Consider the following 527,874-nt stretch of genomic DNA (forward strand, 5'->3'; position numbering starts at 1 on the left):
GCAGTGCTTTTCTGAGCAGCTCTAATTATAAATCCCTGTCCTGCTAAGATGGGTAAACTTGGCAGCATTCGAGATCTGCCTTGTGTCTTAACTATTTCTCAGTTGGTTTGGGCTTGGCAAAACCCCAGATGCATTTTGCCAGGCACTCTTTCCCTTAATTTCTAATCCCTTGAGTGGCTTAAAGGAAATTTCATCCATATGCTTCTGAGTCACTTACTGTGAACTCATTTTTTGGTAAAAGAAATATGTTCTTAAGCCAGCACAGTCCAGAGAAAAGCACACTTTTAGGCTGAAATGGGTCATGCTTTCTTGAGGAAGAATTTCCTGGATTTTCTGAGTACAAGGAGAGAAGGGGAGCAATAGTTCCTGTCCCCACATTCTTTCCCCTTTCTGAATGTACTTTCTGGGGCTTGCCTGAAAGCCTCCTCTATTGTTTACAAAGCTGGTAAATGACATATCTGTGTTTGGATCTAAACAAACTCTGTGGGTTTGTGGTTTCTTGAAAATTCCCATTTTTAACCTGAGCTGGAAAAGAAACAAACAATTATTGAACACATACTACATGTCAGGTGCATCTTGGCAGCCTGGTAAGATAGACATTATCCTCGTATACAAGGAATCTGAGAAGTGGAGATATGAATTCACTAGACAAGCTATGTACTTCATAAAAGGTGAAGTCAATTCACATCTAGAGCTGTCTGACTCCCAAGTTCATGTTCTTTCCACCTGGCCGTGCCCATTCCCTTGCACAGACAGAAAGGAGGCCCAGCACATTCTAGTTGACAGTCATGGGTCTAGTAGTGGGCACAGATTTTTTGCAAAGTGAACAGAAACTGAACTTGGCATTGCTGCAAGAGTTATCCTTTTCTTATTGACTCAGAAGAGTTTGGGATGCTGCCTTATTCACTGTGGTAAGATGTCAGACATAGAAATTGCCAGTCTCAGAAGTGAAGTTTTTGATATTGCTATTAATAATGACAAGTGGCTAGGTATAACTATCAGCTGATAGGAATTACAGGTAATTACAGGAATTCTAGGTAATTACAGGAATTACAAGAACATGTTAAATGATACCATGAGGATGCAATCAGCAAAATGCAGAATGGTAAAAATTCTGCAAAACAAATAGCTCAGTTTCTTCAATAAATAAACGGCAAGAAAACAAGAGGGCAGGGAAGTCTACAGACTATGAGCGACAAGAGCTCTTTCAGCAGAATGCAATGCGTGGGTCTTATCTGGGTCTGCATTTGAACAAAACAAGAAGAAAAAGGAGATAATGAGGGAAATTTGAGAACTGACTGAATATTTTCTAATATTAATGAATTATTGTTATTTTTTAGATGCAATGGTATTGTGATTATGTTTAAAGTAAGAGATTATCTCTTATAAATACTGCTGAATTATTTACAGATGAAACAATATGATGCCTTGGATTTGTTTTGAAGTAATCTCAGGTGGGGTGAGGAGGAGGGTGGGCATGATTGGGGAAAAAGATGAAAGGATGAAATAGAGACTAGCCAACTCTACTAAAGGTGAGTGATTAGTACAAGGGGTTCATTGGATTAGTCAGACATTTATATGTTTGGAAGTGTCCACAATAAAGGCAAATTGTTTTAATTATGATGATCAAAATTATTCTAATGAATTTATATTTCTTTCGTCCACATTTGTATCTTAATCTTTACAACAACTCTTTAGAAGTTCTGACATGAACATGCTACAGGTTTCTGTAGTGTTGGTGGTGGTGGTGACTTAAAAGGAGGAAGGAAGAAAGGAAGGAGGAAGAGAGGAAGGGAAAGAGGAAGAAGAGAGGAAGGGGAAAGAAGAGGAAGAGAGGAGGGAGGAAAGGGAAGGCGAGAGAAGAAAAGCTGAGCCAATGGAGGAGGGAAGTAATGTCTCATCAAAGAAAGCCAAGTTCCCGAAGATTCAAGTCCCAAAATGTATAGTTCACATGGGTTCAGACTTCATCCCTCACTTCCCTGATATCTGGATTTCTGAGCTGAAGTGTAGGTGCGGCCTGGGTGCCAGAAGTCTTCAAAGGTAAAGAAACACTTCACCTTGACCTCTGTCCCTGACTCCATGGAGTTGCACTTATGTTGATGCCTTAATGCTGCTCTGAATAATGTGCACTGTAACGTATATTGAACAGTGACAGGCAGTCATACTTGTGAGATTTTTTTCAAATGATAACTTCCAGATGTTTTGAGCAATCTTAGGCTAACGGTAAAGTGAAGGTACACTCTCTGTCCAGAAACCCATGAAGATATGAGAACTTCATTAGGCATTATGACATCTTATATCTTCTTTGTAACTTTTTTAAAAATTAAAAATTTAAAAAATTTTTAATTTTTATTGTTTTAAAGATAGAGTCTCACTCTGTCACCCAGGCTGGAGTGCAGTAGCACAACATGGCTCCCTGCAGCCTCGACCTCCTGGGCTCAAGCAATCCTTCTTTCTCAGTCTCCCAAGTAGCTGGGACTACAGGTGTCCACCACCACGCTCAGCTAATTTTTTAAAAAATTTTTGTAGAGATGGGATCTCATTATGTTGCTCAGTTTGGTCAAGAACTCCTGGCCTCAAATGATCCTCCCCCCTTGGCTTCCCAGAGTAATAGAATGACAGGTGTAAGCCACTGTAGCCAACCTCCTTTTTAAATGGACATGTTTAAAAATACACACAAAGAGAGGCAGCGTGCCCCATGAAACCATCACCCAACCCCAACAATTGTCAATAGCCATCTTGTTTTGCCTACACCTTTCCTATCCCCACTCCTGCTGGATTGTTTTTAAAAAATTCCAAGTGTCATTAACATTTCATCTGTAGAACTTCTTTATGAATTGCTACTTTTTATTTCGGATTCATGGGATCAAGAGATGAGCCTCTGATGGATTTGAAGAATGAAGAGTCCACCCAGAGATAACCAGAGTCTGTTGGATTTGGAGGTCCAAGGAGGAGATGGGGTGGCAGGTGGCAGAGGCTTCAAGGAAGAAAGGTAGCAGGTGCTTTGTGAATAAGGAGTGGCGGACTGGAGCTGAGACCCATGCAGCAATGGCTGCAGTTACAGGAGGGCACTCCCCCATCCAGAAAGGGGGAATGGGCTGCTTATGGAAGATAGTAGAGAGGGTCTGGTTCTGCCTCCATGACTGTCATTACCCCAGAACTGTCCTCAAGGTCACTATGCCAGGACAGTGAAAGTTTGAGATCCTGCACCTTACTCACTTAAACAGTCAAAACTTTTATTTCCGTCCAATTTGATACAGACCTTTCTAAACCACATTACACACTTCCCTGCCTTTTTCAAAGAGTATTGCATGGAACATTCGGCCTTCTCTTGATGGCTTAAAGGCACTACCATCAATGACTGTTTCGCATTGACCTCAAATGTGTCATGCCTCTAGAGCTTCTTGAGAATGATTTTACATGGGTGCTCCTGAAACAAATAGCTAGCTGCTAGATCTTTCTATTTATTTTTTTTTTTTTTCTTCTTAGAGACAGGGTGTCACTCTGTTGCCCAGGCTGGGGGTGCAGTGGCACCATGATAGCTCACTGTAGCCTTGAACTCCTGGGCTCAAGTGATCCTCCCTCCTCAGCCTCCCTCGTAGCTGGGACTATAGACATGTGCTACCACACCAGGCAAATTTTTGTATTTTCTGTAGAGATGGGGTTTCACCATGTTGTCTAGGCGGTCTCAAACTCCTAGGCTCAAGCAGTCGTCCTTCCTTGGCTTCCCAAATCACTGGCATTACAGGCATGACCCACCGTGCCCAGGTTCATTTTGATTTTAATAGGATAAAGTGAAGATGAAAAGGATTATCTCTTCTCTCCTGTCAGTTGTCCCTTTTTATAGCTATCAATACACCTGACTGTAAGGGCCATCTTTGTTCTGTCTTCTAACTTGGTGCTTCTAACAAAGCTGTGAAGATGTTACACCTGTGTCCCAGGTGAGAGGAAATTGACTGTGAGTGAGACTCCAATGGGCTGGCCTCTGAGGAAAGTGTGTGGATTTTATGACATCCATTTTGTGTCTTCAGGGTCTCTTTGTGGCTTACTTTTCGTTATTAGCTGAGTCCTACACAGTTAAAGCTGCTGAGTAGGTGATCTATTTCTTCTGTATTGCTCACAGGTATTTGACACTGGCTTTTCAGAAAATAAGCTAAATTAGGTCTCAGCATCTCCACAGATAAGAAAATATGGCGAAGATGGGTAATAAGTAGTCTGAACATATAAACACATCATGGTAAAAAAAAAAAAAAAAGAAAAGAAAAGAAAAGAAAGAAAATTCTCCCAGATATCCTTGGGTCTTGGCAAGAGAGAAGTTAGAATGGAAATAGTAATTTTTAAAAGCATGTTTTACTCAAAAGAAGTACATCTAACAAAAAGAAACACAGAATTTCACGTTAAATAAGAACGTATTCAACTACATCAAAATCAGTAAGCCTGGGAGCAAAAAGATGCTCGTCTGATGAAGTGGATCAAAAATGCATTCCCAAAACATAATATGAACACATCCATTTCTGCATACAGATAAGAGGGCAGGACCAAAGGACATCACCTCCTTGGCAGCTACTACACATTTCGTTCTCCTACAAGAAGTCATTCTTCCAGTTATCCACCTGGAATGGCAGTCATTTTTCCCTTTATCCAACTGATAACTCCCTTGCTCAGAGAGGAGACCTGGTGTTTTAGATTTCATTTTGTCCAACAGGGAAGTAAGGTTGGTGTACTGAAAAAAGACACCGTTGATGAGTGTTCATGGTGTTATTGGGTTCCTAATTACGAGAGACTGAAATATGGTGCTGGCAGACAAAGGGCCTGGATGTTAGGAATGAAGGTTTCAAACTGAAGGGAAAAGACAGAGACATTTTATGAACTGAGCCAGTGAAGCATTGAATCAACACGTACTGTGTAGCAAAATCATCTAGGGAACATTTTTAAAAATTCATTCTCCTTATTGATATTAATTTGTAAATTTCATGTATAGATATTAAATATACAACACTTAAGACACCATTTGAAAATGGGTTTTGATAAATGCCCATGCCTTGTAACACCCACCATTATCAAGACATCAGACACATCATTCCGGAAAGTTCTCTCTGGCAGTTTCCAGACACTCATAGATGCCCTGTCTTAGAGGCAACCTCCGCTCTGGTTCTCTGTATTTTAGTTTACTTGTTCTAGAATTTTATATAAGTGGAATTATGTAGTAGGTGCCCTTTTGTGTGTCATCTCTTCCACGCAGCATCATGTTTTCCAGGTTCATCTGTGTTGTCATGGGAAGCAGTCATTTGCTCCTTCTCTATTACTGAGCAGTATTTTATGGTAGAGATATACCACAATTTGTTTATTAATTTTCTAGTTGAGGAACATTTGGATGGTTTCCAGTTTGTGCTATTATTAATAAAGCTTTTAAGTCTACTAGTTTGTGTCTATTTTCATTTATCTTGGGTAGACACCCAGAAGTAGTGTTTTTGGTCACTGGGTAGGTGTATGTTTCACTTTATGAGAAAGTGCCAGACCGGTATCCAAAGTGGTTGTACCACTTTATACTCCTACCAGAAACAAATGAGAGTTCCAGTGGGTCTGCATCCTTGCCAACATTTGATGTTGTCATTTTTAAATTTTAGCCATGTTAGTAGGTTTTAATTCACATTTCCCTCATGACTAATGATGTTAAGTGCCTTTTTGTGTGTTTACTGATCATTTACAAATTTTCCTTTGTGAAGTGCCTGTTCAAGCTGTTTGATCAATTTCTTCTTTTTATTACTGAATTGTAGCAATTGATAATCTATACTGGTTATAAGTACTTTGTCAGATATATCTGTAGCAAATATTTTCTGCCAGTCTGTGATTTGTTTCTTTTTCTTAACAGTAGCTTTTGGTGAACAGGAATGTTTAATTTTGATGCAGCTCATTTTAATACTTTTTTCTTGTGTCATTATGTGGAGAACCTAAACATGAGAGATTTTTTATGATTAACTGGAAAACCATACCCTAGAGGTTTGATTTCTCCAATCATTTTAATGTGCAGCCAGGGTTGAGAACCCCATCCCTAAAACAAAATATGACTTAAGAAGCAGAGAGCTCTAAAAAAATGAAATTCTGAAAATACAATAAGGCATAATCCAGATGAACACAAGGGGGGGGTACTTAAACTCCTGAGCTGTGTGTCAGCGCAGGGAGCATTTCACTATGCAGGTAGAGAGGAGCACAGACAAAGGACAGCACAGGAAAGGCTGGGTCATGGTCACAGCTCTGACCTCAGGCCTGTGCAATGCTCAGATGGCAAAACATGGACTTTGTAAAATTGTGTTTCAGGTAAGAAGATGAACAAAGGAAGGCGATGGCCTGGGGTAGATGGTGGAACAGATGACGGCACTGCCCAGCTGCAATTTTACTCTAGCCTTGCCATCTGGAAGCAAAATCTTCAATATTAGTGGAGCAGAACACAGATGGTTAAGAGAGAACAGAAGCTAAAGATGGATGGACAGAAATTTAGGCAGCCCCGAGCAGCCCAAATGAGCTCAGGTCTCCAGGCCCCATGAACTACAGCCCAGGGAACAGGAAGACCTTTCAGAGGTAATTGAGGAATCACACCGTAATCTCTGGAAATCACTGAGCAAGCGAACAGTGCCAGAAAACTCAAGATAAGAAAATGTTCCAAGTTTTAAAAATGGGGCTGTCAGAAACTGTCAGGCCACAGTAGTGTCCAGCATCTGCCTCAGGAATGTGGCCCTTGAAGCCTGGGCAGCCCCAGGCAGCTGTCAGGAAGTTCAAACCCTCTCTAGCTGCAAATAAACTGCATTGACTACAAATCCCGTTGACATGCCTCTCCTCTCTGGGAGAAAGCTTGTGAACACAGGCCCCACCCAGCCCTGCTTCACAACACTTTTAGCTTCTTTTACAATAGTTGCAATTCTGTCACTAATTATTATACTTATTGAGCACATACTATATGCTTGGCTAGTTATCTCTCAAATTCTAAAACTCTTGAGTCCTCAAGAATACACATTCAGCCCAGATCTCCAAAGGCCCCAGTTTGAAAATCACTGGATTAAAAGTTAAGAGTTGGTAAATGAATTTTAAAAACTGCGATACATCCAGACAATAAAATATCATTCAGTACTAGAAAGAAATGAGTTGCCAAGCCATGAAAAGACATGAAAGAAGCTTAAATGCATACTGCTAAGTGAAAGAAGCCAGTCGGAAAGGCTACATACTGTCTTTATATCCCAACTGTATGACATTCTGGAAAAGGCAAAACTATGGAGACAGTAAAAAGATCAGTGGTTGCCAGGGATTGGGAGGGGGAAAGGATGAATAGACAGAGCACAGATAATTTTTGCAGCAGCACAACTACAGATACACCTTGTTTTATTGCACTTCACTTTATTTCCCTTTGCAGACATTGCATTGTTTTTTTTTTTTTTTTTTTTTTTTTTTTTTTGAGACGGAGTCTCACTCTGTCGCCCGGGCTGGAGTGCAGTGGCCGGATCTCAGCTCACTGCAAGCTCCACCTCCCGGGTTCCCGCCATTCTCCTGCCTCAGCCTCCCGAGTAGCTGGGACTACAGGCGCCCGCCACCTCGCCCGGCTAGTTTTTTGTATTTTTTAGTAGAGACGGGGTTTCACAGTGTTAGCCAGGATGGTCTCGATCTCCTGACCTCGTGATCCGCCCGTCTCGGCCTCCCAAAGTGCTGGGATTACAGGCTTGAGCCACCGCACCCGGCCTGCACTGTTTTTTTTAAAGAAGGTTTGTGGCAAGCTTGTGTTGAGCAAGATCTATCAGTGCGATTTTTCCAACAGCAAGTGCTTACTTCATGGCTCTGGCTCACATTTTTGTAATTCTTGCAATATTTCAATATTATATCTGTTATGGTGATCTGTGATCAGTGGTCTTTGATGTCACTATTGTAATTGTTTGGGGGTGACACAAACTGCACCCATATAAGGTGGTAAACCTAATCAATAAATGTGTATCTGTGCTTCCTGCTCCAGAAACCAGCCATTTTCCCATCTCTTTCCCTCTCCTCAGGCCTCCCCATGCCCTGAGACACAAAAATATTGAAATTAGGCCAATTAATCACCCTATAAAGGCCTCTAGCTTTTCAAGTGGAAGGAAGAATTACACATCTCTCACTTTCAATCAAAAGCTGGAAATGACTAAGCTTAGTGAGGAAGGCATGCCCAAAGCTGAAATAGGCCAAAAGCAGGGCCTCTTGCTCCTGTTAACCAAGTTGTAAATGCAAAAGAAAAGTTATTAAAGGAAATTAAAAGTGCTACTCCAGTAACCACACAAATCATAAGAAAGTGAAACAGCCTTGTTTTTGACATGAAGAAAGTTTTAGTGGTCTAAATAGAAGATCAAACAAGCCACGACATTCTCTTAAGCCCAAAGCCTAATTCAGAGCATGTCTCTTCAGTACGATGAAGACTGGGAGAGGTGAGGAAGCTGCAGAAGAAAAGTTTAAAGCCACCAGAGGTGGGTTCATGAGGTTTAAGGAAAGAAGTCATCTCCTTAACATAAAAGACATCTTCGTGCACCTAAAAGTGCAAGATCCAGAAGATCTAGCTAAGATCATTGATGAAGGTAGTTACATTAAACAACAGATTTTCAACATAGACAAAACAGCTTTCTACTGGGAGAAGATGTCTTCTAGATGCCACCTAGAACTTCTATAGCTAGAAAGGAGAAGTCAATACCTGGCTTCAGACTTCAAAGGACAAACTGACTCTCTTGTTAGGGGTGAAGGCAGCTGGTGACTTTAAGTTGACGCCAATGTTCATTTACTATTTAAGAAATCCTAGGGATCTTCAGAATTAGGCTAAATCTGCTTTGTGCTCTATAAATGGAATAACAAAGCCTAGATGGCAGCACATCTTTTTACAGCATGGTTTTACTGAATATTTTAAGTCCACTGTTGAGACCTGTTCAGAAAAAAAAGATTCCTTTCAAAATATTACTGTTCATTGACAATGCACTGGTTATGTAAGAGCTCTGATAGAGATGTATAAGGAGTTTAATGATGTTTTCATACTTGCTAACACAACATTCATTCTGCAGCCCATGGATCAAAATATAATTTCAACTTTCAAGTTTTACTATTTAAGAAATATAATACATTTCATAAAGCTATAGCTGTCATAGACAGTGATTCCTCTGGTGGATCTAGGCAAGGTAAATTGAACACCTTCTGGAGATGATTCTTCTAGACATATTGAAGAACATTCATGATTCATGGAGGAGGTCAAAATATCAACACAAACAGGAGTTTGGAAGAAGTTGATTCTAACCCTTATGGATGATTTTGAGGGATTCAAGACTTCAGTGGAGGAAGTAACTGCAAATGTGGTAGAAATAGGTAGGGAACTAGAATTAGAAGTGGAGCCTGAAGATGGGACTGAACTGCTGCCATCTCATGATAAAAATTGACAGATGAGGAGTTGCTCCTTACGAATGAACAAAGAAGGCGGTTTCTTGAGATGTTATCTACTCCTGGTAAAGATACTGTGAACATTGTTGAAATGACAACAAAAGATTTAGAACATTATGTAAACTTAGTTGATGAAACAGTGGCAGGGTTTGGGAGGTTTGACTCCAATTTTGAAAGAAGTTCTACTGTGGGTAAGATGCTATTAAATAGCACTGCCTACTCTAGAAAACTCTTTCATGAAAGAAGAGTCAATCAATGTGGTAGACTTCATTGTTGTTGTATTTTAAGAAATTTCCACAGCCACCTACCACCTTCAGCAACAACCACCCTGATCAGTCAGCAGCCATCAACATCGACCAGCAAAAAGATGACAACTGGCTGAGGGCTTAGGCGATCATTAGCATTTTAAACAATAAAGTATTTGTTCATTAAGGTGTGTATGCTGTTTTTTAGACATAATGCCATTGCGCACCTAATATACCATAGTATAGTTTTAATGTAACTTTTATATGCACTGGGGAATAAAAAATTCATATGACTCACCTTATTGCAATATTTGATTTATTGTGGTGGTCTGGAATCAAGCCATGATATCTCTGCGATATGCCTGTATTCTGTGTGATACAATAATGATAGATACATGTCATGCTACATTTGTTAAAAACCCATGGGATATTATAACTACAACATCAAGAGCAAATTTAATGTAAACTATGAACTTTGGGTAACAATGATGTGTCAATTCTGCCTCAATTGTAACAAATGTACCACTTTGGTGCAGGATGTCAATGGTGGGGAATGATAATCCAGATGAAGCAATGGGGATAGATTATAAACTACCAGTAGAGAGAGTTCTCTGTATTGTCTTCTCAAATATGATATTAACCTAAAACTGCTCTTTAAAATACATATAAAAAAGGTTAAGAACTTAAGATAAAATTTTTGTGGAGAACTTTTGGACTCCCAAGAGTACATTTGTGAATCCAGTTAAGAGAAGCAATGTGTGAGGCATGTTGTATGCCTTATTTCCAATTCTTACAATCACCTGCAGGATACATATTATTATCCTAATTTTAGAGATGAATTAACTGCGGCAGGTTGAAGTAAATTGCCCCAAATCACACTGCTAGTAACTGGGAGGACAGGATTTAAATTCAAATCTATGTAAGTGAATGAAAACCCCATGCTCTTGACCATGATATCCCACTGCCTCCCATTTGGACCTCAGCTTACCTGGCATGTACTTACCTGGCTTCATGTCCATCTCGGCCATGGGTGTCCAATCTTTTGGCTTCCCTGGTCCACACTGGAAGAAGAATTATCTTGGGCCACACATACAATATACTAACACTGCCGGGCCTAGCAGCTCATGCCTGTAATCCCAGCGCTCTGGGAGGCCAAGGCGGGCAGATCACTTAAGGTCAGGAGTTTGAGACCAGCCTGGCCAACATGGTGAAATCTTCTCTCTACTAAAAATACAAAAATTAGCTGGGCATGGTGGCGAGCACCTGTAATCCCAGTTACTCTGGGGGCGGGGGCAGAAGAATCACTTGAACCTGGGAGGTGGAGGTCGTGGTGAGCCAAGATTGCACCACTGCACTCCAGCTTGGGTGACAGAGCGAGACTCCATCTCAAAAAAACAAAAAACAAACAAACAAAAAAACCATACTAATACTAACAATAGTTATGAGCTAAAAAAAAATCACCAAAAAATCTCATAGTGTTTTAAGAAAGTTTACAAATTTGTGCCGGGCCACATTCAAAGCCATCCTGGGCCACATGGAGCCTGCAGGCCATGGGTTGGCCAAGCTTGATGTAGGCTCTTCTCAGCCTGTTTTTTTTATGTGTGTGTGTGTGCTTCTCCATTCATTCCAGCTGTGTTGCTTCCAGAACCCCTGATCTACCCTCAGCCCAGTCCTCAGTCTTAATTCCTATCCCTGCTCACTCAGTTCTTGCCAACCTTATTCTAGCTAGTTATCCTCCTAACCAGCGTTATGGGTACCTCCAGTGTTTGATTCCACCCCTACCTGTGTAACCAGGTGCATTCAGCCAGGCCTCACTCAGCCCAGCCCAGAAGAATAAGTCAGGGCCCTGTCCTAGTATAATTCTGAGTCACAACAGTTTGAGCCATGAAACAGAAAAACCCATGACTCCTTCCGCTGCTGCTGGAGGAAACCATGTCTTCTCAGGGAAAACCGGTCAGCTACCCAGCTGGGAGTGAGAATCGCTGGGTAGAACTCCAGGGATCTTCGTGGCAGCTGTTACATCTTCTGTCTATGAAAGTGAAGCAATGTCTTCCAGAAGTCAGGTGGGTGCTATGGCATAGTAAAAATAAGAGGCCATTAACTGAGCTCCATGTCCCCAAGTCCTAGTGACAGTCTACTCAGGGGCCTCGGAGAACTTGGGAAGGGTTGAGGCATTCTCATCTGAGTCAAGGCTAACACCATGAATGCCAAGGCCAATAATGATTCTATATTTGAGAGTTGAGAGCATGTTCAGTCCTCAGAAGCCGTGGTCCTGATTTCCTTCTCCCTGATGAGCATTTCCACCAGCCTCACAATTATACCTCTGAGCTGGTGCAGGGCTATTGATCCCATGGTACCCACCCATCACCATTCCCCCATAGCCCCACATCAAAGAGTTCATCAAGACCAAGTTTTTAGCAATAGTTTATTATCCATTCATCTCCTTCAGTCCTCTCTGAAAAAATAAAACCAGGGAAGTGAAGCTATGAAATGCTAGAAGGCTTTCAGTGATAGAGTCGTGCATGACTGCTGCTCATTCTTAGCATGTTCTCTACCAGATTCACCTGCAAAGGCCTTACACTTGCCCAGACACATAACAGGTAGAAGCAGAGAGAATAATCTTCTGGACTCAGCCTAGTCACAAAGCAAGGTTTCTATGTTTGGCAAATAACAGTTTTATTACAATTTGGCTTCATACATAATTATCCACAGTTAAGAATGTACTAATTTGTGATCATGAATATTTCATCCTTGTGACAGTTGTATTTTTCAAAATAAATTATTTAGTCATCCTCCACTGTATAAAAGGTGTATTAATTTCCTATTGCTATTGTTACAACTCCCACAAACTTAGCAGATTCAACAACATATAGTTATTATCTTAGAGTTCTGTAGGTTAGAAGCCCAATACAGGCCTCACCAGGTTAAAATCAAGGTGTAGACAGGGATATATTCATTTTGGTAGCTCTGCAGAGAAGACGTTTCCTTCTCTTTCCCAGCTTCTAGAGCCTGTCTGCATTCTTCGGCTTGTGGTCACTTCCTCTACCTTCAAAGCCAACAATGTTGAATCTCTCTGACCCTTCTTACATTGGTTGCATTTTTTCTGTGACCACAGCAGGGAAAAGTTCTCCACTTTTAAGGACTTGTGTGATTACATGGGTCCCACTGGGATTATCCAGGATAGTCTCCCCGTCTCAAAATCCTTCACTTACTCACATCTGTAAAATCCCCTTTGTCATGTAAGGTAACGTATTCCCAAATTCTGGGGATTAGGAAGTGAATATCTTTGGGAGGTCATTTGCCTACTGCAAAATTAAAGGATAAGCTTAATGCCATTCATACTTTAAGTGCCTCTCATAATGCCAGAGCTTGTGAATTAAGAGTTTATGAGACTGGTATCATATATCTCAATTTTTTAAGAGAAAGACCATCTTTCACTTATTAGGCTTATCAGCAGTACAGAACCAATTATTTGTCAAAGAGTATCTACTGAAGCCTACACTACGAGATAGGTCTACCATGTAGAGCATGGTAGCGCATGATCTTTTAGGGAACAGGGTTTGAAGTATACGCTAATTTCACAGTGCTCCATCCAGAAGGCCCTGTCATGCTTCTGGATTTACAGGTTAAATACAAAACTGTCGAAGTGTATTTTAAACTGGTGGAAGTCAAATTCTGGGCCATGTCAACTTCAAACATGGTATCCAGATGGGTCAACACCATGCTCTGCAATCTGCTCCTTGAAGATCAGGCGGCCCCAGGTGCCAATTCTTCTCCTACAAAGAGATCTGGATTAGTGCTGTCCAAGAGAACCTTTTGCAGTGATGGAAATGTTCCATAATCAGCACTGTTCAATACAGCAGCCACTGGCTTTATGTGGCTACTGAGCATATAAAATGTAGCTAGTGTGACTAAGTAACTGATTTTTAAATTTTGATTAATTTAAATTTAATATAAATAGTCACATATGGCTACTGGCTACCATATTAAATAGGGCAGATTAAAACCCTTTGGGAAAAAGAGAACTTGGCTTGGGCATCAAGGTCATGTTTTGATCCTGTTGACCCTGTCTAGAGGGATGCAGAATCAGGCATTCCATTCTACTGTGCATGAGTCACTGCAAACTCAAAGCATTTCCAGGGTTCTGAAAGCTCAACTAAGCACCAAGCCTACTCATTCAGCATCAACACACAGCACCCTGAGTGTCCAAAGCCACAGGGTTTATGTTCTAGACCACAGGACTGGCTACCTGGCCGTGCTCAAGGTGGTAGGATCAATGGACAAGAATGTGCAAGAATTTACAACTCAGCCTTGCCATCCTTTGCATCTCTCAGCAGAAAGCAGCAGGAAAAGGCACAGACTATAGCATGGCTTGGCCTCTGTGGTTACAGAGGCCAAGTACCCCTAACACCCAGATATGGTAATCATGCCTTACTTCTTAGTTTATTCCCACCATTACATTTTGCAAACTGGAACTCCTAGGAGATTAGAAGGATATGCTGATCAAAAAAAGGGGACATATTCAAGGAGTGTCCCTAGGTCAACTCTTCATTCAGTCTGTCATATGCCTAGTAACTCTAAGTGATAGGTACACTGGTATAATCCTGAGCCTCCCAAGGTACAGCCTTTCACTACTATTCATCATATTGGCTAAGGTGTTCACCAACAGAGCTCATTTTCTATCAGACCTACAAGAAACCTACAGTGGCTATAGCTGCCCAGATGTGCATATGAAATGCATTTCATTTTTATGGATCCTCCTAATCGGATTGCTTCAGTAATATAGCCCCAGTTTATGCCCCAATTTTTACAAAGCCAAAGTTAAAAACAATTTGTCTTTTATGCTCTACTGCCACCATCACTAAGCTCTCACTGCTCCTTACAGCTATATTTTCCCAATACATCCATCTGTTCGGCTACATTTACTCTACTTCTTGCCAGCCCCCAAAATTTCTTAAAGCCATCAAGGTAGTAATAACTACCAGTACGAATGTCCTGTTGACAGGCCAATTTATACCTTATCTTTCACCAGATCAGATCTACCTATAAGATTCAGTTGAATCCCTGGAGAACCTGTCCCTGTCAGGAACCTAGTAGAGATACTCACCAAAATCCTCATTTCACTCAATTCATCCATATATCCCAAACTCCAAGTAGATGAAAAACACTTCCCAGTCTTACTTCTGTTGCCTAGGTCATCCATTCTGGTGGACTGGAGCCACAGGAACTCTTCATCCCCCAAGTCTAACCCCTCCTTCATAGCCCCTTCCTCTTAGGCACCAAGATTGATGTCACGTCACAGCAATAGTCCCAGGCTGCTTCCTATCCTCATCAAAGAAGCCAGTGAATTTCAGGCAAAAAAGCTTCAGTTCACTGTCTGAACTACTATTGTGCCTCTGACATACCCAACCTTCCAATAATAATACCCTTTTATCACCATTAAGTATCAGGACCTAATAAACCGGGCCTTGAATAGAGGAAAATAATGCCTCAAGATAGAGGTCTTTTAAGAAAAGGCCATCCCTCTTAAAAAAAGGGCTGTTCTCTCATTCATTCCATCTCAGTGGATGGACAACTGGATTCAATAAATCTTTTTGCTCACCTCCATATGCCAAGCTCTGTGCTACGCACTAGGGATCCTAAAATATTTTCTGGGCTCTCATGGATCTCACAATCTAGAGAGGAGAAAAGCAGATAAATCTATCATTCCAATACAGAGCAATTATGTTCTATGAAAGAAATAAGACAAGGGCATTCAAAGGGCATGTTTCTCATAATGGGGAGCAGGTTGTGGTAGACAGAGAAGACATACTGAGTAGAGCAGCAAGTAGGTGAATGGGAGTTAGGGGAATGGGAGTTAGGTGGGAGGCAGATATTCTGGCAGCAGGAGTAACATGTCCAATAGCACAAAAGAGCTTTACGATCAACCAGTAGACGGACCACCAGAGTCTGAGGCATGCAAGATGAAGCAGGGGGGCATCCCTAGAAAGGGGCAGGTATCCCATGCTGAAGGGCTTTATTTTATTCTGAAGGTGCCAGGAAAACCACGGAAGACTTTTTAAGCCCGAGAGAGATATGATCAAGTCTATTTCAAAATAAGGGCTGTAACCACAATACACAGACTGAGTGGGAAGCCACGTCTGGAGGCTAGAGGACTTGTGATTCAAGAGTGAGATGACAAGAGTCAAATTATTTTTGACAAGAATGCAAGACCATTCAATAGGGGAAAAGACAGTCTTTTAAACAAGTAGTGCTAGAAAATCTGAATATCCACATGCAAAATAATGAAGTTGGATCCTTAACTAACAACATATGCAAAAATTAACTGAAAATGCATCAAAGACTTAAACACAAGAACTAAAAATGATAAAACTCTTCAAAGAAAACATGCAGCAAAGCTTTACAACATCAGATTTGGCAATGACTTTTTTGGATATGACACCAAAGACATAGGCAACAAAAATTTTTAAATAGACATGTTAGACATCATGAAAATTTAAAAATTCTGTGCATCGAAAGACACTATTAAGAGTAAAATGGCAACTCACAGAACGTGAGAAAATATTTGCAAATCCTGTATCTCAAGAGGGATTCATATGCAGAGTATCTAGAGCCCTAGAACTCAACAACAAAACCACCCAATTAAAAAATGGGCAAAGGACTGGAATAGACATTTCTCCTAAAATATAGGCAAATAACCAATAATCACATGAAAAGATGCTCAACATCACTTATCATTAGGGAAATGTAAATCAAAACTACAATGAGATACCACTTCACACCCACTAGGACGGCTAGTATCAAAAAATTAGAAAATAACAAGTGTTAGGACGATATGGAGAATTGAAACACTTATGCACTGCTGGTGGGAATGTCACATGGTGCAGCTACTGTGGAAATAGTATTATGGATCCTCAAAAAATTAAAGATAGAATTGCTATATGATCCATTAATCCCACTTTTCAAAGAGATATTTGTATGTCCACATTTATAGCAGCATTATTCACAATAGCTAAAAAATGGAAGTAACCCAAGCATCCATCAATGAATAATTAGATAAACAAAATGTGATATATACATAAAATAGACTATTATTTAGCCTTTAAAAGGAAGGAAATTCTGACATATGCTACAACATGGATGAACATGTTAAGTGAAATGTTAAGTAACATGTTACAAGATATGTTAAGTGACATGTTAAGTGAAATAAGCCAGTCGCAAAAAGAAAAGTACTGTATGAATGCACTTATATGAAGTACTTAGAATTAGTCAAATAATAGAGATAGTGGAGTGTTGGTTGCCAGAGGCTGAGGAAGAAGAAACTGGCCAATAATTGTTTAACGGGCACAGAGTTCCAGTTTTATGAAATGGAAAGTGTTCCAGAGACAGATGATGGTGATAGCTGCACAAATGGTAAATGTATTTAATTCCACTGAACTGTACACTTAAAAATTCTTTGGGAAGGTGAGTCGGGCAGATCACCTGAGGTCAGGAGTTCAAGACCAGCCTGGCCACCATGGTGAAACCCCATCTCTACTAAAAATACAAAAATTAGCTGAGCGTTGTGGCACGTGCCTGTAATCCCAGCTACTCAGGAAGCTGAGGCAGGAGAATTGCTTAAATCCGGGAGGCAAAGGTTGCAATGAGCCGAGATAGCACCATGCACTCCAGCCTGGGTGACAGAGTGAGACCCTGTCTAAAAAAAAACAAACAACAACAAAAAATTCTTAAGATGGTAAAATATATTTATATTTTACCACAATAAAAAAAATTGGGGTGGCAGGGAGAGAGATGACAGTGGCAAAGGTGATAGAGAAATGGGCATTGAGAACTATTTGAGGTATAAATATTAGAGGTAGGAATGATAGGGCTTGATAATTCAAGTGGCTATGGGGAGACTGAAGGAGCAGCAGGACTCCAGGAGGACACCAGGTTTCTGGTTTGGACAACTGGGTAGTTGGCATCATTTGCTGAGACAGGGAATATAGTTGTCTCATCAGAAGACCCGATGAGGCCTCCGTTCCCCGAGACCATTTCTCACCCTTGACTTACATCAGCTTCACTTCCTGGATCCTTGGGCTTTCATGGTTTCTACCATAGTGTATATTAATCAAGCTTCAGCCTCCAGCCTTTCTCTGCCCAGTTGGCTGCTCTCTGAAGAGACATCTACCCTGATTCCATTCTTGTTCTTTCCCTGCCCCTTGACACCTTCATAGGGTGGATTCTTCAGTTCACCTCACTGACAGCTAGTCAATTCCCTACCCTAATTAGCCAGCCCAATCACCTGTGCACTTAACCAACCCACCCACCTCATCACTGAGGCCTCTATTCACTATCCCCGCTGGCCTTTGCCTTGCCACCACTCCAGGCTCCATACATCCCAGCCTGAACCCAGCCCCTTTCTGAGTCACTCAAAGCTCAGCCAAAATGTAAGTTTGATATCAATCCACAGCAAAGTTCTTGCACAGACCATAAAAGAGATATTTTCTGAACCCTAAGAAGAAAAGGTGATGGTATGTAGGAACTCACATAGGTTTGCCAAGAATAAAATTGAATACTTCCCTTTTTGAATAAGTTTAGTGGATTAATCAGGAAAATGCTGTGAACAGAAAGGAATTTGACCAAATTTTTCAGGCCATTATAGACAAGACTGAATGATAATACAATCAGGTGTGTTCATATTTGGTTGAATAACTATAGCCCAGGAGTATTAATTGATTAATTCCCCTACAAGTGCTCAAAGACTCTCCTTGGTCCTACCTTTAACAAAGCTCTTATCAAGTATTTGGACAAAGAGAGGCATCACATGTATTAAGATCTGAGAATGACGTTGAGCTAGATAATTTAATTGGTAATCAAACTGAAAGAACTGAAAGATCTACGTAAGTTGAAATAATGGGTCACAACCAACAAGAAAAATAATGGAGATAAAGTCCTTTTAAGACCAAGAACACATGTGCAAGGATACAAAATGAGTGATATCTGAACAAGTTTATTTAAAACAAACAAAAAACTCAGGGTCTAGGTGCTTCAAGGTCAAAAGAAACCTACTCACTGCTCCAAGCCCACAGTGCAGTTGGAGGCAGCAGTCACTGCAGATGGTGTCCAGAACAAAGGAGGCGAAGACTCCCCACTGCTGTGACTATAACCTCCAGCTTGTGGTGGTGGGCTTCAGAGGGCCTTCACAAATTTGGCAGTGGCAGCCTCTAGAGTAGAATTTTAAAAGGGAGGGTTTAACTTTTATATACCTTGACTTAATGCATATTTAGCATTTATTATTTTGCATTTAAAAACAAAGAAAGAAAAAATCTGAAGTATAACATGTTAGTTGAGGATGTAGAATTTGGAGTCAGATGGAGTGTTCAAATTTCTATTTAGCTACTTAGCTGTGGGAGCTGGGGCAGGTCATATCATTTCTTCGGCCCTTGGTCTTCTCATCCCAAACAATGGGAAGATAGTGGCACCATAAATTTCCCTTAAGAGTTTATCTAAAAGACATGTCTAAAGCACCTGGCACATAATCAACACTCTCACTCCAACCATAATCAGAGAAGGACCCGGACTAAGGGTCTGGAAAAGGGAAGAGAGATCCTGAGAAGGAAACAATAACTGCTTGAGAGGTTGAAGTATTTGAAAGGTTATTATGGGGAAGGAGAATAACTCTTTTTTTGGTATTGCTCCAACAGGCATAATTGAAATCAACAGGTAGAAATTCTTGTGGTGGAAATGCCTTTCCACTCATCACAAGGAAGAATGTCTCAACTCAGGCCACTCATAAAAAGTGGTGAGTGCCCCATGGCTGGAGGTTTTACAGTGGAGGTTGTACAACCACCTGCCAGAGATGATATTCAAGGAGGTCTTACCCTGGGAGTCTGGTTAGCTTGGTGTTCTGAAACTGGATTGATCATTAGAAACATAAGGAGAGCTTTTCCAAATGCCAGTTCCATGGCCACACGCAGTCCTAATGAATCAGAATGGCTGTGGGGGCAAAAAGAATATGGATTTTCTAAAAGTTCACCAAGAGACTGATGAAAAACCAGGCTTGGAAACCACCAGGTTATAACCTTTCTGTTTCCTTGAGTTTAAGAATGTACAACTTGACATATGTTGCGCTGAATTTTGAACAATAAGGTAAAGTCAACTAGGACCAGGGTGTCTTTGAAGGAAACAGGAAAGGAGAAAGAGTGTGAATAAGTGAGTTACCCCATCCCTGCAACAACCCAGGCATGACCAGGGTACAAAGACTCCTTGTCCAGGCAATGATATGAACCCATGGGGACCCTGCTGCCCTCTGACAAGGGAACACTTGGATATATGTCAACTTTCTGCAAACCACCAGCATAAATTTTCTTTAAAACCAAAGTCACAAATAATCCCCCCCAATAGAAGCATATGACTTATTTTGTTTTCACACAAGCTCAGTCTTAGATAAAACAGGAGACAGAGAGAGCGATATCAAGATGTTACAGCCAAAGAAGGAAGCAGAGGAGAGGGGCAGCCTTTGTTACTTTTTAATTGGAAAAAGATCTTATTTCAGACAGCAAGACATTTAAGAAATGCCATTAATTGTTTGCTGCTGTCACCAATGAGAAAAAGGTGAACAGGTAGGAAGCAGACTTCTAAAATTAGCTATCTTTAAAAGTTGAGGAGTCCTTACTTCTAGCAGAGGCAGGTTACTGTATTAAATACTAACAAAGTATGAGTTAACAGTGACTTCTCCAGTCCTCTTAACTGGTTAACCTCTTAGTTCTAATAAGATACTGGTTTATTGTCAGGGCACAATTTCCTAACCTTTGTGCAGAGGACATTTAAGGAATCTAAGAATGCAAATATGCACCAAATAGGTGTAGCCGGATAAATTGGTCTCAAGCATATTTTTATTGCTGTTTTTGAAATTTATATAGACATTGAAATTAAAATACATATTTAAAAAGCATTACTGAATTCACAGCAGCTTTTCATTGGCACAAACTGTCCCAATCAATGGGTACCAAAGTACAAGTAGTATCATCTGGGCATGCACGAACCTTTTCCTGCTGGAAAGAGTGAAAGCTAAGCTCAATAGCTTAGGAAGAGCCTATTTGGGTTCTTTTTCCTCCCGTGCACACTACAAATAGCTTTTCCTTAGTTCATACTGAGCTGGCTCTTCAGGAGCAGACAGGAAATGAGATGGGAGTGCAGGGAGAGACTGGGAGAAAACAGCAATGATTTAGCTGCTCTTCTCGTTGTGTGGGAGAGGTCTACTTCCCACCTATGGAAATCTTCATACATTTTTTTCCTGCAAACAGAGTCCTCTGGGGCTGCCAACATCAGTGAAATAAAGGGTAATTTAGTTTATCTTGAAAACAAAACAACCCAAAACCCACTGCTATTATCAAAACTGAAGAATTACTGGGAGGAGGGATTCCCTGAATTATTCACTGCCCTCAAGCAGTTTACAAAATAGTAGGGATGCCACCAAAAAAGAAATGGGAAAAAAATTTTATGCATGCTCAAAAGTTGGACAGTAATTTATTAGTTTATATTAAATTAAATTATGTACAATTCGTAAACCTTTTTTAAATGATGAAATTCGGTGCTGTCAAGTTGTTGAAAATGTACACCCACATCCTGCTGGTAGCAGGGTAAATTGGTACAATCCTTTACCAAAGCAATTTGATACTACATTCAAGAACCTTAAAATGTTCACCCACCTTGATCCAGTAACTTAAAGGAAATTTATTTTAAGAAAATAAGTCAAGGCCAGTGCAGGGGCTCATGTCTGTAATCCCAGTACTTTGGGAGGCTGAGGTGGGAGGCACGAGGTCAGGAATTTGAGACCAGCCTGACCAACACGGTGAAACCCATCTTTACTAAAAATACAAAAATTAGCTGGGCGTGGTGGCAGGTGCCTGTAATCCCAGCTACTCAGGAGGCTGAGGCAAGAGAATCATTTGAACCCGGGAGGCAGAGGTCGCAGTGAGACAAGATCGTGGCACTGCACTCCAGCCTGGGCAATAGGGCAAGACTCTGTCTCAAAAAAAAAAAAAAAAAGAAAAGAAAAGAAGTCAAAGGAAATTAAAAGTTATATGCAGAAACATTTTTATTATGTACAATTTCTAATATTGAAAACTTAGAAGCAGTCAAAAGGCTTAATAGAGGAATATCAAAATAAATTATAGTAAGGCTATTCAATGAATGAAATGAAATACTCTGTAGCCATTAAAATGTCAATAATGAACTACAGAAACATGACAAATGCTGAAGATAGTGAGTGAAAAGAAAATGCAGAGTATAAAATTATATCTATGCCTTAATTGTAGTTGAATAAAAATATATCCTTATATTACCGAAGAATAAGGACTCACCAGAAACATAGAAAAATCCAAATTATTTTATGAATGATTCAAAATTGTAGGTGAGTTTTATCTGTTTTTGTCTTAGAGTATATCTACAACATTATAAAGCTTGGTGCATAAAAAACATCTGAACATGAGTGCAAAAGGATTATTATTGGGCTCACCTGTTATCACTAACGCCTGATCCAAACGTATCTCTCCCTGGCTTATGAAGTTATTCTTCAACTTACCCTCAGGCGAAGGGAGAAACTGAACTTACAGTACGAGATACAGCTGTACTAGGACTTTCATGCAAATAAGACTATTTCTCCTTTCCGGTCTCGAATGAGATGGAAAGAATGGAATGATGACTAAACAGGGACTGACACTGGTAAAGCTGGGAAATTGGCTGCCTCTATGGGCCTTCCAAAAACCCTCTGAAATGTGTTCTTCACTTAGGAGAAAACATACCCAGAAGGGTATGTGGTTTGCCCAAGGACACACAGCTAGTTGGTAATGGAGCCAGTTTTCAAATCCTGGGCAGATCTGATTCTGAAAGCCTCCTCATTCTACTCTACATCCCCTCCCAAGCAAGTATGGAGAAGAGAAGACCATTGTTTATGATATGGGTCAAGTCCAGTTTGCACAAAGAGTCTAAACTCATTTGGCCCTTGAAGTTTCAGGCCACTGTTTGAAATCCTGATGGTATGTTAGACTATCCGGGGATGATTGAAAATTTTTTTGATGCCTGGGCCTTACCTGCAGAGATTTTGATTTAATTGGTCAAGGTAGGATATAAAACTCTCCAAGGATAGGATGGCTCAATCAGGGCTGAAAACCACTGGTTTAGGCCCTTTGCATTTCCAACCTCTATCCTATAAACCTTTCAATTGGTCCCATAATGGGAGTTAAAAAACACTCCATTCACTCTTCTAAAATGTTTTGATTGTGATAAAATAGGCATTACATAAAACTAACTTCTCTCTTTTTTTTTTTTTTGAGACAGAGTCTCACTCTGTCGCCAGGCTGGAGTAGAGTGGCACAATCTCAGCTCACTGCAATCTCCGCCTTCCAGATTCAAGTGATTCTCCTGCCTGCCTCGGCTCCTGAGTAGCTGGGACTGCAGGCATGTGCCACCATGCCCAGCTATTTTTGTATTTTTAGTAGGGACGGGGTTTCACCATGTTGGTCAGGCTGGCCTTGGACTCCTGACCTCAGGTGATTCACCTGCCTCAGCCCCCCAAAGTGCTGGGATTACAGGCGTGAGCCACCGTGCCCAGCCAAAACTGACCATTTTAAAGTGTACAATTCATGGTACTAAGTACATTACAATGTTGTGCAACTATCACCACTAACTGGTTCCAGAACTTTTTTTTAATCACATGGGAAAACCCCAATGAGTAGTCACTCCCCATTCTTCCCCTTCCTTCAGTTCCTGGCAACCACTAACTGCTTTCTGTCTCTATGAATTTACGTATTCTGGTCATATGATATAATCATACAAATATGTGGCCTTTTGTTGATGGCTTCTTTAGGTGAGGATATTTTCTTTTTCCAACCTGAAGGAGAATGGATAGCATAATGTTTTCAATGTCATCTAGTTGTAGGTGTATTAAAACTTCATTCCTTTTATGGGTGAATAATATTCCATTGTATGGATATAACACAATTTGTTTTTCATTCATCAGTTGATGGAACATTTAAGTGGTTTCCACATTTGACTTCCGTTCACTCTTCCCTCAGATCTGAGGTTCCTCAGGACACACCTTTACAGAAAGAAGAACTAGAGAAGAAGAGTTTTAAAGCTAACAATGGGACTGTAGGGTGAATCTGTGATTCTGAAAGTGTGATCTCCAACCAGCAGCCCACCTTACTTGGGGACTTGTTACAAACGCAAATCCTTAGGCCCCACCACAGACCTACTGAAGGCACAAACTCTGGGATGGGGCCCAGCACTCTGTGTTTTCTTTTTTTTTTTTTTTTTTTTTTTTTGAGACGGGGCTGGAGTGCAGTGGCCAGATCTCAGCTCACTGCAAGCTCCGCCTCAGCCTCCGGAGCAGCTGGGACTACAGGCGCCCGCCATCTCGCCCGGCTAGTTTTTGTATTTTTAGTAGAGACGGGGTTTCACCATGTTAGCCAGGATGGTCTCGATCTCCTGACCTCGTGATGCCCATCTCGGCCTCCCAAAGTGCTGGGATTACAGGCTTGAGCCACCGCGCCCGGCCGCCATCTGTGGTTTTCATAGCCCTCCAGGTGACTCAGACACATGCTGAAGTTTGAGAACTACTGGGTTGGCCGGGCACAGTAGCTCACACCTGTAATCTCAGTACTTAGGAGGTGGAGGCGGGAGGATCACCTGAGGTCAGGAGTTTGAGACCAGCCTGCCAACATGGTAAAACCTCGTCTCTACTAAAAATACAAAATTAGCAGGCGTGGTGGCACATGCCTGTAATCCCAGCTACTCGGGAGGCTGAGGCAGGAGAATCGCTTGAACCCAGAGGCAGAGGTCGTGGTGAGCTGAGATCACGCCATTGCACTCCAGCCTGGGCAACAAGAGTGAAACTCCATCTCAAAAAAAAAAAAGAACCACTGGCATAGCAACACTAGCCTGGGGCTCCAGCTCAAGGCGTTTCTGTGGCTTCTCTCAGGTTGACTCCGCCCACACTGCAAACCAAGCACCTCCGGAGCAGAGCAGTGTCCAGCCCCGGGCAGCCTCCCTGGTAGTGCAGTCATAATACTCTCATCTGCAGGATCCAGGATGTTAGTGTCACGAATTCAGCTGGTGCATGAGACGAGGTTGACACGACACCCTCAAGTGATCACAGTTCTCTGTAAAACAAACACATGTTGTAAGAAAATGTCTTAATTAGAGAGCTGCATCCTAGCAGTTTACATTGTTGACTGTCTTACACTCAGAGAACCGCAATCAACTTGTTCACTCTAGAACTGCTACTGGAAGACAATTGGCAGGGTCTCCATCATCGGTTCTGCTTCTCCTCTGGCCTGGTGAAGATCCTGCTCTTCCCACCAGCCTGGATTAACTCCTACTCACTCCTCCAAGCCAGGGTCACGTGTCAGGCCACCTCCCTGCCTTTGCTCAAGTGGTTTCTCCTCCCTGTGATACCCTCCTATCTCTCCCGGCTCATCACATCCTCCATCCCTCATACTCAATCCCCTTCACCTCTCTCGTGAAGCCCCATGGGGCCATCCTGCCATCAGCCACCTCCTCTTCCTTCCCCTTATTTTTGGTACCACCATTCTTTGCTTGATCATACGTTTGGGCATCTCTTGTTGGGGTATTTTTTGTTATATTGTTATTTGGTCCTTACTTTTTTAGACTTAATTCTTGACTATCAACTATTCTATAAGCTTCAATACACATATTGTAGCAGTGGGAGAATGCTATTTAAAGCCATGACTATGGCCACTTTCACATAATAGGACATACATCTCTTATAGGAATAAATAATACCATGAGCCTTGATGGGACTTGTAGGTGAGAAATGCAAGCTCTGGGTATAGCCTAGGAAGTAACAAAGAAAAATGAAGAACAAGCTGTATTGTGCTCTGGTGGGAAGTAACCACGATTTGGGGATTGCAGGAAGCCGTTAGTTGAGTAGACAGCTGCCCCTGGAGAAGAGCAAAGCCCAAGAAGGTAATGGCAAGGTAAGGCCTTAAGGGGACATGGTGAGTGGTTTGGCTAAAGGGCAGGACATTAGGCCTTCTGCGATTGCCCCATGATGCTGTGCTCCAATTCCTTGGCATTCGCCAAATGCAGCCTAAGGCAGAAACGATAGAGAAACTGGGGCCCTGTACAGACAGGTGACGTGGCAGGGAAAGGGCAGTCACTGCCAGGATGCTGACGATCCTGGACCAGGAGACTGAGTTCTCAGAAACAGTCTCAGAAATATGAGGAGGACTCGGCTCTCACGAAGAGGGTGGGACTCTGCTCGTTAATATGGGTACACAGGAAGAGGAGCCCAGAAGACTGGATGGCTTAAAGTCCTGCTGTGTCAGAATTATAAGTATGCATGTCTACCATGCAGAAAAGCACAATACTGTATCTGCCTTTCTGGAAAATTCTGCTGGAATGGTGGTTGGGGTGAAGACTTTGCAAGTGTTTTTTTGTCTGAAGTTTGAGGGTCCACTGTATTAGGCAAAATCACAATAAAAGTGATGTGCATTAAGTATCCTATGGGTATCATATATATAATATATATTATATTATATTTATATATTATATATAATATATATTATATTTATATTATATATAATATATATTATATTATATTATATATTATATATAATATATATTATATTATATTTATATATTATATATAATATATATTATATTATATTTATATATTATATATAATATATATATTATGTCATATATATAATATGTATTTTATATATATATATGTATTTTGAGACAGAGTCTTGCTCTGTCACCCAGGCTGGAGTGTGGTGGTGCAATCTTAGCTCACTGCAACCTCCGCCTCCCGGGTTCAAGCGATTCTCCTGCCTCAGCCTCCCGAGTAGCTGGGACTATAGGCACCCCCTGCCACACGCAGCTAATTTTTGTATTTTTAGTAGAGACATGGTTTTGCCATGCTGACCAGGCTGGTCTTGAACTCCTGGCCTCAAGTGATCTGCCCACCTCGGCCTCCCAAAGTGTTGGGATTACAGGTGTGAACCACTGCGGCTGGCCCTGTTCATTATTTTTTAAAAAATAGCCAGAACAGAAACTTAAGTGCCTTAAAGACTGTTTCCAATTAAAATTATGGCAGCCCTGATACATGAACTGTGGATTCTCAATCATCCATTTATCTGTGCACTGGAGTGGACTGGGGCTTACTTTCTAGGTGCACTTTGGCCTTGCTTCCCTATTTGCCCACCGCCTTTTCTGAACCTAGGTCATGGATCACCTTCAGTTCAAGTGAGAGCCCATACTGGGATCCTGAGCGGGAGTGTGTCAGTCCTATCCCATTTGAGCCCACAGGTAAAGCACAGGGCTCCACAGTAACTAGCCTTCCAGAATGGTGGCCCCTCAGGAACTCATCAGGATTCACACATTTCCTTAAACTCACTGCTGCCCAAGATTTGTCAAAGACTCAGCTGTCAAGGACAGCCTTTATGAAGGACTGTCACAGGGATATTCGCTCCTAACCAGTTTTCCACAGAGGGCAAAGGCAGAGGGCTCCAGAGCCAGCCTGCCTGCTTGCCTGCCTGCCTGGGTTTGAAGGCTGCCTAGAGATCATGAGCTCAGTAACCTTGGGAAGCTTTCTTAGCTTTTCTAGGCCTCAGTTTACTCATCTGTAAATGGGAATGACCATATTACAATCTCATACAGGTGCTGTAAGACTTCAGCAAGGAGATCCATGCAGAGGGCTCAGAGCTGTCACTGGCCCTCCTGACGCTCAGCAAGCATTTGCTGTTGTTGCCCCTGGTTAAGTCACAGACCCTGCGAGCACTGTGCCTGGACTCCATGATGCTGGCTCTCGGGAATGGTTTCTATTGCCTGATGCTGTGGCTTGTTGCCATTAGCCTCTATTAAAGGGAAGCCGGTGGTACTTATCACTGGGTTTATTCTGAAGAAGTTGTTGAGAACAGTTTATAATGTTGCACAGTGCCCTTCTCAGAAGGCCTCTAAAGAGCTCTTTCTGAGCGGTTGCCTCTCCTGAGCCCGGGAACGTTGTGAGTGATTTAATAATCAGGTTTCTCTCATCACACTGGCCCTGACAAAGTGCGTATGACTTCATGGTAGGTATTTTTGTATGAACCTCATTCTTGGCTCTATTTTATGACCCCACTCCTTGATTTATTTCTGTTAAATCATTCTATGCCTTGTAATAATAATAATTATCCACTGAGCACCTCTGTGGTCCAGGCTAGTGCTAGGAACTTTACGTGAACTGGTATTAATGTCTACCCTAATTCTACTGGGAAGACATCATTCCCATATTAGAGGCAGAAAAATCTGGTGCCAGAAAGATGCTGGCACTTGTCCATGGTTCCTGGGAAAGAGAGAAGGAGAGCTGGGATTGCAGCCACACTGTCACACACACACCTAACTGATGCACTCTTCCCGTATGTGAAGCATTTCTGTATCCTGTCATAAATGCTTTGGGGAACAAGGGAAGATACAAATACATAAATTACACTTTAAATGATGTCTTCCCTTGCTAGTTCTCTTATTTAACAGGAAGGACTATGGTTGTGGTATCGATGCTCCAAGTCCCCAGAGGGTCCCAGGACACCATGACCATCGGCCCTGGGGTAAAATGAGGAAGAGCTCAGGAAGCAGTAAAAGCACACATGAATTCTGCTCCTGGTGTCAGAAACATGATTTTGTTGATCACAGGGCTGCCTTCTTCTGTCCCCCAAACACCGGCCTCCCTTACTCCCCTCCAGGCCCCAGAAGCAATATCAGGACTGCTGGGGTTTAGAGAGCACCTCAAGCACAGCTATGCACCCTGAACCATGCCACTAGTTACTCCAGATGAATTATGTCATCCCATGTGGTCCTCAGGGTACTTCCTGCATGAAGTGCTGGATGTGCAGATGTCTCCACATGTCCCTGGAGGAGGTAGCAAAGAAGACCCAGGCTCTGGAGTCTCCTGCTTACACTGGAATTAAGGATGCCTTCCTCTCTCCCTGCCTCAGTCTCCTTTTTATAAGAATATTAATACTAAAACCCCCTCCTAGGAAGATGGTTGAAGGTACCAGTTAAGAGCACAGAGCTACATGATCATAGTTTGAATCCAGGCTCTGACACTAGCTGAATATAACCTGAAGCAAGTGATTTAACCTTTCTGAGCCCACATCTAACCTTTCTGTAAAATGTAGGTAATGGTAATTACTACTTCAGAAGAGTATGAAAGAATAAAATTGGTTGAGGTATACAAAATAATTTAAACTATGCCTGGCACATAGTAGGCACTGTTTTATGTGTTGGCTGTTACTGTTATTATACATGCAAAATGCTTCTAGTGACCATCAATTGATGTTAGCTATTACCTGCACCCCTGTCCTCCCCAACCCTCCCCCACCAGTTATGAACACAACTGCAAGTAGCGCCCTGGGAAACGTTGGTCTTGTCCAGCATATGCAAAGGGCAGGAATTCCGTGAGTAGCTCTTTGCATGAGAAACTGAATCCTCCCAGCCTTTCCATCCTTGCCGAAGCAAGAAGGGAGGAAGAGAGTGAGTACAAACCATCTTAGACGCAGCTGAGCTGTGTTTCTCAGCTCCTTAAGACAAAGAGAGCCTCATCCTTTAAATTTCAAATAAAATAAATTCCCAAGCTTAACTCTAAGCTGCATGTAGACAAATTAGCTCTGAGGCCTGATCACTGAGGATATGTTTCTTAAGTGAATTCACATGAACAAATAGGAAACATTCTTCTTCCTTTTCTAAGTAACAGCCTGGGAACAAGAAGTTGACAGAAGCAGGGATGAGCCTGTGTGTGCACATGGAGCCTGGAGCTCCCAAGGAGAGGCCAACACTCCCCTTCCCCTCTGCCCACTCTTTATAGCTGTTTTTCTGCTCTTTGCTCTCCTGAATCATTTTCTCTTACTGTCATGTTTTCAGACACTGAAAAAAACTACCTTGGCAAATTCGAGATGAAGTCAGAAATAGACTCAGAGGCGTTTATTAAGAAGCATTTCTAAAGGGAGAAAAACAAATTACAGAAGCAGAAGCTGGGGTTGAGCAAGAAGAGATCTGGAGGTTTCAGGTAAAGAAACAAGCATGATAGATTAAAAACACAAATAGGAGACAGGACCTGAGAATCATGAAGTATTACATTTATAACTTAACCTTCATTAAATGTTCACTGCATCAAGCATACATGCATCCCATTTAATCTCTGGAGGAAAAGGGGTAGCTACAATGATCTTTATCTTTTTATAGATGAGGAAACTAAAGTATATAGAGGTTTAGGGATTTGCTGGCTTACGACTGTGCCCCTTGTGAATCAGGAAAGATTGGAGAAGATTCAGAAAAGATCCAGAAAAATAAAGTAGGGATCTAAAACCCAAGATGTTTGGCCAGGCATGGTAGCTCACACTGGTAACTCCAGCACTTTGGGATGCCTAGACAGGCAGATTACTGAGGTCAGGAGTTCAAGACCAGCCATGGCCAACATGATGAAACCTGTCTTTATGAAAAAAACAGAAAAATTAGCTGGGCGTGGTGGTGCGCGCATGTAGTCCCAGCTACTCAGGAGGCTGAAGTGGGACAGTCACTTGAACCTGGGAGGCGGAGGTTGCAATAGGCCAAGATAGCACCATTGCACTCCAGCCTGGGTGACAGAGTAAGACTCCATCTCAAAAATAAATAAATACAATACAATAAGATTCAAGACTTTTATGAAGAGTTCTGTTAAAAGTCCTAGAATTGTTTAGCACAGTGCAAAAAGAACTGAGGATGGGAGGGGTAATAAAAGACTTTATTCCCTAGTCTCCCTGGCGACTACCCTGTGTGCCAGCCAATAAGCTGTAAGCAAAGGATTATGTGGTACTTCCAATGAGTCTCTTTAAAAGAGAAGAGGCAAACCTTTCTTCTGCCCCTTCCTCCTGCCTAGAATGCAGATGTAATGGCTGGAACTCTAGCAGTCATTTCGGACCTTGAGGTGACCTTGAGAAAAGGAGCCATACCTTAGGATGTGGAGCATCAAGTTAAATGTTTGGGTCCATGACATATTGGAGCCACATACCATCCCTGGACTGCCTATCTCTGGATTTCTTTTATATGGAGGAGAAATACACTTCTATCTTGTCATAGCCACTACTACAACACACAGAGTAAACTTAATCCTAACAGATGGACCCAGACTTCTGCTGACAACCATCTTGCAACAACAAAGGAAGCTAGACTTGGAATAAAGCTGATACCACAGTAGCAGAGCAGAAACAAAAAACGCAGGTATTTCCATATGTCATGAAATTGCTGGGTCAAGCTTCTCCTGAAGCTAACATTTTCATGAGACTTTCCAGTTACACGAACCAATAAATTCACTTTACTTTTTAAGCTAGTTTGAGTTGGCAGTTTTGCTACTTGCAACTGAAAGCATCATAGTTGACATGGCATTTCATTTCTAATGAAAGCAGTATAAACAGAAGTATATTTAAGTGCATATGGGCTTTCCTTAGAGTGGAGTCATCAAATGCACCTACATAAGGTCTGAATGATTTTTTAAAATTACAATTATGCACCACGTAACGTTTCAATCAGTGATAGGCCACGTAGACAACAGTGGTCCCATAAGATTATAATACCATATTTTTACTGTACCATTTCTATGTTTATATGTTTAGATACATAAATATTTCACATTACGTTACAGTTGCTATAGTATTCAGTACAGTAATATGCTATACAGATTTGTATCCTAGGTGGGTAGTAGGCATCTAGGTTCGTGTAGGTACACTCTATGATGTTTGCTCAATGATGGAATCACCTAATGATACATTTCTCAGAACGTATCTCCATTGTTAAGTGACATTACTATACTTAAGATTCATTAAGTCCCTAGTATGTGCCAGGTATTTGACACAAATTATCACTCATCTAGGCAACAGTACTGAATGGCCGAAATTGTTATTCCCATTTTACAAATGAAGAAACTGAGGCTCTAGGGGTTACATAAGTTGCCCAAGGTGATATAACTAGTAAGGACACAGCTAGGAGTAAAACCCAGGCCTCCAGAGGTCCTACAGACATAATCTTTGCATTACACAGAGCCCTGGCCACAGCTATCTCCTAGTCCTAATGTTCTGCAAGTCCTGCTTTTTAAGCTCTGCTTTTGTTTTGGTTTTTGTTTTTTGGGTTGTTTTTTAGACAGAGTCTTGCTCTGTCATCCAGGCTGGAGTGCAGTGGCATGATCTCAGCTCACTGCAACCTCCACCACCCAGGTTCAAGTGACTCTCATGCCTCAGCCTCCCAAGTAGCTGAGATTACAGGTGCACACCACCATGCCTGGCTAATTTTTGTATTTTTAGTAGAGACAGGTTTCACCATGTTGGTTAGGCTGGTCTTAAACTCCTTACCTCAAGTGATCCACCTGCCTCAGCCTCCCAAAGTGCTGGCATTACAGGTGTGATCCACTGTGCCTAGCTTGTTTTGGGTTTTTGTTTTGTTTTGTTTTTTGCATTTTTTGTAGAGATGGGGTCTCGCTACAATGCCCAGGCTGGTGTCAAACCCCTCCCACTTTAGCCTCTCAAAGTGCTGGGATTACAGGTGGGAGCCACTGCGTCCAGCCTTAAGTTTTGCTTTTGGAAACCTTGCAGCTTGGCCAGTTTGGAAGAACATTTGTATCAGTCTTACCAAACAAATGGACCTGCAGTTGGGTGACACAGCATATGTTCATGGTCAGAGACACAAATGTCCCCTCTTTCTTGCCCACACCTGCTCTCTCTCAGAGCTCTTTGGCTCTCTCTGAGGAATGGCTCATTTGGGTACCTTGACTGTTTCTTCCTCTTTGAGATGGTACACACTGTCGAGGACACATATATTAGATATCGGATCCGGCCCACGTTCGTCTTAACAAATTATACTGTCTCGCTAGTGTTTGTTCTTCTACTGCTGGGCTAAGTGGTTGAACTCCACTTTCATTTAAGATTTAAGGCTGGACGTTATACTCAAAAATCATTCCTGGCCTTTATTGATTAGCACTGATACAGTGCATCAAAACTGAAGATATTTGACACACAAGTCACACTGGGTTTTCAGGGCCTATTTTTCATCTATGAATAAGCACACTGAAAGAGTTTTGTTTAATATTATTGAAGTTGAAGCATGTCATGTTCATTTACTGATATGTAATTCATTATAAGCAAATGTTGACTCTAAATGTGAAGTCACATGAAGTGTACTCCCTGTGATTCTATGCTATTTAGAAATGATCCCTTCTGTGGCCTGGAGTGGTGGCTCACGCCTGTAATCCCAGCACTTGGGGAGGCTGAGGCGGGCGGATCACAAGGGCAGGAGATCAAGACTATCCTGGCTAACACAGTGAAATCCCATCTCTACTAAAAAATACAAAAAATTAGCTGGGCGTCATGGTGGGCGCCTGTAGTCTCAGCTACTCAGGAGGCTGAGGCAGGAGAATGGTGTGAACCTGGGAGGCGGAGCTTGCAGTGAGCCAAGATCACACTGCTGCACTCCAGTCTGGGCCACAGAGTGAGACTCCATCTCAAAAAAGAAATGATCCCTTCTGCTAAGTATTTTTGAATATTTCAAAGTACAAAAAAATTAACCCCAGATAAATAAAATAAAAATGTTTGCTCTTTACCAAATTGCCATATTCCATCTTATTTGGATAAGTCATCAATACTTCACAATCATCAATGCCAGATGCCAGTGAAAGTGGTGTGGATGGGGTATATAAATAGCAGTCATTAATATTTCTTAGAATGCTAATGACATTTTGTCTTCCCAGATAAGTGAGAGTCTGAATACATAAGTCACCAAAGCACAGTTTGTTATAGAATTCTGACATAAAACACTATCTCCAAGCAAGTTTCCCAAATAAACAAATTATCTGGAGTGTTTACTACTCCCACGATCCACTTAAGAGCTTCACAAGTAGCCAATAGGAAACAGCAATGGGGATCTTTCTGCACCCAGGAAATAGGTATTTGCCAATAAGAATGAGAGCAACTTGAAAGGGAGAAATTCTGTGCTAAATATAATTTCTATGCCCATACAACATCTAACAGAGCACTGTCAGAGGAGTGTATATTTGAGAGAATGAGAAGACAGCTACAGACTGGGAGAAAGTATTTACAAAAGGCATCTAATGAAGAACTGTGACCTAACATACACAGAGAACTCTTAAAAATTCAACAGTAAGAATATGAACAACCCAAGTGAAAAACTGGCAAAAGATCTGAATAGACACCTCATAAAAAAAAGATAGCTTATTGTTGCCTAATTCGGCTCCTGGTGCTTTCAGGGGTGAAGACTCTGCGTGAGTTCCTTGGTTATAGAGAGTCTTTGTATGGTGGCTTTCTTTCTCAGCTGCTGGTTGTAGCAGCAGTGTGCCCACTGTTTCCTACGGGGTTAGAATGGCAGAGGTCTCTCAAAGCTTATCTTGTTCTCCAGTGGTATGCACTTTTAAATTTTTTCCCTGGTACTTTATTTACTGGGTTGAACAGGTTGAGCTTTTAGCCCGAAGGGGAGGTGTCCACAGGTAAAAACCGATTGTGGTGGCTGGGCACAATGGCTCATGCCTGTAATCCCAGCACTTTGGGAGGCTGAGGCAGGCAGATTGCTTGAGCTCAGAAGTTCGAGACCAGCCTAGGCAACATGGTGAAACCCTGCCTCTATCAAAAGTACAAAAATTAGCCAGGCGTGGTGGTGCAGACCTGTAATCCCAGCTACTTGGGAGGCAGAGGTTGCAGTGAGCTAAGACTGCACCACTGCACTCCAGCCTGGGTGACAAAGTGAGGCCCTGTCACAAAAAAAAAAAAAAAAAAAAAAAAAAAAAATTGTGGCTAAAGCAAGTGGGTAAATGCAATACCCAGTTGTGGGTAGAGGTCCCAGCCCTAACAGAGGCAGCTGAGTGAGCTCTCAGTGAAATGCACTGAGGTCTTCTCAGAAGGAAGGCAGGGACACCTCAGCTCCTCTGAAAGTGATCCACCTCCTAGTCACACTCCTGACCCAGTGTCCCAGCTATTCAGATCAGACAGACAGCTCTTTTCATCTGCAGGAAGGCTGATGTTCCATGTTGAGATGGATTGTGACTCTACCCCTCGTGCAAGCCTGAGCCTGGAGGGCATGCCGCCTGTGGAGAGGCAGCCCCGCTGAAGTGTTCAGGAAAAGCTATCTACAGGTGCACCCCATGGAGCACTACTCAGCCATAAAAAAGAATAATATAATGTCTTTTGCAGCAACTTGGATGGAGCTGGAGGCCATTTATTCTAAGTGAAGTAACTCAGAAATGGAAAGCCAAATACCATATGATCTCACTTATAATTAGGGGCTAAGCTATGGCTATGCAAAGGTATACACAGTGGTGTAATGAACTCTGGAGACTCAGAAGGAGGTAAGGGGGAGGCGGGAGAGCAATGAAAAACTACATACTGGGTACACTACTTGGGTGACAGGTACACTAAAATCTCAGATTTCACCACTATACAATTCATCCATTTAACCAAAAACCAATTGAACCCCAAAAACTATTGAAATAAAAAAAATATATAAAAATATATAGCTAGCAAAAAAGCATATAAAAATGCTCCATAGCACATGACATTAGGGAAATGCAAATTAAAACAATGAGATACCCCTACTCACCTATTAGAATGGCCAAAATCCAAAACACCAACAATGGCAAATGCTGGCAAGGATGTGGAGCAACAGGAACTCTCAATGATTGCTGTACAGATGCAAAATGGCACAGTCACTTTGGAAGACAGATTGGTGATTTGTCACAAAAATAAATAGATTCTTACCATATGATCCAGCAAGCATGCTCCTTGGTTTACCCAAAAGAGTTGAAAACTTATGTCCATACAAAAACCTGCACGTGGATGTTTATAGCAGCTTTAATCATAACTGCCAAAACTTGGAAGCAACCAAGACGTCCTTCAGTAGGTGAACAGATAAGTAAACTGCTGTACATCCAGACAATGGAATATTATTCAGCTCTAAAAAGAAATGAGCTGTCAAGCTACAGAAAGACACGGAGGAAACTTGTGTGTATTGCTAAGTGAAAAAGCCAATTGGAAAAGACTACATACTGTTAATTTCAACTTTGCAACATTTTGGAAAAGAAAAAACCGCACAGAAGGTAAAACAAAACACAACAAAAGGTTGCCAGGGATTAGAAGGGTGGGAGGAATGCCTAGGTGGAACACAGACTATTTGCAGGGCAGTAAACTACTCTGTATGATACTATAATGGTGGATACATGTCATTATAAATGTGTCCACACCCACTGGATGTACACCACCAAGAGTGAACCCTAATATAAATGGTGGACTTTGGGGGATAATGAGGTATCAGTGTTGCTTCATCGACTCTAACAAATGTACCACCTCTGGTGGGGAATGTTGTTAGCTGGGACGCTAAGCAAGTGGGTGGGTATAAGAGAAATCTCTGTACTATCTGCTCAATTTTGCTGTGAACCTAAATCTGCTCTAAAATATAAAGTCTATTTTTAAAAGCATATGTTCAATAAACTCAATTAATATATTTAATGAACTACTTGTATGTGAAATGATAACTTAAGTCACACATATGGCGATTTCAAAGCCTCTACACATTTGGTTAAAATGGTTATTATCCAAAGACCTTAAAAACAACTATATGCAACTCAGCTCTAATATTCTGCCCATGGAAAAGTGCCACCCCAGGGTCAAATAATCAACCACAACCAAATTAATTTTGCCAAGTAATGGCAAAGGCTCAGTTAGCGCCAACTTCAACTAGAAATGCCACCTTATGCCTCCCTTGTCCTGGAAGGTGGTCTGAGAGGCTCTGAAAAGCAGAAAGTAATGTGTCTCCACTGAATGCAGTCATGGAAATAGACCAAAGAAGTTTCTGTAATCCTGGAAACAAAGCTAGATACATCATTTCAGTATAAAGGGCAGATTCTAAACAGCCCAAACACTATCAAACACCATTATCAATGCCACACCTATAGAGTTCACAAGACATACACCATTTGTGGGAGGTGTGGCAGGAAAGTCCTTATGAAAAGATCAGTGCCTCTCATCTGAAATTAAAGACATAAATGTGGGAGAACACCTTATGCAAACAATTTCTCTTCTAGAGATTAGAAAGGCATTTCCTTGCTGGTCAGAAAGATGCTACACAACTACTGTCAGCTAAAAGACTTGAAAAAAAAAACCACATAGGGAAAATAATTTTACCATGCCTCAAGAGTTGTGAGAAGTTCGTGAGCATCAAAATAAAAAGTGTATATAAATAGTTTGTGTATCAGGGAATGCATTGGAGTTTGGAAGTTCAAATTAAAAAAAAAAAAAATGCATACAGTCCAGCTCCCAATCTGAAGCTCTACCAAGTTCTAAACTTTTAATCTTGGGTTCTTTGAAGGACCTTGAAAGGTATTTAGTCCAACCTGCTACCCAATGCAAAAATCTCTTCTAAAACATATCTGATAGTCATGTTGCTTAGAGAGAATTTGCTATTTTCTAAAACTCCCCATTCCAATGTTGGATTGGCCTGTTGGGATGTTTTTGCTTACTGTTAGCAAACAGTCCTTTCATCTAACTCCTAAACCCTGGGCCACACCCTTGCTTCTAGAACTAGAGACTAAGAATGATCCTTCTTCCTTGTTCTAGCATTTACCAGCTGTGTGACCTTCAAGTTACTGAAGTCTCCTGTGCCTCAGCTGTATCTACTGAAAGGGAGATAATAGTACCTACCTCCTAGGGTTGAGGTGAGAATGAAATATTAGCACAGTGCCTGGCTTCTGTTGAACACCCAATAATTATTAGCTAGTATTATCATTAGCTATTGAATACAACACCCCTTCGGATAACTATGAAATGGCAACTTCTTTATTAGGCTTGCAAGGAATAAACATTTTCAGATTACCTTAAATCAGTGATTGTCACCCTTTCTGTGGAATGCTAGAATTTGGGGTTACACACTTGAAGGCTTGAAATCGTATCCACAATTATCCTGGGATTCCCCTGGTCCCCATCCACATGACTGCTATTTGAGTGGATCTTTACTTCCCTAATAGCCTCTGTCTTTGAAACCCAGAAGGCCTTTTTTCTTTGGCACTAGAATGCCATCAGGTTCCACCTCTGCTCCCTGAACTCTGACCTGAAGCAGGCTAGACTCTGACTCTATTCCACGTCATGCGGTGCTCAATTAGCAATCTAGCTTTCTAGAACTGCATAACAACAGAAATGCTCCCCAAAAAAAGTCTTACCCATTGCAGCTCACTTGGGAAGCATTTAAGGCAATAAAATAAACCATCACATATCCATTGAAAAGCACTGCCTTAAGTAATAGGGTTTATTTGGGGCCACCTGGAGAAACAGAGGGATCTGGAATTTCAGCCTCAAAGCTAGACCACTTGGAGACTAGAGCTGGTTCAGGAGCTGGAAGGTTGCTTAGGATACAATGCGGCTCTAACAACTGGGTTATACCAGTAAATAAAATTGCCATCTGTTGAGCTCTTAATATGGGCCAGGCACCATGCCAAGCATTTTACAAGTGTTAGCTATCTTTTTTTTTTTTTTTTAAACCTGTTTAAATTGTGGAATAAAATACTCTTAGAGTGTTCGAAACAAATGTACAGTATAATGAACAATCACAAAGCAAACACTTGTGTAACTACCTGCTCTGTCAAGAAGCAGAAAATGCTCAAGCAGTGCAGAGTCGTCTCGCTGTGAGCACTCCCTTCAGGCCCCAGGGCCCCTCCCTTCCTAGATGTAACCACTACTCTGATGTTTGTGATCATTGTTTCCTTACTTTTTTAAAATAGTTTCCTCAACAGTCTGTGCTATATAATATCAATATATAACTACATTATATGGTTTTGCTTATTTTTGAATTCTAAAGTAAAATCATACATATTATTTCTTTTGTTCAACATTGTGTTTGTAAGATTCATTCATATTCTTCTCTATAGCATAGTTCATTCCCTCTCAGTGCTGTATAGTACTCCATTATGTGAATATATCACAATCTATTTACTCATTCTACAGTTGATGGATATTTGCATTGTTTCTGAGGCCATCATAGCAATAAAATTATGAACATGCTTGTATGTGTGTATATGTCTATACACATACATATATCATATATGTATATGTATACATGGTATATGTGAAAAGTTCCTCTTATATACACACACCCAAGAACAAAATTACTGGGTTGTTTTAGTTTTATTCGATAATGCCTGTGTGTTTTCCAAAATGGTTATACTAACCTACATTCCATCAGCAGCAGATAGATTTCCTGTTGTACCGTATCCTCACAGACAGTTGGTATCATCCAGTTTTTCATATATGCCCCTCTGATGAGAGTATGAAATATTTAATTGGAGTTTTAATGCCTGGTCTTTTAAACTTTAAATACATTGAATCATACTTCATGCATTCATCTCTATCTTGCTTCTTTTGCTCAACGTGGTGTTCAAGGATTCGTCCACAATGTTGCATAAGGAATCTCACTGTGTTTCTCTTTATTAATGATGTCTATCATCTTTTCATTGTTTTGACCAGTTTACTATCCTCTTTTGTTAAGTGTCTGTTCAAGTATTTTGCCTGTTTATCTACTGGGCTGCCTGCCTTTTTCTTACTGATTCGTAAAAGACTTTTGTGTTTTTTAAAAAGTCTGGAGACCAATTCTCTGGTGGTTTTGTGTTGTAAATATCGTCTTTAGCATTCATGCATATCTCTTTAAAGCTCACAACAACTCCAAGAAATACATACTTTAATGTCTATGAACAGAACAGTCTTAGAGAAGTCGGGTGGCTTGTTCAAGGTCACTGAGCTAGTTAGCATAAGAGGTGGGAAATCAAACTCAGATCCGCTCAGCTTGAAAGCCTGGCTCTTAAGCACTCAGCCATACTGGGGACAGAGGTCATCCATCCCTCTCTAGCGCTCTATGGGTCTTCAGCCCCTTCTCCCGCACCTGCTCCTCTCTTCTGTCCTTCTTTCCTTGTGACTTTAACTTATGACTTCCATTTCCTGCCCTCTCCTTGTGTGGACTTTCTTTTGACTCCCCACCTCCAAACATTGTCACTCACTTGGGTTCTCCTTCAAATTCCATGAAGGACATCTCCTCAGCTGCATTTGGCACTGTCGCCTTCGTGGGCAGGCTTTTACCCCAGACCACGTTATGGCCATGGCTCAGGTACTTTCCCACTCCAATCGACTGTGGCCATGGTGGCAGAATCCCATAGTCAGCCTGCCTTTGATGGAGCTGTGGGCATGAGAGACAAGGGTGCAAAGGCTGCTCTCTAAAACAGGTATCTCCTCTGGATCTTCACGTTTTTGGCCAATCATCACCTGCTCCTTTGACATCTCATCATCCCAATGATAACTCCCATTCCATCTTTCTTCCAGGACACTGCCTTCTTCCTCAGTCCCCACCTAAGCCCACTCAGGCATCAGCTTCCATCAGTTCTGTGGCCTAAAAAACTGTTAAATGTAACCACTCCTCTCCATGGCCACCTCCACCCGAGTCCAGGCTACCATCATCTCTCACCTGGATTCCCAAAACAGCCACCCCAGGTGCTCTTCACATCTACTTTTCCATCTTCCCAGTCCATTCCCCATAACGGCAGCCAGAGGCACCTGTTCAAAATGCCTATCTCATCATGTCAGATTGCATGAAATTCCCTTTGGCTTCTCCTTTCTCTTGGGATAAGGACCAAAACCCTCAAGATGAATCACAAGGCCCTGCAAGGTCTGGCCCATGCCTCCCTCTTCACTCCCCACCTGGCTCTCTGCTCTCTGCCCCCAGGGGATCTTCAGTCCTGCTGATACACCAGGTTCCCTCTACCACAGGACCTTTTGCACTGTCTACACTGCCTAGAATGTGGAGACTGCAAGAAAACATGTGGTCTCATTTGCACTCTCATTGAGGTACATCCTGACTGGTAAGAAACATGGTATCTATCATTTAAATTTTCCGTATCTTTTGACACAGTATTTCCACTTTTTTTTTTCTTTTTTTGCAAGAAAGAGTCTCGCTCTGTGGCCCAGGCTGGAGTGCAGTGGCTTGATCTCGGCTCACGGCAACCTCCACCTCCTGGGTCCAAGCAATTCTCCTGCCTCTGCCTCCTGAGTAGCTGGGATTACAGGTACACGCAACCATACCCAGCTAATTTTTATACTTTTAGTAGGGACAAGGTTTTGCCATGTTGGCTAGGCTGGTCTCAAACTCCTGATCTCAGGTGATCCGCCCATCTCGCCCTCCCAAAGTGCTGGGATTACAGATGTCACAGTGAGCCAGCGTGAGCCACCATGCCCAGCCAGTATTCCCACTTCTATGAATTTGTCCTTTAGAAATATGACCATAGGCTATATAAAAAGGTATGTAGAACAATTGTTTGCAAATCCTTATAATAGTGAAAATGGAAACAGCACACATATCTATCAACAAGATACTAGTCAAATAAACTATAATACATCCATAGCATGAAATATTATTCAGACATTAAAAAGAATGAGGTAGATTTCCTAGTGTTCATGTGAGAGGATATCCCAGATATATGAAGCTAAAAAACAAAATTCAGAAGTGTATGATTCCCCCTTGTATGCTTTAAAAATACACTGCATGTATATTTTTAAAAGTTGCAAAAATATGCACAAACTGGTTGACAGTGGCTATGTCTAGGGAGGGAGGATGAGTTGACAGGGCATATTTTTTCCTATGTTATATAGTTCAGTAATATTTGATATTGCTATTTTATTACTATAATTTTATAATCTGAAAACATCAATACAGTGAAAAAGATAGGTGCATAATTAAGTCTGCCATGTCTATCTTCTCCCTAGAATTAATAAGTTCTATGAAGTCATCAAATGTTTCTATCCTATTCACTGTTATTTACCCCAAAGCCTAGTCAGTGCCAGGCACATAATATGTGCTTATTAAACATTAATTGAATAAACAAATAATGAGCTGTTTCTATGACCCCATAAAAAGTGATACCCACTCAGTCCTCCACAAACAGACTCCTGGCTACTTCCTCCCTGGAGTTGTACTCCATAGTTTTAAAAAGTTGTAAAAGTGCTTGACTTTTTTATGGCAGTCACATCATGCTATGTGCTGACACTCAGCTTCAGGGACTTCACACCAGTACTGCACTCAAGTCGGGTTCCCATTCTTGACTTAGGCAAATACTTTTTCTTAGACCCAAGTCAGGATTTCACAATTTGTCCCTGTTGAAGTTCATCGTTTTGTTCGTGCCTGTCAAGGTGTTTTGAAACTCAACCCCTGACTCTAACCCAATACACATCCTACCAGCTTTATATTGTCTGCACATTTATGATGCGTTTTCTTCCAATGTAATTATAAAAAATGAAAACTGTACAGGGCAGAGCCTAGGACAGAATCCTGCAGCCCTCCCTGAGCAATGACCTCCCTGTTGACTTAGAGGGGTCTGGGCCTTCTGTTTGCTTCTCACACACAGGAAGCTTATTCCCACCTCAGAGCCTCTGCACTTGCCGCTCACTCTACTTGGAATGCTCTCCCTCCAGATGGTAGCTGCTCCACGATCTTTAGGACTCAGCTCCGAGGTTTTCTCACCAGAAAGGGTTTCCTACTACCTAGTCTAAAAGGATCCCCATCCCCCACTCCACATTACTCTGTTTTGTTTTCTTTAAGGCAGTTGTCAATCACTAAAGTTATCTTGTTCACATTTTTCATTTACCTTTTTATTACCTGCTCCTTCCGCCTACCCCAGTGCCAGCGGGGATATTATCTGCCTTATCCACTGCTCTAATGCCTGGAGCACCGTAGTCACTCAGTAAGTATTTCCCACGTTATTGAATAATAGAGAGTTGGTCAAATACCTTGACACCTACTTGCACTGTCTTCTAGATCCATGTCTCCATTTTACCTGCAAGGATGGTCCTGGGACTACTGTATAACAAATTACTTCAAGTTTGGAGGAGTCAACAAACACAAATTTATTCTCTCATTGTTCTGGAGGCCAGAAGTCCCATACTTGTTTCAGTGGGCCAAAATCAACGGGCCAAAATCCCTCACTCCTCCAGCAGCTCTGTGGGGAGAATCTGTTCTCCACCTCTTCCAGTTCCCCCTGGCTGCAGTGTTCCTCGGTGTGTAGCTGTCTCACTCCAATCTCCATCGCCAGCATCTTTAAATCTTTCCTGCTCCATCTTTACATCGCTTTCTCCTCTGTGCATGTCATTATTTCTCTGCCTCCTTCTCATATAAGGATACATTAAATGGCATTTAGGGCCTAACTGGCTAATCCAGGATAATCTCTCCAACTCAAGATCCTTAACTTAATCACCTCTACAAAGCCTTTACCATATAAGGTAACATTCATAGGTTTCAAGTATGAGGACCTGATATCTTCAGGGGCCACCATTCAGCCCAACAGAGTTTATTACTGATTTCGTGAAATGCCTTTGGAAAACCGAGACATACGATGTGTCCAGATTTCTCTTTTCCACCTCTTGGGTAGGGCCTGCCACAGAGGAGAGCTCTGTAAATGCTTCTTGAAGGAGTAGATGAATAGAAGATGTTGTTCTACTCTACCATTCCCCACCCCAGCCCTCCAAAAGAGAAAAGAATGGGTCTATGACTCCTTTAGCATAACTGGTTTCTCCAGTTCGCAGACCCTTGAGAAGCTGGGGGATTTCGGAAATGGGGAAGCTCTTCATAACTGGTGGCCAACTGACACGCTGCCAATACCTATTGGGAGGGATACAGAATTACTGAATGAGCAACAAGACTAAAATTATTTACAAACAAGCTTTGCCCACTACAGAGGGTGTGGGCTTTGTTCATATTTGATTTCTCTTCCTCCCCAACACTCTGAAGAGGGTTGTACTGTAGCCAAATTAGTTCTTTGGCTACTGAATAGGAGGATGGGAGAGGGAGACCAAATAACACTGAATAGGCAGGAGGAAATGAGTTTATCTTCCCCAAACAGAAGGGACCCCTGATGCATTTCATATAAAAGTACAGCATCTTGGGAGGAGGCCAATCAAACCCCTAACAGGGTCATTTCATAATAAAAACTATTCTCAAGCCCCTGGTCTGCACCCCAGACTTCTGGTTCCCTGCTGTTGGAGCAGGTTATTCTACAGTTAGCACATTTATTGCTCTTTCATAATTCCTTATCAAAACCAAACATTTACTCCTTGGTCCTCATACCCAAGACACCCCACCATGATGGAGTTCTCTTGAGATATCAGATAATGGGGTTTGGCACCCTGAGATTGCACCTGGGGTAGATCCCAGGGTCCCCACTGTGAGCGCAGGGGGAAAGGCTCTGAAAGCTGAGGGCTGAGGTGAATCCCTGTCTCAGCATCACGGTGGTGCTGTAATGGTGCTCAAGACCTCCCTCCCTCAGTCCACAAGAAAAGGGACTCTGATGGAAGCAGGGGTGAGGCTGAGGACAACTAAGTGGACTATTATAAGGTAGCCCACCTTATAGTAGACTATAAGGTGAAGAGGAAGGAGGGATTCTCTTCTCTCCCTACCCCTGGTGTAAGCATTCAGAAGGTCAAACAGGCACAGTAAAGGGCCAAGGGCAAAGCGGGATGCTCAAGTCTACCTTCAAAGACAAAGAAGGGGTTTTGAGATTCACATGTGGTTCAAGCCAGCACATCAGCATAGGATGCAGCACAGATGCAAACTCAGGCACAATGGTCCTAGCTAGAGCAGGATGTGCACTTGTGAGGCACGCCCTCCTGACCATGGTGTAAGAACTCTGCCGTGAAGCCTGGGGACGCCATTCCAAGGAGAGCTGCTTGCTCTGGGGGAGCTACAACAAGCTGTAGCATTTTCTTGACTAAGTATTAGAATCTTGGGTTGGTGCCACAGTTTTCTGGAAAACACATCAGTGCAATTATAAAGCACATCAATGGGACAATATGATATATTCAGCAAGATTCTCAACAAACTAGTCCCTTTTGACTCCCATTATGGCCTTCTATTATACAAATAGAGGCACATGTGGTTCTATTTTGTGGTTGAGGAAAAGAATGCTCATCACTAGTTCTTACTTGCAGTAACTTCTCTGTGAATTAATTTCCAAAGTGGCTAAACCCCTTCTGAAGGATATAATGAACCACGGAAATGGAAACAAAAATTATCTCACCTATCTACAATGCCCATACTATAAAGCTGGAAACAAGGAGATCAAGGGGTTTACAGCATCAGATAAGACTGTAAAAGTTTCACAGGTTAATTTTGTTGGAAACCTGGTCCTTCTAAAAAGTACAAAACTCTATAAAGGAAGAGACTGACAGATATAACTGTATAAAAAGTAAAGACTTCTGAACCCACATAAATCTACCATATCTGTATACACATAAATCTACCATAAATAAAGTTAAAGGACAAATAGCAAGTCAGGAAAAAATCTCGCAACTTATAACGTAAAGGGGTATTTTATTTAAATTATAAAGAGCTTTCACAATTCATTAAGAGAAAGGTGAACACTCTAAAAGAAAGGTAGGCAATTTACGAAAAAATGAAATACAAATCATCAATAAGCAGAGATACAACTGAAATAAGCTGGAGGTGAAATTCTCTCCTCAGACTGAAAGACGAAAAAGAATCATCCGTATAGCACCTATGAGGCCATGAGGAAATGGGAATCCTCACACACCCTGGCAAGGTTTGGCAATTTCAAAACTGTAAATGTGCATCCACTTTGACCTGGCAATTTCATTTACAGAAAACCATCCTAAAGAAATAATCATAGGCTGGCCGCAGTGGCTCAAACCTGTAATCTCGGCACTTTGGGAGGCTGAGGCAAGTGGATCACTTGAGGTCAGGAGTTCGAAACTAGCCTGGCCAACATGGTGAAACTCTGTCTCTACTAAAATCACAAAAAATTAAAAAAAAAAAATTAGCCAGACATGGTGGCGGGCACTTGTAGTCCCAGCTACTTGGGAGGCTGAGGCAGGGGAACAGCTTGAACTCAGGAGGCGGAGGTTGCAGTAAGCCTGGGCAACAGAACAAGACTCCATCTCAAAAAGAAAAAAGAAAAATAAACAATCGTAGATGTGCAAAAAGATTTAGCTACACACAACATTTATTGCAGCACTGTCAATAATATATAGAAATATTTGAAAAACCTAAATGCCAAAACTGGGGATTAAAAATATTATAGTTTAAGAACCAATCACTAGAATATTATAGTCTTTAAAAGTGATTATTTAAAAAGTGATTATATTGATCTATATTGGCTATGTTATCATATAGTTCTAGATATTTAATATATATAAAGTGGCTTGGTTTGGAGATCGGGGATCTAAAGGTATATAAATATATTATTGATAATGTGTGGCATTACATATATATCAAAATATTAACACTTATTTATAGGCTTCTAACTCTTATTTATGCCTTTCATTTCCTTCTAAATTTTTTGCAATGATTGCTTTCTATGCAAGGGAAAAAATACAACTATTTAATAAAGACAGGATGCACATGTGGGCAAATACTCTTAAGCTGGAAACATCCTTTTTGGCCACTGACAACACACAGAGTAAACAAAAAAGACTAAAGTGCATCATTTAAAATTAGGGTAGCCATACAATTTATCATCTAAACCAGGACACTTTTGATTCTGAAAGGGGAAGCTATTAATACTTTTACTGGGACAAGTAACATAATCCAGGACTCCCTAGGCAGACTCAGCTGTTTGGTCAGCTCACTTAGAATGAAAATTTTAAATACTCTGTCTCCAAAAACGACCCTGTGTTGGAGTGTTCAAGGGTAAGCCACAAATGTAGAGACTATCCTTTTATCAGTACGATTGGGTGTAGTTTTTAAACATGCCAACCAGATGGCTAAAGGATCTTGAAGAGTTCATCTTTCTCACCTAATTAGCTCTTTTGGATCGACAGAGCCCTAATTTAGAGATTTGTTCTTGATAAAAAGTATTTCTCAAAGAAATACACCACTTGAGACCGGGCATGGTGGCTCATGCCTGTAATTCCAGCACTTTGGGAGGCCAAGGTGGACGGATCATCTGAGGTTGGGAGTTCAAGACCAGCCTGACCAACATGGAGAAACCCCGTCTTTACTAAAAATACAAAATTAGCCGGGCATGGTGGCACATGCCTGTAATCCCAGCTACTAGGGAGGCTGAGGCAGGAGAATCACTTGAACCAGAGAGGCGGAGGTTGCGGTGAACCGAGATTGCACCATTACACTCCAGCCTGGGCAACAAGAGTGAAACTCCGTCTCCAAAATAAATAAATAAATAAATATACCACTTGACTAAGAACACACTGTATTATTAGCTATACTATGTCACATTGCAGATTTTAATCTTGGAAACATTGTGCAACTCTTTTAAAGTCTTCATGATTCCAAACTTCCTGAGACTCACCTGGTTTCCACTAAGGACTTTATACAGGGAACTATTATCTCTGTGACCCGAGGCTCTTATTTAAGATGGCCACTATTTGCATCCTTCAGCCCTGGGTCACTCTGCCCACCAGCTATTTATATCCTCCTTGCCTTTCGCAGCCGGGCTCAAGTTTCTCCTCTCTCCTGAGCCTTTGCTGCCCACCACAGTCATCCGTGCTGCTCAGCCTCCTGTGACATTACCTGCACATCAGATCAGCATCTTCTCACAGGCTATCCTGTTTCCTAATTATTGATTGTACACAACCTCCCTCAAACTAAATAAGCTCCTCGTAAGAAGCAACTATTCTTAGTCTATACCACATGGCACTTGGCACTCGGCCAGGCAAGGTAAGTCTGTCAACCCCTCTTATCCCGCTTATAAAGTGGGGGTTGTAATTCTTTTGTATACTCCACCTCCAACGCAAACTGGGGTAGTAACAAGGCATTATAAGAGATAATTTTTTTAATTAGCCAAATACCCTAAATGCCAGGGTATTTGCGTACGTGGAAAAATAAAAGCCTTCTCAACTGAAGCAAGGCCTTTTCGCCTTTAAAACATCATGAAATGACACACACTACAGATTCAGAACAAACTTAGAAGAGAACAAATCTGTTGAAGAATCGTGTCTCATGTGTTAAAAAATGGCTGCATAGGTACAAAGGATAAAAGCTTGGACAGGCTGTGTTAACATCTGCAATGCTGTCACTCCCATCTTACAATATTTTACTTGTATTTTGATTCTCCCTGTAGAAGGCCAATATGGAGCTCATCCATTGATCAATTCCCCAACATTTGTGCCCACCCTCCTAAGAGTCCAGCACCTGCCATTACTTGGCATCGATCACAACCTAAGCAACGCATGTTGCTAAATCAATCATGGGTCAATCTATAATTGAAATAACATGCTTTGCACCTCCCCGCTGCCAAATTTATTAAACTAATATAAATGTCGATGTCTCTTTCTTCCAAGCTGAGCTTAGGATGACTTAAGCCCTAACTGAAGTGTGAACAACCAAAATTAGATACCGAGGCTCTTTTATTTATTCCATGACCCAAGGCACTATGTTTCTCATACACAAAAGAAACCTTGGGAAATCTGCCAACTCAAATGTATTACTTGCAAATGGCATCACTCTGCAATACCAACGTATAACCACACACGTGGCTGGCAAGACAGGGTCACTCCTTTTCAAGCAAAAACTAAAATTCCCAGATGAACTGGTTAAACATACAAAGAGACATCAATGACACCATTCCTTCTTCTAGTCCATCTAGCACCTGAGTGAGCTTTAGGAAAAGGCTCACCTGCTTCAAAAACTCTACTTCCATCTGTTAGAAAATAGTCTTTATATTCCCGATTTTGTTAGAATAAGCTACTTTACTGCCATCTGCCAGAAAAATTATCATAATAAATCTCTGATGTCTGTGATTTGAACAGTGACTCCTTAGAAGGGACACAATTGTACAGTGTACAACCTACACAGCAGTACTGGCCAGGTGTTTAATAACTTTGGAATATAATAAACCAGTAGGGGGAAACCATGCTTTATTTTACTTCCTCTCTGAGCCTCAGTTTCATCATCCATACATTGGCAATAATAAGAGCTATCTAGTATCGGTGTCTTAGCACTGATCAGGCTTCCCATTGGAGTAGGAAAGCAATGGTTTGTGAAAGATTAAGACAATAAAAGAAGACCACATTACTTGATTATCACATAATAACTATAACCATAAGATGGAGAGCTCACATTCTCTGACTCTACAATATCATTCATCCAATTACATAATTTAGGTCTTCATATATTGAAAGTGAAAAGATTTCGGGTTTTTTGGTCGTGATGATGGGTCTCGCAGCCCCCACCACACTCTCTTACTAGATTTCTGATCGAAGAAGCCCACGATGCAAGGTAATTGATGAGAGTTAGGCATTTACTATCTAGAAATGAAAAAGAAAAAAAAAACAACTAAAATTAATTGGCCTACATCAGGGTTTCTCTCAATCTCATCACTATCATTGTGGATGTGATCAACCTTTGAGGTAGGGGCTGTCCTGTGCGTTCCATTGTAGGAAGCTTACCAGCATCCTTGGCTTCTACCCGCTAGATGTCAGTAGCACCTTCACCCCCCAAGTCATGACAACCAAAAACGTCTCCAGACATTGTCAAATGTCCTCTGGGAGGAGGGGGTGGCAAAACTGCCCACAGTTGAGAAACACTGGCCTACACAGAAATTCAAATTTATGGCCGTAGCATCATTCTTGGGAAACAGCAAGCTGGCCTCCCACCAAAGGAGACCTGGACTTTAAGTTCTACTATGGTGTTCTATGTCCTTAAAGGTTCTAGCTTCTACTTCCTATCATATAAATAAAACCCAGACTCTGGCCTCTCACTTCCAGGATTTCCTCCTTTGCAGGGTATTAAAAGGTAGGGCTGGGGGCAAGTGTTAGGGACGACATCACGACCCAGGCAAACCCCTCTGCTCACTTGGTACTTGGCTGCCTGCCGGGGTCCCAGCACTGCCATCTTTTCTTCAATAATGGTGCTGTTACAACACAGGGCTAGCATGAGCTGGATACTTGCAGCCTTCCTGTTGTGGCTCCTACAGAAGTATAAACTCATAATTTAGTTTCCCATAGCACAGCTATCGAAGGCTCAGTCATTTAACAAAACCTTGGGTAAAGTAAAAGAAATGACAACACAGAAAACCTTACAATGGGGTACTGGATTTGAAGGATTCCAGAGTCACACCTTGATCACTCCAGACAGGTCCCCTTTCCAGATGCTGCCTGGCCCAGCTCCCAGCCCACAGGGTTCATCTGCTTTTCTCCCACCACCCAGAGAGACCTTCAGTCCCTTCCCCTCTGAGAAGCCCAGGGGTTCCATGCCCTGTCTCAGGTCTGCTCTCTCCCTCTCCTCCAGGCTTCACTTTCCATGGCTCTACTTTCTCCCTTCTGGCCTGACGGACAGCTGGGAGTGTCCACATCATTCAAGAAAATTCCCAACTACCACTCACAGAGGTTGGCCTTTTTAGATACTTAGAAGACAATATCTCTCAATAATTCATTTCCCTAAGTCTGAGATATTTGTCTTGGAAAATCATCTCATGGGAAGCTTCACCAAGATCCGAGCTGGCTGTCGTCATCGGGTCCATCTTTACAGCATCCTGTGGGCATGAGGTGAGGTTCTGTTTCCTATGATCTTCTGGACATGGCAAATGTTGAACAACGTCGTGTATAACACACTTCCCAGGAAATATTAAAAAAAAAAAAAAAAAAAAAAAAAAAAAACTCTTTTAGAGATAGAATTTACTAAATCTATAATGAAAAAGTTTTTTTTTTAGACTACAAAGCATATTATTTAAAGAAGAGTAATTAATTGGTGCAGGAAAAAAAAAACAGTTCAAACAATGAACAGAAAAAGAGCTCAGAAACAGACCCAGGTGTTTGTAAAATAAGTATAAGAAAGATCTCTAGAGAAAGGATAAACTATTCAATATATGGTTCTGAGGATACATGGAAACTGGAAAAAGATTGAAAATTAATTTTTTACCTCACATCATTAACCAAAAGATTCCAAGATCTGAATATAAAAACAAAAACCTAGAAAGCATAAAAACAAAATATAAGAAACTATTTTATGACCTTGAGGAAGTGAAAGTCTTCTTAAGCAAGACACAAAAAACAAAATGCCTCAAGGAAAAGCCTGAAATGTCGACTATTTCCAAAGGGGAGAAAAAGCGTGTGTGGAAAAGATGCCATAAACAAGGTCAAAAGAAGAAAAGCAACAAGCTTGAAAATTACATTATTTCCAAATAGAGAAAAGATCCAAATTGAGAATACATAGAGAATTCCTACAAATCAATAAGCAGATCTAAAAAATACCAATGACAAATCATCAAAGGATACTAACAGCAATTTACAGAGTACAAATACAATGAACATGAGAGGAAAATGCTCAAAAAACACACCACAAATGAGGGAAATACAAACCAAATTTTTTTTTTTTTTACTCACAACATTGGCAAAATTTAAAAGATTTGAAAATGTTGAGCATTAATTAAGGAAATGGGCACATCTCTGTACTGCTAGTGGAAGTATAAATTACTCAGCTACTTCAGAAGACAATCTGGCAGAACCATTAAAATTAAAAATGCACATACCCAGCAATTCTATATGTGCCCAGGAAGCATATATAAAAATAAAGATGTTGACTATCTATTTTTCATAAAAACTAGAAACCCAAATGTCTATCAATAAGATAACAGATAAATATTTGGGAGGCCGAGGTGGGTGGATCATTTGAGGTCAGGAGTTCAAGGCCAGCCTGGCCAACATAGTGAAACCCCACTTCTGGTAAAAATACAAAAATTAGCCGGGCGTGGTGGTGGGTGCCTGTAATCCCAACTACTTGGGAGGCTGAGGCAGGAGAATCACTTGAACTCAGGAGGTGGAGGATGCAGTGAGTCGAGACTGTGCCACTGCACTCCAGCCTCAGCGACAGAGCAAGATTCTGTCTCAAAATAAATAAATAAATAAAAAATAACAGATAAATAGACCCTGGAACATTTTATGGAATACCATGAAGCAGTTTAAAAGAATGAGGTATTTCGATATATAATGACATTTAACAGCACATGTGAAAAAAGAAAATTATAGAAAAATGTCCGTAAAGTGACACTATTCACATTAAAAAGGAAAAAAAAAGACAACACACACAGCAATATCATCTATACCTGTAAAGACAGACATATACAGTAGGTAAATGTCTAGAAAATGGTATGAAAAATGCCTTCAGACCTGGGGGTACAGGAGTGACCACATTTGAAGGGGTTATTTCTCCCTTATCTCTATCGTTTCACTATTCTGTCTCACAAGGAGAACATGCTTATTCATAATGTATTCATTTGTTTTCACACTGCTGATAAAGATATGCCCAAAACTGGGAACAAAAAGAGGCTTAGGCTGGGCACGGTGGCTCATGCCTGTAACACCAGCACTTTGGGAGGCTGAGGCGGATAGATCACCTGAGGTCACCAGCCTGGCCAACATGGTGAAACCCCATCTCTACTAAATATAGAAAAATTACCCAGGTGTGGAGGCAGATGCCTGTAATCCCAGCTACTTGGGAGGCTGAGGCAGGAGAATTGCTTGAACCTGGGAGGCGGAGAGTGCAGTGAGCCAAGATCATGCCATTGCACTCCAGCCTGGGTAACAGAGCAAGACTCCGTCTCCAAAAAAAAAGAGGTTTAATTGGACTTACAGTTCTACATGGTTGGGGAGGTCTTAGAATCATAGCGGGAGGCAAAAGGCACTTCTTACATGGCAGTGGCAAGAGAAAAATGAGGAAGAAGCAAAAGTGGAAACCTCTGATAAACCCATCAGATCTCGTAAGACTGACTTACTATCACAAGAACAGCATGGGAAAGACCAGCCCCCATGGTTCAATTACCTCCTCCTGGGTCCCTCCCACAACACGTGGAAATTCTGGGAGATACAATTCAAGTTAAGATTTGGGTGGGGACACAGCCAAACCATATCACATGATTTTCAAAATTCACTGTCAAGTTTCTTTTACGTAAGAAACACATTTTTCAAAGAAAACAATAACAAGCAGAAATCATACTCTGCTTAGTTTTAAGACAACTGTCTACCTCATCATGCAAAGGCAGTTTTGTCTGCAACCAAACTGGATTTTGCAGTTCCTCTGCATAGCAAATGGTCTTTTAGGACCTTTCCTGAAGAAAGGTATATTTATGTATTACCATGATGTATATGTCAAGAGGAGGTTTTGGGCAGAGGTTTCAGACAGAGGCCTCCACATAACTGATGCAGGCCAGCAGCTCATGTAAAGGAGAGAAGCGCTTTAGTTTCCTTTCTAAGCAGAAGGATGTCTCAGAAGCAAACAGAGGAGCTACTCCTAGGTGACTGTCAGCCTGTCTCTGACTGGCAGCTATCTAAATGATGCACTGAAACTGAAGTAATAATCACAGTGAACATTGAACCACTGTCCACTGTGTGCCAAGCCCTATGCCTGGGGCTCAGTACTCAGAATCTCAATCCTCACAACAATCCCAAGAGAAGAGCTTTACTACCCATTTCAGAGATGAGGAGCCTGAAGTTCAGATGGATCAAGGCAGGTTCTCAAGCAAATGACTAAAGGGCAATTCTAATTCACACCTGCCCATCTCAAGCCTATGCTCTGGCCTCCACCCTGTACTGTCTCCCACACCATAGCAAATGGTAGGTTTGGAGATATGGATGGGCTTTGCTCAAAATAATATGTGTGCATTAATGTTAACTTTCTTTATATGTAGGTTAAGGGCCAAAAGTGATTTCTACAAGAATCCTAAAGAGAAGTTATCATCTCTCCTGTCTCACCCTTGCAAAAGGATAGTCGTCAGGAGTGGGGCTGGATCTGCCACATTCTGGGGAACAGAGATGACCTCAACCTTCAGCACCAGAGCAGTTCCAGGGAGCACTGACTGACCAAAGTCACAGGTGAATCAGTTAAGAGTTTTAAGACCAGCTTTCCCTCAAGATAACACACTCCCGTGCTGGCTGTTCTGCCCCAGTCAGAATGCAAATATTTGTGTAGTTATATTTATTAATAGAGTCCATGGTTAGCCAGGCCTGGCACATGGCTAGGGATCTATATTGAAACCAATAAGTAAAAGCCTGGAATTTCTATTTTCGTTCCCACTCCTGTTGCTACTGGGGGCCTTTTATCCAGTCCTGTTTTTAATCCAGCAGCCTGTAAGGGGCAGGAAAGAGGCAGGTAAAGTTGTCTAGCAAGGCAGAGTAGAAGGCACACCTGCCCTCCAGATGCTGAGAGCTTTTATAAAAGGTAACAACGTAGGTAACAAATTTCCCCCAAACTATAATTCTCAGGGAGAGTGGGTTAGGGAAATAAATTTAGAGAGAAGAGTGGCAGATGCGATAGATGGATTCAATTAAGGCAAAGAACATCAAACAATTCTGGGGATGCCTCATTCTAATGGAACATGTCATTTTCTCCTCATTGCCTCCAGGTAACTCCCAACACACTAGGTAGGAAGTAGGGTGCTCACACGGTGCCTCAACCCCAGCAGGAGTTTAATATCCTCAAACGAGAGAGCTAATATTCCCTCTTCTCTTCTTTTCAATAATGTGGTGAAACAGCACATGAATCAGACTAAGTGAATGCAGGATACATATTAGATGCACATTTCTACAGAACCAGGTGTTATTCAAATTAAATAGGTATTTTCCATTGTCATCTCCACAGAACAGATTTCTTTATTTCGTCTATGGGAGACTCTCCTTTTTAATTAAACCAACCACACTGTCATTTTCCTAAGAAAGATAATAAAACAATAAAAATATTTACATCCCTTTTATCTCCCTAAACATTAATCATGAGGGGAAGAGGGTGTTTTGCCTTTGCTAGATAGTTTTATCACATAGACATTATACTAATATGCTTTAAATTACTGTTTTACAGGTCACTTTATCCTTATTAAGGATGTATCAGATTCTTGTTGCCTCTAACAGTATTTGTAATTATTTACTACCAAAAGGAATTCAATTCTGTAATAAATTGACCACCATATATAGTTGATATATGAGTACTGATATGTATATAATACATATACAGCATGTAAACCTGAACATTACTTCCAATTGACCTCAATTTTCATCCAAAGTCAAGTGTAAATGTCTAGTAGTTTGATAAGCAATGCTATCTTTATTCTCTGCCTCTCAGTTATGCAATTTGATTGACAGTCATGTTATCCAACACAGTCATAGGTGGGTTATAGTTTCAACAAGTCAATGGAGAGACTGGGGAAGGCTTAGAGTAAAGCAACTCCACAATTATACTCCATAACTAACTAGAACAATGTAGATGTATTCTGTTACCAATTAAACGTGGCAATGCATAGAAAGTCTTCTTTTGTAGAGATGCTAAATCACTTTTAGATCCTAGCCCACAATTTACTATGCTGTAGAGTAAAATCATCCCAAATAGAAGGAAATAATATTTGGGCTGTCAGACCCTCTTCAAGGTCCTGTGTAGTAATCTCCATTTGAGAGACTCCACTGGGAAAGTAAGCTCATGTTAAAATATGGAACTATTGATTTGCTTCACTATAACTGAGGTGCCCTGACTTCTGATGACAAGCCACCTTTGATTTTTTTGAGTGGTTTATAGTGGCTCCCAGAAGAGGAGACAGCATTCCGGAAACTCAAGTCACTGACTCTCAGCAAGTGGTCCACTCACATGGCTAATAGCAGGATTAAGCTCCTCACTGGCTGTTGTACTGAGGGCCTCAGTTCCCCACTGGCTAATGACCAGAGGCCTCCTTCAGTTACCTGCCACACAGGCCTCTCCATAGGGGAGCTTACAACATGGAAGTAGACTTCCCTTAGAGCAAGCCAGGGCATGCAAGAGAGAGTGAGAGTAACAGAAGTGACAGCCATTTTGTACCCTAACCTCAGAAATGACATCCCACCACTTTTGCTATATTCTATTTGTTATAAGCAAGTGACTAAGTCTAGCCCACACTAAAGAAAAGAGGATTACATAAGGGCATGAACACCAGGAGGTACAGACTTTTGAGGCCACATTAGCAGCTGCCCACACCTTCCTTGCATGCACAACAACATGGGAATAAACACCAAAATAGATAATAAATAGAGGGAAAATAGGGAAGCAGAAGGGAAAGGGAAAATGTTCCAGCATCTAATTATTCATGCCTCAGAGCGCTCGCATTCTCTCTCCCCACCCCTAAATCTAGTCCAACCCACCAATCAGGTGCTCTCTTCACAGTCTCACATCTGTCTCCTCTACCTGCATAGCACCACCATAGTTCAGGCTTTCATCTCTTCACACCATGAATATTGCAGCACTACTTTTCTAACCAGGCTCTGTACTCCAATCTTTCTAAGTCACACTTTTAACTTATCTTTATGGTACAGAAAGCCCTTCAGTAGCTCCCCATTGTCAAACAAAATCCAGATTCTTTAGACTGCCGTTTGGTGCCTTCCATAATTTGATCCAGGCCTGGGTATCCAAATGCATCACCCCCAAACCCCAGTAACAATTCTCCATCCCAGGCAAACCATGCTCAACACCCAAACACACCATGTTTATACTCAACTTGAAGCCTCTGCTAATGTCATCATTCCCCCTCCCTCTGCAAGACCAGTCTTCACTTTACCATTACTAATCTTCGGCAATTTCCAAGATGCAGAGCAGATCCCATCTTCTCTGTCACACAGAGAAGTTGGGAGTTTCTGTTCACTCCCAACTAGATTTCAGTTCCTCCTATAAACTGGCACAGCTCTGAGAGACCACCCCACCCACTGCACAGGCCAGTCCCTGTGTACCTGTCCTGTTTTCCCAAGGAGTCGGTAAGTTTCACAATTTCCTTCTTCCAGAGACCACCAGACTGCTTCTCTGTGAGGGTGAGGATAGGTCTCACTCATCTTTCCCTCCTGAAGGCAGCTGTTCCATAACAGGCAATATCGGTTGACTTAACGATGGATGGATGGATGGAAGGAAGGAAGGAAGGAAGGAAGGAAGGAAGGAAGGAAGGAAGGAAGGAAGGAAGGAAGGAAGGAAGGAAGGAAATGTCAAGCCCAGGGTCTAGCATATAACAATAGGTCAATAAGTAATAAATATTTGTTAACATCACCAATTCTTAAAATGGGAATTCTTCACCAAGCGACACCTTAGCTATGTAGGAGCCCTTCCAAAGAAAGCAAAGGCAGGTGCAGTTATCTGAGTCTGAAACAAACGAGCCGACTCACACAAACATCACAACTAAAGGCAAATCGGCATCTCCTCCTTCCTCGCCCATCTTAACACTGGCTTAGAAATACAGGATGCCAAGCTCAGGGACATTATTAGATGGCTCATCCAGGGCAGAACTCAGTCCGTACAAAGCAACTTCAAATCAGTGCGCTTCAGCTGTGACAACTTGGGAAACAGCAGTGGTGAGAGCTAAAAGGGTGCTGGGAAAAGAGAGAGAGAAAAAAATATGTCGATTGTGGGGTGAGGGCGGTGTCCATATAGTTTAGATAATTCTAGTAAACAAAGGCTTTGTTAAAAAGAAGTAACAGAGGACTTTTTAAAGCCTTCTTTAAAGGGTGAAAATCTCAACTAAAGCACCCAACGTCCAAAATCAAGAGGAAATCTAGCGCTCCCTTTCTAGTTGGCTAGAGCAGTTAAGCCTGAAGTGGATTCTCCCAGGAATCAGATTGCTGGCCAAAGGTTGCCTGCGCAAACCCGGGCCACCCTCGTCTCACGGCAGGGAGCTGTGGAAATGGCTCAGGAACTAGGCCCGTTAGCATCGTCTTCCAAGAGCCGTGAATTCGCCCTCCCGCTCTGCTGACCCTGGAGCAAAGTCCATGCAGTGGTTCTCTGAGAGCGGGAGATACGAACCGCGCGGGGAACCCGGGGGTCCGGGGTCCTGAGTTTTGAGTTTTGCACGCCCCGCAGCCTGAGATGGGAAAGTCCTCCTCGCGCCACAAACTCACCTGCGTTTCAGAACCACATCTACCCACTGGTTTCTGCTCCCAGAGCAACAACTGCAGAATCTCCACGGTCCAAAGTCCTCCAGGAAAGAGAAAAAAGGGGTGACGGGGGTGAAGGCTGGGAGGAGAGGTCACCAGGGTCCCTTCCCTGGCTCGGGTGGTGGTGGGGGTCGCAACCCCTCACGCCTCCTCCCCACCAAGCCGTCGGGACTACCGCGGGGGCGCCTCGCGGTGGGCGACAGGGACCCGGAGAGAGAGGGACAAGCTGGAAGCAAGGGTTGCCTGCAAAAACTTTCGGTCCTCCAGCGGCAACTCTGCGGAAAAGACCACCCTTCCTTCGACCCCGCGTCGGGCCTCTCCCGGTGTGCCCCGACCCCTGGCGCCCCGGGCTCGGGCGGCGCCGCTGCATCCCGGCTGCCGGGCCCTGAGCAGCCTCCGCTCCCCGGCACGCGGCGCTCGCCTGTCCGCGCGGCCCCTCCCTGGCAGGCGGGCGGCCCCCGGCGGGCGGGCGGGAGCGGACTGCAGGCGCCTCTCTGCTGCCCCTGGCGGCCGCGGGCGCGCAAGCCCCACCGAGCTGGCTCCGGGAGCCAGAGCGCCCGCCCCTCCTCCGCTCCCTCTCCCCTCCTCCTCCGCCCCTCCTCCCATCCCGCCCTTCCTCCCTCCCTCCCCCTTTCAGAACACTCAATGTCGGAACGTTCCGAAGATGACGTCGGAGCGTTCTCGAATCCCGTGTCTCTCGGCTGCTGCTGCCGAAGGAACAGGGAAAAAGCAACAAGAAGGAAGAGCAATGGCGACACTGGATCGCAAAGTGCCCAGTCCGGAGGCGTTTCTGGGCAAACCCTGGTCCTCCTGGATCGACGCCGCCAAATTACACTGCTCCGACAGTAAGAACCCCACCGCCTCCTCCTCCTTTTATTATCCTGTAACCTTTCCATTCACCTAGAGCCACTGGGAAAAAGTGTGTGTGTGAGAGAGAGAGTGGCCCCCGGTGTCCTCCATGCTTCTCCCTCTCTCTCTAAATAAATACACACAGAGACAGATCATCAATGCACAGGGAGAGGCCCGGCTGCCAGGGCTGTCTGTCTGTCCGTGCCCGGCTCCCCGTGGCAGCCCGCGGGGTGGGCTCGCAGCCCCACGGTGTTGTCCGTTTAAAAGGCTACTCTGTTGCTGCTTGCATAGTTTTTTGGGTACCTATCTGGGCCAGGTAGATGGAAACCCGGACTTGGGAGAAAATGTTGCATTGTCAATTTTTGAAAGAATTTCATATACAGTATTTATATCGATCTGTTTGCAAATAAACACTCTCCCTCCCCCCTTGACTTTGGCTTTTTCCCCCCCTTTTTTCCTTATTTTCTGTTTTCCTTTTCTTTTTCATCTGCAGATGTAGATTTAGAAGAGGCTGGAAAAGAGGGTGGAAAAAGCAGGGAGGTTATGAGGCTTAATAAAGAAGGTAAGTGGAGCTACTGGCATTTTAGTGTTAGCATGTGTGGCAGAATCTTCACAGGATTTCGAATATAATGTGAATTGTTCTGCTGGGTACAGAGTGACTAAGGCTTGTCAAAAATTGAGCACGCCCAGGTGACTACTGCTTCATGTTAACTTCTTTCAAAGTATAAATACAACTGGGGGGTAAAAGGGGGTGAGACTGTTGAAGGCAGAAGTTTACTGCACTTCAGTTGGACTCCACGTTTGAACCTTCTGATGCATATCTGCCATTCTCCCCGGGAGCATCATTGCCAAATGGTGGGGCGTTAAAATTTCTGAAATGAAGAGTGGAGCTCCCTTCACAAGCATCCCGGCCTTTCTCATGGGTGAATGCACAACAGCTTAATGAACCCCACATGGTCAGTCATTCCAGCAGCTACTTCTCCACTCACCACTGAAAACCACTGTACATGGCAAACCTGTGCAGCAAGTTACATTTGGCCCACTTTGCATTTGGTCACAGATTGTTACGTGGCAAGCAGGGTTAGGAGCATCTGTATGTGCAGCCCCCCAGCCAGTCGTCAGCTCTCTTTTCCCAGCGTGGAAATACGGTACCTGAAATGGGACACGCTGAGTAGATAGGTCATCCCAGACCAAGATATGCGAGAGCAGCCACAACCTGCTGGAATTGGGCATCAAACACATATGGTCGTCATAAATAAATCATACCCTGTTCGCATTTGCAAGCCTGCCATATGTAACTCTGGCCTATGGGCTTCAAATGGAGCAACTCCAGGGGCCACTTGATGCTAAGCAAATGGATGGGTTCATTTGAATTGTGATTCACTAACTGATGTCTTATAAAACATAATTGGTTGAAATTGGGGGTAGGAAGATGGCACAAGGGGACAGAAGAGGTTGGTGGTATTGAAAGAGTTCAGATATAAGTAGGCCATAGGTGCATTGCTCATCCCAAATGAATAGAGAAAAGGTCATTAGATGCCAAAGAATGGTCCCCCTCATAAAAGGAGATGTCACCCTGGAAGGCAGCTGAATCCTGCGTGGAAAGATGGAACTCATTTTACGAATCAACACTTCAGATGGTTGGTTTTCTGTGCCCAATCATTTCCTGACCATCCACTGAGAGGAAACTTTGTGCTTCAGAAAAAATAACATGAAGGTTAAAATGTGTGCATATTCAAGGACAGTTCCCTAGCATAGTGTTTCTGCTAATTAAGCACTTTGGGAACAAAACATTATTCTAAAAATGTTTGCTTCTAAAATCTTGTGTGATCTTGACATGTGTCTTCAGGATGCACAAGGGATTGATGTCAAGTGGACTTTTTACAAGTGGCAGCTTATTTGTGTTAAATGTTCATGTGTGTTGGCAGTGGGAAGCATCACTAGAGATTATTTTTCTTCACACACAAACTCTTGAGATCTCTAAATGCTTGCAAGACCCAGTTATCAGGCTACTGGCAACATGTCCACAAAAGATGGTGAGGCTGTAAAAATCTTTAAATTAAAGTTGAGTAAAGGTCATGGTATGGCACAGGATTGGCACCTCTCAGGTCTAGGTGATGGGTTATGACTATCACCTACAAAACTCACATCCTTTCCCCCTAGTCCCTGTTTCTATTTCAGAAGACTCTTGTTCTCAGATTATCTTTGCCTCATGAGAAACAGATTCTTTTTTTTTTTTTTTTTTTTGAGATGGATTCTCGCTCTGTCACCAGGCTAGGGTGCAGTGGTGTGATCTTGGCTCGCTGTAACCTCCGCCTCCCAGGTTCAAGCGATTCTCCTGCCTCAGCCTCCTGTGTAGCGGAGACTACAGGCATGTGCCACCACACCCAGCTAATTTTTGTATTTTCAGTAGAGACAGGGTTTTACCATGTTGGCCAGGATGGTCTCGATCTTTTGACCTCGTGATCTGCCCACCTCAGCTTCCCAAAGTGCTGGGATTACAGGCGTGAGTTACCTGCGCCTGGCTGAGAAACGGATTCTTTTAAGAAAAAATGAAAAGCTCTCCTTTCCTCAGAAGTCACAGGTGGTACATCCAGCTTATTAGGTCCTTTGTCCTATAAAGGTACAAAGATTTAGCTCCTAATTATATGCATTTGCATTAAGGACAGCCACTGTTCAGTGTAACTTGAAATCGCTAACTTCACCAAAATAGCCATATATGGGCTGAAATCTCTTTGTTCATGGGTCTGGTGGAACAAAGACTTGGGTGAGCAATTCCCGATGGTCTTTCTGGTATATATGTACGAAGTTTTCTTTATAGATAAAGTATCTATATACTGAATACATATTCCCCCATGATGAGAAATTGAAGGGGTGTTCATTTGGTTACCTGGATCTCCAGTATTGCTTGCCATGGGCCCTCTTGTTGGAGTGATCAACAAAGTCTTGGGGCGGATACTGTTTGTGGATGGGTCACTGCAGGACACAAAGTAGCCTGTGTGTGGCTGTGTACTTGTGCGTATGAATGTATGTAGATTGTCCATGACACTGTTAGCTTTAAGCAGGTCTTGAGAAGAAATTCAGCTTTAGTGGGAATGAATGAACAAAATACAGTTTAGAGATTCCAACTGAGAAATGAAGGGAGGCGGTTCCGATTTTTTTTCTTTTTTTTTTTTGAGATGGAGTCTTGCTTTGCCGCCCAGGCTGGAGTGCAGTGGCGTGCTCTTGGCTCACTGCAAGCTCTGCCTCCCGGATTCACGCTGTTCTCCTGCCTCAGCCTCCCAAGTAGCTGGGACTACAGGTGCCCGCCACCAAGCTTGGCTAATTTTTTGTATTTTTAGTAGAAATGGGGTTTCACCATGTTAGCCATGATGGTCTCGATCTCCTGACCTCGTGATCCACCCGCCTCGGCCTCCCAAAGTGCTAGGATTACAGGTGTGAGCCACCGCGCCTGGCCGGTAGTTCTGATTTTGATGTCTTTTTTTTTTTTTTTTTTGGTAAAATAAACATAACATAAAATTTATCATTTTAACCATTTTGAGTATACAATTCAGTGGCACTAAGTACATTCATAATATTATACAACTATCATCACTTTCCATTTCCCAAATTTTCCATCATTGCAGTTACACACTCTGTACCCATTGTGCAGTCACTCCCCATTCTCCGTTCCTCTCAGCCCTGGTAACCATGGTTCTACTTTCTGTCTCTATGAAGTTGCCTATTCTAGTACCTCATATAAGTGGAGTCATACAATCTGTATCCTTTTGTATCTGGTTTATTTCGCTTCGCACCTCTGCATAGCTCATCCATGTTGTAGTATGGATCAGTACTTCATTCCTTTTTAAGGCTGAATAATGTTTCATTGTGTATATATACTACATTTTGTTATCCACTCATCTGTTGGTGGACATTGGAGTTGTTTCCACCTTTTGGCCATTTTGAGTAATGCCACTATGAACGTTGGTGTCATATGATATTTTTAATAGACTAAACTCAGGAAGAGAAGTTAGGCTGGAAATGTGAAATAAGAATTATTTTGGTTTCTGCCTCTATCTGGCCACAACTTCAGAAGACACAGCAAGGACTTGCAGACTTTTTGAATAACTTGATTACTGTAATACAGTACCCCATTCCTCACCCCTTTAAACTTTCTTTCAATTCTTTCCATTTCTTTCAGTTCTCTGCCTATAATGTATGAAATGTTAACTGGATGCTTTGAAATGTCTGTAATAAAGTTTTCACGTCATTGTTATTATTTCATCTAAAATTAGCTAAATTATAACTAAGAGGAATTTGCCAGTTTTCTTTTATTTTTGAAACAGAATCTCACTCTTGTTGCCCAGACTGGAGTGCAATGGCACGATCTCGGCTCACTGCAACCTCCACCTCACAGGTTCAAGCGATTCTCCTTTCTCAGCCTCCCAGGTAGCTGGGATTACAGGCATGCACCACCACGGTCGGCTAATTTTGTATATTTAGTAGAGATGGGGTTTCACTCTGTTGGCCAGGCTGGTCTCGAACTCCAGACCTCAGGTGATCTGCACGCCTCAGCCTCCCAAAGTGCTGGGATTACAGGCATGAGCCACTGCACCTGGCCCCAAATACTTTTGAATGTTGTCATCACCTGAGTTCAGAAGGCGTTGCTAGTTCCATGGGTGGATGTGCTTAGATGGGCTTATATCCAGGACAACCTGGGCACTGGAAGGAGCAGGCGAGCACTTTGAGTCGGCTTCCTACATTTTGATCTATGCCCTTTGGAAGTCGTTTCCCTTCTCTGGGCCTATTTGCCCATATTTAAAGTAAGGGGAGTGGGACTCAATGTCCTCTAAGGTCCCTTTGAGACCTCTGAACCCAAGCTTCTCTATTGAATGTACCTTCCTTTGAGATGCAGTTATAGCAGGCAAACTGTTTCTAAAGAAACTTAAAAAAAAAAAAAAAAAAAAAAAAAAAAAAAAAAAAACCCAAGCCCTCACATTAAAAATATCTTAAACTACTTTAAAAATAACTGGGTTTATTTTCTCAATTTATAACTTCTTGGTGGCAAAAATCACTGAATCTCATACACAAGCAATATTCTGCTGCAAATCATTTGTGAATGGTATCTGGCCTTCAGCATTCCAAGAAAAGTGGGGTTCTGAGTCCAAAACCCAATGTGTTCCCCCAGTGAAGAATGATTTGACCTCAGTCAGCTTGGATCAGTCAGGCATGTAGATTTCCTGTGAGGAGGACTCCCAGAAACCTTATTAGCCTAATCTATGAAAGGTGTTTATGAGAGAAAATTCCAAGGACGGCCATTCTTCTGTGCTAACCTTTTCAAATAATTTCCTCCTCAGCTTGGTAGATTTATCTGAAGACTTTTTTCAAGCTAATTAGGGAAAAGCTCTCATTGATTTGGAAAGATGTTCCCCTTGCCTCATCTGAAGTTTTTTTTAAAGAATACCAATTCATAGATAAGGAATAGGGTTCCTATGCCTCATAAGTGTCCCTAACTATAAGACAGAGATAAGAATAGGGTTGTTGTGATGATTAAATGAGATAATACAAAAGGGCTTAGCACATAGTAAGTCCTTAATGAATGTTGGCTTTTATTATTATTATCATTACTAATGAAGCTAGCTCTAGAAAACTTTATTCTAATTAACTAGGATTTTAAACTAATCTGTGATGAAAAGAAAAGATACCTAGCAGAAACTTTATTTTTAGAGTAAACCATTTTATTATAATTTTATGAAGCTAATGATTTTTTAAAGAAACAATTTCTATGGATATCAATTTTTTTTTTTTTTTTTTTTTTGAGATGGAGTCTCACTCTGTCGCCCAGGCTGGAGTGCAGTGGCATGATCTCAGCTCACTGCAACCTCCACCTCCTGGGTTCAAGTGATTCTCCTGCCTCAGCCGCCTGAGTTACTGGGACTACAGGTGCGTGCCACCACACCCAGCTAATTTTTTGTACTTTTAGTAGAGACTGGGTTTCAACGTGTTAACCAGTATGGTCTCGATCTCCTGGATCTTGTGATCTGCCCACCTTAGCCTCCCAAAGTGCTGGGATTACAGATGTGAGCCACCACACCCGGCCAGATATCAGTGTTTTTAATGGAGTGCAGTTAAGTGATCATCGATAAGTTTTATCAAGAGCTATCAAATAATACTTAGCCTGTATATGGCCTATGGCTAAGAAGAGTTTATACAAAGTTCTTTTTAGGGACTGGGAGATCTAAATAACTTCTTTAAATAATCAATAAGTTGTTTTATTTTATCGCTGAGAAAAAAAAGAGTCCTCAATAGATTCCTGTTTGGGTCTCTTGGAAGCCTACACTTGTCACTTTGAAAACTTGCCTGTGTTTTAATGTTCCCACATGTTTCGATGTGATGTAGATAAACTGATGGAAAGCTTCCAATTTGAAAATTGTGCTGGGGCCAGTAAAACATTGCTGTGACTATAAGAGTTTGCTGTTCTTCTGAGATGCTGGTGGAATTGGGCTGCAATATAGAAGGGTGCAGAGAACATAGGAGCATGCTCAGCACAGGCTTAGGAGTCTTGCAGTTGTGGCTGGATGGGAGAAAATTGGAGAAAAAGATGGCAATTGACCTGGTTAAGAATGAAGTATTCTTAGAATCCAAGCCAGGGAAGTGAGCAGCAGGCCATGGAGATTTATGGGAAACTGCGAACAGCTTCCCTTTATCATTATACAGACAACTCTGTTATCTATGTTAATAGGAGATGGGAAGATACAAAGTCCACAGATTACACAGATAAACCTCATTTTTACCATTAATTTCAACTTCATTCCCCATTAAGCCTACCTTCCTCCCCTTTTGCTAACAAGCAGTAACATTTGTTCACTTTGGCATTTCATTATCATCTCTCTTCTCTGGCCCAGCTTTTGGGATGGAAGGATGGGAGAAATGGAGTGGCTTAAAGGTGGTAGGGAGGAAAGATGAGAAGGAGGAGAAGGGAAGGGCTTGGAGAGCTATAAGCTCTACAGGTGCAGCCCACTGATGGAGCAAGGGCATGCCACAACCAACACAACATAGATGAGAAAGGACAACCTGATCATCTAGTTTGGGAAATACAAAGCTTCTAAAATGAGGATTTCGTTGTACATACAATTATTTCCTTGTGCCTGGGTTCCCATGTGGAGGAAATGTGGCTCTGGCTCCTTCCACAACAGGAAGCGAGGATGGACGCACTGAAACACTGTATATGATATTGCCTTCTTCTAAGTTGCCCTGTACCAGGGTATCATCCTATGTCATTCTATGAGAATAATGTTTTTACTGCTAGAAGATGTAGACCATTACATACGTATAACATATTCATTTTAAAACTACTTATTATTTTTTAATAACGTTCATGTTACAAAATTCAAAAGGCTATCCAAGTGGAAAGTAAGTCTCTCTCCCACCCCATCCCCAGTTGCTTGTGTATTCTTCCAAAGATATTCTGTGTGCATTCCAGTAGATACATATATAATTTTGTCTTCTTGTTCTCACGTGAATGATAGAAAGCTATAGTATTAGCTGATATCTTGCCATTTCCATTTATCTTAGAGAACTGTCCATATCAGTTCATGAGAAGTTGCCATGTTCTCTTTTGGTGCCTGCATAGTAGGGTAACAATTTAAGCCTCTGGGTGTCTTGCCAAGTTTTTAATACCCTCAACTGTTTCTCAGCCTCCCTCATGCGTTTGACCTGAAGGGAGCTCTCCTGATGTACCAGCACTGGGCTAGACACCAGGGACACAGCAGTGAAAAAGCACAACCCCTGCCTGCCCTCAGGGTGCTTCCAGCCTACTGGCAAAAGTACAGGTGGACCGTGATGAGTGCTCTGATAGGGAAACTCAGGTGCTGCTGGAGGGCATGGTGGGGGGCCTCACTGAGGTAGGGGCTCAGTGCAGGCCTCCCAGAGGAAATTTTATGTAAGCTAAAACCTGGAGGATACAGGAAGTTACCCATGTGTAGAGCTGGGCAGGACAGAGTTAGAGGAAAGGACAGGGATAAAGGCCCAAATGCCAGAGAATATAGACTGTTCTGAAACTAAAAAGTCCTCTTGCCGGAGTAAAGATAGCAAAGCAGAGAGTAGTATAATGTTTCTCACCAGTGGCACCACTGATGCTTCTTTTTGGGGGCACTGTTGTGTGCATGGCAGGATGTCCTGCAGCCTCCACTTGCTAGATGCCAGCAGTGCCTCCCTCCCCTCCCCCAAGTTTAGACAGCCAAAAATGTCTCGGTACATTGCCAAATGTCCCTGGGGGACAAATCACTCTGATAGAGAATCACTGACTGGTGAGGCTGGAGAGGTAAGAACACAAGAAAAATAGATGAAGGCCGGGTGCGGTGGCTCAAGCCTGTAATCCCAGCACTTTGGGAGGCTGAGGCGGGTGGATCACGAGGTCAGGAGATCGAGACCCTCCTGGCTAACACGGTGAAACCCCGTCTCTACTAAAAATACAAAAAACTAGCCGGGCGCGGTGGCGGGCGCCTGTAGTCCCAGCTACTCGGAGGCTGAGGCGGGAGAATGGCAGGAACCCGGGAGGCGGAGCTTGCAGTGAGCCAAGATCGTGCCACTGCACTCCAGCCTGGGCGACACAGCGAGACTCCGTCTCAAAAAAAAAAAAAAAAGAAAAGAAAACTAGATGAAGATACTCACAGAAATATTCTGCCAATATCTGTCCATGTGTTAGCCTTCAGCCCGTGTAAGTCAGCCTTGTTGATTACTCAGCAGATATACCTGGACTGTGACTATCCCCTGGCACTGGGCTACATTTGGGAGGATCGAAAGATAGAGAAGACGCGGTCCCCCAGGGAACCCGCCTCCCAAAGTTCCCAAGATGACTCTTCCAAACCTTGGAGTCCAGTCTGTAGTCACTGGTGACAATAGTGAGTTGCAGGTTCTAATTCTTTGTGGCCCAACCCTCCTTCACTGTGGGTGGAGGAGACCCAAAGCATCAATTCTGATAATGATGGCATTTATCATACAGTGGTCCCCGATGTCAAAAGCACCACATCGCACTGGTGAAGCATTAAGGATTTCAGTGTATATTTAAAGTCAGGCTGAAAATACAACTGGCGTTCTCTGCAGCTTGATTACCCAGGGGATATGTCTGAAATGGGGATGCACATGACGGAAAGCAAAGTGGCTGCTTTCACGATTTCCATGTTAAGCCCGGGAAGATACAAAGGGTAGGGGAGGGCCTGATTCCTGAGGCCTTCTGACCTGTGTGCCAGGTGGTCTGCAGCATCAGTTAAGACTGTGAGGCCATGTTGATACTTTCAGCTGGCGGTTCCCAGGGGCCTGCCATCTCTGCTGCAGAATTGATTTAGAGAAGTTAGGCAGATTTGTTTCTGTATGGTTTTCTGGGTTGGATGCATTTATATCCTTCAGGCTAACGTTTTGTTTATGACATTTTGTTTCATGCATGACATACTTCAGAAGTAGACATAAGATGGTAGTAGCCAGTGCAGTGAGACCTTGTCCTGGTCAAATCCCTCTTCTCTAAGGAGCCCACACCCTGAGGTGGCCCACTATTCACATCTGGAGACAGTGGTCACTGAGTGATTGCAATAATCAAACATAGCCATAATGGAGAGGGAGAGCTTTAGCCAGTGGGTTCTACTTTTTCAGAATATTGTAGAAACTGAACGGCAAGGACTGACTTCTGTGCGTGTCTCTCTCCTAAATCTCCCTGTCTGGTGTTCTGCTGATTGCGTGCTCCCAGCTAATGCCGTTTGGCTGGCATTCTCTTACTGTCTTCTGTGCTAGAGCTCAGACTGCCAAATGGACCTGGATTTGGACCCTGAGGTGCTTGAACTAATGATGAAACCTCAGGAAATCCCTTCTTGCAAGTGGGCTGAGGCTACAGTGGAGCATCTTTAATATTCAGGGGCCAGACCTGGCTGCCCTAGTCGTCTATAAGTGAAGCTGGAATTCTGCTGTGGGGAAAGCATTGTTTTTATGGAGACGCTTTATCCTTGTACCTGTGGTTTCTCAACACAATTCCGCTTGCCAATTTTAAGGGATCAGGTGCTTACAGAAGAAATGGAAACCAAATAAATACTCTCTAGGGCAGGACAAAGTGGCACCAGGTCACCACAGTGGGGAAGATAAAAGTGAGTCGATGATGGGCTCTTTGAACACAGAAGCACTTACTGGTGTACCTGATTTGTGATGCTAATTGTAAATCTGTGAACATTAATGGTGTAAGGATACCCTTACCTGTAGGGGGAGTGGGAGTTATGTGACCTTACCTCAAGGCATTGACAGGCCACAGAGTCCTGGGGTGGGGTGGGGACACAGGACAGACACCCAGTCTGATGATACTAACCACAGGTGAGTTCAGCATTCCAGGGGTATGGAAGATGGTGGAGACATGGTCCCAGTTTGGTTATATCAGACCAAGGTGATGGTCCAGTTCTTAAAAAGTATATGAGCCACAAAAGGACAAATACTGTGTGATTCCATTATAATGAGGTTCCTAGAGTGGTCAAATTCATAGAGACAGACAGTAGAATGGTGGACATTCAGGAGCTGGGGGAGGGGAAATGGAGAGTTCGTGTTTCCATGATACAGAGTTTCAGTTGGGGAAGATGCAGAAGTTCTGGAGATGGACTGTGGTGATGGTTATACAACATTGTGAATATACTTAATGTCACAGAACTAACCGTACACGTAAAAAATGGTGAAAATGGGTCAGGTGTGGTGGCTCATGCCTGTAACCCAGCACTTTGGGAGGCCGAGGGGGGCGGATCACGAGGTCAGGAGATCGAGACCATCCTGGCTAACACGGTGAAACCCCGTCTCTACTAAAAATACAAAAAATTAGCTGGGTGTGGTGGTGGGCGCCTGTAGTCCCAGCTGCTCAGGAGGCTAAGGCAGGAGAATTGCTTGAACCCGGGAGGCGGAGGTTGCGGTGAGCTGAGATCATGCCACTGTACCCCAGCCTGGGCAACAGAGCAAGACTCCGTCTCAAAAAAAAAAAAAAAAAGAAAAAGAAAAAGAAGGTTTAAATGGTAAATTTTATGTTATGTGTATTTTACCACACACAAAAAGGTTCATTGGCATTGCAGGCTTAGGAGTTTAGTGGAGCATTATTTAAATCTTGACCATTTATTGGCTGGGTATTAAATTAAGCCTCAATTTCTACTTTTCTTTTCCAGGGTAGGAATAGTAGTACCTCTCAGAATTGTTGTGGAAATAAATGAGATGCTGTCTGGTATAAAGTAGGTACTCAGTAATGTAAGCCTTTGTTGTGATGATTGTTGTTTTTACCAGACACTTGGGTCTTTGCCTTTGTCTTAGAGCTGCCACTTACAGGGGAAAGACCGTGTTCTTACTGCTCCAGGGGTATGCCCGGGACTCACCAAGCATCTTTTGTCAACTTGTGTGTCTCCATTTCTTTAAGGATGCCCAAAATAAAGACAAAGGGATTGGACTGGTGTCCCTGTACGGTTAGTCTCAAGAGTGAATCTGGGGCCGGGCAGGTGGCTCATGCCTGTAATCCCAGCATTTTGGGAGCCCGAGGTGGGCAGATCATGAGGTCAGGAGTTCGAGACCAGCCTGGCCAATATGGTGAAACCCCATCTCTACTAAAAAAATACAAAAATTAGCCAGGCATGGTGGCATGTGCTTGTAGTCCTAGCTGCTTGGGAGGCTGAGGCAGAAGAATTGCTTGAATCCAGGAGGCAGAAGTTGCAGTGAGCTGAGATTGCACCACCGCACTCCAGCCTGGGGGACAGAGTGATACTCCGTCTCAAAAAAAAAAATAAGTGAATCTGTTTCAGTGTTTTACAAAGTGTGTTCATTCTGGAGACCCTGCTGTGATGTCCTGTAGGGTCCTTTCGCCCCCAGCCCCAGGCTGCAGTCATACTGAAATGAAACAACTGGTAGTGAAACACAGGAACCAGGAATGTGCTTTTTTTTTTTTTTTTATTTTTTTGAGACAGGGTCTCTCTCTGTCACCCAGGCTGGAGTGCAGTGGCATGATCATACTCACTGCAGCCTCGATCTCCAGGGCTCAAGTGATCCTTCTACCTCAGACTCCTAGGTAGTTGGGACTACAAGCGTGTGCTGCCATGCCTGCCTAATTTTTTTGACTGTTAGTAGAGATGAGTCTTGCTATGTTCCCCAGGCTGGTCTCAAACTCCTGAGCCCAAGTGATCCTCCCTCCTCGGCCTCTCAAAGTTCTGGGATTACAGGCGTGAGCCACTGCACCTGACCAGGAACGTGCATTTTTAAACAGGCTCCTCAGGTGGCTCTGATGTTTCCTGAACTTTGAGAACTACTGTTTATTGGTTGAGAGAAGTGGCTCTCAACCCTGCCTACCCTGAAAATTGCTTGGGAAGCTTTTTAAAAGGAAATATGCCAGGACCACCCACAGAGATCTGATTCTATAGATCCAGGTTCAGGGGTTCTAAGGGAGCTGCTTATGTGTTTCCTTTTGGAGTTTTTTTTTGTTTTTTTTTTTTTTTTTTTTTTTTGAGACAGAGTCTCGCTCTGTTGCCCAGGCTGGAGTGCAGTGGCCGGATCTCAGCTCACTGCAAGCTCCGCCTCCCGGGTTTACGCCATTCTCCTGCCTCAGCCTCCCGAGTAGCTGGGACGACAGGCGCCCGCCACCTCGCCCGGCTAGTTTTTTTTGTATTTTTTAGTAGAGACGGGGTTTCACTGTGTTAGCCAGGATGGTCTCGATCTCCTGACCTCGTGACCCGCCCGTCTCGGCCTCCCAAAGTGCTGGGATTACAGGCTTGAGCCACCGCGCCCGACCCCTTTTGGAGTTTTTTGTCTGTTTTTTAAATTTACTTTTCTGGTAACTTTTGGGCTAAAGACAGCCCAACTTATGTGTTTTTTTGTTTGTTTTGTTTTGTTTTGTTTTTAAGTAACAATCCTAGCTGTCTTTTATTGGGCATTAACCAGGTGCCAGGCACAGGGCTAAATGTGCATGTTCGCATTTAATCCTCATGACCACCCTGTGAGGCAAATCCTGTTATCAACCCTATTTCAGAGATTGGGAAGCTGAGGCTTAGAGAGATTAAGTAACTTACCCAAGGTGACATAGCTGGGAAATAGTAGAGCTGTCCTGAACTCCAAGGCAGCCTGATTCCAGAGGCTGTACTCTAAGCACTGTGTCCTGATGTCTATCGTCCTAGGAGCAGGGTTAGGACTAAGGGGAAGCAAGCAGGCGCCCAGGACACCTGTTTAAGTAGGGGGGCTCACGTGGGCTTCTGCAGGTGCAGAGTGAGTGCTCCTTAAGTGTTGCACCTGGGCACCTGGCTTTACTCATTCTCTCACCGTCCTTGCCCAAGAGAGCATGTTCTTTAAGCAAAATGGTGAGGCCGGACTACCTTTCATTCCCTCTTGCCTGTGTAAGCTAGTGGCCTCCTGATAGGGCCCTGGGTCTCCCCATCAGGGAAATGCTCTCTCATTCCAAGGCCCCAGTTTTGTGGCCTCTGTGGTCAGAGTCCTGGCCTCAGGGAAATCACAGGAGCTAATGCAAACTGTGTTCCTTTTTGGGAGAAGGTGTTAGCAAAGATGGTTGCCAAGCAACTCCAGGGGCATCTATCTATAGTGATGATTTCTCTCTTTTTTCCTCCTTTTGAACATCTTCTAGGCCGCTGTTCAGTTTCCCTCATGGCGTTGGGATTGTTAGTAATTTCATGAAGGGTGCGCTTCCTAGGATGATGGAACGGAGATCTCTCTTCAATACTGCCACGTTAGAGGTGTCGTTTTGATGGTGACATGACTGCTAAGTGGGTGTGAAAGTCCTTTACCTTCTTCAGCCACAGAGATGCCCTGGTTGTCACTGGCTCTGAGAAGGCAGTGACAAAGAGGATCCTTTGGATTGGAGTGGCTGTGAAAGGCACAGAATGCATCTCCCACATGAGGACAGGATGATATGGCAACATTTACTTCCTGTGACTTTGAATTTCACCCATTCTCCATTAATTGGGGCATTTAAGCATTTTATAGTGATTGCCCTACTGGTCCCAGAGGAGCTGGTGTCACCCCCCTGTCTCTCTCTCGGTGGTTTCAGAGACCAGGAGTCCTTGACAATCCTTTCCTCCTCAGTGCTGTCCCCTCTCCTAATTAGTCACCTCCTCTATGTGGGGTTTCAAATGACCTTCGATGGGCCCCAGACCCCATGGTCTACCAGCTTGGTGGTTTGATTCTTCTGATAAGGACCAGGAGCTTGTGGGTTCAAGCACCTTTTACACTTAATGGAACAGAATCCCACCCAGACTGGCAAGAAGAGGGTGATCCACTGGAAAAGAGGGACTGGTCACATTTTTGGGTGGGAGGGGGCAGTAGCTCTGTCGCCCAGGCTGGAGTGCAGTGGTGCAATCATAAGTCACTGCAGCCTTGACCTCCCAAGCTCAAGTGATCCTCCCACCTCAGCCTCCCTCCCAAGGAGCTGGAACAGAGGTGCACACCACCCTTCCTGGCTAATTTTTTCTATTATTTTTAGAGACAGGGTCGTCCTATGTTGCCTAGGCTGGTCTCGAACTCCTGGGCTCAAGCGATTCTCCCACTACAGCCTCCCACAGTTCTGGGATTACAGGAGTCAGCCACCACGCCCACCAGAACTGGTCACATTTGCTTAAGGTTGACTTCATTTGGCCAACCCATGTACAACAGCCCTGTTAACTAAGTCCCCAGACTCCAGGCTTGCGTTCCCTTGAGTTACTCCTTCATCATTGTGCCCTTCCTCATCATCTTTTGCAGAAGCAGGGCAGAATCCAGAGAGAATTAGGGACTCAGATGAGTCCTGCCACTTTCAGTGGCTGAGACAAAAGACTTAATGGCAAAATATAAACCCTGTACACAAGCCAGGTTTAAGCAGAGTAGGGGTGTATTTGCTTTCCAAATGGAGTTACTGGGGATTTCTTTAAATAGTAGATAACCCTAGAGCTTTTTGAAAATCATATTTGCTTCACAGAAGTTTTCATGGCACCTGCTTTTGTGCCCTTTCTGCCAGCTCCTCCCTCGGAGCGTGAGGCTTTGCCCTCGGTTTGCTCTGCATTTGCTCCGGACTCTGGCTCCTGTTCATGCCCCAGGCAGTCCCTGAGTGTGGCGATTCTGACATGCCTGCAGCTTTCCTGACCTCTCCTCCACAGAGTGCTCATCCAACCCTTGGGTGCCGTGCCAGACAGCCCCTCACGGATGTCATTGTGCGTCTCAGACTCCCCTAGACCCAAGTGCAAGCCAAGCCTGTGCATTTTCCCCATCACTATCTTTAGAAAGACCCCCTCCTCCTCTCCTCCCTCCCTCCCATCTTAGCGATTCCCTACACCTCTCCATCTCTCTCCACTCCCCCACCCCCACCCCAGCTAGCCTGCCTCATAGCCTACCTAGATTTTTATAATAGCTGTTTAATTGGTCTTCCTGTCTGTATCTTCCCCACACACCACTTCAAAAATTAATCTTCTGAAAATTCACGTGTCAGTTTGTTCCTCAAGTGAAAACCTCTCAGCACTTCCTCATCGACCACAGTTAATGCAGCATTCAAAGTCCTCAGTCCCTTCGTATCCGGACAGGTGGCCTGCCCTTTGCAGCAGCACTTTGGACAAATGGAGTCCTTTCCCTGTCCCCCTCTCTGCCTCTGCCTGCCATCTGCATCTAGTGTCTTCCCCTTCTCCCCCTCCCCTTGCCCCTCACCCCCCTTCCCCAGGGCCAGCCATACTTTCTAAGGAAGCCTCCCCGCCGCTCGGGCCACCCCACCTGGAACTTATCTGCACCTTGTGCATACTACCCATGCCCAATGTACATGCCCCCAAACCTCGCACCTTGCACTGCTGCAGACTCTTCCCATGGTCCACATGTGTCTTGTCATCATAGCTGCATTCGAATCGTCTGGAGGCAGGGTGGAGGAAGAGCGATCATATTGTCCCCTTTTGTTTCCTAAGTTATCTTTCGACCAGCAGAGTGTTATAGTTCGACTAAGCATCTTATTTGTTTTTGAAATACCTGTATTGTCTTTTTCTTTCTTTTTTTGAGAAGACTGTGGTAAAATACTATACCATCTTAACCATTTTTAAGTGTAAAGTTCAGTAGTGTCAAGGACATTCACATGGTCATGTAGCCAATCTTCATAACTCTTTCCATCTTACAAAACTGAAATGTCATACCCATGAAACAGTTCCCATTTGTATTTTCATTTTAAAAAAATCAGTCTGGAGATGGCCTATGAGGTTTTTTGATTCACCATCTGATATTTTGAAGTTGTCAAGATTCTAAGAACTGGCAGGACTCCTGAAGTTTCTGTTCAAGTGGATCGCTGGAGCTACAATGCAAAACACAGCTCACCTTAGGACATTAGCTCCAGCATCCTAGGTCAGCAGAGAAAATTCCATGAAAAAATGCTACCGCTGGGGTGCTGAGTCCCAGACATCTTTGAGCACCTAAAGTTTTTCATTTAATATTTGCTAGTAACCCCCACCCTGCACCATTCTTTTTTTTGCCCTTGCAGTTCAGTGTTAAAATTTTTCACATGTATAAAAAGCTTGAAATAATGGTACCGTGATCACCTATAGAATTAAACATTAGTTCACATTTTGTCTTGTTTTCATATATATATATATATGTAAAGTTCTATCTGTATATATGTCTTATAAAGAAATATACAGGCCAGGTACCGTGGCTGACACCTGTAATTCCAGCACTTTGGGAGGCAGAGGCGGGTGGATTACCCGAGGTCAGGAGTTCGAGACCAGCCTAGCCAACATGCTGAAACCCCATCTCTACTAAAAATACAAAAATTAGCCAGGCATGGTCGCACACACCTGTAATCCCAGCTACTTGGGACGCTGAGGTGGGAGAATTGCTTGAGCCCAGGAGGCAGAGGTTGCAGTGAGCCGAGATCATGCCACTGCACTCCAGCTTGGCCAACAGAGCAAGACTCTGTCTCAAAAAAAAAAAAAAAAAAAAAGAAAAAGAAATATACAGTCATGCATTCTTAATGATGGGGCTATGTTCCGAGAGATGTGTCATTTCCTAGGTGTGCAATAGGCTATGCCATCTAGGTTTGTGTAAGTTCACTCTGTGATATTCCTATTGGTATAACCTATTGCTTCTAGGCTACAAACCTGTACAGCATGTTGCTGTACTGAATACTGTAGGTAATTGTTGTAACACAATGGCAAGCATTTGTGTCTCTCAACAGATTGAAAGATAGAAAAGATACAGTAAAAATATGGTATTGTATACTCTTATGGGACCACTGAGTATGTGGCCTGTTGTTGACCAAAGTGTCATTATGCGACTGTATGTGTGTATATGTATATGCATGTGTGTGTGTAGCATTTGATTTTATTTTCTGTAGCATTTGAAATAAGTTGTAGACATCACGACACTTCATCTTTAAATATTTATCATTTTTCCACATCTTGATTGTGCTACCTTGAGCTGTTCACTTAAATTCTCAGAGCCTTATCATACATAAATATGTGTGTATGTTTTTGCTGAAATATTTGGTAAGTCACAGACAGCATGACACCTCTAAATACTTCAGCATGCATCTCCTAAAATTAGAGGCATTCTCTGACCTAATCATAATATCAGTATCACACTTAGAAAACTAATGGTAATTCCAAACTCATATCTCATACCCAGTTCTCATTCAAAATTCACCTGTCACGCCCCCACCCCCAAAAGCTTATGGCTGCATTTTTCAAACTAGATCCTGTTATAGTTCATGTATTGCATTTGGCTGTTATATCTCTTCAGTAGTTTTTAATCTAGAACAGTGTCCCTCCCCCATATGTGTGTGTGAATATATGTATACATACATATTTCTATATATATGTATACATATTTTTATATATAAATATATAAAACATTGCCATTTAAAATGCTTCATGTTCTGGTCTTGTCACTTCCTTGTGGTGTCTTACCTTGTTTTTGCTATTCCCTGTTTTTCCCCTGTTCTGGAAGTTTGAGCTTAAGTATCATTTGATTCAGACTCAACATTTTGGCGTGAATGTGTCCCAGGTGATTCTGAGTGCTTCATTAAGCATCTCATCCAGGGGTTACAAGATGTCAGGGTGTCCTATTATTAGATATGGATCACTTCATAAGGTGGTGACCACTTCTGCCCATTGCAAACGTTGTATTCTCCTTCTGCAATTAGCATGTCATTCTGTGGGTAATGCTTTGGCACCCAGTGAATATCCTGTTCCCCAACAGGAAATTTTGTGAAATCCTCTGGGCATCCATTGATGACCCTTGCCTGGATCAGTTATTTCTTTGGGGATTGTAGGATGGTCATTTTCAAATTCTGTCATTCTGACTTGCTTTTATTGGTTGACATTCTTCAATACAGAAGACATCTTTCCCATCAACAGGGGATGAACTATTAAATTCCTCCTAAAAGGGCAGAGTTAAGTTTTTCTCTTTAATTATCAGTGCTCATAGTAAGTAGTTGAACACTGATGATTCTTTTATTTTATTTCATTTTCATTTTTTGAGAGATAGAGTCTCATTCTGTTGCCCAGGCTGAAGTGCAGTGGCATGATCGTAGCTCACTGTAGCCTCCACCTTCTTGATTCAAGTGACGCTCCCACCTCAGCCTTCCAAGTAACTGGGACTACAGGCACATACAACCACACCACACTAATTTTTTATTTTTTGTAGAGACAGGGTCTTGCTATGTTGCCCAGGCTGGTCTCCAACTCCTGGGCCTAAGCGATCCTCCTGCCTCAGCCTCCCAAAGTGCTGGGATTATAGGCATGAACACTGCACGAGCCTATGATTCTTTTTTTTTTTTTTCCTGTTGCCTAATCTTGGAGGTGAAGGTGATGGCCTATGATTATTAAGCTAAGGAGGGACAAGGTTGAGGACTGGGTGCACTAGAATTTCAAAAAGATGCTTGTATAGTATGAAAACCACACTCAATGGGATGTCTTAGAGAGAAAGTGAGTTTTGTAGTGCAAACCTCAGGAAGTAAAGTGTAATCCAATCTTGGTAGAGCATGAGTTTAAAAACATTGAGAAATATTATCCCACACAGTCAGGTGACCCTCTACTTTAACCTTGGGAAGGAAGAAGATAATTATACTTAAAATAATAATTCTCCCACCTTTCAGGGGGAGCACAGTATTTAGCCTGGATCTGGTGAACCACTGAAGTTAAATTGGAAATCATGATGAGTGATGCTCTGCAAGTCAGAAGCCAGAGCTGTGCTTCCTGCATTGCTGACTGTGTAGAAAGTGACCAGCTGTCCAGGAGGTGCAAGGCCCTGGGCTGGGCTCTGTGTGGAATGTGAAGGTGGAACAATGGCCCTGCCCTCTAGGAACTCACTTGTAGCACCTGGGAACTCTGATGCTGCTTAGAAAATGAAATGTGATTCAAATGCCTTGGAGCCCAGGGAAGGAAGATATCTCAGTCTATGGTCAGCCAGACCTTTAACCTGGGTCTCAGACCTTTGACTTAAAGGTAGAGGCTGTTTGGTTTGTGGTTTTACGTGGGCCACGGTAAAGGGTATTTAGTAAGAGTCAAGTTAATGTTTGAAAAATGAATGAAAGAATGAATGAATGGATGCCTCATGCAGAGGCAACACAGCAGCTAGGATTTGGACATTCAGGGCATTGTACAGGGAAGGAAGAGCTTAATGGCTTTGATGGCTATGAGTTCCGCAAGAAGTTGCTTTTAGAAAAAGAAGTTATGGTGAAACTCCATTAATACCAAAGAGAAACAGTTCATAATTTATTCCAGTTGTAGACACACTCAGTGCCCAACTCCATGCAATCTTTTTTGAAGTAGAGTTTTCAGAAAACAACCTTCTTTTTTCTTTGGTAATGTTAGTGTTTGTTTTGCTTTCTGCATTCAGGGTGCTGGAGGGAGAGTTATTTTCTCTCTCTCTCTCTCTCTCTCTCTCTCTCTCTCTCTCTCTGTCTCTCTCTCTCTCTCTCTCACACACACACACACACACACTTTTTGGGTGCTGCCGACAAATTAATTTGTAAGTTCTTTTCTATTAGAATCAGTGTTGTGCTAGTAAATGTTTAACAATCTGCTATCTAAAAATTAGTGCATATGGATATATATGTTTATTATACATTTTACTGATTTAAAAAAGCTGTTTGGCATATACTTTATAAAGAATAAAATATTTAAATTCTTTTTTCTTTTTTTTTTTTTTTTTGAGACTGAGTCTCGCTCTTGTTGCCCAGGCTGGAGTGCAATGGCACTATCTCAGCTCACTGCAGTCTCCACCTCCCGAGTTCCAGCGATTCTCCTGCCTCAGCCTCCCGAGTATCTGGGATTACAGGCTCCTGCCACCATGCCCAGCTAATTTTTGTATTTTTAGTAGAAACAGGATTTCACCATGTTGGCCAGGCTGGTCTTGAACTCCTAACCTCAGGTGATTGACCCGCCTCAGTCTCCCAAAGTGCTAGGATTATAAGCATGAGCCACTACGCCCAGCCTACATTCATTATTGTAAATTTCATATAGTCTACAGATTCTCACCAAATGCTTTGGTTGACTTCTGCCAAATTCTTATATCCCCTGACCTTCCTAAGGTTTAATTGACAAACAAATGTAAACCCCACATAAGTGTTGGTTGATATTTTCATTTACGTCAGTGAGTAAGTTGAAAGGGAAAGAACAAAGATATATGTTAAAACTTCACTTGATTGTTAGCGATGTGACTTCCTTGCTGAACTGAATAATGGTTTTCAAGTACTAAAAGAATAAGTCCTCATTGTTTTGTAGTATTCACAATAAAGCTATAGACTTGATACACAGCTGTCCCTTGATATCCAAGGGGGATTGGTTCCGAGACCCCAAATCCTTGGATTCTTAGCCCTTATATGAAATGGTGTAGTATTTACATATAACCTATACAGTCCTCTCATAGACTTTAAATAATCTCTAGATTACTTATAATACCTAATACAATGTAAATGCTATGTAAATAGTTGTTATTCTGAATTGTTTAGGGGATAATGACAAGAGGAAAAGGTCTGTACATGTTCAGTATAGACTCAGGCATCTTTTCTTTTTCTTCCACATATTTTTGATCTGCAATTAAGTTGAAACTACAGATGTAGAATTCACAGATTCAGAGGGTTGACTATTCTTTTAATTTAACTTACATCATTAAAATTTTCTCCATCACTTTCTTAAATTTTGATAATCAAAAAAATAATAAATCATGCCCTGATTTGTAGTATGTGATGATTTCCATGGTATAAACTCTCCTCCCACTGCATTTCAAGCTGTCAATGTGATATCACAGAACTCAGAGTTGGGAAGAGATGTGCATCAGCACACTGTTATGCAGGATATCCACCATACAGATACATTAGATGTAAATTACTTTAAGAGCAGCATTAGCAACCTGTGGCCTATGGGTTGCCTGTTTTTAATAAAGTTTTATTGGAACACAGCCACACTCTTTTTTTTTACGTATTGTCTAGCTTTTGCACTACAATGGCTGCATGGAGTAGCTGAGACAAAGCCTAAAATTTTTACTACCCGCAGTGGCTCATGCCTGTGATCCCAGCACTTTGGGAGGCCAAGGCGGGCAGATCATGAGGCTAAGAGATCAAGACCATCCTGGCCAAAATGGTGAAACCCCATCTGTACTAAAAATACAAAAATTAGCTGGGCATGGTGGCATGCACCTGTAGTTCCAGCTACTGGGGAGGCTAAGGCAGGAGAATCACCTGAATCCAGGAGGCAGAGGTTGCAGTGAACCAAGATCATGCCACTGCACTCCAGCCTGGTGACAGTGTGAGACTCCTTCTCAAAAAAAAAGGAAAGAGAAAGTTGCCAACCCATACTCAAAGCGTAGATAATAAGTGAAGTGTAGCTAGATAAATTGGAAGTGATGAGTTTTATATTCCATTGTAAGCTTATGTCATATAACTTTTAATAATTTAATAATTGGCTCACCACATTCCTGAACATTTAACGATCAGCTCTTGTGGGCCTTTACAAGCTGGCCCCAGCTTACCACTGCAAAGCTTTGAGGGCTTTAGCTTTTAGTGCCAAAAATGAAGCTGTCACTATTAAGCAGCAGCAGCTGACAATACCAGATTGGAGGGGAGTCTCACTAAGAAGGATTTGAACTACTTGAAATTATGGTCTAATTGTCCATAGAAATCAAAAGAAAGCAATTTTGAGGTTGGTTTTCATATGATGGGGTTTTTGTGTTTGGGGATTTTTTTTCCTCTCTAGGGGTCTGGGGTTTGTTTTGGTTTTTCAAACGCTTTTTTTTTTTTTTTTTTTTTTTTTTTTTTTTCAGAGCTAATTTTCAAACCCAATACAGCATGCTTTTCTTACCAAATTTTGTGAGCGTCTGTCTAGAGCCGTTCAGCCCCTGACAGACGCCCAGCAGCTTCCAGAACTCCCGCAGATGTTGTGTGTCCCAAGAAAGGCCAACTTCTTGTTACTGGCCGCTAGCGGGAGGAGAGGTGGTCCCACCAGTTGCATTTTGCAGGGGTTTTCCTTGCCGCCATTTCCTGCCGGTTGCCTTTGAATGGATTACAGATGGTCAGAAAAAGACTTCTTGGCACAGTGAGAGGACCAGTCTCCAGTGCTTTGTGGGAAAGGATTTATAGCAGGATGGCAGTTTACGCCTACCAAGAATGGGCCTGGCTGCCTCGGCCTTGTAGGGAAAACTGAATGCCTGCGGAGATGGGCTCTGGGGGTGGAGGGAACAGCCAGGATGAAGGGGATGTTTAAATGGATGTGGCACCTTTCAGCCAGTCGGTGCTGAGACCGCCGCGTGTCCGAAGATGTTAGGCCCCTGTGGAGGTGTCGGCCCCCGGGAAATGAGGTGCTGCTCTTGGCGCATCAAGCGCTTGTGGGAAATATTATGAATCCTGATATTTTCAGAGAGAGGTACAGCCAGGTGCTGTTGTTCCCTACCACCCGCCCTTTTTGTTAAAGCCGCAATATAGAGCACATTTAATTTGTTTTTGGTTTTTTTTTTTTTTTTTTTTTTTTTTTTGAGACAGTCTCGCTCTGTTGCGCATCTCGGCTCACTGCAGTCTCCGCCTCCCGGATTCAAGCGATTCTCCTGCCTCAGCCTCCCGCATAACTGGGATTACAGGCGCCCGCCACCACGCCCAGCTGATTTTCGTGGATTTTTGTTGTTGTTGTTTTTTTGTTTATTTGTTTTTTGGTTTTTTGTTTGTTTATTGAGACCGAGTCTCGCTCTGTCGCCCAGGCTGGAGTGTAATGGCACGATCTCCACTCACTGCAACCTCCACCTCCCTGGTTCAAGTGATTCTCCTGCCTCAGCATCCCAAGTAGCTGGGATTACAGGCACCCGCCACCACGCCTGGCTAATTTTTGTATTTTTGGTAGAGACAGGGTTTCACCACATTGGCCAGGCTGGTCTTAAACTCCCGACCTCAGGTAATCTGCCCACCTCGGCCTCCCACTCACAGATGGAAACAGGTGTACGTTTGACGCACTCACAGATGGAAAGGCGTGAGCCACCACACCCAGCCTAATTTTTGTATTTTTAGTAGAGATGGGGTTTCACCATGTTGGCCAGGCTGGTCTCCAGCTCCTGACCTCAGTCAGGTGATCTGCACACCTCGGCCTCCCAGAGTGCTGGGATTATAGGCGTGAGTCACTGCATGTAGCCTACATTTAATTTTTAAACTTTTAAAAATATATGTAACTCAAAATTTTACTACTTTAGCCAAGTTAGAGTGTATAATTCAGCGTTACTAAGGGCATTCAGTGTTGTGTGACCATTGCCACTATGCATTTCCAGAACTTTTCTATCATCCCAAACAGAAACTCTAAACCCATTAAGCAATAATTCCCCATTCCTGCCTCCCCTCAGCCTTGGTACCTGTTTTACTTTCTCTATTCTACTTTCTGTTTCTGTGAAGTCACCTATTCTAGTCATCTATTCCCCTCATGTCAGGGGAATCATGCAGTGTATATCCTTTTGTGACTGGTTTATTTCACTGAGCATAATGTTTCCAAGGTTAATCCATGTTGTAGCATATACCAGAATTTCCTTCCTTTTAAAAGTTAAATAATATCTCATCGTAGGTATACTTGACATTTTGTTGACCCACTCATTTGGGCATTGTGAATAATGCTGCTGTGAATGCAGGTATACCTGTTTCCATCTGTGAGTGGGTCAAACAGAGACCTGGAGAGAACTGATTTGACTGGGATGATGCTTCGGTCCTTCCAAGATAAGCCAGCCAAGGCGCACCTCTCCATCAGAGCTGACAGAAATGTGTGTGCAGAAGGGCCTTGTGCAGGATTGCCGGCCGAGGGGTCAGATCAAGCTGGCATTCTGCTTGCCAAACTGCGCCCCCCGGGCTGCAACTGACCAGACAGGGTGCCTTTTTCTAACTTGCACAAAGGTGCTTGCTTCATGGTCTGGAGGAGTCCTGCTAGGGCTGAAAATCTGAGAGGCCAGGATCACACAAGGCAACTGATGCTTTTGCTTTCCAAGGAGGAGGCAGCAGTTTGCTGGGCAGAGGTCGTATAGGGAGGGTTAGGAAGGCTGAACTAACTGGGTCAAGATTCCTGGAATTGGGTCTCCCTCTGTCAGAAAACAGGACAACCTTGTGCAGTTACAGAGCAAGTCCTGGTGATCTGTATCTGTAAGATGAGGGGAGGACTGTAAGGTCCCTGCCAGTATTATAGGGCTGCCTGTTGATAAAGAGCTGGCAAAATTCACGGGGGACTAGAGAGAGGCAGGGGCAAGCCTCTGGGGACAGGGTATGGATGACATAGTACAGGAAGGTGATGGAACTTCACAGAGGGAGGATAGTACAGAGAACCTAGAAAGGAGAGCCAGGGAAGCGCCTGATCAGTAGTGTAATAAAGTAAACAGCTACATTCTTTTTGACCAAAGATGGTGGTGGAAGGAGGAGGAGAGAGAAGTAATGGCATTGATCCTTCATAAAATTATTCAGCACTTACTGTGTGCAGACACAGAATAGAGGGTGCACGAGGGAAACAGAATTGTGATTCTTGACTTGTGCCCTGTGAAGCTCTCCTATTGCATGAAGAATTGCAGAGGCGTGAGGGCGTGTTTTGTGTGTGCACATTTCTCCTGGGGACAGTTCTGTGGTTTTTCCCTTTTCCTTTCCTGTGGACTTCGCCCTTTCAGCAACAACAACAAAATGTTTAAAGAAATTTACAGCTTGTGAGGGAGACGCACCTGTGCCCAGAAATAACAAGGGGGCGAGCCACATGGGAGGGGGATGGAAACACTCGAGGAATGAGCTTGCTGCTTTAAAAGTTGCATTTTGGTGTTAGGGTTTGTGATACATGCAAATCTCCTGAGGAAGAGTCCTCCCTTTGGGGTGGAGAGCTGGGGAGAGCCACTTGCAAATCTAGCCCTATTGACATGATTGGTGTTTAGATTTTTACTGGGAGACAGACAGACTGACAGAGATACAGAGAAAGACTGGTAATATGTATGCTAGCTGGAGAAGCCACCTTTCAGTCCCACCTCTGCGTATAGTTGATCATCGAGGAACTCGATGGTGCAGAGGGAAAAGCACAGCTTTGCAGTCAGACCTTAGCTGATTTCTTGGCTCTGCTGCCTGCTTGCTGTGTGACTTTAGGCTAGCTACCTTGCCTCTCTGTTCCTCTGCTTGCTCATTTGGACAACAGGAACAGATCTAAGAAGATTAGGGATAAGTCACCAGCTGCCATGCTGTAGATAGTAGGAAAAATGGTAGCTGGTATTATTGCCTGGAGGAGATGACAAGTCTGAGAAATCCAGTGGGTTCCCTGTGTTAATTTCAGGGTTGTAAATCAGTTGTGGGATACACACAAAAAAAGAGCCCGAATTTGAGAGCAAGGGGAGGGAGGTGTTGTGGGAAGTTGAGTTTGGAAGTGTCGAGGTGAAGAGGTAGGTTATAAGGAAGTGGGGCAGCAGGAAGGAATAAGAACCGAAGTGACGTATCCTGGGGGCAGAGATGGCTTTCTGCCCCTTTTGATATTGGCTTTCATTCTCTCTGAGCTCTGTCTTTATCTTGTCCTCCAGCTCGGCCTACACACCAGGGTCCCCACTGAGGGCATTTGCAGAGTCTGGGGAGACGGGAGGTCAGGAGCTCCTGAGAGGCACTCTCTTGCAGACAAGTGAGGATCACTTTCCAAACAGGCAGGCCATATGGGTCGTGGGTACCCCTTCTGTGCAGAGGGAGACACCACAGTGTCTGGCAGCAGAAGCGCATGCTTGCTCTGTGCTCGTTCTTCAGGAGGCACAGGGATCAGTGCTAGGCCTCTTAAGTCAGAGAGATCTGGGTTCAGCACAGAGGAAAGTCCCATAACCTCTCACAGCCTCATTTTTCCCATCTGTATAATGGGATGATCACAGGTAGTTCATAGGGTTGTTGGCAAAGTTGAAGGAAGTAAACACACAGCATTTAGCTCAATGCATGGCCCATGGGAAATACGCAGTGAACGTTTCCTTTGGTTGCCATTGAGTAGCCCCTGGAACAGAGGACTACGGGGTGTCCCTCAGGATGAGCTTCCTCATGGTCCTCTCCTGTGGGAACAGTGTGCTGGTGAAGGCTGTATTCCCGATGCCATGGGGCATGACAGGCACTGAGAAAATGCCGTCTAGAAATGGTCCTTAAACCAGGGCTTTAGACAGGGAGCCAGGAGTGTGCAAACCTGGCACATCTTTCAGAACGTCAGTTCAACTCTAATTCTACAGGAAAGTATTTTTTTATCATTATATTTCATCAACTCTAAGGTGCCGTTTATCAGAAAATACGTTGTTATTTTATGTAACAATGAGAAAAAGCACTGCCAATTAAACTACAGCCACTGTGGATTCTAAGATATCCTGATTTTAAAGATGTTACAATGGAAGTAGGGGTGAGTGCAGCTTAGAATTAATAAAATACAGTAGGGCAAAAATAGCGTATCAGGAAAAATTTGCATTAATTTTTAAGATAAAGCATGAAATTTGAAGAATCACAGAAAGCTCTCATGGTCGTCTCAGAAGGTGCAGGTGTGTATGAACTTGCCAGCCCATCAGGGCAACTCTGTTTAAAGAGCTGAGAGCAGCTGCAGCTTGATCTGCCTCTAAGTTCAGATGGGAAGCAGGAGGGAAGGAAGTGGCCCAGACTTCAGAGCACCCATTGTCATTCAGGGGCCTGAACATCCTCAGGGAGCCCCAGTGACCTCAAGGCCCCTGGTGAATCATTTGTGTTCACTTCACTTAGAAGGAAAATCTACATACAGCACTTTCAGGAGGAGAAGAGGTGTCATGAAACCAAGCAAACAATGGCTACACCTCCAACAGGGTGGGAAACCACAGGACGGCACCACCCTGTACAAGAGGCAGCTTCCTGTGACTTGTCTTTCGGTACAGCCTGCAGACCCGTGAGCAGCACATCTTCCTGTGGGGGCCCAGCCTGGTGTTTTGGTGTTTGGGTGGAGATTCAGGGAGAAAACCAGGCTTGACCCTCTTGCCCTTAAGAATTCCTGGCACATCGCAGGTCTGTCAGAAGGGATCTGGTCACACTAACTTCTTGCCAGAGCCCTCCCCACCTACATATCACTATGTAGGGATGGCCTCTGGGCAGTTGTGGTGTTGTCAAGGAGTGGCGCCCTGGCGTGCTGACCAGCCTTCTGCCACCTCCTTGGCAGGGAAGTGAAATCACACCTCCAAGACCTGTTGAGATTGTCCATCTCCTCTCAGGCCAGTGGTGATGGCCTGCCCCTCTGATGGACTAGAAGGGAAACTAACAATAGGGTGGTAATAATGGTGCCAACCAAATTCAGTGTAGCAGTTTTATTTTCAGAGTGCTATGTTATGGGGATAGGAGCAGAGGATAAGCCTTAGATCATGGGACTTGCAGGTGGAGGAATGGAGGTGAGGAGATCAAGTGATCCACTGGGGTGATAGCTAGGGGCGGACCTGGGTGTAGAGCCATGCAGTGCAGGGAGAGGGCCCAGAGAGGGGCAGAAAGCAGTGACCTGGCCCTGAGAACACACTCTGGGCTGGGAGGCCGAGGGGACTGGAGGCTGGAAGAATAGTCACTGGGCCGAGGAGCAGCGTTCTCTAGGCTAAGTGCACTGAGCTGCATTCATGGAGGGTCTGGGCCTCCATGAGTAGATTTATTTAATGATGCTTTTTCTTCATGCAAAAGTGATATGTGATCACTGTGGAAGATGCACATCAACAAAAGAAGAAAAAAGCTAGCCTATACTCCTGTTAATCAATGCTGACCTTTTTGTTTGTTTCCTGTAACTTACAAAAATGGGATAATTTTGTATTATGTTGATTATGGTGAGGACCTTTCCTAGTTATTAAGTATTCCATTATAAATGTTTCATAATTTATTTAACCAATTCCCTGTCATTGGATATATTGGTTGTTTTCAGGTTTTCATTATTAAAAATAATATTGCAATCAAATGAATATCCTTGTAGCTAAATTTTTGCACACATTCATGATTATTTCTAAAGCATAAATTCTTAGAAGTAGAATGCTGAGTCTAAGAGTGTGCTATTTTTGAGGCTTTTGATACTCATTGCTAAATTGCCCTCTAGTAATATTGTTTTAATTAATACTCCCGTCAGGAGTGTATGAGAGTGGCTGTTTTCCCAACTCTGGCCAATATCTCACCAAAGATTGTCAGATATTTGATGATTTAGTAAGTTCAAATGTTACCTTGTTTTAGTTTTCATTCTTATGATTACTAATAAGGTTGAACATTTCGTTAGCCTTGTGTATGTTCTTATATTGAGTTGCTTTTTCATGGTTTTTGCTTAATTTTCCATTGGACTATTAATCTTTTTTCCCATTGTTTTCTAAGAGCCCTCTATAGATTAAGGCTAAGTTACCCATGTCTGTAATATTTGGATCACATGATTATTAGGAAATCTTAATGCCCAAACATTTTCTATCCAATCTTGCCTATAGGACCAAAGTAGCTAGAAAAATAGAAATTTCCAGATAATTCTCAAACCATATGGTAGGTGTTACTGAATGCTGGCAGGGGCCATTTCGTATTAATAATTATGCTGACAAGACAGTACTAATAATAAAAACTACCATTTACTGAACAACTATTATATGCCAGGCACTTTGCATATATTAGCATTTCAGTCTTATCACCCTGCAAAGAGCTGAGTAAACTGGGGCAGAGAAAAATTAAGTAGCTCTTTTAAGATCACACAGCTAATAAGTGGCAGAGCCAGGATTTGAACCTGGATCTGTCCATCTCTACCACCCACGTGCTTTCTACTATCCTGAGCTCTTGTTCTTGGGGTAAACAATAATTTTACAAGTCAGGTCTTCCTTAGCACCTTCCACATCTGGACCTGTTGGTTGGCTCTAGAAGAGTCAACCCTGCCCTGATTTTACCTGCCCTTGCTGCTGTATACTGTTTCTCAGTTGGACCTGTTCTCTAGGCTTCCAGCCTGCATGCTTTCTCCTTGGTGCTAGAGGTCCTGTCTGACTGTTTTGCTACTGATAAAGAAGCCCAAAAGATACCAGGATATGATTTCTCTCTCAAATTTCAGGATCAAAAGTTAAAACTAGATCCATCCAGTCCTTAATCTAGGGGCCAACTCCCAATGATCCACCCATTAAGACAAAGAAGTGAGTTGGAGCGCACACGGTAACTGGTCTTCAGAGGTGCCCTTGCAGGAAGCGCACCTCCCATGTAGTCTCCTCTGTGACGCTTGGCTCACCCTGTGACACACTTTATGTGTGTGTTTTAATAATTTCCATTGAGATATAATTCATACGCCATAAAATTCACTCCTTTAAAGTTGTTTTTGGTATTAATATATTCACAAGTTGTGCAACCAATACCACTATCTCAATCCAGAACATATTTGTTAGCCCCAAAAGAAACCTTGTACCCATTAGCAATTGCTCACCATTCCCTCCTCCCCTCAGTCCCTGGCAACTACAAATCAACTTTCTGTCTCTATGGATTGTCCAGTTTTGAACATTTCATATGAATGGAATTATATAATATGTGGCCTTTCATGTGTGGCTTCTTTCACTTAGCATAATGTTTCAGGGTTCATTCTTGTGGTAGCAGGTATCAGTACTTTATTCCTTTTTGCGGCTGAACAGTATTCCACTATAGGATATACTACATTCTGTCTATTCATTCATCAGTTGATAGACATTTGGATCATTTCTACCTTCTGGCTATTTTGAATTGCGCTGCTGTGAGCATGTGTGTAAGTTTTTGTGGACATATGTTTTCTCTTGGGTATATACCTAGGAGTGAAATTGCTGAATCACATGGTAACTCCATGCTTAATTTTTTGAAGAATTGTGAAACTATTTTCTAAAGCAGCCGCACCATTTTAAATTCCCACCAGCAATGTATGAGGGTTCTAATTTCTCTGTATCCTCGCCAACATTTGTTATTTTCAGTCTTTTTTATCGTGGTTTTTTATCTTTTTTATCCTTTTTTATCATCTTAGTGGGTGTTAAGTGGTATTTCACTGTGGTTTTGATTTGCATTTTCCTGACGACTACATGATGTTGACCATCTTTTAATGTGCTTGATGGCACCTATTGGCCATTTTTACAAATTTTATTTCTTTTTAGAGACAGGGTCTCGCTATGTTGCCGAGGGTGGCCTCAATCTCCTAGGCTCAAGCAATCCTCTCACCTCAGCATCCCTAATAGCTATTAGATTATTTCTCTTTCAGTTAAGTTTTAAGAGCTCTTTATTTATTCTGGATATATATAAGAAATTATATATTTCTTATCAGATATAATTTACAAATATTTTTCCCTTCTGTGGGTTGTCTTTTTTGCTTTCTTGATGATGTCCTTTGGAGCACAAAAGCTTTTAATTTTGATGATGGCCTATTTATCAAATATTTCTTTTATTGCTTATGCTTTTGGTGTCATATCTAAGAACGATCGTCTAATTTCATGTCACAAGATTTGCTCCTATGTTTTCTTCTAGGAATTTTGTAGTTTTAGCTCCTACATTAGATCTATGGTCTCTTTTGAGGTATGTTGTTGTACATGGTATGAAGTAGGGGCCCAAATTCTTTTTCATGTGGCTATCTAGTTGTTTCAGCATCATTTTTTGAAAGACTATTCTTTCTTCCATTGAATTGTCTTGGAACTCTTGATGAAGATCAGTTGACCATAAATATGAGTTTATTTCTAGACTCTCAGTTCTGTTCCATTGATCTATATATCCTAATGCGAGTAACACACTATCTTGGATACTGTGGCTTCTGGAAAGTATGAGTCCTCCAACTTTGTTCTTTTTCAGAATTGTTTTGGCTTGAAACAACAGGAACTTCTTGAATTTCCATATGAATTTTAGGATTACTTTGTCAATTTCTTCCAAAACAAAAAAAAGACAGGGTTCTTACAAAGATTACGTTGAATCTGTAGATCAGTTTAGAGAATGCAGACCATCTTAGCAACATTAGGTCTTCCAATGCATGAACATGGAGCTTTGTATTTACTTAGATCTTAATTTCTGTCAACTGTATTTCTAGTTTCCATGTACAAGTCTTTCATCTCTCTGGTTAAATTTATTGGTAAGTATTTTATTTTTGATATTATTGTAAATGAAGTTGTCTTCCTAATTTCACTTTCTGATTGTCCGTTGCTAGTGTGTAGAAATACAACCGGTTTTTTTTTTTTCCTTTTTTTTTTTTTTTTTTTTTTTTGAGACAGAGTTTTGTTCTGTCACCCAGGCTGGAGTGCAGTGGCACAATCTTGGCTCACTGCAACCTCCACCTCCCAGGTTCAAGCAATTCTCCTGCCTCAGCCTCCCAAGTAGCTGGGATCACAGGCACCCAGCCACAACGCCTGACTAATTTTTGTATTTTTAGTAGAGACAGGGTTTCACCACGTTGGCCAGGCTGGTCTCAAAAACTCCTGACCTCAGGTGATCCACCCACCTCAGCCTCCCATAGTGCTGGGATTACAGGCATAAGTCACCATGCCCGGCCCACAACTGATTCTTATATATGTCCTTTTATTCTGCAATCACATTAAACTTGTTTGTTAACTCATAGTTTTCTTTGTGTGTATTTATTCCTTAGGGCTTTCTATGTATAAGTCATGTCATCTGCAAATAGAGATGGTTTTACCTTTTCCTTTCCAATCTGAATGCATTTTATTTCTTTTTCTTGCCTAATTGCTCTGGTTAGAACCTTCAGCATAATATTGAGTACTAGTGGTAAGAGTGGACATTCTTGTCTTATTCCTGATCTTGGGGAGAAAGCATTAAATCTTTCATTATTAAGTATGATATTAACTGTGGGCTTTTCATAAATACCCTTTATCAAGTTGAAAAAGTTCCCTTCCATTCTTGTTGGTTGAGTGTTTTATTAAGAAGGGGATTGGGTTTTGTCAGATGCATTTTCTGCATCCATTGAGATGATAGTGTGGTTTTGCCCTTTATTATGTTAATATGGTATATTACATGGATTGATTTTCATATGTTGAACCACTCTTGCATTGCTGGGGTAAATTCCACTTGTTCATGGTATATGATCCTTTTTATATATTGCTGAATTTGGTTTGCCTAGTATCTTGTTGGAGATTTTTATGTCTATATTCAGAAGGGATTTGATCTTTAGTTTTCTTATGATGTCTTTGTCTGGTAAGGTAATACTAACCTCAAAGAGTTGGAGAATGTTCCTTGTGACTCAGTCTTGACCAATAGAATATGGCAGAAGTGACACAGAAGCTGGGTCACAGGGGTCTTGCAACTTCTGCCTGCGTTTCTTTGAAAACTCACTGTCAGGATGCTCCTTCTTAGATCCAGCTACCAAGCTATAAGAAGTGCAGGCCATTTGGGGTGGAGGTCCTTCAGTCAACATCCCTAGCTGACACCAAGCGTCAGATGCCAGCCATGTGAATGGGCCATCTTGGACATCCAGCTCAGTAGATCTACAGATACTACTGTAACTTCAACTGACATCTGATTGTAAGGGAAAACTGCCCAGCTGAGTTTAGTCAATCCATTGAACTGTGAGAGACAATAACAAATTGTGGTTTTAAACCACAGAGTTTTGGGGTAGCTTATTACACAGTAATAGAGCAGGAATCCATTGGCTCCAGCCATCCCTGCACCATAGCTTTCTGTAAGAATTGTGGAAGCATGCAATGGTGTTTTCTTATCTCCTGTCTCTTGAAAAGGCCCTGAAAAATGAAATGGCCGGAAGGCAGCATTGAAAAGAAGAGGCAACCTGGGTCCTGGAACACCCATGCCTAGAGGGTAACCATCCCTCACAGTGGTGGCCAGTGGCCTGTTTTCCAAAAGGTGCTTGCCTAGCTGTACTCTGCCTCTGCTCTTGGCAGAGTGAGTCAAAGGCTGACAGGGCTCCCACATCAGTCAGCCTTCAGCCACTCTGCTGCCCCTGTACTGCAGGAGGGTTTTGCTTCTGTGAGTGTCCACACCTACCATTGGCTGGCATTTAGGGCCATCTCCTTGCTTAGCTTCCTAGATGGATCTGTCATGTGGCATTTATCCTTAATGCCCTGGCTTTTCTCAGGCCCACAGTTGGTCTGCAGGCTGAGCATCTCAGACCATCTTGCTAATCCCACCTTCAAGCCTGTGGACAAAGTTGGACTGCCATTCTAAAGACAGATAGGACCTGATAACCAGAGAAACAGAACCAGGGTGGGCCCCAGGTAGACGTGGAAGCTTTTGTGAGCCAGTGCAGCCTTCCCAAATCCCACCCTAACCTTGGGGCCACCATTTGCTTGCTGCACAGAGGAACTGACCAAAGGACCATGTGTGTTGGGTATTCGGTTTCCCTGCTGCAGTCTCTAGGTGGATCAGCTTGCTGTGCCTGCACCAAGCTCACTCCTTCATTTTAAGAAAAAAAGCTGAAGATTTCATATATTTTATTTCAGTTTCCATAATATCATGACCCTAAAGAGGTACTGTACATGAAAAGATGCTCAACATCGTTAGTCATTAGGGAAATGCAAATCAAAACCCCAAGAGACACCACTCTGCATCCACTAGGATGACTGTAATACTATATATATTTTAAAATAGAAAGGAAAATTACAAGTGTTGGCGAGGATTGTGGAGAAATTGAAACCCTTACACATTGCTGTTGGGAATGTAAAATGGCACAGCCACTGTGGAAAGCAGTTCAGCAGTTCCTCAAAAGGTTAGGCATACAGTTATGGTATGATCCAGCAATTCCACTTCTAGTTACGTACCTAAGGTCACACAAAAACTTGTACACCAGTGTTCACAGCAGCGCTATTCACAATAGCCCAAAGGTAGAAATACCCAAATGTGCATCAAATGATAAATGGATAAATAGAATGTAGTATATCCTACAATGAGAACTATTCAGCCATAAAAAGGCATGAAATATCGATACCTGCTATAACATGGATGAACCTTGAAAACATTATGTTAAGTGAAAGAAGGAAGCAAAGGACCATATATTGGATGATTCCATGCATATGAAACATTCAGAATAGGGGAATCTGTAGAGAGGAAATAGATTAGTGGTTGCCAGAGGCTAGGCAAAAAGGAGAATTGGGAAGTATGGGGTTTTTCTTTGGGGTGATAAAAATATTCTCATATTAGATAGTGGTAGTAGCTACACAACATTGTGGACTACACATTGAATTGTACACTTTGCAATGTTTAAAATAATTTTTGTGTTATATGAATTTTACCTCAATAAAAATTTTCAAAAAAAACACAAAAACCCTTCTACTTTAATGGTTATTGCTGTAAGATGACAATATACATTGTTTGCCATATAAAGGCCCTTTCCCAGGCACGAAGAGGGACTGGCCAGAGAATAGGTGCTTCCCAGAGTGGCTTGATGTGGCATGAAGAGTACAGTCTGGGAGCCAAAGAATTCTAGTTCTCCATCTCACATTCCAGCCAGGCAACCTCAGGCAAGTTCCTCAGCCTGGAGCACTCTGTTTAAGTCATTCTAAATTGCAGATCTTTCTCTAAGAATGCTTATGAAGTGCCCACTATGTGCTAGGCATTAGTCCACTATTCCCTCTTATCCACAAGGGATACAGTTCCAAGACCCCCAGTGGATGTCTGAATCCACAGATAGTACTAAACCCTGTGTCTACTGTTTTTGCCTATGCATACATACATACCTGTGATAGTTTAATTTTTAAATGAGGCACAGTAAGAGATTAACAATAATAACTAGTAACAAAATGGAGCAATTATAACAATATGCCAGCATCCCTATTCTTGCACTTTAGGACCATTGTTCAGGAAAGTAAGGATTATTTGAATGCAAGCACCGAGATGCCACAGCCTTCCATTGGATGACTGAGACGGCTACTAAGTGACTGATAGGCACATGGAATAGACAATATGGATCCGCTGGGCAAAGGGATGATTCATATCCCAGGTGGGATGGAGCAGACAGCATGAGATTTCATCAAGCTGCTCTTAATAGTGAACAATTTAAAACCTATGAATTGTTTACTTCTGGGATTTTCCACTTAATGTTTTTGGACCATGATTGGCTGCATGTAACTAAAACTGGAAAGTGAAACCGTGGATAAGCAAGGACTGCTGTATTAGTTCCATTTTTTAGCTGGAGAAAATGAGGCACAAGGAAATAGAGTACTTGTCCAAGATGAGACAGCCAGTGAGAGGCCAAGCAGTGTTCCAGGACAGGCATTTCAACTGCAGAACTTGTGGTCTCACGCTCTGCTCCATGTGGCCTTCTAGGAGTGCCTGACCCCTACCTCCCATGGTGTTGTGGGATCCAATGCCATTAGACACCGGGAAACTGTCTTTAAACATAAACACTGTGCAGCACGCACAAGGCTCAGTGTTGCTCCTGTCTCAGATACTAGCAATGAGATTTATAGAAAAAAACACCTGGAGCTCATCTGCCCAAGTGGTCTGTCCTGGCCTTACCTGAAATGCATTCCTCCTGGAGTTCACCAAGGACATTAGGATTGTCTTATGTCCAGATTTCTCTGGACACAGGAAAATGTCCCTATAAGGCTTCTGAGAGGACCCTGAGATTGCCATCATTCCATGGGGCCAGAACTTGGGGGCAAAGGTAAACCAGATGAATCCTGGAATTCCTGACACCAGTTGGGGCAGGTAAACCTGGAAGGGTGCGCTCACCTCCGGTACGTTACTTCTTTTTTGTATTTAGAAGGGGGTCTGTAGACAGAATCAAGTGGGAAGTATACTCCATTTCCTTTTTGGGGCATCTGGCCCTGGAGCTGGTGGAGATGCAGGGGCTAGACAGGGAGGCTCCCTGGCTCAGCATTTGACAGCTGGGTTGTAAGCTCTGGGGGGCAGTATGTATGATCTGGAGAAGATATAACAGAGCTGGGAGCCAGGGTGTTGCTCAGGTTCTGGCACTGGTGAATCTGAGAATCAGGAAGGTTCAGAAAATGTGGCAGAAGAGCTGGTGTGTTGGCAGCCTGGACTCAGACACATTCAAGGCGCCAGGCTTTTTGGCCCGAGGCAGGCATCACTTCCTGCTACCTGCAGCCCTGTGGACTCCACCCTGAAGCACTTCTGCTCTGGCCCCTCCTCTTCCTCACAGCGGCAGGGTGTCCACGCCCCCGATCTCTAGGGCCTTCACAGTAGCCTCTTGACTGGGCTTTCTCCTGGTGACTGCCTCCCCAGTCCAGCTTTACTGTCTCCAGCATGACTTTTCCAGAACTCAGATCAGATTGTCACTCTGCTCCTCGACTCATGCCAGTGGCTCCCTGGGGTCTGCTGGGTGAAGTTGGCATATAGCCCCTCACTGTGGCTCTTGTGGGCCCTCCCAGGCCCAGCCGCTGCCCACCAGCAGAGTCCCTGTGCTCTGCACAGACCACTCCCCCTCTCCTCTCATTCCTCTGATCCTGACTGCTGCCTTGGTCTACCTGGCATCTTCCTACTCATCCATGAAGGCCCAGTTCAAATGAGGTTTCCCTGATACCACCCCAACCCTCAGACCCATGCAGAATTAGCCAAGTCCTCATCTGTTTACATAGCACATTTCAGGTGTTTCTGTTACAGCATATAATAATATTGTATTATTTCTCGTTTCACCTGTCCTCCTTTCTGGTGGGCTCTGGGTTCCTTTAGCACAGACCATATGTCTCATTTATATTCCTCTCTCCCATGCCTGGCACATAGTAGGTGCTCAGTAGGTGTATTTTCCCATGGGTGTTCATGGGCTCTCTGAGTGCAACAAAGCAGATACTCTGCCCTGCATATGAGGCTGGACCTAAGGCTGTCATCCCTTGTGGGGTGTTTAAGTTCTTCCCTCTTTGGGTATCCTGAGCAGAGATGCAGGGAGAAAGGGGAGAAGACTCATCTCATCTCATCTTGTGCTCTAACTGCCTAACAGCTGCGATTCAGACACCCCAGATGGACCATTCAGTGTAGGCTGAATGGCCAGACTCATACGTTCTAATCAGGTACCATCTTGAACCCAGTCCAAACGGGGAAGCTGCCAGGATTGACACCCATGTACCCAGCAGACTGGGAGTGAAGGCAGTAAAAAGTCCATTAGGCTGAGGCATGGAAAGCCCAGGGTTGGATCTGGAGTGTTTAGGCCAGGGTGAGATGCCAAACCATCAGGCAACCATCTTCCATGTTCAAGTTTTGATTTTTCATTTTAAGTGCACAAAATCCACAAGCTTTTTTTTTCATGCAGCAGCAACAGCTTCCTAAAAACGTCTCTCAGCTGAGCCGTTGCCCATAACAGCATGCCATTTGGCCTTTGTAAAAGGAAAAACCTCCGTATTTGTATCTAGAACACCCGCAGCTGAATGTGTCAGATGCTGCTGGCTAGTTTGATTGGTTGCCTTGCATGGGTGGCTTCCCGCAGGGGCTGGCTTTCCTAAAGTTGAGCGGGCAATCCCAAGAGTTCTTCAGAGAGTTCTGCCTAACCTGAGGAATGCCTGGTTTAAGCAGAGATGATGCTTTGTGAAGGAATGGATTCCTTAGCTTTTCTGTTGGGAGTGACTGATGTTCCTAGAGTCTTTCTCATGAGTGAAAAGGAAGTAGAGGGTGTGCTCCTTCCAAATCTTCAGATGAGGCAAGTGGATTGATAATGGCACATTCCTAGACTCCCTGAGACCTGGCTGGCGGGGTGCCCGGTGATCCAGGAGTTCGGGTCATTTCCACGGTGCTCTGGGCCCTCGGTCGGGTGCCAGACGGGGAGAGTAATTAGAAGGGAATGGAACAATTGGGGAAGATGATGTTTGCCAGTCACAGGCCTTTTTTTTAATTGTCCCTGTGGGTTGGATACCGGGCTGATCCAGGTGGAACAGAGATCAGTTTTATTACCCAGTCTCTCAGTCCCTGCTCCTGGCTGGAATTTCACAGAATCTAACCAATTTCTGCACAAGCCACTCCTCTTGTATCAAAAGGCTGAAATCCCTGGGGGTGTGGCCTATGCAGCAGCTGTTTCTCTCCTGATTTCCAAGGATAATGTCAAGTGCCTCCGAGTGTGTGAAATTCTGGCTGAAAGTGAATGATTGAAATGCTTTTTCCATTAAACTGTCTCCCTCCTGGTATAGGTATTTTCCTAACAACCCTTATGCAAATAGCTGTGGAAAGTAGGAAATGGTAAAATGTCGAGTGTCTTCAGCTCCTGGCAGCATGCTCAGCCGAAGCCTTCTGATTTTCCACCAAAAAGAGAAAGAACGACAGGCGGACCACCAGTCCTCGGTGTGGCACTGGGCAGACACAGCTGGGAGGCCTGTGTCGTTTTCTTGTCTGCTTCTCGGAGGGCAGGATTATGTTAGAACACTGAGCCATTATGGGTCTCTAGGATCACATATTGCGCTTTATTGTCTACACAGCCAGTGTAAGTTATTGATTTGCAAATGGGAAGCATTCCTTTCCAACTCCCTTGAAGGAGGCTGGAGCGAAGCTATTTTCCGAGGGAGAAGACTTGGTTCATTCTTTGCAAAACATTTCCTGTGCAGTCCGACTCCTGCTTTTAGGACCTGCGCCATCGAGAGCGAGCGCACATGTGTGGTGTTCATTTACGAGGGAGGCAGGCATTTGGCAAATGTCCCCAGAGGTCCAGAGTGCCACTTGTCGCACAGAGGCCTCCACTGTTGGCATCGGGCTCGCCATGTGAGTGGAGAAGGGTGGCCAGGGACGTGTTCCATGGCTGAGTCCACCCTCCACAGAGACAGTAAAGCGGATCCCGAGGGAGTCCTGTCCCTGCTGGCTTTTGCTGCTCCTTGTTCATGCATTCACCTCCTTCTCAGCTCTTCCTTCCCCCATCATATGTGGATTCTGGGGATGATGCATCTTTACCAAGTGAATCTTTTCACTGGCGCCCTTTCACTGGCGCTGTGGATGGAAGGCAGTATCATGGTCCCATGCACCTCTTCTGAAAATAGCCAGATAGAGTATCCTTCCAACCCTTCATATTTCACGGATTCTAAATGCCCCCCCCCTTTTTTTCCCCACATTTTAACTTCTTCAAAGCAGGGATCCATCATAAATGTCATGCCCTGTCATCATTGGGTAGTTTAGTTTGTTGTTTCTTACTAGTAGATAAAATTATGGTGCATCTTATGGCATTGTAGATTCAAAGAAGTAGGAAGGAATCAGAAGGCCAGCGGATGACTATGATATAGTTTGGATATTTGTCCCCACCCAGATCTCATGTTAAAAGGTAATCCTCAGTGTTGGAGGTGGGGCCTGGTGGGAGGTATTTGGGTTATAGGGGTGGACCCCTCATGAATGGCTTGAGCCATCCCTTTGGTGATAAGTGAACTCTCGCTCTGAGTTCACACGAGATCTGATCTTTGAAGTGTGTGGCCCCTCCCCCCAGCCACTCACTCTCTTGTGCTTCTTCGCCATGAGTAAAGCTCCCTGAGGCCTCCCCAGAAGCTGAACAATGTCAGAACCATTCCTCCACCTCCTGGGTTCAAGTGATTCTCCTGCCTCAGCCTCCCGAGTAGCTGGGATTACAGGCACACCACCACACCCGGCTAATTTTTGTATTTTTAGTAGAGATGGGGTTTCGCCATTTTGGCCAGGCTGGTGTTGTACTCCTGACCTCAGGTGATCTGTCTCAGCCTCCTAAAAGTGCTGGGATTACAGGCGTGAACCACCACACCCAGCCTAAACCTATTTTCTTATAAATTACCCACGCTCGGGTATTTCTTTATAGCAGTGCAAGAACAGCCTAACAGACTGCTTTCAAGATGATTTCAAATCCTGAGATGTCCTTTGAGACTCTCTTCAGGGCCAGGTGCTATGGAGTAGGCAGATGTGTGGAGGGCACCACCTGCCCTGATGTCTCCCAGTTCCAACACTTTCTTCTGGGGACCCTTATGCCACCTGATATTCTTTGCCATCTGTCCCTGGTAATTTACTTTTCCTTCCCCACTTCTCTGGAAACATCACCCTCAGCTGGGAGCTTGTTGCCCTGCCATTTAAATGCTGACATCCCATTTTCTTCCTAATCACTCTCTCCTGGGCTTAACACATTCACCTCATTTCTTAGGTTGTTTTTCTGATCTTTGGGTCATTTTGGTTGTTTGGGTGACCCTGAAGCTCTTGTGTTATTCAGAGACTTAAATTCTCAAGAGTCCAGGTATAAGAGTACTTTTGGCTAAATATTTTCTCTTCAGCATGATAGAAACCACGTTCTGTGCAGTAGGCATATTCCCTTCAATGTGAGAGTTTGGGGTTCCTGTGGGTTTCATCTCTGGTCCCCCATAGCCCAGCACCATCCCATGCTCCTTCTCCCCCAGCCCTCCAGGTTTGGGGTACTGCCTCTCTTAGCTGTCACCGTTCTACTTTTAATTTACTCTGGGGATGCAGCGCATGCCAGCTGCTGCTTCCCTGGATAAATTGGATCATTTCACCTCAGAGCAAGCTTGTTCTCAATTTCTGAAGACTTCTTTCCCCTCTCACTTTTTATCCCTTAGCTGGTTTCCTCAGAAAGTTCTGAGGGTTTTTTCCCCTTGGTATTCTTCCTCTTGAAAAAGAGAGAGAGAGAGAGAGAAGGGTGCCACTAGCCAAACTTCCTAAGAAAGTTACTTTTTTAGAAAAATTTCTGCCTCTATCACCAGTCCTGTGAAAGTCCCTTCAGTATTTCCGTTAATAGGGTTTTTCTATCCTTTAAGAAAATGGGATTTATTTTGGTTTTATGAAGGGTCAGAAAAGCTCTTGTTGGCCAGAAGAGAAACTGTCTCCATTGTATTGGGAAATATGTTCCAAGCTCCAAACCACAACTTACAAATGAACTTTTGGACTAAGACCAGCGTGTGAAGTGAGGAGTCCGTGTCTGCTGAGCTCTGAAATGGAAAAGCTGGTGTCCTGGAGTTCAGGCTGAAAGACTCACTTGCTCACTTCAAGTGCGTGGTCTGAAAAAGTCAACCCACCAACTTGGGCCCCTTGACCTCTGGAAACTTTTTTTTTTTTTTTTAATTACACAGTTAAGGCTGGGCACTGTGGCTTACGCATGTGATCCCAACACTTTGGGAGGCTGAGGCGGGCGGGTCCCTTGAACCTAGGAGTTCAAGACCAGCCTGGGTAACATGGCGAAAATCCATCTCTACAAAAAATACAAAAATAGGCCCATCATAGTGGCATTCGCCTGTAGTCCCAGCTACTCAGGAGGCTGAGGTGGGAGGATCACCTGAGCCTGGGATGCGGCGGTTACAGTGAGCCATGATTGCACCACTGCACTCCAGCCTGGGTGACAGAGTGAGACCCTGTCTCAAAAGAAAAAGAAAATTCCACACTTATAAATTATTTAAAAAAACAAAAACAAAAAAACAGCATCCAGAGGGGCATGGAGTACAGAAAAAGAAGCCCCTCCTGCACCCTGTGCAGGCCTCGGGTGCCATGCTTCCCTTAGCATCCCTCCCAAGCACCTCTCCCCCAGCGTTCATGCAGCTTGACCCCATTCTGTTTAAGGATCAAGAGTGTTCCATTGTTTTGGTTCAACCAAAATCTGTTCAGTGAGTCCCAGAGACCACTTTTAGCCCTGGGCAAAACTGGCCCTGGGTTCCCAGTAGGCATCTGAAAGACCCTGGCTTTGGCTGCTAGATTGCCTTCCATCTGCAGCCCTCTCCTCTCCTCTCCGGTCCATCATGAAAAGGCAGCCTCAAATTTCTTGTAAAGAAGAGTACCTTTCCCCGTTCTCAGCAGTGCAGCAGGATTCGTTCTAGTCATATGTTCTCTGAACGTATTGAAGTTGTTTTTCTGCAAGCCTACAGTGTGCGTGGCAATACGCTCAGCCCAGTGAGGGAGGCAGAGCAAAGCAGTTGCTCTCTCTCAAGAAACTTACAGACTCATCAGAAAATAAGAATATACCCATTCAATAGCCACCCTTCAGCAAGGCAGGTGTGCATATCAGGATTCTAAAATGCCACGACATTTGACCTTAGTATATTGCATTTCTGGGCATATAACTGAGTAAGTCAACACACAGATTTACATACCAGGATTTTCATTACTCTGTTGTTGATAAAAGTGAAAAATTGAAGGTGGCCTGTAGTTCCAAAGATAGGAGACTGGTTAAGTAAGTTGTGATATATCCATCCATTCAGTGGCATACTATACAGCTGTGTGAAACCAAGCTTTCAAAGTCAATGATGAGGCCAGGCGTGGTGGCTCACGCCTGTAATCCCAACACTTTGGGAGGCCAAGGCAGGTGGATCACCTGAGGTCAGGAGTTCGAGACCAACCTGAGCAACATGGTGAAACCCTGTCTAAATACAAAATTAGCCGGGCATGATGGCACATGCCTGTGATCCCAGCTACTTGGGAGGCTGAGGCAGGAGAATTGCTTGAACCCGGGAGACAGAGGTTGCGGTGAGCTGAGATCACACCACTGCACTCCAGCCTGGGCAACAGAGTGAGGCTTTGTCTCAAAAATAAATAAATAATAAAACAAAGACAATTATGATGTGGGAAAATACCATAAAATATTCAGTAAACCATGTTGAATACCTACTGTAATCAATATCTGAATTAATTTTTCCTAACATTTTATTATAAAAATGTTCAACACATAGCATAGTTGAAAGAATTTTACAGTGAAATCTTCCTTATAACTGCCACTGTCTGTATAATTACCATTTTATTATATTTGCTTTATCATCTATACCCCCCCTTCATCCAATAATGCATCCGATTTTTAAATGCATTTTAAAGTAAATTTCAGGCCTCAGCATGCTTTCCCCTTGATACTCCAGCATGCATATCATTAACTAGTGTTCACTATTTGGTTTTTTCTTTTGAGGAAAAAAATACATACAATGAAATGTACAAATGTTAAGTATATCTTCTCTGAGTTTTGACAAATGGATACTTACTTTCATGAAACCAAAATCCCTATTAAGATATAGAACATTACCAATTATTTTTACTACTAAGCACACATACTTATTTGTATATGTCTCTACCTGTGCAATGGATTCCAAGGCTGATTTTATTTTCTTCACTGTATTTTTTACGTTCTAAATGGTGTAAGTGAGTACATCTATTTGTTCTTTTATTTAATGGGTATTCATTTATCATGTAGTGTGTGCCAGACTCTGCCCTAAATACAGGGGCTCCAGGGGTTAACAGGACTGCAGAATTCCCTGCCTTTATGGCACCTACGATCTAGTAGGGGCAAGATGAGTGAACAAAAGATAATGCAGCAGGAAGACAGTGACTGAGGGGCTGTGGGTGGTCAAGGGAGACTGAATGACTTGAGGAAAGAGCCAGTGAGGGTCAGGAGAGTCTGGGGGACCTGGGGACTAGCAGGTACAAGGAGCCTGAGGCAGGAAGGGGAATGTGATAGGATGGGAGGTCAGAGGGGGAGAGGCAGAAGTCAAGCCATACAGGGCCTTAAGGACTTTATCCTAGTGTGGAGAGAAGCCATTAGACGGTTTAATCAGGGGAGATACATGGTCCGATTTCTGTTTTTAAAAGCTCTGCTCTGTGGAGAATCTGTACTTCTGGGGTAAAGGCAGAAGCAAAGAAGTCAGAAAGGGAGGCTTGTGCTGGGATAGTAATGGATGTGGTTAGCAGCTGTGAAGGTAGAGCTAGCACTACTTCCTGAGGAATTAAAGGTGGGATGTGGGCGAGAGAGGTGTCAAGGAAGATTCTTAGGTTCTTTGTCTAAGCAACTGGGTGAATGATGGTATAACTGCGATGGGCAGACTTGTGTAAGAAGCAGGCTCTGGGGAGGAGAGAAATTAGGAGTTCTGTGTTGGACATGTTGAATGCAAAGTGGAAACTTCACCTTTCAAAGCTTTACTTGGAGAAGTCAGGCAGGCAATGGCTGGGTGAGCACTGGAGCAAGGGAAGGGGCCAGAACTACTCGAAGTTGTTGGTGCACAGAAGGTGCAGGGGCATCTGCAACCCCCTTGGGGGCAGATGTGTTTTCAAATTCAGAATTATTAAGACTTTGGAAAAGTAATCGATTTACACTCACTGAGGTCTGGGGCATCACCTATCGTCAAACACATAAGGTATTTCTGTAGCAAATCGTAATCTTCACACTTAAACAGATTAATAAAGACTAGAAATAGCCTCACATCAGTTCAGGTCAGGTGTTGTTATGAAGACAGTTTAATCACCAAATTAGGTAAAACTTGGTTTCAGAGCTTTTGAGTTTTCGAATTGCAGAAAAGTAGCAATCCCCTCCCTATTCTCAATTTCTACTCCCCAAATGCAAATACTTTGAAAAAAATTTTCACTGTTCTTTTCTGTTTACTTCTATAATGTAAAGTAACTGGGTTTTCCTGCCACCTCAAGATTCTTAAAAGCTTTATATTATCTACTAACTTGCCACCATGAAAAGTGAGGGCTTATTTCTTCAATAGGCCCTTCGCACAGCACACCCCTTTTCCATGCAGCCTTCCAATATAGTCACAGGGCCATTTTTCACTAAATCGGCATTGGGGGCTTATATTATTATGATCATGTGAGTATTACTCACAGCTGAATCACCTGCCATACTATTATTACATGTCCTTTCTTAAACAACTCTGATTTCTTCAGTCTTTCACAGAGAACAAGCAAAGGATAGCAGGGTAGAAAGTTATACAGAGTTCCCACCAAGCTTCCTGTGCCCAGCCCTCCCCACATCCCTGTTCTCAAGGGTAGCCTTTCTGGGCTTTAGGGTCTAAAATCAGCCCATGTCAATGCCCCCCACTTCACCCCACCCACTAGCTGTGTTCAGCTAAGTCATTTACCATTTGTCCAACTGCTCTACAGCAGCATACAGAATTTTACTGGCATCTTGGGTCTACTCTCATCTCCTATATTGTAGGACTATCACATTGTTCTGGTAGTTTACGCCTTTTAAAATTAAATTTACTGTCATTTTTTGTGGGGCTTCAGGAGAGAGTAGAGATAGACATAGTTTATCAACCTGCCACGTTTAACCAAAAGCATCCCAGAGCACTTTTCATAGTTCCTGGGCCACGACCTTTTCATTGTGGGTGTCAGCAGATGTTCCTTATGTAATGATTTTGTCCACCTGTTGCCCAGCTCAGCCCACAGAGTTGGAAATTGGAAATTTGGAAGTGCTGTTACAACAAATTGCTTTCTAGGCATTTTAAATCTCCCAGGGTTTTCCCAGAGCAATTTAGGAGACCTCCTGAATAAGCCTAATGTGCTTTCAGCCTTTCTCACTGCAGTGAAGAGACGACATGGCATTTGCATTTATTCAGCTATTTTGAAGTAGAATTCTTTGTGCAATCAGGGTAGCATAAAGGGCAGGCATTGGTCAGGCAGGGTGGAGCTTGTTCACTAACGAGTGTGTGCACTGCACAACTTACTTTTGCTCTCTGGGCCCCAGTCACCCTATCTATGGTAAAGGTGGACTGGAGCACTTCATTCATTAACCAAACTTTACACAAAGCCCTTTGTATAAAACACAGAAAGAGGAACTGTTGTGGTTGAAGAAGGGGCAGATGCCCCCAGAGTGAACTGAGATACTTCCGAGGCATCCCAGGGCTCCTGGGAACACAGATTGAGAAGCACTGGACTTGAAGATGTCTCTAAAGTCTCAATAGGACAGCTCTGTGAACCTTGCCTTTTCAAATGTTTACTGCTCTGCAGAAGTAAAACACTCTTTGCAGCTGGGGTCCCAGGCATAGCAGGCACTGTCCTAATCTCCCTTTCCTGGCAGAGAAACGGAAGCGGGAATGTTGCTACTAGCTGCCTCTTAGAGGAGAGAGAGATTTGTTGATTTATGGGTTAAGAGCCCTGGGATGGGAATCCTCCCAACACAGACTCTGTAAGAATACAGGAATTTGTTTTCCCACATCATTTGCTTTTGATTTACTGTTTTGATGTGGGGGTGCTTGATGACTCAGATGTTATCTTCCACTGCCAAATCACACGTTGGGTATGTATAACATTTCCTACACAGTGACATCTTATCCTCTTCCACAGTCATCAATGGCCATACCCCACACCCGCCATGGGGCAGGGCCGGGCGGGAGGGGGAATTAAAAACTCTTTTAGTCACAGGTATGGGGCAGTGGTTTTCAAAACTGTTGTCTTTGTTGTCGATATTGTTGTTTGAAGGATAGGATCATTTTCCAATGAAAATCTTAAGCCACGTCCCAGTCAGTGAAACAGATAAACACAGAACCCCTGCTCAAGTTGAAGAGTAGGATGAAGTGAAATAAAGAATCCAGCCCCGGCCGGGCACAGTGGCTCACGCCTGTAATCCCAGCACTTTGGGAGGCTGAGGTGGGCGGATCACAAGGTCAGCAGATCGAGACCATCCTGGCTAACATGGTGAAACCCCGTCTCTACTAAAAATACAAAAAATTAGCCGGGCATGGTGGCGGGTGCCTGTAGTCCCAGCTACTCGGCAGGCTGAGGCAGGAGAATGGCGTGAACCCGGGAGGTGGAGCTTGCAGTGAGCCGAGATCGCGCCACTGCACTCCAGCCTGGGCGACAGAGCAAGACTCCATCTCAAAAAAAAAAAAAAAAGAAAAAAGACTCCAGCCCCTCTTCCAGCTCTGTCATAGAGGCTCCAGTTATAGGGACAGACCTCCAAGTCATTTCTGGATCTGCCTCCTATACTTGACGTGACCTAGTAGGATAAATGACTGAACCTCCCAGGGCCTTCTTGTCCTCATCTTTAAAATGGGGCTGTCGGGGGATGGGATAACATCTACCACCGGGGATAGCATCTGCCACCAGTAACTTTGAGTGAGGCACTTGGTTTGTCCCCAGTGACAAGGAGCCTTCTTATTACTGCCTACTTAGAAGCCTTGCTCCCAAAGGGCAAGCTTTGAGCCCTGCAACAACTTTCCTGCAGGGAATGTTTTAGAAAACCTGATTAGCCCAGTTTGCAACAACTACTGTTTTCTTTTCAACCTCTTCTTTCCAGAGAAGGTCCTTGTAAGGTCATAGTAACATCCAGTTGTTAAGTGCTTGTGATTTTGCTCGGAATGTAAACAGCACTCTGTCTTTGGCCAGTTCGAAAAGGAAGTTTTATGTTTTCTCCTCTGTCTTTGGAAGTAGCCTTAGTAAACGCATTTTGATAATACATGCTGAAATCTATGATTTTGGTTAAGTTGAAGATGAGGACACTGGCAGTAGTGTGGATCTTCTCAATGAGTGTATATTTGTGGGAGTTTTGTAGCTGTTAATTACATTAAATAAATTACCATAAAATTGCACCAATATTTCCCCTCCTTCCTCCATGCTGGCCCATAGGAGCTTTCTGAGTGGGAAATGGCTGGTTTGTTGTTGTTGTTGTTGTTTGTTTGTTTTTTGAGACAAAGTCTCACTCTGTTACCTAGGCTGGAGTGCAGTAAGTGCAATGGCATGATCTCAGCTCACTGCAACCTCCACTTCCCAAGTTCAAGCGATTCTCCTGCCTTAGCCTCCCGAGTAGCTGGGACTACAGGCATATGCCACCACACCTGGATAATTTTTTTTTTTTTTTTTTTTTTTTTTGTATTTTTAGTAGAGATGGAGTTTTACCATATTGGCTAGGCTGGTCTCGAACTCCTGACCTCAAGTGATCCACCCGCCTCGGCCTCCCAAAGTGCTGGGATTATAGGCGTGAGCCACAGCGCCTGGCCCGGAAATGGCTGTTTTTTCACTTCACTATTTGAGGACTGAGCAGCCTGTCAAATGTATTGATTGCCTTCTCCAAGTTGGAGATTGGGAGCTACATATTTGCTTATCTTCCCTAGTGAAAAAGCAAATAAGACTGCTTATCTAGTATTTAAACTTACTTTTCATTTACCCTGTCAAAGGCATTATCCCATGAAGACATAATTTGAGAAGTATCTTCATAGAAAATAGCTCTCATTGCATAAGCCATGAATACCCTTGCTGGTGGAGTCCATGTATTGCTTCTTTAGAAATTGTCAGTGCTCACAGCTCTCATCTCACTCAGTGAAGTTTCTAGCCTCCAAACCCTGTACTTTTTCTCCCACCAGCTCTTTCTTCCCCTTAAGCTCTGCCTCCAACAAACTGTGGACTGTGTGCATTTAGCTTCAGCCTCTTCTACAAAATGAGAATAATAATGGTTTCTCCCTCAGAAACTTTTTGCATGGAAAAAACATGATATTGCTTACAAAGTGCTTAGTACAGTAGTTGGCAAAGAGTATGTGTTTGATAAACAGTAGTCATTATTTCTCTTTGTTGCCTTCTCAGTTCTTACATTCATATTCACCTGTCTCACTGGCCATATTTACCTGGTTTATCTGGGACTTTGTTGTATTTTCCTCATCCCATGGGATTAAAAGCAAGCACAGCCCCTTTCCAAGATGCTGTGTGTGCCTGGAGCCTTTCTGGTTCAAGATCTGCTATGGACAACTCCACGCCTTGGGCTTCCTCCAGGTCATTCTCCCTGTCCTTCAGGGATGGGAAGCGTTGATGTCACCTGGCTCTCTTCCATATCAGCAGGACTCTGTGTTGTTCTGAATACCAGCTTGCTTAACTACTTGCGTGGTAAAAATGTAATTTATGCCATCTACACCCAACCCTAAACTGTTGAGCCACATAGAAGGAAGCAATATGGCCAGGGCAGTTAAGAACCTAGGTTTGGGGCCACACTGCCTGGGTCAATCCCTGACCCTTGGGCAAGTTATGTAATTTTTTTGTGCCTTGGTTTTCCCATCTATCAAATAGGGATAAAAATTCTGATCTGCATTTCTGAAGAATGCATTTCAAGCACTCTGAAAACAAAGTTGGGTTTTTTTCCCCTAAATTTGAGGCACACTAATGTGGCATCAAAGTCTGCCCTGAACTGACATATGACTATTTATTATGCACTTTATCCAAATTAGTATGATTATTCCTATGTTTCACTGCAGAAATGTTAGTGTTTCTGATTATAGGATGCAGCCCCTGACTGCTCTGGTGTTATATAATGTACACCATATGACCTTACTAAATAAAACCTGATAAATTCAAATTGGGAAAACCAGTAAGCCCAAGAGCTTTGGATAAGGGATTGTGGATCTATAGTAGCTACTTCATAGGGTTATTGAAAAAATTAAACAAGATACAGTCATCCTTAGTATACATGGGGAATTGGTTCCAGGACCCCTGGGTATACCAAAATCCGTGCTTACTCACATCCCTCAATCGGCCTTGCGGAACCCGAATATATGAAAAGTCAGCCTTCTGTGCAGGCGAGTTTCGTGTCTCACAAATACTGTATTTTCAACCTCATTTGGTTGAAAAACTTTGGTGTATAAGTGAACCCATGCAATTCAAACCCATGGTGTTCAAGGGTCAACTATATTTTGCATAAAGCTTTTAGAACGGTCTCTGAACTGTAAGTACTCAATAAACCTTTGCTGTTATTCTCCTAAAGACATGAAAGAGTACTGTGTCCATAAGAATGAGTGGTTTATTTTACCACAATCAAAATGTTTGTTCTTTTTTTAAGTGAATGGTTTAAATGTTTAATGAATGATATAAAAATGAATTTTACTGCCTGGATCTAAAGGAAGTTTGCTGTTTGTTTTGGAAAGAGGTTCCAAATCCAACAAGAGAAGTCAATTTCAGCAAATATGGATGACACTTTGACTGTCAGATTTTTTTCTGTATTCTTGACCCAGAGCTTGCTTATGTCAGCAAAGACAGAGTCCCCATCCTTTCCTTTTCAATCTCACCTTCCGTTCTGCATACATTAAACACAGGTTGGAGTAGAATCCAAGGTTGCCTCACTCTGAGATGTTGTGCTTCTTGGACACCAGTAGTTCAGGTGGTCCCTGCTGTCTTATGTCTTTTTCATATCTTCGTCCTCGATGGCAAACCCTATCAGCTCTTCCTTCTATATCCCCAAAGGTAAAATATTTGTAAGTCTCTTGTAAAATATTACAGCTTCTATCTTTCTCATCATTTTTCATCCCCAGTCTCAAGCTTTTGCCAGAATCATCTACCATTCAGACTTCTCTGTTCACCTGTATAAATACCATGGGAAGGTCCTATTTCTCTATTCCCCAGCCTCTGTCTCATTTAGACCTGGTCTGGGTGTAACCCTCCTTGTCTGTTTGATTATTATTGCTTTGTTTGTTTCTTGGTGGCCATGTTGTGTTATCTTCTTTGATGATCCTGTGTTTTCTTCTATATCGCACTCTTCTGCAAAATAGTCACAATATACATTCCTCTGTTTCTCTCCCAAATCACAAGACTCTCTTATTGCACGTTTTTCCAGATGTCTCCATTTTATAGATATATATCTATGTAATAAAATGCTATTTTCTTAGCACAATGCTAAATAATATTACAACCCAGTAATTCAAGCTTGGATGACACCACCAACATTGGCAGAGAACCCAAATTTGCACATTAGAACCATGCAGTCATAGAATTGGACAGCTGGGAAGGACTCCAACTCCTTGTTTTATAGATGAAGCAACTGAGACCTGGAGATCAAAGTGTCTTGCTCAACCAAACACAGTTGGCTGGTGACAGACATTGAGACAGAACACAGTTCTCCAGGCTAGTGTTCTTATTAAAGTTTTTATGTGCTTTTTTCCCCCAAAGTAATACATGTACAGTTTAAAAGCCAAGTTGTACTAAAAACTTAATCCAATGGCAGTCCCTTGCCCTGTCTCTACCCACTGCTAATCCTGTCTCCCTAGAGGCAACGACTTTTCACTCTTTTAGCTGTTTCTTCTAGTATTTACTTCGTATCTCTATGAAGTGTATGCATATGAGTCTTCTGCATTTATCGGTTTTAGGTATTTAGGTGATCTCTGAACCTTCCATCATGTAGAGTAGGGTTTGGCTGTCACACATCTCCACCCGCTTTCCTTCCTCCATCCCTTCCCTAAGGCTTCTCCATCCTCAGTGAAGGTATATGGTTACATCAAGCTTGTAAATATCAAGTATCTGAATCTATCCAGTTTCTAAGTCAGATAACAAGCTCAGAAAATGAGAGACACTGTACATCCAAATTTATTTGGTTTCTGGGTTTCAGATGTGAGTAGTGGAATTTCAAATGATGAGGAACAACTTCCAGAAAAGTATCCAAATCTGTTCCCTTCTAAAGGATGAAGGCTAAGTATTTGAATAGTGAGAGGCATCTATACTGTTCACTTACAAAGCCAAGGAGTATTTATTTCCTTGTGTCTTAAAACATGCTTATTGACTCTGTCTTCGTATTAGGTAATACTGGCAATTCCACTTCCTCTCGTATGTAGGTTTTTGCTTGCCCTAAAATTATTGCCTCATGGTTTTTACTTGTATTCTTACCTATATGTTTATCCTTAATTTTGCCCACTAGATGGGATATATCTTGTCACTATTTTTTGCCCAGCTGGTCAGACACACTGGATAAACCCATCAATTCCCCTGTATTTTCTGGAGCCCATTAGACCCTCAGCCTGCTGTGCTGCTGCTCTGTGACAATGGCTTCCCTCTCCATTGTCTTGGGAAGTCCACTGACTGGAAGCCTGTCTTCCTCCTGCTCAATTTACTCCCTCTTTTGCTAGGACTACTCTTCCGGGGCATCCTACATAAAAGGTAAATTTTTTGAGTTGTCAAAATATGGAAATGTCTTGGATCTGTCCTCAGACTTGATTAGTAATTTGGTGGCTACAGAACATTCAAAGTTGGAAATAATTTTCCCTCGGGATTTTAAAGCCATTGTATTGTCCTCTGGCTCTAGTGTCACTCTTAATATGAGATGCCAGTCCTGCGTGAGACCTCTTTTGCTCTCTGAAAGCTTATAGGATCTTCGCTGTATCATTGTTGATCTGAAATTACTCAATAATGTGCCATGGAGGTTTTTGTTTGTTTGTTTGTTTTTGTTTTTTGAGAGGAAGTCTCGCTCTCTCACCCAGGCTGGAGTGCAGTGGTGCAATCTCAGCTCACTGCAAAGCTCCGCCTCCCGGGTTCACGCCCATGGAGGTCTTTTTTTCTTTCTTTGGGTTGGGCGCTCCACTGGTGGGCCCTTTTAATTTGGAAATGCATATTCTTCAATTCTGGTAAATGTTCTTGTACTGGTGGTGTTTTGTTTTGTTTTAATTTCTTCCTCCCCATTTACTTGGTTCTCCTTTCTAGAATTCCTTTTGTCAGATATTGGACCCTATGGATTATAAAACTCTTATCAGTTTCTACTTTCTGTTTGCTTTTGTTTTCTTTTTTGAAGGCTCTTGTAAGCCTTCTAATAAGATTTTTTTATGTCACCCTATCATATTTTTAATTTCCAAGAGCTCTTGATTGTTTTCTGCTTTTTCTCTTACCATCGCATCCTGGTTTTGGTTTTTCTCTCTCTGAGGACATTAATAAGTGTTTTTGAAGTTCTCTTCTACTCGTCGTGTAGCTTCTGTATTCCTCTATTCCTGGTCATTGTGTCTCAGTCTCTTTTAGGTGGGTGCTTTCTTTAAATGTCTGGTGATCCTTGGCCATTCATATTTAAGAGTGAGGCACTACAAGCGGCTTGGAGGTTCAGGGTGTTTCAGTGGAGCTTTTTACTGGTGGCCCATTGTATAGGGGGATTACATTGCAAACTCATCATTTCTTTAGAGAATTTTCAGTTGTCAGCATGTGGAGGCCTTTTCTTAAAAGAATTCCTCTCTGTTTTTTCAGAGATGAATTATCCCTTTTCCTGCCCAGAGCATGCTCTAAGAGCAGATGGAGGCAGAGGCCCGAAGGCATCACGCCATGAGAGTGGCCACCCTCAGTCCATCTTCTCTGTTTAGCCTTCCCGTCACCCCATCACTTCACCATGCCTCCTGTCCCCTGGTCTGGATCCTCTTCTAACCCTTTTCTCCAGTAAACAAACCTTCAGACTCTCAAGCAGTCTCCCCTCACATCATCCCAGCCATCTGAAGTATACAGTGCCTGCAGCTCCCAGGCCTCCCAAGGGTTATATCCCAGGCAGATATACTCACTTCACATCCATACTCCTTTCTGTAGACACACAGGTCACTGTTTCCTCCACTCTGCCCAGTCAGCAATCACTCCTCACCTGTCTTCCAAAAACATGTGGTTGTTTGCTGATATCTCCCATTTCCATTGTCTTTGCACTCTTTTTCACTTCTTTACTGTCATTTTAGGGGTGTCTTGGTCAAGAGAAAAGATAAAATTGAGGAGTAACCATTAATCCACCATTCATTCAGCCAGACAACAGACAGTGGAACCAAGTGGGTTCCAGGCACTGCTGGGGATGGAGCAATGAACAAATCAGACAATAATTCCTTCCAATATAGTGTTTATTGGAAGTACCATGCTCTTGAATGCCACAGAGTAGCAAGTCTAGTTAGTAACATAAACCTATAAAGAGAAGCTTGGGCCTGTTATGATTCAGGAACCAAGGTGCAGACACCTAGGAACCCATATGCTTACTTGAACCTTTGCTATTTGTAAGTGACCACAAATGATACGGAAATGAGGTTGCCTCTGCTGTATGAGCTGGGAGCCATCATGTTTGCAAAGCACCGGAACAGCCTTTCAACAAAAGATGATTCATGTCAGCCTTAGACTTTGTAGGAGATAGAAAACACCTTCTGCTACTCTAGAAAATCAGGATTACCACTTCACAATATTGTGGTGTAATCTGAAGAACACAGACCAATAAAAGTTCCTGACCAAAAGTAATAATAGCAAAAAATAAAAAATAAAAAAAAGATAAAGGGCCAGAGGATCTGTTAATCTCCAGTATTAGCAAGACTCCTCCTTAGAACTGTGGCTTCCAAGCTATTTTAATCATGCACCCTTATCAGTATAATTTTTTGGAGCTGGAACCCAAAAGCATGTGTATTTAATTATAAATTACATGCACATACTAGTCTAATACATTACTGATACTATGAAACAAAATTTAAAAGTTAAAAAGGCAAGCTAAAAATAACTAGAACGAGAAGTTTTAATATGTTTCCCCATCCTAATAGATGATCTTGGGCGTATAAAGCTCACTTAGAAACAACTCACTGGGAGGATGGAAATGAGGACTTGGTCATACCATCCACCATTGCTTAGCTATGAGATACTGGACAAGCTACTTAATTCTAAGCCTCAGTTTCCTCATTTGTAAAGTGGTAATAAAAATACTACAATTTCCCTGGCTTCCTCATCATAGGGTGGCTGTGAGAATGAAATGGGCTCTGAAGGTGTTTTATAAACTGCAAGGCACTCAGCACTCAACATGCAAACTCAATTGTGTGACCAATTAGTCACCTCCATGCCCCAGCCAGTAACTTCTCCCTGAGTTTATTCTTTTACCCTAGATATCCTTCCTGTGGGTCATAAGAAGTAATGATGCGAAGGTGGACAAGTGAAGCAGTGAAAGTCTCTCATCCTTACTTAGAAAGAGAGACAAAACCAATAAAGCAACCCAAGCCCAAATTCTGCAGCTAGTCAGTACCATCCTCTCCATTCACAGGAGAGCACCTTTCTCCCTACAGCTCCAAGGGTGTTATGTTGTCCACACTATAGACGTTATGGGTTTATTTTTGGAGACAGAGTCTTGCTGTGTTGCCTAGGCTGCCTTAAACTCCTGGGCTCAAGCAATCCTCCCACATCAGCCTCCCAAGTAGCTGGAGCTACAGCTGTGTGCCACTGCGCCCAGCTGACATTATGGATTTTGAGAAAGTAAATCTATTGTTGAGAAGCAGCAATGTTGTTCCTGAGACTCGAAGAATTTCAGTGTGTCCAGCTGAAGAATAGGGAAGGGCTCTATAACTTCAGCAAGACAATTATGTGGGCTGCCTGGTGGCAAGTCACTAAGCCCCACAGCAGTGTCACTGAAAGGTGTCTGGGGCTTACACACTTGGAGTATGTGCAATGTCACCATATAGCAAAACTGCATTTCTGGCATCAGCCAAAGTAGAGGATTAATTATGCAAGGGGAAAATAAGATGTTCCAAGCACCAGTTAAAGGAAGTATTGTGAGCACAGGAGCAATAATCACAGTTAACTGTACTGCGCACTTGCTTTATACCAGTCTGTGCCATGTGAGATCCCATTTAATCCTCAGTTTCCATTTCCATTTTGCAGTTAAAGAAACTGAAGGTGAGAGAGGTTAAATAGCTTGCTCACAATCATAGTGGAGCCACAATTCAAATTCAGATTGCCGTCTCCAAAACCTATACCAGAAACCACCCTACTCTTCCACCTATCAAATGAGTTCTACATTTTCATCTTTGTTAGTGACTCCTCTCTTTGATATCCATATAACCAATCTTCTATGCCATTTAACAGGACAAAATTGGAAGGAGACTAGCAATCTCCTGTGCTAGCCACTCTCTTGAGGTTAGAAACCCAGACTCACTGCACAGGATCTTAAAGCAGCAGCAGCAGCAGCAGCAGCAGCAGGTGTGTGTTAATCAGTTTTTTTGCATGACTATAAAGGAATAACTGAGACTTGGTAATTTATAAAAACAGAGGTTTCAGCCAGGTGCAGTGGCTCACGCCTGTAGTCGCAACACTTTGGGAGGCCGAGGCAGGTGGATCACCTGAGGTTGGGAGTTCAAGACCAGCCTGACCAACACGGAGAAACCCCGTCTCTACTAAAAATACAAAATTAGCCGGGCGTGGTGGCACATGCCTGTAATCAAAGCTACTCAGGAGACTGAGGCAGGAGAATCGCTTGAACCCGGGAGGCGGAGGTTGCACTGAGCCGAGATCACGCCATTGCACGCCAGCCTGGGCAACAAGAGCAAAACTCCATCTCAAACAACAACAACAACAACAACAAAAAAAAAAACAGAGGTTTCATTGGCTCATGGTTCTGCAGGCTGTATAGGAAGCATGGCACCAACACACCTGCTTAGCATCTGGTGAAAGCCTCAAGAAGCTTACAATCATGGCTGAAGCCAAAGCAGGAACAGGCATGTCACATGGCGAGTGTGGGAGCAAGGGGGTGGAGGGTAGGTCCCAGACTTTTAAACAACCAGATCTCGCATGAACTGAGCAATAACTCACTTATCACCAAGGGGATGGTGCTAAACCATTCATGATGGATCCACCCCCATGATCGCATCACCTCTTAATAGGGCCCACCTTCAACATTGGGAAACACATTTCAACATGAGATATGTTGGTTTATTATAACTGAGTCTTCCAAGGACATGGAGGGAAATATGCAATTTAAAAAACCCAACCCGGCCAAGCACCATGGCTCACGCCTGTAATCCCAGCAGTTTGGGAGGCCAAGGCAGGCGAATATGACTTCCTGGTGATAGGTACACTTTGATGATTTTCTTGAATATTAGTTTGAAAGGCTTTGCTTCTATTGCTGTGACCTACAGGCATTAGGATCAGATGGGGTGGAGGACATCTGAATGAAGGCACACACTTTTTTTTTTTAGGAATAAACAGTCTTTACTGGGCTCAGACCAGGAGTTCATGGATTTTGTGAGCCTCTGTGTATTTGTCAGTTTTCTTTTCCACGTTCTTTTCACCCTGTTTCCATAGCCTCATGAGCTGTTTCTTCTTCCGATAGTGCATCTTGGCTCTCTCCTTCCTCTTCTTCAGGGTGGCTGCCACTACCTGGTACTTATAGCCAACCTCGTGAGCCAGGTGCCCCATGTAGGCAAACTTTCTTGTAGGCTTCAGATGCATGACCTTGAGGGCAGCAGGAACCACCCTCCGCTTTTTGTTGTCATCGGGCAGTGGGATGCCTCAAACAGCTTAAGGGGATCCAGGGCAGCCCGGCCTCGCTTGGTCTCGAGGGACAGCATGCCTCGAGGTCCGCCGGAAGGTGCGGATAGAGGCCCGGAAGTGGTCGGGGCCTCGGGAAGTGGTAGGGGCCTCGAGCAGGGTTGGTGTTCATCCGCTTGCGGAGGAAGGCCAGGTAAACTTGTTGCTGTAGAAATAGCCAGAAATGTTGATGCCCTCACAGCTCACGACCTCCACCTTCCGGCCTAGCGGTACCTACTTAGCCACAATGGCCACCAGGCGGCCCAGGAGATGCCCTCGACCATCGAGCACCAGGACCTGCCCCTCTGTCATCTTCAGCAGTCCCCTGGGAAAGGATACTTTTTTTTTTAATCCCAAACACAAGTTAATGCAATTTGCTTTGCTCTAATTTTAAACTTTTTTATTGTTAAATATCCAGCATATACAAATTTTTTGTTACATAGCCAACCCGGATACAGAAAGCTTCATAAAACAAATGTACAAACTCATATGAGGCCATCACCCTTTGTAGGGTCACCAAGATGCCATTTGTGAACCCCTCCCAGTGACTGAGCCCCTCCCCGCAAGAGTAACTTTGATCCTGAAATTTAAAAATTGAATTAAATCCAATGGGTAGGAAACCATAATTCTCAGCAAACTATCACAAGGACAGAAAACCAAACACTGCATGTTCTCACTCATAGATGGGAATTGAACAATGAGATCACTTGGACACAGGGTGGAGAACATCACACACCGGGGCCTGTCGGGGGCTGGGGGAGGGATAGCATTGGGAGAAATACCTAATGTAAATGATGAGTTGATGGGTGCATCAAACCAACATGGCACATATATACCTATGTATCAAACCTGCACGTTGTGGACATGTACCCTAGAACTTAAAAAAAAAAAATCCAATGGATAGATTAGCTGTCCCCATGTGTTTAACAACAAGGGATAGAGTCATAATCTTTTCCAGCTGCAGTGTTTTGGGGTCCTGAGTGGTTCTGGTACCCCAGTTTTTAGGTAAAGCATTTTCCCTGGGTACATTATGCATTTTTATGCAGCTTTATCCTAGTACATGCCAGCTTCAATGCATACTGCATCTTTGGAGCCTGCAGACTTACCCAGTAGTGCCCAAACTTTTGGGGACCTCCTTTTCTGAATTATCTTAAGTTGGTAAGACAGCTAGATGGTTCCTTTCTTTTAAACCAAAGCTGTGTTAGGACAGCTGATCATTCAGCCTTGAATTTGGGCCATTACAGAGTTAAACCCTGAAAGACTCGTTTGCTTTCACCTTGAACATCCTAACACTGTTTTACTGATTCTAAATCTATTTCAAAAGACAAGGGGCTGGGAGTGGGGGCTCGCATGCTGTAATCCCAGCACTTTGGGAGGCTGAGGCAGGAGGATCCTATGAGGATCCCTGACCAGCATGGCAAAAACCCATCCCTACAAAAAATACAAAAATTAGCTGGGCGTGGTGGCACATGCCTGTAGCCCCAGCCACTCAGGAGGCTGAGGCAGGAGGATTGTTTAAGCCCAGGAAGCAGAGGTTGCAGTGAGCTGAGATCTCTCCACTGCACTCCAGCCTGGGCAACAGAGTGAGACCCCCATCTCAAAAAAATTTTTTTAATTTAAAAAGACAAGGATTTTAGCCCGGGCAGCTTGTTAAATTGAGAGTCTGGTATCCAGCACTCACCAGGATGCTTTTGGAATGCTTGTGAAACCTCAGTGATTTTCTTACAGCTTCATTTGATTTTATATGACTTTTAACTTATTTGGAAATAATTTCAAATTTCCAAAAACATCAAAAATAAGAATAGCACAAAGAACATTCTATAGCCTGTACCCAAATTCAACATTTATTTATTGAAACAGGGTCTTGCTGTGTTGCCCAGGCTAGAGTGCAGGGGCACAGTCATAGCTCACTGTAACCTGGAACTCCTGGCTCAAGCAATTCTTTCACCTCAGCCTCCAGAGTAGCTGAGACTGCAAGTGTATACCACTGCGTCAGCTAATTTTTTAATTTTTTGGGTGGGGGGGAGGCGGATAGAGGTCTTGCTGTGTTGCCCAGGCTGATCCGAATTCCTGGCCTTGAATGTTGCTCCAGCCTCAGCCTCCCAAAGTGCTGGGATTATAGGTGTGAGCCAGTGCCCTGGCCCAACTGTTGTTAACATTTTACTCCATTTGCTTTGTCCTTCTGTTTCTTGGGGATAGGCAATGGGAGAGAGACAGACCGATCCAGATATATTTTTAATAGTCGCACATAATATTTTTCTGAACCATTTGAGGGCAAGTTACATTCTTCGTGGTATTTTACCAATTACTTCAGTGTATGTGTCCTAAGAATAGGAATATTCTCTTACATAACCTCAGTACAGTTTTCAACTTCAGTAAATATAACATGCAAGCATTTACTTTAATATAATCAGAAGAAAAAACCACCAACAGACAGTGGTTTATTTTTTTCTACACACTGAGCAGTAGGCTTCCATTTTCATGTGGTTTGCATACAGCAATCTTCAAGTCTAATTGTTTCAATCTTATTGAAATTGCTTTCTCCTGTATCAACAATAGATAGAGGGTGCACATTGACATCTCTGTTTTCAATCAAATGTTTGTTTACTTTCTGCCCTCATTAGGGTCTCTAAACACATCAGAGAGATAATAAAAATAAATATCCCATCCGCTCCCAGGCCTTGGAAATGAGAGAGTAAACACCAGTATAATTTAACACTTTCCTAGTCTGCTGGGAAAATGTTGCCTTTTTATGTCTACAGCCCTTGAGGAGAAGCTCTTGGTTAAATAAAATATCCTTTGTATCCTCTTTGCTGAGCTTCCCCTCCTTGACTACTTTCACCAGAACCCCGCCCGCTGGGGTAAAGTACTGATAAGTGACCCATGCCTATTCCCCCTGTTTTCTAAATTCAGTGGTCAATGTTTGTGACAGCTGTCATCAGCTGCATCTCACTGTGCTCCCCGCGCTCTGCAGGGTTCTCGGCTTAGAGAACTTAGCTTAGAACTCCTTGGAGTTCTTGGCTTGTCCCGCATAGGAACAAACCTTCCAGAACATTCCAGCTCCCAACTGAAAGTGAGACAGCACACATGTTTCCCACTGGGGCCTCCACTTGGGCCAGGAACAGGTACGGTGAGGGTGGCAGCGATGTTGAGAAACTTCTTGGCAGCTGGGCCCCTTCCCTGAGGGCTGCGGGGAAGGGAGCATTGCAGGAGTGCTGTGCTTGGAAGTTTTCAGCAGCAGGAAAATCACATTTATTGGTTCTGAATCGGAACCATTTCACACTGAGAATTTTGCAATACTTCCTCTTTTTCCTCCTCCACCCTAACCTCTCATTTTGAGTTGCTTTGTCACCCCATTTCTCCTATTAAAAGCTAGTGTATATAAAAATCTCAAGGCAGTGCATCCTTAAATTGTTTTCTATCAGAGTTTTCTAACAGCAGTTTAAAATTCAGCCAGTGCCCTTCTCAGATTCTCCCCGGCCTCCAGACCCTCTCCCCAGAACAACCTCTTTAAAATCTTTTTGTTATTTTTTCTGGTGTTGACCCCTCTAAATCAGATGCTTAGACTGAGTTCCTGATTTATTAGTTTTAAACACTATCTACTGACTTCCCATTAGAAGAATTTGACCCTCTTGTACCACCCACCCTCACTTCTCCTCCCCATCCTCCCAGTAAAGCTTTACAGGTGGGCAAAATTCATGGTCAGTGTTTACAGTATGATGGTGATTTAAATATTATTCACTAAGGAGCCAACTATTGTACTGGGATTCGGTTTCCTTTCTTATATAACTTTTTGTTTTTCTTTTAGTTAATAATCGCCCTTAAAAGACTGCTTTTTCTATGAGATACCTATTGCACATTCTCCCAAATACCTACCAGTGGCATCTGCCAAACGCTCACAAGCATCCTGTGAACTCTCGGTCCCCAACTCCCGAATCCTCCACCTCCTGCTCCAGTCTAGACTTGTCATTCCCTAGCCAGGCTGCCGAGCATCATGCAGGGACTTCCTTTCGCTGTGCCTCTGAGGCTTAGATCCCTGTTTTTCTTGGACCTATTTCTTCCTACTTTTTAGTTTTTCCATTTTAGGGGAGAGTACATCCTCTGACAGCTTCCTGAGAAAGTGCCTGGGAGGCAAAGTTTTTAATGTCATGTGGGTCTGAAAGTGCCTTTGTCCTTCCCTCAGTCTGAATAATGTTAGTTGGGTATAGAGTTTTCAGCTGAAAATAATTTCCCCTCCAACTTTTGAAGCTAACACTTCACTGCCTTCCAGCTTCTGGTGTTACTAATGAAAAGCCCAGTGCCGTTCTGAGTCCTTGATGCAACCTGTTTTTCTCTCTGGAAGTTTATGAGATATCCTCTTTATCATTTTTTTAAAAAGCTAAGTGATCTCAGTGTAGAACATTTAGGGGTTTCAGAATCACACAACTCTTATTATAAGGTAGAAAGTCAGCCTGCAGTGTACATACCTTTTCCTAGAGCCAAGCACAAAATGCAAATGTGAGATTTCAATGATTTCTGACTCTCAGATGGTCTTGCACCTGGTACTTCTCCCCCTCTTCACTCCAGAATACCTGGTTCTTCAGGCACAAGTAAGCAGTTTTCAGAACGTCTGAGAGAGAGGAAATGAACACCTTTATATACATGTAAGAGTGGTTTCACATCTTTTCCCTGAAGAGGCAAAAACTGAGGAGGGGACAGAGGAATAGGAGAGCATTGTGGGTCCCCCTCCCCAGAAAGGACCAGTCCCATCCACTGCCCCCCACCCTGTCTTAGCAGCAGTTCCATTTCTTATATGTTTCCAGTAAATAGTAAATGATACTTTGTAGCAGTCCTATGAACTGATTGTTCTAGACTGGCAATTTCTGTGAAACCAAGTAATAAATACAAAGCCCCAGGAGGAAGCCATTCAGAACATTCTCTTCTTGTTTAAAGAATTTATTTGTACATGAGATTTTCTGTATCTTTTCTGAATGTTTAGCCATGAGGAGTGAGAGACAACTTAAAATGTTATCTTTTAAATTCTGCAAGTATTTTGCAACTCTGTCAATCCCCTTTCTGACTCTTCTTCCCTTCTTTCACATACATAATTCTTCCTCACATGTATTTTAAAGGATTTCTAAGCATTGGAGTCAATAAGCCTCTCTAATGAGGAAGGAATTAAGAAGTAGAAGAAAAAACTAAAAACAAAAAGCAACTGCCTGAAAGTCAAGTAATCATAAAGTACCTATTAATAACCTAAATATGTAAATATAATCCAATAGTTATGCTAATGTATATAGGCATCCTAGCTTTCCTATTCCTCAGACATAGACCCTGGGGAAAAAAAAATCCTGCTGGAAAACACTGAATTGATAGTTTCTCTCCCTTCTCCCCATCCCCTTCTTCAACATCTTCATCATCATCACAATCATCATTGCCACCAAAGCTTCAAGTGGTAGGAGGCGGGGCAAAGATAAAGTTTATTGAGTTTTTAAAAGCTCACTGAGGTGAGGATAGTGAATTGCCAGGTCAATTTCAGGGGGTCCATCAGCACAGCTGCTGGCATTGGGATCACAGTTGGAGGCTGAGTGAGAGAAAACACTGGATGGTCCTCAGGTAGAGAGGATACATCCTGAAGGGCAGGGTCGGAGCACCTGATGGATGTGGGACCCTACAGAGAATGGGGACTGCTGTGAAGTTGGTTTTATTAGACTGATTTCCTGAGGATGACGTCTCCTCTGGAAGGACAGCTTTTGTGTAAGGTGAAATGGAAGAAGAGAGGAAGAGAGGATTGAGGCTAGAGGGGCATTAAAAAGAAAGATTTGAGCCTCGGAAGGGTGGGACTCATACTGGTGGGAGGAAATTGGAGTCCAGGATAGATGGAGAAATTATCAGAAAACACCCAGCTATCTCAAGTTCAGAATTCAGGTTCGGATAATGACATCCTAGGATACTGGGGGGAAAAAGAGAGAGAGAAAGAGAAAATTGCTTTTGGTAAGCTTAGCAGAGTTAGAAAAGGAGACGTCCCAAAAAACAGAAAGTGGCCAAATGATTTTCTGGTTTCCAGAAAAGGGAAAAAAAAAAAAAAACTTAGTTTCAGAATTTACAGATAAAGGAAGAGTCTAGTGTGCATTGTTAAAATTATAGATCGTGAATACTAGAAAAGAAGATAGTGAACACCAGGAGCCAACCTGGGTTTACTAAGAACTGTGTACACCAGAGAAATCCCATCTCCTTTTCTCCTGGGCTGGGAGGCCAGGGAATATTATAGATATAGTGTCTCTGGTTTTAACAAAGCATTTGGCAAAAGTCTGTCATGTATGTGGAAAAGATGGAATCCACATGAAGTCATACAAGTAGGTAAATTCTTAACAGGTTGAAAGGCGGTATCTGTGGAGAAGTCAGTGAGATAAGGGATCTTTGTTTTGGTGGTGGGTTGGTTTAGTTTGGTTTGGTTCGGTTTGGTTTTGTCTTGTTTTTGAGACAGAGTCTCACTCTGTCACCCAGGCTGGAGTGCAGGGGTGCAATCACAGCTCACTGCAGCCTCGACCTTCCAGGCTTAGATGATCCCCCACCTCAGCCTCCCAAGTAGCTAGGACCACAGTGTGTGCCATGCCCAGATAAATTTTTGTGGTTTTTCTAGAGACAGAGTTTCATCATGTTGTCCAGGCTGGTCTTGAACTTCTGGGCTCAAGTGACCCGCCCGCCTCAGCCTCCCAGAGTGCTGGGATTACAGATGTGAGCCACCGTGCCCAGCTAGATCTTTGTTTATCACTGATGAATTCCTGACACCTAGAGCAATGCCACAGTCAGTGCTTAGTAAATATCTGTGCAGTGAGTGGGACGTAACTGAGCCAGAGGGACAACTGTAGGGAAATGTTACAGACTTCTTTCCTGCCCCTGTCCTGCTTCATTTCATATTAAGGACTCGAGTAAAGATGTTGATGATGTGCTCAGTAAAGTTGGTGGAGAACAGAAAGCTAAGCCTGAAAACTAGTGTGGAAACTGACGGAATCAAGACCCAAATATCTTGCTAGTCTAAGTTACATCTCTCAAGATCTAAAAGTTTAACAGGAATATATGTAGACTACTATTCTTGAGACTTGGAAATCAACTGAACAGGTACAAGAAGGGGAGATATAACTTAAGAAACCTTACTTTTAAAGTTCATGTGTTTTCATTGACTCCAAACTTAGTGTTAATATGGGTTATTAACATAACCCGTATTATGAGGCCCATTTCAGCCATCTGTGTTTGGATTCATCAGTTTCAGCAAATGCTTACTGCAGGCCTGCTGTGTGCCAGGGAGCTGGTTGTGTACAGAGACAGACATCCCCATCAACCCCAGGATAGGAGATGAGCACTAAGGTTGAGGCAAGGGTAGCATCCAGTGGGGCTTGAGAAGGGAGCAGGGTGCCTCCCTGTGCCTGGGGTGGTCCAAAGCATTCACAGGGCAGGGGAGCTCTTAGGCTGAGACCCAGAAAACAGGAGGGAAAGGGGCAGCTGGCGGAGGAGACAGTTTGTCTGAAGACAAGGTGTGGGGGCCATTTAGAGTGGTCTGTTCAGTGAGCTGTCTGGGACTTAGCCTGTGAGGGAAAGAGGAGAGGTGGCTGAGGTAGGTCAGCAGGCAGGCCTTGGCCCACCAGGAGCTGTGGGGCCAGGGGAGAAATGCAGGCCCCAGGACGCGGCACTCTTGGTTTCCTCCTACCTCCTGGGTTGCTCCAACACAGAGTCCTTTGCTAGTTCCTGCTTCTCCCAGTCCCAGTTTTGGAGAGCCCCAGGCTCAGTCCTTGGCCCTCTTCTCTTCCCATATATACTTTTATTCCTTGCTGCCCTCATCCAGCCCCATGGCTATAAATGCATTCTATTTACATACATGTCCCAGACTCCTGTCAGCAGCCTGGGCTTTTCTCCTGAACTCAGGACTCAGATGTCCCACCATCTGCTTGACATCTCCAGCATTTAACATGTGAAAAACTGAATTGTTAAATTACCCCCTGTAATAGTTTGCTAGGGCCGCCACAACAAAGTACCACAAACTAGATGACTTAAAATAACAGAAATTCTTTCTCTCTCAGTTCTGGAGACCAAAAGTCCAAAGTCAAGGTGTTGGTAGGGCTGCACTCTCTCTGAAGCTTCCAGGGCAGAGTATGTTGCATGCCTTCCTCTTTGCTTCCAGTGTGGCTGGCCATACTTGGCTTTCCATGTCTTGTAGCTGTGTCACTCCCGGCTCTGCCTCCTTTATTGCGCAGTGTTCTCCCTGTGCACCTTCACATCATCTCCAGGCCTGTCTGTGTCTCTTCTCCTCATCTTATAAGGACACCAGTCATATTGCATTAAAGCCCACCCTAATGACCTCATCTTAACTTGATCACTTCTGCAGAGACCTTGTTTCCAAGTAAGACCACATTCACAGGTACTGGGGATAGGACTTCACCATGTCTTTTCAGGGACCCCGCAACTTCCTTCATCTGCAGCCTTTCTAAGTTAACTGATAGCCACTTCATTCTTCAGTTGCTCTGGATGGAACTGTTGGCATCATCCTTGACTCCCATCTTTTTCTCCCGTCCACATCTAGTCCACCAGGAAACAGGTTAGGTTCAAAACCAACTGCTTCCCCCACCTCCACTTCTGCTGCCCTGATCTGAGCCACCATCACCTAAATTACTATAAAAGCCAAGTATCAGTTCATGTCACTCCTCTGCTCAAAAGCCTGCACAGCTTCCCACACCACTCAGAGTCACTGCTACAGCCTTTCTGCCGCCCCCATGCCATCCCTGGCTTCAGTGCCCTCTACGCTGGCTTGTGTTGGCTCCTGCACACAGGCTAGCTTCTTTGCTCTCCCTCATATGTCCTAGACTCTCCCCTTCTCTGCACCTTTGTGCTAGCTCTTCCCTCTGTACAGAACACCATCCCCTAGATGTGCTCCAGCCTCACAATCTACCTTCTCACCTTATTCTAGTCTGCTCAGATATCACCTTCTCAGTGGCACCCTTTTTACAATTCCAGCCAGCCTTCCCACCCAGCCTTCCCAGCTCCAGTGTTTTTTTTTAGTAACACATTCCCCTTTCTGTACCAGACATTGTGGGGAATATGTATTGTTTGTTGTTTGTCTCACCCGTTAGCATGTGATGTATACAAGGCAAGGGGCTTGTCAGTTTTGGTCACTGGTGTTTCCCAAGTACCGAGAGCAAGGGAGAGCCAGGACTGGGCCCAGGTCTCCCTGGCTCCAAGGCCATCCTCTGGCTGCTGTGAAAGACCACTTTGAACTACGCAAGGGTAGACCTCTCTGACATCACATCTCGTTTATCCTCCCTGCCCCGTCTTTTGCCATCATCCTCAGTGACTTCAGTATCTCTGTGAGCCTACTTGCTAAAATAGAAATTTTAAACTGTACAGAAAGAACATGGTGTTATGTTCAAGAGATGGAGTCTGGGCTGGGTGTGGTGGCTCACACCTGTAATCCCAGCACTTTGGGAGGCCAAGGCTGGAGGATCGTTTGAGTCCAGGAGTTCGAGGCCAGCCTGGGCAACATAGTCAGACCTCGTCTCTACAAAAAATTTTTTTAAATTAGGTGGATGTGGTGGCATGTGCCTTTTGTCCCAGCTACTCGGGAGGCTGAGTTGGGAGGATCACTTGAGCCCAGGAGGTCAAAGCTACAGTGAGCTATGATAGCATAAATATACTCCAGCCTGGGCAACAGAGTGAGACCCTGTCTTGGGGCGGGGGGGTAAAGGAGTCTGGAGCCACTCACATAGCAGGTAAGCATAGGCACCTCACTTCACCTCCCTGTGCCTCAGTTTCCTCATCTATCAAAAGGAGATAATCATGCTACCTTACCTCGAAGGGTTTCTGTGAGGGCTAAGTAAGTTAATATATGTAACCACTTACCATGGAAACAGTGAGTACCATGTCAGTATCATTGTAAGAATATATATTTGAACCTCAAGGACACTATGTCAATGAAATAAGCCAGTCATGAAGGACCAATACTGCCTGATTCCACTGATACGAGGTATCTAAGATAGTTGACTCGTAGAAGCAGAGCATAGAATAGTTGAGTGCCAGGGACCGGAGGAAGGAAGAAGTGGGGTTGCTGCTCAGTGGGTGTGGAGTTTCAGTTGTGCAAGCTGAGTGAATTCTAGAGATCTGCTTTACAACAGTGTGCTTATGGTTAACCATACTGTACTGTACACTCACAAATGTGTTAAGAGGGTAGATCTCATGTTATGTGGGGCTCTTTAAACCACAACTTGTTTTTTAAAAAGGATGTAATATATTAGTCACTAACCCTTTGTTTTACTGAATTTTCTCAAGGTTAAGGGACTTACCCAAGTGCTCGCAGCTTGCTAATGAAAGAGGGTGACAAGAATGAAACCTCTGACTTCCAGGGCTCTTTGCCCTGCTCCAAGTCAGGCATCAGTCCTGTCTGTGAAAATCCAGATTATCAAAGGACCATAGTATAAAAGGGCTCTGCAATATGGGGAGGTGCATCCACCCTTCCTTGGGAGAAACGCCTCACATGTTGACTTCATAAAACTCTTCTATGCCCCATAGGTTGGGCAATGAGAAATAAATAATCCAGACAGTGGTGTTTTTGATAGGTGGCTAGAGCTTCCCAAACGGGGAGTAAACAAAAGAACCATCTTAATTTCAAGCTTCATTAGAACTACCAAAGACTGAAAGTCATTTTTCAAAATGGTGGGTGGTGCCAGGGCTCTATCCCCACCTGGAAGGGGCACTTGATCTGTAAAAGCAGCAAAAATAATTGTGTCTTTTATGTCACTTGAGTAGAAGCTCCTGTCCCAATTAATTCTTATCTCCTCCTCCCTTTATATATATGCTTGGGCTAAGTGACATCCTAGCAGTTTCTTGTTTTGTTTTCTCTTTTCTTAACAAGGAATTCTCTCTGCTTAGGCATTTTAGGTGCTGATTTTTCTCATGTCCCAGAGATGCTTCTAATTAGTTGATGCTTCCTTCCCATAATAGTTCACCACAAAGAGTGGGTTTGGACTGGAGGAGGGAGCAATTTTGTCATCTTGTCAAAGTGCCGCTGATCAGGTTGGCTTTCCTGAGTGCTCATTCATTTTTCCACCTCTCTGGAAATGGAAGCAGCAAGCAGCAAGCTCCTTGCTGAGTGGAGCTGGAAGTTGCTGGGTTTTGCTGTCTCCCCAGTGCTCCCCAGCACCCTTTGATGAAATGCTGCCTCGGAGCCTTTGCAGTAGAGCTTACTAGAGAAATTATCTTTTCCTTTCGCATCAGTGGAAAAACACTCGGCTGGGGACAATATGGCAAGAGCATGCCACTGTCACCTTGTCCCTAAGTAACCTGGCACCCACCAGGGCTGCCTGCAGGTCCTTGTGTGTCCCGGGGAGAAGGTATATAAAGGCCTCTTCCTTTTGCCACTCTCTAGGAGCACAGTGACCCTCCAGGCCAAGGACAGTGCTGTATTCTTGGGTGGTTCTGACATTGCAGAAAGAGTCTGTGGACACTAGAGATCCAAGAATTATCCTCCAGTGCTTCCAAGCTAGAAGGAGATGCTGGCTTGGGCCTTCTTTAAGGACTCGGATCAGTTAGCTTTTGCTATGCAACAAACCACCCCAAAACTTGATGGCTTCAGACAGTAAACGTTACTTACTATGATCCTGTGGGTCTTCTGGGTGTTTCTTCTAGTGTGGATAGCACAACCCGGGCTGGATGGGCAGAGAGGCCCTCCCTCGCCTGTCTGGTGGGTTAGGAGGCTGCTGGATCTGGAGAGGTCTGGGCAGGAACAGCTCACTCGTGCTCCGTGTGGGTCCGTGCATGCTACTGCAGCCCAGCCCGGGCTTTCCACATGAGGGTTCCAAGGAGAACAAGAGAGGGCACACAAACCCAGTGCAGAAGTATTTTATAAGTATCTGTCACATTTGCTGATGGTCTGTTGGCCAAAGTACGTCATGTGACTGAGCCCAGAATCAATGTGAGAAGAGGGCACCCAAGGGTGTGAAGATAGGAAGGTGTAAACAACTGGGGGACCATCCCTGCAACAGTCTACCCAGGAGTGCCGCATGAGAAGGCGTGTCCTGTTCTCACCCTGCATGGGTTTGTGTCAGTGTGGGGCGGCTCTTTCAAGGAAGAAATGAAAGGCTCTTTTGAGGTAGGGAAGCACAGTGGAGTTTGACACACGGTGTTCAAATTCTGCGCAGCGTTGACCAGCAGTGTGACATCGGGCAGGTGACTTGACTTCTCTAAAGCCTGGGTTCTTCACCTCTAAGCTGGGTCTGGTCAAGTCTCCCTCGTGAGGTTCTTCAGGACACTAACTGGTGTTTGTGAAGCAGGGTATGTGGCATGTGGTCAGCTCCCAATGTAGCTGGCATTGTGGTGGGGCAGCAGAAAGGCAGCTATGCTGGGAAGTTAGACAGTGCTAACTCCTGGGACAACAGGTGGTCATCCATGCACAGGAAGCTTGGCTGGACCCCTGGATGGCAGTGTGCCCTGGCCCAGGAGGCCAGGTGAAGATGGCAAAAGGGAAAATAAGGCTCTGCTGGCTTCTTGCAGACTAAAGCCCCGTTCACATATTTGTTGTTTAAAATTGAAACAAGTCACCCTTTCTTGGTTGTACATCCCCCAGAGCAACTGCCAGTTGACTTCCACACCCTATTTTTTCCCCAGAGCTTTCACTCCTTGTCAGAGGCGTCGGACACTGCAGTGCTTCCCACGTGGCTTCTCTGTGCCTTTGACTCTGTTGCTGGGTCCTCCTGGACACTTCCTCCTGACTCACCTCTTACCTCTGCGAGCGTTCCTCTCAGCTTCCTTCACTGGCCCCTTCCCTCCTCTCATCTTCTTGTTATTTATTGGTGTTCCCCAAATTCTAGCCTTAACCCTGTTGTCAGACAACACTGTTTCACAGGGAGACTCTGCACAACCCCAGCTCGGCCCCCTCCTGCTCATGATGTCCCCACTCTGTCTCTCTGGCCCCAGCTTGCCTCTTGGACTGCAGATCAGTTTCTCACACTCAGTAGGCTGCAAAACAAAGCTCTCTTCCCCATATGTCCTCAGTCTGCTCGGGCTGCTATAAGAAAGTACCATAGCCTGGGTGGCTTAAACAACAGAGATTTCTTTCTCACAGTTTTGGAGGCTGACACCCACGATCAGGGTGCCCGCGTGGCGAGTGGACGGGTGCTCTCTGGGCAGAGAGAGCCCTGGGTCTCTTCCTCTCCTTACAAGGGCACTAATCCCATCATGGAGCTCCCCTTTCAGGTCCCCATGTAAACCTCATCATTCCCCAGAAGTCCCATCTCCTAATACCACCTCACTGGGGGCTAGGGCCTCAGCACGTGAGTCCAGGGGGATGCAGTTCTGTCTCTAGCACCATGTAACCTGCATTCCCATCTGTCTTCCCCTGTTCCCAGTAAGCCAAGCCAGAAAGCTCTAAGTCATTTCCCACAGTGGTCAGTTCAAAATAAATGTCTCTCGGGTCCTGCATCCTCTCTGTCCCTGCATCCCTAGACCCTGCAGCAGCCCTCTCACCTCCAGGCATGTTCCAGCAAGCTCAGCATTGCTTCCAAAACAAGCACCCAATCACTGCTCTCTGCATTCTCTCTCTCATACTCATGAGCACCTGGTAAAACCCTGCCTCGCACCTCTCTGGCCTTATCTCCTGCCCTTCCCCCCAGCATCCTCATTCCCTGCTACACTCACCCACCTGTGGCACCCTCACCAGGCCAGCACGTCTCACTGCACTGCATTTGCTCTTGCTATTCCCACAACCTGGGCTACTCCTCCCCCTGTGACTGCCTGGAAGCTTATGCTCATCTGTCAGGAACCTACTCTGGGGTCATCCTGGTGAAGCTCTCCCTGCCCTCTGCCGCAGCATGAGCCACACACACGTCCTGTTTATCACTTGCCAAGTGTACTGTGGGCTTGTGAGTCTCGGCCTGTCTCCTTTCATGATCTGTGAGCTCCTTGAGGCCATAAATCATCACATTCATTTCTCTGTACCCCAGTGTCTGGCATATAGTCAATGACAATAAATAAGTGTTGAATAAATGAGTGAGTAGATGAGGGCAGTGGGTGAGACCAACAACCTCTTGTTTCCCACACTGAGTCACCCCAGGTTCCCCATTGGCACAGGTGCCACTAGCTGCCAGCCCCCTGAACTTCCTGCATATCCAACTTACCAAGTCCTGGAGCAGCTGGCGTTCTCCTTCCCACCCTACAGCACTAAGGCCCATGGCAAGCTCTCACCCGCCCCCAGGAAGGCCTCTTATAGAGAAAGCCCTTGGCACCTTAGCCAGAGCTCATGGCTCCCTCCTCTAGCATGCTTTGCCCTTTCTGCCTGTTTAATCATGTCACTTTATGCCATCCCATTCTCTTAACTGTCTGGCTCAAGTTAGCCCTTTATTACATCAGCTCACTCTGCTGTCCGGCTCGTTCATTGTGTTAAGTGTGTATGTTGTTGTCCTAGCTGATCCTCATTGTAGACAGGAGCTTCTGTTCTTTATTGGTTCTTGGACATTTGGTAAATGCTACACCACGGGTATTTATTCATAACTGACCTCAGAGATCTTGTTACTTCCCTGCCTGCCTGTCTCCCTTTCTCCCAGCTGCCCTCCTCTTTAAAAAGGCACAGTGTCCTAACAGTTAAGATTCAGCAGACTTGAGTTCGGGTTTTGGCTCCAGCATTCCCATACTGTGAGAGTGGGAGCCAATAGCTTAACCTCTTTGAGCTTCTATTTCCTTATCTATAAAATGGAGATAATGTCACCCCTGCAGGGCTGCTGTGAGGATTAAATGAAACAATCAATGAACAGCACTTAGCACAGTACCTAACATGGAGTAAATACTCAGTAAATGCCGGCTGCTGTGATTGATGTTTTTTCAATAATATTATTTTATCAATAAATCTTTCCCTTAAGGATCTGTCATAGACTAGCCCCAGGCCAGCACCTAACACATAGAATAAGTGTTTGTAGAAATGTCAGGCGAGCATGCAAATTTATTTCTAGGGCTACCCTGAAATGCTTCCCCTTCCTTGTTAGTTGGAATGAGAGGCTAGTTTTCCCTAAGATGTTTCCACTCATCTCCAACAAGAGCTTCCTTCTTATGAACACAGCCCATGTTCTGAACCTTCTCTTGGGGCAGGGTGGGTTATGCTGCCTCTTCACCCATACACGCACATGTCTGGACAGCCAGGCTCAGGAGTCCCTTCTTAAGCTGGCCTTTTTGGAAGCAAGACAGCTAGACCCTTCCCTTCTATTCATATCAGATTTTAGGGTTTGCTTTCTTGGTTTGATTTGGTGTCAGCATGGCTGTCAGCTGTCTTGAAGGGCTTTTCTGGGAAGACATCCTGAGGGACCTGACAGGGCATCCAGGAAGACTCTGCTCCAAGGCCAGGAAAGGAAGCTGGGCCCCCACTTCTAGCCTCTGGAGCTTGGCCAGGCGGAGGGATGCCCATTTCTCTCCCTCTGGCCAAGGCTGCTAGAAGTCCTCCCCACTGAGAGTCAGGGAGGGGACAGGGACACAAACCCTATTGAACACAGCTCTTGGTCCCTTACCTGTGGAGGGTTCCTTCCTGGACCACTTAGCCGTCTCAGAGAGGCGACAGTATTATAGTCCCATCTCTGATCACTGGAGAGGCAAATCAAGCACATGATTCTCACCCCTGAACCTTCCCTATTCCAGTTCATAACTGGGTGGAAATAGATAAAATCATAGACTGTTCCTAAGGGAAGGTACCCTTGGGGAAGTCTAGGCCAGTGTCGGGTTGAACAGCTATATCAAAGTTACCTGGAAAGCTTTGTTCCAAAATGCAGATTCTTGCAATGGATGCATATCCAGAATTTCCAGTTCAGTCAGGCTGGCTGGAATGCAGTCATCTGTCCCCTAAGAGCTCCTGAAAGATTCCAATGCACAGTTAGGTATGGACCCATTGACCTGTCCCATTGCCCATTGCCTTATCTCTTTTTTTTTTTTTTTTTTTTTTTTTTTTTTTTGAGACGGAGTCTCGCTCTGTCTCCCAGTCTGGAATGCAGTGGCGCCATCTCGGCTCATTGCAACCTCCGCCTCCCAGGTTCAAGCAATTCTGCCTCAGCCTCCCATGTAGCTAGGACTACAGATGCCAGCCACCACACGTGGCTAATTTTTGTATTTTTAGTAGGGATGGGGTTTCACCATGTTGGTCAGGCTGGTCTTGAACTCCCGACCTCAGGTGATCTGCCAACCTCAGCCTCCCAAAGTGCTGGGATTACAGGTGTGAGCCACCGCACCTGGCTCCCACTGCCTTATCTCACCAGTAAAGATATAGGGTGTTCTAGGGCCCCAGAGAGGTCTCATGCCTTGAAAAGTTAGTGATAAAAGCCCAGAGCACCGAGGATACTGCTCAAGTCCTGCCACCTTCTCACAACAGCCACTCACAACAGCCAGGGCTGAAGCCGTCCCTCCACTGGATAGGACCCTGGACATCGGGGTGGGGCCAGCAGAGGAGCACTGACTCATGGGGTCCCAGTAGTCCACATTCCCAGGGGAGCTGAGAAAGAGCTAGGGCAGAGAAGAAGGGCCCTTGGCCATTTCTTTCAGAGCCCTGTGGTGTGGATGCATGGATGCCGTCTGCCTTGGCCCACTGCCCTTCCTGGCCTCCCATGGCAATGTAGGGGCCACTCTACAACCCACCACTGCTGGGCAGGTGCAGAGTGAAGCCTGTGTGTTGCATTGAGTCCTGTTAAGAGTCTAAGTTGAAGTTGGCAGGCTGATGGATTTGACACAGGGGTAGAAAGTAGATGTGGGACAAAGTCTGAGTTTACCAATACAGGCAACTCCAAGTCCTGAATAGATTGAAGGGGTTTTGTTTTCTCATGTGGGCATTTGAACCTTCTAGAAAGATGGGACCATCCAGAGATACCCAGCCTTGACCCCAGCAGTTTACACTATGAAGCCACTGGAATCACAGACACAAACCCCATAGAGACAGGTCATGCCTCTGAATCAGAAACTTCATTTAAACCCGGAAAAACAAAACTGTGTGAGCCCTGGGCAGCCCAGGAAGGGGAAAGCCCCACGCTGGAGCCAGGCTGCCGTGCTGGGTGCTGGAGGTAGCCTTCTGGCGCCAGGAATTAAGGGCCTGGAGCTGCAGTTCCTCTGAACTGTGTGGCCGGGCTGGTGGTGTTACAGAAAGGTGGGATCTTTGTTTTTTCTGGTAAGCGAGAGGCAGTTTGATGGCACTATGAAAAAGCTTCCTCAGGCATGCAGACCTTAAGTAAATAAAAGCACAAAAATAGGTTTTTCAAACCGTGTCCTTCCAGAGCATAGTAGGATTTACTGGGAAATTGGATTGAATTTTCCCTGACTCACCTGACTGCTGAGTGGAGGAATTTAAAGGAAAGGTCTTTGTTTCCCCAGTGGTATCTGCTGAAACAGGGCCAACTGCAGGGCTTACGGCTCCTTATGGGTGACCTTTTAAAAGGCAGCTGGGGGTGTCTGAACAGCAGGCTGGGGAGTAGGGGCTGACGCTTACCTAGACCACCTTACCTCAGAACCCAGAGATGAGAGATTGATTGTCAAACCTCTGCCCCATCCACATATTATAGATCGGCTTCCTGAGGTATAGAGGCCACTGGGCAGCCCTCGGGAGAACAGAGTTGCTTTTCTAGCGCTGATGAAGGATTGGCCCTGAAGTGTCCATGCCTTGACTCGTTCCACTTGGGTATCAAGACTGCAGTTTGCTAGATGGTTGGCCCAAAGCTGGGATTTAGGGCATGACCACAGAGCACAAGGGAAGTTTTCTCTTGAGCCAGGCTGTGCGGATTAAAATGCTAGAACATCATTAGCATCTTAGGAAGGTTTTCAGACACCAGGCTTTAAGTGACCCCAAACCTTCCCAGACCTAAATTTAATGCCGTGGGCCACATTCCATAGGGTTTGGGTTCCTGCACAGAACTTTATTATGGATGAGAACCAGTGGTGTGCCAATACAGTGGCTCTCTGAAGAAATGTAAAAGCCTTGATTTGCAGTGTTTGCCAATGTTCAAGGTGTAACTACTCCCACTGTGCCAATTTCAAACTACCAATGTGAAGTCTCTAAATATGAAGCTGGGAAAAGATGTGCACAATTGGCTGTCATGAGCGGTTCCATTCGGCTCCAGCACACTGTTGAGCTCATGGCCCTCCAACACATATATCCAAAGAGCTCACAAGTACAGGTGATTCAGAGGGGCAAACTGAACCATGTGCCAGGTGTACCCTCAGTACCCCTGTATGTACAGAACACTCTTTCCCCTTAGCTAACAGAATCTTTTAACTAGCAAGATGTTCCATATTACCAGATTAATACTGGGATATATCAGTGGGTGTCTCTACTTTAGTAGTGATCACGATAGGACAATGATTGGCTAAGTTTAGGAGCTATCAGATCCCTTGAGGAGCTTGCTTAAAAGGCATCCTGCTCGACTCCACACCCCAGAGAATCTGATTTCCTAGATCTGAGATGGGATCTAGTCATCTGTATTTGGCAAGAAAGTTGCAGGTCGTATTCACACTTTGAGAAGCCCTCATCTACTGTTTGCTCACCCTGTGGCTTAGATGCCTGGAAGTTCAAAGTCTGGTGACTTTTAACAGTGATTTTATTCTTCATACTAACTGTTTTGCTCCAGAGAAACTTCATACTAACTGTTTTGTTCTGTGTTTTTTTAAGTCCTACCATGCAAAATCTGATTCTAAACAATAATACGTATTGACAGCATCCCAAATATCAGACATCAGACATGTGTTATCCCATGTTATTCTGACAACTACCCTATTATTACCACCCCATTTTGCAGATGAGGAAACTGAGGCCTAGAGAAATTTCCCAAGGAGGTGGTGTTAGAATTCAGGTTCAGGCCATCTGACTCCAGAACCTGCATTCTAAGCATAACACTGGGCTGCCTCTATAAAATAGTGTTCCTTTGAGGGTCTTGGGCTTTTTACTGAGCTAATTCAGGCTAAAATTCAGTTAAATTTCTTGAGCATTTAATTGAGTACCTATAAGATGCTATCACTGGCATAAGTTATCTCATTTAATCCTAGCAGCAACCTTACAGGGGAGGTAAGACACTGTTTTCTGGAAGAGGAAAGGGAGATCCAGAGATGTTCTGTGCTTGCCCTGTATTGCACAGCCAGCTGGAGGCAGAGCAGGAATATTGTTGCTCATTCCACTACCCCACAGCTGCCCAGCTAAGTTTCCTGTGTGGTTCTTTAGTCTAAGGCAGCTTTGATTCATTGGTGCTTTTTTAAGCATTTGAGCACGTTTCTGGCAGTCTTCACTTTTGACTGATAAATGTCTGCGTCTGTATATAAAACAGTGTACGAATGGGAAAGACAGCCGTATCCACCACTATCTTTAAACACCAGACAGAGTGGGCTAAGTGCAGCACTAAGATGCAGAGGAGCATGCAAATAGAGAGAAAGTGTTTGTTGTCTCTTCAGGAATTGAAGAAGACTCCCTGAAGGAGGTTACACCAAGCTGGACCTTGAGGGATACATAGGATTTTGGCGAGTATGGAGGGAGGAGTCGGGAATGGGCAGCGGTGAGAGAGGGTTTGGTGGAAACTGAAGCTGGGAACCCAGGGACTGGGACCCAATCACAGGGCTTCATGAATCTTGCCAACAGTGTCCCTTTTTTCTTTGGCCCATAACTAGTTTCATGCTTGACTTGTGATTAAGGACACTGATTTTTCTCCTCTAGCTGATCAATCTTATTTTCCATTACCTTAAAACAACTTTTTGTAGCTCTTCTATGGAGGAGTTTTAATTCCTGGGCCCTTGTGCTTTAAGCCCCAGCACCTTCAAAGTGGTCTTCCAGGCACAGGCTGCTGGCTTGAGGGGCCCGGATGTGCTGAGATGCCCCAGTACTTCTTTCTGTTCCCTTAGAGCAAAGGTGTATTTCTGTCCCTCGGCAGCATTGGTGCAGTCGATAGCCAGTCCAGCTGGAGTGGTTCTGGCTCCCTTTCTAAGCACCCATTCCTGGGAGAATGCCTTGGGATATCTATTAGCGGCTTCGTGTAGTGTGGCTGCCCTGGTGGCTGGAGTGCTTTGAACACCGATTCCCAGGGACATTACACAGTTCCTTTCCACTGTTTTCTGGCTCTCCCAAGTGGACACTGACCTCGATGGAGCCAAATGGCACATTTACCTCTGAGCTCTGGCAGCATTGTTTGGACGATTATTGTAATCTTGAGGGACTTGTGGGGCTCCAATAGCCTTGACTAAAGGCCTTCCATGGGGGGAAAAAAAGTCACAATTGCTTTGCCAGTTAGAGATCAATCACAGCCAGAGCCAACTTCTGCTTTCCTCTTGGAGACACTAACAAGTGCCACAGGATCAGAGGTCTCTCGCCCTAGACCCTCTGAAAAGGAGCCCAGCATGGCCAGTAGGACCCATTAAGACCATCAGCCGTGGGATTGCCTGTCATTACTGGACTCTAGTCTCAGGGATTCCGAGCAGTGTGTCTCTTCTTCATCCCTGAATCTCCAAGCAGAACACTGATATAATCACCCACTACTGAGCAGGGGTTGGTGTGTGCAACATGATGGGGGAATTTTCTGGAGTGGGCATTTTCTTGTGGTCTCCATCACATGTTCTGGATGACATTTGTAGTAATAGCTTGATAGCTGAGGCCTGCTGTGATGCAGTCCCACTGGCAAAGGCCTCTCCTTGTGCCTTTACAAATGTCATGTTCCTGCATGTGCAAGGCACTGCAGGAGGGCTTCTTTATGGACTCTGCTTCCAGTGTAGTCCTGCAACATGTCATCCAGGAAATCTCTCAGAATACTGTGTTGGGACAGGTGGTGCATCTCTGTCTGTGGTAGATGGATGCTGCTGCCTGGTGCCTCCTGAGGCCATTCAGTCCATTTCTAAATTAAAATCTCTAAACAGTAAAAGAAGACCTAGTGAGAACTGCTTTTCTCATCATTGTTCTAGTCTTAGCAGAGCTATGAGAGCCCTCAATACAGGGTTTTGGCTCCCACAGACAACTCATCATCCACCTCATTTCTTTGCCTGGGATTCCTGTCTTTTTTCATCCAAATAAAAGAAAAGCCTCTCATCATGTGAATCTCAAGAAGCAATAGGGCGGACATCAAGTTCTTCAGTATACCTCAGGGTAGCTATTTTTTTATTCCAAAGTCTACTTAAGTGTCAGAGAGAAGGCTGAATTCAGTTGCCTAAAGGAGATCTTCAAGTAAGACTTCTACTTAGCTCCTACTATGAATGGAACTATGATAGGGTGGGGAAGATGAAGATATGCATGAGCCTAAGACAGGCAGAGGCCAAGGTGAGCGCTTTGCACAGTTATTCTCTTGGCTACCAAGGTCATCACTGTCTAGTCAATCAGTGAGATCTCTGCCAGTTTGGGCTCAGATTGCCAACATGTGCCCTCAGTTAGCCCCCTGCATGCTGGCCCAGTGTCAGACAGTACAGAGCTGGGACAGGAAGGGGAGGGAGAAGTCCAAATCTTCCAGGCCCAGGATCACACACAGTCTCGATGTCAATGGCAGCCGGAAGTCAGGAAGTAGAAAATGGGACCAGAGAGAGCATCCAAAAAACACCCAAGCCCATCCCAAACACTGGTTCTGAAGAGGGGCCTTGTTGAGTGCAGAGTAGCTGTGTTTGCCATGGGGTGGGGGGAAGGAGCAGCTTTCATGCACTTGGCATGGTGGGCACAGGAATAGACCACTTTCCACTGACGGCTCACCTGGAGCATGCCTTAGATTCCCTTAGTACTTATCTTCCAAGCAGCTCAAAGAGTGAATAAATAGAGACAATTATTGACCTCGTAATCTTAGATAGCAGCATGGATATTAGGGCAATTTATTATCATTTACTACTTCCTCTTTCGAGAGAAGAGAAAATGAACGAGTGTGGAAAATAAATCAACTTCTTGGGAACCTCAGCCTAGTTAACATATTACCATTGATTAAGCAGCTACCACGTGCCAGACTGTTTGGCTATGGAGATAGGAAGGGCTATAAGTCACAATTCCTGTCTTCCAGAAGATTCCCATCTGGTGAGAATCAGAGACATAAACCAGCCACTCTACGACAGCCTTAGGAAAGCTGCCGGGCTTTGCTGAGTGAGGGCGCACCAGGAGGGGAGAGAGAGGCTTCCCTGAGGAGGGGCCAGGTGAGTGGGAGAGATGCGAAGAAGGCCATGAATAATAACATGTTCTATTTTTTTATATCCCTTCTATGTGCCAGCCCCTTCACAAATAAATCATCTAATTCCAAGTGTGGAAACACAAGCTTTGAGAAGATTATAAGCCAAATGCCAAATTTGAACTTGGGCTTCCAAACTCCAGGGCCCAGCAAGGAGGCACTGCATTTTTAAGGCCCATCTCTCATGGTATTTGTTCTCAACTCTGGGAGAGACCTGAGGCCTAAGGAAGCATCCTGGGGACCCAGTGTAGCCCCTTCACCTCCATACATCTTGAATGCTGGTCTTTAAAGTTTCTTCTCCTGAGGAAGTGGGACTGAGACTGTCTTGTGTGGTCGTGTTTTGTTGGGTGGTTGGGGTTGGGGTCCAGAGGGGACATCCTGTTCATGCAGCCTAATGGGGAGCGTCCACCTGCCCCTTGTGTTTCTCAGCACCAACCTGCTACCAGGCCCAGCCCTGGGCTCCAGCCAGGGAGGGGATGCCTTCCAGCCTAGCCATGGCAAGAAGAGGCCAGGAGCCATTTTAGCCACTGGTTTGCAAGAGAAGAAAAGATTCGCTGCTGCTGCCTGCACACACCCGCCTGCTCACTCCCTTTGATGCTGGAGAGCTCACCGCTGCTGCTTGCTTTTCTAGTTTTCTTCCTTCATTTTCCTTTTGCAGATTTCACTGATTTTGAATCTCTCACAGTTGAGCCCTGGGTTTCCAGAGATCTGAGAAACAAAGTGATCACATTTTCCTAGAGGGGAGCTCAACATTCTGCTGGGGAAGTGGGAGATGTCGAGTCTGAGGTCATTTTTTCAAACCCCAACTTGTTTTCTTCTATGAATTTAAGGAGATTTTTGAGTTGGGGAACAAATAAAATCATTCTGTCAGAGCAAAGGAGAAACATTTTTGTATATTGCCTTAAGCTTTCCATGTACCGTTAAGCGATTAAAATGCAACTGAAACTCTGATAGCAAAAAGAAAAATTAATAAATACAGTATAATAAGTGCATAAAGATTATTAGGGGAAAGGAAGACTCTTGGGACCAGCCATTCTGTGTCCAGATTTGCATCTGCTTGGAGTGAATCACATATCCTTGAACCACAGTTGCTGTTCTTCTCAGTAATTTGGTCTGTCTGAGTTCATGTAAGTGGAAGCCCACAGATCAAAACCACTGTCAGCCACCAGCACAGCTTTTTGATAGTTTTCCAGGGAAGTTCAGTAGCACCTGGTCCTCTGGCCATTGTTACAGGTTTATCACATCCATAGGTCCTACCAAGATCTGTGGGTCCAGTTACCTCCCAGTGAGCAGAGACTTTTTTTTTTTTTTTTTTTTTTTTTTTTTTTTTTTTTTTTGAGATGGAGTCTTGCTCTGTTGCCAGGCTGGAGTGCAGTGGCGTGATCTCTGTTCACTGCAACCTTTGCCTCAAGGTTCAAGCGATTCTCCTGACTCAGCCTCCCAAGTAGCTGGGACTACAGGCACCCACCACCACACCCAGCTAATGTTTGTATTTTTAGTAGAGATGGGGTTTCACCATGTTGGCCAAGATGATCTCGATCTCTTGACCTCGTGATCCGCCCACCTTGGCTTCCCAAAGTGCTGGGATCATAGGCTTGAGCCACCACGCCCAACTGAGACTTACTTTTTAGGCAGAGCTCACATCTACCTTCCTGGAAAGAGCTTGGAATGTTTAAATTAACATAAATACAACCCCAATTTTTTTCATTACAATACCTTTTAGAATAAGTTAAAATGAAAAGCATAATGTTTAAATTATATAAAATTATGTTAACAGCTATAGCATTATAGCGTATGCCATTTTGACATTTTTGTAATTCCTATAGCAACTGAGGTAGTTTCACAACCCTGAAATCTAAGGCCCTTTTCAGGAGCTTTGTTATTTCTTCCAAGAAAGAAGAATTTAAGGTTGTCTGTTTTGCCGTCTTCTTTTTTCCCACCACGAGATTCTCTATGGCGAGCGTAGATATCACTGATTGCCAATAGGCTGTCTGACTGCCTTCAAAGCAGTGTCTGCTTCTTGCAGCTTCTCTGTACATCTGGTGCTTCACCTGAAATTCCTGCTTGCAAAAGGGAGGAATCAAGCCTTATTTAGTCTCTCTTAAGGTTTTCATCATTTGAGCTCTCACCAGTTGTTGCTTCATAATGTCAAAGTCTCGAGCCTTGGAAGGTATCCAGGGGCAAATTCAAAGGCACGCAGCATCTAGCTTGATCCTGAATCCACAAAACCAGCTGTCTTCCCATCTTAGAAACAAGTCCTATATAAATAGAGAATTGGAGATGTCACCCTGCCTTTTCCTTAACTGTAACCATTTTCAAAAGTGAATATTGGATATAAACTAAAGTTTATAAACACATGACTTTGCTTGTCAAAAGTGTTCTCTCTAGAAGGCTGTTTATCTGGAATAAAACGCTGCTCCCATGCTGCCAGTTTCTTTTTCAGTGTTGACTTCAGAAGCACTTTACCAACTACACTGGGAAGTCAGTTAGTACTTTACTTTTGTAGGAACCATTCTATTGTCCCAAACTTTGTGTCTTCTTACGTCACAACTGAGTTTTGTTCCATCCCTCCCTCCTCTGCCACCTGGGGGTATGGGAGGCAGATTTCAGGGGGAGGAAGGCTGTGAGAGTGGACAGAGGCCTGGGAGAACCTCACTGCTATTGGGAAGCAGGCAGAGTGCCAGACCAAGCTGATAACGTGAATGTGATGGACTCTGCCGTGAATGGGAATTGTACCAGAAGTTCAGGAAGGGAAGTGGAGGGCTGCTTGCTCAAAACCGAGGCACTTAGAAAAGTGTGATAAATTTATAAGCAGCACTGGTTTAATGCTACAAGCCTGATCTGTGAGTAATCTCCTGAATAACCTTTAATGAGTAAGCATTAAGTCGATAGACATTGGAAAGAACTCCAGTAATCTAATTCCCCATCCCCCACCCTGCCCATGACAATTTATAGCCTCTGTGTGCTCATTTGACACAGGAAGTGATCAACTTGTTTACCTGGCTCTGTTGGGCATAAGTTCTTAGGTCAATAATTGATGCTATAACCATAATTTTAAATTAATATAATGATTTCCATTTCAGTTCATAAAACTTGTCTGCATCCCAGTATGGTAGATGATGAATATAATTTTCTCCATTTTATAGCTGGAGAAATCGAGCCAGGAAACAGTGATGCTAGAAGGGGACACTAGTCAGTGCTGGTAAACGTTTTAACAACCAGCTCTCTGAGGGAAGAAGTCCTGGTTTGTAGTGGATGCCGATTTCCATCATGTAAATACTCCCACCTTGGCTGCTTCAAGCTGTCAACATGGCATCACTGAATGCAGAGTGGGGAAGAATTGCACATAGTCAGCTCTTGTGAGCTGGTACTAGCTGGCTGCAGCATAATGGCACCAATGATTCAGTTTCTGGCTTCAGGCTCTTGGATGACCACTGAGGACCAGCTCAGACCACTTTAAATCCCAACTTAACTCTCAGACTCTGCTCAGCCTCGAACTACATTGCCCTGAAGATTATTTTTCAAACTTTGAGTTGTAACCCATTAAACAGTCGTGAAATTAATTTAGGGAGCTGAATGAGCATTTTTTAAATGAAATAGAATAGAGTAAAACAAAAAGAAATGAATAGAACAGAACAGAAAATATCAGCGTGTACACCACATGTTTCAATGATAGATGATGGATGGATGGGTGGATGGATAGGTGGATGGATGGGTGGGGTGGGTGGGTGGATGGATGGGTAGATGGGTGGATGAGTGGGGTGGGTGGGTGGATGGAAAGATGAATAGACGGATGGATGAATACATGTCTATAGTGGGTTGGGGTCAAAAACTAAAAATATTGACCCAGAAGCTAATGTACCTCTGTTTTCTCATCCGAAAAATGGAGTTAGTGGAGTTGCCTCCTCCCTGCCTGTGATCCCGCCAGGGGGTGACCAGATCACTCTGTGATAATGCTGTCATGGTGCTAGCACTCTAATCGACAGCTGATCCATTTGTGGTGACAAAACAGGGCAAAGCAGACAGGTCTGGCTTTGTCTCTTTGGGAGATGGTTGTACGTTGTGTTTGGACAAAGTTCCATCTTCACGGGGCACATGTTTTCTTGGCATTTGGCCACAGCCTAGAGAAGCCTCCCAGTGGCTCTCAGCCTTCCTCTGTCCACATGTGTACACATGTACACATACACACACATGAAGTTCTGCAGTCAGAGGGATCAGCCTTCTTAGGTCTACTGTGAAATGTCATGGGGGAGAGTCCTTTGGAGCAAGGACTCTCCGTTGGAGGGAACTAGTAAATTTTTGAAAATAAGAGAGGTAATGATGAAAGCTTTCTCCACACTCTCTCCTGAGTCCCTCCTGGAAAAAGGTACAAGGCCAAGCAGTGTTTAGGAGCCATCACAGCAACCCCATGAAACAGAGACTGTTAGCCATTTTCAGAGATGAGGACACTCACCCTAGGAAAGGTTCAGCAATGAGCCCTGTGCTCCCAACCTCACCTCTGACCCCAGGCCAGTGCCCAGGCCAACAGCCCCTTCAGAGGACAGCCTGTTAGTCATCCAGGAAATCCTTCCAAACTGGTTTTCTCATCTGTGAAATGGGATATTGTTCTACGTAAGCAGCATGTTCCTGAGAAAAGAGAAATGGCTTTAGAGTCAGAATATCCGGGAATCTCATGCTACTTTTTACAAATCACTGCCGTGAGATTGCAAGCAAATACTTTACTATAGTTGCCTTGCCTGGAAAGTGGAGATGTTGACAGTTTCGCAGGTTCATTATGAAGATTAACTAAAATAACATTATCACATCACAAATCTGGAGAGGTATGTATATTAACATGTCAACAGTGGTTATCACTAGGTGGTGGCATTACAGGTGGTTTCACTCTTCACTTTTTTACCTGTTTTTAATTCAGTGGTGCACTAGTAAATATTTAACAAAAGAAAAACAAAAACCTGATGTGTAGTGTTTGCCCATATCCTTGGCGTAAATACTTCCACCATGGCTGATTTCAAGCTACCGCCATGACGACACTAAACGTGAAATTGGGAAGTGACACGTGTGATTGGCTGGCACCAGTCCACTTCAGCTCACCACTGTTTTTAACTGTGCACTGCATGTTTTGCTTGGGGGTAAATTAGAGAGAGAGAGAGAGAAGGAAAGATAATTAATTAGTAGAGTACCTAGCATTATGCCTGGCATTAGTTCTCCTCTCTCCCTGCCCTCCCTCCCTGCTTTGTCCCCCAGCCCACATTGCTCTAATGGAACAGCACACTGCCTGTGAACACCTAGCCATGTGAAGTGGTGGTCTTCCTGGGAGCCAGCTGCCTGTCTTTGCTTCCCATCAGCAGGGCCCTCAGGACCTGGGCAGCCTGTAGAGGATATCCTAAGGTTGACTCACTGAGGAATAATCAAGCAGACTCCCAGGTCCTCTCACTTTCCGCAGGAGACATGCTCAGAGCAGACACTACAAGGTTGACGCTGCCCTCGAGGGAAACTAGGAAAAGTCTCAATGAGTGAAAGGCCTGGAGGGGAACACACCCCCAGGTGGCCACAGTCTCTAAGGAGCCGAACCTTTACCTTCCACTCACTGACATAACAGATGTGTGTGAGTGTGGGGGTGGGGGAGATGGGATGGGCTCAGCAGGTCTCTGGAGGAATACAGAAGAATGAGGCATCAGTGGCAGCCTGACAGGCCCTGACAGGTCACCCAGCATGTGGCCTGTCATTCTGGCACAAGAGTAGATGTTCAAGAAATTTTTGTTAATGCTTGGTTTGGTTTGTTGTTGTTGTTGTTTTAATTTTTAATGATCACCTTATATTCCTTCATAACCTGACCTGCTGCAGAAAGGATGTCAGGCAGCCAAATAAACGCTTATTGAATAAGCCCTCACCAGCTCCTGGTTTTGCCTGTTCCTGGATATAAACTGTGACTTTAAGTCAAAATGAGATGCAGAGTATTAATAAAGTTTTCTGGTAATGGTATTTTTCTTTAATGTCTTCTGGCTTTTCTGTTTTTTTTTCAAATGTATCTTCGGAGAACTTGGATCCCTTTTGTTTTATTTAAAAAAAAAAAAAGAATATATGTTACAAAAATAACCTGTAAATTAAAAGCAAAACAGGAGTTGTGTCAACAGTTAAGGCCCAAGAAGGGTCATCTCCACGGCTCTAAGGCTCTGCACTGAGGGGCCCGCCTGCCCACAGGGTGTTGGCTGGGCCCAGCATCGGGCTCTTGTCTCAGCCTCTCTTCCCACAGGCCTCCTGCCTACGAGGCCCTGATTAATAACACTCCCCTCCAGGAACTCCCAGAAGACACTGCATGCCAGTCTTAGAAGTGTCAGTGGCGAGAGATGAAGGGGATGACAGGCCACGCCCTTTAAAATACAGTTAGGCCTGTGTCCTGGCCACCCTCCATGAGGCAAGCAGCCACCTCGGGCACCTGAAACCTGGGGAGGCCACTACGGTGTGAGTCACCTGCCTCCAGACAGGCCAGTCTACTCTTTCAGTCACAGGCTTCCTTCAGGGCAAGTGGGGGCCTCACCGCTTGCCTATGATAAACCTGCCAGTTCCATTTCCCTTGAAGCAGCAGGGCTGCTCTGGGAAGGGAGCATAGAGCCTGGGGGCCTCCCTTAGGTATTTGTTGGGTTTGAACCTTCCCCTCCTCTGGCCTAGGATGGCAGTTGAGGGAACCATCCTGTTTGAGGGGTTTTGTTAAAGACACAAGCTGAATCTAGCAGATGAGGGCTTGTGGGGATTCTCAACCTGAGGAGGTTTAATTCCTCCATCACCCCTGCCACTGTTCATGGCTGCCCTCTCAAAGCCAGTCAGCTAAGAGGAGGCAGGGCGGAGGTGCCCGCCAGAGCCCTGTCTCCACCCGGTGGTGCACAAGATATAACCACGGGTTTCCTATAACTGGACTGTTTGTTCTTTTTTGCTGGTTTTTTTTTTTTTTTTTTTTTTTGTCAGATAGATAGATAGATAGATAATTTTTTTCTTTTTCTTTTTGAGACAGAGTCTCACTCTGTTGCCCAGGCTGGAGTGCAGTGGTGTGATCATGGCTCACTGCAGCTTTGATCTCTTGGACTCAAGCAACTCTCCTACCTTAGCCCCCTAAGTAGCTGGAACTACAGGCACAAGCCACCTCACCCGGCTGATTTTTGTACATTTTTTGTAGAGATGGGGTCTCACTTTGTTTCCCAGACTGGTCTTGATCGTCCTGCCTCCCAAAGTGCTGGGATTACAGGTGTAAGCCACCACACCCAGCTGAGATACAATTCACATACCCTACAGTTCACCATTTAAAGTGTACAGTTCAGTTGGTTTTAGTCTGTTCTCAGAGTTGTGTGACCGTCATCACTATCGATCTTAGAACATTTTCATTGACCCAAAAAGAAACTCTATACCTGTTAGCAGTCACCCTCGAATTCCTCCAGGCCCCCCAACCCAACCAAGCACTTACCTCCTTTTTGTCTCTATAGATTCGCCTATTCTGGACATTTCATGTAAATGGGGTCATTCAATATGTGACCTTTTGTGTCTGCCTCTTTTCATTTAGCCTTATATTTTCTAGGTTTATCCACATTGTAGCCCGGATCAGTACTTATTGCTTTCACTGGATGGATAATGTTCTGTGGTATTTTGTTTATCCACTTGTCAAGTGGTGGGTGTTTGGGTTGTATCCACTTTTTGGCTATTCTGAGTAATGCTGCTGTGAACATCCATGTACATATGTGTTCATTGTCTCGGAGGTATTTTCACGTAACTGATCTTTTGACAGTATGCACCTGATCGCGTCACTTCTTTGCTTAAAAAGCCCCAGTACTTCCCATTGGTCTTAAAGTCAGAGTCAAAATCCTCACCTGGGCATGGAAGGTTCATGGCTTCTGGGCCTGGCCAGCCTCACCCTGCTGTTTCCCCTGTTCTGTTCCAGCCAAGAGGCTCCAAGGCTCCCTCCATGCACAGAACCTCCTTCCTTGGCTTCATCTTCAAACTTTCCGCCTTCCCCCTGCCTGGCCCTTTGCTTCCCTAACCTCTACTCATCCTGGAGTCTCAGATGACCTGCCCCCTCCTCAGGGAAGCATTCTCCACTGCCTCACACTAGGTTAGGGCCACCTGCCGCACACTCCCAGGAGACCCCGTGCATCGCCTCTGTAGCCTGTAACACAGCTGCAGGCAATGATGACTCGTGTAGTGGTCTGCCTGATGCTTCTCTCTTCTGCTACCTTAAGCTCCAGGAGAGCAGAGAACTCATTCTTGTTCCCCAGTTTTCCCGAGCACCTAGCACATTGCCTGGCACATTCAGGTGCTCAGTAAATATTTATTGAATGAATAATGGGTAATGATGGCAACAAATGAGCCACTTGTTCAGAGGACTCCTTCAGCCTTAGCATGTCCCTCAGGTGATGGAGAAACCCAGGCACTGCCGAGGCCAAATGACTTCTCCTTCTGTCCCCAGCCAGACACCCTCTCACATCCCTGAAGGACCGCTGCTTACACAGGAATGGGTTTGGAGGAGTTCCTCCCAGCCTGAGATATATAGAGCCTCAGTGAATCCCAGCTAACATGTGGGTTCTCTCAGGACAGGGTGATTCCCATAGCATGTGACTCAGAGCAGCCCCTCAGCACCACAGACTGAATCAGGAGCAGCCGCAGTCCATGTCCAGGGGAGAAATGAGGAGGGATTCTCTGACGCAATTGCTTCTCTGAGAGGCGGGGAGCTGCCTTATGACAAACCGAGTTCCCTTAGTAAAGACTATTGCCTTTCTGCGTGTTGTGTTTGAAAAACTGTCCTTGAAGAAATTCCAAGAGGCAACTGTACACCTTCTGAGACTTAATTGCTTTTTCAAAAAACACTGTTTTCATTTCCCCCACAGATATGCACTTATTTGGCCATTACCCAGCACATGACGACTTCTATCTCGTAGTGTGCAGTGCCTGTAACCAGGTCGTCAAGCCACAGGTTTTCCAGTCGCACTGCGGTAAGTGGACACCTGCACTGTCACATCTGCAGCTGCTGCCCTGGGGACAGTCGCCTTCCCCTGGGCTCCCCGACAGGGTCTGGCCGTGTCTTGTCTTAGCCTGAGGCTGTGGCTAAAGTCTTCCTGGGCTGCTGCCTCTGTTCGCAGGCTGTTTTAGGAGCTGTAGTCCTTCTGCTGAAATGCTCAGTCCTGTCAGAACAAATGAGAGAAAACCTGCAACTTGTCTTGGTCGATGGGGCTAGACTGAAGCCATCTGCCCAGCCTGGCAGTGGCCTCTGTAGGTGACCAGGGGTAGGGGAGAGCTGCTTAAGGAGTTGCTCCTGCAGCCAGACATTTTCTCCCCCTGAAAGAGGGCCAGGAGAGAGTCTCCCCAGACTTAACACAAAGGAGGGCTGGGGCCAAGTGCAGCCCAGTGTGTGGACCATTGGGGTGCTGCCCCAAGGAAATGGTGCATCAGTAAAACCTTACATTCCAATTCACCTTTCCCAAGAATCCCCCTTGTTAAAAAAAAAAAAAAAAAAAAAAAAAATCCCAGGTGAGGTTGGGAACTGCTCTCTGTCTCTATCTTGACATCCTTGATGTAATAAATTCCTTCAGTTGGTCATCAGCAAACCATGTAGCTGCCATGGACAGATAAAGTCCACGTGGCTGCTCCCCTCGGGGATGAATAAACAGCCATTTGGCCTTAGACTACAAGTCACTTAACCTCTCTGGGTGGAAGTTTCCTTATCTGTAGCAGGGAATTGGGTCTGACAATCTCCAAAGCTATAACATGCTGTGAGTCCAGCACAGCATCTCCCAATCTTTTTATTTAAGCTGTATTCCCTGTTGATGAGCATAAAATCTGAATGCGCTCCTTACCATTAAGGTTTCAAAGTACATTCTATTGTGCCTAAAAAAAGTCAAAGCACATATAATATTGAGTATGCTTTTGCAGATTACACACATTTCCCCTTTCTCGCACCATGAATTTCTGACTTTTCCCCACCTCTTCAGTTATCATTATTCTATAATAAAATAAAAGGAAGTTGAGCTTATCCAGGCTCTTTAACATTCTCTCTAGATACTAATTATCAACTGCAAACATGTGTATATGTAGGTATATGATATATACATATCTACATATATATAATCTGTATCTGTGTATATATTGTAGGCATATTTTGTGTTTATAATCTGTAGAATTCAGGCTTAAGGAGCACCTCTGGGAGTGAGTCCAGGACTTTCAAACCAGCACAAGGCAAAGAAAGGGCCCTAGAAAGTGCTATATGAGGAGCTTAGGTCAGAGGCCAAGTCTTCTGCCCCTCCCTGCAGCCAGCACTGTGTCCTCGGGCTACTTGCTTGATGTCTCAGGGCTTTGGTTTCCTTGTGCCTACCATGGGAAGATGACTTCTGTGGGTGCATCCAGCTCTGACATGTTCATTCTGGCAGACTGAGCAGGAAAGGAGCAAGTTGTATGCCTGGCACAAGTCGACCTTCTTGCTCAGTGCTCTGTACCAAATGACCCTCTCCACTGCCTGGAAGAGAGAAAGGGTTAAACCTCTCCAAAGAGAAACTGTCAGAGCCTGGTGGCGGTGCCACCAGCTGAGATGACAGGTGGAGAATCCAAAGAAGATCCATGGCAAGAAGGTCTCACCCAGCCAGTGGTTCAGTGACCAGGCCTAGAACCTCCGTGACCAGTGCTTCTGTGTGTCTTGTGAGAATGCAGAGGCTACATCATCCTGAATATGATTTTCATTCACTCAATTCACAAGGATGTGCAGTTGTTATAGGCATGGAACAGGAGCTTACATTCTATTGTAAGCCTTCAAAACCTTCACCGGGGCTGGGTGCAGTGGCTTATGCTTATAATCCCAGCACTTTGGGAGGCCAAGGCAGGAGGATCACTTGAGGCCAAGAGTTTGAGACCAGCCTGGGAAGCATAGTGAGACCCCATCTCTTAAAAAAAAAAAAAAAAAGTTAGCCAGGTTTGGTGGCATACCTATAAGTCTCAGCTACTGGAGAGGCAGAGGGGTAGAACTGCTTGAGCCCAGCAGTTCGAGGTTGCTATGAGCTATGATCGTGCCACTGTACTCCATCCTGGGCAACAGAGCAAGACCCTTTCTCAAGACAAACAAACAAAAAAGCAAACAAACAAAAACCTTCACTAAGAACTTAATTCACTGGAGTCTTTGATGGAAGGATCCTGAAAGGGACCCAAAACATGGGACCCCACTGTCCCCTGCAGAATTCTGCCCAGGGGTAAGGTCCCAGATTGCCAAGGGAGGAGGTTCTGAGGCTTGGTAGAGCTGATACACCTGCCTCCCGCCACCCTGGGGCTCTTGGCATAAGAGCCAAGTGTCAGCTTAGGGGACAGCCTGTGGCTTTGGGAGCTCTAAGCAATGCAGTAAATTAGTTTGGGGGGTTGGGGTTACTGATCTCATCCCTCAAAGCCTAGTCTCCATTAAGCTTCTTGCTGAACCAGCTGACAAGCAACAATGGAGACATGACCCCAGCTCAGCAAATTCAGGCACCGAGGCCTCCCTCAGCTCTAGGTGTGTGTCCTAGTACAAAGACAAACTTACGTTTATCAAGACCAGGAGAGAGTGCAAAGCAGAGGTTAGAATCATTGCAACTCTTTGTGGGGAGTACTTTTTAGTGTCCCTAAAAATTCCTGCAATAGCTGCATGATTGTCTAAGTCAGTTCAGGCTGCTATACCAGTATCATAGACTGGGTGGCTTATAAACAGCAGATATGTATTTTTCACAGTTCTGGAGGGTAGAAGTCTGAGGTCAGGATGCCAACAAGGTCAGATTCTGGTGAGGACTGTCTTCCAGGTTGCAGATGCCCAACTTCTCGCTGTGTCCTCACATGGTGGAAAGAGAACAAGAGTTCTCTGAGGTCTCTTTTATATGAGTACTAATCCAATTAATGAGGGCTCCATCCTTATGACCTAATTATCTCCAAAGGCCCCACCTCCTCATACCATCACATTGTGGGTAGGATTTCAACATAGGAATTTGTGGGGGACACAAACATTCAGTCCATAGCAACATTCAGTCCAGTCTTTTCTTTTCTTTTTTCTTTTTTTCTTTTTCTTTTTTCTTTCTTGTTTTCTTTTTCTCTTTCCTCGCAGGACTGGCCTTGCTATTTTCCACAAGTTAATAAGAATGCCATTGTACTGAGTGCCAGACACTGTGCCACGTGCTTTCCTTATCTGTTTTTTGTTTTCTTTTGTTTTGTTTTTTGGGTTTTTTTTTTTTTTTTTTTTTTTTTTTTTTTTTTTGAGTCAGACTGTCATCCAGACCAGAGTGCAGTGGTATAATCTCAGCTCACTACAACCTCCACCTCCCCAGTTCAAGCAGTTCTCCTGCCTCAGCCTCCTGAGTAGCTTGGACCGCAGGTGCCTGCCACCCCTCTTGGCTAATCTTTGTATTTTTAGTAAAGACGGGGTTTCACCATGTTGACCAGGCTGGTCTTGAACTCCTGACCTCAGGTGATCCATCTACCTTGGCCTCCGAAAGTGCTGGGATTATAGGCATGAGCCATCGTGCCCAGCCTCCATCTCTTTGAGCATGTAATCCTTTCAACAGCCCTGTGATGTGGGTTATTATACCTATTTTGTAATTGAGGAAGCTAAGGCTTAGGAGGTCAGTGCTTTGCCCGAGGTCTGGAAGCTAGGTGGGTGTTGGCCTGATTTGGGGCACAGGTCAACACCCTGTGGTTTAACTGCAGAACTTTCTTTCAAATGGAATCTTACATAGAACCCCAATCTATAAATATATATGGAAGCAGAACTGTTGAGGTTGAAATTAGGACAGGGTCCAAGCCCCATGGACGCAGCCTTCTCCTGACTTTTTTCACCCCCCACCTGCCAGGGCTCCACAGAACATTATTTGAACTTTGTTGATGTAGAGGAGAGAACATGGGCTTTGGAATGAGACAAAGCAATTCAAGACTCCCCCACTAACTGTGTGACTTTGGGCAGGTTACCTCATCCCTCTTCACCTCCATTTCTTCATCTGTAGAATGGGTACCCTGCCTGCCTCAGGGAGTTGTTGGGATGATGTGACTGATGTGAGGCTTAAGGTTCATTTTCTCCTCCCTTCTCTGCATGATGTCTTTCCCCATCGCCCCCAGCTGGATGCAACTCTTCCTGCTGAACATCCACAAAACTCTGTTCTTCTGTGCCACTTCCCCTCCTGCCAAGCTGTCATCTGTGCCACCTCCTGCTTCTCCCATGTCGTCATCTGTGGCCTGATTCAGATTCTAGGATTCTTTCCCAAGCAAGGATATACCTTTTCAGTTCTGTGCTCTCAGTGTTCAGAAAGTGGACTCATCATGGGTGCATGGCAGTGCTCAAGATCTTGGTATACTAGTCATTTAACTTAAATTGAAAAAAGTGTGTGTGTTGTGTGTTTAACCAGTAAGTTATGGAGACTTCAGAAATTTGTGGTTAAAGGAAAACTGTTTCTTACTCAACACTTCTGATACCAAATTGTGAGTTTTCCATACCAAGGGGATTCTCTGCAGATACCAATTCAGTGTCCTACGATTTAATTCAGTTCCAACAATAACTACCTGTAGCTGGGGCTGGGCGCAGTGGCTTATGCCTGTAATCCCAACATTTTGGGAGGCCAACTGGGGAGGGTTGCTTGAGCCCAAGAGTTCAAGACCATTCTGGGGAACATGGTGAAACCCCATCTCTGCAAAAAATTTTAAAAATTAGCCGGGCATGTTGGCATGTGCCTGCTGTCCCAGCTACTCAGGATGCCAAGGTAGGACAATCACTTGAACCCAGGAGGTTGAGGTTGCAGTGAGCTATGATGGTGCTACTGCACTCTACCCTGGGTAACAGAGTGAGAACCTGTCTCAAAAAAATGCGAACCAATAAAACACTACCCAGAGTTAGCACAGACCCCACAGATTAAAGGCTCAGTCCCACAAAACTGTACCCCCACTTCAGATGCCAATCACAAGTAATAGGTCCCCAGGTTACCCACATTTCTGTCTGACTTGGCTATAAATTAGGCGTCTCCACACCCCTCCTCAGGTTCAATAATTGGCTATAACGACTCACAGAACTCAAGGAAACACTTTACTAATGTTTACTGGTTTATTTCTATTACAAAGGATATAAATGAACAGTCAGAGATAATAGGGTGAGGTCTGATAGAGTGCTAAGTGCAGGAGTGTCTGTCCCTGTGTGGAGCTGGGGTTCACCACCCTCCCAGCATGTGGATGTGTGTAGTAATCTGGAATCTCTTTAAACCCCATCCTTTAGGGTTTTTGGAGGTTCCATGCATGGTTGATTAAATCATTGGCCATTGATGATTGACTCAATCTCCAATTGGTCTTTCTGGTGACCAGCCCCCAGCCTGAAACTGCCTTATGTACCCCAGCCACCAGTCATCTCATTAGCATAAAAAGACACTCCAGAGATCCCAAGGGTCTGAGAAGCTCTTGTGTCAGGAAACTGAGGACTAAGACCAAATATAATGAAAGATATTCCTATCACCCCTGTCACTCAGGAAATTACAAGGGTTTTAGGAGCTCTGTGCCGGGAACTGGGGATAAAGACCAAATACATATTTCTTATTATATCACAATATCACAGTACCAGTGTGAAAAATAGAATGTCATAGTGGAAAAGTCATGAATTCTGGAGTCAAACAGAGGCAGGTTAGAATCCTAACATTTACGAGCTATTTGACCTTGAGCTAATTATGACTTTCTGAGCCTTCTTTTCCTCTATAAAATAAGGATGGCAATTCCTGCTTGCAGAGTTCCTGTGAAGAACACAGAAAAAGGTTGTATCGTTTTCTGGCACATGGTAAGGGAATAAAGAAAGGATTGTCAATAAATTGTGGCTATTTTTTATTAAGTTGAATGTTTCTTATGAAAAATGGGAAAACCAATTCAGTCAAGTGCTTCCTGCCTTCGTTTCTTGCCCTGTCTCAGAGGACGTGCACGCTGAGGTCAGCACACAGACTTTCGCCTGTGATTCATCTTTTGCTTCCCACACTCTTGGAGGCAAGAAATGCAGGCCTGAATGTGATTACATTTGCTAGGAGTCCTGAGGGCTTGGCTTTGCAAATATTGGTTTACATTCACATTAGGCCCCTATGGCAGCTCTTTTAGAAATGCTGTGAAGCTCCAGTATCTCTCTGGGTTCCCTGCCAAGGTCCATCCAGCCTGTGCCATAGCGTCCTACAGGGGTAACATGGAGCCCCCCACCCAGGGCTGGCCACAATCCTTCTGCTCCTGATCGTGTGCCCCATGCTGGCATCCCCAATGTAGAAAGCAGGTGCAACTACTTCTGGGGAGACCCTTTGCTTGGCATGGATGTAGAGTGCTCTGGGAACCACATTCTGTGTCACTCCATTAGGGATGGCTTCCTCGGATCTGCTTCCTAAATCTGTACCAACAGCCTTTTAGACACTTTTTAAACTTCTACCCAGGAGATCTAGGATTTCGAGAGATGAGTTTGTTTCTAAAGTCCCTTAGGTGAATGGATAAGGTTATTTAGGAATAGCTGTAGAAAGGGGAAAACAGAAACAAGAAGCCTTACCTTGGGAGTCGCAGTTCCACTCTGCAGGCATCTCTGTCCTTTGTAGCTGTCCATCCCAATTTGTGGCTTGATGCATTGACATGGCGTGTGAGCCTAGTGGTTGAGCGTAACCTCTCTAGGATCCATCTGTTAGATTAAAATTCCAGCTCTAGGCCAGGCACAGTGGCTCACATCTGTAATCCCAGCGCTTTGGGAGGCCGAGATGGGCAGATCACCCTGAACTCGGGGATTCAGGACCAGGCTAGGCAACATGGCGAAACTCCGTCTTTACCAAAAATACAAAAATATTAGCCAGGCGTAGTGTTGTGCTCTAGCTACTTGGGAGGCTGAGGTAGGAGGATTGCTTGAGCCTGGGAGATAGAGGTTGCAGTGAGCTGAGATTGTGCTACTGCACTTCAGCCTGGACAATGGAGCAAGACCCTCCCTATCTCAAAAATAAAAATAAAAAAAATTCCAGCTCTACACCTTATTCCCCATGTGACCCTGGGCAGGTTACTTTGCATCCTGTGTTTCCATTTCTGTATTAAAATGGAAATAATAATTTATCTCATAAAGTTTCATGTTGATTAAAGGAACTTGCATGTGGAAAGCACAGTTGTACAACAAAGTTTGCTTTAAAAAAAGTTTCACAACTATTAACTGAGGAATAAGCTACAGAGATTTGTAATGAAATCTTGTCCAGTGTTTCCACTTGTGATTACTATGGAAAGGAAGATGTTTGTGGCTCTTCCTCTTGTCAGAGCTGTGGTAGGTCCTTACCTCAGCCCAGAGAGAATCCAGGGACAGGGCAGGGGATGCTCTGTGTGTGTGTACACAGGCATGTATGTAAGATGAAAACAGGGAGGTGCAAGGTGCCTATACTGGAAAAAAATTGTTTATTACTTTTTAGTAATTGTGTATTTTCAGTCAATTTGGACTACTGTAATTAAAGAAAAAAATAATAGGTAGACCCAGGTTGTAGTTTTGTAATTGGGAGTTTGTAATTTATGGTGAGTTGTCTGATTTGCCTAAATGAAAGAAGTAGGATTTTTTGGGGGGTCCTTATCTTCTAATATAGTTACATAACTATATTAGATAACTAATATAACATAACTACCTACAATGAAGCAGGGTTTCTCAGCAGGGGCACTATGGACATTTTGGGCTGAATAATTCCTTGCTGTGGGGCTCATTCTGTGTCTTACTATAGGATGTTGAGTGGCTTCTCTGACCTCTACCTACTGAATAACAATAGCAGTCCCCACCCCACTCCTAATCTTCACAACCAAAACCATCTCATGACATTGCCAATATCCCCTAGGGTGCAAAATCGCCCCCAGTTGGGAACTACTGCCATAAAATATAACATGCCCCCATTTGTTATACTGTATTTCATGCTTTTCTGTATTTAAATTTTTTATCAAAGTGAAATATATATTTATGCCCAGAAATGACTTCTGTGGAATCACATCCACATGTAGAAAGTTGACTCCTTCAGCTTGCACAGAGCTAGCCATTGGAATTATTTCCCTATCACACGTACATGCAAAGTGTAAAACAAACTTACAGCAGTCTATAAAGTTGCAGTCCTTTCCATTTCAAAATAATTAAAAAAAAAAAAAAAGGCAAAAGAAATAACACCTTCATGTACACAGATCCCACAGAATTTGTCAGCCACACTTGGCACTAGTCCTCTCAGCAGAAAACCATACTGCTCCACACTCCGCCCATCAGACTGAGATAATCCTTGAATGTCACTGCTGCTTAAAAAAAAAAAAAAAAAAAAAAAGGTTTAGAACCAGAGAACCTGGATATCATTCAATAGACAAGAGAGGATTAGATTTTTTTTTTCCACCTTCTCAGAGAGGGCTTTTTATTCCCTTTTCTGATTATATTTTTGAATGCCCTTCAAGTAGCTGTTTTTCATGTTGATGGTGATGCAGTAGAATTTAATGAACTGTGAGCTAAAGCTGAGAGGCTGAGCAGAAAAATAAATGAGTGGCGGAAACTCACCCCTGGAGCGAGGCATGGCATGTCCTGGCTGGCACCCCATCCTTCTGTGTACATCCAGATGCTGATGCTGGTTGGATACCGAGAACAGCATGTCTCAGCAGTGCTACACATGGGAGCCTAATTAATGAGGATCCAAGGTTCCCGGCAATTGTTTTTTTTATTTTGTCTATCTCAGGTGACCTCTGGTTGAGGAAGAGACAAATCATATGTGCCTCTGAGCCCCAGAGAGAGTTAGTCCTTCCCAATGTCAGTGCCCCCTGGGCTTTCCAAAATGTCAGGGGCATCATCACCTGCTAATTATCCCGCCAAGACTTCCTTTCTGAAGGTGTTGCTTGCCATTGCGCGGGGTTTGGCAATGGCAAGCAACACCTTCTTTTTGTCAATTAAGTTAGATTTGTTTGCTGACATTAAATTGTTGTTATTGTTATTGTTAGTTGTCTTTTATATGACTAGATTTTTTTTTACATCAGAAGTATAAAATAATTAAAGGAAATTATTCTCATTGAACATATTCTTTGTCAAGTTTGATAGCATTAATTAATCAGACTTGGCAAGAGCACGTGAATCTGTGCAAACTTTATTTCATTAGTAGAATTTTTTTATCTTTAATTTGATCAATCTTTCCCAAATCCAGAATTAACTCCTGGTATTGATATAATCTTTTGAGTTCCTTATAATCAGAAACAATGTCTGCTATTGTTTTTGCTTATTTCATTTTTCCACCATCCCTAGTAAAGTGCAGTTACACTATAGATGCTAAGGAAATCCTTATGATGGACCCTAAGAAATTCTCAAAGAAATGACAGAATGACTGATTAATGAAGGGTTATCCCATAAATCAAGCATTACAACCGAGAGAATCTACGACTAAGTAGGACTATGTTTTGCTTCACTTCGAGTTTTTATATTTTGAACTTGCTGCTGCTCAAATTAAAGTTAATGCTGGGTCCAGAACATAGCAGGTTGACCTGGTCCCACTTTTCACTCCACTAATGCAGGATAAAAATAACAGCAATAAAGCTAAAACACTTACTGAGCACTGACTATGTGCTAAACATTTTAATGTGTTATTTAATCATGCCATCACCCTAAGGGATATCTGGTTGTATTATCTTTATCTCACACTCAAGAAAGGGAGACCTGGAGGACTTAAGAAATTTGTTGAAGGTCAGGCTGATATAAGTGGCAGAACCAGAATTCCAATGTCTGACTCCAGAGTGCCTTAACTACTACATCGGTTGTATGTTTTGTGTCTCAAACTCGCTGCAATGCCATAACTAAACTTGGATGAAGAAAAGTCATTTTCATCCCCTGTAGGATGCTAAAAAGTAAATAACAGGTGCTTGGGGCAGGTGAGCTTCATTACTCTTTCTCATTTTAATCCACACTACTGATCTTCTCTGCTTATTGGCATAGGCAGAGAACTTGAACCAATTTTGAGGGAAGGAAGAAGGAGGAATAAATTGGTAATAGGGAATACGTTTAGAGCCTTAACCACAGCATTTGAAATAGACCTTTAAATACATGAAAGCAAGAAGAAGGAAGCTTGCAGAAGAGATGGAGTGGGTACCACATATGTTCTCCTAAAAGTTCTACCTGTAGTTTCTTGTTTATCCCCAACAAATGAGTAGATCCATGAGACTCACAAAGAGTAGATAAATTCCTCCGTATTCAATGAAATTCTCTTTTTTCATGTTTCTGTGAATCGAGTAGAAATGTTGCAAATAAGCACACAGCAGATATAATGGTTCAGCTCAAATTTAGAAATAAATGAATAGGATCTTCATAACTTTAGGATTATTTAGTTCATATATTTATATACAGGGTCTTCCTCTGTCCCCCAAGCTGGAGCACAGTGACACGATCACTGCTCACCACAACCTCAACCTCCCAGGCTCAGGTGATCCTCCACCTTAGCCTCCTGAGTAGCTGGGACCACAGGCATATGCCACCATGTCTGGCTAATTTTTTTTGTATTTTTTGAAGAGATGGGGGTTTCACCATGTTGCCCAGGATGATCTCAAACTGCTGGGCTCAAGTGATCCTTTCGCCTCAGCCTCCCAAAGTTCTGGGACTACAGGTGTGAGCCGCCACATCCAGCCAGAATTCATTTTTAGTTGAAACAATCTTCTAGTTATAATCTCATCAAAGCCTATTTCTTGAAGGCTGAGTGTCTTGGATTACATTCTCCAGAGTTACATGGTTTCAATTCATTTATTTATTTGAAAAATATTTATTGAGCACCTGCTGTATGCCAGGCACTGTTCTAATGCTGCAGACACAGTGGTGAACAAGACAGGTAAGGGCCTGGTTTTCTTGAGGCTTATGTTCTGGTGGGTTAAATAACAAATAAATACATGATCAAGCCATGTGAAGAGCTGTCACAAGAGTGTCCCAGCAGAGAACACAGAAGAGCAAAAACAAACAAGGCATGTTTGAGGGCTTCAGAGTAGTAGACAAGGATCAGAATGTCAGAGTTATGTAGAACAGAGTCTGAAGGTTGGGTTTTATTCTGGGTGTGGTGCTAAGATACTGGAGGGTATTGAGTGAGGGAAAGACATAATCTGGTTTTTGTTTTCTGAAGCTCACTCTGGCTGCAGTGGAGCCCAGGAGACCCGGAAGGGGCTAATGCATAGCTAGCGGTAACGGATCATTGTGGTAGCTGTGGAGATGGAGAGAAAAGGATAAACTCGAGATCTATTTTGGAAATGTAGCTGACAGAATTTGCTGACAGATTGGATTGGATTAGATTGGAAAGGGAAGAGTCAACATTTATTTAGAGTTAGGTTGAAGGAGAATGGCCAGTGACTTGGCAGAAAAAGTAGCAGAGAATGACTACACGGAAGCCAAGAGAAGAAAGCATTTCATAGATCATGTCAAATGCCAAGAGGCTGAGTAAGACGAAAGAGAAGAGGTCGCTAAGTTAGTGACCTGAGGGTTATTGACCTTGACAATAGCCAGTTGACAATAGGCAATTTTATTTGTGTCTTGAGATTTTTTTCCAGGAACAGATGACTTCATTTTTGCTTCACCAACAGCCACCATTTTTAGGCTGGTAGCACCCTCAGTGGTTTATTGGCGTGTATGCTGAGCTCAGCTGACACCCAACTGAATCGTCAGCTGGCTCCTTTGCCCTCTGCATCTCTGTGACCTATAGCACTGATTACTGTGCAGCAGAGTGACTGTGAACACTAGACAGTGAGCTCCTGAGGGCTAGGACTGTGCCTTGGGCATCCCCTGAGCCCCACCAGGGAGCACTTTTCCTGGCTTCTAGTAGACACTCAGAAGTGTCTGGGATAGGCCGAGGTGGGTGGATCACCTAAGGTCAAGAGTTCGAGACCAGCCTGGCCAACATGGTGAAACCCCGTCTTTACTAAAAATTCAAAAATTATCCAGGCATGGTGGCACATGCCTATAATCCCAGCTACTCAGGAGGCTGAGGCACGAGAATCGCTGAATCTGGCAGGCGGAGATTACAGTGAGCCAAGATTGTGCCACTGCATTCCAGCCTAGGTGACAGACCAAGACTGTGTCTCAAAAAAAAAAAAAAAAAGGCCGGGCGCGGTGGCTCAAGCCTGTAATCCCAGCACTTTGGGAGGCCGAGACGGGCGGATCACGAGGTCAGGAGATCGAGACCATCCTGGCTAACACGGTGAAACCCCGTCTCTACTAAATGCAAAAAACTAGCCGGGCGAGGTGGCGGGCGCCTGTAGTCCCAGCTACTCGGGAGGCTGAGGCAGGAGAATGGCGTAAACCCGGGAGGCGGAGCTTGCAGTGAGCTGAGATCCGGCCACTGCACTCCAGACCGGGCGACAGAGCAAGACTCCGTCTCAAAAAAAAAAAAAAAAAAAAAAAAGTGTCTGGGATAAACAGGTGGATAAACAGGCAGAAGAAAGCACTCCTCCTATCCCAAATTCAAGTGCTCTTAGCACCTTCTGCTTTGCCAATATTAGCATATATGGTGGCTGGTGCAAACGCTTATGTACTTATCCACCCCTCCCCCACCTCACACTCTCAAGGAGCCAGGACCCCTGCCAGGCTCACCATTCAATTCCCTGAGTCCACACAAGGAGTGCTGGATATCAAAAGTTAATGCCTAATATACTGTTTTTGTTTGCTTGGGGTTTTTTTGGTTTTGTTTTTGGTTTTGTTTTTGTTTTTGTTTTTGTTTTTAAAAAAAAAAAAAGAATCTTGGAAGAAAGAAGGAAGGAAGCCAGCAAGGAAGGGAAATTGACTCACCAGTTGTGAATAAGCCAAATTCCACATGTAAGCGAGTACATTCATTTAGAAGACATGGCTGCTTGAAAGAGAATGACCAACTCTGTTGAGACGCAGTTGGAAAGGCTGATGCAGGGAGACATCCTTGCTCTGTGAGCAGTGGGGAGTCCATGGCTTTGATCCCTGACCACAGCTGATTGCTGGAGGGCTCTCACTGTAACGTGACCCCTGGCTTCTGACTCATCACTGGCGTGTCCTTGCCAGTGCAGGCTGCTCCATTCCATTCCTCAGAGCTATATCCACTGAGGAGAATTTGGATAACAGTCATTGCTTTATTTAAATCTGAGTAAGGAATGTTAGCAGGGTTGATTCAAAAGGTCATCTCGGAATTCTCCCTATCCTGAGCCATAAGCAGAGAAGCATCTCCCAAACAGTGCTTTCTCTATAACAGTAAGCCCATAGGAAGAACAAGGGTTTGGGTGGATGCATACCCTTGGGAAACTGTGCCAGATTCCCCCTCCCAGAGCCTCGTAGCAGCTATTAGCACATTAAAGTGCCAAGGGGTCTTGAAGTCAAAAACAAAAATGCATCTATTTCACATTGGAGTCACATCGCCCTCATCCAAATTCAGCCACATGCAGTGGGCAACAAGAACAACAAAAATGCATGTTTTTCTAAGAACATGGCCCTAGACACTAGCTCACCCTTTCAGTCTGGTGTCTGAGCAAATAAACAAAGATATTTCCCAACCCTGGAGGAGAAAGTGGCCATGGGAAGGGCCCACTGTCTCACATACTACGTATACTGTACTCTTTCAAGAGGAGTTTTGGTCATACAGGATTTTCGATTCCCACCCTGACACTAGAACCCAATCCCATGTAAGCTACAGCATTCTACTGTCAATTTTCTTTAGGGAGGCCCTCGGAGTATTCTCAAGGAGCTGATTCTTATGTCTTTATCTGGGGTCACAGAGAGTTACTGACTCCTTCCTGGAGTGTCACATGCTAGAAACCTGTGTGCAGGCTTGCCCCTAGATGCTGCAAATCTCTAAAGATACTTCCAAGCTATGTCTTTTCTAAATCCCAAGTGCTTCTTCCCATGATGTATAGAGCTACTATGCTAGGCTTTCTTTCTGTTTTGTTTGTTTGTTTGTTTGCCTCCCCCCCCCCCCGAAAAAGGTGCTGTTAAACTGATGTTGCATCTCACAATTAATGACATCCTGGAATCGGGGAATACCGTTGATGGTTTGGGTAGGACCTTTCCCTTGTTCCTTTGCAGGGCCAGGTGCTTCTGAAAACAGAGTGCAAATTTGGGAATCCTGCATAGGAGACGCATAGGAAATAGATAGGTCCGGGGAAAACATAAATTGGGGGGCATAAAGGATGAAAGAGTCAGTAAACCATTTCACTATGATGAATCCCACTTCATCTGGAAAAAATAATCTTTTTTTTCCAGAGAAAGCAGCCATTGTCTTTGTTTTACCATGCTTGAACTACGGATTTCTAAGATTTGGTTTCTGTTATTTGTTTGTTTATTAGCATCATAGATACTTTGCTTTTCTCCCCCTGAATTATTTTCTCAAATTCCAAAGCCTTCTCTAGGGGTGCATTTTCCTAAGGTAACAATGGCTTAGTTTACATCATGGCTGTGGTTTTCTGCTCATCTTTATAAGTGGCTGCCTCCACCCCATACGTAATCTTCTTAAACAAGCACCTTCTTAAATGAGGCAACCCTCTTAACCAAAGAGCACTACCATATACTCATTAATAAGAAGGCTGTGGGGCCAGGTGCGGTGGCTCACACTGTAATCCTAGCACTTTGGGAGGCTGAGGCTTGTGGATTACTTGAACTCAGGAGTTGGAGACCAGCCTGGCCAACATGGCAAAACCCCATCTCTACTAAAAATACAAAAAATTAGCCAGGTGTGGTGGTGCACGCCTGTAATCTCAGCTACTGGGGAGGCTGAGGCAGTAGAATCGCATGAACCTGGGAGGCAGAGGTTTCAGTGAGCCAAGATCGTGCCACTGCCCTTCAGCCTGGGCGACTGAGGGAGACTCTGTCTCAAAATTAAAAAAAAAAAAAAAAAGCCTGTAATCCCAGCACTCTGGGAAGCTGAGGTGGGCGGATCACAAGGTCAGGAGATCGAGACCATCCTGGCTAACACAGTGAAACCCTGTCTCTAGTAAAAAGACAAAAAAAAAAAAAAAAAAAAAAATAATAGCCAGGCTTCTGTAGTCCCAGCTACTTGGGAGCCTGAGGCAGGAGAATGGTGTGAACCTGGGAGGCGGAGCTTGCAGTGAGCCAAGATCGCACCACTGCACTCCAGCCTGGGCCACAGAGTGAGATTCCGTCTCAAAAACAAACAAACAAACAAAAAAGTTGCTGGCTCTGACTGACCCCCTAATCCTATGACCTGCATTTGTCAGCTCTGGGCATCATCCTGATAGTGACACTAGCTCCGAAAACATGAATCAAGTCTCCCAGTGCGTTTAAGAAGGCAGGGGCTAGATGGTGTCCCTTTGAAAATTTTCCTCCCACTTTCTTGACTGAGCTGCCTTTGTCATACTCTTACAACAAACCCATGGGTCCCTAGGGATTGGTGGTGAGGAACTTCTAGCCCTTACGGCCAGCCTTTGCCTTAGCTGCTCTTTGAGGTGGGTACTGGTGATGGTGGCAGTGCAGAGCCAGCCTAGGAGACAAGTAGGGTGGCCAGAGGAAGAGGGTGTACCCCAGAGCTGCCCTCCTCTGTGGCTTGTAATATTTGTGACCAAGAAACCACTGGGCTTTTTGCCCTCCCCAGTGCCCCATATGGAGACTGAAGAACTATGGTCCTTTCATTTATCTCTTTTTTTTTTTTTTTTTTTGGAGGCGGAGTCTTGCTCCGTCACCCAGGCTGGAGTGCAGTGGCCGGATCTCAGCTCACTGCAAGCTCCGCCTCCCGGGTTCCCGCCATTCTCCTGCCTCAGCCTCCCAAGTAGCTGGGACTACAGGTGCCCGCCACCTCGCCCGGCTAGTTTTTTGTATTTTTAGTAGAGACAGGGTTTCACTGTGTTCGCCAGGATGGTCTCGATCTCCTGACCTTGTGATCCGCCCGTCTCGGCCTCCCAAAGTGCTGGGATTACAGGCTTGAGCCACCGCGCCCGGCCTCATTTATCTCTTTTTAACCACTTCTTCCCAACCCTCGCTTGTCTATACAACTATTGATCAATGTTACTACGATCCTGCGTTCCATCCTTTTAAAGTCGTTAGGGGGTTTCTTTTTCATATTTATTTCATTATTCAGCCGGCACTGGAGTTGTATTGGGCTGGTAGCACATCCTGGGGAGGAACCATCCATCTGGTTTTGATTTTGATTGGGGGGATTTTTAGGGTGAAGTGCTCATTTTTCCTGAGATACCTGGGCCTATATCTTCCCCTTGTGTCTCCTGTTTAGCTTTTCCCACTGCTTTTTCAGAAGTGAAAGAGCAGACAGAAGGTCCCCTACAAACAGTTAACTGTGGTATTTTCTCGATTCCAGGATGCCATTAATTGTAAGGTGCCACATCCATTAAATAGCACCTTTTCCCAGGTGCCGGGGACACTTCAAGGACAGTCTTGTCATCCACCCAGCACTGGCGAGCAGAAAGAGATGGGTAGAGTGTGGCAGTGCAGGGCATGGGCCGGGCAGTGTACCAAGAGCAGCTTCTAGCACCATATGACTAGGTCATAATTAACCCACACATGTCCCTTCTTGTCTTCTGGGAGTCAGGTGCTTCACTTTCCCTTTGGCTTAGAGTTTAGTTCAAAATAGAAAATAATGAAGCTTCAATGGTCTGGGAGTTTCCTGCTTCTTGTGAGATACCCCTGATAATTGTCATGTAAATTAACTAGTCCTATAGCAGCTAGGCCACACATAGGAAAAAAACCACACCACTGCTAGATGGTAATTTAGGAATGCGATTTTAGTTTTCGGATGTAAAGGGTGGTGAGGGCGTGGCCTTACTATTGTTTTATTTTTGATACTTGTTTAATTTATAGTGGTCAGAGAACATTATAGGTTATCCATTTTATAATTCATGATAACTTCCTTTGTGACTAGCTAGCATGTGAACCACTTTTGTAAATGTCTCACATGATTGAAAAATGTATATAATCTCTATTGTGTGCAGAGTTCCATACATTTATTTTATATTTTGTAATTTAGATCATGTATGATTAGAAAATTTATTTAATCTCTCTTTTGTGTGCAGGCTTCCATATATTGTTTATTTTGTTTAAATCTTGTTCATTCTTGCCATTTTTTGTCTGCTTGCTCTGTAATTTCTGAGAAGAGAGTTTTAAGTCTCCTATGATAGTTGTAAGTGTGTCAGTCTCTCCTGTAACTCTGACAGCTTTTGCTTTAGAATTTTGAGGCTGTCCTGTTGGGTACATGTAAGCTTAATTGTGACGTCTTTTTAGTAGTGTTGTCTTTGTGCCTATTAATGCTTTTGCCTTAGGTTCTATTTTATCTGATTAACATTGCTATTCAATTTTCTTTGGGTCAATATGTATTTGCCTCATTTGTTTCTTTCTAATCTTTTATTTTCAACTTTTCTGTGTCATTTTGTTTTAGGTGTCTCTCTTGTAAAGCAGTATATAGCTGGCTTTTTAAAAAGTCCAATCTGACCAGGCGCAGTGGCTGATGCCTATAATCCCGGCACTTTGGGAGGCCAAGGTAGGCAGATCACCTGACGTCAGGAGTTCGAGACCAGCCTGGCCAACATGGTGAAACCCCATCTCTACTAAAAATACAAAAATAAGCCAGGCATGGTGACATGTGCCTATAATCCCAGCTACTCAGGAGGCTGAGGCAGGAGAATTGCTTGAACCCAGGAGGCGGAAGTTGCAGTGAGCAGAGATCATGCCACTGCACTCCAGCCTGGACAACAGAGCAAGACTCCGTCTCAAAAAAAAAAAAAAAAAAAAAAAAGTCCAATCTGATATTGTCTTTTAATAGATGAGTTTTATCCATTTACAATTATTGTAATTACTTTATATATTTGGACTTATTTCTAACTTCTAATTTATATTTCTGTTTACATTGCTTTTTATTTGCTTCTTTGTTCTCCTTTTCTGCCTTCCATTAGATTAGTACAATTTTCCTTACCCTGTCCCCATTTTTCCCCCTGCTATCTTGGTCACAATAGACTTTATTTCTAACACCTATGTGTTTAATGATTGCCACTATGTTTTTAACATGCATACAGAACTTTAGTTTTTAAAGACTAAAGTTATCCAAGATCTCTATCTTCTCAGATAACACAACGATCTTTGCTTACTTTACCCACTTACAGTCAACTGGTAATCACAATAAAGAATTGAAATCATGGCCCAAAACACTGGCAGTGCTTCTCAGCCTACTAATTCATAGGCGATTAGAGGCACCCTGATTAATTTATGAAGCATGAACTTTTTGCCGATTCACTGTTTTACACCCTGAGATGCTTTGGGGCACATCTCAAGTTCAAGTGATACTTCATTCATAGCTCATAGTCTATCTCTCAAGTTCCCGAAAGTGTTCTCAAGTAGGATTGGACAAAGGGGAACTCAGAATCCTGTTATCCACTACTAGGACCTATTTTCATAAATCAGATCTGTCGTTTGTCATAATTTTCAGTGAGAACATCAGGGGGCTCCTCCTCCCTGCTTGACACCTGCTTCCCTGTTGTTTTATTTTTTTAATTATTATTTTATAAAACACCTGTTCCCTCTTCCTTTGATTCTCAAACTTTACTGTGCATATACATCTTCCAAAAAATCTTGTTAAAATGCAAATTCTGATGCTATTCAGTAGGTCTGTATTTTTATTATTTTTTATATTTATTTATTTTTTGAGATGGAAACTTGCTCTGTCACCCAGGCTGGAGTGCAGTGGCACGATCTCAGCTCACTGCAACCTCCGCCTCCAGGGTTCAAGCAATTCTGCTGCCTCAGCCTCCTGAGTAGCTGGGATTACAGGTACCCACCACCACACCCAGCTAAGTTTTGTATTTTTAGTAGACACGGGATGTCACCATGTTGGTCGGGCTGGTCTTGAACTCCTGACCTCGTGACCCACCTGCCTTGGCCTCCCAAAGTTCTGGGATTACAGATGTGAACCACTGCACCCAGCCCAGGTCTATTTTTGACATGATTCTTGGTGATGCTGGTGCTTTTGGCCCACAGACCCCACTTTGAGAAGCAAGTGCTTAGAGAACAGAATTTAGCTAGGAAACTTAAGTTTCAGCTCTAGGTCATGGTTCCTTGATACTTACAGAATAACAGATAAAGAAACTTTCTCTTTGAAGGGGTTGGGGTTCAGGATTATTTTAACTCTAAAGGTCTTCTTAAGGTCTGGCAGGGTCTCTCCGTCCCTCCTTGGGCTCAGATCAGAATGGCTGAAAGTGAGTGGTCATTCAGTGCTCTGTGAAGTCCCTCCACCTCCGCCCCCAATTCCTCTGCTGTCCCTCTTGAGGTCAGCACAGCACACACTTCTAGTCTCAGGCCTGTCACTGTGTCATTTAGATGTGACTCATGTGAGTCAGTGCCCTGAGGAAAAGTCTGCCTGGGGTTAGGGGCAGGCTTCCTGGTAATTTATGTTTAACACAAGCTTTTAATAGAGATACACTCCTAAGTAGTAACCAGGAAAAAGATTCTCTCCTGTTAATGGGTATCCATTTATAGGACTCAGCTGTTGAAGCTCAAGGGTAGCATTAGGCTTAAGCTTAATCTTCTGTATACCGTAATTTACAGCACTGAGTAAAGCATTGTATGTACAACTATTTCAGTCATTTGCCATGATAAATAGCTATTGCTCTTGGCAGAGCAGAAACGCCATCTATGCTTTCCATTTATGAATATTGAATTGTCTCAGGCAGGCTTTTGCCATAAGTTTTTAAAGGGGAAATCCCCAACTAATCACATCGCCACACTGGCCCAAAATGTCATCTCCCTGCTACGAGCACCAGTCAGATCTTAATCCAGGCAGCAATTCTGCAGTGCATGTGTTTCTGGTGAAGCCTGCACAAAGCACTTGTAGCAATTCCAAGTGCAAGTCCTGCTAAAGGCTGCAGTTTTACACAGAATGCCACGAGCTGTTAGGGAGAAGATTCAGCTGGTGGCAGAACGTCACTGGCAAGGATGAGGAAAATAACTTAGAGGTGATAATCTGATGCAGGAAAAATGGAAGGGGCATGATTCTGTCAAATTCCTGATGGTGAAAAGATGATGTCACCTATTGAAACTAAGGAGACAAAAAGGTTAAAGAAAATGCCCAGGCTATAAATCCCTAGGGATCCACTCTTCAGGAGCTCAGAGACACATATGCCTTCTACCAGTCTTCTTCTCTTCAGATACTGTATTCCCTGCTGGCTGGGAGGAAGCAAAGTGGATATTCGTATAGGACATCCAGGTAGAATGACCATCTTCTCCTGGGAAATCCCTTAGGCCTGAGTCAGCAGGTCACCCTACACTCAGTCTTCCAGAAATTTTCCATCTTCACCCCCCATTCCTTCCCACCAACAAACTTCCTGTGCCCGAGGAACTAAAATACTCAGGCTGGTATTCTTTAATTTGTCTCACGTTTCTGTGTACCCACTATGTGTCAAGCATTGCCTGAGTGGTGGGATAAGAGAGTCCAGCACGAACATGAGACAGCGAACACACAAAATAGTGTGCTGTCACCTGTTTTTGAATACCATGAGGTAGACTGGCATGGTCACGCTTCCATGGTCACGCTCCCAAAAGCCACTTCTCAGCAATGTCTCTGGAAGATGATTCCTCTGAAAACAGTTGAGAGGCTTCTGTTCTCACAACCGCCTTTTGAGCTTGATCATTTGCCTGTAGAAATATCTTCCATTTCTACAGCATCTTGCTGTTTCCAAAGCAGTCTTGTAGCTCACTCATTTTGATTTTCATAACAACTAAGTAAGGTACACTGGCGGATACTGGTTTCACAGATCTGGAAGTTCAAAGAAATTCAGTGATTTGCCTGAGGCCACGCAAGTGATAGGGGCGGAACTGGGACTAGAAGTCAGGATTCCTGACTCCCCACAACTGCATTTTCACAGACAGAGACCCCAGAGGGGAAAAAAGCTCACAGAGCAGCAAAAAAATGCACCCAGTACAGGAGACAATTTTACTTTCATGAAACTTCCAGCATTTACAGTTTCTAATTCTAGATTTACATACAACGAATACATCCTCTAGCTGTGTCGTATCTTCCTTACACAGGACCCAAGCTTTCTGCAATAACTATTTGAAAACTAGTCTTACGATTTTAACTCTGAAGGAAGATTACTCGTCTTCTTGTAGGTTCTGGTCTACCCTTTCATTTCTTGGCCAAAAGATTCTATCAGAACAAAAGTTATGGTCATGTCAGCAGACGCTGGGAGTAAATATCTTCAGCATTCTGATTAGTTGCAATAGGTAGTAAGGGAACTGTGCAGACCCAAAACTCCAAGTATGTGTTTCATGTATGTAAACCTACTCATGATGGGTTTTGACTGAAAGCTAAGCATTGATGTCCTTGCCACCAAAGCTTAGAGTCGCTTATTAGTATTCTGAGAGCTGGAGTACAGGCACAGATACAACTTGATCCTGTTAACATCTCTCATTCCCAGGCCACAGATAAATTTGTTGAATAGGAAGTTGAGAGAAAGCGATCTGGAGAGAGAATTGTATGCAAGTGGCTCAAGTGACCTGGCAATTTGGGAGTCCCTTGCAACCTTGCTATGACTTCCTACCTCTGTTTGCCCATCTATGGAATGGGTATGGTGGTTATACACCAAGATTATTATTAGAAATGATAAATTTGAAAATGCCTTGGCATGTAAATTGTGCTATAATTATACCTCACTGCCCTTGGCATGTAAATTGTGCTATAATTATACCTCACTGCCACATGGAAAATAGGCATTTTTAGCTGAAATGTGTAATGAGGTTAGGCAGGGAACATCAGTTGGTGGCAGGAAGAGTGTTTCCAGAGACAAGAGGTGTGAGGAGAGGGGGTCAGATGCTCACTAAGGAGAACAGAGAGACCATCTACGAAGCGGCCTTGGGCATCACGATGGAATGTTCAAAACAAGCATAAAATGAACGTTTGGACATCTGGCCTGAATTTAGAAACAGATTAGGGGCTTGGAGATGAGCCTGTCTTCTCAGACTGCAGGCTCTGCACTCCAGCCCTGAGTACCAACCGAATTCCAGAGAGATGGACTGGAGAAGGAGGAAGGCCTGAGCAAGCCATTGCCCACATGGGCTGCAGCCGCTGGGTTTCAAGGAGCTTTCTGTCAGAGAGGCAGCAGAAAGGTTCTGAAAGAGCCAGATCCCAGAAAAGAGCTATCTGGGCTTGACCTTAGCTCTGCTATTCACTGGCTGTATGACCTTCAGCCAGTCCTCATCTCTCTGTGCCTCAATTTCATCAACCTCAAAATGGGGGTAATAATAGTACCTGTCTCAGAGGTTGTCAAGAGGATAAAATAAGTAAATAGGACTGCAATGTGTAGGAGAACACAAGGCATCTATACACTTAAACACAGCGAGGCACTTCTCTGGCCTTGTGAATTTCAGCACATGGCAGAGAAGAAACACAAGCTGGGCTGGCTGAGGAAAGCTCGCCTCCAGAGGACTGAGTGGGTTAACCTTGAATTACCTAGTCATTCCCAGAGAGGACGCATGGCGGGAGAGAAGCAGCAAGGCTCGTAGCTGGATGGATACATGGCCTTGGCTGAACCACTGGCTGGCGAGTATAGGGGCTTATGTAGGGCTGGGTTTTGCTCGGGTGGACCCTCTTGAAACTCCCAGTGGGCCTCCCTCCTAACCCCAGGAAAGCTAGAATCTTGGGGGCTTCTGTATCCCCAGAAGCAGATTCCAGTGGCCAGTGTCCTGGAAATTGTTGTCCACTTATCTCACTTGTATCAGTCTTTTCTAGGGTCATTTACTGACACTATGCTTTCTCTACTCTGGAGTCATTCCCCTGCAAAATCATCCCCCTGTTATCTGTCTGCCTCAACACGGGAAAAATCCCTGTCATCTGGAACCCTTGCTTCCTGCCCGCCGTCCTGCCTCACTGCAGTGTGTGGGCAGATTTGCTCTCTGCTGCACACGTCTTCAGAAAGACTGAATTTCAGGCTTTCAGAGCAAGCGTCTTTGAATCCACTGGTGAAAGGAGACAGCAGTCATCTGCTGGTTGGTGTTTGCCAAAATGTGGCCTTAGAATGGGATGAAGTGATGGCTCCTGGCACGGAAGCTGGTTCCCCCTAGGTGTACATCCAGCCTGAACAGCTCCTTTAAAACCAGAAGCAATTTGTCATCTTTTGATTCTCTTCCAGCACTGTCCCTGTCACAGGTAGATAAATGAGGCAGCATATGGGTGTCCAAACGCAGGATCGTCTAATCCCAGCGGTTTCCCATGGAGCCGTCACTTCTCGAGGGTGGAGAGCACAGTGGGGTGGTCCCTGGCTTCGGGATTGTAACCATAAGCATATTTTTTCATCGCATGTCCCATTTATATGCATGAAATGCTTTCTCAGAATCTCCCAGCTTCTGTGTCATTGATAGGTGCATTTCTCATTTCAAAATCCTGAAATGAATCATACATTTGTGAGCTCAACATCTCATGTCTGTAGTTCCACAGAATGCTACTAATCAAATCAATGTCTCAGCACAAGCCAACAAGCATCCCTGACTTAAAAACAGATGGAAGTTGAACTTTTTGTTCTAAAAAGACTTGATTACAGAAAGTCAGTGGGAAAGGTGCATACATTTCAGTTTCCTTCGAGTTGCATGCACTGCAAGTGGCTTGAGAGATGCATTCAGGGTTTTCTACGCAGCCCACGTGGACTCTGAATTTGTTGCTTACATATAAATAAAGCCACCAGGTTATGCCCAAGGATGCAATAGGTAGAAGAGGGCTCCTGATCTAGTTGCCAAAACATGGTTGACCTGTGATTCCTTTGTAAATGAAGGATAAGCCTGTGTGGCGAATGAGCTCAGCCCCTGGGCACACCTCCTGCCTATGCCAAAGGGTTGAGTGTGTTTCTAGTCTGGGCCAGACAGTTTTGATTTCTTCTGTGGCCATAGGTCACATTCTTCAACCCCACAGCTGCCAGATTTAACTAGACATCCTTGGTCACAAGGGCCCAGGCTTGACTGGATCAGTTTAAGTTCATCCCAAATACAGGAAAGTCATCTACTCTGATAGTGAGTCCATGAGCATCTTTGAGACCCAGTGAGTCCATGAGCATCTTTGAGACACTCTGAGAAAGGAGAAAATGTGGAGCATCTTCTCCAAGCAGGATCTGTTGAGCATGGATCAGATTCTTACACAGGCTACTAATGCTGGTGACCATAAGAAGCTGATAGCCAGCTCTTCATTATCTATGGTATTGAAGGAGAAATCTAGCATGAACTTTAAAATTTCAAAATAAGTCCCACAGTTTAGGCTTTAGCCAGGGATTTCATACTAGAAACCTTTTAGGGGAGAGTAGTATTTCCTTTTATGTTTTCCCAATTAATCAATAGTTTAATGAGCAGCAAAATGACCCAAAGGGGATGAGAGACAGCACAGGAGGATCATTTGCCTGGGGTTAAGAGATGAGTCTGGGTTCCTGTTTCTGCCTCTTTCAGACTCTGTTCATCTACAGACTGTATGTGTTTGCTACATCTGCTTTGTAGGATCAGCATCTACTTTGTAGGATCAGGGAAGGATCAAATGAGTTAATGAATACAGAAATATTCCAAGCCCAGCACACAATACATATGAGCTGTTATGACTTATTTAGGGTTGTTTTGTTTTGTTTTGTTTTGTTTTTTCTGACCCAGGCTGGAGCGCAGTGGCACCACCTCTGCTCACTGCAACATCCACCTCCTGAGTTTAAGCAATTCTCGTGCCTCACCCTCCTGAGTAGCTGGGATTACAGGCATGCACCACCATGCCTGGCTAATTTTTGTATTTTTAGTAGAGATGCGGTTTCACCATGTTGGCCAGGCTGGTCTCGAACTCCTAACCTCAAGTGATCACCTGCCTCAGCCTCTCAAAGTGCTGGGATTACAGGTGTGAGCCATCACGCCCGGCCTAGACTTATTGTAAGAGAAGGTGGCGAGAACTCCTACTTCAAGGAAGATGGTAACACTGAATAGTTTGTTCATTAAGACAGACAGATACCTAAGTGAATCTTTGAAATAATCCTGCATTTCATTCATGGTGGAATCTCATAATCTTTTTTTTTTTAAGTCTAAAAGCCTGAGCCAGCTGTACATGATATATTAAACCCACACATTTACTTACTTTAGAAAGGTTACTATTTTGAGAGTATGATTGTTCCTGGAAAAAAAAAAATTTTTTTTGATGTGCCTCCTGTCCATTGAAAAGTTACATATAAAGAATAATTTCCATTCCTTGGATTATGTCTTCAGATTCCTGCATTCTTTTCAAGCTTTGTAATAAAGCAAGGGAAGGGAGTATTGTGAACTCCTTGAGGAAGACATTCCCTGTCATTCCTCCACATTGCCCCAGAGTTCACCATGTCTGACAAATAGTGGGTATTCAATCAATAGCTTATGGCTGAATGAATGATTTAGATGTTTAATCCTATAAGTCAGTGATACACAACTTGTGGTCATGTGTCAGAATCCCCTGGATGGCTTGTTAAAATCAATTGCAGCTCCCCCACCCCAAGTTTCTGATTCAGTAGCTCCGGGTTGGGGCCCCAGAATGTGCATTCCTAGCAGGTCCCCAGATGATGCTGTTGGCCCTGGTACTATACTTTGAGAACCACTGCTTTGGGGTCCACTCCACTGCTTAGGTCCATTGTGTGTGTGTGTGTGGTTTTTTTAATCTTTGCCAAGCCTTCTAGAAAATTGACATCTATCTATGTCTGACTTTGCTCCATTAAACTGAGATTAATTTTGTAAAAATTACTAAGATTTGACCAGATGGAAAAGGTATCTGGATTTTTTTGCTTTTAGTTAAAAACTATGGCCAGGCACCATGGCTCATGCCTGTAATCTCAGCAATTTGGAAGGCCAAGGCGGGTAGATCACTTGAGGTCAAGAGTTCAAGACCAGCCTGGCCAACATGGTGAAACCCCATCTCTACTGAAAATATAAAAATTAGCCGGGCATGGTGGCGGGCGCCTGTAATCCCAGCTCCTCAGGAGGCTGGGGCAGGAGAATCACTTGAACCCGGGAGGTGGAGGTTGCAGTGAACCGAGAACATGCCATTGCATTCGAATCTGGGTGACAGAGCGAGATTCCGTCTCAAAAAAAGCAAACAAACAAAAAAACTAAATTTTGCCCTGTGTATAATTATGAAAGAAGTGACTATCAGATTGCCACCTCCTGCATGGGTGTCTATGCTAGCAGGACACAGCTGGTTGGGGTGAAGTATAGTGGCCCACCTTGCAGCATTTAAGCCAGATAGCATCTTCATCCAGTTTTGGGATTCCCACCTAGAGTCAAATGCACTTAATGGCAAAGCTGAAACGAGACATGACCTTTTGCAGAAATTGCAGATGAGCAAAAAGGGCACAGGAGATGAGCATATGATACAAAGGGGAACACGATGTTTGCAAAGTCTTCTCATGCTGGCTGTGGGCCTGGCTGAAGTTATTATGCCCACAGGTTTAGAAACAAGAGGTAGCCTCATAGCCTGAGGAAGACTGCTGTCTGCAAAAAGTCATTCTCCTAATGCCAGATGTCATTCTGGATGGCAGGCAAGAGTGGAATTGCAAACCCAGGTCTTGGGGAGCTCCTCCCTCCTCCATTCCCCCTTCTTGGGAAAGAGTCCTTGAGACTGTGAGGACTGAGTGGACACAGAGGGACGGGTCAGTGGAGGGGGCAACAGGGATACCAGACATCCCAAGAGAGAAGAGATGAAAATAGAACCTAAGAAGGGAATTGAAGGGGAGAAGAAGACGAGAGCCTTACCCTAAAGTAGGAAGAGTGTGTTAATAACCTGTTGCTGCATAACAAATGACTCCAGCGTTAGCAGCTTAGAACAAATCTGTGTTGTCTTGCACAGTTTCCATGGGCCAGGGATCTGGGAGTGGCTCAGCTGTGTGGTTCTGCTCAGTCTCTCATGAGGCTGTAGTCAAGCTTTCATCTGAAGGCTTAACTGGAGTTGGAGGGCCCACTCCTAAGATGACTCCCTCACATGGCTGTTGACTGTATGCCTCAGTTCCTGGTGCTCAGTACCTTAGGCCTCTCCACAGCCCTGCTCACAGCATAGCAGTTGACTTCCCTGAGAGCCAACAACCCAACAGAGGGAAGGAGAAAGTCAAAATGCCTTTTATGGCCTAGTCTCAGAAGGGACATGCTGTTACATCCACTCTATTCTGTTCATCAGAAATCAGTCTCTAAGTCCAGCCCACATACTACAGGAAGGGAATTGGGCTCCACCTTTGGAAGGGAAGAATGTCACCACAGTGACACTCTTGCCAGGCTCAGAAAAGCACAAGAATCATTGACAGGGCCTTTGGTGTAAAGATGAGGAGGGCTGCAGCCATTGGGGCCTAGGGGTGCAGCCTGATTGGGCTCAAGAAAGATGGTTGGGTAGAGGAAGGGGCATTAGAAACTCTCCATGGGCTTGGAGCCTACCATCCAATAGGAGTTGTGCAGGCCCCTTCTCTCTTTCAAGCTAAGGAGTGACTTTGCTTAGAAAAGCAAAGCCACCTGTGAGTCCCAAGACTCAGATTTGGTTCCAGAGAAGAGAAGGACAGGGCTCGAGGCTTAGACCCAAGCCTGTGCTGGAGAAAGAGCAGTACACAGCACTGTGCATCTCCTTCTAGGTTGTCCACCCTGCCAGGTGCCCAGTAGGAAAAGAACAGGGATTGAAGGCAGAAGGGATGTCAAGGAATAAAGAGAAGCTGCTGGGCTGTGATTCTCAGGAAAGGCATTGGGAGGGGGTGTTAAACAGGAGGTGGAGGAACTCCACTATTTTTTATTAAAATCCCACTCAGGATGATAGCTCAGTCCTGCCAGTAATGACAGCAGTCAGCCCTTCGTGGCTACCGCTCCTGGGTTGCACAGAGTCCCTCCCATGGGGTGGTTGTTTGTTTTGGCCACCCTGGCTCCATAAATGGATTCCATGTAGCAGTCTTCTTTTGAGAATGCAGAGCCATTGGGGTCATATTGTACTGTGTCTGTTCTTATCTCCCCTATCATCCCCAGGGAATAAGCTAATCAAACCTACTGATGATTTTACACTGAAAAGGAGATAGCTAATAACTTGGGTGACAAGTATTAGAATACAATGTGATGTGGATAAATTGGGTCCATGTATTAAGAGCTATAAAATGAGATTCTATCAAGGCATGAATAATGGTGCCCATGAAAAGGATTAATCAAATACCCCATTAAAAAGGTATAGGAATTCTGGTCAGACAGCCCTTGTTTAATTGCACGCCTGCCCCCACCCCACCCCCACTCCATTCCCCCTGAAACTACTTTCTACTAGGAGAAATATGGAAAAGAGTTTAGAGGAAGTAATGGAAAAATTGGGACATACATTTTGGTAGAACAAGATCATGAAGACACATTTAAGCAACCAGTGTTTAATTTAGGGGGAAACATGGCAATTGTCATGAGTAATCATTTACAAATATAATTTCCAAAGGAGCCGTGTTGATACCATTCAGCAAATGCCAACAAAGCATTTACTTTCCAAAGGGAGAAAGCAAGACAACAAGAGAAATGAAGGCATCTCCAGGAGTGGACCAGAGAGCAGCCAAGCCATAGAGAAGCATCAGGTGTGAGAATGGCAAGCACAGAAGAGGCGTACAACTTCTGAAAGATCTCAGAGGACTGGCATTGTCTGGAGAAGGCTTCCTGGGAGAGGAGACTCCAGCAGAGCCCTGAAGTGTGGACAAGCTTCCATTCACTGCAAATTCGTGAGCACACTCTGGTGTCAGGATCTAGTAAGAAAATGGGCTTGAGCAGAGCAGGGGGTACCTGTGGGGTTCTTCTCTTCATTTTCACCACCACAACACTGGTCTAAGCTACCATCAGTTCCCACCTGGACAACTGCAAAAGCCTTCCAGCTGTTCCTGCTTCCACTCTTGCTCCTCTACAATTCATTCTGCACACAGAAGTCAGAATCAAAATCAAAGTTCATCATGTCATTCTCTTGACTTGTGGCTTCCCATTGCTCTTAAACTAAAAGTAGAAATCATTATCCTGGCTACAAAGTCTTGTGTGGTCTGGGCCACATCCTGTGCCAGGCTCCCTTTCATTGTCTATATTCCAGTCAAGCTGGCCTTCAAAATTTCAGCACATTGAGTCTTTCTGCCACAGGGCCTTTTGCACATACATGCTTTTCCCTCTGTACATGTGATTTTCTTTCATCCTCTCTTTCCAAAGCTAACTCCGACTCATCCTTCAGACTGCATCTTAATGATTACTTCCTTCTGGAAGACTCTCCTAATTTTCACAACTAGATTAGCTCTCCCTCATATGTTGAAAACAAGTATTTCTTGTGTGAACATATATGTTTAACGTCTGCCTTCCCAACTCAGCCACAAGCTCGATGAGGGTGGGGACTCAGTCTTTGCATCTCTCGGAGCCTAGCATAGTCTCAGTAAATATGTGATAGCTGGAGCGTGACATTTCATTAGGAACAGTGAGGCTTGTTGAGAAATTATACCTCACCAGTATATAGGAGAGTACCATTATGAATTCTTAATGGGATGAAAACCTGAATTCATGTCTAGACCCTGCCACCTGCTGGCTGTGCTGTTTTAAATCAATTGCAGATCCTCTCAGAGCCTGCTTCCTCATATATAAAATAATGGGGATCCTAACAGCCCTCTCATATGGTTGTAGCAGGAATTTAATTACATAATATATGGAAAAGCATTTTTAACTGTAAAACCAGACATAAATATCGTTTGTCATTTTTCCCAGTGCATGGCACACTGGGTCATTAAACATCTATTGGATGGATGGATGGATGGACAGACAGATTAACAGTTAGAGGGCCCGTATGAGTGACAGAGGAGAAGTTGGCATATGGAAAGCATGATGGAAGCCAAAATAAGGAGAGACTTCCCAGATATAGGACGAGGCTTGTTGATTCATCCACAGTGTCACATGCAGTAGAGCAGGCAAGAGAATGAGGGAGGAAAATCATTTAACCTGGGTGGAAGGAAATCACTGCTGACCTCTGGCCGATTCCTCCTCAGCCTTTTCTTGTTATCTGGGCTTTCAATGACATGCCTTAATTGTAACTTAATCACTTTACTGATTTCTATCTTGGGTAGGGAGGTGGGGGAATCAAATTGATTTGCACATACGGCAAAATTGGTAAGATTACTCCAGCTGCTGCCAGCAGGTACTGACAAGTGAAGAACTGAACGTCAGAGAATAAGAAAATATACTAAACATTTATTTTAATAAGGCCTAGAAACCTTAGTTATTTAATAAATTGCCATGGATAATTGGTTTCAGTTTCAAGAGTTGTTTCATCTTTAACTCCCTGTGTTCCAGAAGGAATCGTGCTGGATGTGTAGACAGAGCGTTGTGGTTTGAGACCCATCTGATCTATCACACATCTCTCTGAGCCTTTTCCTGTCTCTCTGATCACACCCTACTTCCTGCCACCACTCCCAGCATCCACCTCGGATAGGTCACTCTGACACACACACACACACACGCACACACGCACACGTGCGCACTCGCGCTTATTCACTATCCAAGCTGCTAGTCTTTTTATTGGCTCCTCCTCCGGTGAAGAGGTTTAAGCCTCACCTCACTGCTGGGCCCTGATCCAGCTGGTCTGTTTGTGTATGAACCTTGGGAGTGAGTGGCCCAAGCTGGACCTGAGCCCAGCATTTATCATCTCGGCGCTGACTCCCACAGAAGAAGGAAGACATAATGAATAAATGAAACCCCATGACTATTTCAACATTCATCAGCCCAGTACTCCAAACCTGGCTGATAAAATTGGCTACCTGGATTAAAAAAAAAAAAAAAGAAGTAAGAAAAGTAAGAATAAACTAGAAAAAAAGGCCACTAAATAATATTTTTATATGATTTAGTATATTTGTTATATATTTAACATTTTCTGTGTAGTAGTTGGTGATGTGTTACATGGGTTTATGGGGAAAGGAGGCAGCATGCAAGAAAATTTTAAAATGGTTCAAAGAAAGGATTTGAAGCCTTATCACCCCCTGCTGCCCCACAGACCCCCTTCAGCTGGATGGCTCAGGATGTAAAGACAGAATTGTGCCTGTCTCCATTCTCTTCCCTGTACCTCCCAAATCAAGGACCTTTTTTACTGTCCTGTGTTCAGATGTGGAGTGTCATCGGCAGAGTGGATTCCTATGAACTGATACACATTGTTTGCTAAGAAAGAAGGCTAAGGCCCTGGTCTATCTACAGATGGCACAGTCCTGGGAAGAACCACCACATTCTACCCTGGGCAGTGTAGGGAGGTACAGAGTAAAGACTTCACACACCCACCTGTGTTCTGTGGTAGACCCTCGTGGAAAAACTGGGTGGTCACCAGGGAGACCTAGGCATAGGCAGGGAAGGGCCCCCTTTCAGAGTGGCATGGCAGGGGGCCACAGAGCCAGAACCTGTCACCACTGATCTGTCCTCCACTGGACTACCAAAGGGGCAAACCCCAAAGCTCTTGAGTCCTTCCAGTGTCCAGAAACGTGAGGCTAAAATCTCCTGCTTCACACTGAAGAGTGTGAAGGTGCAGAGCCGGACTGGGAGCAAGGTTCACTGCTCAGCCAGCCTTGTCTAGCTCCTGCTCTGAGTGAGTGTAAATCTTCTCATGTGTGGAAAATGGGTATAATCAGGCTACTCAGAGAGGTGGTATGAGGATTAAACATCATTATCCATGTAACATGCTTAGACTGAGCCCAGCCCAGGAGGAGAAGTGAGCTGATGGAAGCATGGAAGGCCCTGATAGGTTTATTCCCCTTACGAACTTCTACTTTCCCTTCACATATCACTGCTGGGAGCCAGCCCAGCTTCCTCGCCAGGAATTTCATTCCACCATAGCTCTTAGAGGTCGAAGTGGGAAACCTCAAGAAGAAAGCAGTCCATGAGGGGTTTTGGAGCAGGGACTGGGAAGAGGGACAGGGATGGAAAAAAGGCTTAGGGAAGAACTGTGGAATTCCTAGTGATCCAGAGAGGGCCTAGAGGAAGAGCACCAGCCAGCTGGGAACACAAGTACTTAGCCTCAAAACAAAGCAACTGTGTCCCAGGGCTCAGGCAGGGTGAATTCCAAGGCGTATCAAATCTTTCAAAAAGGGCCAGGCATGGCGGCTCACACCTGTAATCCCAGTACTTTTGGAGGCCGAGGCAGGAGGATTGCTTGATCCCAAGAATTTGAGACCAGCCTGGGCAATATAGTGAGACCCTATCACTACAAAAATATGTAAAAATTAGCCAGGCGGGGTTATGCACACATGTAGCCCAAGCTACTTAGAGGGCTGAGGTGGGAGAATCGCTCCTTGAGCCCAGGAGATGGAGGGTGTAGTGAGCTGTGATCGCGCTACTGCACTCCAGTCTGGGTGACAGAGCGAGACCTGTCTAAAAAAAAAAAACAGAAAGGTAGACTAGGATGATAACTGGCAAAAAAAAAAAAAAAAACTTTTAAATGTCTGCCTTTTTGGTGAAAAAGAATTCAAATTAATTTGGCTTTGAGAATTTTAAATGCACACATCGTAATAATTGCATAAACCCCAGAGCATTGTAAAATCAGAGTTGGAAATCTCTTACCATCTATACTATAAAAGCAAGAACCTAATCTTGCAAGCAGAGTTTTAAAACTCCTGAGCCCAAGGAAGATATCAGTCTGCCTGTGAAATTTGGCTCCTTCCTTCTTGTGATTATCTTTTCCCTCCCTATCCCTTTTTGTCCTTACCTTTTCTCTAGTGAATGTGAGCAGAGAGGAGGTCTCACAAACCTGATTTTTTTTTTTTTTTCAAAAATACAATCCCTAGGAAAACCGAGGAGAGAAATAAGAATAGAGAACCAACATGTGCTCATTTAGGCCCTCTGCCTAATTTCTTTTATTCCCCTCTGATGTCTTTTTGGCCCCTTTCATGGCTGTACAACTAATGCTGTAATGGTTTTGAAGGTAGTGTTAGTAGCCTATTGAGTTTGAAGGGAGCCTTGACTTCTGAGTCCTTTTATCATATTCATCTTTTGGGAGCTTTTTTCCCCTCTGCAAATCAAAACAGGTATTTAATTCAGACATATTTAATTTTAAGTGTTAAAAATCTCCCATATATTAGTATGACGCTACTCATTTATTTTGTCCATCATGTAGGTGCCATAGCTCTGGAGCATATCATTTAGGGTTCTGGACTTTACCGCAGGTACCTGGAGGTCATCACCGTTAAGTGAATGAGTTCTTTATTAAGCCAATATTTGATCAAGCCTTGAATATACTAATAATTATGTTCATGGGACTGCCTGCTGAGATTAGAAAACGAAAAAATCTTAAAGCTTACATTTCTTGCATAAGTAAATAGCCACATTTAATCTTCCCTTCATCTGTGATTTGTATTTATTACATTTGGTGAGCTTGGTTAGTGGTTTAGACTCCTTAGGTTTTTGCTACATCCAGGTTCCTATTATGCAATCATCTTTGATAAAAACTAATGCATACAACACTGGACCCTAGAGTATAACATGATGCAAAATCCCTTTCCAAATGTGTTTCCTACTAAAGCAAACTATATTGAAAGGCATTAAAGAGAAGCATTCCCTGGTCACTTCCAATTGGAAATATATATATTTCTTTTTTCATAAATCACATTCACATTGTTCTCTGTCTCATTACCTCTATTGTGAGCGCTCCCTTTGCCCACACGCTCATGAGAAAGCGATTACGGTGGGTTGTGCCCTCCTTAAGAACATGGCTGGCAAACAGGGTCTTTTTTAATGGGTGATTATTTGCATCAAAATGAGTGCATTTGGACATATTGGCATGCATCAAGAGCAAAATCCAGACAGTGAGAAACTGCAGATTAGACAGCAAGAGTCTTCAACAGAAAAATTGTAAGGAAAAGAATGAGGGGGAAATTGGTCGCTTAAAATAAGTTTAAAAGGCATGCAAAACATGGGAGGACTGAAATGCAGCCTCTGAGGATACACACATGGGCGATGACATCATAAACACACACAAGGACACAAAGACTGTGGAGCCAGGAGTCTGCTTACTGAGGGAGGTGGGTGGCTACAAGTGGACCAGACACATGGAGTGGGGTGCTTGGCTAAGTTCTGTGTCTCCACCTGCATGGTGGTTACCGGATGCTGACCTTCCCATCCCTCCCAATGCAGTGCATCTCTTATGTGTGATTTTCACTGCCCATGCTTTATTTTACAACACAAAGCTTTTCTTTTAATGAGTCTCCTCAGGGTTCACATAACCAACATTTTTTTGGGAAATTCACTTTAGGGATTGGGGTCCAATAATAAAATGTGTCTCACTTTTCTCACTAAGAGGGAAATTGAAATTCCAGCTGGAAATTCACCAGTAGGATTATCTGACAGCTTGGTCAGAAATGAGAGAAAAATTTAAAAAGAGGGCCAGTGGATGGAGCTTTTCTAGGTTCTGGCTACAGAAGACTCCCCTGGTCTTTATTTTTTTCCACATTCATTTACACAGTGAATTATGTAGTTACCACTTTTAGTAATGGAATAAGCCTTTGCAGACTCACCTCCTCTAAACAAAAACAAGGACCCTGATGGCAGCCATATTGCTCCCTGCCCTTCCCCTCCTTACCTTGAGTAATGTTTAAAGAGCACAGAGGTTTGCTTAAGGGAACTCATCCCTGCTGCCAGCACCAATGTCCTCTAACCCTCTTGCCCCTGAAAGTGCCGGTCTGAAGTGACTACCCTGGTGGTGTGATGTAGGATGTCCTCTAATATCCTTCCAGCTGGGGTATCATTTCTTTAAGGGTTTTTTCCCTATTAAATTCAGTTCTTCTAGAGTAAGAACCACCTTAATATGAATGAGTTAGGTGAGAGTTCCAAAAGCGGGTAAAACCATAAAGAGCATGACACTGGAAACCAGAGGTGGGGGCACAGGAAGGAAGACCCAAAAGAGGGGTTGCTGGGAGTTTTGCCTTTTCTTTTTTTTCTTGTTAGACCTGGCCTAAACTTGTTGATATTTTTTAGCTTAAATCTGGAATCCCACTAAAACATAACATTTACATCTGTCCCCAGGGCTGGATGGTACTTGCAGGACTCAGTGCATAGGCCTGAATCCAAAGATGTTTGGGAAGAAACAGGCCAGTTTCCACTCCATGAGGGCAGGGACCTTACCTGGTTTTGCTTACTATTCAATTCTCAATTCCTAGCACAGTGCTGGGCACATAGTGTGTGCTTAGTGGACATCTGATTTAAAAAATGAACCAATAGGCTGAGTATGGTAGCTCACGCCAGTAATCCCAGAACTTTGGGAGGCCACAGTGAGAGGATTGCTTGAAGCCAGGAATTCAAGACCAGCCTGGCCAACATAGTGAGATCCTGTCTCTACAAAAAATTTTAAAATGTGCTGGGTGCAGTTTCTTATGCCTATAGTCCCAACGACTCAGGCCAAGGTGGGAGGGTCATTTGAGCCCAGGAGTTTGAGGCTGTGATGAGCTATGGAAGGCAGCTATGCTTATCACTATACTACTAACACTGCATGGCATGGACCACAGTGAGCTGTGATTTCATCACTTTACTCCAGCCTGGGCAACAGAGTGAGACTCTGTCTCTTAAAAAAGAAAACAAAAGAAAGAAAGAAAAGAAAAGAACAAACAAACAAGGGACCAGACTGACAAACAGCTTGAAGCAAAAGAGATATTGCAGAGATCTTCCAAGATGGGCAGTGAGAAAGTGTCTGTGGTCACTCCAGGGGCTGCCAGGGATGTCCTTCCCCTCTCCTCCACTCCTGAGTTTTTTCCCATCTGAAGTCCAGGGTCGACCACCTGTGCTCTGTGCCTGCCTATCCTCAACAGGAAAATCAACCAGTATAGAGTTCTTGAGACGTAACAGCTCTTACCACAGTCTGTCCCTCTTGCACAGCAGGTTTTGGGTCCTAGAAGTATTTTCCCACAGATTGTCTAATCTGTGCTACACAATACTCTCATGCAGTGGGTAATTCCCACCTTACACAGGAGGAAACTGAGACCAAGAGGGATTAAAATGGCTTCGTGGGGGCAGAGCTGTAACTAAATCTCAGAACTTTGGATCCTTACACCCCACATCCTTTCTACTGCGCTGTCCCAGGCACTAATGCAGACAAAAAAAAGCCTCATCAGGATTCAGACCTTGCCCTCAAGAAGCTGAAAATCTAATTCTGAAAGAGAAAACTCCCATAAATAGTGAATATACCAATAAACATAGAGCAGCACTGCCTGTTCCTTCCCCAATTTTACTCCTCAAGGATGTTCTGAAAGATGAGGTAACTGTTGCTTTTTCTTAGAAGGGTTCTTTCTGTTTAAACTTATTTCCAGAGTGTAGAATAGGTGGTTCAGCCTGTCTTCAGTTGTCTGCTGTAATGGAGAGGAGAGGGAGAGCGTAAATAATAAAAACCCAAAGTTAATCCCAAAGATCCAACTTTAATCACCTGTGTCAATCTCACACTTCAGCAGACCTCATTAGAAATAACCACATCATAGATAGGAAAAAGAAAGCAAAATATCTGAATAAAAATCCATCTGTAAACTAGATAACCTTCACCTTATACCAGTGTCATCTATAACAGAGTCAGAACTACTAACACTGAATGTCCGTGCTTTTGGACTTTCTTCCTCCCAGACTGTTTCATGTGTATTCTCTCATTTGATGTTCTCAATTATCCTGTGCAGGAGGTAGTGCTGATACTGAGGTTTAGAACATTTAAGTGACTTGTGCAAACACCCACGGCTACTTAGTTGCAGAGCTGCAACTTGCACCAGAGCTCTTTTCAGCCCCCAACTCTTTTCCACTTCTTTTCCCACTTCTACAACCACCCCTATCTCCTCCAATGGCTTCTCCTTCAGCCGTCCTTGAGAAAGACTCAGCAGCAGCAACTCAGCCACCTGTGAGTCTGCAGCACTGGCTCTCATCACAGTGGTTAAGTGTTCACTGACCACTTGGCTGTGTTACAATCATTTAATTAGTCTGTGTCACAGAGGAAGAGATGCTTTATTTATAAGCCTAATAGTGAAAACTTCTGAGTCTTCAGTTCACTATGAGCTTGGTGGCATTTGGATAATCTTGGGGTCTTCCAACTGTGCTCCTAATCCACTTTGTACCAAGAGAATAAACAAGGAGGGCTTTGTTCAGGGTGCAGCCACTGTGTTGAAGACTACAAGAAGGTTGTGGCTGGGTTAGCTGAGACAGGGCAGGAGGAAGGCAGGATAATGAGAAAAGCCATATTTTAGGACCTTGGGAAAAATAACCAGACCTTTTTATGCTCCTCTTGCAATGAAAAAAGTGTAGAATTTATCTTCTTGGGACCTGGGTTGGGGCAGTCTCAAGGTTCACATCCATGTGTCAGTTGACCGCCAGTGCTTTCTCAGCCTCAACTACATGTTTGAGCCACCTGGGAAGCTAACACTCTGCACGATTCCAGTGGCAGCCAAGCATGGGAATGATGGTGTGGTGGCTGTCACGTGTTCTACACTAGGGTGAACTGTATTTCCCAGAATTCCCTGTCCTGTGGGTTTCTAATTGGCATGGACCCCAAGATAAATTCTTGGGAGATTCCAAGGATGGAAGGGCAGCAGCACTTTCCAAAAGGTACGTTGTCACTCATTTGCCAGCCGGGCCTGCAACTGCTCCACCTTCTGGATCCTTCTTCAACTTCTCGGACTCCTGGGCCATATGTGTGCATTTAGCTTCATGTTGAAGAGCTGCAGCTTCTGCAGAACATTTGTACCATCAAGGTCAAAGGCAACAAGAAGTGACATGAGTTTCAGTCCATCTTTATGTGGTTCCAGTTAAGGCCTGTGAGTTCCTGATTGTTCTCCTCAACTGCCTGTCCTGTGAACCTCACACACTCACGTCAGATGCAAAAACAACCACCTTATAGAGGCTGCTTAACCAGCTCTTACTATTGCAAAAGGTCAATACCTAAAATAAATTCATGTAAATGCTGATAGATATGTACTGTACTGTATTCATCCTTGTGTTCTGCTTCTTCCCTTGAGCCCTGATACAGGTGGTTTTCAAGATTATGGTTGTTTGAAGGATTGGTATCCACCGAAGGAGGCCCAGTATAAGAAAGACATTCAGGTGATTCTGATCCACGGAAAGGCAGAGCTGACGCCTCCCTGTCTCTACCCCCACATCCCCAGGGGAACACCTGAGGGGCACCCTTTGAAAATCCTTGGTAGATGAGTAGTCTTCAAGTCTAGTGGTAAATGGGAGGCCCCCGGGGAGAATCTTAAAAATGCAAATTCCTAAATTTACCTCAGATCCAGAAATCCAGATATCAAATGACCAATCCGAAAGTGAAACTTTTTTTTTTTTTTGAGACAGGATCTTACTCTGTTGCCCAGGCTGGTGTGCAGTGGCAAGATCACAGCTCACTGCAGCTTAGACCTCCCGGGCTTAATCAATCCTCCCACCTCAGCCTCCCAAGTAGCTGGAACTACAGGCATGCACCACCATGCCCAGCTAATTTTTTTGTATTTTTAGTAGAGACGGGGTTTTCCCCATGTTGCCCAGGCTGGCCTCAGACTCCAGAACACAAATGACTCACCTGTCAGGCATGAGCCACTACACCTGGCCTGAAAGTGAGAATTTTTTAAAAGTCCTTTGCCCCAGCCTTTCTGGGGTGCTGGGAATGTCATTTCTGATCCAGATGCTGGTTACATGGGGCTTTTGTTTGTGAATAGGCATCCAGCAGCACATGTGTGATTTGTGCCTTTTCCTATATGCATGTTATAACTCCATTGAGAGTTTTATAACACCCCCACCTCCCTCCCACCTTCCCATCCCAACCCTTCCCATGGAGTGTGGAGTAATCCCATACTCCAGTGACTGGCCAAAACTGAAAGCCACTGGACTGCATGATTCCTTAGACACCCTTCCTGGCAAAGTAAAACACAGAGAAGGGAAATAGAAAAATGTTAAGCAATTAGGGATTAGTTAAGTCAAGATACATTCATCATTCTAATGATATAATCCTATGCTGTTATTACAGCATTGAAGGAAAAAACAACAGTGAGGCAGCCAGTCAACTTGAAGCAACGAGAGTGGGTTGCAGGAGGTATGAGAGGAGCCAGTTTGGAAAATCACATTGGAGCCAGATCATGGAAGGCTTCGAATGCAAACTGAGGAACAGGAAAAGCCATTTGCCAAAGAAGTGATTGATAAAAGTAGCTTTTTTTTTTTTTTTTTTTTTTTTTTCTGAGACAGAGTCTTGCTCTGTCACCCAGGCTGGAATGCAATGGTGCAATCTCGGTTCACTGCAACCTCCGCCTCCTGGGTTCAAGTGATTCTCCTGCCTCAGCCTCCCAAGTAGCTGGGATTACAGGCACCCACCACCATGCCCAGCTAATTTTTGTATTTTTTACTAGAGACAGGGTTTCACCATGTAGGTCAGGCTGGTCTCGAACGCCTGACCTCAGGTGATACACCCGCCTCTGCCTCCCAAAATGCTGGGATTGGTGGCTCACACCTGTAATCCCAACACTTTGAGAGGCCAAGGAGGGAGTTCAAGACCAGCCTAGGCAACATAGCAAGACCTTGTCTCTACAAAACAATCAAAAATTAGCCGGGTATGGTGACACGTGACTGTAGTCCTAGCTACTGAAGAAACTGAGGTGGGAGGGTCACTTCAGCCAGGAGGTCAAGGCTGCAGTGAGCTGAGATCTTATCACTGCACTCAGCCCAGGCAATAGAGTGAGATCCTGTCTCAAAAAAAAAAAAAAAAAAAGAGCAATTATAAATCTAAAATTATATTATCCATCATATTTAACTGCTCACAAAGTATATTGTTTGAAACGCAAACTGTTAACAATGAGTGGGCCCTGGGGCTGCAATCAGGGACTTACCCTTCCTTGGAAGTCAAGACAGACTTTTCAACCTCAGTGTCTTTCTGAAGAGCCTGCAGTCTACACATGGTTCAAAGTGCATTTAAATGAGTGGAAAGAAAAAAGTCAATCCCCAGTTCTCCCATTTTGAAGACCGGATAGGTTCTTGTGGGGCACAGCTGTTAAAGGTGAATTAAGATTTTCGGTGTATGGTGCAGGTGTATAGTACAGGAAGAACCTTCACAGACTAGTCCATTTTTAGGCAGTAAGTGTCCAGAATACAGCCAACAGTGATCCTCAACAGTGGGTTTGGACCTGGGGGAGAAGGAAGCAGGGGTGACAACAGACAATTGTGTTGATTTACAGTCATCTCTGAAGCTTTTTGAAATAAAGAAGTGGAGACCCTACCTGAGACCTGCCATGTCAGAAGCCCTACAAGTGATCTGGTGCTGCCCAGATGAAATCCACCAGCCTAATGCTGTCTACTACTTTCTTTAATATCCAGGGATAGAGCTCTTACAACCTCTCACTCTTCTTTTTTTTTTTTTTTTTTTTGTGAGACAGTCTCACTCTCTCACCCAAGCTGGAGTGCAGTGACGCAATCTCACCTTACTACAACCTCCGCCTCCTGGGTTCAAGTGATTCTTGTGTGTCCCATACAACCTCTCTTGGTGGCCCCTTTTCTCAGGGTGACAACTGTGTGTACCTCCTGCCCCTCCCTCCACCCCCAAATGACAACTCCGCAGACTAGAACTCTTGAGCTTTCAAAATAAAGGTAGAATGAGACTTAAAATCATTGGTTAAGGACCAAAGGTATTGTCAAACTTCTTTTGAAAAGCCCACTTTCTTTCTCATTCTTGTTTGACTTGCAGTATGGTGATTTCACCCTTCCTTACTCTCCTGTACTGTAACTGTACCCTAACCTCTATTTTGAGGACTATCCAGAGAAAATTCTTTAATCCTGCAAGGAATTTCCTCTGAAATCCAAAACACTTCCAAACATTTCTCCACCGACCCCTTGGCCTGTGCAGACAGAATCTAAACTCATATTCACATTAGCCTCAGTCTGAAATCATCAACAAGACAAATCTAATAAGGAAAACAGTAAGGTGGGGCATTCCAAAGTCACGGGCGAATTCCTGTGCACCCAAGCCGTTTCCTTCCTTCTCCTCATGCAGATAATTCAGAATGGTGCCCGAGCATCGTCTCTTCCACTCCTTACATTCCTCCCCAGCAGAGGGCCTTTCCCCAAACATTCTGAAAGCTCTTTTCGTTTGCAGTTTTTTCTTACTAACATTTTTCAGGAAAGGAAAGTTCACTTTAGTGTGCCCTGCTGCCTCATGAGACCACCTGATGATCTCCTAATCTCCGGGGTGGGCCCGGCTCTAGAGACACAGGCAGCCCTGTCCATGCCTGGCTCTGAGTGTTGTTTTGCTTAGCTCCCCAGAGAGTTTCAAGTGGCAGAGGCACAGAGTGCAAAAGCCCCAAGCCTCAGGCCTGAGGGGGAAGAGTCTGGAAGCAGGAGGGTGAGCCTCAGCTTTCTAGCTCAGTCATACCCAGGCCCAGGTAACCAGGGGTACACCTAGCTGTGTCACTGGCAGGAGGATTCCTGCAACATTGGTGCTGGGTCTGCACAGATCTCATGAGGGCATAGCGTAGGACCTGTCCATTTGTGTGGTCCAACAGGTAACATCCAATCAAATGGAACTATAGAGCCATACAGCTGGAGAGAGACCTCTAAGATGGTCGGATCCAACCTCCCCAACCCTTTATTGCAGTAGAGGAACTCGAAACCTACTGAGGCCAGATGGCAACCCAGCCAGAGTCTCACAGGTAGAGAAGAGCTGGACCACTCTCCTAGGCATTGCAGGTCTAGCATCCCACTGCTGCCCTTTGTCCCTTGTCACAAATGCAGACTAAGTCTGCTCTGAATACGTCTTCCCATAATCATTTTATTAGAGTTGGGTGTTGTGTGTGCAAAAATCATGCTCAATGTGTTTTTCCTCTTTTTTATTTTATTATTTATTTATTTATTTATTTATTTATTTATTTGAGACAGAGTTTTGCTTGTTACCCACGCTGGAGTGCAGTCGCACAATCTCGGCTCACTGCAACCTCCATCTCCCAGGTTCAAGCAATTCTCCTGCCTCAGCCTCCCGAGTAGATGGGATTACAGGCATGTGCCACCACACCTGGCTAATTTTGTATTTTTAGTAGAAACGGGGTTTCTCCATGTTGGTCAGGTTGGTCTTGAACTCCCGACCTCAGGTGATCCACCTGCCTTGGCCTCCCAAAATGCTGGGATTACAGGCGTGAGCCACCATACCCGGCCAACAGAAGACTTCTGAGACCAAACATGTTGGGAGTTTTTCCCACCACCAAGCAAGCAATCTGTTCCACAGTGGACACCAGCTGGATGTCCTTTAATTCAATTCTGGTGCTTTCTACCACACATCGCATCAGATCCCACAGGGTAAGGGCTCAGTCCCCAAGACTCAGTCCTTCCTCTGTCCTACCAGTTGCAAGTCTGGGCCTCCAGAATTTCTAGCCTACTGGCTTCAAGTTGGGACTCTTACAACGCCGTCTTTATGTTCAATTAATTTGCCAGAGTGGCTCACAGAACTCAGGGAAACACATTTACTGGTTTATTATAAAGGATATCTTAAAAGATACAAATAAACCGCCAGATGAAGAGATACGTAAGGTGAGGTCTGGGAGGGTCCTGAGCACAAGAATTTCTGTCCCTATGGAGCTAGAGTGTGCCACCCTGCCCTGGAAGTGAGTTCCTCTTAACCTTTCTGTAAGCATCCACGTCTTCAGCTATCCAGAAGTTCTCCGAACCCTTTTGGGTTTTTATGGAGGCTTCATTACATAGGCATGATTGATTAAACCACTGGCCATTGGTGATAAACTCAACCTTCAGCCTCTCTACCCTCCTGGAGGTTGGGGAGTGGAGCTGAAAGTCCCAGCCCCCTAATCCTGCCTTGGTCTTTCTGGTGAACAGCCCCCATCTTGAAGCTCCCTACCCACTGCCGGATATCAATCAACTCATTAGCATGCAAAAGGCATCATTTTGGTGCTTCTAAGGATTTTGAGAATTGAATGCCAAAAAATGGGTTGAAGACCAAATATATAGTTCACAATATCACAGGGGCAAATATGTTTTTCTGTTTTTAATTCATTGGACAGATAGTGCATGTATCTACTACAAAATTCAAAAAAATCACAAAAGGGTATACAGTAAAAAGTTTCCCTCCTACTCCTGCCCGCAGTCTCCCATTCACCATCGCAGAAGGCAAGGCTGTTCTATCCTCCCAAAGATAAGCAAGTATGCACATGTATATTTTTCTTTTTTAAAATAAATGAGTGTGCGTTTTATACATCATTCTGCTCCTTGCTTTTTGACTTAATAATGCATTCATTTATTAATCTAGTAAACACAGTACTAAGGAGATCCTATTATGTGCCAAGCAGTGGCTGGGATTCAGAGAGAACCACATAGATTCCCTGTGTCTAGAAACTTCCTGGGGGATATAATAGTAAACAAAGAAGTGTATGATGTCAGGTGAAGAAAAGTCAGTGCAGGAAAGGCAGAGTGCTCTTTTGCACAAGGTAATCAGGGAGTGCAGTCAGCGAGAAGGTCTTGTAGGTACTTGGCCAAAGGACTCTAGGCAGAGAGGGCACCAGGGGAGAGACCCTGAAGCTGGACGCATGCCAGGCTCTCATGCCCCTGGGCCAACACAGGGATGAGATGCCTCAAGTGTCAAGGGTGAAGAAGGTGAGTAAAGAGATTGATTGCTCAGGGAGGGATCCCGTCAGGTAAATCCTTCTAAGGATGCAGATTTTATTCTAAGTGACGTGGAAGCCTTTGGATGGCTCTGAGCCAGAGGGAGACATGCTGACTGTGGTTGTTGGGTGGGGAATACAGTGTAGACAGGGGAAAGGTGGGAACAGGACACTGTCACAAGGTGCTTGTGTCCAGAGCAGTCCTGGTGGCCTGGATCAGCCTGGTGGTGGCGGCACTGAGGAAAAGTCAGATTCTGAATATGTTTGGAAAATAGGGCCCACGTGATTTGCTAGGATATGGGGTGTGAGAGAACAGGAGGCTAGATGAGCCTGGGGTTTTGGCCTGAACCACTGGGGGAATGGTGCATTGAACCTGAGACGGGAAAAGCAGGGGAAGGGAGAAATCCAACCTTTGGTTTGGGACATGTTACATTAGAGGTGCTGAGTCAATGTTCAAGAACTGGCAGTTGGATATAGCAGTGTAGAGCTCAGGCGGAGGTCAGGGTTGGAGAGACAAATTTGAGGCCCATTCGCACACAGGTGTTACCTAGAGCCCTGGGAACAGATGGGATTAGAGCAACTTCCTACATTTTTCACATCATGGCTCCACTCTGGGTAAACCGAGAGAAAGACTGGGACTCCAGGGCCTCCTGCCCCTCCCAAAGGCCAAGGAGATCAGTTGCACCTGCCACTCCTTTGCAACCTCTTGCATTGCGTGGCCATGCAGTGTGAAGTAGAGGAAAGAGCCCCTAGAACACAGGACAGCTGGGTGACAACAGCCATGGACCCCTCTCAGCCTGGTTGCAACACCCAGAAGTTTCAAATTATGTGGTCTCTGAGGGCCCTTCCTTCCAGCTGTAATGTTATTTGCCTGTAAGTCAAGTGGTATGAGGCGTACAAAAGGAATTTCCGTACACGGCCCACATGAAAAAATACATTACAAGGATGTTAAAAGAGAAAGAGGAAAGAGTGCAATCAATTGTGGAGGCTTTTCTGGGGAGAGGAAGGTAATTTCAAACTTACCGAAAAGTTGCAAAAACTGTCCGCCCCCTCCCCTATATATATGTGTGTGTGTGTGTGTGTGTGTGTGTGTGTGTGTGTGTGTGAGTGTGTATCTATACAGATTGGTTTTTTAATATACATTTATATTTTTTTTCCTGACCCATTTGAGGGTAAGTTGCAAAACTGTATCCCTTCACCCCTTAATATTTCAACGTGTATTTTCTAAAAACAAAGATATTCTCTTACATAACCAGAGTACAATTATTAGGAAACTAACATCACTGATAAAAGCTTATTCAAATTTTGCCAGTTATCCCTTAGAGCAAAAAATTGTTGTTGGCCGGGCACAGTGGCTCATGCCTGTAATCCCAGCACTTTGGGAAGCTAAGGCAGACGGATCACCTGAAGTCAGGGAGTTCGAGACCAGCCTGGCCAACATGGTGAAACCCCATCTCTACTAAAAATACAAGAATTAGCTGGGCGTGGTGGCAGGCACCTGTAATCCCAGCTACTTGGGAGGCTGAGGCAGAAGAATCGCTTGAACCCAGGAGGTGGAGGTTGCAGTGAGCCGAGATTGTGCCACTGTACTCCAGCCTGGGTGACACAGCGAGACTCCGTTCAAAAAAAAAAAAAAGTTTTAATCCTGGAGTACATATTGCATTTAGTAGTTGTGTCTCTTCAGCCTGTCACTCGTGGCCTTCATGTTTTTAAAGATTACAAGTCTTGGATTTGGTTTACCTGGTGATTCCTTGTGATTGGATTCAGGTTTTGCATTTGGGGGTGGAAGGCTTTTTTAAGGGTGTAAGATCTAAGTCTGGCAAGTTGGGATGAGCCCAAAGGGAGATCGGGGCAGTGCTGCTGACACATGGAGAACAAGCCCTTTGGGTGGGGACCGGGCAGCTCAGAAACCTGAATATTCCCCTAAAAAGAGAATATTCTCCTGGTGTGTGCACGGAGACTGTTAAATATTCTCTAAGCTCTTGGGCAAGATAAGGGACTCTGTCCCTGGTGGATTTAGCCTCCCGGGTTATTCTGAATATATCTAATAGATCATTGCTTCTGTGTATGGATGTGTTGTCTCATTTAATCCTTTGGTGACTTGAGAGGTGATGACATTTCTGTTGTTTTACAAATAGGAAAACTGAGGCACAAGGAGCACAACCATTTAGAGACAGAACTGGGCATTGAACCAGACCTCAGCCTCCAAGCTCACGCTGCACCGTGCTGTTTCAAATCCATTAAAGGGTTTTCTCCGCAATCAGTCCTTGCTTTGCTTTGCTCAAAACAAGACTTAAATAAAGACACCAGCTCCATTTTCCACTCATGTCAGTGATTGATACTTGATTAATGTTCAGGATTGCTGTCATCTAGAGCATAATTTTCGCAGATGCAAAGACCAATTTTGTTGTTACTGAGGCGGAAAGATCTATTTCCTCATAAGTTAGCAAGCAGATTTGGAGGGAAGCAGGAACCACAGGGTGTCTTGCTGACTGATTCTGAAAGGAAGCTGTGCCACATTTGGCATTGTTAGCATTTATGGCTGGTGGGTCAGAAGGTCCAAGTACATGAGTGTGACCACCTCCTAGGCTGCTGCAATGCAGCTATGTAACATTCAGCATAGCCACGGACTTCTGAAGCGATCATATCTGCTTTCTCAGTGTCGTCCTGAGTGGCACAGGGGAACCTTGGAGAGCTCCCTTCCTTGACTTTCCAGAGGTGACAGTGATTGTTAGAGTCCTATAACCCGCCTCCTTACCCTACCGATAATTCTCCTGAAGAAGACTTGCTGCTTGTCAGAAACAGCCTGCTGGCAGCCTCCCTGGGACTCTTATTCAGGTGCAGCCGAAGGAGTACTGGATTCCAATCCAGCTTCCTACCACACACGGCCTAACCTCTCTCAGCTGTTGGCAGTAGGAGCAATGTGCTGAGTACCTGGCCCCAGTTCCTGGCACAGATATGTAATCATTCTTGGTTTTTCTTCTTCTTTATTTTCTGTTCGTTCTCTGCCTCCGTGTGCCTCCCCTGTACCTCTTCCCCTTCTCTGATTCCCTCAGTAAAATCAAGAGTTATTTTATACCAAAATATAAATCAATTACAGAAGCTGGGAGGCCAGATCTGACAGCTCCCACTCATCTCTGACCAGGAGAGGAAAAGACCCTTCAAATTCTAGTTTGAAAAGCAATGAGCTTGACCTTAGAAGGTTGGGCTGCCTACAAAGAAACACTTCCTAATTTTGGCTGAGGAGATAAGGACTGGAAGTTTGGGAGGGCATAAGCGTATGAGAAGGGGAGAAGTGAGTTGTGGGATGCTGGAAGATACTCACCAAAGGAAGCTATAGGATCCCTAGCCAGTGACCCGTTTCAGAGGAGGGACCAGGCTGTGCATATGTGTTTGGGAAATGGGGGTAAGTGGCTGGCCATCTTATATTTAAAATTAAAATAACTTCCCTGGAAGTATGAATATGGAAAATAAACAGTCTGCGAGCTTAGATAAATGGTTGTGCATGTAAAATGGATTAATAATGTCAGTGTTTGGAAAGTGCCTGCCCAGAGTAAGCCCTCGGCATGTGGTAGCCATTTTTGTAGTGTAGAAGGACACAGACTCTGGAACCAAATTGCCTGCATCCCCATCCCAGCTCGAACATTTCTAGTTGTGCAGCCTTGGGAAAGTTGCTCTACCTCTATGTGTCTCACTCAGTTTTCTCTTCTGCAAAATGAGCGTAAGCATAGTACACACATAATAGGGTTGTTGTGAAAATTGGGTGGATTCATGCACATAAGGCACTTAGAAAAATGCCTCACATATCTTAAGCTTGAGGTAAGGGTTATTACCTACTATACTGATGAGAGAGTCCATATGAAAATTACCACTAGTTATTGCTCAGATGCAGGCATATTTGAGGACACCAACAAAAAAGGCTGTAATCTTGAAATTAGATCACAAGCTTTATTTCAAGGCTAGATCCCTACAGAAGATAAAGCCAGGCATCTCAAGTATGGGTTAAGAGTCACCGTGGGACCGAGCGTGCTTACTCTTCTGAAGTTCTAGCTCTTGAAAGGAGACAGTTGGAGCTCTTTATCTCTGTTCATGACAATGTGTCCTTTGAACAAGGATCTGACACGACTGCATTAGTTTGTGAGGGCTACCATAACAAAGTGCCACAATCTGGATATCTGAAGTGACAGAAATGTATCTCACAGTTCTGGAGGCTGGAAGTCCAAGATCAGTATGTCAGCAGAATCGGTCCCTTCTGAGAGCTGTGAGAGAGAATCTGCTCCCTGCCTCTCTCCTGGCTTCTGGTGGTTTGCTGGAAGCCTTGGGCATTTGTTGGCTGGTAGATGCCTCACCCCCATCTCAGCGTTCGTCTTCACCAGGTGCTCTCGCTGTGCATGTCACTCTCTATGTCCAGAGTTCCCTCTGTAATGACACAGTCAGATTACATTAGGGCCCACCCTCATGACCTTGTCTTAATTTGGTCATTTGCAAAGACTCTATTTCCAAATAAGGTCATATTCACAGGTGCTAGTGTTTAGGACTTCAACATCTTTTAGGGAAAGACTTAACCCATAAAACTCACAATTCCTCCACCCATGTCTGAGTTGCTGACACTGCCTTCCAGCTGGCCGGTCCATCACCCCTCTCTTCCCATCCCACTCACCTTCCACACGGGCTGAAAAATCATTCTTTGACTGCATTTTCACCATGGAGGCATCGTACTGATACTTCTATCAGAAAAGAATGTCAAGCTCAAATGTGTCAAAATCAAACACTATCCTGTTGAAAGGCAAGCTTGTATAATGTTGTAGGGAGAGGATATGACCTGGTTATTGGGTAAAGAAAACTAAGGCTTTATTTTGTGTGAGGGGCTCTCTGTTGGCCCAGTGCTCTGGCAGAAGTTCAGGGGGGGGAAGGAGAGAAATGGCCATTTGAGGTCATTTGAGTTGGATTTAGATGAGCCTGATACACAAGACCCTCCCTGAGCTCTGTTCTGTCCTGAGAGGAGGCCCACAGTGCCAAAGAATTCACATCTAGAGCTGAGGCTCCGCACATCCGCACTCTGCTGCTGCCCAGCTGCGTGAACTTGGACCTGCCTTTCTGGGGCTTAGGGCTCTCATTGGTCCTGAAGAAGGATTAAGAATGGAGCGACCTTTGACTGAGCAGCTGTGTGTATATGTAACTTCCTCTTTAATCCTCACAACAAGCCACTAAGGTGGATGTTGTTATGCCCATTTCATCCACAGGAAACTTCAGAGAAATTAAGAGACCCCAAAGCCCACATTTCTTGTGTTACGTGACCCTGCCTCTTTAACTAACTCTTGGATCAGTGGTTTTTCCATCCCAGCTACATAGTCCATTCACTTGGGAGAACTTTGGGTTAGAGGTTTAGCATCTCTGGGAGTGGATACTGGTATTTTGTGAGTGCTTTCCAAGCGATTTTGATGTATTTCTAGTGTTGAGAACCACTGCTGTAAATGCTTTGTGGATCTTGCCTGTTCTGGAAGCCACAGTGAGTGCACATTGCCTCTGTGGTAATTGCTAAACTCCTCAGCCTGGAGTCTTGAGCCTCCCACTAACCTCTTTTCTCCTTTCCAGCTTTCCCAACCAGTGTCCCTTTGTTGTAGTTTCACATGTTGTGATCAGCTGCCCCTTGGGTTCCTTATGGGTTGGACGGGTCAGCATGGCGCTGTCTGGCCTCTGCCAGGTGACACAGATTCTGGCTTTCTGGCCCTGACATCGTTCTTGATTCAGAGATTGTCTATACCAGGTTTTACAAATTATCTCAACCCACTAGTGTATCATGAAATCAGCAGAGTGGTACATTTGAAAATAAAAGAAGAAAACAGAGTAGATCACAGTAAGGGAAAGATTTGGAGCTATATATACAGTATATATAGTCTTCATGAAAAGTACTTATATTTCTTACAGCAGGTTCCAGTGCAGTCAAAAATGTTTGAACTGTTGAATGTTTGCAATTAAATGTTTGAACCTATACCAACACATCTTTATCATTGCTTGCAGAACCTGGGACAAAATTCTCCCCCTTTAAGATCATGGAATAGTAGAGGAAAAGACCTAGAGGTCATGTTGCTGACTGATCCCCAATACCAGGGCCTGGCAGGATCCCTAGGGAACTTGCACAAGGATCCCTAGGAAACTTATTAAAAATGCTGATTCCTCAGGCCCAGTGCTGGGAATTATAATTCACTTGATCCAGGAATGTGTATTTTCTGATTCTGAGTTTCATGAACCTCTGATCTAATCTACTTTCTTCATTTGATATTGAGTGACATGCCCAAGACCACATAGCTCATTAGTGACAGAACTGGGATTCTCCATCCCTTGCCCTCTTCCATCTCTTCACTCCACCAGAGTCTAGAGAAGAGCAAGGCAGTGGTTCTGGCCCAGACTGCAAGGTAAAATTAACTGTGAAAAATTTTGAAAATGTGGATGCCCTGGCTAGCCCCATCCCAAACCAGTTAAGCCACAGTCTATGGAGGTAGGCCTGAATGTCTTCTGGGAGTGCTTCTCAAACTTTAGGGAGCATGCAACTCATCTGAGGATCTTGTTAAAATATAGGTTCTGCTTCCATGGGTCTGGGATGGGGCATTTCTATTAGGTTGGTGCAAAAGCAATTGCAGTTTTTTCCATTAAAAATGGGATTTGAACCCATTTTTTTAAATGGCAAAAACAGCAATTAATGGGCTCCCATTGATGCTGCTGCCTGTCCAGGGACCATGCTTTGTGTAGCAAGGCCTTAAGGCATGGTCCCAGGTCCCTAAAAGCCTAAAGATTTCCACACCTCTGCCAGCATCTCTCTTGCCTAGCTCAATTTGTACCTTCTGAATTTGCATTTGATCACCCTTCAGCAGTGATTTTCCACTGTATCATTTATTAAAAGTCAGCCTCCCTACACACATTTTTTTCTTTTTTTTTTTTTTTGAGACGGAGTCTCGTTCTGTCGCCCAGGCTGGAGTGCAGTGGCCAGATCTCAGCTCACTGCAAGCTCCGCCCCCCGGGTTTACGCCATTCTCCTGCCTCAGCCTCCCGAGTAGCTGGGACTACAGGCACCTGCCACCTCGCCCGGCTAGTTTTTTGTATTTTTTAGTAGAGACGGGGTTTCACCATGTTAGCCAGGATGGTCTCGATCTCCTGACCTTGTGATCCGCCCGTCTCGGCCTCCCAAAGTGCTGGGATTACAGGCTTGAGCCACCGCGCCCGGCCCCTACACACATTTTAAGTATCTTGTCAGAAGGGATGGACTTTGGTTGCAAATTTTTCCCCCTTGCCCTCCCCACCTCATCTACCTGGTACTGTATTCTTCTCTACAACGTTTACTAAGCTTTGTAACAAGCTCCATGACTAACTCTGGCTTAGCGCTCTGCATCCAGCAAATGGTTACGGCACATCCAACTGGCAAACTCTGGTTTAGCGCTCTGTATCCATGATCAACTCTGGCTTAGCACTCTGCATCCGGCAAATAGTTACGGCACATCCAACTGGATGGGATGCAAAGGTACACCAGACCCACAGCCTTTCTTGGAGGAGCTTATTGTCTGGTAGGTGTAGCAAGAAAAGTGCAAAAGTCGTTATAGCTCATGCCTGCTGAGAGGCACAGATACTGTGCAAAGGAGTTGAGAGCAGGGAGCCAGATTACATGGGTTCAAATCCCAGCTCAACTACCAGACAGTTGCGTAGTCTTGGAAAAATCATTGATCCTTAATTTCCCCAATTATAAAATAGGGATAGGATAGTACATAATTCACAGGATTCTTTTGCAAGTTAAATCAGTTAACGAATATCAAGTGCTGGTAAGTATATGTGAGTGATAGTATGATTCAGTTATATTGCTGGTAAGTATATGTGAGTGCTAGTCTGATTTAGTTATATTGAAAGCAGTATCATGACATTTGTGCTAGACCTTGAAGTATTCATCACATTTAGATATCCAGAAGTGGAGAAAGGGCACTCCTGGTGGTGGGAGCAACATGGGCAAAGGCAGAAAGGCAGACATACAATGACATATAGAGCTAGGAGTTTAGTTTGACTGACACAGCAGTAGTGCTGAGGGGAGCAGTAGCTAATGGGCATAGAAAGCCACTTGATGTCAGTTGGTGGAAATCCTTCAAGACCACACAAAAGAGTTCAGCTTTTGTTCTGGAAGCGACAGAGAGCTGTCCTAGAAGATCTTTTAAATCTATCTTTTCATACAAAGGTTGCCCAGTGTGATGTGGCTGTGAGTAGAGCATAATAACCACTCACCCCTTTTAGGTGGTTGTGGTTATTTTCTTCATCCCTATTTGTGTCTACTTCATGTTGCTGGTGTGGGCTTCTCATTGTCTAAGTGAACATTCAAAGGAAGTAAGTAACCTTGGGCCAGGTCACCAAAAGGATTGCGTAGCACAGAATCCTCCATCTAGACATTGGAACTCATGACCCCGAGTCTCTGGGCCACTCTTTGCCATTGGAATCTTGTCACCTTCCAGCGACAAAATTCTTAAAAGATCATACTCCCCCATTACGAGCTTTGAGCAGGAACCTGCAGCTCCCACACTGTTGTTATTCCTTCTGCCCCTTCATTATTTTTATGTTTTGTTTTGCTTAATGAGAATTTGGGGTTAGCTGTGACATCACCCCCACCTCCAATTAATTTTATACCCAAAGGCAGCACATCTTAAGACACAAGGGGGAGAGGGTGGGTGAAGAGTCCCCCTCCCCTCTAAGTCTTAACCCTGTACAGTCAAATGATAGGCTAATTCTTAACACACACAGAAACATACACACACACACACACACACGAGCGCGTTAGTAGGCAGCATGCTAGAGCTGCATGCTACTATGTGACCTAATGGCAAATTGTTTGACTTCTCTACATACCCAACTGTAGCATGACGATTATAAGAGTATCTACTTCGTGGAATTGTCATGAGGATGGACTGAGTTTAGTACAAGTAAAGCAGTTAGGACCCGCACATGATCAGTGATCAAAAAGCGTTAACTAGTATTGTTACAGTGGAGGAAGTTTGAAAAGTTTATTAGAGTGAGAAAGAAGATTTAATCACCGTTTGGGAAAGGAGCAAAAGAATTTATCAAAGCATTGTATGTGAAAATCTGTGGCAATACATTTGAAAATCTAGAGGAAATGGAGAATTTCTTGGCAAAATACAAAGTCTCAAAATTGTCCCCAAAGAGGTAGAACACCTGAATAGACCAATAATCATAAAATGCATTAGAAATTTTATTAAAGAGATTCCCTTTTTTAAAAGTCCTCATGGTCTTATAACTGGGTACTAGCTAGTCTTCAAAAACCAGGTAGATCCTTTGTTATTCAAACTATTTCAGACCATAGCATAAGATGAAAATTTCCTCCAATTCGTTTTATGAAGCCAGCATGACCTGAATACCCAAACCTAAAAAGAACACATCTCTTCTATCTCAAAAGCTTTGAGAAAAAAAGATTACCCTAACAGAGAAAGATGGAGAAGAAAGTAAGACTCTGTGTGCACAACATGTACTTGCTTTAAAGCAGTGGGTCTCCACCTGGGCAGCACCAGCCCCCACTCCCAGAGATCCTGATTTAATTAGTCTGGGAAGAGCTGGTCCATAAATATGTTTTCCAGCTCCCTGGAACAATTGCTTTAGGGGAACTGGAAATTATATAAGCCCACAGGCCTGGTTTATAGCTCTAATCCATCCCATCTCAACAGCAGTTCAAGAAGAGACTTTTTGCCCAAACTTTGGCATGATCAGAGCTAAGAGAGCCATTCTTTGGCCATAGGTGTGCTAAGTCTCCCATCAGAGCCTTAAAGAGTTCCACAAAACTGCAAGTGCCATATCTTCAGAGATCAGAGATCTAGCCAGGAACAAACCACTCATATTTTTAAGTTCTGAGCCAGCAACCTTGTCTGCTGCAAAAGAAGGCCAGGAAAACCCAGAGAGAGTTTTCATCACTGGAATCCAATGGGATTTTAATGACAGACCTGTTCATTATCGTGCTGCAAGGTAATTAAGCACACATGGCAAGCAGTTCACATAAATAATTAAATAGCAATGCGTGCACACAGACAATCCATGTTTTCAGCTTCCCTGTTCTTCATGCATTCTGCATTTCCTATATTTAGTCCCAATATGGATAGCACTGTTGCCACTCGGTGACTGAAGCCTCATCACTCAGTCCTGGGAAGCCCACAGAAGAGGGAGGGACTGGATCCTATTTCTCCCATGGTTGGTGTTCCCTGACAAGGAATTCTAGCATCCCTTTGGATCACCAATCTTCAGAACCCAAGAAAATGATTAGCTTTACTGTCTGTCTTCAGCCCCGGTTTTTAAAGGTAAATCTAGTTTCAATCCCTTGTTTTATTAAATAATAAGTATAGGCACCTTGAACAATTGTTACCATAAAACAATATCAAAAATTAATAAGTGAGTGGATTGGTGGCTTAGGTTTGATTAATATAGATTTGATTAATTAATATATGATTAATTAATTCTATTCCTGTGTACCCCACACCACCTCCCATCCATAGCAGGAAATCTCACTGGGTCCTCAGAGTCACTGCATCATTCAACAAAGTGAAAAGAAGAGACAAATAATGCCAAGGGGTGGTGCTGAAATGGTCTAATGTCTGGTGTTTGCTTTATAATATTCCCTAAAAAGAACAGTTTAGGGGGTGGGAATAGATTAAACAGGATTAACAAGATATTAATTGTTGAAACTGGGTAGTAGACATATGTGGTGTTTGTTGCACTTTTCTCTTTTTGTGTATGTTTGAAACTTTTCCATAAAATCAAAGCGTACAAGGGAGAATGTTGGATCCAGTCTCTCTTGCCAACTACAAGATCTCATTGCAAAGGTCTCTATACCTATCGCCAGAGCCCTCTTGAATTAAGTGTGCCTTACCATGTTAAAAAAAAATCATCATAATACAAGAGAGAGACATGTTAATAGGGATGAGCTTCCATCAGCACATAACTGATGGAAGGTCCTGGACCCTGAAAGATACGCTTCTTGTGATTGGCAGTGTTTATACAATGCCTGGCTGAGCTAGTATTGTATAAAAGGTATCCAGCAGATATGATCATTATTATTGTAGCCCAGGACAAGGTGATCTAGTGGGAAAGCGGCTGAGGAAAAAAGGATTTCTTCGAGGTATTTAATTTGAAATCGTTTTAGCCCTTATAGGTGAGAATGCACAGAGAAGTGTGAGTCTTTGTTCCGGTAGAATGATTTCACCAGCTCAGTCTGGCAGCCTCCACCTTTTCAGTTAATGCTGACAATGTCAGGCACTCTATCAGGAAGGGAAAGCGTAAGTGTGGAGGCTAGAAAGTTCCAGAGCTTATGGAGACATCTGTTCATGGCTCCAGGAAGAATGTTCTAATAGGTATTCTCGCTTTGCTTGCTCCTTTATCTTCTCGCTTTGTCCCATATTTGTATTCTCTCTTTCTCTCTCTGTCTCTCTCCACTTTGATTAGAGGTTGGAAGACTTAGAATATCTTCCTTTTGAACAGCACCTGGCCTGGTCAATGATATTTACTTATCAACATTCAGGAATCACTTTCATTTACTCTCAAGCTCCATCATGTAAGAAACTCCAAAGCCAGCCAGGTCGATGTTTATTTGTTTTGTTGTTGTTGTTTGTTTGTTTGTTTTTAACATAAAAGGAGGTTGCTAAAACTTCAGAACAGCACACAATAGCCAACAGAGCCTCAGCTGGAGGGCAAGGAGGGTGGGAAGAGCTGGTGCTCACTTGAGTCAGATGTTAACCAAAGATTATTGATGGTCTACTTAATCTGCAGAGGATCACCTTGACGGAGCTGGGCTGCCTGTCCTGATTTCTGTCTAACTGTGAAATTTCTGAGTGATGGCAGATTGGCCTCGCCAGCCGCAGCAGCTGCCCCGGGCTCTGAGGCCCACTGAAAAGCAGTCTGAGAAAAGGACTGTAGTTGGGTTTTTTGTTTGTTTTGTTTGTTTGGGTTTTGGGTTTCATTTTTAGCATTTACTGGCTGAGAATCCCTTATATGTATTTAGGACTTCACGATGTAGAAAGCTTATTTTGTTTCTGAATCATCTCATTGGACGTTCCAGTATCCCTGTAAGGCAGGCTGACCAGAGGTCTCAAACCCATGTTTACAGATGAGGAAACTAATACTCAGAATTTAGTGATTTTTGCAGAGCTACAACTAAATTATTAAGTTCCCTGCCATTAAGAGAGTTAACAATCCAGAGAGAAAGACTAGATGATGTACCAAATACTATCTTAAATATGCAGCATCTGGAATTTGGCTGGGGCTCAAAAGGATTGAAAGGATGGATGGATGGATGGATGGATGGATGGATGGATGGATGGATGGAAGGAAGGAAGGATGGATGGATGGATGGATGGATGGATGGATGGATGATGGATGGAGCTCCTGGAGGTCAGAAAGTGGATCTTACTCACCTTTGTACCCCTGGCGGCCACTACAATGCTTTGACATATAGGACCCACTAAGTAAATATTTGTTGAATGAATAATCTGCTTGTGTAATATGCATATACTTTGTATATAGGTAACTTTCTGAACTTTAAAGAATGGAAGGGACTGACAAATGCAATGTGGATACAATTATTTATCAGCACACATGATTCACCATATTGTGATGTAGAAAATCATCCATTAATTCATGTATTTCTTCAGGAGATATTTTTGAGTGCCAACTGTCTACTGCATTCTACTAGATTCTATCTAGGTATTGGTAATGCAACAGTGAACCAAAGCAGACGAAAACAGGTAAAGTCCCTGCTTTCATGGAAATCGCCTTTTAATGGGAGACAGCAGGCAGCAAGCAACTAAATAGACAATATGTTAGTACTGAGAAAGAAAAGTGAAGCTGATGAGGTGAAAGAGAGTGATGATGTAGGAGTTGCTATTTTCACCACAAAGGTTTCTCTGATACAGTGTCATTTGAGCAGAGACCCAAAAGAATTGAGGGGACACGTCAGGAGGTGTTTTAGGGAAATAATATTCCAGTCAGAAGAAACAGCAGGGGCAACAGCACTGAGGCAGGAGCATGCTTGGTGGATTTGAGGAACAGCTATGAGCCCAACATGACTGGAGAGGGGAGTAAACGAGGCAGGCAGTTACAGGAGATTAAAGGGATTTGAGCAGAAGAGTGATGGATCTCCAAAACTACTGCTACCATCTAAATGAGCTGCTAGTGTAGTGAAGGGTTACCCGCAGGCCTGATGGTGATCCCCCTGCCAACATAGGCACCATGTTGCTTGGTATTGACCTACAATGCCCACCCAGAACAGCTGCACACTCGGCAGTTATCCATGGGTGCTGGAGGGGCCTTGGGGATCCATGGCCCCAAGCTGCTAAATCCAACTGCAAATTCATTTCCACTATCATCTCAAGTAGTTGTGACTTCATAGTCCTAAAACTTCTCCCAAAGGAAAGAAAGACAAATATCCATAATTCATATACATTTGTAATCTGTACTTAAGTTTTCTTAGATTTTGGCTTTTACTATCACCCAGACTGGAATGCAGGGGCGCAATATCAGCTCACTGCCACCTCTGTCTCCCAGGTTTAAGCAATTCTCCTGCCTCAGCTTCCTGAGTAGCTGGGACTACAGGCACGCACCTCCATGCCCAGCGAATTTTTTTGTATTTTTTAGTAGAGACAGGGTTTTACCATGTTGGCCAGGCTAGTCTTGAACCCCTGACCTAAAGTGATCTGCCCACCTTGGCCTCTCAAAGTGTTGGGATTACAGGTGTGAGCCACCACACCCGGCCTATTTTGGCTTTGTTTTTTTCGTTTTTTGTTTTTTGTTTTTTTGAGACCAAGTCTGACTCTGTCCCCCAGGCTGGAGTACAGTGTTACAATCTCGGCTCACTGCTACCTCCACCTGCCGGTTCAAGTGATTCTCCTTCCTCAGCCTCCCGAATAGCTGGGATTACAGCTGCCCGCTACCACGCCCGGCTAGTTTTTGTATTTTTAGTAGAGATGGGGTTTCGCCATATTGGCCAGGCTGGTCTCGAACTCTTGACCTCAGGTGATCCACCTGCCTCAGCCTCCCAAAATGCTGGGATTACAGGCGTGAGCCACTGCACCCAGCCAGCTTTTCTTTTCTTTTTTCTTTCTTTCTTTTTTTTTTTTTAGGGAGTAAGAAAGGCCGAGCGCAGTGGCTCATGCCTGTAATCCCAAGATGTTGGGAGGCCAAGGCGGGCGGATTACCTGAGGTCAGGACTTCAAGACCAGCCTGACCAACGTGGTGAAACCCCATCTCTACTAAAAAAATACAAAAATTAGCCAGGCGTTGTGGTGGGCGCCTGTAATCCCAGCTCCTTGGGAGGCTGAGACAGGAGAATTGCTTGAACCCGGGAGGCGGAGGTTGCAGTGAGCTGAGATTGCACCATTGCACTCCAGGCTGGACAACAGAAGTGAGACTCCATCTCAAAAAAAAAAGAATAAGAAATAATGTGTAGGTTAAGGGGATAACTTTTCTTCTTAAAGAGACTTTATTTTTTAAGATAGTTTATATTTAAAGAAAAATTGAGAAGATAAAACCAGTTGAATATCTCTTATCCAGAATGCTTAGGACCAGAAGTGTTTTGGATTTCAGATGTTTTCTGACTTTGGAATATTTGCATATATACATAATGAGCCATCTTGGGGATGAGACCCAAGGGTAGACACAAAATTCATTTATGTGTCATATATACCTAATACACATAGCCTGAAGGTATATTTATACAATATTTTTCATAATTTTGTGCATGAAACAAAGTTTTGGCTGTGTTTTTACTGTGACCCATCACATGAGGTCAGGTGTGAAATTTTTCACCTGTGGCATCATGTCAGCACTCAGAAAATTACAGATTTGGGAGCATTTCAGATTTTCTGATTAGGGATGCTCAACCTGTACAGAGAGCTGCCATATATATCCTGCACCTGGTTTCCCCTGTAATTAACGTCTTACATTAGTGTGGTACATCTGCTACAATTATTGAACCAATGTTAACACATTATTATTAACCAAAGTCCGTAGTTTTTTCAGATTTCCTTAGTTTGGCACAATGGCATTCTCTTCCAGGATCTCATCTAGGGCGCCATCTTACATTTAGTTGTCATGTCTCCTTAGCGTCCTCTTTTTTTTTTTTTTTTTGAAATGGAGTCTCACTCTGTGGCCCAGGCTGGAGTGCAGTGGTGTGATCTCAGCTCACCGCAACCTCTGCCATCCAGGTTCAAGTGATTCTCCTGCCTCAGCCTCCTGGGTAGGTAGGATTACAAGTGCACGCCACCATGCCTGGCTAATTTTTTGTATCTTTAGTAGAGATGGGAGTTTCACCTTCTTGGCCAGGCTGGTCTTGAACTCCTGACCTTGTGGTCCACGTGCCTTGGCCTCCCAAAGTGCTGGGATTACAGGCATGAGCCACTGCGCCCAGCCCTTAGCCTCCTCTTAGCTGTGCCAGTCTCTCAGACTTTCCTTGTTTTTTTTTTAATAACCTTGACAGTTTTGAGGAGTTCTGGTCAGGCCTATTATAGAATACTCTTCTGTTGATATTTGCCTGATGTGTTTTCTCATGACTAGACTTGGGTTATATGTTTTGGGGGTAAAGACCCCAGAGGTAAAGTGCCATTTTCATCACATATATCAAGGGTAATGTACTCTCAGCATGGTTTATCACTGTTAATGTTGACTTTGATCACCTGACTGAGGTAGTGTTTTAGGCGGTATTTGTCAAGTTTGTCCCCTGTGAAATTACTCTTCTCCTACAGCCTCTCCTGCCCTGCTTTTTCCATGCTACTCTCTGGAAGGAAGTCACTATGCACAACCCACACTTAAGAAGTGGGGACCTGCCGGGCGCAGTGGCTCACACCTGTAATCCCCACACTCTGGGAGGCCAAAGCAGGTGGATCACCTGGGGTCAAGAGTTCGAGACCAGCCTGACCAACATGGTGAAACCCTGTCTCTACTAAAAATATAAAAATTAGCTGGGTGTAGTGACGCATGCCTGTAATCCTAACTACGTGGGAAGCTAAGGCAGGAGAATCACTTAAACCCAGGAGGCAGAGACTGCAGCGAGCTGAGATCACACTACTGCATTCCAGCCTGGGCAACAGAGCGGGACTCTATCTCAAAAAAAAAAAAAAAAAAGGAGTAGGGATTTATGCTTCCCCTCCTTAAGGATGGAGTGTTTGTATATATTATTTGGAATTTTTCTGCAAGGAAAATTTTTATCTTCTCCCCCATTTATTTATTTACTTATTTATTATTGATACAGAGTCTCACTCTGTCACCCAGGCTGGAATGTGGTGGCACTATCACAGCTTACTGCAGCCTCAAACTCCTAACCTCAGGTGATCCTCCTGTCTCAGCCTCCCAAGTAGCTGGAACCACAGGTGCATGCTACCATGCCCAGCTAATTATTATTAATTATTATTATTTGTAGAGACGGGTCTCACTGTGTTGTCCAGGCTACTCTCGATCTCCTGGGTTCAAGGCAATCCTTTTGCCTCGACCTCCCAAACTGCTGGGATTACAGGTGTGAGCCACCATGCATGGCCCATTTATTTATTCAATCATACATTTATAACAGTATGGACTCATAAATCTTTATTTTGTACTTTGGGTTATAATCCAATACTACTTTATTTTATTTCTCAAATTGTTCCAGTTTTGGCCACTGGAAGCTCTTTCAAGTGGCTCTTGTGTCCCTTGGACACACACCCATCCTTGTAGGATTTTATTATTTATTTAGCACTTCCTTACTTTCTGGTACTGCAAGATGCCCCAGGCTCATCTTGTATATTTCCTGCCTCTGCCCCAGAATCAGCCATTTCTCCAAGGAGTCCTGGCTCCTTTCATAGGAGAATGATATTAGAAACCAAGATCTAGGTACTAGGTATGGTCGTTGCAGCTGGAGTGTTGCTGCTTCTGGGCCTTCTCGGATGGCAGAACAAGAAAATAAGTGTGTGTCTTCTAACTGTGTATTTATAGCTATAAATAGGTATCATATACCTATAAATATTTCTATATGTAAACCATCTGTATCTATATTAAGTAAGCATGAGTTCATACTCCAACCAGTTACCACATGGATCATTCTAGTCCCCTCCCTTTGCTTATCTATAAATTTCTACTGCAACAGTAAGAAACCCAGCATCCACCATATGCTATCCATTTTCTTAATTGTTCAGTTCTAATATGCATGAATAATAGTATCAGAACTGTAACCCATGGGAAACAATTTTATCAAATAGAGGACAGTACTTATGCCTTTAGTCTTATGCACTACTCATTTTCAAAGTTACTTAGGTCAGCACTTTTCCCTCAATCCTCTTCAGTGAAGTTTTTTATACATTTGTAATGCAGTTAGATTTTCTTGTCACCGTCTGCATTCCTTCCTAAGATCTGAGGAAATACCTTTTAATTTAACATTTTATCTCCAGCTAGATAATAAATTCACAAACAACAACTACCATGAGAAGCAAAGTAGTACAGTCATACTTTTAAAAATTGTTCTTGGGTTTTTAAAAATAATTTTTACATTACACAAGTAATACATTATTGTAAGTTAAAGTCCTCCTTAATACTGCTCCAAGCCCAGTCCCTACCCCAAACATACATACTGATATTAGTCTGGGATGTGTCTGTCCAAACCTTTTTCTTGAATATATATATATGGAAAACATTTTTCTTGCATTTATATTCATATACATAATATTGCATTTATATTCATATATGTATATATACACACACCTATGGAAAATATCTAGTATTGCTGTATGTTTTTCTTTTCTTTTTTCTTTTTTTTTTTTTTTTTGAGATGATGTTTCACCCAGGCTGGAGTGCAATGGCACTATATCGGCTCACTGCAACCTCCACCTCCAGGATTCAAGCAATTCTCATGCCTCAGCCTCCCAAGTAGCTGGGATTACAGGCATGTGCCACCAAGCCCAGCTAATTTTTGTATTTTTAGTAGAGATGGGTTTTCACCATGTTGGCCAGGCTGGTCTCGAACTCCTGACCTCAGGTGATCCACGTGCCTTGGCCTCCCAAATGCTGGGATTACAGACATGAGCCACCATGCCCAGCCTGCTGTGTGTTTTTCAACATAAACGGTACCATATATAACTTTTGCAACTCTGTTGTTCTCTAAACCATTTAACTTAGGTATCTTTCAAGCCTGTGCATGACTGTCTGCTTTGTGAGTAATATTCCATAGAATGAACACGTTGGTTACATTTTCCCCCCTACTAATATTGGCAGTGCTCTAGTGAACACTCTTGTGCATAGTGTTTATTCAGGAATGGCTGGGTCATATACACATTTCAGTTTTAACAACTACTGTCAAATTGCCCGTTGGTATACTCACCCTGGGAAAAAAACCTTTTTCCGTATTATGTGACTGCGTGGGACAGAGAAGAGGATCAGATTGCTAGTTTTTAATTTGTCTTAATGTTTATTTCTAGAGAATAGTGAATACGGGGGTAAGACTTAGTCTGTTATTTAAAAGAACCTCATGCTGTGATGATTTCCAGTGCTTTTTAAATGTTAATTGTTAAATTAATAGAAGAGGGGTAGTGTCTATAATGGTCTACCCAGCTTTCATCCAGTGATGCTAAAGTAGATGCTGCCACAATTGTGTGAAGCTGCAGGAACTCCTTATTTGCTTGATAGGAGCCTGAGATGCTGCAGCACAGGAGGACCAAGATGGCAGACACAAGGCAGAATCCTTCCTGGTTTCTCATGTGCTCCTGATGAGTAGGAAGCTCATGAGTTCATTCACTGGGCAGACGTGATTGATTATCTCCTAAGGGCTGGACTAGGATGCCCCTTGCCATACTGGACACTCCCAAAATGCATCTGCAGAGGTCAACGCTGTATTTCTCACTGGTCATTTGCCATTTGGTTGAGTGTGTGTTGGGTGCCAAGCATGAAGCCCAACACTAAGGAGACAGAGGGGAAGGTAACAGTGCTGCTTTCCTGAGTTTGCCCACACCTGGCTCTGCCAGCCATCACCTCAGACTCTCTGCTCAGCCTTGGTTTGTTCACACTAAGGGACATGCAAGGGACCTTCTGTGCTGTCTGAGGGATGGGGTATACGTTAAGCATCCTAAAATAAGGTGAACAGTGGATTCTGTCCTGCCACAGGCCAGAGGTATGCTCCTAGAACTTTCTTTGTGCTCTTGGAATTATTTCCTACATAGTTGGAAGTTTGAATGGATGTGTGAAAGCTGATAATTGGCTGTGCTGCTGTTTAATCAGAAATGGAAATTAGAACCAGGCACAGTGTTTCAGTGCCTGTAATCCTAGCACTTTGGGAGGCCAAAGCAGGTGGATCACTTGAGGTCAGGAGTTCGAGACCAGCCTGGCCAACGTGGCAAAACCCCATCTCTACTAAAAAATACAAAAATTAGATGGGTGTAGTGGTGCGTGCCTGTAATCCCGGCTACTCAAGATCATGCCATTGCACTCCAGCCTGGATGACAGAGTGAGATTCTGTCTCAAAAAAGAAGAAGAAGAAGAAGAAGAAATGGAGGCTGGGCATGGTGGCTCACGCCTGTAATCCCAGCACTATGGAGGCCAAGGTAGGTGGATCACCTGAGGTCAGGAGTTCAAGACCAGCCTGGCCAACGTGGTGAAACCCCATCTCTACTAAAATGACAAAAATTAGCTGGGCGTGGTGGTGAATGCCTGTAATCCCAGCGACTCTAGAGGCTGAAACACGAGAATCACTTGAACCTGGGAGGGGGAGGTTGCAGTGAGCCAAGATGGCGCCACTGCACTCTAGCCTGGATGACAGAGTGAGACTCCATCTCAAAAAAAAAAAAGGAAATGGAAATTAAAGTTGCTCACAATGTTTGTCCTTCCCATTTGGAGACCAGATTCCTTACAAAGAGAGCTCTACCTGCCAATCCATGCACTGGGGAATGTTATAGACTATACCATCTGAGGAGGAAGTGAGGAAGGATTCAAATAGATTTTTCTAAAGGTTTGTGAGGCAGCTTTTCTTGGAACATCGATCATTAATGGTTTATTCTCCCAATAGTCCTGTAATTTGTCACAAATGGCTCCAGCCTGGGGAGTGCAAAGATGAAGGGGGTCTGGTTGCTTCCACGTATTTTTGTTTTATAGCTTGTCTCATAACAGAGGTGATTTCTCTCATTTTACCAGTGGCCAGACAGTAAACTCTCTCTTTCTTCTCTCTTTAGCTTTGTATTCTGGACCTTGTTTGCCCTGTTAACAAGGTCACATTGGGTTAAATTGTGTTTTCCCAAAAAGATAGGCTCAAATTCTATCCACTCCCTACCTGTGGATATGACTTTATTTGTAAATAGGGTCTGCATATGTAATTAAGTAAACATGAAGTTGTACTGAATTCAGGTAGCACCAACCTTTATAGGGCACCAATAAAAGAAATCAGCCAGGCATAGTGATATGTGCCTTATAATCCCAGCTACTCTGGAGGTTAGGGTGGGAGGATCCCCTGAGCTCAGGAGTTTGAGGCTGCAGTGAGCTATGATTGCACCACTGCACTCCAGCATGGGCGACAGAGCAAGATCTTGTGTCCAAAGAACAAAAACACAAAAACAAAGGGAAAAAAGAGATAAAAGAAGGTTTAGAACCGGAGACACACAGGGGAAAAGGCCATGTGAAGACCAAGTCAAAGATTAAGAGTCATGCAGCCACAAACCCAAGAACAGCAAAGATCACTGGTGACAACAGAAGTGAGGAGAGAGGCAGATCTCAGGTGATCCACCGCCTTGGCCTCCCATAGTGCTGGGATTACAGGCATGAGCCACCACAGCCGGCCTCCATTTCTTTCTCTCTTTCTCTCTTTCTCTCTTTCTCTCTTTCTCTATTTCTCTCTTTCTCTCTCTCTCTCTCTCTCTCTTTCTTTCTCTTTCTTTCTTTCTTAGTATTGCTCTGTCATCCAGGCTGGAGTGCAATGGCATGATCTCAGCTTACTGCAGCCTCCACTTCCTGGGTTCAAGTGATTCTCGTTTTCCAGCCTCCCGAGTAGCTGGGATTACAGGCATGCACCACCACACCCAGCTATTTTTTGTATTTTTAGAAGAGATGGGGTTTTGCCATGTGGGCCAGGCTGGTCTCGAACTCCTGACCTCAAGTGATCCGCCTGCCTTGGCCTCCCAAAGTGCTAGGATTACAGTCATGAACCACTGCACCCGGCCCTAATTTCCATTTCTGATTAAACAGCAGCACAGCGAATTGTCAGCTTTCACACATCCATCCAACTTCCAGCCAGGTAGGAAATAATTCCAAGAGGCTCTCCCTCAGAGCTCCCGGAAGGAACCAATTCTGCCAACACTGTGATTTCAGACTCTGGCCTCCTGAACGATGAAAACTAAATTTCTGTTGTTGTAAGCCCTCCAAATTGTGGTACTTTGTTACAACAGTCCTAGGAAACTAATACACCTCATCTTTTGGTCCTCTTGAAACAGGAGACTTTAAACCCATATATCCTCTTTCCATCGAAGAAAGATTTTAGTCCTACATCGAGCAGTGTCTTTCAATTCTAAAATCCAGCCTTTTCAGCGAGCATCACTTCTCCTTTTCCTCCCTACTTTGCAGCAAAGTCAAGTACCAGTAGAGTGTCTCAGCAGCCGCGTGGACACTTGAAGCCTGTTAGCCCTGACCCTAGCGGCCCAGCTAAACAGCCCAGCATAATGGAGCAGCAGCTTGGGAGGTGGAGCTAGAATCCACAAACAGGCAAAACAAAAAGGGTTTTGACCTCGCTCTGCTGCCTTCACAAAGGAAGAGGCTGCAGGACTGTGGCGCTGTCTTGGTGTGTGCCAACCTGAAACACATGGGCTTTGACACAAAGTGCACATACAGGGGCCAGGAGCAGGGTGGGCAGCCTCATCTTAAATTCTCTGTGGTCTCTCTCCCTTTGGCTGGTGTGTTTTTTAAAGGATCCATTCAGGATCTGTTGAGTCTTCCATAACATCATAAAACTGTGGGATTTTAGAGCTGCAAAAGACCTAAGTGTGATTCAGTCCAACTTCCCACCCTTTTTTATTTATAATAATAACAGCTGCTATCTGTTGAATAATATTAATACCAAATATTTATTGAATACATACTGTGTGCCAGGAAGTTTTCTAAGCGCTTGATATGTATTCACATATTTAGTCATCACAGCAATGCTTCGCAATAGGAACTCTCAATATCTCCAATTTGTAGATGAGGAAAGTGAGGCATACAGAGAAAAGGAACTTGACCAAAGACTGACAGCTAGAAAGTGGCAGAATCAGGATTCAAACCCAGGCGTGTATAACCCTGAGCCCTCTTAGCCCCTCTGCTTTGCAGAGACCTCAGTATTAAATGATACACCCCACGTCATGCATCCAAAGAGTGAGGGCATCGAGACCCAGAACCACACTCCCTAAAAACTGGAAGTGATGCTGTACATGTTTTTTTAACAGATAGGGTCTTGCTATGTTGCCCAGGCTGGTCTTAAACTCTTGACTCCAAGCAATCCTCCCTCCTCGGCCTCCCAAGTTGCTGGAATTATAGGTGCACACCACTACACCTGGCTTGTATCTTATTTTATTTTATTTTATTTTTTTGAGCCAGAGTCTCACTCTGTTGCCCAGGCTGGAGTGCAGTGGTGCGATCTCGGCTCACTGCAACCTCCACTTCCCTGGTTCAATCAATTCCCCTGCCTCAGCCGCCCGAGTAGTGGGGATTACAGGCACATGCCACCGCCCCCAGCTAATTTTTTGTAATTTTTTTTAGTAGAGATGGGGTTTCACCATGTTGGCCAGACTCATCTCGAACTCCTGACCTCAGGCAATCTGCCCACCTCAGCCTCCCAAAGTGCTGGGATTACAGACGTAAGCCACAGCCTAGCCTTTTTTTTTTTTTTTAAGGCAGAGTCTCACTCTGTTGCCCAGGCTGGAGTGCAGTGGCACAATCTTGGCTCACTGCAACCTCTGCCTCCCGATTCAAGCAATCCTCATGCCTCAGCCTTTTGAGTAGCTGGGACTACAGGCCTGTACTACCACGCCCAGCTAATTTTTGTATTTTTAGTAGAGACAGAGTTTCGTCATGTTGGTCAGGCTGGTCTCGAACTCCCAATCTCAGGTGATCTGACTGCCTTGGCTTCCCAAAGTGCTGGAATTACAGGCATGAGCCACTGTGCCCGGCCTCTGTATCTTCTTAATATGGACCCAACTTTAACTGTGAGGGCACACACAGGCAGGCACATGCGTGCACGTGCACACACATAGTCCCAGCCCTGCCCTCAGCCTGTCTTCATGATGCCCGAGGGCATGGTAGTACCAGTGATGAGTTACAATGCATTTTGAAGCCACTGTGAAAAGCAGGTTACGTGATGAAGTAAAGTTAACCACTACCGGTAAAAATGCATTTGGGACATGCAACTAAATTAGAACCAAACTGTTAACCTATGTGTGTGCATATACACACTCACTCACACACACCCCTCTTAAAAAGAGTGCACTAGTCCCTCCCAAGAGAAAACTAGGCTTAGAGGTGGGAATTTAGGAGGAAGACCCCATTGTATTTCAATTAGGCTACCCTATTCTCATTCATGTCAAAAGTTTCTCAAAAGAGTTTGGTCTGAGAGAAGCAGCCACAGGAGGCCTCCGCTGGCCATGCTGTCTCCAGCTGAGGAGCCTGCAGCAGGGAAAGCAGAGCCCTGTGGGCCATGTCCCTGGGCAGAGCAGCCAGGCCGAGGCTGCCACCAGCCCCTGGGAATTCTTCCAAGCTTTCATCTGGGATGGTCCTCCTCTCAGGTCTAGAGCGTTCATGATTTTTACCAAACAAGATCACAAAGGAATGACACCCTAGTTAGTGCAAGCCTCGTACTGTCCCCTTGTCCCCGACCCGTGCCCTGGGAGGAGACCACTCCCCACGTGGCAAAGCCTCAGGCATGGCTGTGAGCATCTGTAAGAGCAGGATGCTGGCACAGCAGAGCTGCCCCAGCCGACCTGCGCAGACTGCTCAGAGCCTCAGAGCACCGTGATTAGTGATGAGCTGCTCCAAGGCCGCTATGCCGAGTGGTCCAGGAACCCTTCCAGCAGCTCCGCTTGGCACCCCGTTGTCTCCCACCCAACACTTTATTTTTTGAGTCAGGCCTTCAGTTTCTCCTCTTTTTCTGCCTCCCTCAAGAGAAGCTGGAAGCCATGATGGCCATGAATGGAGTCAGAGATTTGGGTGACTTCTGTGCCCTGTCATCCTGAAGCTCTCTCTTATGTGACCTCTCTCCTTTGCCAGCTGAGAGAGGTGCTGGGAAGATCCCCAGCCCTAGCCCTGGGAGTCCAGTCGGGGACCCCGAGTTCCGGTCTGGCCACTTCGCAGCCGGCAGCAACATTTGGTGTTGGGTGGACGTGGTTGTTGCTGCTCAGCCTGTTGTGCAGGGTCTCCTGGCTAGAATTTGTGTGGGGTTAGAGGCAGGGCAGGGAAGCCATGCGTGGTGCTGAGGGAAACTTCCTACAGCCCAAGGTCTGGAGAGAATGAAGAGGCCACAGGCAGGAAGTCCAGCAAGTAGCTTGGCCTGAGTGGAGGGAGGCAGAGCTTCCCCTGGAGCACATCCCGAGGTGTGCTCAGCTCTGCCAGACAGGTAGAGTGCCCTGGAATTTTCCAGTGGATGCCCAGAAGACACCACCAAGTCCTCTGAGGTAGAGAAGGAGCCAGGTGCAGTGGCTCATGCCTGTAATCCCAGCACTTTGGGAGGCTGAGGCTGGAGGATCGCTGAGCCTAGGAGTTCAAGACCAGCCTGGGCAACATATTGAGACCCTGTCTCTACCAAAAATAATAAAGCCAGCCTGGGCAATGTAATGAGACCTCATCTCTACAATAATTTTTTTTTTTTTTTAATTAGCTGGGCATGGTGGCACATGCCTGTAGTCTCAACTACTCAGGAGGCTGAGGTGGGAGGATCACTTGAGTTTGGGAGGCAGAGTTTGCAGTGAGTTGTGATCACAACACTGCATTCCAGTCTGAGCAACAGACCCTGACTCCGAATGAATGAATGAACGGTACCTAGGTTACTAACTCAGGCAAGAGGCAGTGTTATATCTGTTCAAGTCTGCACTCTGCAGATATGAAAGAATTAACCACCTGTACCAGGGATAGCTGTCCAGAGAGGTAACTGACCCAAGGGCTATACCAAGATCAAGATTTCAGGCTTCTTACTGGTATTCAGACTATTTAAAGAAACAGGAAGCACACTCCAGGCTCCAGATCCAAGACTATGCCACCAAGCTTCTTATTGACATGTTATTGGGCTTTGGTAGTTAAAGGGGCCAGAGACATTTAAAGAATTGTATGGTCACCTGGGTTTTGGAAGAATCCAAAGGGGTCACGGCTGAAGAGAGGCCTCTTTCCTAGGCCCTGGCAGTGCAACCTTTAAATGCATTCTTCACTGGCCCCTTCACAGCTGGATCTTTCTGTTCCCTGCACTTGCTGAAAAGCAGAAATCTACTCCAAAAGGAACGCTCACTCCTTTTGTCCCTGCTTTTTCTGTAAGTGGTGGGTTTTTATCTGTCTTCTGTTTATGGAGCTGCCAAATCCTAACCCTTCCCATCTCCACTGTGGGCTCCAGGTATACCCCCTATTTGAATAGGTATCAGATTTCCCCAAAGCATAACCTAATCATTCCTAGGCTTAGTCCTCCTCTCTGAGAAAGCCAAGAGCCCTGACCTCATTCTCTGCGCTGGCTCCTGCTGCAGTTATAAGGAAGCTCTGGGATATGTGCCTGGGCTATAGTTAGCACAGCAGGGGCTAGGGAATCTCAACCCAGTGAACCAAGAGACAAGGTTATACATGAGTTTAGGAAGCCAGAAAGACCCAAAGCCCCAAGTAGGAAGTTTCTATAAGGAAACTCTTACACTATAAGGCCTTACACAAATATCTGGGATAATGATTTTATCAGCTACCCACATCCCCTTGAGAGGACTTCATGAAGGTCCTTGAACTAGACCCTGTGGGTTGGGGTCTACTCTGTAGGAGCCTCCCAGACTGAGTGTGGCGAAGGGTGCTCCCCAGAGGAAAATCAAGGTGCTCTTACTGGAGGAAGAGAAGAAGGGGCATGGACACTGAGTGGGCCAAGATCACAAACACTCCCTCACCCATCCATGCCTCTTTCTCTTTCCTTTGCTTCCCTTCACTTATCTGTTCTTCAGCTCCTGCTCACAAAAGGACAGAAGAATCATTCCGTTTTAATAGGTACAGTCTGTGAGATTGGTGGCCACTGTAAACTGGTCTGTTTCCTAGTCTTGCTCATCCTGGAATCAGGATGTCACATGGAAACACAACAGGCCCCTTGCTTCCCGGCTGCTGTTCATCACCTGTTTGTGATGTCTTCCTGTGCCTGGAGCAGGTGCTTCTCTTCTAAACTGCCCTCCCCACAAGATAAATCCTCTCTCCCAAGCCTGCCCTTTCATGCTGTAACCTTCTCTTGGCTTCTGTTTTGTTCTGAACTTCCTGTTCTATTTTTGAACAATCATAGCCTGGACTCAGGCCTTGGCAGACAAAGAGCCTGTGTGAATGGTAGACATCTGACCTGAATACCTGACCTGTGATTAGGAACCTGGGTTGGCCCCAAGCCGAAGGTGGTTCCATGCCTCCGTCAGTCATCACCCTCTACCCTCCCAACCTGGCTGGCCACATTTTTTGCTCTTACCGTCAGCTGCAGAGGTGCAAACTGTGTGTGAAGAGGTGGTGCCCTGCCTGGGAGGTTTCAGGGTTATCTGTGTCTGCCTCTCCCAGGAGCCTCCAGGCACACACACCAAAAGGTAGATGTGACCCTGCCTCTTTGGAACAGTGAGTAGAGCAAACAGCTGTGTTGTAGCTTCCTTAAATATGCCTTAATCCTGCCCATCCTGAAGGTGGAAGTGGATCCCATTCATATTGTTTTTCAGTGATCACTCAACTCATTCAAAGTAGGCACCCAGGAACTCGGAATTCGGACTGCTTACTTGCTGGCTCGAATTCTGCAAAATACCCTGCCCTCCCTGTGGCCACTGGGGTTGGACAGTGCCTGTATGCACTTTCTTTTCCACTCAGGTATCCTAGAGCTGATTAACCGGGAAGGTGTGGGGCTACCTAGCATAGCTACAGGACTCGATCCAAGATGCCACTCTATCTATTTGTATGGCTGGTGTTTTCTTATTGTTGCTGTTGTTTTAAAAGGGGAGAGGTTTTGACACAGAATTATTTTATCTAATTTATCCTTCACTGCCCCTTCCATTTCCTCTGCCTTACCAAAAGAACGTTTTATTGCTTTTGATGATATTAACTATTTCATAGTTGTCTTAAGAAACAGTTACAGTTTTCAACTTCTAATTTAAAAATATTAATATTGTTGCTATTATAAAAATTCTTATAGATTAATGAGAAAAAAATATACTAATTACAGAATGGGTAGGAACAGGCAGTTCACAAGGGAGGAAATTCAAGGGTAAACATTGAATTTCGGGTGAAGCATTTTTACCTGAAAAATGTTCACCTCACTGGTAGGCAAGACAAAAGTTAAAAGAATCAGATAGTGTTTTTCATTTATGAAAATGACAAGTGTTTAGAAATTACTGATAATTCCCAGTGGTCATGAGGAAAAAGCAAAGCAGACTTTCCGTCAAGCTGCTGGATATGTAAATTGGGGTTCCCTTCATGTTGGGCATTTGACTAGATGTATCAAAGACCTGGAACCAAAATTTCTACTTCTCAAAATTTATATAAAGTAAATAAATCAAATTGTGTACAAGCATGTCTTTAAGGGATATCCACTCCAGAATTATCCATAATAACAAATAATTGCAAGCAATATGAATAACAAACAATACAGGCTACAGAGTAGCCTCTAAAATAATCTTTTAAAAAAATAGGCCCAGTACAGTGGCTTACGCCTGTAATCCCATCTCTTTGAGAGGCTGAGGTGGGCGGATCACAAGGTCAGGAGTTCGAGACCAGCCTGACTAACATGGCGAAACCCAGTCTCTACTAAAAGTACAAAACTTAGCCGGGTGTCGTGGCGCGTGCCTATAATCCCACCTACTCAGGAGGCTAAGGCAGGAGAATCAGTTGAACCCAGGAGGCAGAGGTTGCAGTCAGCCGAGATCACGCCACTGCCCTCCAGCCTGGGCAACAGAGCGAGACTCCTCCTCAAAAAAAAAATGAAAAATAAATTATAACATGAAAAAATGTTTATAATGTGAAAAGTGGGGGGAAACAGCATTTAAAACAATGCTTAGTATGGTCACTTCTTAAAAATTATGTACATATCTGTATTTTTAACTGAAATGGTGTGGTGACTATGGATCATTTTTAGTTTCTTATTCATATCTGAATTTTCTAAAATCTTTATCATATACTTATTTTAATAATTAGATTTTTAAAATTTTCTTTCATTTTTTTGTTTGTTTTTTTGAGGCAGGATCTTGCTTTGTTATCCAAGCTGGAGTGCCGTGGTGCTATCATGGCTCACTGCAACCTTAACTTCCTGGGCTCAACTGATCCTCCTGCCTCACCCCTCCAAGTAGCTGGGGCTGCAGATGCATGCCACCACACCTGGCTTATTTTTTTACTTTTTTTTTTTTCTTTTGCAGAGATGGGTTTTTGCCATGTTGCCCAGGCTGGTCTCGAACTCCTGGACTCAAGCGATCTGCCCACCTAGGTCTCCCAAAGTGCTAGGATTATGAGCATGAGCTACCACACCTGGACCTTTTTGTAAATTTAAAAAACAGAGAACCACAGGGCCAGAGTTAAGGTACAAGAGAAATCCCTTTGGTTTGGTTTGGTTTGGTTTGGTTTTCCTGGGCCAGAATCTAAAAGAATCAGAAAACAACTGGGCCCGCATATAAAATTGTCTTTGCAGAGGTCTCCAAATGCTGAAGGAAGAATGAGAAGATGAGGTCTGCTCAGGTTTTATTTTGCCACCTGCACCCTTTTATTGAAATTTTTTATTACAGATACGAAGAGTAACTACTGACATCTCCAGTGGGATTTTCATTTATATAATTAAGTATATAATAAGTATATAATGAATTTATATAATGAAGTATATAGCATGACTTTTTTTTTTCATCTTTGGAAAAAAATCCCTTAAATTCTACTTGTACCTTCTCCTCCAGATTGAAAAATAGACTAATAGTGGCTTAGGACAGATTTGGCCTCAGATGACTTAAGTAGTAATGACATAAATGCCCCTGAAGCTCCTTCTTCTTATCCAACACCATCTCTTTTTTCTTTTCCCATCCCCCTCCCCCCGCCCCGGCTTTTTTTGGAGGGTAGGGGTTCCTTTTCTTTGCCTATACCTTAAGCCTGTTGGTGCCAATTAGGACGCTGCAGTCACAGCAAGTGTAAAGAATTGCTTCCTCCGAGGTATCCGTATGCCCAGAAATGGAGGATTGGTTTGACTCAAAGGACTGAAATGTCACTGCAAAATTTGGTCTGTGCTTACAGCCAATTTTTCACCATCACTATCCTTTCTCCATCTCTGGGTTATGCAGTGGGGGTACACTTTTAATGACATGCTGCTAGTCACAGTTTTACCAGGTATAGTTGGGTCACAGAGATGAGAACAAAACCATTGCTTAAATGTGAATTTCCTTGGTCCCTGAGTGAGCACCCCTACCCACAGTTTGATGACATTTGAGCATGTGCTCTAAGTGACTATCTACAGAAATGCCTTTAGGCATTGTTTAGATAGCACCTACTCCAGTTATCCAGGAGGGTAGCTACCTTATTCTTTTTGAAAGCTATTCCCTTGACTTGGCAACCAAAGGAATTCAAGATTCGTGCTATCATAAAGCATGCTAGGAAAGGACATGAATTTTAGAAGATTCATGGGAAAATTCAGGGAAGCTCTGAGGAAGTACCGGGGCTGCTATTTACAGAGTCTTTCCTGGGTGCTAGATATGGAGCACAGCACTTTACCTAGTTATCTCACTTGATGCTCACATGAACTCGGGGAGTAAGATAGTATACTTCCCTTCTCCAGATGAGGAAGATGAGGCTCAGAGAAGTTAAGTTCTTTGCCCAAAGTTTCCAAGCTCATACCTTCTGCTGTACCTGGTTTTGAGCCCACACCTGATCTCTTTCTGATACACCAAGCTGCCTCCCAGGGCTTACGCTAAGCAGTGAAGTCTATACTTCAAGTTACACTTATGGTCTTACTACTATTGTAATAAGACCTGTCCTGTGTGTCACCCATTGGTCCTGGACACCATACACACACCCTCAAGAAACCCCAGTCCGGAGGTCTCAGAGGGCTTCTAGTGTAACCCTTAGGATTCATGCAATTTACTGGTCCGCCACAGCAAGAAGCTATCCGGGGGGCTGAGACAGGCAGATCACCTGAGGTCAGGAGTTCAAGATCAGCGTGGCCAACATGGTGGAAACCCCCGTCTCTACTAAAAATACAAAAATTAGCTGTGTTTGGTGGTGGGTGCCTATAATCCCAGCTACTTGGAAGTCTGAGGCACGAGAATTGCTTGAATCCACAACCAACGTGGGCGACAGAGCGAAACTCCGTCTCAAAAAAAAAAAAACAAGAAGCTATCCAGATGCCCATTAGCTCTTCTGCCCAGAGGCATATGAGAGCTCTGAGCGCCTCCCTGTCCCTCAGGGGACCCAGGGATTCAAGAGCTGACCTGGACAGGATCTCAAAACTTCTGACTCAAAACTGTAATATTTATTATAATATTACTATAGTAATACGGTTTTGTTATTGTTGGCCTGGCCTGGGAAATAAGCTTCCCTCAGGGATGCCTCTGGTGTAGGTATATTCAGCGTATAGCAAAATCATCCAAGGAGCTTGTAAAGCACAGATTCCTGGACCCACCCCTGAGATTCCCATTCAGCCGGTCGGGAGGGTGGGACATTTCCTGCCAGGAGGCACTGATGCCTCCGATCCAGAGCTGTGGGCTCCATCTGGAATAACACTGCCCTAGTGTGCCCTGCAGGGGCGGCAATCGAGAGTGAAGGTTCAGTTGTATAGCATTTGGATTGAAATTCTGACCCTGCCAATTAGTGGGTGGCTTGGGCAAGCTACTTAGCCTCTCTGGGCTTGCTTACTTATCTTGAAAATAAGGATTTAAAGAGCAGCTACTATATAGAGTTGTGGGGATTAGATGAGCTAAGCCATGTGAAGTATTTCAAATGGATAGTTCTTAATCAGGGTTTGCTTTTATTAGCAACACGTGGAACCACGATGTCCTGGAGTGGAGGAAAGTGCTGTGGCCTTGCAGTCAGAAGTTTTGAGATCCTGTCTAGGTCAGTTCTCAAATCCCTGGGTCGTCTGAGAGAGAGGAAGGTGCTCAGAGCCCTCAAGTACCTCTGGGCAGAAGGGCTAATGGGCACCTGGGTAGCTTCTTGCTGTGGGGGACCAGAAAATTGCATGGATCTTAAGGCTTACCCTAGAGGCCCTCTGAGGCCTCCTGACTGGGGTTTCTTGAGGGTGCATTTGTGTCATCCAGGCCCCATGTCTGACATGGTTCAGGTAGGGAGCCCTGAGCCAGCCAACCTGCAGAGTCCTAACCTTTCCCCTTTGGGCCTTGAGTCACCCTTATTGCCACTGTGCCTGCTATAGTTTAAGGTCCTCAGGCCCTGCTTTCTTTTCCCTGCAGCTTTTTATTTAATTTCTATCTAGTAAAGCTCCACAAACCCACATCATTTGGAAAGTAAGACAGAAACCTGACAGTTATCCTCAGGGCCCTCTCTGCAGTAGCCTGGGCCACTCCACCCACATTATTCCTGCAACACACTGGGCTGTGGCTCAGGCCAGTCACATATAACACAGCCATTCCCCTCAGAGCCCAGCCGTGGTGGCACCCTATTCTGTAACAGAATCGGAATTAAGAGCCTGGCTGCGCCAAGTGTGGTTCTCTGATCAGCTGCATCATCATCGCCATGCCCCATCTGATATGGTTTGGATATGTGTCCTCACCCAAATCTCATGTCAAATTGGAGGAGGGGCTTGGTGGGAGGTGATTGGATCATGGGGGTGAATTTCCCCCTTGCTATTCTCGTGATAGCAAGTGAGATCTCACACAACCTGATGGTTTAGAAGTATCTAGCACTTCCCCCTTCACTCTCTCTCCTGCTCTGCCATCGTAAGATGTGCTTGCTTCCCCTTTGCCTTCTGCCATGTTTATAAATTTCCTGAGGCCTCCCAGTCATGCTTCCTGTTAAGCCTACAGAACTGTGAGTCAATTAAACCTCTTTTCTTCATAAATTATCCAGTCTCAGGTAGTGCTTTATAGCAGTATGAGGATGGGCTAACACAGAAAATTGCTACCAGGAGTGAAACACTGCTGTAAAGATACCTGAAAATGTAGAAGCAACTTTGGAACTGGATAACAGGCAGAGGTTGGAACAGTTTGGAGGGCTCAAAAGAAGACAAGAAGATGTGAGACAGTCTGGAACTTCCTAGAGACTTGTTGAATGGTTTTGACCAAAATGCTGATAGTGATGTGGACAATGAAGTCCAGGCTGAGGTCTCAGACAGGAATGAGGAACTTCTTGGGAAGTGGAGCAAAGGTGACTCTTGCTATGCTTTAGCAAAGAGACTGGCAGCGTTTCCCCTCGCCCTAGGGATCTGTGGAACTTTGAACTTGAGAGAGATTATTTAGGGTATCTGGCAGAAGAAATTTCTAAGCGGCAAAGCATTCAAGATGTGACCTGGTTGTTTCTAAAAGTATGTATTCGTATGCTGAACAAAGAGGTTATCTGAAACTGGAACTTGTTTTTAAAGAGGAAGCAGAGTATAAAAGTTTGGAAAATTTGCAGCCCAGCCATGTGGTAGAAAAGAAAAATCCCTTTTTTCTGGGGAGAAATTCAAGCCTGCTGCAGAAATTTGCATAAGTAAAGAGGAGCTGAATGTTAATAGCCAAGACAATGGGCAAAATGTCTCCAGGGCATTCCAGAGACCTTCACAGCAGCCCCTCCCATGACAGACCCAGAGGCCTAGGAGGAAAAAATGGTTTTGTGGGCCAGGCTCAGGGTCCAGCTGCCCTGTGCAGCCTTGTGACATGGTGCCCTGCATCCTAACCACTCCAGCTCCAGCCATAGCTAAAAGGGGCCAAGATACACCTCAGGCAGTGGCTTCAAAGGGTGCAAGCCCCAAACGTTAGCAGCTTCCACATGACATTGGGCCTGTATTTGCACAGAAGGCAAGAGTTGAGGTTTGGGAACCTCCACCTAGATTTCAGAAGATGTACAGAAAATGCCTGGATGTCTGATTGTCCAGTCAGAAGTCTGCTGCAGGGGCAGAGCCTTCAAGGAGAACCTCTACTGGGGCAGTGCAGAGGGGAAATGTGAGGTTGGAAGCCCCACACAAAGTCCACACTGGGGCACTGCCTAGTGGAGCTGTGAGAAAAGGGCCACTGTCCCCCACCCCAGAATGGTAGATCCAGCAACATCTTGCACCATGCGCCTGGAAGTGCCTCAGGCACTCAACACCATGAAGGTAGCCGCAGGAGTTGTGCCCTGCAGAGTCACCAGGGCAGAGCTGCCCAAGGCCTTGGGAATTGCTTATGTCACTGTTGCCTGGATGTGAAATGTGGAATCAAAGGGGATTATTTTGGAGCTTTAAGATTTAATGACTGCCCTACTGGGTTTCAAACTTGCATGGGGCCTCTTGCCCCTTTGTTCTGGCCAATTTCTCCCATTTAGAGCAAGAACATTTACCCAATGCCTGTACCCCCATTGTATCTTGGAAGTAACTAACTTGTTTCTGATTTTACAGGCTCATAGGTAGAAGGGACTTCCTTATCTCAGATGAGACTTTTGGACTGTGGACTTTTGAGTTAATGGCTGAAATGAGATAAGACTGGGAAACTGTTGAGAAGGGATAATTGTATTTTGCAATGTGAGAAGGACATGATATTTGGGAGGGGCTGGGGGCCGATGATATGGTTTGGATTTTGTCCCCATCCAAATCTCATCTTGAATTGGAGGAGAGGCCTAGTGGGAGGTGATTGGATCATGAGGATGGGTTTCCCCTTGCTGTTTGATATGGTTTGGCTCTGTGTCCCCACCCAAATCTCACCTTGAATTGTAATAATCCCCGCATGTCAAGGGCAGGACCAGGTGGAGATACTGAATCATGGGGGTGGTTTCCCCCATGCTGTTCTCGTGATAGTGAGTAAATTCTTATGAGGTCTGATGGTTTTATATGGGTTCTCCCTTTGCTTGGCTCTCATTCTCTCTCTCTTTGCCTGCTGCCATCCATGTAAGACATGACTTGCTCCTCCTTGCCTTCTCCAGCCATGTGGAACTGTAAGACCATTAAACCTCTTTCTTTCATAAATTGCCCGGTCTCAGGTATGTCTTTATCAGCAGCGTGAAAATGGACTAATACTGTTCTCGTGATAGTGAGTGAGTTCTCACAAGATCTGATGGTTTAAAACTGCATGGCACTGGCCAGGTGCAGTGTTTTATGCCTGCAATCCCAGCACTTTGGGAGGCTGAGGCAGGTGGATCATGAGGTCAGGAGATAGAGACCATCCTAGCTAACACAGTGAAACCACATCTCTACTAAAAAAATACAAAAAAAATTAGCTGGGCGTGGTAGCAGGCACCTGTAGTCCCAGCTACTCAGGAGGCTGAGGCAGGAGAATGGCGTGAACCTGGGAGGCAGAGCTTGCGGTGAGTCAAGATCGCACCACTGCGCTCCAGCCTGAGTGACAGAGCGAGACTCCATCTCAAAAAAAAAAAAAAAGGGTGTGGCACCTCCCTCTTCACTGTTTCTTTCTCCTGCTCCTCCATGGTAAGATGTGCTTGCTTCCCTTTCACCTTCTACCATGATTATAAGTTTCCTGAGGCCTCCCAGTCATGCTTCCTGTTAAGCCTGTGGAACTGTGAGTCATTAAACCTCTTTTCTTCATAAATTACCCAGTTTCAGGTAGTGCTTGATAGCAGTATAAGAACGGACTAATATACCTGGTTGTTTTAAGATGTAAACTTTGACCAGGCACAGTGGCTCATGCCCACAATCCCAACACATTGGGAGGCCAAGGCAGAAGGATCACTTGAGTCCAGGAGTTCAAGACCAGCCCTGTCTCTACAAAAAAATTGTTTTAAAAAATTAGTCAGGTGTGGGGACATACACCTGTAGTTCCAGCTACTCAGGAGGCTGAGGTGGGAGGATCACTTGAGCCCAGGAGATGAAGTCTGCAATGAACTATAATTGCATCACTGCACTCCAGTCTGTGCAAAAGAATGAGATTCTGTATCAAAGAAGGAAGGAAGGAAGGAGGGAGGGAGGGAGGGAGGGAGGGAGGGAGGGAGGGAGGGAAGGAAGGAAGGAAGGAAGGAAGGAAGGAAGGAAGGAAGGAAGGAAGGAAGGAAGGAAGGAAGGAAGGAAGGAAGGAAGGAAAGAAAGGGCAAGCTTTATTATTATTCGGGTATGGGAAACCAGGAGATCAGGAGATGACTGCCATTGAAATTATAGTTCATTTTTCACACTTCCCAAGAGAAGGAGGCACACCACACCTCAGAGCCACATGAGGAAGCACCAGGAGTGCTTACGAGGCACAGGGAATGAGAGAAAATGTAGGCAAGCCTTTCTGGTGGTTTCCACAGGAAAGAATTGGCTAGGCAGAGTAACCCAGTTCAGTATTGGCTCGTTTGAATAATCTCAGTAGGCTGTAGGGTAGAGAGGCTGTCTTTAGTTGTCTGGTACCTAACCCTGGGGTGATTAGGGAAGGGGTCTAGTGGTCTGGATTGTAAGAGCCAGACAAAAGAGGTAGCTGGGGTGTGGGCTTTGGGTTGGTTGGTCTGCGTATATACTCGTACTTGTAGGTGAGTCATTTACTATCTCTAGGAACGGGCTGGCCCTGAGAAGAGCAGTCTCCCCAGAGTAAGCAAGGCCCTACGATGTCAAAGCATTGGAAATACAGAAAAAAAAATTTTTTTTTTTTTTGAGACAGAGTTTCACTCTTGTTGCCCATGCTGGAATGCAGTGGCGCTATCTCGGCTCACTACAACCTCCACTTCCTGGGTTCAAGCGATTCTCCTGCCTCAGCCTCCCAAGTAGCTGGGATTACAGGCACCTGCCACCACGCCCATCTAATTTTTTGTATTTTTAGTAGAGACGAGGTTTCACCATGTTGGCCAGCCTGGTCTCAAACTCCTGACCTCAGGTAATCCACCCACCTCGGCCTCCCGAAGTGCTGGGATTACAGTTATGAGCCAACACGCTCAGCTAGAAATATAGAAAAATTTCTAAAAGGCATGATTAAAATACATTGACCTACAGAATAAGAATCTGCATTTTAACAAGAGGCTGGAGTCATTAACGTTTGAGAACCACTGCTCTAGGGCACTACTCTCTGATGTTCTGAATTAGGTCTGCTAAAAGCAACATTTGTCCTAAGACATTCTGTATACAAATAGGAACAGTGACTATGGTTTTGTGAGACTATGTACACCAAAACAAGTCTAAAATCTTAAATAGAAAGCAAAAGGAGAACGTCCCAGAATATTAGCAATGCTTTCCATTTCTTGGGCATATGCTAATAATATTCTTTTGATTGTTACTAATGAATGGTACAGCAGTCTTAGATATTGTACAAACAGATGATACTACTTTCTAAAACAGAACTTATTTAAAAGGAAGGAACTTACCACCTCATCAGTGAATAGAGATAAAAGCCAACATTTTTAACCCATTTCACAATGGGAAAATTGATCAGTGAATTATCCAATGAAATCCTCATTTCCTACATTCTCAAATAAGTTGCGCTCCAATTTATTTTAATGGGGAAAAATATTTCTTTGGATGACCCATCTGACTTATATTTGTCTTCACCCCTAGAAACTCCTTTAGAAGGAGCCCTTACTGGCCCACTCAACTTGGAGAGGCTGTTGTATTAAGGAAGAGAGGAAGAGGAACAAGAGCCAAATGTGGGTGCCTCACAGAATCGCAGTGCTTGGAAATAAGGGGACCATTGAAATCATTCAATATAATCCTTCATTTTGAAGGTAGGGACACTGAGGCCCAAGAAGCTAGTAACTCGCATGAGGCTCTGTGACTCTTTGATGCAGACACAGAACAGTACCCAGGCCTCTGGGTCCACGGTCAACCATTCTCCACGACACTGTGGAGTTTTCTCCTCCTTCTTCCTCCCTTCCCACTTCAGCAAAGCACCTCCTTACACTTAGATCAGAGATAAAACACTTTGCGCCCAGTCTGGCAGTGCTGACAACAGCAACCACGTATTTTATTTCATTGCTTTATTTATTTATACCCACCTTTGTTGCAAAAGGATTTAAGGCCACTTATAAAGTTGCAAACAACAGAACAAGATAAAATAAATTTAAAATAAGTGAGAAAGATGAGACAAAGGAATAAGTAGCTTCAGTGCAACTTTGCCCGTTGCTCTCCTGTTAGAGCTGTTGAGCTTCTAGCCATTAAATCAGAGTGATGGGCAATGATTTCTGTACTCATGCCCTGTCTACTCAGCACTTCAGTGGATTTTTCTCCTTGGCTTGTTTTAGAGCCTCTCCCACTTTGTGATGCAGATGCCTTTTTAGGTCACTTTGGGAAACACAGAAGTTCTCTGCAGGGGGTCATGTTCGCAGAGTGTGACCACAGTGGTGATAGGGTTGTTGCTGTGTTGTTGCTCTTTTAAGGCCAAGCAAGAGAAGAGAGCTAGTTCCTAACTAGAAACTTTAAGCTGTTGGAGCTGTCCAGAATCGATGACTTCCTTGGCTTCTTTGGTATGCCGTGCATGCCAAAGGCTGTGAGGAGGAGGCTCAGACTGCAGCCAGGGTTCAGCCCATAGCCCAGCCTTCCCCCATCCCCCACTCATTCTTCATCTTTTTTGTACCATTTTGACCTCTACCCAAGATCAGATCTCTTGGTTCCGTGAGCCCATCTTCCTCGCTTCCTTGACTCCTTCATTCAAGGAACCAGTGCACCTTCTCTGCTCTCAGGACCTCCACTTCTTCCCACAAATAACCCTTGGTCCACCGGGCTCATTGCTTCATGTGTGCTGTCTAACTCCCTGGGCCTTGTCCCTTTAGAATTCAACCCACCCCCTGGGTTGGGTGACCTCTTCCATTTCTTCTAAGATGCTGCAAAATTAATCAAATCTAACTCCACCAGGAAGCCCAGTATTCATGATGGCTCTTACTACTAGAGATGTTTGGAAAATGTTCATTTGGGGGCTGTTGTAGTAACTGGCATCCATCGGAGTAGAAATGCTAAATGCTGTGCATTGCATGGAACAATTCCACCCAATGGAGAATTAACCCTCTTAAAATGCCAGGTGTGTTCCTGCTGATAAACACTGATAAAAGCACAAAGAAAACCTAACTATTTACCATTGTACAGTAGCATCAGAGCAGCCACACTGCAGATTTTTTGGTTGATGCCCAAGAGTTTAGTGGGAGGAAATCACTAAATTATTTTTATCTACACAGTGTCGTCAGAAAGAATTACATTTTGAAGGGATCAGGCTATGCTGGGAATTGTTTCTCATTAGGCCAGAGTCCCACAGTTGGATTGAGCTATAGCTCTGCTCAGGTCATTTGTTGGTCTACATTGGGGACCTAGAAGCCACAGAGTTGGTGAGTGCTCTATGAACTGCAACCTGTCCTTGGGCGCTATCAGATCACCCCAGTCCCCAGAGAGGATGCTGGTGGCTGGCATAGTGATGGAGAACTGGCCACAAAGGAAAATCTTTCCAGAGGTTTGTTGTTTTGAGTTTGTTTTTTTGTTTGTTTGTTTTGTTTTGTTTTGTTTTGTTTTTGGTGGTGGTGGTGGTGGTGGTATTTTTCCTGTAACAGGCAAAGGAGCAGAACACTCAGAATTAAATGGTCTGTTGTCTCATAAAAACCAACTATGTAATCCCAGCACTGTGGGAGGCCAAGGCAGGCGGATCACTTGAAGTCAGGAGTCTAAGACCAGCCTGGCCAATATGGTGAAACCCCATCTCTACTAAAAATACAAAACAATTAGCCGGGCATGGTGATGCACGCCTGTAATCCCAGCTACTCCAGAGGCTGAGGCAGGAGAATTGCTTGAACCCTGGAGGCAGAGGTTGCAGTGGGCTGAGGTAGTACCACTGCACTCTAGCCTAGGCGACAGGGCGAGACTCCATCTCAAAAAAAAAAAAAACTATAATGCTCTTAAGGTTAAAAAATAAGCACGGTGGCTAAGAGAAATAATTAAGTTTAGCTAGCCCTCAGACCACTGCAGACTGCTGCCCACTGATCCCTGCATTTCTCTCTTGCTTTACTGTGGATTGGCTAATTATTTCCTGATTTATTCATTCATTATCTAACACACTTGGAGTGCCTGCTATGTACCAGTACTAAGAAAAATTCCCTGACTTGGGCTCTTTATATGCGAAGAAGGGTGGCAAACCTATCTGTTACCATGGAGCCACGTGCCAGGTGCTAAGGTGGATGTGTGCTCAGTGGGTCCAGAGAGCAGAGAGAACGGGCTTCAGGTGACACCTGGCAGAGGTTCAGGATGGCAGGGAATCTCCTAGGTATCCCAAATGCGCTAATGTTTGAATTGGATCCTGAAAGAGAACAAGGAGTTAACCAAGGTGAAGAACAAACGAGTGGACCAGGATTCCAGAGAAAGAACACTGTGCACCAAGCCACAGAGGCATGAAACAAAAGGCTCTCAGTTGTCTAGTGTGGCAAGTGGCAGGGGTGCATGGGGGGAGGGTGTCAGAGTGGTGCCCTGGAGACAGGGAGAGCTGCAACAGATTCCTGGCGATGGATTCTTCTGCAGCTCAAAGATAGGAGGGCCATTAGACATCCCTCAGGGCCACATGTCAATCAAAATAATTAAAAGTAAAAGAACCGGAAAGCAGGCTTATATATTCCAACATCCATCTAGTTTTCCCCCAAAAAAGCTTATGATAAAATGAGATGAAGTGCCAAAAAAATGTGTGTTCAATAGCGCAGCAGAAAGCGAGTAGAGTAAAAGTAATAAAAAATACTTGGCCGAGCATGGTGGCTCATATCTGTAATCCCAGCACTTTGGGAGGCCAAGGCAGGTGGTTCACCTGAGGTTGGGAGTTCGAGACCAGCCTTGCCAACATGGTGAAACCCCATCGCTACTAAAATACAAAAATGAGCCAGGCATGGAAGCATGCACCTGTAAATCCCAGCTACTCGGGAGACTGAGGCAGGAGAATTGTTTAAACCCAGGAGGCAGAGGTTGCAGTGAGCCGAGATCACACAATTGCACTCCAGCCTGGGTGACAGGGCAAAACGCCGTCTCTAAATTAATTAATTAATTAATTAAAATAAAAAATAATCTCTACAAAACTGGGTTACTGCTAATTCTGGGTAGCACAGCACAGGAGAGCGTGCTTGGGTTTGGAGTCTGACAGAACTGAGTGCGTCTTGGCTTTGCTAACTTGGCTCATGCCACCGTACTAGCACTTTGGGAGGCCAAGGTGGGCAGATCACCTGAGGTTAGGAGTTTGAGACCAGCCTGGCCAACATGGTGAAACCCCATCTCTACTAAAAATACAAAAATTAGCCAGGTGTGATGTTACATGCCTGTAGTCCCAGCTACTTGGGAGGCTGAGGCACAAGAATCACTCGAACCCAAGAGGTAGGAGGTTGCAGTGAGCCGAGATCATACCACTGCACTCCAGCCTGGGCAACACAGTGAGACTCTGTCTAAAAAAAAAAAAAAAGGTAAACCTCTCTGGACATTGGTTTCCTCATCCAAACGTGGAGGTGATGATACCAATCTCATTGCATTATTGTGTGAATTAAACAGTACCATCCCAGTGGTTTTTATTATTAGCCTGTTATTTGTTGCTTTTTGAAGCACTAACTTTATCAGGGCAAACAATAGGTTGTGGTCTGTGCAGATCAGTTCTCATTAGTGGAATAAAGAACAATCACAGATTACAGTTAATAAACCAGATCTAGAAATGACAAAATTCTTTCTTATTTTATTCATTTGACAAATGTAAATTACACATTTCCTGTGGGCAGTCACTTCATGAGGCTTAGAGTAGTGAACAAGAGAGACCCCGTCTCTGCTTTCCGAGGCTCAAAATCTGGTGATGAGGAAAATGTATTAAGGGATCCCTTCCTGAAGTCTACCCATTTCAGATTCACCGAGTGGCATGTTTGTTGTGGACCAACCTAAAGTGGTTTGGCCACATAGGCCTCTTGGGTTCTCTTTGGTAGAACACAGTTGCCAGCGTAAAAGTTGTGAAAGATCAACGTGGTGAGAGTCAGCTTCTCCCGCACAACCTTGCTACCATATGAATGAATGTGGGTATGAGACTGAATTCTGCCACAGATGCAGGCATTTATCAAACAAACGTTTATGGACAAGTAGAAACAAAACAGTTGATTCAGCTTGTTTGGGAAGCTTGACAAAGGCCCAGCCCTCTCTCCTTTGAGGTTTTCCAACCACACCTGACACGAAAGGTTCGCCCCAGGCAACTACAAGAACCCTCTAGAGAGGGAACACTGTAACACTGTTTTCCCAAAGCAGCATCATCCCCTCATAAACCATCCAGATTTGGTGGCTGGACACAGGGCAGCCTGGAGCACCGTCTCTGAAGGGACAGGCCTGGCTGGATTCTAATACCTGTTTATACAAGGGTGGGGAGTGTCTCTCAAGGTTTTGGCCAGGCCACATATCTTGAATACCGTTAATTGCACCAGTAAAAAGCCTGTTTCTAGCAGTGATTATAGTAAGTCGTAAGTTTCAACAATAAAACCCATTTTTTGTGTTCAGAATGTTGGATCAATATGGATAGCAGAAAAACTTAAACTGGCCACATGTGGAATATGGCCCACTTTGATTAATACCAGTTGCCCAATCTAGACTTTGTTTTCTTACTACCTGGGAGCTGATGACCTGGAAAGGTAAAGCCCAGACTAACTTCCACAAACAATAAAATACAAGTTATACTCGAGTACTTTTTTTTTTTTTCCTTTTTTTTTGAGACAGAGTTTTGCTCTTGTTGCCCGGGCTGGAGTGCAGTGGCGTGATCTCAGCTCACTGCAACCTCTGCCTCCTGGGTTCAAGCGATTCTCCCTTCTGCAGCCTCCTGAGTAGCTGGGATTACAGGCACCCGCCACCAAGCCCAGCTAATTTTTTTGCATTTTTAGTAGAGACGGGGTTTCTCCATGTTGGTCAGGCTGGTCTTAAACTCCCGACCTCAGGTGATCCGCCTGCCTTGGTCTCTCAAAGTGCTGGGATTACAGGCGTGAGCCACCACACCACCACGCCAGGCCTCAAGTACTTTTTGTTTACTTATTTTTATTTTTTAATACTCTAGCACTTTATAGGCATTGTTACCCTGTTGCATTTCTCCTTCCTATTTAAAAGGTGTGATTCGCTCTGTGTGCATGTGTGTGTGTCTGTGTGTGTGTGTGTTGTGGGTCTGTGTGTGTGTAAGGGGCTGGGTTATAGCTAAAGTGATCAGAATTCCTGATTTGCCTGGGAGAGTCACAATTTATACCTCTTCCCTGGGGCCCATCCATTTAGCACCACCTTTTACTTTCAAAGGTGTCTAGTTGGGATGATAAATTATGATTTCTCTATTTCTAGAAAGAATGCAATGGCACAGAATAAAAAGAACTAACCCAGGAAAACTAGGTTTGGATCCTGTCTGTACCAGTCCCCATAGGGTGGCCTTGGGCAAGTTGCCCCCTCTTAGATTCCTCATCTGTGAACTGAGAGTGATGCTTCTGCTCGCCCGCCCTCCCTAGCCAGTTTTCTATGAGATACCAGTTATGCTGTGGATGCAAATGAACTTTGTAAAGAGAAAAGCACTAGCAAGAGTTAGGGATCATTTCCATCTTTTTTTTTTTTTTTTTTTTCTTTTTCTTTTTTTTTTTGAGGCGGAATCTCGCTCTGTCGCCCAGGCTGGAGTGCAGTGGCCGGATCTCAGCTCACGGCAAGCTCCGCCTCCCGGGTTCACGCCATTCTCCTGCCTCAGCCTCCTGAGCAGCTGGGACTACAGGTGCCCACCACCACGCCCGGCTAGTTTTTTGTATTTTTTAGTAGAGCCGGGGTTTCACCGTGTTAGCCAGGATGGTCTCGATCTCCTGACCTCGTGATCCACCCGTCTCGGCCTCCCAAAGTGCTGGGATTACAGGCTTGAGCCACCGCGCCCGGCCTCCATCTTTAAACTAACATTGTTTTACACTTGAATTGACTCTGGCTGGGAAAACTAGCATCAGAATATAGGTCATGTGAGCTTTTCAACTTACCTTCTCCAAGGCTGGAGAGACCCATAGCCTGCTTCTGCCAAGAAAGTAACTAGCCAAGACATCTGCTTGAGTTTCCACCTCCATAATTCCATCAGGGAAGAGAACATGACTGTTAAAAGTAAAACCATAAGCCAGTGGTTTGCTTTAAAATGAATTAATGAGTTGGGCACCATGGCTCACGCTTGTATTCCAGCTATTCAGGAGGCTGAGGCAAGAGGATCACTTGCGCCCAGGAGTTTGAGGCTACAATGAGCTGTGATCACACCACTGCACTCCAGCCTTGGTTACAGAGCAAGACCCTGTCTCTAAAAAAATAAAATGCATTAATGTAAGAATTATCTAGTAAACATTTAACTTACCCTTTTTTGTATAAGTAGAACTCTTCTGAAAGTTTGACATGAGGATGGGATGGGGTGCAAATAGGGGTGGTGCCCCAAACAGATGTGCTGTTTTACATAATAATATAGTTTTATTTTTTTCAAAGTTAAAATTGCCTTTGTTATTATTATAAAAGGAATGCACTGCAAAAACTGCCAATATTTCAGAAAAGTCGAAACAAGTAAAATAAGAAAATATTTCCATGTAAAACTTTCCAATCTTTTTTCTATGTGTATGTGTTTGTCTCTGTGTTGTACATATGTATCCACATGCATATATTTTATATTTTTAAAATAAAAGTGGAATCTTATAGACATTGCTTTGAAACATGCTTTTTTTTCCATCTAAAATTATCATGGATACATTTTAGTAAATATAGACCTGCATCATCATTTTTATGCATCTCCAGCCTTCCATTGAATGGATGTGCCAATAATTTACTTAACCAGTGCCTAATTGCTTGTAATTTAGGTTGTTTAGGGGCACAGTATGTACCCCTTTTGCTGTAATTTTTAGAAATCAATATAAGATATCTACACACACACAAACTTGACACATCTTTTGAAATTTCATATATTAATGTTTGTTTTTTTTTGCATTTAAGTGAAAAGATCCGTGACAGTTAAAGTGTACACTAGGAGGAGCTATAAATAACAGGGCACAGGGGCCGGCCACGGTGGCTCGCACCTATAATCCCAGCACTTTGGGAGGCGAAGGCAGGCAGATCACTTGAACTCAGGAGGCCGAGAGCAGCCTGTGCAACATGGTGAAACCCCATCTCTACAAAAAGTGCAAAAGTCGGCAGGTGCAGTAGTGTGCGCCTATAGTCCCAGCTACTGGGGAGGCTGGGGTGGGAGGATCACTTGAGCCCAGGAGGTGGAGGTTGCAGTGAGCCAAGATGCACCACTACACTGCAGCCTGGGTGATACAGCCAGACCCTGTCTCAATAGTAATAATAATAGAGCAAAGGCAGCTCAGGGTGAAAAGTCAAGGTATCACATCGTTGCAAACTGCCTGAGGCAATAAATTACTTTAGGAATAACCTCCTCATACACGGGAGCTCAGATATGGTCATTCATGGAGCAACATTGCTGCCAGGAGACCTTGTCTTTTTTTTTCTTTTTCTTTTTTTTTTTTTTTTTTTTTTTTTTTTGAGGCAGAGTCTTGCCCTGTCACCCAGGCTGGAGTGCAGTGGTGCAATCTCAGCTCACTGCAACCTCTGCCTCCAGGTTCAAGCGATTCTCCTGCCTCAGCCTTCAAAGTAGCTGGGACAACAGGTGTGCACCACCACGCCTGGCTAATTTTTGTATTTTTAGTAGAGACGAGGTTTCACCATGTTGGCCAGGCTGGTCTCGAACTCCTGGCCTCAGGTGATCTGCCCGCCTTGGCCTCCCAAAGTGTTGGAATTACAGGCGTGAGCCACCGCACCCAGCCCCGCTTGTCATTTTCTAGCCCCACCAGCCCCAGTCATTGGAATATTCCTTTCACAAAAGAAAACATTGTGTGCACATGCAGGTATTTACAGGTGGTGCATTCCATAATATCTCAGTATCATGAGTTCTGCCATTGAGTGAAACTGCGTGGGAACCCAGCCAGGAGCTCAGAGCACTCAGAGGGGCTCTGAGTCACTGCTTCTCAGCTCCACACTGTGGTCCAGGGCACCTTCAGGCTGTCATTGAGAAACAGTTTACTCTCAGTTTATACATAATACCAGCAAGCTTGATGGTCTGATTTCCAAGTTCAGGAAATTAGAACTCTAAGGAGGATTGTGAAGGCAGGCCTTCACAGTAAGAAGAAGTGACACCAGAGTGCAGGAAAATACAGGCAAAAGCCAGAAAGCAGGGAAGCTAAAAGCCCTGCATTCTTTCTCAGTGTTTGCAAACCATAGGCACCACCCATGATGATGGGGCAATCAGTTTAGTGAATCCTGACCAACATTTTAAACAACGGAAGACAAGAGATCACAGTGCTTTTTAGATAGTGAAGGTAAGTATTATATTTGGGAACTTGTCTCTCATCTACATATCTGTAATACTAGGTTGCACTGTAAAATTCATTTCTTAAGGTAAATCAGGGTCAAAAAGTTTGACAGCTGCAGTCGTAGGCTCTAAAGTCATAATTTTATAGCAATTAATGCCTGTAACAGTGACTTTGAGTTATCAAAAAAGGATCAAGTAACATTCAAAGTATACCACTTAAGAAATCAAAATACAGTGAAATGGCCGGGCATGGTGGCTCATGCCTGTAATTCCAGCACTTTGGGGGCTGAGTCAGGCAGATCTCCTGAGGTCAGGAGTTTGAGACCAGCCTGGCCAACATGGCAAAATCCTGTCTGTACTGAAAATACAAAATTAGCTGGGCGTGGTGGTGTGCGCCTGAAATCCCAGCTACTTGGGAGACTGAGGAAGGAGAATCACTTGAACCTGGGAGGCAGAGATGGCAGTGAGCCGAGATTGCACAACTGTGCTCCAGCCTGGGTGACAGAGCAAGGCTCCACCCCAAAAAGAAAAAAGAAAAAAAAAAAAGGTACAGTGGAATGAAGATCTTTTGGAAAGAGCCCTGTTCCAATGTGGCTACATCTTTTTAAAGATTTGGCATTATAAATTTTAAATGGAAAGGCTTTCTACCTTTTCCCTAACTTGAACCACAAACAACTTTTTAGAAACACCAAATTTGATGCATATTTAATATAAAGGTATTCACTTTCCAGATATGCCTAGTAAGGTATACATATATCTTTGTAATTCAGATTAAGAGAGACTTCATTTGTTCATGCAAAAAATGTATTTAAAACACACAGCAAAGTTTCTATGCTCTGGCTAGGCACTAGCCTGCAAAGATGGCTGAGACTCAGAACCTGCTCTCAGGGAACTTCAGTCCAGTGGTCTGGATTCCAGTCAACCCACATCTAAGACTTTTACCATAAAGTCATCTTTCAAACTGCAATGCAGTACTGGCTAAGGCTGGCTGACATTGATACTCACTCTCCCCCAAAATCTGGTGTATGGCCAAGCGCGGTGGCTCACGCCTGTAATCTCAGCACTTTGGGAGGCCAAGACAGGCGGATCACTTGACCCCAGGAGACCAGCCTGAGCAGCATGGCAAAACTCCATCTCTACAAAAAAATAATAAAAATTAGCCAGACATGGTTGTACATGCCTGTGGTCCCAGGTACTCAGGAGGCTGAAGTGAGAGGATCACTTGAGCCCAAGAGGTCAAGGCTGCAGTGAGCAATGGTCACACCAGAGCACTCCAGCCTGGGCGACAGAGCGAGACTCTGTCTCAAAAAAAAAAAAAAAATTATTTTTTAAAAAGAAAAATCTAGCATATGTGGTCCCATCAATGCAAAACTGACATTGTGACATCAGTTACAACGTCTTGGTTTGTGGGCCACATCACAAAGGATTAAGCCAAAATCTAGTTGCTGGTATGATCAGGCAAGACTGGCTTAGTCCCTGTGAATCCAGGTAACAGGGCATAAGTGAGGCATGTTAAGCTGATTGCGGACACTACTGGGAAGTCTGCATGGCAAGGTCAGGCACTGGAACCCAAGCATTGAAGCCAAGCCTGCAACCAGTAGCAGCCACAGCTACCAACATGCTTTCCTTGCCTCTGTATCTCCCAAAAGCTCAGGCGCCATCCTGTGGCTCCATCCTCTTTTTGGCCAGCTTTCCACATGTTCAGACCATGTATAAAGACTATGCTGGTCCCTGCCCAGCTTCCTCCTCCACATGTGGAGTCTGATGTGGCTGCCTTCGCTCGGAGGAGTATAAACATCCAGGGCATGGGCACGGGGCCCCAGCTTTATCCTCAATGGGCTGCATGTACTGAGCTCTCCAGCATTTCCCAAACTCCCTTCTCTATCTGCATCAGCAAAACAGCGTTTGTCTGGTCTGTGGTGGAACTGCTTTTGTTAAGCATGCAGTCTAACTACAACAGATTTCTGCTAATATTCCATATCTCTCTATTAGTGCACTTTAATTTGATATGACAAGTTCGGTAGCTAGGCCTCATGGACTTTCAGAAGTTCTGATTTTAAATAGCCTACGCTGTCTTTCCTTAATATGCCAATGCTTGTCAAATCATGTGTCCTTCTTTTTGGCTTCAAAAGAGTGGGAGTGGGGTGGGGCTCTATGATCAGAGAAGTCACATGTTACGTGGAAATATTCTCCTCACTTTATACCTTGCAAGCAAACGAGTTTCCCTGCCAAGACTGTTCTGATTCACCTAGCACCACATTCTTTCAGGCAGCATGGATGCAAATGTCCTCTGGTTACCAAACCCACCTAAAGAAACTCCCTTGAGAGTGAGTATTCACTAGCAGTGGGAAGCACTACATATACCTCCCACCAAGCTGCAGAGCATTTCCAGTCGACAGGAGCATGTAGATTTCATTAGTCTTCATGACCTTCATAACAGTCAACATGAAGTCCACCTTGACACGCAACTTCCCTGGCCTTTGGGTGTATGTTTTCTTATGTTGTACTTTCAGGGAGAAAGAAGTGTGACAGGCAGATTCATAAGGGGGTGGTAGAATGTTCTGTAACTTCCTAACCATCACCTCCTGACAGGCTCCCCTCTGCATTCTACATTCAACATCTCTGATCCTGGCTCCGAACCTTCACTTCCTGACAGACACCTCCATTCATCGCTACCTGCAAACCTGCTGGCCATCTGCAGTAACCCACCACCCTGTCCCTCAGAGCAAATGCCCAATGCCTGCAGTGAACCTGCTTAGCCTGTGTCACTTAATAGTAATATCAGCCCAGATTAAGCTGTGAGTGTGTCCAGTTGGCATGGACAAGGGAACATGACAGATGGAAACCTACATTTGGTCCAATGTCTTCAGTGACCTCTGTTGCAAAGAACTCAGCAAAGGCCTAACTTTGAAACACCTGTTAGAGAAGCGATCCACCAAACCATATGCTAAGCTAGATCCCCTCTACATGTGCAGTGGTGCACCACGGACATACAAGCTTCATAACGTACAGCTGTCAGGCCTACTGGGACATTCCACTTCACTGCTTCTTAGACTAGGATTCGGTAAGGAACCAGGGGTTGGCATTTAGGTGAACTGATCAAATCAAAGGACAGGGTGCGAACTGGATCAAGACGATTGTTTTCCATTGAAATAGTAGCTCTGGAGTGCAGATGTCCAAAGCTCCCCCTACACTGTGGAAAGGAACCCTTCCGTGTTAGGCACATTCACTGTGAAACACTAGAAAAGTTATGAAGACAGGGAGTGTTGAGAAAATTGAGGGCGATGTTGTGCTTTTATTTTATTTAATGTTTATTTATTTTGAGAGAGAGTCTTGCTCTATCACCCAGGCTGGAGTGCAATGATCTCAGCTCACTGTAACCTCCACCTCCCAGATTCAAGCAATTCTCCTGCCTCAGCCTCCCAAGTAGCTGGGACTACAGGCACCAGCCACCACGCCCGGCTAATTTTTGTATTTTTAGCAGAGACAGGTTTCAGCATGTTGGCCAGGCTGGTCTCGAGCTCCTGACTTCAGGTGATCCACCGCCTCAGCCTCCCGAAGTGCTGGGATTACAGGCGTGAGCTACCGCGCCTGGCTGAGGTTGTGCTTTTACAGTCAAACAACTCCATTGGCCATTTTAGTTTTATTATTTTCTCTGGAAGCGCCATAGAGGGAAGCAAGGAGGGCCGGGCCAGGAGTTGGAAGACTTAGTGCTGTTTGTGGTTTGCAATGTGGCCCTGGCCAAATCACATAGGCTCTCTAACTCCCAGTTTACTTGCCTGTGAAAATGGGAATAATAAAGTCTGCCCCTTTTAAGCTGCTTTGTGAATAATGAAACTGCACACCAGCGTACGTTATCAGTCATGAGGCTGAGACCCAGGATTGGACATCAGAAAGCTTTCCTGGGTGTGTAACTTGGAAAGTCACAGGTTTCTCTGAGCCCCGTTTCCCTCCTTTGTAATGGTGGTAATAATAGCTGCCCTTCCCACCTCACAGGATCAAATAATGTAATGTGCGTGAAAGAAACATAAACTGTGGGGTTTTAACCCACAGAAATCCTGGGGCTACTTTAACGGTTGCTGCCCCCGAGGACAGGGCTGATTGAAGACTCACTTCTCAGCCAGGCGCGGTGGCTCACGCCTATACTCCCAGCACTTTGGGAGGCCAAGGCAGGTGGATCGCCTGAGGTCAGGAGTTGGAGACTGGCCTGGCCAACATGGTGAAGCCATCTCTACTAAAAATACAAAAATTAGCCAGGTGCAGTGGCATGCGCCTGTAGTCCCAGATACTGGGGAGGCTGAGGCAGGAGAATCACTTGAACCCAGGTGGCGGAGGTTGCAGTGAGCCGAGATGGCACCACTGCACACTCCAACATGGGCAACAGAGTGAGACTCTGCCTTAAAAAACAAACAAACAGGCCGGGCGCGGTGGCTCACGCCTGTAATCCCAGCACTTTGGAAGGCCGAGACGGGTGGATCACGAGGTCAGGAGATCGAGACCATCCTGGCTAACACGGTGAAACCCCGTCTCTACTAAAAAATACAAAAAACTAGCCGGGCGAGGTGGCGGCGCCTGTAGTCCCAGCTACTCGGGAGGCTGAGGCAGGAGAATGGCGTAAACCCCGGAGGCGGAGCTTGCAGTGAGCTGAGATCCGGCCACTGCACTCCAGCCTGGGCCATAGAGCGAGACTCCGTCTCAAAAAACAACAACAACAACAACAACAACAAAAACGCTCATTTCTCCTTCAGGACCTGAAATTTCTCTTGCTACATCCCTTCCACCCTCTTCCTTTCCCCACCCCAGACTTCTTCCTCCCCTGCTCCTTCCTTGGTCTTGGATGTGCTAAGTTGCCTTTGCTCGTCTCCTGTGATGTGTCAGGCAACTGCTGCATTTCACTCCGGGTGGCTCCATTTCAGATCCCAGTGAAACAGTTTCTATATATAGTGGGTAATAAAATGTGAGTTACTTTGAGAGGAAAGAGAAAGCTACCATTTGGGTTCACCACCATGGTGCTGGTGGCCCCAAAACCAGAGGAGCAACCTTTGCTCTCCAGAACAAATGTGAAGCTGGCCCACAGTCACAGTGGCTTTTCCAAACAGCCTGTTTCTACTTACTCATGACTTTCCCCAAAATCTGTGGAGTGGGAAGGGAGTGACATTTTATTCTTCAAATTAGATGGATGGATGGATGGATGGATGGATGGATGGATGGATGGATGGGGCATTAGATTTAAATCCACCCAGCAATTTAAAATTTCTCACTCGGTCAGACACGGTAGCTCAAGCCTGTAACCCCAGCACTTTGGAGGCCCAGGCGGGAGGATTGCCTGAGGCCCGGAGTTCAGGACTAGCCTGGGCAACACAGTGGGATTCTTTCTCTACAAAAACTTTAAAAATGAGCCAGGCATGGTGGCAGACACCTATAGTTCCAGCTACTTGGGAGGCTGAGGCAGAAGGATTCATTGAGCCCAGGAGTTCAAGGCTGCAGTGAGCTATGATGGCACTACTGCACTCCAGCCTGGGCAAGAGCAAAACCTTGTCTCTATTTAAAACAAAAACAAAAAAAATTTTTTCTTGCTCTTACATCCACACCCAGGTTCTCTTGGAATTGTTTTCTGAACTCCTCAGGTAACTAAAATTTTATTTGGTTAATTCTCTTGGTCCTACAATGAGATACCGCTTGATGCACTCTGGGAAAAATGGAAAAGCCTGTTAAAATAAGCAATTTAAGAAGTGTTTCTGCTGGGCATGACGGCTCATGCTTGTAATCCCAGTGCTTTGGAAGGCCAAAGCAGGAGGATCGCTTGAGGCCAGGAGTTTGAGACCAGCCTGGTGGCAAGACTCCATGTCTACAAAAGATTTAAAAATTAGCCAAGTGCAGTGGTGCAGCTGCTTAGGAGGCTGAACCGGGAGGATCGCTTGAGCACAGGAATTCAAGGGTGCAGTGAGCTCTGATGGCACCCCTGCACTTCAGCCTAGATAGCAGAGCAAAAGGTCTCTAAAAAAGAAAGAGCTGGGTGCGGTGGCTCATGCCTGTAATCCCAGCACTTTGGGAGGCCAAGACGGGTGGATTGCTTGAGGTCAGGAGTTTGAGACCAGCCTGGCCAACATGGCGAAAACCCCGTCTCTACTAGAAATACAAAAATTAGCCAGGTGTAGTGGTGCATGCCTGTAATCCCAGCTACTTAGGAGGCTGAGGCAGGAGAATCGCTTGAACCCAGGAGGCAGAGGTTGCAGTGAGCCGAGAAAGCGCCATTGCACTCCAGCCTGGGTGACAAAACCAGATCCATCTCAAGAAAAGAAGGAAGGAAGGAAAGGAAAGGAGGGAGGGAGGGAGGGAGGGAAAGAGGGAAGGAGGGAAGGCAGAAGGAAAAAGAAAGAAAAGAAAGAAAGATTCAGCCAGTATGTCCCTTTCTTTTTCTATGGGATTTACCAACTGACAAATTCTAGTGCTCCTGCCATCACCCCCAGATGTGCAGCAAAGCCTCCACATTTGCAAAATCTAATCTCTAAAAGATGCTTCGAGGAAGCATCCAGTTCCTTCTGCTAATAACTGCAGTGTGTCATGTGACACCTCCCCCTCCCCCAACCAGTTCTCTCTGAAAACTACCCACCCACCCCACCAATAAAGTAGCATGACGTCTGTCCTTCAGCTGCCAATATCTACATTTCCTTCAAGGTGGTAATCTTTTGCTTTTGTTATTTAAGTTCTTTTTTATTCTTAATTGTTACCCAATTGCTTTGGGGCTTGCATAAACAGTTAACGAAAACACCCGCACGAGGCAGCCAGTTCGCTTTCTGTGCTTGTTGTTCTTGGCACTGGGTCAGTTCTATGAACTTCTGGTGTCCAACTGGTAGGACCTGAAACTCTGTGTTTAACAAGTGCCTGTAGTCAAAACAGTTGGCGTGTGCAAGCACGGATAGCTGGTATTGACTGCAGCTGGTCAGCCGTCGGGCTGTGCACTGTGCAGAATACCGAATCACATTGCTGTTTTGGGGCTGGGCTTTTGTTGTTGTTTAGTCGTTGCGATTTTTTTCCTCCTTTTTCTTTCTCTCTCTCTCTCTTTTTTTTTTTTTTTTAATGACATCCGTGCTAATGTGGATCGCGTCAGGTTCCAAAAGTACAACATGTTTACAGTCGTCGAAGCATCAGATTAAGTTGGCAGCCTGAGTCTCTCTGTAAGTGGTTTTAGTTTACATTTCTTCTTCTAGCAGGATGTTTTGCATAATTTTGCTGATCCTAGGTTATTTATAGACTTTTTTTTGAAGAAACGGGGATGCATAAGAGTTTCTGTTCCAACTATGGAAAGTGAAATTTGTTTCTCCACTTAGAGAAACGGCGGTCTATGTGCAGCAGAGGGTTATTTTAGCTCTTGATGATTAATTTCTTAGGGGTCACTTGATAACATTTCAGAGAGTCCTAGGACGTGTTGTTTTCCTTTAGTTGTTCACAAACGGAGTAAAATGAAAGTAATGATGCCATTTCCTCTGGGGCGCTCCTCGAGGGTGGATGCAGTGATTGGGTATTGTTTCAAATGTCTGAAATGAGTTTACAGTGGCTGTTTGGTCAAACTGCCGGGAGCAGTGGCATTTGGTGACCCAAAACCTGCCCAAGGGCTAGTCTGCAGGACTCAGAGTCATGGGGGAGGGGACCGGAGGAAGGACAGACACAGGGAAGTTACTGGATCTTAGTTTGTCCCCACCTAAATGACAGTGATATGCAGATGTTTATCACATTTTTAAAAGGATGATTGACTGCAAGATGGCATACCGGCTCATGCTTTATCTGTGTGATTTTCTGGCCTGGTGGTAGCATCTTTGGGGGCCCATGTGCATGTTTTGAGTAAGAACTAAAGCTTAGCGAAAACACTAAGCCAGAATTAGCACTCTATAAAAGGGTTTCCCGTAATATTTACTAGAACAGTTGGCTAAAAATTACCGTGCTTGGCCCACTGAATGGCTGTGTAATTAAATCAGCCCTTGATATCGTACCTTGAGCACCTCCCATCTCGGAGTCTGTCGCTCCTGGAATTTGCATGAGTAAGTAGCGCGTTCATCAGCATAATGAGTGTGGAGTCCCAGTCTAATGGTCCGGGAGAACCTTGTAAATGAGACACTTCATTGTGCCTCGGGTTAAATATTTTAAACTAAACAAATCGAAAAAGAAGGAGAAGACGACAAACATCATTTAGGCTTCACGGAAGGCCTTCTGAGGAGTGGGTCTGCTTAGATCCAGGACTTTGAGTCCTACACAGACGGGTCCATCCCCACTCCCAGCATCACATGAATGAGAACAGACCGTGAAAACGGAAATTTCCAAGGTGGTAAATGTGACCGTTAGGCTGAGGCTTGACATAGTTCTAACTGCTGAGTGCTGTCAAGAGAGGATTTCTTTTCTTCTCCATGTTTCTCTCATTCATATGAATGCTTTTTTTTTGCTGGGCGCAGTGGCTCATGCCTGTAATCCCAGCACTTTGGGAGGTCGAGGCGGGCAGATCACCTGAGGTCGGGAGTTCGAAACCAGCCTGACCAACATGGAGAAACCCCGTCTCTACTAAAAATACAAAAAATTAGCTGGGTGTGGTGGCACATGCCTGTAATCCCAGCTACTCAGAAGGCTGAGGCAGGAGAATTGCTAGAACCCGGGAGGCGGAGGTTGCTGTGAGCCAAGATCGCACCATTGCACCCCAGCCTGGGCAACAAGAGCAAAACTCCATCTCAAAAAAAAAAAAAAGTGCCTTGTCTCCTCTAACCCTGCAGAAAATAATGATGAGGCTTCCTTGCTTTAGGTCTTTGACGTTTAGAGTGTGACCTGTGCTTTCTCACACTGGCGCCCACTGAGCTGGTGGGGGCCAAGTCCAGCCCTTTGGTCCCAGTAGGGAAAGCCTGGCTTTGGGGCCTGGCTCACATGGGGGAGCTGAGAAGCTAAAACTCAGGCTCGGACATGATCCATCGGACCTTCGCCTCCTTATGCCCCCATTTGCTGTGGGCTAACTAGCTACGACGTGATGTTAAGGGACTCTTTGTTCTAATTTGATTCAAACCTGCCCCTGTGTGTGGGGCCTCCGTTCCACCTCCCTGTGCCTCCTCCGTGTGTCTGGTTGGGACCAGGAGGACTTTAGGCCCACCTTCGGAAGGTGTCAGGCTTGAGGTGTGTGTTGGTTTGTATGCATCTCAGCTAGGAATGATTTTAGGGGCTCCCCTGGCTGTGTCAATAACCCCCACAGCCCAAGTGAATGGAAAGATGTGAAGAGAACCTAAAGGCCTTTTTGTTGGAGCTAGGAGGAGTGGCAGTGAATACTGAAAGGCTTTTGCATTTGAATGAGCCAAACCCGCCCACCCTGCCATCCTTGGGAAAGTAAAGGCCCCTCAGCTCTGTCTCCTAGAGCACGTTGCCCCTCCCAGGCCCTCCAGACATAGGTTTGCCAATACCTTAGAAGCACCCTCCTTCCTCACTTTGATTCCTCCCTCCAGCCCAGCTCCAATGACATAGCTGCTGTTAAAACATAATTGATCCGGAGCAGCTGGGCCCCTTAGCAGTAGTGAGCATTTGTGAGCCCACCCCTTCTCTCCTGGACCCTGGGGAATGGTTCTGTCCACCCTACACTCCAGGAAGACCAAGGCACCCAGGCAGAACCTAGAGACCAGTGAATTTCCCGCCAAAGGCAGCACTGGCCCAGATGGTCTGTGTAATTTCGTCAAACCATTGAGAGTCTGCTAACAATAACCTCACTTTGCCATTAGTCCGTTCACCCCCAAGGTCTTGTCTTTTCTGGAAAAACAGCCATGACATATAGATTAATTAGAACCAGTAATCAGATTACTTTTTGGGTAAGAGGTGAAACAAGAAAGTAAGCTGATAAAAGGAGTTGGTCACTCCCAGACTATGGCCTGGAGTCATAACTTTTCAGACCAGCTACTCACACCTGCTCCTTGTACTTGTAGAGTACCTCAGCTTCAAGTCTTCAGGACAGGCAGATTTTGCCAGTTGTCAGCGATTAGGAGATTTGTCTCACCTTGACCTTGATGTTACTGACCATGGGTTCTTGGGCACTCGGTGCAATAGAAATTGACATGAGGCCAAAAGAGCCTTCCCAGACAAGGCTTCATTGGAGCTTATGCCCGGGCATAAGGTAGAGAGAGAGAAATCCCTGACTGACCCTCTGAAAAGAGCCGATTGGGATTTCTTCTTCTTCTTCTTTTTTTTTTTTAATTGACACAGGGTCTTGCTCTGTGTTGCCCAGGCTAGAGTTCAGTGGCATGATCACGGCTCACTGCAGCCTCTACATCCTGGACCCAGGTGATCCTCCCACCTCACCCTCCCAAGTAGCTGGGGCTACAGGCACATGCCACCATGCCCAGCTAAGTTATGTATTTTTAGAAGAGATGGGGGTTCCTCCATGTTCACCATGCTGGTTTCAAACTCCTGAGCTCAAGCCATCTGCCCGCCTCAGCCTCCCAAAGTGCTGGGATTACAGGCATGAGCCACCGCACCCAGCCCCAGTTGAGATTTTTTTATTATGTGAAGTACAGGAATTGATATCAGGGTAGGGTATGCAGTCTGGGCTGGGCAAAGCATGTGAGGGGGTAGGGTATGCAAGTCAATGTATCTGGTTGTGATGATTATCTTGAGTCATAGGCCATCTGGTGGTCTGGCTGGCAACAGCAAGGCTGTAAATCAGTTGTTCAGCATTCCTTCCTGAGGTGGGACACTCTGCAACCTTGGTTCCATATTTTGGATCTCTTAAGTCCAGTTCCTGGAATTCTTTAAGTAAAAGGCATGGTTAAACATTATGAGAGCACCGAAGAACAATATAGAATGGCTGTTTTCTTTGTATGACTAAAGCCTTGGAGTGAGTGGGTGTGGTGTCAGTGAGGTAGTGGTGTGGGTCTCATGGTCAGTGGGAATGCATGAAAGAATGCTCTCCTGCGGGTAGCTGAAGCCAGGCTGAATTCCTGCTCTGTCACACTGCTCTGAAACACAGCCCAAGGAGGAGGATGCATCCGAGCTGCACCTGGGCCTCTGCCTCCGTCCTATACTTTTTCTCCCTGATCTGGTGAATTTGCATGGTTTTTAGGTGAACCAATTGTCTTGGTACAGTAGGGCTGTCATAACAAAATGAAACAGCCTGGGTAGCTTCAACAACCAAAGTTTATTTTCTCACAATTCTGGAAGCTGGAGGTCCAAGATTCAGGTGGCGGCAAGTTTGGTTTCTCCTGAGGCCCCTTCTTGGCTTGCAGATGGCTGCCCTCTTGCCTCCTCTTCATGTGATCCACCCTCTGGACTTGTGCCATTGTCGTCCCTTTCTTTTCTTAAGGACACCTATCCTATTGGATTAGGGCCCCATCCTAATGGCCTCATTTTAACTTAGTCACCTCTTCAAAGACTTTCTCTCCAAATGTGCTTATATTCTCAGGTACTAGGGATTAAGACTTCAACATATGAAGTCTGAAGTGGACAAATTTAACCCATAACACCAATTGAACAAGCCTGGTCCTGCCTCAGGATCAGAACACTGCAGGAACCTCCATGGGGTACAGATTCATCTGTGAGTTTATTCCTCTCATGCATCCGTTTATAGAATCAGGCACCATCTCTGTGTGGGTGCATAGTCAAAGGAAATGCAATGAGAGAAAGACAGGAATATGTTTAAAAGTCATCAGTGGCTATGAAAGTCTGAATTCGCTTTCATGTGGCTTATAATGATTCTTAGGTGACTGTGGCAGCCCACCTGTCTCGAGAGAGACTCTTATTAGGGGTAGGTTGAGTAAGGGAAGCTTGTGGACCAGTAGGCTCCAGAAACTATGTCAGGAATTGTTACCTTCCCTTCTGGGCCCCTTCCCTCCCATCGCCTTTCTGGGCCAACTCCCTGATCTGTTAATAGATTCATTGGCATAAATCTCTCAGTGTCTTGCCAACAATTACATATAGATACAGACAGTGCCTGACTTACAATGGTTCGACTTATGATTTTTTGGTTTCAAGATGGTACAGAAGTGTCATGCATTCTGTAGAAACTGTACTTCAAGTACCCATGTAACCATTCTGTTTTTCATTTTCAATATAGTATGCAATACATTACATGAGATATTCAGCACTGTATTATAAAATAGGCTTTGTGTTAGGGGATTCTGCCCAACTGCAGTTTATGTTCTGAGCACATTTAAGATAGGGTAGGCTAAGGCTATGATGTTCAGTAGGTTATTGTATTCAATGCGTTTTTTTTTTGTTTGTTTGTTTGTTTGTTTGAGATGGACTTTCACTCTCGTCACCTAGGCTGGAGTGCAATGGCACAATCCTAGCTCACTGCAACCTCCACCTCCTGGGTTCAAGGGATTCTCCTGCCTCAGCCTCCCAAGTAACTGGGATTACAGGCGCCCACCACCACACCCTGCTAATTTTTGTATTTTTTGTAGAGATGGGGTTTCACCATGTTGGCCAGGCTGGTCTTGAACTCCTGACCTCAGGTGATCCACCCGCCTCAGCCTCCCAAAGTGCTGGGATTACAGGCATGAGCCACCGTGCCTGGCCCTTAAATGCATTTTTGACTTATGCTTTTTTCAATTTATGATGGGTTTATCCAGATATAATCCCATTGCAAGTCAGAGAGCATCTGTGTTTTTTTTTTTTTTTTTTTTTTTTAATCTGCCCTTAGTGTTCATTCCCCCTGGAAGTTGGGAAACTAACCTTAGATGGATGAAGAGAGGAAAATTCATTTATGTTAGTTATTGCCTCCCATCTTAATGCTGCTTTCTTCCCAGAGGCATGTGGTTGGCCATGCCACTTCCTCTCCTTCTTCCCCTGCTGTGGGATACACTTGATCCTGAGATTTAAAGGCCAACAGGTGGCCTCTGACCATGCTTTGCAAAATGTTTCCAAGATTGGTTTTTAGTAAAGACCATTTCTTCCCTGAAGACACCAACATCCTCAGCTGGAGTGAGAACAGGGTTTCTGAGAGCCTGCCCTGAGAATGTCAGAGCCTAAAGCCTGGTGTTCTTAGTAACCGCCATCCATGATGGAAGCTCAGGGATTGACTGGGTCAAGCCATAGGGGAGCTAAAAGCAACCCTCGTGGCCCTTCATCACCTGCCGGTTCCCTGCTGCTGATACTCAGGTCCTGGTCTCAACAAGAGGACCCTGTAGAGAAAGGGTGTTCCCACAGGCTAAGGGGCCCCTCTGTGAGTATGGTAGGAAGACCCACTACTTTTTCTTTATAAGCCAGCTTCGGCTTTGGTCTGAGATGAGAGAGGAGGTGATTGCTACCAGGAGAGGAGATCAGGAATCTCATTATCGAAGTAGTCCAGCTGCTGTGTGCTGAAAGAGCTGTTCCTCCTGGCAGCCTGAGTACATCTATAAGTTCCTCCTTGGCTTCACAGGCAGGTTTCTGCCAATGGAAATGGTATCTTGACTTATTTATAACAGTAATCATCATACTATTCTTTTATGTTTGCATAGTCTGACTCAACTTTGAAACCTCTTTTACATGCCTGATGTCATTGACTCTTCCCTATAGCACAGGAGAGGGGAGGTACTAACCTCAGAGCATGGACATTCTGGAAGGAGAGCCGGGATTTAGACTCCAGCTCTTGGATGTCAGTGCTCCTTCTATTGATTACAGCTTTCTAATGTCTGTATATGGTTGCCAATAAGGAAGGTAGTTTGGGAATTGGAAAACCATTTACTATTGTTGTCTCTTCTCCGTACTAAAGGCAGTGTTGGACTGCTCATTGCGTGTAACACCCTGCACTTAACCTTCACAACCAACAGTAAGAGGAGGCCTATCATTAGTCCCATTCGTCAAAGTCACCCACGAGGTCCTACCAGGGAGATGAAGAAATGTGGGCCACATGAGACACCTGCCCTGAATGGCACATGGTTCAGTACAACCACACCTCAAGAGTGCTGTTCAAAGGCCACTGTTGCACCAAAGGATGTATCAAGTTGCCCGCTTGGGCCTGCCCTCTTCCACGTTGTGTATGAGTACTTAGAAGAAGATTGGCATTGACGGCAGGCTGATCGAGTTTTCAGGTGGTAGATTTGGGAGGGAGAGAAGATTATGTTAATGAATCAGAGTCCAAAAAGATCTCAACAGACTGGTGCAGTAGACTGAATCCAACAAGATGACATTTTTAAAGGATACCTGTGGATCTGCAGCTTGGCAGCAAAATGTGTGAAATAAAACTTAGGGATGAGGCAGCTATCAGAAATGAAAAATCTAGATTGGATCTCTGGCTGCATTAATAGGAGAATAATGTCTAGAACAGATCTGTAGGAGCTGGTCAGACCCCACCTGTAATGCTCTCCCTTCTGAGTTCCATGGTCTGTGAAGAACAAGAGGAGCCAAGAGAACCGAGATTGGGGAGTAATTAAAATGATGTTTTGTAAGGAATCGTTTAAGAAGACATCTCAGGATGTTTAGCCTGAGAGAAGGAAGTTTCAAGGAACAAATATTTGGCAAGATGTTCCATGGAAGGGGGATTAGAGTGGTTCATAGTGACTCCCAAAATGCAGACATGGGAATCATGAGTGGTCATTACACGGGAGTTTGGCATAAAGGAGAACTCTCCAACAGTTGGGACTGAACTCGGGAGGTGCCACTAAACTGGCACACCGCTTACCTGGCTCACCACTTACCTGGCACACTGCTTACCTGATGCACCACCCTAGATGGAGCCTGCAGTGAAGCCGTGCCTGGCAGACCCTGGGCAGGAGTGTGGGTGAGCGACTGCACTCCTAGAGAAGGGGCCTGCAGAGAATGGTTACCTGTGGGTTTTTTCTTGCCTGTTGCGAGTCTGTTAGCCCCAGCTTCAAGGTCTAAGACCTGAGTCCGTGGGAGAATGATGATCCCTTTATGGAAATGGCGGCTGTATCAGGGATGAACGAGCAGGTTGGCAAGAGGAAGAGCTATGCCTCAGTATCCCATTTGTAAATAGCTAGTGGAGCCTGTGTTCATGTGTGTGTATGTGCGTGTGTTTGCGTGTGGTGCTGTTGGTAGTGGTAGTGGTAGTTGTTTGAATTCAGAGGGTTTTTTTGTTTGTTCTAAGACAGAGTCTCGCTCTGTCAACCAGGCTGGAGTGCAATGGTACAATCTCAGCTCACTACAACCTCCACCTCCCGAGGTCAAGCGATTCTGCCTCAGCCTCCTGAGTATCTGGGATTACAAGTGTGCACCACTGCACCGGCTAATTTTTGTATTTTTTAGTAGAGACAAGGTTTCACCATGTAGGCCAGGTGGGTCTTGAACGCCTGACCTCAAGTGATCTGCCCACCCCGGCCTCCCAAAGTTCTGGGATTACAGGCGTGACCCACTGTGTCTGACCCTGAATTCAGGTTTTCTTTATTTTATGAAGTAAGCACTAAAAACAAAACAATACCCCCTAAAGAGTAACAAAGCACCACAACCAATCTATCTTCATTACCAATACGTAAAGGAGATTCTAACACAGAAATGTAGGGAGGACGTAAACTCAGAAAAATCTGTATGTACATGTGCATGTATATGCATGTGTGTGTTTATGTATCACATTGTTTAAGACAACACTTCTTTGTAGACCCAAATTGGTAGTATTAGCGTTTGGGAACTGCTGTCTTAGAGTGCCTGTTTGCTGTATCCTGCTGGCTGCCTTAATTACCTTAACTTAAAAATTACCTCCTTTAAGTGAGTTCTGAAAGGGTTTTAAAGGTAACTCAGTTATCTTGAAACTAATTGTTCTGCTGTAGATTATCCTTGCTCTTACTTTCTGCAGGCTTTTTTAAAATTTGGATGAAATTCACAAAACATAAAGCTAACCGTTTTAAACTGAACAATTCAGTGGCATTTAGTACATTGGCAATATTGTGCAACCACCACTTCTATCTAGTTCCAAAATGTTTCATCACACTTCAAAATAAAACCTCATACCCATTAAGCAGTTATTCCGCCTCCCCCGCCACATACAGCCCCTGCTAATCACCAATCTGCTTTTCGTATCTGTGGTTTACCTATTCTGGACATTTCATTTAAATGGAATCATACTATATATATGTGTGCTTGTGTGTGTGTATATATATATATGACCTTTTGTGTCTGGCTTCTTTCATTTATCATCATGTTTTTGAGACTCATTTGTGTTGTAGCATGTATCATGCTTCATTCCTTTTTATGGCTGAGTATTCTTTTATTGTATGTATGTAGCACAATTTTTGTTTATCCACTCATCCATGGATGGGCATTTGGATTGTTTCCAATTTTTTGGCTCTTATGAATAGAGCAGCTATGGACATTTGTGGACATGGATTTGTGTGAGTATCTGTTTTCAATTCCTTTGGATATATACCTAGGTGTGGAATTTTGGTTCATATGGTAATTCTATATTTAACTTTTTTATTAAAAAAAATTAATTGTGGTGAAATATTCTTAATGTGAAATTTACCCACCTTAATTTTTAATGTACAGTTCTGTGGCATTAAGTATCTTCACATTGTTATGCAACCATCACCACCATCTTCTCCTGAACTCTTTGTTTTTTGTTTTGTTTTGTTTTTTGAGACAGGGTCTAGCTCTGTCACCCAGGCTGGAGTACAGTGATCTGGGCTCACTGCAACCTCCGCCTCCTGGGTTCAAGCGATCCTTCCACCTCAGCCTCCCCAGTAGTTGGGGCTACAGGTGCACACCACCACGCCCAGCTAATTTTTGTATTTTTTGTAGAGAAAGGGTTTTGCCGTATTACTCAGGCTGGTCTCAATCTCCTGGCCTCGGCCTCTCAAAATGCTGGGATTACAGGTGTGAGCTACTGTGCCCAGCCCTCTCCTGAACTCTTTATCTTGCAAAACTGAAACTCTGTACCCACTGAATAATAACTCCCTATTCCTCCTCCCTTGCAACCCCTGAAAACCGCCATTCTGTCTATGAATTTGACTATCTCGAGTACCTCATATAAGTGGAATCATACATTATTTGTCTTTTTGTGACTGGATTATTTCACTTAGCATAGTGTCCCCAAAGTTTGTCCAGGTTGTAGCATGTGTCAGAATTTTCTTTTTATGGCTGAACAACATTCCATTATAGGATTCTCTATTCATTCATTGACAGACACTTGAGTTGCTTCCACCTTTCGCTATTGTGAGCAATACTGCTATGAATGTGGGTATACAAATATCTCTTTGAGATACCAATTCTTTTGCATATATATCCAGAAGTGATATTGCTAGATCGTGTGATCATGTGCTGACTCTATTTTTAATTCTTTGAGGAACCGCCATATTCGTCTTCCATAGTGGCTGTACCATTTTACATTCCCACCAACAGGCATGAGGGATCCAGCTTCCCCACATCCTCACCAAGACTTGTTATTTTCATTGTTTTTTTTTTTTTTTTTTTTTTTTTTTTTTTTTTTTTTTGAGACGGAGTCTTGCTCTGCCGCCCAGGCTGGAGTGCAGTGGCCGGATCTCAGCTCACTGCAAGCTCCGCCTCCCGGGTTCACGCCATTCTCCTGTCTCAGCCTCCTGAGTAGCTGGGACTACAGGCGCCCGCCACCTCGCCCGGCTAGTTTTTTGTATTTTTTAGTAGAGACGGGGTTTCATCGTATTAGCCAGGATGGTCTCGATCTCCTGACCTCGTGATCCGCCCGTCTCGGCCTCCCAAAGTGCTGGGATTACAGGCTTGAGCCACCGCGCCCGACCTCATCATTTGTTAACATCTATCCCAGTGGGTGTGAAATGATACCTCACTGTGATTTCGATCTGCATTTCCCCAATGACTAGTGACTGGAGTCATTAGTGAGCACCACCACACCCAGCTAATGTTTGTATTTTTAGTAGAGACAGGGGTTCAACATATTGGCCAGGCTGGTCTCGAACTCCTGACCTTGTGATCCACCTGCCTCGGCCTCCCAAAGTGCTGGGATTACAGGCATGAGCCACTACGCCCGGCCCTTTGCACATTTTTAAATTAGATTGAGCCTGCCTGTTTTTGTGTTTAGAGTTACGGTTCTAAACTTGCTGTTCTTCAGAAGCTAGAGTAAATATTGCATCTTATTATCCTAAGCCACATGTTTGCTGAGAACTTAGGCTACTTCAGGTGTAAGGCTACCAAGAGCCTACACAGGCACCTGAGATGAGGAGGGAGAGCAGGACTGCAAGAGGCAGGGGCTTTAGAAGGTCCAGATTGCTCTGGGAAAGCTGGCCCAAGGGCAGCTGTTGCAATCTCTGTCCTCCAGGTCATCCTGGAACTCTTTGCAGAGATACTAGGAAAGCAACTCACGTTTGTCTCTGGAAAGACTCAGGTTCCCAGGCCTCGGGCCTGCCCTTTCATCTGTGTTTCTTCTAAGTATTGCAACATCCAGCAGGCCTCTATTCCACAGTCCCCTGGGTGAGGGGAATGTGCCCAGGGGCCCTTGACCTGCTAGCCTGGGATCGGGGAAAAACACCCACAGCCTAACTCTTGGAAACAGACAATCTCCAGCCAAAGTTGCAAATGACTGAAAACGAGGGCTGGTCAGATGGGTGGTCAGCTTATACCCCCTCGACACCCCCCCCCCCCACTACATTCCAAACAAATGGAACTGTGGAAACTAGTTCTGCTTTGCCAGCCAGCACAACTCCCTCCCAGTCTGAAACCGATGAATTCTCCTCAATTCTGGGAAGAAACTCTCTCAACAAGAGGGGAAAAGGAAGCCAAGAACCCAGAAGTCCAGTCATGTTCTCCCTGAATAATTCTCCCACGGGGGACTCACTGTCTCTGGCTTTGGTTATGTTTTCAAGTGACTGAAGGGATGATCTCCACAGGAGACCGTCTTACATAGGCAGTCGTTATAATGACCTGTCTAATCTCTCTAATGCCTAGTAGGCTCTGCCTAGCTTGTGGTGATGGGAGGAAGCATGTGAGCATGATGTGAAGGGGTGCTGTCTCCCCACAGTCCAGAATTCTCCAGGAAAGTCATACTTCTGAGTCTTGGAAAACTTTGTATCTTAAAGGTTTAATTTTTTTTTTACTAAAAGGCATGTACCCCTTAGCTAGGGTTGATTTAATATTCATCAGGTAATAACCAGGTTTTACAAAGAAATGTTGGATGCCACACAGGAGAGGTTCTAGTAGAAGATGCGCAAAACATACTTTGCCACTGTTTTGTTTTTTTTAATTGAGGTGAAATTTGCGTCACAGAAAATTAACCATTTTAAAGTGTACAATTCAGTGGTATTGAGTACATTCACAATGTTGTGCCACCATCGCCCCCAAAGGAGACCCTGTGCCCGTTAAGCCGTCACTCCCCCCGCCTTCTTTTCCCAGCCTGCCCCTGACAACCGCAAGTCTGCTTTCTGTCTGTATGGTTTTACCTATTCTGGACATTTCATATAAAGGGAATTACATAACATGTGGCCTTTGTGAACCCTTGTTTTGGTAGGCATTCTCCCCCCTCCAAGTCTACTGTCCTTGGCCATCAAGATCAGGGACTAAACTTTCTAAATATCCAGAATGAATGAAAGCTCCCTGCTTAAATCAATAGTTCCAACAACCCACAAAAGTATTTTCCAATCATTATAATGACCTCTCTACTCTCTCTAAGGCATAGTGCTAGGTAATGAAGTGGACTCTGCCTATCAGGATGGACAAGCCCTGAGCGAAGGGGGAGTGGGTAAGGCCTGAGGTGTCTCCAGGCTGCCTGGGGACCCGGGACCCAGGCCAGACAAGCAGCAGCTCCGGGGCTGCGGGAAGGCCCAGCCCTGCACACACAGCGCTGGCTCTCATGCACCTCTGAGGAGCCTGCTGCCTCTGACCACACCTTGTGTGTGCGGTTCAGGAATACCCAAGTTCATCCGCCAAATTCAGGATACAACCCTGACTGTTCCGGGCTTTTCTTTCTGCCTTTCCCTAATCTCGTCTGGGCGTGCTCTCTTAAAGGGGAAGTGGTGCGTTCTGACTGGCCAGGGCCCTCATCCAGGAGCCAGGAAACGTCTACTACCACGAGTCGCGTTGCCCAGCGTGTCACTGGCTCAGCCTCCTTATCCAAACGGCAAGGCAGCCTCCCCGGGATGTGTAAGTGTGAGCGCAGGGCACGAGGGCCACACAGGACGGCGTGGGGCTGGGCGCAGGTCACGGAACAGAGATCCTGGCAGGCGGATCATGCTGGCAGCCCACAAGCCATTTAGCAAGATGAGTGTTAGCATAGACAGTGCTCTCGTTCTGTGGGCTGGAGCTGGAGCCGAGACAGGGCTGAGGCGGGGAGCAGGGAGAATAGCTGCCTCAGAAAGAGGTCAGAAGTAGGAGGCTGGGTTGGGGACCAGTCTATTTTGGACAGCCCTTCTGGAGGCACCAGCCTCCAGCCTGAAAAGGAGTGGAGTGGAAAATTTTCTAGCACACCTTTCAGAGCACCGGGAAGCCAGCTGCAATGAACCTTCCTGGCGTGTCAACCCCACCTCCCCATGTTTATGTCCGTGTATTATCTACTCAGTGCACTTACCTACTCAGCCATTGTGTTTCTTTGTTGTTTTTATATGTACTTTGTGTTAAGACATGTTCAGGGTCCTTTCTATTCAAACTGTACAAATTGCTTGAAACTAGCACCCTGGTTTTTTCCTTCTTTCCTGTCCTCAGTGGTCCTTGTCCAGTGCGTGCACACTGCAGGCCCTGAATCAACTCGGGCAGCTGGCCCACAGGTGGATCGACCAGCTCACTAGGATGCTGGGTGGCATGTCTGGCTGGTTTCCAGCTAGGGCTCTGTTTCCTGTGTGCCCAGAGAAATAAAGGGGAAAATGCACACCCACTCACACACACAGTCAGTTCCTACATGCCACAAGGCTGGTGGCAGGAAAATAGACCCTTTGCTGTGTTTTAGGCCCCTTTCTGTCCTGTGGTTTTGTTTGTGTGGTAGTGATGGTTGATCTTAAATCATGCAAAAAGTTTTGTTTTCACCAAAATAATTCAGACCTTTTGCTTCTAAAGACGGGAGAGAGAAGGGGGCCAGAAAGGAAAAAAAAAAGTATGTGTGTCTGTACGCATATGTTGACAGGGCATAACCACACCCTACTTCAAGACAACTTCCTGTTTGCCGCTGCCAACTGCCACTCCAAGGAGAACAGAAATGGTTCCGTTATTAGTGGCTGCTGTGGGACCACGACAGTCTGTGGGGTGAGTGGCTCTGAGCGACACCATGAGCTTAGCAGTAGGGGAGACTATTCACCTTCTCTTGTAAGAGACCATGGCCCTGTGCTGTTGAAAGTAGACACTGGTGCAGTAGAAATAAAGCAGTGGTGGCCTCTCCTATCAGCCTGTGGTCCTTAAACAGTGTGCTCCCATAGGATTCTTGTAAGTGGAATAATTTAATTCAGGGGCAGGGAGAAGGCTGAGAACTGCCTACTGAGGAAAGCTACTACCTGTGTGTGTGTTTTTAATGGACATTTTCATGTATCAGGGGAACTTAACATTAAGCGCCTCCCGTGAGTTGGCACTGTGGTAGCCACCCCACGTGTTATCAATCCTCCCAGCACTCATTTATTCCACAGTGAATAGAGTGAGTGTTCTTGAGGGTGAAACCCTGTGCTAAACACAGGAGATAAAAGAGTAAACAGGACACCTGCCCTCCAGGTGTGTCCAGGCGCAGGACACTTAGACCAGTAAACCAGTAATTACAGCGTGTGATGTGCACTAAGATGAGGGACTCAGTGTGCTCGAGGGGCACCTGTCCTGTTGTAACTCCATGATGTGGGTATTGTCCCCATTTTACAGGTAAGGAGACTGGGGCTCAGGGGGTTAAGTTATTTCCCCAAGTCCCAGAGCTAATGAGTGACAGAGCTGGGATTTGAGCCCAGATCTTTCTGATTCTAAAGACAGCAGTGTTTGGTCCGCATTTCCAGTGACTCCCAAAGCTTATGGAGCATGAAAATCACCTCAGGACCTTTTAAAAAAATCACAGATTTGGGGGCCCTGGCCCTGGTGTCCAAAAGTGAGGAAGTCCCTGCTGCACTGTGTGTTCTCTGATGTGGAAGTGCAGCCTGGCACTTGCTCTGCCTCCTGCAGCCAGGATCCTCCCTCCACGGGGCCTGGCAAGCCATGAAGGCTTAGCTCAAGGCACCAGGGCAAAGGCCACTGATGCTGCCTCAAGACAGCATTGGGAAGATTTGGTCCAACGGTTCAGGTATTTTTATTTATTTATTTTAAAATTTCAGCTTTTAGATTCAAGGGTTTAGATTCAATTCAGCTGTTAGATGTGCAGGTTTTCAGGTTTGTTTTTGGGTTTTTTGTTTTGTTTTGTTTTTGAGACGGAGTCTCACTCTGTCGCTCAGGCTGGACTGCACTGTCGCAGTCTCGGTTCATTGCTACCTCTACCTCCCAGGTTCAAGCGATTCTCCTGCCTCGGCCTCCTGAGTAACGGGATTATAGACACGCGCCACCACACTTGGCGAATTTTTGTATTTTTAGTAGAGACGGAGTTTTCCCATGTGGGCCAGGCTGGTCTTGAACTCCGGACCTCAAGTGGTCCACCTGCCTTGGCCTCCCAAAGTGCTGGGATTACAGGTGTGAGCCACCACGCCCAGCCATTTTATCAGGTATTTTAAACATTGGGAATCCCAGCTCGTGGATCTTCTCCCTAAGATCCTGGAGTCTGTGGCTCCCCCTATGCCCGGGTCCAGCTGTCTGCCATACCTGTCTCATCAGCGCTCTGGGGGTTATGAGGTCAGCTGTGTCATCCTAAGGTAGAATTCAACAGCTTGTCTGCAAGCTGGAGGCCCCCCCAGTTTTCACCAAAGCTGTGGTGACTCCTGTGTTTAAACGCGTGTGACTTGTGCGGTGTGTGTTTGTGGTTTTGGAGGGGGCTACTCTGATGGAGAAGTTCAGTGGCATGCATATGGAGTCCTTGTCAACCCCTCTGCTACCACTGGGCCCAGATAGTGGGGAGCAGATAGAGCCATAAAAGGTCTAATGTTATGAAGAGGATTGTGGCTCTGGCTCCAGGTGGAGTCCGGTAGACTCAGGTCCTTCGGGCAGCAGCCTGCCTTCTGAGGGCCACATCCGTTCCCCTGCACTCAGAGTGACAACTGTGGCAACAAGCCAGGATCTGGAGAGTGCCGTTCCCTGAGCACAGGAAGCCCTCTGATGACGAAGGTCTAGCAGTGACAGCAACCTATTGTATCATCACTGTAATAGCCTAGTGTCTGGCACATGGTAGGTGCCAAGGAAATGCTAAGAAAAAGAAAATAGTGAATGAATGAAATAGGTTTCATTTTAACCCATATTTTTGTCTCCTTCCTGCCTTTGTATTTGCACCTACTTTCTCTCCTCTGCCTTTTCTGCTTAAGGATATGTTAGTATTTTGTTGCTGCTGTTGTCTGTTTTTATCTTTCTTCTTGGATGGACTTAAACAGCTTTAACAAATTTCCTCATCACCATGTATTTATCAAGTGCTTTTCTTTTCTTTTTTTTGAGACAGGGTCTCATTCTGTCACCAGGCTAGAGTGACAGTGGCGTGATCTCAGGTCACTGCAACCTCCGCCTCCCAGGTTCAAGCAATTCTCCCACCTCAACCTCCTGAGTAGTGGGGATTACAGGCATGCACCACCACGCCTGGCTAATTTTTCTGTATTTTTAGTTGAGACGGGGTTTCACCATGTCGGCCAGGCTGATCTCAAACTCCCGACCTCAAGTAGTCCGCCCACCTCGGCCTCCCAAAGTGCTGGGGTTACAGGAGTGAGCCACCACACCTGGCCTCAAATATTTTTCTTTAAGTAGTATTAGTCTCTACGTACTATTTGTGCCATTTTGAATTTCCTTGTGGATGTGAGTGTACCATTTTGCTTACATTTTCTTAGGTTGAAATAACTCTCTTACCTGTCTCCTACCAATTGCTTTATTATGGATTATTCAGGTTGTTTGTAGTTGTTTTTTTTTTTTTTTTTTTTTTTTTTTTTTACTGTAGTAAACAGTGCTGAGAGTATCTTTGAACTTTTTTTTTCCCCTTTGGGATATTTCCTGGAGGTCTATTTGCAAACTAACACTACCAGATTACCAGATAAAAGGCTATGGATGCTTTTTTGTTCCTGTTATTATCACCAGGTTGCTCTCCAGAAAAATGTAATCCCTTGAAAGTACCGCTGGCAAGGTGTACATGTGCTTGTCTCCCTACAGATTCTATTTCTGTGGTTTTTCCTTTTAGCTAGGCTAGGTGTCTTGTGAGGGTATCCCTGGGGGCTGATGGAAGTATTTCAGGGCCCTGGAAACCCCCTGGGACTCCCCAGATCCTGCCCAATAGTGGTGATGCCAGAAATTTGCACCTTAGTATAAATGACAAATAGAAGAGGAGGAGGAAGGGGGAATGCCACCACAGGGGAAAAGTTAAAAAGGATCCTAAGTTACATGACTTCATAGCAGCTCTGGAATGGGAAATGCCCTTGTAAGAATCATCCCAATTGCATTTCTAAAGTGTGGAGGGAAGGGAACGTCCCAGGCAGGGTGGCATGGTAGAATGGGCATTGGCTCTGGGGCCTGGCAAGCCTGGGCTTTCCTGCCAGCTGCTGAGGTCTGCGTGACCTTGGTCTTGTTTCACAATCTTGCTAAGCTTTAATTTCCTCATCTGATATCTAAGAAGAAAAAAAAATAATAGTAATTTCCCCATCTATAGCAAGGCAACTAACGGTCTCATACCACATGGTAGGGTTGTTGGGTAGATGAGCTGGTGAGTGAAAAGCAGCTTGCACGGTGCCTGATGTATAGTAGGTACTCAAGAAAGGCTGTTTTCCCTCCTGACTGAATGAATGTGCATGGGGTGACCAGATGACCAAAAAACCATCCCAGAGCCTAGGGATTTGGGAACTGAGCTGGCATTGGCACGAGCAGTGTAGACCACAGGCCCACGCTCATATTTGTCAAAAGAACTTAGTGCTCCAGATAGTTCATGTTGCCCAGCAGTGGGTAGGAGGTGAAGAGGGGTAAAGAAGACCCAGTATAACCTGTGCTTAAGGAACGCCTCCTCAGCTCGTCAGCCCTGCGATCTTTTAAAGAGGTACTGCAGTCTGAGAAGGGAACGGGCACTCCAGAAAAGCTCATAAGCACTCCTGGCACGGGAACTGCTTGGCACAGCTCTGCCTGCATTCGCAGCCTGTCCTATCACCTGACTTTCCTGTGTCTTCATTTCCTCCTCTGCTGAGCAAGGCTGATTCAATATCCCCTTCTAACCACCATGGCAGTAAGTTTAGTATCTAACTATGATGGTGACAAATGAGGCCACAGGCCCAGGTTCTAGCCCCAGCTCCTCCACTTACTAGTCTTACGACTCTGGGCAAGTTTCTCAAATACAGTCTGTCTCCATTTCCACAACTGTAAACTGGGGGGAATCGTTGCCTCACCAAGAGGCTGTAAGTACAGCTGGCCTGGCTCCTGGCACGGATCCCAGTACCAAGGTGCCAGCCCTGCCTCTCTCTCCAACTCCAGTTTACTTTTGGAAGAAGGTCCCTTGGAAATCAGGGTGTTCATAGGCAGCATCCTGACTGCAGCTACGAAAGCAGATTGAACCCACTGATAAGATAGAAGCCGGCTAATGCCTTGCCAAGCACCTGCCCTCAAAAGTGGGGGCTGAAGGAGACTCCATGCTGTCAAGTGAGTAAGCCAGGTGCTGGCCTAAGCCCAAGTGTGCTTACACAACCATGGCAGGCCACGAGCGACTGTGGTGCTCAAAGTCTATTGGGAGGGGGTTGGTCCCTTAAAAGCCATATTGGAAAATTCCCAACAAGTTCTTTTTAAAAATGGTGCAGGGAGCCACCTTGAGTGTTTGCGGCCGGCTCAGCCATTCATGAGGCATCTGTGCTAAGGTTTTAAATGCAGGACACTGATGCTGCAAGTATGAAAATACCTCTGTGAATTAGCGTATGGAGAAGGGAACACTGAATTTTTACTGAAATGGAATTGCCTGAGAACCTGATGGATTTTATCTTCAGAGAGTGAGGGGAGCAAACTAGAGACACCAGGGCTCCCCACGCCTATCAGATTTTTGGGATGCTGAGAGCTGGTGTCTGCAAGCTTCCTGCCTGGCTGATCTCTAGGACTGCCCCTGGAGTTGCACCTGGATGTTTAAGGAGGCTGCAGGGAAGCAGGTGGTCTTAAAACAGTCAGTTGCTGAGACCTTGGCCTGGACTTCCTGTGGTGGAAATGCACAAAAGTAAAAGGATTTGACTTTTCATTTCTTTGGTACTGGGGACCCCCAACTCTTTGTGATTGAGGTCTCAGGCAATGGTATGAGCTGCTGACTGGCACCTGCCAGCTGCCTAACACCTAAAAAGTGTTTCTTCCTCTCCCTAGGGGAGTCAGGTGCCCTGCTGAAACGCCCATAGGCAGTGGGAAAGGAGAAGTCTCGCTGGTTCTTTCAGGCTCCTCCCATCTGTAGCAGAATCTGCCAGGATTCCAAGGTGGTAGAGCCCAGAGTTAAGATAGGGGCTCTGAAAACATCCCCAGATCTGATGTTTTCTAGCTCTGTGACCTTAAGCAACTCATTATATCTCTGAGCCTCAGGAATTATACCTCAAGGAAATAATTGTAAATCACTTTTTAAATCAGTTCTTTAAGAGACAAATAGGGCCGGGCGCGGTGGCTCAGGCCTGTAATCCCAGCACTTTGGGAGGCCGAGGCGGGCGGATCACGAAGTCAGGAGATTGAGACCATCCTGGCTAACACGGTGAAACCCCGTCTCTACTAAAAATACAAAAAATTAGCCGGGCATGGCGGCGGGCGCCTGTAGTCCCAGCTACTCCGGAGGCTGAGACAGGAGAATGGCGTGAACCGGGGAGGCGGAGCTTGCAGTGAGCCGAGATCGCGCCACTGCACTCCAGCCTGGGCGACAGAGCAAGACTCCGTCTCAAATAAAATAAAATAAAAGACAAATAGTAGGTCGACAGTGAGAGAATAGCTAAATAATCTACAGCACATTAATGATTGAATATTACCTAATGGTTTAAAATAGCAAGTATATGGGAATTTCATATGTATATGCAGAATAATGTTAGTTGACAAGGAATAGTCCAAAATGTCCATTGATTACAGCTTTGTTTTTAATAAAACTTACCTGTAGAAAAGAGAAGCTAGTAATGCCTCTCATTTTTTTGGGCGGGGGGCCCGGGGGACAGAGTCTCACTCTGTTGCCCATGCTGGAGTGCGGTGGTGACACGATCTCGGCTCACTGCAGCCTCTGCCTCCCAGGTTCAAGTGATTCTTCTGCCTCAGTCTCCCAAGTAGCTGGGATTACAGGCGCCCGCCACCACGGCCTGCTAATTTCTGTATTTTTAGTAGACACGGGGTTTCTTTTTTTTTTTTTTTTTGAGAAGGAGTCTCGCTCTGTCACCCAGGCTGGAGTGCAGTGGCCAGATCTCAGCTCACTGCAAACTCCGCCTCCCGGGTTTACGCCATTCTCCTGCCTCAGCCTCCCGAGTAGCTGGGACTACAGGCGCCCGCCACCTCGCCCGGCTAGTTTTTTGTATTTTTTAGTAGAGACGGGGTTTCACCGTGTTAGCCAGGATGGTCTCGATCTCCTGACCTCGTGATCCGCCCGCCTCGGCCTCCCAAAGTGCTGGGATTACAGGCTTGAGCCACCGCGCCCGGCCTAGACACGGGGTTTCACCATGTTGGTCAGGCTAGTCTCAAATTCCTGACCTTGTGTTCCCGCTTCAGCCTCCCAAAGTGCTGGGATTACAGGCATGAGCCATTGCGCCCGGCCGTGCCTTTCTTAAGGTATTGTAAGAATGAAATGCTATAAGGTAAATCAAGTGTTTATAAGACTGCCTGGCGCATAGGAAAAAAAAATCTTTTTTTTTTTTGAGACAGAGTCTCGCGCAATCGCCCAGGCTGGCGTGCAGTGGCGCCATCTCGGCTCACTGCAAGCTCCGCCTCTGGGGTTCACGCCGTTCTCCTGCCTCAGCCTCCTGAGTAGCTGGGACTACAGGCACCCGCCACCACGCCCGGCTGATTTTTTGTATTTTTTAGTAGAGATGGGGTTATCACTGTGTTAGCCAGGATGGTTTCGATCTCCTGACCTCGTGATCTACCCGCCTCAGCCTCCCAAAGTGCTGGGATTACAGGCGTGAGCCACCGCGCCTGGCCTTTTTTTTTTTTTTTTTTTTGAGACAGTGTCTCACTCTGTCACTCAGGCTGGAGTGCAGTGCAACAATCTCAGCTCTCTGTAGCCTTGACCTCCCAGGCTCAAGCGATCCTCCCACCTCAGCTCCTAAGTAGCTGGGACTACAGGCGCATACCAGGCTGATTTTTTAAATTTTTTGTAGAAGCAGGATTTCACCATGTTACCCAGCTAGTTTTGAACTCCTGAGCTCAAGCAATCTGCCTACCTCAGCCTCCCAAAGTGCGGGGATTACAGGCGTGAGGTACTGTACCCACCTGAAAAATCTTAAACTATTATTACTATTGGTCAAAGGACAAAACAGGTGAGAGCAGAGGCTGCTGGTTCAAGATCATTCACTGAGGTTGTTACTGATGTATTGAATACTTAATTCTGCACAGGTGTTCTGATAGTGATTTTCTGTTTTTCCTTCAGTAGGTGAGTGGTGTTTATATTCAATATTAGCACAATAGATTCGTTTGGTCTTTCTGTCACATGGTCTGGAAAGAAATGTGTAGCAAGAGCTATAAAACTGCAGCCTTTCACTTTGGGAATTATACCTCAAGGAAATAATTCTGAATCACTTTTTAAATCAGGTTTTTTGTTGTTGCTGTTGTTGTTGTTGTTGTTTTTGTTTTTGAGACAGACTCTCACTCTGTTGCCAGGCTGGAGTGCAGTGGCATAATCCGGGCTCACTGCAGCCTCCACCTCCCAGGTTCAAGCAATTCTCCTGCCTCAGCTTCCTGAGAATCTGAGATTATAGGCACGCAACCACCACGCCTGGCTAATTTTTGTGTTTTTAGTAGAGACGGGGTTTCACCATGTTGGCCAGGATGGTTTTGATCTCTTGACCTTGTGATCCACCCTCCTTGGCCTCCCAAAGTGCTGGAATTACAGGTGTGAGCCACCACGCCCGGTCAAATCAGTTTTTTTTTTTAAAGACAAATAGTAGGTAGACAGTAAGAGAGTAGCTAAATAATCTGCGCCATGTTGATGATTGAATATTACCTAACAGTTTAAAATAGCAAGTTTGTGGGAATTTGATACGTATATGTAGAATGTTAGTTGACAAAGAATAGTCCAAAATATCCATTGATTACAGTTTTGTTAATAAAGCTATATGCATTAACAAAGACTAAGAAAATTTAGAGGAAAGTGCTCTTTTTCTCTAAAATTGCTTAAGTATTAAATATTTTAACAATGAGTGAGGGATATAATGTACTACAAATTCTTTCTGGGCAGGGCAAATGGAATTAGAATAATTATAGGGATCTACCTTAGGCAGTCCCTTAATGAAAACATAAGACATGATTAAACCTCAAGTGGATGAGGGCTTATATCCGAATGATTGTAATGTACAGCCGGAGAGCTTCACTCAGCAGCATCTTTTTGCAAGAGATAAGACCCTGCCTTCTCCTATCACCAACCTAACGCACCTCCTCACCAACACAAAACTGTGTAAGTCCACTACAGGCAGGTCTTCATAGACTAAAGAAACATAGATTAAATAGGTCTTTTTGTAAAATCCACTCACTCTGCCCTACCTGGGACATCAGTTCTACCCATTTTCAAAAGCTTAGCTACAGCTCACCTCCACAGTGAACCCCTGACCACTGACTCTGTTGGTCCCTCCACTTTAATTTTTTTTTTTTTTTTTTTTTTGAGACAGAGTTTCACTCTTGTTGCCCAGGCTGGAGTGCAATGGTACGATCTTGGCTCACAGCAACTTCTACCTCCTGGGTTTAAGCGATTCTCCTGCCTCAGCCTCCCAAGTAGCTGGGATTACAGGCATGTGCCACCACGCCCAGCTAATTTTGTATTTTTTGTAGAGACAGGGTTTCCCCATGTTGGTCTGGCTGGTCTCAAACTCCCGGCCTCAGGTAATCCACCCGCCTCGGCCTCCCAAAGTGCTGGGATTACAGGCGTGTGCCACTGCGCCGGGCCTTTAAATTCTTATACAACCTTTCTCACCTGCACCAGTAGGGGGCAAGCTTGTTCCCATAGCTCAAGGGTTGTGAGAGCCCTTCTGATTTAGTTCAAACCGTTTCACAAGTAGGAAATATTGCTTTCACCTATTTATTGCAATACAAAATCACACATCAAACAACCAAAAAAAAAAACTTATATTAAGGGAAAAGGGCTGTCTTCAGGTTTTAATTAATATTCCCTCATTGCAACTTGTCCTTTCAATTGGCAATTTAAGACAAGTTTCTGAATCTAAAATATGAAACTAGGTGTGGTGGCTCACACCTGTAATCCCAGCATTTTGGGAGGCTGAGGCGGGCAGATCACTTGAGGTCGGGAGTTTGAAACTAGCCTGGTCAACATGGTGAAACCCCATCTCTACTAAAAATACAAAAATAAGCCAGACGTGGTGGTGTACACCTGTAATCCCAGCTACTCAGGAGGCTGAAGCAGGAGAATTGCTTGAACCTGGAGACGGAGGTTGCAGTGAGCCAAGATCACGCCACTGCACTCCAGCCTGGACAACAGAGTGAGACTGTCTCAAAAAATAAAATATGAAACCAAGAAAAAAACTTATCCACTGATACAGTTGTTTTGTAGGCCGGATGTGGTAGCTCACCTGTAATCCCAACACTTTGCGAGGCCAAGGCAAGAGGATCTCTTGAGCCCAGGAGTTCAAGACCAGCCTGGGAACTTAGAGAGACTTTATCTCTGCAAAAAAAGAAAAAGAAAAAAAAATTGAGACAGATTCTTGCTCTGTTGCCCAGGCTAGAGTTCTCTGGTACAATCACAACTTGCTGTAGCCTCCACCTCTCAGGCTTAAGTGATCCACCCATCTTGGCCACCCAAAGTGCCAGGATTATAGGCATGAGCCACCATGCCTGGCCTTACCAAAAAAAAGTTTTAATTAATAATTAACTGGGGCCAGGTGCAGTGGCTCATGCCTGTATGCCTATAATCCCAGCATTTTGGGAGGCCAAGACGGGCAAATCACTTGATGCCAGGAGTTCAAGACTAGCCTGGCCAACATGATGAAACCCTATCTCTACTAAAAATATAAAAATTAGTCAGGCATGATGTTACATGCCTGTAATCCCAGCTACTTGGGAGACTGAGATTGTGAGAATCTTCAGCCTTGATTCTCCCAGGCTCAAGAGAATCGCTTGAGGTGGAGGTTGCAGTGAGATGAGATCGCGCCACTGCACTCCAGCCTGGGCCACAGAGCAAGACTGTGTCTCAAAAAATAATATTAATTAGCCGGGTGTGGTGGCACACACCTGTAGTCCCAGCTACTCAGAAGGCTGAATTGGGAGGATCACTTGAACCTGGAAGGCAGAGGTTGCAGTAAGCCATGATCGTGCCATAGCACTCTAGCCTAGGTGACAGAGTTTTTTTTCTGTCTTAAAAAAAAGTTTTTTTTTTGGCCGGGCGCGGTGGCTCAAGCCTGTAATCCCAGCACTTTGGGAGGCCGAGACGGGCGGATCACGAGGTCAGGAGATCGAGACCATCCTGGCTAACACGGTGAAACCCCGTCTCTACTAAAAACTACAAAAAACTAGCCGGGCGACGTGGCGGCGCCTGTAGTCCCAGCTACCCGGGAGGCTGAGGCAGGAGAATGGCGTGAACCCGGGAGGCGGAGCTTGCAGTGAGCTGAGATCCGGCCACTGCACTCCAGCCTGGGTGACAGAGCGAGACTCCGTCTCAAAAAAAAAAAAAAAAAAAAGGTTTTTTTTTGTAAATTTAGCAGCAGAATGTGTCAGCCAGGACCACTAACCAGAATTCTTTCAGAAGGTGATTGTAGAATCACTGGCCTGGCCCATTGATTTTGTCCTTCATGGCACCCTTCCTTGTGATTTATCTTTGTTTATTTGCATACTTTTTAACATTTAGTTTAGTAAAATAAAATGTATCTTCATTATTCAGGTTTATCTCCCCACCTAAACCAAGAAATATTTCTGTACATGCCCCACCCACCCACCATCAGCTTTGAGTCAGTGATAGTAAGGGAGTGAATGAAGACTGCAGAAACATCTAAAGCAGTAGTAGTAAAAATCAAAGTTTTCTTTTCTTTTTTTTTTTTTTTTTTTTGAGACGGAGTCTTGCTCTGTCTCCCAGGCTGGAGTGCAGTGGCCGGATCTCAGCTCACTGCAAGCTCCGCCTCCCGGGTTCACGCCATTCTCCTGCCTCAGCCTCCCGAGTAGCTGGGACTACAGGCGCCACCACCTCGCCCGGCTAATTGTTTGTATTTTTAGTAGAGACGGGGTTTCACTGTGTTAGCCAGGATGGTCTCGATCTCCTGACCTCGTGATCCACCCGTCTCGGCCTCCCAAAGTGCTGGGATTACAGGCTTGAGCCACCGCGCCCGGCCCAAAGTCTTATTTTCATATTGGAAGCCTCTGCCGAAAAACAAACTGCTAAACAAGACATTTCTGAGAGGCAGAACGTCGATAGACTTGAAGTTAGGAGACTTGGTTCTAGTCTCAGGATTGCTGCTAACTAGCTTTAACCCGAAGGCTGGCAACTGATAACCTCATCTATCAGAAAGATCACACAAGTTGACTTTTAAGATGCAGTTGTAACCTTTAGTGATTCTAAGTTATGCATTTTCTAATTTTCTGGCTTCGAATTTTATTCACCTAGTTTCCTGCCTTCCTGAGAGGCAGCTAGGCCTATGTACTTGGCACAGAGGTATCCTGATCCTTGAGTAGCCCTGACCTTGGCAATCAGCTCACCTCTCTGGGTCTCCTTTGGCCAGTCAGCCGTGAGGAGGGTGGAGATGCCTGGCTGCTTCCTGCCTGTCTCACAGGGGTTGTAAAGGCCAGTACAATTTTACAAAGGATGAATTCCTCCAAGGAAGATCTCGCCTGAGTAAAATTGTTCAATACTTCAGCTGTTATTATTGCTCTGACATCCAGGAATCATGAGGGATGAGAAGGGAAGGAACAGGTATAAGTATCCCTTGTATTTATGGTGATTGAGTGGAAGGAGGCTTTGAAGCCATCTAGGGACCCACTTCATTCACAGATAAAGACACAGGAACCAAGGAAGGTTCAGTGGTAAACTGAAGGCCCAAGCCTAATACTGTGTATGTGTGGTTGGAGTGGGAGCCCAGGTCTCCTGGCTCCCAGCCCTCAAAACAGAGGCCTCAGAACTAGCTCTTTGTTTTCAAAAGCTTCAACAGGATGGCTTCTGAAAACTAAGCTGATGCAAAGGTCTACTCTGATTCAATGAGGAAAAAGTACCCTGTAAATTTATTCTGTGTAGGCAGCATATGAGCACTGGTCAAGCAAAAAAAATGCAGCAATTGAATGATCCTCAAAAATCTGCTTCCTCCTAATTCCCATTGCATCAGAAGACTAAATTCAGTCTGCTTTGAGACAGCCTGGCAACCCATTGGTACAAGGGAGCACAGAGAAACCCCAGACTCCTGTCGCAGCTGGCCACAGGTGTAGGCTTGTGTCTCCCAGGTCAGGGTGCCTGCAAAAGCATCCAGGAAAGGTGCCCTAATGAGAGAAGCCTAGGCTCAGCTTTGGGCTGGAGAGAGAATGATCTGCCATCTTTGTCTGTCACATTTTGCATTATCAAATTCAGCCAGATTTTCAGATCTGTGATCTCTAGTTCAGGAGATCTGTTATAATTTCATTTATTTATTCAACACATGTTAATTAAGCACTAATTATATGTGAGACATAAGAGAGCCAGAGAGGACTTAGGGTTTCAAGAAGCTTTGTCTTTTTTAGGGTTTGGGATTCCTTCCTGTAATCATGTACAAAGTTTTTGGATAGGTGTAAAAGTGCATTTTGCTGGGGTCTTAAATTTTTATCAGATTCGCTACTCTAAAACAATTAAGAACCCCATAGTGGGTGCACACTAGAACTTTACTTCATGCATCTGCTGTCCTGGTCAGTATCCTCATCCTGCCCATTCAGTCGAAAGCGCAGGGGCTAACAGAACGTGAACAAGTGATGCATCTCTGCCCAGAGCTCTGGTATTCTCTGTAGAACCTCAGGAAGTTGTGCTCGCCGGCCCAAGTCCATGCCCCACATTGCAGATTCTGTCTCAAGCGTTGACACCCTCCTGCATGTGGCCCTCTGTGGACCTCGTGGAGGCCATAGCAGGAGTGTGTCGACACTGTCCTCTCAGTCCCAGGACAGCTGCTGGGCCACTTCCTCGCTCGCAAAGTCCCTTTGATTCAAGCCTGCTGGCCCCTCTTACTTTAGTGCTCCTGCAGAGTGTTAGGTTCAAGAGTTTCCTGTTTGTTGAGAGTCCTGCCCTGTCCACTGCTCTGATGGACCTGTGGCCTCTGTGTAGCTGTCTAGGAATTGCTTTGGCTATGTGGGGTTATCCCACTGTTCAGGTGATACCTGGTGTCCCTCTGCTACTCCTGTGGAAGTAGTTTTGCAGAAAGATGACCTGCTAAATGCCTCCCGCGAGAACCTTGATGTTAGTTGAGCATGCCATTTGATACAGAAACGCAGAACATAAGTATTGCTAGCTGGTGGAATAGGAGCATATGTCAAGACAAATCGTCTCATCAGAACCTAGGCTTCAGGGATGCCGATGCTGCAGGGAAAGCGCTTCTCTCTGCCTGTTGTGTGTTTGAATGTATGTCAGTGTGTGAGACCCTCACCTGCTACAGATGCTGTGCTGAGTTCTCTACTTTCTGCCCCTGTAGAGAGAAGACACGGTTCAATGTGTAGACCTTCTCCCTCTCCAGTGTCTCCAGCCTCCAATCCCAGGACATCACTAGTACAGGTGAAAACAAAAGCCTGTCTCAGCGGCCATCACTCTGCCAGCAGCACCTCAAAGCCATTCAAAACGCCCAAAGACAATCTACTTACCTCCAGCAGCAAACAGCACACGGTCTTTCCTGCGAAAGGATCAAGGGATAAACCATGGTGAGTCAGCTGGCTGGCAGCCAGCTGCTGTCTGTCCCCCCTGCTGTTCCTGTCACCACGGGAAACAGTATTTACCCTCTGGCTTTGTTCCTAGGAGTCACATGCAGGAATTTGGGGGACTGAGGAATGAAGGGACAGAAACCCAAAATGATGGAAAGATAAACCTAAATATTAGAGGGCATGTGGGACCTTAAGAGTACCATATGGGCCACACTCACGCCTATAATCCCAGCACTTTGGGAGGCTGAGGCGGGTGGATCACCTGAGGTCAGGAGTTTGAGACCAGCCTGGCCAACATGGTGAAACCCCCGTATCTACTAAAAATACAAATAGTAACGAGGCATGGGGGCATGTATCTGTAATCCCAGCAACTCAGGGGGCTGAAGCAGGAGAATTGCTTGAACCCAGGAGGCGGAGTTGTGGTGAGCTGAGATCGCGCCACTGCACTCCAGCCTAGCCGACAGCGAAACTCTGTCTCAAAAATATTTATGTATATACCCTATGCCTGATGGGGAATTTTTTTATTCTCTTGAGAGTTGAGCCAAGTTGTGTCTAAGAAAAGGGTAACATGGAAATATTTCTCAGTTCCGCGGCCACCTCTCAATTTTCCACCCCAGTGAAGACAAGCTCTGGTGTAAAATCAAAAGCACTGACAGTCTGCCTGGTGTGGAGCAAAGCCGCGGCCCTACCCCCAACACTGGGTCCCAGGTCCTGTGGAATAGTGGAATAGTGGAAAATCAGTGGAAAATCAGTGGAAAAATCAGAGGCGTTTGACCAGGCATGATGGCTCACATCAGCAATCCCAGCACTTTGGGAGGCTGAGGTGGGCAGATCACTTGAGGTCAGGAGTTCAAGAGCAGCCTGACGAACATGGTGAAACCCCATCTCTACTAAAAATACAAAAATTAGCTGGGCATAGTGGTGCATGCCTGTAATCCCAACTACTTGGGAGGCTGAAGCAGGAGAGTTGCTTCATTCCGGGAGGCAGAGGTTGCAGTGAGCCGAGATTGTGCCACTGCACTCCAGCCTGGATGACAAAGTGAGACCCTGTCTCAAAAAAAATAAAAAAATAAAAATCTGAGGCTTTTAATTCATTTAGTTATCTCAGCCCTTACTAAAAAGTCAGAAAAGGTTGCCTGTGGAACAGACAGTTAGGAAGCCAAACTTAAAACAAGGAAGATGAATATCTTCAAATGCTGTTGGCACCCAGCTTGGAGTACTTAAGGAACTGGCTTCTGACAGCACCTCCATGCTTATCTTTCAAGCCTTGAGAAGGCAGAGAAGGGATAAGTGTGGAGTCCATCTGTTTTATGTATTTAAAGAAAAAAAGTGTTCCATCAATTAATGACAGTTAATTGCACTTAAGTTCATACCTAGGCAAGCTGTGGAGTAAAATCATCCATCAATGGGTTTGTCACTGCACACTGGAAATTATGATGACTTAGTAAAGAGCTAATTATGTCAGATCAATTACAGAGCCTCTTGTGATGGAGTGGAAAGGTATAGGCATGGCTGTGGAGGAGTTACCTGCCACGCAGCTGGGCCTCATGGGCAAGCTTTGTTCTCCTCGGGTTGTTGGGATTGCGGGTCCACCCTGCAGGAAGCTGTAGCTGGTTAGGGAAGACTCAGCCTGAGACTGGGGGTTGCCCACCCACCAGCGATGTGAGTCTCCCAGTCACTACCCTGCAATCCGTCTTATCTGTGACCTGAGAATGTGCCTGAGAGTTTATTTACTGGGGCTGTGTGGTATCCCGATGTAACCACAAGCTCTGGAGTTACTGGCCTGGGCACAAATTTCAGCTGGGTGACCTTAGGCAAGTTATTTGACTGTGTTGTGCTTCCGTCTCCTCATCTGTAAAGTGGGGCCAATAATAGCTCTATTCCATGGGATTGTTGTGAGGATTAAGTGAGCTAATTTTTATAAAATAGTAGGCAAAGTATCTGGATCATAGTGTATGTTCAATAAATAATTTAGCATAATGTCATTATTATTGTATTATCATGTGTGCCAAAGGACATCCATCCTGGGATAAAGATTGACAAGACAAATCTCTCTAAAAAAAAAAATTAGAGAAATGGCTCTTCAGACTCAGAGTGAAGATAAAAATGATTAAGTAATTTATTCAGAGTCCAGAAATGAGCTACAGAGAAACAAAATAAGGGAAGCCAGGGAAGGAGCACATAAGTCAGGAGAAGACCCAGGGAGCTCGGGGAAGATCATCAATGAATGCTCCTTGTAAAAGAGCAAATGAGAGGTCTCTTGTAGCCCCACAGCACCAAAAAGCACCTGCCCAAAAGGCAAACCTTCAGGGTGACCATTGGGTTCAAATCATTGTCCACACTCAATCCAGTCCAACTCAACACACACTTCTTAAGACCTGCCACAGTCAAGTCCTCTTCAGCTAGGGGCAAAAAGTGGTTTTGAAAGAATCTGGCTGGATGCAGTGGGTCACATCTGTAATCCCAGTACTTTGGGAGGCCAAGATGGGCAGATCACGAGGTCAGGAGTTCAACACGAGCCTGGCCAGCATGGTGAAACCCCGTCTCTACTAAAGATACAAAAAATTAGCCAGGTGTAGTGACACGCACCTGTAATCCCAGCTACTCAGGAGGCTGAGGCAGAAGAATTGCTTGAACCTGGGAGGAAGAAGTTGCGGTGAGCTGAGATTGCTCCATTGCACTCCAGCCTGGGCAACAGGGCAAGACTCTGTCTCAGAAAAGAAGGAAAGAGAGAGAGAGAGAGAGAGATAAACAGAAAGAGAGAAACTGAAAAAACTAGCCCAGGTCCAGAGATGAGCAACCAAGAGATTTGTAAGGAGGGAGATAGCTCGTAGTGAAAAGACTAGAGTGCTTACCTGTGGGAAGAAGAGAAAAGCATGGGTAATTTGCCATGCCTTCAAGTCGGTAAATATTCTGAGGACAGAACAAGTGGTGCGCCATGCATGAGGCCGAACCATGGACTGCAATGGTCTGGAGACCTAACTGTCCTCACCTCCCATCTGCCTGGCTGTCGTCCATCTACCCAACACGTCCAGGAACATGTGTCCGGGAAGAGATAGAGTCTCCAAGGCTGGGAAGATTTGGCTTTGAGCCTTAGAGGGCTCAGCCTCAGTTGAGAGGTATCCCAGAGTGCAGCTCCCCAGAGTGCAGTTCCCCAGACCTGTACTGAGCTAGGAGCAGGAAAAGCAAGTTCAAGTCTGGGCCCTGCCTCTAACTTTCTGTGTGTCCTTGAACAAGTCACTTTACTTCTCTGAGTTTCATTTTCAAGCCTGAATATTTTGAAATTCTATATCACAGTCCTATCAAAAATTCACAAAGTTCCTCACTGCTTCCTGTGTTAAAGAGTTAGTCCCTCAGCCCAACATAAGGGACCCTCTGCCAACTAGCTGCAACCCCCCTAAGTCAATACTGAATATCCAGTACCACCCTATTATGCCAGATGTCCCCCTATCTCTACCCCTGGTACCTTTGCCTGGAACATCCAGCCATCTTTACTCAACATTTAATGAGCACTTATTGTAAGACTATGTGTGCCAACTCTACAACAAGCACGGGGGATACACAGGGCCCACTGATGTCACACAAGCACCTTTGTGCAAATTAGAAAACGGTCTGGATACAGGCCTATACCAGGTGCACAGTTGACTAATGGCCTTCATCCCCTGCTCACTTCCTTAGCCAGGCCTCCTCTCCCAGTGCATAACCTATACAACTGTACACTGCAGCCCTGGGGATACGAAGTTAAGATACAGACACTGTCTTAGGGAGTCTGTAAATAGAAACATAAGCTAACACAGTACAAAGTGATAAGGACTATGAGATCGGTAGCAAAGGAGAAGGGCACCTAACCCAGGCTGAGGACTCAGAAAGGGTTTTTTCAAAAGAGATCACTTCCGGCCAGGTGTGGTGGCTCACACCTGTAATCCCAGCACTTTGCGAAGTCGAGGCGGGTGGATCACGAGGTCAGGAGTTCAAGACCAGCCTGACCAACATGGTGAAACCCCATATCTACTGAAAATTCAAAAATTAGCTGGGCGTGGTGACATGTGCCTGTAATCCCAGCTACTCAGGAGGATGAGGCAGTAGAATCACTTGAACCCCGGAGGCGGAGGTTGCATTGAGCCAAGAAAAGAAAAAAAAGGTCACTTCTGCTAAATTCAAAGGACAAGTAGTAGAAAGGAGGTAGACAAAGAGAATGGGATTAGAATGGTAAATTTTTAATGTTACGTCTATTTTACCACCAAAAAAAAAAAAAAATTCTAACTAAGAGAGTAGGAAGGGTGTCCTAGGCAAAGGGAACAGAATGTGCAAAAGTATTTGCATGTGGGGAGAGGCAGGATGTGAAACTGAGTAGGGGAGTGAGGCCCAGATTATGAAGTTCTGCTGTATGTGTTAAGTTCAGGAATTTGGACTTCACCCTGGAAATTGCAAAGAAGCATTAAAGGAGCAGTTTTATGATGTAGTCTGGTCACCTTGACAGCCATGTAAAAGGATGGCTGGGGGAGTCACACAGGAAGCAGCAAGAATGGTGAGAACATTGTATCACCCAGGCGAGGTGTGGTGACAGCCTGGTTCCAGGCAGTGATGTGTACGGAGGGGCAGGGTGAGATAAATATTAAAGAGGGAAAACTCCACAGGACTTTGGGGGTCATATGTAGGGCTGGAGTACAAGGGAAGGGGTTAGGACAGCTGAGTTGTGATCCTGAAGGATCCTGAAGGAAAGGACAGTAAGGGCCAGAGTTGAGGGAGGGAAGGGAAGGATGAGTTCAGCTGGAAAGTCAGTGGATTTTGAAGTGTCTGAGAAATATCTACAAAGAAATGTGAGTGGGCACTGAATGTTTGGAACCAGGGGTCAAGAGATAGGTATGGGCCAGGACTAGAGAGTCATCAGTGTAGACATGGGCATGGAAGCTGTGGGTATAGATGGTGCCTGCCAGGGAGGTATATGGTGTGAGAAGAACAGAGGCCAAGGGTGGTACTATGGAGGATTGGGACAGGGAAAGAGGAGTCTGAGGGCGCTGGGTCTGCTAAGCCCAGTGTTTCCACAGCATTCAGTCCCCTTCTCTCCTGGCCAAAATCCTTACCATTCTTATTGCCCATGTCACTGGCTACCTTCTCTCAATGCCCTTTCCTCATTCACTTCCTCCTTGCCAACAACCTGATATGATATCGCCTTTCTTTTAATCCCCAGAGCACTTAATTTTTACCTCACATGTGACACTTTCTCTGGTCAGCCATAGACTTCACTTCCTGTCTTCCTCCTGCCCAGTAGTTACTGCAGGGCCTCCTGTATGGTAACCGCTCACCAACTCAACAAGCATGGTACTCGTGTCAGTAAATATTTGTTGAATTAAATGAAATAGATGTGACCATTGAAAGGGATTCTAAGATTTCCATTCCTGGAGATGGCTGACCTTTTGTCTAGAATTGTTTAGACTAGCACTATCCGATAGAAATGTAATGTGTGTCACACATGTTAATTTTACATTTTCAAGCAGCCACATTGGAAAAAAGTACAAAAGAAACAGGTGAAATTAATTTTTTTTTTTTTTTGAGCTGGAGTCCTGCTCTGTCACCCAGATTGGAGTGCAGTGGCGTGATCTCGGCTCACTGCAACCTCTGTTGCCTGGGTTCAAGCATTCTCCTGCCTCATCCTCCTGAGTAGCTGGGATTACAGGTGCCCACCACCATGCCCGGCTACTTTTTGTGTTTTCAGTACAGATGGGGTTTCACCATCTTGGCCAGCCTGGTCTTGAATTCCTCATGATCCATCCGCCTTGACCTCCCAAAATGCCAGGATTACAGGCGTGAACCACCATGCCCAGCCATGAAATTAATTTTTAATAATAGTCATTGGCCGGGCATGGTGGCTCATGCCTGTAATCCCAACACTCTGGGAAGACGAGGCAGATGGATCACTTGAGGTCAAGAGCTCGAGACCAGCCTAGCCAACATGCTGGAACTCCATCTCTACTACAAATACAAAAAATAATAATAATAATGGTGGTAGCATTCCCCAGCTACTCAGGAAGCTGAGGCAGGAGACTTGCTTGAACCTGGGAGGCAGAGGTTGTGATGAGCCAAGATCCTGGCACTGCACTCCAGCCTGGGCAACAAAGCAAGTGAGACTCCACCTCAAAAAAAAAAAAAAAAAGTTATGTGCCACATAAAAGCGTATTAGTCAACAGCAGTCCTATAACATGATTATACCATATTTTTACTGTAGCTTTTCTACATTTAGATATGTTTAGACACACAAATACTTACCCTTATATTACAATTGCCTACAGTATTCAGTACAGTCACATGCTGTACAGGTTTGTAATCTAGGAACAAATGGCTGTACCATACAGCTTAGGTTCAAGCACCTTTTATACTTGACAGGACAGAATCCTGCCTGGACCGGCAAGAAGAGGGTGATCCATTGGAAAAGTGGAACTGGTCACCCTTTTTTTTTTTTTTTTTTTGGAGACAGGGTATAGCTCTGTCACCCAGACCAGTGTGCAGGGGTTTGTGTTAATTCACTCTACGATGTTAGCATGATGAAATCACCTATCATTACATTTCTTAGAACATAGCCCCATCATGAAGTGACACATGACTATTTTATTTAATCTAATATATTCAAAATACTATCATTTCAACATATAATCAATGAGATAGATTACATCATTTTCTTTTCATAAGTCTTCAAAATCCTGCATGTGTTTTATTACACTTACAGCACATCTCAATTTGGACACTAAATTTTCTTTTTTTTTTTTTTTTTTTTTTTTTTTTTGAGATGGAGTCTCGCTCTGTCACCAGGCTGGAGTGCTGTGGCCGGATCTCAGCTCACTGCAAGCTCCGCCTCCCAGGTTCACGCCATTCTCCTGCCTCAGCCTCCCGAGTAGCTGGGACTACTCACTGCAAGCTCCGCCTCCCAGGTTCACGCCATTCTCCTGCCTCAGCCTCCTGAGTAGCTGGGACTACAGGCGCCGCCACCTAGCCCGGCTAGTTTTTTGTAGTTTTTAGTAGAGACGGGGTTTCACCATGTTAGCCAGGATGGTCTCGATCTCCTGACCTCGTGATCCACCCGTCTCGGCCTCCCAAAGTGCTGGGAGTACAGGGTTGAGCCACCGCGCCCGGCCGGACACTAAATTTTCATCAGAAATATTTGACCCATTTTTAGATTTCATAAAACCTAGAGATTATAAAATAGATTGACATACCCCAGTTGTTCTAAATAGACTTAAACATTTTCTAATTACTGAATCAAGTATCTGTTCTTAAATTTCAATGAACTGAGCTTAAATGAAATTTGAAATCCCATTCCTCAGTCATAGTAGCCACTTTTTTTTTAATCTTTTTTTTCTTTTTCTTTTTTTCTTTTTTTTTTTGAGACAGGGTCTCACTCTGTCACCCAGCCTGGGGCTGGAGTACCGTAGTGCGATCTCAGCTTACTGCAGCCTCAACCTCCTGGGCTCAAGTGATCCTCCCAACTCAACCTCCCAAGTAGCTGGGACAACAAGCGCACACTACTGTGCCTGGCTAATATTTTTGTTTTTTGTAGAGTTAGGGTTTCACCATCTCGAATTCCTGAGCTCAAGGGATCCACCCACCTCACTCTCCTGCAGTGCTGGAATTACAGGTGTGAGCCACAGCGCCTGACCCCCACAGTAGCCACATTTTAAATGCTCAGTAGCCTGAAGTGGTTAGTGGCTGCTGGATCTAGACACATAGGCCGCTGACTCTGGGTGGGGCCCTCTGGTTTTTACAATTCAATTGTGTGTTAATTGGGCTCCTCTAATCTCTTTAAAAGTTACACTCCCAACAGGAGTTGCTAAATTCCAGCTCGTTTCTCCCCTTGGCCTGGTGCTGCTGGGTCTGTGGTGGAAACAGACCTGGAAGACCTGCATCAGGCGGTGCAGAGAGCCCCCTGCCCAAGTTCTGTTCCATTGCTCCAAGTGAGCTCTGTATCGCCCCCTCCTGGCCAAGAAAGCATAAGCGGTGCCTACCCATGCTGGACCGTGGCCCTTAGATTAGATTTAACAGCAGGTTAGGGCTGCCCTTTCCAAATAGCTCAAATTCACACGTACAGCAATGAAAACACTACTCTATCAGGCTGACCTCCTGGCATTCCAGTACAAGGTTAAATGGTCTGTGGTTTTGTTATTTTCTCCTTTATGTGGCTGAGTAGGTTAAAAAAAAAAAACTGCATTACAAGAAAGGGGGAGACCGGCGTGATAGCTCACGCCTGTAATTCCAGCACGGGATGCCGAGGCGGGTGGATCACCTGAAGTCAGGAGTTCAAGACCAGCCTGGCCAACATGGCAAAACCCTGCCCCTACTAAAAATACAAAAAATTAGCCAGGTGTAGTGGCAGGCACCTGTAATCCCAGATACTTGGAAGGCTAAGGCAAGAGAATCACTTGAATCTGGGAAGCAGAGGTTGCAGTGAGCCAAGATCACACTACTGCACTCCAGCGTGGGCGACAGAGCAAGACTGTCTCAAAAAAAAAAAACAAGAAGAAGAAGAAGAAGAAAGGGGAAAACACAGAGAGCATTGCCATGTTACCAGGTTTGTCCCCTGCAGAGCTGCCTGACAGCACTCACAGGCTGCCCAGCATCCCCAGCCCTGCACTCAGCCTTTCAGAGGCCCCTTCCACTGGTTCACTGTCCTGACAGTGGGGACCACCCCTGCGGGAGCCAGAGGTCGGGGGTACCTGGCCACCATCCCACAGCGTTGACATCTATGTAGTTGATGACAGTAGAGGGAGGTGGGCAAGATGACTCGGTCCCCAGGTAAAAATCAAGAAAGAGTTATGGCTGTTTGGCTGTTTTGAGCATTTCAGCCTTTACTTATGAGTCCCTGCTAAGCCATGGGACCAGACCCTGGCACAGTGACCGAGTCAGCCAGTCTGACTCTCCCAGCTGCTGTCACTTCAGCTACCCTGGTCTGGCCTGGCGAATTGATGGGGAACTCAGACCCATGGATGTAGGCTGAGGTGGGTAGGAGGCAGAGAGGAGGTAGGAGGAGGATTTCCTCCCCTGGATGGCTTGTTGCCTTCTCTTTGGGCCTTATCAACCCACACGTGTGTGTTGAATACTAAATATGCTCAGCTATTAAAAATGCAGGAGATGAGCCTGCTGCTCCAGGAGGAAAATGAGCCAAAGCAAAAGAAAAATCAGCAGGCTCCCTGGCCTCCCCTGCGTGCCCTGCAGCAGGTGGGGGAGGGCTCCCTCTCCCCAGGTAGGCGGGGCTCCTCTCCAAATGCTTGGAATTACCAGGCGGGTCCTCCCGGAGTGACTGGGGCTGAGGGAGTGGAAGTGCTCTGGAAGTCTTCCCAGCGCTTTATGGAGAGGGAAGCGATCACTGAGAGGCCCTGGCCAGACGCCTGTGGGAGAAACTGGGCGGCTTATCTCTTCCTGACTGGTGCTGGCATGAACTGGGGGCAAGACCAAGGCTCAGGATTGATGGCTCCCTGAAGACACAGGGAGTCGTCTCAGGCTGTGAAATACGAGCAACCCGAGGAGCCGCAGACACTGCAAGGTCCCTACCCCTGTGACTGCCCTGCATTCCTCAGCAGGATTCTTGCAGTCGCCTCTCCCTGGCCTCCTTGCCCCTTGCTCTGCCCATCCTCCAGTCCACCCCGCACACCCCACTAGAGTGATGTGAGCCCCTGCTGTTCCCACAACTCTTTGGTGGCTCCCACTTGTCTGCCTACAGAGTAGAAGTTTAACGTTTTTGTAATGGACTTCAGGGGGAAGGGGAAAGAGGGTGGGGAGGTAGACAGACCAGAATATTTAAGCATCTGGGGGCTGCAGGCAGGGGCATAGTGTCCCTTCCAGGACAGGGAGGCCATGGGAATTTAAACATGTAAGTGCTGCCTGCTCACTGGGTTTTCAGATGAGCAAAGGTAAGGACAATGGACAGCTCCTTTGGTGTAAACGCAGCCAACCTTGTGAAGTCACAGAAGTGCTCAGAAATAGGGAATCCAGCCTAGGGAGGGAAAGTAAGACCAAGACAGCTGGGGAAGGAAGAAAATGGCCTGAAGCAGCCAGGCGCTGTGGCTCACGCCTGTAATCCTAGCACTTAGGGAGACCGAGGCAGGTGGATCACTTGAGGTCAGGAGTTCAAGACCAACGTGGTAAAACCCCATCTCTACTAAAAATACAAAAAAAAAAAAAAATTAGCTGGGCATAGTGGTGTGTGCCTGTAATCCCAGCTACTCGGGAGGCTGAGGCACAAGAATCGCTTGAACCTGGGAGACAGGTTACAGTGAGCTGAGATTGTGCCACTGCACTCCAACCTGGGCAACACAGCAAGACTCCATCTCAAAAAAAAAAAAAAAAAAAAAAAACGGCCTGAAGGAAAGAAGAGGGATGAGCCACAGAAATTAGTAACCATGGTCCTTTGTGGCTGCAGAGCTCATTATGATTTTTAGATGTTTTCACAGCCCAATCCTATTTGAGCCTAAAGACTATTTTGTGATGAAGATAAGAAAACAGAGGCCCAAAGAGATGAAGTGATGGGCTGAGATTACATACACAGTGGGACAGCAGAGGAGCTGAGACTTGATCCCTGGCCTTCTGGCTTCCAGTGCTGCAATAAAGAGCAGCACCCTCAGTATTGCCTGACGTCAAGCCCATTCTACCCTTCATTTTGTGGAATGACCTGGGGCAACCTTTCTCAGCCTCAGGCTTCACATCTATGAAACTGGGGGTGGAGATTAAACACGGTATTGCACGTGAGTGCGTAACTCACTGCTCATGCGTGGTAGGTGTGCAGCATGTGCCGCTATGAGCACACACTTCACCTTTGTCCTCGCCCAGTCTCTTCTCAGAAGAGGAGAGGCAGCACAGCCTGATCCCCACCTAAAGCATTTGTTCTTACCAAGCATTGGTGGGGCGCCAGTTTGGTTTTTATTGTGTTATGTGATTTAACCTCCACCGAGAACATTAATTCATTCATCAAACATTTATCGAGCCCTTCCTAAATGCTAGATAATGTATAGGCTGCTGGGATAATTCCAGAGCGACATGTATACTGGGACGGGGTTCCCATTGTCAGACAGCTCACAGTCTGATCAGGACACATAGATGTAGAAATAAAACCTTGCCACAGGACATGATGAGTGCAGCAGAAACACCCAGGAAGGAACAGCAGGCACTGGGAGAGAAGAGGCTGTTTCCTCCGGATCTGGGCAGATGGGGGAGTGTTCACCCGGAGAATGGGGGAGGGCACACCAGCAGGAGAGCCCGGCCCACGGAAAGGCACAGATCCAGGCCGGAGCACTGGTGTTCAAGGAGAAGTAAGAAGTCTAAAGAGGCTGGGGAGAAGGTGGCTGGGGCAAGAGGGGTGGGGTGGGCCAGGCTGTGAAGGTGGTACTTGGACCTCTGGGCTGTGGGCAACCCACAAAGCCTTTCATGGTCAGATTTGCATTGGTGGCTGAGTGCAAACAGATTAGAACACACAGAGAGGCCAAGCCGGAAAGGTTTCAAGCGATGCTGAGGCCTGGACTTTTTAACAGCTGTTTAAGAGGTGGACTTTAGTCAGATTCACTTGTGAGTGGCTGAATGTCGGGGAAGAGCCGGTTTCTTTTTTTTTTTTTTTTTTTTTTTTTTGAGACAGAGTCTCCCTCTGTCGCCCAGGCTGGAGTGCAGTGGCCGGATCTCAGCTCACTGCAAGCTCCGCCTCCCGGGTTTACGCCATTCTCTCGCCTCAGCCTCCCGAGTAGCTGGGACTACAGGCGCCCGCCACCTCGCCCGGCTAATTTTTTTTTTTTTTGTATTTTTTTAGTAGAGACGGGGTTTCGCCGTGTTAGCCAGGATGGTCTCGATCTCCTGACCTCGTGATCCTCCCGTCTCGGCCTCCCAAAGTGCTGGGATTACAGGCTTGAGCCACCGCGCCCGGCCAAGAGCCAGTTTCTAACTGGATGCTGATGTTAACATAGTTTTTCGGTTGTTGTTGTTTTTGTTTTTCTTTGAGACAGAGTCTCCCCCTGGCTTGTAGACTGGAGTGCAGTGGCACGATCTCAGCTCACTGCAGCCTCCGTCCCCTGGGTTCAAGCAATTCTCCTGCCTCAGTCTCCCGAGTAGCTGGGGTTACAGGCATACACCACCACGCCCGGCTAATTTTTGTATTTTTAGTAGAGGCGGGGTTTCACCATGTTGGACAGGCTGGTCTCCAACTCCTGACCTCAAGTGATCCACCCACCTCAGCCTCCCAAAGTGCTGGGATTACAGGCCTGAGCCACCGCACCCGGCCTGATGTTGCTAACATAGAGTTTAAAAAAGAAAAAGTCTATTCAATTTGGGACAAAGAATATTCTGAGTTTGCTATAGGTCAGTGTGAAGACTAAACTTTTTTTTTAATATGGCAAAAATGCCATTCAGAATAAACCCTTGAAGGTTTAAAAAGAAAATGTGATTTGTTTTCTGGATGAAGGTGGTTCAGGTGCAAGGCTGCCTGCCCAGAACTGGATTCTAATACCAAAAAGGAAAAAGCAGAGTGAGTGAGTGATGCCCAGGGGAGGGAAGGTGCTTCTGGGGGCTTTTCTTCTGGCAGGAAACTGGGAGCAGCAGGTGTCAGGGTACCTGGCCAGAAGCTGGAGCACTGATAAGTAGCCTGGGACGCTTTGCCTTTTCCTTATCTCTCAGCGTGCTCAGGAAAAGCTTCTTGAAGGCCAAAGGCTTAGGATGGGAGCCCAGGGTCTCTGCTCAAGGTGCAGCTCCCAGCCTTCCTGGCAGGGGGATGGAGGGTGTTCTGTAAGGAGTTGCCCTGTCTCCCCTCGGGTCAGTGTTTCCTCCAGCACTGTTGGGAAACAGTAACTGTCTGGGCTGTACTGGCTGGAAGGCACTGCAGACAGAGCAGCTTGCAGCTCAAACAGCAGGAACCAATGACCTCTGGTGGCTGCCGAGGGGAGCGCTCCCGCTTGTTGCTCCAGAGCGGAGCCTGTTCTGGGCCAGTGCCGGGGACAGGATGCTTGGGGCTCTGCCTCACCCTGCACCAGCGCTCCCTGCAGAATCAAATTGCCTCCTAATCTCTACGTTCTCAATTCCTATCCTCCAGGCTCTGATACCATTTCCTTATTGATGTGAATTTCAATGGCCATTCATTGGAATTGTATGGCTCTTCGTTCTCATTTGCGGAGGAAAGGCACTGAGCAGGTGCAGTTGATTAGGTCTAGTGTTATCCTTAAAACCCTCCTGGACTCTACCCAAGCCACACTGCTGTAGGCACAGCTGGTCCCAAAGGCAGCCTGTGCAGCATCATATCCCCTACTGCATGAGGGTTCGATTTTTCCTTTTTATCTTCTCCTCTTCTGTGACTTGCTGACTTTTTCACAGTCCTAGGGCACTAGGACTCCCCAGGAATGTCAGGACACTTAGCACTCCTTATTCACCCAGTAGGTTTGGAGACCACCTTCTGCTCATGCCCTGGGAAGCTGTGAATAACAGAAGTACAAGAGAGACTAACAGACCAGCAGGGAGAGCTGAGCTGGGGCCTCCTGCTTTCAGAAAATTGGAGCAGCCTAGAGGGGGGCTCATAGAGTTATTTCTCTGGAAGGCATCTTTGAACCAGCAGAGAGCCCCAATGCCTAACATACTTCAGGGTTGCAGGAGACAATATGTTTGTGCATGAGGAGGCTGGAGTTCCTCCTTACTCCTCTTCCAGAATGTCCTATCCAGATGGGTCCTTTAATCCAGATGTCCTATCCAGACCTTTAAGCAGTGTCTGGAATACTAGAGATGGAGAAGCAGGCGGGCTTGTGAAGTAGGGCTGACAGGTCCTGGAAAAGGGTCATTGAATCTGGCCCCACCTCATTCTGCCTTTCTTCCTCACTGCCCTACCCAGAAGGAGTCCTCTAATCTGCATGAATGTGGAAGGCTGATGCTCCCACCCTGTGCTGGTGCTTCTGCCTCCACCCTGTCCACCCCTCCTTCCACGCTGGGACCAGAAGGGACTAAGGAAGCAGAAGTTTTCTGATGGTGACTATGATTTGCACCCCACATATATACCCTACAAGTATAAGGTGGATGAGAGCAGATGCTGGGGATCCTCTGTGCCCTTTTTGTTTAGTTACAGTTTATTGAGAGTCTGCTATGTGCCTGGCACTATGCTAGGCACTTGGTATTTATTACCTCACTTAATCACTTCAAATATCTCTTGTTATCTTCATTTGACTGATAAGAAAACTGAGGCACGGAGCCTGAGATAAGTTAGGCAGGGCAGCCACATATGTTTGTGTGGGCTTTGCACTGCGTGAGGCCACCCCACCAAGGCAGGAAAGTGAAAGCAGCACTCACTCCTTACTAGGCCAGCTGTCCTCTTTCTCATTCTTAGAGCCCTGATAGGCCCACTGAGGCCCTGAAACGGGGTAGCCAGAAGGCTGTGATACTGTAATGCATCCAGCAACAGAAAAGGCAGGATTTGAGTCTAGGTTGGTCTGATTTGAAAGCCTATATTTCTAAACCTTATCCTCAACCATCTTCCAACACTCCACATTCTATAAATTTGCCAGAATATTGACAAGGCACAGACCTTCAATTCAGTCATACTTGTTCTGCCTGGTTTTATTTGATTTGCTTCTGGCCGGTTATACAATTCTTCCAAGTCAGCTTGTTCATTTTTCCTCCCACCTAACTGACTCAGGAGGAAATCCCACATCATTCTTCACAGCAGCTAATCATCTCTGAACCCAATTGAGGAGGAAAGTCTTAGCCCATCGTCCAAGTCACTGATGAAGACACTATGACCTTCTTGGCCGGCAGTGGGTCCCTGTCGAGCTCTGCATGGTACCACTCTAGGCTGAAATTGAGCCCTGCCAACCCATTTTTCTTTTGTCTCTGCTGCCAGCACCACTCATCTGATAGCACATTTCCCCAGTTTACTGAAGGTGTGTTACATGGGAGAGAATCCAAAACTGTGCAAAGGCCAGGAGAGATTAGACACTATGCCTCCTCTCTAACCACCAGGCCTGACACTCAGCCACAGAATAATATTAGACTTATCTGGCAGATGTTCTTATTTACCATGCTCTGTGGTTGAATACCTGTTTTCTGTTTGCTAAAGATGTTTACAGACAGGTCTTCCGAAAGTTTTCCCAATATTTTTTCCAGACACACACGCAAAAATACCATTTATTCACTTGTCAGGATTTATTCAGTATCAACTATCTGTCATACCACGGTAGGAGGACTTTGTGTCTCTGTTATTTACCCTGATTCTTAGTGATTGCCTGCCCCTCAGCCTTCTCGAATCTCCCAAGTATTTCTTCAGCTTAAAGAATTTAGATTGGATATAAATAATTTCCGCATAGTAGCCGCCAAAATACATCCAAGAGAGCCAAATTGAATTCCTTCTCCAAGGGCATTTTAAAAGAGGGTAAATTCCTTTTTATTTGGGATGACTTAATGCTATCACTGCTTGGAGGCCAAGAGGCTGGGTGATATGGCCCTTCTAAGACTCTGCCAGTGAGTCAGAGATTCTCAAATTTCTGCCAGGCCAGCAGCATAAGCACATAGGCTTTTGTCGAAGGAATTGGTGGAGGAAATCAGACAGCTGAGAACTCTCATCACACACAAAACCCACAGCACAAATACCATATGTCTTCAGGCTCCTGCCTGTCAAATTCATCTTTACCCTGCTCTGGTAAGTGAAGAAGGGCTGGCAATAATTTCTGCAGACCTAGAGACATTCTGAACCATTCTCTTAAGGCATATCTGTTGATAATCAAAGAATAGATCATGATCACCAGGAAAGTGTAGCTGGCAGAAGGGCAGCTGGCCCTGCGGCACATTGGTGGCTCTTGCAATGGCACCGTCATGAGTCTCCACCTCTGTTCTTTTGCAGACATCACTGGGCAGGGAGGGGAATCTACTTGATGCCAAGAGAACCATGTTTCTTAAAGCCAGAGGACCCGCCTTGATCTAGAAAGATAAATTCAGACAGGCCAAGCACAAAGGAAGAAGACGTGGGCAACTAAAGCAGCACAAAAGAAACAGAGGTAGATATCGCCCCCATGTAGCAAGGGGGATGAGGGAGGGTGTTCTCGGCATTGGGTTCCTTTCCCAGGACCGAGACAAAGGTTCAGAGATGATGAGGAGAGAACTACTCCCAGTATATTAGACACAGCAGGGGAACAGGCTGCAGCCCTGAGCTCCCTGAAAGAGTTCATCCCAAGCGAACAAAACAGGCATTATGAAAGCAGCAGGGGAAGAGTGGGGACTCATCTTTCCCTTTCAAACACTGCTCCACAAAGAAAGAACAATCGTGAGTTGATAAATGCAACTAATTGTGCAACTTTGGAAAGGGTGAACATGCATCCTTTAGACTGAAGTAAAAGGAACTTTGAACGGCTTTGGCTAAGCTCGGGGGTAACTGCCAGGCTTGTTTGTCACCTAAGCAAACAGCGTAATCAATTGCTGAGTCACCCATCAGGCTATTGCCAACTCACCACCCCCTCCCAGGTCTCACCACCTGCACATGGAGGTGTTACTGTGATTAGACACAAAGAAGATGGGAGATGCCCATACTGTGAAAGCAGGGGTTAGAACCTTTTGGCTTCTTTCCAAATGGAAAAAAAGTCAAACTTGTCATTCAGGGTCCACAGCCATCTGGAAGGGGCGTGCCCAAGGCTGGGACACTTTCCTGGCTGGGGAAGGTGACAGCAGAGGAAGTAAGGGGAATGCATATGGGGACAGTGAGAGGAAGCAGAGGACAATTTCAAGATGCTGGCTTCCCTGTGACTGCACTGTCCCCCTCTCTGCAGCATAGGCACACATGGGATCTATGCGTGTGGGAGGTGGGGGCTGGGGCTCTTATGAGGCCGGGCGTGGTGGCTCACACCTGTAATTCCAGCACTTTGGGAGGCCGAGGTGGGTGGATCACGAGGTCAGGGGTTCAGCCTGACCAACATGGTGAAACCCCATCTCTACTAAAAATACAAAAATTAGCTGGGCGTGGTGGCGGGCGCCTGTAATCCCAGCTACTCAGGAGGCTGAGGCAGGAGAATCGCTTGAACCCGGGAGGCGGAGGTTGCAGTGAGCAGAGATTGCGCCACTGCACTCCAGCCTGAGCAAAAGAGCGAGACTCCATCTAAAAAAAAAAAAAAAAAAAGTAGGCTCTTATGTCAGCTGGATCTTTTTGCTCAAGAAGGATCATCTTTGGGATTGGCTTTCCAGATTCTGTGGCACTGTCCTGTGACCGTTTCCTCCTTTGCTCTCTCAGTTCAGGACCCTGGGGCTGTTGCCAGCTGTAGTGAGGAAAGACTGGCCCGATGGCTAGCATGTATACTGGGGAAGAGGATGGCAAGGTCAAATGCCTTTCCCACCATCACTCAGCTGCCTGCTTCTGTGTCTTCTCAGTCCAGGCCAAGGCAGGTTCCCTTCAAGAGAAAACCCAAAGGTTGTGAGGGAGAGAATGGACACCAAAGAAAAAAGTATCAGGGACGGCTCCAGGTTCTCCTCCTTCACTCTTCTAAGCCCTTCTCCATTAGCTAATGAACACCCTTAGAACACACCAAAAGAGCTCAGTCTCCCTTCTATCCTCCTGCCAAGTCCTTTTACCTAACATCAGAGGTGTTTACTCAGTGGCCCAGCTCCTTACCAACTCACCTGGTCTTTGAAATCTTTGAAACATTCATGATCAGGCTTTTTTCCCCAACGCTTCCCATTCTTCAATCCAGAGGACTGCACGCCAGGCTGTCTTTCCTGTTTCTGATGGGCTGCAGTTTTGCATCCAGCTGAGTTCTGGAAGCATTGACAGTAGAGTATGAATGGGCCATACTCATCATATAGTGGAAAAAATTCCAAATTAGGAGACAGTCACAGACATTAGCTGGCCTGGCCCAAGCTCAGTTATACACAGTTGGGAAGGAGTGTCACCAAAGAGATGAGTCAACTGGCACAGTTCCAAATGTTGGGACCTGGTGCACCTGTGCTCGTGTGGCTGCCTTAAGGAGCACATTCAGAGCCAGACATTGACTTTAGAGGAGAAACGTAGACTGTGCTGTGAGCATTTGAGGGCTGCTTGACTTGTTTTTTTTGTTTTTGTTTTTGTTTTTTGAGGCGGAGTCCCGCTCTGTCGCCAAGCTGGAGTGCAATGGCACGATCTCGGCTCACTGCAACCTCCGCCTCCCAGGTATAAGTGATTCTCCTGCCTCAGCCTCCCAAATAGCTGGGATTACAGGCATGCGCCACCACACCCGGCTAATTTTGTATTCTTAGTAGAAATGGGGTATCACCATGCTGGTCAGGCTGGTCTTGAACTCCTGACCTCAGGTGATCCACCCGCCTCAGCCTCCCAAAATGCTGGGATTACTGGCGTGAGCCACCATGCCCAGCTGGTTTTTTAAATGTATTTCCATTTGTACAGTTGCTCTGGATTATTCTATCCCAGGCATCATATCTTTGTCTGCTGAAGGCCTGAGGGCCTAACATCTACATAGGGCATTTTTCACAGAAACTAGAGGCATTATGTTAACTCGTACCAGCCCATGCAACAAGAACTAGATCTGCAACTTGCAAGTTCTAATTTCCTTTCCAGAACTAACTTGGCTTCACAAAGAAATACTAATACATCACCGAAGGCTGCCCAGGTACTAGTGCACCTTCTCTTCTTACTAGCTGTCCGTGTGTTCATATCAACACTTGAAGTTTGATTTTTTTCCCTAAATAAATAAAAGTCAACAGATCAGAACAAGGGTGAGAAATTAAATCAATAAATCTTTTTGAACAGAACAGATTCTTCTAATTTTTTTTTTCCAAGACAGGGTCTCACTGTGTCACCCACGCTGGAGTACAGTGGCACAATCCTAGCTCTCTGCAGCCTCAAACTCCTGGGCTCAGGTGACTCTCCTGCCTCAGCCTCTCGTGTAGCTGGAACTATGTGTATCCACCAACGTGCCCCGCATATATATATATATATATATATATATATATATACACGTATATATGTATATATATATGTGTGTGTATATATATATACACACACACACACACACACACACATATATATATATATATATATATTTTTTTTTTGGTAAAGACATGGTCTCACTGTGTTGTCCAGGCTAGTCTCAAATATCTGGCCTAGGCCTGTAGCAGTGGCTCATGCCTGTAATCCCAGCACTTTTGGAGGCTGAGGCATGCAGATCACCTGAGGTCAGGCGTTCGAGACCAGCCTGGCCAACATGGTGAAACCCCATCTCTACTAAAAGTACAAAAATTAGCCAGGTGTGGTGGCAGGTGCCTATAATCCCAGTTACTTGGGAGGCTGAGGCAGGGGAATTGCTTGAACCCAAGAGGCTGAGGTTGCAGTGAGCCGAGATTGTGCCACTGCACTCCGACCTGGGTGACAGAGGCTCTGTCTCAAAACAAACAAACAAACAAAAACACCTGGCTGCAAGCAATCCTCTCACCCTGGCCCCCAAAACTCCTGGGACTACAGGCATGAGCCACCACACCCGGCCAATATGTTTGGGTTTGGGGGGTGCCAGCGGGGTCAGCGAGGAGTTGAGACAGGGTCTTGCTCTGTTGCCGAGGCTAGAGTGCAATAGCGTGATGATAGCTCACTGTAACCTCAAACTCTTGAGCTCAAGCGATCCACCTGCAGCATCCCAAGTAACTAGGGCTACAGGCACATACCACCATGCCTGGCTAATTTTTATTTTTATTTTGTAGAGACTGGTCTCGCTATGTTTCCCAGGCTGGTCTCAAACTCCTAGACTCAAGCAGTCCTCCCACCTCAGCCTCCCAAAGTGCTAGGATTACAGGCATGAGCCACCACAACTGGCCACTGATACTTTTTTTTTTTGAGACAGAGTCTCACTCTGTTAGCCCAGGTGGAAGTACAGTGGCATGATCTCAGTGCACTGCAACCTCTGCCTCCTGGGTTCAAGTGATTCTCCCACCTTAGCCTCCTGAGTAGCTGGGATTACAGGCATGCACCACCACCCCTGGCTAATTTCTGGTTTTTGTGTGTTTTTTCCATTTGTTTGTTTGTTTGAGGCAGAGTCTCGCTCTGTCGCCCATGCTGGAGTGCAGTGGCGCAATCTCGGCTCATTGTAAGCTCTGCCTCCTGGGTTCACGCCATTCTCCTGCCTCAGCCTCCTGAGTAGCTGGGACTACAGGCGCCCGCCACCTCGCCCGGCTAGTTTTTTTTGGTTTTTGTTGTTGTTGTTGTTGTTTTGGTTTTTTTTTTTTTTTTTTTGTATTTTTAGTAGAGACAGGGTTTCACCATGTTAGCCAGGATGGTCTTGATCTCCCAACCTCGTGATCCACCCACCTCGGCCTCCTAGAGTGCTGGGATTACAGGTGTGAGCCACCACGTCTGGCCGGTTTCTGTATTTTTAGTAGAGACGGGGTTTCACCATGTTGGCCAGGCTGCTCTTGAACTCCTGACCTCAGGTGATCCGCCCGCCTCAGCCTCCCAAAGTGCTGGGATTACAGGTGTGAGCCACCACACCCAGCCTCTGATCTGTATTTTTTTTTTTTTTTTTTTTTTTTTTTTTTTTTTTTTTTTTTTTTTTTTTTTTTGAGACGGAGTCTCGCTCTGTCGCCCAGGCTGGAGTGCAGTGGCCAGCTCTCAGCTCACTGCAAGCTCCGCCTCCCGGGTTCACGCCATTCTCCTGCCTCAGCCTCCCGAGTAGCTGGGACTACAGGCGCCCGCCAGGTCGCCCGGCTAGCTTTTTGTATTTTTAGTAGAGACGGGGTTTCACCATGTTAGCCAGGATGGTCTTGATCTCCTGACCTCGTGATCCGCCCGTCTCGGCCTCCCAAAGTGCTGGGATTACAGGCTTGAGCCACCGTGCCCGGCCTGATCTGTATTTTTAAAGTCAGGTTTATTGAGGTATAATTTAAGTTGTAAGAGTTTCGTCATTTGCATTTTTTTTTTTTTTTTTTTAGTTTGTACATGTAAAACATTTTTAATTGTGATAAAATGCACATAACATAAAATTTACCATCTTAACCATTTTTAATGTACATTTTAATAGTATTAAGTACATTCACACTGTTGTGCAACCAATCTCCAGAACTTTTTTTCCATCTTGCAAAACTGAAACTCTATACACTTGTTCAACGGGCATAAAAAAACTGCCCATTCTCCCTTCCCCCATTCCCTGGCAACCACTGTTCTGCTTTCTGTCTCTATGAATTTGACTACTCCAGGTACCTCATATAAGTGGAATTATACAGTATTTATCTTTTGTGACTGGCTTATTTCACTTAACATAATGTCTTCAAGGCTCCTGCCCGTGTCAGAATTTCCTTCCTTTTTAAAGCTGAATGATGCCACATTTTGTTTACCCATTCATCCATTGATGGACACTTGGGCTGCTTCCACCTTTGGCTATTGTGAATAATGCTGCTATGAACATGGGTATACAGGTCTCTCTTCAGGACCCTGATTTCTGTAACTTGTGGCTTTTAAAATGTGTCAAGGAGGCCGGGCGCGGTGGCTCAAGCCTGTAATCCCAGCACTTTGGGAGGCCGAGACGGGCGAATCACGAGGTCAGGAGATCGAGACCATCCTGGCTAACACGGTGAAACCCCGTCTCTACTAAAAATACAAAAACTAGCTGGGCGAGGTGGCGGGCGCCTGTAGTCCCAGCTACTCGGGAGGCTGAGGCAGGAGAATGGCGTAAACCCGGGAGGCGGAGCTTGCAGTGAGCTGAGATCTGGCCACCGCACTCCAGTCCGGGCAACAGAGCGAGACTCCGCCTCAAAAAAAAAAAAAAAAAAAAAAAAAATGTGTCAAGGAATAAGCCTAGAAGAATTCTGTATCACCTTGTTTTGCATCTTTTTATCATTTGGAAAAAAATCAGGAATGCAGCCCTAATTTCACCAGGTAATATCTGTCTAGCGTCTTCATGTGCTCACCGTCAAAGGGCTTCTTGTGCCGTTCTTCAGTGATACGGGAGTGCTTTGAGAATTGCCATTAAATAGAAAGGAGCAGCAGTTCAGCTGTATCTCAGAGATTGAGACACTCTGATCAGGGACGGAACTGGCAGTGGCAGGGTTTGTTACAAAAAACTGTCATTTGAGTTTCCCCTCACATGAGACTCGAAGCCCCACGTCACCCTTCCCCAGGCCAAGAAGGTACGTGGTCCGAGGGAGAAGTCCGTAATGACCAGCCACAATCTGTTCCACTGCTCTATGCCCTTCTCACTGGCAAAGATCTGTAACCAACAGCTGGGATCCTATTTCAAAGTCATAAAAGGGGCAGAGGCTGGGAGGGGGCTAAAATAATTTCATGAACAAGTTGATCAAAGAAATAATCTGTGAATGAATCTTAGAGAAAGGAGAGCCAGCCAGCCGGCCATGTGGACAGATAAGAGTCTTCGCCTGCCAAAAACAGCCCCTCTTTCCCGCCCTACATTGTCTGCAGGAATGTAAAAGCCATATTCTAGATCATTTGGCATTCAAATAGCTAAGTAGGCTTCACTCTCAGCTCAGAGATGACTGGGGAGCCCATGTTAGCATTCTCCCCTCCTGCCAGGAGGAAAAGGAATCTAGCTCAGGGACCAAAGCAAAGCTTATTCATCTCCTCTTTTAAGACCCAGAGATGGAGTTCTCCACAGCCCCCCAGACACAGGTCCTTCAGCATTAAAGAAGCAGAGAAATCAAATGCACATCCCATACAGGAGAATTAGCAGGGAAGGGGGCTAAGGTGACAGATTCTGAAGAGTGAAGCACACCTTTGTGCTCTGCCTTCTTAAAATTCATCCTCTCACCTGCCAGCCTTGAGAATTGCCTATTTACATAACTAGCTGCCTAAAATGGAATATTGGATAATGCTACATGGCGGCTCACTCAATTTGAGCCCATCCCCAGGATGTGAGAGTGATCCAGAAGCCGTCCGACAGCACGCCATGCAGCACGCTGGCCTGAAGCCATGCCTCCTTGTGGTGTGATCCTGTCAGCACTCGGGAGCTAAGCAGATGTCAGGCCCGATCCGGGCCGGGCTGGGGGACTAGCTGAGCAGCGGGGGGAGGGGGCGTGATTCAGCAGTGGCACACTGTCTTCAGGGGACAAACGGTATCTCTTCCTGAGCTTCACAGCAGGCGCCTTGTTCTGCCCAAGGTGCTGTGTTGGAGACGGCCAACCTATAGGACCCGGGAAGGGGGGAGTTGCAGGATCTATGGGGACAGCTCAGCACGGGCGGTCATCAGTCAGCCCTGATGCCACCCCTGGCACTGTGCCAGCCTCACATCCCCTGTTGATCCTTTCCAGGGCACAGAACTCTCTCCCATCAAAACTGGATTCATGCTGCTTGCTTATAGAAGGAATATAAATAAGTGATAAGGAAATGTTCTGATAATGATAAGCAGGTATGGTTCCTCAGCAGACTAGATGTATCAAAGAAGGCAATTGTGCGTGTTTGTTCATTTATTTTTCAGCGTTCCGGTTCCTGTAGTCAGTTTAGAGAAGATTCCTAACCTAGTGAAGGCAGATGGTGCCAATGTCAAAATGAACTCTACAACCACTACTGCAGTTTCTGCCTCCTCCACCTCATCCTCTGCCGTCTCCACCCCTCCTTTAATTAAGCCTGTCCTGATGTCCAAGTCAGTGCCACCTTCACCAGAGAAGATCTTAAATGGCAAAGGAATTCTGCCATCCACCATAGACAAGAAACACCAAAATGGCACCAAAAACAGCAACAAGCCTTACAGGAGACTTTCAGGTATGTGTCAGTGTCATCAGGGTCTGACTCAAGATTAGACTGAAAGGGAGTGGCAGCCATAACCAAGGACTGATGTGCTCTTATCATTAAGCAGGTCCGTTTCATTTTAAGGGGGACGCAGAGTTTACCTGCACGTAGGAACCCCACCTAAAAAGGCAAGGGAAAACCAGGTCTCTTCCCTGGGCAGATGAAGTCCCTCACTCAGTTCAGTGCTTAGTGGGAGTTACCCTAGCAACCCGGGAGGCAGGGTGCTCTGCACTGACCTACTCTGTAGATTCCGAGGGTCTTGTGAGCAGGTGATTCTGTGTATCCATATCATGCAAACAGATTGAACTAGCCCTGGCTTCCATAGAAGCTTCATTGCTGGAAAGCTGGACAACACACAGGGATCTCATGGTGCCTCAAGGCATGTGAGGGACAGCCCCTCCAGCAGCTGTGCTGCACAGGCACACACGATCTCTGTCCTTTGGCCTCAGGAGTTTCCAGGTTGATTCTGCAGTTGGGTTTACAACTGTCTATCCCCCATAATCAGGTTGGAATTCCCAAACAGGAACACTAGGGCTGGCACAGCTGATAGGGTGTTGGGACGGTCTCTTGTGGGTCTATTCCTTGGTTGTCTGAGCAGACACTGGGGTGCTGGAAGAGGCACATAGGGTGATGGTTATCTGATGGTTATCTGTCAGAGGCCCTTATATGGGTAATGTTTGCTTTGGATCGATCTGCTGTAGAACTAAGCCTGGAAGTTTTTACTCTCTCCAAAAGACCAGGAGAAGCTATACATTTCATAACTTCTTCACACATCATGGGCACTCCCTGATGGTGGCCAGAGAAAGTAAAATGCAGTGACAGCCACCCTGTGACAGAGAAACTGTCCTCAGGTTAAGCTTGATTTGTAAGCACCCAAGGAATTGTGGGTAATTTTTATTGTCTACTCTGTATTTGTCTGTAGTTCTAGTTTTTCTATCTTTCATCTGTAACTCTTAAAAATTATGTCTGAAAAGTCCCTCAGGCCCAAAGCATTCAAATAAAGCAGGTATTGTACCTTGCACATCTTTGCCTGCACTGCTCACCCACTGTCAAGAGAGAAAGGTAGAGCCTATTGCTCTCGCTAAGCACTGTGGGCCTCACAGTTCGGGCTGGAGCCCCCAGCGCCTGGCTCTTCCTGAATGGAAAGCTCAGTTTCACTCTTTAGAGGTGGTAACAACATCCCCAGAAAACCAGTAGGCGTGGGCACAGTGGCTGGAGGCTGAGGGGTCCTCGCCATAGCAGAAGCACAGCCTTGGCTTCCAGCCTGTAACCCCATCTGAAGTTGTTTGGGGATTTTTCTGCCGCGCGTTGTTTTTGCATTTTGTGGGTTGTCTTGTCTCGTTGGGTCTTTTGCTTGTTTCTGCCTCACTTTCACATTTGGCAGCCAGCTCCTACCCCCAGCCAACAGCCTGCTCAGCTCCAGGTCGACACGAGGCGCTGGTGTGGGACCAGGCACATGCCTGACTCTGACAGACCCAAGAAAAAACACCACACCAGGCAGCCTGGCCAGAAAGGGCCCCGAGCAAACCAGCATCTCCAGGCCTAGCAGGTTTTTTTTCTAAGTGAAGCTAAAAAAAAAGAGAGAGAGAGAGAGAAAGGCAGACAAAAAGCAAAAAAGCAGGGAGGCGTTTTGGTAACCAGCCAGGGAATCTGTCTTGGGTATAGAATAGTTTTCTTGTGCACATCATCGGTAACACCATTGCAACCTCCCCATGACCCTCAAAGCTTTGAAAATTGAATACATTCATTTATTATGTTATAATCTGAGCATTATTATATGCTCAGAGTTCACTCCAACAATTTCAGACAGTTTTCTGGCTAAGTAACCTTTTTTGAGTTTGCAGCCATTCAAGGGTCTTAAGAACATACCACCAATTTCTGTATACCCCCTACCACCAGCAGCACTGCTGCCAGTCTCCCCACATGCCCAGAGGGCTGTGTCATTCCTGCTCTGCAGGACTTACGTGTTTGCTTGGTGCCTTCCAGAAACAGCACAGGCCATCCGAGAGGTGGAATTTTAAAGCCCAAAGGATCCTTAAGAGATTACCTAGCCTGGGCAATGTAGTGAGACCCTGTGTCTACAAAAAAATAACAAAATTAGGTAGGTGTGGTGGTGCACGCCTCTAGTTCCAGCTACTCAGGAAGTTGAGCTCAGAAGGTCAAGGCTGCAGTGAGCCTTGTGATCACACCACTGCACTTCAGCCTGGGTAACAGAGCGACACCCTGTCTCAAAAAATAAAAATGAACAAAAGAGATCACCTCACATCCCCTCATTTTAAAGGTGAGGACTGCATGACTATCATCCTGGCAGGGGTGAAGGACCCAAGATGGGCATAGAAAGAACAGGCTCCTTAGAAGTAACCTCCACACAAGCTGTCCATAGTCAACTGGAAGGCAGGAGCTGGGGAAGCCTGGCCTCTCCGCACAGACATCCTTCATCCCACCAGGGCAGCCTGCCCTGTTTTATTCCCACGTGAAGCACCAGGCCCAGAGCAGTGGGGGCAGGGAGCAGCTGTGAGATTAGCAGGCCCTGCCCTCTCTGCACCTTCAAGTTCAGCCTTCTCCCCTGCCCCTGCCTGTAACAATGCCAGAGTGCCCCTCAATCAGGTAAATGGTGTTTGTGGTCAGCGAGGCTGTTTGCAAAGCTTGCGCTGAGGGCTTTGTCAAGCGTGAGAGAGGCAGGTCACTCCGACATGTGAAGGAATAATCTTCCACTTACATGGCTAAAACTAGCAGGAAGGCAGGAACTGGAGTCAGGGTGTCTGTACTCTTAGAGCAGCCCAGGAAAGGGGCCATTGGGTCTCAGGTGGCTCTCCCTGGTCTGCAGCCAGCTATGCCCAAATGCCAAGGACCTGTGGAACCATTGCAAGTAAAATAAAGCATTAAGAGCATTAAGAGCAGCACGGCTCCTCTCCTTCCCTTTGGTCCCCACTCCTGCCCTATTCCCCAACCCTTGTGCTGCATTCGGCATTGCTGCCGAAGCTAGACTTGGGAACTCTGGGTTCAGAGGGGAGCACCATTTTCCCCGAGCGTTCTGGAAGCACTTTAGCAGCTGGTTGAGAAAACAAAAAACAAAACAAAAAAAAACACAAAAACCAGATTGCCTGACAATGTCTCACTTGTTGGTGCAAATGTGCATTTTTTAAAAAATGTAGTCTTAATGCCAAATTCTATTTAGTCTCCTTTTTTCTTATATTTTTTGTTTGTTTCTTAAACCAGAGAGAGAATTTGACCCAAATAAACACTGTGGAGTATTGGATCCCGAGACAAAGAAACCTTGCACAAGATCCCTCACCTGCAAGGTATTTCTCTTTCCATAAAAAATACTTCCTGCTCTGGCTGGGGCCTTTGTCGAAATGTTTGCATGCCACTCTCTGCACACGGCAGGGTGTGGAACCTCGACATGACCCCCAGCTGTTCTTTGTAAGGGAAATGCTTTCTTCTCGTCCATGGTAGCAGAGTGCCTGCCTCAAGCTGGCTGGCTTTTTAAGAAGGAAAAAAAAGAAAAAAAAAAAAAAAACTAGGCTTCCCCTGTTACTTGTGAGGCCAGACAGTAAATTGTATTTATAGGCACTCACAGGCGGTTCTAAAGCCTGCTACATTTTAATGTATGCAGGAGCAGCGGCGGCGGCGGCGGCGGCGGCGGCGGCGGCAGCGCCCTGAAAGGCAGCCCTGGAGGGGAGGATGATATGCCGCGCCCCTGATCCAGCCACACCGGGGTGGCCAGGGGAACAGCTGACCCAAGGCGGCCGCCATTGGGTCGCCCAAAGCCCTGTATTTCATGCTGAACTGCTAGTGCTTCTTGGGATCAAGGCGATGGCCCTCTCTGCTTGGTGGCTCTGTTTGTCTGGGCCGAATCGAGCCTCCCACCTGCACCTGGATTAACTCTAGCATTCCCTCGCAGTTGCCTTTCATCAGAGAGGTTTTCATGGGTTCTGCGCTGAAGCTCGTCATCCTATGCCATTTTTTGGAGGAAGCTTTGGCTTCTTAACACCAGGAGTGTAGGGCATGGTTGCGTTCGTGTGGTCTCTGCCTCTTCCTAGCCGCAGAACAGGAGCTGTTGCCTTGAAGTTGACTTTTCAAGCACCTCTAAATTTCCATGAATTGCTATTTCTGAAATGGAGGGTCTGGGGAAGCAGGTTTATGTGCTGATCAAAGAGGCTGTGCTTTTCATTTCTCTTCTCCTTAGACACATTCGCTAAGCCATCGGAGGGCAGTCCCAGGCCGGAAAAAGCAATTTGACCTCCTCCTGGCAGAACACAAAGCCAAGTCCCGGGAAAAAGAAGTTAAAGATAAAGAGCATCTCCTGACTTCCACGAGGGAAATACTTCCCAACCAATCCGGGCCGGCGCAGGATTCTCTGCCAGGGTCTTCAGGGAGCTCTGGGCCAGAACCGAAAGTTGCATCCCCTGCAAAATCCAGGCCACCTAACTCTGTACTTCCTAGGTAAGTACCACCTTGACGATAGAAGCCCTGAATGCTTGGTCAAGCGACTTTAGCTTGCCTGGTCTGTGGCGTGTGGTCTGATTATGTGTTAAATGGAAGTCATAATAGTACTACTTCCTAAGGCAGTAGTAAAGTTTTAATGAGATAATGTACATAAAAGGCCCAGCCCAGTGCCTGCCACATAGTGTTCAACAGATTTTACTGCTGTCATCATTATCATCATCACTGTCATCACCATTGTCAGCAGCAGTGGACTTCATGGCAGACTAGCAGACCTTATATCAGACAGTGTGTGTTTGTACAGAGCAAGAATAAGTTGGAAATAAATACCTGGAACTGTGACACATCAGCCACCAGGTGACTTCCTGGTTGCCTGGGTTTTTATGTTAGTTGACGATTCCTGGAGCAGATGGGAAACCCAGGTGGATAGGCCGTTAGCACCTCTTAGGCGCTCAGTGCACCATGCTAGTCCACTTGCCACGTATTTGTTTTCCACACTCTCCTATCATCAGAATGAAAGGGGAAATTGGCATAACAGAGGCTGTTTGTCCTTACGTGTCTCTCCACACCAGGAAAGCTACTCTTCTGGGCCACCTGTTTGGGGTTCTATGTGGTTGTCCTGGACAGAAAGGAAAAAATAGAAAACAGAATTAACACTCATTTGGATTAAAAGTAATTAAAAATCCGTGCATGTCTGTTTTGATGGGCAGCAGCTCAATTCCCAAATAATGGTACAGAGAACCACTTATTCAAAAATATTTATTGAGTGCTCGTTCCATAAGCAAGATTCCGTGTTAGGTACTCTCAGGCAAGGGTACAGAGATTAATGAAGCTGGACCCCGCTTTTCAGGAATTTGGAGTTTAAAAAAATGAGATAAGAATCAAGTATCCATAAGTTTTATACAAAGGAAACATTAATAATACTCCATGAGAAGTGCAGATAACGATATTATCTGATGTTCTTTATGCATACAGTGTGAATCTCAACAGGTAGCAAATAGGCTTTAAGAGGACATAGTCATAAAAGAAGGGGAGGGAGTTGATTTTTAAAGCAAAAACAAATATTTGATAGCAGTCACTCCTGATCGGCCAGGCTCTCACCCTGATGCCTTCCTTGTTGGTGCAAGCCTGACCCAGTTTGACAGCCATAGTCCCTCTGTCATTATGGCCAAGCTCAGCCTCAGGCGTTCAGGAGGATGCGGTCAGATGGAATTGCCATCCCCAACACTTCCATCATGCTCACCATCGTGGCGTTACTGTCGCCATTGACATGCTACTTTCCTTGCCACCCCTCACTTTGCAAGATCATTTTGTAATGACTTCTCACTGTCATGCAGGGTGTTGGTTAAGGATATTACCCTTGTTTTAGGGTTGAGGCAACAGTTCTGTTCCAAACTTCTGGAAGGGGTTTCAATTCTATATACAGCGGCTTTTAAACTTCTTTATAGCTGTTGAACATTTTCATTCCAGCACAACCTGGGTACCTGATAGGAAAGTAGACTTGCCTCCCCCTGAAGCCGGCTAAGCGCACACATGTACCCAGAGCCATTGTGCCCCCACACCCTCTCAAGGATCTCCTTGGGATTCCCAAGGACTCCAGGGAACCCAGTTTGAAAGCCTTCTTTGATTATACAAATCTCCATCTATTTTTGACTGTTGGAGGCACTTCTCACCAGGCAGTGGTACCTGGCTTAACAGAGAAACAAGGGAGCAGCCGTTAAATAATAAAAGAGTGGAGCCTGAAGGATCTGCTCCGACTGTTTCTTTTGGGTTTAATTTTCAGGGGAATGTTCATCTATAGAGAAATGCCAGCTGTTTGTGTTCTCTTAAGGAAGCAGAAAAGGATGGGTGAGGTTAATCAGCAAAAAGAATCTTTCTGGAAAAGAAGTTGGGGGGGCAGAGGAACACATTACACATGTTGGTAACAGAATCTTTCTTTCTTTTTTTTTTTTTTTTTTTTTGAGATGGAGTTTCACTCTGTCGCCCAGGCTGGAGTGCAATGGCACGATCTTGGCTTACTGCAACCTCCGCCTCCCGGGTTCCAGCAATTCTCCTGCCTCAGACTCTCAAGTTGCTGGGATTACAGGCGTGTGCCACCATGCCCGGCTAATTTTTTGTATTTTTAGTAGAGAGGCACTGTCACCATGTTGGCCAAGCTGGTCTCGAACTCCTGACCTCAGGTGATTCCCCCACCTTGGCCTCCCAAAGTGCTGACATTACAGGCATGAGCCACCATACCCGGCCCACAGAATCATCTTTGAGGATCTTTTCAAGATTGGGTTAGGCACCAGAAAACTCAGGGGTGAGCTCTTTTCCAAAGTTAATCAGGAAAATGTCCTGCACTTATCTTAGTTTACGACAAGATCCCCTGCAATTAAAGATTGAAGAGCCATGATCAGAGTTGAATATTGTAATCCCACAAAACTTACAAAAACATTGCTTTACTCATATTGATGTATATACAATAGATGTTTCATCTATACAGATTATCTGTACTTGGCAAAAAAAAAAAACTATCGCACATGAATGGAATTTATTGTCATCCCCTCCCACTTGTGAATTCCCTTTGTAGGAAATGCTAACGTGTGTGAGTTTATTTCATACGTATCTTTTTGTTAACCTTGAAAATATTTTCGTTCTCATATTCTTACATTGCAACCCATTCTTGTCAGGGATTGCTAAAAAGGGAACTTGAGTCTAGAATTAGAAAAGTTAAAGTTAGATAACAAGGGTTGGAATGGGATTTGAAGTGGAAATCTCAACTCCGTGCCTACTAACTAGGTAAGCTTGGTCATGGTTCTTAGCCTGTCTCGCCTCAGATTGCTCATCTGTACAGTGGAGCTAATGAGAGTGAAGTGAGAAGGTACCAAGCACATAAGAAGCAGTCCATGGATGGTAGCTATTAGTGAGTGGGAGGGGCACTCCACAGGAAAGTGAAGGCAGTGAACGCCGGCCTTGACACTGCCTGGTTTCCATATGCCTGCCCTCCATGCTTCTGCCTGCAGCCCGAGGGGCCTGGAATAACACACTCATATGTTCAGTTTCTTTGCCTCCAACTCTAAAGGAACACGTTGCTTGCTCCAAAAAGCCCGAGGGTTGTGGATGACTAGGCCTCGGACTGTTTTAAAGGGCAAAGAGGGCTGGGCTCTGACAAGCCAGGCTGAGAGCCCTCAGGAAACTGGTGCCACAAAATTTGGGCACAGTCCCCTGTCTCGTAGATGCTTACACATGCAGTCTAAAGTATAAAAGGGCAAACTTAGTTAATCTTAGACTGACGAGGGCAGTATGGAGAGAGGCAGAAGGTCCTAGATTCCTGACAAAGGGCAGAGATGAGTCTGGAATAAAAGCAACTTCTGTTGCTTCTGTATCTCATTAGGATAGTGATATTGCCACACTTCAAGCCAATTCTCTTCTTTTTTTTTTTTTTCGTAGAGACAGAGTCTCACTATGTTGCCCAGGCTGGTCTTGAACTCCTGGGCTCAAGCAATCCTCTTGCCTTGGCCTCTCCAAGTGCTAGGATTATAGGCATGAGCTGCCACGCCCGGCCTTATTCTCTCCCTGACTTCTTATATATTTGTCCCTGTGCTGTTTCTACATCTGTTTCTCAGTCTGGAGGGCTTTGAGGTTATGCAGACAGGCACAAAACCCCTCCGTTTCTTATTAGCTTTATAACAGTTTCTTCATCTGAGGCCAGGCGCAGTGGCTCATATATGTAATCCCAATATTTCGGAAGGCAGAAGTGAGAGAATAACTTGAGCCCAGGAATTCGAGAGCAGCCTTGGCAACATAGCCAGACCCCATTCTCCACCAAAAGGGAAAAAAAAATCTCATCTAAGAAAGGTCGATGCTAGTTTACTCACCTAAGGTGGCTGGAATAAGAAATGTACATTTCATGCCTGGCACATAGTAAGGACTGAATTAAGGTCAAATAGTAAGGTCAGTTGCCCTCTGCTCTCTTCCTCAAGGCTCTCAGACAAACTGATGCTCTGCTTCCTCAAAGTAGTAAGGTGGGACTTTCTCTGCGTTTCCCTGAGTTGAACTGGACAAGACCCATCATCCTATGCTTTGACTTTAGACCAGACTGGTGGGCAGATGGGGGACAGGTGATGTAGTTTGGAGGGAGAAAGAGTGAATGGCAACTAAACAAACTTGAGTGACTGTATCAACACCTTCCTGTGACTCATTGCCCCACTCCCCATCACTCCTCACCCAAGCCTTGCTTTTTCCGAGACCCAAGCTGGTTCCAGTGAACTTTTTCCCTCCAGGTATCATCCTGGAGTGCAGCAATCAGAGCTAACAGATCCTGAAAGCATCCACCACTATATCACCTCCAGGAGGCTGAATGCACCCTGAGGGCAGTGAGCCCAAAAAGGAAGTGATGCGGAGCTCCCTCCTCCTGGTGTGTGTGCACACACGAGCATACTATCATGCGTCCCTGTTTCTCCCTTTGCTCCCACAGCTAGTTGTGGGCTAGAGCACAGCTTCCACGCTCAGCTTACTCCCCAGGAATCTTCCACTCATCTCCTCTTTTATCTGGCAATTATTATAGAGTGTTTCAGCTGGTTTTCTTCTTAATTACACTGCTTTTGTTGTTGTTATTATTGTTTTGAAATGGAATCTCCCTCCTGTCGCCCAAGCTGGAGAGCAGTGTCATGATCTCAGCTCATGGCAACCTCCACCTCCCGGGTTCAAGTGATTTTCCTGCCTCAGCCTCCCTAGTAGCTGGGATTACAAGCGCCTACCACCATAGGCTGGCTAATTTTTGTATTTTTAGTAGAGATGGGGTTTCTCCATGTTGGCCAGGCTGGTCTCGAACTCCTGACCTCAGGTGATCCACCCACCTCAGCCTCCCAAAGTGCTGGGATTACAGGCATGAGCCACAGCGCCCGGCCTGCATTTTTAAAAATCAGAGTAAGATAGGCACATAGTTCAAAAATTAAATTGTGCTTAAATAATGAAATGAATGAAAACAGTTTCTGCCATCCTAGAACATGTCTTTGCTCTTTCTGTGTTCAAACGCCTGTTTCCTGGATCCAAGTGACTGCCTCCTTCTTAGTTTGCACCTTTAAATTTTGATGGAGTACCTCCTCCATTAGCTTCCTGTGAAAAGATGTGTGGGAGGTCAATATTTAGAATCCTTGCACACTTGAAAATACTTTTATTCTACTCTCACACTTAAATTGATAATCTATCTGAGTATATAACTGGATTGAAAATCATTTCCCTACAGAATTTTGAAGACATTTTTTCATTGATTTATAGCATTGAAAATATTATCAAGAAGTTTAATATTATTCTGATTATTATTTATTTGCACACATCCAGTTTTTTACTCTGAAGCCTGGGGGCTGTGAAAGTTCACACAGTAGTCACTCTTTTTTTTTTTTTTTTGAGACGGAGTCTCGCTCTGTCGCCCAGGCTGGAGCGCAGTGGCCGGATCTCAGCTCACTGCAAGCTCCGCCTCCCGGGTTTACGCCATTCTCCTGCCTCAGCCTCCCGAGTAAGCTGGGACTACAGGCGCCCGCCACCTCGCCCGGCTAGTTTTTTGTATTTTTTAGTAGAGACGGGGTTTCACCATGTTAGCCAGGATGGTCTCGATCTCCTGACCTCGTGATCCGCCCGTCTCGGCCTCCCAAAGTGCTGGGATTACAGGCTTGAGCCACCGCGCCCGGCCATCACTCTTTTTTTTTAAGACAAGGTTATACTCTGTAACCCAGGCTGGAGTGCTGTGGTACAATCATAGCTTATCCCAGCTTCAAACTCCTGAGTTCAAATGATCCTCCCACCTCAGCCTCCCAAGTACCTGGGACTACAGGTGCAAGCCACTGCCCCTGGCTAATCTTTTTATTTTTTTTACAGGACAGGGTCTTGCTGTGTTGCCCAGGCTGGTCTTGAATATCTGAGTTCAAGCAATCTCCTCAGCCTCCCAAAGTGCTGGGATTACAGATGTGAACCACTGCACCCAGCTGATCACTCTTGATGTAGCTCGTTTTCTTTCATCGTACTGGGTACTCAGTAGCTCATTCAATCTGGAGATACTTTTCCTCTTCTGGGATATTTTCCTGTGTTACATCTTAGATGATTTTCTCCCCACTATTGTCTTTATTCTTTCTTGACTTTATATTAGTTGGATGTTGGACCTTTAGCTCTCTTACCTCTTTTTGTCTCTTAATCTCCTTGTTCTACTTTCTGAAATATTTTCTTTGACTTTATCTTCAAAAATGGTATTTTAAATCATTTATGATGCTTTCCTATTTTTTTAGGATCTGGTTCTCTTTATCTGGTTGTTTCTTACACTATACCACAAGACACGATCATTTTTCAGAGGTAATAACATCCTAATATCTTTGAAGATAGGTTTTTTAGTTTTTTCTCTTTCCATCATCGTCTTAGTTTTTTCCAGGTTTGTTTCCTTTCTGTGTTCATGTCTTTGATGTGTGGTTGGGCAGTCTCACCCTGAAGATGCTCCAGCAGTGTTGGGCCATCCCTAACCATGCACATTTAGAAGAGAGGTTCTAACAGCCTAATTGGAAGTCTGTGTGTGAGGTTGTCAATCACAATTTTCTGATCACCACTCAGCCTTTTGTTTAAGGATTCCCAAAGGCAAGATCTGGAAGCCTTCTCTGGGGCCATTCAGTTTCTCAAAGATAGAAGCCTGACTGGTGATGTGCCTGGCAGGAGGCATTCTGGAAGTCCTGACTAGAAATGGCCCACAGTTCCCCTGTGTCCAGCCCTGTGCCTCACTCCTACTCTCTGCTGAGCCTGATGGCCCCGTCTCTAGAATCTCTCCAGTTCAACTTCTCTGGCAAGTAAACCTTTACTCTCTTGTTAGCAAGTTTATTGTCGTTGGCCGGGTGCGATGGCTCACGCCTGTAATCCTAGCACTTTGGGAGGCCGGGGCGGGTGGATCACTTGAGGCCAGGAATTCGAGACCAGCCTGGCCAACATGGTGAAACTCTGCCTCTACTAAAAGTACAAAAATGAGCTGGGTGTGGTGGCACGCGCCTGTGATCCCAGCTACTTGATAGGCTGAGGCAGGAGAATTGCTTGAACCTGGGAGGCAGAGGTTGCAATGAGCTGAGACGGTACCACTGCACTCCAGCCTGGGCGACAAAGCGAGACTCCAGAAAGTTTATTGGGGTACCGAAGAGGGTGCACTGGCAGAAATGGTGATAACTCATCATCTGGTTGTGTGAGGTGGCAGACATGACCTTTAGGTCTAATTGCTACGTATTAAGACCTTCAACTCTCAAGCTGTATTTAGTCGTCACCTCACCTATGACTTCTGCTGGTCTAGGAATGTCCTAGAGGTGCCCAGCTTCTTGGAGGTTCTATAGTAGGTCAGTTCCTTTCCCGTTAGTTAATACTTCTCCGGCCACATCCTGTTTTCTTAATATTAAAATCTCATATGCTTGTATCAGTTAGGATGCTTCAGGTGCAAGTAGCAGAAAACATAGACTAGCATCCATTTAAATAATTAGGAAACTTACTGCATGCTACATGAGGTCCAGAGGTGGAGGAGCACCAGTCCCCAACCATCAGAGATTGACTCGCCTTCTTTTATTCCACCCACTTCAGTCTTTTGGCTTCATCCTCAAATCCTTGAGAATCACTTGAACCTGGAAGGCAGAGGTTGCAGTGAGCCAAGATCACACCACTGCACTCCAGCCTGGGTGACAGAGGGAGACTCCATCTCCAAAATAAATAAATAACAATAATAATAATAATAATACATATATATATATATAGAAGGAAATATTATTTAACAATAAAAAAGAAGGAAATCCTGCCATTTTCTACAACATGAATGAACTTGAGAGCATTATGCTAAGTGAAATCAGACAGAGAATGACAACTACTGTATGATTTCAGTTACAGGTGGAATCTAAAACAGCCAAATTCACAGAAAGAGAGAGTAGAATGCCGGTTGTTTGGGGCTAAGGGTTGGGAGAAATGGGGAGATATTGGACAACTTTCAGTTACAAGATGAACTGACAACTTTCGGTTACAAAGCAACTGTAGCAATTCCAGGCACATGTAGATATAATAAGGTCCAGATGAAGCTGAGGACCACCTTTCCTGTGTGTCTCTTTTTTTTTCTTAATAAACTTTATGTTTTAGAGGAGTTTTAGTTTCCCAGCAAAATTGAGCAGAAGGTACACATGTTTCCTATATACCTCCTGCCCACACATGCATAGCCTCTGCCACTATCAACATCCCCCTCCAGAGCCTTGTGTCTCTTTTTTTTTTTTTTTCTTTTTTGAGACAGGGTCTCACTCTGTCCCCCAGACTGGAGTGCAGTGGCATGATCTCAGCGCAACCTCTGCCTCCCAGGCTCAAGCAATCCTCCCACCTCAGCCTCCCGAGTAGCTGGGACTATAGGTGCCCGCCACCATGCCTGGCTAATTTTTGTATTTTTTGTAGAGATGGGGCTTCACCATGTTGCCCAGGCTGGATGCCTCTTTTTTGAAGTGAGAAAAAGCATTCCAAAAGCCCTCTACCACAAAAAATAATTTTTAAAAAATTTCTCATGTCCTTTTCTAAACCAATCATTAGCAAGCAAAATGAAAGAGATTCCTATTATTGGTTTAGGAGTTAAATTGATGTTAGAAAGTCAACATCATAATTATCACCACATTTCTGCTGATCTCATTGTTCTTTAAAGCTAATGCCTTTTTTATCTCTTTACTGTTATTTTAGTAAGATTTTGGAAGAGAGAAGAGAGAAATATGTGTGATCCATCTGCCCTGTTTAACAGGAAGTTCTTCACATTTCCATGCTCATGGCAGCATTATGGCCAAGATATGGAAACAACCTAAGTGTTCATTGCGGGATGAATGAAGATATATATATATATAAAATTTCAGCCTGGTGCCGTGGCTCACGCCTGTAATCCCAGCACTTTGGGAGGCTGAGGTGGGCGGATCACTTGAGGTCAAGAGTTTGAGACTAGCCTGGCCAATATGGTGAAACCCTGTCTCTACTAAAAATATAAAAATTAGCCAGATGTGGTGGTGCATGCCTGTAATCCCAGCTGCTTTGGAGGCTGAGGTAGGAGAATCACTTGAACCTGGGAGGCAGACATTGCAGTGAGCCAAGATTGCACCACTGTACTCCAGCCTGGGTGAAGAAGTAAGACTCTGTCACAAAAAAAAAAAAAAAAAAAAAAAAAGAAAGCAATTAGCCGAGCATGGTCGCATGTGCCTGTAATCCCAGCTACTCAGGAGGCTGAGGCACGAGAATTGCTTGCTTGAACCTGGGAGGCGGAGGTTACACTGCACTCCAGCCTGGGTGAAGGAGTGAGACTGTGTCTCAAAAAAAACAATAATAAGGCCGGGCGCAGTGGCCTATACCTGTAATCTCAGCACTTTGGGAGGCTGAGGCGGGTGGATCACTTGAGGTCAGGAGTTTGAGACCAGCCTGGTTAACATGGCTTAATCCCATCTCTACTAAAAATACAAAAAAATTAGCTGGGCGTGGTGGTGGGCGCCTGTAATCCCAGCTACTCAGGAGACTGAGGCAGGAGAATCACTTGAACCTGGAAGGCAGAGGTTGCAGTGAGCCAAGATCACACCACTGCACTCCAACCTGGGTGACAGAGGGAGACTCCATCTCCAAAATAAATAAATAACAATAATAATAATACATATATATGTATATATAGAAGGAAATATTATTTAACAATAAAAAAGAAGGAAATCCTGCCATTTTCTACAACATGAGTGAACTTGATAGCATTATGCTAAGTGAAATCAGACAGAGAATGACAACTACTGTATGATTTCAGTTACAGGTGGAATCTAAAACAGCCAAATTCACAGAAAGAGAGAGTAGAATGCCGGTTGTTTGGGGCTAAGGGTTGGGAGAAATGGGGAGATATTGGACAACTTTCAGTTACAAGATGAATACATTCTGGGGATCTAATCTCCAGCATGGTGACTCTAGTTAATAATACTGTATTATGTACTCGAAATTTGCTAAATAAGTAGATCTTAAGCAAATTTCACTGGGCTCAGTGGCTCATGCCTGTAGTCCCAGCTACTTGGGAGGCTGAGGTGGGAAGATCCCATGAGCCCAGGAGTTCCTGTGAATACAGTGAGTGATTGCTCCACTGCACTCCATCTTGGGAGACAGACAGAGACCGTGTCTCTAAAAAATAAAAATAAAAAATGTTCTCACCGTAGAAAAAAAAACTGGTAACTGCGAGGTGACATATGTTAGCTAACTTGTGGTAATCATTTTACAATGTACATATATACCAAATCACATTGTATGCCTTAAATGTATATAATTTTATTTATGTATGATAAGTATAAGATGTTATACCTCAGTAAAGCTGAAGAAAAATGAAATACCAAAAAATAGGAAGTTCTTTAGTAACTTTCTTACATATACCTGTAGTACTAACTCTATTTTCTTCTTGTTTTTGTTTTTCCTATTTTTCATTATGAAATTTCTCCCATGTATAGAAAAGTAGAGAGAATAGTATATTGAACACCTACAGGTCTTGTTTTAACAGTTAGTATATTAATATTTTGCAATTATGTTTGCTTCATCTACATTTTTTGATGATGCGTTTTGTTGTAAATTGCAAGTACCATGGCATTTCACCTCAAACGCCTTCCAAATGCATCTTTAAAAAGTAAAGACAGGACCGGGTGTGGTGGCTCAAGCCTGTAATCCCACCACTTTGGAAGGTGGAGGCAGGCAGATCACCTGAGGTCAGGAGTTCGAGGCCAGCCTGGCCAACATGGTGAAACCCTGTCTGTACTAAAAATACAAAAATTGGCTGGGCGTGGTGGCACATGCCTGCTAGTCCCAGCTACTCGGGAGGCTAAGGCAGGAGAATCACTCAAACCTGGGAGGTGGAGGTTGCACTGAGCTGAGGTCACACCACTGCACTCCAGCCTGGGCAACAGAGCAATATTCTGTCTAAAAAAAAAAAAAGAAAGAAAGACAGGCCTAGCACAGTGGCTCACACCTGCAATCCCAACACTTTGGGAGGCCGAGCAAGGAGGATCATTTGAGGCCACGAGTTTGAGACCAGTCTGGGCAACATAAACAGACCCTGTCTCTGTAAAAAATTTTTAAATGAACCAGAAATTGTGGTACATGCCTATAGACCGAGCCACTCACAAGGCTGAGGCGGGTGGATCCCCTGAGCCCTGGAGTTTGTGGCTGCAGTAAGCCATGATCATGCCACTGCACTCCAGCCTGGGTGACAGAGCAAGATCCTGTCTCTAAAAAATAAAAATAAATACATAAAAAGAAAGGCAATTCCCTATATAACCATGATGCTGTTATCACACTTAATAAAATCCAGCTCCTTTTTAATCTATCTCCTGCAGGATAAGGAGGACCTATCATGATGGAGAGGGCTTCATAGAGAGAGAGCCTGTTAGAAAGTTTGGAAACAAATCTTCATCAATAGAAGATTTGTTAAGTAAATTGTGATACATTCATACTATGGGGAATATTAAAAATGATATTGTTCTATACATGGAAACACTTCTACAACATCACTAGGTTTTTTAAAAAGCATGTCTCAAAATAGTATGTACTACTCACATTTCATGTTCCAGGTGATCGTGTGATCCAGTTCTTGCTTTAAGATGCATTTGCATGTGTGTGGATGGTAACAAAGTCTGGAAGGATGTAAATCAAAATACTAATAATACTTGATCTTGGGTGGCAGAGTTATGGATACTGGTTTTTTATTTTATATGTTTTAGCTTTATCTAAATTGTTTTATTATTTGGGTCTTCAACCGTAAGCACACAATAATGTTGTTGCCCTGCCTGATACAGAAGAGCAGGCATTGAGGAACGTCTGGGGAGATGCCTGTAGACACTCAGAATGAATGGCAGCTTTGTTTTTATAGTACAGAAAGGTGACAGTCCGTAATAAATTGTCATTCCAACAGAATTCTTATAATGACACTGAAAAACTACATATGGCCTTGTTTTGTTTTGTTTTTATAGTAAAATATACATAACGCAAAATTTACTATTTTTAAGTGTCTAGTGGCATTAAGTACATTCACAATGTTGTGTAGTTATACTGTCATCCATCTCCAGAACTTTCTCATCATCTCCAATTGAAGCTGTACATCCACTAAACACCCCCTCCCTATCCCCCTGTCCTTCCAACTCCTGATAACTCTTGTTCTACTTTCTGTCTGGATATCTCATATAAGTGGAACCATCCAATAATTGTCCTTCATGTCTGGCTTATTTCATTTAGTATGATGCTTTCAAGTGTCATTTGTATAGTAGCAGAATTTCATTCCTTTTTAAGGCTTGCATAATATTCCATTGAATGAATATACCATATTTTGTCTTGTCGTCTGCTGATGGACATTTGGGTTGTTTTCACGTTTGTGGTTTTGTTTTTAAGTGACTATACTTTTGGAATCTGTTTTAAGTTCAAGTATTGGAGACCTGAAAAGATTTCAAAGCAACAAATATCCAGGGTGAAAATAAGAGAGAAGGGTGACAGATCAGCAGTGCTGCTTCGTGAGACTTGAAGGAGCAACTTTCGAAGCAGAAAGCAGAAAGACAATCTTTTTTTCTCCTTCTTTTTCTCCCTATTTTTGTCACCTCTCCCTGCTCAATCACCTGATGGAAATGGAGAAGTCGCAAAAACTAGTAACAGTTAACTGTGACTATTCCTTATCTAACTCTTCTGCTAATGTGGATGTAATTGATTTTGGTTTTGCCTTGTGTTGTTTTGTTTTTTACTGCCTAAGAAGCAGGTAATTCTACCTCTTATTGTGACATTGCTTTTTGTAAGCTTAACCATAATTAAGATGACATCTGTTGGGTTGTTTTATACACACATGGAATTCATTCATTCGTTCACTGAAAACAATTTCTCTTTAGCACCTACTGTGAACCAGTCATGCTCCACAGTGCGTAAAAGGGCTTGTCAAAAAGTAAATTGAAGCCGTGCGCGGTGGCTCACGCCTGTAATCGCAGCACTTTGGGAGGCTGAAGTGGGCAGATCGCCTGAGGTCAGGAGTGCAAACCAGCCTGGCCAACATGGTGAAACCCTGTCTCCACTAAAAATCCAAAAATTAGCCAGGCATGGTGGCGGGCACCTGTAATCCCAGCTACTTGGGAGGCTGAGGCAGGAGAATCGCTTGAACCTGGGAGGTGGAGGTTGCAGTGAGCAGAGATCACACCACTGTACCCCAGCCTGGGTGACAGACTGAGAGTGTCTCGTAAATAAATAAAAAATGTAAATTGAAACACTCATCCTTAGAAAATACAATTAAACTACACACAGCTCAATATTAAGTGACAGGCATGGGTTCAGAGTAAAGTACTAATGAGGGGCCCATCACCAGGACAAAACTCTTTTTCATGCCAGTATAACAACAGTTTCCTAAAATCATAGCTTTGTATCAAAGAACATACGCATAGGACTGTGTTTCTTCATTACTGATATTTTTGGTGATTGCCCTGATCTTGTTTACCTGGTTGATCTTCCTGTCAGTTTCCACTTTAAAAGGAAAGCAATTGTATGGCAAGTACAGCTTACCTACCTGCAAATGGGTGAATACTTGTAACTGAATTCATAGAAGAGTGGTGTAGGTTCAATTCACTTTGTCACGAATCGGTGAATACTTGTAACTGAATTCATAGAAGACTGGTGTAGGTTCAATTCACTTTGTCACAAATGGGTGAATACTTGTAACTGAATTCATAGAAGACTGGTGTAGGTTCGATTCACTTTGTCATGTTCCCATATCTGATGTTCCACTTACACTGTTGGGCTTTCCCATCATTTCTGTCATCTGCCCCAGGGACAGCAACTGGCGCAGAACTTGACTGGGTCACTGGAGAGAGCTGGTCACTGCAAACCCTTCAGCCTTGGTAGTTTTCCCTTATGCAAAGTCACCAGCGACGTGCCCTCCCTGAGGTACTGGCAAGGCTAATCAAGCTGTTTTCGTTTTCTTTCTTTCTTTTTTTTTGAGACGGAGTCTTGCTCTGTCACCCAGGCTGGAGTACAGTGGCACAATCTCAGTTCACTGCAACCTCCGCCTCCCGGGTTCAAGCGATTCCCCTGCCTCAGCCTCCTGAGTAACTGGGACTACAGGCATGCGCCACCACACCTGGCTAGTTTTTTGTATTTTAGTAGAGACGGAGTTTCACCATGTTGGCGAGGATGGTCTCAATCTCCTGACCTCGTCATCTGCCCGCCTCAGCCTCCCAAAGTGCCAGGATTACAGGTGTGAGCCATGGCACCTGGCCATTAACAGGCTGTTTCCTGAGCACCATTAAACTGGGTGGATCTTGTCACCTCAGAAAAGGTTTATTTGGTTTATTTTCTTTGTTCTCCCCTCTTGCCCTTAGACCACCATCTGCAAATAGCATAAGCAGCAGCGCGTCTTCGAATCATAGCGGCCACACTCCAGAGCCCCCACTCCCACCGGTTGGAGGTGACCTCGCCAGCCGACTGTCCAGTGATGAAGGGGAGATGGACGGAGCCGACGAATCCGAGAAGCTAGACTGTCAGTTCTCCACGCACCATCCCAGACCTCTTGCGGTAGGCCTCCTTCTGTTCCTTACTGTGCGTTCTTCGCCTGTGCTTTGCAGACACTTAGGTGATCATACCAAAGGCATGATCCTTCCTAAGGCAAGGCTGCCTGTGCAGTGTTTTACAAAAACACTTACCGTGAGTTTTAACGATTGCCTTAGAAATACCCTTGAACATTACAAAAGGAAAGGAACGGGCTCCCAGCTGATTATAATCCTGAGTACTTCCACATACTACTAAAAAGAAAAAAGGGGGAAGAATGGATAATCCTGAGTATTTACGGCCCACCTTGAAGCAGGCATGCTTGAGAAATAGTGTTTCTATAAGTGCACTCAGGAGCTGATCCTCTGGCCTTGTCCATCTAAAAACGGAGCCTCTGATGTCTAGAGTTAGCTCGGTTCACCTGTTCTGGAAACCGTCTGTCTTAGCAGCGTGTCAGGGGTCAGCCCTTGTTGGTATTCTCCCCTGTTGGTTCTAAGTATTACTGTTGTGTGACCATATGGCACCAGAACTGAGCGTGTGTGTGTGTTGAAGGAAAGAAGAAGCATTTCAGGTCACCATAATTGCTGATTAGTAAAAAGGGCACTTTCTTTCCCCTTCCTTGAATGAGTGCACGCTGACAGTTCAAAAGGTCATGGAAACTAAGGTGGAAAACAGGAGGCATCTGCTGGAGGCTTGTTTATTGTTTGCGTACGAGCACCTTAAAAAGGGACTGCCTGGTGCTGCCATTGCAGAGCCGAATGCAGGGGCCTAGAACATGACACCCCGTGGTAGTTTACTCTGGTGCCAGCCTGAGTCCTGCAGGATCAGCTCTGTCTCTAGACTGTGTAAGTGAAATCCATCCTGGCCCACATCAAGATCAAGTGAATCCCTCTTCCCTCCTCTCCGTGTCATGAATGAAGGCCGAGTTCACTTTCTTTCCTGGGGATGATGCTTACCTGTGGCTCACCATCAGCCTGAGACTTTGCCTCTTGATTACTACAGAAAATAGTCAGGGACGATTAAGGATGCCTTTGACTGCCAGAAGTAGAACATTCAACTCATCTGGCACAAGCACTAAGGTCATTTAATTATATCACATAGCAGGGAGTGTAGAGGCAGGTGCTCCCAAGCTTGGTTCAGCTTCTCCACGATGTCATGGAGCTGAGGGACAACCTCTACAACTCCCTCTACCTTTCACGCATGGTCCCAGTCCATCAGCTGCAGCTCTGACATTTCATCCTCACCCAGTGGTGTGCTACTCAAGTTGGAAAGGGACAAACAGAAAAGGGGTCTTCTTCCAAGATGCTGCCTTATGTTAGGAAAGAATATCTCCCTATGAAAACCCCAGCAGACTTCCCCTTATATCTACCAGAAATGGGTCACATGCCCATCCCTAGATCAATTGGCAGCAGAGAAGGAAGGGGTTGCAGTGACGCAGGAGGAACCAGCCATGATTCATCCCAAGGTTCTGGGAGGAGACCCGCTTGATTACTGCTCTGTGTCAGATATCAAAATAAAAGTGTGGTTCTGTTTGCAAGGAAAAGACAGAGGTGGGAGTGGGTGGTAGTTGGTGAGGTTGGCAACCAGTAGGGTCTGCCACAGTGGCCCACGCAGTGAGGATCTGCAGCTCTGCTGGAGGCGTAACATGCCAGCCGGGAACTGGAACTTCTCAGGGCCTAGCCTCGCATCTGTACGGAATCAGATACACAGGTAGCAAAGACAAAACAGGTGCCTCCAGCTCCTGAGTCTGAAAGAAATACGAGGCTCTGCCAAAAGGCCAGACTCTGGAGCACATCAAGACATTTGTCCAGATGACAACCTGCCAGGCTACAGTGGATTAGCTAAACTCGGGATGTGGCGCAGCTGTGTGCCCTTAATGTTTTGCTGATTTAAATGGAAAGGCCACAGATTTGTGTCTTTGCTTTGTGCTTTCTCTCATAGCCAGTTGATACATTAAATCATTGTTTGTAATGAATGCTTGCTCGGTGCATCTTTAGCAATTGGGATGGGGGAAGAAATGATGTCTAGACCTGGAAGAGCTCCCACATGCTGCCGGGGACCAGCTTCTATGTCGGAAAATGCCCTTTGTATGTTTTCTTGCTTGGTCAGTAAGCACTTAACATGAAGGTGCAGAAAAGTGTTTTTCATCAGCAGTACCAGATTTGATGGGTGACAAGATTTTAATGCGAAAACCCCCAAAACACCAATAGAAACAGAACAAAGGGAAGGTCTTACATTTCCTCCTGAGAACTGTTCCAAAGTCTGGTTCCAGGACGGGTTTGTGCAATGAGTGCCAATCCAGCCCTGTGTCTGGGAGAGAGGCCAGGGAGCTGCTGGGAGGCCTGGAGGAAGGGGGAGAGCTGCTTTTGAATTATAGAGTCATTTGCAGACTCGCCTGAGCCCTAAACCAGCCAAATGTCACCTTCTCTGAGGCTGCTTCTTGCATTTCTGTCTGAGAGCCTTCCGGTTGTCCTAACATCATAATCAAATGTTTATTAAACATCTGAATGCCGATATTTCATCCACATATTTTAAGAGGGATAGTGTGCTTTAAACATTTTGTGGATCCCTGTCTCCCCAATCTATTTGTTAGCCCAAATGCCTACTATCCTCATACTAAGGAGAAGGAAGAGAATGGGCACTCCTGTCTATACACTGATAGTCGAATCAGGTATGTAGGCATCCTGTGTATAACGTAAAACAGCCATGTCATGAGTCCAAGGCAAAATGGAATAAAGCAGGCAATGGGTGTGCCATGGGAATTCACAGTGGGAAGATCATTCAGATGAGAGCCACTAGAAATGAGTCTTGATAAGGGAACCGGGAGAGAGAGTGGGGAATTGGGATTGACAAAAAGAAGAAGAAAGGAGACAACAGGGAGAAGGAACAGCAGGAGCAAAAGCTTCAAGGTGGTGCTGTGTCCCAGGACAGCCTACAAAGACTGATTGGAGGCAGAAATGGGGTCGAGACTGGGAAAGGAAGGCATTTAGCCTGGCTGGAAGCAAAGTGGCTCTGTTGACATCAGATAGGAAAGGTGGGACCTGGGACACTAGCACAAGCAGTTCCCATTACTATCATGAGAAACAGGGAACCACCAAGTTCCTTGAGAAAATGTGGCTGATAATAGGACAGATGGTCCTGAAAAGTCACCCTGGGTGCTGGTTGTTTCCTTTTTTTTTTTTTTTTTTTTTTTGAGACACAGTCTCAGTCTGTCACCCAGGCTGGAGTGCAGTGGCACAATCTCAGCTCACTGCAACCTCCACCTCCTGGGTTCAAGCGATTCTCCTACCTCAGCCTCCCTAAGAGCTGGGATCCCAGGTGCCGCCACCACGCCTGGCTAATTTTTGTATTTTTAGTAGAAACGGGGCTTCACCATGTTGGCCAGACTGGTCTCAAACTCCTGACCTCAAGTGATCTGCCCACCTCAGCCTCCCAAAGTGCTGGGATTACAGGTGTGAGCCACTGTGCCTGGTGTTATTTGTTTCTTAACCAAAAAATGCTGGCTCAATCCCAGGAGTAGAAAACGTAGCCCCCTCTGTGCCACAGAAAATTGAATGTAGCTATTGTTGAGTTGCAATGTGAGGTTCTGCAGAAAATCCAGAGCTCAAACTACAGAACTGCGGAAATATTTTTGGCTTCATATGGTTTGCTTCTTTGAGTAAAATTGTGCCCCTGTGTGTTTTTATGCAAATGTTATTTTTCTCTGTATGGTTTATATTAGCTTATTAACCTGTAATCAAAATTAAAATTTTTTTTTCCTCACAGTTTTGCTCATTTGGGAGTCGCCTCATGGGACGAGGGTACTATGTTTTTGATAGAAGATGGGATCGTTTTCGATTCGCACTAAACTCCATGGTAGAAAAACACCTGAATTCACAGATGTGGAAGTAAGTGAGCAGCTTTTGTGCAATATAAGATCCAAGCTGCCCCACAGTTACCTGAACCCTAACTTTCCAAATAAATGTCAGTGGCTGACTTTTCATAGAACAAAATGATTCTGAAGTCAGGATGTTTGATTAATTCTTAAATACCAGCCCTTCTTAATGGTTTACCTGAAGGTTTTGAGAAGCACAAATGATATGTTACATGCTTTGTCTTTTTTGGAGACCATTTTTGTGTTGGTAATCTCCTAAATGAGAAGGATATTAGATAATATGTTGTTTGTTTACCTATGTTAAAGGGCCTTTTTATTGCTCCTAGAGAATCTAAGGATATTAAGAACATGCTTCTGGCTGAGTGCAGTGATTCATGCCTGTAATCCCAGCGCTTGGGAGGCCTGAAGCAGGAGGATTGCTTGAGGCCAGGAGCTCGAGACCAGCCTGGGCAGCATAGCAAGACCCCATCTCTACAAAAAATAATTTTTAACAATTAGCTGGGTATAGTGATGCACACTTGTGATCCTAGCTACTTGAAAGGCCTGGAGTGGGAGGATCGTTTCAGCCCAAGAGTTCAAGGTCACAGTAAGCTATGATTGTGCCACTGCACTCAGCCTGGGCAATGGAGCGAGACCCTCTCTCTCTTAAAAAAAAAATAAATAAAAGAAGATGCTTCTGTTTGTAATGTGAATGCTACAATATCAAAACTAAAGATTTCAACCAGGCACGGTGGTTCACGCCTGTAATCCCAGCACTTTGGGAGGCTGAGGTGGGCGGATCACCTGAGATCAGGAGTTCAAGACCAGCCTGGCCAACATAGTGAAACCCCATCTCTACTAAAAATACAAAATTAGCTGGGTGTGGTGGCGCACACCTGTAATCCCAGCTCCTCAGGAGGCTAAGGCAGGAGAATCACTTGAACCCAAAGGCGGAGTTTGCGGTGAGCCGAGATCGTACCACTGCACTCCACCCTGGGTGACAGAGGGAGACTCCGTCTCAAAAAAAAAAAAAAAAAAACTAAAGATTTCGTTATGGTTGTGGACCAATTTCTAGTTGTTTGCTGTCCTGTGAGAACATCTGTACGCTTGCCAACAGGGCAGATCCTGAGCAATGCTGTGAAGTTGGTTAAGTTTGTCTTTGGCCCTTCCCATCTCCTTAGGACCCCTGCCCACCTCTACTTGTGCTTCTCTACCCTAAACTCCAACTCATGTTCCCTTTCTCTTGAGTTCCTTTACTATCCACTTTCCAGTGTACTTACATTTTAATAGGGGATTCATAATAGGGAAGAAGCTTTAATCTGGAAGAATGCTATTGGGAAGAAATAATAGGCCTAGACCCTCTCAAACCACAGCACATAAGTGGCTACCATTTTGACCACTAGATAATATAAGGCTGGCCCACTGGGTATCCCCATCCCCAACTCCTACAAAGGTGAGCTCTCAAGATATCATCATCCATTTGAGTCATAGATCACGTAAATCTGGGCCTAGACAGTCCAGGAGGGACAACAGCTGAGGGCCCCCACCTGCCCACTGAGGCCCAGTAGAGTCAAGGAAGGGATTCCTAAGAAATGGGAGGGAACAGAAGTCAAAATTTGCCCCTTTCCCAGGTTTCCTCCTCTCCCCCAGGCAGCTACGACACCTTAGGCCCCTTTCTGGAAGCCTAAAGAGCTTCCAGACCTGGACTTCTAGGAGAAGTGAGCCCCATTTGTGTCTGAATTGAGCTCTCATGGCAGACTTAGTACTAAATGTTAACATTTACTATAAGGTAGGTAAGGGCCACAAGAGAAGCTTATCATTTCTTCCCATTTAAGTGACTGCCCAGTGCGTCTAAAGGGCACCCTTGGTATTTACTTGTGTCCATTCCAAACAGCAACAAATTGGTGCTGCACGTGGGGTGACCATGCTCTCAGTTACTTGGTGATTGAGCCTCTGTGCTTGTTCCCCACGATGGCGGCCAGCCCTGGTGATCCTCGCAGCTCTTTGCTCCCTGTGTTATGGAAGTGTCAATCCCGGACACGTGGAAGGAATGTGTTGATCTGTATTTCACTCCCTGGTGTCCTGTCAGCTCAAGCTCCATATTCCTTTCCTCCTCAGGCACAGAAACCCGAGCCACAGGGCATCAGGTCCCTCCCCTCTGTTCAGGACTTGCCTAACCAATCTGCTGTCACTGAGCAACATTGGGGCTGCCTGGGTGTCAACTCTGGAGAGCGTAGCACCCCGCTACCCTCTCAACCTTGCTGCCCAAACCCCAGGCCCCGGCGGGCCCGAACCTGGAGGGATGGCAGCCGATGGGGGCGTGGAAGACATTAGGAAGAAAAGGAACGGCCAAGACTCTTTTTTCTTTAACAAGCATTTAACTCTGCATCAGGAGCCGCCAACACAGTATTCTCTTTCAGCCAGGTCAGCATCTGGACCTCCATGCCACCTGGCAGGGGAGGTTGGGCACTGTCAGTAATTTATTTGCATCTGTGGGCTTTAGTGTGGGACTTCCCTGGGCCAGTGTGCAAAGCTTACACCAGGACACAGCCCAGCAAAGCTGAAATCCACTGCCACTTAGCACCTAGAAAAACACATAAGCTGTTTAGCCTCGGCGGGGAAGGGACTCCTGGGGACAGGGAGCTGCCACATGCCCCTCACCCTGTTTCTCCCCTGCCTTATCTTCCTTCCTGCCCTACTATCCCCTTGTGATTAGTGAGGCAAGAAAGGGATAGAAAGTGTTCCTAAAAAGAGCACCCATCCCAATCCTGAGTGTCAGCCAGGTAAGATTTAGGACTTCAACTCTGCTAGTCAGCACAAGTTGAAGCATGAATTTATACTAGTTAATTGGAAAATTATAAATTGAGACATTAAAAATGGATCCCATTCAGGCTGGGTGTGGTGGCTGACGCCTGTAATCCCAGCACTTTGGGAGGCCGAGGCAGGTGGATCACAAGGTTAGGAGATCGAGACCATCCTGGCTAACACGGTGAAACCCCGTGTCTACTAAAAACACAAAAAGTTAGCCGGGCCTGATGGTGGGCGCCTGTAGTCCCAGCTACTCGGGAGGCTGAGGCAGCAGGATGGCATGAACCCAGGAGGTGGAGCTTGCAGTGAGCTGAGATTGTGCTGCTGCACTCCAGCCTGGGGAACTGAGCAAGACTCCGTCTAAAAAAAAAAATGGATCCCATTCAAATTCATTGATTGGAATCCTCTCTAAATGAGCCATCTGGTATTTGTAAATAACTTTTTATTACAAGTAACTGCCAAACCTCTGCCCACATGTATTTCTATCTATACTTTAGTGGGTAAGCAAACGAGTCAAGGAAAGATGGAGTGGGTTGCCTGTAGTACCACAGCAAGGCAACAAAAGCACCTGGAAAGTTGGGAGGGGTCTCCCCCTCTAAGAAATGTTCCCTGCCCCTGTTAGGAAGGGGTTGTGTGGGGCCAGACAGTTCTAAGGATGTGTGTAGACATTTCCAATCTGATCATATGGGAGTCCTTGCCCACCATGCATAGTCCCTGACCATATGGGTGTGGTGCTGCTGAGAATCCACCTGCTCACCCATCCACCTACCCATTCATCCATCCATTCATTCACTCATTCATTCATTGCAACAAGTATTTATGGGGCACCTTGCTGAGTGCCGACAGGATCTCTTACCTTCTTTAGGCTCGAGAGAATGTAAATTCTCAACGCCATCATGGCCATTGTGAGTTTGGCAACATTTTTCTCTTATATTTGATCCCTTTGGTCTGACGTTTTCAAGGACAAGGATTCCTCTGGATTCTACCCTAAAGATGGATGTCACGGGCTCCACCAAAGTGCAGGCCAAAAGCAGAATCTTCAGAGAGGAATGCTAGGAGAGACATTTATCTCTCAGCAGTGCCTCTTCCCAGAGTTCCCTGGCACCTGGTCCTGACGCTACAGCTGGGAGAGTGGCCTCCAAAGAAGAGAAAGGACGGTGTGAGGCCCTGTCTTGCATGTGTTCTAGCCCACTGGGGCACAGGCTCTGGGCCTGCTCATCTTCATGTGCTGCTTTCAAAGAAGGAAAGCTAGTTCCTAATCGCTAGTGAACCCCAGCTACAGTGAAAATGATTTCCCAGGGAAACTGGGAGAGGGAGCAAGGTGAGAAATGGGAAAGGACCAGCTTGAACGCATTTACCTGGCTCCCGAGGACCATGTGCTTTCCTGCAAAATCAAGAACAAATGTCCCTGTGGCCGCTTTGCCTCCTCCCGGTCCCCAGAGTAGTAGCAGCAGCATCCCAGGCTGTAGGATGGAAGGAGTCACTCCCAGCGCAAATCAAAAGATGGAGTTTGCAGGGAGGCCCCAAGAGGAAGCCACAGCCTAGTGCTGGCCTTGGCTCCAGGGAGTTTGCTCTGAGGCACCCCCCAAGCTCCAAGAAAACCAAAGAAGAAAACAGTGGGTTTCCCCTCCCATCCTGTTTTTCTCCTCCTGTCCACATCCCACATTTATCTTCAGAACAAACTAGAAATCCCTGATCTCCTTCCCTGGACACATGAGGGTCCCCACACTCACCTTTTCCTAACACAGAACAGGAAGACCTGCTAAAGCCACACCCTAGACAACTCCTCTGAGCAAGAGCTAAGGTAGAGTGGGCTGAATAGGAAAAAACAAAGCTAGTCCTGGGAATGGGCAACTTGCCATCTCACCATTCCCAAACCCCTAACCGTCCACGGCCCAGCCACCAGGAGCCAGCAGCCACGAGTCAGTGTGGAAATGGCTCTCTGTGGAGGGAACCAGAGGCTGTAGACAGCAAAGGCAGGAGGATGCTGGCCTTGGAGAGGGCCATTCCCCAACTGCCTCCAGCCCAGAGCAGGGTGGGGAAAGCCCCAAGAGTCCCTGGGCAGAAGCTGGAGTGGGTGGAGGGGGGAAGCTCTGGCCCGTGTCCAGGTAGCAAAGCCCTGTCCTCACATTTCTTACTTGCAACCAGGACCTACATGTGAAATGATCACTTCTCATTAAAAACCACCTTCATCGCTGCCCCAAAAAAAAGAGAGTTGCGGGGGAGGGGGGGGTGGCAGTGGTTGAGAGAGAATACTGGGGAAATTTCTATTCTAAATAACATTGACCTTTTATTCATGAACCAAAATCAGGCCTTCTCCAGTAGCCAAGCCTGGAGAAAAGGATCTGAAGGCTGAGTGTGATGAAAATTAGGTTGCTGGATGTTGCAATGGGGGGTGCCATAAGAAGGGGCCATGCTTCAGATTCTCCCATCCTTCAAGGCTCCATTCTCCATAGTCTGGTTCTGCCGGGGTGTCCTCTGGAGCCCTGATGCTCAAACGTCATCGAGCCTCCTAAGCAATGCCAACCCGGTGTCTCACTGATTCTCTTTCACTCTTCTCTCATGTTTAGGAAGATCCCTCCTGCGGCAGATAGCCCCCTGCCCTCGCCAGCAGCCCACATCACCAACCCCGTTCCAGCATCCGTTTTGCAGCCTTTCAGCAACCCCAGTGCTGTGTATCTTCCTTCAGCTCCCATCAGCTCGAGGCTCACCTCTTCTTACATAATGACATCAGCCATGCTCTCAAACGCAGCTTTCGTGACATCGCCGGACCCGAGCGCCCTCATGTCCCACACCACAGCTTTCCCTCATGTGGCCGCAACCCTCAGCATCATGGACTCAACCTTCAAGGCCCCATCCGCTGTGTCCCCGATACCAGCCGTCATCCCTTCCCCATCCCACAAGCCATCCAAAACCAAAACCAGCAAATCCTCAAAAGTCAAAGACCTGTCCACCCGTAGCGACGAGTCTCCAAGTAACAAAAAGAGGAAGCCACAGTCTTCGCCTTCCTCCTCCTCCTCCTCCTCCTCATCCTTGCAGACATCCCTCTCGTCTCCACTGTCAGGGCCTCACAAAAAGAACTGTGTTTTGAATGCCAGTTCTGCTTTGAACTCCTATCAGGCGGCCCCTCCCTATAACAATCTGTCTGTGCACAACTCAAACAATGGGGTGAGCCCACTCAGTGCCAAACTGGAGCCCTCAGGACGGACCTCGCTGCCCGGCGGCCCCGCGGACATAGTGAGACAGGTGGGCGCGGTGGGAGGCAGCAGTGACTCCTGTCCCCTCTCTGTGCCCTCCCTTGCGCTCCACACAGGGGACCTCTCTCTGGCCTCACACAATGCTGTGTCTTCTCTGCCCCTCTCTTTTGACAAATCAGAAGGAAAAAAGCGTAAGAACTCGAGTTCTAGTAGCAAAGCCTGTAAAATCACTAAAATGCCTGGTATGAATAGCGTTCACAAAAAGAACCCGCCCAGCCTTCTCGCACCGGTGCCCGATCCCGTTAACAGCACCTCCTCTCGGCAGGTAAGGGACCTCCTGGCACCGCCTTCACCGGCTCTGGGGGGGCAGGGGAAGCTGGGCAGCGCCCCTGCTTAGCCGGGCGGCTCTGACAGGTAACACAAGCTTGACTCCTTTTCTCGTTTTCCCCGAAGGCAGTTTCACCCTCTGCTTTGAGAGCCCTTTATTGAACAAGTACTTGATACCACACTCACTATGTGCTCGGCGCTGTTTTCGGCACTTTACGGTTATTACCTCACTGAATCCTCATGACACCCCAGTGCAGTGGGTGCAGTTATCACTTCACAGATGAGTAAACTGAGGCACAGAGAGATTCTGAGTTCCCCACTCCACATTGGTCAGTTTTATCTTTTGAGGTTCTGAGGACATTGTCAGTAAAGAGTTCTGTTGCTAAGAAGTTTGATCTGATCTGTTGGAACCCCCTTAGGAAGAGCTTGAGGCCCAGGCAGGTTAAATGCTGACCCAGGGTCCCACCTGGGAGTGGGAGCGCCTGTGCCCGGCTCCCAGGTGACTGTCCTTTCCACTTTCCTAGGCTGCCTCGACCCCCACCTCCTCCTGATAGAACTCTTTCCTTCCTAAAGGAAAACTGCAACTGCCACCAGCTGGCAAAGAAGTGTTCAATGCCATGGTACAGATAGGAGTGTGTATGGTGAGGAGGCTGAAAGAGTGTGACGTGGTCTGAGAAGGATACATGTTTCTTTCCCTTGAGCTCTGTTCTCATCCCTGAGTCTAGTCCTTCTTCTCCGGCTGGAGGGGCTACTTAGGAAAGCCCACCCCCACCTCCACCCCCACCCCAGCCTCTGGGGCCAGTTGGGCATATAGATAAGGGAGCAGACGTGGGGAAGGGCCCAGCCTCGGATTCTCTGCGGAGCCAGGTCTGATGAGAGGGCCAGGCAACCCGCCCGGGAGCCTGGACCCATCAGGGCAGTGTGTCCAGAGACCGTTACGCAGCATCAAAGGAACCAAACCCCAAGCCCAACCCCACCTAGAGTTGAGGACTTTGGAGCAATGGGAGGCAGTTGTCAAGAGATATTTTAATGTTTTATGTCACCACTTATGAGACTTGTTATAACCTCACGAAGAGCACAGCCTGAGGGGGAGTCACAAATCACAAACACATGAGAAACAGCAAGTTTGGAACCCAAGGGCCAGACAAGCTGCAAACCGAGGCCAAGGTGAGAGGAGGGGGAGACACGGGTCCTCTCACTCGAGCCGAGGGCACTGTTCTGACTCCCCACGGCCAGGGGTGTGAGGGAGGTGGGCCGGTACCCACAGGGCTCTCCCCGGAGGCTAAACTGCTGGTGGGTGTCACACCAGGGCCCAGGATGGAGGACAGAGCCAAGGCCTCTCAAGCTTGAACGTGTACACGAATAACTCCGGGGGGCCAGTGAACATTCTGATTCTCAGTCAGCAGACCTGGGCAGGGGCCTAGGAGTCTGCATTTCTGACAGTCTCCCAGGCCATACCTTGGACAGCAAGGCCGTGGTATCTCACTCATTTTAGATACAGTCCCAGCAGCTAACACGTAGGTGATGGCCTCTGTTCCAAGCACTTCAGGTGTATTAACTCATTTTATAATTACTTGCTGTTATTCGCCTTTTACAGATGAGTGAACCAAGGCACAGGAAGGTTAAGCAAGGCACCCAAAGTCACACAGCGAGTCAATAGTTAGGCTAGGATTTAAACCCAGGCATTTTGGCTCTGGAGTCTGGCCTCTTAGCCTCTGTGCCATTAACAGAGTCCCTCTGTGTTGAGTAGATGTGGCTCTGTTGATTCTTTGGTCTGCAGGACTGTAGGAAATGCTTAGTAAATGCCGAGTCAGCCAGAAGCAGTGGTGAAAGGAGCAGCCAAGTGCTCATCAGGAGGGAATTCAAAAACACGGATGCATTTAATGGCTGCCTTGGATCTGGTCAGCATTGGTTCTCTAATGCAGGTGATACCTCGGTGCTTGTCACTAGGGCATTAAGAAAAGGCTTTATCACCAGTGATTTCCAAGAAAGGCAAAGGACCTTGGGATCTGTGTTAATTCTGCTAGGAGATCAAGGGTCAATGCATGAGATTGAGAAATCCAAGATAAACCTTTACTTTGGGAACAATTTGGAGATCCATTTAATTGTATCTGGTTGGTATAAGGCCAGAAGTTGCTACAGGGCTATTAAACTGAACAAAAATCAAGACTGTGAATGTAGCCAGGTGCAGTGGCTCTCACCTGTAATCCCAGCATTTTGGGAGGCCGAGGTGGGTGGATTATCTGAGGTCGGGAGTTGGAGACCAGCCTGGCCAACATGGAGAAACCTTGTCTCTATTAAAAATACAAAAATTAGCTGGGCAGGGTGGCACGCACCTGTAATCCCAGCTACTCAGGAGGCTGAGGCAGGAGAATCGCTTGAACCCCACAGACAGAGGTTGCAATGAGCCAAGATCATGCCACTGCACTCTAGCCTGAGCGACAGAGCAAGACTCTGTCTCAAAAATAAATAAATAAAATAATGTAAGGCAAATGTCTTTACATAAAGGCAAGTTAATGGAGAAGAGGAGCAGTTTATAGGATGAAAGTTCAACCTGCCTTTGCAGACTAGACAAGGACTGGTTAGTGCCTGGCATCAGCTTCCCCAAGGACCAGGCCCATTGTGTGAAGGACAGTCCCAGAGGAAGGGGAAGGGCACAGTGGCCACACCCATATGCACAGCGTTCCTGTCCTCCCTCCATGCGAAGGAGAAGCCCAGCGCCATCGTGCTATTTTCCTAAAGAACAGTCGCATGTGCGTTACATCTCCTAGCCAGGAAAACTGACCCAGCAAAAGATCCAGGTGTTTTATCTGCAGCCAGGTTGAGGGAGTCTGGGCTGAAAACAAGATGGGTTTGGGATGGAGGGTCAGAGGTGGATGAGCTGTGTGACCCTTTGGCCACAGGTAGAAAAGCCCAGCCTCTACTGAGTGAAGCTCCCAGGAGGGGCCAGGCTTCTCCACCAGATGCCTTCATCCTCATCCCTCCCTGTTGGGGTCCAGCCATCTAGGGAGCAGTATGAGGAGTCCCCACCATTCCACTTTAACTCTGGGAAGGAAAGGGCATCCCTCAAGGTACCCTCTGCAACATTTCCATTTTCTCTGCCACTTAAGATGGAAACACCAGTTCCAAGCCAATGTGAGGGAATGAAGCAGGCGTTGTGCAGCCCTTCTTTCCCCTAGAACATGTGGCATCGGCGGGCCCTTCCCAGGCTGGCTCGTGTGTCTGAGTGGGGCTTCAATGGTGTCTTTCAGGTTGGGAAAAATAGCAGCCTAGCTTTGTCACAATCCAATCCTTCAAGTATATCCAGCCCAGGACACAGCCGACAGGTAAGTTGCTGGGGGTGGGGTGGGGTGGGGGTGGGAGGACAAAAATTCATATGGTCATCAGCAGAGTGGAAAGAGTTTGGGCATTGGGGTCAGACCCTGATTCAAACCTCATCTCCAGTTGAGAGCATGGCTACCTGGCTTCCAAACCTAGGCCTTCTAGTTAGCTGTGTGCCCTTGGGCAAGTTACCTAACTTCTCTGTGCTTCCATTTTCTCCATCTATAAAGTGAGGATCATACTGGCCCCTACCTTCTATGGATTTTGTCAGGATTAGCTTATTGATGTAAAGCCTCTAGAAAATGCCTGGCACACAGTAAACCCACAAGTGTTAGCTATTATTACCAGCTGTACGAGCTTAGGCACATTACTTCTCTAAGTCTGTTTTTTTTTTTTTTTCATTCATTAAAAGGCGAAATTGATGCTTCCCTCCTAAGGCTATTGTGAAAATTAAAGAAGATGATGTGGTTTAAAGGGACTTGCGGCTGGGCGCGGCGGCTCATGCCTATAATCCCCACACTTTAGGAGGCTAAGACGGGTGGATCACGAGGTCAGGAGTTTGAGACCAGCCTGGCCAATATAGTGAAACACCGTCTCTACTAAAAAATACAAAAATTAGCCAGGCGTGGTGGTGCGTGCCTGTAGTCCCAGCTACTCGGGAGGCTGAGGCAGGAGAATTGCTTGAACCAGGGAGGTGGAGGTTGAAGTGAGCCGAGATTGTGCCACTGCATTCCAGCCTGGGTGACAGAGTGAGACTCCATCTCAAGAAAAAAAAAAGTGGGAGGGACTTGCCAGCCAGGTGTGGTGCCTCACACCTATAATCCCAGCACTTTGGGAGGCCAAGGCAGGGGGATGGTTTGAGCCCAGTAGTTTGAGACCAGCTTAGGCTTGAGACCCTATCTCTACAAAAAATTTAAATAGCCAGGCGTGGTGGCACATGCCTATAGTCCCAGCTATTCAGGAAGCTGAGGCAGGACAATCACTTAAGTCCGAGAGGTTGAGGCTGCAGTGAGCTGTGATTGCACCTTGCACTCCAGCCTAGGCAACAGAGGGAGATCCTATCTCAAAAAAAAATTTTTTTTAGGCCGGGCACGGTGGCTTATGCCTGTGATCCCAGCACTTCGGGAGACTGAGGCGGGCGGATCATGAGGCCAGGAGTTCGAGACTAGCCTTGCCCACATGGTGAAACCCCATCTCTACTAAAAATGCAAAATTAGCTGGGCATGGTGGTGCGCACCTGTAATCCCAGCTACTCAGGAGGCTGAGGCAGGAGAATTGCTTGAACCTGGGAGGCGGAGGTTGCAGTGAGCTGAGATCACGCCATTGCACTCCTGCCTGAGCAATAGAGTGAGACTTCGTCTCAAAAAAAAAAAAAATTCTTTTTTAAGAGGAGGGGGAGGCCTTGCCCATGGTGTCTGTCCATCAGCACTCTCTCAAAAGCCTCTGGCGAACTACAGCCACCATTCAGGATGCAGTTTCATGGCAGCAGTATTCAGGGTAGACTTAGTAGTTTTTATAAACTTGAGGTATAAGAGTAGTTGATGTGTACGCCTGTGACAAATGATTTTCTCAATGGGGTGTGTGCATATGTGTCTAGGGCAGACAAGGAAGGATTTGGGGGTGGCTTTTGCCCCTTACACATGATTGGAAGATGTGTGGGTGTGCGTGTGGGTGTGCGTGTGTGTATAACTGTGTTGTTATGTTGCCTTAGATGTGCCGCATGTTTTGTAGACACCAAATAGAAAAATATCTACGTGTGTGTCTCTGTTTTGCCCTTTGGGATTTTCTCACACATTTTGGGTAGAGTTTGGGTGAAGATTATGGGGAAATGGTTTTTGTATCCCCAGGCCAGGGAGAGTCTCCTCACCATTTTGAGCCCTTTTTGTGCCAGAACACTGGCAGCTCATCATGTGTGCTGGGGTGGGGAGGCACGTTTACACTCAGACCGTCAGCGTCTGTTGATGAGGCCTCTTGCACCCTCACCAAACACGGCTTGCATGTGCCTATAGCTCCGGGTACACCTGCTGGGAACCCAAAACGCCGGCAATCAGCCCTGACAAACACAATAATGGCCACCACTTGTTTAGCACTCTCTGCCTGCAGAGAGAGGGCTATGTACTATGTCCTTTACACACACTACACACATTTAAACCTTTTCACAACACTGTGAGGGACGAGATGATTACAGATGAAGATGGCTACACTAAGAAGCCAAGTAACTTGAACCCAAAATCTCTCTTTCCAAAGCCTCTATGTTTAACCCAACACTAGACTCCTTCCTGAGATAATTTGCTGTGTCCTCTGTAGGTTAGGTAGGAAAAGGTAAACTAATGGAGAACAAAAATGAAGGCATCAATTATTCTGTCCACTCTCCCACAGAGGACTCCCAGGAATGTCCATGGCATTCGTCCTTGTGTTTTCCTCCACAGTGAGGACCTCTGTGACTGCCTTACACGCATGGATCCATCACCTCATTTCCTATTGGATCCTTTAGATCCATCATCTCATTTGCTATTTCAGCTGCCCTTTGCCAGATGCGGGAGGTGGGATATTGTCCTCTCTATTATAGATGAGAAAACTGAGTCTCCATCCTTAAATTCTCATGGGTAATCTCAATTGTATGGTATTGAAACAAGTTTTTCTTTTCTTTCCTAGAAGAACACAAACAGAACCGGCAGGATAAGGACTCTTCCATAATAAGACTATGAAGCCACTTCCACACCAACTCCAGGCCACCTAATCCCATCCCAGGAGGCCACGGGGAGGAGGAGGGAGGGGAGTGGGCTGGAGGGAGAGTCTGTTTTCTGTGTACTCCCTGTGACTCTGGCCTTTCTTCTTCTTTTTTAATTGACCAATTTTTAGTTTTAAAGAAAAAGGCAAAAGAACGTGAATTTGAGATTTACAGAAAACAGTTCCAGTGTTTGGTTTCCGTTGTCTTTTCTTTCATTTGCCATGTTTTTACATTCTTCCAAATTTGGGGTCATTCCCCTAGCTCCTGATGCTGCTACTGTACCATCCTTTTGCTCCAGCCATGACAGCAGACATTGCAGGATGTTGGTTCAGGTTGGCATGCTCTGAAGCTCTTGAACTTCAGCACAGGCAGAGCCCTTTTTCTTCCTGTCCCCTCCACCCGATCCCTTCTGTCCCCACATCTGCCACTCTCTGGGTCCTCACTGGCCCTCAAAGGACCTGGCTCTCATAGGATCCCCTCAGGACTGCCTGCAGGGAGAGGGGAGTTTGCTGGGGAGGAGCTGAGAGTGGAGAGTTGGAGGGTGGGTGGGGTTCCCTCATCTGGTTTCCACAGCCCACCATGGCTAGCACCAAATGCTAGAAGCAAGATTGAGAACAGTGGCCATTTAGTCATGTGGTTTACCTAATACCACTGTCCAACTGTGCAGCTCAAAAAGGATAAACCAGTCAGGGACAGGGGCCAGAACAGGTTTGGGAAGGTGGCAGCCAGCAGAGCAGGGTGGCTAGGAGATGACCCCTAAAAAAAAACTGGGGACTGTGGTGGTCTGAGCTGGTCAGGAATCTACAGAATCCCTTCCAGGGATCAGTGTGCCAATGCCCACAGCAGGGTGAGCTAGGAGGGAGAAATCCCAGGAAAAAGGTCATGAGAACCCAGAAAGCCACTCCATGAGGAGGCACGGTGACCACAGCTGCTAAAGGTTCTTAGGCTGCCTTCCTGGGCTAGGAAGAGCCCTCCAGGGAGAGCTTCCGCAAAAGGGTATGTGTCAAACCTTTTGTGAGAATAAATAATAGCATTTCCCACCCACCCCCATGCCCTGGGCCACAGGGATCTGGTGGGATCAGCACACCCATGGATCAGCTTTTGCTGTGTTAGAGACAGCCATCCCCAAGAAGGAATGGTAAGGACAGCCACTGCTCAGTGAAGAACAGCCATTTGGAAGAGCCATGCTGGACCCCTGCAGCCATAGAACTATTTACACTGGACTTTTGAAAAAAACAGCAATATCATCAGCTCTAGTAGGGAATCATAATCAGGAAAGGAATTCACAACATAAAATAGGTGTTCTGTGCTATTAATCATGTAACTTTGCATACGATGTATAGCAGAGATACTGGGAGGTTTTGCTTCATCCCTAAATCAGAAATGAATGCTAGTTTCACAGCTGGGCAGAACCCTCATCCCCAACCGGAAGTTTTGCTTTTCTTTCCTATCCCCCCAACCCAAAGATCAGACCACTGTTAGGTTTCACCACACAATTGGAATTGCAAAGATGGGAGGCAAATGGAGTGATTTGCCTCAATGGAATTGCACTGACAGTGAGTGTTTCTTATAGGATTACTAAATTTTTTCATATGAAATGATTTTTTTAAAAATCAGGAGTTGATGTTAAGTACCAGGACATTAGTTTGGATGATTTCATTTTTATTTCTGCAGTGTTAAAAGTGCACTTATATGCTGGTTTATTTACGTCTTGGGGAAAGAGACTGCAAAGTAAAGGGACGATTGTTACTTTTTCTTTTTAAAAAAAAAAGTTAAGGCAGATTTTAAGACTTATAAATGTTTAAGAAATTATAAACAAGGTTAGACCCTTTGAAAAAAAATTTAGAAGATATTCTTAAAGTAAATTTTTATAGTGTTAATTTTGTAATAATTTATGTTTTACTATATTACAGAGCTAACTGACCAGAACAGTTTCAGAAACAATATGAAACTTAGGAAAGTTTAAGCAATGTTTATATTTTTAAACTGTTCTTTGAATTATGTTTTTATTGTACATTTCTTCAGACTGAAAAGTATGTACATATCTTTGTTATTTTTGCACAATTTTGTCCTGTTGGGTTTCAGAGGTCTGTTGTTTTTTATAATTTATTTTGAGTTGTAAAACTTGCAGGAGTAAAAACAAAACAAAATCTCCGCAACAAAATAACCCTCTGATTTATAAACTCTTATAGTCAAAGAGGGAAAACAAAGGTTGAGAGATTAAGTGGCTGCTTCTGAGAAATAATGTCTCAAGGACTAAAGGAGCAATTCAATAGGTTTAGACATTGTAGCTCTCTACATCTTGAATTGGAAGCTGGAATAAAGAGCCCCCCCACCCCCCACCCCCTCATCGAATGCTGCTTACTTTGTCAAAAGACTGGCTATGACCAAGGTGAGGACGTTTCTGGAAAACTGGGCAAAAAGGGAAAGCCCACGGTATTCTTCCTTTGCAACCAACCGCAGGTTTACTTTACAGTGATGTATTAAAAACTTGCAGCTTGAAAAACGGAATGCAAATAAAAGGTTCTTTTTGGGTTTGTCTTCATGGAGTTAAACTGGAGCAGCCTATAAAACATTTTTAGGGTGATGTCCTCTGGGTCCTTCTGTTCTGCACACCCACTCAGTCTTCTCTCCCAGCCCCTTGACTGCACACACCCCTCTTTGCCTGAAGATCTCCTGACTTGTCGCCAGCCATAGAGGCTCGAAAGCTCTGGTTGTTAAGCATAACGCAATGCATAGACCTGTCAGCCATAAAAAAAAAAAAAAGAAAGAAAAAAAGGAAAAAAGCGACTTGGATAACTTGTATGCCTTCTTTTGTATCAATGTACCAATTGTAAATAACGCTGATCAATCTTTGTAGAGAATAGTTTATACAGCATATTCTATTATTGCTGATTCTCAGTGAACTCTTGTTTTAAAAAAGGAAAAAAAGAAATTTTCTATTTACACCTTATATTTTGTTATGCTGTCGGCCCATGGCACTTTAACAAAACTCTATGGGTTTTACGTAGCTGGTCAGTCATGGGGTATATTAAATAACTGTTGTTGCACAGACAAGAATTTGCACCTTCTCATTTGTCCTTTCCTACTACCGATTTTAGAACCTTTTCCAGAAAAATTTTGAAGAAAGCATGTCCAATCATTCTAAACAAATGCCACACTTGTGGAGTGGGTTTCTTTTCTACAATCCATATTTTGTAACACTAAGTATTTTCCTTCTTCATCCCGCACCTTTATGTATTAGCACTATCAGATAGAGTTCATTCCATGCCTGTGATATTGTAAGCAGAATAAATGTCTAAAGTAGGTGTAAATAGTAAATTCTATGGCTTACAGTTTTAAAAGGAAAGAACAAACATGTATCTATTGATACTGCCATGGTTCCTCACCAGGCCTGGAAATATTCTCCAGTAAGCAATTGTATTTTTTTTTTTTTTTTTTGCTTTTTTTTTTTTTGTAACATGGCTTTGTAAATAAAATAATTTATATGTTTGTAAAACAAAGTCTTCGGGTTTTCATAAAATTTAAATTTTTGATATTTCTTTCTTTCTTTTTTTTTTTTTTTTTTTTTTTGGCGCGGGGGTAAAGTATTCTCACCAGAAGAGCCTTCCTGCTAGACCTATGTTTGAGGCAGGAGACGACTGTGGATTCATTCAGCGAGTGCTTAGAGAGCACCCTCTCTGTGCCTGCCCCTGAGCCAGGTGCGCTGTGCTCAGGGGTGAGAAACACGATCCCAGCTGCTGTCTGGAAGCAACCCAGTGAAGGGGAAAGCAAATAAATACACACATGATCAGATGTGTAGTTACAGATTGTGGCGAACGCTATGGTGGAAAGAACTGAATTCTGTGAGAGAAAGTAACAGGAGAGACGTTTAAGATGGAGAGGGGACAGCTGTCAGGAAGTTCTCTCTGAAGAAGGGATCTGAAGGCAGAGATCACTTATTGGGGCCGAAAGAGCATCCATTGTGGACAGACCCCGGGGCAGAGAGATGGACAGAGGGCAGGGACGAGGCTACAAAAGGCCTTTAGGGAGTTTGAATTGTGTGTCAGATTCAGTGGGAATCCTTGGAAGGGCTTTAAGGAGGACCGCGGTACTGTGATCTGTTGAAAGGGCACTCTAGCCACTGTGTGGTGGATCAGTGGGAAGCTAGTGCAAGAGACAAAGTGAAGGAGAACATCAGTGTGATGGAAAGATGATGACAGTAACTATAAAGAGAAGTGTGTGCCAGCCTGGGCAATACAGAGAGACCCTGTCTCCAAAAAAAAAAAGAAAAAAAAAATTAGCCGGGCATGGTGGTGCGCAACTGTGATCCCAGCTATTTGGCGGGCTCAGGCGGGAGGATCACTTGAGCTCGGGAGATAGGTCAAGGTGTTACCAGTGGAAGGTTTCCAAGTTACTGGTGGCAAATCCATATGTATCTGCAGCAACCTCAGTTCTTGCCTCCTCAGAAGAAATAATTCAACTGGGGCATAAGGCAGAAGAGATCGAGGCAAGTTTAAGAGGAGGAGTGAAAGTTTATTAAAAAGTTCTAGAGGCTGGGCACAGTGACTCACACCTGTAATCCCAACATTTCAGGAGGCCAAGGCAGGTGGATCCCCTGAGGTCAGCTTGGGACCAGCATGGCCAACGTGGTGAAACGTCATCTCTACTAAAACTACAAAAATGAGCTGGGCATGGTGGTGCATGCTTGTAATCCCAGCTACTTGGGAGGCTGGGGCAGGAGAAGCACTTGAACTCGGGAGGTGGAGGTTACTGTGAGCCAAGATTGCACCACTGCACTCTGGCCTGGATGAAGGAGTGAGACTCTGTTTCAAAAAAAAATTAGCCAGGCATGGTCGCATGTGCCTGTAATCCCAGCTAGGACTCAGGAGGCCGAGGCACAAGAATCGCTTGAACCTGGGAGGCAGAGGTTGCAGTGAGCTGAGATCATATCACTGCACACCAGCCTGGGCGACAGAGCGAGACTCCATCTCAAAAAAAGAAAAGCTTTAGAGCAGTAAGGAAAGGAAAGAAGGAAAGTACGACTTGGAAGAGGACCAAGCAGGCGACTTGAGAAACCAAGTGTGCATCTTGACCTCTTGACTTGGGGGTTTTATCCATTGGCCTACTTCCAGGATCTTGCGTTACTTCTCCCCACTGCTGAGATCTTATTGGGAAGCAGCTGATAGTTTCAGGTGTTTTCTATTAGGAGACTGCCTTTCCCTGGCACCGGCTGTGATCAATTATTACTTTAGAGAAATAGTTAACAACTGCCTGACCACCCCCTGAGGGCCACCCAACTCTCCTGGTGTGTGGGGGGTGAGGGAGCACTCTCCTGCCCTGCCCATGCCTAATTAGATACCCACTGTAACAAAGGTTGCAATGAGCTATTCTCACACCACTGTGCTCCGACCTGGGCAACAGAGACCCCATCTCAAAAAAAAAAAAAGAAAAGTGGATTCAAGATATATGTATTTTAGATATGAAATTGACAAGATTTATTTAGGTAAAGAATGACTCCCAGGCCTCTGGTAGAGCAATTATGTTGGGTGGAGATGTCATTTCCTCAGATGTGGAAAACCAAAAGAGGAAGAGGTTTTTTGAGGGGCTGGCAGCAGGAGTGTTTAGTGAAGGTCGGAAGCAGACTGGGCACGGTGGCTCACACCTGTGATACCAGCACTTTGGGAGGCCAAGGCGGGCAGATCACCTGAAATCAGGAGTTCAAGATCAGCCTTGTCAATATGGTGAAACCTCGTCTCTACTTAAAAAAAAAAAAAAAAATACATTGTTGTGATTACCTGAGAGAATGTAAAGGGAGAAAAGAAGAGAGATTGGGTAGAGCCAGAAAGCTGGCAGGGAACCCTAAGATGAAGCCCTTCAAAACAAAGAGTGACCCCAGCAGAAAGTGGTTCCCTGGAAGCCAGGACTGTACATGTTTTGGGGAAGGAGCAGTTAGCTGAACCAAGTGTTGCTGCAGAGTGGAAGACAGGGATGGCGGTGTGTCTAGGGCTTAGCAACGTGGCGGTCATTGGTGAATTATTAGTTTCCTAGGGCTACCATGACAAATGACCACAATATGCTGGTTTAAAGCAACATACATTTATTCTCCCATGGTTCTGGAGACCAGAAGTCCAAAATCAAGGTGTCTGCAGGCTGCATTCCCTCCCAAGGCTCTAGCAGAAAATCCTTCCTTGCCTCTTCCAGCTTCTGATGACTGCTATCCTTGGCTTCCCTGACTTAGAGACACAACCCTCAGATCTGCTTCCACATTCACATGGCCTTCTCCCCTGTTTCTCATATGTCTTAAATCTCCCACTGCCTTTCTTTCACAAGGACACCTGTTATTGAACTTAAGGCCTACCCTAAATCCTGGATGATCTCATCTGGAGATGCCTAACATCCACAAATTCCGTTTTTCCAAATAAGGTCACACTGGCAGGGTCTGGGGGTTAGGACATTATCTTTTGGGAGCCACTATTCAACATATCACAGTGGCCTCAGCAAAACAGGTGTGACAGAGTAGAGTTGGCATGGGAGGACGGAGCGTGGGCAAAGCCAGACTGGAGTGGTTTGGAGGGTGCGTGAAAGCTAAGCAAGGGAATTCCGTGTGCAGACAGACAAATCCTAAGGAGTTTAGACAGCCCGAGGGAGGCTTTGGATTTTGTGTTTTTTGTTTTGTTTTTCAAGGGAGGAGAGACCAGATTATAATCCATATGCTGGTAAGACTGAGGTAAATAGGAGAGGGAGAGGTTAAGAAAGCAAGAGAAAGCGGTGTGGTATGATTAGGCTTTGTGTCCCCACACAAATCTCATCCCGAGTTGTAATCTCCAGAATCCCCACGTGTTAAGGGAGAGACCAGGTGGAGGTAATTGAATCATGGGGACGGTTCTCCCATGCGAGTCTCCTGATAGTCAGTGAGTTCTCACGAGATCTGATGGTTTTATAAGGGGCTCTTCCCTCCCACCCCCGCGTTCACTCAGGTACGTCTCCTTCTTGCTGAATGCGTCGTGCTTACCCTTCGCCTTCCACCATGATTGTGAGTTTCCTGAGGCCTCCCCAGCCATGCTGAACTGTGAGTCAATTAAACCTCTTTCCTTTAGAAATTACCCAGTCCCAGGTAGTTCGTTATAGCAGTATGAAAACAGACTCGGCCAGGCGCGGTGACTCAAGCCTGTAATCCCAGCACTTTGGGAGGCCGAGATGGGTAGATCACGAGGTCAGGAGATCGAGACCATCCTGGCCTACACGGTGAAACCCCGTCTCTACTAAAAAATACAAAAAACTAGCCGGGCGAGATGGCGGGCGCCTGTAGTCCCAGCTACTTGGGAGGCTGAGGCAGGAGAATGGCGTAAACCCGGGAGGCGGAGCTTGCAGTGAGCCGAGATCGCGCCACTGCACTCCAGCCTGGGCAACAGAGCGAGACTCTGTCTCAAAAAAAAAAAAAAAGAAAAGAAAACAGACTCATACAGGATGATTTAAAAGAGAGTTATCTGACTTAAAAAAAAAAAAAAAAAGTCCTTGAGATGGCAGGAGGGAGATGCTGGCCTTTGTAGAAAGAGGGACACCTCTAAGGTAATGACCTCTCAGGTAATGGGGAGGAAGTCAGCTCATAGATTTATTACTGGGAAGATGAGGGAATGCCTGGCTGATGGCTTCCATTTTCTGAGTGACCATGAGACAAGAAGAATGTATATGAGAGCTTGGGAGAAGTTTGAGAAAAGTAAAGAAATAATTAACGGCTGGGCTTAGTGGTTCACACCTGTAATCCTAGCACTTTGGGAGGCCAAGGCAGGTGGATTGCTTGAGTCCAGGAGTTCAAGACAGCAACATGGCGAAACCCCACCTCTATAAAAAAATAAAAAATACAAAAATTAGCCAGGGATAGTGGCGGGTGTCTGCAGTCCCAGTGGGAGGATTCTTTGAGCCCAAGAGTTCAAGGCTGCATTGGGCTATAATCAAGCCACAGCACTCCAGCCTGGGTGACAGAGTGAGACTCTGTCTCAAAAGAACTAAATTGCCAGACAGTGCTGAGAGCACATTTAAGATTCATAATCTAAGGTCCTGACATGGAGAAGATCATCTTGGGGAGTGGTTGGAGTGCCCGAAGAGCAGAGCAAGGCCACTTGGAGTCAAAGCTGTCAGGCAAACTAAGGCAGATTTTTTGCCATTTTGCCTCAGTCCCAAGTGAGTATTTTCACTATAGTGCAGAACAGAAAACCAGAGGAAGCAGAACTGAAACTTGACACATAGTAGGCACGTTGAATAAATGTTTATAAAATTGTATTGCCCACCATCACAAAATGGCAGTGTGGCACTTCCTGCACCAGGGAATTATTTTGCCCACCAGTTTGCTGAGAGCCTTGTCTGTGGCTGGCAGTCCGTCACTGTGCACTGGCCTGGGTAACATCAAGCTCTGTTGTGAAAGGGACCTATACGTTCTGTTTTTTCCAAAGCCAGAACTCTGCAAAGCCTCTTTCAAAACTAGTCATAGGTCTAGAAGAACCATAGGAAGCTGGAAGTGATCTTAACCGTAGAACCCTCTTCTACAGGTGAGACAGCTTCTTTTTGGTTTCGTAGGGGACTTTTTTTTGAGACAGTGTCTCACTCTGTCGCCCAGGCTAGCACAATCAGGGCTCACTGCAACCTCGACCTCCTAAGCTCAAGTGATGCTCCGGCCTCAGCTCACCGAGTAGCTGGCACCACAAGTGCATGCCACCACACCCAGCTAACTTTTGTATTTTTAGTAGAGATGGGGTTTCACCATGTTGCTCAGCCTGGTCTCAAACTCCTGTACTCGAGCTATCCACCCTTCTTGGCCTCCCAAAGGGCTGGGATTACAGGCATAAGCCACTATGCCTGGCCAAGACTGAGACCGTTCAAATGAGGTACTAAGACCTCACAGCTGGCTGTTGGTCAAGCCTAATTGTTCTTTCAACACAGTGCTCTTTCCACTGTACTTCATTTCCTCCTGTAGAAAGAAACTACCAGCCAGGCGCAGTGGCTCGCTGAGCTGAGGCAGGAGAATCGCTTGAATCCGGGAGGCGGAGGTTGCAGTGAGCCGAGATCTTGCCACTACACTCCAGTCTGGGTGACAGAGCAAGACTCTATCTCAAAAAAAAAAAAAAAGAAAAGAAAACTCTACCCACAGACTGTTCTTCCTATACCACTGTATTTCCATAAAGGTGTTTAAAAATTCAATGTGTCAGCCAGGCATGGTGGCTCACGCCTGTAATCCCAGCACTTTGGGAGGCCAAGGTGGGTGGATCACCTGAGGTCAGGAGTTCAAGACCAGCCTGGCCAACATGGTGAAACCCCATCTCTACTAAAAACACAAAAACTAGTCAGATGTGGTGGCGGGCACCTGTAATCCCAGCCATTTGGGAGGCTGAGGCAGGAGAATTGCTTGAACCCAGTAGGCAGAGGTTGCAGTGAGCTGAGATTACACCACTGTACTCCAGCCTGGGTGACAGGGTGAGACTCCATCTCAAAAAAAAAAAAAAAAAAAAAAAAAAAAAAAAAAAAATTTAATGTGTCCTCTAGTTGGTTTACTTAGATTTTTATTTTACTATACTTAAATATTTTTCTCCTTTTTGTTTTTTTCCATTGGGCAATAACTACTTGCCTAATGAATTATTTCTTGCATTCTGATCTCATTGAGGCTATTCAGAGCAGCAGGTTTTAAGTTCCCATATTTCTGATAAAGTTCCCAGGAATGTATTTTAATAAGTTATTTTCTATTCATCACATCTTCATAAGCCATTCAACTAGAAAAGTAAATGAAAAAGATGCAAAGAAAGCTGAATGCCTCAAAAACCAAATCAATCCTATTCAAGCCTGAATCGCTGGAGAATCACTGTGGGAAGCTTGCAGCAGCTTGGAGGTGCTGCATTTATTGAGATAATTCAAAACTGGAATCTGATCTAAGGTCATTAACTTTGGGAAGGTTCTCCATTTTTAAAATGGTGGGACTTTTCTGGGTTTCCCCTTCAGCCATCAAATATTTTAGTAAATTTGTAAAGCAGACAGCATCACCACAAAAGTGTTTGCTTCCTTTGCAACCTGAACAAGTACTGAGAAAGCTGCTATTAAAATAGGAGCTTCTCCAGCATGGGCAACATGGCGAAAACCTGCCTATACCAAAAATACAAAAATTAGCCAGTCATGGTGGCACGTGTCTGTAGTCCCAGTTACTCAGGAGGCTGAGGTGGGAGGATGGCTCGAGCCTGGGAGGTGGAGGTTGCCATGAGCCAAGGTTACGCCACTGCACTCCAGCCTGAGCAACAGAGAGAGACCCTGCCTCAAAAAAAAAAATAAATAAATAAATAAATAAATAAATAATTAGCTGAGCACAATGGCTCATGCCTGTAATCCCAACACTTAGGGAGGCCGAAGTGAGTGGATCATTCGAGGTCAGGAGTCTGAGACCAGCCTGGCCAACATGGTGAAACCACGTCTCTACTAAAAATACAAAAATTAGCCAGGCATGGTGGCACGTGTCTGTAGTCCCAGTTACTCAGGAGACTGAGGCAAGAGAATCGCTTGAACCTGGGAGGCAGAGATTGCAGTGAGCTGAGATCACTGCACTCCAGCCTAGGCAACAGAGCAAGACTCCATCTCAAAAAAAATAATAATAGCTTCTAAAGTCTGTATTAGAATTTTCATTTTCTCTCAACCCACTTCACTTACCTTACTGATTTCATAGCCAACTTTTAGTCCCCTTGGTATCCCAAAAATCTCTTCCATGTTCCTCAATCTAAACACGACTTGCAGGTTGGGGGAGGAGGGTAATGATTCTTGCATATTATTGGAATAGGGCAAAGCAGAGCCCCAGGGAACAGAAGGACATAGGGAGGGAAAATCTCGGGGATCCTGGAGCTTATCTTTTGGGAAGAATCAGAGGCAGCTTTTTGTTTTCAGTTTGTACATGTCTTTTGGTTCTGTACAACTGAATAAACTGAGAACATTTTGACATGGGCTAGATGTTCCACATGGAGAAGAGGACCAGTTGACTGTGCTGTAGGACAGACCCAGGGAGGGAGCCTCCAAGTCTGTGCTCACCTTCCAGCACTGGGAGGATGTTCCTGCCAGGCCCATGCTGAGCCCAGCATTGTTTAACATTTTAATTAATGAATTGGCATTCAAAGTAACCTTGGTGAATTAAAGCCATGAATACAAACAGACTGATAAATAGAACAGTGGTTACCTTTGGGGGGCACAAGAGAGATTTCCGCAGTGCTGGAAATGCTCTGTATCTTGACCTGGGAGCTTGTTAAATGAATCTAATCATTTGTGAAATATTTATGAGGTTATATACTTAAGATATGTTCATTTTATTCACTCTTAAATTTAAAAGTTTATACACACACAAAAGGTAAATGGCAGACTTAAAGTGATAATTATCTTATCAGAAAGAAGAAAGTTAAAGTAGTTTGAGGAGAATATTGATGAGAAGCCCATTTTCTCCTCCCATCTCCCAGAGGCAGTAGGTACCACATAGGAGGGGGTGCAACAAGATGTTGAAAATGGAGAAGGGGGTTTGAAAGTCTCACATGAGGTTGTTGGACCCCCTCCAAGTTCCCTTCACCTATGCAGCCCAGTGGTGACTGCCCCTAGCAGGGAACTGGAGGGTTATTTTCTGGAGAAATTAAATGGAACACTCAGAGGTTCAGGATTCAAGGATACCAGACCTATTTTTAAATTTTTAATTAAAAAGTATAGCCGGGCGCGGTGGCTCAAGCCTGTAATCCCAGCACTTTGGGAGGCTGAGACGGGCGGATCACGAGGTCAGGAGATCGAGACCATCCTGGCTAACACGGTGAAACCCCGTCTCTACTAAAAAATACAAAAAACTAGCCGGGCGAGGTGGCGGGCGCCTGTAGTCCCAGCTACTCGGGAGGCTGAGGCAGGAGAATGGCGTAAACCCGGGAGGTAGAGCTTGCAGTGAGCAGAGATCCGGCCACTGCACTCCAGCCCGGGTGACAGAGCAAGACTCCATCTCAAAAAAAAAAAAAAAAAAAAAAGTATAAAGCATTACAAAATAAGTTACCAGTTGCCTGGGCCTCCCCATAATCCAATTGAATCAACATTTATAGAAGGAGCAGGAATCCAGGTATCTGTATTTACATGCTCTTCAGGTAACTTAACATACCCTTAGAAAATTAATGAAAGTAACAAAGGAAACAAAAATATTAAAAAAAAAAAAAAAAAAAAAAAAATAGAGGCCAGGCACGGTGGCTCACACTTGTAATCCAAAACTTTGAGAGGCTGAAGCAGGAGGATCGCTTGAGCCCAGGAGTATGAGACCAGCCTTAGCAACATAGCAAGACCTTGTCTCTGTTTTAAAAAAGAAGAAATATATGGGAACCATTAGGTAATCTTACCTTCATGTTTACCAAAGTACAGTGTTTGGCCCTGCACTTCGAAGCTTAAAGAGACTGGATGGATGCAGGACCAGAGAAAAAGTGAAAAAAAAAATTGATTACAGTGAAAACTTGTGGAATCTATTTCTCTGGAGATGGTTAAAAAGGGAATGCCTGGGATGTCTTTAAAAGCAATCTGCTTCAATTTTCCATGGGAGATTTTGTATTGTAAAGCTTGGTGTGGATTACCATATGGGTTACATTGACATTCTGGGGCTTTTTCATTCCAAAAATATGTATATTTCATATTTCTGTGAACGTCAATTTTGTCTTTAGAGGTCACCTTAAAATTCCAAGAGGGAAGGACCTGGGCTGTCTTGTTCAGTGTTGTTCAGTTCCTAAATAGCGCCAGGCATACAGTTGGCATACAACACATGATTATTGAATGAACAATGAAGGAGCTACTGGTATGCTGGTAAATGTGAAACAACAGCCTTTGGGGGGCGAGAGGGAACGCATCTGTGAATTTCTGTGACAGAAATATGCCCACCATGGCTAATATCAAGCTAGCAGCAGCCTGTCCTCACTGAACACGGAGCTGAAAAGAGACACCATCGGTCCTCCTGAGGCTGTGTAAACCAGCTCCAGGATACTGCCGATTCTGTCCAATGCAGCAGATACACTGCGACCAGCAATATGTATTAATTCGTGTTCAACTGTGTGAAATAATGTATCCCCTAAAGCCAACGATGAGAACTTGGCTGTCATTTGAAAGTGACCGACACTCAATACTAAAAATTTTACCATTTTTAACTTTTAACCATATTTCTGCTTGAAAAGGGTATTCAGGCGAAGTGATGTCTTAGTTTCAAAAATAATACATGACTAATTATCTGTCTTTCTCATATAAGAGATCCCCACTCTGTGGGCTATGCTCCAAATGTTTCATTTGCAACCTAATATAATCTTCATTTAAATGTAAAATCAAGGGTGATTAGGTTGCAGGACAACCCATAAAGGCCCCTATGTCCCATGAGGCACCTGAAGTCTAATATCAATACGGTAGCATTTTGGGAAATGCATTCTCAGTTTCAGCCAGGGAAGACAGGAGTGCATGCCACCTGGCCATCATCCCAGCTGTAAGAAAGTAAGCCCTTCCACCTCACCATCTGCCAGGAGAGCAAAGACTTCCAGTCTGCACCCAGGGCAGACTCCCAGCTCTAAGCCATACCGGCACTGCTCCGACATCAAGAAAGGGCCTAAAGGGACAGGATTCCCCTGGTGGTGGCAGTGGTGGTAAACAAATAACATTATTGATCATGTGTTTCACATTTTTTCTAATTTAATCCTCAAAATAACTCTATGAAGTATGTAAGATTATTATCTCCATTTTACAGGTGAGAAAACCAAAGTTTAAAGAGATCAAGTAATTTGTTCAAGATCATAACAGCTAGTAAGTGGGGACGCCTCTTGGGAAAGGGTCCTTGACTTTCCCATATAACTTGTGTAAACAGGAGATCATCTACGGTCACCTTTTATACAAATAATACAGAAACTCAAAGAGTATTGGTGTTAATAAATTTTGTTCTGGGCTTCAATTTGGTGGACCTAATTAAAGCTTAAACAGAGCCAGCCAGTGTGATGGGAGCTAAATTTAGGCTCAGTTTATAATACGATGTTCTGAAATTCAGAAGTAGCCTCAAAAATGAAATGGGAAAAAAAGTGTGCATGTAAAAACTGGTGAAATCCAACTAAGATCTGTAGCTGAGTTAATAGTATTATAGCAATGTCAATTTCCTGATTCTACAGTTATGAGAGATTAGTATCGGGAAAAGTAAGTTTTTTAATGAAGTACTGTAAAGGGGTATCATAGGCCCATGATCCCAGCCTTGTCCTGCCATCCTTCATACTGTGGCTACTCGATGTGTTCTATACTTTCATGTTTGGTCAAATGAATTTAGTGTTTTAAAATGTTTTAAGCATAAATGAAAATGTTTTAAGCATAAGGTCCATGAAGAATGACCAAAGGCTGGATACACTTTTTGAGTCCATCTTGTACTGCCTCAGATATTAAATGTTATTTTACAAAGACTGAGATGGAACTTTTGAGATTTGAGTTCTGATAGTTGTCACTATTAGTCTGTTCTGGGTTGTTTTTTTTTTTTTTTTAACTTTAAAAATGCAGCTCACTTGCTGGGCACAGTGGCTCATATCTGTAATCCCAGCATATTGGGAGGCGAAGGTGGGTAGATCTCCTGAGGTCAGGAGTTCAAGACCAGCCTGGCCAACATGGCACAACCCCATCTCTACTAAAAATACAAAATTAGCTGGGTGTGGTGGCACATGCCGGTAGTCCCAGCTACTCAGGAGGCTGAGACAGGAGAATCACTTGAACCCAGTAGGTGGAAGCTGCAGTAAGCTGAGATCGCACCACTGCACTCCTGCCTGGGCGAGAGAGGGCGAGACTCCATCTCAAAAAAAAAAAAAAGGCAGCTCACCAATGAAACAACTTGGTGAAAGCAAAATCACATTCTAAACTTATGTCTCCCTTATGATTTGCACAAAAATATCAAGCATATAATAAATAGTTTACTTTCCTCTTACATTGCCACATAGAACCAAGAGTCTATAGTTTTGAAAAAAACAACACAAGCCTGGGTGCAGTGGCTCATGCCTGTAATCCCAGCACTTAGGGAGGCTGAGACAGCATGATCATGTGAGACCAGGAGTTCAAGACAATCCTGGGCAACATAGACTTCTATCTGCACAAAAAAAATTTATTTTAATTAGCCAGGGGTGGTGGTGCTTTGGGAGGTCAAGGCTGCAGTGAGCTGTGATTGGACCACTGCACTCCAGCCTGGGTAACAGAGTGAGACCTTGGGACCAAGAAAACACACACACAAAATCTGAAATGTTACTCTAAAAACATTTCCATAGGAAACCAAGCAGGACAGCCTATAGACATAGGTTATAGAGACTATAGAGATTTTTCTTTTCCTCTTATTCCATTTCCTCTCACAAGACTAAGATGATAATAGCAAACATTTAGTACATGCCTGGCACCGTTTTAAGAGCTTTACATATATTGGTTCATTCAGTCCTCAAGACAACCCCTGTGAGGTAGATATATTATCCCCATTATATCCATGAGGAAACTGAGGCAGAGAATCTAGGCTTTTTGCTCCAGGTGACACAGTTATTAATGGGCAGTGGTAAGACTGGGATTGGAAGTGAGGCAGTCTGGCTCCAAAGGCCATTACGGCACACTGCCTGTTTTCTCAGGAAATTACCCTTTATATTTTTTTCCCTCCTTTTTAATAGCAACCAAAACTCCTAGCTGAGCCATCTCTGACTTGTTTCTGGTTGAAACAAAAAATGGAGAGAGGAAATCAGGCCTCTCCTCTGGCCACTCATGTCTCCTCACTTTCCCTTTTATATAATTCCCTCCCCTCCACACACACACACACACCCTGAGCCATAACTCAAGGCTGACAGGCAGACAAGTCTGCCTGACACTAAAGCCCAGCGTCTCTTTTTTTTTTTTTTTTTTTTTTTTTGAGACAGAGTCTAGCTCTGTTGCCCAGGCTGGAGTGCAGTGGCCGGATCTCAGCTCACTGCAAGCTCCGCCTCCCGGGTTCACGCCATTCTCCTGCCTCAGCCTCCCAGTAGCTGGGACTACAGGCGCCCGCCACCTCGCCCAGCTAATTTTTTTGTATTTTTAGTAGAGACGGGGTTTCACCGTGTTAGCCAGGATGGTTTCGATCTCCTGACCTCGTGATCCGCCCGTCTCAGCCTCCCAAAGTGCTGGGATTACAGGCTTGAGCCACCGCGCCCGGCTAGCCCAGCGTCTTTATGCTGGTGGTCCACACATAGAGTGACCAAGCGTTCCAGTTTACCTGGGATTTTTCCAGTTTCATCACTGAAAGTTTCTTGGTACTAGAAACCCCTCCCTCCAGAACAAATCAGGAAGTTGGTCACTCCATGTATGCTCTAGAACCCTGCGGGGGAGCTGTTAATAAACTGAGGACTGAAACAGGCCCACACTCCCACTTTCAGAGCAAAGCAATTTTATCAGACTCTCTGGGGGAAGAGGGAGCAGACACTGCATTTTCCTTTTTTAAATTTCTCTTTTTTAGGCTAGTCAAATGAAGCAGTGGGATATGGTGCATTTTCAAAAAGCCTTCCCAGGAGACTGCAGTGTTTGTGCTGGGTCGAGAATCGGAGTAAGTCTACACCAAGCATAAGCTGTGTACTCTCAAACTCTCCTGGACTCCTGATCAAACGCTGCCCAGCCCTTTGCCTCCACCCACTTGAAGTAATGCAGGGGCTCGGGTCTGGTTGTCCATTAGAATAATGTGGGAAGCTTTTAATGCTTAACAGCTTGGAAATGCAAAATGGTGTAGCCACTCCAGAAAACAGTTTAAGAAATTAAACACGTGGCCGGGCACAATGGCTCACGTCTATAATCCCAGCAGTTTGGAAGGCCAAGGCAGGAGGATTGCTTGAGGCCAGGAGTTTGAGACTAGCCTGGGCAGCACAGCAAGACCCCATCTCTTAAAATTTTTTTCAATTAGCCAGGTGTGGTAGCCTGTGTCTGTACTCCTAGCTACCTGGGAGATTAAGGCAGGAGGATTATTTGAGCCCAGGAGTTCAGTTCAAGGCTGCAGTGAGCCATAATTGTGCCACTGCACTCAAGCCTGGGCAAGAGTGAGACCTTGTCTCTTAAAAAAGCAAAGCAGGGCATGGTGGCTCACACCTGTAATCCCAGCACTTTTAGGAGGCCAAGGCAGGCACATCACTTGAGTCCAGGAATTTAAGACCAGCCTGGGCAACATAGTGAGACCTGGTCTCTACCAAAAAAAAAAAAAAAAAAAAAAATTAGCTGGGCATGGTGGTGCACGCCTGTAGTCCCAGCTTCTTAGTAGGCTGACCTGGGAGGATCACTTGAGTCCAGGAGGTCCAGGCTGCAGTAAGCCTTAATTATGCCACCGCACTCCAGCTTGGATGACAGAGTGAGACTGTTAAAAAAAAATTAAGTACCAACCATCCAGCCATTCCACTCCTAGGTATTTCTGCGAGATAAATGAAATTGTATATTCATGCATATGAATATTCATAGTGGCTTTAGTCGCAATAGTCCAAAACTGAAAACAACCCAAATGTGCATCAACAGGTAAGTGGGTAAACAAATTGTGGTATATACATTCAGTGGAATCCTCCTCAGGAATAAAAATGAATGAAATATTAATACATGTAACACATGAATGAATCTCAAAAAATTATGTTGAGTGAAAGAAGCCAGACCAAAAAAAAAAAAAAAAAAAACTACATACTATGGTTCCATTTGTGAACAAATCTCTAGTTACAGGTAGTAGGTCAGTGGTTGCCTGGGGATGGGGTTGGGGAATGAATGTTCATTATCTTGCTGTGGTGATGATTTCATGGCTGTATACAAACTTACCACATAGAACAATTTTAAAATGTGTACTTTATCATGTTAATTATACCTCATTAGAGCTTTAAAGCAACAACAGCAAAACCACCAATGTCCCAGCCCCATCCCAGGAGACTGTGTTTCATGGCCTGAAATGGGCAGAGACGTCAGTACTTTTTTTTTTTTTTTTTTTTTCTGTTTTTTTGAGACGGAGTCTCGCTCAGTCGCCCAGGCTGGAGTGCAGTGGCCGGATCTCGGCTCACTGCAAGCTCCACCTCCCAGGTTTAGGCCATTCTCCTGCCTCAGCCTCCCGAGTAGCTGGGACTACAGGTGCCCGCCACCTCGCTCGGCTAGTTTTTTTGTATTTTTTAGTAGAGACGGGGTTTCACCGGGTTAGCCAGGATGGTCTCGATTTCCTGACCTCGTGATCCGCCCGTCTCCCAAAGTGCTGGGATTACAGGCGTGAGCCACCGCGCCTGGCCAGACGTCAGTAATTTTTAAAGGCTCCCAGGTGGTTCTAAGGTGTTGCCCGGAGTGAGAACCACAGCATCAATGCCCCCCACCCGGAGCCACTCCACAACCACTAAAAGAATTAGTCATAATATTATTAAGAGTGATGAGGAGGTGAAGGACAAGTTGTGGAAGGAGCAGTGCTATGAGGATGCTGAAGGTGATTCATTAAGCCCAGTTTGGTCTATTAACAAATGGCACCAACAGAGAACAGCTAACTCCACTAGGTGGCATCCATACACTTCTCTTCAGTGTGATTTCCAGGGCAATGGGAAATGCAGGGCACCATCTGAGTTGCACTGAGAGAGTGCTGAGCACACAGTATTGTTCCTCTGACAGAGAAAGGACCCAGACTTGTTGGAAAAGAAAACAACCAGAAACTTGGGAAGATGTCAGCAGGGCCCACTGTGCTCTCCTCAGCCTAACTTCATAGCCAGAGGAAATCAGATTATTGCAATTTTAGTGTCATTTGAGGTTCCAGAGTACAAAGAGCAGAGCTAGTCAGGGACCAAGTAACTCCTGAAGAGTAAGTAAATGTGTTCTCAGCCAGGCGCAGTGGCTCCCACCTGTAATCCCAGCACTTGGGAGGCCTAGGTGGGAGGACTGATTGAGCCCAGGAGTTTGAGATTAGCCTGGGAAACATAGTGAAACCCCAACCCTACCAAAAAAAAAAAAAAATTAGCTGGGCATGGTGGTGGGTGCCTGTAGTCACACCTATTCTAGAGGCTGAGGTAGGAATATTGCTTGAGTTCAAGAGGTTGAGGCTGCAGTGAGTTGTGATCACACCACTGTTTTCCAACCTGGGTTACAGAACAAAACCCTGTCTCAATAAAAATAAAAAATAGGCCAGGTGCAGTGGCTCACACCTGTAATACCAGCACTTTGGGAGGCCAAGGCAGGTAGATCACTTGAGCTTAGGAGTTTGAAACCAGCCTAGGCAATGTGGAGAAACCCCATCTCTACCAAAAAAAAAAAAAAAAAAAAAAAAAATACAAAAATCAGCTGGGCGTGGTGGTATATGCCTGTAGTCCCAGCTACTCGGGAGGCCGAGGCATGAGAATCAATTGAACCTGGGAGGCGGAGGTTGCAGTGAGCTGAGGTGATACCACCGCACTCCAGCCTGGGCGACAGAGCAAGACTGTCTCAGAAAAATAATATATGACGTTCTCAAGGAGAAGACCAAATGTCTTGTGCTTCGTAGCACTGAGCAGAAACCACTATATGCAGGGGACCAAGACTTTGTCTTCTCTCCCTTATTAAGGAATGTTCCTTACATTTTTTCCACTTTGTTTTGTTTAGGCCACTCTGGCCTTGGGCAAGTCGAAGGATATCATGACAGCAGACTGTAAAGCAGCCCCCTCTGTCTGCTGTGACTCGCGTCCTCCTCCCTAGGCCTGTGGTCTCCTGCTTCTCATAGTCACTGTCACTGCTGCAGGCTCCCCCTCCATTTATCATTCCTGTTGTCATCGCCGGGCCTCTGCTGTACTGGCCGCTAAGCAGAGCCAGAGCCACTTTCCTGAGTGATCATACAGCTTTGATCAACCCTGCAGGATCAAGCGCTTAGAGAGCCAGAATTTGAAGGAGGGGCGCATAATTTGGGTCTTCCTGTTTATGCTTTACTCTCCCTTCTACCACTGAAAGTAAAGCAAGTCCCCAGAGGAGTGGATCAAACAAACAAACACTGAAGAATAATGTCCACATCAGTAGTTTTCAAACTCCCCGGAACCCATCGGGAACCAGGCTTCAGAGGGGGCCCTCGGATCCACAGGCACCAGAGCAATGCATCAACTTTGTCAGCTTAGTTCTGTCCCTGCGTCGGAGCTCCCCAGGCTCCAGTTAACTCTGTCACTATGATCACACAGGCAGCCAGCCATGCTTCTGTAAGAAAGATACAAAAATACAAAAATCAGCTGGGCATGATGGCAGGTGCCTGTAATCCCAGACACTTGGGAGGCTGAGGTGGGAAAATCACTTGAACATGGGAGGGGGAGTTTCCAGTAAGCCGAGATGGCACCATTGCATTCCAGCCTGGGTGACAGACTCGGTCTCAAAAAGAAAAAAACATGAAAATGTGATCTTATTCTATGTGAATTCCAGTATAGTGTTCTTTTATCTGTTCTATATGTATTTGGGGACAGGGGTAATGGGAAGAGATCCCACATGAGATTTTTTTTTTTTTTAAGTATTCTGCTATTAAAAAGTTTGTAGAACAGCCTCCAACATCCTTCTGAAAGACCCTTCTTACAAACCCAAGCCAGTGGCACAGATTTGGGCACATAGTTTTTTGCTTGTTTTGTTTCTGAGACAGAGGCTTGCTTTGTTGCCCAGGCTGGAGTACAGTGGCACAATCTCAGCTCACTGCAACCTCCACCTCCCAGGTTCAAATGAGTCTCATGACTCAGCTTCCCGAGTAGCTGGGACTACAGGTGTGTGCCACCACAGCTGGCTAATGTTTGTATTTTTAGTAGAGATGTGATTTTGCATGTTGACTAGGTGATAGCAACAGGAGGCAGCCAAATGCCTGGGCACATAGGGGTAAGTCAGTTGTGAAACCCCACCTCCAAGCCAAAGACAGTTTAAAGCCTGAAAGCCAAGCTACAAGTTAAATCCTCAGACCAGACTGAGTTGTCTTCCCAACTTGGTCCCAACCAAGTTGGTCCCAAGACCAAGACTTGTCTTCCCATTTGGCCTGTTTTCCTCTGATTGATCCTCACCCTTCACCTACCATATACCTACCCTTTCCTGATTGATTTTTTACATTGTTGTGCCCACCTTTGAATAGTGTCTTTAGCCTTTTTTGCATATTCACACACCAACTAGTACATACTCCCCATTCTGAGTCTATAAAAGGCCCCAGACCCAGCAGCACAGGGAGAAACTACCTGACTGTTGGGCTGGGGGACCAACCTGTCCCCCACAGCCCCCGGATCCCCTCTCCACTGAGAGCTGTTCCGTCACTCAATAAAACTCCCCGCCTTGCTCTTCTATTCTCAGCACATCCTCATTCTTCTTGGGTTCAGGATAAGACCTCCAGGAGTGGAGCACAGGCCAGACTCAGCCTGGGTGGGCTGAGGGGGCAGGCCGTCTCTTGCTGCAGGAGAGTGAGGCCTGGGTAGGGAATCACAGGCTAGAGGTCTCTGGCTTGCAAAGTGACCGAGAAGAAAATCCTGCATTACAGGCTAGTCTCAAACTCAGGCTCAAGCAATCTTCCTGCCTTGGCCTCCCAAAGTGCTGGGATTACAGGATAAGCCACCTCACTTGCCCTGGGCACACAGCTTTCAAGTATTTGCAGAGAGTAAGTCTCTCCCTCCTCGGAGCACCTCTAGACTTTGGGGACAAGAGCATTATCCCTTCTCTCTGTTCAAAGTTGCGCCAAGGACCCAAACAGCCCTAAAATCTCCTCTAGTTCTCCCAGATGATCAGGGCTTTTCTGGCCTGCCAGATAGCTCAGCATTCTCAAGGTGGGCCTGCCCTCTGGAGATAGGGTACCCACTTTCTGTTTGCATGTTCACATGGCTACTTTCTGTTTCAGACTTGGTTCAGTCTCCTAGCATTCATTTTCTATCTCCTCTTTCCACTCTATTTTTTTTTTAACTTTAATTTTAGGTTTGGGGGTACATGTGAAGGTCTGTTTTGTAGGTAAGCAGATATCAAGGGGATTTGTTGTACATATTATTTCATCACGCAGGTATTAAGCCCAGTACCCTGTAGTTATTTTTCCTGCTCCTCTCCCTCCTCCCACCCTCCCCCACAAGTAGACCCCAGTGTCTGTTGTTTCCTTCTTTATGTCAATGTGTTCTTATCATTTAACTCTCATGTGAGAACATGTGGTATTTGGTTTTCTGTTCCTGTGTTAGTTTGCTAAGGATAATAGCTTTCAACTGCTGAAAAATTATTTTTACTAAATGCTGAACAGATAAAAAAATTTTGTAAAATACATATATAGGGTATAAAGAATCATAATCGGATGAACACCTGTGAACCCACCCCTCAATTAAAGAAAAATCATATTAGAACAAATCCTGCAGTCCTCAGGATATTCCTCCCTAAACCCATTCCCTTTTCTCCCACCTCCAAGGCAAACATTGTGCTGAATTTTGTGTTTACCATTCTCTTGTGTTTCTTGATAGATTTCTTAAATATGTTTGAATCTGTAAATAATATATTCAGTTTGGTATGTTCTTAAACTTTAAATTGATTCATATAGTATATATTCTCTTGAAGCAATGTTTTTGAAATTCGCCTACATTGTTGCAAGTAGCTACAACTGACTGTTGAAATGGTTCATAGTATTCATGTGTAATATACCATAATTTTTTTGGTTTTTTTGAGATCGAGTCTCGCTCTGTGGTCAGGCTGGAGTGCAGTGGCGCAATCTCGGCTCACTGCAACCTCCGCCTCCCGGGTTCAAGCGATTGTCCTGTCTCGCCCTCCCGAGTAGCTGGGACTACAGGCGTGTGCCACCACACCGGCTGATTTTTTTTTTTTTTTTTAGTAGACTCGGGGTTTCACCTTGTTAGCCAGGATGGTCTTGATCTACTGACCTTGTGATCCACCCGCCTCAGCCTCCCAAAGTGCTGGGATTACAGGTGTGAACCACCACACCTGGCTTTATACCATAGTTTTTAAAATCCATTTTACTCTTGGTATTTGGTCTGTTGTCAGTGATTTCTATTATGAATGGTGCCACTATAAACATTCTTGTACATGTCTCCTGGTGTACATTGACAAGAGCTGCTCTTGGAGTGGAATTTCTGGGTCAGAGTATAGAAACATGTTTAAATTACCAAGATAATTCTAAACCGTTTTCCAAAGTGGATGTTCCAATTTATGCTCCCAAGATCACTGACTGTCTCATTAATTGTGGACGTCTTTGCCAGCACTTATTGTTCAGCTTCATAACCTTTATCAGTCTGGTAGATGTGAAATGGTATTTTCTTGTGGTTTTGTTTACTGGATTGCCAAAGAAGCTTAGAATATTTTCACATGTTCACTGACCATTTGTCATTCCCCTTCTTGAAGTGCTGCTTCTGGGCTAACTCTTGGGTGAAGGACATGGGCACAGGCCCTCAAGGACAGATGGCCCAGCCCAGAGTTTTAGTTTCTCAGGTCTTCCCATGACTGAGTAGAGGCCCTCCTAGCTACTTGCATCCCACCTTACTCAGTGACCCTCCCTCAAAACAATTGTCAGGGCCAGGCACGGTGGCTCACGCCTGTAATCCCAGCACTTTGGGAGGCCGAGGTGGGTGGATCACCTGAGGATAGGAATTCCAGACCAGCCTGCCCGAGGTAGTGAAACCCCATCTCTACTAAAAATTACAAAAAAATTAGCAGGGTGTAGTGATGCATGCCTGTAATCCCAGTTACTTGGGAGGCTGAGGCAGGAGAATCTCTTGAACCTGGGAGGTGGAGGTTGCAGTGAGCCGAGATCGCACCATTGTACTCCAGCCTGGGCAACAAGAGCGAAAATCCATCTCTAAATAAATAAATAGGGCCGGGCTCGGTGGCTCAAGCCTGTAATCCCAGCACTTTGGGAGGCCGAGACGGGCGAATCATGAGGTCAGGAGATCGAGACCATCCTGGCTAACACGGTGAAACCCCGTCTCTACTAAAAAAATATAAAAAACCTAGCCGGGTGAGGTGGCGGGCGCCTATAGTCCCAGCTACTCGGGAGGCTGAGGCAGGAGAATGGCGTCAACCCAGGAGGCGGAGCTTGCAGTGAGCTGAGATCTGGCCACTGCACTCCAGCCTGGGCAACTGAGCAAGACTCTGTCTCAAAAAAACAAAACAAAACAAAAATAATAAAAATAAATAAATAAATAAATAAATCTGTCAGGTGGTCTCCCTCTCCTAAGACCAGCTCCAGCAAACAGGGGTTGAAGCTCAGGATCCAGGCTGCTTTGTGGCCCACAACCCAGTCGAGCCAACAGGCCAAGACCTTCCTGCCTGGTGGCCAGCGCCATGCCTGCAGCCCGCTCACACCGAAGATGCCACTTAGAACTCTCCACTGGGCACCCTCAAAATTGCACAAGTTCCTTCTGTTATTAGTTCATGCTGAGTTGTGATGCCAGCACTTCAAGCCTTGTTAATCATTGGATCAACAAGTACCGAGCTAGGTGCCAGAGAGAGAAATGGAAAAAGGCACTTGGGCCCAGCCCTCAGCCTGGATCACGGACAGTGACGTTGGTCCACACCTCACCTGCCCTCTCTGCCCTGCTACATTCCCCAGGCTTGCCCTGAATGTTGAGCACTAGAAATTCCAGGTCCAGGTCGCAGCCACAGGGGTCAGGGGCGTCACGTGACCGCGCCAGGGAGAGGGAGGCGGAGTCGCACGGCTGGGACGCCAGGCGGTCGCCTAGCAACAGCAGGACACGAACCGATGGAGACCAGCAACAGGGAGCTCCAAGCCGCGGAGTATTTGGAAAGGCATCGGATCAAGGAGCTGGTGAGCTACCTCACCAGTGCCCTCCTATTCTTTCGGCCGGGTAAGGGCCCCCATGACCCGTTGTACAGCCATCCCTCCACGCGGGGCTTGCTTCCCTCACGAAACCCCCTCTCACACACTCGCTTTCCACTGCCTCCCAGCCACGTGAGCCCTTCTGCTGTTGATAAACTCTGTGGCCTTCAATAAAACAGTCCCTCAGGCTGGAGTACAATGGCCTGAGCTTGTTTCACTGAAACCTCCACCTCCCGGGTTCAAGCGATTCTCCTGCCTCAGCCTCCTGAATGGCTGAGATTACAGGCGCCCGCCACCACACCGGGCTAATTTTTGTATTTTTAGTAGTGACAGCGTTTCATCATGTTGGCCAGGCTGGTCTCGAACTCCTGACCTCAAGTGATCACGCCTCGGCCTCTCAAAGTGCTGGGATTATAGGCGTGAGCCACAGTGCGCGGCCAAAGTTTTGAATCTGGCAACAAAACAATTGATAGGGTAGGATAGATGTTCTAGAGGAGATCGCTTCTCCTAACATTTTTTTACACATCTGAACCCCCTACAAAATTGGAATCCTTTTGTAATTTAGGAGTGGTGTATCATTTAAAAGTTATATTAAGGTGAAAATAGTTTTATGTCCTCCCCAGGGTGCAGAATTGTAATTTGCCGACCTCCATATGGAGCGTCCAAAATGCCAAAATTGTCCATTTGCTTCTTAAGGAAATGGAAATACCAAACATTCCAACTGTGCCAAAAAACACCCAACCAATATCATGTATAGGATGATAAAGTTCTTGCTAGTTGTTGTAAAGTATTAAAACAACCAAAAAAAAAAAAGGCCGGGCACGAGATGGCACCATTGCACTCCAGCCTGGGTGACAGAGCAAGATTCCATCTCAAAAAAATAAATAAAAAATAGAAAAATAGGCCAGGTGCAGTGGCTCAGGCCTATAATCCCAGCACTTTGGGAGGCCAAAGTGGGCGAATCACTTGAGGTCGGGTGTTTGAGACCAGCCTGGCTAACATGGTGAAACCTCCTCTCTACTAAAAATACACAAAATTAGCTGGGTGTGGTAGTGCATGCCTGTAATCCCAGCTACTCATGAAGCTACTTGGGGGCGGTGGCTCACGCCTGTAATCCCAACACTTGAGCCCAGGAGTTCTTAAACCAGCCTGGGCAACACAGCTGGGACCGCTCCTCTACTAAAAGTAAAAAAGTTATCCCGGACATGATGGTGCATGCCTGTGGTGCCAGCTACTCAAGAGGCTGAGGTGGGAGTCTCGCTTGAGCCTGGGAGTTCGAGGCTGCAGTGAGCCGTGATTGTGCCACTGCACTCCAGCCTAATATTATATATTAAGACAAATGATGGGCCAATGCATGGTGACTCACACCTGTAATCCCAACACTCTGGGAGGCTGTGATGGGCAGATCACTTGACTTCAGGAGTTCATAGACCAGCCTGGGCAACATGGGGAAACCCCATCTCTACCAAAAATACAAAATTAGCTGCACATGGTGTGTGCCTATAATCCCAGTTACTCAAGCAACTGATGTGGGAGGATCACATGAACCTGGAAGGTGGAGGTTGCATTGAGCCGAGATTGCTACTCAGGCCGGGTGACAGAGTAAGACACCATCTCAAAAAAAAAAATTCTTAAAGACAAATGTTAATGTTCTTCATCGTAACAAAGGGATCTGTTACATTCATTACATAAAAATGTTTGTCAACATTTATTTTTAAATTTCATTTTTATTGAAGTGGATGTATGGGGTTTAAAAATTGAAAAGTACTCCAAAGCTTACAATAACAACAGCATTCCTGTCACCATCCCCAGCTTCTGCACAAAATAATTTCAAGTCTTCTAGCAATATTCTTTGCTATTTATCTTCAGATTTCTAAATAACAGACCTATATTGCTGCTGCTGAATGTTTTTCCCTCTAGGTTAGATACTAGCTTTATGCTGTGGAAGATGAAAATGCAGCTATCTTAAACACACACCTCATACACCTGTTCCCACTCACACCCATCTTCCAGATAAATTTAGATCACAATTTTGATATCCTCAGTATTCAGAATTTTTAATATTATTAGGCAAGTATCTACAATCCTTATACTACACTGATTATATTTCCCTTCTTTTCCCTGGATAATAATTTATTTAAATTTTTGGCTTAAATTTGTGTGATCATCACTAATTCATCCATACCCTTGTCTGCCACAGTACAGCTCTCCTCTCATTACATTTGCATTCACTGGGTAAATTACCCCCACCCCCCACCCCCACCACCCGATACCCGTAACCCCAGCTCTGTGTCTTCCTGCTCCAGTCTGGACTGATTGCTACACAGTGGTTATTCACGGCTTCGCCTCACTCTGATCCTAAGACGACTCCTCACCTCTCTAGTGTTCAGAGCTTGTTTTATGGCATGGCCAGCAATCCCTCATTCTTGCTTTACCCCTTTCTTCTGGTGGAGCATATCCTTTAGTGGCTTCCTGAGAGAGCGTGCTTTGAGGGGTAAAGATTTTGGGAACACACATATATAAAAATATGAATTCCTACATTCAAAACTTTAATAGAGTGGAGGCTGCGCATGGAGGCTCATGCCTCCCAACACTTTGAGAGACCAAGGCAGGCAGATCACTTGAGGTCAGGAGTTTGAGACCAGCCTGGCCAACATGGTAAAACCCCATCTCTACTAAAAATACAAAAATTAGCCAGGCATAGTGGCATATACCTGTAGTCCTAGCTACTCAGGAGACTGTGGCAGGAGAATCACTTGCATCTGGGAAGTGGAGGTTACAGTGAGCTGAGATTTCACTGTTACACTCCAGCCTGGGCAACAGAGCGAGACTCCGTCTCATAAAATAAGAGTAGATACAATTTTAAGTTGGAACATACTGCCCTCGGAATTTTTGAGGCATTGTTCCATTGTCTTGTAATTTCTCACGTTGCTCTGAAGAATTCTGATGTCATATGTCATCAGATTCTTGATCTGGGTATGAGGCAAGTTTATTCTTTCTGGAAACTTTTTAGGAGTGTCTTTTTATCTTATCTCTGGTGTCCTAAATATTTATATGCCTTGGAATGCTGTTGTTGTTGTTAATGTATTATGCTATAATAATAATAATAATAACAGTTGTTGCTGTTAATGTATTATGCTCTCGGTACTTTATGGTCTTATTAAATTTGGAGACATTTTTCTTTCAGCTCTAGGAAGTATTTTTCTTATTTTCCTTACCTATATCGTTCTGGAATTATTGGATATTGGACATCTTGGCTTGATTCTCTAATTTTCTTTACATCTTGATGTGTTGTATAATTTTTATCAGAAGAATGCAATTTATGAATCTGCAGATTCTCTTGAGAATTTACCAAATTGTTATTTTGATGCTCCTCACTGACTTACACTTACATTTCCTGTCTTCATTAGTAGTTCTTTATGGGTAAGATGACTGTATGAGTTATCATCCAAACCAGGGATATTTTGAGTGAAAATAGGTACTATTAATAATTATTCCAGGACAACAAGGTAAACTAGGACTGTCCCAGGCCAACTGGAACATTCGATTATCCTTAATATGGGTATCTTAAACATGATATGAACAACAAAAACAATTTAAAATTAAAAAGACAGGGTAGGCATGGTGGCTTACACGTATAATCCCAGCACTTTGGGAGGCCGAGGCGGGTAGATCACTTGAGGTCAGGAGTTCGAGACCAGCCTGGCCAATGTGGTGAAAAACTCTCTCTACTAAAAATACAAAATTATCCAGATGTCGTGGCACGGTGAAATGCTGTCTCTACTAAAAATACAAAATTAGCCAGGTGTGGTGGCACATGCTTATAATCAGTTATTCGGGAGGCTGAGGCAGGAGAATCGCTTGAACCCAGAGGCAGAGATTGCAGTGAGCTGAGATTGTGCCACTGCACTCCAGCCTGGGTGACAGAACGAGACTCTGCCTCAAGAAGAAAAAAAAAAAAAAAAAGACAAAAGCACCATGGCAGCCAATGGGTCAACTGAATGAAAAATTAATTTTTCTGAGTTTCAACATGAGCCCACTTACCTGATCTGCATGAACTTTCTGATAGTCTCTGAGAATCTCAGACAGTTATAATACACACAAACAGAGGCCTCCATTTGGCCATCTCGGTCACAACACAGAATCCCACTCAAAGAAGCACAGTCATTCCAGCAATCAAGAGTAATTTGAAAGGAATCAAAAATATTTTAACTCATAATCCACAGTAAAACCGCTCAAAAGTCCTTCCTCCTTGTTCCCAGCTGTATTCTCCACAGCAGCTGCAGAGCCTGTCAGGTTCCAAATCCATGACACTCAGCCCATCTACCTCTTCTGTCTCCTCCCTATCTTGCGTGGTTTTCTCAGTTCTTTATTATGTCAACCAATTTAGCATCTTGAAGATTCTTTTTTTCCTCCAGCACAAAAAGCCTTGAACCCATCTGGCAAAACCAGAATTTTCCAGTAAAAGGCATTATCGGGGGAAAATAACCTAAGCAGATAAAGACAAAATTCTCCTTAGTGGAAGGGAAGTCTGGGAATACTCATACATTAATTATATACCTATCACATAAATAGTGTAGCTGTTTTTTAAAATTGAGACATGGATACCACTTTTTTTTCTTTTCTTTTCTTAAGACAGACCCTTGCCCTGTCGCCCAGGCTAGGGTACAGTGGCACATCTTGGCTCACTGCAACCTCTGCCTCCGGGGTTCAAGTAACTCTCATGCCTCAGCCTCCAGAGTAGCTGGGATTACAGGCGCACACCACCACGCCCAGCTAATTTTTGTATTTTTAGTAGAGAGGGGGTTTTGCCATGTTGTCCAGGCTGGTCTGGAACTCCTGACCTCAAGTGATCCTCTCTCCTCGACCTCCTAAAGTGCTTGGATTACAAGTGTAAGCCACTGTGCCTGGCTGGGTACCATCTTTAATAATGAGAATTCCGGCCAGGTGTGGTGGTTCACGCCTGTAATCCCAGCACTTTGGGAGGCCGAGGCAGGCAGATCACAAGGTCAGGAGATCGAGACCATCCTGGCCAACACAGGGAAACCCCGTGTCTACTAAAAATACAAAAAAATGAGCCGGGCGTGGTGGCAGGCAGTCTGTAGTCCCAGCTACTCAGGAGGCTGAGGTGGAAGAATGGTGTGAACCTGGGAGATAGAGCTTGGAGTGAGCTGAGATCATGCCACTGCACTCCAGCCTGGGCAACAAAGCAAGAATCTGTCTCAATAATAATAATTCCTTAAAACATCTTTATAAACACCACAGTTGGGGAGAGGAAACCATAGGTATGGAAACACTGAGCCAGAATAAGAAGGTAATGAAGCTAAAGAAGGGGTGGGCTGGCATGCAGAGTATGTATGCAGTGCTGTTGAAGTTTCCTGCGAGTCCCCTAATGACAGAGGAGAGAAGACTTGTCCATTCAGTGTCTGGGACTTTAGCCTGATGTGGCATAAGAAGTTTCTTTGAAGTCATTTGTTTTGTCCTAAAATGAATGAGATCTGGTCTTCTGTAGATATACCTATTTATTAATATAAATGCTTTATATTACTCACCAAGGTATGATTGATGCTTAGAAAGACACACTAGCTTTATCCTGTGTCTTTGTGAAGCCCCTGGTATTATGACATGTGTCCCAATTTGAAAACCTTGGAATTACAGAGGAGTTGCAGAAAATAAGACTAGACAGTTTGATTGGGCAATTACTATTGAGGAAACAGGTATGCAGTCCCCCATTCTCAATTCCAAAATTCTGAAAGCTCTGAAAACCAACAGTTTCATAAGTCACTTAACAGCAAGACCTGACCTGACCTGAAATAATCTGATAGGAAAACCTTGCCTCAGCTAGGGTATATTGGGAAATATAATTGCTGGGTGTTACAAAAATTAGCTGGGCATGGTGGCAGATGCCTGTAATCCCAGCTACTTGGGAGGCTGAGGCAGGAGAATCGCTTGAACCTGGGAGGCAAAGGTTGCAGTAAGCCGAGATTGCACCACTGCATTCCAGCCTGGATGACAAAGTGAGGCTTCATCTCAAAACAATGTGTGTGTGTGTGTGTGTGTGTGTGTGTGTGTGTGTGTGTATGTGTGTGTGTATATATATAGATATATATGATACGGTTTGGCTGTATCCCTGCCCAAATCTCATCTTGAATTCCCACACAGTGAGTGAGGGACCCGGTGGGAGGTAATTGAGTCATGGGGCCGAGTCTCTCCTGTGCTGTTCTTGTGATAGTGAATAAGTCTCACGAGATCTGATGGCCACGTTTTCATTTTTTTTTTTTTTTTTTTTTTTTGAGATGAAGTTTCACTTTTGTTGCCCAGGCTGAAGTGCAATGGCGCGATCTCGGCTCACTGCAACCCCTGCCTCCAGGGTTCAAGCGATTCTCCTGCCTCAGCCTCCTGAGTAGCTGGGATTACAGGCACGCACCACCACGCCTGGCTATTTTTTTTTTTTTCTTTTTTTTTTAGTAGAGATAGGGTTTCACCATGGTGGCCAGGCTCGTCTTGAACTCCTGACCTCAGGTGATCCACCCTCCTTGGCCTCCCAAAGTGCTGAAATTACAGGCGTAAGCCACTGTGCCTGACCTGATCTGATGGTTTTAAAAACGGGCGTTTCCGGCTGGGCGCAGTGGCTCACGCCAGTAATCCCAGCACTTTGGGAGGCCGAGGTGGGCAGATTGTGAGGTCAGGAGATCGAGACCATCCTGGCTAACACAGTGAAACCCAGTCTCTACTAAAAATATACAAAAAAATTAGCCAGGCATGGTGGCGGGTGCCTGTAGTCCCAGCTACTCAGGAGCCTGAGGCAGGAGAATGGCGTGAACCTGGGAGGTGGAGCTTGCAGTGAGCCAAGATCGCGCCACTGCACTCCAGCCTGGGCGACAGAGTGAGACTCCGTCTCAAAAAAACAAACAAACAAAAAAACAGGAGTTTCCCTGCACAAGGTCTCTCTTTGCCTGCTGCCATTCATGTAAGACATGACTTGTTCCTTCGTGCCTTCCACCATGACTGTGAGGCCTTCCCAGCCATATGGAACTGTAAGTCCATTAAGCCCTTTTTCCTGTATAAATTACTCAGCCTCAAGTATGTCTTTATCAGCAGCATGAAAACATACTAATAGAGTATATATATTTTTATATATACTGTGTATATGTGTATATATATATATACTGTATATATATGTGTGTACATATGGGTATGTGTGTATATATATACACACACACACGGTTGCTGGCCGTGCTGCCATTTTCCAGTGACAATTCTATGCTATATAAGGAGGGAATATGAATTTTTAGGGATGGCTTTAATAAAATTAGACAATTATATCAATAGTAACCCAAATGAGAGAGATTGCTGTGGGATTGGTAGAGTAAAATGAATTTGAAAGCTATTGAGAAAAAACTCAATAGAGACCATCATGACTGACTAAATTTCACCATTGAAGATGCTTTCATTGTAGTAGAGTATGGTAAAGTCTGCAAGCTTTAGAAGCACATTACCTGGATTCATACTGGCTGTGTGGCCTTGAACAAGTGACTGTTGTGAGAAGTGAATAAGTGATTCATAGAAAATGCTTCTCATAGTACCAGACATATAGTAAGGGCTCAGTTAGCTATCATGGTTAAGATGTTGGACCCAGCCGGGCGTGGTGGCTCAAGCCTGTAATCCCAGCACTTTGGGAGGCCGAGACGGGTGGATCACGAGGTCAGGAGATCGAGATCATCCTGGCTAACACGGTGAAACCCCGTCTCTACTAAAAAATACAAAAAAAAAAAAAAAACTAGCCGGGCGAAGTGGCGGGCGCCTGTAGTCCCAGCTACTCGGGAGGCTGAGGCAGGAGAATGGCGTAAACTCGGGAGGCGGAACTTGCAGTGAGCTGAGATCAAGCCACTGCACTCCAGCCTGGGCGACAGAGCGAGACTCCGTCTCAAAAAAAAAAAAAAAAAAAAGGTGTTGGACCTAAGCGTTGTATCCCTTGAAGGACTGTTTTTTATATCAGTTGACATTTTATGTAACATAGGAGGTCAATTAGCTATTATGATTAAGAAGTTGAACCTGAATGTTGTATCCCTTGAAGAATTGTTTTCTTATGTCTGCTGACATTTATGTAACATAGGTGGTTAGTAACATTTGGCTCTGCCTTTCATGTTTTAAAAAGGTTCTGTCTTTATTATATATATTTATGTTGTGATCATTTTCAAAACATTTTTAAAAGCAGGTAGAGTATACATTGTAGTCTCCAAACATAAACATTGTAACATCCCATGCAGCCTAAAGGATACACAATAAGCCTGGTTTGGATTTTCATCAAAGTGGTACACCAAGTTCCATTAGCATTATTTACTTATTCAAGCCTTAAAATGAAATGTAGTGAGTTGAAATTCAAAGTTGGTCTTTTTCCAGTTTCTGAATTTGATATATGGTCCAGAAAGAAGAAACAGAAGATTTCATACAAAATGTGACTGCCTTTACTAGCCTATTTATTGCTAGAGCATATTTGTACCAGCAAGGCACAATATTAGATTTAAAAGTCTACTTCTGGTTTCAACACATAGATTCCCAGGGATGAAAAAGATGGAGTGGAAACCTATAAATTAAAACATTCAAAAACATAACCTGAGTGAAGAGACAACCTATGGAATGGGAGAATATATTTGCAAACTATGTGTCTGATAAGGGGTCAATATCCAAAACATGTAATAACTCAATAGTTTAAAAAAAAATTTAATGGGCAAAGGACATAAATAGACATTTTTCCATAGAAGATATAGAAATGGCCAACAGGTATATGAAAAAATGTTCAGTATCACTAACCAAGGGAATGCAAAATAAAACCACAATGAGATACCATCTCACACCTGTTAGAAACGGTATTATCAGAAAACAAAAGATAACTGAGCATGATGGCACATGCCTGTAGTCCCAGCTGCTCAGGAGGCCAAGGCAGGAGGATCACTTGGGTCCAGGAGTTCAAGACCAGCCTGAGCAACATAATGAGACCCCATCTCTAAAACACTAACCAAAGATGAAAGATTTCAAGTGTTGGCAGGGATGTGGAGAAAAGGGAACCCTTGTACACCACTGGTGGGATTGTGAATTAGTACAACCATTGTGGAAAACAATATGGCGGTTTCTCAAAAACGTAAACATAGAATTTATCTGGCGTTCCCACCACTGGGTATATATCCACAGGAAATGAAATCAGCACGTTGAAGAAATACCTGCACTCGTATTCATCGCAGCACTATTCACAATAGCCACTATATAGAATCAGCCTAAGTGTCCATGGATGAATGGATGAAGAAAATGTGATATATACACAATGACATACTATTCAGTCTTACAAAAAGACGAACATCCTGTCATTTGCAACAACATGGATGAGCATAGAAGACATTAAGTAAATCAGGTACAGAAGAATACCTCATGATCTTAATTATATGTGGAATCTGAAAAAGTCAAACTCATAAAAAGAGGAAAATGATGCTCAAGAGCCAGAGGGTGGGGGCATTGGGGAGATGTTGGCCAAAGGACACAAAATTTCAGACAGAAGAGTAAGTTCAAGAGACCTACTGTATTATCATGGTAACTACAGTTAATATATATATTTGAAAACTGCTGAAAGAGTAGATTATCAGTGTTCTCACTATGAAAAAATACATATAAAGGGACTTCAAAAAGTCCATGGAAAAATGGAATTAAAAGACTAAAAATTATTTCTCAACATAAGCTCTATCAAATTCAAGATACTTTTGTAAACAATGATACCAGCCATTTAGTCCATCCCTAAAGAACTCTGAGGGCCCTGGAAATTTAACGTCGTCAGTGCAGTCTTTTTTACATCATAAAGAAAAAGGGGTGCCCTTTAAAGGTTTTTTTAAGATCAGGAAACAAAAAAGTCAAAAGGAGCTAAATCAGGACTGTAAGGTGGATGCTAATGATTTCCCATTGAAACTCTTGTAAAATTGCCCTGTTCCATGAGAGGAATGAGCAGGAGCATTGCTGTGGTAGAGAAGGACTTTCTTGTGAAATTTCCCTGGGTTTTTTTAAACTAAAGCTTTGGCTTTCTCAAAACATTCTCATAATAAGCAGATGCTATCATTCTTTGGGACTCCAAAAAATCAACAAGCAAAATGCCTTGAGCATCCCAAGGAAGTGTTGCCATGACCTTTGCTCTTGACTGGTCGACTTGTGCTTTGACTGGACCATGTCACCTCTTGGTAGCCATTGCTTTGATTGAGTTTGTCTTTAGGATGACACTGTAGAACCATGTTTCATCTCCTGTTAACAATTCTTTGAAGAATTGCTTCAGGATCTTGAGCCCACGTTTAAAATTTTCCATTGAAAGCTGTCCTTTTTTGTCTGCAGCTGATGTGGTGCATTGGTTTTAGTACTGATTGAGTGGAAAGTTTGCTTAACCTTTTAAGTCAGAATTGCATAAAATGAACCAACTGAGATGGTTTGGGCTATTGTTTATGCTGTTAATTGTCAGTACTCTTCAATTAGGGCACAAACAAGATTAACTTTGTTCCTCACAAACTGATGTGGATAGGGCTATAGTGAATTAAGATTGGCCACACATTTTAACAGTTGAAGTTGGTGATGGGTTCATTTTACTTTTCTACTTTTATAAACGAAATTCTCAGTAATGACGTAACTTAATTTTTTTTTTTGTGATGGAGTCTCGCTCTGTCACCCACGCTGGAGTGCAGTGGTGCGATCTCAGCTCATTGCAAGCTCTGCCTCCCGGATTCATGCCATTCTCCTGCCTCAGCCTCCCAAGTAGCTGGGACTACAGGCACCCGCCAGGCTAATTTTTTGTATTTTTAGTAGAGACAGGGTTTCTTTCACCGTGTTAGCCAGGATGGTCTCGATCTCCTGACCTCCTGATCCTCCCGCCTCAGCCTCCCAAAGTGCTGGGATTACAGGTGTGAGCCACCACGCCCGGCCGTAACTTAAATTTTTTAAAGAAAACATGAATTGGCCAAGCATCGTGGCTCATGCCTATAAATCCCAATGTTTTGGGAGGCCGAGGTGGGAGGACTGCTTGAGCCCAGGAGCTCGAGACTGGTCTGGGCAACATAGCAAGATCCTGTCTCTAACTTAAAAAAAAGTAAGAGTAAAGCTTAAATTGAAATGATAAAATGATCAAGCAACAGGAGTGGTATATACTATCCAAACTGCTCTATCACTACTACTTTTGGCTTCATCATGATTGTTCTGCACTATTTCTGAAAAGTGAGTTGATCTTGATTTTTCATTTTTTTTTTTTTTTTTTTTGAAAGCCACTGACTTTATTGATCTAAAAAACTTTACAAGGACAGTGACTGTTCTGCCCAAAAAGGAGCCAAATGGTATCAAACGGACTGAAAGTGAGGGTCGGGGGTGAGGGACGGGGCCAGGACTCCATTCAGGAAAGCTGGTAACTGTCACCAGGAAACTGGCAAGGGAAAAAGGGCGGGGGAGGCATGCAAGAGCGAGAATCCAAAAAAGTTGAAATGGTTAGGGGAGAAAACTCCCAGAAGACCCTGGAGTACGTCGGAGGCGAGTACGACAACAGCAATCATCTTTTCCTTCGTAGAGGGCAGGGGAGGAGTCCCTACTCGGCTGCAAACTCTGGATGAGGGCTGGGGATTGAGAGCTTCCCAGAGAGGATCACAAGAAGGCGTCGCACCACTCTCGAAGGCATCCCAAGCAGTCCCGGGACTGCTTGGCGTTGGCGCCGCACGTGTCTTTCAGCCGTTCCCGGAAGAGGTCTTCATCTTTCTTTAGCACCAGAAACTGGCCAAGGACAACATAGGCCTTGTCAAAGCCCCTCTCCTCCAGCTTCTTGCCCAGGACTTCACCAATCCCAGCCAGGCTCCCCACTGGCTTCTCCCCCATGGGCTCTGCCACGAAGTCTCGGTGCTTTTGGGAGGTTGTCATCTTGATCAGGCTTAATCGGCAGCTTCAGTTCCCCTAACGGTTCCTCCCGCCACCCTGCCGCTCCCGCGGATCTGATTTTTCATTTTTAAAATTGCTTAAACTACAGAATATTTATCAAATTGATTTTATGTTAGAAATGAATACATATGCTTCCTAATTACAGGACCATATTTATCAGTCTGTTTTTATTATATATATGTATGTATGTGTGTATGTGTGTGTGTATATATACATATATTTAAAAAAAAAATTTTTTTTTGGACACAGTCTTGCTCTGTTGCCCAGGCTGGAGTGCAATGGTGTAATCTTGGCTCACTGCAACCTCCGCCTCCCAGGCTCAAGTGATTCTCCTGCTTCAGTCTCCGGAGTAGCTGGGATTACAGGCATGCGCCACCATGCCCGGTTAACTTTGTATTTTTAGTAAAGATGAGAGTCCTCCATGTTGGTGAGGCTGGTCTCAAACTCCCAACCTCAGGTGATCCACCCTCCTCAGCCTCCCAAAGTGCTGAGATTACAGGCATGAGCCACCATGCCCAGCCTACTATTTATATCTTATCAATTCTTTAGGTGGCCAACTTCTTTCCTGCATTATGCTGTTTCCTTTATCTTTTTGGTTTTCAACCCTGTCTGCAACTTATAGTCACTTGGGGAGTTTTTCTAAAAAATGCCCAGGTCCAGTCCCTGTATTCAATCATCTGAGAAAGGGCATTTGTATATGTAATTATTTAAGTATTCAATGTCTTACCTTCTTGTTGGACTGTTTCATGAAAAGTAAGGCCTGTGTCCCCAGTGCCTAGTACAGTGCCTTTGCTATAGCTGTTTAATAATTGTTAAATGACTACTTCTATTTGTGACATATTTTAATTTTGTATCAGAAAGAGATGGAACTATTCTTTTGCAGAAAAACCAAGAGAATATTTAATCTCTCTATTGGAACGACTGAGAATTGCAAAAGTAACAGGCGTAGCATTTCCTTTCTTTATGGATAACTCTAACATTGTGGCCATGTTTGAGATGATGGACTCCTCAGGCAGAGGCACCATATCATTTGTACAGTATAAAGAAGGTCAGTACATTCTACAAATTGAGGTAATAGTTTGTGGTCATTCCATTTTTTTTCTAGCAGAAAATACTTCTCACTTTGTAAAATTCTCACTTAATTTCTTCCCATTATTTTACAGCCCTAAAAACTCTGGGTCTATGCACTGAAGATGGAGATTTAAAAGATGATGGACATATAATAACTTTGGATAAATTCAAGGAGGAAGTGTAAGTTTATTTTTAAGTGACAAATATTTTAATAAGGTGGCATGATTTTGAAACACAATACCTTTTAAAATAGGTTCCTATCTTTTGAAAGAAATATTTTGTTCCCTTGAAACTTTCAGCTGACTGGAAAGTGAGGACAGGGAAGGCTGACAGTAAAGTCTCTAAGTTCGGGAATAGGAGGGGAAAATGCTGGGGTTAGAGAGGAAGCTCCGGAGGCAGCTTCATTCTTTTTTTTTTTTTTTTTTTTCCTGAGATGGAGTCTCACTCTGTTGCCCAGGCTGGAGTGCAGTGGCAGTATCTCAGCTCACTGCAACCTCCACCTCCCAGGTTCAAGCGATTCTCCTGCCTCAGCTTCCCAGTAGCTGGGCTTACAGATGTGCATCACCAGGCCCAGCTAACTTTTGTATTTTTAGTAGAGTCAGGGTTTCACCATGTTGGCCAGGCTGATCTCGAACTCCTGACCTCAAGTGATCCACTGCCTCGGCCTCCCAAAGTGCTGGGATTACAGGCATGTAATGGGCTGCGCCCAGCCAGCTCCATTCTAAATAGGAAGCCCCAGCAATTCTCAAAGGATGAGGTGAAGAATCACCACTATGCTGGGACAACTAACAGAGACACTTTGAGCTCAACACACTAGCTGGAAACTCTCTCTATAAAATACATACTAATACAATTTAGCTCAAAATATTTCCTCAAAATTATCACAAAGTCAATGTTTATCAGTAGCATAGGCCGCATGTTAGTCTGATAATTTTTTTTTTTTTTTTTTTTGAGACACAGTTTCACTCTTTTGCCCAGGCTGGAGTGCAGTGGTGTGATCTCAGCTTATGGCAACCTACACCTCCCAGGTTCAAGCGATTCTCCTGCCTCAGCCTTCTGAGTAGCTGGGATTACAGGCATGCGCCACCACGCCCGGCTAATTTCCTATTTTCAGCAGAGACAGGGTTTCTCCATGTTGGTCAGGCTGGTCTCAAATTCCCGACCTCAGGTGATCCACCCACCTTGGCCTCCCAAAGTACTGGGATTACAGGCGTGAGCCACCGCACCTGGCCTAATTTTAGATTTTGAGATATTACAGGATTAAAAGTACTAACCCACTGCTAAGTCAGAGAAAAACCACTGGAATAAAATTTAATAGTTGTAGAAAGTTTCCAGGGAATCTAGCTCAATTTTTTAAGAAGTTTTACTCTGAGATTTTATTAATCAAGAAGCTATTATTGAATATAGCCCAAGGTCAAGGAAAAGTTACAAGAAAAAAGAAACTTGAGATTTTTGTCTCATCAGTTACATAAATAATAAAAATGTTTAATTACATTCCCTACCACATGGGAATGTTTGAATCAGAGTGCCATGGCCTGAAATGTTTCATCCAGAAAGAAAAGGTTGCCCACTGTCAGACAGAATGAAACTAGGAAGCATTTAAAATAGAAGGACATTTGTGAGAAAGAAGAACAATCCTATCTTATTCACCATCTCACAATGTGTTTTTTTTGTTTTTTTTTTTTAGAGACAGGGTCTTGTTCACTTGCCCAGGCTGCAGTGCAGTGTCACAATCACAGCTCACTGTAGTCTTAACCTCCTGGGCTCAAGCTATCCTCCCACCTCAGCCTCCCAAGTAGCTAGAACTACAGGCATGCATCAGGGTCTTGACATGTTGGCCAGGCTGGTTTCGTACTCCTGCCTCAAGCGATCTTTCTACCTCAGTCTCCCAAAGTGCTAGAATTACAGGAATGAGTCACTGTGCCCTGCCAGTTTTCTTAAGGAAATATAGTGAATTTCCAAACTAGATACAGGTGCTTCAATTAAAATATGCTTTTTTTTTTTTTTTTTTTTTTTTTTTTTTTTTTTTTTTTTTGAGACGGAGTCTCGCTCTGCCGCCCAGGCTGGAGTGCTGTGGCCGGATCTCAGCTCACTGCAAGCTCTGCCTCCCGGGTTCACGCCATTCTCCTGCCTCAGCCTCCCGAGTAGCTGGGACTACAGGCGACCGCCACCTCGCCCGGCTAATTTTTTGTATTTTTTAGTAGAGACGGGGTTTCACCGTGTTAGCCAGGATGGTCTCGATCCCCTGACCTCGTGATCCGCCCATCTCGGCCTCCCAAAGTGCTGGGATTACAGGCTTGAGCCACCGCGCCCGGCCAAAATATGCATTCTAAAGTGAGTTTTAAAAAAGTTTATTGGCTATGTTTGATTATCCACAACAGAATTTTCCTTAATTAGCACAGGAAATTGAAAAGTTGGTTATAATTTAATATCTCTGCTCTTGTCTTCAATAGACATACTCAGCATTTATACTTGTAAATAGAATGAGTTTTCATTGTTTCGTTTTCTGTTTTTGTTTCCTTAGGAACAAGAGGATGAAGGAAATATGGTCAGCATTTTAATAACACCATAAATCCAAGATAATCCTATAAAGTTTTCCAGTTTCATTAATTCAGAATTTCATCATATAACTTGAAATCCAATTGGCTTCCTCTTAAAAACAAAAACCAAGAAAACGTTTTTCTGAAAGACATTATTTTCCAGTATTAGGCCAATTTGTCCTCAAATTAAGTAGAATCTCAACATCTTGTTGAGCCAGTTTGTAAATTCCAACTTCATTTAATGCTGCTGTGGCAGGAAGTTGCCCTGAAGTTGACTGCAGTACATCTTTCAGGAGTAGTGCAGAACCGACGTTCAAATTCAAAACAATACAGGCTTCTTTTATACTGTTTAGGGAAAACAAAGGAGGGAAATGAGATCTCCATTATCTGCATCAACCATATTATAACAATTTTGAGAATCCTAAGCAGCTTCTCTGTACTGCTGGTCCACATGTTCTCTATAAAAATACTTATGGATTTATTATTTGGTTCTTTTAACATGGTAAGACTACACAGGTGCAGAGTTTCTATTTCTTTAGATTAAGGTAATAGGATCCCTATTTCAATATGTATCCATTATTTCCCTAAACACAATACTTGATATTAATACTATATTAAATATGGCTATAACTTTAGGTAGATTAGAATATGGGAAAATACAAAAATAAGGCATAAAATGAAAGCAGCAGAAAGAACATTAAATTTTAAAAACTGTCATATGAAACATGTAAACATAAGCTTTCATTTTACAAGTTTAAAAGGAATGCTTTATAACCTCACAAAACCCAAACACAGTTTAAGTTTTACTTTTTTTTTGAGACATCATCTTGCTCTGTCACCTAGGCTGGAGTCCCATTGCATGATCATAGCTCACTACAGCCTTAGTCTCCCAAGTAGCTAGGACTACAGGTCCATACCACCACATCTGGCTTTTTGTTTGTTCATTTTAATGCTTTTTGTAGAGATGGAGTCTTGCTATGTTGCCCAGGCTGGTCTCAAACACCTGGTCTCAAGCAATTCTCCCACCTCTGCCTCCCAAAGTACTGGGATTACAGGTGTGGGCTACTATGCCTGGCCTATAATTTAAATTTTATATCAACAAATTCTCAAACTATAATTACAGTTAGAACCAAAATTAATGTCAAATGTTTAAGGAAACAAATTTCTTTCAGGCCTGGCCTATTAGGTATTAAACATATTTGTAATTTTTTTTGTTGTTGTGTTTTTGAGACAGAGTCTTACTCTGTTGCCCAGGCTGGAGTGCAGTGGTGCAATCTCGGCTCACTACAAGCTCCGCCTTCCAGGTTCACGCCATTCTCCTGCCTCAGCCTCCAGAGTAGCTGGGACTACAGGCGCCCACTACCATGCCTGGCTAATTTTTTTTTTTTTTGTATTTTTAGTAGAGATGGGGTATCATCATGTTAGCCAGGATGGTCTCGATCTCCTGACCTCGTGATCCGGCCGTCTCGGCCTCCCAGTGTTGGGATTACAGGCATGAGCCACCGTACCCGGCCCTGTAATTTCTTATATTTAGTGAATAGGGCACAACTTTTTTTCATTTTCGATTTATTCCTTCAGTAACCAAGCAACTAGAAGCATTAAACCAAACACTAGAAAACAAAACCCAACATATAATTTATATCTAGTTCTGAAACTTTTTGAGGTCATGGGTCACATCTATCATTTTGGTTTCCCCATTGTGCTGTAAACATACAGTAGACAATGTTTTAAAACTTCAACTGATCTTATCCCACCCAAACATCTCCAGAACCCTAAAGTTAAAAGGAGTTAGCCTCCTGTAACAATTTGATACATTAATATTAATTGTTAAATGTTGAGCTTACTGTTTAAAATAATTTTCTGGTCTCTTGCAATAGTGAGAAAACAAAGGGAAAAGATTCCGAGTCATATCAAACTGCAGCTGGGCTGCTCCTCCTTCATTGAAGTGATTAGCAAGAATTATCTGAAACAAATAATAATTCATATAATGCTTGTCTTTATTATCACAGCCCAAAGACAGTCTATTCTTACTTACTTCTTGGTAGATGTATACATCCAGCTTCTCTACAAGCATTTGCCAGAAAATTTTAAATAAGGAGAAACAAAGCTGCTGCTCCAACTGAAGTAAATGGTCTCGTAACGTCAGCAGTAAGGGGCAAGCCGAACTGGACAGGGACATCACAGCCTGCTCTGACTGAGATGGCAAGGACAACCATCTGGAAAAAACACATTTTTACCAAAAAATTTTCATCAGTTTGTACTTTTAAAGTTTTTAAATCATTTTAAATTGGAGGAAGTGTTCTAGGGCATTTTGGATAAGAAAAAATACACAGTCCAACATTAAAAGCTCTATCAGAAAATAAATGTACCTGTATTTTATATTTTCACTCTCAAATACTCTTTAATATGGGGATATTTCCAAAATATCCCCAAATTTTAATATGTGAATTACCAATACAAAGAAATTACAATTTAAATGTCACTTAATTTTTGCATTTTATGTAGTTTTTGTTTTGTTTTGTTTTTTGAGGCAGAGTCTCGCTCTGTTGGCCAGGCTAGAGCACAGGGTTCAAGCAATTCTTGTGTCTCAGCCTCCCAAGTAGCTGGGATTACAGGTGCCCACCACCACGCCCAGCTAATCTTTGTATTTTTAGTAGAGACAGTTTCACCATGTTGGCCAGGCTAGTTTCGAATTCCTGCCCTCAAGTGATCTGCCTGCCTCGGCCTCCCAAAGTGCTGGGATTACAGGTGTAAGCCACTGCACCCAACCTGATTTTAGCATTTTAATAGTTTTTGTTTTGTTTTGTTTTTTGAGACAGAGTCTCGCTCTGTTGGCCAGGCTAGAGCACAGGGTTCAAGCAATTCTTGTGTCTCAGCCTCCCAAGTAGCTGGGATTACAGGTGCCCACCACCACGCCCAGCTAATCTTTGTATTTTTAGTAGAGACAGTTTCACCATGTTGGCCAGGCTAGTTTCGAATTCCTGCCCTCAAGTGATCTGCCTGCCTCGGCCTCCCAAAGTGCTGGGATTACAGGTGTAAGCCACTGCACCCAACCTGATTTTAGCATTTTAATTAAGACATCAGCTAATATTATGCTCTGATTTTTAGTAAAATCAGGACGAATAACAAATTTTTGGCACTTTGTGTGGCAGGGACTACACTAGGACAAAAAGATAATGCTTGCTATCAAGGCTGAAAGTAACACAGGTGTTCACAGTGTATGGTAGTGGGATAAACCACAACAAAAGTATGCAGAGCACCACAGGTGACTTTACTTGCAAAATAGGAGACAGATTAGGTTATTCAACCCCATATCACACACTATCCTATTAATATATTTACAAACAGCTAACTTATAACCAGTTTATTCTGATTAAGAATGTCAGAGAGCCAGGTGTGATGGCTCACACCTATAATCCTAGTACATTGGGAGGCCGAGGCAGTGGATTGCCTGAGGTCAGGAGTTGGAGATCAGCATGCCAAAATGTGAAACCAGGTCTCTACTAAAACTACAAAAATTAGCCGGGTGTGGTGGTCCATGCCTATAGTCCCAGCTACTTGGGAGGCTGAGGTGGGAAGATCACTTGACCTCTAAGGTGGAGGCTGCAATGAGCTGAGACCATGCAACTGCACTCCAGCCTGGGTGACAGAGTAGGACTGTCTCAAAAAAAAAAAAGTCCAAGAACATATTTTAGAAAGATTTCCAACAATGAAGTTTAAAGTACATAAGGCCAAACTGGGTTCTATCTAGACACCTTGGAAATCTGACCACATACACCATCTTCAACTTTTACCAAACTGGTATTAAGAGCTGACTTAGAGGACATACCTTTCTTTTTTATACAATTTTGCAGCATCTTTAACTTCTCTAAAAACATGGTCTACTTGACGGGTCAACATATCATGCTTTAAACGCTCTAAGAGGTTAATCATGTCATCAAATACGGAGCTCTCCATAGAGGCTAGCTGTCCCAGCTGCAATTTACTCAGAGTATTATTCTCTGCAAACACCTCCAGTGCAGCCTGTTGAAGTTGTAGAAAGAACTGAAAGCAAAAACATGTTAACACATTAACATACTTTTTTTAAACAGCTTGAAAGAGAATTCATATATCATACAATTCACCCATTTAAAGTGTATAATTCAGCTGGGCACGGTAGCTCACACCTGTAATCCCAGTACTTTGGGAGGCCAAGGTGGGTGGATCACCTGAGGTCAGGAGTTCGAAACCAGCCTGGCCAACATTCCAACATTGTGACACCCCATCTCTACTAAAAATACAAATTAGCTGGGCATGGTGGCATGTGCCTGTAATCCTAGCTACTCGGGAGGCTGAATCGCTTGAACCTGGAAGGCAGAGGTTGCAGTGAGCTGAGATCATGCCTCGGCTGACTGCAACCTCCACCTCCACCTCCTGGGTTCAAGCAATTCTCCTGCCTCAGCCTCCTGAGTACCTGGGATTACAAGTGTGTACCACCCCACCTGGCTAATTTTTTTTTTTTTGTAATTTTTGTAGAGATGGTGTTTCACCATGTTGGTCAGACTGGTCTCAAACTCCTGACCTCATGATGTGCCTGCCTCAGCCTCCCAAAGTGCTGGGATTACAGGCATGCGCCACCATGCCCGGCAGTACAAGTTTTTATGTGGACATATGTTTCATTTCTCTTGGTATGTACTGAAGAGTGGAACTGCTGGATCTTATAGTAAGTCTATGTGTTAACAGTTTGAAAGGCTGTAGTGCCAGCACTTTAGGAGGCTAAGGCCAGAGACTCATTTTATAGTGAGACCTTATCTCTAGAAAAAAAAGATTAGCTGAGTGTGGTAGCCACAGACCTGTAGTCCCAGCTACTCAAGAGGCTGAGATGGGAAGATTGCTGGAGCCCAGGAGGCAGAGGTTGCAGTGAGCCAAGATTGGGCCACTGCACTGTAGCCTGGGCAAAAGAACAAGATCTCACCTGAGAAAACAAAAAGACAGTTTGAGGAACTGCCATATTGTTTTCCACAGCAACTGTACCATGTTACATTCCCACTAGTCAATGTTAAACTGTTTTGAAATGGAACAATCTCAAGACATATTAACCAGAAAAAGCAGAAGAGTCTGCATAGTATGTTACCACATGTTGACCTACACACACCAGTATTTATATAAACAGCTTTAGTAATATGTATAAGAAATTGATCAAAGTGATTGGCTTTAGGGAAGATTAGAATTAAGACTTATTTTCACTATATATAGTTTCAATACATACAGTTTTGTGGCTTTTGAATTTTGTATCACATGGATTACATATAGTGAAAAATATTTTTCTCTTTCAATTTCTGTGTATGGTAATCATGAACTTAACAAAAAAAAAAATGACACTATCAGCTGGGCATGGTGGCGCATGCCTGTAATCTCAGCACTTTGGGAGGCCGAGACAGATGGATCATCTGAGGTCAGGAGTTCGAGACCAGTCTGGCCAACATAGTGAAACCCCATCTCTACTAAAAATACAAAAATTACCTGGGCATGGTGGCGGGCGCCTGTAATCCCAGCTACTCAGGAGGCTGAGGCAGGAGAATTGCTTGAACCTAGGAGGCAGAGGTTGCAGTGAGCCAAGATCGTGCCACTGTACTCTAGCCTGGGCAACAAGAGCAAAACCCTGTCTCAAAAAACAAAAATGACACTATCTACTTGTTTTTTTATTTTTTGAGATGGAGTCTCGTTCTGTCCCTCAGGCTGGAGTGCAATAGCGCGATCTCGGCTCACCGCAACCTCCACCTCCCTGGTTCAAGTGATTCTCCTGCGTTAGTCTCCCGAGTAGCTGGGACTACAGGCGAGTGCCACCACACCTGGCTACTTTTTGTATTTTTAGTAGAGATGGGGGTTTTACCATGTCAGCCACGCTGATCTCGAACTCCTGACCTCAGGTGATCCGCTCGCTTTGGCTTCCCAAAGTGCTGAAATTACAGGTGTGAGCCACTGTGCCTGGCCTTGTTTTAAATAAAATTTAAAATAATTTTTAAATGACACTATCAATAAGCATTTAAGCATAAAATTAACTATAAAGGTCTGAAATTTTATTTTTCCAAAATACAATTAACAGAGGACTAAATAAATCACCTTGCCAAGGTTTTTTTTTTTTTTTAAACACTGAATAGCATTAGGCCATGAACACATCATAATAAGCCATATTAAGGTCATCAAACATTTGGCTAGCCTTGATGGCCTGGCACGGTGGCTCACGCCTGTAAACCCAAAACTTTGGGAGGCTGGGGAGGCAGATCACTTGAGGTCTGAGGTTTGAGATCAGCCTGACTAACATGGTGAAACCCCATCTCTACTAAAAATACAAAAATTAGTCGGGCATGGTGGCGCACACCTGTAATCCCAGCTACTCAGGAGGCTGAGGCAGGAGAATCACTTGAACCTGGGAGGCAGAAGTTGGAGTAAGCCAAGATCACACCACTGCAATCCAGCCTGGGTGACAAAGTGAGACCCTTGTCTCAAAAAAAACAACAAAAACAAAAAACATTTGGCTACCCTTGAAATGTTTTAAGAATTTTCAGTTGCTTTTCTTTTAAAGTTCTTGAAATAAAACTACATAAAATTTTAAAAACCGAAAGCCATTAGAAATCTCCCAAAGATTTCATGCATAACAAACAATAAAATCTTGTGGTTAATTTTTTTTTTATACATTTACTATTAAAATTCAGACTACCCAACATGAACTTAGATCATCTCTATCTTTGTCTCTCCCCATCTCCCTCTCTCCTTCCGCCCCGTATCTTTTTGCATGGCAATGTGTCATGGGCATCAACTACTTTTACATGGCCAGCAATTTTCCCCCTTCTTTTAATAGTACCCCAATTTGCCTTTGGGGAACCACTTCTTTCCCAATCTGAGACAACTTAGGTGGTATCAGCCCTATCCTTTGGTGCCAGGGATGCACACTTAACTTGGTAATACCATGTCCTGCCTTCACTAGTGATTGTTCAGAGATAGACATATGAGAGGTATCTTGGTATTTCTGCTGAAACTATCAGAGAAGCAGCACTCTTCTTTTGAGATTGCAGAAGGACCACGTGAGCCTGGAACCACCTGTGGCCACATGTCCAGAGCCTGCCTCAGAGCAAAACCAGAAATGGACAACTTTAGAACAGCCATGCCTAATCCTTTCAGAAAGTTAAATTCCTCACCTCTCGTATCTCACCCCACACCCCAACTTAGGCCAGTTTGAATCTGGTATCTGTCATCTACAACTGAAAAATTCCTAATTCTGAATGGCTGCTTATTTCAGGCTTGGCACAATCTGGTAACCAGCAGACAGTTATCGGTAGAGAACCTGAAACAAATGGAAAGTGAATCCTGTTCATTCTTTTTCCTTTTTCTAATTATGCAATACAAAGCTTTAATAATTTTTACTTATACAGTATTCGCTGGCTGAAGGACTATGAATATGATTAAAGAATTTTGAGGTTAAGACAGAATTTGCACCATATAGTTTTTTTTTTTTTTTTGAGACGGAGTTTTGCTCTTGTCGCCCAGGCTGGAGTGCAATGGCGCAATCTTGGCTTACTGCAACCTCCCGGTTCAAGCAATTCTCCTGCCTCAGCCTCCTGAGTAGTAGCTGGGATTACAGGCGCCCACCACCACACCTAGCTTTTTTTTTTTTTTTTTTTTTTGAGACAGAGTCTTGCTCTGTCACCCAGGCTGGAATGCAGTGGCACAATCTCGACTCACAGCAACCTCCACCTCCCAAGTTCATGCAATTCTTCTGTCTCAGCCTCCCAAGTAGCTGAGACTACAGGCGCCCACCAGCATGCCCAGCTAATTTTTGTATTTTTAGTACAGATGGGGTTTCACCATCTTGGCCAGGCTGGCCTCGAACTCCTGACCTCAGGTGATCCACCCACCTTGGCCTCCCAAAGTACTGGGGTTACAGGCGTGAGCCACCACACTCGGCCAGATTTGTACCATAATAACCATGCTAGTACACAATTCATTCACAATTTGAACAATCAACTTTGAAATTTGATTATTTCTCTGCTGACAGAGGACCTAGTTAATTCAGCATGAGATTATACGTTTTCTAAGGGTAGGGATGATGGCTAATTCATCTTTCTTTTTTTGGTGGGAGGAGACAGGGTCTCCGTCTGTTGCCCAGGCTGGAGTGCAGTGGTGTGATGAAGGCTCACTGTAGTCTCAACCTCCCGGGCTCAAGCAATCTTCCCACCCCAGCCTCCCAAGTAGCTGGGACCACAGGGCATGCCTGCCACACCCAGTTAATTTTTTTTTTTTTTAATTTTATGTAGAGACAGGGTCTCCCTATGCTGCCCAGGCTGGTCTCCAACTCCTGGGTTCAAGTGATCCTCCCACCTTAGCCTCCCAAGCAGCTAGGACTACAGGGGTACACCACCATGCTCGGCTAATTTTTTGTATTTTTTGTAGAGATGAGGTCTTGCCATAATGCCCAGGCTGGTCTCGAACTCCTGGGCTTAAGCGATCAGCCCACCTTGGCTCCCAGTGTTGGGCTTACAGGTGTGAGACATAGTGCCCAGTCATCTTTCTTAACAGACTATAGCACCAAGTAAAGCAGTTGATGATGTTCTACAAATGATTTCATTGAAGAAAAAATTCTGGCACAAGAGTTAAGAATAACAATTTGTTTCATATTACTAAAAATGCTTAGCAGAATATGGAGCTGTGGGGGTGCTGAGAGAATACTTACTTAAATTAGAAACACAACACATAAAAATACAAAATGAATGCATGTATGCTGATTAGCTGACTTTATTTATTTTTTTTTTTGAGATGGAGTTTTGCTCTTGTTGCCTAGGCTGGAGTGCAATGGTGTATTCTCAGCTCACTGCAACCTCTGCCTCACGGGTTCAAGTGGTTCTCCTGCCTCAGCCTCCTGAGTAGCTGGGACTACAGGCATGTGCCACCACACCCGGCTAATTTTTGTATTTTCAGTAGAGACAGGGTTTCATCATGTTGGCCTCGAACTCCTGACCTCAGGTAATCCACACAGTTGGCCTCCCAAAGGGCTGGGATTACAGGCGTGAGCCACCACTCCCAGCCTGATTAGCTGACTTTATAAACAAATTGATCATTACCCTCTATCTTATAATCATACTATGAAATAATTGTTTTATTTTCCTTGTTCAGCAGAATGACATTATGCACATGGATTTCAGTTAACATCTTTATAGGAAAAAAGTTTTAACTAATTACTAAGTCCCAGACAGAGTACAGATAAGCATCAACTATGATTGTATTTATCAGGTTTTTATCTTGTTTATATCTATGATTAGTATATTTATTGTATTTATTTTTGCCCCCTATTTATTTGGCTTATTACCCTGGATTTAAAACAAATACGATTTTGTTTGGCTTTTTCTTTCACATTAAAATAGGTATTATGAGGAATACATTTTCTTCTATACAATGCTTTAGAAGTAACCATACATTTTTGTTCTACATATAACAAAATGTACTATATAGTGCTTTAATTGGTATACTACAATTTTTTTTCCCAAATTCATAATTTAAAATGTCATGTTTTCAAGACTTCCTTCCTAATCCAGGCATTTAATGTTTTCACATGTCCATGTTTGAATATATTTCATTTCTGCTTTTATTTCTTTTTTATTGCATTAAGATTTGATAACGTACAGAAATTTTAAATTAATTTACCTTGTCCATCTTTGTGACTCATCTGGACACACTTGAAAATTGTGTTTTTCCCTATTATACTGTGGAATTTATCACTAACCTTCAGTTAATCAATCTAATTATTTAACTTTACAATTTTTTAATTCTCACTTTACCTATCACATTCTAATAGTATATTTTTGTCTTTAGTGAAAATTGCATTTGCCTTGTTTACCTTCCTGTTTTCATTTTATGACACAATTATATTTTTTACATTTTTAATATTTCATATTAAAATTTTCATAGTCATCAGATTTATTCAGTACACTTAGTTTCTTTAATATTTAATGTCTATTCTATTTTAACATTTCATGGTCATCCTAGTTCTCTGTTTATGCGTTCTGTCACGAAATTTACTTTATGGGACACCTAAATTGGTATAAACCTAAGTTGATTTTGAACAGTGATTCTTTTTTTTTTTGAGACGGAGTCTCGCTCTGTCGCCCGGGCTGGAGTGCAGTGGCCGGATCTCAGCTCACTGCAAGCTCTGCCTCCCAGGTTTACGCCATTCTCCTGCCTCAGCCCCCCGAGTAGCTGGGACTATAGGCGCCTGCCACCTCGCCTGGCTAGTTTTTTGTATTTTTTAGTAGAGACGGGGTTTCACTGTGCTAGCCAGGATGGTCTCGATCTCCTGACCGAGGAGTGATCCGCCCGTCTCGGCCTCCCAAAGTGCTGAGATTACAGGCTTGAGCCATCGTGCCCGGCCTTGAACAGTGATTCTTAACCTAAGGGTACCCTGTTCAAGAAGGGAGTTCTGAAGGTCCTCTGAGATGATGTTAATATCTAAAACATCTAAAAGAATTCATCTGTCTGTGGTGAGGTTATAAAGGCTAATTAGACTTTTGTTTGGAAGCATCTATTAGAAAATCTGGTTACCAAAAGTCCTGACAGCCAGGATATTCCTTGAATTAATAAAAAGAGTAAAAATAAATTACTACTTAATAATTACAGTCAGGCAGATCAAATGTGTCAGTAGGTTTGCTTAATAATAATTAGGCAGACCAAATCATGTCAGAATCTGCATGGAGAAGGGAAGGGTTGGTAGAATCTGGAAGGAAAAGGTCTTATGGTATTTGTTAACTGGACCCAAGGTTTTTATTTATGGATTTATTTAAAATATACCCTCCAATAAATCAGTTGATTTTTTCAGATACAATCATAGTGTTTTTTTTTTAAAGAGTTCTTACCTTTTAGAGATACATACTAATATATATCTCTATATATAAATATTACCATGAAATATGATATCTGAGATTTGCTTCAAAATAATCAGGTATGGGGTGGCAGAAGAGAGGTTTAAATAAAACAAAATTGGTGTAAAAAGTTGAGTGAGCCGGACATGGTGGCTCATGCCTGTAATCTCAGCACTTTGGGAGGCCGAGGTGGGTGGATCACCTGAGGTCAGGAGTTTGAGACCAGCCTGGCCAACATGGTGAAACCTCGTCTCTACTAAAAAAAAAAAAAAAAAATTAGCCCGGTGTGGTGGCGAACACTTGTAATCCCAGCTACTCATGAGGCTGAGGCAGGTTAATCCCTTGAACCCAGGAGACAGAGGTTGCAGTGAGCTGAGATTGCGCCACTGCACTCCAGCCTGGGCAACAAGAGCAAAACTCTGTCTCAAAAAAAAAAGAAGCTCAGTGGTAGCCACACTGAAGTTCATTTTCCTGTTCTATTTACTCATGCATATATTTGAAAATATGATACACAAAATGTTAGTTTCTTATTTTTATTTTTTCATGTTTTCTAGAGATAGTGTCTCACTATGTTGCGCAGGCTGGTCATGAATTCCTGGGTTCAAGTGATCGTCCCACCTCAGCCTCCCAAGTAGCTTGGACTATAGGCATACGTCACCACACCTGGCTAATTTTATATTATTTTTTATTTTTTGGAGAAATGAGGTCTCCCTATGTTGCCCAGGTTGGTCTCCAACTCCTGGGCTCAAGTAATTCTCCCATCTCACCCTCCTAAAGTGCTGGGATTAAGAGCTTGAGCCACTGCACCCAGCCAAATAGATTTTTAATGTATGAAACAATTAAAACTTTAAATGTTTCTTCCTATTTTCATGACTCTTTATAATTTCTCATGTTTTCAAGACATTCAAGAGGTACTAAACGTTATTCTTTTATTTTCCTTAAAGTCCTGAATTGCTTTTGACATCATTATTTAATCTTAGCTTTTCCTGTGACTGCAATTACCACACATGAATATTTCCAAGTATGGTTCACTCTATAAACAACTATTTCATGAAAGGCTTGCTTATCCAATGATTAAAAACGTTAAAATATCAGGATTATTTCAGTACTTGAGATTTGATTGAGAAAAATGTGTATTTTAATTGTACCTTCTAATTATGGCACTATGGTTCTGTCTAGCATGTTTATTTTTGCTTGCAATAGATTCAACATTTCGAAAAGTATTAATAAAATAGTTTGAACTAGTAATATATTACTTAATATAAAAGCATATTAACTCACAACATTGTCAGCCCAATCTGCTAGTACTGTTGAGATGTAGTTCACAGCATTAAGAATTGCACAGTATCGAAAGCCAAGGGAAGCTCTAGTCTCTTCTTTCATCACCTGTGTTAATCGTATCCTAAAATCATCTACTAAGTCCTTCTGTAACTCCAGGAACTGTAGCTTTCGGGAAGCTGTGGGAAGATTTTTATACCTGTCTGTGGAAAAAGTTATTAAGACATATGAAGGTTTTGGTACCATCTATGATATACTTATAAGTTTTCCCTACTGTCCTGCTTCAGTGCTTTTGTCAAAAATCAATTGACCAGTCAAGTGCGGATTTACTTCTGAGCTCTCTTAAGGATATGAGTTTCAAAAGTATGTTTGCCAAAACTCATTCAACAGTACACATAAGATCTGCATATTACACTGTAAGTAAAGTATGCCTCAAGTTTTTCTAAAAGGCAAATGAGAAAATTATATATAAAAATGACAGTTTTGGCCAGGTGCGGTGGCTCACACCTGTAATCCCAGCACTTTGGGAGGCCAAGGCAGGTGGATCACCTGAGGTCAGGAGTTCAAGACTAGCCTGGCCAACATGGTGAAACTCCATCTCTACTAAAACTGAAAAAATTAGCCGGGTGGTAGTGGCATGTGCTTGTAATCCCAGCTACTCAGGACTCTGAGGCAGGAGATTTGCTTGAACTTGGGAGGTAGAGGTTGCAGTGAGCCAAGATAGCACTACTGCATTCCAGCCTGGGAAACAGAGTGAGACTCTGTCTCAGAAAAAAAAAGACAGTTTGTTCAACAAATAAACGGCTTTTTTTTTTTTTTTTTAAAGAAAGAACTCGGATAAATTAAAAGATACACATTTAAGAATTTACAGGCAGTTGGCCAGGTGCAGTGGCTCACACCTGTAATCCCAGCACTTTGGGAGGCCGAGGTGGGCAGATCACGAGGTCAGGAGATCGAGACCATCTTGGCTTGTGACCATCTTGGCTAACACGGTGAAACCCCATCTCTACCAAAAATACAAAAAAATTAACCAGGCGTGGTGGTGGGTGCCTGTAGTCCCAGCTACTCGGGAGGCTGAGGCAGGAGAATGGTGTGAATCTGGGAGGCAGAGACTGCACTGAACCCAGGAGGCAGAGTTTGCAGTGAGCCGGGATCGCACCACTGCACTCCAGCCTGGGTGACAAGAGTGAAATTCTGTCTCAAAAAAATAAATAATAAAATAAATTTACAATTGATATGATGAGAGGTCTGAAATTTTCTTTAAAATACTCCAGAAAAAAAAAATTGAGGAGTAAAATATAACAGAAAAGTGGTAATTGCTTTAAACTTTGGTAATGGGTACCTGAGAGTTCATCATATTATCCTACTTTTGGGTATGTTTGAAAATTTTCTGAATAAAAAGTTTTTAAGAGACACATGAATTTTCCTTAATTTTTTTGTCTTAGTGTTTTTCATATTTTTCTTATAGTTAAAAATACAGAATTATGGCTGGGCACAGTGGCTCACACCTGTAATCCCAGCACTTTGGGAGGCCGAGGCAGTTGGATCACAAGGTCAGGAGTTCAAGACCAGCCTGGCTAAGATGGTGAAACCCCATCTCTACTAAAAATAAAAAAATTAGTTGGGCGTGGCTGCAGGCGCCTATAATCCCAGCTACTCGGGAGGCAGAGACAGGAGAATTGATTGAATCCAGGCAGCAGAGGTTGCAGTGAACCGAGATCACACCACTGCACTCCAGCCTGGTGACAGAGTGAGACTCCATTTCAAAAAAAAAAAAAAGCTAATTACTGACTGGGCTGGAATGATACTTCTTCAGATTATCAGACAAGCCTAAGAAGCGGACAGGCTGGTGGTCTATGAAGGTGAAGAGGGCCAAGGATGGTGGCAATGAGGGTCCAGTGGCACCTGGACAAGAAGCAGGCCCACAAGGGGGCAGCGTGATTGGCTAAAGACCAGTGAGGGCCAGAGGATGCTAGGCTACCCTCCAGCCAGAGAATCCCTGCACTATAACAAAAGTTCCTATTACTACTCCAATCCTTAAAATTACTTCATTATTTTACTCTCTTCTGCAATCTTTGATAAATCAAGATCAAGAAAATATTAAAAATACAGGCCAATCACCATTTACTGAAGACATCTAAAAAGCCCAATAGCAAGACAGTTTGGATAATAAAATTAAATTCTTATTTAATTGTTTTTGTATAATTATTCAGGAAGTTTTCTTGTATAATTATTCAGGAAGTTTTCCTTCATGTATACCAATGTTTAAATCCTTAAATTATTAAAAACCCCAAAGTTAGAATATTGTGTTAGCTTTCTACCAATATAGAAACTGAATTTGAAGATAACAACCATCATATAATATTAATTTGCTGAGCTGCTTATTTATTGATTACTTTATTGATGGAGTCTTACTCTGTCACCAAGGCTGGACTGCAGTGGTGTGATCGCGGCTCACTGCAACCTCTACCTCCCATGCTCAAACAATCCTCCCACCTCAGCCTACCAAGTAGCTGGGACTACAGGCATGCATCACCACACCTGACTAATTTCTGTATTTTTTGGAAGAGAGCAGGTTTCACCATGTACCCCAGGCTGTTCTCAAACTCCTGGGTTCAAGCAACCTGCCTGCGTCAGCCTCTCAAAGTGCTGGGATTACAGGCATGAGCCACTACACCCAGCCTACTGAGCTATTTTAAAAAGTACCATGTGAAAACAGTACTTTTAAAACAAAGTCGTATCTTAGAAGACTTATACTTACCAGTTATAACCAAGAGTAGAGTCATAAAAGTTTCTGCACAATCTGGAACTTTCATTTCATCCACATCAGTGATATCCTTATATTGCGATACCCAGGCAGCTTCTGATGAAAGCATTGAGTCCATTTTTTGAAGAGCAACTGATAAGCAGACAAAACGATTATGCCGATTAAGTAGTTACAGTCATTCCTAATTATTCAACTTGTAATTTTTTAGGAATGATGGCTTTTCTATGAAAAATAAACAAACCTACAATCTCCCACTAGTTGTACTAAATTTAACTTACTTAATGCTTTAAACAGGATACTTTACTCCCACCCCCAAATTTTGAAAATAGTTATGATGACAAGATAAGCTACAGTCAGAAAGATTCTATTGGCCAGGCACAGTGGCTCACACCAGTAATCCCAGCACTCTAGGAAGCCAAGGTGGGAGGACTGCTTAAGTCTAGGAGTTCACAACCAGCCTGGGCAACACAGCGAAACCCCATCTCTACAAAAAATACAAAAAGTAGCCAGACATGGTTTGCATACACTTATAGTCCCAGCTACTGGGGTGGCTGAGGCAGGAGGATCACCTGAGCCCCAGAGGTCGAGGCTGCAGTAAGCCATGATCAGCCCACTCCACTCTAGCCTGGGTGACAAAGTTAAGACCCTATCTCAAAAATAAAAAAATAAAAAAATAAAATACTCTGATACTTTGGGAGGCCAAGGCAGGCGGATTACTTGAAGTCAGGAGTTCCATACCAGCCTGGCCAACATGTTGCAACCCCGTCACTCCTTAAAAATAGAAAAATTACCATCCTGGCTAACACAGTGAAACCCCGTCTCTACTAAAAATACAAAAAAATTAGCCGGGCGTAGTGGCAGGCACCTGTAGTCCCAGCTACTCGGGAGGCTGAGGCAGGAGAACAGCGTGAACCTGGAAGGCGGAGCTTGCAATGAGCCGAGATCGTGCCACTGCACTCCAGCCTGGGTGGCAGAGCGAGACTCCATCTCAAAAAAAAAAAAAAAAAGAAAAAGAAAAATTAGCCAGGCATGGTAGTGCGTGCCTGTAATCCCAACTACTCAGCAGGCTGAGACAGAAGAATCACTTGAACCCAGGGGGTGGAGATTGCAATGAGCTGAGCTCGAACTACTGCACTTTTATCCTGGGCCACAGAGCAAGAGTCTGTCCCAAAATAAATAAATAAAAATAAAATAGGCCGGGCGCGGTGGCTCAAGCCTGTAATCCCAGCACTTTGGGAGGCCGAGACGGGCGGATCACGAGGTCAGGAGATCGAGACCATCCTGGCTAACACGGTGAAACCCCGTCTCTACTAAAAATACAAAAAACTAGCCGGGCGAGGTGGCGGCGCCTGTAGTCCCAGCTACTCGGGAGGCTGAGGCAGGAGAATGGCGTGAACCCGGGAGGCGGAGCTTGCAGTGAGCTGAGATCTGGCCACTGCACTCCAGCCTGGGTGACAGAGCGAGACTCCGTCTCAAAAAAAAAATAAAATAAAATAAAATAAAATAAAATAAAATAAAATAAATAAAATGAAAAATTCTATGATAAAATCTATAAAACAATTAAACACCCCACTGGCTTGACTATTCCACTCTAGAAACATGTAGAGTGTAATTCCAGGAAAAATGGAAGTTTCATGTGAAGTAAAGAAAATATTATCTCTGAAGGAAACTCTGAAAACCCTGACAAAGAAAATTTCAGATGGCTCTAGTCCTACTCAGAACTGGAGAAGAAAAGTATTCAAAAACGTATATCCACAGAAACAGACATATCTCCCTACCCTCTGGCCACATCAGCACTTACATTTTCTCTCCACTGTCAACCATCTCTGAAAACAGGTTTCCTCTGACAGAATATGCATACAACTAGCAAAAGGACCAGGGTAGCCATGAACACTGTGTAGCTCCCTTTCAAACAACAGTACTTCATCCACCAAATGACAGAAGAGATTGTCATCATACACCAGACAAGGAATATCCGTGGCTAACTTCTCAAGAACCAGCATCATAAGGCCCCGAGAAAATTCAAGCTAAAAAAATACACAAACATGAGGTATGTAAATAAAAAGTTATCCATGCCCACATACACTTCTAAAACAGAAACACAACTGAGTCTCTTACCCTTGCATTTACCAAACAGCCTACTTTGTCTAATATTGGCTGAATCTTTTCATCCAAAAATTGAGTATGGTTTCCAATCCACATAAGTACTTGAGCCAAGTACCATTCTGGCTAAGGAAGGAGGAAAATAGTTTGAATTCGTAAGTCATTCCAATTAGAAAGTTAGAATTACATGAGTCTATTTAATTGTATATGCACAACACTTACAAAAATTAGTTGAAAATTCCTGTATGTAAGAGCACAATTTCTACTCTAAATTTTAAACTACTGAAAGGCTTAATAATCAAATGTTTGCCAATGTACTCCCAACAAATTTCAATAATGTGACTTAAGTCAATAAACTCATAAATTTACAATGCCCTATATATTTAAAACCTAACACTTCAATAATATGTAAAATCATGAGTATTACAAAGAACTAATGGCCTATAAATTATTTTTTGAAATAGCAATTGAAAATAATTTCAATATTATTTTCTTATGGTTTTTATTTTCAAAAAGTAAATTAAGAAAAAATCTGCTAGTCTGCATTACAAAAACTACACGTTTTATACAGGTTTAAGGGCAGAAATACCAAGTGCATGCCAGGCGCGGTGGCTCATGCCTGTAATTCCAGCACTTTGGGAGGCTGAGGTAGGTGGATCACCTAAGGTCAGAAGTTCCAGACCAGCCTGACAAATATAGTGAAACACATCTCTACTAAAATTACAAAAATTAGTCCGGCATGGTGGCATGTGCCTGTAGTCCCAGTTACTTGGGAGGCTGAGGCAGGAGAATTGCTTGAACCTGGGAGGTGGAGATTGCAGTGAGCTGAGATCGCGCCACTGCACTCCAGCCTGGGTGACAGAGACTCCGACTGAAAAAAAAAAAAAGAAATACCAAGTGCTTAATATTTGCTTTGCTTTTTGCTTTGTTTTGCAATGATAATTCAGCAACATCTGATGCCCAAGAGCAGAAATACCATATTTTCCTACAGTATATGAACACAACTCTTCAATTGTATGTATGAAGAGCAGTGACAAAACAGGAATTGAGCCCTTTAGAAAAAACACAGAAATGTGAAGAGTCAGATTTTAACCTAAACCAGCAAAAGTATAGAAACTCTAACATTTGTTACTGATAAAAACCAAGGACAAGAGCTGGCAAAACACACCTTGCTTAACACATTAGTCTGCCGGTTCCCTCTGAAGTGATACCTGAACCTCTTCTGAAGAGGAGTCAGCATAATCTGGATGGGCAGGATGACAGAAGGGGAGGCAGGAAGAGAGTATTTTTCTGGAAGTTGCTTTGGCTCAGTAAGTAATTCATCTCTGACATAATCAAGTCAAGGAAAAAGAATCAAAAGCATACCTAATATCCACACACACATATGTATGTATACACACACAATAAATTTTTCCAACAAATGTATCAGATACTCAGTAGAGTTAATTATGATCCAAATAATATATAACTTTATATTGAATTTACATTCAGTTAAAATGCACAAAAAGCCAGGCACGATGATGGTGACTCATGCCTGTAATACCAGCACTTCGGGAGGCTGAAGTGGGCAAATCACTTGGGCCCCCTCACAGGAATCTGAGACGTGCCTGGGCAATAGGCAAAACCCTGTCTCTACAAAAAACAACAAAAATTAGCTGGGCATGGTGGCACTTGCCTGTAGTCCCAGTTACTCAGGAAGAAGAGGTGGGAGAATCAATTGAGCCTGGGTGGTCAAGGCTGCAGTGAGCCGTGACTGCACCACTGTACTTCAGCCTGGGTGACAAAGTGAGACCATGTCTTTAAAAAAAGCACACAAATGGGCCAGGTACGGCCAGGCGCAGTGGCTCACGGCTATTATCCCAGCACTCTGGGAGGCTGAGGCGGGCGGATCACAAGGTCAGGCGATCAAGACCATCCAGGCTAACACAGTGAAACCCCGATTCTACTAAAAATAAAAAAAATTAGCCCGGCGTGGTGGTGGGTGCCTGTAGTTCCAGCCACTCGGGAGGCTAAGGCAGGAGAATGGTATGAACCCAGAAAGCGGAGCTTGCAGTGAGCTGAGATCACACCACTGCACTTCAGCCTGGGCGACAGAGCAAGAGCAAGACTCTGTCTCCAGAAAAAAAAAGAAGGGCCAGGTGCAGTGGTTCTTACCTGTAATCCCAGAACTTTGGGAGGGTGAGGCAGGTGGATCACCTGAGGTGAGGAGTTCGAGGCCAGCCTGACCAACATGGAAAAACCCTGTCTCTACTAAAGATACAAAATTAGCCAGCCATGGTGGTGCAAGCCTGTAATCCCAGCTACTCGGGAGGCTGAGGCAGGAGAATCACTTGAACCTGGGAGGTGGAGGTTGCAGTGAGCCAAGATCACACCACTTCATTCCAGCCTGGGCAACAAGAGCAAAACTCCATCTCAAAAAAAAAAAAAAAAAAAAAAAAAAAAAAGCACAAAAATGGTATTAATCTATAAATCTTTCCTAAAATAGTAACAAAAAAAATTCAAGTATCATTTCATTAAATTCACGCTATGTTACTAAGGTTTCCTCCCAATTGCCCATTTGTTCTATTGCCCCAAGAGACCTTTTTGTGCTATGAACTAGGATCAGTCATGTATCTCGGAACTCTTCCTTATAGCCCTCATACCCACACGCAATTCACTTTGCAAGAGTACAGTCCACCACTCAGTGGACACTTACAGACCAAGTCCAAACACAGGATTCTTATTTGGCTTTCTTGGCCACTTTGAAAAAGTTTTACTCTCCAGCCACAAACCCATTCTACAAAAAAGAAATTTTAGTAAGTTTTCAACTGCAACAAAGATACGAGGTTTGTAGTTTCAAAAGCTGACAAAACAGCGTCTCCAGGTAACTGTACATCTCTGGAGCACTGGCAGGTCGACTTAAGCCAACAGTTTGTGATTGAGGGGGTGCAATGAACGGCCAATGAAGCTGTGCTAAAATTTCCTCAAAATCACTGCAACAGAAAAGCAACACATGCATTTCAGTACATCACCAAACGATCACCAAATACCCATCGGAAAGCAATTACCACAAAATATGGGTAAATTCCCTACCTTGTAAGCTTGTCCTTGAGAATTTTATGCCAGAATTTAACTGTGGCTCTCATGAAACCAAGAAGATGAGTACAGGATGATTCCTGAAGCTTGATGTCAAGTTCTGCCATAGACACTAGAGTGGAGGCTGCCTCCGGTACATTATTGGTCATCAGATATTGCTGAATGTTGTCACTGTAAACAAAGTAAAGCAATCTTTTTTTTTTCTTTTGAGACAGAGTCTCACTCTGTTGCCCAGGCTGGAGTGCAGTGGCAAGATCTTGGCTCAATGCAACTTCTGTTTCCCGGGTTCAAACAATTCTCCTGCCTCAGCCTCCACAGTAGCTAGGATTACAGGCATGCACCCCACACCTGACTAACTTTTTTGTATTTTTAGTACAGACAGGGTTTCACCATGTTGGTCAAGCTGGTCTTGAACTCCTGACCTCAAATGATCCATCTGCCTCGGCCTCCCAAAGTGCTGGGATTACAGACGTGAGTTACCGTGGCCAGCCTAAAGCAAATTTAAAGAACAGATTGCTCAGAATAATTTTAAATTTGGAAAAAGTGCTGCTTCTTCATGTTTTATATAAAGTTACATCCAAGGAAGAATGAAGCACCACTCTGAGGTAGCCTTTGTTTTTTAACAAAGCACCACCCTGAGGCCTTGTACCAAGGCCTCTCCGGGAACCTATAGTCCTCTACTACTTTTGCATTCTTCTAAGAGCAGCAGCCTCAGCCTATGTTCAGGACACCTCCCAGGACCTTTCCCTTCCTACTCCTCCTGAAAGACCTGTTTTGTGTCATCTTCCTTTGGGCACCACTCATTTCTGATAAATATGCCTTTTACAGAAATATTCAGTATCTTAATCCAAGGGAATAATGTGGTAGCATCTGGTAAGGTCAAGTATGATGGTCTTCAATTGTTACCTACTTTGCCCAGCTTAACTTGATTTCCCACTTCAAAGAAATATAATTCCAGGTAGGGCATGGTGGCTCACCTCTGTAATGCCAGCACTTCAGGAGACCAAGGCAGGTGGATCACGAGGTCAAGAGATCGAGACCATCCTGGCCAACATGGTAAAACCCCATCTCTACTAAAAATACAAAAATTAGCTGGGCGTGGTGGCACATGCCTGTAATCCCAGCTACTTGGGAGGCTGAGGCAGGAGAATTGCTTGAACCCGGGAGGCGGAGGTTGCAGTGAACCAAGATGGTGCCACTGCACTCCAGCCTGGCAACAGAGTGATACTCCGTCTCAAAAAAGAAAAAAGAAAAAAAAGAAAAAGAGGCTGGGCACATTGGCGCACGCCTGTAATCCCAGCAAAAAAAAGAAAGAAAAAGAGGCCAAGATGAGTGGATCACCTGAGGTCAGGAGTTCGAGACCAGCCTGGCCAACTTGGTGACCGCCCCCCACCCCGCCTTTCCACTAAAAATATAAAAACTAGCCGGGCATGGTGGTGGGCACCTGTAATCCCAGCTACTTGGGAGGCTGAGGCAGGAGAATTGCTTGAACCTAGAAGACAGAGGTTGCAGTGAGCTGACACGGTGCCACTGCACTCCAGCCTCAGCGACAGAGTGAGACTCCATCTCAAAAAAAAAAAAAAGAAATACACAAATATTACAGGAGAATTTCAAATGTACAAACACAGAATATGAGAGTACTGCTTTTTTTTTTTTGAGACAGTCTCACTCTGTCACCTAGGCTGCAGTGCAGTGGTGTGATCACAGACTATGGGTCTTCACCACCAAGCCTGGCTAATTTTTTTTTTCTTTTTTGAGATGGAGTCTCGCTCTGTTGCCCAGGCTGGAGTGCAGTGGTGCAATCTCGGCTCACTGCAAGTTCCGCCTCCCAGGTTCACGCCCTTCTCTTGCCTCAGCCTCCAGAGTAGCTGGGACTACAGGCGCACGCCACCACACCTGGCTAATTTTTTTTTTGTATTTTTAGTAGAGACGGGGTTTCACCATGTTAGCCAGGATGGTCTCGATCTCCTGACCTTGTGATCCACCCGCCTTGGCCTCCCAAAGTGCTGGGATTACAGGGGTGAGCTACCACGCCCGGCCTTTTTTTTTTTTTTTAACAGAGATGGGGTTTTGCCATGTTGCCCACACTGGTCATGAAATTCAGAGCTCAAGCGATCTGCCCACCTCAGCCTCTCAAAGTGCTAGGACTACAGGCATGAGCCACCATGCCTGGCAGGAGTACTGCTTTCAAGGAAGGAATGAAATAGATTTCTTCACAACACTAAAGCATGAATGACATTTACAGCATAGGAAAAGCTAGAGAAACAAGGTTCACTCAGAGTGATAGTGCTATACTATAGTATCCAAGGAACAGCTAATATAAGGATGCTAATTCTAGCAAGAAGGAACTACTTTAAAAAAAAGACGATGTACATCAGAATAAAAACAGGCCATTATAAAGAAATTTAGAGATGAGAAAAATCCCAGAAGCTCTAAAGGAAAGCTGGAAATGAAGATATTATCATAAAAGACCTCAGGGAAATAGCACAGTATTAAAGAGAGAAAAATAACTGTGCTCTACCTGCTTATGAATTTGATCCCTATTTCTAATATAAATCCCTCGGCATATTTCCCTTATGAACAATTCAGATACCTGAAAAGTTTATCAAGGCCAGGCGCAGTGGCTCACACCTGTAATCCCAGCACTTTTGGAGGCCAAGGCAAGCATATCACTTGAGATCAGGAGTTCGAGACCAGCCTAGCCAACATGGTGAAACCCTATCTCTATTAAAAATACAAAAATTAGCCAGGCGTGATGGCATATGCCTGTAGTCCCACCTACTTGGGAGGCCGAGGCAGGAGAGTCACTTGAACCCAGGAGGCAGAGGTTGCAGTGAGCTGAGACTGTGCCACTGCACTCCAGCCTGTGTGACAGAGGAAGATTACATCTCAGAAAAAAAAAAAATAATAATAAGATAAATAAAATAATTTTTTAAAAAAGAGGAAAAAAGAAAAGGTTATCAATAACCATACCCTTATTTTAGTTAATCTATTACTTTGACTACTACAAGAATGAGGATTTCAAATAACGTATTTTACCTAATAAAGTTATTAACATTGCCCCTTGCTGGTATTTCCTTTCTGAGAGACAAGGAGAAATGCAGTAAAATAAAGCAAGGTTTAAAATTCCTTCACTGCAAATAATTTACCTAAACAAGAATGAGATGCTCTAAAAAGTAAGCTTTTTAATCAATTTCTGGAATCAACACTACAATCTTAGGCATATCACTTTGTATGTAAAACCCCTCCTACATGCAAAACAAAGTTTGTTTTTTTTTTTTTGAGATGGAGTTTCACTCTTGCTGCCCAGGCTGGAGTGCAATGGTGCAATCTCAGCTCTCTGCAACCTCTGCCTCCCGAGTTCAAGCAATTCCCCTGCCTCAGCCTCCCGAGTAGCTGGGATTACAGGCGTGCGCCACCATGCCTGGCTAATTTTTTTTTTTGTATTTTTAGTAGAGACACGGTTTCACCATGTTGGTCAGGCTGGTCTCAAACTCCTGACCTCATGATCTGCCCACCTCGGCCTCCCAAAGTGCTGGGATTATAGGTGTGAGCCACCCAACCCGGCCTAAAAACAAAGATTTCTATATTACACTGATGGGTAAATTTTTTTTAATTTTGGGAAATATATGCAAGAAAAAGAAATACCTAACATATCCATAACAAAATAATAATAGGTTTATTAACTATGATACATTTGAAACAGGACATTAAAACTCTCGGATGACTTTTCTCCCTTAGGTTTTCCAGGCAACATTAATGGTTGCTGACAGTTGCGCAGCAAGTACCAGTTAAAACAACGCAAGGATGGGGGGACCTTATCATCTACTAATCTAGGTGGAAATGTTACTTCAGGTTGTCTGAAAGGCAAAACTAGATACAGCTAACCACCAGTGATAGGTGTTCAACTCAACAAGAACTAAAGTCAAGCCTTACTTCCTTTTTTGTTTTTCCTACCCAGAGGTAGCAGAACTCTTGTTATTCATCCAAGAATACTGTGTAGCTCTTATGATTTCCACTGAAAAATATTCAAATTATAAAGAAAGCAATCCATTTCATTAACTGACCAGTTCTAAAAATTAAATAGGAATACCTATTACCAAACTGTGTGTTTTATTAATTCAGCATTACAAAGAATAGTTTTTATCATGTGTTCATAATCCAACTGTAAGACTTAAAAGTTTGGTTGGGCGCGGTAGCTCACGCCTGTAATCCCAGCACTTTGTGAGGCGGAGGCTGGCAGATTGCGAGGTCAGGAGATTGAGATCATCCTGGCTAACACGGTGAAACCCCATCTCCACTAAAAATGAAAAAAAAAAAATTAGCCAGGCATGGTGGCAGACGCCTGCAGTCCCAGCTAATTGGGAGGCTGAGGCAGAAGAATGGTGTGAATCCAGGAGGTGAAGCTTGCAGTGAGCCAAGATGGTGCCACTGCACACCAGTCTGGGTGACAGAGCGAGACTCCATCTCAAAAAAAAAAAAAAGACTTAAAAGTGTAACGTACTTACATTACCTTCTTTCAGATGCTAATTAACCTCCCTGAAAAGTTTATATTCACTCACAATAAAGGAAAAGAATCATTATCATAATGCTATTTTCATAACAACTGGTAAAATTATATTATTATAATCTTTAACTCAATTATTTAATGGCACACGTGTACTCTCTAAGACAGAAGCCTCAAAGGAAAATAGTAATTACGAGAACAAAGAGGCCCATTTTACCTTAGTTCTTCAATCTGTGAAATCCATTTAAGGTAAGCAAGATGACGTTCGATCTCTTCAATTTGGCTAATCATGGCTCCAAGATCGTCCATCCAAGGTTGCGCAGTCAGCAAATGACTGTTAATGGCGCTGAAGAGATGAGTTTCCTGCTCCAGAAACTGATTAAGAAATCGCTTTGATTCTTCTGCATTTTTTAAGGCACTTTGAATTCTTTTAGGAATTTCTGATGAAATTGTAAGTACCTGACCACAATTTTTAAAAAGAAAGAAAGAATAGCAGCAATCAGATAAAATTTTCATAATTTTTTTTTTTTTTTTTTTGAGAGGGGATCTCACTCTGTTGCCCAGGCTACAGTGCAGTGGTGCCATCATAGCTCACTGTAGGCTTGACTGCCCGGGCTCAAACAATCCTCCCACCTCAACCTCCCCAGTAGATGGGACTACACGTATACACCACTACACCTGGCTTTTCTTTTCTTTTTTTTTCTTTAAATAGAAACAAAGTCTCACTATGTTGCCCAGGCTGTATGTAACCTTTTTTATTAGTTCATTCCCTTCAAAATACACATTTGTTGTAACAGAACTGAAAATCATCCATCAACACCTTCAAAAAAAAAGTTTGATTTCTTCATCCTATACCAATCAAACCCAAACAATAAAATGCTGTTTTATACACATATAAATATCAGGAAGAAGTATGCCTTTGTGTTGAAAACAATAAGTGAAGCAAAAAAATAAAAATAAAATAAAAAATATATGCATACATACATGTATAGGAAGGGACCTAACACACTGGCCTCCAGTAAGCATCTAGAGGTCTGCCTCCATAGGCTCAGCAGAGGATCCAGCTAGAGAAAACTTACTTTATTTTATTTTTTGAGACAGAGTCTCGCTCTGTCACCCAGGCTGGAGTTCAGCAGCATGATCTCAGTTCACTGCAACCTCCGCCTCCCGGGTTCAAGTGATTCTCCTACCTCAGCCTCCTAAGTAGCAGGAATTATAGGCGTGTGCCATCACGCTCGGCTAATTTTTGCATTTTTAGTAGAGACAGGGTTTCACCATGTTGGTCAGGCTGGTCCCAAACTCCTGACCTCGTGATCTGCCCACCCCAGCCTCCCAAAGTGCTGGGATTACAGGCGTGAGCCACTGCACCCAGCTGAGAAAATTTATTAATACATGGTCTACCTACTAAATATTTTCCTTCAAAGCAAACCAAGGGCTGGGCATGGTGGCTCACGCCTGTAATCCCAGCACTTTGGGAGGCCGAGACTGGCAGATCATTTGAGGTCAGGAGTTCGAGACCAGCCTGGCCAAGATGGTGAAACCCCATCTCTACTAAAAATACAAAAACTAGCCAGGCGTGGTGGCACACACCTGTAATCCCAGCTACTAGAGAGGCTAAGGCAGGAAAATCACTTGAACCGGGAGGAGGTGGTTGCAGTGAGCCGAGACTGCACCACCACACTCCATCCAGCCTGGGTGTCTGTCACTCTGAGTGAGACTCCTCAAAGAAAAAAATAAAATAAAAAAAAAGCAGACCAGGCACGGAGGCTTACGCCTGTAATCCCAGCACTTTGGGAGGCCAAGGTGGGTGGATCACGAGGTCAGGATTTCAAGACCAGCCTGGCCAAGATGGGGAAACCTTGTCTCTACTAAAAAATAATTTTAAAAAATTAGCTGAGCATGGTGGCACACGCCTGTAATCCCAGCTATTTGGGAGGCTGAAGCAGAGAATTTCTTAAACCCAGGAGGCAGAGGTTGCAGTGGGCTAAGATTGCATCACTGCCCTCCAGCCTGGGTGACAGAGCGAGACTCCATCTCAAAAAAAAAAAAAATGGAAACAAAGATCTCATTCTAACAGGCTGGGCATCTATATTTTGCCAACATCCCCCAGGTGATTCTGAATTAAGGCCAGGCTAAGAACCACTGACTTGATGAGACGATATCCAGGCAACACCTTTAGAAATGGCATTTACTGGCCAGGTGCGGTGGCTCACACCTGTAATCCCAGCACTTTGGGAGGCCAAGGCGGGCAAGTCACTGGAGGTCAGAAGTTCGAGACCAGCCTGGCCAACATGGTGAAACCCTGTCTCTACTAAAAATACAAAAATTCGGCCAGGCACAGTGTTTCATGTCTGTAATCCTAGCACTTTGGGAGGCAGAAGCTGGTGGATTACTTGAGGTATGGAGTTTGAGACCAGCCTTGCCAAAATGGTGAAACCCTGTCTCTACTAAAAATACAAAAACTAGCCGGGTGTGGTAGCACACGCCTGTAATCCCAGCTACTCAGGAGGCTAAGGCAGGAGAATTGGTAAACCCAGGAGGCGGAGGTTGGTGAGCTGAGATTGCACCACTGCACTCCAGCCTGGGTGACACAGTGAGACTCTGTCTCAAAAAATAAAATAAAGTAAAATAAATACAAATACAAAAATGAGCTGAGTATGGTTGCGCATGCCTGTCATCCCAGCTATTTGGGAGGCTGAGGCAGAAGAATCACTTGAACCTGGAAGGCGGAGGTTGCAGTGAGCTGAGATCACACCACCACACTCCAGCCTGGGCAACAGAGCAAGCCTCCATCTCAAAAAAAAAAAAAAAAAGACAGAAAATGGCATTTACTAAATGAATTTTTCTTATAGTATATGGGAAAACATATACAAATACTAGTCATCAGCAAAATACAAAGAACATTATAGGATAATTTCAATCAACAGTGATTAGATACTTATTCTGTACCAGGCACTGCGCTAGAAATATTCAGACAAACAAGACACAGCATCCGTCCTTAAGATCCCTTTGGTATATAAGAGAGTTGTAAGCAAATAATTTCAACAGTGGGATTAATGCAATAAAATGGACAGGCTACATTTAGTGAATGTGCACATTAATCACCTAGAGATCTTCTTATAATACAGATTCAGACACAGTAAAAAAGTCTGAAGTAAGACTCAGATTCTGCATTTCTACAAAGCTCCCAACCTGCCTAAACTAAGATGGTATCCGCAAGAGTGGGAAAGATGGGGTCGGGTGCAGTGGCTTATGCCTGTAATCCCAGCACTTTGGAAGGCCAAGATCCACTTTCGGGCGGATCACCTGAGGTCGGGAGTTTGAGACCAGCCTGCCCAACATAGAGAAACCCCACCTCTACTAAAAATACAAAATTAGCCGGGCATGGTGGCACATGCCTATAATCCCAGTTATTTGGGAGCCTGAAACAGGAGAATCGCTTGAACCCGGGAGGTGGAGGTTGCAGTGAGCCGAGATCGTGCCATTGCACTCCAGCCTGGGCAGCAGGAACTCCTACTCAAGAAAAAAAAAAAGAGTGGGAAAGATGGGATGGACACCAGAGATGTTGAGGCAGAACTCAGATGACTTGGTGACAGGGATAGAGAATGATAAGAAGGAATCTAGGACTCCTAGGCTTCAGGTCTGGGTGACAGGCAGATAGTGTGCCATTATCTAACCAAGACAGACATGTCTCTAAAAGATGGATCAGGCCGGGCGCGGTGGCTCAAGCCTGTAATCCCAGCACTTTGGGAGGCCGAGACGGGCGGATCACGAAGTCAGGAGATCGAGACCATCCTGGCTAACATGGTGAAACCCTGTCTCTACTAAAAAATACAAAAAACTAGCCAGGTGAGGTGGCGGGCGCCTGTAGTCCCAGCTACTCGGGAGGCTGAGGCAGGAGAATGGCGTGAACCCGGGAGGCGGAGCTTGCAGTGAGCTGAGATCTGGCCACTGCACTCTAGCCCAGGAGACAGAGCAAGACTCCGTCTCAAAAAAAAAAAAAAAAAAAAAAAAAAAAAAAAAAAAAAATGGATCAGTACGGTTTTGGACATGCTGATTTTAAGGTTCAATAAGGAACTTCAGTAAAAGTTTCTGTGGTCATTACAGAAACAAGCCTGACTACAGTGGGTCAAATATGAATGGCAAATTAAAAAGTAGACATAGATAACCAAGGTTACCTTCTGAAGCCTGACAATCAAAGGAAAGAACTAATACCTGCTAAAACATCACAGGTTTTTTCATTTGTTTGTTAAGGTTTTATAGAAAAGACCTGTCCATATGCACACGCTGAAGGGATAGGACTGGTTGATGAACACAGGGTAAAATTATAAGAGTGACACAAGTTCACTGAGGTGGCAGATAGAACCTGGGGTATAAGGTCTGCCTTAGAATGATCCTCTGCTGGCCGGGCGCGGTGGCTCATGCCTGTAATCCCAGCACTTTGGGAGGCCGAGATGAGCGGATCACGAGGTCAGGAGATCGAGACCATCCTGACTAACATGGTGAAACCCTGTCTCTACCAAAAATACAAAAATTAGCCGGGCATGGTGGCGGATGCCTGTAGTCCCAGCTACTCGGGAGGCTGAGGCAGGAGAATGGTGTGAACCCGGGAGGCGGAGCTTGCAGTGAGTGGAAATCGCGTCACCACACTCCAGCCTGGGTGACAGAGCGAGACTCCGTCTCAAAAAAAAAAAAATGATCCTCTACTGAATGAAGAGGTAAAAAATGACTACACATAAATTTGTGGATTGTGGGATAGACTATTCAACAGACTGAATTCAATGCTACTAAATTCATGCTAGGCCTCTATTTTTTTCTGCTTGGGAAAAGGAAAGGGCAAAATGGACAGGTTGGGTAGATGTCTCAAAGAGAATCTGAAAGAACAGCTGAGGGGAGTAGCAGAGGAGCTGACCTTCCCATGGAAGGATTGCTGGTGGGGCTGAATACTCAGCCAGGGTGGCAGACCACACACATAGGTTGGCACCAACCTACTCAGTTGTATGACTTCCGCCAACTGGGTCCACACAACCTGCCTGCAGGAGTGAAAAGGCAGACAAAGCTAGGCTAAACTTGAAGACTAGCAGTAGTTGTGGTGGGAAGACAGGAAGCCGTGGAGGCCTAAGGTAATAGGGACGGGAGAACATAAGATGATCAAAAAGCTGGAAATAACCCACACAGAATTTTCTTAACCTAACTTAGTAGCTATATAATAAAGTTTTTTTTTTTTTTGAGACGGAGTCTCGCTCTGTCGCCCAGGATGGAGGGCAGTGGCGCAATCTCGGCTCACTGCAACCTCTGCCTCCTGGGTTCACACCATTCTCCTGCCTCAGCCTCCCATGTAGCTGGGACTACAGGCGCCCGCCACTGCACCCAGGTAATTTTTTTGTATTTTTAGCAGAGACGGGGTTTCACCGTGTTAGCCAGGATGGTCTCGATCTCGACCTCGTGATCCGCCCGTCTCAGCCTCCCAAAGTGCTGGGATTACAGGCATGAGCCACCGCGCCCGGCCCAATAAAAATGTTTTATCTTGGCCGGGTGCAGTGGCTCATGCCTGTAATCCCAGCACTTTGGGAGACCAAGGCGGGCAGATCACGAGGTCAAGGAATCAAAACCATCCTGGCCAAAATGGTGAAACCCTGTCTCTACTAAAAATACAAAAATTAGCTGGACATGATGGTGCGTGCCTGTAGTCCCAGCTACTCGGGAGGCTGAGGCAGGAGAATCGCTTGAACCCTGGAGGCAGAGGTTGCAGTGAGCCGAGATCATGCCATTGCACGATCTCGTGCAATGTCTGGGCGACAGAGTCAGACTCTGTCTCAAAAAAAAAGAAAAAAATGTTTATCTTTGACAAACACACCATTCCAAGTAGACGGGACTACTTATTTTTTTGTTTAAGCTTATACTCGTTGGGTTTTCAAAAATTATTTTAAGTGGTATGTTCATTGCAAAAGAAAAAAAACCTATAAATACATAGAAATATATATTTTTGAGACAGAACGTCGCTTTTGTTGCCCAGGCTGGAGTGAGATGGCGCAATCTCAGCTCACGGCAACCTCTGCCTCCTGAGTTCAAGCGATTCTCCTGCCTCAGCCCCCCAAGTAGCTGGGATTACAGGTGCCCGCCACCACACCTGGCTAATTTTTTTTGTTGTATTTTTAGCAGAGACTGGGTTTCACCATGTGGGTCGGGCTGGTCTCAAACTCCTGACCTCAGGTGATCCACCCATCTCAGCCTCCCAAAAGTGCTGGGATTACAGGTGTGAGCTACTATGCCAGGCCTAGAAATATTTTTTAAATACATCACTTGTCAACCAACCACCCAGAAATAACCATTATGTTATACTTCTTTTCACTTTATACTTCTCCCTATGTGTGTATTTATTAAAATTTGAAATGTGGTCAGGTACAGTGGCTCACATTTGTAATCCCAGAACTAAGGGAGGCCAAGGCAGGTGCATCACCTGAGGTCAGGAGTTCAAGACCAGCCTTGCCAACACGGTGAAACCCCATCTCTACCTAAAATACAACATCAGGCAGGCAGAGTGACACATGCCTGTAATCCCAGCCACATGGGAGGCTAAGGCAGGAGAATTGCTTGAACCCAGGAGGCGGAGGGTGCAGTGAGCCAAGATGGCACCATTGCACTCCAGCCTGGGCAACAAAACTCCATCTCAAAAAAAAAAAAAAAAAAAAATTGAAATGATGGTGTTTACACCATGGTCTATATTTTTTTTACATACCATGAAATTATTTGCTTGTAAAAGCAATTTAAAAGTCACTGTATGTTCACTAGAAACAGATTGAAAGGAAAAAAAAAGTTACTCTGTGAAAATCTATATAAAATATTAGGTCTCAATATGTTTTCAAGACAAACTATATCAGTAGGAACTTTGTCTTTTACCTAATTTGTAAAATAGGCAGTACATTGTAGGCTCTTAAGTCCTCTTACACAGCTTACAATAGACTATTTATCACATTCTGTATCTTTAAAATTCTATATATAATAGACATTATATTGTAAAAAGTATACCACTGATAATTATTTCAGTGAGTTTCAATACTTACCTGTTCTTCTAACTGCATTTTACTTACTGTCCTCTGTTCTATGAGTTTATCAAGTTTCTTTAAAGATTTAAGGTCATTTCCAACTTCCTTTTCTATGAATGCAGACACATAAGAAGGGAGATCACCATTATCTGTACCTTCACTGACTTGTTTACTTCCAGTAAGAACTGTAACATTTATGTCACCTAAAACAAAAGAATAACAATTACTCAACGCCACTATGTACTATGGAGTTAAAGAAAATGTAAAACATGTAAAAGCAGTGTATCTACCCTTCAAAAGTTAATAATTTTGCCAGGCATGGTGGCTCACACCTGTGATCCCAGCACTTTGGAAAGCTGAGGCAGGTGCATCACCTGAGGCCAGGAGTTCCAGACTAGCCTGGCAAATGTGGCGAAACCCTGTCTCTACTAAAAATACAAAAATTAGCCAGGCACGGGGGCACAGGCCTGTAGTCCCAGCTATTCGGGAGGCTGAAGCACGAGAATCCCTTGAACCCAAGAGGCAGAAGTTGCAGTGAGCCAAGATCATGCCACTGCACTCCAGCCTGAGAGACAGAGAGAGACTCTGTATCAAAAAACAAAACCAAAACAAAACAAAATTAATAATTTAAAGAACAACACACACATACAAATGCCCAGATGAACAGCTCTAAAGCACTCTATCAACCAACTACTGTAAAATGCTTAAGAGCTGAGGGAAGTATTAAAGGAAAAATTCCTAAAGTGTGACCCAGTAACCACAGGTTTCAATAGACAAGGCGTAATACCTTTTCGAAATGTGTAAGGAACCAGTAGTATGGTCTAAAGCAACATCAAAAGGAAGACTCTTGTTTTAAAATGTTTTTTAAAAGGCCGGGCGCAGTGGCTCACACCTGTAACCCCAGGACTGTGGGAAGCCAAGGCAGGAGGATCACTTGAGCCCAGGACTTCTAGACCAGCCTGGGCAACAAAGCAAGACTTCATCTAACAAAATCAGCCAGGCATGGTGGCACGCACCTGTAGTCTCAGGTGGGCTGAGGTGGGAGGATTGCTTGAGCAGCCTGGGAGATCGAGGCTGCAGTGAGCCATGATTGCACCACTACACTCCAGCTTGGACTACAGAGTGAGACTTCATCTCTTAAAAAAAAAAAAAGAGTAAAAAGGTTTTAGCTGGGCACGGTGGCTCATGCCTGTAATCCCAGCACTTTGGGAGGTTGAGGCAGGCAGATCACGAGGTCAGAAGTGGCGCGGTGGCTCAAGCCTGTAATCCCAGCACTTTGGGAGGCCGAGACGGGTGGATCACGAGGTCAGGAGATCGAGACCATCCTGGCTAACACGGCGAAACCCCGTCTCTACTAAAAAATACAAAAAACTAGCCGGGCGAGGTGGCAGGCGCCTGTAGTCCCAGCTACTCAGGAGGCTGAGAGGCAGGAGAATGGCGTAAACCCGGGAGGCGGAGCTTGTAGTGAGCTGAGATCCGGCCATTGCACTCCAGCCTGGGCGACAGAGCGAGACTCCGTCTCAAAAAACAAAACAAAACAAACAAACAAAAAAAAGAGGTTCAAGACCAGCCCGGCCAATGTGGTGAAAACCCATCTCTACTAAAAATACAAAAATTAGCTGGGCATGGTGGTGCACACCTGTAGTCCCAGCTACTCGGGAGGCTAGGGCAGAAGAATCACTTGAACACGGGAGGCGGAGGTTGCAATGAGCCCAGATCACGCCACTGCACTCCAGCCTGGGCGACAGAGTGAGGCTCTGCCTCAAAAAAAAAACAAAAAGTTTTTAAGCTTCAAAGGTCACTGTACGAAGATATCTTTGTCAGAAACAGAAAAAAGAAAATATGACAGAACAAATTACTAGGAAAAAATCAAAATGTCTAATGCAACCACTAAATAGTATGATGTGAGATTCTTTCCATGGCAAATAAACTACCCGTTTTGTGACATTTAATAAGTCCAGTACATATTGGACTTATTAATATTAATATCTAAATAATGATATGCCTAAGTGCAAAATGTAAATGTCAGATATTGTTCAACTATTTATGTAAAGATTAACAGTATACTGTTTCACGTGTCCATTTGAAGAGACCACCAAACAGGCTTTGTGTGAGCAACATGGCTGTTTATTTCACCTGCGTGCAGGCGGGCTGAGTCGGAAGAGAGTCAGCAAAGGGTGGTGGGATTATCATTGGTTCTTATAGGTTTTGGGATAGGTGGTGGAGTTAAGAGCAACGTTTTGGGGGCAGGGGGTGGATCTCACAGTCATTTTCAAGGGTGGAGGAGATTATAAAGAACATTGATCAGTTAGGGTGGGGCAGAAACAAATCACAATGGTGGAATGTCATCAGTTAAGCTGTTTTCACTTCTGTGGATCTTCAGTTGCTTCAGGCCATCTGGTCATAAGGGATATGATGGCTTAGCTTGGGCTCAGAGGCCTGACATATACCAACGTGTTCTATACAGAGTATGTTCCTCTCTCCACCCCTACACCCCAACAAACAAAATTTCCTTTGTTTAACTCAACTTATATGAATTGAATTAAAATATTTTTCACATGCTGTGAGAATCAGGAGGTGGTACTGACCTTTTCCCCCTTTCCTGTCCAGTCCAAGATCCAGAACCCAAGCTATCTGTTGTGCTCTTCCCAGAGCAATTTTAAATTGTCAATTCTAAATTGGGTAGGAGAGGCAATATTAACATAACACTATACCTCAATTTTCCAACTAGAAAACAAATTGTAACATTTGCCCCAGGCTACATCTCAAGGTTATAAATGGGACTATATAATACAAATTATATAGTTTGTATTAATTATATTAATATAAATTATATTATTATATATTAATTATATTATACATTGATATATAATGGTAATGTATAATAATCTACTATTATTTTTTTTATTTTTTTTTTTTGAGACGGAGTCTCGCTCTGCCGCCCAGGCTGGAGTGCAATGGCCGGATCTCAGCTCACTGCAAGCTCCGCCTCCCGGGTTTACGCCATTCTCCTGCCTCAGCCTCCGGAGTAGCTCGGACTACATGCGCCCGCCACCTCGCCCGACTAGTTTTTTGTATTTTTTAGTAGAGACGGGGTTTCACCGTGTTAGCCAGGATGGTCTCGATCTCCTGACCTCGTGATCCGCCTGTCTCGGCCTCCCAAAGTGCTGGGATTACAGGCTTGAGCCACCGCGCCCGGCCAATAATCTACTATTATGAACAGAACTCACTGGCCGGGCGCGGTGGCTCAAGCCTGTAATCCCAGCACTTTGGGAGGCCGAGGCGGGCGGATCACAAGGTCAGGAGGTCGAGACCATCCTGGCTAACACAGTGAAACCCCGTCTCCACTTAAAAAATACAAAAAATTAGCCGGGCGAGATGGCGGCGCCTGTAGTCCCAGCTACTCGGGAGGCTGAGGCAGGAGAATGGCGTGGACCCGGGAGGCGGAGCTTGCAGTGAGCTGAGATCCGGCCACTGCACTCCAGCCTGGGCGACAGAGCGAGACTCCGTCTCAAAAAAAAAAAAAAAAAAAAAAAAGAACTCACAATGCCTTTTTTTAATCTTAAATAAAACAAGTGAGTTATGTGGTTATCTGCAGACAAATGGAGGCAGGAAATATTTGTGAATGCTACAGTTGCTATACCTTAGGGAGGAAACTCTACCTTCACTTTTTAAAAAAATTACACCCGCCGGGCGCAGTGCCTCAGGCCCATAATCCCAGAACTTTGGAAGGCCGAGGAGGGTGGATTACCTGAGGTCAGGAGTTGGAGACCAGCCTAACCAACGTGGTGAAACCCTGCCTCTACTAAAAATACAAAAATTAGCCAGTGTGGTGGCAGGCACCTGTAATCCCAGCTACTAAGGAGGCTGAGGCAGGGGAATTACTTGAACCCAGAGGTGGAGCTTGCAGTGAGCCGAGATCGCGCCGCTGCACTCCAGCCTGGGAGACAGAGTGAGACTAGGTCTCAAAAAAAAAAAAAAAAAAAAAAAAAAAAAATTACACCCTTGATGTGTAACCATTCAAATGTGGCATAGTACATTCTTAGCAAAATGACATTCTTCAAAATGACACACCAGTGGTTTGGGAGGTTTTTATGTGTCTCTTTTTCTATTTTTTGTAAAGAGCACTCCTAATTGCAAAGCAGTTTGAGCCGTGGAAAGAGGAACAAGGACAAAGTCCTTGATATGATAGTCTACATCTATTATTTTATTAAAATGATAGCTCAGTAGGCATCAGACTACTTTCCAGGCATCTGAATGAGGTGAAAGTGGAAAGGGAAGGATTTAACTGAGAGATACAAGGCACTCTCAAATCCTTCAAGAAAAAGGAGCTGAGATGTGGCAGTTACGACAGCCATGTGCTATGGACCGCTTAGAGTCTTCTTTCTGAGGCAGATTCTACTAGCCGCCAATGTTAAAGGCAAATCTTACTAAGGGCCATGTGGTAAGGTGGGCACCATTTTTCTTACTAATACTCATTCCCAACTGTTTGCCACAGTCAAAAGAACCAAACATTCCAATAGCAGAGCTATCTCATGCTTTTCCCCTTCCTCTCCCAAAAAATGTTACTTCAAAGGTACCTAAAGAGGCCTTGATTTGCAATAACCTGCCATTAAAGTAAAATGGCAAAAGTCCACATCCCTGACATACACTCCCACACTAGGGAGGAAATGGTGGTACTGACCTTTTCCCCCTTTCCCGTCCAGTCCAAGATCCAGAACCCAAGTTATCCGTTGTGCTCTTCCCAGAGCAATTTTAAACTGCCAATTTACTGAAGGTGAACTAAACAATTATCATTTGCCTCCTTTGAACCTAATTAAGGTGGTGGTCATCTGTCCTAGATCATGGGCCCCTCCAAATTCCTGATGCTTAATAAGTTGATGTTTCATTAAAATGACAGGCAGGTCCCAATTATTCTGAGTCCCTTATAATAGGCAGACTTTCAGCGAAAACACTCCAGCCCCTGTACTAGGTATGGATCGGGAAGTGCTCTTCTCCAAAGCATCCCATATTTTACAATTTTAGAAAGACACAAATATGTGTATCATGGTCATCAGTATTACCATATAAGCATATTGTGCACAAAACGATACTGCATCTAAAAGATAGGCAAAGAACCTTTCTCTGTTGCAGACCCTAGAAGGCTGGGTTTGGGAGGGATAGCTGGGAAGAAAGAGCTTAGGTGTTTGCAGCTGGCTTACTTTTCTCCTCGAGGTTCTTCCTTTCGTCACCACTTTCAGAGCAGCACTAAAAGGAGAACAGGTGTGACAAGCACGTTAAGATCAAAGTCGTGGATGGAAAGCATACGGGGCTCCCAAAGGGCACCAACTGGAGGCCAGAGAGGTTCCAGACGCTCTCCCCCCTTCTGAGTGGCCAGGGCCGTCTCAGTCAGGTACCCCAAAGTGCCACTTCCCTGGTGCCACCACTGCCACCTTCCCAGGAGGTCTGTGTCACCTCCGCAGGACCTGGAGTTACCCTGCCTGCCCACTAGGGCCACCTCCCTAGAGAAATCTGTCATCTCACCAGGGCCGCCAAAGACACCTCACTGGGACTACTGCCTCCTCTAGGAGGTCTTGCAAGGGCCTCTAATCTAACCTGCGGGAAGCACCTTCACAAGCTTACAGGGTCACCTCACCGGGACTATCTTCCCCGGGAGGTCTGTGCCACCTCAGTAGGCCTCCAATGTCCCCTCCCAGGGACGCCAGGGCCGTCTCACCGGGGCTGCAGGAGAGGCGCCTATCTCGCCGGCTGGTAGCATCTCGCCTCCGCGCGAGTCCTGGGCTCCATTCACAGCCAGCGTGGCCTGTGGAGCCTGGCTAAGGCCAGCGACACACTGACCTCCTCAGTCTCGGAGGCCGTAGGACTGAGCGCCACCGCGACTTCCTCTCGATGTCTCGCTGGTTTCTTCCTCAGCCCAGAGAGGCTCTGCCCGCGCAGCCGCCGGCCGTGCTCTTTTCCTCCGCCTCCTGGCCGGAGGTCGGAACGGCCGCTCAGGAAGTGGGCACCCGCCCCCAAGGCGCTCCAGAGATGGAACTTTAAGATATCCCTCTCCCAACGCCTTAAATTCAATATGAATCATTTAAATTTCTATTTTAGACAATATCCAGATGTTCTGAGAGTGTGGGGGCTTGTTGACTAGGAGCTTCGGTGCAGGGTTATTTGGTTCGAATATTTAGTTGGGGGTTTCCAATGAGTATCAGTATCTTCAGATATTTCTTTTAAGGTTGGTCAGAGTCCCTAGAGATGAGCTTCTAATTTCCCGCCTAGAGGGTGTTAGAGGTGATTATAAGCGTCTGGGAGCTGAATGACGAGAACAGAGCATCTAACATGTGTTTTGCCCAAAACTCTGTCTTTTCCCAGGGATGAGGAAAGGGAGCTACCTAGCAGCAAGGGGTGTTAGAGGACCTGTGGACTTCACAGCCTCATAAACAAACAAACAGGGAAAGAGTACCATAGAGACCAAAACAAACAAGGGGGATAAAAGCAACCCCCAGAGGAAACAGAAACCACACGGTGAGAAGAAAAATCAAATGCATGTGCACAGAGATATATAATCGATACTCTGAGCTACAAATAACTATTGCAAGCATAAAACAAGAAAAGGATTCGATTTTTTAAATTATTTATTATGGGAACATAATCGTATGTATTTATAGTGCACATTTTTTTGTTGTTGTTCGTTTGTTTTTGTTTTGTTTTGTTTTGAGATGGAGTTTTGCTCTTGCGGCCTGGGGCAGAATGCAGCTGGAATGGAAAAGGTGATGGGAAGCATCTCAATGGCAGTCTCCTCCTCCTCAAATTCCAAAAGACACACGGGGCACTTGAGCTCAGACTGAGAGCGTCTGATGACTGTCATGGGGAGGTTCTCAACCACAGTATTGGCAGCTGGTGGAGGCAGGTGGTGATCCCAATCTACTACCAACCCCAAGTCTTCAAAGTCCATCCTATTGAAAATTGACCTTGCGAGCTCCAGCACCATGTTGGTTCAAGTCTCCTGCTCAAGGGTCCAATGGCTCACAGTCGTGTTCATCAATATAGGATGCCATGGCTCCCCAGCCGTCTGACATGTGATGTTTTGATACAGGTATACAATGTGTAACTACTAAAAATACAAAATATTAGCTGACCATGGTGGCACATGCACCTATAGTCCCAGTTGCTTGGTAGGCTGAGGCACAAGAATTGCTTGAACCCAGGAGGCTTTTAATTTCTGCTGTCATATTTTTTGGTCTCTGAATGCTCTTTTTATTTTATTTATTTATTTTTATCCTCCCCATTTTCACAAGTGAGTGCCCCTTTTATTATTTATTTATTTGTTTGTTTATTTCTTTGAGACAGAGTTTCGTTCTGTTGCCCAGGCTGGAGTGCAGTGGCACAATCTTGGCTCACTGCAACCTCCACCTCTGGGGTTCAAGCGATTCTTCTGCCTCAGCCTCCCTAGTAGCCAGGATTACAGGTGCCTGCCATCATGCCCTGCGAAGTAGAGATGGGGTTTCATCACATTGGCCAGGCTGGTCTCGAACTCCTGACCTCAGGTGATCTGCCCACCTCAGCCTCCCAAAGTGCTGGGATTATAGGCGTGAGCCACCACGCCCAGCCTTTTCTTTGTTCTCTCTCTCTTTTTTTTTTTTTTTTTGCTGTTTTTCCTAGAATATTTATCAACATTTATCTTCCCACACTTTGTTTGTTTTTATTTTGAGACAGAGTCTCACTCTGTCACCCAGGCTGGAGTTTACTGGCAAGATCTTAGTTCACTGCAACCTCTGCCTCCCAGGTTCAAGCGATTCTCCTGTCTCAGCCTCCCAAGTAGCTGGGACTACAGGCGTGCACCATCACACTTGGCTAATTTTTGTATTTTTAGTAGAGATGGGGTTTCACCATGTTGGCCAGGCTGGTCTCAAACTCCTGACCTCAAGTGATCTGCCTGCATCAGCCTCCCAAATTGCTGGATTACAGGTGTGAGCCACCATGCCTGGCCAAAAACTAGAATTCTGTACTTAGTGAACTATGAATCAAATGTGAGGTTAGAATAACCTTTTTTTAACACTCTTGTAGTCAAGAATAAAAATAGACATTAAAGATCTCAAAAAAAAAAATAGCTTTTGTTTTATTTATTTATTTATTTATTTGAGACAGAGTCTCACTCTGTCACCCAGGCTGGAGTGCAATGGCACGATCTCGGCTCACTGCAACCTCTGCATCCCAAGTTCAAGAGATTCTCCTGCCTCAGCCTCCTGAGTAGTTGGAATTACAGGTGTCCACCACCATGCCAAGCTAGTTTTTGTATTTTTAATAGAGACAGGGTTTCGCCGTGATCAGGCTAGTCTCAAACTCGTGACCTCAGGTGATCCGCCTGCCTCGGCCTCCCAAAGTGGGATCACAGGCGTGAGCCACCGCGCCCAGCAAGCTTTCATTTATTTCTCCTTTCTCGGGAAGCTACTGAAGGTTGTACTCCACTAAAATAAGAGAGTAAACCAAGAATAAAGACGACATAGGATATAGGAAACAGAAAGATTCAACGCAGGAACAGAGATGCCCTGAGAACAACTGTGCAATAGGCATAGATTGGCATTGGCCAGAAGGTTCCAGAAGAGACTGCTTCAGAAAGATGAAACTAATAGAACACCTCATCTAAACCTCTGGAAAGGGGAGATTTACACAATCATTGAGGAGTTTGGGCTTGGTCTAGTGATGAATAGTAAACTAAAATAAGATCATTATTAACTAGTGGAAAAACAAAAGTGGTACAGAAGAGAAATAATCATAGTTTCTTATTTGCCTAAAATGTGAATAATATTTACTTAGTCATAATGAAGTCAACATAAATCCAAAAAAGTACAATATAAGGGATGGAAAGTTTGTTGGAGAGAGGGGAAGAAAAGAGAGCTAAGTCTTTATTTTCCATTAAGTGAAGTCAGTAAATAATGTCTAAAACTGAAAAATCAAGAAATAACAATACAAACACATTATATGGAGAGATTAAGATAAATATCAAAATAATTAAAGAGGTGAAATGGGCCGGGCGCAATGGCTCACACCTATAATCCCTGCACTTTGGGAGGCCAAGGTGGGGGGGATCACATGAGGTCTGGAGTTCAAGACCAGCCTGGCCAGCATAGCGAAACTCCGTCTCTACTAAAAATATAAAACTTAGCCAGTCATGGTAGCACATGCCTGTTGTCCCAGCTAATCGGGAGGCTGAGGCAGGAGAATAGCTTGAATGTGGGAGGCAGAGGTTGCAGTGAGCCAAGATCATGCCATTGCACTCCAGCCTGGGCAGCAGAGCGAGACTCTGTCTCAAGAAAAAAAAAAAAAAAGAGGTGAAATGACTGCCTTTGAGAAGATGGAAACAGGTGAGGGCTGAAGTGGGAATATAGTCCCTGCTGCTTCATTGCAAACCTTACGAAGTTTCTACAGAATTATTTGACTCTAAATTACAACATGTATAACTCTGATAACAATTAAAAATAAAATTAAAGAAGAAAAAAGAATGCCCTAAACCCAAATTTTGGCTTCTGAAAAATCTACTTTCTGATAAAGGAAATAGACGGGGAAATAAATAATTTAAGATTAAATGTACAGTTTTGACAACAGAAATGTTTGCAATGACTGAGGGAGCACAGAAAACAGTGAACTACTGGGGCATGGAGAAAGGCATCCAAAGTGGACAGCATAGTAGGCAATAATAAGGATGAAGGAAGAGAGAAAGTGTGTGTGATAGGCACCTAGCAATCTGTAGTGTGAGGTGGAGTTAAAAGCAGGATACTGTATGTTTTACATAATAGACATGTTAGAATGGAATTTTGAAGTCGAAGAGAACATTCAACTGTTACATGTTTATTAGAAGAAGTTGGTACTAGGAAGAGGTTTTGAACACTTCTGTGTTATTTTAATCAAAAACCAATAAAGAGTTGCCTATTTTGGAAAACAGAAAACTAAAAATGCATGTTTCACTTGTACTTTGTCCTAGGCAGTTTTGACTGAAATGCAAAACAAGTAAACCTTGTCTAATGGCCAAAGAAATGTGAAAAATCTTTCCTCTAAATCTGTTTATGAAGAGTTGGGCTGCACTCTCAGAGATTTTTTTTTTTTTAGACGGAATCTCACTCTTTCACCAGGCTGGAGTGCAGTGGCGAGATCTCAGCTCACTGCAACCTCCGCCTCCCGGGTTCAAGCGATTCTCCTGCCTCAGCCTCCCGAGTAGCTGGGACTATAGGCGCATGCCACCACACCCAGCTAATTTTTGCATTTTTAGTAGAGACGGGGTTTCATCATGTTGGCCAGGATGGTCTCGATTTCTTAGCCTCGTGATCTGCCCGCCTCAGCCTTCCAAAGTGATGGGATTACAGGCATGAGTCACCGCGCCCAGCCTCTCAGAGATTTTTTTTTGAGGCTTTGCTTTTTTAGAGCAGTTTTAGGTTACAGCAAAATTGAGAGGAAGGTATAGAAATTTCCCATATTTCTCCTGACCTCACATGTGCATAGCCTCTCCCCCACCAAAGTGGTACATTTGTGATAACTGATGAACCTACAGTGACACATTATGACCCAGAGTCCATAGTTTACATTAGTCTTAGTGTTATAGATCAGGAGTCCCCAACCTTTTTGGCACCGGGACTGGTTTCATGGAAGATATTTTTTCCTTGGACTAGGGGATAGGAATGGGTTTCAGGATGAACTGTTCCACCTCAGATTGTCAGGCATTAGATTCTCACAAGGTGCATGCAACCCAGATCCCTCACATGTGCGGTTCACAATAGGGTTCTCGCTCCTATCAGAATCTAATCCCACCGCTGATCTGACAGGAGGCAGAGCTCAGGCGGGAATGCTGCAATGCAGCCTGGTTCCTAAAAGGCCATACTGACTGGTACCGGTCCGCAGCTTGTGGGGCTGGGGACCCTTGTTGTAGATTTTATGGGCTTGGACAAATGTATCATGACATGCAGCCACCATTACAGTATCATACAGAATAGTTTCCCTTCCCTAAAAATTATCTGTGCTCCACCTATTCATCCTTCCCTTTCTCCTAACCCCTGGCGACCACTAATTTTATTACTGTCTTATATAGTTTCACCTGTTTTAGAATGTCATTTTGTCATTTAGTTGGATTCATATCGTTAGTGTCCTTTTCAGATTTGGTATTTTGTCTTGTTTTGTTTGTTTGTTTCTAGACAGTCTTGCTCTGTCACCCAGGCTGGAGTGCAATAGCGTGATCCCGACTCACCCCAACCTCTACCTCCCAGGTTCAAGCAATTCTCCTGCCTCAGCCTACCGCATAGCTGGGATTACAGGTGTGTGCCACCACGCCCGGCTAATTTTTTGTATTTTTGGTAGAGACGGGGTTTCACCGTGTTGGCCAGGCTGGTCTCAAATTCCTCACCTCAAGTGATCCACCTGCCTCAGCCTCACAACATGCTGTAATTATAGGCCTGAGCCACCATGCCTGGCCCAGATTGGTTTCTTTCACTTAGTAATATGCATTTAAGGCCAGGCATGGTGGCTCATGCCTGTAATCCCAGAACTTTGGGAGGCCAAGGTGGGTGGATCACCTTACTTATTTATATCTCAAAATAAATAAATTAAATAAAAAATATTCATTTAAGTTTCCTCCATGTCTTTTCATGGCTTGCTAAGATCATTTCTTTTTGACACCAAATAATATTCCATTGTTTGGATATAGCACAGTTTATTCAGCTACTGAAGGACATCTTGGTCCTTTTTTTTTTTTTTTTTTTGAGATAGAGTCTCGCTCTGTCACCTAGGTTGGAGTGCAATGGTATGATCTCGGCTCGCCGCAACCTCTGCCTCCTGGGTTCAAGCAATTCTCTGCCTCAGCCTCCCAAGTAACTGGGATTACAGGCGTCCACCACCACGCCCGGCTAATTTTTGTGTTTTTAGTAGAGATGGGGGTTTCACCATATTGGCCAGGCTGGTCTCGAACTCCTGACCTCGTGATCCGCCCACCTCAGCCTCCCAAAGTGCTGCGATTACAGGCCTGAGCCACTGCGCCTGGCTGGCAATAGTATATTTCACTGTGTAAAAAACAAAAAAACAAAAACAAATTGGGCAGGGGGTGGTGGCTCATGCCTATAATCCCAGCACTTTGAGAGGCCTAGGCAGGCAAATCACTTGAGGTCAGGAGTTCGAGGCCAACAGGCAAAACCCCATCAAAAAAATTAGCCTGGCATGATGTCAAGCGCTTGTGGGCCCAGCCCCTCGGGAGGCTGATGCAGGAGAACTGCTTGAACACTGCAACAGAGTGAGACTCTCTCTCAAACAAAATAAAACAAAACAAAACAAAAAACTATTAGAGGCGGGGCGCGGTGGCTCAGGCCTGTAATCCCAGCACTTTGGGAGGCTGAGGCGGGCAGATCACAAAGTCAGGAGCTCGAGACCAGCCTGGCCAACATAGTGAAACCCCGTCTCTACTAAAAATACAAAAAATTAGCCAGGCGTGGTGGCACGCACCAGTAATCCCAGCTACTCGGGAGGCTGAGGCAGAAGAATCGCTTGAACCCGGGAGGCGGAAGTTGCGGTGAGCCACGATTGTGCCATTGCATGCACTCCAGCCTGGGCGATAGAGCAAGACTCCATCTCAAACAACAAACAAACAAACAAACAAACTATTAGAGCCTGGGCAACACAGTGAAACCTTGTCTCTACCCCCGACCCCCTAAAAAATTAGCCTAGGTGTGGTGGGATGCACCTGTAGTCCCAGCTACTTGGGATACTGAAGTGGGAGGATTGCTTGAGCCTGGGAGGTCGAGGCTTCAGTGAACTGTGTTCGTGCCACCGCTCTCCAGCCTGTGCGACAGAGCGAGACTCCGTCAAAACCAAACCAAACCAAACCAAAACCAAAAAAAACCTATGATCCGGTTTCTTGAAGCAGATCCTATCGGGAACCATCAAGCCAGAACGGTAAGAAGTAGTAAGATGGTGCTTTTAGATCCACTACATTCCCAGGATCAAATGTAGAACAATATTTAGTCCCTAAAGTGATTCTCTTTTCATTATTGTTAACTGCGTGGTCGGTGCAACATGAAAAGGCCACAACTATATGGAGCAAACACTTCTTAGAATACAATCCCAAAGGAGGCAATCGCTGCCTTAGACTTCCTAAAGATCTAAAGAACTATTAGATGCTTGGTGAAATCGCTTCTCTGCGGCAGGTGCGACTAAGGCGCCGTCGCGAGGGAGGTCCGGGGTGAGCGCGCGCAGGCCGGGCGTCAGCGTTGGGGTGCTCCGTGGCTAGCAGGCCGCTCCGAGGCGGCGGGCCGGGGGCGGGGCCGGCGACGGGGAGCGGACTCCACCCCCGGGGCGGGTCCAGCCGGGCCGCGCCGCGTCCCTGCGCCGCACGTGTGCGAGCCCGGCCGCCGGTGAGTCGGCTCGAGCGCATATGATCCCAGTCGCCGAACGCGCTGCCTATGCCTGGGCGCCCTAGTTGCTGGCTCCTCCGAGTGGCCTTCGCCGCCCTTCTGCGCCCCGACCAGAGCGCTAGCTACGTTGCTGTCCGGCCCACGCCGCGCTCGCGCTCCCAAGCTCTGGGTAAGTGCGCGGCCTCCCCGCGGCCGCTAGGGCTCCTCGGCCAGCTCCTTGGCCCGGCCCGGGCCCCAGCCCCAGGGCCCCGCCCCAAGAGGCAGTGCGGACTGGGAAGGCGGCCCCGCAGTGGTAGGAGCCCGCGGCGCCTCCATTATGGATCGCGTCCTCGGGAGCACGGTTGGAACCTGGCGGGTCCTGCGCTTCGGCGGTGCAGGCGCCGCTCCCCGCTCCCCTCGGCCCTCCACCCTTTGCCCGGCCGGTCGTCCGGAGGCGCCGCGCCCGCGCGCTCCCCTCCTCCCCGCGCGGCGCTATCAGCTGGGGGCCCCCTTCCCACTCCTCCCTTTCTTTGCCCGGGACGCTACCTAAACTCTTGTTTCTCGGTCAGAGGAAAACTGGCCCCGAAGCCCTTCACGGTGCCATTGGTTCGCCGCGTCTGCCTTCTGTGGGTCCAGCCCACGTGTTCCACCCCTGTATCCTGCGTCGCAGCTCACTGGGAGCCTACTAGGCGCCACGCGGGCTCTGGGGACTGCTTGCTTTGTATGCATTTCCCAGAGTGGGAGTGAGCCGGCTGCAGAGTGCTTTCGCCAGCCCTCATGCTGGGTGAATGCTTAACGAATGGATGGAGGTGCTGCTGTGCAAGCTGAAATTCGAGTCCTCCTCGTCAATCCTGCGCAGAGGGGTTTATAAGCACATCTTCGTTGCCTGCCGAGTAGGATTGGCAAAGACTTTAGTTTTTCAAATGTTTGGTCCCGTCAGACCACTTTTTTTTTCCATTCCAAAAATAAAGGGTTACTAAGGTTCCCCGCACACCCCCCCCCCCCCCCGCCCCATCCCCAAGCCTCTAATCATCTATTAAATGACTATGCCCCATTGGTCTGGGGGTGCCTTGACTGTTGAGGGAATCTGTCGAAAATCAGACTGTACAACACCATTGAAAAGGGGATGGTTAGGCAATTATTATGTTCAAACATTGGAAAATAGCCAACGGTACGTACTTAACAACTCCTTGTGAACATGTTTTTTTTTTTTTTTTTTTTTCCATTTTTTTGAAACAGTTTTGCTCTTGTTGCCCAGGCAAGAGTACAGTAGCGTGATCATAGCTCACTGCAGTTTTGAACTCCTGGGCTCAAGCAGTCCTCCCACCTCAGCTTCCCAAGTAGCTGGGACTATAGGTATGTGCCAACACACAGGGTCTTGCTGTGTTGCCCAGCCTGGCCTCAAACTCTGGCCTTAAGCAGTCCTCCTGCTTTGACCTCCCAAAGTGCTGGAATTACAGGCTTGAGCCACCACACTCGGCCTTGAACATGTCTTTATTTATTGATTTATTTTTTTAGACAGAGTCTCATTCCATCACCCAGGCTGGAGTGCAATGGCGCGATCTTCGCTCACTGCAACCTCCGCCTACTAGGTTCAAGCGATTCTCCTGCCTCAGCCTCCGGAGTAGCTGGGATTACACGTGCACATCACCACGTCCAGCTAGTTTTTGCATTTTTAGTAGAGATGGGGTTTCACTATGTTGGCCAGGCAGGTCTTGAACTTCAGACTTCAGGTAATCCATCCGCCCCAGCCTCCTGAAGTGCTGGGATTACAGACGTGTGCCACCACACCCGGCCTTGAATGTGTCTTTTGATAGAGGCAGGGGCATGCATGTACTGTATTAATAAAACAGCATTTTTCCTTACCTAGGAAAGGGAGAGAACAATACAACTGATCATATTGTCCACTAAGTTTGCTCCGGTTTCCAGTTCTTTACACGTACTGTTTGGGCTGCTTGGAGCTCTCCTCACACACATCTTTTCCTGTCTGGTTCTTCCTTGTCTTTGCTCAGAAGTCTCCTCCTTAGACGAGACATCACTGAAGAGCACCCGTCTTACACTCAGCCCCTTACCCTGCTTTAATTCCCTTACCTTGCTTTAATTCTTTGGAGCTTGCATGTCCTGAGATTAATTTTATTTTGTTCCCAAATGTATTTAGAAATACATTGTAAGCTCCGTGAGGACAGGAAATTTACCCTTTTCCTCCAATGCCTACAACAATGCCAGACACATAGGACACTTGCTCAGTAAATATTTGCAGAATGAATGACCCTCATAGACTTAATGATTTTGCATATTAGAATGCAGTGTGTCTGCCAGGCCTGGTGACATCATGCCTGTAATCCCAGCACTCTGGGAGGCTGAGACAGGCAACTTGTTTGAGGTCAGGTCAGAAGTTCGAGACCATCTTGGCCAACATGGCGAAACCCTCTCTACTAAAAATACAAAAATTAGCTGGATGTGGTAATTTTAGCCCATGCCTATAATCCCAGCTACTTGGGAGGCTGAGGTAGGAGAATTGCTGGAACCCTGGAAGCGGAGATTGCAGTAAGCCAAGATTGCACCATTGCACTCCTGCCTGGGCGACAGAGGAAACTCTGTCTCCCAAAAAAAAAAAAAAAAATTAGTGTGTTCTCTGTGCTCTGGCCCTAAAGAAAATGCTCGCTATTGTGAGAGCTATAGAGATTACTGATAATTTGCAGGGGATGGAGGAAAGATATATTTAGAAAATGAAAGTTGTGGATGGTTTTCAAAGATAATATGATAGAATTAAGACTAATGGCTGTTTTTGTAGGCTGGGTACAGTGGCTCAGGCCTGTAATCCCAGCACTTTGGGAAACTGAGGCAGGTGAATCACGAGGTCAGGAGTTCGAGACAATCCTGGCTGACACGGTGAAACCCCATCTCTACTAAAAATACAAAAAATTAGCCTGGCTTGGTGGTGGTTGCCTGTAATCCCAGCTACTCAGGAGGCTAAGGCAGAAGAATCTTGTGTACCCGAGAGGCAGAGGTTGTAGTGAGCCGAGATTGCGCCACTGCACTCCAGCTTGGACAACAGAGTGAGACTGTGTCTCAAAAAAAAAATAATAATAATAATAATAAATAATAATAAAAAAAGACTAATGGCTGTTTTTCTGATTTTTTTTTTTTGGAAGAATTAATTAATAAGGGACTGTTTGACCTGGGCAGTGGCGCACATCTGTAATCCCAGCTGAGGCAGGTGGATCGCTTGAGCTTAGGAGTTTGAGACCCGTGGACAACGTGGCAAAACCCTGTCTCTACAAAAAAATACACAAATTAACTGGGCTTGGTGGCACATGCCTGTAGTCCCAGTTACTTGGGTGGCTGAAGTGGGAGGATCGCTTGAGTTGGGAGGTTGAGGCTGTGTTGAGCCAAGATCACACCACTGCACTCCAGCCTGGGTAACAGTGAGACCCTGTCTCAAAAATAAATAAATAAACAAACAAACATACAAGAGACTGTTGTTAGTGTTATATTAAAATTTTGAAAATGCTAAACTTAATTTTTATTATGGTATAGAGGATGTTATTTATTTATTTTTTGAGACAGGGTCCCTCTGTCACCCAGGCTGAAGTGTAGTGGCACCATCGCAGCTTACTGCAGCCTGGACCTCCTGGGCGCAATGGATCCTCCCACCTCAGCATAGCAAGTAACTGGGACTACAGGTGCATGCCACCTTGCCCAGCTTATTTTTATTTATTTATTTTTTGAGACAGAATCTCCCTCTGTCACCCAGGCTGGAGTGCAGTGGAACGATCTTGGCTCACTGCAACCTCCACCTCCCCAGTTCAGGTGATTCTGCTGTCTCAGCCTCCCGAGTAGCTGGGATTACGGGGGCGCACCAGCATGCCTGGCTAATTTTTGTATTTTTAGTAGAGATGGGGTTTCTCCATGCTGGCCAGGCTGGTCTTGAATTCTTGACCTTGTGATATGCCCATCTCAGCCTCCCAAAGCGCTGGGATTACAGGTGTGAGACACCACACCCGGCCGCCTGGCTAATTCTTTAATTTTTTGCAGAGACAGGGTCATACTGTGTTGTCCATGCTGGTCTCAAATTCTTGGTCTCAAGCCGCCTGCCTGCATTTTTTCAGAGATGAGGTCTCCCTCTGTTGCCCAGACTGGAGTGCAGTGGTGTGATCATAACTTACTACAGCCTTAAACTGGTCTCACACAATCCTCCTGCCTCAGCCGCCCTGTTAGCTGGGACTACATGCACACATGCCCAGCTAAGAGTACTTTTTAAAGCTTAGTTGGTGAATCTAGTATTTTAATGAAAAGTGTTTTAAAATATTGTTAAAATTATACTATTTGTATTCTCACTTGTCTCATTTGGAGTACAGAGGAAACCAAAAAACATTATTTTAGCATTCCCTCCAAAGAAATGTGAAGGATTGGCCGGGCGTGGTGGCTCGTGCCTGTGATCCCATCACTTTGGGAGGTCTAGGCGGGCAGATCACCTGAGGTCAGGAGTTCAAGACCAGCCTGGCCAACATGGTAGAAACCCTATCTCTACTAAAAATACAAAAACTGGCCAGGCGTGGTGGCGCATGCCTGTACTCCCAGCTACTTCGGAGGTGAGGCAGGAGAATCATTTGAACCCAGGAGGCAGAGGTTGCAGTGAGCAGAGATCACACCACTGCACTCCAGCCTAGGTAACAGAGTAAGACTCCATCTCAAAAAAAAAAAAAAAAAAAAAAGAAATGTCAAGGATTTTAAGAAAGTATCAGAGGAGTTCATTCTCTTCCTGGTTATAGCATCAGGCTTTTGATCTATGGAATTTTACTTGACTGTTAAGGTACCATCATTACTATCATGGTTAGTGTATTTGTGCAGCATATTTTCTTACAATTTTTTCTTTTAAATGTGTCAAAAAAAAACTCATAAAACTGCCCTCTCCCCCACTTTTCACATGTAGTAACTTTACGTCTTCATTCAAGGTAGAATGCTTGGGCTTTCCTGACTGCAAAACTGATTTCCTTGGACCTCTCACCTTGGGGTAGTCAGGATTGTTTTATCTTTCCAATTTAATTCTCTCAGACCTCTTCTGTGTTCATAACATCACCTCTCTCTCCTCTCTCCAACCCTCAATTTAAAAATGATATTCCAGGCCGGGCGCAGTGGCTCACTCCTGTAATCCCAGCACTTTGGGAGGTCGAGGTGGATGGATCACCTGAGATCAGGAGTTCAAGACTAGCCTGACCAACATGGTGAAACCCTGTCTCTACTAAAAATACAAAAATTAGCTGGGTGTGGTGGTGGGCACCTGTAATCCCAGCTACACGGGAAGCTGAGGCAGGAGAACCACTTGAACCCGGGAGGCAGAGGTTGCTGTGAGCTGAGATCGCGCCATTGCACTCCAGCTTAGGCAACAAGAGCGAAACTCCGTCTCTGAAAAAAAAAAAAAGTTATATTCCATTTCAGCTTCCCTTTCATGTAGTTCCTGCTTACGAAAATGACACTAGTTTGAGTTTTGCCTTTCCTAGTCCAGAACTTTGAGCAGTTCTTCTGGTAAATATGCTCTCAGCTTTTAGGCCTATAGGATAGAACTTAGAAAAATATATATTAAGTGATTTAAAAATCATTGGTACTGTATATGCTTTAATAATTAATTTGGGTTGGTCACGGTGGCTCATGCCTGTAATCCCAGCACTTTGGGAGGCCAAGGTGGGTGGATCACTCGAGGGCAGGAGTTTGAGACTAGCCTGGCCAACCTGGTAAAACCTTGTCTTCACTAAAAATACAAAAATTAGGCCAGGTGCGGTGGCTCACGCCTGTAATCCCAGCACTTTACGAGGCTGAGGTGGGCGGATCACCAGGTCAGGAGTTTGAGACCGGCCTAACCAACGTAGTGAAACTGAAATACAAAAAATCTCTACTGAAAATACAAAAATGAAAAATCTCTACTGAAAATACAAAAAGTTGGTGGCAGGCGCCTGTAATCCCAGCTACTCAGGAGGCTGAGGCAGGAGAATCATTTGAACCCAGGAAGTGGAGGTTGCAGTGAGCCGAGAACACGCCACTGCACTCCAGCCTGGGCGACAGAGTGAGACCCTGTCTCAATAAATAAATAAATAAAAATAAAATAAAATAGTTAGCCGGGCCCAGCTACTCAGGAGGCTGAGGTGTGAAAGTTGCTTGAACTCAGGAGTTGGTGGTTGCAGTGAGCTGAGATTGTGCCACTGCACTCCAGCCTGGGCAACAGCAAGACTCTGTCAAAAAAAGTTAATTTGTCTGTGGTAGGGCCATTGACTTAAATAATGAAAAATGTAATTTCATTTGAAATTTAAAAGTGAGTTTAGTTAATGATCTTGTCTTTACAGTTAGATATGTCAAGAAAAAGAGACCAGACAAATGTCCACAAATACCAAGAAAAAGACTGGCAATTAAAGGCCTGTTGTCAACCTAAAATAATTAAAAGCATCAGAATCTAGTATAAAGAGAAATTTTTCAAGTGCACAGTTTGAGGATGTCCCACCTGGAAACATCAGTTCTAAAATAATAGAGTCAAAGTTCTGAAGTAGGGAAGTTTCGGTTTTGTATAGGCAGAGACAGGAGTTTTTAGCAGGATTACAACATTTTTCATATAGGGTTGGCACGTGGTTACTGCAATTTGATTGGTTATAGGCAGTGTTTCTTTTTGGGGAGAGCACATTGGGGAAGGTGTAATAGTTATGGGTTTTCTGTCATATGGTTTGAGCATAAGCAGGACACCAAAGGGAAAGTTTCTCTCTAACAAGGGTCGTTAATTAAGAATTTTTAGTCATTGTGTAGAACAGGAAAAATGAAAGTGAGCCAATCTGTAATCTGAGAAACAGAAATGGTAACCATATGTGACTCAGATAATGGTCACGTCTCTCTCAAGGCTTAAAAACTGTTTTGGGGATTCCAACAGCTTTTAGATTCTGTTTCTTTTTCTTTTGTTTTTTTTGGGACGGAGTCTCGCTCTGTTGCCCAGGCTGGAGTGCAGTGGCACCATCTTGGCTCGCTGCAACCTCTGCCTCCCAGGTTCACGCTGTTCTCCTGCCTCAGCCTCCAGAGTAGCTGGGACTACAGGCGCCCGTCAATCAAGCCCAGCTAATTTTTTGTATTTTTAATAGAGAGGGGGTTTCACTGTGTTAGCCAGGATAGTCTTGATCTCCTGACCTTGTGATCCGCCTGCCTCGGCCTCCAGAGTGCTGGGATTACAGACGTGAGCCACCGCACCCGGCCAGATTCTGTTTATGTTCATACTGTTTATTTGGTGCCATTGGCAGTGTTTGAGGATCTCTTAAAATTCAATGGTACTTCAAAGAGAGAACTATGTTTAATTATTAGCCCAGAAAACAAGAAACAGAAGTTTTTTTTTTTTTTTTTTTTTTTGAGATGAAGTCTCGCTCTCATCCCCCAGGCTAGAGTGCAATAGGTAGCTGGGGTTACAGGCACCTGCCACCACGCCTAGCTAATTTTTGTGTTTTTTTTTTCTTTTTTTTTTTTTTTTTTTTTGAGACGGAGTCTCACTCTGTGGCCCAGGCTGGAGTGCTGTAGCCGGATCTCAGCTCACTACAAGCTCCGCCTCTGGGGTTTACGCCATTCTCCTGCCTCAGCCTCCTGAGTAGCTGGGACTACAGGCGCCCGCCACCTCGCCCGGCTAGGTTTTTTTTTTTTGTATTTTTTAGTAGAGACGGGGTTTCACCATGTTAGCCAGGATGGTCTCGATCTCCTGACCTCGTGATCCGCCCGTCTCGGCCTCCCAAAGTGCTGGGATTACAGGTTTGAGCCACCGCGCCTGGCCTTAATTTTTGTGTTTTTCGTAGAGATGAGGTTTCATCTTGTTGGGCAGGTGGGTCTCAAACTCTTGACCTCAATTGATCCGCCTGCCTTGGCCTCCCAAAGTGCTGGGATTACAGGCGTGAACCACTGCGCCCGGCCAGCTTTTTTTCTTTTTTTAAACTTCTCTGGACACAACAATACAGTTCTGCTGTGTAAATCATCCATAGTAACTATTAAGGACTAACAGTTGAATAAGAGGAGCTATTACAGACCTTTGGCCAAGTCATCATATTTTACTTTCACAGAGAAAAGAAACAGGCTTTGAGAGGTTAAGTCACCCACTTAGTAAATGGCAAAACCTAGATCTGGCTCCAAGATTGTTGAGAGGGGGAGGCCTGATGTTTTTTCTGCATAAGGGAAGGAGGTGAATATTATGCTGACTGTGAATTCCATGTGCCAAGCTGTGTAAATGGCTGTTATTGGCCACTCTTTCTTCCTTACTGAGAGTTCTGGCCTCTGGAAGGGCATCAGGATTTCCTGGTAGAGCTGTGATGCCAGCTGTGAAGTTTGTATGGTCTTTGGGGAGCTATTGCAGGTTTTTGGTAAGGGCGTGTGTGACACAGTGTGATGAGTGCCCACAGGTCATCTCCACTGGGATGTCTCCCCAGGTACCTGCGACACCACAGGACTATAGGTGGGCTCATCTTCCAACACCTGCTCTTCTTTCTGGGGCCCTTATATCAGAAGACCACCACTGTCCCCAAGGATGGAAACTCGAGTCATCCTGAAGTCCTTTCCTCCCCCATTGTCACCTTCTCCTGTCCCTGCTGCTACTTCCTAAATGTTCTTGAAAGTTGCCTTTTTCTATCTCCCTTGCTTCAGCCTTAGATCAGATTATATTAATTTCTTGTCTAGATTACAGCTGTACCCTCTTACCTGGTCTTACTGCCTAACCCCAGTTTCTCTTCAAAGGGGTGCCACAGAATCTTAGTAAATTACAAATCCAGTGCTGGTCTGGTTTTCAGGATGTACTTCCTCCTTGTAGCCTCTTGTGGCCTCCGCCCCCTCCCGAGCTGTAACCCCAGACTCTCTTTGTATGTCTGACCCCCACAGTGGGCGATGAGTTCTTTTGCTCTTCCAGCACTCTGTGAGCTCCCACGCCCCCATACCTTTGCACATGCTGTACCTGTGACCCCAAATGCCCTTCTGCTTTTCCTTCCTCTTCCTCACGCCTCAATATTTGACCCAGGCGTTGTAGTCTTTGGTTAGGTTTTGTGTTCGGCGTGTTCTCCGGGTCCTTGTGTAAGCCCTGGTCCATTTTTGTCTCCTTCACTTGTACAAAACCTCTGAGGGTAGTTTTGTTGCTGTAAGGTGAGAGTGAAATCGTATCAGCATTTCATAAACCAGCATTCTTTTTTTGACTACACCTGTTCAGGACAAAGAGTAAGTGCTTTCTTCTTTGCATTAAGTATACTTTTCTGTAACTACAGTTGGGGTCTACTTCTATTCCAGTTTCAGTTTTTTCCATTTTCCGTATTTAATTTCTTGTCTTTCAAAGGAAATTTTTTTTTTTTTTTTTGAGTTGGAATCTTCCTCTGTCACCGAGGTTGGAGTGCAGCGGTGCAGTCTTGACTCACTGCAACCTCTGCCTCCCAGGTTCAGGTGATTCTCCTGCCTCAGCCTCCTGAGTAGCTGGGATTATAGGCGTGTGCCACAATGCCTGGCTAATTTTTTGTATTTCTAGTGGAGATGGGGGTTTTACCATGTTGGTCAGGCTGGTCTCAAACTCCTGACCTTGTGATCCACCCGCCTCAGCCTCCCAAAATGCTGGGATTACAGGCATGAGCCACTGTACCTGGCCACCAGAAATTGTTTTAACTGATATTTTTTTCAATCCTTTCTCTCCTATTTTTTGTAGCTGTCATGATACTTTTGTTTTGTTTTGTTTTGTTTGAGATGGAGACTCACTCTGTCGCCTAGGCTGGAGCACAGTGGCATGATCTTGACTCAGTGCAACCTCTGTCTCCTGGGTTCAAATGATTCTCCTGCCTCAGCCTCCCAAGCAGCTGAGATTACAGGTGTGTGCCCTCACATCCAGCTAATTTTTGTATTTTTTAGTAGAGAGCGGTTTCACCGTGTTGGCCAATCTGGTCTCGAACTTCTGAACTCAGGTGATCCACCCACCTCGACCTCCCAAAGTGCTGAGATTTCAGGCGTGAGCCACTGTGCCAGGCCTGAGCCACACTGCCCAACCACTTTTTTTTTTTTTTTTTAATGAAAATTTATTCTTAAGTGTACCACAGGCTCCAAGACCATACTTCAACTAGCTATAGGTGGCAAAAGATGTTATGGCAGGGAATACAGATGTTTAAACAGGAATGGGGCCAAGCGCACTGGCTCATGCCTGTAATCTCAGCACTTTGGGAGGCCGAGACCAGCCTGGCCAACACCCGTCTCTACTAAAAATACAAAAAATTAGCTGGGCATAGTGGCGGGTACCTGTAATACCACCTACTAGGGAGGCTGAGGCAGGAGAATCTCTTGAACCTGGGAGGCGGAGGTTGCAGTTGAGCCAAAGACTGCGCCACTGCACTCCAGGCCTAGGTGACAGAGTGAGACTCCATCTCAAAAAAAAAAAAAAAAAAGGAATGGAACCAAAGGTCACCTTCGCCTCAAATACAAGGAACGGCTGGCTTTTTGCTGGATTTCTTAATACCACCTGTGACCAGGGGTCCCTTCCCTGTCGCTTTTAGCCCAGGGAGTTTCTTCTACTCCTCTTTTATTCTATTTGAAAGACTTATTCTTCCTTGTCCATCTTCTTGGCCACTTATTCTTCCTTGTCCATCTTCTTGGTCACTTCCTGAACTATTTTAGGGGCTCCTTGACACCTGTGAGCCATGCAAGCACACCATCCCTGCGGTCCTAGCTCACTTACCCTCCCGTCATAATCCTTTTTTGCTTTTACTTTTTGCATGTACTTGTTTTATCATTTTCCTTTTTGTCCTTGATTTTAGACAACAGGGTTAAGATCAAATATGGATTCTTAAAATTTTGTTAATCATCATTATTATTTTTCTGTAGAAGCTTATATAGGTGGCTTTCTTGTTTACCATGCCTTGGAGAAATAACATATTTATTTTCTGCTCATTTGCGTTATTTATGGATATGTTTACTAGGTTCATCAGTATGTTAACTTCAGTATCTTGTATATAATTAACATAGAAAAGTTTTTATCCTTATTTTACCAAGAGCATCAACTTAGGCCAGACATGGTGGCTCAAGCCTAAAATCCCAGCACTTTGGGAGCCCAGTGTGGGAAGGTCACTTGAGGTCAGGAGTTCGAGAGCAGCCTGGCCAACATGGTGAACCCCTGTCTCTACCAAAAATTACAAAAATTAGCCAGACGTGGTGGTACATGCCTATGATCCCAGCTACCCAGGAGGCTGAGGTGGGAGGATCGCTTGAGCCCAGGAGGCAGAGGTTGCAGTGATCTGAGATCGTGCCACTGCTCTCAAGCCTGGGCAACAAAGTGAGACCCTGTCTCAAAAATAAAATTAAAATTTGCCATTTTAACCACGTGTACAGTTCAGTAGTGTTAAGTATATTCACATTGTTAGGCAATCACTATCCAGAACTTTTCATCTTGCAGAAGTATATCTCTATAACCCCTGTATGACACCTCCCCATTCCTTTTTTTAATGTGGTATGGCATAGGTATGGCTTTCATGTCAGTAAGAGTGGTTATACAATATTTTATTGTATTATTATTACTATTTTTTTTTAAGATGCAGTTTTACTCTTGTTGCCCAGGCTAGAGTGTAAAGGCGCAATCTTGGCTCACCGCAACCTCCATTCCTGGTTTCAAGTGATTCTCCTTTCTCAGTCTCCTGAGTAGCTGGGATTACAGGCATGTGCCACTATGCCTGGCTAATTTTGTATTTTTGGTAGAGACAGAGTTTTTCCATGTTGATCAGGCTGGTCTCGAACTCCCGACCTCAGGTGATCTGCCTGCCTCAGCCTCCCAAAGTGTTGGGATTACAGGCGTGTGCCACTGCTCCCGGCCACAATATTTAAACAGTTTTTCTAAAGGATAATACATATATGTCAAACAAGCTTCAAATGATACAACTATGTTAATGAGTGAGAACAGCAAATTTCCCACCTCTGTCCCCAGCCACCACTTCTAGACCCTCTTTTAGAGGTAACTACCTTTCCCAGTTTCTTGTCAATGTTGCTACATATTGTTCAGTTTATGTACCCAAGCTTCGTTGCTCTTAATGTTTTGCTAATATAAAAGCACTGTGGCCAGGCATGGTGGCTCACACCTATATTCCCAACACTTTGGGAGGCCGAAGTGAGAGCATTGCTTGAGCCGAGGAGTTCAAGACCAGCCTGAGCAATAATAGCGAGACCTAGTCTTTACAGAAAAATAAAAATTAAAAAACTAGCCAGGTTTGGTGGCATGCTGCTGTAGTCCCAGCTGCTGGGGAGGCTGAGGCAGGAAGATTGCTTGAGCCCAGGAGTTGGAGTTTGCAGTGAGCTGTGATCATGCCACTGCACACCAGATTAGGTGAAAGAGCCAGACCTTGTCTCTGAAAAAAAGAAAAAGGTATGGAGATGAATATCCTTAGAGCTAAAACTGTAAGCACTTTCTTAATTATTTTCTTAAGATAAATCCCTAAAAGTAGTATTACTGGGTCAAAGAGCATACATATATATATATTTTTTGGAATGAAGTTTCGCTTTTGTTGCCAAGCTGGAGTGCAGTGTTGCGATCTCTGCTCACTGCAACCTCTGCCTCCTGGGTTCAAGTGATTCTCCTGCCTCAGCCTCCTGAGTAGCTGGGATTACAGGCACCTGTCACCATGCCTGGCTAATTTGTGTATATTTAGTAGAGATGGAGTTTCATCATGTTGACCAGGCTGGTCTTGAACTTCTGATCTCAGGTGATCCACCCGCCTCCCAAAGTGCTGGGATTACAGGCGTGAGCCACCACGCCCGGTGAACATACATTTTTTTTTTTTTTTTTTTTTTTTTTTGAGACAGAGTTTTCCTCTGTCACCAGGCTGGAGTGCATTGGTGTGATCTCTGCTCGCTGCAACCTCCTCCTCCTGGGTTCAAGCGATTCTCCTGCGAGTAGCTGAGACTACAGGCAGGTGCCACCACACCCAGCTAGTTTCTGTATTTTTAGTAGAGACGGGGTTTCACCATGTTGGCCAGGATGGTCTCGATATCTTGACCTTGTGATCCGCCCGCCTCAGCCTCCCAAAGTACTGGGATTACAGGTGTGAGCCACTGTGCCTGGCCCTAGCATACATATTTTTGAGGCTTGTGATGCACACTGTCAAATTCCATGCGGAAAGTATTATGGCGGGTTCCTGTCCCACAAAAAGTGTATGCTAACATCAGGAAGAATTATTTCTATAAATGATTTTTAGGATCCTATGAACAACATCAACTATGCCTTTATCTGCTGAAACCAACTTTTTTCCTTTTTCTTTTTCTTTTTTTTTTTTAAGACGATGTCTCACTCTGTCACCCAGGCTGGAGTGCAGTGACACGATCTCAACTCACTGCTGCCTCTGCCTCCCAGGTTCAAGCGATTCCCCTGCCTCAGCCTCCCAAGTAGCTGGGACTATAGGTGCCTACCACCACACCCAACTAATTTTTAGTAGAGACAAGATTTCACCATGTTGGCCAGGCTGGTCTTGAACTTGTGACCTCAAGTGATCTGCCTGCCTTAACCTCCCCCAAAGTGCTGGGATTACAGGTTTGAGCCACTGCGCCTGGCCTGAAACCAGCTTTTTTATAGGTAATTGTTACTTTCTACTCTTCCCTAACAGGTTTTCTTAAATGTTTTCTTGGAGCCTTAAAGATGGAGATGACAGAAATGACTGGTGTGTCGCTGAAACGTGGGGCCCTGGTTGTCGAAGATAATGACAGTGGGGTCCCAGCTGAGGAGACAAAAAAACAGAAGCTGTCGGAATGCAGTCTAACCAAAGGTCAAGTTGGGCTACAGAATGACTTTCTGTCCATCAGTGAAGACGTGCCTGGGCCTCCTGACACTGTCAGTACTGGGAAAGGTGGAAAGAATTCTGAGGCTGCGTTGGAAGACGAGGAGGAGGAGGAGGAAGATGGACTTTCAGAGGAGTACGAGGAGGAGGAATCAGAGAGTTTTGCAGACATGATGAAGCATGGACTCACTGAAGCTGACGTAGGCATCACCAAGTTCGTGAGTTCTCATCAAGGGTTCTCGGGAATCTTAAAAGAAAGGTACATTTAGTTTATGTATAAAGTTATTTTGATTGTATTAGATTTCTTTTTTCTTTTTTTTTTTTTTTTTTTTTGAGGCGGAGTCTCGCTCTGTCGCCCGGACTGGAGTGCAGTGGCCGGATCTCAGCTCACTGCAAGCTCCGCCTCCCGGGTTCACGCCATTCTCCTGCCTCAGCCTCCCGTAGATTTCTTTAGAAAGAAATTAACTTTATATTCTTCCTCTTAGCTTTCTGTCTCCAAGGATTGTTTATACTGCTGGTCAAAAGGAATGGATAGGATGAAGGAAACCTACCTGAATAAATAGCCTTGGATTTTTAAATTTTAATTAATTAATTTTTTCCCTTTTTTTGAGAGAGGGTCTCACTCTGTCACCCAGGCTGGCATGCAGTGGCACCATCATGCTTCAAATAAATTCATTCATCAGGCGCAGTGGGGTCACGCCTGTTATCCCAGCACTTTGGGAGGCCGAGGCGGGTGGATCACTTGAGGTCAGGAGTTTGAGACCAGCCTGGTCAACGTGGTGAAACCACATCTATACTAAAAATACGAAAATTAGCTGGGCGTGGTGATGGGCACCTGTGGTCCCAGCTACTCGGGAGGCTGAGGCGAGAGAATTGCTTGACCCCTGGGAGGTGGAGGTTGCAGTGAGCCGAGGTCACACCACTGCATTCCAACCTGGGCAACAGAGCAAGACTCCATCTCAAAAAATATATAAATAAATAAATTCATTAAATGGTTTCAGGTTTTCTCCTGAGTTTGTTTTATCATCTTACTCTTTTTTCATTTGAATGTGCCACAACTATGGTAGAGGAAGGTAGTCTTTGGGGTCAGGTGGATCCCAGTGTGAAGTTCGCTACTTAATAGTTACTTAGCCTCTCTGAACCTCAGCATCCTCATTTAAAAAATGGATCAGGCCAGGCATGGTGGCTAACGCCTGTGAGCCCAGCACTTTGGGAGGCCGAGGCAGGCAGATCACTTGAGGTCAGGAGTTCAAGACCATCCTGGCCAAAATGGCGAAACCCCGTCTTTACTAATAATACAAAAATTAGCCTGGCATGGTGGCACGCGCCTGTAACTCCAGCTAGTTGGTAGGCTGAGGCAGGAGAATCACTTGAATCCAGGAGGCGGAGGTTGCAGTGAGCTGAATCGAGCCACTGCACTCCAGCCTGGGCAACAAAGCAAGACTGTCTCAAAAAAAAAAAAAAAAAAAAAAATAGGGCCAGGCGCAGTGGCTTACGCCTGTAATCCCAGCACTTTGGGAGGCTGAGGCAGGTGGATCACTAGGTCGGGAGATCGAGACCATCCTGGCTAACACAGTGAAACCCCGTCTCTACTAAAAATACAAAAAATTAGCCGGGCGTGGTGGCAGGCGCCTGCAGTCCCAGCTACTCGGGAGGCTGAGGCAGGAGAATGGCATGACCCCTGGAGGTGGAGCTTGCAGTAAGCCAAGGTCACGCCACTGCCCTCCAGCCTGGGTGACAGAGCGAGAATCCATCTAAAACATCAATAAATAAAAAGTTAAAAAAATAAATAGAATAAAATAAAATAAAATTTTAAAATGGATCATATTACCACATTGGGGTTGTTGAGGATTTTGAATAATGCATATAAAATATTTAACATAAAGGTAAGCTTCAGGCTAGTTCATGGTAGACTTACTGGGTTCTGATTGAATTAACCATACACCATATTTTGTAATTTAATGTAGTGTGGACTGTCTGAATAGTCATAGGGTAATGTTAATAAGCTTTTGTTTTGGCATTTCTCTGGAAGAATATTCTAGAAGCTAAGAGGATCTTTTAAGTTCTCGTATAAAACTTGAGCCAAGGTGTGGTTCAGCATTCATTAAGAAACCAGAAATGGCCAGGTGTGGTGGTTCTTGCCTATAATCCCAGCACTTTGGGAGGCCAAGGCGGGAGGATCAGTTGAGGTCAGGAATTTGAGACCAGCCTGGCCAAAATGGTGAAACCCCATTTCTACTAAAAATATAAAAATTAGCTGGGCGTGCTGGCGCGTGCCTGTAATCCCAGCTAGTCGGTAGGCTGAGGCAGGAGAATCACTTGAACTCAGGAGGCAGAGGTTGCAATGAGCAGAGATCGAGCCACTGCACTGCAGCCCAGGCAACAGAGCAAGACTCCATCTCAAAACAAACAAAACACACCCCAGAAAAAATAACTCCATGTGATTTTGCACTGAAGTTTTTGTAAATTCCTTGTTTTGCACAATAGTAAGGCTTACCGTTGATCAAGTTTATCATAAAATTAATAGAAAACAGGATGTTAATTATCTGAAAATTCATGTTTTCTTTTCATCAGATACTCCGACTTCGTTGTTCATGAAATAGGAAAAGATGGACGGATCAGCCATTTGAATGACTTGTCCATTCCAGTGGATGAGGAGGTAGAAGTAGCTCTTTAGCAAATGTTACCTTCTGTATAAAAATAGCACTTCCTAGAGATTTAGAAATTTAGAGCTTTACTAAACTTGAATTCTGTGTATGATTCATTGTGCGTTCTCATGGTTCTTTTAAAGGACCCTTCAGAAGACATATTTACAGTTTTGACAGCTGAAGAAAAGCAGCGATTGGAAGAGCTCCAGCTCTTCAAAAATAAGGAAACCAGTGTTGCCATCGAGGTAAATAATGCAAAAATATATGAAAAATTTTTTAGGATTTTAGTTGCTTTTTGGGTGGATGTTAAGTGTTTATGGAAAAAATTACAATGGTTAACAAAGGGTGACTTTGCTGTATTGGATCTAAAGGGTATTACCCTAAAAACTTTTTTTATTGGGGCAAATAACTAGTATCCCAGATAAACTGTAGCCCCCCAAAAGTTACATTTTTGTTTAAAAACACTTTTATTTGGGTACAGTGTTACATGCTACTCCGAAGTCCTAGGCTGAAGCCAGAGGTTTATTTGAGCCCAGGAATTGAATACTAGCCTGGACAACATAGTGAGACACCATCTCTGAAAAAAAATTTAGGGCCCACAAATTAACAACGACATATGTTGTTTAGAATCACAGAGTAACAATTGTACCATGTCTGTTGTAACAGGACCACCATTTGCTGCCTGTCAGGTGTGTGACCCAGGTCAGATTCTGGCTTCAACAGCTTCTTGGTCTCAGTTGGGACTCTTGGAAGGGGAGAAAATAGGGAAAGGAAGTAGGGGAGCATTTATTTGCTCATCCTGGGTCGATTCTGCTGTTGAAGAAAAGAAGAGCTCAGCTACTAAATAGAATAGTAAATGTTGTTGCTAAAACTTTTGTTCGCTGGGCACGGTGACTCACACTTGTAATCCCAGCAACTTTGGGAGGCCAAGGTGGGCGGATCACTTGAGGTCCGGAGTTTGAGACCAACCTGGCCAACATGGCGAAACCCCATCTCTACTAAAAATACAAAAAAATTAGCCGAGCGTGGTAGCGCAGGTCTGTAGTCCCAGCTACTTGGGAGGGTGAAGCAAGAGAATAATTTGAACCTAGGAGACAGAGGTTGCAGTGAGCGGAGATCGTACCACTGTACTCCAGCCTGGGTGACAGAGCAAGACTCCGTATCAAAAAAAACAAAAAAAAAATTACGTTAAATTAATTTTGTACTACATTTTAACGAGTTATGGGGTTTTTGGTTGTCTGAAATTTCCCCTGCTATGACTCCTACTTAGTAAGTGTACTACAACTTTTCAGAATTCATTATCTGCCCCTTCTCTCCCTCCCCACCTGAGCTTTCCAAAAGTGTGTGGTATTGCAATGTTAGAAGTCTTCAATTACTGACAAAATCTTTAGACAAAACCTTTAGCAACGCCAAGAAGAAAATTCCTGGCAGATTTCTAGAGCAATCCAGAAGGATGGTCCAGGTTTCCTTTGCTTGAACAATGCAGAGGTTTATCTTAGGCTTATAATATGTATTTTTGTATACATGTGGTAATATTTACTATTGTCTTAAAAACTGAGGTTTTCCCATCTACTGAAAGTCTTTATGTTTAAAAGGCATAAACTATGGGCAAGTTTCCTCATTTGTAAAGGGAAGATGAAAGACTTTCTGAGTTTTTGAGGTCTAAATATATATTCATATACACAAGCTATCATTCTCCTTGCTATCAGTAATTTCAGATCTAGACTCACTTTTTGCTCTGAAGAAGTCATTTACCTGTAATTGTAATGTACTTTGGTGGGTTTTTTTCATTTTTTATTTTCTTGAAGTATCATCAAGTTGCTGGGCGCGGTGGCTCACGCCTGTAATCCCAACACTTTGGGAGGCCGAGGCAGGTGTATCACCTAAGGTCAGGAGTTCGAGATCAGCCTGACCAACATGGAGAGACCCCATCTCTACTAAAAATACAAAAAGTTATCCTGGTGTGGTGGCGTGTGCCTGTAATCACAGCTACTCAGGAAGCTGAGGCAGGAGAATCACTTGAACCCGGGAGGTGGAGGTTACAGTGAGCCAAGATTGTGCCATTGCACTCCAGCCTGGGTAACAAGAGCGAAACTCTGTCTCAAAAAAAAAAGTTTCATCAAGTTTAGCTAGTAGCAGTTGCAATATATCTTGATGTTTTCAGCTTGCAGGTTACAAGCCATTAATGGGTCATGAAATCAGTTTAGTAGTGGATCTCAACCAGCATTTTAAAAAAATGAAATAAAATAAGGGCTGGGCACAGTGGCTCAGGCGTGGAATCCCAGCACTTTGGGAAGCTGAGGTGGGCAGATCGCTTGAATTCAGGAGATCAAGACCAGCCTGGGCAACATGGCGAAACGCCATCTATACAAAATATAAAAAAATTAGCTGGGGCCGGGCGTGGTGGCTCAAGCCTGTAATCCCAGCACTTTGGGAGGCCAAGACGGGTGGATCACGAGGTCAGGAGATCAAGACCATCCCGGCTAACACAGTGAAACCCCGTCTCTACTAAAAAATACAAAAAAACTAGCCGGGCGAGGTGGCGGGCGCCTGTAGTCCCAGCTACTCGGGAGGCTGAGGCAGGAGAATGATGTGAACCCTGGAGGCGGAGCTTGCAGTGAGCCGAGATCCGGCCACTGCACTCCAGCCTGGGCGACAGAGCGAGACTCCGTCTCAAAAAAAAAATTAGCTGGGCATGGAGGCACATGCCTGTAGTCCCAGCTATTGGAGAGGCTGAGATAGGAGGATGGCTTGAGCCTGGGAAGCAGAGGTTGCAGTGAGCCAAGGTCGCATCACTGCACTCCAGCCTGGGTGACAGAGCCAGACCGTGTCTCAAAAAATATATGTAATAATAATAAAATAGAAAATATTTGTGCATTGCAAATAGTAAGTAAGAATCTTGTTTTGTGATTTTTTTTTCGATTCTTAAAATAGGCATATACACACATTTATGGTTATGTTTAGTAAAGAGGGAAAATGTCTCAGTATGAGATGCACTCACAAACTGAAAATATCATGTAACTAGTGAGTTTATATCATGTTGATTTTACTGTGAACCCATGTGCTAGAACTTCATTATGAAATAATTTAGAATAGAATTCAATAGGAAGCAGCTGTAGGTTGGATTGTTCAAAGGACTGAGCTGCTGACATACCAAAAGGCCTAGCTTTGCCTGCATTTTCACGTAGGAGCCCTAAGGTGTCTGACCAGCAGAGACTCTGAGAGGGAGCATCTGGGTTGGTGGCCCCTGGGTTTGACAGCCTGGATTTCAAATCCATCTCTACCACCTTCCAGCTATATAGCCATAGACACAATTCCTCACTTCTAAATAGATATAATGGTGTTATGATGGAGAGATTACAAAGGTTAAATAAAATGATGACCGAAGTACTTTGTCCAGTGTCTGGCAGATGGATGTGCTCCATCAACAGGCTCCCAGGATTTGCAATATTGGGAAGCTCTGAAATATTTCTGAGACTGGGCATGGTGGCTCATGCCTGTAATCTCAGCACTTTGGAAGGCCGAGACATGGATCACTTGAGGCCAGAAGTTTGAGACCAGCCTGGCCAACATGGTGAAACCCCATCTCTACTAAAAATACAAAAACTAGCCAGGCGTGGTGTCTCATGCCTGTAATCCCAGCTACTCAGGAGGCTGAGGCAGGAGAATCCCTTGAACCCAGGAGGCGGAGGTTGCAGTGAGCTGAGATCACTCCACTGTACTCCAGCTTGAGCGACAGAGCAAGACTCTGTCAAAAAATAAAAGATTTTTGAAATTGTACGCAGGCACTTTTGTTATTTTGAGTAGTTAATAAGGTGAGCAGTGTTTTTAACTAATTCACTGTATTACTTCCCTATTTAATGTTTGTTAACTTCGTGGTGTTGCTATCTGTTTTTTTAATAGGTTATCGAGGACACCAAAGAGAAAAGAACCGTCATCCATCAGGCTATCAAATCTCTGTTTCCAGGATTAGAGACAAAAACAGAGGATAGGGAGGGGAAGAAATACATTGTAGCCTACCACGCAGCTGGGAAAAAGGCTTTGGCAAGTAGGTGTCTATGGGCGGCTTCCTCCTGCCAGGCAGCCATGAGCGGCAGGCCCGGCTCCTCGTTAGCCTTGCCTGTTCATGTTCAAGGGCTACTGTAGTGCTGCTCAGAGAACAATATTGATCATGTCCCTCCTTCAGAGAGGGTGAGTATTGTCACGTCAGATGCCAGCGCAGCCCAGCAGCCTGCCTGGAAAGGGACATTAGGTCTTCTATGTGAGTAAAGATTTGCTGAAATTATAGTAGTGCCTGAGAGAGAGTCTTAGGAATTTGATATGTTCCCTGAAGAGCTGAGCATACTGAGTGGCAATTCAAGAAGAAAATAGAAGCATTATTTTTCATTCTGTGTTCTTCATGGAGGAAAGAAAGCTTTCAGATGAACAAAAAATGCTTGTCACCTATCCCAGTGGCACATTTTTTGTGAGTCCCCTATATATTTGTTTTATTTTTTTGGATACAGAGTCTCCTTCTGTCACCCAGGCTGGAGTGCAGTGGCACGATCTCAGCTTACTGCAAACTCTACCTCCCGGGCTCACGCCATTCTCCTGCCTCAGCCTCCCTAGTAGCTGGGACTACAGACACCCACCACCACACCCTGCAAATTTTTTTGTAGTTTTAGTAGAGATGGGATTTCACTGTATTAGCCAGGGTGGTCTCAATCTCCTAACCTCCTGATCCGCCCACCTTGGCCTCCCAAAGTGCTAGGATTACATACGTGAGCCACCTTTCCCAGTCAAGGCCCCTATATTGAAAGAGGCTTATTTTTTGCCAGGCCCCTATATTGAAAGAGCTTTTGCTTTCCAACTATATCTTCTTCAGTCACACATAAAAAATACGGAATATATAGAAAGACACCCTTTTGTCTCAGCCCATCTTTTGTTGTCTATCATTCATTTGAAATGGGCATATTCCCAATGAGTGACCGATATTTATGTTCTAATAAATATCTGTGTTTTCTACAGCCACAAAAGTTTCTATTTGCATATAACCTTTCAGGAAAATTAGGTAATTTTTTTCTTTTACCTACCAAATTGACAGATAAAATTTAAATGAAAATTACAACAAGAAAAAGTTACTTCCTTACCCTCCTCTCCTACCAGTGGTGACCTGTATTAATGAACAGTTATTCCCAGATATATATGTTGGGGCAAAATTCTAAGACCATATGACAAAAAACTGTTTATTTATTAGGGCTCTGTCAGTATTCTTTTAGGTTAATTCAACAGTTAATGCTGTGATGGATGAAGCCTTAATTGCTTATAACCATGTTTCTAGTGAAATGAGAGGGTGTAACAACAAAGAGAACAGCAGGAAAGCTTAGCTGTGCCTGAAGAAATAATCTAGTCAAGTCAGCAAGTCTGGATAGTGCTATAGAATGAGATACCTGAGCAGTTCCAGAGGAAGAGGTGGCGATCAGAGGCCAGTTTTCAGTGAACTCTGAAAAGAAAAGCCAGATGATGTGTCCTGGAACTGCTTGGGGCATGAGTTCTTAATTACTTTTTACTTCACAAACAGTGATGTGGTTGCTGTATGTTTCTTTAATGTCTGGGTCATGGTGTAAAATATCACTGGAGCAGCCTTTCTTCAGCCAAGGTTGTTCAAAGAGGAGTAAGCCCAGTGGAAAGTGGTTTGAGCCACTGTTGGTTCAGTTCTCCCAAGGATAGTATATAGGTAGTAATTACTCTAGATGGAGAGGAGAGGTGACTTGCTACAGACAGCGATGCCTTGGGCACTTGGTCCTAATTCTGTCAGGGAACCCAGTTGGGAAGGCTGCTAGGGAGTTATTTTTTGTCAAGAAACAGCCCATGTTGGTCAGCAGTGCTGCCCGTTATGAAGGCAGGAAGACAAGGCAAGGTCTTATTCTGCTTGGTGTGGTCGTGAGGAAGCAAGTTGGAAAAAGCAAAAACTGTTTTTTTGACAGGTGGCTTCTTGGAAGTGATAATCATTTCTCGGGATGCTAGGTTTTGTGAGAGGATGGAGGACATTTTCAGACCAAAGCAGCCATTACAGTCTTTCTCCCCATCCCCTTCATTAAACATGGTGCCAGGTCTCTCATGTTGTATTTTTATCCATGTTTTCTCTGCTTATGCCACACCCACCTTTCATTTTTTGTTGTTACAAAGTTTCCTTAAGATTTTACAAGTGAAGTGCTGAGCTGTGGAGCTGTGTCATGTGAACCACCCTTCCCCATTTTCCTTTGGGCACCTTCAGTAAGATAGGAATTTCTCACTTTAAAAAGAAGCAAGAAGGAAGTCAGATTGGATCAACCCCCCTTGTATAGAGAACCACACTTCTTGGGGTTGTGGTGTTGTGGCATTTATTCAAAGATGGACTAAATCTCTGCCATCTGAGCTGTTCTCTCCCACCTCCTCATGGAAGGCCACCCCTGCCTGGCCTGCATTCATCTTTTACAGACCCCACTCTTCCCAAGCTGAGAGTGGCCTAAAGTGAACACCCCTAGGAAAGGAAGAAGAGCTGGTATCCAAAGATTATTGTTCATGGCCCTCTACCAGTGACAGCTTGTCCTCCTGAGCCGTCTTGCCTAGCATTTGAATGATTTAGCTTTTAAAGTATCGTTACAAAGCTTTGTAATTTACAATTTTTTTTTTAGCTGTATTACTACCAGATCCTGATATAAATTGTTATTGGTGGTTATACATTATCTAGCAGATTCGCAGTATTCTTAACCTGAACTTTTCTCAGATAAAACTGTGCATCCTAAAACATAGATGTGGTAGATTCTAAATCATGGTGCCCAAACACCACAAATTACCAACTATTTAAACTCAGACATTATTTTATGTGTTCAGCCAGTCTGATAGGGCACATTGCTTTACCTACCAAAGTGTATATATGGTGTTTTTTTGAAAATACTATCTAAACTATTACAACATTACTGATAATTTATATTTTGAGACAGATAGTATACATTCCAAATGCCTCTAAGAACATAGTTGTTAAAGACTTACGTAAAAAAAGAAAATTCTGCCATGTGTTATGCATAGGTTCTCTATATTTTCTGAATTGAATTGTCCCCAGGAGGGATCCCTGTGTATAGGAATCCATAGAGACTCAGAAGGAAGAGCCAGACAGGTACAAAGAAGCTCTCTGGGAAAGACTGGTATTATGGAATCCACAGGAATAGGGAGTCCCAATAATCAGAGTGGTCAGTGGACTATCATTGCTTCCATTCCTGTAGCAATGGAAAATGCTACAGGTAGATCCAGCAAGATAATTACTCTGAAACCTGTCTGTCAGTTTAGCAACATGGAAGTTGGTGTTTTTTCAGCAGAGCATTCTGGTGGAATGATGAGGTTGGAAACCAGTTTACACAGTAGGCTGAGATGGAAGGTAGTTTATACAGACTGCTTTTTCGAATAACCTGTAAAGAGGAGAAGAAGGGAACATGATTAAGGAGAGAGGAACATAGGTTAGGCTTTTAAGATGGAAGAGCTGTGAGTTATTTATATATGCAAGGGAGACAATGGAGGGCCGGGTACGGTGGCTCACGCCTGTAATCCCAGCACTTTGGGAGGCCGAGGCGGGCGGATCACTTGAGGCCTGGAGTTCCAGACCAGCCTGGCCAACATGGCAAAACCTCATCTGTATAAAAAGAAAAGTATATGTTTTCAAAAAAGAAAGAGATAACGGAGAGGGAAGGTGAAAATTCAGGGAGGAGAATAACAAACTAAAGATAATGGGTGGAGTAGAATCCCTGAAAAAACTGAAGGTTGGTGTGCAGGGATGCGATGGTGGGAATGACCTTGAATAAGAAGGAAAGAATGTTCCGCATGCTACCCCATCTTTTCATCTTTCTCAGCTAGAAACATTTTTCCTTCCTTATTCATGGAGATCTCCATGCTCAATAAATGAAACTTCCTGAACTTGGTTTCCCTTTTATCTGGTTTCCATTTCTGCTAGACTGGGACTGCCTTGTCAGGCCCTCAGAAGCTGGAAGCAGCCTTCTTCAAATAGGAACCATATTACCCAGCCTGGGAATTCTGTGCATTTGCAGTATAAATCAATGTCTCAAAAATGTCTGCAAGTTATTTTAAATTCACGCAAATTATAAAGCTAAGTATATGCTGCTTAGCATTCTTAGGGGGTGGAATTTTATGAAGTCACACAAATTGCCCAAAATAAATGGAGACTCATTGTTTTTTCTGTTATTTAAAATATTTCCAGTTAATCAATGCATATACTTAACTATTTTGTATATTGAGTGCACTTAGAAAAAGAATGCATACTTGTATCTGTTGTTTGCAAAGGAGATAATTGTATGCATGCTCAGTGCTTGAATTTGCTAAATAGAAGATGCATGCTTGTGAGCCAAAACTCATATTCTGTTGTCATGGTTTCTCTTAAGGTATAGCAGCATTTAGTTTTTGAGTCTTGTGGCTTCATTTATTTCTTGCCATTATACTTATTATGAATACTCTGATATGAATACTCTGAATAGGTAGTTGAGAAAAATGTAGCTACACTTCCTCAGCTTTTATCACAAGTGTTTTTAAAGTTTTTATTATGGACATTTTCAAACTTGCAGACAAATAGAGGAAATAGTATATGTAACCTATGTACCCGTAAACCATCTTAAAGATTATCAACATTCTGTTGTTTTATCGTTCTATTCTTCCTACTTTTTTTTCTTGCTGGAGCATTTTAAAGGAAATTCTACATAGCATGGCTTTTCACTCATAAATATTTAAGTATGTATTTGCCAGATGAGGACTGAAACCCCAAAATATTAACACATCCAAAAACATCAACAATAATTTCTTCCTATCACATACCTATTGCATATTTGGTTTTGCTTTATCTCAAAAATGTCTCTCTTATATACAGATGGCTTGTTCAAAGAATGTTAAAAACAAGGTCAGAACATTGCACTCATTGATAAGCCTCTTAAGTCATCTCTTAAATCTTTTTTAATCTATAAAGAACTTAGCTGTTTTATATAATATTTAACATTTTTCAAATTTAAAAGCCTTTATAATTCAATGCAAGAAATTCATGAAACCCGGAAAAGTACAAAGCAAAGCAATAATTACTTGTAGTCTCACTATCAAAAGAAAAGATACTCACAAATAGCATTTTGGTACATGTCTTCCCATATTTAAGAAAACAGATCTCTTTTTGGGGAAGCATTTACTATCCTTCAACCTTTTGCTTCAGCCCATGGGTACAGACAGTGCAGCTCTGAGGATGAACTAACATGCCCGTTATGAAGGGATTGAGACAAGGAGGCTGTACCTGTAGGAGCGTTTTCTACTTGTTCACTGTTTGCCTCTAAAACATTCCATTGTTAATGTCTAAATGGCTGTTAACCCACTGTATAACTACCGGGTGCTGTAGAAGTCCTCAGTGTAAACTTACCATGCGATCATTTGCATGTTCACCTCTAAAGCACTTTAATATTATCAATTAAACATTGCTCTTTTGTGCTCTTTATGCTGTGCATTTGGACAGAGGTCAGAACTGCAGCAGGTAAGAGCATTTGGCGTTTCATGTAGATAAAGTGAAATGCCAAAGATTTTGTCACAAGTACTAAGTATAGACAACTTTGCTTAACTGATAGTGAGCTGGAAGGAAAACCGAAAATGATATTCCTACTCAACAGTTTTCTGAAGAACTTGTGAGGAATTCACACCAAGAACTAAAGAAATACTTGTAATACTTTTCTGTCCAAGACAGAAAAAACTCACATATTTATCAAGAAGGAAGGATGATTCACTAGGCATACATGCTATGGCAGTTTTCTGAAATGGTTTATGGATTCTTTTATTCTTTTCATTGTAGCTTAAATCACTAACTTACCAAACAGTGCTTTTGCCTTGACAAAGCCAGGTATCCAAGTACCAACTTCAATACCAGCAGTATCTTAAGCCTCTGAAGATAAAGGATTCATGAGTTCATGAGAAAGGATTATTTTTAAAAGAAGAGGACTCTTTCTAGGAATTGTTGTATGAAACATTTTGTCAGCTTTTCTTTCGTGGAGTTACAGTAATCAGATGAACTAGATGTATTGTTTAAGTAACAACTGCAGCTCTATGCCACAAAAGACTCATGAATGTTATTGTACAGTGTCTGTAAAGTGCAGTTTGGGCTTACATGTTTTTCCCAAAGTACTTAAATAAAAATACATACACTTGGAGCAGCTTAAATCTAAATCATATATATGTGTGTGTGTGTGTGTGTCTATATATATGTGTATGTGTATATATATGTATATATATACACACACTTTTTTTTTTTTTTTTTTGAGATGGAGTCTCGCTCTTGTTGCCCAGGCTGGAGTGCAATGGCACGATCTCGGCTCACTGTAACCTCCGCCTCCCAGGTTCAAGCAGTTCTTTTGCTTCAGCCTCCAAAGTAGCTGAGATTACAGGCACCGCCACAACGCCCAGCTAATTTTTGTATTTTTAGTAGAGACAGGGTTTTACCATGTTGGCCGGGCTGGTTTCAAACTCCTGATCTCAGGTGATCCACCTGTCTCAGCCTCCAGAAGTGCTGGGATTACAGGTATGAACCACCGCACTCGGCCTAAATCTTAGATTTTTTAACACAGGATTGAACAGCTGAAGTAACACTAGCTGCTCAGAAGTTAGCATTTAACCTGGCTTAATTTTTTTATGTTCTGTTTTTTAATTAAAAATATTTTTCTTTTATTTATTTTTTGAGACAGGGTCTTGCTGTATCACCCAGGCTAGAGGGCCGTAGCATGATCTCAGTTCACTGCAGCCTCCACCCGCTGGGTTCAAGTGATCCTCCCACCTCAGCCATCTGAGTAGTTGGGACTACAGGTGTGCACCACCATGCCTGGCTATTTTTAGTGGAGATGGGTCTTGCCATGTTGCCCAGGCCAGTCTTGAACTCCTGAGCTCAAGCCATCTGTCTGCCTTGGCGTCCCAAAGTCCTGAGATTACAGATGTGAGCCACCGTGCCCAGCCACATTTTAGCTTTTTATTTTTAATGTGGATAGATAATATTAAGTGTCCAATTATAGGAAATGTAATACCTCTAGTCCACACAGCTATAACCACTTAACCTATATTTCTTTATCAGACTAGAACTGATATCCCACTCAAAGGTTCTATAGCGAAAAATGAGCTCTTACACGTAACTTTTACTATGGTGTATATAACGTTAATTTTTTTGCTTTCAAGATCCAAGAAAACATTCTTGGCCAAAGTCTAGGGGAAGTTACTGCCACTTTGTGCTATACAAGGAAAACAAAGATACCATGGATGCTATTAATGTACTCTCCAGATACTTAAGGTGAGTTACTGTTGTTGTGCTTGTACAAAATCAAAGCAACAGAAATGTATATTCCTTTTTCCATGCTAATGGAAAAAGGAGCAGGAGGAGCACAGAAGCAAATGCTCCTCCCAATGATAGTTTTTCTTTCTTTTTTTTTTTAGACAGTCTCATGCTATCACTCAGACTGGAGTCTGATCATGGCTCAGTCTGGAGTATGATCATGGCTCACTGCAGCCTTGACTTCCTGGTCTCAGGCATTCCTCCCACCTTAGCCTCCTGAGTAGCTGGGATTACAGGCATGTGCCACAATGCCAGGCTAATTTTATTAGGTTTTAGAGACAGAGTCTCACTATATTGCCCAGGCTGGTCTCGAACTCCTGTGCTCAAGCAGTCTTCACACTTCAGCCTCCCAAAGAATCTCCGATTGGCCTGGCGCAGTGTGGCTCACACCTGTAATTCCAGCACTTTGGGAGGCCGAGGCAGCAGATCATGAGGTCGAGATCGAGACTATCCTGGCCAACATGGTGAAACCCCGTCTCTACTAAAAATACAAAAAATAGTTGGGCGTGGTGGCGTGTGCCTGTAGTCCCAGCTGCTCAGGAGGCTGAGGCAGGAGAATTGCTTGAATCCAGGAGGCAGGTTGCAGTGAGCTGAGATTGCGCCATTGCACTCCAGCCTGGCAACAGAGCAAGACTCCGTCTCCAAAAAAAAAAAAAAAAATTACCAATCACGGATAGGAGGTGCCTTGTTTCCTCCAGGCATGAGCCACTGTGCCAGGCCATGAGGATAGTTTTCTTAGGCAATGGATGAATTAATTTTTTTGACCCCCCCCCACATGCATAGTGCCAATAATTCAAGATGAAAATTCCAGTAAGTAAATGATTCGCATGCAGTGGAGAGTTACCAATCCATGTGGCTGAAAATAAAAATTAACTTTCTCTTTTGAAAGCCTATACATATCGTTGACGTGGTTGCAGAGGTTGGTTTTGCCAGACTGGTAGCTCTCAATTCCTGGAGACTGACTAAACCTGAGACCGGTGTGATTTTCTCGCAGGGATGTAAATATAGCAGAGACTGGATCTCTGGGGATCGGCAAGGTGCCAAGCTTTTCTTAAAAATGGAAGTGGCTACGCACAACAGCAAGTCTGTATGCTGTGGAAATTTGGTCTCCAATATATATTTAACTCATTTTAAATATGGTAACACAGTGTATTAGTTTGCTAGGACTTCCATAACAAAATATCACAGACCAGGTGGCTTCACAGAAATTAATTTTCATATGCTTCTTAAGGCTAGCAGTCCCAAGCTCAAGGTGTCGGCAAGTTTGTTTTTTTTTCCAGAAGCCTCTCTCCTTGGCTCACAGATGGCTGCCTTCTCACTGTGTCCTCATGTGGCATTTTCCCTGTGCACGCACACCCTGGTATCACTGTGTGTCCACATTTCCTCTTATGAGGACACCAGTCAGATTGGATTAGGGCCCACCCTAAATGGCCTCATTTTAACTGAATCACCTCTTTGAAGGCCTTATCTCCAAATACAGTCACATTCTGAGGTCCTGGGGGGGTCAGAGCTTCAACATACTAATTTTGGGGGAGACACAGTTCAGCCCATAATACACAGTGCCCAATTAAGTAACATTTATTTTGCTGTATTTATTAACTCCCTGGGAGAGAGTCTGTGATACTACGCCTGTACCTGAGCCAAAGAGAACAGACTATTCTTGACAGGAATAGATAGGTGGGGAGGGAGTTCCTCCGAGGTTGGGAGTTGAGGATTGCTCAGGGTTTAAGAAATCCTTCCTGACTTTTTCCTTCTCATATGAAACGGTTAAGTTTATAAAATACTTCTTAGTTAACTAGGTTACTTCCATCTTTATATCAAAACTATTCAGATCCCAGCTTTAGCATTTCATTTGGCTTTTTTCATTTTTTAATACAAAGCAATAGCAGCATTTTAGGAAAAATCACACAGTAACTTTTTAAAAATTGAAGATGAATTTTCATAGTGGTACGTTATACCTCTAGAATGCATTTTTCTTTGTTTTCACTATCTTATGTAATGAATTGCAGGTGATGGGTAGGAAGTGCATTGTGGCCTTTTTTGTTGCTGGCTAGCCAAGTCTTTGAACAACATCAATTATTTACTAATAGCTACAAATGTTTACACTGCTAAGAAAGGAATTATTGGCTGGGTGCGGTGGCTCACCCCTGTAATTCCAGCACTTTGGGAGGCCGAGGTGGGTGGATCACGTGAGGTCAGGCGTTCAAGACCAGCCTGGCCAGCATGGTGAAACCCTGTCTCTATTAAAAATACAAAAAATTGGCCGGGCGCGGTGGCTCAAGCCTGTAATCCCAGCACTTTGGGAGGCCGAGACGGGCGGATCACGAGGTCAGGAGATCGAGACCATCCTGGCTAACACAGTGAAACCCCGTCTCTACTAAAAATACAAAAACTAGCCGGGCGAGGTGGCGGGCGCCTGTAGTCCCAGCTACTCGGGAGGCTGAGGCGGGAGAATGGCGCAAACCCGGGAGGCGGAGCTTGCAGTGAGCTGAGATCGGGCCACTGCACTCCAGTCCGGGCGACAGAGCGAGACTCCGCCTCAAAAAAAAAAAAAAAAAAAAATTAGCCAGATGCGGTTATACCTGTAGTCCCAGCTACTTGGGAGGCTGAGGCAGAATTGCTTGAACCTGGGAGGCAGAGGTTGCAGTGAGCCGAGATTTGTGCCCCTGCTGCACTCCAGCCTGGGTGACAGAGACTGTCTCAAAAAAAAAAATTGGCCATCATTTACTTTTTTTTTTTTTTTTTTTTTGAGACGGAGTCTTGCTCTGTCGCCCAGGCTGGAGTGCAGTGGCCGGATCTCGGCTCACTGCAAGCTCCGCCTCCCGGGTTTACGCCATTCTCCTGCCTCAGCCTCCCGAGTAGCTGGGACTACAGGCGCCGGCCACCTCGCCTGGCTAGTTTTTTTTTTTTTTGTATTTTTTAGTAGAGACAGGGTTTCACCGTGTTAGCCAGGATGGTCTCGATCTCCTGACCTCGTGATCCACCCGCCTCGGCCTCCCAAAGTGCTGGGATTACAGGCTTGAGCCACCGTGCCTGGCCACTTTTTTTTTTTTTTTTTTTTTTCCTGAGACGGAGTCTTGCTCTGCCGCCCAGGCTGGAGTGCTGTGGCCAGGATCTCAGCTCACTGCAAGCTCCGCCTCCCGGGTTCCCGCCATTCTCCTGCCTCAGCCTCCCGAGTAGCTGGGACTACAGGCGCCCGCCACCTCGCCCGGCTAGTTTTTTTTTTTTTTGTATTTTTTAGTAGAGACGGGGTTTCACAGTGTTAGCCAGGATGGTCTCGATCTCCTGACCTCGTGATCCGCCCGTCTCGGCCTCCCAAAGTGCTGGGATTACAGGCTTGAGCCACCGCGCCCGGCCCACTTTTTTTTTTTTTTTAAGAGACCAGGTCTCACTATGTCACCCAGGCAGGTGTGTAGTGTGCAGTGGCTGTTCACAGGCACCATCGTAGCGTACTGCAGCCTTGAACTCCTGAGTGCAGACAGTCATCCCTCCTCAGGCCTCCCCAGTAACTGGGACTGTAGGTGCATGCCACCACACCTGGCTATCATTTACTTTTCTAGCTTGCATATGAATTTATGTTGTTTTCATAGATTTTTTTTTTTTTTTTTTTTTTGAGATGGAATCTCACTCTGTGGCCCAGGCTGGACTGCAGCGGTGTGATCTCGGCTCACTGCAACCTCAGCCTCCTGAGTTCAAGCAATTCCCCCATCTCAGCCTCCTGAGTAGCTGGGACTACAGGCGCACACCACCACGCCCAGCTAATTTTTGTATTTTTGGTAGAGATGGGGTTTCACCATATTGGTCAGGCTGGTTTTGAACTCTTAACCTTGGATGATCCACCCGCTTTGGCCTCTCTAAAAGTGCTGGGATTATAGACATGAGCCCCTGCGCCTAGCCTCCCTGGATTCATGTTAAAATAAGGTTTCTCTTCGTTATTCTCTTACTGTGTTATGATTTTAAGTATCTTCATGTTAAAACTTAAATTATGAGAATTAGGGTTTCCTTATGATATTATGGTATGTGACTTCAGATGATATTGTTTCTCTCTTACCAGAGTCAAGCCAAATATATTCTCCTACATGGGAACCAAAGATAAAAGGGCTATAACAGTTCAAGAGATTGCTGTTCTCAAGTAAGTAGAGAGCACGTAACAGGATTTATACTGTAAAAATCCTGGCACTGCTCTTCAGAATTCTCAAATTTACTTTGGGGGTTTCTCTCTTTCAACTTTAGATGGTGCTTCTGCCTGTTTAAAAATACTTTTCATTTTGTTTTTTTCTTCTTCTTTTTTTTTTTTTTTTTTTTTTGAGACGGAGTCTCGCTCTGTCGCCCTGGCTGGAGTGCAGTGGCCAGATCTCAGCTCACTGCAAGCTCCGCCTCCTGGGTTCCCGCCATTCTCCTGCCTCAGCCTCCCAAGTAGGTGGGACTACAGGTGCCCGCCACCTCGCCCGGCTAGTTTTTTGTATTTTTTAGTAGAGACGGGGTTTCACCGTGTTAGCCAGGATGGTCTCAATCTCCTGACCTCGTGATCCACCCGTCTCGGCCTCCCAAAGTGCTGGGATTACAGGCATGAGCCACCGCGCCTGGCCTGTTTTTTTTCTTCTTATCTATGAAACATGTATTATTTGTATAATTTTTATTTTATTTATTTATTTATTTTGAGACAGAGTCTTGCTCTGCCACCCAGGCTGGAGTGCAGTGGCCAGATCTCAGCTCACTGCAAGCTCCGCCTCCCGGGTTTACGCCTTTCCCCTGCCTCAGCCTCCCGAGTAGCTGGGACTACAGGCGCTCGCCTCGTCGCCTGGCTAGTTTTTTGTATTTTTAAGCAGAGACAGGGTTTCACCATGTTAGCCAGGATGGTCTCGATCTCCTGAGCTCGTGATCTGCCCGTCTCGGCCTCCCAAAGTGCTGGGATTACAGGCTTGAGCCACCGCGCCCGGCCCCTATTTATTTTTTTTGAGACAGAGTTTCACTCTTTTTGCCCAGGCTGGAGTGCAATGGCGCGATCTCAGCTCACCGCAACCTCCGCCTCCCGGGTTCAAGCGATTCTCCTGCCTCAGCCTCCTGAGTAGCTGGGATTACAGGCATGCGCCACTACCCTGGCTAATTTTGTATTTTTAGTAGAGACAGGGTTTCTCCATGTTGGTCAGGCTGATCTTGAACTCCCGACCTCAGGTGATCCACCTGCCTCAGCCTCCCAAAGTGTAGGGATTACAGGTGTGAGCCACTGCGCCCGGCCTGTAATTTTTAAAGAATTTTTTTTGGTAAAGCCAAGAGAATAAATGCTTCTATCTTTTGTTCATTCATTGTTAAATATAACTTATTTAAAATTACAAAACAGTGAACATGCTGTTTTGTTGTACACTCAAGATCTGCAGATAAAGATGATGGTCTGTGTTTTTGAAGCAATTATAATTAGTGGAATAGGCAGACATGTAAATCAGAACTTCTCCTACAGTGAGATAAATGCTGAAATAGAGATATACTTTGGATGTTAATGTATGCCTGTCAACAAGCATAGGACTTGATGTGGAGGGAACACAGGAAAGCTTTCATAGAAAATGGGATGCTGAGTTTTAATTTAGTTCAAGGCTTCTCATCCTCTGCAGTGTTGCCCTTTGGGGCTGGATAATTCTTTGTTGTGGTGACTGTCCTGTGCGTTGCAAGATGTTTTGCAGCATCCCTAGCCTCTATCCACTATGTAGCAGTAGCAACTCCTTGCCCAGTTATGCTAGCAAAGAATGTCTCTAGGCATTGTCAGATATTCCCTGAGGGCCAGAATTGCCCCTAATTGGGAACCACTGGTCTGGATTCTAGAAGGGTGAGTAGAGATTTCCTGGGGCTGGGTAGGATTTAGGGTTGTTTTTTCCAAACCAAAAAAGCAGTTTAAGAAAAGACGTTGGAAAGCATATTTGGTACCTGGGATGTACTTTAGTTTTTGAGGAGCATAGCAAGAAATAAGGATCTAGGAGTTAGGCAGGACATACATCCTGAAGGGCCTATTAGGTCAGGTTGAGGATCTTTGCCTCGACCTTAATCTAAACGGGGAGTGATGTATAGAGGCTGGATTATGGATCGTGGGTGGAGCAAGACGTGCGAAACTAGAGACCAGGGCTTTTGTCATATTCTGGAGAGGGAGAATAAGAGTCTGAGCCCAGTTAGTCACAGTGAAGGTAAAAGAGAAAGGATGAATTTTTTTTTTTTTTTTTTGAGACGGAGTCTTGCTCTGCCTCCCAGGCTGGAGTGCAGTGGCCGGCTCTCAGCTCACTGCAAGCTCCGCCTCCTGGGTTCACGCCATTCTCCTGTCTCAGCCTCCCGAGTAGCTGGGACTACAGGCGCCCGCCTCGTCGCCCGGCTAGTTTTTTGTATTTTTTAGTAGAGACGGGGTTTCACCGTATTAGCCAGGATGGTCTCGATCTCCTGACCTCGTGATCCGCCCGCCTCGGCCTCCCAAAGTGCTGGGATTACAGGCTTGAGCCACCGCGCCCGGCCAACTTGTACATTTTAAATGTGTACAGTTTATGTCAGTCATACTGCAATTAAAAATGAAGTATGCGGCCGGGCGCGGTGGCTCAAGCCTGTAATCCTAGCACTTTGGGAGGCCGAGACGGGCGGATCGCGAGGTCAGGAGATCGAGACCATCCTGGCTAACACGGCGAAACCCCGTCTCTACTAAAAAAAACTACAAAAAAAACTAGCCGGGCGAGGTGGCGGCACTTGTAGTCCCAGCTACCTGGGAGGCTGAGGCAGGAGAATGGCGTGAACCCGGGAGGCAGAGCTTGCAGTGAGCTGAGATCCGGCCACAGCACTCCAGTCTGGGTGACAGAGCGAGACTCCGTCTCAAAAAAAAAAAAAAAAACGAAGAAGTATGCTATGTTTGCTACCTCTATTTAAATACATGTATTTGTTTTGGTTTCTCAGATTTTTTTTTTTTTTTAAGACAGAGTCTTGGTCTGTCATCCAGACTGGAGTGCAGTGGTGGGATCTTGGCTCACTGCAGCCTCCGCCTTCCCAGTTCAAGTGATTCTCCTACCTCAGCCTCCCAAGTTAGCTGGGATTACAGCCGTGTACCAGTGCACCTGGCTGATTTTTATATTTTTAGTAGAGGTGGGGTTTCGCCATGTTGGCCAGGCTGGTCTTGAACTCCTGACCTAGGTGATCCACCCACCTCGCCTCCCAAAGTGTTGGGATTACAGGCATCAGCCACCATACCCAGCCCAGATATTTATTTTGAATTTCCTCATCTTTTTATAAAGAATTTGTGGTGGTATCTCCTGTTTACTCCATAGTCCCCTACAATTGGGCTTCTTTCCCACCACTTTTCTGATTCGCCTGAAATAATGTAGTTGTTGAACTGGTTGCATCCTAATATTCCATTTCTTTTTCTTCCTTGACCTTGGGACAGTGGCATGAGATCATAAAAGCAGTCATCTCACCATTGCTTTTACTGGTGGTGTGTACAAATATTGAAGCATTTGAAAGAGAGCAGGAGTAAATACATAAAGATGATGGTGTTCCTATCTGGCGGCCTGGTTTCATTTTCTCCCTGCGGCATATAGAATGTAAGAATGAAGGAGCAGGAGTGGGTAAGGGAGCTTGAAAGAGAGTGAAGATTTGAAATAATCTCTGTGGGTAATGGGCCAGGGGCTCCCCAGAAACTCAAAAGAATGGGGGTAGGGGGACAGGGGTTTGAAGGCTCAGGCTTTGTCATCCTCTGTGGATAGAGGTCATAACAGAAGGTTTTTGCCTTCTCTTTGGTATCTAAAATACCTAGTCACTTCCTGTGATTTCTAGCTGGCTCTGTTAATTTTGCTTCTGATAAAAAAAAGTTGGTTTATTTTGTTTCTTTCTCTTTTTCTTTTCTTTTCCTTTTTTTTTTTTTTTTTTTTTTTTTGGAGACGGAGTCTCACTCTGTCACCCAGGCTGGAGTGCAGTGGCGCGATCTTGGCTCACTGCAAGCTCCGCCTCCTGGGTTCATGCCATTCTCCTGCCTCAGCTTCCCGAGTGGCTGGGACTGCAGGTGCCCACCACCACACCCAGCTAATTTTTTGTATTTTTAGTAGAGACAGGGTTTCACCATTTTAGCCAGGAAGGTCTCGATCTCCTGACCTCGTGATCCGCCCGCTTTGGCCTCCCAAAGTGCTGGGATTACAGGCGTGAGCCACCGCACCCAGCCACTTTCTTTTTTTTTTTTTTTAATCTGAAATGGAGTCTCCCTCTGTTGCTGAGTCTGGAATGCAGTGGCATGATCTCAACCCACTACAACCTCCGCCTCCCCGGGTTCAGGTGATTCTCATGCCTCAGCCTCCTGAGTAGCTGGGATTACAGGCGTGCTCCACCATGCCTAGCTAATTTTTTTGTATTTTTAGGAGACATGGGGTGTCACCATGATGGCCAGGCTGGTCTTGAACTCCTCGTCTCAAGCAATTCACCCACCTCGGCCTTTCAAGGTGCTGGGATTAGAGGTGTGAGCCACCGCGCCCTGCCTATTTTGTTTTCAACATAGAAAGAACTAGGTAGAAAATGAAAGGCCTGCCATAACTGTACTTCCTCCGAGATCACCTTATTCGCAACATGGTGTATGTTTTTTGAGGGACTTTTTTCCCTTTTTAAACAACAATACTTACATATTCTTGTTTTGAACAATAGGTAGTATACCTTATTTCCTGTAGGTATATAGCAAAATATATTTAAATGTATGGATATATCCTAATTTAAACTATTACTCTATTTTTGAATGTTACATTGTTTCCTCTTTCTTGCTATTATAACTTGCTATTATAACCCAAATATAATAATGCTATTATATTTGTAGCTAAATCTTGGCACACATCTGTGATAACTTCATTAAGATAAACTTAGCAGTGAGATTACTGACTTAAAGGGAATATGACATTTTAACGTGGTTTGTCTTTTTCCTTTCCATCTGCTGGTCAAAACACAGAAATTCTCTCTCTCTTTTGTGAATAGCAAAGCCTAATTATCCTGCAAAAAAGTGGTACCAATTTACCACCTTTATTCTAGTTCCCTAGAATCTTCCTCAGCATGGTGTTATGATGGGGGCAGGGAGTCATTTGCTAATTTGAGGGTCAAAAAATGGCATCTTGTTATTTTATTTTGTGTTTTCTGATGTGAAGTCTTTGAATAGTTGAAGACCAAGAATATTTCTTTTTTTTCTTGGTCAGCCAGCAGGTGTCACACTTCATCAGGACACTGCTCTATCCTCAGATTTTTGCTGCCTTTATCATCTTCCTGTTGACTTAGTAAGAAACTGTGTTAGACACCTAAATGTTGGCCCTCTGAAAGCACAGAGCACTTATCTCGCGGATACAGGCTACATTAGTTTGTTTAATGGATACATGGGGCCAGGCAGATTGGCCTTTCCCGTGGGAACTCATGAACAGGAGAAACCCACTATGCCACACAAGCATTTGAATGATTGCTGGATTGATCAGTCCTGGGGATAAGCAGCACGTCTTTTCAGCTTCATGAAACTCTAAAGCCACCTAGTAGTTTTAGCAGGGTATCAGGCAGAAACAGTCTCATTCAGAATGATTTGTTTCTTTTCCTGCCTGTTCTTGCCAGTCTCCTTTCTGAACTTGGGCCAGTATTTCCCTGGCTTTGTTAATTAAGGTTTTCTGTGCAACATGTTGCTTAATTGGTTCCTGATGTTTAAAAGCAAGATTTTCATATTCCCTAGTTACCCACTGAATTTGCTGTAAATTTGCATCCAAAGAGCTTGATGTGGGATCATCATAATTAAAACACTGAATTGTATCATGAAGACATTGTCAGCTTCATTCCATTTCTCAGGGAGCACCCACACCAACCAGAGCGGAGTATACTTCTTGCTTTTTGCTGTGCTGGAATTTAGAGATAGATGTCTATCGTATATTCAAGAATTGATACTACTATTCAGTCACAAAAAAGAATGAAACAAAATACTGATACATACTTAAACATGGATAAACCTTAAAAACATTCCACTAAGAAGTCAGGCACACAAGGCCAGATATTGTATGATTCTGTTTATATGATGTGTCCGAAATAGGAAAATCCTTAGAGGCAGAAAGTAGATTAATGGTTGCCAAGGTCTGCAGGGAGAGGAAACGGGAGTGACTGCTGAATAGGTACAGGGTTTCTTTTTCTTTTTTTTTTTTTTTTTTTTGAGATGGAGTCTCGCTCTGTCACCCAGGCTGGAGTGCTGTGGCCGGATCTCAGCTCACTGCAAGCTCCGCCTCCCGGGTTCACGCCATTCTCCTGCCTCAGCCTCCCGAGTAGCTGGGACTACAGGCGCCGCCACGTCGCCCGGCTAGTTTTTTTTTTTTTTTGTAGTTTTTAGTAGAGACGGGGTTTCACCATGTTAGCCAGGATGGTCTCGATCTCCTGACCTCGTGATCCGCCCGTCTCGGCCTCCCAAAGTGCTGGGATTACAGGCTTGAGCCACCGCGCCCAGCCAGGGTTTCTTTTTCAACTGATGGAAATGTTCTGGAAGTATATAGTGGTGATGGTTTCACATTGTTGTGAATATACTAAAAATCACTGACATATATACTTTATAGCAGTTAAAATGGTAAATTATATATTTTTTATTTTATTTTTTTGATGCAGGGTCTTGTTCTGTCACTCAGGCTGGAGTGTGGTGGCACAATCTCGGCTCACTGCAACCTCTGCCTCCCAGGTTCAAGTAATCCTCCTGCCTCCGCCTCCCGAGTAGCTGGGATAACAGGCATACACCACCACACCTGGCTAATTTTTGTATTTTTAGTAGACATGGGGTTTCACCAGGATGACCAGGCTGGTCTCGAACTCCTCATCTCAAGCAATTCAGCCGCTTGGGCCTCCCAAAGTGCTGAGATTACAGACGTGAGCCACCATGGCCAGCCTTGTGAATTTTATATTAACTTTGTCTCAACTTTAAAGAAAAAAAAAAAAAAACAGAGCTATCAGGCACTTCTGTGGCACCATTAGGAAGCAGTCTCCGGAACACTCTCTCTAGGACAACTCCTAACCCTGAATTGTTCTGTCAGTTTCTACAGCAGTAGTTACTGCCTGAAGAGGAGTTCTGTCTCCCTGTTCCTCACTGTGTGCATACTGATCCTCTGCTTCTAGATTCGTTGGGATACAATTCCTGGGTTAATTCGTGTTCCCATTGCCCCCATACATAGTCCAGGAATTCAGGATTACAGTGAGCTATGATTGCACCACTGTACTCCATCCTGGGTGGCAGAGAAATTCCCTGTCTCTAAAAAAGAAAGAAAAAGTTACATAAGATAAGAAAATATTAAAAAAATCAATATACACAGCCAGGTGCGGTGGCTCATGCCTGTAATCCCAGCACTTTGGGAGGCTAAGGCGTGCAGATTACTTGAAGTCAGGAGTTCCAGACCATCCTTGCCAACATGGTGAAACCCCACATCTGCTAAAATTAACCTAGCTGGGCATGGTGGCAGGCGCCTGTAATCCCAGCTACTTTAGAGGCTGGGGGCAGGAGAATTGCTTTAACCCAAGAGGCAGAGGTAGCAGTGAGCCTAGATCACACCAGTATACTCCAGCCTGGGTGACAGAGCAGACTCTGTCTTGAAAACAAAAAAGAGAGAAAGAAAGAAGGAAAGAAAGAAAGAAGGAAAGAAAGGGAGGAAGGGAGGGAGGGAAGGAGAGAGGGAAATATAGCACCTGGACGGGTGCGGTGGCTCACGCCGCTAATCCTAGCATTTTGGGAGGCCAGGGTGTTTCGGCATGTTGGTGCATGCCTGTAGTCCCAGCTTCTCAGGAGGCTAAGGCAGGAGACTTGCTTAAGCCCAGGAAGCAGAGGTTGCAGTAAGCTTAGATTGCACTACTGCGCTCCAGTCTAGGCGACAGAGTGAGACTCTGTCTCAAAAACAAAAAAGAGGTATAGCACTTAAAGCAATTTCATCCTAGAACGTGACGAGGTAGAATAGAGTAATCATAGACCCGGATACATCCAAGGATTTAGTACGTATTCAGAGTATCATTAAGATTAGTGGAAAAAAAAATGATTGATTCAAAAAATGTTGGATAACTGGGTAACCATCTAAAAAACTGTAAGTGTGGCTCCCCTACCTCATTTCCCTTTGCTAAATAAATTCCAGGTAGATTATAAATTTGAACATTAAAATGCAACTGTAAAAGTACTCTGCTTAGACTGGGCATGGTGGCTGATGCCTATAATCCCAGCACTTTGGGAGGCTGAGGCAGGTGGATCACCTGAGGTCGGGAATTTGAGACCAGCCTGACCAACATGGAGAAATGCTGTCTCTACTAAAAATACAAAATTAACCAGGCATGGTGCTACATGACTGTAATCCTAGCTACTCGGGAGGTTGAGGCAGGAGAATCGCTTGAACCCGGGAAGTGAGGGTTGCGGTGAGCCGAGATCGCACCATTGCACTCCAGCCTGGGCAACAAAAGCAAAACTCCATCTAAAAAAAAAGGAAAAATAGTACTCTACTTAAATTTGAGATTAGTGGCTGACCGCTGTAATCCCAGCACTTTGGGGGGCCGAGGCGGGTGGATCACTTGAGGCCAGGAGTTTGAGACCAGCCTGGCCAACCTGATGAAACTCCATCTCTGCTAAAAATATGAAAATTGGCCAGGCATGGTAGTGTGTGCCTGTAGCCCCAGCTACTCAGGAAACAAAGGCAGGATAATTCCTTGAATTCAGGAGCCAGAGGTAGCAGTGAGCTGAGATCGTGCCACACAGAGCAAGACTCCCGTCTTAAAAAAAAAAAAGAAATCTCTGACTGGCGACATCCTAAGTATGACTTAAATCTCAGGGCTTTTTTTTTTTTTTTTTTTTTCTTTTTTTGAGACAGAGTCTCTCTGTTGGCCAGGCTGGAGTGCAATGGCACAATCTCAGCTCACTGCAACGTCCACCTCCCAAGCTCAAGCAAATCTCCTTCCTCATTCTCCTGAGTAGCTGGGATTACAGGCGTGAGCCACCACACCTGGCATTAAGTTTTGTATTTTTAATAGAGACGGAGTTTCACCATATTGGCCAGGCTGGTCTTGAATTCTTGACCTCAGGCAATCCACCCACCTCGGCCTCCCAAAGTGCTGGGTTTACAGGTGTGAACCACTGCACCCGGCCTCAGAGCAATTTTTTTTTTTTTTTTTTAAGAAAAAAAGATTCATGAATTTAACTAAAATTTATCTATATATATAGTTGTTTTTTTTAATTTTAGAGATCTTGCTCTGTTGGTCAGGCTGGTCTCGAACTCCTGGGCTCAAGAGATCTGCCCGTCTAGGCCTCCTAAAGTACTAGGATTACAGGGGTGAGCCACCGTGCCTGGCCCCTGCATGGTTTTTATTTACAGAAGAATGCCAACAAATATAGAAACACAGTTTCAGTCAACACAGTAATATTCAATTCAGCCAACAATCATGCTTGGGTACCTAAAAATTGGGTAAAAGACTTTAGGGGAACAAGATTTTTACACAATTTCAAAAGTATTTCCCCATTAATTAAAAGCAAAGGCAAAGAGACTCTTAGAGTATAAAAATCTAGTAAATACTATCCTATAATTAGATGATTAAAGCTATTACCAGTGATGACAAACTAAATAACTGCCTTTTGATTTGATGCATTGAAAAGGGCCGTATCACCTAAGTAATACTTCTTTTTTTTTTTTTTTTGAGACAGAGTCTCGTTTTTTTTGAGACAGAGTCTCGTTCTGTCGCCCAGGCTGGAGTGCAGTGGCCGAATCTCAGCTCACTGCAAGCTCCACCTCCCGGATTTACGCCATTCTCCTGCCTCAGCCTCCCGAGTAGCTGGGACTACAGGCGCCTGCCACCTCACCCAGGCTAGTTTTTTGTATTTTTTAGTAGAGACGGGGTTTCACCATGTTAGCCAGGATGGTCTCGATCTCCTGACCTCGTGATCCGCCCATCTCGGCCTCCCAAAGTGCTGGGATTACAGGCTTGAGCCATTGCGCCCGGCCCCCTAAGGAATATTTCTACCAAAATGTTTACCTGAGTCTCAGCATGAGGAAACAATCAGACAAATCCACATTGAAAGATGTGTAAAAGCACTGGCCTGGATTCTTAGGGCCAGATATCATGAAAAACAAGGCTAGACAGATCACTTAATGGAAACCAAATAGGCATCACAACTTCAATGTGTGATCCTCAGTTGGATCGTGGCAGCCTAAAAAACCAAAAAGACGGCCAGGTGCACTGGCTCATGCCTATAATCCCAACACTTTGGGAAGCTGAGGTGGGAAGATCAGTTGAGGCCAGGAGATGGAGACCAGCCTGGCCAACATGGTGAAACTCTGTTTCTACCGAAAATACAAAAAAAATAGCCAGGTGTGGTGGCGTGTACCTGTATTCTCAGCTACTTGGGAGACTGAGGCAGATTCGAATCTCTCAAACTTATCTCACGCCTGTAATCACAGCGCTGTGCGAGGCCAATGTGGGTGGATCACCTGAGGTCAGGAGTTCAAGATCAGCCTGGCCAACATGGTGAAACCCCATCTCTACTAAAAATATAAAAATTAGAGCCAGGCGCAGTGGCTCACGCCTGTAATCCCAGCACTTTGGGAGGCCGAGGCGGGCGGATCACGAGGTCAGGAGATCGGGACCATCCTGGCAAACATGGTGAAACTTCGTCTCTACTAAAAACACAAAAAATTAGTTGGGCATGGTGGCAGGCACTTGTAGTCCCAGCTACTCGGGAGGCTGAGGCAAGAGAATGGCGTGAACCCAGGAGGCGGAGCTTTCAGTGAGCTGAGATCGCAACACTGCACTCTAGCCTGGGCAACAGAGCAAAACTCTGTCTCAAAAAAAATAATAATAAAAATAAAAATTAGCTGGGCGCGGTGGCTTACACCTGTAATCTCAGGGCAGATTACCTGAGGTCAGGAGTTCAAGATCAGCCTGGCCAACATGGTGAAGCCCCATTTCTACTAAAACTACAAAAATTAGCCGGGTATGGTGGTGTGCGCCTATAATCCCAGCTACTTGGGAGGCTGAGGCAGGAGAACCACTTGAGCCTGGGAGGCAGAGTGAGCTGAGATCATGCCACTGCACTGTAGCCTGGGCAACAGAGCGAGACTGTCTCAAAAAGAAAGAAAGGAAAGGAAGGAAGGGGGCGGGGGGGAGGGAGGAAGGAAGGGGAGGGGAGGGGAGGGGAACAACATTGGCTGCTAGTGGTGATACTAGAGATATAAAGGGGAGAAAGGCTTTTCAGTACTCTGTTTCTCTACATATATTTCCTATTGAAGAAGGCAAGGAATTTCTAATGAAAATTTCTGTATATGAAATGATAGCAGCATGGTACAGATTTGGGTAGAATTCCAGCTATATATGACATATCTTTAAAAAAAGAAAGGGAAGAAATAAAAAGTTAGATGTCAGTGGAAATAATTTTCAGTCAATGAAAGTATGAATTTCTTTTCCTTTTCTCTTTTTATATTTTCCAATTTTTCTATAATGAGTTTATAATATTTTTCTGATAGACAAAAATAATGACCTTTTTTTAAATGCTTGATACCATTCTTTATATGGGATTTGTTTCTGTCCGTGTCCCTTTTCTCACCTCTCTCCCCACAAAAAAATAGAAAATTCCACAGAAATTATTGTCTGTTACTCATCAGCATATAAATAACAAGAGGCTTTAAGTGTATAAAATATGGCCAGGAGTATGCAATTTCAACAGGAGCACGTACCATTACACGGAAGGAAGAATGCAGAGAGAAGAGAAGGACACTCCCGCCTTACCTGCTGCAGTGCCTTTTCCTTTTAGGAAGTCATAGCTGTGTTGTATCTTGTTTTCTGTACTGTTCAAGGCAGACAATCAATATCTCATGACCCTCTTTCTACTCTTTTTTGTTTTGTTGCTTTTTTGTTTTTAAGAATAACTGCACAAAGACTTGCCCACCTGAATAAGTGCTTGATGAACTTTAAGCTAGGGAATTTCAGCTATCAAAAAAACCCTCTGAAATTGGGAGAGCTTCAAGGAAACCACTTCACTGTTGTGCTCAGGTAAAGAACTGCAGGTAGGGATGTAGACCAGAGGGTCTGGCCAGGGCATCTTGAGTCTGTTACTCACGGTTGGTCATAAGGTCCTGGTGAGCTGGTACTAACAGAACAGGAGTGGCAGCAAGGGAGGGCAGAGCAGGGCCTGGCAGAGCTGGGAGAGCACATAGCTCTGTAGGATTTGTATGGACACGTTGCCACTCGAAAACCTAGCTCAGCCTTTGGAAAGACACCATCTCCTTCAAATGCTGTGGTAAAAGACACCGAGCCGGTGATGCCACTTAAAGCACCTAGAATAAGCAAATTCATAGACACAGAAAGTAGAATAGTGGGGAAAAGGGTAGGAATAATGGAAAGTTACTGTTTAGTGGGTGCAGAGTTTCATTTTGGGAACAGGAAAAACTTTGGGAAGTAGATAGTGGTGAAGGTTGCCCAACGTTGTGAATGTAATTAACCCATGTGTGCTAGTGTTCCATTATTGGAATGCTAAGCATGTGGGAAGTATTTATATCCTACTGCTCAAGGTCATCGCCAAGGTCTGATTGCAAAAATTCAAAAAGTTGCAACCTCTGCCATAAATGGGTGAATACCGCCGAATTACACACTTAAAAATGGCTAAAATAGTAAATTTGACATTATAAATATTTTACCACAACTTAAAAAGAGAAAGAAAGAGCCCTTGGGAGGTAGAGAGAAAGCTGCAGGAGAGTGAACAAAAGACGTGGAAGCCAGGCCGTAGTCATTTATGATCTGCATCCCTGAGTGTTTGACCGTAACTTTTTTTCTCTGAATAATTTGGGTCCCTGTAGAAATATAACAGGAACTGATGACCAAGTACAGCAAGCTATGAACTCTCTCAAGGAGATTGGATTTATTAACTACTATGGAATGCAAAGATTTGGAACCACAGCTGTCCCTACGTATCAGGTTGGAAGGTTGGTATTTAATATCTTTTGTCAAAAAGAGCTTTCTCATAAAAGAAGCAGGGTTTGTTGGTGGTGGTGTTTTTAATTATTTCTACATTCTCTCATGTCTGGGGCCAATGAACCACAGTCTCATGATTTTTGTTTTAAGTTAATGAATGCACAAGGTAAAAAATCGGAGTTCAAAAGGATTTGACCTGAAAAGTGAGCTTTCCTACCACTCTTGGTAACCCATCCAGGGGTTCTTTTTTTTTTTTTTTTTATTGTATTTTATTTATTTATTTTGAGACGGAGTTTCGCGCTTTTTGCCCAGGCCAGAGTGCAATAGCACGATCTTGGCTCACCACATCCTCCACCTCCTGGGTTCAAGTGATTGTCCTGTCTCAGCCTCCCAAGTCACTGGGATTACAGGCATGCACCACCACGACTGGCTAATTTTGTATTTTTAGGAATGATGGGGTTTCTTCATGTTGGTCAGGCTGGTCTTGAACTCCGGAGCTCAGGTGATCCACCCACCTCGGCCTCCCAAAGTGCTGGGATTACAGGCATGAGCCTCAGCCTCCACGCCCAGCTATTTTTTTATTTTTTATTTATTTTTTATTTTTTGAGATGGAATCTTTCTCTTGCTCAGGCTGAAGTGCAGTGGTGCAATGTTGGCTCACTGCAACTTCTGCTCCCAGGTTCAAGCAATTCTCCTGCCTCAGCGTCCCGAGTAGCTGAGATTACATGCTCTTGCCACCACACCGAGCTAACTTTGTTGTGTTTTTAGAAGTGACAGGAATTTCACCATTTTGGCCAGGCTGGTCTTGAACTCCTGACCTCAAATGATCTGCCCACCTCAGCCTCCCAAAGTGTTGGGATTACAAGTGTGAGCCACTGCTCCCAGCCCTATTTTTATTTTTATTTTGTAATGGGTAAGTCTTGACTCAGTAAGTAAGTCAACAGTAATCAGTTGGGTAACTCAGACCTGAAGTAGCCAGACAGAGATGATACATTTTCTGATCTATGTTAACACATTTATTAAACTTTGATCTGCCCTTCCCTCGCTCTTAATTTTATTTTTTGTTTTTATTTTTTGAAATGAAGTCTCACGGCCAGGCATGGTGGCTCAAGCCTATAATCCCAGCACTTTGGGAGGCCGAGGTGGGTGGATCACGAGGTCAGGATATCGAGACCATCCTGGCTAACAGAGTGAAACCCCGTCTCTACTAAAAAATACAAAAAACTAGCCGGGTGAGGTGGCGGGCGCCTGTAGTCCCAGCTACTCGGTAGGCTGAGGCAGGAGAATGGCGTAAACCTGGGAGGCGGAGCTTGCAGTGAGCCCAGATCGCGCCACTGCACTCCAGCCTGGGCGACAGAGCCAGACTCCGTCTCAAAAAAAAAAAAAAGAAAGAAAGAAATGAAGTCTCACTCTGTTGCCCAGGCTGGAGTGCAGTGACGCCATCTTGGCTCACTGCAACCTCCGTCTCCCAGGTTCAATGATTCTCCCACCTCAGCCTCCTGAGTAGCTGGGATTACAGGCATGCACCATCACACCCAGCAAATTTCTGTGTTTTTAGTAGAGCTGAGGTTTTGCCATGTTGGCCAGGCTGGTCTGGAACTCCTGACCTCCAGTGATCTGCCTGCCTTGGCCTCCCAAAGTGCTGGGATTACAGGCGTGAGCCACTGTGCCTGGACCTCTTTCCTCACTCTTTAAAGAAGGGAATAAATGATAAAAGTTAGTGACATGGAATTTAAGAACTGTCATTTACTTTTTGTTTTGTTTTGTTTTTGAGACGGAGTCTCGCTCTGTCTCCCAGGCTGGAGTGCAGTGGCGCAATCTTGGCTCACTGCAAGCTCCACCTCCCGGGTTCACCCCATTCTCCTGCCTCAGCCTCGCGAGTAGCTGGGACTACAGGCACCCGCCACCACGCCCGGCTAATTTTTTGTATTTTTTAGTAGAGATGGGATTTCACTGTATTAGCCAGGATGGTCTCAATCTCCTGACCTGGTGATCTGCCCGCCTTGGCCTCCCAAAGTGTTGGGATTACAGGCGTGAGCCACCGCACCTGGCCTGTCATTTACTTTTAAACAATTAAGAACCCCTCCAGTGTAACCTGCAGTGGGAATCCATCAATAAATAGTTGGGTTCATAAATCTACTTCTGGAATCCTGTTGCCCAGCAGAGACTCTGTTACATAAACTATTCACGTGGGAGTTAGAATTGTGGTATTTACAAGCTGGAAACGATCTGAGCGTTCATGTTCTTCCTTGTCTTTCAGAGCCTTCATGTTAACAAACTTAGACTTAGAAAGGTCTGCCTGAACTCATCAGTTGCTTGACTGTAGTTTGGGAATAGAGTTTTCCGGGCTTCCAGTCCATTGTTTCAGCATCTAAACTATGAAGTTGCATTCATTTTTGTGATTTTAAAAGTGCAAAATGATAAAAATCTCTATTTCCTCTGCCTCTTTGAGGAGGTTAAAAAGCTCAGGTGAAAACAGGCTTGAGTTCTGAGCCTCAAATTACTCATATATAGAATGGAGATAATGATATCAATTCACAGGGTGGTGAAAATGAAGTGAAATGATGTTTATGCCACATCTATTTTTATGCCAAGAATATAGTGATTGCTAATATGTTTCTCAACCTTGCTAATGGTCAGAGGACATTGATAAAAATAGTAAAAATGCTAATTGTATTATGGGCAGAATATTTAAGGGAGGGCTGTATCAACCTATAAATTTGTAATTAATTTGGCAGAAGGACAGCCATGAAATCTTACACGTTGTGTACGCCAAAGATAATGTAAATAAATGTAAATAACTAAGATCAAATTTATCCCACAACAATTACAGAGCATGCCCAAAGGTCAGTACAGTCAGCTCAAAATTCCAAATCATTCATTTTTACAACATAGGAATATTTCCTGCTTTCAAAGAAACCCACTGTTAACACCAGAGAATTTCCCGAGGGAAAAAACAGACTTTCAGTTTATATTGTATAGGTGGAAAAATGACTTGTATCCAAAATATTAAAAACTCTTACAACTCAAGAACAGAAAGACAACCCATTCTAAAACTTGGCAAAGGGTCTGAACAGACTTTTCTTTAAATAATGTAAACAAATGGCCAATAAGCACACAAAAATATGTTTATCACTAATCTTTAGGAAATGCAAATCAAAACCACAATGAGATGCCTCTTCATACCCACTAGGATAGCTAAAATTTAAAAAGGCAGAAAAAACAAGTGTTAGGATTGGAGAAATTGGAACCCTTACACGTCCCTGGTGGAATGTAAAATGGTATAGCCATTTTGGAAAATAGCCCAACAGTTCCTCAAAAGCTTATAAAGTTAGCCTGTGACCCAGAAGTTGCATTTCTAGGTGTATACTGAGGACAACTGACAATCATATGTTCACACAAAAGTTTATACAGATGTTCATAGCAGCCAAAAGGCTGGAAACAACCCAAATGTCCACCTACTGATGAATGGATAAATAAAATATAAAGTGTAATATACAGTAATATAGAGTAGAATATTACTTAGCAATAAAAAGGAATTCATACCCACATTACTGTACCCACAGTACTGATACATTCTGCAACATGAGTGAACCTTGAAAACATTGCTAAGTAGGCTGGGCACAGTGGCTCATGCCTGTAATCCCAACAATTCAAGAGGCCAAGGTGGAAGGATCACTTGAGGCCAGGAGTTGAAGACCTGCCTGGGCACCATAGACAAGGCCTCATCTCTACAAAATAAAAATTTTAAAAAAATAGCTGAGTGTGGTACTGCCTGGCTTTGGTCCTAGCTACTCAGGAGGCTGAGGCAGGAGAATCTCTTAAGCCCAGAAATGTAAGGATGCAGTGAACAGTGTACCCCCGCTGTACTGTAGCCTGGATGACAGAGCAAGACCCTGCCAGAGAATGAGTGAATCACTCAATTTCTGTGAAATTTCCAATGTGAGCAAATCTATAGAAAAAGCTAGAACAGGACCAATGGGGAATGACTACTAATGGGATAGGATTTTTGGGGGGGGTTGATAAAAATGTTCTAAAATTGTGTAATGCTCCACAATTCTTTTATTTATTTATTTTATTTTTATTTATTTATTTTTTGAGACGGAGTCTCGCTCTGTCGCCCAGGCTGGAGTGCAGTGGCCGGATCTCAGCTCACTGCAAGCTCCGCCTCCAAGGTTCACACCATTCTCCTGGCTCAGCCTCCCGAGTAGCTGGGACTACAGGCGCCCGCCACCTCACCCAGCTAGTTTTTTGTATTTTTTAGTAGAAACGGGGTTTCACTGTGTTCGCCAGGATGGTCTCGATCTCCTGACCTCATGATCCACCCGTCTCGGCCTCCCAAAGTGCTGGGATTACAGGCTTGAGCCTCCGCGCCCGGCTTCACAATTCTTTTAAAATACTAAAAGCCATTGAGTTGCATACTTACATGGGTGAATTACGTAGTATGTAAATTATTGAATACCTCAATAAAAACTTTAAAAGAAAGTGAGCCGGGCACAGTGGCTCATGCCCATAATCCCAGCACTTTGGGAGGCCAAGGTGGGCGGCAGATCGCTTGAGGTCAGGAGTTTGAGATCAACCTGGCCAACATAGTGAAACCCCGTGTCTACTAAAAATACAAAAATTATCTGAGTGTGGTGACGTGCACACCTGTAATCCCAGCTACTCGGGAGGCTGAGGCAGGAGAATTGCTTTAGCCTGGGAGACAGAGGTTGCAGTGAGCCAAGATTTCACCACTGCACTCCAGCCTGGGCGACAGAGTGAAACTCTGTCTCAAAAAAATAATAATAAGATAAAATAAACTCAAAATGAACCAAAGATCTAAACATAAGAGCTGCACTTACGCAAACTCTTAGAAGAAAACAGGCGAAAACTTCATGCTTGGATTTGTCAGTGGTTTCTTGGATATGACACCAAAAGCACAGGCAACAAACAAAAGAAAAAATAGGTAAGTTTGGACTTTATCAAAATGAAAAACGTGCATCAAAGGACGCTATCAGCAGAATGAAAAGATAACACACAGAAGAAAATATTTCAATCATACATTTGAGAAGAGACTTAAATCTAGAATATATAAAGAACTCCTACAACTCAACAACCACCAAAGAAAAACCAATTCAAAAATGGACAAAGGATTTCAGTAAATGTGTTTCCAAAGACATACAGATTGGTGTTCAACATCACTAGTCATTAGAGAGAAGCAAATAGAAATCACCATGAGGTACCACTTCATATCCATTGGAAAGGCTGTTATCACAAAACAAAACAACAAATAACAAGTGTTGGTAAGGGTACAGAGAAATTAGAAACCTGGGCTTTGCTGGTGGGGGTGTAAAATAGTATAGCCATTGTAGAGAACAGTATGGTGATTTCTTAAGAAATTAAATGTAGGCTGGGTGCGGTGGCCCACGCCTGTAATCCCAGCACTTTAGGAGGCTGAGGCGGGTGGATCACGAGGTCAAGAGATTGAGACCAGCCTGACCAACATGGTGAAGACAGTCTCTACTAAAAATACAAAAAACTAGCTGGGCACGGTGGCACACACCTGTAGTACCAGCTGCTCAGGAGGCGTAGACAGGAGAATCACTTGAACTCGGAAAGCAGAGGTTGCAGTAAGCCGAGATGGCAGCACTGCACTCCAGCCTGGCGACAGAGCAAGGCTCCGTCTCAAAAGAAAAAAAGAAATTAAACACAAATTACGTTATAATCGAACAATTCCACTTCTCAGTATATACCCAAAAGAAATGACAGTGGGAACTCACCAGATATTTGTACACTATGTTCATAATAGCACCATTCACAGTAGCCAAAAAGTAGGAGCTACCCAAGCAACCCAAGTGTAACAAAATGTGGCACATACATACAATGGAATATGGAAGCCTTTCAAAGGGGGATTTTTTTTTTTTTTTTTTGAGATGGAGTCTTGCTCTGTCACCTAAGCTGGAGTACAGTGGCACCATCTCGACCCACTGTAACCTCCACCTTCTGCGCTCAAGCGATTCAAAAGGAGGGAATTTTGACACTTGCTATCACATGGATAAGCGTTGGGAACTTTGTTACCTGACATAGCCAGTAACAAAAGAACAAATATGGTATGATTTCTCATAAATATGAGGTTCCTAGAGTAGTCAAAAGTCATAGAAAGTAGAAGGGTAGCTACCAGGGGTTAGGGGGCTGGGTGGACCTGGCTAACACAATGAAACCCCGTCTCTACTAAAAAAATGCAAAAAAATTAGCCAAGCGTGGTGGCAGGTGCCTGTAGTCCCAGCTACTTGGGAGGCTGAGGCAGGAGAATGGTGTGAACCCAGGAGGCTGAGCTTGCAGTGAGCCGAGATCGTGCCACTGCACTTCAGCCTGGGCGACAGAGCAAGACTCCGTCTCAAAAAAAAAAAAAGTACAAAACATCTTAATGTGTAGAGTGCTAGATAATACGGCCTGTTGTAAACCAAATCTGTATATATTTAATACGGCATTGTATACTGAACCTTTACAGTATATGGTAGCATCTTAAAGGCATTGAAAAGTCCTACAGTTAAGAAACTGTTTAATATGTTATATCAGGTGTTGGCAAAGGTTTTCTGTAAAGGAACAGTTAGGGCCGGGCGCGGTGGCTCAAGCCTGTAATCCCAGCACTTTGGGAGGCCGAGGCGGGTGGATCACGAGGTCAGGAGATCGAGACCATCCTGGTTAACACGGTGAAACCCCGTCTCCACTAAAAATACAAAAAACTAGCCGGGCGAGGTGGCACGCGCCTGTAGTGCCAGCTACTCGGAGGCTGAGGTGGGAGAATGGCGTGAACCCGGGAGGCGGAGCTTGCAGTGAGCCGAGATCGCGCCACTGCACTCCAGCCTGGGCGACAGAGCGAGACTGTCTCAAAAAAAAAAAAAAAGAGGAACAGTTAGTTAATATTTTAGGCTTTGTGGGCCATTCAATGTTTGCTGCAGGTGCTAAGCTCTGGAGTTATACTGCAAAAGCAACTATGGACGATATGCAAAGCAATGAGCACGGCTGTTTTCCAATAAAACAACAGAATTAGGTGGACAACCAGATTGGGCCTGCAGGCTGTAATTGATATCTAACAAAGGTTTTTTTTGTTGTTGTTGTTTTGTGTTTTGTTTTTGAGATGCAGTCTTGCTCTGTCGCCCAGGCTGGAGTGCAGTGGCGCCATCTTGGCTTATTGCAAACTCCGCCTCCTGGGTTAAGCAGTTTTCCTGCCTCAGTCTCCCAAGTAGCCGGGACTACAGGTACGTGCCACCACGCCCGGCTATTTTTTTTGTATTTTTAGTAGAGATGGGGTTTTACCGGGTTAGCCAGGATGGTCTTGATCTCCTGCCCTTGCTATCCACCTGCCTCAGCCTCCCAAAGTGCTGAGATTACAGGCGTGAGTCACCACGCTCAGCCTAACAAAGGTTTTTTAGTGTAAAAATCTATGTCTGGCCGTGCGCCGTGGCTCACGCCTGTAATCCCAGCACTTTGGGAGGCCGAGGTGGGTGGATCACAAGGTCAAGAGATCGAGACCACGGTGAAACCCCGTCTCTACTAAAAATACAAAAAATTAGGCGGGCGCTGTGGTGGGCGCCTGTAGTCCCAGCTACTCAGGAGGCTGAGGCAGGAGAATGGCATGAACCCGGGAGGCGGAGCTTGCAGTGAGCCGAGATCGTGCCACTGCACTCCAGCCTGGGGGACAGAGCGAGACTCCGTCTCAAAAAAAAAAAAAAAATTCTGTGTCTATTCTGTCTGTCAGACCAGTCCCTAGTACCAATTAGTGCTATACTCTTTTTGTCAGTATTGGCTAAAAGATTATCCAAGTAAATAATTTATCACCCCAGGACTATATTTAAGGACTGATACAACATGGCTTGTTCCAGGACTGTGAAGGTGGCCAGCAATAGGAAATCTGTTGATGTAATTACATTATTGGATTGAAAATCCAGGTGATGTCATTGATAGATACCAAATAGCATTTTAGATAATTTAATATCCAGAAATGCCCAGTATTGTATAACTTAAATGTGAAAATAAAGAACCATAATTAACTGGAAAAACAAAAATTAATAGAAGGGGATTCCTATATTCTTTTGATAGGGAAGGGTCCTTCTAAACATGACTCCAAGATGAGAAATAGGTGTAATACACAAAATGTAATTTCTGTACAGCAATAGTATAGTAAAAGTTAAAGGAAGAATTACATACACTTAAAGATTCGCCAACAAAAATATACTCTAAAGTGTTAACAGTGCTTAATTTCCTAGAGATTGAATAACACGTAACCGTTCTTACGTACCGTTCGGTTTTTTGAAAGCATGTATAGGCCAGGCATGGTGGCTCATGCCTATAATCCCTGCACTTTGTGAGGCCAAGGTGGGCTGATCACTTGAGGCTAGGAGTTCGAGACCATCCAGGCCAACACAGTGAAACCTCGTCTCTACTAAAAATACACAAATTGGCCAGGCACAGTGGTTTGTGCCTGTAATCCCAGCACTTTGGGAGGCCGAGGCAGGCGGATCACGTGAGGCCAAAAATTCAAGACCAGCCTGGCCAACATGGCACAACCCCATCTCTACTAAAAATACAAAAATTGGCCAGGCATGGTGGCTCAAACCTGTAATCTCAGCTACTTGGGAGACTAAGGCACAAGAATTGCTTGAACCCGGGAGGCAGAAGTTACAGTGAGCTGAGATCATGCCAGTGCACTCCAGCCTGGCCAGCAGAATGAGACTCCATCTCAAAAAAAAAAAAATAACCGGGCATGCTGACGCAGCCTGTAGTCCCAGCTGCACAGGAGGATGATACAGGAGAGTTGCTTAAGCCCAAGAGGCAGAGGTTGCAGCGAGCCAAGATCACGCCACTGCATTCCAGCCTAGACGACAGAGTGAGACTGTCTCAACAAATAAAAAAATTTTAAAAAGCATATAACTTTTATAATCATCTAATATATAGATATTTCCATTTTGACAAGAATAATAAAGAAGAGTAAATCGTATTTATTTCTGTTTGCCTGGGCAAGAAGGTATTAACGTGGAGAAATCTTTTGAGAAGTTTCAAACAAGTTTTCACACATAAAGACTTAACTGTGATTTATATAAATAATACCATGTGGGCTGGGCACGGGGGCTCACGCCTGTAATCAGCACTTTGGGAGGCCAAGGCGGGTGGGTCACAAGGTCAGGAGTTCGAGACCAGCCTGACCAATATGGTGAAACCCCATCTCTACTAAAAAAAATACAAAAATTAATTGGGCATTGTGGCCGGTGCCTGTAGTCCCAGCTACTCAGGAGGCTGAGGCAGGAGAATGGCGTGAACCCAGGAGGCAGAGGTTGTAGTGAGCCGAGATCACACCATTGCACTCCAGCCTGGGCAACAGAATGAGACTCCACCTCAATAAATAAATAATACCATGTGTAACTACTTAAAGCATGACTAGGTAGTATTTATACTGTTATCACATTTTTAAACTGAAATGATATTAAATATTACGGGTAAGCATTGTGTTTTCCATTTTCTCTTTTTTAAAAGTTCTTTTGGCACTTTAAGTTCTTTTACATTTGAAATCTGTATCATACTAGATTTTCTGCTTACTTTTAAGTTTAATAAGATAATGTTGGACCAGGTGTAGTGGCTCATGTCTGTAATCCCAACACCTTGGGAGACCAAGCTGGGAAGATCACTTGAGCCCAACAGTTTAAGACCAATAGTGAGACCCCATCTCTACAATAAGTTAAAAACTTAGCCAGGTATGGTGGTGTGCATCTGTAGTCCCAGCTATCTGTCGGGATGGTGGGAAAGCTGAGGTGGGAGAATCACTAGGCTAGAGCCTGGGAGGTCAAGGCTTCAGTGTATGGTTAATATGATTTGTTGACTCTTCAAAGATTTGTGCATATAAAGTTTATCTTCATGCAAAATTTAGTAAAATAAATGTCGTTTAATTTTAGAGCAATACTACAGAATTCCTGGACAGAAGTCATGGATTTAATATTGAAACCCCGCTCTGGAGGTGAGAATAAAATTCATGTTAAGAAAATAAATAGAATGTATGGCTAGGTATTCATAAAATTGCTTTGAATAAAAGCATTTGTGCAAATTGAGGTCGTTATTTCAGTATTTTACTTGTTTTTACAGTAAAAGTATAAGTTTATATTTTTCAACAGTTTTATGTGTATATTTAAGATTTATAATTTATATCCTAGTTAAGCTTTTTTTTTTTTTTTGAGGTGGAGTTTTAGTCTTATTTCCCAGGCTGGAGTGCAATGGCATGATCTCAGCTCACTGCAACCTCCGCCTCCTGGGTTCAAGTGATTCTCCTGCCTCGGCCTCCTGAGTAGCTGGGATTACAGGCATGCATCACCGTGCTTGGCTCATTTTGTATTTTTAGTAGAGATAGGGTTTCACCATGTTGGCCAGCCTGGTCTCGAACTCCTGACCTCAGGTGATCTGCCCACCTCAGCCTCCCAGAGTTAGGATTACAGGCGTGAGCCACCACACCCAACCTCTATTTTAGCTCTATTAGCTTGTTCAGTGTATTAATTCGTAACTGAATACAAATATATTTTTTAAATGAATATGTATGTTTTTCTTCACTCACTAAATCTGAGTGTATAAGAATCTAAAACATTTCATTTGTGGTTATTTTACTAAAACATAGTGTAATGGAATATAAAAACTTGGCAAAAACACCTTGAGGATTTGCAGTGTGAAGAAGTCACCAAAACTTTCCAAAAAGTATCTCTAAAATCATCTTGAATGAAGAGGATTAAACTACTGATTGTCAAAATACTTATGCTCACTTTGGGTAGTTCATTTGCAAACTATAAAGAGATACAATTATCTAATTTTAAGGAAAGTAACCTGTTAAACTTGACATTACAATGGAAAAAGAGAGAAGAAAGTACTACCGTGTTTTTGTCATGTTGAATCAGCTATGATAATTAACAGTTAAATAGCTTTTACTTTTGATCTGAGGGTGATCGTACATTGACAAAGCCAAATAGTTCTGTAAACTTTCTGTATTTCCCATCTTTACACTTCCTCAGATGAGTGGAAGCTATAAACAGCACCTATATTTCAAATGACATTTTCTAATTTTGTGTTCTCTGTGAAGTGTACTTTTAAGTTGTGGAAGTCTGTCTATTGGGTAAGTTATTTAATCCTAGCTTTTTTCCCCCACAGCTGAAAAGGGCTACTTGGTTAAATGCAGAGAAGAATGGGCAAAGACCAAAGACCCAGCTGCTGCCCTCAGAAAACTACCTGTCAAAAGGTGTGTGGAAGGGCAGCTGCTTCGAGGACTTTCAAAATATGGAATGAAGAATATAGTCTCTGCATTTGGCATAGTGAGTGCAATTTGTGAAGTCAGGCAATGGCTCAAGGTGTTGTAATGCTTTTTAAATTTCATCTTGAAAGATTTTACCAAATTTTGAAAGAGCGGAAGATAAATAAGGATCCTTAGGTGATCGCTGAGGTATTTCACCTGAGTAATCTTTGTTCAGACCCTGAGTGGTGATGAGGGGGTGGATGCGGGCATTACTTATTGAGGGCACAAGAAAAGCATCGATGTGGAAAACATAATCTTCAGTGGAAATTCTGTTTAAATTAAGTCTCTTGGTATTTGAGAAATTCAGAATCTATCGTATAGTCATTTCTTTTTTTTTTTTTTTTTTTTTGAGACGGAGTCTCGCTCTGTCACCCAGGCTGGAGTGCAGTGGCCGGATCTCAGCTCGCTGCAAGCTCCGCCTCCCGGGTTCACACCATTCTCCTGCCTCAGCCTCCCAAGTAGCTGGGACTACAGGCGCCCGCCACCTCGCCCGGCTAGTTTTTTGTGTTTTTTAGTAGAGACGGGGTTTCACCGTGTTAGCCAGGATGGTCTCGATCTCCTGACCTCGTGATCCGCCCGTCTCGGCCTCCCAAAGTGCTGGGATTACAGGCTTGAGCCACTGCGCCCGGCCGTCATTTCTTGATCATTCCATCACCAGAACTGTAAACTGCCTTAGTAAAAGTGTTGAACAGTAAGCAGTCTAAATAGTTGCATTTTAGTCTGGTTTCATCATAGTGATTCAAGAGTAGCCTATACCAGTATTTGGATATGTATAATCCAGTACTCCATGCACTCCAGCCCGGGCAACAAAGTTAAACGTAACAAATGTTAAAGTTTAACCCTTAAACCTAAGTTTTACTTTTCCTAGATGCACAAACAAAGCAGAATTCTTGCTGCATGGAATTAGTTGTCAGTTCAGTCGTTTAGGTTCTCTCTTTATCCATGGAATTACAGGAGAAAAAGCACTGTTCGCTTGAAAATTGGTGTGTAGGCCGGGTGCGGTGGCTTAAGCCTGTAATCCCAGCACTTTGGGAGGCCGAGACGGGCGGATCACGAGGTCAGGAGATCGAGACCATCCTGGCTAACATGATGAAACCCCGTCTCTACTAAAAAATACAAAAAATTAGCCAGGTGAGGTGGCGGGCGCCTGTAGTCCCAGCTATTCGGGAGGCTGAGGCAGGAGAATGGCGTGAACCCGGGAGGCGGAGCTTGCAGTGAGCTGAGATCTGGCCACTGCACTCCAGCCTGGGCGACAGAGCGAGACTCCGTCTCAAAAAAAAAAAAAATAGAAAAGAAAATTGGTGTGTAAATTCCTTAAGTCTTGTTTGAAGACTGTGCCATTGATGTAAGGCAGGCTTGTCCAACCTGTAGCCTGCAGGCCACATGCAGCCCAGGACAACTTTGAATGTGGCCCGATACAAATTCGTAAACTTTTCCTAAAATATTATGGCCGAGTGTGGTGGCTCATGCCTGTAATCCCAGCACTTTGAGAGGCCAAGGCGGGCAGATCACCTGAGGTCTGGAGTTCAAGACCAGCCTGGCCAGCATGGTGAAACCCTGTGTCTACTAAAAATACAAAAAATAGCCAGGCGTAGTGGCAGATGCCTGTAATCCCACCTACTTGAGAGACTGAGGCAGGAGAATCGCTTGAACCCAAGAGGCAGAGGTTGCATTGAGCCGGGATCACGCCATTGCACTCCAGCCTGGGCAACAAAGCGAGACTCTGTCTCAAAATAAATAAATAAAATTATTATCTGGACATAGTGGTGCGCACCTGTAGTCCCGGCTACTCAGAAGGCTGAGGTGGGAGAATCACTTGAACCTGGGAGGCGGAAGTTACAGTGAACTGAGATCGTGTCATTGCACTCCAGCCTAGGTGACGGAGTGAGACTTTGTATCAAAAAAAAAAAAAAAAAACAAGAGATTAAAGTAGAAGGAAAAATAAATAAAAATGAGAGACTAAAAAGAAAAAGAAAAAATGAGAGATTAAAGTAGAAGTTTTGGCTGGGCACAGTGGCTCATGCCTGTAATTCCAGCACTTTGGGAGGCTGAGACTGGTGGATAGCTTGAACCTAGGAGTTTGTGACCAGCCTGGGCAACATGGCAAAACCCTATCTCTAGAAAGAAAACTCAAAGAATTAGCCTGGCATGGTGGTGCACACCTGTAGTCACAGCTACTCGAGAGGCTGAGGTGGGAGAATCACCTGAGCCTGGGAGTTTGATGCTACAGTGAGCCGTGGTCACACCACTGCACTCCAGCCTGGGTGACAGAATGAAAACCTGCCTCAAAAATAAATACATAAAAGTAAATTAATAAATACAGTAGAAGTTTCTTATACTAGGATTATCACTAACAAGCAAGATATCTTAGAAAATACAGCACTTTTTGGCTGGGCGTAGTGGCTCACCCCTGTAATCCCAGCACTTTGGGAGGCCAAGTTGGGCGGATCACCTGAGGTCCGGAGTTAGAGACCAGCCTGGCCAACATGGTGAAACACTGTCTCTGCTAAAAATACAAAAATTAATCAGGCATGGTGGTGCACCCCTGTAATCCCAGCTACTCGGTAGGCTGAGGTGGGAGAATTGCTTGAACTTGGGAGGTGGAGGCTGCAGTGAGCCAAGATCGTGCCACTGCACTCCAGCCTGGGTGACAGAGCGAGACCCCGTCTCAAAAAAAAAAAAGTACAGCACTTTTTATATTTAGAATATGTTTTCTTGCCTATTTTTTTTCCTTCCCTCCAGATACCCAGAAATAATCGCTTAATGTATATTCATAGCTACCAAAGCTATGTGTGGAATAACATGGTAAGCAAGAGGATAGAAGACTATGGACTAAAACCTGTTTCGGGGGACCTCGTTCTCAAAGGAGGTAAAAAGGCAAATGTCTTCGTTACTCAACCAAGCTAGGGTTCAGTTAGTTGCCACTAGTGGTTTTAAAGTCCATCCTGGCTACTAATTAAGAAAGAGAGATGTGGCGAGGCGTGGTGGCACATGCCCATAATCCTGACACTTTGGGCGGCCAAGGTGGGTGAATCACCTGAGGTCAGGAGGTCAAGACCAGTCTGGCCAATATGAAGAAACCCTGTTTCTACTGAAAATACAAAAATTAACTGGGTGTGGTGGTGCATGCCTGTAATCCCAGCTACTTGGGAGGCTGAGGCAGGAGAATTGCTTGAACCCAGGAGGCAGACATTGCAGTGAGCCAAGATAGTGCCACTGCACTCCAGCCTGGGTGACACAGTGAGACTCCATCTTAAAAAAAAAAAAAAAGATGTCTAGTAAGCTTGAGATGAAGGGACCATGCAAACCTACATTGGTTAGTTTGTTTCTATATCTTTAAAGAAAAAATGTGCATCTGGTTTGAGTAAGCACTTCGAACTCAAACTCCCCACCTCAGGTGATCCGCCCGCCTTGGCCTCCCAAAGTGCTGGGATTACAAGTGTGAGCCACCGTGCCTGGCCTGAGTAAGCACCTCTCTTTGGGCCTTCCTTCTCTCAACTCAAATAGTATTTGGGCTAAATGATGGCTGAAATCTCTTTCAAAACTTCATTCTAGGTCTAGCAAATAAGTACACCTCTGGATGTTTCTTGTTAGCCAGCCTTAAAGAGTTTCTTCAAGTCGCCAGGCACAGTGGCTCATGCCTATAATCCCAGCACTTTGGGAGGCCAAGGCGGGTGGATCACAAAATCAGGAGATCGAGACCATCCTGGCTAACGCAGTGAAACCCCATCTCTACTAAAAATACAAAAAAAATTAGCTGGGTGTGGTGGCGGGCGCCTGTAGTCCCAGCTACTCAGGAGGTTGAGGCAGGAGAATGGCGTGAACCCAGGAGGCGGAGCTTGCAGTGAGCCGAGATCACACCACTGCACTCCAGCCTGGGTGACAGTGGGAGACTCTGTCTCAAAAACAACAAAAAAAGAGTTTCTTCAAACTCAAATAGAATGGGCATTTAGTATATGCTGTGCCCAAAATGTTCCCAAGACAGTCCTAATACCCCATCTGCCATGAAGCCCGTTCTGTGTGCCAGGCCTTGGCACTAAGCCCTGTACCTGTGTCTTTTAAAGCCCCAGTGTTACTGTGAAGTATTTTCTCTGCTTTTTCAGATGAGGTTTAGTCACTTGCCCAAGGTTCCACAGCTAGTTAAAAAAAAAAAAAAAACAGAAAAAACTGGGATTCAGAGTTCAATCTATCTGATTCCAAACTCTATGTGTGTCTCTGGCATACTAGGCTACCATCTATTAACTGAATACATGGTCGGCTTATCTGCAGGCAGACCCCATAAACCCACTAAGGTTCTAATTCTGTTCAGAAATTTTAAATTATTTTTCCTGATTTAGCTTTTTTCCCTCATGCCATGTTGGTCACATCCAGTGTATTTTGATGTCCTGGGTGCTGCTGTGTTTCATCCTCCTAAGTTTGTTTTTTGTTTGTTTGTTTGTTTGTTTAGCGAAATGCATCCATTTATGATGCCACTGCAAATACGATGTTGTAGTATGGTGGCTTTTCATAGTGTTTTCTTAACATTATTTAGGAAGGATAGAGGAACTGATTTTAAATAGCAGGCATTGAAAAAAATGTGGATGCAGCTCAGTGATAAATGTTTTTAAATTTTCATTGAAATTCTTTTTTTTTTTTTTTTTGAGACGGAGTCTCATTGTGTCGCCCAGGCTGGAGAGCAGTGGCACGATCTCGGCTCACTGCAAGCTCCGCCTCCCGGGTTCCCGCCATTCTCCTGCCTCAGCCTCCTGAGTAGCTGGGACTACAGGCGCCCACCACCACACCTGGCTAATTTTTGTATTTTTAGTAGAGACGGGGTTTCACCGTGTTAGCCAGGATGGTCTCGATCTCCTGACCTCATGATCCGCCCGCCTCAGCCTCCCAAAGTGCTGGGATTACAGGCGTGAGCCACCGCGCCCGGCCATTTTCATTGAAATTTTTACTTTAGATTTGGTGCAGTAGCTCACACGTGTAATCTCAGTACTTTGGGAGGCCAGGGCAGCAGAATCACTTGAGCCCAGGAGTTGAAGACCAGCCAGGGCAACAAAGTAAGACCCATCTCTACAAAAAATTAAAAAACTAGCCAGGCATAGTAGCACACACTTACAGTCCCAGCTTCTCAGGAGGCTGAGACAGGGGGATCACTTGAGCCCAGGAGATTGAGGCTGCAGTGAACCTTAATCATACCACTGCACTCTAGCCTGAGTGGCAGAGCAAGACCCTGTCTCAAAAAACAAAAAACAATTTCTTTTACTTATTCTAAGTCCTTGATTTTTATTTCTCGGGTAGAGTGGAAAAGACAGAAGGATATATATCCAAACTTAACTTCTTTTTTTTTTCCTTTGAGACAGAGTCTCACTCCAACACCCAGACTGGAGCACAGTGGTGCAGTCACAGCTCACTGCAGCGTCAATTTGCCAGACTCAAGTGATCCTCCTGCCTTAGCCTCCCGAGTAGCTGGGACTACAGGTGTTTGCCACCACACCCAGCTAATTTTTATATTTTTTGTAGATATGGGGTTTCTCCATGTTGTCCAGGCTGGTCTGGATCTCCTGGGCTCAAGCAGTCTGGCCACCTCAGCATCCCAGAGTGCTAGGATTACAGGCATCAGCCACTGCTCCTGGCCTCAGCTTAATTTCTTTTTTTCTTTTTTTTTTTTTTTTTTTTTTTGAGAGGAGTTTTACTCTTGCCGCCCAGGCTGGAGTGCAATGGCATGATCTCAGCTCACCGCAACCTCCGCCTCCCAGGTTCAACCAATTCTCCTGTCTCAGCCTCCGAAGTAGCTGGGATTACAGGCATGTGCCACCACGCCTGGCTAATTTTAGTATTTTTAGTAGAGACGTGGTTTCTCCATGTTGGTCAGGCTGGTCTTGAACTCCCAACCTCAGGTGATCCACCCACCTTGACCTCCCAAAGTACTGGGATTACAGCCAAGTGAGGCACCGTGCCCAGCATAATTTCTTTAAGCTTTCTAGGCCACTGAATCTGTACCAACTTGTACTTCTGACTTGCTTAGATGTGTATAATTTTAGAAGATTGAGTTCATAACAATATTGCCTATTTTCTTAATTTGTTGTTCACTTGTGAATTTACAGCCACAGCCTCCTATATTGAGGAAGATGATGTTAATAATTACTCTATCCATGATGTAGTAATGCCTTTGCCTGGCTTTGATGTTATCTACCCAAAGCATAAAAGTAAGTTCCCTGTATGGGGTAAATAGTTATAACAAGTTTAACATAATGAAGCTACTATTTCAAACATATATAATCTTTGGTTATTTATGACAGTCTCCCAGAAAGGGATGCATTCACATAGATAATTTAAATTAAGAAACTCTACCTCTGAATCTAAAATGAAAGTTGAAATTATAAAATAAAATAAATAGGCCAGGCGCGGTGGCTCACGCCTATAATCCCAACACTTTGGGAGGCTGAGATGGGTGGATTGCTTAAGCTCCAGAATTCAAGACCAGCCTGGGCAATCTGGCAAAACCCCGTCTCTACTAAAAATACAAAAATTAGCCGGGCCTGCTTGTGCACACCTGAGGTCCCAGCTACTTGGGAGGCTGAGGTGGGAGGATGGCTTGAGCCCAGCAGGCAGAGGTTGTGGTGTGCTGAGATCACGACACTGCACTCCAGCCTCGGCGACAGAGCAAGACTCCGTCTCAGAGGAAAAAAAAAAAAAAGCGGGGGCGGGGGAAAGGGGGGATTTGTTAGGGAAACTGGCCTACTTGATTGTGGAGTTGAGAAGTCCCACTACAGGCCATCTGCAAATGGGAGAACTGGGAAAGCCAGCAACATGGTTTAGTCCACGTGTGAAGGCCTCAGAACCAGGGAAGCCAGTGATGTAACACTCAGTTGGAGGTCAAAGACTTGAGACCTGGGGAATCACTGGTATAAGTCCCAGAGTGCATAGGCCAGAGAATCTGGAGTTGACATCCAGAGACAGGCGAAGAAGGGCATCTGGCTCTGGGAAGGAGAGGGAGAGAATTCACCCTTCCTCTGCCTTTATGTTCCATCCAGGCCCCCAGCCAATTGGAGGTGTGCACCTACCTTGAGGGCAGATCTTCCCCACTCTGCCCACCAATTCACATGCCAGTCTCCTCTAGAAACACCCTCACCAACTCACCTGGCACAGTCCGGTCGCTCTAATCAAATACCACACCACCTGGATTTCCCTCTGAGAAGAAGGCTGAACTCAGTGCCTACTGAAGCACTGAAAATAAATCATGTTTTACTAGCTGTTGGGGTCTCCCTTACCCCAGTCAAGTTGACACCCAAAATCAACTATCATAAGGAAGAAAACATTATTTTCCTCTTCTCTCTTAAACCTTTTGGGATCAGGAACTTTGCCAGTACCCATTAGAACATAAATTCAGCAATGCCTTTGACAAAGCCATTCATGAAAACCCTATAGCCAGGATGGCCATTTGTAGACTGGATGGGTGATATTTCAGGTGTCTGGGTATGTAACACATGCACACCTGGTAACTGACAGTGCTTGACTGAGGGATCCCTTTTGTCCTTAGTGTGTGGTAAGGGACCCTGTTCTAGCCAATATTTTTTATAAGTGACTTGAACAAAGAAATTTGCTTGTTATATTTACAAATTGTGAAAAATAGTCAATATTAATTATATGAAAAATAAGTATTTAAGAATAGCATAATATTCTATTGTAATATTTTAAAAACACAATTTCAATGTATTTGCATTTATCCATCCAATAATTTATTCAATATGTGTGACATTTCATATTCAATGTCTTACATTAGTTAATGAGTAGAAGACTAGCAAAAGTTGTAATAGAGGGGCAAGTTTGCAATAAATAATTTAGTAAGATGTTAAAAAAAAAAAAGAACTGCAGAAGGCATTTAATAGGAATAAATGTAAATTCCCACGTTTATGCCCAATGATCAAATGCCAGTAGAAAAGGCCCAGTTTGATAGTAGTTTGTATAAAAAGTTTAAAATATCTGGAGTTACTATTGTATATGAGCCTGTTACCCTGGGGCAGATAAAAGGTTTGTGGGAAATACAGAAATGTTAAAGGAGAGACAGCTAAGGGAAGCATTGTTTGGTCTAGAGAAGATATGGCTGAAAGATCCAGTACTTATGACTATATGTCGAAGAGGACAGTTAATCCACTGTGTTCCAAAGCGTCAACAGAAGTTATAAGAAAATGGATTTCAGCTTGGAATAGGAAGAACTTTCTAATAATTGCATGCCTCACAAAGAAGTATTTCCCCATTGACTGTGCAAGCAGAGGCTGGAAAACTGTCTCTCTTGAGTGCTATAAAAAAAGACTCTACATCAGGTGCGTGGGTGAGGCAGATGGTTTTCCAAGGTCTCTTATTTTTATACATTTATTTATAACTGCCTCTTCCAGAGAGAGTTTGAAGTCTCTGTATATGGTGTCTTCCAACTCTCAGCCCGTATAAAATGTAGTTTAGTAACTTTGGATGAAATGGCCTTTTGTAGTTGGCTTGGGAACCTTACACCACAGGTCCTGTGACTGGTTGCAAAAATAACTTACAAATTGGCCAAACCAAAGCTCAGTACACCCTGTAGTCCTAGTTACTAAGTCACTAAATTTTGATTCCAGGGAACAGATTTTGGATTATAAATTAAGATGACTAATTTTATTAGGGCAGTCTAACTGAACTTACATGTTACTCTATTTATAATCTAGTTCAGGATAACTTGACTGACAAGCTGCATTTCAACTAACTTTTTGTATTTTATATTAGTTCAAGAAGCCTACAGGGAAATGCTCACAGCTGACAATCTTGATATTGACAACATGAGACACAAAATTCGAGATTATTCCTTGTCAGGGGCCTACCGAAAGATCATTATTCGTCCTCAGAATGTTAGCTGGTGAGTAATCATCTGGAATGAAATAGAACTGAATTACCATATAAGTTGTAAGCTTTTGCTTCACTTTATATAGAGTCATGTACTGCACAAAGAATTTTCAGTCAATGACAGATTGCAAATATGATGGTGGTCCCATAAGATTATAACACCATATTTTTACTTACCTTTTTTTTTCTTTTTTTTTTTTTTGTTTTTGAGACGGAGTTTCACTCATTATCTTGGCTCACTGCAGCTTCTGCTTCCCAGGTTCAAGCAATTTTCCTGCCTCAGCTTCCAGAGTAGCTAGGATTACAGGCACCTGCCACCACACCCGGATAATTTTTGTATTTTCAATAGAGACAGGATTTCACCATGTTGGCCAGGCTGGTGTCAAACTCCTGACCTCAGATGATCCTCCTGCCTCGGCCTCCCACAGTGCTGGGATTACAGGCGTGAGCCACCACACCTGGCCTTACCTTTTTTCTTTTTTTTCTTTTGTCTTTTCTTTTCCTTTTCTTTTTGTTTTTCTTTCTTTTTCTTTTTCTTTTCTTTCTTTTCTTTTTTTTTCTTAATAGAGACAGATTCTTTCTCTGTGCCCAGGCTGGAATGCAGTGGCATAATCATGGCTTACTGCAGCCTCCAACTCCTGGGCTCAAGCAATCCTCCCACCTCGGCCTCCCAAAGCATTGGGATTATGGGCATGAGCCACCATGTCCAGCCTGTGCCTTTTCTGTGTTTAGATGCACAAGTACTTAACTATTGTGTTACGGTTGCCTGCATTATTCAATACAGTAACATGCTGTATAGGTTTGTAGCCTAGGAGTAGTAGACTGTACTCTATAACCAAGGCATGTAGTAGGCTATACCATCTGTGTTTGTGTAAGTACATTCTGTGATGTTCACACGGTGATGAAATTGCCTGACAAGGGTTATAACATGTCCCTGTTGTTAAGCAGTGCATGACCGTATTTTTTGGTGCTTACAACCAGCATGTAAGGGTTTCATAAGTGTTAGTTATTGTTATTATTACTATTGTTAACACTACTGCTACTACTTTGTATTTTTCAAATTATCAAGAAGTAAATGAAGCTAAACTGGGCACAGTGGCTAATAAGTAAGCCCAGAGATTCGGAGAGACTGAGGCGGGAGGATTGCTTGAGGTCAGGAGTTTGAGACGAGCCTGGGCAATATAGTGAGACCGTGTCTCTAAAAAAAGAAAAGAAATAAAGAAGCTGTTTTGAATATAAACAGTTGCGGAAAGTGAGTTCATTTACATTTTGTTGGCATCACTGAATTATTGAAGAAATGTATACACAGTTAACTTTTTTCCTATTTCTAAAAACTTAGATTTGCTTACAGAGCTATCCCTGAGCAAATTACCTTACTTAGGATTAACTGTGAGTTCCAGACACTGCTCTGGTTGTTTTAATATCATGTTTCTAGAGAGGAAAAGATACTTGTATTCATTTGTTTAAAAATACTTTATTGGGAGCCCAAGGTGGGAGGATCACTTGAGCCTAGGAGTTTGAGACCTGCCTCTGCAACATAGCAAGACCTTCTCTACAAAAAATTACAAAAATTAGCCTGGTATGATGGTGCACACCTGTAGTCCCAGCTGTTTGGGAGGCCTATGTGGGAGGATTGCTTGAGCCTGAAAGGTTGAGGCTGCAGTAAGCTGTGATCACACCACTGCCGTCCAGCCTGGGTGACAAAACGAAACCTTGTCTCAAAAACAAATTTTAATACCCAGTATTATCTAAAGCTTTATTTGATAATTTTAAAATGAAATCCTGAACTAGTTGCCTATTGCCAGGAAATTATTTCATTCCCTATTTCCTTCTCTTCTGCATCTCTCTTCCCTCCTCTTCTCTGGATTACAAGCAAGAGGTCCACATGGTAGGACTTTGCCTTCCCCACTCCAGAGAACTGTTCCTCCTTAGTAACAAGCTGTTGTTGGTTGTGGCACCCACTCTGCAGAAAATGTAAATGCCATAATAATTTGATCACAGCTGTACAAAGTGAAGTTTACTGCTTCTCAATTTAAAAAGAATTGTCATCTGGGCACGGTGGCTCATGCCTGTAATCCCAGCACTTTGGGAGGGCAAGGTGGGTGGATCAGGAGGTCAGGAGATCGAGACTGTCCTGGCTAACACGGTGAAACCCCGTCGCTACTAAAAATACAAAAAAATTAGCCGGGTGTGGTGGTGGGCACCTGTAGTCCCAGTTACTTGGGAGCCTGAGGCAGGAGAATGGCGTGAACTCAGGAGGCAGAGCTTGCAGTGAGCCAAGATTGCACCACTGCACTCCAGCCTGGGAGACAGAGCGAGACTCCATCTAAAAAAAAAATAGTTGTCATTTGTACATTTTAAAAATTTTAATTATTAATATAAAGAGATGGGGTTTCACCATGTTGCCCAGGCTGGTCTTGAACTCCTGGGCTTAGTCAGTCATCCCACCTCGGCCTCCCAAAGTGTTGGGATTAGAGGCATAAGCCACCATGCCTGGCCCCAGTTGTACATTTTTAAATAACTAATAGAATATAATTGGATTGAGTTGGGCACAGTGGCTCACGCCTGTAATCAGCACTTTGGGAGGCTGAGGCGGGTGGGTCACCTGAGGTCAGGAGTTTGAGACCTCCCTGGCCAACATGGTGAAACTCCATCTCTACTAAAAATACAAAAATTAGCTGGGCGTGGTGGCAGGCACCTGTAGTTCCAGCTACTTGCGAGACTGAGGCAGGAGAATCTACTGAACTCAGGAGGCAGAGGTTGCAGTGAGCCAAGGCTGCACTCCAGCCTAGGCAACAGAGTGAGACTCCATCTCAAAAAAAAAAAAAAATATGTGTGTGTGTGTGTGTGTGTATATATATATATGCAAAACTTACGTATAAAATCTGGTCCTGCTCTGTTATTCAAGAGTCCTAACTATAATTATTTACAGTAAACTTAGGTGTTTTTCTTGTTAAACAAATGATGATGAATGGCTTAGTACCTTTTATGAAAGTTCACATTCATACTTACCTTTATTCATATGTTTTGAAGGGAAGTCGTTGCGTATGATGATCCCAAAATTCCACTTTTCAACACAGATGTGGACAACCTAGAAGGGAAGCCACCACCAGTTTTTGCTTCTGGTAAGTTTACTCAGTCATTAGCTCTGTATTGACTTTGAAATGTTTCATTAAACAAAAATGTAATTTTTTTTTGAAAACTGCTCTTACAAGCACTACCACCACCCATGATTTCATTGTTGTTTTATGACCTTACTTTCACAATTATGACTGGAAGTTAGTAATTAAAACCAGTAAATCCTTCCTGAAAACAAATGCATGTTATAGATGGTTGTGATGTTAGGTGATGGAGTGTTTCTCCCCATGCCCCACAGGGAGTTACCAAAGGTAAGTGAAAATTCAGGAAGAATCTAAAACATTAAATTGGTGGCTGGGCGTGGTGGTTCACACCTGTCATCCCAGCAGTTTGGGAGACCGAGACGAAAGGATGACTTGAGGTCAGGAGTTCCAGACCCGCCTGACCAACATGATGAAACCCCATCTCTACTGAAAATACAAAAAAAATTAGCCAGGTGTGGTGGTGGGCACCTGTAATCCCAGCTACTCAGGAGGCTGAGGTAGGAGAACTGCTTGAACCTGGGAGGTGGAGGCTGCGGTGAGTCGAGATCACGCCACTGCACTCCAGCCTGGGCAACAGAGCGAGACTCTGTCTCAAAAAAAAAAAATTAATTAATTAATTAAATTGGCATTCTCATCATCAAATTCTCTGTTTTTTCCCAGGCCATAATTTATTATTATTTTTTTTAACTTTACATGCATTTCTCTTTTGTGTTCTTCTGTCATCTGCCCTTTTGTGAAAGTTCCTGGGTAGAATTCCTGTAACCTTTCAGCAGGTTCACACTCACAGATCTCTAACTTCCATGGTCTCATTCTCTGAGGCCCCCTGGGAAGTGGAGTCTAAGGAAAGCAGCACAGTTCTTTGTATTTTCTTAGAGATTATGTGACTCTCACCAGTCTGTCTGCAGCTGCCTTCATTTTCTGACTGTTTTCTTCTTTCTTGCCTGGCAGAAGGCAAATACAGGGCTCTGAAAATGGATTTTTCTCTACCCCCTTCTACTTACGCCACCATGGCCATTCGAGAAGTGCTAAAAATGGATACCAGTATCAAGAACCAGACGCAGCTGAATACAACCTGGCTTCGCTGAGCAGTACCTTGTCCACAGATTAGAAAATGCACACAAGTATTTGCTTCCTGGCTCCCTGTGCATTTTTGTCTTAGTTCAGACTCATATATGGATTCCAAATCTTTGTAATACAAAATTATTTGTATTTTTTTAAGTTTTTATTAGCTTAAATAATTTGCAATATTTGTACATGTACACAAATCCTGAGGTTCTCAATTTTAGCTCAGAATATAAATTGGTCAAAATATACTTCAGGTGCTTAAATCATAATACAATGTCAACTTTACAATAAAAAAAGGACTTTGATTTAAAGTAGCAGGTTTAGGTTTTGCTACGCTCTCAAAAGACAGCAGGAGTATTTGACACATCTGTGATGGAGTATACAACAATTCATTTTCAGAGCAAATGCAACAAAACAAATCTGGACTATGGATAAATAATTTGAGGGCCACCACCCACAAATATAAATACAGTACTCATGCTGATTTAAATGATTTATTATCTACAAATTTATAAACAAAAAGTGATTGTCATTATCCTGCTTATGTACTAGATTCAGGCAAGCATTATAGACTTTTTAGTTGCAGTGGCTTTTGCATTTATATTATCAGTGCCTTGCAGGAACATTGCATTGATAGGCGCTTTTTCTTTCTTCTTTTTTTTCGAGACAGGATCTCACTCTGTACCGCAGGCTGAATTGCAGTGCAATGCCGCAATCCTCAATCTTGCACTGCAGCCTTGACCTCCCAGGCTCAAGTGACTCTCCCACCTCAGCCTCCTGAGTAGCTGGGAGTACAGGCGCACACCACCACGCCTAGCTGATTTTTGTATTTTTTGTAGAGACGGGGTTTTGCCATGTTGCCGAGGCTAACTCCTGGGATTACGGGCGTGAGCTGTGCTGGCCGGGCTTTTTTTCTTAATGTAAACGTGTACAACTGTTTTATTAGTTAAGGTCTAATTTTTACTTTAGGTGCCTTTTATGTTCAGAACTCTTTCCACTGGACTAGTATTTGCTCAAAAATAAATAATGGTAGAGAAGAAAACTATAAAGATGGACAAGGGCTTCTTCTATCAGTAGCGTTTCCCCTTTGTCACCAATGGCTTTGGTATTTCCATGTCTGGCATTGCATAAACTTCTCTGGTGTGAAAGGATAAATATGCCTTTCTAAAGTTGTATATCATAATTGTATCAATTTTTATTTTCTATGATTTCTAGAAACAAATGTAATAAATATTTTTAAAATCTCCTTTCTACTGGTTATGTAAATAAATCAAATAAATATATCATAATGAATGCAGGTAAGAATATTGACCTTGACTAAAGGTAAGGAACTAAATGAATGAGAGATCCTCATCAGAAGTGGTGTTGACACCAAAATGTGTTGTGATCAGCTGTGAAGTATGAGGATAATCTGAGTCAAATGCTATGAATAATTGACTGTGTTGGACTGGACTGCAGGTTATTCTTACATTGGAATCACTCACTCACCTTCCATTGTGCTTTATGGAGTAGAAAAGAAAGGAATGGAAAAGCACTACCATGCCAGGAGCATCGCACCATGGGAATGTGAATGACATTTGTCTTGTATCTGGTAGTAGAAACGAGATTGAGAACTGTTTTTCAACCCTTTTGTTTTAATGATATCCACCACCACACTACCGAGGCTTTAGAAAGATTGGAAATATCATGGTAAATTATATATATATATATATATATATATATATATATATATTTTTTTTTTTTTTTTTTTTTTTTTTTTGAGACACAGTGTTGCTCTGTCATCCAGGCTGGAGTGCTGTGGTGTAATCTTGGCTCACTGCAACCTCCCGCTACCAGGTTCAAGTGACTCTGGTGCCTCAGCCTCCTGAGTAGCTGGGATTACAGGCACCCGCCACCGGGCCTGGCTAATTCTGTATTTTTAGTAGATGCGGAGTTTTGCCATGTTAGCTAGGCTGGTCTCAAACTCCTGGCCTAAAGTGATCTGCCCACTGCTGCCTCCCAAAGTGCTGGGATTACAGATGTGAGCCACCATGCCCAGCCCAGTAAATTATCCCTTTAGCTAGCTAGTTTTGAAAGAATATTTTGTCCTAGGTCAGGCACAGTGGCTCACACCTGTACACTTTGGGAGACCATGGTGGGAGGATTGCCTGAGCCCAGGAGCTTGAGACCTGTCTGGGCAACATAGTGAGACCCTGTTTCAAATATATATATACTTTTTGTCTTACAAAAGCTAAACGTGTAATAAATGTATAGTAGTCCTGTCTGTACCTTCCAGTAATAGCTAGAGTTCTCCTTCATCTGACTGAAAATTATTTATGAAGGGATCTTAGTGTTTCTGTTGCAATTGCACTCAGCAGTTCTGCAGTTTATGGTTGAGTATCCCTTACACAAAATGCCTAGGACTAGAAGTGTTTTTGGATTTTCAGGGTTTTTTTAGATTTGCACTTCAGCTTACTGGTTGAAATCCAAAAATCCAGAATGCTCCAATGAGCAAGTTTTGGATTTTGGAGCATTTTGGATTTTGGATTTTCAGATTTGGGATGCTCAACCAGTATAAATTTGCATTCCAAAAACAAAAGTGAAGCTAAACTTGTGTTTTCTTCATCTGGGAAGTACTCATGGCTCTATCTGATACGTTAATTTTCCTGGCTGTATTAACTAATACCAGTTGGAACATGTCTCTTCATAAACACCAGTGGATAAATAATGATTCAAGGCGGATTCTTCAAGCTGTTTTGAGACTCGGCGGGGCACACCACCTAACTCTAAGGACTTAGTCAACCTGGAGGAAATCACTGCCTTAGCATAGAATTCAGAACATTTTTTGTTGTTCAGAAAGGGAGGAAGTTTCTCTTGGGCAAATTTACAAAGCCTGAAAGCAACCTTATCCTCAATGTAAAAGTATAATTGCTTCCTAAATTTTTGCCTAAAAGAAATAATAAAGGATTATTATTTTTATTATAATGTAAAACCAACACTGTTCCGTAACAGGAAAGGAAGCTAAATAATCAAGATTGTTCTTTCCAATGTTTTTATTCATGGTTTCATGTTGTAGATAATAACCAGACTGCTATTATACTAATAAAAAAAATCCTGATTGCTTCCTGAATCTTCATGGTTTCATGTTATAGGTAATAACTAGACAGCCATTATACCAGTTTTAAAAATTTCTGGTTGATTCCTGAATCAACCAAAAAATTGGTAACAGCTGCAATAGTACATCAATACTGAAAACTTCAGTTGCTCCAGGCTGTAGGAATTAACATCAACTGGTATTTGCCCTGGAATGCATTTTGTGGTCAATTTGCACTTAAAAAAATAAGGATGTGTGTGTATAATACAAAATAGAATACATGTAAATGTTTTATAGCTACCAATGTGCACTGATGTGCATGTGACCTTTTTGAAATCAAAGCCGACCTGGAATGTACCACGTAGTTTTTTATTTCAGACATATGAAGAAATGAAACCACACTGGAAGAATGACAAAGCTGAGTATGGCCAGTTTCTCATCTTTGTAAATTCAAAAGCATTTGCTTGCTCAGCAAAGGATAACTTTAAGGCTTTCTTTGTTCAATGAAGTCTACTTTCCCACTTAGTGTAGGGTAGAACTTAGTTTTGGATCATGAACACCTTGGAAAATCTGAGGGAGAAGTATAGACATTGCTTCCAGGAGAAGAAAAGTGGGAACGTGTATCCATATGTGTGTGCGTGTGTCACAAATTCATGCAAACTTTATACAATTTTAGGGGCTTCAATGTGTTCAATAAGACCCCCTACTCTAGGTAAGTGCTTTCCAAACTTTAATGTACTTAAGAGTCACCTGGTGATCTTCTTAAACTGCAGGATGTATTTCAGGAAGTCCAGGTAGAATATGAAATACTGCATTTCTAACCAACTCCCAGAGGGTACATGTGCTGCTGTTACACACGAAGCAGGCTCCAGACCTGTACTGGCCAGCACAGTGGCCAATATCCATGTGGCTAAACTTGACTTAAGCTTCTCAGTCACAGTTTCAACTGCTCCGTAGCCAAATGTGTGGCTAGTGGCTCTGTCGTATGCGGCACTGACCCAGTTAGTAAATCACCTGAGATACAAAGGAGAGTCTACATTGATCAGATGTGATCCTGTTGCAGGCTGGGCACTGCGGCTCATGCCTGTAATCCCAGCACTTTGGGAGGCTGAGGCAGGCAGATCACCTGAGGTCAGGAGTTCGAGACCAGCCTGGCCAACATGGTGAAACCCCGTCTCTACTAAAAATACAAAAATTAGCCAGGCATGGTGGCACATGCCTGTAATCCCAGCTACTCGGGAGGCTGAGACAGAATTGCTTGAACCCAGGAGGCGGAGGTTGCAGTGAGCCAAGATCACACCATTGTGCTCCAGCCTAGGCAACAGAGGGAAACTCCATCTGAAAAAAAAAAAAAAAAGTAATACAGTTGCAAATGTTGCAGAATTTCTGCTCCTTAGTTCAGCTAAATCCAGGTTCTTGTATCATGACCAGGAAAAGCCAGGCAGGCAGACACATTGAAGGATGAGGGGAACAGAATTTATTGGGCAAAATGGGCAAAAGAAAAACTCCCAGCAAAGCAAGGGGTTTCTGCTAACAGGCCCCACCTCACAGATTGATTCCAGGCCATACACAGGAACTGAGGAACCCAGGCTCCTTCGCCCTGCAAGCAGCATGAACTTCCATGGCTCCACCTTGTTCTCCTAGTGCTCAGGCCAGTCCAAGATTCTCCTGGGATCCTCCCCCGTATCTTCCTCCGGCATCGATCAACACATGGTGATGCTGATGATTACAGGCAAACAATGAATATATGTGCAAAAGGGATTACATTTTAATTAGAGCCAAGGCTCATATTGATGAACTAAGATTTCACACTTGAGATCGCTAAGAGCCTTCCTTAAACTCGCTTCCATGCTTCTTATTTTTTGGCTTCTTCCAGGATCACTAATAATTCTTTTTTCCTTGTTTGTTTGTTTGAGCCGGAGTCTCACTCTGTCACCCAGGCTGGAGTGCAGTGGTGGGATCTCAGCTCACTGCAACCCCTGCCTCCTGGATTCAAACAATCCTCCCACCTCAGCCTCCTGAGTAGCTGGGACCACAAGTGCGTGTCACCATGCCCGACTGGTGTTTTTGTATTTTTGGTAGAGAAGGAGTTTCGCCATGTTGGCCAGGTGGGTCTCCAACTGCTGGGCTCAAGTGATGCACCCGTCTCAGCCTCCCAAAGTGCTAGGATTACAGGCGTGGGTCACTGCTCCCCGCCTTTTCTTTCTTTGCTACCCTTGTTCAAAGGTTTCGTCAAACCATTCTTTTTTTTTTTTTTTTTTTTTTTTGAGACGGAGTCTCGCTCTGTCGCCCAGGCTGGAGTGCAGTGGCCGGATCTCAGCTCACTGCAAGCTCCGCCTCCCGGGTCCACGCCATTCTCCTGCCTCAGCCTCCCGAGTAGCTGGGACTACAAGGCGCCGCCATCTCGCCCGGCTAATTTTTTGTATTTTTTAAGTGGAGACGGGGTTTCACTGTGTTAGCCAGGATGGTCTCGACCTCCTGACCTTGTGATCCGCCCGCCTCGGCCTCCCAAAGTGCTGGGATTACAGGCTTGAGCCACCGCGCCCGGCCCGTCAAACCATTCTTAAGGCACTGTGGTGTTGTCACTCCACACAGGAAATTTACCCTCCACCCCCCAAAAAAGTCATAATTGTTGTAATTAAAAACTCCTTGGTTGTAGCTTCTTATGAAAGCAGCAGCTGCAAAAAGCAGGAATGGCCGGAGAGCCCATATTATTTTGTTGTCCTACAGATATACTGTGTTGATTTTCTGTTACAGTTTATCCAGCTGTGCTAGACTTCTGGAAAGTACCCAGTATGTAAAAAGAGATGACAACAGGAAACTGCGATGGGAGAAGTTATTCAAAGCCCCTGTCTCCTAAGGCATATTTACAATCACCTCAAAAGTCCTACATGGATCTTTAGAGCAGCTTTGTCCGATACAAACATAATGTGAGCCACATACGTAATTGAAATTTTCTAGTAGCCTTATTAAGAAAATGAAAAGGGCCGGGCGCGGTGGCTCAAGCCTGTAATCCCAGCACTTTGGGAGGCCGAGACGGGCGGATCACGAGGTCAGGAGATGGAGACCATCCTGGCTAACACTGTGAAACCCCGTCTCTACTAAAAAAATACAAAAAACTAGCCGGGCGAGGTGGCGGGCGCCTGTAGTCCCAGCTACTCGGGAGGCTGAGGCAGGAGAATGGCTTAAACCCGGGAGCCGGAGCTTGCAGTGAGCTGAGGTCCGGCCACTGCACTCCAGCCCGAGCGACAGAGCGAGACTCCGTCTCAAAAAAAAAAAAAGAAAATGAAAAGAAACAAGTAAAATTAATGATTAATGATGTAGTTTCTATAAAGCAACATATCCAAAATATCGTTTCAACTTTATTTTAACATTCTCTTTTTTGTACTAAGTCTTTTTTTTTTTTTTTTTTTTTTGAGACGGAGTCTCAAAAAAAAGCCACCGTACCCGGCCATGACTTTTTAAGACTTAGTACAGCCAGGCGCAGTGGCTCACACCTGTAATCCCAACACTGGGAGGCCGAGGCCGGCGGATCATGAGGTCAGGAGATGGAGACCATCCTGGCGAACACGGTGAAACCCCATCTCCACTAAAAATACAAAAAGTTAGCCGGGTGTGGTGGTGGGCGTCTATAGTCCCAGCTACTCAGGAGGCTGAGGCAGGAGAATCGCTTGAACCTGGGAGGCGGAGGTTGCAGTGAGCCGAGATCGCGCCACTGCACTCCAGCCTGGGAGACAAAAAAAAAAAAAAGAAAAAGAAAGCCAGTGTGTATTTTACACTTAAAATATGTATCAGTTTGGACTAGCTGTATTTTTAGTGTTCAATAGTCACTTGTGGCCAATGGCTATCACATTGGATGCTGAGTCTTCAGAAAGATCACTTGTTCTTTGTTGCATGTCACCAGTATAATGGTAAATTTAACTATTAAGGTTGGATTTTTAAAATTGGGAATATGTAGGTTGGAAGCACAGCTAGTTAAATATGATTTTGAAATGCTTACTGGATTGTTAAGTTTTATACTGATTGGGAATAAATACTTTTGCTACAGGAGTACATAACAAGCATGATTGTTATTAGGTTCTAAAATATTTCAGTGTTTGAAATTTTCCAAGCAATTCAAATAACACCCTACAATTTTCTTTCACCTATAAATAATGAAAAGCTAATCCTTAATGCAGCATCTATTTAGATTTTATTTATTTATTTATTTATTTATTTATTTATTTATTTTTGAGACAGAGTCTCGCTCTGTTGCCGAGGCTGGAGTGCAGTGGTATGATCTCGGCTCACTGCAACCTCTGCCTCCCGGGTTCAAGTGGTTCTTGTGCCTCAGCCTCCCAAGTAGCTAGGATTACAGGCATGAGCCACCGTGCCTGGCCTTCTATTTAGATTTTAAATTCCATGTTCATGGAATATAAATTGAGGTTTGGGAGATGAGAATAAGGATAGAGCCAGAAGTAAAAAAAAATTGTGAGAACAGTTAGCACATGAAGCTAAGAACTCAGGTTGTACAGGATAGCAAGGTGATTAGGCAGGGCTGAGGTTTTGTTTTGGTTTTTTTAATGATAGCTTTATTGAGGTATAATTTACATACCATACAATTTACTCATTTAAGTGTACAAAGGATTTTGATATATTTGGAGTTGCGCAACCATTATCACAATCATTTCTACTTTTTTTTTTTTTTTGAGATAGTCTCACTCTGTTGTCCAGGCTGGAGTGGCGCGATCTCAGCTCACCACAACCTCTGCCTCCCAGGTTCAAGTGGCTCTCCTGCCTTAGCCTCCCAAGTAGCTGGGACTACAGGTGTGCGCCATCACGCCCGGCTAATTTTTGTATTTTTAGTAGAGATGGGGTTTCACTATATTGGCCAGGCTGGTCTCAAACTCTTGACCTTGTGATCCGTCTGCCTCAACCTCCCAAAGTGCTGGGATTACAGGCATGAGCCACCGCGCCCAGCCCATTTTTACATTTTTGTCATCTCAAAAAGAAACTTCAAACGCATTAGCATTGACTTCCCATTATCACCTCAGCCCCAGCCCCTGGCAACTGCTACTTTTTTTTTTTTTTTTTTGAGACAGAGTCTCGCTCTGTCGCCCAGGCTGGAGTGCAGTGGCCGGATCTCAGCTCACTGCAAGCTCCGCCTCCTGGGTTCACGCCATTCTCCTGCCTCAGCCTCCCGAGTAGCTGGGACTACAGGCGCCCGCCACCTCGCCCGGCTAGTTTTTTGTATTTTTTTTAGTAGAGACGGGGTTTCACCATGTTCGCCAGGATGGTCTCGATCTCCTGACCTCGTGATCCGCCCGTCTCGGCCTCCCAAAGTGCTGGGATTACAGGCTTGAGCCATCGCACCCAGCCACAACTGCTACTTTTAATCTCTGTTGATTGGTCTCTTCTAGACATTTGATATAAATGAAATAAATATGCGGGACTGACTTTCATTTAGCATAATGTTTTCAAGGTTTATCCAGCTTGTGATGTAAAAGTACTTTATTCCTTTTTTAGGCGAATAATACTCCATCTGTGAATATACAACATTTTATATATGTTCATTAATTGACAGACGTTTGGGTTGTTTCCACCTTCTGGCTTTTATGAATAATGCTGTTATAAACATTTCAGTGTGAGTTTTTGTATGGTCATATGTTCCATTTCTCTTGAGTATAAAGCTAGGAGTGGAATATCTGTGTCATACGATAACTGTGTTTAATCTTAGAAGAACTGTCAAACTGTTTTCCTAAGTAGCTGTACCATGTTACATTCCCACTAGGAGTGTATGACAGTTCCATTTTCTCCACATCCTCGTCAACACTTGTTGTTATCTGTCTTTGTGATTGTAGCCATCCTTTTGCTTATGAAGAGGTTTCTCAGCTGGGCGTGGTGGCTCACACCTGTAATCCCGGCACTTTAGGAGGTCAAGGTGGGCAGATCACTTGAGGTCAGGAGTTCAAGACCAGCCTGGCCAACATGATGAAACCCGATCTCTGCTAAAAATAAAAAAATCAGGCAGACATGGTGGCACACGCTTGTAATCCCAGCTACTTGGGAGGCTGAGACAGGAGAACTGTTGAACCCAGGAGGCAGAGGTTGCAGTGAGCCAAGACTGTGTCACTGCACTCCAGCCTGGGCGAGAGAGCAAGACTTCATCTCAAAAACAAAAATAAAAATAAAGTTAAACAAATGAAAATAAAGTGGTTTCTCACTATAGTTTTGATTTACATTTCTCTGATGACTGTGGAATATTTTTTGTATGCTTATTGACCATTTGTCTATTCTTTGGAGAAATATCTATTGAGATCTTTTGCCCATTTGGGGGGTGCTATTTTTCTTTATGTTGTTGAGATCTAGAGTTCTTTGTATGTTCTAGGTACAAATCCTTTATCAGGTATATGATTGGCAAATATTTTGTCCCATTCCTTGGGTTGTCTACTTTCTTTCTTTTTTTTTTTTTTTTTTTTTTTTTTTTTTATTTATTTTTTTTTTTTTAAGAGACGGAGTCTCGCTTTGTCGCCCAAACTGGAGTGCAGTGGCCGGATCTCGGCTCACTGCAAGCTCCGCCTTTCGGGTTTATGCCATTCTCCTGCCTCAGCCTCCCGAGTAGCTGGGACTACAGGCGCCTGCCACCTCGCCCGGCTAGTTTTTGTATTTTTTAGTAGAGATGGGGTTTCACCTGGTTAGCCAGGATGGTCTCGATCTCCTGACCTTGTGATCCGCCCGTCTCGGCCTCCCAAAGTGCTGGGATTACAGGCTTGAGCCACCGTGCCCGGCCTTCTTTCTTTCTTTCTTTTTTTTTTTTTTGAGACAAGACACTGTTGCTCAGGCTGGAGTGTAGTAACACGATCATGGATCACTGAGGCCTCAACCTCCCTGGCTCAAAAGTAGCTGGGACTAGAGGCATACACCACTACAGGCTAATTTTTGTATTTTTGGTAGAGATGGGGTTTCACCATATTGCCCAGGCTGGTCTTGAACTCCTGAGCTCAAGCCATCTGCCTGCCTCAGCCTCCTAGAGTGCTGGGATTATAGGCCTGAGCCTAGCTTTACTTTCTTGAGGGCTGGGTTTTTGTTTTGTTTTTTTTAGATGGAGTGTCACTCTGTCACCAGGCTGGAGTGCAGTGGCGTGATTTCAGCTCACTACAACCTCCCCCTCCCAGGTTCAAGCAATTCTCCTGCCTCAGCCTCCCGAGTAGCTGAGACCACAGGCACATGCCACCACGCCCACCTAATTTTTGTATTTTTAGTAGAGACGGGATTTCACCATGTTGGCCAGGATGGTCTCGATCTCTTGACCTCATGATCCACCTGCCTCGGCCTCCCAAAGTGCTGGGATTACAGGGGTGAGCCACCACGTCGGCTGAGGGTTGGGTTTTAAAGTCTGCAGGAGGTATTCTTTATTGAGATTTTGTTTGTAAACTAAGTTTCTATGGTGTCCATAATAACTAGATTGCTGTAGTGTTCACAGTAACAATCTGAAATGGATTTTCATGACTGGGAGGGCTCAGGGTTAAGCACAAGAATTCACAACCGTAACTTTACAGGATAAAATTAGTCAGGCACTGCCAGGCGCAGTGGCTCACACTTGTAATCCCAGCACTTCGGGAGGCCTAGGCAGGTGGATCACTTGAGGTCAGGAAGAAGACTAGTCTGGCCAACATGGTGAAACCCCGTCTCTACTAAAAATATAAAAATTAGCCGGGCGTGGTGGTGGGCACCTGTAATCCCAGCTACTTGCGAGGCTAAGGCACGAGAATTGCTTGAACCTGGGAGGCAGAGGTTGCAGTGAGTCAAGATCTCACCACTGCACTCCAGACTAGGTGACAAAGCAAGACTCCGAGACTCCGTCTCAAAACAAGCAAACAACAACAACAAAACAGGCGCACTTGGGAGTGCTTTTGTTTCAGCTCAGTTCAGCTCCACCTGCACCCTCTGAGAGCTGCAAATGGGGAACATAACTCTCCCTAGCCCAGCACCCACGCCTGTTCTTTACTAGCCACATTCATCCTGTTTTCTACATTTCTCTCTTCCTGTTTACAACATTAATTTTCAACATAGAAGATCTTACTACCTGTTTTGGCCTAGACAGAAATGTTTCACTACCAAAAAGCTTGCTCGTCAAGCTGACACAGAGTCATTCCACTTAACGAGTTAGCCACCTTCCATTAGCTTATCCCTTTGGAAAGATGACAGAGTCTTAGTTGATCCTTTTTTCTAATAATAATATCTGTCTAATAAAGTGGAGCTAACATCTGTTTCTTTCCTGTGCCATCCTGGTTTCTTAGGACCCCTGTGCATTAATTAGGAGGAAGTCATGATGTGGATAACTCCAAAAAGTGAAAATCCAAAATTAAATAAAGCACTGGAGGCTGCCATGGTAAAGAGGGAAGGACATCAAACCAGGAGTCAAAATGCACAGGCTGAAGTCCTGGCCCTGCCACTGACTGTTGCTCAGAGACCTTCAGAGATCCACATCCCTCCTCTGGACCTCAGCTTTCTCCAGAGACTCCCTCAATGCTAACTGTTGCAGAGTACTCCATGGAGCGCACCCATCACATGTGGACAACACGGAGCTCCAGGGATGGACATCAGATCACCTCTAACTCCTCATCACCCTAAACAACATTGTCATCAACTCCATTGCACATGTCTCATTGTGGACCCATCACAGCACCATCCGTTCCCACTGTTGCAGGCTAAGAAAGAAGCCTATACACGGTCCCATCTGGGTGGGATTGGCTGTCCACAGAGGTAGGAAGATGAAGTGATGCCAAGTAGGATCATCTTCCCTCCAGAACTTGGGCCCACTCTTCCAGGAGTTGTCATATATGCTTGAAGCAATAACCCATTTTCTCTCCTCTCTTAGCATATGAATTTTTCACTACTTTAAAAAACTGCTGGCCAGGCGCAGTGGCTCACGCCTGTAATCCCACCACTTTGGGAGGCCGAGGCAGGTGGATCACCTCAGGTCAAGAACTTGAGACCAGCCTGGCCAACGTGGTGAAACCCTGCCTCTACTAAAAATACAAAAATTAGCCAGGTGTGGTGGCGGGTGCCTGTAGTCCCAACTACTTGGGAGGCTGAGGCAGGAGAGTTGCTTGAACCCAGGAGGCGGAGGTTGCAAAGAGCCGAGATTGTGCCAATGTACTCCAGCCTGGGCAACAGAGTGAGACTCCATCTCAGAAAAAAAAAAAAAAAAAAATTGCAATATACATTCATAACCAAGTTCACTTTCAAATAACACCATACTGCTTCATGAGTAGTACAGGTCCTTCATGGATAGTACAGATACTTTGTAACAGTATTTGCTGGCCAAGTGCAGTGGCTCATGCTTATAATGCCAGCACTTTGGGAGGCCAAGGTGAGCGGATCACTTGAGGTCAGGAGTTCAAGACCAGCCTGGCCAACATGGTGAAATCTCGTCTCTACTAAAACACAAAAATTAGGCGCAGTGGCGGGTGCCTGTATTTCCTGCCACCTGGGAGGCACCCCAAGTTGGGATCGCACCATTGTACTCCAGCCTGGGTGACAGAGTGAGATTCTGTCTAAAAAACAAAAAATAAAAGCAAACAAACAAAAACAGTATTTGCAACTCCTTTCTACTGGCTTTCTAAAGCAAAGAAACATGGATTTCATTGATTACACATTTCCAGGCTATAATCATGCAATTCCTTCATGTTATTATTACTTTGGATGGTCATCTATTAGATCAATTAATAAAAAAAGTAAAAGGTTATTTTTATTCCTTCTCAGATTCTTTTCCTTTCTTGATGTGCATGAGCATTTCTGACCTACATCATTTTCCTTTTCACTGAGGAACTTCTTTTAACACTTTTTGCAAGGCAGGTCTGCTGGCAATAAATTCCCTCAGTTTTTGTTTTCTGAAAAAGTCTCTTTCTTCTTCGCGTTTGCAAGATAATTTCACTGGATGTAGAGAATTCTAAGTTGGTGGGTTTTTTCTTTCAATACTTTAAATATTTCACTCCATTCTCTATATTTTCATGGTTTCTGATGAGAAGACCAATGTAATTCTTGTGCTTGTTCCTCTATGGGTAAGGTGTTTTTTCCTGGCTTCTTTCAAGATTTTATCTTCGATTTTCTGCAATTTGAATATGATATGCTAAAATACAGTTTTTATAATATTTATCCTGCTTAATATTCTCTGGGGATTCTGGATACAGTGGTTTGAATGGGTCCCCAAAATTCGCGTATTGGAAACTTGATCCCCAATGTGGCAGTGTTGGGAGGTGGGACTTTAACTTTCAAGAGGTGGTTAGGTCACAGCAGCAGGGCCATTACCTGGGGAGTGGGTTTGTTACCACCTGAGTGAATTCCTTATAAAAAGAGGAATCTGGGTTTCTCCTGCATTCTCTCTGTCTCTCATCCTCTCCTGCCCTCCCACCTTCTGCCATGGGATAACCTAACAAGAAGGCCCTTGCCAGTTGCCAGCTCTTTGATCTTGAATGTCCCAGCCTCTAAAACTGTGAGAAATAAATTTCTATCCATTATAAATTAAACAGTCTCAGATATTCTTTTTTTTTTTTTTTTTTTTTTTTTTTGGAGACGCAGTCTCGCTCTGTCGCCCAGGCTGGAGTGCAGTGGCCTGATCTCAGCTCACTGCAAGCTCCGCCTCCCGGGTTTACGCCATTCTCCTGTCTCAGCCTCCCGAGTAGCTGGGACTACAGGCGGCAGCCACCTCGCCCGGCTAGTTTTTTGTATTTTTTAGTAGAGATGGGGTTTCACCGTGTTAACCAGGATGGTCTCGATCTCCTGACCTCATGAGCCGCCCGTCTCGCCTCCCAAAGTGCTGGGATTACAGGCTTGAGCCACCGCGCCCGGCCAATAGATATTTTTTTATAGCTGCACAAAAATGACTAAGACACTGGATGTGATTTGATGTCTGTCATTAATTTTGGGAAAATTTGTAGTCATTATTCAAATATTTCTTCTGTTCTCTATTCTTCTGGTTTTCCAAAATATGTATGTCACACTTTTTCATATTGTCCCACAGTTCTTGGACATTCCATTCAGGTTTTCTTGTGTGTGTGTGTTTTTTTTTTTTTTTTGTTATTTTTTTCTCTTTGTATTTCAGGTTGGGAAGTTTCAGTTAATATATCGTCAAGCTCACTGGTTGTGTCCAGTCCACTGACATTCCTCATTTTTGTTATGGTGTTATTTTAAAAATTTCTAGCGTTTCCCTTTATTGTTTCTTAGAGTTTCCATCTCTCTGCATACATTATGCATCTGTTCTTGCTGTAATCTACTTTTTCCATGAGGCCCCTCAACATATTAATTATAGTTATTCTCGGTTCCAAAATCTGTGACCTAGCTGAGTCTGGTCTGATGCTTGCTTTGTTTTTTTTTTTGTTTTTTGTTTTCTTGCCTTAAAACATAGTATGCCATGTGATTTTTTGTAAAAATATGGGCATTATTTATCAGGTAAGAGGAACTGAGATAAGTAGGCACATAGTGTGAGGTTTTGTGTTAATCTGGCTAGGAGTTGGACTGCATTTAAATTTGTTGCTGTAGGTGTTGGAGGCTTTAATTTATTCCAGTGTCCTAGTTTTTGTCTCTCTTGTTGTCTTTGTGTTCCTCTAAAAACTCCTTAAATGGAATCGTTACCTTGCAGCTCCTTCAGCTGTAATCTATTATTACTATACTGGAATCACAGCTCCTTCAGCTGTAATTCATTGTTATTATACTGGAGCCATGTTGATGTGGCGGTAAGGTACATAAGGGAAATACAAATAATTCTGTAATTCTATTATTAAAGCTCAGGCATGGCTGGGCGCAGTGACTCATGGCTGTAATCCCAGGCTTTGGGAGGCTGAAGTGGGTGAATCACAAAGTCAAGAGATTGAGACCATCCTGGCCAACATGGTGAAACCCTATCTCTACTAAAAATACAAAAATTAGCTGGGTGTGGTGGCGTGCGCCTATAGTCCCAGCTATTAGGGAGGCTGAGGCAGGAGAATCACTTGAACCTGGGAGGCAGAGGAGGTTGCAGTGAGCCGAGATCACGCCACTGCACTCCAGCCTGGCAACAGAGCAAGACTCTGTCTCAAAAAAAAAATAATAATAAAAACTAAAATAAATAAATAAGGCTCAGGCTTGTATCTCTGGGCTGTGACTTTTTTCCTCCTTTGGTGAGACAGAAAGGCTAGTGTGGCTGAATTTGAGTAACTTCCCCAAGTCAGATAAGGCTCTGATAACATTTTTGCCCTGCTGACTAGGCCTTTGATATAGAGAACACTGTGACATATTTTAGAATGGTTAACTTTCCTCTTACACTAGCAGAAACAAGTGTTCCTTCCTGATTCTTTATAGTAAGAATCTGGTTGGGTTCCTAGAAGTAAAACCCACTAAAACTCCAACCCCCAGGAGTTTCTCACTCTTTTTTTTTTTTTTTTTTTTGAGACAGAGTCTCACTGTGTTGCCCAGGCTGGAGTACAGTGGTGTGATCTTGACTCACTGCAACTTCTGCCTCCTAGATTCAAGCGATTCTCCTGCCTCAGCCTCCCAACTAGCTGGGACTACAGGCGCCTGCCACCATACTCAGCTAATTTTTAAAAAATTTTTTAGTAGAGACGGGCTTTCACCGTGTTGCCCAGGCTGGTCATGAACTCCTGAGCTCAGGCGATCTGGCCGCCTTGGCCTCCCAAAGTGCTGGGATTATAGGTGTGAGCCACCATGCCCAGCCTTTATTTTATTTTTATTTTCATTTTCATTTTATTTTTATTTTTTTGAGATGGAGTCTCGTTCTGTCACCCAGGCTGGAATGCGGTGGTGCAATCTCGGCTCATTGCAACTTCCACCTCCTGGATTCAGGCGATTCTTCTGCCTCAGCCTCCTGAGTAGCTAGGATGACAGGTGCATACTGTACCGTGCTAATTTTCTTAATTTTTTTTTTTTTTAGAGGAAGACTTTCTGTAGCCCAGGCTGGAGTGCAGTGGTGCGATCTTGGCTCACTGCAACCTCCACTTCCCAGGTTCAAGCGATTCTCCTGCCTCAGCCTCACGAGTATCTGGGATTACAGGTATGCACCACTGCACTTGGCTAATTTTTTTTTTGAATTTCTAGTAGAGACGGGGGTTTCACCATGTTGGCCAGGCTGGTCTCAAACTTCTGGCCTCAGTGATCCACCTGCCTTGGCCTCCCAAAGTGCTGGGATTACAGGCATGAGCCACTGCACCTGTCCTAAATCTACTTTTTAAAGGAAAAGGCAGTATAGAGAATATTAAACGGGAAAAGAAGTTACAGCATAGCATTATACACACATCACACCCATGTAAAAAATGTACGTGTGGATTTATACACACACATACAGATATGTATATATGTGCACACATAGATCTATAGATATATATCCACATATGTATATATGTGTGTATGTATATATATTAATATATATAGATACAGAAACACATAAACATACAGAAAAAATTAGAAATCACATCAAACTCTTGACAAGATATTTTAGGAGGTTTAGGATTACTATAATGGTGACTGAAAAGCATTAGCATTATTACATTTATTCCAATTAGAAGAGACTAATTATATATAATTACATATATATTTGAAAACAATACATTCCAGTTTCATTTATGACATGCAAAGAGCTTAGAATTTGCCACTCATGTATTTACAGTAAGAAAACTGAAAAACTGAAAATCAATGACTTTAACAATTTTTCTTGGACCCATGAGAGAGTTGAGGTTGCAGGGCAAAGCATCACCTCAAAATCTGGAGAGATAGGAGAATAAAGAGAATCATAGATGAGGTCAGTTTACCTGGAGCAGAGCCATACACTGGCAGGAATATTTACATGGTAACTGATGAATGGCTAAAGGCTGGATGTGGACAAGCATAAGAGTGAGAAACTTCCGTGGTGGCTCACACCTGTAATCCCAGCACTCTGGGAGGCCGGAGAATTGCTTGAACCCTACGGGTGAAGGTTGCAGTAAGCCGAGATTGCGCCACTGCACTCCAGCCTGGGCGACAGAGCGAGACTCTGTCTCCAAAAAATATTAATTAATTAAATTAAATTAAAGCTAGATTTCTTTCTTTCTTTCTTTCTTTTTGAGGCGGAGTCTCGCTCTGTCGCCCAGGCTGGAATGCAGTGGCCGGATCTCAGCTCACTGCAAGCTCCGCCTCCCGGGTTTACGTCATTCTCCTGCCTCAGCCTCCTGAGTAGCTGGGACTACAGGCGCCCGCCACCTCGCCCGGCTAGTTTTTGTATTTTTAGTGGAGACGGGGTTTCACCGTGTTAGCCAGGATGGTCTCGATCTCCTGACCTCGTGATCCGCCCGTCTCGGCCTCCCAAAGTGCTGGGATTACAGGCTTGAGCCACCATGCCCGGCCGATTTATTTCAAATGTTTATATTCAAGTGATGAAACTATTTTTCTTCAGTAATCTTGAAATTTCATCTATTCATAATTACTAATTTTCTTCAATAAAGATTGATGGCTCTTTGAATCTATAAATAAAATTTTGTTTGGCCGGGTGTGGTGGCTCATGCCTGTAATCCCAGCACTTTGGGAGGCCGAGGCAAGTGGATCACTTGAGGTCAGGAGTTTGACACCAGCCTGGCCAACGTGGTGAAACTCCATCTCTGCTAAAAATACCAAAATTAGCTGGGTGTGGTGGCACATGCCTGTAATTCCATCTACTTGGGAGGTTGAGGCAGGAGAATCGCTGGAACCCCGGAGGCAGAGGCTGCAGTAAGTCAAGATTGCCACCACTGCACTCCAGCCTGGGCGACAGAGTGAGACTGTCTTAAAAGATATAAAAAAAAAAAAGAAAGAAAGAAAACTGTGATTCTAGGACAGGCATGGTGGTGTACACCTGTAATCTTAGCACTTTGGGAGGTCAAGGTGGGAGGATCACTTATGGCCAGGAGTTCGAGACCTGCCTGGGCAACATGGCAAGACCCTGTCTCTAATAAACAAATAAATAAATACAAAAATGCATAAATAAGCCAGCCAGGCATGGTGGCACATGCCTGTAGTCTCACCTACTCAGGAGGCTGAGTCTGGAGGATCACTTGAGACCAGGAGTGTAAGGCTGCAGTAAGCTATGATTGTGCCACTGCATTCCAGCCTCGGCAACAGTGAGACCCTGTCCTTGAAAAAAAGAGAAAATTTGTGATTCTATTTAAAACACAGGCAAATAAATCTTTATTTTTAAAACTCGTTTCCCACTAATTGCCTGAGCAAGTATTCAATTAACTTATGTCATTATTTTTATAATTCCTATATAAAATATTAATATATAATAGAAAAATCTTTTGAGGGTTCAATAGATGTTTTTGTTTTTGTGTTTTGTTTTTGAGACGGAGTCTGTCTCTGTCACCCAGGCTGGAGTACAGTGGTGCAATTTTGACTCACTGCAAACTCTGCCTCCTGTATTAAAGTGATTCTCATGCCTCAGCCTCTCGAGTAGCTGGGAGTAAAGGCCCCCAACACCATGCCCAGCTAATTTTTGTATTTTGAGTAGAGACAGAGTTTCAACATGTTGGCCAGACTGGTCTTCAACTCCTGACCTCAGGTGATCCGTCCGCCTCAGGCTCCCCAAGTGCTGGGATTACAGGTGTGAGCCACTGCACCCAGCCAACAGATGTTTTAAAATACATTTATTGGGGGCCAGGCGTGGTGGCTCATGCCTGTAATACCAGCACTTTGGGAGGCCAAGGCTGGTGGATCACCTGAGGTCAGGAGTTGGAGACCAGCCTGATCAACATGGAGAAACCCTGTCTCTGCTAAAAATACAAAATAAGCCGGATGTGGTGGTGCATGCCTGTAATCCCAGTTACTAGGGAAGCTGAGGCAGGAGAATCACTGGAACCCGGGAGGCGGAGGTTGCGGCGAGCCGAGATCGCACCATTGCACTCTAGCCTGGGCAACAAGAGCGAAAATCCATCTCAAAAAAAAAAATTATTTTTTTGGTAGCTACACTTTCAGATATATTTCTGATTCAAGGTGGCAGACTATGCCATGCGCAGTGGCTCACTCCTGCAATCTCATCACTTTAAGAGGTCGAGGCAGGACCTGAGGTCAGGAGTTCAAGACCAGCCTGGCCAGCATGGCGAAACCCCATCTCTACTAAAAATACAAAAATTAGCTGGGTACAGTGGTGCGTGCCTGTAACCCCAGCTATATTGGAGGCTGAGGCAGGAGAATTGCTTGAACCCGGGAGGCAGAGGTTGCAGTGAGCCGAGATCGCGCCACTGCACTCCAGCCTGGAGACAGAATGAGACTCCATCTCAAAAAAAAAAAAAAAAAAAAAAAAACTTGGCAGACTAAACACACACCTCCATCTTCTTTCCTTCCCAAGGTCTCAATGAATTATGGAATTATAGGAAAGAGCCAACAGGTGGAATCCTATCAATGGAGAAAAAGAAGAGGAAGTTGCACTTAGCCCAACACATGGTATGTAATGAAGGAAATCCTGGCAACTGGTGAACCCATGGTCAACAAAAAGAGCAGGGCTGTACCAGGAAGCCATCTTTAGGGTAATTCATTAAGGAAGCATGCTTGGAATTACAGGGACTATCAGTTCCCTCCTCTTCTCCTCTTCCACCATGATTCATTCAACGAATATTTGTTGAGCACATTGCAAAGCACTAAGCACTGTTTTGAGTGTTTTGCCCTCAGGATAAAGCGTATGAACAGTTTTCTAAAGTAAGTGGACAGGCAGCCCAAGGAGGGCACCCAATGAAGTGCTTCATGCCCAGGTGAAGGACAGCAGAGCTTGCGCTGCCTTTAGAACTCCATAGCAGATGTGGGTTGGGAGCAGGACAGGCAGCTCTGCCTAGGAGAGAAACACACGAAACCTGTTCCATTGGAAATACAATCCTCCTGAATTTAGCAATTGTGGAGTTCCCCAGACTGCTCACCCACACATCTTTTATTTAGTGAAGTATGCCCTGCCACTTACATGGAAGCTGCCAGCTCTCCCCTCAGGGAGAGGCCTGCTGGAAAACAGATCACTGATATAGAAACACACAAGCCCATCTCAGCCCAGACTAACCAATGGAGGGCTTTGCTCCTACTTATGAGTGAATGTCAGAGCTTGCTAAACAGGAGGAAAGGCCACAGAAGCATGGAAGAAAAGGACCGGGTGGGCATGGTGGCTCACTTTGGGAGGCTGAGGCAGGTGGAGCTCTTGAGCCTGGGAGTTCAAGACCAGCCTGGCCAACAGGGTGAAACCTTGTCTCTACTAAAAATACAAAAAAAAAAAAAAAAATTAGCCAAGTATGGTGGCACGTTTCTGTGGTCCCAACTACTTGAGAGGCTGAGGTGGGAGAATCATCTGAGCCTGGGAAGTTGAGGCTGCTGTGAGCTGTGTTCACACCACTGCACTTCAGCCTGGGCAAGAGAAGTGAGACCCTGTCTCAAAAAAACAAACAACTACAAAACAAAACAAAATAAAAACAAAAATAAAGGACCAAGATGAACTAACTGAATAACAGACCCCCATCAGAAATAGAAATACCTCTGAAAACAAGAGAATTTCAAATTGTCCTAATTAGTGTACATGGTATACTATGGTAGAATGCAAATGTACTATGCCGTGTGTTAGTGTTAAGATACATGACATAGTGCAAAAAGTCTTCAGTGAAAAGACACTAATCAGACAACTGAATGAGTGATTGCCAAAATACTGTAAAGGATTGGGAAAATGATCAAGGGGATTAGCTGTGAACCAAATAATTGAGAGGACACAGTAGAGGAAGTATCTCAGAACATAAATCAGAAAGATAGCAGATGGAAGATATCTTAAGGTAAAGAAGGTAAAGAAGAAGAAAACAAAGACAACAGAGTGGGAAAATAAATAATAAAAGAAAATTTCCCCTAACTTAGGCAAAAATAACCCAGCAAGTATCAAACAGGACTAATTAAAAATGTCCACACTTTCTAGTGAGATTTCAGAAATCCAAAAGTCTTCAGTAGTGGGAGTTGAAAAACCATGTCACTTGCAAAGTATCCAAATTCAGACTACTTTCATATTTCTCATCACCAAGTGCCAGAAGGAATTGGAAAAACATCTTCAAAGATGGAGGAGAAAAGTGTTAGACCTAAAATGCTATGCTTAACTAAGGCATCCATCAAATGTGAAGATAAAATAAAGATATTTTCAGACATAAAGATACTCAAAAAAAGCCTAATCCTTTGTGAGAAATTTTTAAGGGGATTTTCCAGAAAAAAAAAAAAAACTAAACAAATCCCAAATAGGAAGATGACATGGGAGTAACAACTAGAAATTGAAGTACAGTGGCTCACACCTGTAATCCCAACATTTTGGAGGCTGAGGAGGGAGGATCGCTTGAGCCCAAGAGTTTGAGACCAACCTGGACAACATAGGCATAGTGGCACATGTCTGTAGTCCCAGCTACTTTGGAGGCTGAGGTGGAAGGATCCTTGAACCCAGGAGGTCAAGGCTGCAGTGGGCCGAGATCATGCCACTGCAATCCTCCAGCCTGAGTGACAGAGCCAGACCTTTATATTAGTCTGCTCTCACGCTGCTATGAGGAACTGCCCAATACTGAGTAATTGATAGAGGAAAGAAGTTTAATTGACTCACAGTTCCACATGGCTGGGAAGGCCTCAGGAAACTTAAAATCATGGCAGAAGGGGAAGCAAACACGTCCTTCTTCACATGATGGCAGGAAGGAGAAGTGCCAAGCAAAAGAGGGAAAAGCCCCTTATAAAACCATCAAATCAGCTGGGCATGGTGGCTCGCACCTGTAATCCCACCACTTTGGGAGGCCAACGCGAGTGGATCATTTGAGCTCAGGAGTTTGAGACCAGACTGACCAACATGGTGAAACCCCATCTCTACTAAAAATATAAAATAATTAGCCAGACATGGTGGTGCGTGCCTGTAATCCCAGCTACTTGGGAGGCTGAGGCAGGAGAATTTCTTGAACCCAGGAGGCAGAGGTTGCAGTGAGCTGAGATTGCGCCACTGCACTCCAGCCTGGGCGACAGAGCAAGACTGTGTCTCAAACAAAAACAAAATCAGATCTTGTGAGAACTCACTCACTGTCATGAGTGAGAACAGCAACATGGAGGTAACCACACCCATGATTCAATTACCTCCTACCGGCTCCCTCCCGTGACACGTGGGGATTATGGGAGCTACAATTTAAAATTAGATTTGGGTGGGGACACAGCCAAACTGTATCAACCTTGGCTCAGGAAAAACAAACAAACAAACAAACAAACAAAAAACAGAAAAGGCTGGATGCGGTGGCTCACACCTGTAATCCCAGCACTTTGGGAGGCTGAGGTGGATGGATCACCTGAGGTCAGGAGTTTAAGACCAGCCTGGCCAACCCCGTCTCTACTAAAAATACAAAAATTAGCCAGTTGTGGTGGCATGCATCTGTAATTCCAGCTACTCGGGAGGCTGAAGCGGGAGAATCGCTTGAACCTGGGGGGCAGCGGTTACAGTGGGCCGAGATCACACTACTGCAGTCCAGCCTGGGGTGACAGAGTGAAATTCTGTCTCAAAAATAAAGAAAGAAAAAAGTAATTAAAGTACAACAATATGATTAATGATAGAAATAAAAAAGGATACATTAGATATTGGTATTAGGAAGGTTCTCCTTTGATTGCCCAACTATTCACGAACTAGGGTTTTATGAATCAGGATGTCAAAAAAATATAAACTAGGGTTATATATGTGTATTTTAATCCGTTCCAGCACACTAGTTCTATAGTAATCATGTTTGCATATTCACAGTTTTTATGATATTTCTTTGGTTTTCCTCTTTTAGGATTTATTCATTCATTCAACAAATGTTTGCTCAGCATCTATTACATGCTAGGAACTGTTCTTGGGAATGGGAATACTCAATGAACACAGCAAAACCTCCCTCATGAACTTACTTTCTAGTGAGAAGGCTATGATAACATTTAAATATTCTGGGGAGACACTAGTTCCCTAAATGTACACAACACTCCTGACATCAAATTTGTGCGTCTTTTTCCACACTGGCCAATCTCTGACCAGCTAGCTGTCCTCCAATGTAATGCAATTCTGACTCTATCCACCTGTAGTTAATGTCAGAACCCACAAATTAAAGAGTTCAGTCTCACACAACTGCCCCGATTTCAGATGCTAACGGCAAGCCCAGACTTCCCACACTTCTGACCAACTTGCTGCACATCACAGCTTCCTATGACATCCATGGGTTTGACAATTTGCTAGAATGGCTTGCAGAACTCGGGGAAACACTTTACTTATATTTACCAGTTTATTATAAAAGGTGCAACTCAGAAACAGCCAACTAAATAAATGCATAGGACAAGACTGGGGGGAAGGTGCTCCATGCTCCCTCCAGGTGGAACACCTTCCTAGCACCTCAATGTGTTCACCAGCTCAGAAGCTTTCAGAATTCAATACTTTTGGGGTTTCATGGAGCATGATTGATTAAATCATTGGCTCCTCTCCTTTGGCATAGGGCGGGGCGTGCTGAAAGTTTCAGCCTTTTAGTCACATAACTGGTTCTCCTGGCAGCCAGCCCACATCCTGGGGTTATCTAGGGCTGTCCAAAGTCACTTCATTCACTTAAATTCAGGTGTAGTTGAAAGGGGTTTCTTATGAATTACCAAAGACACTCTTTTTACCTCTTTTCACTAAGGAAATTTTACAGGTTTTAGGAGCACTGTGCCAGGAACGTGTGATGATGACCAATTTTTTTAAATTATTATTATTATTGGCCAGGAGCGGTGGCTCATGCCTGTAATCCCAGCACTTTGGAAGGCCGAGGTGGGCGCCACTGCACTCCAGCCTGGGCAATACAGTGAGACTCCAGCTTGGGTGACAGAACAAGACTCCGTCTCAAAAAAAATACATATATATAGGAGATAGAGACCATCCTGGCGAACACGGTGAAACCCCGTCTCTACTAAAGTTACAAAAAAATTAGCCCGGCGTGGTGGCGGGCGCTTGTAGTCCCAGCTACTTGGGAGGCTGAGGCAGAAGAATGGTGTGAACCTGGGAGACAGAGCTTGCAGTGAGCCCAGATCACGCCACTGCACTCCAGCCTGGGCAACACAGTGAGACTCCAGCCTGGGCGACAGAACAAGACTGCATCTCAAAAAAATATATATATATTTATATAAAATAATTATAATTTTATAATTTATAATTATAATTATTATTTTATATAAATATATATATATTTTTTTGAGATGCAGTCTGTGTGTGTGATGGAGTCTTTCTCAGTTGCCCAGGCCCAGTCGCCCAGGCTGGAGTGCAGTGGCACAATCTTGGTTCACTGCAACCTCTGCCTCCTGGGTTCAAGCAATTCTGCTGCCTCAGCCTCCCAAGTAGCTGGGACTACAAGTGAGGGACACTATGCCCAGCTAATTTTTTTTTTTTTTTTTTTTTTTTTTTGAGACGGAGTCTCACTCTGTTGCCCAAGCTGGAGTGCAGTGGCTTGATCTCGGCTCACTGCAACCTCTGCCTCTCAGGTTCAAGTGATTCTTCTGCCTTGGCCTCTCAAGTAGCTGGGACTACCGGCACAGGGCGCCACCATGCCCAGCTAATTTTTGTATTTTTAGTAGAGATGGGTGTCACCATATTGGCCAGGCTGGTCTTAAACTGCTGACCTCGTGATCCATCCGCGTTGGACTCTGAAAGTGCTGGGATTACAGGCAAAAGCCACTGCGCCCGGCCTTTTTTTTTTTTTTTTTTTTTTTTTTTTTTTGAGATGGAATCTCGCACCATGGCCCTGGCTGAAGTGCAGTAGCGAGATCTCGGCTCACTGCAACCTCCGCCTTCCTACTTCAGCCTTCCAAGTAACTGAGATTACAGGTGCACACCACCATACCCAGCTAATTTTTTGTATTTTTAGTAGAGACAGGGTTTCACTATGTTGGCCAGACTGGTCTTGAACTCCTGACCTTGTGATCTGCCTGCCTCAGTCTCCCCAGGTGTTGGGATTACAGGCCTGAGCCACCACACCAGGGTAATTTTTGTATTTTTTTTTTATTTTTATTTTTGAGACGGAGTCTGGCTCTGTCGCCCAGGCTGGAGTGCGGTGGCGGGATCTCAGCTCACTGCAAGCTCCGCCTTCCAGGTTCACGCCATTCTCCTGCCTCCGCCTCCCAAGTAGCTGGGACTACAGGCGCCCGCCTCGTCGCCTGGCTAGTTTTTTGTATTGTTTAGTAGAGACGGGGTTTCACCGTATCACCATATTAGCCAGGATGGTCTCGATCTCCTGACCTTGTGATCCGCCCGTCTCGGCCTCCCAAAGTGCTGGGATTACAGGCTTGAGCCACCGCGCCCGGCCAATTTTTGTATTCTTTGTAGAGACAGGGTTTCGCCATGTTGGCCAGGCTGGTCTCGAACTCCTGGCCTCAAGTGATCTGCCCGCCTTGGTCTGCTGAAGTGCTGGGATTGCAGGCATGAGCCACCATGCCTGGCTGAATTTTTTAAAATTATAATTAATTGTATCATGAATATATAATATTAAATCTTGATAAATGCTATAAAGAAAATTAAACAGTAAAGGAATGAATGATGTGGAGAGGAAGATTTACTTTTTTAGATAACTTGCTCAGGGAGGTAGCGTCTGAGCTGAGATCTGAATCAAGAGTAGGCCATGAAGAGCAAACGCAAAGGTCCTGAGGCAGAAACATGCATGGCCTGCAGTAGCAAAGAGAAAATGTACTTTAGACAGAAGTATAAATACAGCATATAAATATGATGTCTTGACAAAGTAAGATAATATTTTAACTAGTAAAAATGTGGAGGAGGCAAAAAGAATAAAAACAGGCCAGGTGCAATGGCTCACGCCTATAATTCCAACACTTCAGGAGGCAGAGGTAGGTAGATTGCTTGAGCCCAAGAATTCGAGACCAACCTGGAAACATAGTGAGATCCCATCTCTACAACAGATAAAAAATAAGCCGAGCATGGTAGCACATACCTGTAGTCCCAGCTACTCCAGAGTTTGAGATGGGAGGCTGGCTTGAGCCCCGGTGGTCGAGGCTGCAGTGAGCTGTGATCATGCCATTGCACTCTAGCCTGGGTAACAGTAGAAAACCCTGTCTAGAAAAGACAAGAAAGGAAAAGAATAAATGCATTAACTTACTGATTTTCATAGAGAGAAATCAATAGATAAAATCTGTTATTTATAATTTAGGAAATAGGTGATGTCAGCTGGGCACAATGGCTCACACCTGTAATCCCAGCACTTTGGGAGGCTGAGGTGGGTGGATCACCTGAGGTCAGGAGTTCGAGACCAGCATGCTCAACATGGCGAAATCCCATCTCTACTAAAAATACAAAAAATTAGCCGGGCATGGTGGCAGGCACCTGTAATCCCAGGTATCCGGGAGATTGAGGCAGGAGAATCACTTGAATCTGGGAGGCAGAGGTTGCAGTGTGCCGAGATGGCGCCACTGCACCCCAGCCTGAGCGACAAGAGTGGAACTCCATCTCAAAAACAAGAAAAAAGAAAAGAAATAGATGATATCATATAGTATTTAAAGGCAAAAAAAGGCAACCATTAGAAGTAAAATAGGAGCCAACTAGAATCACTGGGAGATCTACGGAAAGAATTAAGGGGGTATATTACAAGCATAATAAATCATGTATCTTATATAGCAGGAAATGAAAAATACAGTCTATAGTTGATAAATTAATTGAGGGCTGTGCAGGCCCCAATTAATTGAGGCTGTCCGTAGTTTGGGGTTGATCTCTGCCCCATAAAGCAAAGCAGAGGGTTTGTCTTCTGGGAAGACAAAGTTGTTTTCTCTGAAAAAGCCTCCTGTGTGGTTGCCTTTGGCATTTACCGTGTATAGGATGGCCTCAACTGAAAACCCAGGCTCGTCAGGGATTGAGGCCTCATGAGTCTGGGTTTTCAGTTGAGGTCTAGAGAGAAGACAAGGATTATAACTAGAAAATCCTGAGTGGAGTGTACTTATGCCCAAACTCAGCCTGGGCTTCATTACTGTCGTACAAGTGGATTCTTTAATAATAATAATTTGTAAAAAATACAGTGCCCTCGGCCGGGTGCGGTGGCTCAAGCCTGTAATCCCAGCACTTTGGGAGGCCGAGACGGGCGAATCACGAGGTCAGGAGATCGAGACCATCCCGGCTAACACGGTGAAACCCCGTCTCTACTAAAAAATACAAAAAACTAGCCGGGCGAGGTGGCGGGCGCCTGTAGTCCCAGCTACTCGGGAGGCTGAGGCAGGAGAATGGCATAAACTCGGGAGGCAGAGCTTGCAGTGAGCTGAGATCCAGCCACTGCACTCCAGCTCTGGGCAACAGAGCGAGACTCCGTCTCAAAAAAAAAAAAATACAGTGCCCAAACTTGATAAACTAGCATACAAAAGTAATGCCAAGAAAGGATAATATTTACTATTATGATGATTATGAATTAAAACCAGAAACTATGAATGGTGATTGATTCTGTATGTGGACTGGTAATGTGTGGGGGGAGGAGAGACTTTCATTTTTCATTTCTGCACCTCAATATGACTTGAGTTCTTTCTACCCCCTCTTTTTTTTTTTTAACCTTGCATGGATAACTGTAATTTTAAAAATAGCTCTAAAATAATATAGAATTTGGCTGGGCATGGTGGCTCAGGCCTGTAATCCCAGCACTTTGTGAGGTCGAGGCGGCTGGACCACTTGAGGTCAGGAGTTCAAGACCAGCCTGGCCAACATGATGAAACCTCATCTCTACTCAAAATGCAAAGATTAGCTGGGTATGGTGGCACACATCTATAGTCCCAGCTACTCGGGAGGCTGAGGCAGGAGAATCACTTGAAGTCAGGGGACGGAGGTTTCAGTAAGCAGAGATTGTACCACTGCACTCCAGCCTGGGTGACAGAGTGAGACTCTGTCTCAGAAAAAAAAAAAAAAAAGTGTGTGTGTGTATATATGTATATATATATATATATATATATATATACACACACACACATAACTTATTTTTTTCCCAAAACAATTAAAGTACCTTACAAAAATACAAACCATAATAATAGTAGTAATAATTAGACTAATTCAGGAAAGAGGGAAACTCATTTGTCTTCATCAGTTAGGGTTGCTATAACAATATCATAGACTGGGTGCCTTAAACAACAGAAATTTATCTCACAGTCTGGAGAAAGTTCAAAATCCAAGTGCCAGCACGGTCCGGTCCTGGTGAAGGCCCTCTTTCTGGTTTGGAGATGGCTGTCTCTTTTTGTTTATTTGTTTTGTTTGTTTGTGTAATTGAATTTTGTTTGTTTTTGAGACAGAGTGTCACTCTGTTGCCCAGGCTGGAGTGCAGTGGCACGATCTTGGCTCACTGCAATCTCCAACCCCTGGGTTCAAGTGATTCTCCTGCCTCAGCCTCCAGAGTAGCTGGGATTACAGGCGCACGCCACCATGCCCGACTAATTTTTGTATTTTTAGTACAGACAAGGTTTCTCCATGTTGACCAGGCTGGTCTCGAACTCCTGGCCTTGGTTGATCTGCAAAGTGCTGGGATTACAGACGTAAGCCACTGTGCCTGGCCCAGGTGGCCATATTCTTACTGTGTGCTCAGATGGCAGAGAGACAGAAAGCAAGCTCTCTCATGGCTCTTCTTATAAGGGCACTAGTCGCGTCATGTGGGCTGCATCCTCATGACCTAATTACCTCCCAAAGGCCCCATCTCCAAACACCATTACACTGGGGATTAAGATTGCAACATATGAGTTTGGAGGACACAAGCATTCAGTCCATAGCACACTGTAGGAAGTCTGAAGCTGGGGTAACATTAGTATTTTAAAACTATTTAATATTAACTGATTTTTTTCACGGTTTAGCCATTAAAAGATTAATGATCTGCTGAATACTTCTTGAAAGTCTGTTAACTCCAACAGGAAATTCCCTCTTTGGAGATAATTATACCCTGGAGATGACTGACGGAAAGAGCCAAATAATTCCAGCCAAAAGCCCTTGATCAACACAGTATGTCAGTTTCATGTGCAGTCTGATCTGCTTTTCTAAATTTAATTTAGATAATGAGTATGTGAATATAGAGACTTTGTTGTGATAGATATATATCTATTTGTGAAAATGAAGATGGTAACCAAGCTTTGAAACAAAGGCTGTCTACATTTATCAATTGGCAACATGTTGTGTGTGGTCAATAAATCCTAAAAGATGACAGCTCTTGCACTGAAAACATTAAAAATCTTCTGTTTGCATTTATGACGTCACTCAGCCAGCAGAGGGAGATATGGCTGTATACCTTTTAGCAGTTATTGTTTCATCAACTAGCAATAGGAAAGATACAGGGCCAGGTGCGGTGGCTTACACCTGTAATCCCAGCACTGTGTGAGGCCAAGGCAGGAGGATTGCTTGAGCCCAGAAGTTCAACACCAGCCTGGGCAACACAGTAAGACATCATCTCTATTTCTCAAAAAAAAATATATATATATATATAAATATATATATTATATATTTATATATATGATGCTATCAGTGTACATGTAAGCATCAAATAGATCTTAGTGATCACACAGACCAAGTTCTACATTTTTCAGATGAGGGAAATGAAACCCAGAACTGTAAAGTAATTGGGCTATAGTGAACAGCTGTGTCCTGTCTGACTCCTATGTCAGTGCTCTTTCCTCTCTACCTAGGATCTCACTGCACTCTCAGCATTTCGAAAATGTGGTTGGGGGTTGGGTGTGGTGGCTCACGCCTGTAATCCCAGCACTTTGGGAGGCCTAAGCAGGCAGATCACAAGGTCAGGAGTTCGAGACCAGCCTGACCAACATGGTAAAACCCCGTCTCTACTAAAAATACAAAAATTAGCTAGACATGGTGGTGTGTGCCTGTAATCCCAGCTACTCAGGAGGCTGAGGCAGGAGAATCGTTTGAACCCAGGAGGCGGAGGTTGCAGTGAGCTGAGATCATGCCACTGCACTCTAGCCTGGGTGATAGAGTGAGACTCCGTCTAAAATTAAAAGAAGAAGAAGAAGAAAATGTGGTTGGAGAGAGTGTTATTGATTGTCACAGTGATTGGTCACCACTACTGGCATTTTAATGGGTGGAAATCAAATATATAAGACAGCTGTAGGCAGGGCATGGTGGCTCACACTTGTAATCCCACACTTTGGGAGGCTGAGGCGGGAGGATTGCTTGAGCCCAAGAGTTGAAGACCAGCCTGGGCAACATAGGGAGAGACCTTATCTCTACAAATAAAAATAAATATAAAAAATTAGTCGAGCGTGGTGGTCATGAACCTGTAGTCCTAGCTACTCAGAAGGCTCCATGAGGAGGATCACTTGAGTCTGGGAGGTCAAGGTTACATGGAACTGTGATCACACCATTGCACTACAGCCTGGGTGACTGAGTGAGATCGTGACTCAAAAAAAAAAAAAAAAAAAAAAAGACATCTGTAATACAGGTACACAAGTATCTTTTACACATTATTAACATACTCTGATTTTTCCAAGAATACAATTATATATATGAAAGGAGAATTTGACTTTATGATGTCTTGAACTTTACCAAGAGTTTTCCACCATTGCAGACAATCATAACATCTATATTACTACCATGTGGGATAACTGACTCACTACTAAACAATACACTTGTATTACTCTGTGCTTATAGCTGGCACATTTATTATGATGCTATGTGAAGATGCAAGTATCTGATTATTTCATTAAGCCTTCTTGCATAGTCATATCTTCATATGTACATATTGAAATGCTCATTTCCTTTTTTCAAGATTAAAAAATTTTAATTGATACATAATTGTACAAACTTACAGGGATACATGTGATATTTCAATATATGCATACATTTAGTGGTCAAATTGAGGTAAATGGGATATCCATCACCTTTAACATTTATCATATTGCTGTGTTGGGAACATTCAAATTTCTCTCTTGTAGCTATTTTAAAATATACGGCTGGGTGTGGTAGCTCATGCCTGTAATCCCAGCACTTTGGGTGGCCAAGGCGGGCAGATCACCTGAGGTTTGGAGTTCGAGACCAGCCTGACCAACACGGAGAAACCCCGTCTCTACTGAAAATACAAAATTAGCCGGGCGTGGTGGTGTGCACCTGTAATCCCAGCTACTCGGGAGGCTAAGGCAGGATAATCGCTTGAGCCTGCCTCAAGCGAGAGGCAGAGGTTGAGTGGGCTGAGATCGCACCATTGTACTCCAGCCTGGGGAACAGAGCGAGACTCTGTCTCAAAAAAAAATAAACAAATAAAAATAAATAAGATATATATAAATATATAGATAGATAAATAGATACACACACACACACACACACACACACACAAACATTGTTGTTTACTATGGTCACCCATCTGTGCTATAGGATGTTAGAATTTATTCCTCCTTTTCTTTTTTTTTTTTTTTTTTTTGAGATGGAGTCTCATTCTGTCACCCAGGCTGGGAGTGCAATGGGGCAATCTCGGCTCACTGCAACCTCCACCTCCTGAGTTCAAGCAGTTCTCCTGCCTCAGCCTCCTGAGTAGCTGGGATTACAGGTGTGCACCACCACACCCAGCTAATTTTTGTAATTTTTAGTAGAGATGGGTTTTTGCCGTGTTGGCCAGGCTGATCTTGAACTCCTGACCTCAGGTGATCCACCCACCTCGGCCTCCCAAAGTACTGGGAATACAGGTGTGAGCCACCGCACCCAGTCTATTCCTCCCTTCTAACTGTAATTTTGCATCCGTTAACCATACTCTTCCTATTCCCCCTCCCCTTACTCTTCCAAGCCTCTGGTAACCACTATATTTCCTTTATTTCTGTTTTATGATACAGGCACACCTAATTTTACTGCACTTTGTTTTATTGTACTTTGCAGATATTATATGACTTATTTTGTTTTGCTTTTTAGGGATGGGGTCTCACTATGTTTCTCAGGCAGCAGACATACTGTATTTTTTGCAAATTGAAGGTTTGTGGCCACACTCCATTAAGCAAGTTGATCAGTGCCATTTTTCCAACAGTGTGTACTCACTTCATGTCTCTATGTCACATTTTGGTAATTCTCATAATATTTTAAGCTTTTCAGTATTATCATAACTGCATGGTAATCTGTGACCAGTGATCTTTCATGTTACTATTGTAATTGTTTTGAGGCACCACATAAACCACTGAACTTAATCAGTAAATGTTGTGTGTGGTCTGATTGTTCCACCAACTGGCCATTCCCCCATCTCTCTTCCTCTGCTTGGACTTCCCTATTCCCTGAGACACAACGATATTGAAATTAGGCCAGTTAACAACACCACAGTGTCCCTAAGTGTTCAAGTGAAAAGAGTCACATGCCTCTCACTTTAAATCAAAAGCTAGAAATGATTAATCTTAATGAGGAAGGCATGTCGAAAGCTGAGATAGGCCAAAAGCTAGGCCCCTTGCATTACACAGCCAAATTGTGAATGCAAAGGAAAAGTTATTGAAGGAAGTTAAAATTGCTACTCTGGTAAATACATGAATCATAAAGCAAAACAGCCTTATTGCTGAAATGGAGAAAGCCTGAGTGGTCCAAACAGAAGATCAAACCAGCCACAATGTTCCAATAAGCCAAAACCTAATCCAGAGCAAGGCCAATTCTTTTTTTTTCTTTTCTTTTTAATAATTTAAATTAGAGACAGAGTTTTACCATGTTGCTCAGGCTAGTCTCAAACTCCTGGGCTCAAGCGATCTGCTCACATCAGTTCCCCAAAGTGTTGGGATTACAGGCATGAGCCACCACACCCAGCCACTCTCTCCAGTTCTATGAAGACTGTGAGAGGTAAGGAAGCTAGAAAAGTTTGAAGCTGGCAGAGGATGTTTCATGAGGTTTAAGGAAAGAAGCCATCTATCTACATAGTGAAAGTACAAGGTGAAACGAGTACTCATGTAGAAGCTGCAGCAAGTTATCCAGAAGACCTAATGAAGATCATTGATGAAGATGACTACTTTTTTTTTTTTTTGAGATGGAGTCTCACACTGTTGCCTGGGCTGGAGTGCAGTGGTGCAATCTCAGCTCACTGCAACCTCTGCCTCCCAGGTTCAAGTGATTCTGCTGCCTCAGCCTCCCGAGTAGCTGGGATTATAGGTCCGCCACCACACTCAGATAATTTTTTGCATTTTTAGTAGAGACGGGGATTCACCATGTTGGCCGGGCTGGTCTCAAACTCCTGACCTCATGATTCGCCCACCTCAGCCTCCCAAAGTGCTGGGATTACAGGTGTGAGCCACTGCACCTGGCTGAAGATGACTACATTAAGCAGACTTTCAATGTAGACAAACAGCCGTCTTTTGGAAGAAGATGCCTTCTAGAACTTTCCTAGCTAGAGAGGAGAAATCAGTGCCTGGCTTCAAGGCATCAAAGGGCAGGCTGACTCTCTCGATAGGGCCTCACCCAGCTGGTGACCTTAAGTTGCAGCCAATGCTCATTTACCATTCTGAAAATCCTAGGGCTTTTAATCCTAAGCATTATGCTAAATCTGATCTGCCTGTGCTCTGTAAGTAGAACAACAAAGCCTGGGTGACAGCACATCTGTTTACAGCATGATTTACTGAATATCTTACGCCAACTGCTTGAGACCTACTACTCAGAAAAAAAGGATTCCTTTCAAAGTATTAGCACTCATTGACACAACGCACCTGGTCACTCAGGAATGCTAGCGGAAATTTACATGTAAAGTCATTTTCATGCCTGCTAATATAACATACATTCTGTGGCCCATGGATCAGGGAGTAATTTTGACTTTCAACTTTCATTATTCTTATTCTTATTTTATTTGTTTATTTTGAGATGGAGTCTCGCCCTGTCTCCCAGGCTAGAGTATAATAGCGTGATCTCGGCTCACTGAAATCTCTGCCTCCCAGGTTCAAGTGATTCTCCTGCCTCAGCCTCCTGAGTAGCTGGGATTATGGGTACCCGCCACCACACCCGGCTACTTTTTCTGTTTTTAGTAGAGACAGGATTTCACCATGTTGGCCAGGCTGGGCTCGAACTCCTGACCTTAGGTGGTCTGCCTGGCCCAGCCTCCCAAAGTGCTGGGATTACATACGTGAGCCATATAATCTCTTGGGAGGCTGAGGCAGGAGAAAAAACTAGCCGGGCATGGTGGCAGGCGCCTGTAGTCTCAGCTACTCGGGAGGCTGAGATGGAAAAATGGCATGAACCCGGGAGGCGGAGCTTGCAGTGAGCCGAGATTGCGCCACTGTGCTCCAGCCTGGGCGACAGAGGGAGACTCCGTCTCAAAAAATAATAATAAATAAATAAATAAAAAATAAAAAATAAACTCCCTTTCATATATACATGTGTCCTATTAGTTCTTTTCCTCTAGAGAACCCTGACTAATACATACCTCACATTGGTGATTAGATTTCTTTTTTCTTTTTTTTTTTTTTTTGACAGAGGATCTTGCTCTGTACTCCAGCTGGAGTGCAGTGGCATGATTACTGTTCCCTGCAGCCTCAAACTCCCGGGCTCAAGCGATCCCCCAGCCTCAGCCTCCCAAAGTGCTGGGATTACAGGTGCACACCATTGCGCTCGGCTGATTAGGCTTCAAGATATGAATTTTTGGGGGGACACAAACATTCAGACCATAGCAGTATCTCTTACAAATACAGACTGAAGTATTTAATGATGAAATTCTAAGATATCTGGGATTTGCCAAGTTTGGGGAAATGATGGATATGGATGAAACAAGATTGGCCAAATATTACTAATACAGGATTTAAATGGTGGTTATATGGGGTTTGTTAGAGTATTGTCTTTATTTATGTGTATGTTGAGATTCACATAATAACATTTTGTTTTATGGGATTTTTTTTGTTTTGTTTTATGGTTTCTTTGTTTTGTTTTGTTTTGTTTGTTTGGTTTTTGAAATAGAGTTCCACTCCTTTTGCCCAGGCTGGAGTGCAGTGATGCAATCTTGGCTCACTGCAACCTCCACCTCCCAGGTGCAAGCGATTCTCTGGCCTCAGCCTCCTGAGTAGCTGGGATTACAGGCAACCACCACCATGCCTGGCTAATGTTTTTATTTTTAGTAGGGATGGGGTTTCACCATGTTGGCCAGGCTGGTCTCAAACTCCTGACCTCAAGTGATCCACCCGCCTCAGCTCCCAAACTGCTGGGATTACAGGTGTGAGCCACCATGCCCAGCCGTTTTATAGTTTTCTTTTAAAAGGAGGTTTATTCTAGTCATGCTCAGAAACAGTGTACTAGACTAAATGACTTCTAACCTTTCCATCTGAGAAAACATACCTTTTCTATTCGGTGATGATTTCTATTATTAACCACCTGCTTCTCACTAGAAACAAAAAATTGAAGTTTGAAGGACACATAGGGTTTTTTTTTTTCCAATTACTCATAAACATTTATGCTGATATACTGTTGGGATCAGTATTTATTTGTTTGTTTACTTTTTGAGGCAGTGTCTCTGTTAGTTAGGCTGTGGCACAGTGATGCAATCAGCTCACTGCAGCCTTGACCTCCCAGGCTCAAGCAATCCTACCACCTCATCCTCCTGAATAGCTGGGATTACAGGTGCACAACATCATACCAGGCTAACTTTTTTTTTTACTTTTTATAGAGATGGGGGGGGTGTCTCGCTTTGTTGCCCAGGCTGGTCTTGAACTCCTGGGCTCAAGCAGTCCTCTCGCCTCAGCCTCCCAAAGTGCTGAGATTACAGGCATGAGCCACCTCACCCAGACAGAATAATTACTTTAAAAATGAAAAAGAGCCTTGCCTATGGAGGGGTGACCCAGCTCAGGTTGGAAATCGAGCAGGTCAAAACTCCCATGCTGATCAGTGGTGGGATTGCACCTGTGAATTAATGATGCCTCCCAGCCTGGGCAACATAGCAACGCTCCATTTTTTTTTTTTTTTTTTTTTTTTTTTTTCTGAGACATGTTTTTTTTTTTTTTTTTCTGAGAAATGGTCTTGCTTTTTCACCCAGGCTGGAGTGCAGTGGTGAGATTACAGCTCACTGCAACTTCGACATCCCCGGCTCAAGCGCGGATCCTCCCATTTCACCCTCCCCAGTAGCTGGAACTATAGGCGCACAGCACCACACCCAGCTAATTTTTTCATTTTTTGTAGAGACAAGGTCTCACTATGTTATGTAGGCTGGTCTTGAACTCCTAGGCTCAAACCATCCTCCCACCTTGGCCTCCCAAGTTGTTGGGATTACATGCGTGAGCCACCATACCCAGACCGACCCATCTCACATTTAAAAAAGGAAAAAAAAAAAAAAAAAAAAAGCCAGTGGTATCCGCTATTTTAAAACTTCTTTCTTCTTATCTCACCCAAAATATCTCACAGAAATAACCTGCCACTAAAGAGAGAACATGTTATCATCACTGTGAAACTCAGATAAAGTGAATTATATTTTCTTTTGATTGGGGAAGAGAAAAGTTGCTCTGATCTTTCCTAACCAGATACAATTTTCTAAATAAAAAACTGAGCCAAACTGGAAACTAACTGTAGGAGCAAATTATCTGTGGGTTAAATAATTATGACAATATTATTTTCAAAAAGTTAAAAATATGGCTCACAAATGAGAATGAACATGTCAAAGATGTGTTCTCCACTCATCAGTGAAGGAATACACAACAAAGCCAGTTCAATGGGTATTTGACAAAATGAGTATTTCACTGAAAAAGGGAAATTTTAGGCTGGGCTCGGTGGCTCATACTTGTAATCCCAGCACTCAGAGAGCCAAGGTGGGCAGATCACAAGGTCAAGAGATCGAGACCATCCTGGCCAACATGGTGAAACCCCATCTCTACTAAAAATACAAAAATTAACTGAGTGTGGTGGCGCACGCCTGTAGTCCCAGCGACTTGTGAGGGTGAGGCAGGAGAATCGCTTGAACCTGGTGGGTGGGAGTTGCAGTGAGCCGAGATTACGCCACTGCACTCCAGCCTAACAACAGAGCGAGACTCCATCTCAACAAAAAAATGGGTGGGGGGGACATTTTAAGTAAGATTCTTTATCTTTCTTTTTCTTCTTCTGATGAGACAGGGTCTCATCCTTTTGCCTAGGCTGGAGTGCTGTGGTGCAATCTCGGGTCACTGCAGCCTTGACATCTCAGCCTTCCGAGTAGCTGAGACTACAGGCGTGCACCACCACACCCGGCTAATTTTTTTTTTTTTTTTAATGTAGAGATGGTGTTTCACTATGTTGGCCAGTCTGGTCTCAAATTCCTGGCCTCTAGTGATCCACCGCCTAGGCCTCTGAAAGTGCTGGGACTACAGGTGTGAGCCACTGCACCCAGCCTCATTATTATTTCTTGCAGCTGAATGTAAAACTATAAAATCTCAAAATTAAAAGTTTAAGTATTATTATTATTTTTTTGAGACAGAATCTTGCTCTGTCACCCAGGCTGAAGTGCAGAGTGACACGATCTTGGCTCACTGTAACCTCGGCCTCCCAGGTTCAAGCAATTCTCCTGCCTCAGCCTCCCAAGTAGGTGGGATTACAGGCGCATGACACCATGCCGGGCTAATTTTTAGAGATGGGGTTTCACCGTGTTGGCCAGGCTGGTCTTGAACTCCTGACCTCGTGATCCACCCGCCTCGGCCTCCCAAAGTGCTGGGATTACAGGCATGAGCCACTGCGTCTGGCCAATTAATTTTTTTTTTTTGAAGTGGAGTCTTGCTCTGTCACTCAGGCTGGAGGGCAGTGGTGCAATCTCAGCTCACGGCAACCTGTGCCTCCCAGGTTCAAGCTATTCTCTTGCCTCAGCTTCCTGTGTAGCTGGGACTACAGGTGTCTGCCACCATGTCCAGCTAATTTTTGAATATTGAGTAGAGACAAGGGTTTGCCATGTTGGCCAGGCTGGTCTTGAACTCCTGACCTCAGGTGATCCTCCTGCTTCAGCCTCCCAAAGTGCTTGGATTACAGGCATCAGCGACTGTGCCTGGCCCAAAGGTTTAATTTAAAAAAATAGATTGTTGACGGGGCCTGGTGGCTCACGCCTGTAATCCCGGCACTTTGGGAGGTTGAGGCTGGTGAATCACCTGAGGTCAGGAGTTCGAGACCAGCCTGGCCAACATGGTGAAACCCTGTCTCTACTAAAAATACAAAACATTAGCCAGGCTTTGTGGCAGGTGCCTGTAATCCCAGCTACTTGGGAGGCTGAGGCAGGAGAATTGCTTGCACCTGGGAGGTGGAGGTTGCCATGAGCTGAGATCGCACCATTGCACTCCAGCCTGGGCAACAAGAGTGAAACTCCATCTTAAAAACAAAAAACAAAAACAAAACAAAACAACAACAACAAAAGATTGTTCAGTTACAGAAAAAAAAGTTAATATATGACAATAAACTTTGGTATTATACTTCTACCAGACAAAAATTATTTTTACCTCTATTGGACAAAAATCTACAATTTTACATGTACTTCAAAATCTAGATCTTTAATCAATAATGATGAGTCAAAGAAAGGGACTTTCCCTAGGACGGGGTCAGCAAACTGTAGACCAAAGGCCAACCTCAGTCACTGGCCTGTTCTGGCATAGCCTAAGTTAAGAATGGTTTTTACATTTTTCAGGATTGCGAAAAACACAAACAAACCTGCCTCTTTACAAAAAAAGTTTGCTGATTCATAGATCTTGGATATGGACATCAATTTTTTTTTTTTTTTTTTTTTTTGGCTGGGTGAGGTGTCTCACACCTGTAATCCCAGCACTTTGTAAAGCCGAGGCAGGAGGATCTCTTGAGGCCAGGAGTTCAAGAACACCCTGGGCAACATGGTGAAACCCTGTCTCTACTAATAATACAAAAATTACCGGAGCGTAGTGGTGAGTGCCTGTACTCCCAGCTACTCAGGAGATTGAGGCGGAAGAATCGCTTGAACCTGGGAGGTGGAGGTTACAGTGAGCTAAAATGGCACCAGTGCACTCCAGCCTGGGCAACAGAGTGAGACTCTGTCTCAAATATATATATATATATATATATATATATTTTTTTTTTTTTTAACAGACAAGAGTCTCGCTTTTACCCAGGCTGGAGTGGCAAGGTCGTAGCTCAATGCAGCCTTGAACTCTTGGGTTTGAGCAATTCTCCTGCCTCAGCCTCCCGTATAACTAGGACCACAGGTATGTGCCACCATGCCTGGTTAATTTTTTTTTTTTTTTTTTTTTCGTAAAGACGGGTCTCCCTGTGTTGCCCAGGCTGGTCTTGAACTCTTGCCTCAAGCAATCCTCCCGCCTCAGCCTCCCACAGTTCTGGATTACAGAAATGAGCCCCTGCTTCTGGCCTGGACAATATTTTTCACAGCCCCATAATATGTTCTTTAAGGAATTCTTCATGAATTTTATCATCTGTGAATAACATTGGTCTTCACGTAGCTTCTCAATTCAGAACCCAGTGCAGAATATGGTCTTACTAGCTCACTGCTTGCCAAAAATTAAGGCTAATCAATCATTCATGATGTAATATTGTAGCTGTAATTTGTTAGAGTCATAATAAGTTGAAAATGTTCACAACCTTTCCCAAAACTATCAGCTGATAGTAAAGGCCTACTAAACTCATTTTTACTGTTTTTTTCATGCTCAGGGATTACTAGGAATATCACCTCCAGGTGTTAGAAGAAAATACAATTTTTTTCCATCTAAAATCTTATATTATGTTTCCTTTTTTCTTTTTTCTTTTTTGAGACGAAGTCTCGCCCTGTCCCCAAGAATGGAGTGCAGTGGTGCGATCTCAGCTCACTGCAACCTCCACCTCCCGGGTTCTAGTGATTCTCCTGCCTCAGCCTCCCAATTAGCTGGGACTACAGGCACGTGCCACTGTGCCTGGCTAATTTTTGTATTTTTAGTAGAGACGGGGTTTCACCATGTTAGCCAGGCTAGTCTCGAACTCCTGACGTTGTGGTCCACAGCACTGCCCGCCTTGGCCTCCCAAAGTGCTAGGATCACGAGCATGAGCTACCACGCCCAGCCTATACGTTTCTTTGGTTAAAGAAGGGCAGGTAATTTTTATTTTATTTATTTTTTATTTTTTTAATTTATTTTTTTATTTTTTTATTTTTTATTTTTTATTTATTTTTTTTTTATTTTATTTTATTTTTTTTGAGACGGAGTCTCGCTGTGTCGCCCAGGCTGGAGTGCAGTGGCGCGATCTCGGCTCACTGCAAGCTCCGCCTCCCGGGTTTCCGCCATTCTCCCGCCTCAGCCTCCGAGTAGCTGGGACTACGCCCGCCACCGCGCCCGGCTAGTTTTTTGTATTTTTAGTAGAGACGGGGTTTCACCGTGTTAGCCAGGAGGGTCTCGATCTCCTGACCTCGTGATCCACCCGCCTCGGCCTCCCAAAGTGCTGGGATTACAGGCTTGAGCCACCGCGCCCGGCCTATTTTTTTATTTTTTATTTTTTTTTTGAGACGGAGTCTTGCTCTGCCGCCCAGGCTGGAGTGCAGTGGCCTGATCTCAGCTCACTGCAAGCTCCGCCTCCCGGGTTCACGCCATTCTCCTGTCTCAGCCTCCCGAGTAGCTGGGACTACAGGCGCCCACCTCATCGCCCGGCTAGTTTTTTGTATTTTTTAGTAGAGACGGGGTTTCACCGTATTAGCCAGGATGGTCTCGATCTCCTGACCTCGTGATCCGCCCGTCTCGGCCTCCCAAAGTGCTGGGATTACAGGCTTGAGCCACCGCGCCCGGCCGGCAGGTAATTTTTAGATGCCTTGTATGATATTAGCATTCATTCAAATACTCTCAATTTACAGTTTTTTCCCATGACTGTAAATAACAAAGATTCCCACCTCAACTCTGGTTAAAATGCTTTATCCCTCTAAGAATTACATATGTAGATATGTATTATATATTATAAAAGTACAGATGTATATATGTTATTACATATCATAAAATGTATATCCTGGTAGCCAGGTGTGGTGGCTTATACTTGTAAACCCAGCACTTTGGGAGGCTGAGGGAGGCAGATTGCTTTAGCCCAGAAATTTGAGACCAGCCTGAGCAACACAGGGAGACATCATCTCTACAAAAAATACAAAAATTAGCCGGGGGTGGCTGGTGCTTGTAATCCCAACTAGGCTGGAGACTGAGGTGGGAGGATCGCCTGAGGCCAGGAAGGTAGAGCCTGTAGTGAGTTGTGATTGTGTCACTGCAGCACTCCAGCCTGGGTGACAGAGGGAGACCCTGTCAAAAAAAAAAAAAAAAAAAAGGAAGGGAAGGGAAGGGAACGGGAGGGAAGGGGAGGGGAGGAGGGTGGAGGGAAGGGAAGGGAACGGGAGGGAAGGGGAGGGGAGGAGGGTGGAGGGAAGGAAGGGAGGAAGGAAGGAAGGAGGAGGGAAGGAAGGGAGGGAGGAAGGGAGGAGGAAGGAAGGAAGGAAGGAAGGAAGGAAGGAAGGAAGGAAGGAAGGAAGGAAGGAAGGAAGGAAGGAAGGAAGAAAGGAAGGAAGGAAGGAAGGAGGAAAGGAAAGGATATACCTCTCAGAATTGTAAAAACGTCTTTTTTTTTTTTCGAGACGGAGTCTGGCTCTGCCGCCCAGGCTGGAGTGCAGTGGAATGATCTCAGCTCACTGCAAGCTCCGCCTCCCGGGTTCACGCCATTCTCCTGCCTCAGCCTCCTGAGTAACTGGGACTACAGGCGCCCGCCACCACGCCCGGCTAATTTTTTGTATTTTTAGTAGAGACGTGGTTTCACCGTGTTAGCCAGGATGGTCTCGATCTCCTGACCTTGTGATCCGCCCGCCTCCGCCCCACAAAGTGCTGGGATTACAGGCGTGAGCCACCGCACCGGGCCAAAAACGTCTTGATACGGTTTGGCTCGGGGTCCCCACCCAAATCTCATCTTGAATTGTAATCCCCACATGTGGAGGGAAGGACCTGAGTGGGAGGTGATTGGATCATCGGGGCAGTTTCCTCTGTGCTGTTCTCCTGATAGTGAGGGAGTTCTCACGGGATCTGATAGTTTTGAAAGCAGCTGTTTCCTCTGCCCTCTCTTTCTCCTGCTGCCATGTGAGACACACCTTGCTTTCTGCTTTCCCTTCTCCTTCTGCCTTGTGCATTCTTTTTTTTTTTTGAGATGGAGTCTTGCTTTGTCGCCCAGGCTGGAGTGCAGAGGCACGACCACTGCTCACTGCAAGCTCCGCCTCCCGGGTTCACGCCGTTCTCCTGCTTCAGCCTCCCCAGTAGCTGGGACTACAGGCGCCCACCACCACGCCCGGCTAATTTTGTTTTTGTATTTTTAGTAGAGACGGGGTTTCACCATGTTAGCCAGGATGATCTCCATCTCCTGACCTCATGATCCACCCGTCTTGGCCTCCCAAAGTGTTGGGATTACAGACGTCAGCCACCGCACCCGGCCAGTCTCAGGTACTCTTTATAGCAGTGTGAAAATGAACTAATACACGTCTATTTTATTGTTTTATTTTTTGAGACAAGGTCTTCCTGTGTTGCCCAGGCTGAAGTATGGTGGCACAATCTTAGCATACTGTAGCCTCAAATTCCTGAACTCTTGTAATCCTCCCGTCTCAGCCTGCTAAGTAGCTGGGACCACAGGCACGTACTACCGTGCCCAGCTAATTGTTTTTATTTACTTTTTGTAGGGATGGGGTTCTCCCTATGTTGCACAGGCTGGTCTTGAACTCCTGGCCTAAAGTGCTGAGATTACAAGTGTGAGCCACCCTGCCCAGCTTGAGTTTTCTTTTCTTTTTCTTTTTTTTTTTGGAAATGGAGTCTTACTCTGGCGCCCAGGCTGGAGTGCAGTGGCATGATCTCAACTCACTGCAACCTCCACCTCCCAAGCTCAAGAGATTCTCCTGCCTCAGCCTTCCTAGTAGCTGGGATTACAGGCGTCCACCACCATGCCCGATTAATTTTTGTATTTTCAGTGGAGACAGGGTTTCGCACGTTGGCCAGGCTGGTCTCCACCTCCTGACCTCAAGTGATCCGCCTGCCTCGGCCTCCTAAATTGCTGGGATTACAGGCCTGAGCCACCGTGTCCGGTTAGAGTTTTCTTTATATATACCTTTTTTTTTTTTTTTTTTTTTTTTTTTTTTTTTGAGATGCAGTTTTGCTCTGTTGCCCACGCTGGAGTGCAGTGGCCCAATCTTGGCTCATTGCAACCTCTACCTCCCGAGTTCAAGAGATTCTCATTCCTCAGTCGCCTGGGATTACAGGCATGTGCCACCACACCCAGCTAGTTTTTTGAGTTTTTAGTAGAGATGGGGTTTTGCCATGTTGGCCAGTCTAGTCAGGAACCCCTGGCCTCAAGCAATCCACCCGCCTCAACCTTCCAAAATGTTGGGATTACAAGTGTGAGCCACTACACTCAGCCCCTGTCTTTTCATTGTCTTAGCAGTGGATTGTGAAGAGCACATGATCTACATTTCGATGATGTCTAACTTACCCTGTATTCTTTTTTGGATTGTGCTTTTGGTGTTGTATCTCTTATCCTTACTTTTTTAGTGTACATAATTATAAATGTTTCTAACAGCTTAAAGTTACTCATTATTTTAATTATCCTCCTGAAAATGGCAATGCTTTTACTACTGTTTGAACATCTCTTCTTGTTCCAAGTATTGTTTTAAAACCCTCAAAATGTTCAATTTAATTAAATGTACTGAAATAGTTTATTAACTTCTGAGCTTACTGTTATTTTTCCTTTGAGTTTTTTTTTTTTTTTTTTTTGCTTAAATATATCATTTTGTAATTATTTTAGTGACATATTAGAATGAAAGAAAATTTTGTATCTTGGAAGAGTTCATTTAGGGCTAAAAGAAGTGCTACTTTACAAACAGCCACATTTATGGAACATATTACTAGCAGAGATGGTATAATGATGCAAACTTTTTATACATTTGTGAGAAACACAGGGAAATTAACTATAGATCCCAAACTTAAAATGTGTAAATATTCCCACCCTTTCAGGGTAAAGTCATGGCAAGTATTTTATGTGAAGTCCTTCCTGCTACTGTCAGGGGAAAAAAAAAGTCTAGCTAGGTGAAAAA

General features: G+C 44.4%; 4 protein-coding genes and 2 pseudogenes across 24 annotated transcripts; 3 read left to right on the top strand and 3 right to left on the bottom strand.

Moving 5' to 3' along the window:
- Positions 1 to 58,239: 58,239 nt before the first annotated feature.
- Positions 58,240 to 332,963, top strand: ATXN7L1 (ataxin 7 like 1). 11 transcript variants are annotated; one of them, XM_030933375.1, is made up of 13 exons: positions 58,240 to 58,455; positions 58,953 to 59,021; positions 146,458 to 146,562; positions 270,348 to 270,570; positions 293,958 to 294,241; positions 297,488 to 297,570; positions 298,458 to 298,714; positions 313,072 to 313,264; positions 317,003 to 317,124; positions 319,209 to 319,514; positions 322,469 to 323,420; positions 326,674 to 326,748; positions 329,399 to 332,963. In XM_030933375.1, exons 1-13 carry the CDS (start codon positions 58,275 to 58,277, stop codon positions 329,438 to 329,440), a joined length of 2,892 nt encoding a protein of 963 aa, XP_030789235.1. In that variant the 5' UTR covers positions 58,240 to 58,274; the 3' UTR covers positions 329,441 to 332,963. The 11 variants fall into 11 exon arrangements, with proteins under 11 accessions (XP_030789235.1, XP_030789236.1, XP_030789239.1 ...); XM_030933376.1 differs by having other exon boundaries at positions 329,402 to 332,963; XM_030933379.1 differs by having other exon boundaries at positions 322,469 to 323,144.
- On the bottom strand, positions 114,492 to 127,336 carry LOC104675951 (annotated as a pseudogene).
- Positions 332,964 to 354,062: 21,099 nt separating the features above from the next.
- On the top strand, positions 354,063 to 372,144 carry EFCAB10 (EF-hand calcium binding domain 10). 4 transcript variants are annotated; one of them, XM_010380596.2, is made up of 5 exons: positions 354,105 to 354,241; positions 367,040 to 367,204; positions 367,320 to 367,407; positions 369,752 to 369,775; positions 371,813 to 372,119. In XM_010380596.2, coding segments are annotated over exons 1-5 (384 nt in total). In that variant the 5' UTR covers positions 354,105 to 354,135; the 3' UTR covers positions 371,814 to 372,119. The 4 variants fall into 4 exon arrangements, with proteins under 4 accessions (XP_030788508.1, XP_010378898.1, XP_010378893.1 ...); XM_030932648.1 differs by lacking the exon at positions 369,752 to 369,775 and having other exon boundaries at positions 354,063 to 354,241; positions 371,813 to 372,144; XM_010380591.2 differs by lacking the exon at positions 371,813 to 372,119 and having other exon boundaries at positions 354,136 to 354,241; positions 369,752 to 370,902.
- LOC104675915 lies at positions 365,474 to 366,225 on the bottom strand (annotated as a pseudogene). The gene has a single exon (XR_749853.2). The product of XR_749853.2 is annotated as a barrier-to-autointegration factor pseudogene (transcript).
- RINT1 (RAD50 interactor 1) lies at positions 369,559 to 407,424 on the bottom strand. Of its 6 annotated transcripts, none has more exons than XM_030932643.1 (15): positions 407,149 to 407,424; positions 406,634 to 406,679; positions 401,588 to 401,635; positions 394,604 to 394,845; positions 389,877 to 390,050; positions 389,627 to 389,776; positions 387,973 to 388,129; positions 386,820 to 386,930; positions 386,503 to 386,728; positions 384,696 to 384,833; positions 381,938 to 382,137; positions 373,597 to 373,811; positions 371,803 to 371,983; positions 371,612 to 371,730; positions 369,559 to 370,112 (listed from the first exon to the last, which is right to left on the bottom strand). In XM_030932643.1, exons 3-15 carry the CDS (start codon positions 401,624 to 401,626, stop codon positions 369,920 to 369,922), a joined length of 2,145 nt encoding a protein of 714 aa, XP_030788503.1. In that variant the 5' UTR covers positions 401,627 to 401,635; positions 406,634 to 406,679; positions 407,149 to 407,424; the 3' UTR covers positions 369,559 to 369,919. The 6 variants fall into 6 exon arrangements, with proteins under 6 accessions (XP_030788503.1, XP_030788507.1, XP_010378909.1 ...); XM_030932647.1 differs by having other exon boundaries at positions 386,820 to 386,926; positions 401,451 to 401,635; XM_010380607.2 differs by having other exon boundaries at positions 401,451 to 401,635; positions 407,149 to 407,274.
- Positions 407,425 to 414,738: 7,314 nt separating this feature from the next.
- On the top strand, positions 414,739 to 495,913 carry PUS7 (pseudouridine synthase 7). 2 transcript variants are annotated; one of them, XM_030933305.1, is made up of 16 exons: positions 414,739 to 414,977; positions 428,401 to 428,830; positions 431,146 to 431,230; positions 431,363 to 431,464; positions 435,123 to 435,267; positions 442,431 to 442,542; positions 446,639 to 446,716; positions 458,461 to 458,589; positions 459,393 to 459,518; positions 469,440 to 469,501; positions 470,674 to 470,834; positions 473,558 to 473,684; positions 476,908 to 477,009; positions 479,561 to 479,690; positions 482,711 to 482,802; positions 495,217 to 495,913. In XM_030933305.1, the coding sequence occupies exons 1-16, from the start codon at positions 414,857 to 414,859 to the stop codon at positions 495,234 to 495,236; spliced, it is 2,022 nt and encodes a 673-aa protein (XP_030789165.1). In that variant the 5' UTR covers positions 414,739 to 414,856; the 3' UTR covers positions 495,237 to 495,913. The 2 variants fall into 2 exon arrangements, with proteins under 2 accessions (XP_030789165.1, XP_030789164.1); XM_030933304.1 differs by lacking the exon at positions 495,217 to 495,913 and adding an exon at positions 483,748 to 485,150.
- The last annotated feature ends 31,961 nt before the right edge of the window (positions 495,914 to 527,874 follow it).

Source organism: Rhinopithecus roxellana, chromosome 6, assembly GCF_007565055.1.
Source record: "Rhinopithecus roxellana isolate Shanxi Qingling chromosome 6, ASM756505v1, whole genome shotgun sequence".
NCBI classification, from domain to species: Eukaryota; Metazoa; Chordata; class Mammalia; order Primates; family Cercopithecidae; genus Rhinopithecus; species Rhinopithecus roxellana.

Bases quoted from the DNA above. Each gene is read 5' to 3' on its own strand.
- EFCAB10 (XM_030932648.1), top strand. From the start codon at position 354,136: ATGGAGACCAGCAACAGGGAGCTCCAAGCCGCGGAGTATTTGGAAAGG. The intron at 354,242-367,039 runs GTAAGGGCCCCC...ATTCTTTTGCAG, and splicing joins CCTCCTATTCTTTCGGCCGG to AAAAACCAAGAGAATATTTA. The intron at 367,408-371,812 runs GTAAGTTTATTT...ACTTCTTGGTAG, and splicing joins GATAAATTCAAGGAGGAAGT to ATGTATACATCCAGCTTCTC.
- PUS7 (XM_030933304.1), top strand. From the start codon at position 414,857: ATGCCTGGGCGCCCTAGTTGCTGGCTCCTCCGAGTGGCCTTCGCCGCC. The intron at 446,717-458,460 runs GTAAGTAGAGAG...TTTGTTTTTAAG, and splicing joins CAAGAGATTGCTGTTCTCAA to AATAACTGCACAAAGACTTG. The intron at 479,691-482,710 runs GTGAGTAATCAT...TATGTTTTGAAG, and splicing joins CGTCCTCAGAATGTTAGCTG to GGAAGTCGTTGCGTATGATG.
- RINT1 (XM_010380607.2), bottom strand. From the start codon at position 407,190: ATGCTACCAGCCGGCGAGATAGGCGCCTCTCCTGCAGCCCCG. The intron at 401,636-406,633 runs GTAAGCCAGCTG...CTTTTGTTTTAG, and splicing joins GAAGAACCTCGAGGAGAAAA to GTGACATAAATGTTACAGTT. The intron at 371,731-371,802 runs GTAAGTAAGAAT...TATTTGTTTCAG, and splicing joins ATGTATACATCTACCAAGAA to ATAATTCTTGCTAATCACTT.
- ATXN7L1 (XM_030933375.1), top strand. From the start codon at position 58,275: ATGACGTCGGAGCGTTCTCGAATCCCGTGTCTCTCGGCTGCTGCTGCC. The intron at 146,563-270,347 runs GTAAGTGGACAC...CTGCCCCTGTAG, and splicing joins GGTTTTCCAGTCGCACTGCG to AGAGAAGACACGGTTCAATG. The intron at 294,242-297,487 runs GTATGTGTCAGT...TTCTTAAACCAG, and splicing joins GCCTTACAGGAGACTTTCAG to AGAGAGAATTTGACCCAAAT.